This window comes from Molothrus aeneus, chromosome 6 (assembly GCF_037042795.1).
Source record: "Molothrus aeneus isolate 106 chromosome 6, BPBGC_Maene_1.0, whole genome shotgun sequence".
Taxonomy (NCBI): Eukaryota; Metazoa; Chordata; class Aves; order Passeriformes; family Icteridae; genus Molothrus; species Molothrus aeneus.
In genome coordinates this window covers 9,459,303-9,991,491 of record NC_089651.1, presented here as the reverse complement: position 1 = coordinate 9,991,491, position 532,189 = coordinate 9,459,303, and the positions used below count along the sequence as shown (strand labels likewise).

Sequence of the window (532,189 nt, the reverse complement as noted above, 5' to 3'; positions counted from 1 at the left end):
GACAGCAAGCAGTGTGTTTTGTTCTGTTTCACAGCAAGCAGGAGGGCTCTGCTTACCTCCACCTCGTCACAGTTGAAGAAGTGGATGTCAGGTTTGTGCTGCTCAGAATCCTGACACACAAGCAGGAGGATGGAGGAATAGCGCATCTGATTGAGCACTGTCTGGCAGTGCTGCACTGTTGGCAGGGGAAAGTCCTCCAGCTCCTCCTGAAAGAGAAGGGGAAAGGTGTCAGGCAATGGGGAACTACTGAACTGAGAGGCAATGGTGCTGTGCAGGAACTCCTGGGATCTCTGGGCTGATCTTCCTTAATTTGTCATTGCTAAAACCATCCTGTTCCCATGGTGCAGAGTGACTCTACTCCAGGAGAGGATTTTGGTAATGATTCACCCTTGTTTGTGTTCCTTAGAACTTGTCCTTTCCCAGGCAGAATGGAAAGGGCACTCACTGCACCCCACACTTCAGTCTGGGGTCAGTCCCACAGGGCTCCAGGTACCTGTGTCTCACAGTCCAGCAGCCGGATGGACTTGTCGTTCACTTGCAGCAGCATCTCCTGTGTCCAGATCTTCTCTTTGGAGTTGAGCAGGATGAGTTTCCGGATTGCATCATCCACTGTTGTGATGGACTCGCTCTTGTCCATTATGAAAGTGGCCAAGTGCTGAAGTTGGGGAGAGAAAGGAGATAAAAACAGGTGGAAAATGTTTTTTGGGGTGTAAAAATTGGTGATGAAAGCATCTCTAGAGGCTTCAATTACTGTTAGTAGTTTCTCAGAGCTCAGGCATGAAGTTGTTGCTGCACAAAACAGTTTTGGTTGTTGGTACCAGCCTGGTCGTGGCAGTGAAAGATTTGGGTTTCATAATGGGTTTTCATAACCAGTTTCACCACTTTTATATTACTCTCATCAATTCCAGCAGCCCTGATCACTGTCCAGCAGGGCAAATGCTTCACACACATGAGTTACTCCCCAGGCCCCTCTGAATCTAGCTTGGAAGTAGAACTATGGCAGACAAACCATTGATTTGCTTGCCAAGCTATAAAAGCACTTGTGTTTTGCTTGTCTTGTGTAGCAAACCTGCTTTGTGTGGGATTTGTGCCAGGCAGAGAGCTCACACAAACCATGGACAAGTGTTGGTCCTCCGTGCCAAGTGGGATCCATGCAATGTGTGGGGTCCCATGCTCTGGGAACAGCTACTCTGAAGAGCTTCTATGCTGCAAAGCCTTCAGGAGCTCCAAACCTGGCAGCTCACTCTACCCCAGGCCTTTAAGCCCCCCTCAGGGTTGGGGTTACCTTCTCCCCAAAAATACCCAAATCAGCCCTCATAGGAGTGAAAATGGGTGTTGCTGACTGTAGGAAAGGATTTTTTGCTGCCTGCCTCTGTCCTGCCCTGTGGTTTTGCTTGGTTATCCTGGTATTCCTACCTCCCTTCACCTATCCTGTAAACCCAGCTCATGGTCTTTTCCCATCAGCCAGGCTTCCGTGCTGTCCTCCCTTCCTTCCCCACCCTGTGTGAGCACTTGGGCCAGGAGCAGCTCAGCTACAGCACAGCCATCCAAGCTGTTTTCCCATCCCTGCTCCAACTGCACTCTGAAGTGCGTGGTGATCCAAGCCTTGCACTTGGAACCTGTATGTGCAGAGTTTGTGTAACGGGGCAGCACTTGCAGCTTTGGTGGGCCCCAGGGACTCCATGGGAAGGGAATGGTGGGCAGGGAGGCAGCTGTGGAAAGGAGAGGTGTTACACATCCAAATGTTGTGACCCCACCAGCAGAGGGTGAAGGCAACTCCGCAAGTCCAGGTGAGCAAGTGCTGCTCCCTGCAGATGGAAGAACTGGTTGTGTGTGCCAGCAGAGGGCACTGCAAGGCAGGAAAAGCTGGGACTCCGAGCAGCCAAGATGTTTGCCCAGCTGTTGTCCCTGGGGCAGAGATAGCACAGCCAGGCCACATGTTCAGGTGATAACAGGGAAGGAAAAAAACCTCAGGAAGGAAAAAAAACCTCAGGAAGGAAGAAGGTTCTGTTTCACCTTGTTCTTTTGTTGCCTAGCTATGTTCTTGGTAAGAAGGGAAGGGGAACGTGCCTGACTGTCAAAAAGCAGCTGAAGCTTTTCCCTGTCTTTACCAACTTTCTCCAGCAGAGGAAAGCAGGTTTTTGCATGGGTAAGTTACAGGCCTGACTAAGCATCTATGCAGTCCAAGGGCCTGCAGCCCTTGGAGGCTTATAGGGCCAGATCCCAGCTTTTTCTCTTGTCCCTGCAGTATTAAAGGCCCATCCACCAGCATGACCCTCTCATCCTGGTTTCCTTGCTCAGTAGGGTACAGAGCAGGCACTTCAGCAGCAGTGGCTAAGCTGGAGAGCCAGGAGCAGATTAACCCCTGGAGCAGGAGAATCACAAGGTGCTGCAGGTAGAACTGCCCTAGGGGGCCAGGGACAGCAGTGTGGCTACCCAAAAATGGTCCTGCTGGGCATTCAGAGTTTGTGGGGAGGGCAGCAGTGAAATGCCTGCTTCTCTTTGATGCACACATCCTGGTTTCAAAGCAAGAGCTGGAAAAACAGGGGGTGTTTTAAAGCAAGTCCTAAAGTGATGGAAAATTTGTAGTAACTGGATGTGTTTTGCCTGTACCTGATCCTGTACCTTCCTGCTTTCTCCCAGTGATCAGAAATAACCTAGAATTAGGGATCAAGTAGCTTCTTTCTGTTGCTGATGCACTCCTGAGCTGATTCAGTAACCCAGTGGGTTGTGTCCACAGTTGACATGTGCATCAATGGGCCATGGAGGAGGATGATGAAATTGTTGGGAAAGAATTCCTTTCTCCTTGTAAAAGCCCAAGTAAATGCAAAGTGGGAAGCAGATTAAGAGGCAGCAAAAGCTGATGCTGCTAGAGCATGTCCTGCTGTGGGACTTGGAGAAGCTGTGGATGTTGGGGTCTGGCACAGACCAGATGAACCTGAGATGGATGTGTGCACTTGGAGCACAGAGCCTTGGATGGTTGTGAGGAAGCACAGGCAAGAACTGTTGCTGCAGTTGGCTCCACACAAGGTGGATGCAGGGAAAGGCTTGGATTTAAAGCACTTGTAGACCTTGCAGAAAATCTTTAAACATGCTCTTGGGCATTAGGGCTGTATAGGGTTTGTGGTGACCCATTTGCTGTTAGACGTTTTCCAAAGACTGGAGGAAGGAGCAGAGCAGAGGACAATGCAAGGCCCACTCCTGTGTTCATCAAGCAAAGGTATGGGGTGAGGCACTGTCTACATAGAACTCCTGGCAGGTGTGTGAGCTGAAAGCTGAGATTAGCAATGCAATCACGAATGAAAAACATGCTGGGTGTATGTTACAGTAATTGTAAAATAGTGCATGGGAAGGTATTTGCCAAGTCAATTTTATCTGTGCAGAGGTGACAAGCCCTTTTCTTTCAGAGCAGTGAGGGTATGGGTTTACTCAAGATGACAGGCCTTTTTATCTCTTTTATTATTTTATCCACCACCTTTACAAGCTTCATAAATTCTTTTGCTGTTTACTGTTCAGTCAGTTTTCATGGAGGGGAAGTTACTTTTCTGACTAAATCATTAGAATATTTTTCTGCTTTCCATTTTCTGTCGATATGGGTGGATTGAGAGGGAGAAGCTTGTTGCTGTCTTTGTTTTATCCCTTAAAACCCCTTTTCATCCAGATAGACATTCAAATACAGCAACTTTTATTAGAACGGGCAATGACTCCACCCACCATTAAACTTTGATCTGATTACTTCAAAGGGTATAAAATGCCTCCTGTGAGGAAACCTCATTCTATCTCACTGCCTGCCACTGCAATCCTGTTTGCCTTGGTCAAAGTTCAGGGGAGAAACTCACAAACGGGTGGCTTATGGCATAATTAATAAAGAATTAATTTACATGTCACTGTTTAAAGTCCCTTCTCTGCATCCTCATATGAGTGACTTCTGAGCCACTGAGTTGGTTTCTCCAATGGAAACCAGGACCTCTTTCCAAACAGGCACTTTTCAAGTCTAAATGTAGGCTTTCAAAGGGCCCCATCTCCTAAATATGAACCTGAGGAAGTGTTTTCCTGTCTTGCCTTGCTCAGTTTTCAGTGATGAATGGCCCCACCTCCTCCATGGAGTCCTGCTCCACCAAGCTGCATTACAGGAATTGCCAAGCTCAGGATGTCCAGGCTGGCTTCTCTTTTTGGGATGGGTGTCTGTGGCAGTGGGAGATGGATTTGGCATATTGCCTGTCTTGTGTGAAGGGGTTTGTGTTACCTGAGAGGACACAGTAGCTGAGGAGAGCTGAAAGCTGATAGTCCATGTGGTCTCTGTTGCTTGGAAAGCTAAATTCCAGTAACCACCATGGGAACTCTGCTTTTAACCTGTCTGTGCTGATCAGAAGGGCTTAAAGCACAGGGTGACAGGACAGACAGCGTTTCATGCTCTCCTTCAAACACAGAGGAGGGAGAAGACAACAGCTTCTCCATTTCCTCTTTCCTTGTACAGAATTCCCCTTGTTTATTGAAATCTTCTTTCCCCCCCATTCTCCTTTACTCAGTGACTTGAGACTTTAATGGTAAGGAGGTTCCCAACTCGCCCTTGGCCTCCTAAAGGTCCAGAACACAGGGAACACACTGCACTACAGGCACCTATCACTGACCTCAGCCTCTCAGCCCCCTAGCACTCTGTTGTGTGTGCTCACCTGGACGTGGTACTGGGAAGTCTCGTGCATAATGACGTTGGAGTTGGAGTATTTTTTCCTTTGTTCTGTAAGAAACAAGAAAAGAAGCATTGGTTGTTTTTCTTTGGATCTGAGAATTACAACTCTTTCTCACAGTCCCCGAGCTTCCAGCTTGGGCTCCGCGGGCGCTGCCAGCAGGTGTCTCTCCAGAACAAGCATTGCCTTTCCTTGAGCTTTGCCTTGGGGATTTCACCCAAGAGCTCTTGGCCAGCCAAGAGCTTATAAATCGAGCTCCTCTTGGTGCACGGGGCTGAGCACAATCCTGCCCACGCCTTGGGGAGCGTACTGAGCACCCGGAGATATCCCAGTGATAAGGATCATGAAAAGATGCCACTGGTCTTCTTTGGAGCCTGGCAAGGGTGGGTAGAAGTTAATTCAAGCCAATTTCTAAAGCTTTTTAACACTTGCCCTACCACACTTTAGGCTGTGCCATCAGATTGGCAGGACATACGAGTACTTCACACTTGTAGCTCTATGTCTGTGGCTGAAAACACAGCAGTGTTTTGCCTCTGTGCCTGACTGCTGACAGCCCTGGAGTGATGGATGTTCCCCAGTAGAAGTGATTTCTTGATTTGTTGGTGGGAATATTGGCAGAGGCATTAATGGAGACTGCAGGGCTCTGAGCCTGTGTCTCATACACCACCAGCACCAGCTCAGAGGTGGAGTGAGGATGGTTCAGGGGAAAGACCTCAGACACCCAGCCCAGCTCCCTGCTCAGCCATTCCAGAGTGACCTTGAATAAACAAATTAATATTGCAGCGCAGCCCCTTCCCACCTCAGGCTGGCAGGAAAGGCTCAGTGGCACTTTCTGGTTGCTGGGGGCATTAATTGCAGTCTGTCCTACTTGCAATGTGGGGCAAGGTCTGGGATAGGGCACAGGCAGCGCATCCCACAGGGATTTGGGGCTGATGTGAGGCACTTTTTTCCTCTCAGTAACCTCAATTTCCTCCCTGAGCATTTCTCATGTAAATAGATGACACTGATGGAAATGAGAACACCGCATTCATGTGGGATGGAGACACATTTGGGTTTTAAGACATCCCATCCCCTCCTTTTCCAGAGGGAGTGGAAAAGGCTGAAGTGGGTGGTCTGGAAACAAAGGGAGTTTACATTCGGACAGGCAAATGTCTCCAGCCCTGAGAGGAAGGGTGAGGAGCTGTGTGGGGAATTGGTAGTCCCTGAGGGAGGGAAGGAATACCAGGGGGATGAGGTTTCCAGTGGGAGGTTAGCACAGGTCTGTGTTCCTGGGAGGAAAACAGCCCATGGGGCTGTAGCAGTGGTCAGGGCAGCAGCTGGTTGCCCTCAGACTCTCTGGGATCCCTTCAAATGCCTTTTCCCCTTCCTCCAAGCTCAAAGAAGCTGCACGTGTCGCAGTCAGGGGAGATCTCAGTATGCATTGCTGAGGAAATCTTCAGAGAAGCCCTTGGAAGTTTTGGGGGCCAAAACCTCAGAACTCTGCATAGCCCAACTTCCCATCACCTGCACTCAGTGAGTGCAAGAGAGCAAAGGCCTCTTTAGCCCTTTGCAGCCTTGTTCAGACAGCAGCAAGCCCTGGGACAGGGAGAAATGCAGATGTTTCCCCTCCCTCTGTTGATTTTTCCCTGGGGGAATTTCTGCATTACCTCCACAAGCCACAGAACTAGAACAAAGTGCCTCTATTTTGTCTCCCGATGTCATTCAAGTGATGTCCCAGAAGCTGCCCAGGGCAAGAAATGGGGTGTTTCTGCATGTTCTCCTGAAATCCCTTCTGTCTCCTTGGCTTCTACCTGGCCCCCACACCCATGGAAATTTTTAGTTTTGTGTTTCCTGCTGGCATCTGCAAATAAGACCACGAGGTCTGGAACCAGCCAGAGTTTCTGGGGACAGCAGGGTGCCAGAACACCGAAATCTCCTTCTTTTCTAGCACTTGGTTTTGAATTAAACACAGGAAGAATTGAAGAACCAGGTTGCCGATCATGAAATAGTCATATTTGGGCCACATCTATCCAAGGAGCGTGGGTGCTTTAAAGAAAATGAGTGTTTTTTTGGTTTATTTACTCAAAACAATGTGGTGAAATACTGCAGGGCTTTCCAACATGCATCATTATTTGTCTTTGATTAAATTTGGCTCTGGTTGGGCTGGGCTGATCCGAAAATGCTTTTAGGAAGAAGTTCTTCCCTGTGAGGGAGCTGAGGCCCTGGCACAAGTTGCCCTGAGAAGCTGTGGCTGCCTGATCCCTGGAAGTGTCCATAGCCAGATTGGGCTGGACTTGGAGTGACCTGGGACAGTGGCAGGTGTCCCTGTACATGGCAGGGGATGGAATGAGATAAGCTTTCAGGTCCCTTCCAACCCAAACCATTCTGGCATTCTGTGAATGATGCCTATAGCAAAATCTGTGGCTCTTTGACTTCTTGATCAAGGGGTATCCTTTGCCTTGCCCAGGTGAACTCCCTTGCCAGCCATACCTCAGAAGGCAGGTCAGCTGTCCTGTGTGGCTCCACCCTGCCCTTCTGCACAGCTTTGTCCCTGACCTGCTGAATTTTGTATGAGTGCACGCTGGCCTGTTAGCAGCAGCAGGAGCAGGAGGAGCTCATTTCCTCCTGCTTCATCTGACACCTCACACCGGGACACTTGGCGTTTCTACAGTGTCCTGCAACAGGACCTGGGCACCTTCAGGTGTTATCCGACCCCTAACCTGGCCCCAGGATGTGGAGAATTTGCATAATCCCTATGTGATAGATGAGCATTGCAGAAATATAGTGATGATTTCCCCAAATTAGCTCAAACACCCATCTGCACCTCTGTTTATCTCCTGCTATGACCTTCAGAGTCTGTGGCAGTGAAGGACTCTATAACACAGGCAAAGGGCAGGGAGAGCTCCAGGGCTGTGGCACCGGTACAGCAAACATCCAGAGGTGATAAAGCTGGCATGAACCCACAGTGACCACTGTCCTTTTCCCCTTTTGTCTGCCAAGAGAGCCAAAGAGATTGGAAAACAATAGAGCTTTGCTCTGTCCTTTTTGTGTCTGGCAAGGAAAAAACCCAACTCGTAGCATGGGTATCCTGGCAGGTGCTGGGGGGATCCCCTGTGGCCTGAAGAGCAGTTGTGCTGATCCCAGACACTTGCTGTATGTATGGGATGGGGAATCCAGAAAGCCCTGAGTGCCTTGAGCATGGATGACATGTGGGATAACATGCACAACCTCTGGCAAATTGTCTCATCTCTTGCCTCTCAGGGTCTGGGTCAGTGATCCCTAAGACAATCCTTTGAGGGGAAAAAACCCTATAAATGGTTCTTTAACAGAATTCACTTCAATTCTCTACTAACCAGGTAGCTTTAATCTTGCCTCACACCCAGAGAAGTGGGCAAAATGGCAACAAATGTTATCTACCACTGGTATCTTACAGATAAACAGTGCTGTGGGAATGGTGTTTCCCACTGGCACCAGTGAGGAAATGGGAAGAGCTGAGACCACTGCAGAGGTACAAGGTGGTACCTGAGGGCTCAAAACAGTGCTGGGCTGAAATCCCAGTAATGATACTAAAATCTTGGCAGGCAGGGAAAGAGTCCTGTTTGGCTTTATGTTAAGGAGTGGAAAGGATAAAAGAGAGTAATAAATCAGGAAAAAAAGCAGGATCGATGCACATCCTGGAGGGCTGGGGTTATCACCTTGGTCCAGGAAGCCAAAGCACATCTTTAGTGCCAAGTTCCCTCCCCATTTCCATGCAAAACCTTATTTAGCAGGGAGCTGGGATGTGGCTGTGAACGTTCAGTGAGCACAGGAGATCAACTAGCGGGATAAACTGCCCATGGGCCCAGCTTACAGCTGGGATAATTGGTTAAGGTCTCTGGGAATGCTGAGCAGTGCCAAGGAGGGCAGGAGCAGGCTTGTCTTTCTCCATGCACAGCCTCTGTCAAGCCAGAGGGGCACAGCACCCCCAGTACAACCTGCCAGTGGCCTCTTCCTCCCCTCCAGGCACATCCTTCTCTGATTAATTAGTTTTACCACACAGGATCCTACCTGATCCTCCCTGTCCCTCCCCACATTTGTTTACAGCTGTTTCTGGGCAGAAGGCACAGCAGAAGACAGGGGGATGCATGGACAAGTACAGAGCAGTCTCTGAGGAATGAGAGGCATTGGATTTGTTCTCCCTGCCAGTGCCATACCAAGGACCTCTCCTCCATTCTCTGAATCACACTGCTGACCTCCCCAGCCTCCACATCCATTACAGCAGCCTAAGGGAAGTCCTGGTGGTTACTTCTGGAGCTTGCCAGTTCCTTATATAATCTCTACGTTATCTATACATTATCTAGCAGTGCACACACTGTTTATAGGAACCTGCCAGCGTAGTGTGAGCTGCTCTGTGCCAAATGGCAGGTCAGGACCAGCCTGCTGAGCAGAAATGGGGCAGCAAATGCTCTGTGTGCTCATGGCAGCCGCAGAAACCTGCCAGGCTGGCTTACAGAGCAGCAGTATGGAATAACCTCCATTCCAGGATCCCAGCCTGGGGCCAGATATGGCACTTGAACACAGCATCTGCCAGGTTCCTGCTTCCTGCTCCAGGTTACCCAGGGTTAGTCAAGGATCTGCTTTTGGGCCTTGCACTGACCTGCTGTGCCTGAGATACCTGACGGGGGAGAATCTGCAGGTCCTGCCTTGCTTCTTCCCTGCTCTCTCTGGCCAGCACAGAGAGAGCTCCATTTTGGGATATCTTTGCAGTCTAGGGAGCATCAAGCTCCCTGGGTTTGCTGTTAGATCTGTGGTACTTGCTGAACTGCTGGAGCTGGTCTGTACTGGCGCCTGTGGCACTGGGAATGTCTGCCTGGTCAGCTCTCCCTCATGGCTGTGTGTGCAGATGGATCTGGAAGCTCTTGGAGTGAATGAACAGCTCTCATTGAGGTGTGAATGGGCTGTGGCAGCAGGGAGCAGTGGCTCCGGGTTCCACACGGCTGAATTCCTGCTCGGCACGCTTCATATTTGCCACAGCTCAGCCCCAAGTGCTCACATTCCTGCTTTATTAGCTGAAGACACAACCCACTCTAGGAAAGCAAATAAAAACCTGGCACAGCTCCTGGGTTGTGCAAGGACTGAGTACATGGAGGAACAGTGTGTGTTTGTGTTCAGTGTGTCCAGCAGGCTGCTTGGAGCAGGATAATCAGGGCATTGAGAGCTATAGTTCACCAGTAGAGATATTCCCTTTTGCCTTTACAACCAGACCTGGAAGAAACCTGCTAAATTATTTTTCACCAAAAAGCCCAAAGTGGTGTTTTCTCAGCTTTCTGTAGCTGGTAATGACATTTTTTGAATGAACATAATAAGATTGGGGGAATCCTGATTTAATTAATTCGCTTTCTTTGAATCTTGAAAAAAATTCATAATGAAAAATTCCTCCTTTTTTTTGGTTGTTATTTTTATGAACTATCACAACTTTAGTTCCCAGGCTACTTGGGCATATCCAAAACCCCATTTCCATTTAGAAAAAGGTTCCTCTGTGTGAGCTCTATGCAGTTACTCCATGAAAGGTGAAAACTTGTCCTTAGCAGTTTCAAGGTGGCAGAGAAAAAGGGTCACTGGAGATGCTGAACAGCATCAGAGGTGGGAGATCCCTTTCCACAGCATCCCTGTCACTAACTGCCATCCCAAACTCCTGGCCAGCAGCACCTGGAGCAGTGTCTGCTCTTCCCAGTAGCTCCAGTCATGGCTGAACTGAGCCAATGTGTTCCCTGTCTCACCCACCACTGGGGCTTGATCTGCAGGAACCAAGAGGATTGTTGGCTTCCAGTTTTTCTTCCAGCCCTGTTTCCAGTTGGTGTATTAAGTAAGTGTCCGAGGCATTGAATGGAAGGGTCACCCACACACACAGTGTCAAAGGGGAGCAGGGTAATCTGAAGCTGGAATCTCAGGTGGGAAAGGGGATGTGAAGAAGGGAGCTGGAATGGCATCAAGGGAGCAGGGGAAGGACAAGGGAGGTATTCAGGGCTGGCAGGAGGGGACAGGAGGAATTAAAGACCTGGGCAAGAAGGCTGGATCTCTGCTGAACCTCAGGCTTTTTCTCCAGTATGATGAAATCTTTAAAGACATGACAGTGAGTGGCACTGTTCTGAATCCCTGTGGATTTAGGTATGGACCTGGTCATCTTGATGCAGCAGTGTGGCTGAGCAGGCTTGGCAGGCCACTGCTCCTGCCAGAGCTGTCTCTTGCAGGCAATACCAGTGTGTGTTAAATCCTGCACAAATCCTCTCCTAAAGGTTGTGGGGAAGGAACGATCCCTCCGTGCTCCTGTCAATAATGATGTGACAGCCATGTGGCCTCCAGCTGGGATTGTGAACAAGCTCATGCTTTGGGCAGGGTGTGGGAGAGCCAGCAGCAGGGAATTACAGTCTGGGCACTGTGGGTCTCATCTCAGAGACCTCTCCATGTGGCTGGGGCTGGAGGCCCTGTTGGGATACAAGCCGATCTGTGAGATCCCCAGGAGTTGGTTCATCACCATTAAAGGTAAGTTGCTTCCTCTCCACTGGTGTGTTCTGCCTGGCCAGTGCCAAGCAGCTGCCTGTGGCTCAGGGGTGATGCTGGCACCAGTGGAGCCTCTCTGCCCGTGGCTCCCCAGGGAGATGATCCCTGTGCAGGGCCACACTGGGCAGGAAGTGGCTCCTCTCTTTGTGACAGTGCCTCGTGTCCTGTTACAGCGCGGCAGCCTGGCTTGGGTTACGGGTGTGCAGTGTCAAGTGATTGGCATCAGCACTGTGCTTCTCCAGCCTAACTCATTGCTCCAAAACCCCTTTTCCAGCCCTCTGCCCTATCAAGTCTGGTTCTTTCCCAGAAATGAGTGCATGGAGGGTGGCTGGACAGGCTGGAAGCAGCTGGCAGGGTCTCACAGACCCTGGAAGGAGGCTGAGCACTGCAGGGACAGACAGCAACCAAACAGAAATGAGCTGCTCCTCCCCACAGCCCTATGAGAAATCCCTGCAATCATCAAACTGCCCTGAACTTCTCCTGCTATGCTGCCTAATCCATCAGGAGAGCCAGCCAGCGCTGTTTGACAGCTCTGGAAGCAGCTGAGGGGAACACCCGCAGAAGCCCACTGGGAGTCACCTCAGAAAGGGGTGGCAGCAGCTTTCCTGCTGTGGGAAATGCTGTGCAGAAAGAAATACTTCCTGCCAGTCCTTCCATGGGTCCTACTGGAGCCTGGTTTCCCCCCCTCAGGCTTTCATCTGGGCTCAGAACAGACGCCCGTAAGCAGAGAAGCAGCCTAATTTATTTATGGTGTGCATTAACGTTTATTCAGCTGGTGGCTGTGTGGGGAGAGGTGGCAACCTGAGAGGGGCCAGCCATTCCCTGCTGCCAGCTGATGTGGGACTGCTCCCTGCAGCCACAGACTCCTCCAGAATGTGGAGCTGAACGAATGTGGTGCTGTTTTACTAAGGGGGGAGGAAAAGATGAGTGTCCTGCTCCCACAAGAGCCAGGAAACTCCACTGAGGATGGCAGAGCAGCTGGAAAGCGTATCAAACTCTGCTAGGAACAGAGCTAGGGGAGGGTATCTTGGGGTTTTAAGTCAGTTTCATTGTAGAATTCCCTTTGGTCATCTCTCCTCATCCCTCTGTGCTCACCACAGTGAAGAATACACAGTGGTAGGCAACATATTTGGTGATCAAAGCAATTTCAGCAGGCCAAATGTGACACCAGAGCCTTCCCCACCCATCAACAGCCATGTGATGAGGCTGTGTCCTGTGAGGGCCTTCACACTATGCCCTGGAGGTCCCCCAGAGTGAACCTCCACCTTCGCCATCCAGGTGCTTTCCTGTGCACAGCCTGAAGCTGCTGCTGTGTTCCAGCCTCAGCCCAACAATTTTAAATATCCCTCTTCAGGGTCTCCCCTGAGGTGGGTTTAATATTCCCAATAAGTCCCTGTTGATACTGGGGACACCTTGGCCCTCAGGTAGCACTTTTGTACCCACAGTTGGCACCCCTGTCATGTTAAGCCAGTATTACTGTAGAAAAAGCATCTTTAGAAAGGGAAACCAAAGGCCTTGTTCATTTAGAAATAATATTTAGACACCTGTGTGCATTGGAGCCATCATAACCCAGAGAGCTTTAAATGAGTGGATGCCTGTGTGCTGGGAATTTGGGAGTCACTGCTCTCACTTCTTGGAGGTCTGGCAGCGTACACAGGCTGAGGGTTCAGCCTGATTGCATGGGAGGAAAATAGAAATATGAAAAGTCTTGTCAGTTCCAAACATCCCTCAGCAGTGTTGTAATCACATAATCAAGGCCAGCTCGGCTTGGTGTGATTTGTTTCATTATGAAACATAATTCTCCCTGGAATTTTAGTTCTTGCTTGCCCTCTATCCCCAAATGTGCCAGCTCACAGCAGAAATTAATGCTGGAGGGGGGAGGATCTGAGTGGGAAAGGGACCAAGACATTTAAATATTGGTTTACACGTGCTGAGTGTCTTTTGCTGAATTAGCGGGTGGGTTTCAAGTGCTGCCAAGCAAAATCCCTCTGGATGTGCTCATGCCAGGGGCTGGGCTGGCCAAGAGGCACTGATTTGTGCAGGGAATCAGAGCTCAATCTGTGTTTCAGTAGTGGCAGGAAAATAGCAGGCAGCTGCTTTACTCCTCCTGAGGATTTGGCCCAGGGACATAGAGTCCTCATTTCAGGTTTGCTGGAATTTGGTCAGAGAGGTCCCAACCCTGGTGAATTTGTTTTTGAGGTGTGTTCATACAAAAAAATGTGGAATATGAAATTCTGTGTTGAAAAGTGCTTATTTGAGAGCTGTGTTTGTTTCCAAGGCAGTCTGTCAGCCTTTCCCTGCACTGGCTTTTGTGGCACAGGATTGAGGGGCGCTCCCTGTGCCATGGCACCATTAGATCCCCCTCTGGAATTCTGGTGGCTGGAGCCCTGGGTTTCCTGCACCCATGGGTGCCAGCCTGCAAATCTGCTTGGCTTTAATCCCGTTGTGAGCCCCCAGGTTCATTTTTACACATCTCTGTAGGGCTGTTTACCTGGAACCTGCAGCCCTCCTGCTCCTGACAGGATGTGCCAGTGTCAGTGCACAGCCAAAGGAATGCGCACTGCCTTGGAGGCAGGAGGAGTTTGTCTGTACTAACATCCCTGTGTGCACCCAAAATTCCCACACCTCATCCTTTTGCTTCTTTATCATGTGTCCTTCCATCTCCAGAAGTGACTGCCACAGTTCAAACCCCTGCTTGGCACCACCCACCCTGCAGCATGCAGGCCACAAACAGCCAAATTTCTGCTCTGCCATTATCCTCATGTTTCATTTCTTGGGAGTGAATTGACATAAACAGTGGTTTTGTTTAGCACTAAATACAGTCCCTGCCATCCCACTTCTCCCCAGGTGAGGCTGGCCTCTCTGAACACTGCTCCAGGCCACTCCACATAGATAAACCTCCAGCCTTGGGCAAAGGGAGTCACTTCTCAGGGACAAATAAACCACAGTGGCAGTTCATAGCCACCAAAGACAATCTCTGATCAAGTAGAAGATCCCTAAGGAAAAGCACACACAGCCTGTTCCTTCCCAATTAAACCATCAACCAGGTAAATCCATAGCTCTCAGGTGGGAGAGCTGGCAGGCTCGGACACCCCAAAAACTGCTTGTGTTAGCCCAGACAACCTCCAACTTCTTACTCAGGAAATAACTGGGGGAGGTGATTTCTCACATGATTTATGCTTGCTCTGCCCACCCTAGAGGCCACATTTTCACCTGGGACACTTGGATCTGCTGAGATCAGGAATAACTGTCATTGATACCTAAAGGTGCTGCCTCTCAGACTGTGCACAAACACCCATCCTGCCCATTCCCTGCACTTCCAAAGAGCCAAAGGGCATGGAATTTTCATGGTTCACTAAGTAGTTAGAAGAGGATAATCATTAACCTGCTGAGGACAGTCTTTCTTTTGTGAGGCCCTTTATCAGGTGATCTTGTTAACAGACCTGGGGAGGATCTGGGTAAGGGAAGCAATGTTCTGTTCCCACAAAATCCCAGCTGTCCCCAGTGTGGGAGGTGTCAGCACAGATGTGAGGTGTCTTTTTGCTGCCAGGTCAGGCCAGCCTGTTGCGTATGGAACTCTGGATTCACGTGGCTTTGACTGAGTTCCAGCCTAAAGCTCCCCAACATCGACATCCAGCTCTCCAGAGGTGCCTTTGCCTTGGGAAACTTTGGATATGTTTGCAGGCACGACTCACCATACAAGTCCTTTGCACTCAGCTTGGAGGCTCCCTCGGCTTTGCCCATGCTGCCACTGAAAAAGGAAGAAGGTATAAATCAACCATCAGCTCCCAAATATTTTTAACATCAGTTTTCACACAGCAGCTCTGCAGTGCCCAGAGGGACCAGCCCTTCCCTTCTCTGCAAAGCATTTCCTTGTGGGCCGTGCCGGCGGCTCCGGTGCAACCCTACCCGTTATCCACACCACAGGCACATGTCACTGAACCCAGCGCTGGAAACAGGACACGGAGCAGCCCAGCCAGGCCTGTCCCCACTAGAGTTACCTTCACAGTGTCCCCTGGAAGAACAGCACTCCGGAGGGGCTGGGTTAAGGACAGCAGCTCCCAGTGTGCCATAAGTGGGAGTTACAGGGAGACCCCCTCCATGTTATCCCTGAGTCCACCTGAACCTGAGGCAGTACAGGAGCCAAGGTGATGATCCCTTCTCAATGGACATGTTGGACATGTACCCCTTGAAGGCAGGCACTTGGATATAGAACATATCCCATGTAAGGGAAGGTGGAATTGTGTGGAAACAGTTGAGTTTTGGGGTGTCAAGTCTCTAAGCAGCACATGTAGGGCCACCCCCTGTACATGGGTCACAGGTAGGAATGAGCACCCAGGAGATAACAAAGTTTTCTCTGGCAGAGGAGGAGCCAAGTGGGATCTGAGGTGCTGTGGTTGGGCTGTCCTGCACAGAGGAGTGAGCCCACGGGTGCCCAGGGGCTGCTTTGTGCTCTGTCACCATGTCCCCCTGAGGGCAGGCCGTGGTTCAGGTGCTCATACCCAGAGCAGGAAGGAGGGAGAGAGCTGGTGGCTCTGGCTCCACTTGGAGGTTGCCATGGGCTGCTGGTGGAGAGGCTCCTGATGTCCCTCTGCTCTCTCCACCTAAAGTGCCATTATCAAACCCCAGTGCACAGGGCAGGTGATGTGTGAGGCAGTTTCCAGCTTGTGAGGAGCCCAGGAGGGGTGAAACAAACACCAGGGACTTTGGGGATGAGTAGGACTGCTTGGAGTATCCTGAACGGTAGGAAGGTGCAGGGAGATCCTTACTTTGACGAGCCAGGGTTGCAGTTGAGGGATCCCTTGTGACTCATGTTGCTTCACAGGCCAGGCAACTGCAGCAGAAGCACAAGAGACAGGGTCAGTGGATATAGAACAGGCTCTCAGGTGATTTATCTGTGTGCATCCTGCCCTCTCTACCTCCAAGCTGGGGTCTCCAAGCAGATGAAGCAGTCAGGTGAGTACAAGGATGTTTCCTCCTTGTTCTCAGTCACCTCTCACTGCTCTGACCTAGGCTGAAGGTGACACATCCCAGGATGCTTTTTCAAAACCTATTTCCACCTCTCCCTCTTGCTCTTCCATTCCAGGTACACCCCAACTTTGTGACATTCTAACACATCTTTTTCCAGCAGCACTGTCCTGCCTAAGGTTAAACAGGGACTGAGGTGCCCTTTGCCTCCATGGTCTGTTCCAGATGCCTGTGCCCATGTGCTTATGGCTGTGTGTCCCAGGTCATTTTTCATGAGTGCCATTAGCTTTTGTTATGTGGTAATTTTAAGCTCTACGCCAGCTGTTAAATTATCTTTACGAGGGGACTGACCACATAAAGAAAAATGGGATAACTGAATGCTGCTCTACTGGCAGCTCAGGGATGAAGGAAAATGTACTGCGGTGAGTGGTTAGTGAAAGGCAGACTGGATCAGCACAGATCATTTTCCTTTTCTTTCCAGTGAAATTAGAATGTGGGAGAAGATGTGAGTGAGATCCAGGCACTGTTCTGACAGCAGAACTGCAAGGGAAGAGAGACAAATCCTGAAAACAAGATATAATAAGATCTCAGGGAATTATTTGTTTTGGTATCCAAGCTCTTCACCTCTGCTGCATGTGTGAGCTGAAGGGAAGCCAAGGCAATGTCCTAAAATTTTAGTAAGTCTCTTTTGGAAAGTTATGGGGCACTTCTGTGCCTGGGTCAGACCCTGCTTACCTCATGATAAGGTTGTCAGAATTCAAAGGTTTGGCTTTGAAATACTTGTTGCTGGCCTAAAGGAAAAAATTCCTCAGTGTCCTCAGTGGGGTTTCCTGCAAAGGAACTGCTGAGTGTGCTTGGCATGTGCCAAGGGCTGCCATGACAGCCGTGGGCAGGCAGTGGAGCTTCCTCCAAGGGTTTGTCTTCACTGAATCTAGGCTAAAGTGTATGTAATCCCCAGGGAATACTTTGGAGTCATCCCTGACACCTGGGATTTCCCCTCTGAAGGCTGACTATCTGCTGTAGGGCTTGTTGTATCATCAGCAGAGCTGCCCTAGATTCCTTACGTATCCGCATTTATTCCTCATGTTGGAACACTTGTGGTATTTTGCTCTGTGTGTTTCACCCTGAGGTGAGGGCAGAGAGAGTGTTCTCACTGATCTTATCAGAACTGTCAGTGGGATGTCAGAGAGATGCATTTATGAGGATGCTGGTGAAGTACTTGGGTGTACACAGACTGCATGGAGAACCCCAGCATGTTTTGGGCTCAGCCTTACAACTTTCAGCCTGTTTCCTGTCACAGTAACACACTCAGCACAAACACTGCTAGAAAGGACTCTCAAGTGCATTTTAGTAGCTAGTATGTTAAATTCCCCCTTTTTTGTCTCTCTTGTGGTTGATACTGAAATCTCTATGCACACCTATAAGAGATATAAATCCATAATCACATTAGAATAGAAACTTGGTGGTCTGCCAAGCCCTCTGAGTGTAATAAAACCCATCTCTGTGCCTAAGCTTGGATACCTGTGAATTTTTCCTCTGTTAATAGCTGTCTGCTGGTTTCCTTTTACATTCCTCAAACTGTTCCTATCTCCTGGATCTCTTTGTGCATTAGCATAAGATACCTGGAAAAGAGAACTTGGGCTCTTAAAACCCCCGCTCTGTTCTGTTTACTCTGCACCACCCAATCACTTGAGTCCCACATGTGATGATAGCTGGGAGTGTTTCTGCATATTAGTGTCATATTTCTGGCTCCCTTTTTCTTACTGCCCCAGGGCCATGTCCTAATGTACTGAAATCCAGGTTACTCCAGCAGGAATGTGTCACCAGGTTTGGCCCATGGAGCTCAGAACTGTCCCAGCCCCAGCTGTGAAGCACCTGGAGGAACCAGCTAAGGTCACCCTGTTTTTTTATTTCTCCTTCCTATGTTGTGTCCAAAAAATAAACCTCTGGGATCTGCTCTTTGAGGAGCCCATCTGGGGCAACCCAGGGTGGCTGCCAGAGGTGCAGACTCCATGGCAGTGGCAGAGGAGTTTGGCTTCGTGGGTGAAGCAGGAACCAGCCCTGAATTCTTCAGCTCATGGTTATTCATGATTAATAAAGTCCTGATGGGATCAGCTGGCATCCCCAAATGATAAGCTAACCTGGAAGGCTTCATCTCTTCCAGGGTGCCTGTGTCCCAAAGAGGCCATGAAACTGGAAATGGTGCACACACCTGCCAAGTCAGCAGGTCCTTATCATGCTGGGCTCCCTTTTCTTTATTTATTCCTGCTATTTTCCTATTTGCCCTTTGCTCAGCTCTCCCCGCTGCATTCAGGCCGTGGCCGTGCTCAGCCTTGTGCTGGTCACAGCAAAGGTGTGGTGTGGTGCTGGCCAAGTGAAACCAGGATGGAGCCTCATGCCAAAGCTTTTAATTCAGCCTTAATTGCCGGATATTAATTGAATCTGAACTGGAAGACTGCAAGGGGGAAGGGCACATTCCTAAGGGGTTGGAGACTTTCTAATGAATCTGCTAAATCAAGAGGCAGCTGGGCCTGTGAAAGGTGAAGGAGGGCTAAGAGCACTTCACCTGAAATGTGGACAGAACCAAGATGTGAGAGATGAAGCTGTGGGCTGGCCTTCCCTAGGTTCTCTCTCCCCTTGGGAGAATCCTTAAGAGCTCCCACAGTCTGCAGCCTCAGCCAGATGTTGTCTTCTCCCTGCCCTGATTAGAGGGTTCTGATCTCCCCCTTATCTCCCAGCAGGTGTGGCTGCTGCCTCCTCCTTCTCCAGCGGGAGCAGCGTAGGAAGGAAGGCGAGACCCAAGTGTCACCATGCAGTGTGTGGCTGTGCAGGTATTAACTTTGAGTCAGCCTAATCAAAGCCAATTTCAAGACCATCTCCCACCCTTTTGCTGGTGCAGGGCAGAGTCTCTGCTGGGGTCACCAAGCAAGGCAGCTGAGCCTTGCACATGAGCATGGTATGGAATGAGACATGGACTCCAGGAGCTAAGCCAGGCTCAAATTCAGTCTTCTGCCACTGGAGAAACTAGAGGGAAGCTAAACTGCATGGCTAAAGCCTAGCACCTTGATCTGGCGCAGGCCAGGAAGTCCCAGAGGGACTTGGGGAGGCCAGCACAAATCAGTGCTGAAGGCCATCAAGGTGGGTGAAGCCATGTTGTACTCTAAAGCACAGGAAGCCCCACTCCCTGACTTTCCGGCCAGTCTTATCCTTGGAGGTCAAATATCCTCCCAAAGACACATGGAGCCGTGACAGGAGCCTGGCATTGTCTGCACCACATTTCTGTACTTTTATAGCAAATGGAAGCTGGCCATGCATTGTTTTGGCTTTCTCTGAGTCTCTTTGAAGAGGGAGCTGTGACATTGATCCCTCTTCTCCAAGGGTGGAGAAGCACTTTGTGAAGGGAAAAAGTAATATCTCTTTCTCCTCTCTGGGCTGATCTCTGTTATTGTTTTACTTTATTTTTATTAGGTATAGTTCTCCCTTATCTGCTGTGGTCAGACTTCTTATAGGGCATGGAAAGGACATGAAAAATTCTGGATTCTGGGTAAAGATTGGACAATGTGCAAATGTGAAATACTAGTGGGGTTTTTAGGGCAATTATTATTATTATCATCACTGTTAATAACAGCAGCATCTGGTGTTTGTGGGTTTTTCTCTTCATGGGTCTAAGACCTTTAAGACTGAGACTGGGTTTGTTGGCATCAGAGAATATTAGGATGTGATTGTAGCAGCAAGGATTTATGGTGGTCAGAACAGAACAGTTTTTGCTGGAACAGTAGAAAAACATGGCAAAACCCCCAAAAACCCTAAACTAAGTGTTCTAGGAGTAACAGCAAGTTTTTCCAAGCATATTCTAACCCTTGCCCGTGTTTCCATCAGTCATCCCACCGAAATCTGCCTGGGGCAACAGGACTTCCGAATTCCCCATCAGCCATGCTGAAGGGAATCTCTGCACAAAGAGGTGATGGGGCTTGGGCACCGGGGAGATCCCTGGGATGGAAATGCCCCCTGGGATCCTGCCTAGGGTGAGGGGTTCAATGTAGCCCTGCTGTCTGTGTGTGTATCCCGTGCCAGGGGGATGGGCCAGGCAGAAATGCTGGACTGGCAGCAGCCTTGGCCGTAACATAAAGCGTCAGGAAGAAACATGAGCTGGCCACCACACGATGTTATCTCTCAGACTTCTCAGGCCCACAAAAGCTGTCTGTTAGGGCTGCTGAGTGTTTTCCTACAGCAATGTCACACTGGAGAAAGCTGTTTGATGGGCTGTGCTGTAACGCTTGGGCTGCTTGGATTCACAGGAGAGCAAAGGGAGCACAGGCACTGTGGTGTGTGTGTCCTACACTGCTCCTGCTCCAGACAGCTCCCCCACCCTCTGAGAGTATCCCCCCAGTTCCCACAATCTACCCTACCGTCTCTGATGGTATAGAAGGAGCTGGCAGGTAGGGAAGGCCACAATCCCACATCAATCCACTAACAAAACACCTTTTGGGCATACGTGTGGCACTGGGACATGTGTGCTCAGGGCTCCTCATGAGACACCAAGACTCCTAAATTCACAGAAACTGGTTTAGATCTCTCAAAGTGGTTGTGAGAGGGACCCCAGAAGCTGTGCTTGACTTGAGAATTTCACATGGGTCTCTGGTCTGCTGGTCCAGCCTCCTGGAACCACCCTTCTCCTGCTTTTAGTTGCTTTTCTGAACCTGCCCGTAAGGATGGCTTCAGGGCTCACCAGGAGAAACTCAGGGTCTCTGCCAGGAACATGCACTCTTTAAAAAAATAATCTTTGGGTTAGTCAGAAAGAATCAGGAAATGCAAATCCAGAGCAGAGAGGCTGACACCCAAACAGAGGAAAAGGTTGTTGTTTCTCCTTGGAGAAGCAAGCCAAGATCTTGTCCCATCCAAAATTTCCAAACCCTGTTTTTTCAAAATCAGGCCTTGGTTGTTCAGCAGGACCAAGTCAGAACACCACTACTTGGAAAGTGGCAAGTCCTCTGTTTTTTCTTTCTTCCACCCTTTCAAGTTACCTTTACAGTGATGGAGCCACTCAGGATCATGGGTCCCTTTGGAAAGACAGAAGCCTATGGAAGGAGGGGAGTGGAGCTCCAGGGTGTGTGTGGCACGTGCCACATTCCAGCAGAGGCAGTCCCCAGGTACAACCTGCCCGGTGTCTGAAGGATACACTCCCTGCACTGCACATCAAATTGTTCACATTGTGGAGATTCTCCAGAAGACAAACACCTGGATAAATATAACCCAGCCCAACAGGTCTGGGCAGAGAGGAACCAAGTGTTCTTTAGCCTCCACGGCAGAAGTGGCAGCCAGTCATTTGGACTGAGGCATCTCAGACCTACAGCCACCCCCATACCAGCTTTGGTGGACCCTGACCCCCCTTTGAATCCCATCTGGATTTCCTGTTGGTCTCCACAGGGATGAAATGGAGCCTTGGGAGCTCAGGAACACAAACTGGCACTACAGAGCAAAAGTGCCAATATTTACATATTCCTGATTGGAGATTCATGAACTGCCTATAGAGAGAATGTGTCCATGGTGATCCACAAGCAGACCTTAATTTAGGTCCCAGTCCAGAGTCCAGTGGCACTGGAGGCCCTTGGTGCCCACAGGCTGGAGTGGGAAAGGAAAGGTCTGAACCAACCAAATATTCCTGCCAGAAAGTAAAACCTTCCTGCCAGGGCTACAACCAAAAGCAGGTCTGGACAGCGCCCTGCTCTATAAATACCCAGGGAAAATGCACAAATGGCCACAGTTTTCAAGATCTTGGGAAAAAACTGGAAGCTGGCTCCACCACCCCTCAGAAAGACTTGTTTGCAGAGTCCTGGTGCCGAGTCACAGCTCCTGGATTTACACCTTGCCTCTCTATTGGAGGAATTCTGCAGGAGCTGGGTGGAAGGAAAACAGGGAGCAGGTTTGGGCTTGCTGTGTGTCTTGCCAGGGGTTCCAAGGTGAGCATTATCCATGCTTGGGCTGCAGTTTAGAAAGCTAGAGAGCCAGGCCCAGAAACAGCACATTAAATATTAATGGATGCCTTTGGAAAGACGGAGGAAGATGAATGAGCATTCCTTACATAAAACCTCATTAAATAGTTTAAATTAAAAGACCCCAGTTCAAAACTACCCAACTGGGAGAAAGTGTCATGTGAGTCACTTGTACTGCCCAGGAAGAAAAACCAGCATGACGTGTTCCCTTGGCTTCCTGGGAAGAGAGGAGTTTTGTGAGGAAATTTGTAGCTTTTTCCCCTCTGTCCTGTTTTTGTTTTGTGCCCACACCTTCTGTGAGCTAATCCTGTCCCTAGCACCACCCATCTCCTGGGAGGTGGGAGCCAAGGAGCTGTGGGAGACTGGAGCTGGCCATGGGACTGTCTGGGCAGGATGCAAGGGAAAGGCTGGATGGCTCCAGAGCCGCCAGGACCTGTGGGTGTAGCATGCCTGGTATCCAAAAAGTTTGCTGAAGAAAGCACTGGTTGTTGTCATGCTGAAGGTTTCTCTGCTCTGCATCCTTATTCAACTCACAACCCCCCAAAATTATCCCCTTTTCCCAGCCTGGTGCTGTACTCTGTGCACTGGTTCACCAGCAGCAAGGGGTTTAAAGGTGTGATTTTTAGACATGGGAAAGATTTCATACTTTTGATGAAAGGGAAGCTTTTTCTTTGCTCTGTCTAAAAATCAGGACTCAGAGATCAGGCCAGTAAAAATAGGGAGCGACTTTGCCTGTGCGTGTCATATTCCAGAGCAGGATGGATAACAGCCGAGCCCAGCCTGGAGAAGGGCATTAATCTGTGTTCAGGCAAAACACCAAAATCCTGAAACTGGCTGTATGCTCATGTTCCTGGCTGCAGGCACCAGCTCTCAGAGCTGTTCCTCCTGTGCACCTCCTGCAGAGCTGGAATATTTCTCTGATGGCTTTTCCAAGCTCGAAGGCATCTGTGGAACAGATGGGAGACTCGGTGAAAGGCTGGCACCGGTGGGGGTTGCAGACTGCCCAGCCCTGGAAGTGTCCAAGGCCAGGTCGGATGGGGCTTGGAGCACCCTGGTCTAAGAGAAGGTGTCCCTGCCCATGGCAAGGAGTGAAGCTGGGTGGGCTTTAAGGTCCCTTCCAACCCAAACCATCCCAGAATCTATGAGGATGTGCTAAAGCTTGGATGGAGTTGTGAGGGTTCCTGTTGTGTCCCTACTGCTTCCCACAGTAATGTCACAGCTCTGATGGACAGAAGCACAGTGGAGTGGTGTTTGTCATGGTGGGATTTCCAGGAACAAAGCTCAGGACTGTGACATCCGTGCTGGAAGGTGGTGTTCTGTTTATTCAAAGCACCCACAACAAGACTGCTTCCAGAAGCTTCAAAGCTGCCTGGTCCAACAGGGACCATGCTGATACCCTTGGGTGGTTCTGGTTTGTCTGGTGGGGATCAATAATTTCTCACTAGGTGCGGGTGTACAGGTAGGGGACAGGTTGACCTTGCTGTTTGAGCTAATCACTCAAGTGTCTTAATTTTCCATTAGATGATTGCTGTAATGTGTAAGAACACAGTGCCCTCTTCACATCAATCCTGTGCAATCCCTACGAGCCAGCCTCAGCATTCCTGCCTCCTTACCCCTAACAGGACAGCTGTAAAGCCTAACAGATGCATTTGGCAGGGAGATTCATTTTCCACAGTAATTCCCAACCTTTAGCCCCAGGCAGAGCATGATACAGCTGACCATCCTTGCCTAGCTGCTGCCAACCCAAACTGGGCTGAAAAGCACCAAGCAAAGCTGGGGGGTGTGGCTGGTTCCTCATCCCCTCAGGAGGGGCGAGAGGGAGTCATGTTTGTCAGTGCACTCCCCATGCTGACTGGTTCATGAGCAAGACAGAGCAGCTGAGATCCAAGGGACCTTTCCACTACCTCCTCCTAAGGAAGGGCATTTTTGGTCACTCCCTGAAATGCTGATTCACTTCCCTGGCAGAAATTCAGGCATTTAGCAGGGCAGTTGGTGTGCCAAGAGCTTTTTCTCTATTAGAGAAAACCTGTTATTAGGCTCAGAGCCACTTTGGGGCCAGGTTTAGCTTCAGTTTGTCTCTAGCAATGTCAGCTCAAACTCTCTGGGGTTTGATGAAGATTGGTAAATCTGCAGAAGTAATTGGCCAATCTGAACTAAAAATCCTTTTCTGCCTAGGTAGAAAGGTTACAACATCCCATCTTTCCCCAAAGAAAGGGAGAGGGTTGCAGCCCATCTCCCTCTGCCCATACCAGGGAGGAGCTATTCCACTCTGCTCCTGTTTCAAATCTTTGTCTATAGCAATAGGGGTTTGGGGCTTGGGAAGTATCAGTAATTTTCATTTCCTGCTCAAAAACTCATCCTGGGCTTTTTGTTGGGAGGGTGGGGCAGAAGAATTAAGGGAGGAGATTAATCTCTTAAAAATCTCATTTGATATTTAAGGCTTTTCCACCCTTTTTAAGCTAATGATGACAACATTCAACAATAATGATGACAACTGCTATCTCTTCCCATCCTATGTTGTGCTTCCTACTCATATCCTGCCTGGGTATTTTTGGCTATTTGTAACAATTCATTTGAGCTAAACTTGGCACATGGAAAATTGGCTCTGAGTGTCACTGCAGGAAAACAGCCAGTTTAACCAGCTCAGTAGTGGATCCTGGAGATGTGGTGGGGCTCAGGTCAGCTTTTGGTCTGAAAACATCACTTGAGCTTTTTTAGTCGCAGTCTAATGTAGTTTTTCCCTTCTGTAGTTGGTATTTTCATATATATTATCATGGTAGATAAATTTTTAAATGGAAAAATGGTGATTTATCTCTTCCCATTCACCTCTGAAAGGCAGAAATGGGAGTTCATGCAAAGGGACTTTTGCTGTCCATCACTGATTTGTTTTACATGCAAAATGCTGAGATTTTTGGATTTTCACAGAGTCCCTATAGGAACCATAATATTCATTGATGATACAAAACATGTTCCGCTTCAAAATACTCACACCCAGCTGAAGGATGCCCTGCTCTGTTTCTAGGGTCAGAAGACAAGATGTACAGTCACAGGAAATCACTGGGTTGATTTCCAATGTTTGGGCTTTCAGCAAAGCTGTGGATGAGACCACAGAAGGGTTTTTCAGCCTGAACATCCAGTTACCCAGTAACCAAAACAGTCCCAGGAGAGCTCATTCCAAAACCAAAATAAACCCCATTCCCTTTGCCCTTTGTTCTGTATAGAATAGAAGGATGTGTGAGGCTGGGTTTATCAAAATAATTCAAATGGCAGTTTCTAATCTTGCGGTGCAGAATTGTTTTAACAATCTTGCCACAAAAAAAAAAAATTAATCTCTTGCAAGGGCGAGGAGGAAAAAGCACAATTGGTCCATGCAGAGGCTGGGATGGGAGTCTGAGCTGGGCTAGGAGGAACCAGACTGATTCCAGGGCTGGGAAGGGGAGAGAAGAGTTTCCTGCAGTGCCTTAGAGAGGAAAGGCTTCCCTGGGCACTACTGTGTGCACACAGGGTCTTTGGCATGGAGATTTCCAGTTCCAAAGGCTAAAGCTTTGCAGGGCACATGAAGGACAGGGTTTCTGCTCTGGGAACCCCAGCACTATGGAGCAGGTTTGCCCAGGGAGGTTGTGCCATCTCATTCTTGGAGATTTTCAAGAACAGCAGGAGTAACTGTGCAGCCTGCTCTGATTTCAGAGCTGACCCTGCTTGAGGTTGGACTGGAGATCTCCTGAGATGCCTTCTGCCCTGCATAACCCTGTAATCCTCAGAGGAGGGGGTGAAAGGAGCAAGAAATCCCTTTTATGCTAGGTGGGCAAGGTGTGTGTGTGGAAGGATCAGGGCAGCTGGCACGCAGTGGGGCCAACACAGGCCACATGGATGCTCCTGCAGCCAAAGGGGAGCCAGGTGGTGCTTACCATGACCTGGGGTTTAAAACCACTGAACTCTCCTTGCTGGCCTGACTGTCACTGGGGTCTGATCCTTAAATGAGCCACAGGTTTATGCAACCCCTCTGGAGCAGAGAAAGGTTGGCAGAAGCAGAGTTGTGCCTAAACATGCACACTGGAGAACCTGGTATATTCTGGGAAGGTTGTTCTGAAGGGAGGGGCAGGTGGCCCTGAGAGCACAGGAATACCTGTGGTTTGGGAAGGACAAAGAGCTGTTCCTGGTGCTCCTCAGCCAGGTGTTCCTGAATCCTGCCCTGGGGGCCTACAGCTGAGCTCATGGATGCTCAGGGATGGCATGAGCTACCCAAGTGCTCCTTTAGCTTGAGTTGTCAGGAGGATTCCAAGAGAAGAAGCTGTGTGTCCATCACCCACACGGCACCAGAGCAGAGCACTCTGAGCAGCATCCTGACAGCCACAGGCACCTGGAAGGGCAGATCATGTTGGAAGCAGCTCTGGGAAAATACCAGGGACTGCTGAGGATGGTGGCAGCCCAGATCTCCCCCATAACCTTCTCCTGCTCCACATCATCCTTCTCACCTCTGACTGTCTGCTCACCAGCTGTTGGCAGGCAGGGAGAAGGGAGCAGGGAGCAGGAGTGTTTCCAGGCTCGTGCCAGGTGTGGAGCAGATGTTCTGGGACCTGTCTGGTCTAGTTTGCATGTGGCTGTGGCAGGGCTTTGGCTGCTTGGCTGGTCTCAGGCCTCCCTTCCTGGGCTCTGACTAAACCTGTACAACATTTCCTTACACCGAGCAGTCACTGAGGCCAGAGCTCCTCTCCTCCCTTCCATCCTCCCCTTGGCTCAGAGGAGCCAGGAGCAGCTGCCTGAATGTGGGGTGGTCTATCACCTCTCCCATCACCTGCCCTCAGTTCTGCTTGGTGGCAGGCTGGGGGCACACACGGCTGCAGCACTCATGCATACCTGGAGGAGAAGCCAGGAACAGGATGGAAGCACAGGAAGCCTCTCTGCATTTCCCAGCCTCCAGCAGTGCGAGTGAAGAGCTCCTGGTGCCCTTTTCCATCCCTGAATTTCTCCAACTGCATTTGTCTAAGCTCTGTAAACTCTGGGCATCCTGAATGGCCTGTGGCAGGATGCTCCATACTTGGCTCTGCATGATGTTCTCAGCCACCTCCTTTTTTTCCTGCTGCACTCACCAGCTGCTGGTTTCATGGGATGCCCCCCAGCTCTGTCAGCAGGAAGCAGCTGGTCCCTCATTCCCTGTCTCCATGCCACAGGCTGTATCACAGATCTCAAGGAGAGCAGCATCTCAGTGTCCCTCTCCCAAGCTGAAGAGCACTGCAAGTTTCAGGGCTGAAGTCACAGATACAGGGGCTGCTCCTGGTTTGTTTTTAAGCTCAGAGAGAACACAGCAGCAGCAAAAGGTGCTTCCTTGTCAAGAGATTGCTCGGGCAGCCGATAGCCCGACCACACCTTGGGTGTTACCTGCTCGTTCTGGCAGAGACCAGCAATGAGCACAGCTCTGGTACATTTGCTCTCAATTTATCCTGTTGAACCTGCTCCTGCCTCACTCCATGCAGCAGCTTCTCTGACAGAGGCACAGCTTTTCTGGCTTTTTTTAAGCTTCTGAAATTTTATCAACCTATTTTCCAAGCAGTAGCAACTCACAGCAAACCTGACAGCTCTTGAAGTTATCCCTGAGAGTCTTTCATGCTACTTTTACAATCCTGCCCTGCACCTTCTGTTGCAAAACAAACAAGGGGGGAAAATCCAGCCCAATATTTTCCTTGTGTTTTGACTCTGGCTTGAATGCCAGGTTGGAGTGAGCATGTACCTGGATGCTGGACTAGAGCCTTCCTTCACCAGTTGGGTTCCCTGCTATGGAAACTCTGCAAGGCAGCTGGAGATTCCTAAGTTACTCTCTTTGGGAATCATGGAAACATAGATAGAATCATAGAATCAGCCCTTTGACTTCAGTGGGTCAAAGTGTCATTTCCATGGCTCAGATGTACCACTCCCCTCCCACAGTTTGGCAGGGTTTCTGTTCTCCTGCACTGAAAAAGAAGTGAATCAGGAATGTGCCTGCCTGCATGACCAGGTCTCAAACCCATCAGGAGATCAGGCAGAGATGCTGGTGTGCAGGTACCTGATGGTGCAAGACTCCTTCCCCCACCAGCCTGAGGGCGTGGACTCTCCTCTCATGGGGAAGTGGATCATGCCTGTTAAAGTCCACATAACTCCAATCAGAGGATTTGTTTGGATGCAGTCTGGGGTACTCTCTCCATCTCAGAAATCCTGCTTGTGTCACATATCAGGGGATAGTGTGCAAAACCCTTTTGTGGTCTGTACCTGGACTGAGGAGCCACCCCTACTACCTAACCTTACCTCCACTCCTGCACAGGCTTCCTGGGTACATGTTATTGCTCTTCCTTTTTCAAGGACTTTTGAAAGTCCCATATCTCAGCCAAGAAGCCATGCTGAGAGCAGCAGGTACCAAAAACAGGACAAACTGCCTGGCTGTGTGAAAGTCAGAGTTACAGGTTAACCCGCGGGAATGGCCACAGACAAGGCCATTTGCTTCTGCCCCAGAGGAAGACATTAATATCTTCCCAGAGAAAAGAGGTTTTAATTAGTGCTCCCTTCTGCAAAGCGCCCAGCTCTCCTCCTCTGTCTCCTCAGCTGAACACAGCTATAATTAAGAGGCAGCAGTGTCAGGAATGAGAGTAGGCTTCAGCCTATGATTTATTAAGGGATATCGTGGGTGCAAATTACCTTTCTCTCTTCTCCTCTCCCTGGTGTTTTTATGAAATGAATTTGCTGATAAAAGGATTGTCTCAGGCTCAGGCAAATGGACACCTCTGTGTTTATCTCATCACAGACAGTGAAGTCACTGCTTTGCCTCCATAGAGTCTCCACTGAAAGCCTCAAACCTGATTTATCATGTCATAAATCGAATGGTTCAGGTTGAAAAAAAGTTCCGTTTCCCTTTATGGGAAATGGACCATGCCCTGTCCCTCCCTTCCACTAGGTCAGGTTGCTCCAAGCCCTGTCCAGCCTGGCCTTGAGCACTTCCAAGGATGGGGCAACCACAGCTTCTCTGGGCAACCTGTGCCAGGGCCTAAGCACCTTCACAGGGAAAAAATTCTTCCCAAAATTTAATGTAAAGCCACCCTCCTTCAGCTTAAGGCCATTCTACCTTGTCCTGTCACTCCATGCCCTTGTGAAAAGGACACAGAGGAGTTTGGAGTACTTGGAAGAGTTTGTATCCATAAGTCACAATTCTGGCTGGCAGCACTGGTGGGACAAGGATTGACCCAAGAGAGTCCTGATGGTGGCAGTGAGGAATGAGTGACAGACTAGGACAAGCTGCTGGCATGTCCACAGCAGGGAGGTGGGTCAGGTTTGGGATTCACCTTGTATTTGCTGGTGAGGGAATCTGGAGCCACCCTCAGCTCTAGTTCCAGCAGCCAACATTTGTAAGAGATTCTCAGCTGCCAGATGATTCCCACTTCTGTCCATCCTGAGCAACAGGGAAGTTAGGTGTAAACAGTCTGGGGGAGGGTGGTGTTGACTCAGCCTGATCCCAATCGCCATCCCACCAGCAGCACTACTTCACTTTCTGAATCAGCTGTGGTGCCTGAACTTTGGTTTATTGCCATTTGATGGGCTGCACTTTACCTTTGTAGGATATAGATCTGGACAAGTTGAGACTGATAAGACAGAGGAAGGGAAAAAAGAAAAAAGGAAGCAAGAAGGACTAAACTTAAATTCAAATCATGAAAGCTTTTGGGGGTCAGTGCCCCAACCAGAAACCAAAAATAAATAACCAAAAATAATAACCAGAAAATTCTTTCTGTCCCACTCCAAGGCAGTGCTGAAAGACCTCAGACCACAAATGTGGAGTGTTCCTGTTCCACCAGCCATGGAAAGTTCTGCCTTCACCTGGGGCAAGGCTAGGTTGGAGGCCCATGAGGGCTCATTTGTGCCACACCTGCCCATCACAGAATCACAGAATCACAGAATCACAGAAATTCTAGGTTGGAAGAGACCTTTAAGATCATCGAGTCCAACCCATGTTCTAATACCTCAACTAGATCATGGCACCAAGTGCCACATCCAGTCTTTTTTTAAACTCTTCGAGGGATGGTGACTCCACGACCTCCCTGGGTAGATGATTCCAGTATTTGACTACTCTTTCTGTAAAATACTTCCTCCTTATTTCTAGCTTGCATCTCCCTTGGCGCAGCTTGAGACTGTGTCCTCTTGTTCTGTCTGTTGTTGCCCGGAGAAAGAGACCGACCCCCAGCTCACCACAGCTACCCTTCAGGAAGTTGAAGAGGGTGATAAGGTCACCCCTGAGTCTCCTTTTCTCCAGGCTGAACAACCCCAGCTCCCTCAGTCGCTCTTCATATGGCTTGTGTTCCAAGCCCCTCACCAGCCTCGTTGCTCTCCTTTGGACACGCTCAAGCATCTCAACGTCCCTCCTAAAGTGAGGGGCCCAGAATTGGACGCAATATTCAAGGTGTGGCCTCACCAGTGCTGAGTACAGGGGAAGAATGACCTCCCTGCTCCTGCTGGCCACACTGTTCATGATACTGGCCAGGATGCCATTGGCCTTCTTGGCCACCTGGGCACACTGCTGGCTCATGTTCAGCCGATTGTCAACCAGCACCCCCAGGTCCCTTTCCTCCTGAGCACTGTCCAGCCACACTGTCCCCAGCTTATATCGTTGCACGACAGCCAAGGCTGTTGCAAAATCCCATCCTGTCACCCTGAGGGTGTTCAGCTCCTCCATTACAGCTGAAATTGCTGCTAGAAGCTATGGCACTGTCCAGGGAGTGGGAAAGAAGAGGTGAATAGGTGGGCTAATACCTCGACAGGTGAAACCCCAAGTGTGGACTGGATGGGGGAATGTACCCCTGGCACTGGAGATGAGGATTTCTCACATGTGAGATGTGTTTGCGCGTCTCAGCAGGACAAGGAGAACCTTTGTGGGAGATGCTGGTGAGAGGGGTTGATTTGGATCCTCCTCTGAATGCAGGGATGGATGTAAGAGCACAGAGCATCCCAGGAAGGGTTGAGCTCTGTGCCAGACAGGCTAGAGCAGCCCAGCCTCTGCCACCAGCCTCTTCCCTTGTGAGGGTCCCTGCATCCCACTGTGCCTGCAGGAAGAGGCACCTCCAGGCCTCACCTGGTGCTTCCAACCAAATCAGGGCCCCAGCAGCTTGTCTGGGCACTTCAGTCCCTGTCCCAGGGCAGCTGAGCAGGCAGAGCCTGTGACTCCCCACTTCTTCCCGAGGGTTGGAAGCTTTTGTTCTGTTCCTCGGCAGATCCTCAGTGGCAGTGAGCACGTTGCAGAAACACCCTTGGGAGCATCTGGATAATGGGAACAAGGGCTGGGCTCTCCTGGGGAATTGCAGTTCAGGTGAATGGGAAATATCTCCAAACCGGTCCAGCTCAGCTACACACCCTTCCCTCCCTTCTTAATTGCAATTCTTCCTAATTTATCTGGATTACCAGGAAGTAAAATGCCAGGACTTTTTTGGTTACCCCCGTGGCATCATGCATTTCAATTTTGAAGGCGGTACTGTCATCAGCCCAGGAGAAAGGAAAACTCTCTCTGCCTTGGGAAAAGACAAACCCTCACCTATGTGCAGAGGCGGCCATGTCCATGTGGGAGCAGCTCTCCCTGGATCCCTTTCCTTTCTCTCTTAACACCTAAATGACAGCATATTTTTCCCTGACCCTGACATATTAAACCCACTGCAAGCAGACAGATATGCTGTTCACTCATAGCCTCCCCACTCCATGAAAATCCTTCTGCTCTGCTGCATTCCTAACTATGGTCTTGTGGGCAGGTGGAGATCCAGAGCCAAACTGTGCTCTCAGGCCTCCTGGGCCTCCTTGGATCTCACCTCCTGCATCTCTCAGGTGTGGTACAGTGCCTGGCACCATTTCTGATGGTGCAAGGACTCCCCTGCAATGCAGTCGGATGAGCAGGGAGGGTTTCCTTCCTTTCCACCCTTCCCCTCCCTTGCAGTGGGAAACATAAACACCTCCTGGGCAGGTAGATGGGTGTTTCTGGGCACCTGCATTGCCTTGGCCAAACAGGTGGTTCAGGAGTCCATGCTGGCAGAGCCAAGTGCTGTTGGATCTGCTGGCACTCCATGGGAGCTGTGATGCCAGGCAGACACTGAGCTGCTGGTAAAGCTCTAGCAGAGTGCAGGAGGTCATCCCTGTCGCTCCAACAAGTTGTAGCAGTGGACTTTACTTGGCACTTCTGCTTGGGGGTCACTAGGCTAGGCTCAAGAATTTTCCAAGGGTGATTGTTTTATTGCCAATGACACCAAACTCGCAGGCTAAAGGCCGTGCATTCCTGTCCACCCTGGAGGGAAGGGCAGCGCTGCTGACTGCACTTGTGGAAAGGAGTCATGAGCCCTGATCAGCCCCGTTCAAGGACTAAAACACTGAGTCTTCTTCAAAACCACAAACCTGCCCTGGCCCAGCACTTCAGAGAGACCATGGCATGGAAGGGAGAAAGCCAAGAGTATGACAGAAAGTGCTCCAAAGCAGCAGTCCCAGATCCAGCCCTCTGGGAATAATGCTCCAAGAGTCCCCCACGCACTCAGGACTTATTTCATATGGATGTTTCTCAAGCCCACACAAGCCAATGCATTTGTTCTCCCTGTTTCACTCCCTTCTTTTTTGCCACAAGGATTGAAACCTCCCAAGTCCTACAGTGCATTAGTGTCTCTTCTGAATCTTTCTTTTCCAGAATCATCCTGTGACCCTATGAAAAGCATTTTGTTTTCCAACACATTCCAAGCCATCTCATCCAGGGGCAGATGCCAACAAACCTCTGGCAGGTTTGGCCCTGAGACCATGCCCCAGCAGGGTCTCCTCTCAGTACCCACAGCCTGGCTGAGTGACCAGAGCAGAGCAAGCAGGCCAGGGTTCTTCCTGTACAACCCTTCCCTGTCTCTTCACGCCCTTGGATGAATCCAGGCAGGCAGCCATGACAATTTGTCACAGCCTGACAAAATGGTGGCTGCTGTGACTTCACCAAAGACAGCATCTGCTCTGCAGTGTCCTTCACAGAATCATCATGGTTGGAAGAGACCTTTGAGATCATCTAGTCCTACTCTTGACCCATCACACCACCCATGGGAGTTGGGCAGATGGAGACCCAGGAGCAACAACCTGCAGGGCTATTTCAGGCTCAAGGCTGGGCTTTGTCACTCTGACTGATAGTGAGTGGTTTGCAGTCAGCAAAGGTGGGCACTGAAGGCACATTCTGTCTGCCCCTGCAATACCTATCCTGCGGCTCAGAAGACATTTCCTCCTGGTGCTTAGCAGGATCCCTGCTGCCCTCCTCTCTCGTGGTGTGTGTGCCCACCCTGACATGGGGGGGTGAGGGCAGAGGGGCAGAAAGCCAAGGACTGAAAGCTTGCCTTGGCAAACTGCTCCATGGCCCCACAGGAGCAGCGTGCGCACGTCACAGCCACTCTCCAGCGTCACTCACAGCTGCTCCCTTCCCGGGACTTCACCAACAGCCAGTTCAACAATGCTGGTGCCAAACTTTTCCTCAGGTGCCCAAAAACATCCCCTGTTCCTCTAAGCTCTATGATTACATGACAAAGCCACCCTGCCCTGATGAGTACAGCAGAGTGGGTCCTGCTCTAGACCACCTGGAGAGCTGAAACACAGTTGGAAGAACACAGGCTCTTTCCCAAGGCTTCAGCTGTGGAAACCAGCAGCAGGAACAATGCAGGCCTGACCACAGTGGATCTGAGCTGCAGTGTTGTCCCAAACACCAGCTCAAGCCTTGGTTTTAAACATGGCCAACCAACGACCTTGCCTCTCACAGACACCTTCCCACAGTGGATCACAATCCCTCTTCCCAGCCCTCTTTTAAAGGGCTCCTTGGTTCAGCATTGCTGCCTGCCCTTTCTGTCTGTGAAGGACTAATTTTCCTTCTTAATCAACCGAAAACTCACAGAGCAAAACGGAGCCAGGAATGCGCTGTTGCCTGTGGCATCCGTGAGCAAAACCGTGCGTGGGTCCTTGCTGTATCAGCTGGGGGCTGAGCCTCTGTCACTTCTTTACTCAGAAAAAGTCCTTTTTTGGGGTACATGCCAGCCAAGTTCTGGCACTCCTGGATGAGCAACTACCAATGGATCTGATCCCTGCTTTTGGAGCAGCCCAGCAACACAAGCGTTAACTCCCTGTTGTCCTAATTACAGCAGGGCAATCACCAGATTTTACTACTGTGCTGTGTCACAGTTATTTCCAGTATTTGAAAATAATGTCAGTCACATCATTTGTCCCTGAGCCTTGTCCTCAGTGGAGTTTGCACCAGCATTTTCCAGGAAAATAAGAGAAAGGGGATGGGAATGCTGCGACTCGTTAACGTAGATGAAATCTCATCAGGAGGCAGAGCTGTCACGTGAAGGAACACGGCAGCTCTGAGCTTCCCTCAGTGCTGAAATCGGGTGGCAAATCCTACCAGGATGAGGGGCAAGGAGAGCTGGCCCACCAAAACCAGCAGCTCTTTGAGGGGCCCGGCGGGGAACGGCCTGAAATTCTACACATTTCCCCAAAAGAGGAAGCCCCGAGGTTTGCAAACAAACAGCTGCTCAAAACTACGTCTCCAGACTTCATTAGGAACAGAAAAAATGCCTCGCTCTGTGCCAAATGGACATTTTGCTGCCAAGAAAGTGCCACCTACTGGATCTCATCCGGTGGGGAATCACCAGGATGGGGGGAAAAAACTCAGAAAACACAATGCTGGGAAAAGTACGTTTTTTCATATTTTTTAATTAAAACAACAGAAAACTACACTGATAGTTCTCCCAGCCACAACCCCTCTCCAGCCATTCTCCCTCCACAGCAGAATCGGACAGACTTTTGAAGTGGATAAAAGCTGGGGAGGGGGATGAAGTTTTAGGATTTGCAAAGAGGGACTCACCGGTGCTGAGAAGCCGCTCTCGTTTCCCGCAGTTCGCTCAGCTCCCGTGAGTTCTCTCCCAGTTTCCCGTGCCTTCCTAGTTAAATCCTGCTGCCATTCTCCAGCAGTCAAGCTCCGTGTCCTGCCTGCACAGGCTGTGAGCCCGATGCCCCGAAGGCTGAAGGAGAGTGGGAGGCAGAGCCCACCCGGCACCCTGGCCTGGGGGTCCCCGTACCGTGGCTCCCCGCTGCCCTTTCCTCCCGGTGCCGCTCGCCGCGGGTGTCTGAGAGCAGGTGACAGAGGTTCCTTGGCAGAGGAGAGAGGAGGGGAGGGATGTGGAGGCAGCGAGAGGTGGAGCTGGGACCCGGAGCAACAGGTTACTGTATAACCAGGAGCCGGTGGCCCCGGCAGCGCCGGAGGCTGCTGCAGCCTTCGCCCACTCCCCAGGCAAGGCGACCAAGAGCCCAGGAGGGACGTGTTAAACTTGGGGTTTCTTGCTCCCGAGAACATTTTGTACCCAATGGGAAGGGTGAAGGTGGCGAGGGGAGGTGAAGGAGTGCTTGGAGCTCAGTTTTCCATCGCCGGTGAGGGAGGGGACGTGCTGCCCGACCGCCTCATGGGGGGAACAAGGCACCTTTTGTGCAGCCCAGGGCTCTCCTCAGCGCTGGCTCGCGGCTTGTTTTCCTCCAGCATCGCCCCTGCCTGCTCTCTGTCCCGACGTCTGCGGCAAGGGAAGGTGCTGGGAGACGGAGGGAAAAGGCAAAGCGTCCTTTCTCTCACATTCCCCAAAGCAATCAGGGGTGCGGAGCAGAGTCCCCTTTGGGGTACCCCCTCTGTGGCACTGCGCTCCTTGGGCTTATGTGGCCATAAACCCCCTCGTTTTGCCCCAGCTCTTCCATGAAAGAGTAGATTTAGATGGGATATTGGGAACATATTCTTCCCTGTGGGGATGCTGAGGCTCTGGCACAGAGAAGCTGTGGCTGCCCCATCTCTGGAATTGTTCAAAGCCAGGTTAGACAGGGCTTGGAACAACCTGGGATAGTGGAAGGTGTGCTTGGCAGGGAAGATATCGGCTGAATCATAGCGATGTGTCCATGGCAGGGTGGGCTCATTCTGGTTAGCCATTCCTCTCCCAAAACTGAGGCTTTTGAGAGTGTTTTTGTGGAAGTTCACGTGTCTGCAGGCTTCCCCACCAAGCCCAGGCTGTGTGTTGAACCACTGCCATGCCCATGTGAAGTGAGAACCCGTGTTGCTGGCCCTGGGAGGAAACAGCTGAACTGCGACACTAGGGAAAGAAACAAGGAAAAGCTTCCCCCTCAGGACAGCAGTCTGGGAGAAGCCCAAACTCTTTAGCTTTACATTTGCTGAGTTTCCCGCTGCTGTGGGTTTCTTTGAGGGGCTTCTGCCCAGCGCAGGGCTTGGCCCGGGTCCAGGCTCCGCACGCACGGAGGAGCCGCCCTGGTGAGTTCCTGTGGGAGGAATGCGGCCGGGTGAGCCGGGCGGGCAGGGGGAGAGCAGCTCCCTGCTGACAGCCGGCATTTCTGCAGCTCGGCTTTGACAGGAGAGACAGCTCGGCTTTGCTGCGGGAGAACACGAACCGATACTTGGTGTGACACTCCCACCCAGTGCCCCATCATCCTCATCAGGATCCCCGGGGACAGATTGTGAAAACACAGCCAGCCCTAGGAAAGGCAGGATTTAGGGAATGCCTGCTGTACCAGGCAGAGGAATATCAGTCCAACACAAGAGAAATGCAGTGGGAATGTCAGCCGTGCTGGAGCCTTGTGAGCCTCAGCAGCCAGAAGGTTTTGTGCAGGAGATCCCTACTCCCTGAAACACATCACTGAGGTATTTCAGCAGGACTGCTGGGCTTGGCTGACTTTCCTGGGATGCAAACAGGGAGTTGACAGGATGGTGTTTTAAGGCACTGCTTCCTATCCAGCTCTGCATTCACAATGAAGACAGGGCTACTGTGAGCTGCTGTGCCCCACAGCAAATCTCTTAACTGCTCTGCAGAGGCAGCAACTTTTCCTCTGGGCAGAGAAGAAAACCACAGCAGAGCTTATTACACCTTCCCAGCTGTCCCACCTGACAGCTGGTGCCGGTGAGGGTGGGCCAGAGGCAAATGGAGAATCATGGAATGGTTTGGCAGGAAGGAATCACCCTGTGGTATGGTGGTGGTTCCTGTCATGGCTCCCAGGTGTGGAATCAACTGAGTGCATGTCCTCAGCCTCCCTCCTTCACTGGAGCACCAGGCCACTCCAGAGGGACACCATAAAGTCATGGACCCATAACACCCTATCTTCCAGTATCTCCAATTTGGAAATCCCGGGAGGCTGACTTGCCTCTCAGGATCAGCCTTTTAAATCAGCTTGGCGGCAGACACCCCTGTGATGGCTCGAGAACAAAGACTTGTCGAGTAAACACCACCCAAACCCAGCTCCTCAAAATATGTGTTCCTCTAAATTTTTAATGCTGTTTGCATCCAACTTGCTTGTCCTGTTTCAGAAGGGCTGGGCCTCGTAATTAAAAGCTCCAGCGATTGTATGTCTGGCAAATGTCATCAATGGCTTCACTATGCCTGCCCTGCTTCTCCAAGCAGTGGGAACAGTTTGGAAAGGAGCTCCTGGTTAGGGAAACTCTCTGAAGCTGATTCACTTTGGGTCTTTGTACCACCTCAGCATTGAGAGATGCCACCATGAAATCAGGGACACCAACACATTGACAATTCCCATTGAAAGCCTGGAAATACTTGGGATGAAGGAGTTGTCTGAAGATTCCAGGCTTCATGCTTCATCTTAGAGTGCAGGGCTGTCAACAGCTGCAGTACCCCTCAAAAGAGTTCATGGACAATTTTATCTGGAATTGGAAAACTGAAACCAGAGCTGTCCTGCCCTTGTGAGAATGCAAGTCCAGGTTGGTGCCAGTTGAGCCCAGCAGGCACTGATAGCCAGCCAGGGCTCTGAACAGTTGCAGCCATCAGGCCCTGCCCTGAAACGAGCCAAAAAAATTAATGTTTGTTATCCTATGTGCATATTTACCCCATGCCTCACTATCACTAAGTACTGGCACTCTCTGCTGATCCTTGTTTTACACCCAGGTGATGGGAAGGGAGCAAAGGGTTCACCATGTTTTATAATTCATATTTGTGTTTATTTTGTTTGTGGTGATCACTCAAGAAGGTGAAGCACAGGAGCTGTGACTCAACATTAACCTGTGTGACCCTGTTTGCTGTTATCACCTGCATTCAGGTAAAAATTCCACTTTACAATATTCCTTTTAGAACCTGTCAGTTGTTCTGTGGGCAGACCTTCGTGTAAGGCAGGTGCAAACACGAGGAAAAGTTTGTGCTTTTTTTTGTGCCCATCCAGGAAGAGTTTTGCTTGTGTCCTTTGATCGTTAATGGGGCAGGGACAGCTCGGTATGTTGGTCACTCCTTGGAACAAGCATGTGATGGCACATTCCATCATGCCAAGCAAATCTGGGAGGACAAATAGGTGGGGGCTCCATTCAGGCAGATTAAGCACGGAAACATTTGATGGTTCCATTTCCTGGGTGCTCCTTAGCCCCTGTTCTGCTGTGATGTTTCTGTGGGAGCAGCAAAGGGCTGGCTGTGCCCTGGCTTAGCAGGACCTGTCCAAGGGGATTTGTGCCAGTGGGTACTCTGTGACTGCCAGGGGGTGTAATGTGGACAGAACTTGCTGTTACCTGGCCTGTGAGTAGAAAGGTTAGGGTTGGATGGGACTTTAAACCTCATCTCCTTCTATCCCCCCTGCCAAGGGCAGGGACACCTTCCACTAGACCACATTGCTGCAAGTCCCATTCAACCTGGCCTTGGACACTGCCAGGGATCCAGGGGCAGCCACAGCCACAGCTTCTCTGGGCAACCTGTGCCAGGGCCTCAGCACCCTCTGAGTCACAAATTTCTTGCTGGTATCTCATCGAAACCAATCCTGTTTTGGCTTGACACCACTCTCCCTTGTCCTGTCACTACATGCTCTTGTGAAAGCTCCCTCTCTTTCTTGTAAGCCCCCTCTAGGTACTAGAATCCTTAAGGTTGGAAAAGCACTCTGTGATGGTCAAGTCCAAGCATGGAATGACTGAGGGATGAAACTGGGCTCTTCCACAGAACTTCTGTGTCTTTCATGCCTTTCTACCCCCACCAGAAAGCAAAGAGCAGCGTGGCTGAGGTGCCACAGGCCTGCACCCCAAAGTTTTCAGCCCCTGGTGATTGCAAATTAACTCAGACCTTCCCAGGGCATGAGAAGGGGCTACACACAGCAGCAGGATCAGGATCAGAAGAGGCTTCCACACACATCCAGGCTTGCCAAGTCTTCCTTTGGATGACTTAGCTGGAGCCCAAGATCTGAACAAGATGCTCTGCATTTCAAACACTTCTTAGACCTAAACCATTATTTATTTGAATGAATAAATAAATACAAAAATAGGAAATTCTGAATATAAAAGAGGCTTCTTCAAAAACCCAGGAACTCCCAAAGCTTTCCATTAACACATATTTTTGAGACAGGAAAAAAACTCTGCAGTTGCACCAGTCAGAAGTTAAGAGAGACTTGAATATAGTAATTTTTGCAAAATAGTAGAAATAAGCACATTTAACACCAAATAGAAATAAAACTGCCAACATTCTGTTGGACTTTTAAACAGGACAGAAGGGAGAATGAATGGTGAATGGTTTTGTTCATTTTAAGTCCATTCTGTCTAACCAAACATCCCCTCACGTAGTAAGAACTGGCTGCCAAACCTTGTGGCTTGGCTCTCCAGGTATGCACAAAACCCAGTTCCACTCTCCCCCGCTGGGATACATCAGGTTCTGCCCTACTAAAGTCAGGGAAATTACCACTGAGGTCTGGAAACACAAATGAGAGCAGCAGAGCAGCTGTGCCCTCAAACACGGACGTGTGCGTGGCAAGGCACAAGTGAGCCCTGGCCTGATTAATTTCTGTGTCACTTGGGCTGCGTGTTGCTCCCGTGCCATGAAAACTGCCACCATGCCAGCAGCACTGCCTCCTGTCCTGTGCTGGGAATGGATATTTAGTACTGACCCCTGGTGAATGCCAGAGTGTTAAGTGTTTTGTGATTCACCCCTTGCCTTTGCTCATAAATAAGCCAATGGTGGACAGCATCACACAGCTCCTGGGCGGGACATCTATGTCCCCAAAACTTCTCATTTAACCAGAGAGAAGCTTTCCAGGGTCTTTCTACACAAAGGAATTCAGCAGTGGAAATGAAGCCCCACTCTTTCAGAGAAGGAATGTGTGGCAGGTGTGTGGGAAGGGCCGGGCTCAGCTGACAAAGGCAGCGATGGCCGTGACCTTGAGGCCCGACTCGAGCCCGTAGGCGGCGAGCAGCACAGCGTTGAGGAGCACATCTGCCCACAGCACGTAGCTCTGCCACAGCAGCAGGTACACACACAGCAGCACGCTGCCCACCGTGAGCCCCAGGCTCAGCCCCAGCGGCGCCTCTGCTTCTGTCAGGTTACCCTTGAAACCTGCGAGGAAACAGAAACCAAAAGTCCAATTTGTTCTGACAACAGCTCAAGCTGTAACTCGAGAATATTCCTGCTCAAAAAAGGCCCCGGTTCTGACTTTGCTCTTACTGAGTCCTAAAAAAGCTCAGAATACACTGAAATACCAGCCTGAATCAAAGCTCTGCCAGCAATCAAACAACAAGCCCAACACCAATGGACAATCCATTTCAAAACAGGAAAACTAACCAAAGTTAATCTAAATAAGTTCATCAGTTGATAATCACAGCCAGGGCACCTCTTCTTACCACAGAGAATCAGTTCTGAAGCTGCATCCTTCTGAGCACTCAGCTTCAACCATCAAACTCTTCCTGAGCCCTCCAGCCCTGCACTCAACATGGTGACCTCGGTGCACCCCTGGAGTCCAATCCTCATTTTCAAGTCTTATTCCCTTCTAATCTATACCTGTTTCAGATGACTGGCATTGTGGAGAAGCTGTCCTTCTCTCTTCTTTGCAGCTTACTTCCAAGCTCAGCTCAGTAGATTTTGGTGTTTAACTACATTAGAGTTGAAACCCACCTCTTTATTAATGGATCAGGCTCCATAAATACCCAGAGAGATTTAAAGCAGTGGAATAAATCCAACCCTAAAGCCACTCAGATTGATTCAAGGGCCCCACCCTGCATAAATGCCTTTGGAATATTAAGCAGATTTAAATTGTGATTTGGGTTTTTTAAAAATTGGACTTGAAGAAGTTTTAGCAGGCTTTGGACAAGGTCGGGAGGCCCTTCCTGCCCTTCTGTCTTAGTGAAAGGAAGGTGTTGGTGCTGGCAGGGGCATCCTCAGGAGAGAAAGGAAAGGTGTAGGGGTCTCCAAATATCTGCTCAACTGACAGACTCCATTTCCAAATGATTCATGTTTACAGATTACATTCCAGTCGCACTGATAACATCACCTACCCAAGTACAATCGAGGCACTTCCAGAATGGCCATAAGGAAAAGCACGGCAAGATCAGGAGCCAAAAAATCATCTGGATAACTGAAAACCTGACCTGGAGAATAAACCAGAGTAAATAAAGCAGGAAGACACAGCGGGACAAAACCCAGCTGTGCATCAGCACAGCCTGCTCTGGGGACAATACCTGCAACTTACTTTTGTAAATAATCATTGCAAGAGTTGCCAAGAAGTAGAAGATGTAATAAACCCCATTTACATAAAGCAGGATGTGTAAGGGAAGCGATGACAGCTGAGAACTGTTGTTAAGGATTTCTCATAGCAATGAGGTGGGATCTGTTCCATAAAAACACCATTTCCCAGTAACCCCAAAACACACTGCACTCCCTCTTTATACTGAATGGTCCAGCTATGCCTGGCTGTTGGGAGGGCTCAGGAAGGAACTTGAGGCTGTGAGCACCATGGCCTGGGATAAAAGCCTGCTGTTTCAGGCTTGGCTTTAGTTCCCTTTTTAAGGAATTTTATTTGGACTGCAGTGGGGCATCCGTTAGCCTGAGAAAGCAGGGGGGATGCATGTGTACATTACCCCAGACTACTTCTACACTTCTTAGTCAGCCTTAAGGAAGTTGACAGAGAGTTGGCAAACTCCATCAAACTTGTGTTTGGAGAAGAGGTGGCTCTGTGCAGCAGCCAGGCCTTGCTCCTACTCACAGCATGGAAATGCTTTGCTCCATACCTGTCTGAGCTCAGCTTTGAGATGCAAATTCCTAAGAAACAGCCTTAATTCACTCCCCTCTCTCCCCCAGCCTTTTTCAAATCCTACAAATATCTCCAAGCAGGGATTTCATCCCAGGCATCTTTTACAGGAACTGCCCATCCCGCTTCTAAACCCACCCACACGCCGTGGATGGATTCCAGTTCCCAGAGCAGCTCATTTTATTAACACAGAACCAGGTTTTGGGGTTTTTCCAGTTGAAGGAAGGTGGAGCAAAAAAAAAAAATTACTAGATAGGTTCTAAGCATGGAAATCTCAAGAGCCAAGGGTGTCTCCTCCTTGGAGGTTACTTGGATCTTGGCAGGAGTAAAGGTGGGGTAACTTACTGTAAGAGAGGAGGAAGTTACTACTGAGGGCTGCTTTTACTACCCCTTGTCAGCTGTGTCAGCTGTCTGTGAGCTGTGATGAAGGGGGTGTGTCCACCAGTCCATAAATGCAATTTTTAACCTCCTTTCCTAAGAAAATTGGTTAAATCATGACTGCAGGGGGGCTGAAGAGGTTTCTGCAGGAGCAGGAGCCCATCAGAAGCAAATCCCAGCTAAACCTGCACCAAACATCTTCCATTGGAAGCAACGTTGTCCCAGTTGTGCTTCCTGTGGATGACACTGACAGAAAATTCAGGAGCACAGACCCAGCAGTGTGCAGAGTTACTGGACAGAAGACAGGAATCCACTTGAGGCAGTCTTCTCCAGGAGTCTTGCAAGGAGGGAGCAGTGGTACAGAAAGGATACAATCTCTGATGTTCTTCCTTTCCATGGAGAAGAAGAAAACAAAGAGAAGAGAATATGTCTAAATCCAGAAACATTCTAACAATGGTATCTAAATTCTGGGAGGAATCTCTTTTTTCATCTCCCAGGAACATTTATTTCTTGGACTTCAGGTTCCAAAAATAACCTTTTCAAGTAGATGAAGTCTCAAATAATTTGGGGAAAATCCCTACTGGGAAAAGCCACTTTCATTGAGGAACTTTAGGCTCTTTCAAAGCCTGAAGGAAAGTGCACAGGCATTATCCAGAACTTGTTCATCCTGTCCTTTCCTAGCAGATGACACTTCATCCCCTCTAACTATGCAGGAAGGAGGTGAATATGGGATCCATTTGCTTGTAAATTGTGAGAAAGTTTGTGGAGAACACAGGGCTCCCAGGTTCCTCTAAATATCATCCCTCCAAATGTCATCTCTCCAAACCAGTTCCCTTCACAAAGTCATTCCACATCCAACCTCAGTGTGTTCTGACAGCCCACAGAAATCAAAGCAAGTATTCCCAATGATCCAACCAACACATTTCACTTTTATCCTTATTATTTTCTGCAAAAATCACATAAAATTCCCATGCAACAGGATGGCACCAACCTACTAAAGCACCTCTTGAGTTCCTCATTAATATTCTTGGCCTCTCTCAGACACATGAGGAATTGCACAGTTGGGATTTCTGTTCAATTGGGAGAGTAAAACCTGTGAAAGGCTATTTCATCTGTTTCTTCAGGGACAGCTCATCACTGTCACACCGCCATCCTCATCCCCGGATTCCTGATCTCACTGTCCTCTTCACCTAAGAGTTTTATGCATTTAGGTCCAAATTAATTCCCCCTAACTCCAGGCAGCTAATTAAGGTGTCCAGTTTGGGAACACAGTGGGAACGGACACATGATTTTAGGTGATTTATGTGTCCATGATCTGAAATGTCTCCTGGACCTGATCCTCTCCTCTCAGCTCTCTGTACAGGGACTGGGGGCTCCCAGCACTCATCCTGTCACTTGGGAGTGACAGGACAGGGAATTGCTTTGATACTGGGAAGAATTCCTTCCCTGTGAGGGTGCTGAGGGCCTGGGACAGGGTGCCCAGGGAAGCTGTGGCTGCCCCATCCCTGGCAGTGTCCAGGGCCAGGCTGGATGGGGGTTGGAGCAGCCTGGGATAGTGGAAGTTGTCCCTGCCCATGGCAGGGGATGGATGAGCTTCAAGGTCTCTTCCAACCCACACCATTCCAGGATTCCATGATTCCATGTTCACTCAATATCCAGAACTACAGCTACACCACTGGTGCTGAATTGTATGATAGTCAAAGCCATGGAATTCCCACAGGGAACTCCGAGTGAATTCCCTCAGGGCAGTTCCCCATCTTTATATGTGAACTCTTCTTTCCTTACTCCTTTCCCAGGAGAGGGCAGTGAGCCTCCTGCAGCTGTTCCAGGCCGGGATGGCAGCCACAGTTCCTGAGGATGTGCTGCCTCCCTCAGAGCGAGCGGGACATTTCACAGGGATAAACCCTGAAACCCCAGAGCACGCCAGAGCCAAGAGGGATTATTAAACTGCCTGAATATATCATTTCAGTGCTTTACCCAACAAAATCTTGGTTATCTATCCAGCCTGGTGCTGATTTTAGAGTGAGTGACACTGAGAATGGGGATTTGAGGTGGAACATGGCCCATTTTCTAACAGAAAGGTTTAATTTTTAACATAAAACTTTATTAAAGGCAGCAGATGTGGTTAGCATCGCCCAGAGCACCTCATTGCACAGTCTTGGGATTAGGACTTTTTTATTATTAATTCAGCACAAATTCTCTCAGCCGTCTTTATCATCTCCAGCCAAAAATTTACATTTTTGGGAGTAAACTCTGACCTCGGTGAAAGACTTGAAAATTAATGATTTTGACCACACTAAGGATGAAATTTCCCCCCTCTGAATCCCAGCAGTTCCTAAACTGAAGCAAAGATCTGGATTTTCACGAGGCGTCTCTCGGCCTCAGGAAAGCGTCTTTCCCGAGGTCAAGATGCTCCCCAGCCCGCACATGCGCCAAGCCCCGGCTCGCGGCGCCACCGGGATCTCCCTAGCGTGTCGGGATTGTCGCGATATGCCAACAGGACAGGACTCGACCTCGGCCCCGCCTCGCTCTAGTCGTGTCCCCCCGCGAGAGATCACCTCTAGCTCGGTGGGAGACGGCCCCCCCGGTGCCCCGGAAAGGGCTGTCGTGTCGCTGTCGTGTTGCTATCGCGACACCGCTCACCTCGGCTCGGCACCGCCATCTTGACGCCCCCGACCCGCCCGCCGGTCCTCCGCCGTCCCGGCAGCCCCCGCGCGGCCACTCGCCCCGCCCACCCGCCTTCGGGCGCGATCGGAGCGTTCGGCCCGGTTCGGTCTCTTTCGGGCGCTGCTCGTTCGGGCGTCTCCGTTCGGGCCGGCGAGCGGAGCTCGGGCACGATCGGAGAGGACTCGGCACACATCGGCGCTCCTCGCTACCGCCTTCGGCTGAGATCGGACACTGCTCGAGCGCGCTCGGAACTCTTCGCCTCGCCGGGCCGCACCGCTCGGGGACTCGGCCGCGTTCGGGCGGGCTCGGGTCTCACCCGATCCGTCAGGTACCGCTTCGGGCCGCGCCGCGCGGACTCGGCCGCGCCCCATTGGCCAGCTGGCAGGGAGCGCGCACGCCGGCCGCCTTCGCACGGGGCCCGAGCGGCTCGGGCCGCTTCGGGCCTCATCGGAACTCGGTCGAAAGGCCCCGAACACGCTCGTCAGCGGTCGGGCAGGCTCGGCTGCGCTCGGCTCGCCGGTCCCCCCTGCCCGCAGTACCCCCCTCAGGCGCGCCCGGGGGGGGAGGCGGAGCGGGCTCGGCCACCCCCGGTCCCGCGCATGGAGCAGCGCGACGGCGACTCGGCCGCCGGACAGCTCGATTTGCCCGCGGGACCGGGGCAGCAGCGGGAGCCACCGCAGGCAGCGGAGGGGGAGGCGGAGCCCGAGGAGCAGGAGGAGGCGGTAACGGTGATGGCGGCAGACGCCGAGCACATCGAGATGGGAGCACCGCCAATGCCAAGCGCCGACGAGGCCGCCGCCGCCGCTGCCTTCGCAGGTCAGGGCGGGCAGCGCTCCCTCAGCCCGCCCGGGGCTCCCCCAACCCGGGCTCCGGCCCCCACACAGCCCCCGGGGCTCGGGCTGGGACAGCGAGCTCCCTCAGGGAGCGCTCCCACCCCCTCGCCGAATCCCACACTCCGCCCCTTCACACACAGTAAAGAGCGGGAGGCGCCCGGTGCGCCTGGGCCACGGCCCCGTGTCCCCACAGCCCAGCGCCCCCAGTCGCAGAGCAGCGTCGTGCAGCCGAGCTGCGGTACCACAGAGGCCAGAGCCCTTCGCCCGCCCCAGCGGCTGTTGTTCTTTCACCCTCACCCACGTGGGAACCCAGAGATTTGAGCCAGGCCAAGCGCTGAACACCACAGAAACGCTGGGCTGTGCAGCTGTCAGCTCTTAACTGGGCGACCTGCACAGGTCATGGCACCATGGGAATTAATACATGACAGAGGCAGAATCTGTTCAATTTCTCCTGATGTCTGCCTGTCACCCCTATTTAAATAAAAGCACCACAGCTCGGAGTATCCCTAGTACAGATGCTATACTTATTTTTCCCTTAGTTCATCACACACTGATAGTGACTGCCCTGGTTTCATGAAGGTTAAAGCCTGTTGAACCCAAAGATTAATAGAAATAAGAATGATTGTGTTTATAACAACTTACAGGTACAATGAAAAATAAAATTAATTTAGAAAGGAAAGAAGAAGGAATTTTTCAGATGTTCATCAGGCTCTCTGCATGAAGCAGAAAATTAAATTAACCCTGTTTTACATTCCAGAAGTCACCACAGTGACAGTAGCCAACGTGGGGGCCTCTGCAGACAATGTTTTCACCACATCTGTGGCCAATGCAGCTTCAATTTCAGGACACGTGTTGGTAAGTCTGTCCTTTCATTTGAGGGCCTTGACAAAGTTTCTCAGTGTAAATGAAGAGCTGTACTAAGGCTTGTTTTCATTGTAATATCCAGGCATTAAACTACAAAGCCATTAGCTGGGGGACATACAGGGGTTTTATTCCTAACTTTTTTACCTTTCCACCCCCACATATTTGTCTGGTAACAAGCTGGTAACCTGGAACATGAAATCTTTGTATTTGCATCAGAGACTCAAAAATTAACCTAATAACTGCCATACTGATTGGAGTTTTGGGGTGCCTGTGAAATCTATTCATGTTGAAGTGTTTTAATCAATTTAAACTCTTTATTTCTTCTGCAGTCTGGGAGAACAGCCCTCCAAATTGGGGACAGCTTGAACCCTGAGAAAGCCACTCTGATAGTGGTGCACACAGATGGCAGCATCGTCGAAACCACCGGGATCAAGGGGCCTTCAGCACCTCTCACACCAGGTATTAGACAGTCTGCTTCTGGTGGGTTACTCTCCCAGAGGGATGGCTTCTACTCCACTCATCTTTCTAGAATCTAAAAATAGGTGCATAATTTTATAAGGGTGCTTTGCTCTCTTTTAAAAACTATAAAGTTGTTCAGATTGGAAAAGACTTTTAAGATATCAAGTCCTCACACAGTATTTTGTGTATTTCTTGGGAATGAAAGAATGCTTTTTTTGTTTTTGAATTTTTTTCCTGTAAGAAATGTGTTTAATTTCTTCATTCTTTGCCCTAACCCTGGCAAAGGAGCTGCTTGAAAAATCTTGCCCTGTTACCGGGCTTTCTACACCCATCCCACCCCCAAGGGCAAACAGATAATTTTAACATGGTTAATAAAAATCTGAGTCTCCCAGTTCAGCACGTGTTCTTTCCAAGGCTCCTGGCACACATTTTCATGTCCATTCAGGCTGATACTTTAGTGTCTCTGTCGCTGAGGTTTTGTTCAGGGCTGCCTGTCACTTTCCTTGCTGCCCACGAGATGGCACAGCAAACCTTCAGTGCTCCAAAGCTTCCCACTGGATGGGCTCTGGGAAGGGGAATCTCCAGCCAGCTCCTTACACCATAGCTCACACGTGGTGTAAGGATCAGGTCACAGTCTCAGTGTTTATTCGCTGTTAGAGCCTGTTTCCTCAGGTCCTCTTTGCTTAATTATCAGCCTTTCTCAGTTCGTTCAGGCTGAGCTTTTTGTGCTGCTTCATTGTGGGGGCGTTCCAGCTGCTCCAGTCAACCCCTTGGCATATCATCCAGCCGGGCATGGGATGGAACACCACTCTGCCTTTTGGTTCTTGACACCTTTCTTTGCTCTTTCCTCCAAGGACCACAGTCTCCTCCTACCCCTCTGACAGCCGTCCAGGGGAAAAGTGGAACCAAGTACAACTGGGACCCGTCTGTGTACGAGAACGAGCTCCCGGTGCGGTGCCGGAATATCAGCGGAATTCTGTACAAGAACAGGCTGGGCTCAGGTAACTGCCACCGGGCTGAGGGGTGGCACAGCTCCTTTTCTTCCTTCTCTACTCTTCTTTTAATCAGGTTTTTCTTAAGGGCTGATCGTGACAGGAAAAAAAACCAAGAGAGTTTCCAAGACAGCCCAGAGTCTTTTGATTTTACTGTTCCCTTTTGTTTTGCTTTTTCTTCAGAGGGTTTTTAACTTTTTCTTAAACCTGCAAATATCCAGGCTGCCATGCAGTGAGTCTCCTCAGTAATAGGCTGACTCCTTTAATGATTTTTTTGTCTCATAAGTAGACTTGTGTTTTTGCAAAACTCTGAAGAATCCCTGCTGGAATGCAAATAGTTTTTTCTCTTCACGGGGCTTCTGAGCTCTTCTCTTGTCTTTTATCCCTGTGGGGAAGCTGGGGAAGCTGCAGCAGAAATTGCCAGCCAGCCTGGCTGCCCAGTGCAGTGCTTGCTTTGTGGACAGAAAGTTTTCTTCTAAACCCACCACAAACTCAAAAAAGATCAGAAATTTAAGTGCACATTGAGGAAAGACTTAAATTTGTGGTGTTTGTCCAATACAGCCTTTTCTTTTTTGTGGAGGAGTAATTTTTACAGCCTTTTGAGACATAGAGTTAGAGCTCTTAACATGCCCATCATTGTCCCAGCCATGATAATAAATGGACGTAGTTACCCAAGAGCAGTGGTCATGTTTAGCGGTTCTTACAGATTAATTGCTCTTTTGTCCAGCAATTTTCATATTTTCTTCTTTAGAGAAGTGGCAGAATTATCCTTAACCTGGACTAACAGTGTATTTTGTTGCTTTACTTCAGGAGGCCGGGGCAGGTGCATTAAGCAAGGGGACAACTGGTACAGCCCCACGGAGTTCGAAGCCATGGCGGGGCGAGCCAGCAGCAAGGACTGGAAGAGGAGCATCCGCTACGCCGGGCGGCCCCTGCAGTGCCTTATCCACGTAAGGTTAAGTTTGCTCCCTCCTTTCTGCAGGAAGGGGCAGCTGGAGCCAGGTGCTGATGGCACCAGGAGCAGTGCTTGGTTTGGTTGAGGGGCGGTGAAGTAGGGGAATTGGTTTTGATATGTCTCAAATAGCACACTGGGAATCTCGTTTATACTGGGAAGAGTTTCTGCAGGGTGAAGCCCAGCCTTGAGCTATGCCACAGGAGTTGAGCTCTCACCTGTGATACTGTAATTCAGTAGCCTGATCTCCTTCAATGTCTGCCTGCCACGCCTTCTTCATTTTCACCATTCATTATTTGAGTCTCCTGGAGAGCTTGGCATTGCCACTAGGCTGGCAGTTGATTTCTGTTTGAGCAGAAATCAAGTCTCAAATTCATATATCCTGGCCTTTGGGTGTGGAAAAGGTTTGGTTTTCCTTTTCTCTCCTCTGACCCTCTCACCCCATTGCACTGGTGTGGGGAACTGGCCTCTCTGTTACTGTACAGCATCCAGGAGGGAATGGGTACCACTCTGGGAGCCATCCACATTTTTTAGCAGGATCAAGGTGTGCTCTGGGTGATTTTTGTGACTCTCATGCTGAACTGGTGATCTCTGATTCCAGGATGGGATTTTAAATCCCCATGCTGCCTCGTGTACTTGTGCGGCTTGCTGTGACGACATGACCCTGGTGAGTGGGAGGCTTTACATCCATTACTTTAGGAACTAATTATTTCTGTTGGACAAATTAACCAGTCAAGCTGCCACAGCTCTTGGGTGAGCAGGTCATGAGTGTCCTGGGAATTGAGTGCCCTGACACATGAGTGTTCAGGGACAAGTGCTTTGTCCCTGCCGTGTGGAGAAAGGAGATGAGGAACTGCTGGCATTATTGCAGACCCTCAGTAAAAGCAGATCCTACTTAGTTACTTAGTGCTTTTCTTCTTTTTTTTTTTTTTTTCATTTTCTAATTAATATATCTATGCAAAATGCCTTTTGGTAATGTCAGTGCTATTCATGATTTTTGACTCAAATTTCACAATGTTTTGAGTTGGAAAAATATTTTTGTGAAGAAGTAACATTATAATCTTATGATAGGTCAGTATTTTCATTTTAAAACTACTTGGGTTTTTTGTTAGTTGATTAGGGGTTTGATTTTTTTGCTAGTTTGTTTCAAAAATGAGATTTAAATCCTGAAGCAGAAGCAGAAGACTTTAGCTTGACCTGGTGCTTTGCCTTTCTTTTCTGCTATGAACTGACTGATGTGCTTGTTTTCTAGCCTGGAACTCCTCCCTCTTTTTCTCTTTTCTTCCACCACCTTGGCCAGCAGCTGATTATCTGCCCAGTTCTACTCCTTAAATAATAGTGGGAAGATGTTGAATTTGTGACTCTTCAGCTGGAGGGAGCTGCGTTTAACTTTTCTTTTTTATTCAAAGTTCTTTTTGTTTGGAAAACTTTTAAGTGCTTTGGTCTATTGTTGCAAACCAGACATCATCCATGGGGATCTGTGCTGCTGTTCCTGGAAAGATGAGAGTAAAACCAAAGTCTCCAAAGAGGTGCCTTAGCTAATGCCTTTTCCTTTTTTCTTTTCATTGTCTTTCTGGTGTTTTTCTACCCAGAGTGGCCCTATACGACTCTTTGTGCCATATAAAAGGCGGAAAAAAGAAAATGAAATACCGGCAACTCCAGTGAAGAAGAATTGTTCCAAAAACATCACTCTGCTTCCAGCCACTGCTGCAACTACGTGTAGGTTCTTTTCTCCTGGTAAAAATTGCTTCCTTCCTTTGGAGAGTTGCCCTGCCAGGTGTTTTATGTCTGTTAGTGGCCCCTTGGAACTGTCCAGCTGAGAAAAATCTCCTTTTTTTGGTCACATTCTTTTTGTTGGATGATTTTATTGTCTCAGTGTCACTTCCTATTTTATAGGAAGTAGCACAGTGTTGCCACATCTGAACACAAGTTGAATAGGAAAAAGTGCAGCTCTAGACCTCCAGGAGACTCAGGTTTAAGCATTGTGGCATCCTTGTGCCATGAACAGTAGGTTTCATATTTTGTGCTGAGAGAGGTTTGGGCTATGTCCTGTGCCTGGAATTGTTCAAGGCCAGGTTGGATGGGACTTGGAGTAGAAGGTGCCCCTGCCCATGGTAGGGTGGTGGAAGGAGATGACCTTAAGGTCCCTTCCAAGCCCAAGCATTTCAGGATTCTGTGGTTATAGTTTATGATTATATTGCCCCCTGTACCTGCTCTCAGTGGGGTGACAATTATGGGATCCTGGCCTGGATCCTTAGTGAATTTCAGGTTGATTTTTCACAAATAACAACTGAGAAATTTCCTGTTGGAATTAGTTTTGGGAGAGGCTGGCCCTTCTCTGCTCTGCCAGAAATCCCTATTCCATCCTCTGAGCTTCTTTGTGTCCCTTAGAAGCTGGAGTAAGATTTGTGCTATTCCTTGCAAAATAGCCTGGAAGCAGCTGGAATGAAATCCCCAGCCTGAAAGTCGTTAATGAAGGAGGCAGAAGGTGATGCTTTGATCTGCACATCCCTCTCCAACATTCAGCTTTGTCAGTTACTGGTTTGATTGGCAAATTATCTGTGTGAGAACAGGAATTAATTTGCAAGCTGATCCAGCTCACACATCCCCAGTCACATCCATATGTCCTCCTGCTCTCGGCACGCTGGCATCATCTGCAGGTAACAGTACAAAGTGAGTCAAGGAGGAAGCAACAGAAATCTAAAAAAAACCTAAAAAAGTAAGATTAGATCATCAGCAACAGTAGGAGGAGAAACACACAAGGATTCTGCAGAGGTTTTTTTTATGGCTTCGGTCTTTTTAGTCCCCAGATAGGTTGAATCTGTATTGGTTTGTTATGTGAGGTGCTGTGAGGCTGCTCGTTCTCTCATGCTGGCACTGGAAGAGAGAACCTCTTGTTTTGGTGGCCAAATACTTCAGCCAGGAATTTGTAGCTACGGTATTTTAAAATTTAATTATTGTGTACCACAGAATCAGACCATCACCAATTAACAGTACCAGTTAAATAATCCTCTTTAAAATGGGTTTTAAACATTCAGAAGCCACTCAGGTATAATTATACAGAAGGATTTTGTGCCTTGTTCCTTTCATTGGCTGAGCACATTCTATCACTTTGTGTAGATAAACAGCTAAAATTGCCCAGCTGTCATGGAATTAGCTGTAATCCACAAGTTGTTGTGTTGATTTAAGTAACAACAAACACTCTTGCTAAAATTGTCATAAAGCAGCCAGAAATTGATGGGGTGTGTGGCCTCACTGAATCTTTATGGGAAGTGTTAAGTTATGGTTCATAAAATAACTGAAAATGTGGTGATTTGGGAGATACTAGGTTGTAAATTAACGTTTTGGCCTCGTGCCCCCAGAGCCTTGGAAGGACAGCAGAGCCTTCACAAACCCCTTGGGGTTTTTATTCCCCTTTCCAACTGCACTGGTCACAGGTGTGATCCAAACTGGGTTGTCCCAGGCTGGTGATCTGTGAGTATCCTGAGCTTGGATGGTGCAGCACAGGGATAACAACAAACAGCTGGACAGGCATGTCCTCTGCACTGAGTGTTAATTATGAAAGTGCTTTAATGTTTCCAGTCACCGTGACTCCCTCTGGACAGATCACAACCTCCGGGGCGCTGACCTTCGACCGCGCCTCCACCGTGGAGGCCACAGCCATCATCTCAGAGAGCCCAGCACAGGGGGATGTTTTCACTGGAGCCACTGGTAAGAGCTCAGCTGTCTCCTAGACAGCCGTGGGGAGGAGGAATAGAGGTTTGGATGCCCACTGCTGTAGGAAGGAACATTTTGAATGCAACACAAAGGATTTATTTCTCAAAGGAGACACTGCCTAAGGCACTGTCTTTCCTGTGAGATCATTTCAGCAGTTTGAAATCTTAGCGGTTGCACCAAAGGAGAAGCTTTGCCCAGGTGTGGCAGCTGCTAATGTTCACCTCTGCTGAGTTCCTAGGATTTATGTTCATCTCTGTAATTTTTATTTTTTTTTACTCCTCATTTAACCTAAAATACTACCAAAAAAACCCAAACTAGGTGAGGGTTGAAATGGAGTGAAAAATGCCAGGATAAGTCAAACAAAATATAAATGCATTATATACATTTTAGTTCTCTCAGTTTGAGTCATGCTTTGGGTTGTGAGCTCTCCTGAGGGAATGATCTTGCTCCAAGAATGAGAGTTTGGAGCCCTGTGATGATCGTGGATATTTCAATATGTGGGATGGAACTAAGGAACCTGTGGCTCTAAAGGTGAAAGTAGAACATGGTCGAGCCAGGACCAGGATTCCTTGCTTGCTGACTGTGTGAGACCCTGCTGCTGTTTCACATTTTCAACCCTTGGGAATTACCACAGAGTGTAGGAACTTGTCTAAAACATAAAAACATAGGGGTGAATGCAGTGTAAGGAACACGTGCCAGGTGTGTTAGTGATTCCAAGGCCCTTGTTCTCCTGCAGTTCAGGACACCAACGTCCAGCAGCCTTGCCGGGTGTCTCATCCAGAGCCTCACTATCCCAGTTACCAGGACAACTGCCAGATCTCACCTTTCCCTGAGGCTGCACTGCCAACGTCTCATCCCAAAATCGGTACGTTTGCTCTCCCTGTGCTTCAATTTCCTCCCATCTTTCTCAACAAAGGTAAAGATTGGGACAGAAAATTAAACTTTGCTCTATTTTGCTTGTGAGTTTTACAGATACTAAGATTTGGACAAACAGGTGTCCCCTTCATGGGAGATTTTTCACTCTTTATTGAGAGTGATTTGATTTATTGATTGTGCCAGAGGTGGCTGCTGTGATTCTGCATCATGAGTTGTCTTGCATTCCCTGCCGTTCCTAAAGTTTTTACTTCCAGACTTTTGTCTCTTTGGGCACTGTGGCTGAACGTTTATTTAGTGTTCGATCTGAGGAGAGCAAACCCAATTCAAATCATGCCACAGAAGCTTTTCTAGACATCCCTTTACTCCAGTGATGCGTGATGGGGGTACTTTTGACCAGGTTTAGTGTCAGTTTTCAATCCCCTCTGTATGACCCTTATTTATTTCTTTAGAGTGGCACAGGATGTTCCTGGTCTCCAGAGTCAGATCTTCTTGTGTTTAAGACTTAGTCAGATCTTGATGTTACTAATTAAACATTGATTGTTTTTTCACCAGTGAATACTTTCTCTTGCCTGATGTACTTGTGCCAAAATGAGGAATTGGAAGTAATTCCTGTTTGATACGTTATCAAATGCCAGGCAGGGATAAATACTGTGCTGGAAATGGAGAGTGGGAAAGGCTCTTGTGCAAACAGAGATTGATAAAAAAGACTGGTTTATCTCGTACTCATATCTATGTGCAAATAGTTCCATGCCACTCATGTGCAAGTTCATTAAAATCACTGTTTTAATTAAGGGTGTTTTGAGGTCAGAAGTCTGCACAACCCTGAGGCTGGTGGTACCTTCTTTGTACCAGTAAAGAATTCAGTGAGGAATGTCGAGGTCAGTGTTGGTAGATGTGAATGTCTTGGACTGAATTTTATGGCAGATGGTGAGTATTTATTGCTAGAATTACATTTTGGCAAAGGAAAGCCAGATAACATTTCTTCCTGGAATGTTACCTAAGCTGAGCTTATACTGTGTGTGATGGAGTTCCTGGGTCTGGATTTAATTTTATTAAATTAAATACCCTGATCTCCCAGTGTACACACAAACCTAATGTGAAAGTAACTGGTTCAGTGACACACTAACTGCTGGGTTATTAAAGAACTTCCCAGCCCATGGTTTTGGGAAGTCCATGTTTGGAATACACTCACTTGGAGGTAATGGTGATTGTCTGGGGTTAAGTTCAGTGTCTGGCCAGGGTTATGTAAAGGTCAGATTTCAGGAAGCACAGAGAGTGTGATGTGGATCAGTACTTGAGTTTTGTGGTTTGCACCCTGAGAATTGACATCTGGGTAGGATCATCAGGGTGTTTCTGTAAAGTATTGGGTCACTGAGTGACTTACTCTGACCTTACCTAGCCATGGCTGGGGGAAATGTTGGCAGTGGTGGAGGAGTTCCTGGGAATGCTGCTTTCACTGCATCATGGTGCTTCTCCACAGCAGTGCTGCGAGGTGTTAAACTCTTCCTAGGGTCATCCACGTCAAGAGGAGGCATTCTTGTCCCGTGGGCTTGTTCTGCACAGATGTGCACTTGATGTTGCAGAAGGAGCAATCTGTTTAACAAACATTTTCCTGGCTGGAAATTCTGCAAACCACATTTTAAAAAATAAACCACCACAGAAAAACCACAAAAACCAACACCCTGCCACCACCACCGCTTCATGGAAATGAAACACCCTAACTGTCTGTATATTCTCTTCTGTTCCTCATGTGCAGTGTTGACGTCTCTGCCTGCCCTGGCAGTGCCCCCCCCGACGCCCACCAAAGCCATGTCGCCGTCGGTGGTGAACGGGCTGGAGGTGACGGAGCAGCGCAGCTGGCTCTACCTGGAGGAGATGGTCAATTCCCTGCTCAGCACAGCACAGCAGCTGAAGACTCTGATTGAGCAGGCCAAGCAGGCCAGCTCCTCCTTCCGTGAGGCTGCTGTCACACAGGCCAAGATCCAGGCTGATGTGGAGAGGAAAGAGGTAACTGTGCCACAGCGGCTCAGCCACGGGCACCTTTGGGGCTGAGTGGTGAGCAGAGTAGTTTCTGGCTGGAACAGTGATACTGGAAATTGTTTCTCCAAGCCTTGAAAGCAATGCTAGCGAGAGAAATCTTCGGAAGTTATTTGTATCCTGGGGAAAGGAATAAAGTTCTCTGGGATTCCAGGAGCTGTGGGCAGCAGGCTGGTTGTACAGACTGTTTGGTGTCACGATCCTGAGCTCTCCCATCAGCTGTGCATAAAGTTATGGGATGTGGGCACTAAGTCCCGATCTGAGGAATCTGGTGAGTGTTCAGCAGTGCAGTGGCTGCTGTCAGGTGAGCTGGGTTTTCAATAGGATATGTGGAACAGCTTAACACAGAGTTTATGGGGAAGTGTTCTGTCCCAAGGTAAAAGAGGGAGTTGGGGAGGATTCTTTTTGACAGATTTCTCAGATGAAAATAAAGCACAAATGCGGCAATATTATATCTGAATATAAAGAAGGCGTCCTACTGAAGGGGCATAGAAAAGAGAGCAGAGAGGAGAAAAGAGAGACAGAGAAAGAAACAGAAGACAGGGACAGCGTTACCGCAAGCACGCCGGTGCTCGGTCGGCGCCAGCTCAGCAGGCGGAGCGTGCGTGTTGCAAGGCGCGGCGAGACCCCGCGGCTTTGTCGGTGCCCGGGCGCAATCTTCTCACAGCAGCAGCAGCAGCAGCAGCAGCGCGTCCCCGGCGGCGGCAGCGAGCCGCCCTGCGCCGCTTCTGTGAGCGGCGGCGGATGCGGGCTCTTGGTGGCCGCATGCGGCAGCTGCGGGCTTGTCGGGGCGCAGGCGGTGACGCCAGGCTGGTGGCTGCGGGCTGAGCGCTGTGGCGGGGTGGCGGGGCGGGCAGCGCACAAACACCGCGGCGGCGGTCGCGGCTGAGTGCAGGCGGCTGCAGCTGCGCCTGGGAAGCGCGGTGGAGGCAGCCGGCTGCGGCGGCACCCGCTCCCGCTCCGTCGGGGAAGCAGCGGAGCACAAGGTCGTGGCGGCAATGAGCTGGTTGGCAGGAGCAGGGCAAAGCAGGTAGCGGCAGGGAAGCAGGACAACAGGGAGGAAAAGGTGAGGTGTGGGGGGGAAGAAGGACCAGGGTGACTCTCCCAGCGAGCCTCTGATGCCTCCAAGAAACCCAAAGCAAAAGGTCTCGCCGTTTTGTCACAGTTAGCCACTTTTGTGTGCTAAGGCTCCTTCCACAGCCCGATTGTATGGACATTCTTCATGGGAATCCGAGCCTTTGCCCTACCGGCAAGTGGGGCGGGTCGCTGACAGCCTGATCATGGAAGTTTTTTCGGCCCTGATTGGCTGCCTGGCAAAGCCCTTGCAGGAGCAGGGTTACCAATACATGTACAGACGTGTATACCTTACAGGAATTCTTCACCTCATGTGTAACATACGTCAAACCATAAATAAAAATCAGATTGATCCCTCTCGGGGAAGATAAGCAGTAAAGTTTAGAGGTGTTTTGCTGAGAACTGTGCAAGCAAAGCTGACTCGCGAGTCCTGGTGGTAGGACTGGCAGGCTGCCTGGCCTCTCGGAGCCCTGACTGGTTCCCATCTTCTCTCTCTTGTGGACAGGGATTATCCACAAGAACTGCTCTCTTCTCCCTCCTCTTCTTCTTTGTAACTGATGCATGGTAGGGATCTCGGATCCTTCTGACCACCAGTTCATGCATGCACCCAAGTATAGCTTCATCCTGAAGGTGCTGTCCCTCTCCCACAGATCCACAGCTGGTGTGAACCGGGGAGAGAGAGGTGGGGGGCAGTGTTGAAACTGGTGTCACCAACAGCAGCTGCTGAATTCCCAAACACCACTTTCCTGCTGGTGCCATCAGCATTGTGCTAACATCAGCTTTCTACTGAATCCATAGGCATGAGTGTGCAGCAACAGGCCTGGAAGAGAGGTGTGGGAAGACTTTGCTGGAAGCTGAGGACCCCTAGGACAGTCCTTGCAGCCTCTTTGATATTCTTTGCCATGTTGGCTCTGCTAACCTCTCCCATATGATGCATCTTTGATGTGCAGGTGTGTGATATACTGGGAGTCGAATCCTTCCCTGCCTCCCTCCTGTAGAACAGGTGCTGGTGCTGCTGCCCAGCTGGGCTGGCTGCTGCTGGAAAACTGCACAGAGTGTGGGACACTGAAATATTGGAAGCTTTGGCACAGTTGAGTGATAAACATCTGCTTTTGTTTAGCTTCACTCTGCTTTTTCTTTCCAGTCTATGTGCATCTTCCCTTCTGTTTATCCTCACAGTGGTTTCTGGAATGGTTATTCAGTCCCTTCTCCACACCCTCTGATCCAAAACCAGCTCTCTTTAATGTTCTTCTACTTCTTGTCCTGGGAATGGGAGTTAGAATCCCTCCTTTGTACGGAGTAAAGCTGACTTGACATGGGAAGGATGAGCACATGATTTCCAGAGAAAACCCCTTTCCCAGGAACTGCTGCATGCTCAGTTACACCACTTGTGTCTCACCATTCTCACTGTGTAATGGGGACCACCACACTTGTGCACTGTGGTGAAACCACAATACTCATGCTGATATTTTTTATCATCCAGACAATTCTAAGCTGTGCTGGCTGCTGGAACCATCCAGACAGTACCACAAGTACCTGTCTCTGAATTAATTCCTGCTTGTGAATTCCATATATGGACAAAACTCTGTGTTCCTGGATACAGGGAAGCAATTACACTAAAGGTCAAAAAATTGGCTCTGCTTTTGTGTTGGTCAAAGGGTCTTTCCCAATTTCCTAGTGGTTTGTGACTCAGTTTCCCACTCAGTATGTGTGTGGTCCCGTGGCTTTTTTGGGCACTTAAGGTATATGAAAAGCAGAGAGGCTTTCATGGCCTTCAGGTAGGGGATTTTTTACAAAGGAAATTGGTGCTTAATTAGCACTTAGTTTGTTCTTCCACTGATAGAACTTCCAAGGGTGAGCAAACAGGGGGAGCCTTTCCTGGTGGTGTCCCTGTGTCAGAGCTGCAGAGTGAGGCTGGGCTACAGATGAGATGATAACAGAGCTGCAGACTCAGCTCTTCCTGGAAAAGTGACTTAGTACAGAGCAGTATTGTAGAGATCTGATAGAAACAAGCTGGTTCCCAACTGGATACACAAACTCAGGTGCCTCGTTGTATGCTACAAACTCACTATAGTGTGTTTCAGTATTGTATTTATTATTTGATGAGCTTTCTAGTCATTAAATAGCACAAATGAGCTGTCCTGCTCCCATAGAGCAGCAGTTAGGTTGCCTTAGCTTTAAATAGCAGGAGCTGTGCTCTGTGCTGGGCAGTGTCAGTGGCTGTGGGACTCACACAGCTCTGAAGTGTGTCTGATGTCAGGGGTTTGCACTCTGCCTCCCTCCTTGTGCCATCTCAGCCCTGTGTTAGGGGCTGGGAACATCCTTATCCCTTTTGAAGGAACTGTTCCAAATGCTGGAGATAAAGGCTTCACCAGCAGGGAAGTTTTTTAGCACATAATTTAGTATTTTGGCAGTTCTGACACACACTCAGTTGCTTTCTTTGTACTTCTTAATTTCTGTAAATTTGTTCAAGGGTCATGGTTTGTTGAGCAAATTTCAAGCCTGAGGATCTCCTTCAAATTTTGTTTCCATCTTTCCCACAAGTCATTTTGATGTCTCTGGGTAAGTCCTTGGCCTCACTGTGCCTCAGATGAAAATAACACTTCCTTCCCAGAGAGCTCATGTGCAAGTTTGCAAAGTGTTAGGAGTCGCTGAGTAAGGTTACATTTGTGTTACTTAGAAGTCCTGGGGAATGATATCCCAAAAGAAAAGTAAACCAGGAGCCCTCCAGCCCCATGTTTATATGAACTTCCAAAATGCGTCATGATATTGCAAAAAAATGGAAATATGGAGAGATTTATAAGGTTTTTCTGAATTGCAGCATTTTGTGTGGGATTAGTTAAATACAACTGCTCTGGTTGGATTTCATGTGGCTGTTAAGAAACAGTTCTGGAGTATCATTAGTAATTAGGTTGTGGTTGAGTATCTGATCCCCTGGTTAATATCTCCATGTAGGCTTTACTGCATTTTTTGGTAGAGGAAGGACATCTGGGAATTTAGGGTGAGTGGAGTAACAAAGGCTCAGTGTCTCTTGCAATAGATATTTGACATTTGCAGATCAGGCCCAAAATGAAGAGATTAAAGGCAGGACTGACATGTTGGTGTTCTTGGGCAATGTAATTTTTCTGAGTGTGCATTAATCCAATGTTTATATCAGATAAACTTTAGGATGGGGATATTACACATACTCACTAAATTCTGTACCAGAATTGCTAGGGAATAATAAAGAGATTCAGAAAATGCATTAATTGTATTTTCTGTACAAGTTGAAGAAAATGAGTGTTGAAATCCCACAAATGTTTTAATTGGAATAGCCCTCTGTAAAGCAGAGATGCTTCTGGAGCCCTGCCTGTTTGAAAGCAAGTGGAAAATTAAATCAGCAAACAGCTGGGGCATCTGAATGCTTTTTAAGAAAGATTAAACCAATTCAGGGCTGGAGAGCATGAAATTAATCTAAAAAGGGTTGGACAGTTGAGAAATATGGCTCTGGTCAGCAGACAGTGGCTTGTGTACTCCAAACTAGCAGTGATACTCTTGGGAATTGGAGATTCTGGATTTTGTGGAGCTGTTTCTGTGAGAGATCTGAATGTGTCTGGCTTGTTCCTCTTTCTTATCACACCTTTTCCTTCTCCATGGTTTTTGCATGGCTGGAATTGCCTTGTCAAATAGGACAAAACCAAATCACACCCCTGGCAGGCCACAGCAAGAGGCTTCTCTGCCTCCACCTCCATCTGCCTGGAGTTTTTAAATTTAATTTCTGTCACGGTAATATCAAGGTTTTGAAGGTTGTGGTTTCACAGGAGAATAAATACTGTGCTCTCAGGTCATACACTTGTAAATTAAGCCTTTAATCTCCTTATGTGTTGAGTCAACTCCTGGATGAACCTGCTTGGCCTGGAGGAAGGGATTCGGCTTTTTTGAACTTTTTAACTGTTCCAAATATATTTAAGCCAGAGTTAGCACATAATTAATTTGGGATTGAGTTTGGATGCCATTAGTTTGGGACTTCTGTCCCTCACTGCTGAGTGTGTTGCAGCTGCAACAGGTACAGCAGCACCTGGTTGGGATTGAGTTGGTGTGAAGTGATTCTGGCAGGTGGTCAAAGTGGGCTGAGAACATCACCTCCAGAGGATTGATGGAGTCACAACTTGTTCTACAGCCCTCCCACTCTTCTGTTTCAAGGAGGAGTAATGATTATGGTTAGTGCTGCTCCTAAAGTCTAAGGTGTGTTAATTTTGTTTGGCTTTTCTTTTCCTCCTAATCCTTTTTGGTGGTCTGTACCTTCCTTCCAGACTCCTTTGCCTCTTTGTGAATTAGGATCACTGGACTTGACCCAAAATTTGGCCCCAGAATGTGCCACTTGGCCCTGTTACCTTGGTGTTTTCCTCATGTTTCTTGTGCTTGTTTCCCAGTTGCCACGTGTGGGGGAGTTGCAGTTAAACCCCCCAGTTTAAGGACAAGTGCGTGGCTGGATGGAGTGGGGAGCTGGGCTTGGAGGCAATGCTGTACTGAACTGGCAGTTTGTCACCTCAGGCCATTTTCTCACAGGCTCCTTGCCCTGTCTCTGCATCAGGTGACAGTGTCCCTCTCCTAGAAGTGAGCAGTGAGGGGCCACCCTGTCCTGTTGCAACTGCAGCGTGGGGCTGGGCAGACACAGCTCAGCACAGGGACCCTTCATCCCAGCACCCTTTCCAACCGCTCACGTCATGCTCTGGCTGGGAAATGACATGTCTGGTGTGTTCTCCTTGCAGCAATACCAGAGCCAGTTATTCCAACAAACAGAGGATGTGGATGGGAAGACAGAAATCATCATCAAGGTAGGCTGGGGATGTCTCATGTTGTGAAGAGCCTTTTGGTCTTTGCCTTATTCCATTTAAAGCCTCAGAGGTTTTGTCATTGCTGTGGAATCCTGTGGTCTGTGTCTGGCCTTCTGACAAAGGATCTGAGCCCTTCCCTCCCTTGGCCAGTGCTCCAAGCAGTGTCTCCCCTTTCCCAAGCATTCCAGTTTTCTGTGCTCCTTCACCTGGCCAGGTTCATCAGTCTCCCTCTCCTCTGAGTGGTGCTGCTGCAGCTCTGGTGGGTGGCTGTCACAGAGCTGTGACAGGAAGAGAATTTGCTTCCTTTCTGTTCTGTGAGCTGGTTTTCATAACTCCACAATTTCCTCTGGTACTTGGAATGGGAGTTAGTTCTGGACCCATGACTGAAGCCCTTAGAGCTGTGTTGCTCAGTTCTCTTTCAAATCTGCAGGTACAACCATGCCCTGTGTATTTTCCACATTTTCCAGTTACAAACAGCCCCAGTCAAGTGTCCCGTCAGGGCAGGCTTTGCAAGTCCCAAATCACAGCTTTAGGCCATTTTTGGTGTCCCAAATCCACAGCTGCACATCAGGAGCACAAACACAGTTCAGTGTCACCAGCTGTTCACTGCAGGTACATGGAAAGGTGTGAAAGAGGCTATTAATCAGAGCACTGATTTCTGGGGTGGTTTTGCTCAAAGAGAGAAGAAACCTAGAGGAACTGATGAGCCCACAAAACTTTCACAGCCCAGCAACACCTCTTGTCACTGCTGCTGACGTGCTAATGATTTGTCAGGCGTTTAATGAACTGGAAGTGGAATGCTCTGTGAAGTGCTTATTTAGGTGGCAGTTCAGTGATGTTTCCACCTAAATATACAGGTTAATTGATGTCATCAAAATAAGATTAAAGCGATAGACACAAAAACATCACTTAAAAAGCAGGTGTGATTTTTCACCTGTGTATCCTATCTCACCTTGCTTCTGGATTTAAATCCTGGGCTTCTGTTAGAACCTTCTTAATTTGACTCCTGTTTCCCTCTTGGTACACTCCTTATGTAGTCATGACTGGGAAGGGACCAAGGAACATATCCCATAGAAGCAGATGCCTTTTTCCTCCCTAAAACTGGGGGGAAATATCTGAAGGGTCCCATCTGTATTCTTAGTCTGTTGTCCTTCCTCAGACCTTCTCTTAGATATACACAGGACTATAAACCCAACAAAACCACCAATGAAATCTGCCTTTAAACCTTTAAATTTGGGATAACCTCAGAGCTTGTGTGTCCATAGCCTGTGCACAGCCTGACATGTCTGGGTGGGAGACACCCGACTCCTGTAGTTACCTGACTGCTGGATACTGGACCTATCTGGAGGGAGATTTCCCTGGGGGTGGTGGGGATGGGTTTTCATGACCACTCAGTGTCCACACAGTTTTGGGGGGCTTCCTGCCCAACAGAAAGAAAACCAGATGCATTTCATTTTCCAAATGAAATTTCATTTCCTGCTGAAAGAGCAAGGAGAGTGGGTCTCTGAGGGTGTATCCAGAGGCGACTGGGCCTCTTTGTTGTGGGTTGTGTGCTGAGGCTATTTTGGGAAATGGGAGCTTTCCCACTGCTCCGGCATTCCAGCCATCACAGCACTGCTGTTGCACCTTGGTGATGCCCCTGGTTTGTCTCTGTGTGACTTGTCCCTCTCCATCCCTTCCCTCAGCAATCCTGCGTCAACTGCGGACGGGAGGCCACCAATGAGTGCACAGGATGCCACAAAGTCAACTACTGCTCCACGTTCTGCCAGCGGAAGGTATCAGCCTGCTTGTGACTTGGGATTCAGTTCCCCAGAGGGGGCTGTGTGACCCTGGGGACAGCCAGGCTGCTTGGGCTGTCACCTGATGGCTGTCAGTACGGAGGGAGGAACGGACAGCAGAGCCAGGCAGTCAGAACAGAGCCTTGCATGGGTTAAGCACTCCAAACCCACCCTGCCAGTGGGATCACCAACAAGGCTGTAGTGATGGGGCAGGCCTGCAAGTCAGGACAGGGTTAAAAGGGTAGAGAAGGTCCCCAGGTTTGCACACACCTTCCAAAAGGTGACCCAAAAAATCCAAGTGACACTAGAAATGAAGCATGGACACCTCACTGGGAACTGTGGGGAGCACTTTTACAGCCCCTTCATGCTGCTTCCTTCCTTCCCTGCTGCTCCTGCCATGGCACTGAGGACATAGTTCTCCTTTCCATTACTTGTGATGCTGGAGGTGGTACAGTGGGACAGATTCTACAATTGTGAACTTGGGAGGTGGGAACAGTGTGAAGTACAGTGGAGGAAGTTGTTGTGTGTCATGTTTCACACCAGTTCCTTACAGTGACCCTTGGCCCTTGCTTGGAGAGAAGGATGCTTCAGTTTAGCCATTACAGCTCTGTTGGGTGGCCAGGTTCAGGCTGAGTCAAGCTGTCCTGAATTCCAGAAGGAATTCCTGAATTCCAGAGTTAGTTCCAGAAGGAATCTGTTCCTGTCCTAGCTGAGCTAAGATCCCAGCACAGTGCTGTCCCTCGGGAGCACTCAGTGTTGAGAGCTGCCTTTCAGGAGAGGCTTTAAGTCGAGGTTCTGACTCAGTTTTAGTAAATTTTCCATCTGACTGACACTGATATCCTGGATTGTGGTTGTATGGAGATGGCAGCATTCTGCTTAGTCCGATTCCACCTCTTACATTGATCCAGTGCATGGCTCCTTTGTCCTCCATCATTGGTCTGGTTTGTGGAGAGAGAGTGTTCTCACACAGGGATGGCCCTTCTCCAAGGGCCTGTTCTGCTCACAGCCTTTCTCTCTGCTCTCCCCTGGCAGGACTGGAAGGACCACCAGCACATCTGTGGCCAGTCAGCCACGGTGACGGTGCAAGGGGACGAGGTGCACGTCCCGGACAATGTCATGGAGAAGGTCACCGTGTGAGGGCGCTACCTCCGCAGCCGTTCATGGACACGCGGGGCCGGCTGGATCGGCGACCGGCGGGAACGGTCTGTCCTGTGCCAACAGCACTCTTCTCACTAGCAGACTCATTTTTCATTGATTTTTTTGATACTGTGACAGCACTTGTCTATTCCCAATCCCCTCCCAAAGCTTTGGATAATACAGAGACTGTGAAAACCTCATCTGGAACCCTCTCCCTTCCGTCCCAGCCCCAACTGGCTTTGGGAGGCTTTGCCTTTGCCTGACTGGATCCTCCACCATGTGGATTACAGCAGTCTCCTCATCTCTCTTGAGATGGATCTGAAGCAGGTGCTGCAAGGAGATCTGCCAATGCTTTCTCCTACTGGGGCCTCCCTACCTCTCATTAGAGAAGAAAAACAAATCTTTGGCTGGTTTATTTAATTGCCTTGACAAAGTCGGTACAAGTTCTTAGTTTGGCATGGAAAGGATTTTGGGGTTTCCCGTGTTCCCTCTGTGCTGGGCAAATCTGGAACACATTGGACTTCTCTACTTAAATATAGTTGAAAAATAACATGTTGTTAAATAAAATGTGCTGAAAGCACAAGTGTGCCCAGTGGTTCCCCTTCATTCCCCGGGCAGCACTTTGTGGTACAGGTAACTGCTCAGGTGAGTGCACCAACAGCTGCATGTGTGTCTGTACTCCCTGTCTACCTGGGAGGTATTTTCTCCACAGGGAAGCACAGCTTCATTCCACAGCATGCCTGGAATGTCACTCATAGCATCCAGCTGGCCAGAATCAGATGGGATCAAGCCCAAGGTGAGCACAGGTGGATATGGGGCTGTCCTGTCTCTGCCCTGTAAGAGCTGCTAATTAGAGATGTGCTGACCATTAGGAAATTACTGGCTTTGTTCACTTCAACAAATTAATTTTAATTAATAATCTACTATTTTAATTGTTAAATCAATCCTTTATTTGTTAATTAAGTTAAACCTTTGTTTGTGGTTGGAGATTTCAGAGGAGTTTTGACAAGTGCACAAGCCTCTGGTTGGTTGGTTGGTTGGGTTTGTTCTTAGCTCCAGGCATAGCCCCCATTAGGGGTCACAACCCCCATGAAGGGTCACAATTGTTTGCTCTGGTTGAGGGGTCACAGTCCCCGTGAGAGGTCACTTGTCCTGGCTCTTGTTTGCTCCAGTTTGGTGATGGTGGATGAGGATGGCTGTTCATTTCCTGCTCTAGGCAGGGTCACCTGAACCACAGAGTGACCCAACCTAACATCACACACGCTGTCAAACTGAAAATTCTATCCTGATTCACAGGAAACTTAAAAAGAGAGAAAAATGCCATGGAAAAGACTCAAAGGTGAACTCCAGGGAAAAGACTAGATGTTTCTGACAAATCTATTCCCTCTACTTTGCATCTTAAAGGTCTGCCAGGTTGCATTCTATGTGTTCCAAGGCAGTAGGAGCTGGTTTTCTGTCTCTCAGTGGTGTCTCTCAGAAGTGCCCTTGGTGGGTTTGCCAGCAGCACCAGCTCCTGAGGGGCATTGGTCCTCATTCTCCCGTGGAGGGAGGTGACAGGGCTCCCACAGTCGGTGGCAGGTGGTGAGTGTTACTTCCTGGCTGTTTCCTGGGAAAGTTATTCCTCTTAACACAGGGCTGAGCAGGCCAAGGGGGCAGCAGTGCAGTGCCATAGAGGATGAGGAGCTGGTAGCCACAGTGTGCAGCTCTTCCAGAAGGAACCATGCTTACAACGAAATCCAAGCAGGAACTGAGGCAGGATGGGAACAGAAATTATCTGTGATACTCCTGGGAAAGAAAGAACAGGCAACTCCTTCCATTCCCATAGCAAAATGCTCACTCCTGCTTTCCAAAGTAATACTTGAGTGTTGGGAATGGTTTCTGCTCACAGTTAAATGCTGATTGCCCATTGTCTAGAACTTGGAGACAATTAGTTAATTGAGAAGACAGTCTTGATTGAGCCCACAATAACACAGCTCATTTACAGGGTTTCTTGCCTCCTGCATTCAGATGCAGCAAAAGCAGCTCTGAAGCAGCACCTCTGAAAAGCCCATGGTGCCCTGGTACCTGGGGCAGCTGTGCTCCAACCCATCATGTGACAGCTCAGAAATGCACAATACAGTCGTGGGAATTGAGTCTGTTTGCTAGTGAGAAATTGAGCACTTGCTATTTTTAGTCAAAGGAATGCTCTAGACATCCCTTTTCCGTTCTGCTTCCAAGCAAATTCCCTCCTGGAAAGCAACAATTCTGTACAAAATCATTACCTGGAAGACTGTAATTTTCTGCAGTATTCTTTTTCTCCCCTCCGAGCCTCAGTGACGATCATCACCTGTCCCACTGGCCACTGTGGCTGTCGCTGCATGCAGGTTCACCTAAAGGTATGAAGGACATTTTCCTGAGGCTGGAAATGGTTCCTGGCAGGAATTGTGTGGCTTCACAGGAAATTCTGGAGCACTAGCAATAACATTATGGTGCCTTTGTAAGACCTCTGTTAAACATGAGTGAAATCAGGTTTTGGGTTTAAAATTATCAAGGATAAGGGGAAAGGAGATTGCATAGGTAGATTCACCCTCACCTGGCATATGGACATCTGGAAATGAGCCTGGTACCCTTGTCTGATATGTGGACATCTGGGAAATTAGCTTAACAGCCTTTTTTCCCCCCAGGCCCATGTCCATGTTACCTTACAGCCCTGTAATACCACCCCGGAAGCCAGAAGATTAGAAATTACACTTATTATCCCTGCTTACATCAAACAGCAAGTGTTTAAGAAGAAGCTACACTTGGCAGTTCCACTGGGAAGAGGATTCAAGCTGCATCCAATGGCCCTCACCTATAACACCTTACTACAAGGACTTGGGGAGCCCCTTCCTTCAGCTGCCAGCTCTCCTCATCCTCCCCTCATCCCCAACAAAGACAGCAGACCAGAGGCAGAAATAGATCTTTAATGAACTATACAAAAAATGACCCAGTGGTTCCTCCTGCGCAGAGGGCTCAGCAGAAGAGGTGCAAGACTTTGCGGAAGAAGTTCCTGAACTCGGCATTGAACACGGTGTAAATGATGGGGTTGAGAGCACTGTTGACGTAGCCCAGCCAAGTGACAGTGCTGGTGACTTGAGGGGGGATGGAGCAGGACTTGCAGAGTGCCCTGGTAATGTGCACCACAAAAAAAGGTGTCCAGCAGAAGAGGAAAGCACCTGCCAGAAGGACAATAAAGAGAGAAGGTGATATGAATGTTCAAAAGGGTTTAATCTAACAAAGTCTTAGACAAAAAAGACAGACACAGCTTGGGCACTCAGGGAAAAGGCAGTAGTTGTGCTGACATGTGGAGCTGGGCTTATGCCTAGACAAAAATTGGGATGTTATTCCTGTCCTAAACATTGATAAAAAGTCTTAAGTTAGTCTCGCTTTGGCTTTGAATGTAAGATATTGGGAGTCACGGGTTTGCCTTGGAGGGAGGTTGCGTTATAGACAATGCATGTGTTCTTTCCCAAGGGTGGTGGGTTTTGGCACTGCTCTGGATTCACCCAGGTCCTGCCAGTCTGAGTGCTGTGATGTGACAAGGTGGCACATTTCCCACTCTCCCCAGCCATCCCTGACATCCACTCACCGACAACGACGGGCAGCACCCGCATGGCCTTGCGCTCCCGGCCGTTGATCTTGGCCCGCTTGCGCCCGTGCCCTGGATGCGGGTACCTGAGGTGTGGGTAGGACACAGTCTGGATCCCACTGTTCATCCCACACTCCCCAGGGAGGCCAGCACGGGCATAGGGGCTGCACTCCAGCAGCCCCAGCCGGGTCTGCTCTCTCTCCATCAAGGTTGGGGGGTGATACAGCTTCCTGTTGGCTCCGTAGATGCAACCTCTCAGCTTGGCCTTCCGGGCTTCTTCCCAGCGCTTGAGTCCTTGGAACATGCCACAGTACAGAACCAGCATGACAGGGCATGGGATGAAGAAGGAGCAGATGGAGGAATACACGATGTAGTTGTCATCCTCCAGTTGGCACAAGCTGGGGTCCCGGTCTGGGACATTGTTGAGGCCAAATATGACTGGGGATGCCACAGCAAAGGCGAATATCCAGGTGGTGGATATAAGGATCAGCTGCCGCAGGTCAATCTGCCGCCGGTTGTAGTTGAGTGGGATTTGAACAGCGATGAACCTGCCAACACAGCCCTGGGTGAGTCAGTCCTGGTGTGGTGGCATTGTGATAATGTAACCAAGGGACCCCAAACTCCTTGCCACTGTCCTTTCCCCCCCATTAATTTACTTTACTAACAGCCGAGGCCTGGGCTACAGCCACAACAGCCAAGGGACAGCTCTGGATCATCACACAACGAGTTTATCTTGGCCACCACCAATGGGACACAAACCTGATGGTGGAGGATGTTAGGGCAGAACAGCCTCCTTAGGGGAGGGCAGAATCCTCCCTGCCTGGGACACTGGCAAGGGGCTATGGAAGCAGTGTGCTGCCCAGACACAGCCAGAGCAGGAAGCCACTCACCGATCCACGCTGATAGCACACAGGTTGAAGATGGAGGCCGTGCACAGCATCACGTCCATGGTCATCAGGGCATCGCACAGCACCGTGCTGAGGGACCACACTCCTCCCTGGAACTGAAAAGATCCCTGGGGTCAGCAGATGCTGTGTCCTTTAAAATGACAGGAACACGGCCATGCCTGGGTGCCTCAGCCACTCATGTTTGCTCCAAACAAGCAGCCCAAAGCTGAGTGCTCCTCCCATAGCACGATGCTCCCAGTGCAGCAGCAGCACATGGGAATCAGCCCCACACAGAGCCCACAGCCTGCTCAGGGCTTGTGATTCTGGCCTGTCTGGAGAACTGAGCCCTCAGACCATCAGTACAGCCAAGTGAGTCATGCTGGGCAGAGAAGTGGACACAGGATTTGCACTGCCTTGGATGAGGTCATGTACCCCCAAACTCCTCAAACCCCCAATTCAAGACCCCAAGATCTTCCCAACAAAGCAATATTGGCTGCACAGCATCCTGAGCTCAGTCCCCAAGCAAGCAGGAGACAGAGCACAAAGCTCCTCTTCCACTTCTGTGTCTCAGCCGCTCCAAACCCCTGTGTGCAGATGATGTGAACAGTTTCTCTGTGTTACACAACTGTTCCATCCTGGCAGGCCAAGCACAAGTCCAGCCTCTGGAGACCAGGTCCAGGCAGTGAGTAACAACCCCTGATTCTCTCCCCACGGTCTTAGGCACCAGGGCAGAGCAGCAGGGACCGGTGTTGGTGCTCTGAACCACCTGGAAGTGTTGACTCTGCCATTCTTGGTGATTTTCAGCTTGGTCATGTCTCAGCCAGACAGCACAAGCTCTGCACAGCCCATAGCACAGGACAGGCAGCAGGACAGACAGAAGGTCAGCAATGGCTGATGCTCATACAATCAAAAACTACTTACAACGCTTTGTTCCAATCAAGTGCTTGTCTCAACCAGGTACAAACCCAGCTTGTTCTTTTAACATTAAAGCACTTTTTAGGCTGATAAAGAAATAGGTCACCTCGATCCCATTCCTGTGCCATTATTCCCATGAGCTCCTTGAGCAGAGGCAGAGACCTATCAGTTTGCTTGCACCTGCACAGGTAAGCCAGGTAGCTCAATAGGCTGTCACCACAAGGTAGCAGGGAATTTTTCCTCAGAGTTTGAGACTGTGAGGAGAATTCCTTTGGGTCCCTCTGCAGACATAGGTTAAAAACCCAATAAAATGTACAAACAAGTATGATTTTAGCTGGAAAAAAAAAGTGTTCAGTAGCAATGGTCCCTTGTCATGTCTGATTCAAACACTTAATTTTGATGTTGCAAAATACCAAACACTATCTGTACTTTCTATATGTTTTTATTAAAATATATATTATAGATATTACTATGGTATACATATTGCTGCAAGTAATATATTTAATTTTCTATGTATGTTTATCTACAGATAATGTGCATCACCTACTATATATAATTTATTATATATTTTTATCTATAGAATTGTGCTGCATAAAAATTATATATATATATATATATATATATATATATATATAAACCAGGGACCTTTTTCTCTATAGCAATAGTCAGCCAGTGCTCATAGAGTCTAACGTTGCTGCCCTTTAATGTTGCAGGTTTCAGGAAGCAGGTATGGATTTGTTCCTGTACTGGTGCTAAACAACAGGTTCTGGTTTCATTCATCCCAGCACACAGTAGAGCCACGTGGGGAACACACTCCACAGAATGCTTGGAAGGTGCTGAACCCCAGGCCCTGCCAGCCACAGGGCAGGCAGCTCTGCAGGGATTAATATCAGCCAGTAATGATGTCAAGCACAGGATTATGATTAGAGAAGCTGTAAAGCCAAAGGAGTCTCTGAAGTAACTGTTTTGCTATTTTTGTACAGCATCTCCTTGAGATACCTCCGGGGGAGCTCTGGAGTCAGACCTGTGTGCTTCAGTCAGCCTATTTTCTAGCACAATGCAGACACTCCAAACTGAATTTGGGACCTGAATCATTAAAAGCCAAATTTCTGCCAAGCTCACTGGGATCTTGACAGGTTCAGTTGAGCTTATGAGAGAGAAAAATTTGATTTTGGCCTGCAGTTTTCCAAATCTATTTGTGATTTGAGGGAGCAAATTGATTCTGAAAAGGACAAAGGCTCTTGGTCTGCAGCACCATTGGATCATGTGAGATTAAAGTTGGGCACTTGGAAAATGCTATAAACCCTTTCCTTTACCCATCAACCCCCAAGACTGGGCTTTGGAGGAGGTGCTAGGAGAGAACTTCCCATTCTGTGGTGTTTGTCACCTGCCCACCTTGGCAAAACGTGCCAAGGACCCCTCTGATGGGAGAGTAACTTTGGATAAGAGGCTTTGCTGGGCCATGTGATTAAGGAGTACCTAATTCCAGGAGGCTGCAGCAGATTAGCCCATCAAGGTACACAGTGTAAAGATTTAGAGATCACAAACAGCTCAAGCTTCCTTTAAGTGCTTCAGAGCAACTGAACCTACAGCAGCTCTTTGGGTTCTCCACTTTTCCAGAATACAATGCAGAAGTTTTTATAGGATGCTGGATGGCAGGAGACAGACTTGGCTTCTCAAACACCCTTGCAGCTGCCTTCCTAGTCAGCCCATTCTGGTATCCTTATTGCTCAGCACAGCTGATTTGTAAGGAAAACTGCCTTCTAAACCAGCCTGATGCCAGAAAAGCTCCTGAGGGCAGGAGCCAGGACAAAGCCAAAGGTTTTAGTTCTATTTTCTCTGATACCAGCCCTTGTCTCACTCCTGCCACATGCAGGGAACAGCAGGAGCCTGAAAGGGAATTAGGAGATGCCCATCTGGACTTTGAACAAGTATCTGCCTCAGTGCAGCCATGGCTCTAAGACATGGCATGGAGTGAGAAGGCTGTGACACGAGTTGGAAGAGAAACAGTCCTTGCCAGTGGGAAAAGTCCAGCATCAGAGCCAAAGAATTGTTTCCGTGTCCACCAGAAACTGACTTGGGGCTTTTTGTCATGAGTTGTGACAACTGTCACAGTCCCCAGAATACACAATGCAGCCTGCAAGGGGAGAGGAAGAAGAGGGAGTGGGACATAAGACAGAGATGCCTCATGTCTGCTTTGATGTTGTTTCTTAAATCATTGAGGTCACGGTTTTTCAGAGATTGTGAAACAGTCTCATCATCCGTCTGAGACATTATGAGGGCCAAGAATTCCAAGGCACCTCTCCCAATTACTGGTATCTGAAAAAAAAAACCCTAGGCACTGCTTTGTAACTGCTGGCCTGTCTCACCTCCCTGGTACTTTGTGTGGCTCAGACATCAGCCAGGCCCAGAATAACATCTATTTCCACTAAAACTGTAACATTCTAGGAAAGACTAATCCAAATCCTGCTGCAAACAAGCTGACATGCATTCACAGAGAGCCAGGGGAAATTTGGAGAGGGTAGAGGTCTGGCCTCTTATTAGAAGAGCTGCATCACAGGCACACAGAAAAAACTGCAAGAAAATATATGTTTTGATACCAAGCCAGTGACACCCTGAACGTTTTGGGCAGAACCCATCACCCTCAGCAAGATAAGAAGATAGCTCATGAGGTTTTTACTGGCTGCTCCATCATCATGACTGCTGGGAGCACTCATCTTCCCTGACCTGGAGAAGGAGCCAGGTAAGCATGCAAATCTGCTCAAACTGTTTCCTCTTTTCCGTAATCACTTACTCAGGTCTTAGTGGCAAAGATGTTTACATAACCAACACCCTCAGCTCCTGCCAGCAGCTTCCTGGCTCAGGCCTGCTCCACAGTTCTGCTGCTCGGCAGGGATTAGCAGAGAGCTGATCACAGGAGCAGCAGGTACAGGTACAGGTGTGCTCCACAGCACAGTCCACGTGTGGAGCTTGTCCTGGTGCCTGCCATAATTGCTGGGATGCCTCCACTTGATGAGGACTGTATAAACTCCTGCAAGTATCCCAGAGTCCTTGGGACTCCTGCCATTTTCACAGTCTCTGGGAAGAGGAAGCTTGCCTCACAAGGCAGGCCTGTGGAGCCATGCAGCTCCCTCCCAAAGCCACCCAGAGCCAAGTGATATCCTGCAGTAACTCCATAGCTCTGCTTCCTCAGGTAACCCCTGTTTCGCTGCTACCAATGCTCCAGGGACTCTCTGGGATCTTCTCATGGCCTCTCTTCACATGAAAGCAGAACTCTGCTCCTCAGGAATAACAATTAATGCCTAAGAGTGCTCCAGGTCATCTCCTTCCCCCTTGTTTCCCATCATCCCCGCCTTTCTGGCACTGGATTGATTGCTGACACTGGAAAGCACCTGACACACTCATCAGAAAGCCAAGGCTGGCAGAAGAGCAGTGCAACTTCCCCATGGAAGTTACCATTACCTCTCCCCATCATACTGCTAAGACCTCAGATTCCCAAGCAGGCAGGAAGGTAAGTGCCTTCTGCCCACCAGGGCAGGCAGCTGTGTGGTAATTACAACTGGAAACATTGGAACATGTCTTTGTTCCATATTTGGATGAGTCCAGTGGAAGGAGAGTATGTGTCCATAATTGCTGCCAGTGTCTGAAATGAGCTTTCTTAACAACCAGAACTAAAAGCCAAGATCAAGGACTCTCCCACTGTGCTCCAGCTTCAGTGAACAGCAGCAGAGGATCACCCACATCCCACAGGGAGGAATCCCATCCCCACTGGGGCTTGGAGGAGATCTGTTCTTTGTGAGAATGTCAGATGTCACCTCAAAAGTTAAGTCCCTCCTGCTGTCTTCTACAGCTCTGACTTGGAGGAATGTTTCCAAAACTGGAACACAAGATGCCACCTCACAGGAAAACAGCACAAGGTGAGCAAATTTCTGCTGAATGAAAAAATGCTCAGTTTATTGTTCTGTTCCTGCTAAAAAGCAAAAATCCACTGCCTCAGCTAGTTTTTGAGTTTTCCAATAGGCCCTCAGAGTCTACCTTTACTGTATCAGGAGTTGTACTAAAGTTTAAAACGACAAAACTAAAACCCCACACCAAGAATGAAGATTGAGGTGAACATTCAGGACTGTCCAGTCCATATTTTCAGTGCCCACCATGTTTGGTACAGAGTGCAAGCTGAAACCGAACTAATTTTAAAGAGCAATCACTACACCCTGCATCTTGCATCCCAACATCTAATTCTGAGTTTTGCCTCCAAGAAAAAAAAACAAAACAAAACCAAACAAACAAAAAAACAAAGAAAAGAAACAGTAAAAATTCTGTCCTCTGGCATGGATTCAGTGGTTACACTCCCTTTTGCTTATTTCAGAACAAAATGAGCTGGAAATCCTGCACCGGTGTACAGGAGACAATTAAAATGAAAATGGGCATCTGGAGTCTCTGAGCCCACAGAGAAGCTTCCAGGCATGGAATGGGAACTGCTGCAACACTAGAGCTGGAGTTGCTCTACACATCAAAGCCTCACTGCCTGCTCAAGGCTCTCCCTCTCTCTCCCTCTCTCTCTGTACCTGTTCAGCACTTCCCTCACCTGCTCCATGCATTCCCTCTGAGCGGCAGGAGTGCAAATCCTGGTGCCTGTGCTGTTTTGTGCCTCTGAATGCCTGCCTGGCTGCAGGAGCTGCAGAGGATCGGAGGGAAAGACTTCTGTCATATAGCACCTTCATTCCCCATGTTTAATATCCTGGGAGCAGAGACATGGAAGAATTCCCTCACAGAATTGATGTTTATGAACAGCCATGGAAGTGAACGTACCAAGTGTCACCACAAGCTGGACAGTACCAGTTTTTAAAGCTCATACAGATATGAACACCTGTTACCTGAGAATCCAGAACTTGTGGAATGTCTGTGGTATTCAAGAAATACTCCTGCCCCACTGGAAGCATTTTCAGAGGTACCCCAGAATATGTTAACCTGTATTTTATATATTCCAGCAAAACTCCCACCTGCAGGCAAAAGGAAACCACTCTGGTGTTGGTGACTGCCCATAGAGAGACCTGGGGACTGAAGGAGAGTTGTCGAGAGACAACGGAAAGAGGAAGGAAGAAAAGGGATCCCAATTAGCAAAAAGTAGCTGAGAAGAATGATGAAGAATGTGCCTTTCTAACCACAGCAAAAAAGAAGTAATGAGGGAAAAGCAAATCCACAAAAGCCAAGAGCACAGTGGAAAAAGAGGGGACCTAATGCTCCAGTTCTTCCTTGGTTCTTCTCACGGGTCCCCAGATGAACCTGCTGCTCCACAATACCTGTCTCCAGAGAGGTCACAGTGTCCTGCAAAATCCTAGGATGAGGTAGAGACCATTCTAAGCTCTAATCTGCAGCCTGCCTTGCTTAGGGGAGTACACGCCTGCACAGTCAGGGCCTGCTGAGCCATGGGGTGCTCTTCATGGCTTGTGAAAGAGGACAAGAGGGGAGATGCTATTCCACAGCTGGGAAGAAGATTTACACTACCAGCTACCACCAGGATGGGTAGAAAAACCTGCAATTTGGCCCAGTGGATGCTTTCATCCTCTTGAGCAAGGAAGAGCCACCAGCTGGTACTAACAGGTTCTAAAACATCCCTCTGCAAGCACAATGGTTTATTTGTCCCTGGCAGTAAATGTTACAGAGAGAACAACTCAGCCTCAGGAGTGCCTGTTCTTTCCTTCAGCTGTCACAGTCTTGGGGGTGAACAGGTTTTGGGAGTGAACAGCAACTCTGCCCCATGTCCCTGAGCTGGCTCTCCACAACCGCCATTGCTTGCTGGGTCAGGCCTGTGTCAAGCAACAACCTACCAACCAAAGCCACCTTGGTGCAGGGTGACCAAATCCCATCCAGCCCCCAGAAAAGACAGCTTCTCCTTCTCAGCCAACATGGAAAGTTATTTCCTGGCTAAAGATGCTAAAGATCTCCCTTTATCACCAAGGCTCACTTTATGCCAAACAGAACACAGCACCTGTCTCTTCCTATCATTTGCTGACGGCAGCCTGGACAGCGTGCAAGCCGAGGGACAGCGTGCAAGCCGAGGGACAGCACCCCGGTGCGCCTCCGCTCGGGGCATCTCCACTCGGCGCGGTTCGGACGGGGATCCCAGGAGCTCGCACGGAGCCGGCCCCGCTCCCCGCCGCCCGCGGTCCCGCAGCGCTGTGCGATGCCGTGACGCTCGCAGGTAAGAGCCGGGGGGTCTGACCGCCACATCCCGGGGGGCAGGGCAGTCCCGGGGGGGGAAGCACTCCCGGGCCGGCGGGGTGGCGGTGGGGAGCAAGCCCAGAGAGCGGCTTGGACCCTCACTACTTGATCTCTTGCCTCCCCGCTGCCTCGTAACCTGCAGGCTCGGCGGGCACGCAAGCCCCAGCCCGCCGTTCCCCGGTGTCCCCGGGCTGTCTCACCTCGGAGTAGACGTAGAGGGGCAGGACGAGGAGGGCGAGCAGCAGATCGGCCACGGCGAGGCTGACGATGAAGTAGTTGGTGGTGGTCTTGAGCGCCCGCTCCGTGCAGACGCTCAGACAGACGAGCCCGTTGCCGCCGACGATGAGGAGGATGAGGAGGATGCCGAGCACCAGGGCGGCGATGCTGTGGCCGGGTACGGCGGGCGGGGGTCCGGCGGTGCCGTTGCCCATGGCCCCGCGGCGCTGCCCCCGCAGCCCCGCGCACGGAGCCGGGCCGGCAGCCGGGAGCTGCCCGCCGAGCCGCGGGAGGAGCCTCCGCCGCCGCCCCGCCCGGCCCCGGTCTCGGCCCCGCGGGGACAACTGGGTCACCAAGCGGCTTAAGGGGTGGCGGGGGGGGCAGGCTCCCGGGGTCCCGGCTCCCGGTGTCCCGGTGTCCCGAGCGCTGCAGAGGTCTCGCTGCGTTCTCACGTGGTCTTGCTGCGTTCTCACACGGGGCTGTTCTCTTAAGCAATGTTAAAGAATTGGAATTAGTACAGGTCGGGTGAATAACTGGGAAGTTTTATTCCGATGTGTGTGTAGAATCTGGTAATGTTTAGGAGTTTGTAATTAAACTGAGTAAAGATCCATAGAGAGATCCATAGAGACACAGTCCATAATCAAATTTAAAGATACTGCCAAGACAGGATGCTGAGGGTGTCTTAGAGCACGGAGGAGGGATTAAAAGTGCTCTTGATAAGTTGGCAAATGCAAAATGCTCTTCAAAAGGAATTTTGCACCTTACCCATGCTTGGGCATGAATAGCCAACTGCAGAAATGTAGGATACAGGATACAGGATACAGGAAGGAACCAGATGGGCAGCAAGTGTGGGACCAAAGATGGGGTGGCAGGTCATGAGCTGAACATGGGGGCTGGGGTGTTTTACTGCAGAAAATGAGAGAAAAATGCTGTTTGAGGGGTACCTATGCACCTGCAGGATCAGGAGGTATGAGAGGTGTGACCTTCCATTTCCAGCCCAGATGACTTGGGAGATGTGGGAGCTGATACAGACTCTGTGAGCATCTCTGCAGCTGTGCCACCAAACCTCAGCCCAGATGTTAATGCCAGGTAAGCATTCAGGTCAGCCTGCTGCTTGTGGAAGATGGTGGGAAGAGAAGGCATAGCAGTAAAGGGACATTTATACTGCATGGAAGGGAAAAATATATAATTGGAAGATTTTTATGCTTCTAAGATCTGTTTATAGGCTGCAGCTATCAGAGTTTCACCCAAACTATTGAGACTTGTGGTAGAAATCCTCTCTCCAAACCCTACCCCTGCTGCCCAAAATTCCCTTACTCTTTTTTGGAAAGGATCACAGTTATCCCCCAGCATGTGCAGCATGGAAAGGCCGCAGCCCTGGTGTCAGCCTTGGGACACAGATCCAAGCACTGTCCTTCCCTTGGACTGGACTAACAGCAATTGATCCACACAGTCTGTTTTGCCCAGCTGCTGTGGCTCTGCAATTTCATACATGAGTAAGAGAAAATTCCCTTGGTTTAAGCACTTGGACAACAGTCTGGTTGGCTAAATTCTGCCTCCAGACATGGGGCTTCCAGGTCTTTTCTAAAGCCAGCAAGAATGCCATGTCTTTAGTAACTGCAGAGTTGTACCACCCTTCTTTCCCACCCTAGTGAAGGCTGCCCATCCTCATGTTCATCCCAATATCCATGGATTTGTTTCTCCAGTCATCTCCCTCTTCTAGTGTGCAAAGACAGGAGAGACAATTCCATCTGGCCTGAGTAGGACCACATCTAGATCTGTCTGTCACCAGCACTGGAGTGGGTACTCACATACCTATATCTCTACATTCCTTTTGGGAATGGCTTCTGTTGGACTCAGGTGGACACAAGCATGGCTGCACATCTGCCAGGTTTGAAGCTTGGTGATACCTCATCTGCTGGCAAGCTCAGACAAGGAAGATGGTTTCCATCATCTGGTCACAGCTTTTCCTATCTGGCTTTGTTCCCTAAAGCCTGACTCCTGACACAGCCCTCACTGAGTGAGGGGCTGGGACAGCAGAACCACATTCACTAGAGTCCTTTTTATTCTGAGAAATTAACTCAAAGTAGTAAAAGGAGGCCCTGAAGTTCATTAATGAAACTGTGTGGACAAAGTACTCTTAATTTATTTATGTTTAAACCACCTGAGCAGCCAAGAGAGCAGGATGGAAATGTGACTGCTGTCCTCCTGCCTTCCCACAGGGATTAGTGGCATTCCTCTAATCCCCTTTAACAGTTAATTTACATTCACTATCTCAATTTTCCCTGTGGGTTAGTGCTGAATGACTCTTAATTCTCAGTGTGGAAGCTCATATTCCAGACTAACAGGTCCTTAATCCTAAACTAGTTTAATCTTGGAGTGGGTTAAACTAATGTGAAATAATGCTTTTGACTTCCAGAAGTGAGTAGCCATGCAAAGCACTAATTAGGACAGTGCTTCCGTGGCAAACAGGCTACAGACATTAAACGCAATTCCTTTCTTGGATAAGAGGGGCTGCTCTCCTAGCAGAGGAGAAGGAAAGTCTGTCTTACATCAGCATATCCAAAGTCATGTTGTGTCACTGCACAAAAACAGATGACAAAGGATAGAGTAATGGGTCACCCTCATGGAAAGCAGGAGGAGTTATGCTGGAGTGATGGACTGGGAATGCTTAGAGCACCTTTGGAGAGGGTCTGATGTGGTTGGTGTTTTGGAACAACCCTTTTTTGTTTGGATGCACAGCCTGCAGTGTCCTCATTCCCCATCTCACTCTGACAGAAGTTGTAGAAACACCACAGCTGCTCCTGGTGTCGGGAAGAGGGCAGCACCAGAAAAACACCCAAACCAACAAACCAGCGGGAGATCTGCCTTTTTGGAGTGTTTTGGAGTGTTTGGAAAAGAAACTCTGGGAGATAAGCAGTGTGGTTTATGGCTGTGGTGAAGCTGGTCCTCTGCCAAGGAGCCAGGAGGAGTCCTGCAGAGACTCCCCCAGGATAAATTAATGGAGGATTCGATTCACAGCCAGTTCAAAGGATCAGGAAGTTTACGAAGTGAGACATCTGTCAGAGTCTCCACAAAGAGATGGAACTTTTATCAATGTAATTTTTCACATCTGAGGCACTACAAATTTAAATAGAAAAGGGGAACAATGTGGCTGCCAAAGTTTCAGGACAGATGTGCCAAAGTCAGCTGATGAATAGTGCCCTGATAGCATCAGCTCTCCTGGCTGCCTTCAGGTTCAGGACAAAGGGAGGAAAACAAAAAGCTTTCAAGGCCAATCGTGTTCCTATTATTTGCTATATTCAGCCTGGCAATTTTCTGTGAGACATTCATAGGCAACAAAGCCATCCTGCTTTCCAATCTCCTGTAATGCATTTCTCAAAAAGGAGGCAGAGGCAGCATTCCCCCCCTCTCAGGTGAGCTTTTGCAACAGAGAGAAGAAGATGGCTCAGCTCTCTGGGCTTTCCAGACTCTCCCAGTCCCCCAGGAAGCTGCAGGGATTTATTTACATGCTGAATGGATCTCTTGACATTTACCATTCTGGTAAATTATGATAAGTCCATGTAAGATGTAAAAACTAATGCTAGTGGTTATCTGTCAGGGGTGAAACTATGGAGAAAATGGCTGCATTTTCCATCTCTGTTTGCTTGGAGTCAAAACTAGATGTTTTTGTGGATGCCTGGTTTCAGCTTAACCACATAATTGATCTCACACAAGGGTGACCCGATGAGATACAAGGGCTTGTGCCACAGGACAGATCAAAATAATATAACTCAAGAGCTCCTGCTGGGTGTAAAACATCACTGAGCTTATTAGACCCACTTGTTGGGAAAAACCTCCCGGGCAGGGGGAGAAGTGGAAGCCAACACAAGCAGGAAAGGCAGGGAAAGGCGTGACTGGGAGCAGCAAGCACCTGTAAGTGCACCTCCCTCCATGCTCATCTTCCTGTTTACTGAAAAGGGTGTCCCTTCAGGTGCCTGACAAAGTCAGGGAGGGATGAGCTGAAATGCAGCCCAGGCAGCTGTATCAGGAGCTGCTGGGATGGCACACCTGGGGCAGCTGGCCACAGTGCACATTCTAATTCTTCTAAACTAATTCCCCGAAGCGCTTTCTCCTCTTCCCAGACACACAAACAGCTGGAGGCTGAGATTACAGCGCTGATGCCAATTAGAGCCGTGATAAGGCAGGACACAAGGGAAGTGTGAGCGTGCTCAGTGCTCCTGTAGTGCAGGTACAGGGAGCTTCCAGCTGGGCAGGAGGCAGTGCTGGGCCAGCAGGGTGAGGGTGGCCAGAGCAGCCTGGGGAGGAAGCCACCCAGTCCTCTGTGGTCAGGTCCCTGTGTGTAATCAAAGCATGACTTTCTCTGCACAACACAGGCAATGTGTGGATGAAATTATTTCTGCTGCACATCCTGACCAGAAGGAAGTAATGCCTTGATTCTCTAAAACTAAAAATGTTGCTGGGGAGTTTTTTTGGTTTTCCTGCCATTTTGGTGATGCCTGCACTGGGATGTGTTGTTCCACCCTGGGAACATAACCAGGGGGCAGTTTTTGGGGTTTTTTTCCCACTTGGGTGGGAAAACCAACCCAGGGAAAACCAGGGAAGGTTTGGAAGGAGTTCCATGGGGTGTAATATTCCAGCAGGTGATTGATGGGAGTGACAGCTTATCTTTATAAACTACTTTGGGCTTCCTTGGTGACAGGGAGACAGGCATGATGCACTCATAGGATTGGAAAACAGAGTTCCCTTCTTCCTGTAAAAAGAGCTGTGCCCTGAGCTTGGCTTTTCCTTTTCTGGATCACAGTGCCAGCCACAGTAAAACCAACCCTTCTTTCCCCTTAGAGCACCCATTCCCAAAGCAGGCAGGAAGAATTTCTTCTCGGGAAGAATTTCCTCATGGAAAAGGTGGTCAGGCAATGGAAGGGGCTGCCCAGGGAGGTGGTGGAGACCCCATCCCTGGAGGTGGACAAGGAACAACTGGATGTGGCACTCAGTGCTCTGGGCTGGGTGACGAGGTGGGGGCACAGGTTGGACTTGATGGTCTTGGACGTCCTTTCCAACCTCAATGATTCCATGATTCCTTTATTTGCTTGCAGAAGGGAAGTGCCTCATGGCAGCCCTTCCAGATTCATGGCTTGTCACAGGTGTTTCTGCTGCAGGATGGGCCTGGCTCATCAGCATCCCTAGGGAGGCATCCCAGGAGACCCTCTGGCTTAGCACCTATCCCTGCTTCAGAGGGATCTTCTCACTTCCAAAGCACCTCTTATCTCTTATCCTGTACTCAAGAGAGCCAAGGCACCCTGCCAGCACTCAAGGTACCACTCCTGCACCAACAGGATAATTTTCCCCTTGTTCTTCCCAGTTCTTAGCAAAATGTTTCAAGCATTTGAGGACTTTTTCTTCTTTTTTTTCAGTATGCGCCAAACACCTAATATTTACTTTTTTTTCCTTCAAAAGAGCTGGGGTTTACTGCAGATTTCACCCAAGGGTTTGGCAGGAAGCTGATACAACTTTGACCAAAATGACTGAGATCTGCTCCAGCACAACCCAGAGCTCCTGACAAATGTTTTGCTGTCCTTTTCCCCTGGATAATGCTGCCAGCCATGGATGTCACCAGCATGTCCAGCACCTTCCCTCCTGGACTTCAGACTAAGCAGGCACAACTCCAGGTATGTGACATTTTGTGCTTTTGTCCCTCACATCTAATTTTTGTTTTAAACTGGTGCAAATCCAGAAAGGTGCCACATATTTCAGTCAAACAAAGCAGGGGAGAGAGACAGGCAATCCAAGCCTGTGTAACTCAGGAGCAAGTAGGTACAAAGAGAGACACACATATCCTGGATCTACCCACCTTCTTAGCTTAATTTGCCCCTTTGAGATTGGGGTATGTGTTTTTCTGAGGTTCCATGACCATATGGGCCTGTGATCTTCCTTCTTCTTCCAAGCCCACCTGGGCTGCCCTACTTGCCTCTTCCTTCCATCCCACTCTTCACTCTTACAGCCAAAATCATTAAATCAGGTGGTAAAGATTAAAACCACTCCTGAAAGCATCCTGTGCAAGAAAGGAGCATTTAGAAGGCTAAATCCTCCAATCCCTTTATTCCAATTAGGGTCCTTTCTCTTACAGACCAGGGAGTGATGCAAGGAATCTCCTCCAATCTGCTCTCAGCTGGAGCAGTATCACTGTCATCACAGTGGCGTGGGCAAGGCTTACCTGCAAACACACAGAGCCAATCCCCACTGCCCACATGGCCTGACACAGACACAGGAACGGGAAAAAAGGAATGGGGGAGGTAGAAGTTCTTGAACACCCTGTAAGCTGATTAAAGGGTATTTTACGTAGGAAGGATTTAGCCATGCAGTTCCTAGTACCATCTGACCTCAATAAACTCCCCTGCCATGGGCTGGTGCTGCCATTGCATGGGGCACAGCTTGTGCTGGGCTCCCCAAAGGTCAGCTACACCTGGACAGCTCCATCAGGACTTGGGACAGCATTGCTGAACATGTGTGGGGCATGACATGGTCCTCCCACAGCCTTCTTGGCCTGGCTTAACCCTTGTGCATTTTACCATCCCAAAGACATGGTGCAAAGCATGGCTGTAAGATTTTGGGCTGTGTTTTGGCCAGTCTTTTGGAAGAAGAGAAGCTCCAGCAGATTGTGGGGTCTGGGTTCTGGACAGGCTGGCAAGGATTGGGCAAACTTTGTAAGGACTGCCCCGAATAAACAGCAACCTCAAAGGCTGGATGGGCTTTCCTTGTCCAAGGCAGGAGCAACTATGTCCACTTGACAATAGCAGCATTTTTCCAGACTGTTCTTAATGCTCTCTGGAGGGGGCCTCTGAATGCATCCACACTGCTTCACCAGGGAAAAATATTTTCTGATCTCCTGCGTCAATTACTTTGAAGGGTGAATGGGAATTCCTCCCCTTCACAACTCAGAATGACCCACCCTCCACCCGCCCCAGAGCTCTGAGTGCTGATTTTGGAGAGTCTGCCTGCATCCTCCCTGTGTTGTGGGCTAGGATAGGTAGCTCTGTGATGAAATCCTCTCTTCTGAAATGCAGTTTCTTGTATTTACCTCCAACATCAAAAAAGGCCAGGCTCACGTGTTCTCTCAAATATTGCCAAATTTGGGGCTAAAGCATTTAACATGATGTCGCAGACATCTTTTCATTAAAAATCCTTTCTTAGGATTTTTCTTCCTGAGAAGCTGAGAGGCTTCAGGAACAAAATGTAAACAACGGTTATCTGCTGCTGTGGAATGCGACAGGTGCATCTGTGATTGGCCCATCTTGGATGTTTACAATTAATGGCCAATCACAGCCCAGTTAGCTTGGACTTTCTGTCCGAGACACAAACCTTTATTTTCATTCCTTTCTATTCTTAGCTTAGCTAGCCTTCTGAGATGAAACTTTTCCTTCTATTCTTTCTAATATAGTTTAAAAGTAATGTATATCATAAAATAATAAATCAAGCCTTCTGAACATGGAGTCAACATTCTCATCTCTTCCCTCACCTGAAAACCCCTGTGAACACCGTCACAACATGGCTCTAAGATGCTGCCTTTCACACTGCAGATTTCGTGAGCCCTCCCACTGTAAAGAGGAGCAAAAAGACCTTCCTCAGTTCCATTCTCAGCTCTGATGCCTTTGAGACAGAGCAGTAACCAGAGCCTGGGTGTTGAAGGGGGATGGTCCCTGTGTTTCATAATCTTTGCTCTCTGTTGGCACGAGGGTGTCCCAGGCATCAGCATGGTTACTGGGAATAGCCCTGGCACCCATTGCAACTGGATTTACTTAATGCATCCCATCACAGGTCTCTGCATGCTGGGCATGTCAGTCGGTGTCAAGCCTAAGCACAAGTGACTGCACAAAGATCCTGATGGCTTTATACCTGGCAGCGTCCCCAGGGCAGCTCAGGGATGGCCCCAAAGCTCATAGATCCCTTCTCCATCTTGTCCTGGGGCAATTCTCCCTGCTGTCTTCAAGGACTGTGTGTGCACAGCCTCAGCACTGCTCAGTGTCACCTGTTTGTGGCACTTTGTTAAAATTCCTGTGCCATGGACAGGTCAGTCAGGGCAGCCCGGGGCTGGGATCAGTCCAGCCCAGACTTCCCACACCTGCAGGCGTGGCAGTGGTACAGCAGCAGGGATCAGGTGAGGCCGCTCATTTCCTCTGTCATTCTTAGAGCCAGAAAATAGCTGAAAGCTTTTCTCTGCAGTGATGCTGCACATAGATAATGGGTTATAGATTTCATCTAAATGGATGATTTAATCCTGCTTTGTGCCTGCTGGATGCAGGCAAGGGGAATCTCCACTCTCCTGCTGGGACTTGGAGTGTTCACACAAATGGAGAATCAAGGTGCAAATTCACAAAGCTCCTTATAACTGATATTGTTAAGCAGGATTCTTTATTACTCCTATTTCCATAATGTCTCCTGATGAGAGTTTGATGTAAATTCTGGTTAAGGAGAATCAAATGTTGTTTCAGGACTGAGGAATTGGTTTGGGCTCTGGTTTATTCAGTTATAAATTTCAGCTTGAAAATGCTTTTGAGCTCTCTTCATGGCCCTGAATATCCTCATCAGGGGCTTTCAGAGCTGCACTGGAGCTCGAGCCCACATTTGTCACCTGCATTAAGTTGCAGCAGTGCTGGGCATAGCCACACCATTTCCTACCCCATCACCTTTTCACTCTGCCCCTGCTGCTGGAGGCAAACCCCATTTTTTGTTGCAAAATAGTTAATCAGGTTACTTATTTCATGTTCTTCCAGTCCCCAGAACCTTTTAGTGTCCTGTTATACACCCTCTGCTGCCATCGTGGGGCCACTTTGTCATTCCAACCTCTTCTCTTGTCCTCTCGTGGCAAACTGAGTTTCCCCAGAGCTTGGAGGCATTTCAGACCCACTGAGGTTGTTTGCCAAGGAAGGAAAATCACATTAGTAATTTTTACCTCCCTACATCTTGTCCAGCCTCTTTTATAAACCTGAAGCTGCCAGCACCACTGCAGGCAGAAGCAGAGGCAGAAGGCTGCCACTGGAGAAAGCAGGTTCAGAGAGGAGAGGAAAGTGTTTGGGAAATGCCTGGACCAGAGCAGGTCCCAGAGGAGGAAATGGGTTCCCCTGTCCTAGTGCTGACCATGGCAGGTCTCGATGCTCCAGGCCTGGAAAGGGACCTGGAGTGTCCCTGCTGTTTTCCCCTGTCCCTGGGGCAGGGCTCTCGCTGCAGCCTGCACTCACAAGCTGGAGGGCTGAGGTTCTGCTCATCAGGCCCTGGGGCATTCTTCAAAGAGAAAGATGATGGGGGAAATCTTGTCCCTCCCAGTCCTCTAGTCATGAGGATGCCCTTTGCTTTTCCAAGGAAAAAGATAAGTAGATAAGCTCCCATTTCTCCAGTTGGAAGATTAATTTTTTTTTACTATTATTATTCCTTATTCCTTCCAAGCTACTTTATACCATACAAAGAAGGAGAGAAAGGGTAATCTTATTTTCTTCCTCTATTTCTGAGTCACCTTTAGCTGCAGTATTTGAGACCAGCCAAACCTCAGCAATGGCAGCGAATATATTCAGGATGTTTTCCATACGTGTATAAGTATGCTGGCTTTTTAGATACTGTGACAATTTGTACTTGGCAGACCTTTCCCAGTTGAAACCACAGTTCAAAAGGTTGTTGCCCCCTCATGGAAAAGTGAGCCCTGATCCTACTGATCAGGCAATTCTTGCCCTAAAAAAGTGACACATTGATCAGCCAAATCACTGCTGCACACAGGGACTCCCTGACAGATCCTGGCAATTGCAAACAGCTCAAGCCAGGATGAAATTACAAGAACAGATTAAGCTTCTATCAAGAGGTAATTAAAGCCAGGAAATAATTATGACAATCATAGTGAATCAATTGGTACAAGGATGTTTGCCCAACAAATGTCATTATAGGCAGAAGCAGGAATTATTATCCATCAGCAGAAATATTCCATCAAATTGCTGTGAATGACCTGATCAGGTAATTAAAGGGACATTCCAACCCCACTGCATTATTTGCTGTTAATCATGATTGCTCATATCCATATCTTTACTCAAATAATTGCTTCTGATAAGGCTGCAGATTTATAGGGGTCCCCAAGAGGAGCAGGCAGTGGAGCATCAGCTGTGAGCCCAGAGCAACCCAGGTCGGTGAGTCCTGCTGGGGTGAGTGTGCTGCATGGGCTGCCTTCCCCTCTCTCTCACTTTGGGTGGATTTCAGACCTCTGTGATGCCTCACTGAGCCATTGCTATGAGGCCACCCATGTCCTGAGCAGCAGTGCTGGAATATGGGGGTTTCCCTCCTCAGGGCTCCCTGCCTGGCTCAGGGTGTAGTTCTTTCAGCTAAAGGTCCCAGCTGGCCAAAGAGTTTGCAGTCATTTAAAACCAGCATCAGTGGGGAGGAAATTAAAACCTTGGAAGTGTCCTGCTAAAGTTAAACAGCCCTTCAGTGATAACACCGGAGATCTACCTGCTTCTTGGGATGTGGGTAATTTTAAAAATCATTATTGATAGGAAGGAAAAGTTCCCCAATAGCTATCACTGCTCTTGGGAACTTCAGCAAGCAAATATGGTCTACCCAGGGGACACAAAATTACATCCAGGAAGAGAAAAGAGAAGTTGATCACCAGATTAGCAGCTAGAAAGGTTGTGAAGAGAGGGGAAACTCTGGAGCCAGGGATGGGGTTTTAAATGGTCTCTTAAATATGGTGCTGCCAGAGAAATGCCAGCCCATGAGAGGCCAAATGCTGAGGTGAGATCCTGGGGTCAAGGGATTGTGTGACAGCTGTTGGGCAGATAGAAGGACAGGCTCAGGATTCAGGTGCCCCTTGCCCAAGGATGCTGTGGTTTTGGGGGCTGTTTTCAGCTCCTCCTGCATCGCAGGACTGTGGAGGCTGCCTTGTTTGGATTCCAGTAAGATGCTGATCTTTGAAATGTCCTTCTTGCTTTACTGTTCCATCCCCTCAAAGCTGGATCAGGCAGGAAAACACAACACTAAAGCTCAAAGTGTGTGTGAGATGAAGCTTATGGTTCCTTCATCCTCTCACATGTTTGCTTTGCAGCCCTCATTAAATATTTGCCCTGTAGTTTACAGTGAATAAATTTCTGTATAAATTTCTCACTCTTGTCCTTTCTCCTTGTGCCTCTTCTCATCTTGCAGCACCTCCAGAGCAGCAAAGAGTCCCAGAAGGGGGGGCTAGAAAGTATTCTGAATTCTTGGACATTCTCCTTGCATGTTCTTTGTGCTGTTTAGCTTCAGAATAAAGTAAAAACCAAGGGAGGATTTGATTTGGGGTTAGCAAATGCCATCTTGAGAGACTGTAGGACAGTGATGAAGGTTTGTTTCTTTGCAGGAAGAAGATAAAAAATAGAGGAGTGTATTACAAATTACAGGTAGGGCTGCTGTGTGATCCTTGAGGAAGGGTGAGCACCTGGGAATAAAGGGGGAAACAATCTGGGAATAAAGGGGGAAAATATGCCATGGTTTGTGATGAACAAAATGTACTTTTCTTTTTATTTCAGTGAGAAAACAAAATAGGAGGGCCTGCTGTGACTTCAGATCTGTGTTATTTAATTTTTCCTTCTTGAAAGGTTAGAGGATAGGTGGATATGGGCACACACAAGCCCTTCCTCTATATGTGAACAAATTTTATTTATCATATGTAATTTTTTTTTGTCTGAAAGCCCCTTGCAGATGTCTCCAGGTGTTTATCTCTCTTTATTCCCTCTGCTGGCAGGAATTCCTGCTTTATTTAATTACAGTGGTGGTGTTTCCAGCCCTGTCTTTGTGGGGCATGTGAACTGCACCAGATACACACCAAGGCCTCTTGTCCTGCTGCTCACAAAACTTCATGCTTTATTTCAGGAGAGAACATGGTTTCCATGATGACAACTCTGTGGCAAGTAATTATTCCCATGATTGTCCTGTCCCACTTCTCAGCATCTCTGCCATCCTGGGAGAGGTAAGCCTTTCTCAGGACTCTGCTTTCTTTTTCTCCATGGTTTTTGTTCAAAGAGCCTGCTAGCTGAAAACCCAGCCTTTTAGCTGCCTTCTTGAACTTGCATCTGCTTGCTTGTGGATCTTCTTTTTCCCTAAACAGATTTGGTTAAATGAGTGCAAATACTGTAAATGTTTTTCTTGCTTAAGGATGAGAAAGTTAATTTTATTTAATTCAGAAGAAAATTTGTGACCCCAAAACAAAACACAGCTACAAGGACAGTTTCGAGTCTGTTTTTCTCCTGTGCACTTACACAGCCTGATAAAGGTGAGAGTTTGTGTTTCCAACAGCCTGGTCCCATGAAAACATAACCAGAAATAGCCAACCCTGTAAGTTCACCAAGTTCACCAAGGGGGTCGCCTGCAAGGGCTGGTCTTTGCTGCTCTTTCCTAAATGCTCTTCAGCTTTGTGTCTCTGGATATTTGTTTATTACTTCTCCAGCCTCTTGTCCTACTCTTTTGTGCTGAATCATCAATAACCCCACATTCCCACATCCTTGTGGCAAGGTGATTACATCAGTAAAAGCAAGGGCAGGTCATTTTCCTGTGCGATGTTTAACAAAGGTATTTTTTAAACTCCCTTTTTCCCCCTATTTTTGTGAAACTTTGCCAAAGTGGTACGAATTCTTGCCCATGTGTGTTTGGGACTCTCTTGCCTTGAGGCAGCAGTGTTTAATGCCTGTTCTCGTGTGCTTTTAAACCATTTTAAACCCTCTGACTCCCCCTTTTCCCTGTTCCAACCCACAGGATGGAGCGCCACGCAGACGGGCTCTTCCACAGCGAGCTCAGCAAGATGAACGGCAACGCCTACGTGCAGCAGTTGGTCAAGCACCTGGTGGGCCTCAAGGACAGGTGAGCACCAGCCACACCCACCCTCCTGGGGCAGGGAAGTCTCCAGGAGGATGTGGGATCCCTGCCCTGAGGGTCTGCCCATGGAGCTGAGCTGTCCAGCTGCAGAGCCAGCCCCTGGCTGCCCAGGATGAGGAGGGGAAGGGGAGGGATACAAGGCCCTGTAGTGGTGGAAGGAGAGGCATTGCTGTTTGCTGTGGCTCATGGGGAGTCCCACATGGCTGGGAGGTGCAGCTGCTGTCCCATGTTGTCCCCACACAGGTCCCTGAGGCACTCGGATGGTCTGTTCACCAGTGAGTACAGCAAGATGAGAGGCAACGCCCAGGTTCAGAAATTCATTCAAAACCTCATGGGCCGCAAGCGCAGGTGAGAGGGAACCTCTGGTGTCCCAGTCCCCACCCAGGCTCTCACTGCCACACTGGGCCAGCAGCCCCCACTGAGGCCATGTCTGTGAGCACAGCAGCAGATACAACACAACCTGCAAGTGCTGCTCTGCAGTGGTGGTGGTTTGGTTACATAATTGGTGGTTTGGGGTTTTTAATTATTATTAATTTTCTTTATCTAAACCAGCTCTCCTGGCCCAGTCAACACTGACATGCAGGGGAGAGAGGGAGTAAACAAACCTGAGGAACTTTGCTTTCTCTGGTTGTACCAGAGCTTTCTGAACACCAGGTAGGTGAGAGGGATTGGTCACCTCTGTGACTCTGAGCCCCACAATACTGAAGCCAAAAGAAGGCTTTTATGAACAGCCATAGAAAAGTCAGTTGTTAAAATAGTAAAACCCGGGGAAGCAAAAGAATATCTTTTCTTAATAATTTCCTAAGAGTTGTCATTCTGGATTGAAGCAATTATTCATCTCATTAGGAAATGTGATCTAATGGTTAAAATTGAAAGAAAGCCTTTGCTACCCTGTCTGAATTCAACTGCTGATTGGAACACACACCTCAGGATGGGTTGTCCCAGCACCTGGACATTGTCTTTTCCTAATGCCCAACTGCTTTCCCTTAGACATCTCACTCTTAAATCACTGTAATTAGGAGGAATAAACTGGCCCTTAGTACCTCTTGTGCCACAATGGAGGAGAAACACCACTGTGCATTTGTAGAGTGCCTGGCAGCAGGCAGCCATGATCCCTCTATGGGGATCATGACCTGCTCTTTGGAGTCATCCCAATGTCACAAGGTGGCCTTGTCACACTTTCTGAAGTTTATGCTCTCAGAAATAATTTTTTTTTTCTTTTCTTTTCTTTTTTTTTTCTTTTTTTTGTCCCTGATTTTTCCCTTCCCACAGCCGCTCGGACAGAGATGCCAGGGAGGCTGCTGCCATTACCAGCCAGTACATTTGTCCCTTCTCTAAGCAGCTGGTTGCAGACATGAAGGAAGATACAGATGGTTCTGAATGAAGGTTAAAAGAAAGAAACAGCCAAGGAGACAGCTTTGCACATGTATGGCCTTGAAAATAAACAGGGAAGCTCTTGCTTAGGAAAAATTCTTGAGATAGGCAAATAAATAAAAATAATCCTGTAAAGCAGTCAAAAACCAATGAAACCTTTGAGATTATCCCAAGTGAAATGCATGTGGGTGTGTACTGCTGTCAGTAGATGGAGCCTGGGTGAAGCACATCCCTTCCACTCTGTGTTGGCATCTGGCTGCCTGCTGCTGATCCCAAATAAAAATGGTTAGCTGTGCCTGTGCCTTGGCTGCTCTTTGGGAAACTGGAATAAGGATGGTTCCATTACAAGGTCTTGGATTATTAGGAATGCAGGGGAGGAGCATTTTGCCAGAATTCCCCACGTGAAGCATGGTGGGACACATAGCTGGGACTGGGGAGTGCCTACAGTGCAGCTGTGCAGAGATCAGAATCAGGGCTCCCTGTAGCAGGAACAAAGCCAGATGTTAGGTCTTATGGCAAAGAAATGTTCTGAGAGCTACACAACAGAGATAATCACTGTAAAAGTTATTTCCTCTCCATTCTGCCCCTGGAGTTGATGGCCCAGTTTTGTCACAGCCACTGAAGACAAAGCTCCACAAGGAATAATTTGTTCCCACCACTTAATGAGGTTCATGTACTATACCTCTGCCACACAGGCAGATTGCTTTCCTTTGATGGAACAGCCACACCAGCTTTCCTGTAAAACCAATGGATTTTGGAGAGCAGCTCTAAAATAAGGATCTTCAGCTGCAATCCTGTGCTGTGCTGTGCAGCCCTGCCCAGCCCATCCTGCTCCAGCAGTTTCAGCATCTGTGATGGACCTGACACCTGCAAAAGGAGCTGTTCTGACTCAAATGCATGCCTAAGCACCATTCCCTTACTGAGGAGCTGAACAAGCCTTGGCAGTTGTTCATTTTGGTCCATAGGAAGTCTCTGCTAGTAAAGATTCCTTTTGGAATACTTTTGGAAGGAGTGTTGACAGCCTGGATTTCAGTAAGCTGCTAGTAACCACCTGGCTGAGGCACAGCATCTGAGAACTTCCTGAAATCAGAATGAATTTTAAAAGATCAGTGAGAGCAGAGGTCCCCTGAAAAATTCAGGAAGCTGCTGAGGTTCAAATAGTTGAAGATCTCCTGGTGTGGAATGTCCTGGAAGGAGATTCTGGGAAGCATCTCTAGAAGGAGCAGCCACCAGTAAAAGGAGATCTGTTTTCCCTACAAAGTTGCTGGGCATTCCCTGGGCTGCAGGTGAGCCTTGTCACTGCTGGGATCCACTTGCTCACCTTGTGGGATACAGACCCCATCTCTGGCACATCAGAAACCAAATTTTCCCCCTTTCCTGTGGGAGAGACTGGAGTAAACAGGCAGTTTCCTAAGTACCAGCCCTTGTCCTGCGTGCTCAGCTGGGCAAGGGCTTGGCTCTGAGTTCTGAGCTGCTTCAAATATATCCTTGTTGCCACAGGGAGTTTAGGATAGGAAAGATCCAGAGAAAAAAGAAGCAGCAAGGATTTATGTGTCATCATGTTCCATGACTGGTAAATCCTTCAATAAGTCATCCAATGGGGCAAAGAGGCAAAGGTTGAACCACAGCAATCCACAGCCAGCTGGTGTTTCTTGGTGCCATAAAGTGGTGAATGCAAACAGGGCACAGGGCAGAACAGGGAGATCAGCTTAATTGGAAAAAGGGATTTTTCAGCAACTGGCAGCTCACCATGGCTATTCCTCACTGGCTTCTCATGTCTGCACTCTTCCTGCTGCCCCTCTTGGCACAGATTTCGGCACAGGTACCAGGTAAGCTCTTTCACAGGGTCCATGTCTTTGAGGAATGTCTCCCATGGGAGGGGGTGGCCCTGTTACAGGTGGGAGGTTGCTGCGCTCCAAGACCCCTTTGCTCTACAGCTTGTGACCACAGCTCTCGCCCAGCTCCTTCACAATGTGAATCCTTGGGCAATTTTGCATCTTATTTATATGTTTTTCCAGGATGTTCTGTCAGTAACAACAACCCAAGTGTCCCTGAAAATGAGTGTCCTCTTGTGGTGGCTACCATCCATGTGCAGCCAGGGTACACCCTAACAATTGATCCCAGTTACCCCGATGGCCAGTTCTTCACCATTGAGGGCTCCGAGCTGCAGCTGACAAAGTGTGTGGACTATGAGGTAAACCTTCAGCTGGCTGGCTGTAAGGATGGGGTGCAATGAGTTTCAATCTGGAGTCTTGGGTTTCCAGGGATTCTTGACCTGTTTCTAGAGGAAATAAGTAATTTCAGTTGTGTGAATTTGGGAGCTTACAAAAAAGATGGAGAGAGACCATTTTAAAGGGCCTGGAATGACAGGATAAAGGGGACTGACTTCAAACTGCCAGAGGGCAGGGTTAGATGGGATACTGGGAAGAAATTCTTCACTGTAAGGGTGTTGAGGACCTGGCACATGTTTCCCAGAGAAGCTGTGGCTGTTCCATCCCTGGAAGTGTCTGAGGCCAGGCTGGATGGGGCTTGGAGCAGCCTGGGCTAGTGAAAGGTGTCCCTGCCCATGGCAGGGGGTTGGAATGAGATGAGCTTTAAGGTCCTTTCCAACCCAAATCATTCTGGGATTCTGTCATCTTGTGTGAAGCAGTATAAAAGGTCATTGTGTTCACTTAGGTGGCTGCTACTTTATTTTAGCTCCCTGGAGTGCTCTGTATACAGCCACAGGCATCCTTAAGTTCCCTTTCAATATAAAAACCCACTTTTACTTGAGTGAAGAGCAACAACCTGAGTTAACACCCCACAGGTGTCACCGTACTTGCTGCATAGAATGTTTCTGATTTATTCAATTTTAAAAGAAATCTGTTTGAATTCACCTGAGGTGAGAGAGAATGGTAGATTAGCTCTGCTAACATCTTACAGGAATTGAAGGGAGAGTGCCTGGCAGATGGGGCTGCTCTGATATCGTCATAAACAAGATCCCAGCATTAAGGAAAGAAAGGAAAAGTTAGATAAGACCTGAAAATAAGATAAAACCCAGCAGCGTTTCTGATTCAGCAAAGCATGAATTTGACTAATTTAGCCAGAGGTTGTACTCTTGGGCTGTTTCTACAGTGAGGGGGTTTGTTTTTCATGCAGGAAGACCCCGTGCTGCTGCTGTCCCTGACCTGCAAGGACCCTGCTGGCCAGGTGAGTGCTCTCCTATGGCTGAGCCCTGGGACAAGGCACTGCAGGCAGCACCTGCTTCCCTCTGCTCTTCCTAATCCTCACACTGGGATGGGCAGATGTCCTTCTCTTGTGGACAGACACACTGTTCTCAGAGCCACAGAGAGTGCCAAGGCTCTGCCAGTGGGGAGGAGGTGGCAGCAAGCCCACAGTCCTGCCCAGGACGTGGGCTGGCTGCAAACCCCAGCCCCATCTGGCCCCATCCTTACACCATCCCCTCTGGTCACTGTGCAAAGCAGGATCAGCCCCAATAGTCTATTTTTGTCTTTGATTCTTTGATTTGCCCATTCTGCAGAGCGATTCCTTGCAAATCCTAGTCACCATTCTGAACAAGAACGATAACCCCCCCGTGTTTCCACAGCCAAACATCACCAGGCAAATCCCAGAGGTAAGGGGTTTTGGGAATGGAAGAGGGCACTGCTCACTGAGTGCTGTGGGACTGAGGAAGGGTCAGCAGGGAGAGGACTTCAATCCATTTCACACAGACAATAACTACAACAATGTGGTTTTTTCAGGATACAGAAGTGGACACAGTCATTGTAGCCCGTGAAGAAGTAACTGCTACTGATGCTGACCTGGACACCATCTACTATGAACTCACCACTACAGTGCAGGTGAGCAGCTCTGGGGACAAACAGTAGCTCTGAAGAAGAGCCCCAGCTTTGAGGAGAAGATCACTACATTTAACTCACTCAACCTTTACAAAACTCAAACATTGATTTTCTTAGCAGAACAGAGCCATCAATTTGGCAGGTATTGAATTCTCTTATGGCTCACACTTCTAATGCACTGTACAGATTAAACTTTCATCTATAATGTTCAGAGCTGTAATGATTGAGGGAAGTCTTGTTGGCATGATCTGTAAACATATCAGGAGACCTTTGTACCTCAGGGAGCTCAGAATTGCACTGAGTCTGATGGGGAAAGCAGTCCTTGCCCTAGCTGCTAACAGCAGCACAGGAAATGTGCACACAGTTAAACCAGTGCCAGCCTAGAGTGCAAGGGCTGGCTGTAAACTAAAATCAAAAGGAAATTCAAGAGAAAAACCAAATGTATGTTTGCATTTTTGAAAAGTGTTGTGGAGAGAGCAGACAGTGCCTCTGTTACCTCTATATCCCCAGGGAATTTAAGTTTCTGTGAACAGAAACCACCAGTTTTTCAGCTCTGGGATCAGACTTTGCAATTCACATTGGTGTAAATTCAGAGGGATTTAGAAATTCAGAGGCATAAGATTAAAGGAGAACCAAAGCAAGTGCAGAAGGTTATAGAGTAAAATGCAACGCATGATACTTCAACTCAGCTTTACAGTTTCTTTCAGTCCAGCTGTATTAGGCTAAGGCAGGTGATCCTGCCAGCTCTCAAAGGCTGAGCCATCTTTGACCTTTTTTGTGCATGGAAGTGAGATTGTTGGCCATTAGGGACCCAAAACCAAGGATTGTAGGCAACTTGCTAAATATAGGAAATAAATGAGGTGATAGATTTAATCCAGAAGCTACTGAGCAGGTGGGCAGTCAAAGCAGGTATTCTGTGAGAGGAAATTCACAAGAACAAAACTTTCTGACAAGCTAGGCAACTCCAGTGTGCAGTGCCAAAAATTAAGTAGATCAGACATTCCTACAGTGCCCCTCATCCAGGTCCCCAGGATTAAAGGTCCAGTTAGGATGACAAAGATAACAATGAGCAGGATTTGGAATGTGTCTGTAATTGAGTCTGCTATAGGATTTTTCCTTTTCCCTTGCCAGAACACAGACGGTTATTTTGCCATAAGAGGAGTTAATAACCCGGAAATTTATTTGCAAACAGCATTGGACTATGACAAATTTAATTCAACAACATTGCTCTTGTATGCAAGGGTAAGTGCTTTGGGAAGAACAGAATGCCTCGTTTGCATGGTCCCTCTTATCTGAAGGATGAGTCTGGATGGGACATCTCTGGGATAACAGGAGGGAGGGTGGAGACTGGAGGGGGGTGCATTTGGAGCAGCATTTCCCTCTCCATAATTCTAGTGACAGACCTGCAGTCAGCCCACTTTTGTCAGCAGAACAAGATAACTTACTGCTTTAGCTACTCTCACATGAATTTCTAATTAAACAGAATGGAGTGACAATGGCTAAAGGGCCCCAGTCCACTGCTTTTGGCAGATGGGCCCTTGTTTTGGCAGTGAAACTTGTGTCTCATGAGTGTGCTTTGCCTTGGGGGCAGGACAGACCTGTGACCAGCCCTGAGCCTGCCAACATGGCCACTGCAACAATAACCATCACCATCAAGCAGAGTGACACCCGGGCACCCTGGTTCCTGCCTTGCACCCAGCTCTACAATGACACCAGCGTCTGCATCAGCAGCCCCTACTCTGGCAGGGTCAACATCTCCGAGATGTCGGTGAGCAGGAGGGCTCAGACAGTGCCCCTGGGCTCTTCCCAGTGGGAAGCACTGAGCCATTTCCATGAACTTGTGCTGGTCTCCAGTATAATGCAGATGATTCAGCAGAACAGGGAGCCTTTGTCATCCCCCACCCCAAGCAGCACTGCTTGTCTCTGCTCCTACAGCACATCACAGGAGAGGCAAGAGCTGGAACACCAGCCCAAGGCTGTCTCACCTTCACCCTGTCACAGACACCTCCCAGCAATAAATCCCATTCTGTCCAGGCAGAGCCATGGGATCTGCCCTGGGCTGGGAGAGCTGCAGTTGCTGATCTGGTCCTTGTGGTGTGTGATTGTTTGCCTTGCTGTTGCAGACAGACCCGCTCCTCCTGGAGCCAGGACCCATCTATGCTGTCGACCCTGACTACACCATCAATGACAGGATCGTGTACAGGATTGTTGGGGGTGAGTAGACCTTGTCACCTTCCACAAGGAACATTGCTCATGTCTCCTGTGGTACCTGCCAAGAGAGAGGGCCTGGGATTTACCCCTCTGTTTCTGCCACAGAAATATAACTAGAGCCACAGAATGCTGTTGATTAAGTAGAAGAAACAGACCGTACAGAGAGGAAGAAAAAAAATAATTGCAGTCCCACAAAACAATCTCAGTGAAATCAGTTTCAAAAAGATTTTGGTTTTTTGTGAGATGAGACATGTTTTATGTTTAAACTTTTAGCTGTGATTTTGTCAATCTGGTCATGCTAATTTCATGCAGTCTTTGAACTGTACCTAAAATTCCCCCATTATCAGCCTAATCTCTATTCATTGCCCAGAATTATGTTTTTATTCCCCAACACATTGTAACTTTCTCATCTGCCCTGTTTTAGTCTTGATTCCAAAAGGATCAAGGCAAAGGTCATATTGGTCAAGTGAAGTTCCTCTCCCTTTATGCCTCATGCCAGCACAGTTGTGAACTTCCCCCTGATGCCAAATGTATTAAAAAACATTAAATTCCACTGGCACTTGGATGGAGTGTGGCCTCACTCCCCACAATCAGTGACTCAGATCCCTGTCAACAGAGAACCCACAGTGTCTCAGGTGAGGAACAGAACTAAAAATTCTGCTTATCTTACAACATGTATCCAGCACAGGTATTTTTATTATTCCCACACAGATGTAGGAATCTGATTTCTACCTCTACATAAATACAAGGTTTGTGTCTACATTCCCTTTGTAACCAGTAGAGAGAAATAAGCATTCCCAGAGCAGACTAGGAACTGGATGGAGATTTTCAGTCCTCAAATTCCACCAGAGGCTCCGGGCATTTATTATACTTTAGACTGACAGTCTGTGGGCCTAGCTTCTGGAAATGCAAAGCTTTGTTGTTTTGCCTCATTTAATTGGGTTCACACATATCTAATGTGTCCCTCTACGTGCCTGGCCATCACTCCCAGTCTTTGGAGCAGCCAGGCAGGTAAGGAAAGCAGCATTTTAACTTGGGTAAATGGTATTTACCCAAGGAAAATTCCTTGAGGGTATTTTCACTAAGATGTGGAAGAATGAGTCTGTGAGCTCCAGGTCACTTTATGAAGGAATCTGATGGTTGAATTGTCTTTGCATTTTCTCTAGGGAATACAAACAAAGTGTTCTCAGTGGATGCAGACACAGGGAATCTAACCATGAACAAAATAGTGACTTCCCCAGATTCCTTTCTGTTGCAAGTTATGGTAAGTGATGACATTACAGCCACCCACCCAGCACAGCTGGATTTCCAGGAAGCAGCAGCCTGGCTGTGACAGGAGTCAGTGACCTCAAAAATAAGTCAGTTACTCCCTTTCTTTTGAAGGGCCCAGTGTTTGACCTGTGGGTTGGTCCTGCACCAACCCACAAGCAAAGCTCCTGCAGCAGTTGAGAGTTTCCCCTCAGGTGTGAGTGGAGACAGCAAATGAAATTCACCCTGGGCACATTCTGCTGATTTGATGAAGGCTTCAGATTGAGCCTGTCCTTTCATGTCTCATCAGGGGCAGAAGTCTGGCATCTCTCTCTCTTCCTCTCCAGGCCACCCAGGTCAGCAATGTAAGGAAATACTCTGTAGCCACTGTAGAGATCAAGGTCATCACTAAAAGCAACTTTCCACCCTACTTTGAGAAGGGGGTCTACAACGGGATGGTGTTTGTTGGGCTGCCCCAGAGAAGCTTCGTCTACCAAGCTGGAGATCCTTCCACCCCCCTGGTGATAACAGCAATGGATCAGGATTTCCCTGATGTAAGAAACTGCTCTGTGTTCTGTCTCACTGCTTCAGGCTTAAAGCAGGATCAGGAAACACTAGGGGGGGAGGAGTGGAGAGGCAAACACATGTTGTCCTCTAGTGTTCCATGTTATATTCCCTTGGAAATTGCACAGATACCAGAATCACTTATGGTGTAATGTCATGGGGAGAAGCTGCTGGACTCTCCTCTTCCAAAGCCAGTCCCACACACATCATTTGCTTGGGCGAGTACTAAAATTGCCAACACAAACTAGATTAAGACTTGGGATTTTTACTTTTTTAAATATTTTTGTGATATGTTCTTGGCCTCTGAGCAACAGGGTGAATGCAGTCGAGTTCAGCCTTTCTCACCTGCTCAGCCCAGGTTTATTTGTTACTCTCCACATCTGCTTGTACCTCAGGTGTTTTGGACAGATCCTGCCAAGGGGTTGTTGGGAAGATGCATGTGAAGCACAGTGTGGTTTGATCACCCACTCTCTCTCTGGCCTTTCAGAAAGTCAACCCCAACATCGAGTACTATCTCAAAAACAGCACCGATTTCATCGCAACCAGAGATGGGCTCATCCTGACCAACAAGGTGCTGGAGTCCCCAGGAACTGTGACCATCCAGGTAGGGCACCTTTCTTGGGTATTTTGCCAGGGGTGTGTGGAAAGGAGGAATCCAAATCCTCCTTTTTGCTTGAGTTAAAGAAGCAGTCAATAACTTTAGACTTGTAAGAAGCTGGATGTTCCCTTTGTCCACATGCCTGCCTAAGGCTTGCCTGGCACTGTGCCATGTCCTGTGGGGCTGTCTGAACCAGCCTGGCCCCAGCATTGCCAGGTTTCACAGGCAGGCACACAGAGGTGCCAGCACCTGCTGCTTCTGCCCCACACTGCCTCAGAACCTGTGCTCTGCACCATGCTGGAGCTGAACACAGAGCAGGGACCTGGTTCAGCTCATCCACTCCCAGGGCAGGGAATCCTCAGAGCTCTTGTTCCCCTGTGACCAGGCTGTCCAGCCACAGTGAACAGCTGTGGTGACAACAGGGACAAGGTACAAGGGCCCCCCACAGACCTTGAGAGTGAGCTGGAGATCTGGAAGTCCCTAAGCCATCTCTTTCCCATGTTCCCATAGGCTGTTGGAAAAGATGTGTTGAGCCTGCAGGAGGCAAGCACCATAATTGTGGTGGAGGTCATCCTTGCCACAGGTAGGCTGGGGTGGGGGGGTGTCTGTTTTTCACTCTGGAGAGTCTTTTCTATTTCTGTGGCAAATTGGCCATGATGAGTCACCTGCTGAAGTCTGTGGGCCAGGGCTGAGGCCAACCCCAACCCTACAGGAGGTTCTGTGGTGGCTTTAAGAGAGAAAATACATTCAACGTTCTCACAGCAGTCACCAGATGCCTTGAAAAGCCTCCTGAGACTTTAGTGGTGCTGTGTATTGGAGTGTCTTTTCTTGCTGTTGTTTCAAAGCTAAAACTGAAATTGGTTCATGCTGGGAAATAACCCAGGATGTCTTTTCATGGCAAAGGAGACCTTGGTACATCATTGCTCCTTTTTAGCCACACACAGAGAAAACTGCAATGTTCTTGCCTGTCTGAGGCAGAGCAGAGGGCAGCTGGCACACCCCAAAGCCAGGCTTGCCCATGAGCCAAGGCTTTTCTACTCAGGTCAGGACAGGTCAGGGTCTTTTACACCAGAATTTTATGGTCTTACAGGAGAAACAGCCCATGAGTCATAAGGGAGACATGAGGCTTCATACATAACCCTCTGGCTACTGTTTAACCTTGTCAATGTGAAATCAGCTCACACTTCCATACTGCTGAGAAATGACTCTTAGATTGGTCTTATAAATAAATTAGGATTGAAGTTCATGAAACTTCTTATGCTCTGAGTTAAGCTGAACCAATAGCAATGAAATTTTATCTCAGGATAGGCAGACAATGCCCAGACTCCACTGGATTCTTCACAATGATGTGTGAGTGAAGTTCTATGACTTCACCCTCTGATCACCACCACTGTGGGGTGGGAAAAACAAGTGAGTTCCTGGGTGTAAATTTGGATTCCCTAAAGGCAGTGCTACTTCACAGCTAAAAACCACTGAACCCCCATTCCAGGGCACAGCCCAGCATAAAACTAGTCCACGTGTGAGCTCACAGAGTTAAAAATGCTCCAAGCATGCGCCAACACTTCTGAGCAACTCTGAAATTGTGCCTTTGTTGCTTAAGCCACACCAAGCAATGGTGCTGCTGAATATGCAGAATTACACAGCTCTGAGACTCTCTGTGGGCTGCAGCTCCCCAGGAGACAGGATTAAGCAGCAAAAATTCCCTGAAGTCCTAAACCCTTGCTGAGGTGTTAATGATAAACTAAGGGCGAAATCAAATGCAGAGGGAATACTCCAATTCCATTATAATAAACAGGTCAGCAGGAGAACAAACCCTTATTTCATTAATCATTAATGAGAGTCATTGACACACACAATGAAACTGGAAAATTTAAAGAATCCCACCACCAGCAAGCAAAGCTGAGAATGGTACTGTCTTTCCACTCTGGTGTCAATCTCTGTACAAACACCTGACACTGCTCCTGAGCAGACTGGGCAATATTGCTACAGCTACAAAAGAGCAAGAAAGGTTTTCTTGTCCTGGGGACCTTCTAATGCTTTTCCTATTTCCTATTCTGGTTTTTTGTTTCTTATTTTGATGTGCTCATCTGTATTGGAGAGGATGTTCCAGATGAAAGGAAGTTTTGCATTTTCACAAACAGACGTACAATCAAACCTCATTTTTGCATTCTGGTGTAAAAGGGTGAAGTGGGAAAGTCAAAGAACTAAATAGCTACTCCATGTAGCATCAGCTTGCCTGATGCAGTCAGGTATTTATTAACTTAGTTAAATCACAGGGTAAAAGTCACTGTCCTGTAAATGGCTGCTATTTCCACTTCATGGAATTTATTGGAAATGACAATATTGTGTGTAATTAAGAAAGAAGCCCTCTGCTGTTAGGACAGCAAAAAAAGATTTTCTGTGGTATCAGATATATGATTGTCACATTCTGAAGCACAGGATGCTTCCTTGCCTTTCAAAAATTGATTGGAGCTTCTCCCACAGTGAAGGGTTTTGTTGGAAAATGCTGCCTGCCAGTTTTTGGCTTTGTAACACTGCTTTGTTTTCCTCGCAGCTGTAACCCCCTCTGACAAGATGTACTCTGCTCAGGACATGGCTATCTTAGGGGGCACATTAGCAGCACTGCTGTTAATTGCCTTAGTCTTCCTTGGAGTGCTGGTATGGAAATCCAGTAGATGGCACAGAAAACCTTTCACATACCTGGTGAAGAAAAAGGTAAGTGCCTTGTTTGTACCTGAACTTCTAAGAGTTAGAAAGTGGGATCTGAGGAAGCTTTGAAGTATGGATGGGCTGTCCAAGTACCACACATTTGTGTGAAGGTGGTGAATCACTCCCAAGACAAAGTCTGCAGAGGTAGCACCACTTTGGTGGTGTTTTCTGCTGTTCCTTCTGCCCCTGAGGCAGGAGCTGTGTGGTGGATGATGAGCAGACATGGTAAGGAGAGCACCACAGCTCCATGAAGAACAAAATCTAGGATAAAAGTGGCACACATTAGGGGTGGTCTCTGAAAAACCCCTGTCTGAGGTATAAACTACAGTTCATCCTCCATAGTCAAAGGAGAGGAGAATTCCTTCATATCTGATCCCAAAGCCCGGGCTCAGACACTTGTCTGCCCCTGAGCTATTTAATTTTGGACCTCTCAGGTCCCTGGCAGGTTGGTCACTGCAAGTTTAGGGTGTAGTTTGTCTGACCAGCTGTTGGTCTGTGCCATAGGCTGGGCCTGCCAGGAGCCTAGACCTGAGAGCAGAGCACATAGCTCAGGTGAGTAACAAAAGTCCTTCATCCTGAGTGAGGGAAATGCCACTGCAGAATGGGCTGGGTACAAACCACCACGTGTGTGGTGCTGGTGCTCAGCCCTCCTGGAGAATGAGCCTGCTTATCTGAGAAATCTCCAGAAATGGAGCCAATCAAAAATGTCTCTTCCAGGGATCTGCATCTTTCCCTGGCTTCAAATAGGTCTAACTGCAAACCAAGCTGAACTTTCTTGAGCAGGAGCTCAGTCACTGCAGTCAGCCCTTCCCTCCTGCTCCCCATTTCTTTTCTTGTTCCTACAGTCACAATGTGTCTCTCCTCCTGTAGCTTTCCAAGGAAATCTCTGAGGGTCACCAGAACAAATATTACCAGGAAGATGAACAGCCAGATGTGAGCACCAAGCAGCATGAGACATCAGAAAGCAGCAGTGTCCAGGCAGAGACTCCTGTGCCAGAGCTGCTAGCACTTGCCTCACACTTCTCCAGTGCAGAGGAAACAGAGAGTGTCCCAAAGGGCTCCATAGCTTCCACTGTCATCTTTTACCAGGAAGAGGAAGAGGAAAAAAAGGAAGAAGAGGCTGGACAGGAGAAAGAAGTGAAGTCAATCCTCAAAACAGACAGGCACGTGGCAGATGATGGCTACAAAGCTGTGTGGTTTAAGACCGATGTGGACCCCGAGGCTGGAGAGAGGGTTGAAGTGATTGAGGACAATGCAGCAGATGATGATAATGATGATGATGACAGTGACCAAGATGTGCAGAAGAATGAGGAGGAGGAGAAAGAAAGTTCTGACACAGATGGTCACCGCGGAGGGCTGGGGGTGTCCTTTTCCTCAGAGAACTCGTCACTCCCAGCAGCAGAGGTGACAGCCAACATGTCTCACACAGGTGCAGGGACAGATGACACTGAGATGTAAAGGAAATTGGGTACACACCCCCAAAAATGGGACAATTTCAGCTCCTTCGCTGATGTGAAGCCCAGGGGGGAAACTGGAATGCAGAAGGGTGAGGTTATCTGTCCTGCTTGTCTGAATGCAGCAAATAAGGCCAGAAGAGATTACAGCTAATTTAACCCTTTAGTGAGAGCTTGGAATATCACTTAGGATTTTCAGGGGAAGCAATTCATCTTTCCGCCTTCCTGCCTGTTCCCCCTGGGTCCCTTGGCACAGCCTTTCCTAAATTGGCTGCAGGTTCAGCAGAGCTGCAGCTGACCTGGCTGGCAGCAGCCAGCCCAGCTCACAGGAGCAGTCCAGTGTTGTTTGGCTCTTCCCTTTAGGTGTGGTGCAGCAGGGGTCAGCAAGTCCCTCCAAGCCTGCAGGTGTTCTGACTTCAGGGCTTGGCTCTGATCTGTTCTTCCAGCACAAATATCTGGAATGTGCCACCAGGCCCTTGTCCTGCCAGCAGGAGGTTCCACGCTCAGGACCTGCTGTTTCCTTTGTCACTGGTAAACACGGACTGATCACATGAAGGACTTTGTCATCAATTTTCCGTGTCATAAACCCACTAATTGTGCAGTACTTTAGCTGTCTATCTGTTATCTGTCAGCCAAAGAGCTCCTGAGATATTGCCTTCAAGTGCCAAGTCAGCACTCTGTTTTTAGCTAGCAGAGGGAAGGAAATATTTGATACTCTTGTCTAGGTTTGCATCTCCCATCAAATAATCTCTTCCCCAGCTGGCAGCCAAAAGCTGGGCTGGTTTCCACCAGCTGAGAGCATGGCTGTGTGCATTTGCATCTTCTGATCATCAGCACAAGATTTATGCTGCTCCTGGAGAAAGAAACAAAAGAGTGACTGCTGGGATCTGCAGGAACATCAGAGCATGTGTGATTCCCAGGGAGGCTTTTATCCTCTTGGGCCATAGATGTCCCTGTCCCAGTGTTCCCATGCTCACTCCTGCTCTCCTGTCTCTGAGGAATGCTGCCCTGGCCTCCAGGACTTCAGGAGATGTGTTTGTGCTGCAGATCAAGCCCAGGACCTGGGAAGCTTTCCTACTTCCTGCAGCAAAGCTGTTTGCCCGGGAATTACAGTGTGGTAATGGAGGGTGGGGAGTGCAGCCAGTGTTTGCCATATGAAGAATCCTTCCAGCAGCTTTGGGCTGTCTCCAGGAAGCATTTTCCACAGGATTATGAGAACTATCTGGCAGCTGCTCACTGCTAACCCAATACCTCTGGCCACCAGCAAGGCTGAGGAGGAGCCTGCCCCCCATGCTGATGCTGCTCGTGGGAGGGTTGCTGATGTGGGGAGAAGCTGGAGTGCTTCTCCCCTGCTCCGTTTCCTTGGTGGCTGTGCTGTGTGTGGTCCATTCCTGTCAGTGCTCTGCTGTCTGTACTCCCTCTGCTGCTGTGTACTCTGGATTTCTGCTGGTACACTGATTTATGAGCTCCCTATGACTGCAATCTGTGTTCAGCTCTTGGTGTTTTCCTTCCCCTCACCAGTGTGCTTCCCATGCTCTTGGAATGGGACTGGTCCCATCAAAACAGTCTTTTTTTTCTCCTAGGGCTCATCAGTGCATACAGCCACGGGATTTGGTGTTTTTCAGGGTTATGGGTGTTTAATTTCAAAGGAGATGATGTTTAGTAAATATTGTGTCTGTGGAAGTGGTGGTTGTTGTGAGGAGAAGCACAACACAATAATAAAACTTGGCAGCAGGCAGAGCTCAGCTGCTTCCAGCCATTGCCTGTTAAAGCCTCCAGATCCTGTGTTCTTGACTCCTGTCTTTTTGGAAAGAAATTAAGAAAACTGTCTAAGGAACAAGAAGAAAATTGGACCTTTTAAGTTCAAGTGAGCTTGAACTCTGTCTGTCTGTATGAGTTGGTTTGTCTGCTGAGGCTGGGAAGGATGACAGAGTTTTTGCATCCTTGTACAGCAATCATGTTCATTTATAAATATCTGCATAAGAAAGAAAAATGTACTGATAGAAATGTTTTTAGAAAATTGGATCAGCTTAAGTGGTTTTTGATGGCAAATAAATATCTACATACCTTGAAGGTCTCATCCTAACACTCCAAAGATATTCAAGTGCTTTTGGAAGTTTAACTCTACAGGTAGATATAAGAAATCTCTTTCACCTCATCCCCTGCCAAGCTCTGTTTTTATTTCTGTACCAGCTTAGAATGATACTTTTTTAATACTTGTAATGCAAAGCTATAAAAAGCTGGTCAGCAAATCTGCATGGGGAGAAAGAGCAATTTCAGTGTGGCTGTGGTAAGTGTGGATTTGAGGTTTTACAGCTGGAGTGGCACAGATGCCAAGGGAGAGGATCCTCATGGCTTGCCAGCTTCGAGCACCCTCTCCTGATGTAACACAGACCTGGCATGTGCCTGTTTCACCTTCATTTTAGCCTCTAGAAGGAAAAGAAGCCTCTCAGCTGCCAGGGGAAACTCTAAAACTGAATTGAAATCAGCAGGTGCAAGCAGGGAATTGGAAAAATCAAGTAAATACAGACATTTTACCTGCAGGAAGTAACAGAAACAGACTGAAAAATTCCCAGGTGTCTGAAAATTAATTTCTGCTCAAATTCTGTCTCCATTTGGACCTGAATAACCTTACGGATTTCATCACGTGTCATTGGCATAACTGACAGCAAATGCATCCTTTTGCTTTTTTTGCCTCTGAGAGAAAAATGCTTCTGGCACATGGGTTGCCAGAGTAGGGAGGACACTTGGTTTAGTTTTGAAGGGATGGAAGAGAACTGAGACCCTTCTCTTTGTATGTAGGATAGCAGAATGATCTAGCATTTATAAACTTCCAAATGAAAAACAGTCAGAGATAAAAGACCTGTTTTAACTTGATTCCCCTTAAATATTAAGCAGCCTTAGCTCCAAAAGGGATTCCTTTTCCTTCAAAAAAGAAAGTAAATTAGATTTTATTCCAGTTTGTGTGATATATTTTTTCATGAGTTGGTTGCTGAGTCCTCATGGAAATAAAGCTGACATAAGCAGTAAATAGAATTTTAAAGAAGCAGGATCAACTCCATCAAACAGCTTTTAAGCAAATTATGGCCTTTCCTTTTTATAAATACATATTTTATCCAATCAACAATAACAGCAGTTCACCACCAAATTCCAAGGAACAAATTTTGAGCTATAACAACAACTGAGGCTGCAGAAATTATCCAGTAGCAGTACTGGGGCAGAAATTGTATCTGTGGAGAGCTAGGGATCTGCGTGCGGAAGATCTCGGGCTGTACGGGTAGATAAGAAGCCCCCCCTCACCCTGCAGTCTGACCTTTGCTCCGTACCCGGCCACACCCAGCCGGACGTGAGCAGAGGGAAGTGACACAGACTGCCCAAGCCATAAATACCCCTGAGACCCCTCAATAAATGCCATTTGCTGTCCACCACATTGGTGTATGTAGCATTGGACCGAGTGACCCTGGGCCTTGGGTCACCGGGCCGGACCTCCCAAACCAGGTCGCCAGGCCGTAACGGCAACATGCACAGAGAGGTTGCTGTAATGAAGGACAGAGATGGGAGTGTCAGGTTTCCCCTTGATTTGTGGAAGTTCAGATAAACACTTGTATGATAAGCCTTAATGGAATGGCTGAAACATGTAAGACACCATATTATACTTGTGTTCTGCTTGGATTTATACATCTTTATGAAGGTGTTATGGGTTTTATAGTACGATAAGTATCCTAACTGTTCAGGTGTAAAAATAACAGATTTCTTAGGGAGATACAAGGCCATGTATCCATCCCTGCTAGGTCCCACATGAGTTTCTTGCCCATGTGATGGAGAAACAACCACAACATCAACACCATGGTCCCGGGCGGTCCCGGGGCTCTGGGGCGGTCCCGGGCTCAGGGGCGGTCCCGGGGCTCTGGGGCGGTCCCGGGGCTCAGGGGCGGTGCCGGGGATCAGGGGCGGTCCCGGGCGGTCCCGGGCGGTCCCGGGGCTCAGGGGCGGTCCCGGGCGGGGCCGGGCCCGGTTCAGGTGCGCAGGGCGGGCCCGGCTCAGGTGCGCGGGGCTCCAGCGGCGCTGCGCGGGGCGGGGCCGAGGTGATTTAATCCCTGGAAATCGCCTCCAGCGCCATTTGCTCACCCGAAGGGCAGGGAGGCTGCTGCCGGGTTGGGCTCTCCCGGCGGGTACCCCTCTCCTTTTCCTTCCTCTTTCTCCTGCCCTTATCCTCCTCCTTCGTTTCCCCCTTATCGCTGCTTTCCTACCCTTCCAGTTCCTTTCTCCCTCCCACTCCGCCCTTCCTCTCCCCCTTCGCCAGCCCTCTGCACCCTCTCTCCCTGATCCTCGGCACATCCCCGACCCTCCCTACGCCACTCCCGCACCCGACTCCCCTCTCATGCCCCTCTACCTCTCTTCTGTCCATCCTCCCGCTCCCTCACCCACCTGCTCCCCCCATCCTCCGTCTCTCTCCCTCCTTCCCCGCAGCTGGGCTCAGGCACCGGCGAATAAAGCCCAGAGAGCCGGAGCCGGCGCCTCCCGCCCTCGCTGCAGCCCCACACGGGGCCGAACCCGCTCATACCATGGGCTCGTGGGGTGACTTGGAAGAGACGACGAAAACTCTCTGGACTCTGTTGTCCCATCTCACGGCAAAGAACACGTCCAAAACTGCCTCCTCAGGCTCGTGGAATGGCAGTGGCTGTGTGGAGCTCTGGCAGGAATGCCTGGAGACCAGGTAAGGACAGAAATGAGATTGTTTTGGCTGCTGCTGGATGTGGTTTTCTCTTTTCAAGATATTTTTCTGATTGATGTTTTCACAGTCATTTTCTAGGTGTCATGAGAGGGTAATTCCAAAACTTTGGAAGTAGTTGGGAAACAGTGGGGCAAAAATGTGAACCTGATCCATTTCTAGTAATTCCAAACTTCTCCCACAACACCATTCTGGGGGAAAGCTGGTTAAAGGATAAAGATACAGAGGAACGAGTGTTGTGAACCCCCCTCGCTCTCTGACAGAGCAAACCTTCCAGTAATCCCAGTACATCTCTCTGAGAGACTCTGGGATCATATGGTCTTCCAGGAAAGCAAAACAAGCACAGAGACGAGGGAATAAGCTGCTGGTTAATAATGATTTGATGGGTGTAGGAATGATTCTTGCATGTTTCACACTCCTCTTTTAACTCCTGGAATATTTTTAAAGTTATTCCTTTAACAAACTAAATTTGAGAGGAAATGGTGCAAATAAATGCATGGAGAGATCATGGAGTCCCCAAATGGTTTGAGTGGGAAGGGACCTTAAGGATCACCTCATTCCATCCCCTGCTATTCCATCCACAGCCCAGGGTGCTCCAAGCCCCATCCAGCCTGGCCTTGGACACTTCCAGGGATGGAGCAGCCCCGATTTCTCTGGGTTGATGGGCACAGGAGGGAATTTCCAGCAGGAGCTGAGGCGTTTCCTTTGCTCTGGCCAGCCCCAGCAGGGCTGTGGGAGGCAGAGGATGTGGGAGCAGGAGCTTTGCCCACTGCCCCGGGGGAGTCTCTGCTGTCCCAGCCCCAGCAGAGCAAACGTTTGTGCTTTCACATCCCGTTCCAAGGAGCTGCCCAGGCAGGAACGGGGATGGGCGCGGAGCAGGGACGGTGCCAGGCACAGGGGCACATCCAGAGGGTGCCACCAGCCCGTCCCTGCTGCCCAGGCTGGCATGAGCAGGCTGGGCACCGGCCCTGGCTTTGCTCTGCAGGCTGAGGAAGCCAACCCTGGCGAGGAGGAAGATGAGGAGGTGTGGGAGGATGGAGACAGCGGCCCCCAAAGGCTGGGGAAGGCCCAGCTCCAGGTAGGAGATGCTGCCTTCCAAGGAGAGGGACTTGTCTGTCCCACTGGAATTTGGGCTGGGAGGCCAATGGAACAAAGGGGTTGATTCTATTTTCTTACGTGGGCCAGGCTGTGTTTGAAACAGCCCAAGGTAGGAGAGAGCTGGAGTAATTTCCTAGCAGGGAATTTGATTTGGAAGCTGCATTCCAAACTCTTGTCCACATTTATTTTATCTCCCACATGGAGATGCCTAAGGAAGATGGGGTGTTTCTAACAAGAGAACATCCCAATTCATCTGTCGAAGAGGGCTTAAAATTAAAGTGTGAATGGAGCTGCCTTTAGGACACTTCAAATTCCTTAGTATACGAATGGAATTTAAATGAAATATCCAAATCCTGAGAAGCTTGTGTGAACTCCAGAGCCTCTGCAAGTGTTTTACAGCCAGGGAGGGAGACAAGAGTCTGGAGTCTCTCCCCAAAAACTGGCTGCTGTTTGTTTGACCAGGCATAGGAATGACTGTGTATTCCCTGGGGCTGTCCTTATGGAGGAAGGTTTATTTGTGTGCCCTGGCTTTATTCAGGGTCTCTTCACCATGATGGAAACTGATTTCATTGAAATGCCAGAGGTGCCCAATGCTTTCCCCAGCCAGAGCTCAGAACCAGCCCTGTGGGAAGGGGTTTAATGCCCATTTTCCCAATCCCTCCAGGCAACAGCACTGGAGCACTTGGGCCAAACATGGCCAAGGTGCCCAGTGCTGGCAGGAGGCAAATCCAGGGATTGGACAGTGGGAGTTTGCACTGCTCCTGGAATCCCAGACCTGGAGCTGTGCTTCAGAGAGCCCAGGAGATGCTGCCTCACTCAAACCTCATTTAAACCTCAGCATCCTCCCTGCTCCCTTGGAATTATTGCTGCTCCCTTAGCTGTTCTTCCTTAGTACTATTATTATTGTGTTATTGTTATTGATGTTATTGTCACCATTCTTGTAAACTCCCACTCCCTGTCTCTTCCATAGCCCTTTGCTTCCCAGAGGTGGTGCTTTAGGAAGCCCCTCCAGCCTGGGAAGGGCTTTTGGCTCCAGACACGTTCCCAGTGCCCAGGAGCAGCAGGACCTGTGCTGCTCCCAGCAGGTGAGGCAGAGGTGCCTTTCCTTCCTTCCCTGCTGCACTTGGGCTTTTTGAGGGGTCTCTGGGGGTCTGAGGGAGAAGTTCTTTGTCACTCCAGGGCAGAATTAGCCCTGGTCCCACTAAAAGCAGGAGAATTCATTTTATCCTTGGTTTTGGATACACATTTTGTGTTTTCTCTCTGTTGCTGACACCATGTGGTGAAGCAGCAGCTCCCAACCTTGTCAGTGCTGCTCCCTGGAATAGTTTTTATCTGTAGAACCATGAATTCCCTGCTGGAATCCAGTCACAGCCCCCAGACCAATGTGCAGTTGAAGGTCTTACACCCTGACCAGGACAATTTCCTGTCTCTAGACATGGAAAATGGGGGAAAACTCAGTCTGGAGTGGAGCCAGGATGCAGAATGGGGCAGTGAGGCAGCGTGCTCAGCCCAGGCTGGGGTTGGCACAGGGGCTGTTCCCTGTTGGATGACACCCACATGGAACAGATCCTTCTCTTCCTTTGTCCAAAGTCCAATGGCAAAGGATTGAATAACTCACAAGTGGGGCCTGGAATGAAAATGGATCTGTTAAAATTAGGCAAAGAACGTGATAAGAAAAAATGGGCATCCTTTTTATGTATTAAAATAGTAGGGAATAAAATGTTGACAAGGGGCACTTTTATTTGGTGTCACCTTTCATTTTTTATGGAGTGAGCAATCAGAACAGAAGTAGGAAAGCCAGGAGCCTTTGACTTCCAGAGTGGACCTAATTTCCATTTTCTCCTCTCTTTCAAGACAGGAAAAACCACTTAACTGATCCCACCTTTGCCCAGAGCTTTGGAGTTTGAGCAGCCAAACCCAACGGGCTCCAGCTGCACTGGAGGGTCCCTGCTCCTGCCCATGGTGTGGGGTGAGTCCCCAGCTGTGCCCAGAGTGTCACAAACCCAGAGGGATCTGCCCTGGTCCCAGGCTGTCCCTGCCCTGCTCCCTGCAGTCCCCAGGGCCTGAGAGCCAGAGAGAGCCCTGTCCCAAGGGGCCTTTGTCACCTTTGTCACCTTGTGGGGAATGTGGTGGCAGCCCCGGGAGCAGCTGGGAGCTGGGGCAGGGCCTGGCACTGATCCAGGGTAGGGCAGTGCTTCCTTGGGGGGGTTGGCCCCCACGCTGAGCTCAGGCAGGATCAGGCTCACAGATGCTGCATTTTGTGCCCCCTGAGAGTTTCTGTGCCCCCTGGGGATTTCCTGCCGGGATGGGGCAGCACAGGAGCAGAATTGAACCTGCAGCTCCCGTGGCCATTGCTGGCCTTTGTCTCTCTGCTGTGCCATCAGACCGTGGCAATTTGCTGCTGCCACTGCCACCCCCTGGGGCTGTGTCCTCCTGGCAGCCCTTCCCAGCCCCAACAGGAGCTCCAGTGGTGCCTCTGTGCCTGTTGGCAGTGTTTGCTGGCAATGTGCCTCACCCCTGGCAGGATCCTTTTGTTCCAGAGCAGGCAGACTCCAGAGCTTTTGGGCTTCTCAGCTGCAGGGCTGGATTGCAGAAGTCCCTGCAAAGAAGAAGAACCATGAGGTTTGTCCAAGTGGTGCTTTCAGAGCCCACCTGACAGTCTGTGCTTTGTGCTGGAGGCTGTTGTGCATTGGCACTGCAGGGAATGAATGTCCCCTTCCCAGCTCAGCCCAGCAGATCCCAAAGGCTCTTACAGGAATATTTATCCTTCACTTCCCTGTGTGATAACCTAATTTCCACCTGCCGTGGGCCATTCCTTGAGTTCTCCTGGAGAAAACCTCACAGCAGAGGAGTTTGCAAAGAGCCCAGAGCTGTGTTTGGAGCAGAGAGAGCTGAGAGCTGTGTCTGCCTGCGCTGCCCCAGCCTGGCAACATCCCCATGGAACAGCCTGGGCAGATGGGATTAGATGGAGCAAAATCCCTTCATGCAAGAGGTTTTCTCCTGTGCAGATCAGGCACGGGGCAGGCAGTGAACTTTGGAAATCAGCTGATTTCCCCAGAAAGCATCACTCCCATCAGCATGAATGACAGGACCTGTGGCCACTGCTCAGGAGTCACCCAGCCAGAATCAAGGGCAAAGCTTGGTTTGGGTCTGAGAACTTGAAATAACTTGGAAAGAGAAGAAATGACCTTTTTCTTCTTCCTTTCCTTCAGATGCTGGAATTGCCTCTGTGGATGTGCACTGAGCTCTCACTGCAGGGAACTGCCAGGCCTTAATGGTGGTGAGCTCATGTTCTTCTCACTGGGGAATTGGAAATAATTATTAATTAGTAATTGCAGAAACGTTTTCTGAAACCTTTCCCCTTTGCTGGTAGATCTTCTCTTTGTGGCTTTGAATTTACAGAATTCCCTGCTCTCCTTTGCCCTGCCTGAATTCCTTGCAGCTCCAAACAGGGAAAACCTGGGATAACTCAGAGGGGACAGAGGTAACATTTTTAGCTGAAAACCTGGGGCAGTTGGGAGGGGACACAAGAACTGTTTGTGCAGGAAAATGTGAGGGGATGTCAAGGGGAGCCAGGTGGCATTTTGAGGGAAAAGCTGAGGTGATGTTCAGGGGAGAGAATGCAAATTTCAGAGTAGAAAAGAGCTAATCAATATTGTACAGGAAGGAAAATTTGGGGGGTAAACCTCGATGTAATCTGTAGGGGACACAGTGAATATATTGGAGTAAAAATGAGGTACTCAGTAGCAGACTGAGTAAAAAATTTTGGAGGCAAAACTTGACAAAATCTCAAGAGAGAGAATGAACATACTGAGGGAAAAATGAAGTGATGAGTACTGAGTATACAGTTGGGAAAATTCGGGGCTAAATCTGAGATAATTTCTAGGGGAGAGCATGACATACTGAGGTAACGTGAGGGAATCAGTTGTGGGCAGATGGGCAAATTTTGAGGGGTAAAAATAATATTAAATAATCCGTAGGGCAGAGAGTGAACATTTTGAGGTAAAAATGAGATCATCACTAGTAGACAGATGGAGAATTTGGGGGGTAAATCTTGAGAGAAGCTGCATAATAGAAAATTACTATATTGAAGGAAAAATGAGGGAATCAGTAGTGGATGGGAATTTTAGGGGGGTAAAACTTGAAATAATCTTAAGGTTGAAAATTACTATTTTCAGGTAAAAATGAGGTAATAATTTATGGACAGGTAAGGAAAATTTTGGGAGTAAAACCTGAGTAAATCTCAAGGGAGAGAGTGAACACTGACATAAACTGAGGCAGTCACTGGGGGTAGGCAAGGAAATTTTGGGGGTAAAACTTGGGAAGATCTGTAGGGCAGAGAATGAACATCTTGAGGCAGAAATTATCAGAAGTCAACATTAGGTAGAATTTGGGGGGCAAACCCTGAGGTAATTACGTAGGAACAGTAAGTAGTTTTGGGAAAAAAATCTGACATAATTTGCAGGGCACAGAATGAACATTTTGGGGATAAGAGACATAACCTGTGTGGTTTTGGTTTTAAAATCTAGTTGGTAAATAGGGGACAAAATGAACGTTTTGTAATAAAATCTGAGTTAATCTGTAGAGGAAACAATGGATATTTTGAGGTGAAAAGGAGGTAATCAGTACTGGGCAGGTAGGGAAAATTGAGGGCTAAAATGTGAGATTATCTCTAGGAGAGAGCAGGAACATCCTGAGGTAAACTGAGGGAATTGCTGTGGACAGGTGGGTAAATCTGGGGATAAAACTTGAGGGAATCTCCATGGTAGAAAATTAATATTTTAAGGTAAAAATGAGGTACTCAGTGGTGGAGAGGTAGGGAAAATTTTGGGGTAAAATCTGAGGTGATCTGTAGCAGAGAGGATGCACTTGATGGGGTAAACTGAGGTAACCGGTTATGGACAGGTAGGGAAATTATTGGGAAGGAAAACTGAAAGCAGCTGTAGGGTGAAGAATGAAAATATTGAGGTGGAAATGAGGAAACAGGGAGTGGACAAGGTAGGGAAGATTTTTAGGGTAAGTCTTGTGGTAATCTCCAGACTAGAGAAAGAATGCTTTCTTGTAAAAATAAAAATTGGCTGCTGAAATTTCCTAACCCAGGGGCTTTGGCTGGCAGGGCAGCACAAGGATTGTTCCCTGTGTGGTGCCCAGATTTGGGGTACAGTATCAGCTTTGCTACTTTAGAGGAATTATACCTGTAGCCCCCCATTCCCTGCTGAATTCCTACTGGAATAACCTTACAGTGCCTCATGCAGTATGGATATTCCCACACAGATCTGCCTAATTAAGACCACTGTGCCAGGAACCAGCAGAGGCTCCAAGGAAGCTCAGTGGGATCAGGACAAAGACAGGTTGATATTCCATAGCATTTGCTATTTTTAACCCTCAGCCAAGTGTTTCCCCACAAAATTTTCTATCTATCTTCTACCTATAACCTCATTGTTACCTTAAAATGTTCATTCTAGCCATGTTCCCGGGGGCACTTGCAGAGTTCCCTGGAATTCCGTGGGCTCCACCCCTGGGCTCGGCTCCAGCTGATGCTCTCAGCGGCGAGGGCGGGGCCGGACGCGCTCCCGGCCCTGCTGAGGCAGCCCCTGTGCCCAGGGGAGGGCATCTCTCCCTGCAGGAGCTGAGCTCATTCCAGAGCCTCGGCAGCGGCCTCCGGGAGCTCTTTTCCCTGAGGAAAGGGATGCACATCCCTGCCTGCAGGGCACCTGCACTGTGACCCACCTGTGCCAGCTTCCCAGCACTTCTGCAGTCCCAGCTGGCTCCCGAAAAACTCCAAACTTCATCCAAACAAAACTCCATCTAACTCTAACCTTTTGTTTTAAGGCATCTCCGAGGGCCTTGCTTGGGATTGAATTTCTGCGAGGGGAATTCCCTTGGCCTTAAGGCTGATGCTGGAGGATGGCCCCAGGCTGGAAGGGAAGGGACTGGAGTGGCTGGGACACACCCGGTGGCTGTGTGGGAGCTCCAGGAGGTGGCACCGGGAATTGCTGTCTGAGCTCCTCTGCAAAGCCAGCGTGCAGCACTCCCAGGCAATGGCAGCTGTTCCTTGGGCTGGTTTTGGGATGTCAGGGGGCTCTGTCCGGGCTGCAGCATCTCCAGGAGCCCGTTCAGAGCAGCCCCTGGCCCAGGGGCCGCAGGCAGCCCTTGATCCGTGCCCATCCCAGCGCTGCCCGCGCATCCCAGCGCCCGCCCCGGGTGTGCCTGGCACGCTGCCTGCACGGGCAGGACACTGAGGCACAGCTCCTGCCCTGCAGGCACCGAGGGCAGGAGGGGCTGGTTCCCCCTGGGCTCGGCCTCCTCCTGCCCCGCGTTCCTGGCCAGCCGGGACACACGGAGGGAGCAGCGAGGAACATTCCTGGCAGGGAGCAGGAGTCCCCCAGGGCTCCGTGCAGCTCCGGGCCGGAGAAGCAGCGCCGGGCTCAGCCCCCGCCATGAGTTTGGGCTGTGAGCACTCACCTGCAGGAAAGGCCCCTCTGCAGGCGGGACCAGCCCTGACACTCTCCAGAAGAGCTTGGGCCTTGGAGCAAGGGAACCCTCAGGACTTGCTCGGTTCTCCCTGGAAAGGGACACGGCATCAACACCTTTACAGCTATTTAGGAAATGCTGGAAAAGGCAGGAAATCAGGATTATGGGAAGAGTTTCGTGCTGTCACGCAACTGTTCACCTGTGTTGTTCCATGGTCAGGTGCTGGCTATGGAGCTCTGCCCTACAGACGTTCCAGGGACTGGTGTGTAAAGCAGCATTGGCAAAGGAATTGCTCTGCTGGCATTTGGCATTCCTGTCCCAGGCAGGGCATTGCCATTACCTGAGATTGGCTTGGTTGGAGCAGGGTGCCGAAAATGCCCAGGTTGTGGGTTCAATCCCCAGCTGCGCCCTTCACATAAGGGTTCAGCCTGGTGCTCCTGGTGTGGCCCTTCCCACTCAGGATATCGGATGACCTAAAAATAAAGAGTAAACAGTTTTCACTGGCTTATTAAGCCCAGAGATTTTTTGCTTTGGAGAGTGTGAGCCACAAAGAAAGTGCAAGGGAGGAGGGAGAGCATCAAGTCTCACCTGGCAGGTATCAGGTGAGCAACCCGAGCAGAACCGAGCCCGGGCAGGGCCCCGTGCCCGCACCTGCCACAGTCGGAGCAGGAGCAGCAGCGCCGGGCTCGGCCCCAGCGTCCGGCCCGGAGCAGCTCCTCTGGCCCGCGGCGATGCAGCCCCGCTCGTTCCGCGGGGACGCGGCGGGCGAGAGCCCCGGGGGTGCGGGCACGGAGTCCGGGTCCCGCTCTGCGCGCGGCAGCCTTGGGGGTACCGGGGCTGAGGGGGCTCCGCATCCCCGCGGGGACCGGGCCGGGAGCGCGCCCCGGGGGCCGCCGTGCTCGCAGCTCCGCTCCGTGTCCGCCAGGGGGCGCCCTGCAGGGCGACGGCGCTGAGGCAGCGGCGGGGCCTGAGGGCTCCCGGAGCCGGCACGGGCGATCCCCGCGCCCCGGCCGCTTCCAGCCGCGATCCAGCGCCTGCTCCGGGAATGCGCCGCTCTCTTGCCGGGCCCGGCACCGGCGCCAGCACAGCCCCGGCTCCCCACGGCAGCAGCGGGACCTGCCCGGAGCCGCAGCGGGAGCAGCCCCGGAGCAGCCGTGGTCCAAGCGGGAGCGGCAGCGCCGGGCTCGGTCCGTGCTCGTCCCGGAGCGACTTTTCCCGCCCGCGGCGATCCCGATCCCAGCCCAAATCCCGCCTCGGTTCTGCGGCCCCGCGAGGGAGAAGTGGCTCAGCCCGGGACCCCCAGCAGACACCGGCAGGACCCGGACCCGAATCCCCAGGCTCGGGTCCTGTTCCCGGCCCCACCTCAGCGCCTCAAGCCCCGCGCAGCAGCGGGAGCAGCCCCCGGTCCGGGGCTCCGCACAGCGCTCCAGCGACGGCCCCGCTGCATCCCGGGATGAGCATCCATCGCACAAAGCGGAGCGGCCCTGGATCCGCCGGGATTTACGGGCGCGGGCGGGGCGGGGCGGGGCCGGCTCAGGTGTGAGGGGCGGGGCCGGCTCAGGTGTGAGGGGCGGGGCCGGCTCAGGTGCGCGGGGCCCCAGCGCGGCTGCGCGGGGCGGGGCCGAGAGGATTTAACCCCCGGGAATCGCCGCTGGCGCCATTTGCCCCCTCGGCGCTCGGAGGGGAAGGTTCTGTCCGCGCGGGCTCCATATCTTTTTATTTGTTTCTTTTCTTTTACGCTTTTTTTAACCTCTTTTTCTCAATATCTCCCCTCTCTCCCTCCCTTCCTCCCCTCCCCCACCCCCTACACCCTCCCCCCCCCCTGCCCCCCCCCTCCCTCTCCCCCCTAGCCCTCCCCTCCCTCCCTCCCTCCCAAACCGCTCCCTCCAGGGCCGGTCCCCCCTACCCTTCCTATGCCCCCACACACCCCAGCCCTACCCTTTCCTTCCTCCACGCTTCCTTCTCTCCTTAGCCCAGTTCCCACCTGCCCCCAATTCCTCCTTCCCCCCAATTCCTCCTTCTCCTCCTTCCTTCACCTTTCCTCCTTCTCCACCTCCCCCTGTTTTCCTTCCTAACCTTAACCCCCCTCACCTGTGCTCCGTCCTCGTTCTCCATCCTCTGCCCGTCCTGCCCCCGCCACCCCACGTGCCCCTGCCCCCCTCCCTGCTCCCCTGCACATCCTGACCCCCCCACCTGCCCTTCATCCTTGGCCCACCCCGACCACCCCCTCTGTTCCCCTGTTCCCATCCTCTGTCGCCCCCTCCCTCTTTCCCCCGCAGCCGCGGGGCTCGGGGCGCCGCAGAATAAAGCCCAGAGGGCCGGAGCGGCGCCCCCGCTGTCCCTGGAGCCCCCACACGGGGCCGGAGCCGCTGGGCGGGTCCCCCCATTGCAGTGCAAAGCACGGCCCGACACCGCCGGGGTTCCGGCTGTCCCTACATCACACTGGGGGTCCCCGGGGCGGGGGGGTTTGGGGGGGGGGTCAGGGAGGCCCCCCTCCTCAGGAGGGGGTCCCGGGGGGGAGGGGGGTTGGGGGGGGTGGGGGGGTAGGGCCCCCTCCGGAGGAGGGGGTCCCTGGGAGGGGGGCGGGGCGGGCCCCCTCCGGAGGAGGGGGTCCGGGGGAGGGGGCGGGGCCGGAGGGGCATTTCCCCCTCCAGGCCCTGCCCCCTCCTCCGGGCCGTCTCCTCCGGACGGGGCTCGGCCCGGCCCCCATCCAGGGACCCCCTCCTCCGGACGGGGGCCCCAGGGGGCGGGTGGGGTGGGTAGAAGGGGAGGGGCCGTTTGTCTGTCCGGGGATGTCTTTGTGTGTTCACGCTGCAGAGTGACGTGACCCCCTCTCCTTCCCCCCCACCCTCCGGGCCCCGGTCCGGAGGAGGGGGTCCCGGGGAGGGGGCCGGGCCGAGCCCCGTCCGGAGGAGACGGCCCGGAGGAGGGGGCAGGGCCTGGAGGGGGAAATGCCCCTCCGGCCCCGCCCCCTCCCCCGGACCCCCTCCTCCGGAGGGGGCCCGCCCCGCCCCCCTCCCAGGGACCCCCTCCTCCGGAGGGGGCCCTACCCCCCACCCCCCCCAACCCCCCTCCCCCCCGGGACCCCCTCCTGAGGAGGGGGGCCTCCCTGACCCCCCCCCCCAAACCCCCCCGCCCCGGGGACCCCCAGTGTGATGTAGGGACAGCCGGAACCCCGGCGGTGTCGGGCCGTGCTTTGCACTGCAATGGGGGGACCCGCCCAGCGGCTCCGGCCCCGTGTGGGGGCTCCAGGGACAGCGGGGGCGCCGCTCCGGCCCTCTGGGCTTTATTCTGCGGCGCCCCGAGCCCCGCGGCTGCGGGGGAAAGACGGAGGGGGCGACAGAGGACGGAAACAGGGGGACAGAGGATGGGAACAGGGGGACAGAGGACGGGAACAGGGGGACAGAGGACGGGAGTAGGGGGACAGAGGACGGGAGTAGGAGGACAGAGGATGGGAATAGGGGGACAGAGGAGGGGGACAGAGGACGGGAGTAGGGGGACAGAGGAGGGGAATAGGGAGGGATGAGGTGGGGAACGGAGAGGGGTTGGGGAGAAGGGGAGAGGAAGGGAAAGGCCGGATGGGGGGAGAGATGATGGACAGAGGAGGGGTACAGGGGGAAGAGAGGGGGGTCGGGCTGGGGAGAGGGGTGAAAGGAACGGGGGGTCGGGGATGTGCAGGGGAACAGCGAGAGAGTGCAGGGGAGGCTGGGGAGCGGGGAGAGGGCAGGGGAGGCTGGAAGGGAGAGGAGGGATGGGGGGGAGGGAGAAAGAAACTGGAGGGATAGAAAAGAGGAGGTAAGTGGGGGAAAGAAAGAGGAGGATAAGGGCAGGAGAAAGAGGGGGAAGAAAAAGGGAAATCGCCGCCGGGAGAGCCCAGTGCGGCAGCAGCCTCACCGCGCTCCGGGTGACCAAATGGTGCCGGCAGAGATTTCCGGGGATTAAATCACCTCGGCCCCGCCCCGCGCAGCCGCGCTGGGGCCTCGCACACCTGAGCCGGGCCCGCCCTGCACACCTGAGCCGGGCCCGGCCCCGCCCGGAACCGCCCGGCACCTCCCCAGAGCCCGGGACTGCCCGGCACCGCCCGGCACCGCCCCTGATCCTGGGACCGCCCCTGAGCCCCGGGGCCCCGCCCTGCCCGGGATGGCGGCGGGAGCGTCGCTGCCGGACCTGCCCCTCTCACCTGGGCCGGGCCGGGGCTGCGAGCGCACCGGGACCGGGGCCGCGGCTCCGGGTCCCGCCGGTGTCTCTGGGGGTCCGGGCGGTGCCGCCTCTCCCCCGCCGGGCGGGCTGCGGGTCCCGGCCCCGCAGCACTGAGGGGGCTTGGGGCCGGCTCCGGCTCCGGCAGGAGCCGCTCCGGGACGGGCGCTGGGGCCGGGCCCGGGCAGCCCCCGGGATGCCGCGCTCAGCCCGACGCGCCGGGCCGGGCTCCGCGCTGAGCCCCGAGCCCCTCCCGGCTGCTGCCCGCGCTGAGCCCCGAACGCGGCCCCGGGGCTCCGCCGCCAGCCCCGCCCGCGGCGCTCGGCCGCTGCTCCGGAGCTCTGCCGCGGCCGGGGGAGCCCGGCTTTGGGCCGTGCCCGAGGCACGGCTCGGAGCCCAGAGACACGGACTGGCCCTGGCCGAAAGAGCCGCCTGGAGCACCGAAACGCGGCGTTTGGCCTTTCACTCAAGCCCCCGAAAATGCAGCACTTGAATCTCTCTTGGTGAAGCCCAAACACTGACCTACCCCGGTTTCAAGACCTCGCAAACACAGGCCACGGTCTCTGCTTCACGCCTCTAAAATGCAGAACTTGGTCTCTCTGAGATCCCAAATGCTGTCTGAGGCACCTTGGTTTCAAGCCCCCCAAACCAGTCCTTAGTGTCTCTTTCTGTACTTGGCCAAACGAGCCCAGTTTTGAGCCCCCAAATCGCAGTGCTGGGTGTCTCTCTGTGAGCCCCAAAACTGCTCCAGTCCGCAGCGTTCGGAGCCCCCAGAAACGCCCCGGGCCATGGGCGGGACCCAGCTGGGCCCCAGCAGCAGCTCCCTGACCCCCAGTGGGATGGGGAAGAGACCAGAGACAAAAATCCAGCTCGGAACAGTTTAATAATGGAAACCAGTCAAATACAATAATTTAATATTAATGACAACACACAATAACAGTGAGAGCAACAAGAGCAGTGAGAACGATAATGAACAGGAGAGAGAGAAAAGCCCCTCCACACCCTCCTTTAACATTTTAAATCCAAAATGTAATCCAGAGCACCACAAACTCCCAGTGTGGGGGATTTCCATATTCCTGTTATTTTCTCTGTGTCCATCCTGGGGATTTGAGGCACTTGTTGCTCCTCTGGGCAAGGGAAAGGCTCCTGTGCTATTCCCAAAAACAGAACCCCTGGAATTAGTGCCCTGGGAGCCCAGTCTGCTCCTTCCAGTGGCTGGGGGTCACCCAGAGGGTCTTTACCAGCATAAAGTGAAAATGACATCCTGGTCCAGTGCATTTCCAGCAGGATTGGGCACTCCTGGCCATGGTGACCAGTCCATGGAAGTTGGACCGGTGACAATCCAGGGGGATTTGAAGTTGGATTCTTGCAGATTTCATTGTGCAGAAGCTCCAATTCTTTTTGGCACCTCTTGTTTAAATGTTTTCCTGCTGGAAGAGGTCAATTAGTCTTTTGAATGGCCAGATTGCCAAAGGCAGTTGGGAAAACCAAGCAGCATTCCCTGCACATCTCCATCACTTCCATGTCCACCTGCAGCGAGTGGCTGAAGGACAGGAGCCAGCCCAGGACAGGCTCAGAGATGAGGCTTCCAGCCCAAACCATTCCAGGATGATTCCACCATCTCTCCCTGCATTAATTTCGTGTTGTTTCCTCTCAAATTTAAATTCCCAAATTTAGGTGATTTATTAAATGAACCATTTCAAAATTATTCCGATATCTAAGAGGGAGCATCCAACACCCAAGAATCATTCTTTCATCCATCAAATCATTATTAAATTGGAAGCTTATTCCCTCATCTCTGTCCTTGTTTAGCTTTCCTGCAAATCCTTATGGTCCCACAGTTTCTCAGAGACATCAGCTGGGATTACTGGAAGGTTTGCTCTGCTGGAGAGCCAAGGGGAATTTACAGCATTTGTTCCTCTCCATCTTTGTCCCCTAATCAGGTTTCCCCCAGAATGGTGTTATGGGAGAAATTTGGAATTACTAGAAATGGATCAGCTTCACAGTTTTCCCCCTCTGTTTTTCAACTATTTCAAAATTCTTGGAATTACTCTCAAATATGCCCAGGAAAATTCCTGTGAAAGGATCAATCAGAGGAAAATCATAATATAGATTCTCTACCGTAAATACATAATTCTCTCTCTATATATAAAATATATAATATACAATATATATTATATCATATATTATCTAATTGTCATAAATATATATTTCTCTATCCTAAATAGAGAAAACTGCCTCCAGCAGCAGCTGGAATGATCCCATTGCTGCTCTTACCTGGTCTCCAGGTGCTCCTGCCAGAGCTCCCAACAGCCACTGCCATTCCTAAACAGGAGCCATGGAAGACGTTCCCGCTGTCCATGAGGGCGAGGAGGCACTTTGGGATGTTCTTGGCTGTGCAATCAGACAAGAGAGTGTCAATGATCTCGCGCTCCCTTCCAAGCCAAAGCAGCCCCTGATTCCATGGCATGATCAGCACCTCTCCCACTTCCATTCCAGAAACATCCTCCCACTCACCCAGTGCTTCCCCCCTCCTCTTTTTGCTCCACATTCAGGGATGTGTGGCTGAGTGCCACAGGCATGGGAATTTAAAGTGTCCTAAAGGCACCTCCACTCACACTTTAATTTTAAGCCCTCTACCACCAATAAATTGGGATGTCCTTTTGTTAGGAACACCCCACCTCTGCTTCTTTAGGCAACTTCATGTGGGAGATAAAATAAATGTGGACAAAAGTTTGGAATGCAGCTTCCAAGTCAAGTTCCCTGCTGGGAAATGACTCCAGCTCTCTGCTCTCTGTTCAAACACAGCCTGGCCCCTCAGGGCTGCAGACTCTGAGCCACACAACTTGTGAGCTGGCAAGTACCAGCAGCTGAGGTCTCATTCCAACAAAACAGGGATTGGGGGCTGCATTTGGATACATGCAGGCAGGTTTGGGTCACTTCAGAAAGCTTCAATCCCTGATTTTCAGAGATTCCATCAGGGATAATGACCTTTCCACAAATACCTCCTAAGGCACATGAGAACCTGAGTAAGAAAATGGAATCAAGCCCTTTGTTCCATTGGCCTCCCAGCCCAAATTCCAGTGGGACAGACAAGTCCCTCTCCTTGGAAGGCAGCATCTCCTACCTGGAGCTGGGCCTTCCCCAGCCTTTGGGGGCCGCTGTCTCCATCCTCCCACACCTCCTCATCTTCCTCCTCGCCAGGGTTGGCTTCCTCACCCTGCAGAGCAAAGCCAGGGACGGTGCCCAGCCTGCTCATGCCAGCCTGGGCAGCAGGGACGGGCTGGTGGCACCCTCTGGATGTGCCCCTGTGCCTGGCACCGTCCCTGCTCCGCGCCCATCCCCGTTCCTGCCTGGGCAGCTCCTTGGAACGGGATGTGAAAGCACAAACGTTTGCTCTGCTGGGGCTGGGACAGCAGAGACTCCCCCGGGGCAGTGGGCAAAGCTCCTGCTCCCACATCCTCTGCCTCCCACAGCCCTGCTGGGGCTGGCCAGAGCAAAGGAAACGCCTCAGCTCCTGCTGGAAATTCCCTCCTGTGCCCATCAACCCAGAGAAATCGGGGCTGCTCCATCCCTGGAAGTGTCCAAGGCCAGGCTGGATGGGGCTTGGAGCACCCTGGGCTGTGGATGGAATAGCAGGGGATGGAATGAGGTGATCCTTAAGGTCCCTTCCCACTCAAAGCATCTGGGGACTCCATGATCTCTCCATGCATTTATTTTGCACCATTTTCTCTCAAATTTAGTTTGTTAAAGTTTTAAATAACTTTAAAAATATTCCAGGAGTTAAAAGAGGAGTGTGAAACATGCAAGAATCATTCCTACACCCATCAAATCATTATTAACCAGCAGCCTATTCCCTCGTCTCTGTGCTTGTTTTGCTTTCCTGGAAGACCATATGATCCCAGAGTCTCTCAGAGAGATGTACTGGGATTACTGGAAGGTTTGCTCTGTCAGAGAGCGAGGGGGGTTCACAACACTCGTTCCTCTGTATCTTTATCCTTTAACCAGCTTTCCCTCCCCTGCCACACAGAGCCCACCCCAGCAACTCGGATCCATTCATCGGGACACCGACTCCCCCCCATTTCTCCCAGTCGCTCCAGCCCGTCCCCGTTCCCCGCTCGGGGCCGTCCCCGTTCCCCGCTCACCTCCGAGCCCTCCGCAGCGCTCCCGGTGCCCCGGCCCGGCCCCGCCGCTCCCCGGGCTCCGCCATCGCCGCTCGCGGCTCCGCGCCTGCGCTCCCGGCACAGCGGCCGCGGTTCCTGCCGGGAGCGGCCCCGGCCGAGGGCCCCGCGGCCTCGCACCGCCAGTCCCCGTCGTAGTCCCGGCCCAGCTCCATGTCCCGGTCCCGGTGCCGGTCCCGGTGCCGGCCGAGCCGCGGGAAGCGCCCGGAGCGCTCGGATCTGCAGTACCGGGTGTGTCCACAAGACGGCAGCACTGAGGGAGCCACGGCCACCGCGCATGCGCAGTGGTTTTAGGCGTGCCCCTAAATCCCAATTTCAGGAGCCACTAAATCCCAATTTCAGTGAATCCCAGATCTCGGATTTCGGGTGTTCCAGCGAGAGCAGGGAGAAAGAGCTCCGCGTACACAGAGCTGTTTCTAGGTCTTTCATTCAGATAATCTTCTCTAACTTTTTCAAGCCCTTTATTGTTTCATTTATAGACCTAAAACATTGTATTTTTATTTTCCAGCCCTACGGATCCATAGTCAGAATTCTTTACAGTCTTGAGAGGAATGGCGGATTTGTCTTTACAAACAAGCTGTGGGTCTGCTGGTAGATAAAACGAGCTCTGGAAGATAAAAGAAACAATGGGAAGGATTCCAGTGATTGATGAATGGGAAAAGATATTTGCTTTTACAAATAAGCCTTAGGTTTGCTGATAAACGAAATTAGACATTGAGAGATGAAAGAAACAATGGGGAAGAAAACCCCCTAGATTCTGTAAGAATTAAAAATTAAAAGGGAGGGTTGTACATTAGAGGGAAATCTTTGGTATCAGGTGTATTGGGGAGTCTGTACCTCTCAAGTAGCTCAGCCAATGGGGAAAGAGAGAAGGGAAATGCAGCCGGGAAATTGGGATAAAAAGGGAGGTTGTGCCCTCCAAAAATTTGAGAGATCCCAGGGGAATGCCCCATGGCCTCTCCCTTTATTCAAATAAAGTAAAAGGACTCCTTTGTCTCCTTTTTGGACATAAACCTCTGGTGTTTGTGGATTAATTTTCTTAACAGTCTGAAATCCAATCTATAACACAGCAGATTTATCTTGAAATAAATAGTGTTTTTTACTATATATAAAAAAGACTCCTTCCATTTTCTAGTGTTTTACACACAAATGATTTTTCAGGCATTTTGGGGCTATAACCTCCTTTTTTGGGGGGTATCCCACCTGTTTCTCCCTCGTGGCCCACTCACCAGCTCCCCCACCACAGACATTGGGGTGCCCCAAATGACACCATCACCCCGCAGACTCACACACTTCTCTTTTTCCTCACCCCCAGAGAAGGCACAAAAAGAGTCCAAGTGCCCTGGCCAGCGGCTCAGTGTTTCCATAAGAAGCACATGGACATACCCCAAAAAAAAGGGGGGGAAATCGAGGGCAGGGCAGCCCCCCAGAGTGTTGGAGTCCCCCCAGCTCCTGTGCCACAGGCTGGCAGCTGCCCCATGGCACAGGAAGTGTCCCCAAGGGTGATGCCTCATCTTCCCCCTCAGGCCCCACCGCATTCTCCCTCCACTCCAGGCAGAGGATTCCTCAATTCCAGGAGATGTCTGATCCCTTCCTTAGGCCTTCCCAGACATGACTGGGCCATGATGGAATCCATGCTCCCAGAGCCACCCGGCAGCTCCAGCCCTTGCACTGCTCCTGCACATCTGCCCCAGCTAGGGAAGCAGAAATAAAACCTAGAAATTTAAAAAGGAAACACAGCCCAAAACCTCATTCACTTGATGGTTAAAAGGTGTCTCTGTTTACACATACCCAGGAAAACCAGTCCCTCTGGAGAAGTCTTGGATTTCCTTTTGCATCAATTGAGTGGCACAGCTGCCAGCTGATGCCATTAAACTCTACATCCCCAAAACCCCTGATCACCCTCAGCTGTGGGGTTTTTGGTGTCCCACTGCTGGCAGGGACCTCTGGCCAGCTGCCCTGCCCAGGACAGAATCCATGGGACTGATGGGAATCTCACCACTGGAAGCCAGGCAGGAATTGGTTAATTCAGAGCACCACATCAGAGTGTTGGGGGAAAACCGTAACATCCCACTGCCTCCATGGCACGGTGGGCAGGTTTTAGGTGAGGTGCCCACACAGGCTGCACATCCTAGTGCAGATGAGAATCCCTGCACAAGGGTTTTCCAGCTACTGCAGGGGCTGGAGACAGCAAGAACATCCCTGTAGGAGCGTCAGGGGGTAGGACAGACGGTCGGGACGGACGGACACGAGAGATCTCTGAAGCCAGGGCGTGGAATTTGGGGTTTATTGCAAAGGGCCTGGGTGCAGGGCCCTGCTGGGAGCTGCCAGCCACAGCTCAGAGCAGGACTGAGAGAAGAGAGGGGTAGGGAGGATGAGAGGGTAAGAGAGAGAGAGAGTAAGAGAGCGAGGTTCCCGTTACAGTACAATAAATCTTCTTCTGTGTTGAATATTCTAATTCTCACTAACCAACCTAGTACAAGATACAAATTTTATAGCATTTATATCCAGCCTATAAGAATCATTACATTACCATACTGTGCTACATTTTAAACCCTAAAAACTCCTCTTTGGGCCCCTTCTGCCAAGCTAGTGGGGTCAGCTCTGACCCTTGGGCCTGCCTGCAAGCAGAGGGTATTGTCTCATCAATAGGGGATTACCTTCAGCTGGCCACACCATTGTTTTCCAGTGGTTCAGTAACTGAGGTATCTCAAAGCTTGCTTTCATTTCAATCTCACTTATAGTTTCTATAGTCTCTAAATCTTTTGCCAGGCAATCATATTAATAAGGCTTTCCTGTTTCATCTTCCCCAACACAATGGCGTTCCTGTTATCTCTTCACCCCCCACTCCTGGCATTATCCTGCCCAAAAAACAGAGGCACCTACAGTCCCTATGCCTCCATCACAGCTGTCACTTCAGCCTCCTCCCAGGCAGAAGTGTCCTGCAAAGAGGAACTTGGGAGCAAAACCAGGGGAAGTGAATCTGTCTGTATGGAAAGAGTCACTGTTTTCACAGCAGAAACTTCCTTTGCTGTTTATTCCCCAAAACTTGCAACACCTGCCCTGTGCTGCTGAATCCAAAGCCAGCCAGGCAGCAGCTGGGCAGAGCTGGATCAGAGCCCTCAGCACCTGTGGCTCAGCATTCCCGAGCAGGAGGTGCTGTCCCCGGCTGGTGACACTGCAGATCCTGGTGGAAGGACGGGAGTGGGGCAGAGGAGGCTGCAGAGAGTCCCTGGCGGGGCAGAGGGAGGGACAGACACCTTCCTGCTCCCACCCCCTCCCTGGTCTTGGTTTCCCCTCTGTCATTTCTCACATGCCTCAGTTCTCACTTCTCCTTTCCCTTTCGTCAATTCCCTCAGCCAGCTCGTTTTCCCAGCTCCGGTCCCTCCGCTCCGGCTGGTGAGTGCCCAGCACCGGTTCGGCCATGGGCTTTGGGCTCGGGGGGGCCTCGCTCACCTGGGCACTGCTGGCGTGGGTGACAGGGGCTGAGCAGCCCCAGGAACTCTCGTCCTCTTTGGGGTTTGGGGTGTGCAGAAAGACCTTGAATCTCTCAAGTCTGGAAGTTCTGCCAGGGGGCGGCTGGGATAACCTCAGGAATCTGGATATGGGCAGAGTCATCAACCTGGGCTACTCACAGTGCAAGACCACAGAAGATGGATCTTACCTCATCCCAGACGAGATCTTCACCATCCCCCGCAAGCAGAGCAACCTGGACATCAACTCTGAGATCATCGAGTCCTGGAAGGATTACCAGAGCATCACCTCTGCCTCCATCAACCTGGAGCTGTCCCTCTTCTCCTCCATCAACGGCAAATTCTCCAGTGACTTCCACCGCACCAAGACCCACCAGGTGAAAGACAAGGCTGTCACCACCCGGGTGCAAGTCAGGAACCTGGTTTACACGGCCAAGATCGACCCCGAGGCGGCCCTGGACAAGGCCTTCAAGAAGCAGCTGCTGACCATCGCGAGCCACCTGGAGAACAACCAGACCCAGATGGCCGATTTCCTGGCCGAGGTGCTGGTGCTCAACTACGGCACCCACACCATCACCTCTGTGGATGCAGGAGCCACCCTGGTGCAGGAGGACCAGATCAAAGCTACCTTCCTGAAGGACAGCTGGGCCACACGGAGCACTGTCACCGCCTCAGCCGGTGTGGCCTTCCACAGCATTGTCAATGTGGGAACCAAGGAATCCCTGGACGTCAGCTCGGGCTTCACCAAGCAGTACCTGGACAACCGCACCAACTCCAGGGTGGAGAGCATCGGTGGGGCCCCCTTTTACCCAGGCATCACCCTGAAGACGTGGCAGGAGAGGATTCAAAACCAGTTGGTGGCCCTGGACCGCTCAGGGCTGCCCCTGTACTACTTCATCAAGCCGAGCGCGCTGCCGGAGCTGCCGGTGCCCACGGTGCGGAGGCTGGCCTGGCGTGTGGAGCTCGCCATCCGCCGCTACTACACTTTCAACACCGCCCCGGGCTGCACCGACCCCTCCTCACCCAACTTCAACTTCCACGCCAACACTGACGACGGCTCCTGCGAGGGCACCATGGCCAACTTCACCTTCGGGGGAGTCTTCCAGGAGTGCGTGGGCCTGGGCGGTCCCGACACCGGCGCGCTGTGCCGGGCGCTGGAGCAGAGGAACCCCCTCACCGGGGCCTTCTCCTGCCCCGCCGCCTACACCCCGGTGCTGCTGGGCGTGCAGGAGCGGGAGGAGGGTCACAGCCACCTGGAGTGCCACAACAAGTGCACCCTGGGCATCTTCTGCCACCGCGAGTGCCAGGATGTCTTCTGGCTCTCCCGGGTGCAGTTCAGCGCCTACTGGTGCGCCGCGAGCGGGCCGGTGCCTCCGAACTCGGGGTACCTCTTTGGGGGGCTGTTCAGCACCCACAGCGCCAACCCCATCACCGGAGCCCCGTCCTGTCCCTCGGGCTTCTTCCCACTGAAGCTCTTTGGCGAGCTCAGAGTGTGCGTGAGCCAGGATTACGAGGCGGGGGCCGAGTACGCGGTGCCCTTCGGGGGCTTCTTCAGCTGCCAGGCCGGGAACCCCCTGGCCGGGCAGCACCGGGGCACGGCTGAGGACGCCCACGCCAAGGGCTGTCCCCCGGGCTTCAGCCAGCACCTGGCACTCATCAGCGACAGCTGCCAGGTGCAGTTCTGCGTCCAGGCCGGGCTCCTCACCGGGGGCTCGCTGCCGCCCGCCCGCCTGCCCCCCTTCACCCGGCGCCCCGCCAACCTGCCGGCCGTGGACACGCTGCTGGTGCGGGACGGGGACAGCACCTGGGTGAGGGACGGCCAGAGCCACGTGTGGCGGCTGGCACGGCCCGAGGAGGCGCAGCACGCGGCCGACATGGTCGGGGGCCGGGGGCTGTCAGGGGGAGAGGTGGCCGGAGTCACCGTGGCCGTGCTGGCCGGGCTGGCCACCGGGCTGGGGACAGCCTGGTATGGCCACCGGCGCTACAGGGCCAGGGGATACCGCGAGCTGGGCACAGGGGACAGCCCGGCCCCCGCCAGCCCCGAGCACAGCACGGTGCTGAGTGTGGGCGAGGGGTACCAGCAGGAGATGGAGGGGACGGTGCCCTGAGTGCCCCCTCCCCCGGTGGCCCAAATCCCCAAACCCACGGGAAAAGGAGGGAGCGGAGGGGCCCCGGGGAGGGCTATCTCCCAAATCCTGCATGCTGCAAGCTGCAACCCCTATCTCCATGTATATCTATCGGGATAGATATACACACGCATGCAGAGAGGCACGGAGCAGTTTTATTTCAGCCAGCAACTCATCGTGCAGTCAACAGAGCATTAAAAAAAAGGAAAAAAAGTCACGTTGTGGAAAGACTTACTCACAGTAAGAGCCATCGGGCTGGCACCGCGGAGGTGGGAGACCCTCCCCCCTCTCGCCCAGAGGGTTTTGCATAGCTCCAGACAGACTTTGTCTGCACTGGGGAAAACCCAGGGCGTGCAGTGGAGGAGAAATCATACGGCTGAGAGCCACCCAAACAGGGGCGTGTGCCTGGGAAAAGAGGGTTTCTCCCTTGAGGTAGAAGATAACAACCCACGCTGAGGGCAGCTGGGCACAGATGGGTGCAAAGGGAAATCAGGGGGACTCGGGGTGCCTGGCCCTGCCCACAGTGCCCCTGGCTCGCCCGGCCACACAGATGACTGACAGAAGACAACGGAGAGGCCAGGCCGTGCAGGGACCGCCAGAGTCCCCTGCCATCCGCTTTATTGACCCCCAGCCCCTCCACGGGGTGGCCGCGGGGGTGACGGACCCTCCAGGCCACGGAGAGGAAAAACAGCAACGACAACAGAACGATGCACAGCAGGATGGGCCCCCCTCCCACCAGCACAGAGGGCCGGGGAACCCCCAGCACCCGGCACAAGTGGCTCTGAGAGGCCCCATGAACCCCGGGTTTGGGATGGAAGGGACCCCACAGACTCTCATTCCTAACCCCTGCCCTGGGCAGGGACACCTTCTTCCACCTGGGCTTTCCAAGGCCCAGTCAGCCCAGGGGGCTGACAGGGACCCCCAGAGCCTTGGAACACACTTCCCCCACCCCCATCACCCACACTCTCCTACCCACACCACCCTCCTGGCCCAGCCCACGCCAACCCCTCACCAAGCACCTTCCCCTGCAGACCTCTCCAAGGCCTCTCCGGGGGCAGGAAGGGGGACACTTCTTACCCCACCTGCACCTGGCCCCATGGGGACCCACAAGTGACAGCCCTCCCGTGGGGCAGAGCCCTGTCGGGGTGGGGGGCCCCACAGCCCCTGTCCCAACCCCAAGCACCACTGTGCCCAGCCCCAGCTCAGCTGCAGCACTACGTTCTCCTAGGCTGCCTCCCCAGATGCCCCCTATATGTACAGATATACGACAAAACCCCAAAACACGAGGTATATAGAAATTCCAACGTGGGGACGCCCCCATACGAACAGTTCAAGGAACCCACTGCGGGGGGGTGGGATGTCACTGTCCCCCCACACACACTTCCTACCACCCACCAGCCCCTCCCTGGCATGCAGAGGGACATGGGGACCCTGCAGGGCACAGCTCAGACACAGCCAAGGGGAGCAGGGGGCAGGGCTGGGGGGAGCTGAGGCAGCCCAGGCCCCCCAACCTCCACAGACACAGGAGACCAGTGGGGAGGTACCGGACAGAACGAACGGACAAACAAACGTCAGAGGGACGAGGCAGAGCAAGGGGGACTCCTGTGGCCCCAGCTCCCACCCCAAGCCAGGTCCCAGCCCCAGGTGGGTGGCAGGGGTGTTGGGTCAGGCTGGGACTGGCACAGATGAGGAAAGAGAGGGGAGCCTGGCACTCCCCACGCCCTCAGCACAGTGACAGCGAGGACAGAACACCATCCAGAGGGGCGGCCAAGCCAGCCTGAAGCCCCACAGCTGTGTATGGGGATGTTCCCGCCCTGCAGGAGTGAAGGGGACGGCCAAAAGGACCTTCTCCCACATTCCCAGCCAGCCTGGGGCACTGCGTGGCTGCCACTGGGAGCAGGGGGCTCCAGGTGTGCCCTGGAAACCCCCAGGAAGGTATCTCCAGCAGCTTTATCCTGGTGGGTGCCAGCACAGGCAACCCTTTCCTTGCCTCCTCGCCACAGTCTCAGTCCTTCTCCTGGGCCAGGCTCTCCTCAGTGATGCCCTGGGCTGCCAGCTCAGCCAGGACATTGTCCAGGTAGTTGATGTCGGGGTAGCCATGGCCAGTGAGGTTGGAGCCGAACTCTGTCTTGTGGTGGATCTCGTTCCAGATCACTGTGTCCGACTCGCCCGTGGTGCTGGAGGTCCCGATGGCGAAGATCAGGCGCCGGTCCCAGGCCACCAGCAGCAACTTCAGTACCTGTGGAGGCCAGGAATGGGGCAGGCAGCAAAGCAGGCACGGCCACGTGGGCAGCCCACAGGCAAGGCCTCCTGGAGCATCCCAGCACAGCCTCCTGCCCCAGCCAGAACAGAGGGACAGGGCTGCCGAGCCTGCAGGGGAAGGTCACAGGGCTCCTGCAGAGCCTGCTGGATGGGCTGTGGGTTAAACCTCCACCCACATTCCCCTGCTTAAGCCATGTTTGCTTTTCCCACCCGGGCACGCCTCACCTTCCTGCCCTTCTCACTGTCTGGCAGGTAGCAGTGCCGGGGGAAGCCACGGGCCGTGAAGCTCTTCCCAGGGTTTGGATGCTCTGGTCCCTGCAATGTGGAGGGGAAAAGAAAACCCTTCTGGAGCTCAAAAGCAATCTCTGGGCACAGGGCAACTCCCCAAGCCTTGGTGGGCACTGATGGCCACCATCCCCCTGCCACCAAGCAGACAGGGACAGCACTTTCATGCAGATACACCCCAGACTTCCCACAACATCCTTATGGACAAGCAGCTTCTGAGCCAAGGCACGAGCTGCAGCGGGACCTGGGGGTGATAGAGCCGTGACAAGGGCCGCCAGACCCCCCCGGTGGCCCCCCCAGACCCACCTGCACCCCCGGGGGGATGTTGTAGATGATGCGGATGGTTTTGCAGTCGGCGTGGCCGGGCAGCGCGTGGGGGATGATGTGATATTCCATCTTCCCGGGAGGCTGCGTCCCTGTCTTCACCCCATAGATGGTTTTGCAGGTGGGACACTGCAGACTCCCATCCTGAGAGTGGGAAAAAGGGGGACATGGTGAAATCAGAATCTCCAGCACTGAGCCACGCCAAGTACTGAGTCCCTGAGCAGCACTGAATGTTGTTTTAATTGGGAAAAACATAATTTCAAAAACTCTCAGGAACCTGGGGTAGGACTGGGAGAATGCACTATCCAACTTCAACCAAACACCTGAGGTCTGCATTTCTCTTCCCCATCAGTTTTCCAGTCCTCATTGCTTTCCCTAGCTCTGAATTGGTGCTTTGTTTTGCTTTGTTTTTTCAAAGAGGAAAATATAAAAAATATTGAAAATCTCCAAACAATGCATTTTCCAGGGAATGTCAAGCACGAGGGGTATTTGCAAAAACTCTCCCGTGGCTGGAGAAGCACTGCCTGGCACCAAATTCCAGGTAGCTCTGCTCAAACATGCAGGGATCAAAGTCCACCCTGGTAAGGAAAACAAGCACAAAAATCTGGGCATAGTGGGGGAAACAGACCCACACAACCCTGAGTTCTGATTTAGCAGTCCCCAAGTGCTTGCAGCTGATAAAAATTAAACTCTGAGTCAGGGTGAGAGCTCAGGAGTCCTCCAGAGCAGCCAGGCTGGAGCTCTGTTCCATGGACAGCTCATGGAGCTCAGCAGAGGTGGCTGAGCTGGGGGTACCCGGGGCCGCAGGCTCTCACCTTGTTGCCGTTGTTGTACATGGCCACCAGGCAGTGGAGATGGAAGACATGGCTGCACTTGACCAGCTTCCCCACGAGGTCAGGCTTGATGGCCGGCTGGGGCCCCTTGTAGCCAGAGGGGGCAGAGAGGCGCTCCATGCAGATGGTGCAGTCCTGTGCCGGAGGGAGGACAGGGATCAGAGGGATGGGCGCTGATGGGCTGCCCTGCTCTCACCCAGGGACCCGCACCCAGCCCTGGGCAGGGCTGTCACCCTGCAGGGGCCGTGCATGCAGCACACAGCCCCTCTCTGGGGACAGGGCAGAGCCATACAGGGTGGCATTGCGTGTGTCCCCAGCCCCTCATCCCAGGAGAAAGCCCCTGGCACAGCCCTGCTGCTCGCACCTCATCTGGCGGATGCCGCACCTTCTGCAGGTATTTCTTCAGCACCTCCTCTGGGGTTTTACCTGCGGGAGAGCGAGGGTCAAAGGATGGGAGAAACCCACTGCCAGGGGCAGCAGAAGGGATGGGGGGCACAGGGGAACCAGGAAGGGCAGGAGGGACATCTCTCTTACCCTTCTTGGCCTGTTTCTTGGTGGTCTTGCGGCAGGAGTGGGAGATGCCGGGGATGGACTGGATCTCACTCTTGCTGACGGGCGGGGGGTGCAGCACCAGCTTGGGGGGCCGGGTCAGGCACACGGGCAGCCCGGCCGCGCTCATGAGGATCCCCGTGATCCCTGTGCAAGGAGGGAACAAATGGCACTGAGGAAAACACCCTGAAACCCAGAGGCTCCCCAAAACCTGCCCCACTGGGGCTGTTTGTCCTCCCACCCTGGGGGAAGCAGCACCCGCTGCGGCCCCATCCTCACCTGCCAGTGCTGGGTTGACGGGGCTGGAGCCAGTGAGGTTCTTCACAGGGACGGTGGGGACCCTGAGGGGAGCCAGCACAGACCACGTCAGGACAGGCAGGAGGCACCCACGTCCCCACAGGGCCCAGGGGCCACACAACAGTTGCCTGAGCAACTGCACAGGCCGTGGCTGGAAAAAGAGAATCCCCCCGACGGGGCAACATGCCCCTCCCTGCCCCACCACTGCCTTTTCTCTGGCGCTTTAGAAACCCTGACTGCATCTCCATTCATGGCCCCTTTTTGTCACAGCTCCCCGGGCCAGTCTGTTGTTTCTTTTCCTCTTTTCTTCTACAGCCACGTCACTGCCACAGCTCTTTCCCCCCTCCCCCTGGGGCTCTCTTCCATGGGAAAGTTTCCCAGCAGGTCAGGAGCAGAGGGAAGGGGGAGAATGGAGAGGGAGAGGAAAGGGGCCAGGCTGTGACAGAAGGCTGATGGCAGAGCCAGACAAAGGGGAGAAACAGGCCCATTAAATGTCCACCCCATCACAAAAAAATGTCTTTGGAGGGTGGGGGTCTGGAGGGACCCCTTCTCATGGGGCCTGAATGGCTTTTCTTTGGGCCTTTCGCAGTCCCCCACCCAAACCCTGACTCCAAGAGAAAGAGCAGCCTCAGCCTCTTCATTGAGATGCAGGAGCCACCCCATCCCTGCTCCGGTCCCCAGGCACCTGTGGGGAAGGCGAGGGGCCCAGTAGAACCCACTACCCTCCACGGGAGGCTGGGCACCACCGAGGGTCTCCCACCACACTCAGGGCTGACAGACGCCTGCAGTGAGGGCTGCAGCCTTCCCTGGGGAGGGGGAAAAGTCTGTGCCGTCCCTTTCTCCAGCCTGGCACACCGCGGGACTCACCCGGAGGCGATGAGCACTCGGGACTGGGCGATGGCCAGGCGCTGCAGGTGGCTGCGGTTCAGGGTGCCGAGGCTGGCCCGGGAGCCTTTGCCGCTGCCCACGCCGCCGGGGGGGCTGCCGGAGGCGCCGGCCGAGCTCAGGGCGGGCGTGCTGGCCGCCTGCCGCCGGCCCCCCTGCGCCGCCAGCGGCTTCAGCGAGCCGCGCACCGCGGCCACGCCGTCCGGCGCCTTCGGCCCCGCCGCGGGCACCGGGGGCTTGGGGGTGGCCGGCGGCTTTGCGGGGGCGGCTTTGCGGGGCTGCAGCGTGGAGGTGCCGGGGCCGGCAGCGGCGGCGGCGGCTTTGACGCTCATGACCAGCAGGCACTGGGGACACGTGCAGGCGGGCACCGGCGGGGCCGCCGCCGCCCCGGGGCTGGCCGGCCACGACTGCGACTTGGGCAGGGTGCCCGACACCAGCGGGTAGACCATGTCGAGGCGGCGGCGGACGCGGCGCTTGCGCTGGGTCTGCCGGTTGATCTGGCCCATGGTGGCGAAGTCGATGACGTAGCAGAAGCCGATGGCGCTCAGGTCCACCCAGGGGTGCTGCTTCTCGTAGGCGCGCTGGATGGTGATGCCCACGTCCATGTCGTAGGGAGTCCACGTGCCGCTGTCATTCTCCCACTCCCAGACCACTCCCTTGCCCGGCGCCGAGGACGGGTCGTAGTAGCTGCGCCGGACGGGCCGGATGGTGCCTGAGGGAGGGCGACAGATGCCGTCAGACCCTGGCGCCAGCACCCACCCGTGGGCAGGCAGCGAAACCACCCCGACCTGCCCTGCCGGTGCCATTCCACGCGGGGACAGCGCGGCTTTCCGGCTCTGCTGCTGTCCCTGCCCTGCCAGGGGACCGGTGTGCCTCAGTTTCCCCAGAGGGCAGGGAGCTCCTACACCCCACAGCCTGGGGTGCACTACCAGTGCAACTGGGCTGAAGGGAAGGGCAGATTTCACTCCCACTGGCCCACAGGCCAAGCATGGAGCCACTCAGCCCTGATGGGGAAACAACCACAAGCTTGGCTGCTCCAGCCTGCTCCCAGGGACCTCCCGCGGGAGCCTGATGAAACCAGGCATTAGGGCACCCAAGTCCTGCAGTGCCTGTCTCCCTCACAGCTCTGGGCTGGAACAGGTGAATAAAAGATTTGAGCTCAGAGCAGCTCTGAGCCCCAAGCAGTGACACACACAGATCCTCACACACGTAAGGGACCGGGGCTCATGCCAGCCCCACCATCTGCAGCTGCCAAACCGGCCCCGATGAAAACCCCAACTGTGGCAACTGACTTTCCTCACAGGGAAAATCCCTGTGAGGCCAAGCTAAGGAGTTTGAGCGGGGCCCTATGCCCAACTCCCGCTGCCCCATCAGCAAACATTAGGAGTGGGATGAGAGCACAAAGCACCAAGGCTTTGTGCCTTGCATCCTTATTTTGGCTAGTCGTGTCCTTTTCCACCACTCCCAATCAACTAGGATGCATTCGAAGCATGGACAAAAATTTTAGGAACTCCTACAATGAGGAGAAAGGCTTCCTCTTTGGGATGTCTCACAGCGGGGCAGGACTGGGTGTGCATGGTACTGGGGTCCCATCCTGAGCACGTCATTAATGCCCAGAAGTGTCTGGTAACAGGTGGGACAAGCACCACTGCCTCCAGGTCCCTCTGCGGATGCCCATGGCTCAGCCCAGCGTGAGGAACAAGAAAGCACTCAAAGAGAAGCAATAACAAGTCTGCTGCTTCGGCTTTTCACCACGTGTCCTGCAAAGCCTCCAAGAATTTCAGTCCTTTCTCACCCCCACCTCTCCGCAGAGAACAGCCGCCACCGCAGGTCCCGCAGGGACACGAGTGGGATAAGAAGGAAAAGGTGTTTATCAGCACCCTGCCAAAGGGGCACGGGGTGCAGCTACACCCCAGACAAGCCGAGCCACCCGCCCTGTCCTGCCAAGGGGCACTCGGGGCAGAAAAGCCGAGGGGAGCGGGGCAGTGATTTATCCTAATCTGGCGGCGGCATGCGGCATCTGGCGGTCCCCAGGCAGCAGTGTGGGAATGCTGTGTGTTCCCCCAGCCCCTCGCCGCCAGCCGGCCTCCCATTCAACAGGGGAAGAAAGGGAACAATAGCTATTCAGGGCCTGCCAGGGTCGCGACCCCCCCAAATCAGAGCTGTTTAATGACCCAAAATACCAACATCCCCAGCAACCCAGGGAGAGACAGAACAATCTCCCTTTCAGTCCTCCACCCTGGGCAACAATAGCCCTCAGAAGCTGGCCCCCAGCCACCCTGCTCGCAGAGGTCCCTTGTCCCCACACCCACGGGCAGGGGAGGGTCGCCGCCAGCCCCCAGGGCTGCTGGGGAAAGAGGGACAAAGGAGGGTGTCTGGCGCTCTGCTGCACCCCAGGGACAAAGCACACTGGCCATCACGGGGGTGTTGGGGATCACAACCCCCCATTCTAACGCCCTGCCATGGGTGCTTGTGCCCCACATCCCAGACAACCCCAGGAGGTGGGGGACAGACAGCCCCATCACGCTGGGACCCACCCACCTGCCCATGCCCTCCCCGAGCATCCCTGCACCTGCTTGTGTCCCTGCCCTGGGGCTGCCATCCCCCCGGGATGCAGGATCTGTCACCCAAGTGCCATTCAGCTCTAGGTCGATGGCGGCACAGAGAGCGGGGCACGGCCCTGGAAGGGTGTACAGAAGATGAGCTCTCCTGAAGGGAGAAGGATGGGGTGGGTGCAACAGGGCCCTGCAGCAGCGAGGAGGGCGGGCAGCACGACCCCGGGGGGGGACCAGGGATGCGCGGGCAGGATGGACAGCGAGGGCAGGGCGAGGACCTGGGGACCAGGTGGGAGGACACGGGCGAGCTGGCATCGCGGCGGGATCGGGCACGGCGGGGCCCGGCAGCGCCGCTCGGTGCAGCCCCGCACGGCCCCGGAGCGGGGGACACCGGGACGCCCCTCCCGCCCGCCCGCCCGGCCGTGCCGCCGCGCGGGGCCGCTGCGGGCGGGAGCGCCGAGCACGGCCGGGCCGCGGGGCCGACTCACCGGTGTCCTGGCGGAACTGGTGCATGGACTGCAGGTCGATGATGTAGGGCGCCAGGCGGCTGTCGGCCTGGCCCAGCACCACGCTGCCGCCCGCCCGCGGCCCGGCGCGGGCCACCGCCTCGATGTGGTGGCTGACGGCCGGGCTGTAGGGCCGCCAGCGCCCGTGCTCGTTCAGCCATTCCCACACCACCACGGCCGAGGCCAGCAGCATGGCTCCGGCGCCCCGGCCGCGGCCCCGGCTGGCTGCGCCGCTGCCGCCCGCCCCGGCGGCTCTCGCATGCTCGGCGCGGCGCAGGGCTCTGCCCGCCCCCGCCCGGGGCCGGAGCCGCGCACGGCCGGGCCGCCCCTCGCTCGCCCCTGCGCGCACCCGCGGCGCCGCTCCCGGCCCGCTCCGCCCGGCCCCGCCCGCACCGAGCGCCCCGGGCCGGGGGCGGCACCGCGCCACGTCAGCGCGCCCCGCCCCGGTGGCACCGAGCGACCGCGGGGGGCGAGGGACCCATCGCGCCCCTGTCCCGGTACCCCCATCCTGCACCCCGACACCTCCCACTGTCCCCGTATCCCTGTCCTGCATCCCGGGTCCGGACTGTCCCCGTATCCCTGTCCTGCATACCGGTCCCCACTGTCCCTGTAGCCCCTGTACGCCCACCCTGCAGCCCGAAGACACCTCTCCTGTACTCCTAACCAGGTGTGCAGCCCAGGGAGCCCCTGGTGTGCACACATCCTTGTGGGGACCCCCCAGTCGCTGCCTGCCAGCACTGACTCAGGGTGCTGGTGGGTCACAGGGAAACTGCTCCACGTGCTGTGTCATAGAAATGTGGTCCAAGAGCTTCTTCAGGAAGTGGCCCCCTGAGCTGCTCTTGCCCGTGACCCATGACACATAACAATTGTTTCAAAGCCCAAAATTGCCTCATGTCTGGGGTCATGTGGGCTGTAACCCCAGCTCCTGCACCCCAGCTCTCCCAGCTGCCTGGCTGCCCCTACTGTGACGTGCACAACCCTGTGCAACCCTCAGACTCAGGAGCAGCCAGTGCTGGCCCTTCCCAGCAGGCCAGAAAAACATTCCTGAGCTTGTTCTTCCACGGAGCCCCATAAGCAGCTTCCCAGGACAGCCCTGAATGGCAGGATATTGGTGACAGACTGGTCTCACCTCCTTTTGTGCTCCTGTGCTCAGACACACCTAACACTGACTTCCTTGTATATGAAACACCTGGACTTTCCTGATTCGGGAGAAATGTACAAATTGCCCCTGTGTCCCAGGTTTGGCGGCACAGGAAATCCCCCAGTCCATGGTCCACCTCAGCCTGCAGGCAGCTCATCCCCAGGCAGGTGGTGGAGCTCCTCTCCGGACAAACCTGTTTCCCAGGCACTGCCCATGCTGCTGAGTGCCTGCCAGAGGCGTTTGTGGTGAGAAACCATTAGACAAGATCCAAAAGAGAGGAAAAAACGAAGGGAAGGAAAAGGGGGAACAGGTGGGGACTGACTGCAGTGATGCCAGCTGGCGGGCGCTGTGGTGAGAGAGGATGAGGTGAACCACAAAGTTCTCCTTTTTCCAGCTCACACTTGGATATACACATGGGGCTACGCTCGAGGCACCTTTTCCTGCAGGGAGGGAGGTCTCCTGGCCCTTCCCAGGAAAGCAGCACAGCCACAGAGAGCCACTCCTCTGGGTTTTCACCTGTTCCTTTGAGGCAGACAAGTGCAGCCAAGGCTACGACGGGGGAAACCCGGGGAAATCCTTTCCACTGACTCAGACAGGAGGAAAAGGCTTTCCTGCTATTAAAAAAGGAAAGTGTTGGTGAATATCCACCCACCTCAGCTCCAGCTCAGGATCAAGAAGTCAGAAGCCGGCACTGCAACACTGGTGTGGGACCATGGGTGAAGCAGTGGGACCAGCACAGTGGAATCCCACCGGCCCCTGGGCAAGGAGCAAATCCATTTTCACCCAGCATCAAGGCCTGAGGTGCAGCCTCAGCCAGCTCAAAACCTTTCCAACCCCACAAAGTGTGCCCAGCCACACGTTAAGCCCTAAAAACATTTATTATTTTGAAATTAAACATGTCCATGGGTTGCTTTTGGTGGCTGCATCCCTGCTGCAATTTGGGAGTGCACCCCTCCCTCCCACCCACTCCCAGTTCCCTGTTCCCACCAGCACTACAAATCCCTTCTCTCTTCCCAAAGCACAAAGCTGGATGGTTTTGGTGGGTCCTCAGTTTGCAGGAGGCCATTGCAGGGGTCCTCAGCAGCCTTAACCACACGGGTACAACTGTCCTCCCCTCAAACTCCTAATTTCTGATTTCAAAATGAACAGCTTTGTTTGCCTTCAGCCACTCAGATCAACTTCACTTCAATCCATGGCAGAGCAAATCCAAGGGCCTCCTGGCACCACAGGAGCTCAGCTGTCGGGCGCCCTTGTCCTCGCCAAATCACTTCACTGGTGATTCCCTCAGGGCTGCAGCTGAAAAATAGCATTAAACCCCAGCCAGCTCAGACGTCACCGCCTCTGCACGGCATGGCGGGGGCTGGCTGGCAGGGAAAGGCCCAGAGCTGGAGCCTCTCGCTCAGCCAAAGCCTGGAGGTTTGGATTAATGGATTGCTTTTTCCCATTGTTTCTGGGTAGGGTGGCCATTCCTGAGCGCGGTGGCTGCTCCACAAATGCAGGTGCACCCAGCTGGCAAGGAAACAGGGAAGGAGTGAGGAAGATTGCAAAAGCCCAGGGAAATCCCTGGGGCAACATCACCGTCCACCTTGGGTCTCCATTGCTGCTTTCACCCTGGAGTGCAAATGCAGCCCCGAGCTGAGCTCTCTGCCAGCAGCTGAGGTGGGAGGATCGGGTTGCAGCCTTGGCCGGCTCCCTGGGATCTGAAGGTCACCTCGTACCCGGCCTGTGCTGCCGGAGAAAAGAGGTCTGTTCCCACCTGGTCGGGTGGTGAGGTTCAAGGACACACTGCAGATGTCCCTGGCCACCCCCGGGAAGGTGAGGAGGGTGTGAGCACCCGGCCACTGCTGAGCTGGAGGGTGCAAGGGGAGAAGAGCAAGGTGGCTTCAAGCACACAGCAGCAGGCAAGAAAAATACTTGTCAGAAAAGAGACTTGCTTTGACTAATCCTGAAAAAAATAATGGCCACAAATTGTTATTCCCCAGTGCAGGGAAGCATAAAGATTGAAATAATCCAGTCTGAGCTGCAGGAAGCTGAGGGCAGGCAGTAACTGGCAATGAAGAAGGTGCAGGTTCTTCCTCGCAGGCACCACTGATAAAAAATCAGCAAAAGACCCCATGAAACCACCCTTGCCCCAACCCTGCAGCCCTGTGGAGTCGGTGGGGTGGGCAGGATGGCACTGGGGGCTCAGCCTGGGGCTGCTCTTTGTCTCCCAGAGGCCCCGTGCCTGTGCAGGAGCTGCTGGGGCTGGGGCAGGCGCTGTGCCCGACGCTGTGCCAACCTGCCACCACAAAGCCGCTTTGTGCAGGGCCGGCCCCGCACGTCCCCAGCCTCTCCCTGCTCTGTGGCCCAGGTGGCTCCTCCTCATCTTCCCACCATCTCCTTCATCTCCAGCTCCTTCGTCTCCCCCATGACCTCCCAGTGGGTCACATCCCCCCAAACCTCTCACCCCACTGGGATGCACCCTTCCCTGGAGTGGGAACTGGGCAGCCCAGCCTCTCTGGTGAGCTGCCCCACCTCCCCCAAGAAGTACGTCACCCTGGTAGATCTCCCAGCCCTTTTATTCACACGGCAGCCATCACATCCAGTCGGCAGGAGAACCGTGGCCCAGGAAGCTGTGAAATATCCCAGCACTCCACAGGACAAACGACGTGGTTGGGGCTCTTAGATTCTCCCATGCCATTCCCAGTCCTAAAATAAGCCCTGCAGGCACTAACCCCCTTGCAGAGGGGCTTCTGAATCACAGCTAAAAGATCCCCTTTCAGTTAAAAGATCCTCTCCATTATCACGTCCAAGCAATTAAGAATTCCCCCTCCTGATTGCTCCCCCCCCTCCCCAAAAGCCCCCAAGCAGTTAGAGCAGAAATTCAATGAGCAGCCAACCAAGCTGGGCAGAAGGAGAGTCCACGTGCAGGAGGCCAAGCCTTGTGCCTTGCAGCTGGGGGGCAGGTCCCAAGATTCCTTTCACCCGGTGATGCTTTTCTGTCCCTTGGCTCCTGCCCTGCATCCACAAGAGCCCCAAGGCAGCATCTGCCTGCCATAGGCAGCATCCAAATTCCAAAGAGAAGGGCAGTGCCTCATGCCTCTAGGCCCTGGGGGGAGCAGCAAAGCTGCTTCCTGAGGGATAATTTTACTGCCCAGCAGGAAGAGCCCAAGGACCCCTGCAGATCCCTGCTCCCTCCAGGGTAGACTGCAGCCTGTGCCTCAGTTTCCCCACGGGGAGAAGCATTAAAAGCATGGGGATTATTGGCATGGTCCCTCCCCTCCACGTCCCCTCCTTTGCTCTCAGCTGCCCTCTGAGAGGGTGGGCAAGGAGCCCCAGGGGCACCCAAGCCCCCCCACCCTGTGCTCGCCTTCAGGAGCTCTCGGCCAGGCCGGGGGCTGCGCCGGTGGCCGGGCTGGGCTTGGCGAGCTGCCGCAGGTCCCGCACGGACCTCACGGCCCACTGGGCCAGCTCCCGCAGCACGCCCAGGCCCCGCAGCTTCTGCTCGAAGAGGCTGAGGCGCGGCGGGGGCGGCGGCCCATCCTCCTCCTCCTCCTCATCCCCCTCCTCGCCGGGGATCCCGCGGCTCTCCAGCCGCAGCAGCTCCTCGAGGTGGTAGGCAAAGGCCGAGACCTGGAGCAGGACAGCCGCCAGTGCCCGGCCCAGGCCCGCGTCGGCCTCGCCCAGCTGCTCCCGCTGCTCCTCCAGCATCTGGGCCAGCAGGGCGCGGAAGGCCCGGTAGGCCGCCAGGTTCTCCAGCAGCCGCTGCGTGCCCGTCTGCTCGTCCCAGCGCTCCACCGCCGCCAGCGGCACCCCCTCCACTGCCGCCACACTGGCCGAGGCGTCCAAGCCCTGCTGCTCCACCTGCAGGGTGAGGCCCGCCGGGGATCAGCGAGGCAGGACCGACGTGGGGGGATCCCCAGCCCCGAGCCCTGCGGGTGTCGGGGCAGTGCGAGCTGCCCAAGTCTTGCCCAGGTGTGAGCAGGCCTGGATCCACCAGGACTCTGTGCGCCATCCCTGCCGTGGGTCAGTCCTCGCACCCCAGCACAGCTCCCAGATCCCAGCAGTGCTCCCAGCCCCGAAGCAGCCAGAGGAAGCAGGGCAAACTCACGTAGGCGTCCAGGAGGTCGACGACATCCGCACGCATCTTGCTGGCCAGGCGGATGCCGCGGCTGCAGAGGTCGCGGCGCCGGAGGGCAGCGGAGGGGCTCTCTGCGGCCGCCATGGTCCGGGCAGCTGTCACGGCCACCAGGCTCCGGGCACAGCAGCAGCCGCCCGGCCTGGCGAGGACAATCCCTTGCTGAGCTGGTGCATTCCAGCCGGGAGCTCCACTCACACGTCCGCTGGCCTGGTTCTCCCCCTCTTCCGTGCCTGGGGCCTGGCACCACGCTGCAAATTCCCGCCTCTGGGATCAACAGCGACAGATTATTTCCCTAATTCCCCCACGCATCGCTACTCCAAGTGCCTTGCCCAGAACTGTCTGGCGCAGCAGCAACAGGCTCCCAGCCCCGGCTGACCCACTCCTCCCTCCCAGCCACACAGTGAGATTAGCAGCACGCTAAGCCCTCGGCTCATTCCAGAGCGCGGGAAACCACTGCCGGGAAGAGGTGAGCAAAGCCCGGACATTGCTCAACACCTCAGCCCGGCAGCCGGCTGGAGCCTGAGCAGGGCCAAGCAATGCTTGAGGGCAGCCCCCAGGCTGGAGATCCCGCAGCAGCCCCAAGCCAAACTGCAACCCAAACGCTGGCAGAAGGATCTGTGCCAGATGCTTTTAACCCCCCTTCCCCAGAGGGTTCTTGCCCTAAAGAGGGGCTGCAGATAAGGAAAGATATCCCAACCACCCCAGAACAACACCAGCCACCCCACAGGTGAGCTGTACATACCAAGACAAAAACAGCCCTTCGGGTTGGGTTGGTTTTTCCTCAGTATGTTTATTTTGGTTATGCATTACCCAGATCAAGAGTGAGAAAAACCCCAGGCGTTGAAAAGCAGCTTCCCATGAATACCACGGTGTGCCTGGCTGGGGATCCCAGGGCTGGGGGATCCCCATATGCCCAGCAGGCTCCTTGCCACCCCGTGGCTACTGCAGCAGCTGCTGAGCTTGGGGAGCCCCTGGCCACAGCAGCCCCCAGCCACAGAGCCCAGTGGCCCAGGGCCCCTCAAGTGCTGCCCATGCCAAAGGGCCTCCTGCCCCCTCCAATCCCTCCCCAGGAGGAGAAAAAAATAAATACAGGGGAAAAAAATACAAAAAAGTTTATTGCAAACTACTACAATAATTTATTGAAGCAAACTGCATGCGAGTGAAGGAGAGACATCGAGGGGAGGAGGAGCTGCAGGAGGGCTGTGTCAGTTTTAGGGCTTCAGAGGGGCATGGAAAGGGAGCTACACATCACTCCTGCATCAGGGGCGAGCAGGCTGTGGTTAGACAGACAGGCACCTGGCCACGGCCAGAAAAAGAAAAGGGAGAGCTACAAGAGGTGTCATGGAAGGACAAGGCAGGGAGCGGCAGGGATCAGAGGTGTCCAGGCCGGGAAGCAAAGGAAATGTTTGATTTTGCATCCCAGAAGTGCAGCCAGGGGCAAACCCTGCTCCACTGGGGCGGACATGGGACGAGGCAGCCTCCCCCAGCCTGGTGCCAAGTGCTGGGTCACCAGAGGTGAGCAAGCCCTTGGCCCAAAGGCCTTTTAGTGCCATCCCTCGACCAACAAACCCCCAAGCTCTCCTTTAGTGTTCTGTGCAAGGCTCTGCCCAGCCTGCACCTCCCACAGGCACAGGGGCCAGCAGAGACACAGCTCCAGCAGCACCATGTCAGAAGGACAAAGCCAACCTGCCCCGAGGGCCACCAAGTGTCCCCAGAGTGCTGCCCCTTCTCTAGCCTGCAAGGGGAGGGGACCAGCTGCCACCCAGAAAGTTTCCTGCTGGAAACCACAGTAAAGCAATCCAAGAAAGACACTGGATCATCTCAACTGAAGGAACTGATTTAGTTTAACACTATTCTACCACAGACCTGCCACCAGGTGTGCTGGGCCCTCCCGTGAGCCAGGCTGCTGCCACAGTGTGACCACGGGATGCCCACACCCAGGGCACGGGGCACCCAACTGCTCAGCCTCGATCCGCCCCTACACCAGGAAGTGCTTCGACTTGCTCTGACAAAGGTATCAGTGCAAGGGGGAGGAGGAAGGGAGGGGGAGAGGGGGCAAACCAGGACAAACAGCCTGAGAAAAGCCAGCATGTTTGGGCCACAGCTGGATTTCCAGGCGTCACAGCGGACAGAGTGGGTGTTCAGAGTCAGTTTCCTGTTAATCCAATTAAATTCCACATTTTATTGCGGTTTTCCAGACCCCCAGGTACCCGATTTCAACAAGCTGCTGTGTGCTACAGACCAACTCAGCTGATCTTGTGCTCAGACAAGATACTTCAGTTCTGCTCCCAACCCCAGAAACCCAACCAAAAAACAAGCAAATAAACAAAAAACAGGTTATTCTTCACCTCTTCCAAAACCGCTACGAATTCAAGGCCACTGAATCTCCACACAAAGTTTCAGAGAAGACCAAAAAAAAATCCAAGTCTCCATAGCAGACACATCTTATCCTATGTAAACTTTTCCAAGGGCTCAAAGCTGCCCTAACTACACCAGCAGGCAACACCTGACCCGCCACGTTTCAGGGAAAGCTGGGGTGTCTATGCAGAAAAGAGAAGCTTTCAGAACACGGCTACACAATCCCCCCTCAAAATGAGGGCAGGGAGAAAAGCTGACAGCCCCATAGTCCCACATCAATCTATTGCCTTGGATAAACAAGCCTGAGAAAACCAAATCCAGTCCCTGCTAACTGTGTCTTTGTCCAGACCTGGAAAGGAGAGGCAGAGTTGGATGAGGAGCACCACATCCCCCAGCAGCAAGTAGCTCACGGCTGTCCCAAGAGTCACAAGAACAAGTTCCTGGCTAACAACGTCCTTCCCCAAAAGGCTGGAGGCAAAACAGGCATTTAATACAAGGAGCTCACCCAGAGCTGGGAGGGAGGGAGAGACAGCCCATCACTCACCTCATCCTCCTGCTAACACGTTGCTGCAGAGACTCCCACTGCACACAGGCTCTTCTCCAGGGGCTCTCCCTCTACTCTGCAAAAGCTGCAAGACACATCTGACTCCAGAGCGCTGCCTTCACCTCAGCTCTCCCAGCTGCTGGCACAATGGCACTGGAGCTCCCTGCACTGGAGCCTACTGGGAAACAGCCTGAACCCCTTCCACCCCCGCCCCTAAGAACAGAACTAAAAAATACCGACCCTTTTTTAAACAATAAATAAGGAATCTTGTTACCACAACACAAAAACGAAGCATGTTCAAAGTGCAAATTACTGTCGTCAAACTGGGATGCTCCTCCTTGCCTCTCCCACGCAGGGCTCCTGTAGCCCCCGGGCCTCTCCAAGCAAACATGATCTACGAGCCAGGGCGTTCCCTCCCTCCACTTCCTGCCAGGGCTGGAGCAGGGGAGCGTGGTGGGAGCGGGATGTGCACTGCTGCTTCACAGCTCACCCTGCCGAGGGGCTAAAGTGCCAAACTCCCAGCCCCGGCCAGGAAGAAGGAGACTGCAAGGACCAGAGTGCAGTGGTGCATAGAAGTCGGGACCAGGGGCAGAGGGAGTCCTAAGGAACTTCTCCAGAGCACGTCCAACGCTTTTTAGTTTGCCAGTGGGGCCATGCCATGGAGCCAGAAAGGCAACAATTGCTTTGGGGTAGAGCGAGGGGTTTCAGCAGTGCCCCCCTCCCTTGGAGAAATCCGCCGCTCAATCCAACTTGCTCTGGCAATGGCAGCACGTGCCCCTTTCCACCAAGGGGCCGTGGGAGAGAGAGAAGTGGTTGGGAGAAAGAGGATGTGCTGTGATCCGCGCTGGAGGGGAGCAGACCCTTCAGTTATTTACTAGTATTGTAAGTTTTGTTTAACTTTCCTCTCTTTCAGTAAGTGCCTCCTCCTTTTTTTTTTTTTTTCCTTTTCCTTTTAAATACAGAGTCGCAACTGTCCCAGCACCCAGGTGCTCCCCTGCCACTAGGGTCCAGTGGAGTCTGAATCTTCAATGAGCACCTCCGTGCTGGCTCCCAGCATCTCTGTGTTCATGACCAGCCCCTCTGGGTTCGCGCTGCTGCCGCTGCCCACGAAGAGCTTGCCGTCAGCCACCAGGCTCACTCGCTCTGCCCCGCCACAGTAGGGCTTTGGCATTCCCTCTGGGCTCAGCAGCAAGCAATCTGCTGGGGGAGCACTGCCCAGGGGGTCGGGGAGCAGCGGGAGGCCCTGGCCATCTGTGGGTGGCACAATGGCCTCGGGATTAGTGCCCAGGATATCGGTGCTGGTGATCAGGGCACCCGCGTTGGCAGCCAGTGCTTCAGCAATGAGCACTTCGGGGTGACTCTTGGCTTTGTGGGCCACCACGCTGTCCTTCTTCTCGAATTTCTTGCCACAAATATTGCAGGAGAACTGGTAGAAGGAGTCTGCATCATGCTTCTTCATGTGCCAGTTGAGGGAAGCCTTCTGCCGGCAGGTGAATCCGCAGATCTCACACCTTGGAGGGGACAAGGAGGAGGTCACAACAAAGGGACATCCACACATGCTCATAAGGACAATAGTAGTGAGGTGGCAGCTCAGAAGAACAGCAGGAGCTCGCTAATGTCACTGCAGCTCCAGCTCTGATTTTATTTACTGAGGGCTTACTTTCCCCAGATCCACACCAAGACACGCCCGAGGAGCAGGTGACTCAAGTGTGTGTTCAAAGAGAGCTGCGACACCAGGAGCAGGCTCCAGCCTGACTTGAGAGCTGCTCTGAAATGGGTGTTTCAGGGGTCCCTCAGAGCAGGAGGGCAAGGCACAGGCAGAGGTACTCACTGCAAGGGCTTCTCGCCCGTGTGGATCATCCGGTGCACTGCCAAGTTGTGGGAGCTCTTGAAGGCCCGGGCGCAGTACTCGCAGATGTAATCCCTTTGATCTGAAAGACAACACCAATTGCAGCACTGCTCTCCCACAGACCTGCCCCTTTTCCCAACTCTCAGGCAGTGCAGGTAAAGCTGCCCAAGAAGGAGCAGAGCTACAAGTTCTGGGAGGAGGAGGTATCCCACAACACACCACAGCCGCAGATCTGGAGAGGAGAGGCACAATTAAGACTCTCCTAAGAGCTAATTATCCACTCCAACCAAAACTGAAAGACTGGCAAATTGGGATAAATCAGACTTTATCTGTTGAGGCTTATTCCCCTACAGAGCCCCTGAGTGATGCCTGCCAGAAGGAGAATTAAAACCTCTATAGTCTATTTCTTTCATTTGCTTAAAAGATGGTAATCCAGAAGACAGTAATACCCTGCTGCTGCTGCAAATCTATGCCACCTGACTTGGCTTCACTCTCTGCAGAAGTCCCAGAGGCTTTTCCATTTTCCCTCTATCTGTTCACTGACCTGAAGAGGAGTTTGCATCTATTTCCCACCCCTCTGTACCTGTGTGATGTTTGGCATGACGCAGGAGCTGCTTCTGGAGCCGGAACAGCCGACCACAGGAGGGATGAGGACACACATATTTTTTCTTCAGTAAGTGCTGATATTTTATGTGATGCTGGAAAGAAAGAGTGGAAGTTTGCAGACTGTTCATGGCTGACTGAACAGCTGAGGTTCACTCAAGTTAAGATCCCCACTGGAAAATAAAAACACATATGGACATCCAGCAACCTGACAGACACTCGCACACACAGCTACAACTGGCCACAATGAAGTCTTCCAAAATGACAGCATCAGGAAGGGGTGTGAGTGCCAGTGGAGGTTTAGCTGCCTGTTCAAGCACCCCTTCTCTGCCCTCCCACGTGCCACAGAGGAAGTGGACAGCCCCACCAACCTGCAGGTACCGCGGGTGAGCCAGGACCGTGCCGCAGCCTTCCATCTCACAGCGCACATACTGGATCGGGGGCTTCTTCCTGGGAAATCAGCAAGGAGAGGGGCAGAGTGCTTGGCTGCTTCTATGGCCAGGTGATTCTATAGATATTCTATTTAGAATCACAGTTCTCTGTGTCTGTGAGGGGCTGATGTGTCTCATGCCACAAATAACAAGTGCAAGCACAGCAAAGCACCACTGCTCCAAAATCCCTGCCTGGGCTGTGATACAGTTGCTGTCCAAGAGCCACCTCTTCTCCTGCCACTACTTGAGGGCTCTCCCTAGAGCTGGGAAAACCTCAGGAGACCCAGAATTGACAAAGCAATTCCTTATTGCTGGGCAATGCCATAGGAGGGATCAACTGAGAAGTGGGCAGGGGGCTGGTTCACTTGGAAGAAATTAAACCAGCACCTACAGGGGAAGGAGAAGAGGGAAGACAAGGCATGCTGCTGTTTTTGGTTTTTATTCCCTTTAAGGCAGAGAGATGGCTTTGGGACAATCCTTGTCTGCATGTAGGACACAAGGGAAGCAAGTCTGCAGAACACAACTGGGTTGAGAGGACCACTTACCTTCTCTTGGGCAGCCTTGGGCTCTTGTCATCCTTTCTCCTCCTTCCCCTCCTGTAACATGGATACAGAAACAGAACTGAGAGAAGCTTCTTTACATTAGCAGTGGGCAGAGACTTTGAAGTGTATGCTGTATCGCCTCATTAACTGCATGGTCTAGAAAAAAAACTGAGTGCAATTTGGAGACAGATTTAAAAGATGGAGAATTCCAGAGAAATAAATGCTTCACACGGTTTGCTCTCTCAATACTTCCCATTTCCTACTGCATTTTTCATAAACACGTATTTTGCCAACGCGGTCTAGAACCGACAGTGCACCCTGTTTCCTCTGCTCTGCTGGGGAACATTCCACACCATAGGAAAACATCCATCTGCCTGGTCAGGAAGAATGGGATTAATGATCCAGCAGCTATTTTAAAGGGCTCTGAATTAGCCACAGCAGCTTCTGTACCTGTCAAGACAAAAATCTAGGCTCTGTCTGAGCAGACCTGTGCTCACATGTAAACTGCAGCCTCCCAAGCCACAGCTCTGCCCAGCTCTGCCTGCCTGATCCCATTGCTGCAGAGACACTTGGAGCAGATTGATGGAAGTATTTTCTACACTCTACTGAGACATCTGTATTGATGGCAAGCCAGGAACACGCTGAACACACACTCAGCATTCAAGCCAAGCCCTCAGAAGAGCCACAGGTTTTATTACGCACAGAAAGTAGTGTCTGATTCAAACAACAAAACCTCAAGCCTCAGAAAGCAGTCTCCAACAGACAAAAATGTTCTCAAAATATCAGCCTCCTCACTCCTCTCCACTGTGAATCAGCAGCAGCTCAGGAACAGCAAGAGAAATTACACCACAAGTGTGCAGCAGGTCAGCAGAGGGAGCCCGGGCTGTTCCAACCACTCAGAGAGGAGCTGAGGTACAAAACCAGCTCCTTTTTCTTTTTTTCCCCTCACATTATCCCAAAGAATGGCTTTGACACAGTCACATAAACCCATCTCCCTCTGCTGCCAGGAGGAATGCTTCAGCCATGAGTTCCAGGGACAGCACACACCAGAAGGTGTCAGCAACTGGTGACTGACTGGGTGGCAAAAGTTTATTGTTTACTTCTTGAAAGCAAGGGAAAAACAGCTGATTTTCCTGACCTCTGGTGAAGTCCTAACTGTACAAAAAGGACACTTACCACACACACACAAGGTATTGCAGTGACAAGACATCCCAGTGTCTGCCCCCAGCACACAGCAGGAATGCTGCCCTTTCCCACTGGCTTTCGGGATCTACTTGAGGCATCACAAGGAACCCATTGTAAGGACACCCAGTGTGGGAACTCAGCACATCCCTCCGGATGTCCAGAGTTACCAAGAACCCTGTCGGGGGACTCGGAGGCCCTGGCATGCTGCCAGGAACACCTGATGGCTTGGTTTTGATCCTTCCAGCGAACTGCCAGCTTGGCATAGGGATGTGAAAGCCACACAGGTTTGAATGGTGTAATAACAAGGTGTTCACAGGGTGAAAATGTAGATTTTAGGACTTTTGGTATAGGGGTTATGGGGACAAGATGGAGGAATCAGGGCATGTTTAGTCCTTCTTTCTTCTTGTTCTCCATTTTCTGCTGTGATGTTGGCACTTAGAAATTGGTTTAGAGTAGAAGTGCACTGTCTAACATAGGTGATAGGTATTGGAAATTAAAAGTAAATATGATATACGTAGTTTTTAGTATAAAAAGACAACACCACCTCGGGGGCAGTGGGGAGTGCTTGTGGCTGCCATGCTGAGTGGACTTTGGCTAGGCAGCAAGAAAATTTTGTAGATAAGAAATAATAAAGAACCTGAAGACCAAAAAAGTGAAGAGTCCAGACTCATTCTTCCGAGTGCGGGCTGCCACAGAACCATCCCACGCATCTCGGGGCAGAGAACAGACAGCCGACCCGAGAACCCTGAAGTATTTCCCACTGTGTGGTCACACCCAGGGAGGCTGACTAACCACAGGATGATGAAAAACCCCTTCACTTCAGCTAAACTCTGATTTTTTTGTAGCTGAAGACAGGCAAGATGTGAGGGCACAGGATAAACAGCGCTGCCCCATCAGCTGTCAGGCCCAGAGGAGGAGGGGGATGGGGGGAACCAACAACAATTAAACACTGTTGTACACCAGCAAGAATGCAAAACACACAGCACACACTGGCATGCGCAACCGCAGAGTTTACTTACTTCCTTGGTGGTTCTTCATCCTCCTGAAACTCATTCTCTTCTTTCACTTCCACTTTAATCTCTTTCTGCCTTTCTTTTTCCTCCTTCCCTTTGCTAGCTTTTCTCCTTTGCTTTGGTGCTTCCCTACGAAGACACAAATACAACACCTTACTCCAATACTCTTCCCACTGCCTGCTTTTTACAAAGATTTCAACAAAAACTGGACCCAAGTTCAAGTCTGTTCTTCAATCCCACTTTCAAGCAGAAATAAGAACCAGCAAGGCTCTAAAGGCTTCAGTCCCTGAGACAACAGTTCTGGCCAATGCAGGCCATGTTTAGAACCATTCCACCAGATCAACTAGCACAGGTGCTTTGGGGCATATTAAGCTAATTCAGGTAACATGCCCATATTTTTTTGGTCTAAACCCCCAATAAGTACATAATCCAATATACTTCTCTAGGTGGGGCTTGTAGGTCTCATCTCTGGGATCATCTTTGAAGGGAACTTCTTCCTCACTGATGAGCATCTCCTCATCATCATCACTGTTGGGAGAAAAGGAGAAGAGAGGACTTTGGCAGCAACAGCTTGGCCACTACTGCAAGAATAATATCTGTGCACCATTCCCCAGCATGGGAAAGACACTATTACACTGCACTTCCTCATCCAGCATGACTGGGGAAAGGTACCAGCCTGCACTGACCAAGGAGCACAGTGACAACCAGAACAGGCCAGGCAGAGCTGTGTCCTCTCCTGAGCCCACCCAACCACAGCAACAAATCTACCAGGTGGAATGCCCAGATCAAATCTTACTATCCATTTCTCCACAGTATCTCCCAACATCTGTGCACACTGGAACTGCAACAGCAAGGGGCCAAAGGAGACAGAGCTACTGTCAGTCCCATGGATCATTTCACACTAACATTTATTTTCAAGTGACTCAGGCCCACTTTGAGACACTGAATAGGAAGAAACACCACAAAATAAGATGTCCTACCTGACTCCATCTGGAGACTGATGCTCGTCTGTGACCACTGAAAGGAAAAGTCACCATTAGGTTTCAAAGTGTGTTCGCTGCAGTGAGCTCATCTGTCTCACGGTACCTCCGACAACATTCAGAGCCGGGAGTGCTGGTGGCAGAAGGCACCCGTGACAAGCAGCACCACGCCAGCACAGCCACACGCCCCGAGTCACACCCGCAGCCCTGACTGTCCCCGGGCCTTCCGTGGCACGTACCGTACTCCAGCTGGTCGGCGTTGGGCTCTGACTTGCAGATGAGCTGCAGGGAGGCAGCCTTGGCTCTGGAGGCGCGGGAGTTCTCGGGGTCGCGCTGGCGGGCGGCCGCCGCTGTCCGGCTGCTGCGCCAGCTCCGGCTGGGCCGCGCCGTGCCCACGGGAGAGCCATGGCTGAGCGTGCCAGACACCTCCTCCTCCTCCTCCTTCTCTTCTTTGGGAGCTGGAACACACAGTGCAGGGTGTTTCATCAGAGTACAAAACACCTAAATCTCCTCATTAAATCACACCTTAAATCACAGCAGCCCCTGTTCACGCCTAGAAAGGCTGATCTGGAACAGAGACTAGACGGAGCTAAATGGATAAAATAGGTATTTATTGAAAGGCTCAAAAGGATACACCTTGGGCAGTGTATCCTGCCAGGAGGATACACTGGCAGGGCCTGGCCAGACCCAGAGCCTGGCCAGGGCTACGCCCAACATGAATCCAAGAATGGTTCCTGGTCACGAGTTTTTACGCTTTTCTAAGTTTTGGTTCATCTACATATTGGGTTCAATTGTCAAGTTACAGCTCCAGGTCATGAAGCCTCACCCCTCTGGCTTGCCCCCTTCTCTTCACTGTTGTTTCTGCTTTTTGGGTAATGGCTTTCCTTGATTCTCTAGCTGGGAAGGGATTGTTTTGTCAAAGTACCCCGTGAAGAGAACTTACTAACATCTAATACAAAGTTTTGGAGTTACATACCCAGTAGCAGAGAATATGAAAAATATAGAAGCTAAAACCCAAGGCATCACTGCCTGCTGTGGGAACCTGCTCAGCCCCCCCAGGCCCTCACCTCAGCAGACCTTCCCTTAAAACTCTCCTCACATTCCCTCTAAGGAAAGACACTAATATTTAAAAGCAGCTTGTATTTCCCTTGGATAAAGGCTTCTAAGACAATAATTTGCTGGCTCTAAGCACAACAAGAGACACTCATAAAGCTCAGCAAGTGCTTTATGAAAGGCCAGCTTCAAAGTTGGGCCATGTGAAAAGTTGTGTTTAGAGAATTCCCCAAACATATACTTCATTGGAATTGTACACCTGGCAATATCCCAGAGGGATCTGAGCTGGATGTTTCTGGTGCTGTGCTAGAGCAAAAAGCATCACAAATGCTGTTAGCCTGAGGCCTCCACACTTATTTACAGCTTGTACAGGTGGTTTCCTTTTGGCTCATGGCTGGTCTCCAAACATGCTTTGGCAAGATAAAGAGAACTGGCTGAAATGTCTTGTGAGCAAGTTAATCCCTTAAAAACTAAAATTCCCGAGTACAGTTCATTTGATCACATTTTTTGGCACTTGCTGTGACACTGGGCCGTCATGAACTCAACACCCTTTGAAATGTTACAGCTGGTCACAGAATGGTTTGGGTTGGAAGGGACCTTAAATCAGCTCATTCCAACCCCTGCCATGGGCAGCAACACCTTCCCCTAGCTCAGGTTGCTCCAAGCCCTGTCCAACCTGACCTTGGATACTTCCAGGGATGAGCAATCCACAACCTCTCTGATTCCTCCCAGTCTGCAATCTCCAGTTTTACATCAAGCCTTCTGAACCAAATGATCCTTTTTCTCCTAGCATGTAGTTTGCTTTGCATTACTCACTGTCTGATCCTTGATTAACAGGGTGGGAATAAGCAACATTTGGCTGAAAAAGCCTGACTGGAATCCCGGATGTGAGGCATCACACTGTGTTGTAAACCATCAAGCTGTGTCTTGCACATATAAATCTCACCATCAGAACATGAACTGCACCCTCCTGGATTTCTTTAGCAGATCTCAAGGTGACTGCTGCATGTTCTCAGTCCTTGTGGTCAACATCTCATTTTTGAATGCTAAACCAAACCCAAAGACACTTGAAACCATCCTCTATAAATTCCCCCCTCAACCCCTACTGTGTTGCCAGGGATAGCACTGCTGCTCTGGAAGAGCTGTATTCCTCCCTTGGAAGATCGGGCATTCAGCTGATAATACTTATCATGTTAAAAATCATGCTTGCAGAGGTGAAGCAGTCCTGCATCAGAGCACACCCCTCACCCAGCAGCTCTGTTTCCCTCCTCTCAAGTGAAGGTCTTGGATAAGCCTTTTCCCAGGATTTCTTCTTCTACTTCCTGTGCTTCAGGTGTCTAACAGATTCAGGGCATTTTCATATGCAGAGAATACCCAGGTACCTCCCAAACCCCATCCTTAGGAGAGAGATGTATCAATTATTTACCTTGCCACACAGCTGACAGTGATACAGAGCTAGGAGCTGAAAAACCTTCCAACTCCAGACCCTCCCAACATGGTCCCTGGTCCCTATCCAAGGGTCAGGGCTGCACCAGGGAACTTCTGTCTGTCAAGTGTCCAGCTGCACGAACAGCTGGAATCAGCCATCACCAAAGCCCTTGCTCAAAATATGGGAAGTCCTAGATTGGAATAAATTTTTGTCCCTTTTTCCTTCATCAAAAATAGATTAAAAATCACGAGCGAACGCCAGTCCCTGGGAGAAGGGACAAGGAAAGGAAACCTGGAAGGACACTCACAGTGAAGTTGTGGCTTTGTTTAGACAATCAAAAGACAAGACTCTGGGCACTGCTCTGCTTTTCAACAGAGCTGAACTTTGATTTATAAGGCATTTGGAAGCTTCTTACTGACCCTGTAGACAATTTCAGAAAATACATGTGTACAGTTAGGTGAAAAGAAAATAAACTATTAATTGCTAAGTTAAAAAGCTTCTATAAAAATAAATGCACCACAACAAATGCACACCTCTGGGATTTAAGGAAGCAACCACACAGTGGGTAAGGCACCAAACACCTGCTTTCATAATGGCATGGACAAAAATGAAACTCAGGAAAAATATCCAAGTGCAAAGCTCTATCCAAAGGGCTCTTCCCCACCAGAGCACTGTGGAACTGCACAGATGGGATACAGGAAAATCCTTGGAGGGTTTGGTGCTGAGCTATTTAAATTCAGTGCGTTTTTATACAGTTTGGTTTTAAAAAATGACATTGCTTTCTCCAAACACTGACAAAGCCTTAAGGGAAAGCAATGCTCCCAAAAAGAGCATGAAGCATTAAGAATAAAACTCTTTGGTATAATGTGAGTCCTCTCTGTACAAAACCAATTGCCACTTCCTGAGCCCTAAAGTTTTCCATCTTTTTTTTTTAAATTTGCCAAACCTAACTTGTTTTCTTAGCAAAACCCCTGGATTTGAGAATGGGCTTCCAGGGAGGTGACTCTCCTGACTAAAATGAAAATTATTCCCACAAGAATACAGAGCGCTGTGGGAAGGCAGACGTGAATTCTGCTACACAGCGACTGCAGCTACACAAATTCATTTGTAAGCTGAGATTAAATGTTCTACTTATGCATCCAATATTCCTTCAGGCACACGTTGGGAAATCCTGCAACTGCATGACTAAGCAGGCAACAGGGAATAGCCAGGGAGCACAGGCTGACACTGCAGCTGCCCCGTGGTGACAGCCACACTCGGGCTGTGACACAACACAACACACACACCTTGGGCTCTGATCTCCCTCCAAACTCCCCGTCAGACCCGCACAGCCAGAACTGCCCAGGGGATGCAGGAAAAGCCTGATCCCATGGCTTTGTACCATGGCTGTCCCAGGGAATATTCCCAACTGGATTTAGCAGTTGACAGTAAAGGCTAATACTGCAATGCAAATAAAAAAAAAAAAAAAAAAAAAAAAAAAAAAATCAATTCTGTATCAGGGAACACAAGCACAGAATTCCAAACCTTCACCAGAACCACTCAGCACCTTAACCCAGCTCCATGCAGGGTGAAAGGACAAATGAGATTTTGCCTTCCAGGCTCACAGGGGGCTCCTGGCTACCAAAAACCCTGTTGTGCAAGGAAAGCTGCTGCTTGCTTACACTAGTCTGGCTCCTTGAAAAATCTCTGCTAAAGCCCAACAGAAGGAGGAGGGAGAAGCTCCTCCTGCTCCTGCACAACCTGTCCAAGGAAGGAAGGAGGAGGAAGACACTCCTCAGCCTGTTTCCAGGTTCCCTCCAAGCAGCACAAGGTGCACAAGGGCTCCATCCAGCGTGCAGCCAAGACACAGGAGTGCAGCTTCCTCACTCCTGTGCTCCTGTAGACTAAAAAACAAACCAGAAACAAACAACCCCCACCCCCCACGGCACAGACTTCCTCTGGCCCAGAAGTCAGCACTTCCCAGTGCCAATTTCCACGCAACTATCCCTACCATTACTTTGGCTGCAAATGCAATTGGGAAAAAAAAGAGCCCCAGAAGTTTAACAAACACTTTTCCCACTCTCACCTTGAAGCACAGCTGAAACTCTCAGAGGCCAAGTTAAAGGCTAAAATGGCTCGAGTGCAGAGAGCCCCCAAACCCAGGAATTTCAGTCTGACAACTTTCACTTCCTGGGGTAAAAATGGGAATATTCTGCCCCTTTTCTACCACTGCCAATGAATATTTCTCCTTAAACTAAAAACCAAGAAAGTCTTAACTCTATAGACATACAAAGCTAAACTTTTTTAGACATTTCAGCAACTCTGCTTTGACATAAAAGCCTGAAGCTCTGACATTATGCTGCCCACCGTGTACACAGTGAGGGGTAAATACACACAAGCAAGATCTGGACTCAACACACAGTGGTTAATTCTGCTTCAGTCTATAAAAACACACCTTGGCAGCTGGAACTGCGATGAATTTCCACACCCAAATGGAATAAAGTCTTGTAGGAGGAAAGCTAAAGAGTTACCAAAACACGAGAATAACAGCAGCCTCCGAGACAGAGCTGCTGGCAAACAAACCCGGGCAGCTCCAGCAGAAAAGGGAATTCATCGGCACAGGTGTGTGACCTCCTTTCCTCAGGGCTTCATTCTGCCACAATTCTCTGGTGCCAGATCAAAAACAACACTACACAAAGCCCTCTACTTGGACCTGTTTCAGAAGTCATCACCAGGTAAGGAGCAAAGCCCACTGGATTTTTTTTTTTTTTTTTAAACAAGAAATTTTTAAATAGGTGCACAAAGTTCACAGTGTGCATTGGAAAACAAAAGCTCTGCTAAAGGTTGCAGATCCCCACAGCTGGGGCTTTTGTGTTCAGACCCTACTCATGCTCCCAGTTCTAAATAATTTTCTCTTTTACCCCTGAAGACATCAGCCTAAAAAATCCATAATCCACTAAAACTAGAAAACAACAACTGTGAATATCTGAATACTCTGATTTCCACACAACTATCCCAGGTCTCCTGAGGATCTACTCCTATATTCCTGAGCACAGAACAGAAGTGAACCCAGGATTTGCCGACTGCTTGGGACTGCTGTGCAACAAGAGCTGTCAAACCATGGAGCAGCTCAGCCTCACGCTCCAACAGCCATGGAAAACCGAGTGCTTTTTGGGACAGTGAGATTTTGCAGGTTGGGTACGTGCCAACAGCAGCAGCTTATCACAGTTCCACAGTCTTGAGAGACACTCAGAAAGAAACTGCACATCACCCAGCACTAAAATATTCTTTAAAAGGAAGATCCAAAAAGAGGATTGGGCTAAACCATGGGACAACCCAGACTTTCTAGATGGAACACGACACCAGGAGTGAACAATTCAACTCTTACCTTTACCAGCGACTTTATCTGTGGACCTGAAAAAAAGCACAAAAGCAAGTGTAAGAGCCAGACTCTATGGGGTGGGCAGCAACAAGGAACTGAATGACATGGAGATGAGCCCCAATTCCCCAAAGCCGTGGTGCCTCTCTATAGGATCATTGTTTTCAACCCCTCATGCCAAGGTGGATTGTTTCAGCCGCAGGAAGCTGAGGGGAACTACAGGAATATCCAGCAGCAGAGGCCCAGCCATGCCCAGGACAATTAGGAGTGATCCAGGGGGGTTGTGTGCTCAGAACAGGGGAGAGCAGCTGCACTTCCGAAGGCTCCGGTGTCCCGCTCAGGACCGAAAGCGCAGCGAACGCAGCCTCTCCTCCCGGGAAGGAGGATCCCACCGCCTCCCTCACCCGGACCTTTGGCAGAGGGAGCCAGACCGCGCTGGCGCCGCGGGGCACCGGGACAGCGGCCGCTGCCCGAGGGCGCTGCGCAGCCGGCGATTCCCGGGACACGGCCCTTCCTGGGAAGGGACCGGCGGGGCCGGCCCAGCCCGGCCGGAACAAAGGGGCAGCGGCGCGGGGCACCCCACAGCCGGAGGCAGCCCTGGGCCCGTTCGCGCGGGTCGGACAGAGACCGCATCCCCCCCCTTGCGGCCGCGACCCCCGGAAGGCGCGGGCGGAGCCGGCGCTGCAGGGACTCACCCGGCCCGGGGGGCCTTCCTGGCCGCGGGCGGCGTCTCGGCGGCGGGCTGCTCGGCGGCGGGCCGCGCCCCAGGGCTGCTCCGCCGGCGTCGGGGATACTCGGCCTTACGGCGGCGGGACGCGGCGGCGGCGGCTGCAGCTCCCCCCGCGGCCGAAGCGGCGCGGCCGCGCTCCCGGCCGCCCCTCAGCACCCGGCTGCCGCCGGACTCCTCCCCCTGATCGGCGGCGGGCGGCGGCGGCGGACGGCGGCGGCCCGAAGCCGGCGGTCGGTCGGCGGCGGGCGGCGGTCCCGGGGCGGGCGGCGGCTCGGCGGCGGCGCCCCCCGGCTGCTCGGTGCCCGCCGGCATCGGGGCGGCGGCGGCGGCGGCGGGGCCGGGACGGCCGCGCTCCACCCTCGGCCGGGCACGCCCGCCCCCGCCGCCCACGGCCAATCAGCGCCCGCCGCCCGCCTTCACGCGCGGCCCCTGCGCCCCGCCTCGTGCCCGCGTCCACCAATCCGCAGGCGGGACTCAGGGGACGGCCCTGCCCCCCAGGACCGAGTGCCCCCGCCCGCCGCGCTCACGCCTTTCCCCGCCGCTCTCGCGCCGCCTGGCCAATGGGCGGCCCGGCCGGGGCGGGGCCCGCCCCCCCACCGCCGATCGGCCAATCAGGGCGCTGCTCCCGCGCGCGCCCCGGACTCGCACCGCCTCTCGCGCAAGCGCTGCCACGGCCGATGCGCTCGCGCTCCCGCTCCCCCCCCGGCTGGCCCCGCTCGGCGCCCACTAGAGCGCGGCCCCCGCCGCCGCCGCCCCGCAGGCCCCTCCGCCCGGACCGCCCGTCCGCCGCGCGGCCGCCGCCCAGGCCCTGGCTCCGCAGGGCTCCCTACCGCCGCCGCTGCCTGCGCCCCTCCGCCTGCCCCCGGGCCCCTTTGCCCCTCGGGCGAGGCCTGGCAGGGGAAGCCGCTCGCCGCCTCGCCCCACGCGGCTGCTCCGTGCTGTGGGACTGCGGCGCCGCCCGTAGTACCGGCGGGGCCTGGCGGCCGAGCCGCTTTTTGCTACCGCTTCTCCTTTAAGAAAAAAAAAAAAACGCCCCGTCGGGCGGCGGGTGAAAGTCGGTGACAAAATGGTGGCCGGCGCAAGGGGGGCGGGGCACATAGCCCTGGCCCCGCCTGCTTCCGTCCCCCGGCCGCGCATGCGCGGAGCCTGCCGGGAGCTGTAGTTCCACCGGAGCTAAGGCAGCGCCAGTTCCGCGTTCCCGGCGGTGTCCCCGCCGATAACGGCGCCTGAGCAGGAGCCCCGGGAGCGGCTGTGCCGGGGCACCCTCCCCCCCGTGGTCTCCAAGGCCCGAGTCCCTCCCCAGAACAATCCTAGCAGCACCTGACTGTCCCACAGGAACTGCACTAACACATTGAATCCACACCAAAACACCAAAACTTCGCCCCCGCAGACGCTGAAGGCACCTCCCAGGAGCGGGTTTTGTCACGGTCACCATTCTGTCACTTTTCCTGCTGTCCCAGCCGCCCTCGGTGGCTTTTGGACCGAGCAAGATGTTACACCAGGCCAGGACCTTGGGGAGCAGGAGTGGGGTGTGCTCTGGAGAGGAGGGTTTGGCCAATCTTACCCAGTGCTTTATGACAGGAGAACAAAGGGTGACACTTTCCCAGAACAAGGTGCTCTTCATCATCCCTCGGGAGACAAAAAGCAAAAATCACTGGGGTTCAAAGAGCCTGCAGCATTGAGCTGGAAAATCCTGTTTGCTGAACTGGTTCCCAGCAGTGAGAGGGCTCCGAGCGCCTGCTGCTCCCTTCTGCTTCTGCATTTCAAATCCTTTCTGCTTCTGCATTTCAAAGCCTGAGCTCTGCCATGTTCCTAGAAAACAAAAGTGTGTCCAACAGTTCCTGAGAGAGTGCTAATAAACCCCCTCACTGTGGAGAGCCACATTCCCCTGAGCCAGACACTGGGAAGGATGAGAATGTCCTTGCATTAAAGAAAACCTTGGGATCCTTGCACAGGGATTCCTCCTGTCCCTGCTTTTTGTCAGCCCTGTGCCAACCTGTCCCTGCCGTTGTCATGACTGATTTCCCCTCTGCAGGCAAGGCTTGGGTTACTTAATTCTTGTTGGAACAGGGGAGCAGAGCTCAGGGCAGGGCACAGCTCAACCTCCGGCCTCTGGGTTCTGTAAGGACAAGTTTTAAGGTATTCCAGCTCCAGATGCTCGCATGCACTCGGGCTCACACATCGCTAAATCACTGAGAAAGCTAAAAATAGCCCAAAACCTTCCGCAGGCAGGAAGGTTCTGTGGAGTGCAGAAAGGGAAGGCCTGACACCAGGATGCCATGGCCAGGCAGCCCCAGCAGTGACAGCAGCAGTGCCTCCTCTGGGCTTTGCGGGGCTCTCAGCATTCCTGGCCTGAAACAGCCTGGATACAGCGGGTTGGTGGCCCCGGGGCCTTTTCCTGAGGCGGGGTTGGGCTGGATATCCCTGCTGTGAGCAGATGACAAAATGGAGTCAGGAATGAAGTGACCCTGAGGTGGCAGCTGAGGGGCTCAGCTCCAGCCTGTCCCACCCGTGGGGGCTCAGCAGTGCCCAGGAGCAGGGCCAAGGCAGGGCCAGCCTGACCCCTGTGGGTGCTGGATGGAGTCTGTGGCTCTCAGCCTTTGCTCTCAAGATTCTTCTGGCTGGGCTAAAGAGGACCCAAGCCAGGACCTGGTGACGCTTTGTCAGGGCTGGTGGCCAAGGTGACAGAGATGTTGTTGGTCACCTACCAGGTGCTGCCTCCTCCAAACACCAAACAAAAGCCCAAAGCACACACCAAGCCATGTGCACCCACCTCTGGCACTGACATCCCCCCAGTCCCTTGGAGCTGTTTCCACATCCACTGCCTGCTCCCAGCAATGCCAGGAGATTTCTCTGCCAAAAAGGGATTTTCTGTTACCTGGGAATCGATGACGAGGCTCCAGAAGCATCCCCCAAAGGCAAGGCTCTGCTGGAAGGTGACAGCACTGCTCCATCATGCTGCCTCAAAGTTATTTCCACCCAGCACAGGGACGCCATCCCTTGTCACACATGGCCGGTGGCTTCTGGACAGGGCTTGGGTCAGCAGGACATCACATCCTGGCTCCTGGAGCTCCTCGGGCAGCCCCTTGGCCAGTTTCTCCCCTCTGCAGCCCCTGCCTGGGCTGTTTGTAGCTCCCTGTGCCCCAGCTGTACCCGTCACACGTGGTGTGTGCAGCCCACAGAGGAAACCCTGGGTGACAAACCCTCGCGCGGGGGGCGGAGGCGAGACCGGAACAGAGCCGGCGCAGCCTCTGCTGCCATCTCAGCACCTCGGGGGGCTGCCCCTGCCCTGCGACCCCACACCAAGGCAGGATGGAGGATTTGGGTAAGTTGGGCCTCTCCAGAGCTGATCCTGCAGCCAGGCCTGGCTTGGGGTCACATTTTTGGCAACTCCGGGGAGCCTCTTCCTTCCTGTACCTCAGGGCCGGGAGGGGATGACACTGAGGGGCAGCCTTGGAGCCCTGCTCCCTCCTGTGCCTCTCCCATCCCACAGCAACGACGGGGACGGTGGTCGAGTGAGCACTTGGCCAAAAATGGAACCAGCCTGAGAGCAGGAAATGGGCTGAGGCAGCGCCACAACCCTGGCTGCATCCAGCGGGAGCTGGGAGCCATCCCTGGCCTGGGGTGGGGAACTGGGCTCAGCGGAGCAGCCACACTGCTGGGAGCATTCCCTGTTCCCAGTGTCAGGGACAGCCAAGGCAGAGGGGTGAAAGAGGAAAGGGAAAGTGCTCAGCCCACCTTGGGGGAAGTGGTGCTCTGGACACACAGGATGGGCCCAGGGTGAGCTTTTCCCTGCCAGGGCTTATGCTGGGTCAAGCTGAGGACTGGCAGAGGTTTCTTTGCTGGTCAGGGATGGTGTGGGGAAGCAGGACTCTGCCCCACTCACACTCTTTGGGAAGGTGGGCACATCCTGCACTGGGATGGGGGCCTCAGGGAGGGTGCTCAGGGCCCTTTGGGGCTGGCAGCTGGCCAGCAGGACCTGCTGCAACCCTCCTTTTGCTCCTTAGATTTTGGGAGCAGTACAAGACCGCAGGGTGGGCAGCTAGTGGCTGTGGGGCCTGACCTGGGTGTCTCTGTGCAGATGCTTTGCTGGAAGAACTGGAGCAGAGCTCCTGCCTGGCCTCCAAGGACCATGCACTGCAGGGACCAAGCTCCTGCCAAGATGCCCAGCATGGTACCCCAAAGGTAATGCCTGGGCACAGAGACCCCTCAGCTCATGATGGGGTGGTGGAGCTGGGCAGTGGAAGCTGCCAGGGGAGCACCCTGAGGGCTCTGCCACAAGGGTTTGTCCTTTCAGGTGCCACTGCCACCTCGAGCTCAGCCTCCAGGAGAAGGTTTGGATTCAGTGTACAGGTAAAAACAGCCATGGGAAGGCAAAGCCATCTGGGGATGTCTGTTCCTTGCTGGGATTTGCCATCCAGGGTCACCTGGGACAGATTGTATCCTGCATACCTACAGTGTTCCCTGTGGTGGCCTGTGGGAAAGGGCTGGGTTGGCAGAGGTGGAGGGGATCTTGGTCCTGACCTTGGGGTGGATACCACAGCATCTCCCCTCTCTGCCATGCCCAGCACCCCTGTGCCAGTCCCAAAGCCGCTGCTCCCCTCGCCCCCACACACGGAGGCTGCCCGGCAGCTGGATGAGCTCCTGGCTGACCTGGGCCACACGCAGAGCAAGGTGAGCCTTGGCCCTGGGGCACCAGGCTGGGGGGTTTGGCCCTCACCCAGACCTCACCATGCTCCTTCCTGGCAGCTGGCAGCTGCAGGGCAGGGAGCTGGGGTGTCCACGGAATCCTCACTGGACAACATGCTGGACAGCCTCACACGGGACCTGCAGGAGCTGGGAATCGTGGCCGCACCTGCCGGTGTCTGCGCCTCCTGCTGCAAGCCCATCGCTGGCAAGGTGAGCCCTCACTGCCAGCCTGGCACCCCTGGGCATCCCCCGGAGCCGCCCTCACAGCCCCCGTGCCTCCTCCTCACAGGTGCTCACAGCCCTGGGCAAAACCTGGCACCCCGAGCACTTCACCTGTGCCCGCTGCGGGCAGGAGCTGGACAAGCAGCCCTTCTTCGAGCAGGGCGGGCGGGCGTTCTGCGAGGAGGATTATCACCAGGCCTTCTCCCCGCGCTGTGCCTACTGCGCCGGCCCCATCCGCGAGGTGAGTGAGTGACCCAGCCCCGGCCTCCCCTGCCTCCCCCCAGCCCCCTCACCTCAGCTTTTCCTGCAGAAAGTCCTCGCGGCCCTGGAGCAGACCTGGCACCCCGAGCATTTCTTCTGCGCCCACTGCGGGAAGGTGTTTGGAGATGAGGGTATGTGCCAAGGAATAGGTGTGGGGGTCCTGCCCACACCCCAGGTATCCCCTGCTCTTGCACTTATTGCCCCATCTGATAGCTCCCCATAGTCTCTCCTTTGCCTCCTATCCTGGGTACCACCGTGTCCATATCCCAGTGTGAGCCATCCCCAGGTGGGTGCCCATCCCAAATCCCCTCCCTGCAGGGTTCCTGGAGCACAATGGGAAGCCGTACTGCCACCAGGACTTCCTGGCCATGTTCGCCCCCAAATGCCAGGGCTGTGAGCGCCCTGTCATTGACAAGTACCTGTCAGCCCTGCAGGGTGTCTGGCACACCGAGTGCTTCGTGTGCACGGTGAGTGGGACGGCGGGGATGGATGCACGTACTGGGGGTGTTTCCAGGGCCACGCCAGCCTTCCCCTCTCCTTTCCCCAGGAGTGCCTGACTGGCTTCAGCGGCGGGTCCTTCTTCGAGCTGGAGGGGAGGCCCTACTGTGAGCTGCACTTCCACCAGCGGCAGGGCAGCATCTGCCACGGCTGTGGCCGCCCCGTCACCGGGCGCTGCATCACGGCCGCGGGGCGCAAGTACCACCCCGAGCACTTCGCCTGCTCCTACTGCCTGGGCCGGCTGCACAAGGGCACCTTCTGCGAGCGCGGTGACAAGATGTACTGCCAGCCCTGCTATGACAAGCTCTTTCTGTGAGCCCCAGGTGCCCAGCAGGCAGCCTCCCTGCCTGGATGGCCCCCGCATCAAGATCACTGTCCCTGCTGACCCAAACACACCTCACATCCCACCCATTACACATGCCTGGTGCTGGTCCCACTCAGCCAACTGTCCCCAGCTTTGCTGCTGCCAAGCCAGGCATCATTCCTTGCCCCCCTCCCTGCAAGACATCCCTGGCATTGCTCCTTGGACCTGAAGCAATAAAATACCTGGTACTGCCTTCTCTCTGCTTACTGGTGGGCTTTGGGGACAAGGGTGCAAGGCAAGGTGGGAGGGCTGGGAAATACCACATGGTTTGTCACAAATTTTTCCACCACTCTTGGAAAAAGGAGCTGGGTTCAGCAGCAAAGAAAGACCAAAGGGGGCAGGCACACATCACACTTTAAAAACTTTATTTATATAAAAAAATCATTTTGTTTTAAAAGCGTTACAAGAGTGTGCACAGGAATCAGACAAGGAACGGCTTGGCGCTTCCCCCTCCCCACCTCCTTGGCCCCCCTCCCCACCAGGGCCAAGGAGGAGAGAAGGGGGATGCTGTTTTTTTGGTTCATTTAGAATTAAAAATTAAAAAAGGAATTAGTGTTTTACATATTTAAAGGAAAAGAGAAGAGTTAGATCCCAGAACAAAACCCAACTGAGCTGAGGTGGGGCTGGAAGCAGGGCAGGCCCAGCCAGAGCTGGGGGGGAAGTGTGGCAGGAGCAAGGCACCAGCTCTGCCCCTGCCACCTCCCCATGCCCCGAGAGCCCACCCTGGGGGAAGCCCAGGGCTGGGAGAGCTCCTGCTCCAGTTTGCAGCCTCCTACAGAGGCTTCCAGTTGCACAGGGAGCCCCAGGGCCCCCCAAAAGATCACAGCACATGGATGTGCCCCAGCACCACAGCCAGAGGAGGAGGAGGAGGAGCACATCCCAAACTCCCGTGGCAGCCCAGGCCAGGATGCAGATGAGCACCCCGCACCCTCTCAGTGAGGGCAGGGGGGTTGGGCTCCCCCCACAAGAGGCTCCCAGCCCCACTGCAGACAGGTAAGGCTCCCAGCAGGCAAGGGAAGAGCTCAGCCCTGCCGGAAGGCCAGGAAACTCCCCTTTCCCAGGGAAGCAGCTGGACAGTACGATTCAAAGAGCTATTTCACAGTGGCAAAAGAAAGGCACGTGTCAAGATAAAGTCAGCGGGGCAGCGTCGCGGGATCCCAGCTCCAGGGGCCCGGCGCAGTGCGCCCCGAGCCGCCTGCTCTCCCCAAAACCCTGCCGCATCTCCTCCCTCCGTGGGGACCCTGGCCCATGCCCCAGCACTGACCTCCTTCCTCACAGAAGGATCCTCTTCACACAGGCACTGGGTGGAAGCCAGGGCCCCATCCAGCCCCCTCTGCAGGATCCAGAGCTGGATCTCCCTCCCCATGCCCCCAAAGCCTCATCTAGAGCAAAGCAAGAGACGTTATTGCTGGTTTTCCTTCCCCTGGCCCCTGTGCCTCCAGCCCCTGGACCCTGGTCCTGCAGCCCTCAGGGAGGAGGGATGCTCCTGCTGTCCCCATGGCGCTGGTTGAAGAGTGATCCCACACGAAAAAATATATCCTATAGGCAACAAAACCAAACCAAAAACAAGGCGGCGGCAAGTGAGGTCCCAGTCCCTGTCCGACACCTTGGAGCAGGGGGAAGGCGTGGGAGAGAAGGCAGCTCCTGGTCAAGGCAGAGATCCGAGTCCTTGTGCAGCATCCACGCCGGCTGATCCGGCAGAGTCAGGCAGGAAGGTTTTACTCTCAGGAGGAAGGAGGTGGTGGAGGACGGGAGGAGGAGTTCTCAGTGGTGGTGTCCCAGAACAGGGAGGTGCAGCGGCCCGGAGGAGACCGAGTGGCCCGGGCTGCCCTGGGGACCCGGCCCAGGCGTTTGGCTGGATGGTTGGCACAGAGAGTCCAGCAAAATTCCAACAATAAGACAAGGTAAAAGTCGGTCCATTCCACCATGAAGAGTTATGTATTTATATATATAATATATTATCAACCCAAATGGAACAGAGGCAGGGAGGCCAGCTAGATCTTCTGCTGCGGAGAGAGAGAGAGAGGGACAAGTGTTAAGGCTGGAGAGGGAGTGAGGGCGGAGGCAGGATCACAGCACCAGTGATTGCAGCAGCAGTGATTGGAGCAGGATTTGGCTGGCCAAGCACCCCTAAGAGCACAGCAGGATCTGTCATCACTGTCAGATTGGGCAGGACACCGTGGGACATACCGACATGGGGGAGGGCACAGCAGCATCTTCCTCCTCCTCCTCCTCTACCTCAGGCTGCGACTCCTGCCCCTCCTCCTGCTGCAGACACATGCGGTTAGTAGGGGCCATGGCATGGGGGGTGTTAGTTGTGGGAGCCCAGCTCTCCTCTCCTCTGGCAGACAGGACAGTGACGTGGCATTTCCTGCACCCATCCATCCCACTGTTCCCAAGTTAAAGAGAGCTGCTCACCATCAACGGTGCCGCCTTCACCGGATCCATCTCGCCGAGGTCACCGGATCGGTCCAGCGTCCTGCTGTGGTCCCTCTCGTTGAGTGTGGAATAGTTGTCTGGAGTAGGAGAGGGGACAGTCAGTCGTGTCACCTCCATGGGGGGCTGCACCACCCCTGCAGGAGATGTGACACTGCCCTGCTCCCCCTCATACCGAGAGGGAGTCCCTCTCCTACCTGGTCCCATGTTGCTCATCTGGATCTCCTCCCGGGAGGATTTCTTGTCTACAAGCACAGGAGAGCACATCAGGAAAAGTTCCTGCAGTCAGGAGCTGCAGAAGAACTCCTCCCTGCCCCAGCTGGGGGAGCCCAGGCCCAGCTGCAGCTGTAGCTCTGTGACCCAAGGACAACACAGGACCTACAGTGCCAGCCCCAAGAAGCCATCTAAGGCCCAAACTGATGGCCAGAAAAGCCACCCAAGGCCCATACTAATGGCCCTGTGTGAGCAGCTGAGCTGCCAGGGAAGCCAAAGCTGAAGAGCAAGGGAGAGGACAAACACCAGCTGCCCCCCCAAAAGGCAGAGGGATGATGGCAGGCACCGGTGCTGAAGGCAAGCACATACCTGTTTTTTGGTTCCTGTCGATGAGAGGCAAGGTGCTGTCATCAAAGGAGTTGCCTCCCTGGGTCCGAGAGGCATTGTTCAGGTTCACCTACAGCAACAGACAGTGACCACTCAGATCCTGGGCCCAGAGGTTCCTTCCTAATCAGCACATTCCAGCCGTCCAGCACCAGCACAAACCCAGGAATCCTCCCACAGCCCTTGAGTGGGAGCCCAAAGTAAGCAGAAGGTGCCAAAGCCCCCACTGCATCCCCATCAGAGTGGGGGGCCTGCCTGGACTGAGGCAGTGCCTGGCCCTCCAGCAGCAAGGCCAATCCCTGTTTTTGGGAAGGAAACTGAGCCTGGGAGAGTCCTGTTCTTCAACACTGCCACAGCAGCACTTAGAGTGACAAAAATCCTCCCTCATGTGAGACGCAGGACATGACACTTTACAGAGTGTTCCTAGCAGAGACTTCCTGCTGGCCATTGGCTGAAAAACAGCACAGGGACACCTCCCTGGGTGCCCAGTGCCACCAGCAAGGTGAAGAGCCACAGGCCAGTACTGCTAAGATCCAGGAACACCCTTTGCCCTACTGCAGGATCCCACCTACCACCCGGGCCACCACAGGGCATCCCCACACCTGGAAATCTGACTTCTTCCAGCCTTCCTTCTCAAGGGGCTTCCGCAGCTCCTTATAGCCCCAGACTGTCTGCAAGACAAGGGCAGCTGCCCGGACTTCTCTCTCTGAGCGGTTCCTAGAAAGAGGTGAAGGAAGAGATGTTTGAAAACCTGGAGAAAGTGAAGCCCCTCTCCACCCCTGGCATCATCCTTTGAGCAGAGCCTACCCAGATTTGTTGATCAGCACAAGCTTTTCGATCCCCTGTGTTTCCCGGAGCTTTTTGGCCGCCTCGAGGTTGTCCACGATCACTTCATTGATGGTGTTGAGGATTGACACCACTGTGTCCTCAGAGAGGTTTTTGGCAGGGGTCTGCTGGCCTCCAGGCAAGTTCTTCACTAGGTTGGGGATGGCATGTTTGCCTGGGAAGGATAAACAGCTGTGTGTGAGCAAGCAGGGAACAGGTCTGAAGGGAAAACCACTGACAGGTGACCTGTTTTGCTGTTCCCTCTCTGCAGAGCTCAGCACTCTCTGCTCTGGGTGAGGGCAGCAGACAGAGGCTGGGCTGATGCTGTGCCCACACACTTCCCCAGGAGCCAAGAGGAGAAGGAGGAAGCTCCTGCCCAGCCTGCATGGATATAGGGAGCGTGCCATCCTCACCGATGAGCTCCTTGTTGCGCAGGTCCACGGCCAGGTTGCGCAGTGCCCCGGACGCCGCTTTCACCACGCGCTCGCTGTCGTGGCTCAGGAGGTCGGCGATGGAGGAGAGCCCCTTCTCCTGGCGCAGGGCTGAGCGGATGTACCGGCCATACTGCGGGGAGGCACAGGGCCACCGTGTCACCCGGGGCTGGGGACACCGCTGCCAGCCAGCCCCACGGGTGGTGTTCCCAGCTCCCCTTCCCTGTCCCAGCTCCGCGGGCACTCACCGTCCAGCTGCCAGCGCACAGGTTCTGGATGGCTCCTGCTGAAGCCTCCAGGATGGCTGGAGTCTTGCTTTCCTTCAGGAGGGAGATGTATATCCGCACCACTTCTGGCTGGAAGAGGAGCTCATAGCCTGCCAGGAGGACAAGGGTAGGAAGGCTTTATCCAAGGGTTCTACTAGTGTCTGCCTAATCCAAAGGGGCACTGCTGGGCAGACGAAGCTGGAAGCTTCTACCCAGGCTCCCAGGGAGTGGGATCCTTGGCACAGAGAGGGCCAGGCTGCCCCAGGGTTTTAGAAACCTCAGCCACTGATTGGTATGGGGCTGTGATTCACACTTGTCCCCAGAGGCTTCTGGGAATGACCCTTCCTCATCCTCATGGCTGAGGAACAATTTAAGACTGAGATTTTAGCTTTAACTCATGCGTGTTCTTCATGCCCAGGAGTGAAGAGCAGACAAGAGGGAAACTGTGCTGGCAAGTCTGAGACCACCACAGAGGGCTGTGTCACTGTGCTGTCGCTCAGCCCCTGGGGCAGTATTTCCCTTTGAAACCTGTCCTGAGGCAGTGCAGACCTCATCCATGCACAAGATGCTCACAAGTACTGGCAGAGCTCATGTTTTAATGCCCAGGAATGCCTTGGGCATTCCTGCTCCAAACCCAACTCCTGCCCATTGGAGAGGCTCACTTCAATGGAAACAGCTCCTCTCACTTGCTTGTCTCCCAGGCTGCTGTAGCAAAAGCTGCCCTGACACCCAGGTCCTGCAAAATCACTCAAGGAGCATACCTTTGGCTGGAGTTGTTCTTTTGGGAAAATCCACTGTGTCGGCACCAGGGTCTTCTGGGAGCTTTTTACCTTTGAAGGGCAAGTGGAGAGGTGTGAGACTCCTCCCCACCCGCCTCGGCCCAACAGCTCTTTGCCACTTGCAGGAACAAGCCCAGAGGCGAGCTGAAGCCAAGCGACCAGCGTGTGGCAAGAGGGGACATTGGGGACATTAGCCACACTGCAGGCAGAATGTGCCCAGCTGGGGAGGGGGGCAAAGAGAGCTGGAGAAAGCACCCAATTAAACCATGGAAAAAGTAAAACCAAGAGTGCACTCACCTCTGGAGAACCACTCGTCTATTGGTGAGGCGGAGAGAAGGACAGGAGAGAGGGGAGGCAGGAGGAGAGAAGTGCCGACAGCATCATGGGGCAGATCATTTGGCAAGAAAGCAAAGGGAAGGGGAAGGGGCAACACAGGAGAAAAGGGAAGGCGTGGAATTAGTGGACATGTACCCGTCACCATCCCGCCACCACAGCTTGTGTCAAACGCTTTGGGCAAGCCAAGCAACAGCTCCCAGAGCCAGGGAAGCAGGGATCACTGCGCCTCCAGAGAAAGCTGCCCTTCAGGCTTCACACGAGGATGCCCGAGTAGGAGCACAAAGACCCCAGACCACCCTCAACACCTGTCTCTGTTCCCCTCCCTCCTTCCCTTCCCTGCTGCTGGCACACGAACCTTTGCCCTTCTTGGCCCCGAAGCAGCTGGCATTGTGGGGCCCAGCGTTGTTGGCAGGGACAAGGGGCGTCTCCTGGTAGCGCTCGGCGTGGGGGATCTCACGGTGGACTTGGTAGGACAGGTTCCTCAGCAGGCACACACAGTTCTCCACCAGCTGGGGAGAAAACCAGAGTGTCTGACCCAGAGACAGGGAGCAGTACTCCAGGTCTGCGAGCTAGGGCCTGGCCCAGCCTTCAGCTTAAAGATCAAGGAAAACTCAAGCCAAGATTTTATCCAGGCTGATCAGGAAGCCCTGAGTCAGGTGACAGTGGTGTGGGGATGAGTGACACAATCAGGCCCCTGTTGGAGGGCCAACATTCCAACCCAAACTGCAGGCTGAGTACCAGACACCTCCTGGTCCGAGAGTGCCAGGTGCACCCCACGCAGGCTCTCCCTTTCCCAACACCAATCCTGCTGTGGTACCTTGCTGTCAGAGTCCTTCTGGCCGATCTCAGACTGCACGATGTAGATCAGGGCATCCACCAACCCGTCACATTCCCGCAGCTTCCGACGGGCCTCGCTCCGCTCTGAGCTCACATTCCTGGCAGGCAGAAGAGAACCCTCATGGGAGAGACAGCTGAGGGGAGGCGAGGGGCAGCCCACACCCCACACAGCTCGAGAGAGAAAACAGCTCCTGTAGCTCCCCTCACCGTGGGTACACGCCTCCAAACTCAAGGCCTGCACCACCAGCAGCTGTCTTATGAGAGCAGCTGCTCCACAGTCCTCTGCAAGTGCCAGGAACAGCCCAGAAGGAGTGTTGCAGCCCAAACCCAGGCCAGTGCTCTGTCAGATCCATACCTAAGGCAGCCAGCGGTGTTGGTGAGCACTGACTCCCACTCTATATGGCGGGGTTTGGAATCCTCGTTGGGCTCCCGCTCCCAGCCGGAGCGGGGAATGACCACCTCATCAGTCAGGGCATGTAGTGCGTGATCCACGATGGCCATCTTGATGGAGTCGTGCGAGGACAGGTTCCATAGCGTCCCTGCAAGGCCACAAGTGGAAGGTGAGCGCTTGCCCCCTGACCACAGACCCCACCCCCGGTGCCAGCCTGTCCTGCCCTCCCTGCAGCCACTACCTGTGATGACCTCAGTGAGGTCCATGTCATGGGCCTTGCGCAGCAGGCGCACCAGCGCGGGCACCCCGTCGCAGTTCTTGATGGCAATCTTGTTATCCTGGTCCTTGCCGAAGGAGATGTTCTTGAGAGCTCCACAAGCACCATAGTGCACCTCCTTCTTGGGGTGATCCAGCAGCCCCACGAGCACGGGGATGCCCTTCAGCCGCCGCACCTCCGTCTTCACCTTGTCGTTGCGGTAGCACAAGTGCTGCAGGTAGGCGGCCGCGTTGGACTTGACGGCGTCCAGCCGGAAGCTCAGCATGGCGATGACCTCCGGCAGCTCCGGCTGGCGCCAGTTCCCTGGGGCCGGGCCCCCTTTCCGCAGGCTGTCCAGGCTGGCCAGGCTGCCCCGCTCGTGCTGCGCCAGCGGGGCCCAGTAGTACCGGTCGGGGGCCACTTCATCCACCAGCATGTCTTCATAGCTCCTAGGAGAAAGGGCAGAGGGCGTCTGAGCACAGTCCTGGACCGGGGGAGGCAGTGCCCCTTCCAGCCCACCAGAAGCGATGAAGCTGGATCTTGGTCTCTGACTCCTGCACAGGCAAGAGCCAGCCCCACAGGCAAGGTGTGCTGCTGTCCTGGGGACAGGCTGAGTTGGGCACCAAGAGCCACACAGGCTCCAGGGATCAACCTCGTGGCTCCCAGGACAGGCTCAGGGAAGAGCCATGGTCCCAGACCCTGCCCTGGCCAGGAACAGCTCACACACGGACTGGCAGCACTGGAAATGAGCCCAAACAAGCACATAAAAGTTCAAGTGTGACTACTGGCCCGCATGCCAAAGAAACATTTCCCACCCCCAGAACATACACCTCTCAAATCCCAGATTCTCCCATTTTTGCAGTCACTGGGACTATAATCCTTCCCCAGGCAGAGGAATCCAGTAGATTTCCAGCAGAAAGGGATGGGAAGGGACAGCTCAGTCATCCCTGCTGTGAGGGCACAGAGCACATTCAAGTAAGACCCAAGGAGAGGCTTGTACCTCCACTCCAGCTCACACCTGCCCCAGGGGCTGCTCATGCACCTCCAGAGCTCCTGGATCAGGCACAGGCAGCTCCTGCCCCTGAGTATCCCTACAAGGATGGTGGCAAGGTCCTGCTGCTGCCATCACTTCCCTTCCTACAGCCTCTGGTACAGGAATTGCCCAAGCCACCAGCTTTATAGTCACTTCCACAGTCGGACAATCCTGGGCACAGTGGCACAGCCCGCCAGCAGGTGTGGCAGCAGGCCGCCAGGCTGGCTTCAAGCAGGTCCCAGTGGGGACATGACCCATGCCTGGCTGCTCAGAGGTGCCGAGGAGCAGCAGCACGAGGCTGGAGCGAGACACAGCCACCAACACCTTCCAACACAACTGGCAGCTGATCCCACTCCTGTGCCAAGACTCGCGCTCCCCAAAAGGGAGCTCCCGGCCCACTGTGGTGCTGGATCCCACGCTGCAATTGTGCAGGATCTCCTCCAGGCAAGATGGGGCAGGCAGGGAATGGGAAGGACCCTCTTCCCTGCAGAGAGGGAGCTCTGACAGAACCCCAGAGCAGGGGCTGGAGCTCTCTGCAGCCGGTGGCAGCCAGCACGCACAGCGTCCCGCGGCTTGAGGCGCTCCTCGGGCTCCGCGTGCCTGGCGAGCTGCCTCCCCAAAGGAAGTCGTTAACAGCCAGGCTCCTGCTCAAGACAAACATCTCTGAGGCAGGGGGGACGCTGCTCTCCCTGTTCCCATTCCTGTGAGCTGGGCAGCCAGTGTGGACAGTAACTGAGAAGGTGGGGGACAAGCCAAGTTCAACAGCACATGGATTCCACAGATTGCTATGATCTTTATCACTCTGCCCGGGGAGAGGGAGAGCTGGCTCAGGGGCCCATCAACCCATCTTTCATACCCTGAGCCATTCCTGCAACTCCAACAGAGCTGACCTTCTCCCTCTACGTGACCCACATACCCCAGTCTCCCACCTGGCTGCAGTTCCTGCACTTGACTCCTGTAACCCCCTTCCTGCAGGACATGGAGGAGCAGGAGCACAGACACCTTCCTGCGCAGCAGAAGGGACCCATGGTCTCAAAGGCCACCCAGGACACAGCCCAGGGAAAGTACACAAGCCAGAGTCTCTGTCTGGACAAGCAGCCAGGGGTTACTTGTGTAACACCTTCTGCCCAACATGCTCCCTGATGGCCACGTCCTCAAAACTGCCAACACTGGCTTGTCCTGGGCTGCCCAAGGAGGAAGAAGCCTGGAGCAGCCCTGCCTGCCCTCCTCCAGCCGGCACAAGTTGCACAAAGCGAGGAGGCCGAGCAAATCCATCCGGGTGAGCAACTGCCCTGACTGGTTCACCATAGCCCAGAAGCACTTGTGCTGGCACCAGCCACCAGGACAGACAAAGCTGCTCCTTCAGTCCCTCTGGCAGCCAAGAGCTACCACAGATTTATAGCATGCACCTGGATCTGGGAGATCTCCACAGGGACTGGGGCAAGAGCCTCCTTTCCCCCAGGTCCCTCCTGTTGCCTCTGTTTTATGTCCCAGGATCTTAGGCAGCCTGTGCTAAGACTTACCTGCCTGCCTGGGCCCACTCTGGGGCACTCAGGAGGTGCTGGCATAGTCCTTTCTCCATCTCCAGGACTCTGTCTCAGCCCCTTGCTCCATGCTACCTCACCACCCCTAGAACCTGCCCAAAGCCCTGCTGACAGCCCAGCCAGAAGCAAAGCAGGAAGCAACGCTTGTGCAGGGACAGCTGGCACAAGAGACCAATGGGCAGGAGTCATAGCCTCAGGAAGGTCACATCCTGAGTGCTTGGCAGGGCAAGAAGGACCACCAGGACCCTGCTCTGGCCTCCGAGGGCAGCATAGCCCAGCAAGCTGGAGGAGCAGCCATCACCACAGACACACAAGGGGGAGAAGCTGCTGCTGCCAAACAGGTTGAGCAGCTTCTCCCACCCTGCCCTGCAGCAGGGTCGGGCTGTGCAGGAACTGAGCCCTGCTCACCCCAGCCTGGGCTAAGCTCCCCTTCCCGGGGCTGCTCTTGGCTCAAGGAGAGCACAATCATGGGACTGCAGCTGCTCCCGACACACAACCCACACAGGCACCGCTCCCAGAGGAATGTGCCACACTGGGGCACACACAGCCCTGGTGGCACAGAGGGAAGGGCCTGGAGCTACATCCAGCTGCCCACTGGAACTCCTGGCTGCAGGACGACCAGCTCAATTAGCACCCAGGTCTAACCACCAATTAAGCAGACAATTAGAAGCGGATGCAAGTTTTCTCCTGTGCGAGCCGCATCTGACTCAGCTCACAGTGTTGTGTCCATGGTCCTCCTTCCTCCAAGGATGGTAAAGTTCAAGGGACACCCCAGAGACTCCCGCCACGTACCTGAGCCTCCGCCGAGCATCAGACGGGGTGCCCGCCCTCCTGGCCGTGCCATAGTCAGACATGAGCCCGTAGTCCACATCTTCGAAGCCCACGCTGCGCTGGTCATCCTCCAGGCCGTAGGGCTCGGGGTGGAAATGGTTGAGGTCCATGTTGCTGCCCCCAACACGCACCTGGGGCTGGGGGCCGTAGATGTCCTGGCGGCTGGGGGCCCGGTAGGCGTCTATGGAGGGGCGGTAGCGCTCGTCGATGCGGGTGACACGGGACAGGCTGCCATAGCTGTGGTCGCTGCCCGGGTACCCGTCCTCGTAGGGGCGGCCGTAGCCGTCGGGGTAGTGGTAGTTGCGAGGGAGGGTGGCCGTGCCTGCCTGGCCCAGATAGCTGCCGGGGCCCCCATTGCCATTCTTGCGGAAGTTCCTGTCCATGGTCTGGACGTAGTTGCTGGTGACGGGGGACGTCTCCAAAGGCAGCCCGTCGGGCCCCACCGGCACCTGCTGCACCGTCCGGGTGGTCACAGTCTTCACCACTTTCTTCACCTGGAAGGGGTGACACACGTGCAGGACATGCTCACATCAGGAAGCCTATCATGTCCCTGTGTTCCCAGATTCCCCTTCCAGCCCAGCATTTTACTTCAGGTACATTTCCCACCCTGTTTCAGCTCATGGCAGAGCACCCAGCCACCAGGGTCCCTCACCATGCCCTGTCCCTCCATGGTGTCCCCAGGCCCGTACCGTGGTCTCTGTACGCCGAGTTGTCCCATCATCTGATGTCTCCACAGACACGACTGACATAGCCCCTTCCGGGTCCTCCTCCATGGTGTACGTCTCCTCCACGATCTGGCCCGGGTCCTGCATCCTGGGGATTGTGCTGTACAAGAGGTGGCTGTGGTCCTGAGGGGAAAAAGTGATAGGCAGTCAGGCCCTGTCACCAATCTGGGCCTTCCCGGTGCCAGCTGGATGGGAGATCTTTCTTCACAGGGAGCCCTGATGCCTTTCGGAAAAAGGTACCTTTAAGACAGGGGGGCCGCACGAGGAGCCCAAATCACCCTGTCCCAGTTGGAATAGGGACACTGGGGCACTGTCCGGCACCCCAGCACCTTCCCACAGTAAGCAGGCTGCCCACAGCCAGAGGGCTGAGCTCCCCCTACCTGTGGCCCGTTGAGCTTCAGATCTGAATATTTCTGCCTTTCCAGGTCAGCATCGCCCAGGAAACGTCCGTTCTGAAACACAGCAGGGCAGCAGGCCCATTACTACACTGATCTCCTACACCCATCCTCACTTCCTGCAGGGCCTGAGCAGCCCATCTCATGCATCTGACAGAGACACCCACCATGCACCCCACGGGACCCCCAGCAGAGGAGCACCCTCCTCAGGGGTCTGTGCCACATGCAGCAAATCTCCTCTAGGTCAGCCTGGGCAAGAGTAGTCAGAAGAGACACCCTGACAAACCAGCTCTCCTGCACACTCCTGATGGAATGGCCACAATCCTTCCCTGCTCCCTGGCAGGGCCCTGGACACCTTCCACATCTCCTGACACAGGAGTCACCAGTGACCGCAGAGGCCTCCATGGGCCTGAGAGAACCACGTGGTGAGCAATCACAGGGTGCTGCTGTTTGACACTTGAACTCTTCCTCTGTCCACCCTGCCCTGCCCCACAGATCCCTCCTGGCACCACCACCTTCCACAGCCAGAAAGGCACCTGGCTCCTGCACACCACCATGCACCAGCCCTCCAAACACCCCTCTCCAAGACTGAGCCTGAAAAAGTGCGGAGACGCCTCAAGCCAAGATAGATGAAACCACATTTCCAGCCCTGTAGAGAAGATCTCTCCCAGCCCTGGTTTGGCCATGTGGAGACAGAGAGAGTCCAGGGATTTGTCCTTTGTCACACACAGAGGGAGACGCACACCTCAGCCTCAGCATTTCAGCTGCCCTCCAAGCAGCCGAGAGGGATGGGGAGCAGAGATGCCCTCGAACTGAGCACAGCCAACCTCTGACCTTCCCAAAACCAGAGCAGAGCCGACCTGGCAGCAAGACCCTCCAGACTGGCACCTCCTCTCCTGAAGCCTCTGTCTGCCAAGGGTGGTCTGCACACCCCCAGACTGACTCCGGTACACCAGTGCCACAAGAACAGCCACGCCCTCCTCCACCTCCCGTATCCAAGGAGGGCTCCATGAGGGGAGGCAGCTCCGGGGGCTCCAGGAGCCTGTGCACGCCCCTGTGCCAAGGGGGTGTTTTACCTGGTGCCGCCGGGTGAGCGTGCCGTTGGCCAAGCCCAGGCCGGCGTCCTGTGGGGAGACCCGGACTCGCTCCAGCTGGGCTGAGACATGGCGCCGTTCCTCCTCCAGGGCCCGGGTCAGCTTCTCGAACTGTGCCTCCTGCTCCTTGACAGAGGCAAGGATGCTGGCGGTCGACTCCACTTCCGAGTCGTCCATGGGTGACGGGTGCCCAGGGTGGGCAGGGCGGGGGGCACGGGGAGGCACAAGCAGAGGCGGCTTGGTGTCAAGGTGAGGGTGGGAAAAATGAGCCAGAAGGGCAGGAGCCCCTCTCTTCACTGCACATGATTTTGGGGGAGGAAAGGAGGAGAGAAGAGCGGTCAGAAGAGACTGATTTCATTAAGACAGATTTTCAGAACAGGAAAAAAAAAAAAAAATCTTATGGCATTAACACCCGCTCCCACCCATCACCAGAGAGCTGGCAAGAGGGTCCTGGAGCAGGACTCAGCTGCAAACTGCCCCAGCGTTAAAGCTTGAAAAGTGGCACTGTGGGAATGGAAGGTCCCCCCAGCACAGCAAACAGTTGAGGCTGAGCCAAGTTCAGAACAGCTGCTGTGGGCTGAGGGAACACTTCATGGGCAAGGAAAAGCTGCGGGCAGACAGTGCAGAAGGGGAGGGCATGTCCCCGGGGTGGGGCAGGGGACACTCCTGAAGAATGAGAAGTGACCCACATCCTACTGCTTCCTCCAGGGAAGGGTGGAGGGAGAGGGCCATGCTACTTATCCGCTCCCTCCTCCCTAGTATGGTAAGAGATGGGGAGACAGCCCTGGCTCCACAGCTCCTTCGTAGCCAGGAAAGAGGATGGAATGAATCCTTTAGGGGGATCACATGAGCCCCTCTGACTGCTGCCAAAACTCACCACCCTCCAGGTATCCACCAGGCTCTCCCTCCAAGAATCCTCAGCCCACAGACCTGGGGATGGGCTTTGGCCTGGACCCCTCCAATACCCCCGCCCAAAGGAGAACAGCAAGTGAGGCATAATCAACATTTTGGTACAGAAAAGCAATATTCTTCCATACAGACCTGTCAGAGGAGGAAGCTCAGGTTTGATTGGCAAAGGCACTGGACAACCAGGTCTAGACGCAGAGAGTCATGGGAGAAACAGCCCAGCCACCACAGTGAGGAAGCAGGAGGGAAGAGAGCTGCAGGGACAGCGGGAGCAGGTCAAAATCACACACAAGAAGCCCTAAACAGGAGGTAGGGCAGGCACGGAACTGGGAAACAGGCGCCTCTCTCCCACCCCCTCCCCTCTGAGGGATGGGTCTGGTCAGGCTGGTGGGGTGGCAAATGCGGCGCTGCCCCCACAACAGCCCCCCAAGCTCCACGGAGACTCCAGCAGCCCTCACTGTTCCCACCGACGGAAAAACGGCAGAGGCGGAGAGGAGTGGCCAGGGCTCAGCCTCCACCCCTCCCGCGCAGCCCGGCCGAGTCCCTGCAAGCCCGAGAGGTTTTCCCAAAGCTGTGCAGTCATGGCAGGCATGTGGGGACTCGCTCGAGCCAGGCAGGCAGCACAGAGGCTGCTTTCCCACGGTCTCCAACAGCGGCTCTGCCCACTCCCCTCCCCGGTGCCACCGCCCCGGAGGGCCGATAAGGACAACCCGGCGCTGAGAGCTCGCACAGGCAGCATCCCTGTTCCTGCCACCTCCTGCAGCCCCTCCAGACCCATCCCGCAGCACATGCTGGTGCACAGCAGCTCAGTAAAGTCTTCTGATCTGTCAAAGCCCTCCCCACTGCTCCTGTGGCTCTGCTCCCCAAAGCCTCCCTCGTGTGTCAGCCACGGTGGCACTGCCACAACGGAGCCCAGCCATGCAGGGTGGATGTTTTCCAAGTGCTTTGGAGGGCGTCCACAGCACGTTCCACCATCTGGTCACTGCCACTCTATCATCTTCCTTCATCAATAAAAAAATCCAGTTGCTCTACTTGTGCCCACATGGTGCCCAGCAGGAGAAGGAGCCGTGGCACACCCACCCCAGGGAGAACACAGCCCACCACCCTCCGGAGCCTAAGAAGCTTTTGGAGGCTCCCAAACATTACTCCTGGCTCATGCATGCAGCTTTCCACCCCTCCCACCTTGCAACAGGTACTCCCTGAGGTTTTTCCATCAGATCAGCTCCCCGAGCCTTGTATGGAAATGCAGGGATGGCTCTGACCCTTCCTTGCTGCTCCCCTGCCCTGTGGATTTGCAGGATTCTCCAAAGGAGAGGGATGGTGCCTCCCAGAACAGTGCTGATACATCCCAGCTCTCATCCATGAGTAACATTCCCTATCTCTGGTGGGCTACCACCCACTGTAAGCAGAGGCACAGATCCTCAGCCTTTCCAGGACCCCCTGATGGAAGGGGAGTGCATCCTTGCCACATCCCAGTGCTGTCCAGCACTGGACACAGAGCAGTCCTACCACCCCAGACACCCTATGCAACTGCAGCATCCAAAATCCCAGCCAGCAGTCCCCCTGGCTTAATGGGATTTGTTTCCAGAGTGGTATTTCAGCAAACCCTTTAAAAGAGGAGAACTGTGGAGAAGCAATCCTCTACAACATGGCCTTGTCAAAGCAGCTGTGCTCCCTGGCCAGCCCTCAACTGTCCCAATGCAGAAGAGGCAGATTTTTAGGGCACAGGAGGGCAGAGACTCCCTGAGTGCATGGAGAGACTTGGCTGGTCTGGTCTCTTGAAGAGGATCATGCCTGCAGCAAGTGTAGACCAGCAGGGTCTGGATCTGTGGGAAGCGTGGACAGGAGATACAGGAGCCCCCTTGTTCCCACATGGCTGCCATGAAGGGCCCACAGAGCCCACAGGAGCACCCCAGCCCCAAATCCCCACCTCTGCACATTCCCTGGGAATGGGGCTGGGAAACATGGACACTAACAATGAAACTTGTAGGGCTGTAAGGGCCCCAGATAAGGGGCCAGAGCAGCTGTGAGGCTGTTTCCTTCCCGTCCCTTCCACAGGGAGTAAACACAACAGCAAGGGAAGGAACAGGACAGGTCGCGCACCCTCCGGCTCCAGTGGATGCTCAAGGAGGGGCCACCTGAGGGCCTCCCAGCAGGATCAGGCCACGTTAAACAGAGAGACTCAGTGCCAAGGAGGGGCTGCACTGCCTACACAGCTGTCATTCCTGCCCTGAGCACCGGACACAGCTCCATGATGGCCAAGAAGCGCCAGCAGAACGGGGTGTCTCCCAGTTTTCCTCCACCAGGACAGACCAGCTCCCTCTACTCTCGTTCCAGCCATTGTCTTCATCGATCTGGGATTAAAGACATAATTACAGAGAGGCAGTGCCAGGTCCAGAGAGGTCAGCAAGAGCTGTCTCCTCAGACAAAGCCAGCACCATCCCGGCTGGAGTACGGCCATTCCTGGGTTTGGCACACAAACCCCAAACTTGGCCATACACCTCTCAGCAGTGAGGAACCTGCCCCACATTCAGGGATAGGACCCCTTTTGACACGTCCCGATGCTGTCCCAGGCACTCAGTGGCCATCTCTGGAATGAGACAGGGAGGGCAGGAAGGGGAGAGCCTCAGCTATGCATCCTGCTCCCTCCAGCCAGTGAGCTACTGGTGACAGTGCAAAGCCAAGTACACAGGAACCCGCAAGGGTGAAATTCCAGGGATCGCTTTGCGCCCATTCCCCTCCTCCTCCCCCCCAGCCTCTGAAGATCCAACTACAGAGCATTCTTCAGAGCCAGACCCTGACCGGCTCTGAGGATGGCTCATGACAGCCTTTTCATCATGAGAGAGGCACTTGCTGACACACCCGTTACTTAAAAACCCCAGCAAGCCAAAAATATTTCAGCTGGCTCAGTTCAGGGCAAACCAAAAAACCTAAGGACAGAGCACACCCTGAGCAGCTTTGCCCCAGGGGCAGAATCATCTCTGTCCCCCCAGCAACTAGTACGAGGGGACCCAGGGAAGAATGCAGCGACTCAGGAAGTTTCACACCTAAATCCCCCTGGCTTTATCTCCCAACTTCCCGGCACCAACCCCACCCTGTGCTGTACCCACAGGTCCCAAAGCCAGAGCAGGTTCACTGGAGAGATGTCACAGAGCCTGGGGAGCAGAGCCCCCTTGCTGGCCAGGAAGCAGCTGCCAGCCCACCTGTGTGCATGGAACTTCCCCACCACATTTCTCCCGTCTGGATAAAGGCTTGGATACAGTCAGACAGGCACCCCAAACCCTGAGCCCTCCACAGCTCTTCTGCTGCAGCCAGCTGTGCCACAGCAGGTTCTTCCAAAACCTCTCACCCCAGCTTCTCCAGCAGAAATGCCTTCCCACAGAATAAATCCTTTGCCTGGAAAAATAAATTTCCAGGGCCAAACCACAGACATACCCACCTAGAGTTCACCTGCACCCTCCTCTGCCAGAGGATGGAGTCCAGGCTTTGAAGGCTCCCGACCAGAAGTGTTTTCCTGGAGTCTGCCACGGAAAGATTAACCCCGGGGCCCAGACCAAACCAGCAGATGGGGAATTGTAGTCCACAGGCAGTGAAAATGGACAAGATCTGGCAGATAAGACTCAGACTAGAAGCTTGACAGGCAGCACCGCTGCAGCACAGGGGATCCCCGGCAGAGTCCTCTACATGGATTCTTCCAACAACCTGCTCCAGCCCTGCCCCATGCCCTGAGTCCCTGGAGAGCTATCACCCAAAGGTCTTGGGATCCCTGGGGCTAAGGCTGCTGCCTCAGCACAGAACACTTTGGGCAAAGTCCAACCCAAGCACCTACAAAGTCAGAATCTCCTCTGCCACATCATCCCCGCCCCAGCACCCTGCTATGGGACACACTGCCATCATCCTGCTGCCACCAGGGAGGGGGAACAGAGCTGCATCAGCTCTGTCTGCCACATCCCAGCCCTTCACACAGCTTCACTGCTTGTTTGTGACCCCCAGACACCTGTCCAGCGCATGGCAAGGTTTGTCACCATGGCCAGACACCCTTGGCAGCCCCCCACACCATAAAACATGAGGACAGCCCTTCTCCAGCTCCAGAGTCAGGATGGACACAGCCCCTCATTCAGGCTGGCTGAGCCCCTGTGGGGCTCCTGGGCCAGACCCACCTGCCAGGCTGACAAAGAGGGATGCTCTTCCTGAGGAATTTTGCAACACAGTCCCCAACTGCACTCCAGTAACTGGCCTTTCTCTCTCAGCCTGAGGGCCTGAGGAGAGCCAGCTGGCTGCCCACTCTCTGAAAGCTCTCAGCACCAGATCCCATCCAAGAGAGAGAGAGAGGAAGTAACAAATTCTCCTGGTTCCAGCTGCCTATCATGATGCACTTAGGAAAAACAGAAACTCCATCAATAATTCAAGCCTGCAATTGTCCGAGCGCTTGCAGTGCACTTGCCCTGCACAGGCTCACAGCCCTGCTAATTCACTACAGGCTTCTGGTCAGTCTCAATTACCTAAAAAGTAAATGAGCCAGCATCCTGGGCATCTTTCCCCATGCCAAGCACAGGGTCCAGGCTCACACATCAACCCTCAGACCTCAGCCTGGCTGAAGCAGCATGGGAGGGGAGACCACAGGCCCAAGCTCATCTGCTCCTATGTCCAGCTCAGAGCACCCATGGCCCTCAGGCCATGGGGGGAAGCAGGACAGTTGATGGTGAGCAGTAGATCCCATATCCCTGCACAGGTGAAGGAGAGTTTTGGCTGTTTCTCTCCCAACCCCAGAGGCAGGAAGGTGCCCACAGCCATCACCTCAGAGCAACCCACCCTTGAGGGACTCCTGCCCAGGCTGACACATCTTTGCTACCAGGCTGAGTGAGGCCCCTTGCTCCCATTCCCCAGCCTACTCCGGCCCTGCTGGAGCCTACATCAGGGGAGAGGTTTCCCCACCTCCTGCCCTGGCCCCCAGGAGGGCTCTTCCTCCTGGCAGGTCACAGAGCACAGCGGACTTTGGGCAGGCTGGCAGGTGGCCAGGAAAGGGCAGCTCTGCAGCAGTTGGACACCGCCTTGGGCGCCTGCCTGCTCCTGCTCCGGCCCAGCCACACCTTCCCCGGGGGAACCGTGCCCCAGGTGCTGGTCACGGCAGGAGCCCGGCAGGTGAACACCCAGGAGTGGCGCCGCGGGCAGGGACAGGCACGGAGCCGTTCCTCCTCCGCCCTTGACACCCAACTGGTTGGACTGGCAGCGGGATTGCCACCTGGCCTACCTCACCTGCCGCCCCCAGTGCCAGGGATGATGGCCACGTAGCCGGGATGGGTTGGGAAAGCCTCCCTTAGGAGAGGGGAGTCACCTGGAGATGCAAGCTGGGCGCAGATCGCACCTTATAAGGGAGCGGGCCAGCAGCCAGGGAGCAGGATGAGGAGGGAGCGATAAGGACAGGGTGGGGCTGGAGGGGAGGAAGCAGGAGCGTGGGTCGTTCCCTGAGCCAGGGCAGGGGGCTGAGAACGGAGATACCCGTCGGGTCAGCAGGACGGGTCTGGACACAGCCGATGATGGTTGTGAAACACGGGCAATCCCCTGGGGAAGGGATGTGTCCCTGGCCACGCTGAGGTCACCGGACTGGTGCCACCCCAGCAGGGCGCAGAGTGAGGCAGCCGAGCACGGAGCAGTGCAGGGTCGGCTGTGGAGAGCTGGGATTGTTCTGCTGGAATGCCAGCAATCCTGCGGCGGGGCAGCTGTCCCTCCCAGGCACGCCGGGGGCCACTCACCCCCCTCTGAGCACAGCCCAAGACACAGCATGCCAGGAGCTCCTTCCCTCCAAGGAGAGCCGGGAAGCTGCCGACCCTCTGCACCGGCTGGATGGAGCACCGTGGCGAGAGCAAGGGAGATGAGCTTCCCTGGGCATTTGCAGGGAGGAGAGGGGTGCAGGAGGGCAGCCAAGCCGCTGGGCTCCAGGCAGAGACTCTGTCCACCCGCAGCCCCCAAGCGGGATGGCCACAGGGCCAGAGCCTTCCTGCCAGCAACATCCTGCTGCATCCCACCGCCCAGGGACACCTCAGCAGCCCTGCTGCCACGGGGCACTGCTGTGAGGGTCCTCACCCTGGGGACAGTAGCAAGCAGGGTCCCTGTCACCTCTCAGCACCAGCCCCTCGGCTCACACCCCCAGGCCCAGGAGATTCACATGTCGGGAGCCCTGCAGCAGCACAAAGGCGGCTCTCTCCTCGCTGTGGGAATTCGCAGCTGAGCGCTCGGCAGGGACAAAGGGATTTCACAGGCACATCCCCAGCCGGCGGCCGGCCTCCCTCCCCCCGGCGTCCCCGCTTCCTGTCACAGTAGCACCAGACCTCGGGGGCGCAGCAGCAAACAAACACCCAGCGCCGGATTCTGGGAATGGGGCCAGAGCATTCCCGGGGCAGGCCACACTCTGGCAAGCCAGCGGGCTCCTGCTTCACCCAGCGGCTCCCGGGCAGGGGGAGGCAGCAGCCCCCGGCTCTGCCAGCGCGGCCCGAGGCGAGCAGGTGAGCTGGGGGGACTGCAGGGCTGCCCCTGCTCCACCCAAGGAACAGCGGCCACCTCGACGGGGGACATGAGCTGTCCCCATGGCCACAATGCTCAGTGGACGCTGGCGCTGAGCTGAAGGTCAACGCGGCCCCCCAGGCTCCAGCCATGCCAATGTCCCTGCCCTTCACCCGTCCCCCCACCCTCTGCCGGGCTCAACTTTCCCATTCAGCTGCCTCTCTCCCGTAGAGAAAACAAACACACCAGAGATAAGGGCCATATTGGCAGAGGCCAGGGAGCAAAGTCCCCTCAGTGAGACACGAGGCTGCCTGGCCAAGCCGAGGGCACGGCAGATGGGGGAAACCGCTCTCTCTAGCTCCCCATCCCAGGGGCACATGAGCTACTCCAGAGCTCACAAGTGCTGCTGGCTGTGCGCAAGCAGAGAGGCCGCAGTCTGGTGGCCAGCATTCCCAGCAGGATTAGGGGCAGCCTCCCTTCGTCAGGCCACGGGGACAAGCACCTACAGCTACCTGTGCCAGCCCAGCACCCAGACACATGGATCTGGGACCCTTCCCAGGCATAGAGCACTTCCCACAGCCCTCTTCCCAAGGAAGTCACTTGAGATCATTTCCTGTCCCGCACCTGCAGCCCCAGGAACCGGTCCTGGCTTCCAGGCCCTGCTCCAACCAGTGGACAAAGGAGCAGGGCCTGGGAGGACAGGGGAATCTCACTGGCACCAGCACAGGACCTGCACCGCTGGGGGCAGTCAGCACTATCTGCCTTTCCAGCAAGTCACCAAAGAACCATGACCAGGAGTGGGGACAAGGGTAGGAGACACAGCCCCCCAGCCTTCCCAGCAACCCCACCTGGGGTCACCCCATCCAAAGGGTACCCGGGCACCCCTGAGGCAGACAGGGCACCCTTCCCTCTTAAAAAGGAGACACCCTCCCCTGCCCACACTGAGCAAACAGGTGAAGTAGCATTTGGTGAGGGAGTGGCCAGGAGGGAATTGCCGAGATTAAGACGAGCCGGCCTGAGGGAGTGGCCCAGGAGTGGGACCCCCTGCCCCCCCTCGCCCCAGCCAGCCCGGACTCCCCGAGCAGGTAGGGCAGCCACGGGCTGAGTCAGAGCACAAACCACGCGGGGCTGGGCTGAACGCGCCGGCTCGGCATGACCTCATCAGGTACCCAGCTCCTGCTGGAGATGGCTCCGAGGGCTCTGCCAAGGGCTGTAATGAATGGGTGAAGGAAAGCCACTGGAGAAGCATCAGGAAGGAGCCAGGGAGTGAATCACGGCTGGAGGTGGGGACAGGGGGGGACCTTGCTGCAGCAGGGTGTCAGCAAGTCCCCCAGAGCACTCCAAGGCCCCACAAGGTGCACACACAGGCTAGCAGGAGCCAGCACTCACAGAGAACAGCAAGGGACAAACAGGACAGCAGGCCAGCAGGACTCCATCCTACCCAGCCCCCTGCCCCAACTGTTTGCACCCCCAGCTCTCGCTGAGAAGCACCTTCCCAGGCTCCTGTGCGAGCCAAAGGGAAGGAAACCTGCGCTTCCTGGTCAGACGGGAGATGACATCGTGGCTTCCCTTTCCTGCAAGTTTCTAAACACGACGTCCTGCCAAGGGCCACTCCCCACTGCCCCTGGCCTGCATGCAGACGATCTGGAACCAGGCTGGGAATGCCAGGCATGGGCACCACCACCAGCCCAGCCCTAGCCAGCTGGGCCAGCCAGGAGGCCAGCATGGCTCAACCAGGAGAACAGATGCCTGGCCTTCCAGCTTGCTGGAAGCAGTCTGCCTCCAGGGAACACATCCGAGGGTTCCTCACCCACAGTGCTATCACATTCCTGTCCAGGGCTGGGAACATTCTAAGATGAGAGAGTGGAAGATGTTTTCCAACCCCTCGAGGCTCTGGCTGTGCCCGCCATGCCCCAGAGATGGGCTGGTTACCTGCAGAGCTATGGCAGCACCAACACCACAACCCCAGCACAACACGTGGCCCCTAAGCCAGCTCTCCAGCCTCCCTCACACACCTCATCATCTCCTTGTCTGCACAACTCCCTCAGAGCTCCCTGACACTGAGGGGCTGCCAAGGCTCCTGAAGGCAGGACAGGGCACCCCGGGAAGCCAAGCATGAGTCCCCTCAGAGCTCTCATTTCTACCAGAGCTTTGCTCTGCAGGCCCATCCACCTGCCCTTCACAGGGCGGCTCCTCTTGCTGCCAAAAGGAGAATGGAGAAGGGAAGTGAGTGGTTCTCCACTGCAGCCAGCTGCTGGGGACAGACCCTGGGCAGAGATCAGGGGAGAGCAGTGGCTCTGCCACACCAGTGTGCTCTAGAGGTAAAAACAGGCAAAAAAGAGAAGAGAGAGTAAGGATGGCACAAAGCCAACCTGGAGAAGCAGGCCCCCCACATCAGAGAGGATTTCTCCCAGAAACACCCTGGGCTCTTCACCTCCTCCCCCTCAGACCCGAGTGAGCAGGAGGGGGACAACATCTCTCCCCCTGGAGCAAGCCGACCTGCCCACAGCCAAGTCAAGCATGGCAAGCAGCAGCCCTGCATGCAGCAACACGCTCGCAGGAATGTGTTACTCCACTGGGCAAGGGGCCTGCCAGCAGCATGCAAACACCCCCGGTGACCCACCCTTCCAGGTCAGAAAAACTCGTCTTTGCAGTTCCACACACTCCCTCCCACCCACAGCAGATACCCACACACAGCCCAGCAGCACCACCTCCCCTTCCCGCCCGGGCCGGGACCGGGAGCACCGGGAAGCAGCTGAGAGAGCCAGGGGCTCTTCTCGGAACGGACCAGCCCCAGCACCACACGAGATGGGGCTGAGAGGAAAAGGGATTGTCTGGGGACAGCCAGACGCCTTCCTCCTTCTGCATGGGCGGGAACCAGTTCCCCACATTCATCCAGTCCAAGGCCTTCCAACTCACACATGGGGCCACCTTGCTCCCTCCCCCAGGTAACCTCTCTCCTATGCAGGAGGTGCTTTCACAGCTGCAAAAGCTGTGTGAGACGAGGGGAGAAGAGAGAGTTGCCCACTCTGGCTGCTTTCTCCCCACGCCTGGTGCCTACAGCCCAGCCCTCGGGCACCCAGCAGTGGCAGGTACAGCTCAGGTGTGCCCAGGAGGGCCAGTGAACTTTGAGCAGCATTTGCTGTGACCAGGGCCAACGCCCAGGGGAACAGGAGCAGTCAGGGCCAGGATGGAGGTACAGGAACAGCTCATGCCCTCACACATAGGAGCCCAGCACACTGCTGCCACCAACCCCAGCCCATCCAGGGGCATCTCATACAAGCCCTGGAGCTGCAGATGTTTCCAGAGCACCACCACCCTGGCCAGGCTGTAAGAGAGCTCTTCCCAGGGCTTGGCCCTCACCCCAATTTGCCTGAACCCTTCCCTGTTTGTGCTGGAAAGCTTGGCACACCTGGACAAGCACCCAACCAAGACTGGTACCACAGCAGAAATTCCCCGTCCCATCAGCACAAACATCTGGGCACAGACCTGCTAAAAATCAAAACACAGGGTAAGCCTGGCTCAGGCCCTCAGGCCAGCAATGGCACAAGCATTCTTGCAGTAGGTAAGAGCTCTGCAGTGCAAAGTCACCACGGACCTGCAGCGTGAGGGTAGGGACACTGGCACAAGTTCCTGGGCACCCACCACTCCTATGAGCACCCCCTGGCAGGGAAGCACATCTCCCTCAAGGCAGCAGGAGCCAGCATGGAGGGTTGGGCAGCAGGGACCAGTTGTTCCCACCCCAGTCCAAGGTCCATACTTGGACCCATGGCAGACGTCCCACTGCCAACCTCCGACCAGCAGCTGCTCTGGGCTGGGAAGAGCAGAGGAAAGCAAAGGTGACTGGCACCCAGGTTAAGGGTTGGCCCATCCTGGCACCACGCCTGGCAGCTTGCGCTCCTTAGTCACTGGTTTGCCCCCACACCCAGCAGAGCCAACTCATCTCACCCCTCCTTCCACAGGCCACCACAAGGAAGCAGCATTTCTCACAGGGAGAAGTTGCTTCCTCCACAGCCAAAGGGAAACAGGAGGATCACACTGCACCCACTGCCACCCCAAAGCCCCCCAACAGGCTGAAGGCACACGGGAGCACAACAGAGCACATTAATCCAGAGGTCAGGCCCCGCAGACAGCAGTCACTGGACAGGGCAGAGGGACAGGCATTCCTGTGCCAAACCAACACCAGCAGCCTTCCTGGAGGGAAGGAAGGCAGATTAGCAACAAGCACAAGACAGGCAGGAGCTGGACAGACTCATCAGCCTGCTGCTGGGGGTTTCCAGCACAAGAACTGGCTCTAAGAAACCATTTCCTCCCCCGAACAGCCTCCTCAGATGATATACAGCAAAGAAAAGGTTGTAGCCACCTCAGAGAACTCGAGGACTTTGGTCAAGAGCCCGTAAATCCAACTCCTTTCTGACAGCCTAGCGCTAAGGCACATTCCTGAACTCTGTGCCAGAGGACAACCTCCTCTGCTGGCCAAGCCCTGTGTCACACACAGAGGAGTGCCTGAATTACCCAGGTTCGGCTTTTGTCATCACATCCCGGCAACACCTGTTGTCTTCTATTGACCCAAACCAGCTCCGGGTTCCGCTTCTCCCTGTCAGCGAGGCAGGGACAGGACACAGCCACGGTGCTGCAGAGACACGAGGGTTCAGAGCCAGGAGGGCTCTGTACTTCCCTGGAGACAGCATCACCACAGTCTTGGGAAAGGGCTCTGTCCCTGCCAGCAGTAAATGAGAGACAGTTTTGAGGGGTTGTTGTGAAGGGAAACCAAGAGCTTTACCCAGCACTTTCTCCCTAAGGCCACAGACACTGGTAAGCTATTTTGAGAAGCCAACAGCCTTCCAGGCATGATCCAAGCCACACTATTATTTTCTGGGTGTCCTAAAGCCACCTCCACTGCAGATACAATGGGCCAAGGTCTTATCTCTGTGCCAGAGGCTGGAGGAGGGAAGAAATGAGAGGCAATCCAGGGACAGACGCCGGCTCCGCGGTCTGGGCTGGACCATTCATCTGACTCCCAGCCCATCTTTAGGGAAGGGATGGCCTCAAGGGCTCCTCAACCACAACGATCAGGCCTTGACCTCTGTGTCGGAAGGGAGGAGGCTCACCCCTCTGCAGCAGCCCAGGCAAGCCCAGCATGCTCCACTGAGCGAGCACTTTCATCCTCCCACCGCTTCCAGGAAGGTTCCACACGAGATTCCAGCAATGCTGCACACGGCAAAGGACAGTCATCTGCACACTCAAGAGTCCAGCCAAACCCAGCCAAGTGGAAGAGCAGATCCTTAAAAACTGCCTTTATGCTGTTGACAGAGCATGAGCAAACACCAGCACGTAAACAACCTGCCTCAAGAAAGCCCTGGGAGCAGGATGGAGCAGACAAGGTAACTCTGGAGAAGACGACTAATAATTTTCCTGCCGAGGCTCTTGCCACTGACCTGGCGGACACAGCCCCGCTCCATTGGCAGGAGCTCCAGCAGAGGCTGGAGCCTGGGAGTCACCAGCCAGCCACTGACCCCACCTTCCCACAGCCAGGAGAGAGGGCATGGAAGTTGAAACTTCAAACAGAAGCTGTGAGCGTGGCTTACAGGAACCCAGCACGCCTGCAAAGCTGAGGACAAGCTCAATTCTCCACACCAAAGACCTGGACAGTCAAGTCCAAAAGCATCTGTGCAGCACAGGGAGGGCATCAGTGAAACCACAGGTAGCTGCAGTTCAATACCATCACAAGGCTCCATGCACCCAGATGCTTCTCTCTGGCTCACCAGGAGCTGGGCAGAACCCTGGGTGCCACAACCCTGGGAGAGGAGCCTCCAGCTCCTGCTGGTCACAAGACAGCCCAGGCCCCCCAGACAACGCCCTGTGAGCCCCATCGTCACTGGCTCCCTGGAAGGGCAAGGGCACCGAGCCCTTGGAGGGAGAGGGAGGCACTCCAGGAGGTCCACCCCTCTCTCCAACAATCAGAGGAAGCTTTGATGTCCAGGCTCCCTTGCCCAAAGCCCAGGGCCATAACGGAGGTGCCCCACCTCTCTTCTGCCAGCCCGCGGGTGGCTCGCAGATGCCAGCAGCCCTCATGACTGAGAGGCACCCAAACTTTCTCAGCCCAAGCTAAGTTTCCTCTCAGCAACGCTCCGAGGAGGCATAGGAATGCCCACCGTGCAGGTCAAAGCGATGCCGGGGACGGTCACAGGAGAAGGCACGACCAGCGCTGGGGGAGGCAGCCGGGCTGTCGCTAAATGACAGTGTGGCCAAGGGAGAGTCAGAACGAACCGGCGGCTGAGCAGACCCCCGAGGCCGGCTCCAGCACCGTCCTGCCTCCTCGGGAAGCGTGTTGGTGTCGCTTGTGAGCTCGGGCGGACGGGCCTGTCGGGCTGTTTTGAAGCTCAGAGCGATTCCATTAGGAGGAGCCGCAGCCCCACCCGCACACTTGACCCCCCCGGGCACACCGTCCCCTTCCCCGGCAGAACAAAGGCGCAGGCGAACGACACACCGGCCGAGGAGCCGCTGCGCACACCGGCAGAGCCGAACCGGGCGGCCGGACGCACAGACGGAGAACCGGACCCCGCTCCGGCCGAGACCCCGCGGAGGGACCCAACCCCGATCCCCGCCCGAGGGCGGGGGGGCCCGCCGGTGCCGGCCGCGGGAAGCTGGCACACGGGCCGCCTTTGTTCCGGGCAGGGCGAGCGGCGGCGGCCCCGGGCGGGGAGCGGGGCGGCCGCCCGGCCCAGCCGCCTTTGTGTCGCTCCCCGCGGGCTCCCGGGCGCCGCCAGCGCCCCCGCCAGGGCCGGGCCCCGCCGCCCCACCGGTCCCGCGGGGCACGGCCGCGCCTGGCACGGGTTCCCGGGCAGGACGGGACTCCCGGGGCCCGGTACCGACCGGCCCCGGCAGGAGAGCGCGGCCGAGCCCCGATCCGGCCTCGCCGGGCGAGGACCGGCCCGTCCCGCCCCGCCGCCGCCGCGGGGGCGTGCGGCGCCCGGCAGGCGCCGGCCCGCACCGGCTCTGCTACCTCCCCTCTACCCCCTGAGCGGCGGCACGGAAGCCGCGATCGAGACTCACCGTGGCCGGGCTCCTCGGCGGACGAGCGAGGGGGGGCGGTCCCGCCCCGCGGCGGCGGCACGGCCGCCCGGCCCGCTCCGCGGGTCCCGCCGCGGCGGCGAGGCGAGAGGCGAGGCGGGCACCCGGTGCGGCGGCGGCGCAGGTCAGGCCGGGTCCCGCCGGACGGCGCGGGGCGGTGTGTGGGGAGCGCGGGGTCGGTCGAGTCCCGCCGTGCGCCCGCGCCGCTCCCGCACCTAAAATGGAAGTTGGTCCGGCGGGCGGGGCGGGGCGGGAGCGGGGCCGCCCCCGGCGTCAGCAGCGCGACAAGGACGGGCGGGAGCGGGGCGGGTCCGGGGCGGATGTCCCGGTGGGGTCTGTCCCGAGGACGGTGTGTTCTCCGCGTGCTCCAGGCCAATGGAATGTGCCCCAGCGGTGCATGTGCTTCAAACTGGGGTCTACCCTCAGATGGGCTCCACCTTGGGGCCATGGCGCCCGGGAGCGCACCAGCTCCTCCTCAAGGTCCGGTCTGCCCCGGCATGGTGCGGCAAGGGGCTCTATGGGACACCCTCGGAGTAGAGCCTCCTCCGGCCGGTCCCTCTGGAGCGGCGGGAAAACAGGTTACCCTGTCCAGGGTGGATCTTGCCCAGGAGCAAGATTCTGTGGCAGGATGGGCTGCAATACGTCCCCGGAAGGTTACCCGGTCCCCTCTGACTCTAGGGAGCAAGGTGCTGGTGGACCCCAGCCACAGCTCACCCTCAGTGGTGGAAGGGTTCCCCTTCCCTGGGAAGCAAGGAAGTAACGCCGGGCCAGCGTGTTCCCGGCTGCTCACCTGGGAGAGAAGTCCAGGTCCCCTGAAGGTTTTCTGCCTTGTCCCTGGTCAGGAACCGGGGAGAACCCTGCCCGCTCCTTACTGCTAAACTCTTAGTGAGATAATGATAGAGGAAAAGAGCTGGGGACAGTTTTGGGTGGGACAGGTGATTCCTGGGGTAAATATGCACTGGGAGGCAGGGAGGATGTGCTAACAGCCTGAGGATGGAGGTGTGAAGGAGGTGATCCCGAGCTCAGTGGGGATTGGTAAAGGTGGTGCAGAAAAGTGTAATGAGGCGAAATGGGATTTGATGCATACAAAGGGCACATCGAGGGAGATGATCTGGGCGTGGGTCCCCCAAACCCTCCCTGCTGTTTGGTTTGTAAAATAGACCATCCAACCAGCTGGCAGCAGAGGGAGAGCTGCTCCACAGCTCCCAGGGAGGAGAGGGTCTCTCCATTCCATAGCAGGCGAGTGAGACCTTGCCTCTGCATCCCTTCATCCTCGTTGTCACCCAAAACGAGCAAGCTGAGCCCCCTCTCAGTCTTGTGTCTCAAGTGAGAACACCTCCCAGATTAGAAATAATCCCCATCTGCCCTCCCTCCCTCTTGGCCCACACAAAGAGGAACATGGGTCCATCCCCTGAGTCACAGGGACAAAGAGGGAGAAGAGGTGCTCTCAAAATTCCTTCTGGAAGGAAGAGTCCTCGCACACCTGACACCTCCCAAGGGACAGCTCTCCCTAAGGGAAAAAGCATCAGAAACACCTTGCTCCTCCATCCCAGCACCAATGACACATCCTTCAAGGCCTCTGCCTGGGCAGTTGGGGCAGCAGGGTCTCAGAGGTTCATGCATGGTCCCAGCACAGTGACACCCTCCCTCTGCCCTCTTCAAAGACTAAAGGTGCTCCAACAAACACAGCTCTGACACTGGGGGAGTGCCTCCTGTCCCCAGGATGGAGCTGCACAGGGTTTATCCAGGCACTGGCCCTGCCCCAGCCCTGCCCTGACAGCTGGAACACCCGGCAGCGCATGCTTACTTTGGAAGGCAGGCTGGACCCTGATCCTGCAGCTTCAGCTCACTCTGCAGCAGATCACATTCTTGTTTCACTATAACTCCTGGGGCAGAGCAGCCTGTCCCACTGCGTTCTGGGAAGAAGAGAGATGTGTTCCTAGCATGGGAAAGTTTCCCCTCTTTTACAGTAATTGCTTGTAATAACATCTTGCACATCCCCCTTCATCCTACAGCTGATGCCTTTCCCAGATGAGACGCCCAGAAGTGCAGCTGCCACCGGAACAGAGCAAGACAATTTGTTTACAAGGCAGGCCCGTGCTCCCGGCGGCCGAGGGCAGCATGAAGGGGAGGCTGCCGTCTCCAGGTCCACACAGGCAGCTCAGGGGGATGGCCTGCATTGTTCCAGGTCAGGATAACAAGGCCCTTCCGCCGCCCCTTTCCTGTGGGAATCCCAACAGATTGTTGTCCCTCCCCGCAGGAGGGGAAGTGCGGCACCAGGGGGGTGAAGCGACTCACGAAGGGGGAGAAGGAGGGAAGCGGGGTCTGAAGCTTTCCAGCTCCAACTGGAAGATGCCAGGCCACAAAGCAAGCCCAGAGCCCAACCTGACACCTTCCCAGTGCAGCTCCATGTGCTTGGTGTTGTCCCTGCTTCCCACCAGCCTCCCACTGTCTTGGGCTCTTCCATGCCCACAGACCATCCTGCTTTCAGCCTGGCTGCATCCTGTTGTGCCGTTGGATTGTCAAATTCCTGGTACATCTTTTGCCCAAATGTACACGTGACTGAAGTGTGCACAGAAATCTCCCTCCCTCCCAGCCCCAGAAGGATCTATTGCCACTTACCGTCTCTCCTTCCTCTCTCCCAGCCTCAGATCTTGCCTTCATCCATCCCTTTGCCGGTGTGCAGGGTCCAAGGTCCCTCTGGAGAGCAGGTACTCAGAGGCAGGTCCTGTCCTGCAACACAGGCAAAGTCAACATAGCTGAAAATGATCCTGGATATGAGACTTGAGATGGGAATTTCCCTTCTCTTACAGAAACTGGCTCAGAAACTGCTGATTTGAGGGCTTAGGAGACACTGGAAAGACGAGATTTGTCCTGTGAGGAGGCCACTCCTCCTATCAATAGCAGAGGGAGCTTGAACAGCCAGCACAGTTTAGGCCTTGCCTTCCCCTCTGCAGTGAATCCCACCAGGAGATAAGCCTTGCTGAACATTCCCAACCCTCTGAGTCACCCAGAGTTGTGCCCCGCCATGAGCCAATGGCCAAGGACAGCAGCTGTGCTGCAGGTCTGCAGCCTCTGAGCACCTGAAGGTGGACAGGATTCAGGGTCTGACACGTTTTGCAGTGAAAACTGCAACCCCATACTTTTTTCCAGGAAAATCTGGTAGCAGAAATGGAGTTTAGAGAGAGGGACCAACGGCTGCTGGTGATTTTTCCACTCTACGTTATTTGGCTTTGGATACTAGTAAAAATTACACTCATAAAAGGCCTCTTTTGTGTACCTACAATGGGAGTGGTTGCTTGGTTGCCAGTTCGAGTATCAGTGAATTTTAAGGGCAGACAAGGCCACTGCTGGGGGGGGGAGCAGTACTGCAGCCGTTGGGGTACAGTTGAGTGGGGGCTTTGCCTGACAGGGTTTAGTGCTGAAACATTAAAACCCCAGGACCCCAGCCCTGTTCGCTGGAATGTGGCTGCCCCCTGTCCCACTGTGGTCCCACTCACTGTCACAGGGCACTGCATGGCATCTGGATCCAGGCACTCCCAGTGAGGTCAGGCTTTCCAGGCGACAGCTCCCATCATTGTAATTCCAAAGGATTGCAAGAAGTGGGGGAGGAAACATCTCTATTTTCCTTCTATTTTTATGAGCATATGATAGCACTTTGATATGAAATTACTTGTTTTGCTGCATCCCTTGGTATTCTGGGCTGGGCTCCAAGCCACCCGGGGGCAGTGACAGACTGCCAGCGACCTCAAAGGCCGCTGGCCCAGGCCTGGCACCAGCCACTTTCTTCCTTGGTTTGTGTCCATTTTGCAAAAACAGAGAAGAAAAACCACCCTCACATGTCCAACCAGATGAAAATCCCTCTGCAAGACCACATTTGAAGACCTTGTAGATTTAAACTCTATGGCGACATTTAGGCTCCTGTCCTTCTGCAGCTCCTGAAAACTTCCACCCACTTGGGTTGTTTGTAGGAACAGCCACTGTCTCCAGGCGATGGGGATGGATTATAATCTTTGTTCGTGTATGTGGAGTGACTGACGCAGATGTTTGTACAATGGGTGCTTTATAAAGTGACAAAATACTTTCAAACTAAGTGGGCAGCATTGCCTGCTTGAAGGATGCCTTCCAAAGTACCATCAATCCTCCCCTTCAGGAGCCTGGGGCACAAAAACACCGTTCCTCACACGAGAGGGCATAGGGGAGCCTGAAAATCCAAACCAAGGTGCATCGCGGGGCTCTGAGCCCTTGAACCCAGAGCTGCTCCAGACAGCAGGTGCTACACAGCACCTTCCCCATTATCGACCTCGTGTTCTTCGATGCCACCACTGCAGTGACCACAAGCAGCCCTGGCCTGGCTGTCGTGTCCGTGGCCCGATGAGGATGAGGGAGGGATGAGGGGCACCCAGGCTGCCCTCAGCGCAGCCGCCATGACACGGCAAAACCCGAGCGGTGCCTCCAGCGCCTGGGCGGAGCAGGGGTAGCGCGGCGGCGGAAGGGCTGCGGGAAGGGGTCGGTCACAGCAGGCGGGTGTGTGCCGAGCAGCGCTCCCAGTGCCCTCCGGTGCCGCCACCGCCGCCACGCCGTTCCCGCCGCGCCGCCATTGGCTGCCGGGCTGCGGCTGCCTGCGGGCGGGACAATGGGTGGGCCGAGGCCGCCGCGCCACGTGAGGCCGCGGGCGCGAAGCGAGGGCGCGCAGGGCCCCGATCCCGATCAGCGCCCCCCGCGTCCGCGCCACGAGCTCGGGACTCACTCTCGGGGCGATTCGGCGGCGGCCCGCGCCCCCCTCGGCAGGTACGCGGCGGGCCCGGGCCGGGCGGCGGGGCCGGGCTGGGGGCGCCTCAGGCTGCGGCGGCCTCACGGCGCCCGCTGTGGCGCCCCCTGGCGGACGCGTGGAGGTCGGGGCGGCGGGGCCGGGGCGGACACCGGGACAGTGCGGGGACAGCGCGGGGACAGCGCCGGCTGTCCCGCGGGGCTGCCGGGCCGGTCATGAACACACGGGGCTCTGCAGACATCGGCACCGCCACATCCCAGCCCCATACCGTTGTGACAGCCCGAAGAGGGCAGGCAGGCGTTGGTCCCCGCGTCCCCAGCACGACGCTGTGTGTCCCTGCAGGACGGCCATGGGTTCTCCCACAGCCACGCCGCAGCTGCTTTACCGCAGCACCCGCCTGCTGCGCACCGCCTTCCAGCACCTCCACCAGCAGCAGCAGCGAGCCGACGTCTTCTGCGATGTGGTCCTGCGGGCTGAAGGTGAGCAGGCAGCATCGCCGAGGGAGCTGCGGGCAAGGTCTCTGCAGCCCCCCTAGGAAACACTGGCGTGAGCAGGAAAGGCTGCAGGGCAGTAACAGCCACTGTTGCTTTGCAGGCGAGGCAGTGGTGGCCCACTGCAGTGTTCTCTCCGTCTGCAGCCCCTTCTTTATGGAGCAACTGGGCCGGGAGCTGCCCCCCCAGGGTTGCAGGGTGGTGCTGGAGCTGGCGGGGCTGAAGATCGGGGTGCTGCGCAAGCTGGTGCGCTTCTTCTACACTGCCGAGCTGGAGGTCACGCAGGAGGAGGTGCACGAGGTGCTGGCAGCTGCCCGCCGCCTCCGTGTCACTGAGCTCGAGTCACTGCAGCTTTGGGGAGGACGCCTGGTGAGGCTGGGACCCCAGCGGCAGCTCGACCGCTCCTGCCTGCACTCAACTCAGGAAGTCTCCCCCGTGGTGGCACCTGACACAGCTGAGCCTGGCAGTGCCAGCTCTGGGGTGTCCCCCCAGAGGCAGCCACAGTCTGTGGGGCACTCACAGCCCAGCCCCATCGGGCGGATGAGGCTGCGGAAGGTGGAGCGCTGGGGGTGCTGGGAGGTGGTTCAAGAGGTGCAGCCCCCTCCTGTGCCTCCACCAGGGCTGGTGGGAGATGTGGGGGGGACAGAAGCACAGCCCCCCCAGGATGAGGATGCACGGGAGCAGGTGAGCGAGTGCTCCCCACCCCAGCAGCCCCCCAGTGCAAACGGGATGCAGCAGTGTGGGGACCCCCCTGTGTCCCCGCAGGGCTGCCAGCTGGCAGCACCCCCAGGGACCCCGGGAAGTGACAGCAAGGAGGAGGAGGAGGAGGTGGATGTGGGGACAGGGGAGCTGTTCCTGCCCCCTGGCACAGTCTGCCTCTGGCCCAGTCCTTCATCTGAGTCGGAAGAGGAAGTAGATGTCCTCACCTAGGGGGGGGCTGGCTCTGTCTCCCCCACCACCCACCAGTGCCTGCACCCCTTGGGCTGCATGTCCTTGGAATAAACGGTTGGAGCTGTGCTGTGGAGTACTGAACTTTATTGGAGATTGGGGGGACAACGGGGTGTGGGAGGGAGCCAGGGGTCTGGCAGTGGCAGAGCTGCAGCATCAGGGACGGGACTGGGGCTGGCAGGTGCCCCCCACTTGGTCTCGCCTCTTCATGGATGCTCATGCCGCCTGCATCCTGGCTTGGCTGTGGAGAGAGGGAAGTCGGTCCCTGTTGGTCCCATCCCATCCCAATCCCATCCCAATCCCATGCCATTCCCACCCCCGCTCACCTGGCCAATGTCTCTATGTAAAGTTGCTCTTCAGGGCTTCCACCACGGTCTCCGGCTGGGGAAACTTCAGCTTGCGGGGGGGCCCCTTCCCGATACCGCTCCACAGCTCCACGGCTGCAGAGATAAGGAGGATTATAGGATCAGGGGTGCCGGGGAGCCCCCGCCGCCCCCAGCCCAGCACTTACTGCTGCCGTCCTCCTTCACCAGGGACACCTCGAAGCTGTTCCTGCGCGGCGGCCGGGGGTTGATGTCCACGGGCAGCTGGGCCATGGCCCCGCGCAGGGCCGCGCTCACCGCCGCCGCGTTGCGCCCGAACACGCGTCAGCTCTTGCTGTGGGGACACGGCGGTCAGCGACCCGGGGGGCACCCCAGGGCCCCGCACCACCCTCGGCACCTCGGGTGCTCACCAGTGTTCGATGACCACACGGGGACCGGTGTCCCCGGTGCTGCCCTCGTCTTGGGCCTGGGCCCGCCCCCGCTTCTGCGGGGCTCCCGCCGTCTCCGGTGCCTCGGCCGCCGCCGGCTGCTGGGCTCCGCGCTTCCTCCCGCGGGGAGCCATCCTGAGAGAGCCGAGGCGGTGGAGCCTACGCCGGAGCAGGAAGGGGGCTCCAGGAACGCCGCTCTGGGGTGGGAAGAGATCTCAGGTACCCCGCTGTCAGGGGAGTGGAAAGCTGGGTCCCTGTGGGGACACTGCTGTGGGAGAGAGCCAGGAAGGGCCAGTCACCAATGGGGGAAATGGGGGACCCGCCGGGATCCTCCTGTGGAGGGCGGGAAGCGGTTCCGCAGGGATGGCGGCGCGGTATGCGGCTGGGGAGAGTGGGGAAGTGGGGCCCCGGGGAAGGGGGGAACGGACAGACGCGGGGCTCCGGGAAAGCGGGGTGGGGGGGGGGGGACAGACGCGGGTCTGGAGCGGCCGCGCCGCCTCCTACCTGCCGCTGGCCACGTGCCGGGAGCGCGCGCCGCCGGGGGAGGCGGGACCGGAAGGGGCGGGGCCGAGAAGGGTCCCCAAGCCCCCCGCCCCCCACCCCGTGGGCTCCGGTTCCGCCCTCGCCGCCCCAGCCAATCAGAGCGCGTGGGCCTCACACCCGGCCCGGGACCGGGGACACGGACACGGACACAGACACAGGACACAGGCACGGCACGGACCGTTTATTGTCAGCGATGGATGAGAGCGAGCGTTAACCGAGGCGGGGCCCCTCCTACCGCCCTGCCCGCACGGGGCCGGGGGGCACCGCTGCTTTCCCGGGGCTCAGCCGGGACAAGTCCCCACGGAGAGTGGCTCCGGGCAGGGCTGGGCAGGCCCGCGGGGCCGCTGCCACCAGGCTGATGGTGACATAGTGATGGGCGACAGTACAGGGCAGCTTCTACTTGTCCTTCTTGGTCTCCTGAGGCGCAGCCGCCGGCACGGCTTGGGGCTCCTCAGGCCCCTCCTCCCGCGGCTTCTGCTGCTTCTTGGCCTTCTGGTAGAGCTCGTTGAGGTTGAACTCCCGGATCACATTCTCCTGTGGCCAAGAGGTAGCATCAGCACCCCTGGGATCTCCCCCTTCTTCCCAGGCACAGGCTGGGCAGGGGAGCAGAGGGCTGGAGGGTCCCACACACCTCAGAGAAGGTCCAGGACACAGCCCGGCCCTTCTTGTCAATCTGCGGCCGCCGCATGATCTCTGTCCCACCCTGGAAGAGGATGAGGGTGGGCAGCTGCTTGGTGAGAGGTGAGGTGCTGACCTTGTACCTGTGTGAGGACAAGCCCACAGTGACCCTCGGGCAGCCTGGGGGGGCTGGAAGGTCACAGGGACCGCCCCAGAGTGAGCCCTGTTTGCCCACACTGCATTCCCCACACCTGGTGCTGACATCCGTGTACCGGCCAACATCCACCTTCCCAAACTGGAGTCCTGAACAGTTGTACCTGGGCAGGATGGGGACACATGGCTGTGAGGGACACAGGGGACCACAGGCCCCGTTACCCACCAAGATTCCAGTGGGTGCCACTCACTTGAGAGAGAGGTCAGCGAAGATGGGGGCAAAGGACTGGCACTCACTGGACCAGTTGGCAAAGAACTCAACAATCCACGTCACCCGCTTGTCCCTCTCCAGCTCCTCCTGCCACAGGGGCGTGGGCTTAGGGCGGGGTGGGCAGAGCCCCCCAAAAGCCCCAGGGCTGGGGAAATACTCACATCAATGGTCTTGTCACTGAAGTACTTGATGTATTCAGGGCCCATGTAAAGGGGTGGCTTGCAGGTCATCAGGAACACTGGAATGACAGCAGTCATTCCTGTGCCCCAGGAGGGCCAGGCTGGGCCTGGGACAGAGCTCCTCCAGCCCAGAGCAGCGAGGGGGAGTCATGACAAGGCAGGAAGACATGCAGGCTCACCTATGCAGAGCGTGAGGTAGAGCAGCCCCATGCGGATGTCGAGGCGGAAGAACAGGATGGCATTGGCCACTTTGCTGAACATGAAGATATTCCCAATGTGCTGCTCCACGGTGACTGTGATGTGGAAACAGGAATAAGGGATGGGGCCAGATGCCCCCAGAAGGCTGGGGGTAACTTTAGGGAGGGCTGAATCTGGTCCTCCAGACACCACCCCACTCTGCTCCTTGGAGGGGACCACATAAGCACCCCCAGCCCCCCAAGTCCCCCTGACTCACTGGAGCGCCGGTTCTTCATCATGACAATGGCGCTGAGGAACATGAGGATCTCCACCTCCCTCTGGCACAGAGAAGGGATAGCATGAGCTGGAAGTGCCCAGGACACCTTGGAGCCATGCCTGGCCTGACCTGGCCCAGGGAACTGTGGCCATGCCAGGCCCTACTGGCCCCAAGGCCCTGCCAGAGCCCAGAGCCCCCATCCCTCCCGGAGGAGAACAGCGAGCAGAGGGGCTGCTCTGCGGCAATGGGCTCGACCAGTGCCTGGCGGCTCTCAGCTGTAGGGGAACACCGCAGAGCAAGGCCAGGGGCTACCGGGCATCTCCTCCCTCAGCCAGGCCGGGGTGCTGTGAGACCAGGAGGGGAGCCAAGCCAGGGGCGGGGGTGCAGGGACAGGCCCGGGGACAGCCCAGGGATGCGGGGACAGGCCCGGGGACAGGCCGCGCCGCCTCACCCAGTCAAAGTCACACGGGTTACCATCCTCCCGCTGCGAGGGCAGCCCACGGCAGAGCGGCGGGACCTTGCGCACGAGCAGGAAGGCGGCGGCGAGCAGCGCGGAGAGCGGGTAGTAGGGCTGGGCGAGCCATCGGCAGAGCCCGGGCAGCCCCCACAGCAGCGCCAGCAGCGGCGCCACCACCGCCATCTTCCCTGTGCCCCTGTGCCGGGGGGCGAGGCCTCCCCGCGCCGGCCAATGGCGAGCGGCGAGACGGCCGCTCCCGTGCGGCGCAGGCCAATGAGAAGAGAGAGAGAAGCGACCAATCAGAAGGCTGGGACGAGTCTCCCATAGCAACGGGAGGCAGGCCGGTGTAGGGGCGGTGCTCGGCCAATGGCGGGGCGGGGCGGCCCCGCGCGGGGCACGCCGGGAATATGGAGAACTTCTCGGCGCTGTTCGGCGCGGCGGAGCCGCCACCCGCCGCCGCCGCCGCGCTCGGATTCGGGCCCGCCAAGGCTCCCGGCGCCGGGGCCGCAGCGCCGCCCGCTGCCTCAGCCGCCGCGCCGCCGCCGGGCGAGGACGCGGCCCGCAAGGCCGCCGCCGGCCCCTTCTACCTGCTACGGGAGCTGCCAGGTGCGGGCGGGCCGCGGGGCGGGGCGGGTGCCGCAATTGACCAATCAGCGCGGCGGAACGCGGCCGCGGGGGGAACTGACGGCGCCACGAGCCAATGAGGCTCCGGGGGCGGGGTTACGCAACGCGCGGTCCGGTGGGGAAGTGGGCGGTGGGGGGGTCCCCGGGGCTGGGATCGCGGTGCTCGGGGGTCGCAGGAGGTCCCGGAGCCCAAGCTCGGCCGGGGAGAGGGGCCTGGGGTGTCGTCGGGGCGTTTCCCCCTCCCCAACTTTTCCCGCGGCCGCACAGGCACTACGGAGCTGACGGGCAGCACCAACCTGATCACACACTATAACCTGGAGCACGCCTACAACAAGTTCTGCGGGAAGAAGGTGAAGGAGAAACTCAGCAACTTCCTCCCCGACCTGCCCGGCATGATCGACCTGCCTGGCTCCCACGACAGCAGCAGCCTGCGCTCGCTCATCGAGAAGCCGCCCATCTGTGGCAGCTCCTTCACCCCGCTCACGGGGGCCATGCTGACCGGCTTCCGCCTGCACGCCGGCCCGGTGAGCCCCGGGGCCTGGAGACGGGGGAGTGGGAGGCACCCGGCGGGGTGGGAGGCACCCGGCGTAGCCTGACCAGCCCCTTTTCTCCACAGCTGCCTGAGCAGTGCCGGCTGATGCACATCCAGCCGCCTAAGAAGAAGAACAAGCACAAGCACAAACAGAGCCGCACGCAGGACCCCGTCCCCCCAGGTAAGGCTGCCACAGCCGCCCCTGTGCTCCCCTTCAGCACTGGCAGAGCATCGGCTCATCCGGGGCTTCTGCTTCTCCAGAAACCCCCTCCGATTCCGACCACAAGAAGAAAAAGAAGAAAAAAGAGGAGGATCCAGAACGGAAGAGGAAGAAGAAAGAGAAGAAGAAAAAGAAGGTGAGTGGCAAGGCTGGGGTGTGGTGCCCAGCCCCTGGACCTCTGAGGGGCTCTGTGAGTGGCCATCCCCAAGGGGCTGCTGGCCAGCAGCTCTCACAGGCTCTGTCTGTCCTTCCTCTGCAGAACCGGCACAGCCCGGAGCACCCGGGGGTGGGCAGCTCCCAGGCCAGCAGCAGCTTACGGTGAGGCCACGCCGGTGATGCTCTGGGGATCCCCCGGCCCAGGGGAACGGCCCTGGCTGACCCCAGGGACACTGGGGCTGGCCTGTCCCCCCTGGCTAAGAGGACACCCCTGCAGGCCCCCAGGACCAGGGGCATGGACTCTGTGGGTGCTGACCTCAGGCTTTTGTACCTGAAGAACCTGGAGCATCAAAGCCTCTTTTTTAGTCACCTTTTAAAGTCTGTTCTGAGGAGGGGCTGGTGGCCATGGCTGCTGTGACCCTCGGCTGTCACGGTGGAGCCTGAACCAAAGTGTCCCTGGAGCGTGCAGGGTGCCCTCCTTTGGATCCCAAACCTCACCAGCACCCACAACACCTCCCCTGGAGCCTCTTTTCCCATGCCTGGAAAATTCTTACCTTCTGTGGGAGCAGAGTTTGCCTCAAGTCAGAGTTTCCCCAAAAGTGAGCCAGGCTCAGCTCTTACCAGACCCCTTTCTCTCTCTCCCTCGGGATGGGGGGGAAGGCCGAGACCCTGAGGATCAGGAGCCCTGGAGGGGCTGCTCCATCCCTGGACACCAAACAAAGCACACGCACGGCCCCGGGGTGGCTCATTAAATATCCTTTTATTCCTTGTTTTTAAAATGGCTGATAATAATAAAAAACCCTGGCGTGGCTGTGCGGGGCCACGGGAGCTATTGCCGTAGAGAAAGAGTCCGGTAGTGCCGGCAGGGCTTTGGGGACAGGGAGCACGGGGCTCCTTGGCTGTGTTTTTTTGGCATGTGATGAGAAAATATTGCTTTCCGGGGATGCACCTGCCTCTTCCCCGAGCGAGCGGAAATAAAAACACCCCTGCGACAGCAAGAAACCTCCTCGGAATCATTAACAGAAATAAAAAAAGGCAACAAAACCAACAACCCCCCCGACCACAGCCCCTGGGGAAAGAGAACAAAGAGCAAAAACTGCGGGTGGGGGACGCTGGGGCCTTTGTGCCAGCTCGGACTGGGGGTGTGGGAGTGCTGCCCCCACCCTGCCTCCACCCTGGGCCTTCTAAGGGGGCTGGAGGCTGCAGACACCACAGATCAGGGAGGAGAGTGTCCGAGGGTGGGTGCCTGGCACCCCCTGGCCCCCTTCAGGGAGGGAACAGTGGCACCCAGCACCTACCACAGCTCCTTCCATGGGTGCAGGAGGCAGCCCCACGTCCCTCCTTTGGGGACAGGGACAAGGTGGGGGGGGCCCAGGCCCTCAGCAGGGTAGTTTCTTCCTCTCTCTGGGTAAGATATATAATTTCTGCTTCTTTTTTTTTTTAATATTTATATTTATATATATAGATATTTATATATACACACACCTGGTAACTCGGAAAGAGAAAAAAAATAGAATCCGTAACAATAATAATAAAAAAAAGTATTCTGGTTTAAAAACAATCCGTTCCTACCACGCCAGGCGAGCGGGTGATTGCACAAGGCCCACAAGTGGCTGGCGCAGCCGAGGCGGTGCCGGGGCTGCGGCCCCCCCTTCCCCAAGCCCTCCCCGAGCCCCCCGCGGGTGTGTGCCGGCCCCCGTGGCCCAGGGGGCAGAGGGAGGAGCAGGGGGGACCCGCCCGGCTCTCCCGGGAGTCCACAAGCGCATCTGGGCACGGCGGGTCCCTGGGGCCGCCGGGGAGGAGGGGAGGGGGCGGCGGCTCTGCCCCTCATACCGAGATCTCGTAGGTGGTGCCCCCCACACCCGAGACCTTCTTGACACCTCCGCGGGTGGGGCTGCTGAGGGGCACCGGCCCCGAGCCCGATGGGGCTGAGCCCAGGCTCTTGGGCTGCCCGTTGGACTTGCTGTAGGCTGTTCTCATCTGCACCTCGTCCCTGCAGGAAGGAAGCACGGACATGGGGTCAGGAGAGGGAACAGGCTGCTGGCACCCAGCGTTGCCACAGCCCTGCCCACCCCAGGGACCACCAGCACCCATTCCAGATTCCGAGGGGCCCATGGAGTGACCGAGGAAGCGTGGGGGGGCACCAGCTCTGTTCTGGGAAGAGCCAGAAGATTTCTCTTGCTCTTCCCAGATCTCTCCCCAGGGAGGGGTATTCTGCTGCCCCAGAGGCTTGGAGGGACACAGGGCAAGCATCCCCCCACAGGCCAGAGACGCCCCTGTGCCATCACAGTACTCACTTTGGTGCCAGTAAGGGCTGCAAGGCCACCTCCTCGGTCTCGGGGCCGCCGGCCTGAGAGGCTGATTTTTGGCTGCTGTAAGACACGGATTTGCCCAGGTGGGGGGTGGCGGGTTGGTCGGGGGAGCCCAGTGAGCGCACCCGCAGCGCAGGGGGGGGCTCGGGCTTGCCGAAGCGGGGCAGGGCCGGGCGGGTGAGCGGGTTCTTGCCCAGGGGCGAGCGCTTCGAATCGTCCGAGGAGGAGCTGGTGCGGGGGGCGTTGCTGGAGCCCGGCGTCGACTGGATGCCCGAGTCCGCCAGCCCCGCATCCTCCTCCCGGCCCGGGGCCGGCGGCTGCTGCAGCAGCTTCTCCCGCTCCTGGATGGAGGCCACAATGTGGCGGGAGAGATTGTCATAGCGCACGGGCGAGGGCTCACGGGGCACCGCGTGCTTGGGGGAGGCGGCACTGGCAAAGCGGCCGTGCAGGTCGGTCTCTCGCTGCTGGGCAATGCGGGCTGACAGGAAGGGCGAGGTGTAGCCCACGGGCGGCTCGGGCTCCGGGCCCGCCTGCACCGACTCGAAGTCGGGGCTGTCGGAGGGCGTGAGCAGGCTGTCGTAGGAGAGGCTGCCGTTGCGCGTCTGGTTCACCAGGCTCTTGTAGGAGGTGGAGGTGGTGCCCTCCGAGCGGATGGACTGCAGGTGGCCTGTCTCAAAGCCTGTACCCTGGGCCGATTTGAGGCTGGAGGAGCGGGAGCCACTGGAGAGAGGGTCAAAGTGGAAGCTCTTGCCAAAGGTGGGCGAGCGGAAGCTCTCAGGTTCCAGGCTCGGCTCCGAGCGGTAGCTGGGCTTGTGGCCGCTGTCACAGATGGAGTTGGGCTCCTTCAGGCTGTTCACTCGGCTCAGCTGAGGGGCAGAGGGGCAGCAGTTACCCACAGAATGACCTTGGGGCCCCTGTGGAGCTCCAAATGCATGCCCTAAACCCTTCCCACACCAGGAATGGGGTGGCATCCCCGTGGGGCTGGTCCCCCGCGCTGGGCTCAGCCTTACCTTGGCGCTGGTGGAGTGGGGCAGGGCGGCCGAGCTGCTGCTGCTGCTGTAGCCAGGCCGGTACTTGTACATGGTGGGAGTCGGGGGGCTGTCCTTGCCTAGCAAGCTGCTGTCTGCACCGGGAGAGAGGGGCACGCTCAGGGCGGCTGCGGGCAGGGAACGCACTGAGCCCTGCCCTCCCTGCCTCAGAACCGACTCCGAGCCTGGGGCAGACAGACCAGGGACAGGGATGGGCTGCAGGGGAGGTGCACCGGGGTGGGAGAGACAGACCGGGAGGAAGGGATGTCCCCACAGCCACGGGTGTGGGGCTGGCACTTCATGCCCCTGTGGCAGCCCCGGCTGGGTGACACCCTGGGGGTGCACGGCACGGGGGTGTCAGGGAGCTCCATGGGAAGCACACACACCATAGCCCTCAGCGGGCAGCAGACCCCAGGCAGGGCCGGGAGAGCTGTGGGGTCTCCAGCTGCTGCAGAAAGCAGCTGCCACAGGCTCTGCCCATCACATCCCACCTCTGGCCAGGCCCACACGGAGCCGGCCACAGACGCTCTGTGCCGCTGAGCCAGGCCCGCCACCACTTCGCCTCCTCCATCGTGGCAGCACGGCAGCTGCAAGGCACAGCTCCTGGTGGCTCCAGACAGCGCCATGCTGGCTCGGCCTCCGGCAGGGCAGAGCTGACTGTGAGCATCCCCCGCAGGCTTCTCCAAGTGCAAGGAGCCACATACACCAGCCCAGGAATGGCGGTGTGCTCCAGGTCTGCCCTACGGCCCTGGCTCCTGGCCTGCCTGGTGCAGCCCTGGGCTCCCCTCCCAGCGGCTGCCAGGGCCCTGGTGCCCTCCTTACCCTCAGTGGTGGCCAGGGTTAAGTGTGTCCTCAGGCCCGTGTAGCGGCTGAGGTCGGGCTTAGGTGGGGGTGGCGGCTCGGCGTCAGCAGACTGGCTCTCCGTCACCTCCAGGCTCCCCTTGGACTGCAGAGACAAAGCGCAGGCAGGGTCAGGAGGGGCCAAGGCCTCAGCCCCCCTGGGCTGGCAGGGCATGGACAGCGGCACTGGGGGCTCCCGCTGCCTCCCGGGCATCCGACAGAACAGAGGGCAGTGCATGCCCCAGGTGGGTGCTGGAAGTGCCAAGGAGGGAGAACTTCCAGAGGGTGGGGAAGGATGGGAGCAGTGAGGGCAATGGAGGGGGCAAAGCCTCATGTGGTCACTGCCACATGGGAGGGGGACAGTTTCCATCCGACGGGGACATAGAACAAGACGACACGGATTGGGATAGGGAACTTGACCAGGCTCTCTCGGTTCTCTACTCACGGATGCAGGCTTGCACCCCTGGGATCCGTGGAGGGCCCCAGCGCAGGCAGCGCTGGTCCCCACCCCCCTCACCTTCGTCCTTTTCAGCTCTGTCTGGATACCATTGTCCATGATCTTGACAGTGATCTGACCGTCCGACACCTCGGGCCGCAGGAACGGGGGTCTCACCAGCACTGTCTGCTCGGCCTTCGGGCGCCCGAGGTACCTGGGGAGGGGGGGAGGAAGGTCATGGCCTGGAGCCTGAGATGGGGCAGTTTTCCCAGGGATGCAGAGGCCAGGCTCACCTGGGCGCCGGGGAGCTGCAGAGGACCCGGCTGACGTTCTTACAGCAACCGTTGGTGAAGGGATTGACGCCCCCGCGGAACTTGCCCGTCACCTGTGGGACAAAGGAGCATCACAGCCAGCCATGCCAGCTCCCTCAGGACACCCCCTCAGAACCAGGACAGAGATACTTTGAGATCCAGCTCCTTTTCCTAGTGCCTGTTTCAGTGCTCAGACCCCCCTTGAGAGGGTTGAGTCTCCTCAATTTCACCTCCTGGGTCCCAGAAGTGCCCGCCGGGCTCCATCCTCTGACTGCACTCCCACGAATGCAACTGCCTCTCAGTCACGCTGTGCTCTACCTCCCCAGCTCAGGGGCCTCCCCCAGCTTTAATCCAACCCATCCACATCCATCCTCTCCCAGGAAATCCCAAAATGTATCCGTAGGTGGCCTGGCCAGGCAGGCAGTCCCCCCATAGTCCCTCGGACGTACCTGTTCATTGGTAGTGCGGCCCCTGGCCACGAGCACCACGTGGAAGCCTGTCAGGCCAGCGACGGGAATGAAGAAGAGCCCAGCCACGCACATCACCACCATCCTGCCACAGCCAGCTAAGGAGCAGCCACTGCCTCGCTCGGCACCGCGCCGCCCTCAGATCCCAGCACGCCCTGCCCACCCGCACTGCCCAGGAGGATACGTGACGGCCATGCGGACACCGGAGAGCTCCTCCACCTGGTACAGGACGTAGAGCAGCCCGAAGCCGAAGACGCCCATGATGTGCGTGGTGAGCGACAGCAGGAAGAGGAAGAAGTAGCGGTAGTTGCGCCGCCCGATGCAGTTGTTGACCCAGGGGCAGTGGTGGTCGAACTCCTGCCAGGGATGGGGCTCGGTGAGGGGGTGCTGGGGGGGCTCCCTGCCCTGCAGGGGGCTGGCAGAGGCCCCAGCAGTTCCTCACCTCCACGCAGTTGTCGCAGACGCTGCAGTGGGAGCAGCGCGGCGGGCGGTAGAAGCGGCAGGTCGCGCACCACTTCATGCGCACCTGGATGCCCTTGATCTCCACCGTCTTGTACAGCGGGGCCCGGAAATCGTCCTCTTTGTCCTCGTCCTCCTCAGCTGATGGGGACACCCCGGCATGGTGTCAGGGCCCAGCCATGATGGGCTTCTGCCTGCCTGAGCCGAAGGCTCCTGGCATCACGTTCCTGTCACCTGACACAGGGACAGCCAGGGACCCCAAACACAGGCTGGGGGGGCTCTGCCAGGCCCTGTCCCAGAATCCTGAAACTGCCTGAGTCCCAAGGACCCAACATGGGATGCTGAACCCAGCCCTGTAGCGCTTGTCACTGCCTGATCCCACCGGGCAGGGCGAGGAAGGCTCCTGGCCAGCTTTTTGGGACCCAGAAATCCCCTTTACCTTGGAGGAAGGGTGCAAGGAGGCAGCTCCTCCCGGCCAGAGCCAGACTCACCTCGTGGGAATATGCCTGGGTCCATGAAGGTGGCCATGCTGAAGTTGGCCAGCACGAAGAGGAAGACGACGGCATTGTAGGCAGGGATGATTGGGGACACGTAGATACTGAGCCCTGGGCACCTGTGGGCACAGCAGCTGTGAGACCCTCGGACCCTCACTTGTGTTGCTCCTGCCACCTCCCAGCAGTGCATCCCACACCCACACTGCAACCACTTCTACAGCACAGCCTGGGGAGCACCTGGGGGTCACAGTGGGACGTGCTCCTGGCATCTTTCAGGGAGCAAAATTCCCCTTTGGGACCCCACTGGAGGGTGCCACAGAGCAGTAGTGCTGGCACAGGAAAAAATAGGCCAATGGCATGGGGGGCACCCAGGTGACTTGCCAGAAAGCAGGATGTCATCCTCCCTGTGCCCCACCAGCTGCTCAGGGGCACAGGGGATCCTGTGAGGGAGGGGACACAAAACCAGCAGCAGCTCTGGTGCCTCCAGAGGCACTCATGCTCCTCATATCCCAGGGACAGCTCCAGCAGGACACAGGGACCCCAGCCAGCACCCAGCTCCTCCAAAAAGGCCGTGGGAGCGCTGTGAGGGAATCACCCTGCTCCATCCTGCCCCAGCAGGAGGGCTCAGGACAGCGGGCTTCCCCCTTGCAGGCGCCAGCGTAATTCCCTAATCTGCTTTGCTGCTGGGATTAAATCCCACAGATCTAGGGCAGCATCTGTCCCTCTCTTCCCCCCACTGGGCTAAGTGCCGATGGATTTAGGTGGCCGGAGCAGCGTGGGGCTGGGCGGGCAGGGCGACATATGGTGCCAGCGCTGTAATCCCCCACAGGCTGGGGTGAAGGGGCAGGCGCTGGCCCTGTCCCCTCCTCCACCACCACCCACAAAGACGGGTCCCATCGCCGGGCGAGGCAGCCCCGTCCTTGTCACAGCAGCTCCGAGAGCCCTGCCAAGGCTCCAGCTGGTGCAGGGCTCTGTCCCAGTTCAGGGCCCTGAGGAGGGCAGGGGGCACCCCCAGGTGAGGAGCAGCAGCTGTGCCAGGGGCAGGGCGGGAGAAGTGGGCACACCCTTCCAGCACACACCTGGCAGCACAGAGGGTGAGGCGGGCAGGGCGCTCCCAGCACCGGGCACTGCTCCGTGCCCCAGGAAGGCTGGGAAGCATCAGTGGCACCTGCTCTCACAGGCCAAGGCTGAGGCTGTCCCCATCCAGGCACAGGGGTGAGAGAGAAGGAGGGCAGACTTTTGGTTGGAAGACATCCCAAGGAGGACAGCATGGCCAAGCCACCAGGCACACTCCTCTTCTTCCTCCTCCTCCTCTCTGGCCCCACATCACACCAAGCTACTCCTGCAGACCACCTTCCCCAAAGCCTCTTCCCCCTCATTCCTGAGGAGCCGCCCTGCTGGGCACCCTGGATGCTGCCTCCCTGCTCCGTATCAGGCTGGCATCTCCGGGATGGCATTTCCCGAATGGCATCTCCTGGCCCAGCCCCCCGAGCTGTGCCCCGGGCTGGGGAGCGGCTCCTGGAGTGGCACCGGCCATGCCGGCCCTGCCGCCTGCACTGGAAGCCGGCCAGGCGGATTCTCCCAGATGGGACGGGCTGGAGAGGAGGAGTCCTCTCCAATCTGTGCCCCAAAACCCTCGGAGAGCAGAGCTGGAGGCACAGGACCTAAGTGACAGTGCCAGGCCACAACCCAAGCAAGGGACAAATCACGGAGTCATGGAATTACAGAATTGTTCAGGTTGGAAAAACCCTCCAACCGATTCCAACTGCTTCCCCAGCACTGTCGGGGCCACAACTGAACCATGTCCCCAAGTGCCACAGCCACACGTTTTTTGGTGACTCCACCACTGTCCTGGGCTGAACAACCCTTTCCATGAGGAAATTCTCCCCAACATCCAAACTAAACCTCTCCTGGCACCACCTGAGGTCGCTTCCTCTTGTCCCATCACTTGTTCCTTGGGAGAAGAGCCCAACCTCACCTGGCCACACCCTCCTGTCAGGGGGTTGTAGAGAGTGAGGACACAACAGAACCAAGGATCCCATGTCCCTGAGCTGAACTCCTACTCCACTTGAGAAGCCTCCCTGGCTCTGCTCTCTGCTAGACAGAGAAGGCCGGGGGCTCAGAGCAGCCCTAAAAGTAGGAAATGCCCTTCCAGAAACCCTGTGGAAGGAGCTCCTCTTTCCAGGAAGGGAAATCCCAGCCCAAACCTTTGCTTGAAAGAGATGGAGGGGAGCCAGGAAGACCCATGCCCGGGCAGTCATCCCACACAGGGAACAGCCAACAGCCAGGCTGAGCCAAGCACACAGCCTGGATCCTGAGAGACAGAGCCCAGGGAGGCAGGGAAGGATCCAGCCGCCTCAGAAAGCTCTGGGGCACACAGAGAGGGAAGGACCAGGGGAAGGGAACACCTCTGTGCTGTCCCAGCAGCCAGCCCTTCCTAGAGGGACACACAGCTCCCAGGGCAGCACAGTGCCCAGCAGGTCCCTGGGCTCAGACACACTGACAAGACCCCTTGGATGAGATTAACGGGCCAGGGCAAGCATAACACCCTCCATAGGGAACACCAGGACCTGCTGCCTTCCTGACTCCCTCACATGCAGGACCCTGTGCCATGGGAATCCCCACAGAGCCGGTGGCACCATGCTGGTGACCCCAAAAACAGGGAGTCACCTCCCGGGACCATCCCCGCCTGCTGGAGGGATCAGGGTTCTCCGCAGGGAGCAAAGGCGCTGCCCATCCCTAGGGAACCTCCTTATCAGGGGAGTGATGTGTTCCTGCCTTTTGCTCTCCTGAACAGAGAGTGCAGGGCTGCAGGCCCTGCCTCGAGCCCGGGGCACACGGGGCAGGAGCAGCAGGAGCAGGAGGGAGGCTCCTCCCCATCACCAGCCACGCAGGTCCCGCAGCACCCATCGGGCTTCCCCTCAGGATCAGGATGCAACACGCTCATGGCCAGAGGAGCTGTTGGGACTTGTCCCTGGCAGCACATGAGAGGACTTGGGGAACCTCGGGCACCATGAGTCACAGTGGGATGAGACTGGCTTTTTGCTACCAGTCACGCCCGGAGAAGCCTGTCCCTCCGTGCTGGCATCCCTTCCCCAGCCCCTCAGCCCCTGCACTCTCCTGGGCACAGCCTTCCCTCCCTGCCTGTTCCCTGGGCTCTGACCCATGGGCTCTCCAGCTCTCCAAAGGCCTTGGCACAAACACAATCCCTGCTCGCCCTGACCCTCACACAAGTTTGGATCTGACTGGAAGTGGGCATGGCACTGTGTGCCAGTGGCACTGCCAGCCCCAGGGAGGGGACAGGGAACCTGAGAGCCAACTGCACCAGGAGCTGGGACCAGCCAGTGGGGAGGTGCAGGAAAGGACAAATGGACCCCAAGGCGCAATTTCCATCCTAAATCGGCACCTGAGAGCTTAGCAAGCCTGGGACCCCCACTCATCCCAGGGGGAGGTGGGAACATTCCCTCTCCTGCTGCCCCTCCCTCCAGGGCAACCGGCCTCATTTCCACCGCCACATGCTCAGCAGCAGCAGCTCCTAATTAAATTAATCAATTAAAGAGAGTTCTTGGCCCAGAGACACAAATCCTGGATGGACCAAAAGGCATCCAGTGGATAGGCTGGAAGCAACACAACTGGACTCTGAAGAGCTGTGCCGACCCCTGGCTGCTCCCTGTTTTGGGGAGGTCTCCCAGAGCCCGCCCCCACAGCTTCCATTGCACTTCCCAAAGGACCAGCCTTAGGTCGGATGCTGACAGGGGGAAGGAGGTCAGGCAGGGAAGGGGCACAGTGGCCCCCAGGACCACGCAGGAGGCAAACCTGGAGCCCCACGTCCCTGCCAACCTGCTCCAGCACCAGGCAGACCCTGTCCCAAAGGATCCATCCCGCAGGGAGCGTGTGAACGCCGTGCCCGGGCTTTAATGGGATGTTCTGCACTCGGATAAACAACATCGCTGACCTGCAATTACAGCGACCTGCCCAGGTGCTCCTGCCCTGGCCAAACCTGCTCCACGGCGCCGGCGCTGCCTCTCACCGCCCGCTGATAAGCGGCTGCTCCCAGCACTGCTGGCACCCGAGGCTGGGATGGGCTCGGGGTCCAGCTGTCCGGCAGCCACCATGCCAAAACAGGGCCAGCCTGTCCCCTAAGGTCACACACGGGGTGGCACATGCAGCTCGGAGGGCACCGCCCGTTCCCTCTGCTCCTCCTTCATCCCCTTGGCACAGCAGCAAGAGTCAGCGACTTCCACAGGCATCTGGCAGCCTGGAGCAGCCAAACCCCGAGCCTGGGAGCCTGGTGACCGCTCGGTGTCCCAGCAGGGGACAGCCACATGCTGCTGAGTGACACTGCCAGCTGCACCAAGCACTGGACGGGGCGAACCAACCCCCCTCCCCTCTTGGGTTGTCAAGTTCTCCCGTCCCTGCCCAGTTGTCAAGTTCCCCTGTCACCAAAGCCACAGTGACCTTCCCACCACCAATGGCTCCTTCCCAGGGAGTGGCAGCAGCCATGGCACCTGTCCCTTTGGCCTCCCACAGCTCCAGCTGATTCCTGTGGCCCCAGCAGGAAAAGCCCAGGGAGTGGGAGAGGCTCCCTGCAGCAGAGGGTGCAGCTCCTTCCCGCACCCTGCCAGGACCCCAAACACATCTGCGCTGAGACCCCGGGGATGCCCTGCAGGATCTGGCAGCCATTCCAGCTGCCATGCTCTGGCTTTCCTGCCTGGCACACTGTGCCATGCTGCCAGCCCATATGAGCCACCCTCTGCCAGGCTCCCTCAGCACCTCGAGGTTCTGCTCCCCCACCTGTCACCCCCCTGAGCACGTCACCGAGGCATGTGTCACCAGGCAGGGAAGAGCAGCAGCCCAGGGATGTCACCACGCCTCTCCAGCACCCAGCACCATCTCCCAGCCTGGTGGGCCCCCCCAGGCCCCAGTGACCTCCTGGCCACTTCCCTGGGGCGCTCTCCAGGGACATGGAACCCTCGTTGCCCCAGGGCAGGGGACAGAACACAGCGAGTGATCGACACAGGGGTCAGAGTTCTCCTCCCCGAACTTTCCTTTGTGGCTCACAAATCGATTACGAAACTAAAAATAACACGTGTCCTGCCCCAGCCCACCAATCCACCTCGCCTGGCTCCAAAGGAGAAAGTGATCCATGCCTTTTCCACCCACAGGTCACAAACCAGCTCCCAACCCAGCTGACCTGGAGCTGAGTGATGTCTCACCAGGATCGCCAGCACACAGGGAATACTCATGGTGTGAAATGGCTCCTACTGTGGCTGCAGCACCCAGAGCACAATATCCCCCTTCCCTCTGGGAGGAAATCCCAGCTCCTGTCCCCTGTCCTTGCCGGCCCTCCCCGCTCTGGCCCAGCAGCCGGGACTCACGTGAAGGCGAAGAAGAGGGTGGTGGCTCCCACTAGGAAGATGGCAGCAGCGGAGACCGGGACGTACTTGCTGGGTTTGAATCTCTTTCCAGAGGCTGCTGGCATGTTGGAGCTGTGGTGGGGGGTCCGCCCCGCAGCATAGCCCAGGCCCCAGGGGACTCAGAGCAGGATGAGAAGGGGAGGGGGACAGGGGCTGACCCCTACCCTGCCCCCACGCCTGCTGCTGGGGCGAGCTCCAACCGGGGCAGACAGTCCGGAGAAGGGTCTGGAGCAGGAGGCCCAGGAGAGGAGCCCACTCTAAGCTCTGCCCCGTGAGAGCTCCCGGGTGCAGGGAAGGAGGGTTAAAAACATTAAAAATTCACAACAGAGAAGGGGATTTGGGTTTAGAACAACCGTTGGAGTGGGAATGCTGAGAGCCCTTCCAAGCCTCAGTCCAGGCAGCAGCCCACAGGGAGCAGGACTCCCACAGGCAGGCTCTGCAGGGAGGGAATTCCCCAGGCTCGGGCAGGGTGCTTCCCACCCAGCCAGCACCCCGAGAAGAGCACAGGATCAGCAAACTGCTTGCAAAAAAGCCACTCCAGGAGCCTCAGGGCAGCCACTTCTCCTTTTTAATCCGCCTCTGCTGTGCCGCAGCCCCCGGTGCTGCACGGGAGGAGGGGGTGGTCTCCAAGCAATCCCAGCTTCCTCACGGAGCTGCCGTGCCTCCTCCTCCTCCCCTCGCTGGAGGGGTCACGGAAACACTCTCCCTGATTTCACCAGGATCTGGGGCTGGCTGGCGGTGGCTGTTTAATTTTATTTATTTCTCTCTTGTCTGTTAAAGCCGAGGAACAGCTGGTGCAAGGTTGAGCTGTAAATCCTTTTTTTCGAGGGGGGGCGGAGGGGAAGGTCTGGCGGATTGTGGGTTTTCCTACTTGCTCCTTTCTCCTGACCCCCCAGGCCCTTCCATGGGCTCAGTATCCACTTGGCGGTAGGGGAGCGACAGGAATTTCATTAAATCTTCTCTGCAGCAACCATTTCCCAGCAGGTGAACGGGAAGGGGGTGTTCAGGGAGCGCCTTTACAACCCCAGCAGACACCAAAGGGTGGAAGGGGTGCTGAGCAGCTCTGTCTCACCCATGGCCCGGGCAGTGCAGGGAGAAACTTCAGTTTGTTCCAAACAGCTCCATTTTTCCCTTCCCCTTCCTTCGTTAAAATCCCTCTTCATTCATCCATCCATCCGTCTTTTAAAAAAAAACTACATAAAACCATTAAAACTCGAGGTCTGGTGTGCCACAGCTCACCTGGAAAAAACAGCAACAGAAATTAGCATGGCAGAGAAGGGATGGAGCCAACTGTCATTAGCCACAGCAGCCTGGCCACGGCGTCTCCCATCCCAGCCCAGGGGCATTGGCTGCTGCAGGAACTCCAAGCCACCCCCTCTACCCCGGAGAAACCCACCCTGAGTCCTGGAAGGGCTGGAGGGACACATGAATGCCTTCCTGCAGCTCCAGCCCAAATCCCAGCACCAGCGAGTGCTGGCTCCCTGAGGGGCAGGGGCTGAGCAAAGACTCCAGGATTTAACATAAGGGTGGAGACCACAGGAGGAAAAAACATCCAGGAATCTCACTCCCTTCCCTGGAGGGCAGGAGACAGGAGAGGCCCCTGGAAAACACCAATCCCATGATCAGAAGTGGCCTTTGCAGCTCTGGATTCATCAGGAACTGAAGTGCCAGGACAAGGAAGAGTGGATTTGAAATGACAGAGCTCAGGGTTGGATGGGATATTGGGAATAAATTCTTCCCTGTGAGAGTGGTGAGGCCCTGGCACAGGTTGCCCAGACAAGCTGTGGATGCCATATTCCTGGAAGTGTCCAAGGCCAGGCTGGATGGGGCTTGGAGCAAGCTGGGATAGTGGAAGGTGTCCCTGCCCATGGCCCTGACCTGCCCCAAGCAGCCACCAGCCCATCATCCATCATATCCCACCAGTTCCTGCTGCCACAGGCACCACTCCTCACCTTGTCACCGTCTGTCACCCACTCTCCCCTTGCTGCCTCCATGTGCAGGTCCAAGCACAGCCTACAGCTCACTCCTTTCTCCCTTCCAGCTTTCTCTGCCTCCCCAGTTTCTCCTTCAGGGTGGGCAGGGAACTCTCTAGCGCTGACTAACCGCGAGTGAAGGTTGGGAGAGCTGCGGCACCCAATTAAAGGCAGCTTTAATGACAAGGATGTGTTACCACCAAGTGGGCTCAGCCCCAGCTCACAGCCACTCTGCCTGACTCACCCAGGAACAGCTCCTGCCACTCGGCCTCTGCAGGACCAAAGCTCAACTTCCCATCCCAAGGTTTCCCTGCCCTTGGGAGTGAGAGGAAATGTGGGGCTGAGGCTCTGCCCAGCAGGGAAGGTGCTGCTGGTTTCACCTGACAGCAGCTCCTGAGCGGAGCAAACTGAACAGTAACACCAGGGAAAGCTGTTTTCCACAGCAGGGACAGAGTTCCCTGGAGAGCAGCAGTTTCCCAGCCCCGCTCTGCCTGTTCGGGGAAGAGCCCAACACCCCACAGAGCTGAGCCCAACAGCAATTCCAGGGACGGGCTATCGGAAGTGCAGGCCTGACATCACGGCTGATTGCTTTAGCAGGAGCAATCTGCTCCCTGAGCACCCGGCCCTTTGAACGCTCCGCCATGGAGGCACGGCCACACCTCGGGCTCAAACAGACGCTGCCAGGCAGAAGGAGCTGTTCCCTGATAATTCCTCCTCCGGAGATCCCCACCCTGCCCCGGCAGGGCACCGTGGGCATGCGCCTCGTGGCCCTGCTCTGCCCCAGCCCGAGATGCAGGAGCCCTTCCACAGGGTGCCAGAGCCAGCTCCCCATGGAATCAGGTACCCATGGGACAGGCCCATGAGCAGGGGAGAGCCCCCTGTGCTGTCATTAGTGACACCCCAGTGAGAAGCGATGCAAATGCATCCCGGCTCCAGCTGCCTGTGCCCAGAATAACTCCACAACTCATCAAACAGGAGCTCATCCCGGCTTGCAGAGCCACCACACTACTCCCCAGATTGCCTTCCTGATCCCCTGGTGTGCTGAGACCCCACAGGACTCCCCAGTCCCAGCCCTGCTGCAGAGGCCCAGAGAAAAAGCTGTCAAAATGTGGGATCTCTGCTCTGCAATCCTTAAGGGGTACAGAAGAAACACAAGGAAAATCCACCCCAGATTCCCACAGATTACACTAATTCAGGCCCCAATTCTTCCAAACACACATACTCCTTCCCAGCCCTACAACCTGCCCACCTCTGGTCAACCAACCCTTCCTTTTCCTCCACCTTTGCCCCAAATCCTGTCTCACTGGCCACTTTGTCCCTACCCACCAAGGCCACTCACAGACTTCCCTGCTCCAAAGAGCCCCCAACTCATCTTGCTTACCTGTGGCCTACATGGGCTCTGCTCTTGTCTCCAATTCCTTTCTGCTCTTGCCTCCCATTCCTTTCCCTCTGCCAATTCCAGCCCAGCAACTCCTCCTCTCCCGCTGCTCCTCCAGACCTGCCCTGCTCCTTCCTCCCCCAGCGCCTGTGTCACTGCTCACTCCCCCTTCCCTCTCCCTCAGAAATTCCACCTGGTTTTCCCATCCCAGCACCTCCTTTTTGGAGCACTTTCCCAGTTCTGGCTCTGCTCAGCCACCTCTGGAGCAGTCATCTCCACTCTCCAGGGTTTCCCTCCACTCATACAGGGGAGCTGCTCCTGTTTCCTTCACCTCCATTTCTGGGGATTTCTTTTAATTCCAAATTCCCTCCCTCGGGATATGTGCAAGCACGACTGCTGCCACTTTCCATTTCTCTGAGCCTGCATCTCCTCTTCTTGGTTCAAGGCCCTGTAAAGCCTCACTGATTTCCTCCCTTTACTCCCCTCCCAGCCCTGTGCTCCTCCTTCCCTGCTTCCCACCCCACTCTGCTCATCTGCTCCAGCCGCTCTCCAGCCTTCCCACACACAGCCAGGTGCTCGATGCCTTGTCCCTTCTGGAGCAGGAGGTGCTCCTCACCTCTGCTGGGATGGGGACACACGTGTCCCCAGCTCCCAAAATTCCCTCCTCCCTCACTCCAGCTCCTCATTCTGCTCCTGCCCGGGAAGGAGGAAATGCACCTTGACATCAACCACATGGCACCTGCCACCCCTGGGATCCACAGCACAGGCAGGACAGACAGAGTTCCCTCTTGGTCACCGGCTCCCAAACCCACAGCTCCCAGTGGACCTGCCCTGATCCAGCAGAGTTCCCATGGCGCAGGGCAAACACACAAACAATTCCTTCCACGTGAGGCAACTCCCAGACAGGGCAGATCCCGGCTGCAGGAGACAGACGGGATGTGCTTCACCTGTTCCCACTTTGTTTGGATCAGCTGCAGCCCAGAGTCCCACAGAGCCCTTCCAGAGCTCATTGCCTGGCACCGTGAGTGAGGGGTGTCCATGGAACAAGGAACTCCCTCCTCCCTCTGCAGCTCCCTCTGCTCACTCTGTCCTGGCACAGCCAGCTAACAATTCACACTCCAAAATCCATCAGAGAAAGTGTAAAATTTCCCAAACCTGGCACTGTGGCTGGAGCAATGCCAGCGTGAGATGCCCACTGGTCACTGCCCTGTGTCCAAACCGGAGCACCTGCCCCAACAGGGCAGTCTGGGGATACCTCCCTGCTCCTAATTTTCCAAAGGAGGATGCACAGCAATGTGTGTTTGGGCCCCCCTCGGCTCCAGGTACACCCTGCACACCTGCCTTTCTCCCAGGTGTAAGTACAGAAGGATCAACACAGAACATGGAGAAATACTCCACTACAGACAGCCAGAAGGCTGGAATCACTCCCTGCTTATCTCCTGCCAAGGGCTTACACTGCTCCCATCCTCCTTCCGCAGCCCATGCCGCTGCTTTACACGGGATTAGCCCCATTTTATGGCCAAAGCAGGAGGAACAATGGCTCATCCATTGAGGCCGCGTCCCAACGGGCCCCACAGCGAGCAAGGACAGCGCCAGCCTCTTGTCACTGTGTTAGGAGACACAGGGGCAGCGACAGGTGGGAATGTCCCCAGACAGGCCCCTCACAGGGGAGTTCAAGGTCTCCCCTTGGACCCACCCAATCACCACCCTCTCCGTTCCCAGATGGGGCTCCTGGCCTGGGAACCAGCAGGAATAAACGCCTGCTAAAGCAGCACCCGGGCCCGGTGGCAACTGGATTAAGCTCAGAAAGAGGCTCCAAGATAACTCTGGCTTTGATCGGAACAAGGCTCCGGTTGTACTTTACACACCCCAAAAATCCCGAGCAGCCCCTAGTGCAGGGGATCCCTGAAACCCAAATCCAGCTCTGTGCCGGGGCGGGAGCCGGCAGATCCGGGGGAACCACTTCCCAGAGCCACGGGGAGCACAGGGGCAGCCGATCCCCTCCCCAATCGGCGCGGTGAGGGGGCACAGCTCAGGTGCTCGGGAATCCGGGAATTCTCTCTGAGGGGAGGCCAGGCTGGAGCCGTCCCAGTGCCCCCGCACCGGGAGCAGGGACGGTGCCGTGAGGAGACGCCGTGCTGTAAACACGGGTCCCCCTTGGGCCGCGGCACAGAGGCCACGCTCCGGTGCCCCACAACAGCGCGGTGGCGGCGTTCCCGGGAGCACCGGGGACAGGCCGGGTGCGGGACAGTCCCCCGGGCGCTCCCTGCGGCCGCTCCCGGGCCCCGGGCGGTTTCCAGGCGGGGAACGAGCCCCCCTCTGGAGCGTTCACTCCGCACCGTGCGCAGGGGCGGCCCCAGCCCGCGGGGCACCGCTCCCCGCCGGCCCCGCATCGCCGCTCCCGCAGCCCCCGGCCCGGCTCCCCGCGGCACAGGAGAAGGTCCCGGTGGCGGCGGGGCCGCGGGTACGGCAGCCGGGGCAGGAGGAAGCGGCGCTCCCGTGCCGAGGCACCGCGACCATCGGGCAGGCGGCCGTGCGGAACGGCGGAGCGGGGCCGCGGCCAGAGAGGCGGGCCGGGCAGGGGTCGGTGCCCGCTGGGGCGCCGGGCAGGAGGGTCTGCGGCGCGGTGAGGGGGCACCGGGGCACAGCCCGAGCCGCGCGCGGGGGGAGCCGCGGGGGCAGCGGCTGGGCGGGGGCGGTCGCGGCCGGGTCCCGGCGAAGGGCGCGAGGGAGCGGCGGGCCGGGAGGCGGCGGTGGTGCCGGAGCGGCGGGGACCCGGCGGGGTCGCGCGGCCCACGTGACTCACCGGCAGGAGGCCGCGCGCGGCGGCGGCTCCGGGCACGGACGGCGGCGGCTGCGGCGGGCGGGACGTCACGCGCGCGCGTGCGCACCGCGCCCCCCCGCGCGCCTCCATTGGCCGCCTCCCGCCGGCCCGCCCCGGCAGCCGCGGCGCGCATGCGCGGGGCCGCCGAGCGGGCGTGCGCGCTCGCGCCGCGGTGGGCGGGGCCACGGCCGGAGGCTCAGCGCGTGCGCGGACCGTACCACACCGGGGGCCAGAGGGGGCGGAGGGGACCGGGCGCTGCGCACTCCGGGCGCGGGGGGAGCCCGGGGCCGGCAAACTCCGCTCCCCTCGGGGACCCACCACCCTCAGCAAACGCTCACCACCGGCAAAGGCTTCCAGATTTAATAGCAAATCGTACAAAAAGTATAAAACCCAAGGGCGGGTGCTGCACCAGGGTCACACCGCGCTGGGGGGGATAAGGAGGGGGCACAGGGAGGAGGAGGAGCAGGAGGAGGAAGGCACATCCCGCTCTTCCTCTACTTGAGGTCCATGAAGCGAATGTCCATGATGAGCAGGAAGTTCTTGGGGAGGGGGCGCGGGGCTGGGGACAGCACGGTGAAGACCTGGCGCTCCAGGTCCACGCCAGTGACCACGATGAAGCCGGCCACGCTGGTCTCGGAGATGTTGTCATCGGGGCTGTCGGCGGTGCTGACACTCAGCAGGTGGTGCACCATGTCCCGCCCCGGCGTCACCGGCACCAGCTTCAGCTGGTTGTCCTCCTGCGACATTCCCAGCGGCAGGCACGAGTCCGGGATGGTGGGAGCGCCCACCTTGTAGATCTTGACGTCGGAGAACTTGACGTCGAAGGCGTGGGGGTAGAAGCAGCCGCGGAAGCCGTAGAAGTACTCGCGGATGCGCTCGTCCCGGCACTCCCGGCGGAAGTCCTTGGAGCGCTCCACCACGCCGCCGGACTTGGGCAGCAGCACGGTGCGCACAAAGTGGGGCAGGTCCCGCTTGAGCTCATTGTAGAGGCGCTCCTGGTCCAGCACCACCACCACGTCCACCTCAAAGGCGGAGGCGGCGTGCACCAGCGCCTGGTAGCCCGAGCTCTTGACCCAGCCACAGGTGTTGATGACGCAGCCGCTCACCGACGCCCGGCGGTTCACCTCGCAGCGCTGGTTGAAGACGTCGGCCAGGCACGACGTGATCTGCGGGAGGAGGGGGGTCACACCCAGGCACCCGTGTCCCCACGCTGTCCCCAGCTCCTTCAGAACCCTCAAGGCGTCCATTCTGGGCAGCCACCCAAAATTTTGGAATGGTCTGGCTTTGAATAAATGTTAAAGCCCATCCAGATCCCTATGGCAGGGACACCTTCCACCAGCCCAGGTTCCTCCAAGCCCCATCCAGCCTGGCCTGGGGCAGTTCCAGGGATGGGGCATCCACAGCCTCTCTAGACAACCCTGAAGGGCTTCATTGTCCTCACACTAAAAGAATTTCTCCCCAATATCCAGCCTAAACTTCTCCTTTCACCATGAACCCATTCCACCCCACCCTATCGTTCCCGATCCTGACAAGAATCCCTCTCCAGATTCCCCGTAGGCCCACAGGATGGAAAAGGCTGCTCTGAGGACAGGGCACAAACTTTCCTCCTCCAGGCTGAACTGCCCCACCTCTCCCAGCCCGTCTCCATAGCGGAGGTGCTCCAGCTCCCTTCATCAACTTCATGTCCCCCTATCTCATCCCATAGCTGGGAAGGGGTGACTGGCCGTGCACGAGGCTGTTTTTAAAACACGTTCTGCTGTCCCCAAACAGCACCCGGGGATTCAGTCACCCCGCAGAGAAAGCCCCGGGAACTCCGGGGCCAGACCCAAGTGGGGCCGAGCCCGCCGTGCTCACCTTGTTGTAGAGCTTGATGTTGGTGCCGGGCGTGGTGGAGCCGAAGTGGTAGACGAGGGGGGCCTGCAGGGAGAAGCCCTCCTCCACATCGGCCGGGCGCTCGATGTACAGCGCGCCCATGGTGCCGGGGATGGACACCGAGCCCTGCCCCACGTCCAGCTCCACGAAGGTGGGCCGGCGGCCCAGGCGCACGGCGTAGTTGAGCAGCAGGCGGCACACGGTGGTCTTGCCCACGTCGGTGGGCCCCACCACCATGACGCGGGGCCCGCGCTCGTCCTCCCGCTCGGCCTGGCGCCGCATCTGCTCCAGCGCCGTGTGCGTGTTCAGGTACAGCAGCATCGGCGTGTCCCGCGACACGTAGGCCACCTCGGTGCGGCCGCTGAGCTGCACGGTGCAGCCGTGCCACGTGAACACGGCCACCTTGGCGCCCGCGTCGAACGTGAACTTCTTGTTGCGGGTGAGCTCGGTGCCGAACACCTCGGCCATGCCGGTCAGCAGCTCCAGCTGCACCGTCTGCCCCGCCTCCACCTCGAACCGCAGCTCCGTCTCCCGCTCCAGCTCGAACTTGGCCACCTGCTTTTTCTCCTCGCCGCCCTCGTCCGCCATGACGGCGACACGGGGGTCCCGGGCCCGGTGTCCCCCGGCCGCCGCGGCCGCGACGGAAGTGACGTCAGAGATGCGCGCCGGGAGCGCGGATGGCCCGGGTCACGTGGGAGGCCTGCGTCACGTGGGGAGGGGAGTGTCCTGTCAGGTTCTTGCTGCTCGTTTGCATCTCATTTGCATATCACCAGCGGCTCCTCCTAGGGGTTGCATCTCATCACAGTGGGGCTCCCCCTCTTCCCCCTCCCCCGATCCCGCGGGATGAGTGCCGGGATCGTTTGCATGACGTTCGCACGACATTTACACGCAGTCCCGCCCGCCCCGCCTGATTTACATCTGACAGGGGGGACATGAGGGGACAGGGGCACACGGAGGGACACTGGGGACAAGGCGGAACACGGGGACACGAGGGGACAGGGACACACGGAGGGACACTGGGAACAAGGCGGAACACGGGGACACGGGGGGACACAAGGGACACGGGGTCTGGAGGGACGGGGTATCCATGGGAATGTGGGGGGCCATGAGGGAGCGGGAGGTGCCCCGGGGGTCGCAGAGCATCCCCGGCGGCTGGGCTGACGTCGGAGGGCCGTGCGGTGACGTCACGGCGGCGGTGGCGGGCGGTGATGTCACGGCCGCGGGATGAGTCACGGTGCCGTGATGCGGCTCCCGGGCACGCAGGGCCCCCCCGCGCCCGCCCCGGGGACAGCGGCGACAGCGGCAGCGGCGGCGGGGACAGCGGCGGGCGGTGAGCGGCCCCGGCCCCCGGGAAGCCACGGAACCCGGTACCCCCCCATCGTGTCCCCCCGAGACCCCCACAGCCCCACCGAGCCCCCGTCGTGTCCCGCAGCGCTCCTGACATTGCCCCCCCACACACGGCGACATCCCTGTCCTCCTTCACCGCCACCGCAAACATCCCCCCCGGCACCCTCCCGCCTCCCGAGGACCCCCGGCACCCCTCCTGGGACCCCCAACCGGCCCTTTGGGACCCCCCTCATCGCATCACCCCCGTGAGGACCCCCACCAACTCCCGTCGGGACTCCCTCCATCCTTCCCTCGGTTCCCCATTCCCCCCGCTCGGTACCCGCAGTTCTCCCCCTCAGGACCCCCATCACCTCCCCGGAGACTCCCCCACGCTTCGAGAAGAGACCTCAGACCCATCCTGGGACTCCCCCCCGCCCCCAGTTCCGGTGCCCCCCCGGCTGTCCCGGTGTCCCCGCTGTCCCGGTGTCACTCCGCCCGCTCTCAGCCGGCTCCGTTCGCGGAGCGCCCACGCCTGGGAGGCTGAGGACGGGTCCCCCCTCACCGCCCCACTTCCCCCTCCGCAGGCCGCCCCCCTTTTCCGCCTCCTTCTGCCGGGGGGCCCCGGCGGAGCCCCCCGAGCCCGGCCGGGCGGGACGGCGGCTCTGGGCGCGCTGCTGCGCTGCTTCCCGTGCGAGCGGCTGTGCGGGGGCTGCGCGGTGCCCCCCGGGGCGCTGCCCCCGGCCATGCCGCCCCCGGGCCCGGCCCGCCGCCGCCTGCCGCCTGCCGCCCGCCTGCCGCCGCGCACCTTCCGCAGTTACCTGCCGCGCTCGCACCGCACCTACAGCTGCGTGCACTGCCGGGCGCACCTGGCCCGCCACGAGGAGCTCATCTCCAAGGTGCCACCGCCACCCCCGGGCCGGGTGGGCGCCGTCCCTCGTCTGCTGCGACAGCGGGAGTCCCCCTCGCCGCGTCCCCGGGGTGTCCTAGGACAGCGGGTGTCCCCTCGCCGTGTCTCCAGAGTGCTGAGTTTGAAGCATCCTTCCCCCCCGCCCTGCCACGGCGCGGTGTGCTGGCGGTGGCAGGTGACCCGTATGGCTCCCACGGAGGTGGCCGTGTCCCCCTCGGTGTCTCCGGGCTGGCAGGTGTCCCCCGCGGTGTCCCCAGGCCGGGGTGGCAGTGCAGCTGGATGGGAGCAGGACATGGAGGGAGGGGTGCCGGGGGATGTGGGGGCCCCACCGGTGACACCGGCCGTGTCCCCACAGTCCTTCCAGGGCAGCCACGGCCGTGCCTACTTGTTCAACTCCGTGTGAGTACTGGGGGCACCGGGGCTGGCAGTGGGAGGGGGAGCCCGGGGGTGCCCGGGCCGGGCGTGCCGAGCCGGTGGGAGCCCCGCTCTCGGTGTAGGGTCAACGTGGGCTGCGGGCCGGCCGAGCAGCGCCTGCTGCTGACGGGGCTGCACTCGGTGGCCGACATCTTCTGCCAGAGCTGCAACACCACCCTGGGCTGGAAATACGTGAGTGCTCCCCAGCTGGGACCCCCACCTGCTGCAGGCACCGCCCGGGGTCCACAACCCCTACCCTGGGCACCCCAACCCTTTCCATGGTTATCCCTGGGCACCCCAAACCCTGCTCTGGGCACCCCAACCCTTTCCATGGTTATCCCTGGGCACCCCAAACCCTGCTCTGGGCACCCCAAACCCTGCCCTGGCATCCCAACCCTTTCCATGGTTATCCCTGGGCACCCCAATCCCTGCTCTGGGCACCCCAAACCCTGCCCTGGCATCCCAACCCTTTCCATGGGCATCCCTGGGCACCCCAAATCCTGCCGTGGCACCCCAACCCTTTCCATGGGCATCCCTGGGCACCCCAAATCCTGCTCTGGGCACCCCAATCCCTGTCCTGGCCTCCCAACCCTTTCCATGGGTATCCCCGGGCACCCCAATCCCTGCTCTGGGCACTCCAATCCCTACCCCGGGCACCCCCGGGCACCCCAACCCTTTGCTGAGGACACCCCCAAGGCAGTGCCCGTGGGGACACGGGGGGGTGACACTGTGTCGTCGTCCCCCCTCCCCAGGAGCAGGCGTTCGAGAGCAGCCAGAAGTACAAGGAGGGGAAGTTCATCATCGAGATGTCGCACATGGTGAAGGAGAACGGCTGGGACTGAGGCGGGGCCGCGGCTGGGACTGGGGGGCACCGGGGGGGGCGCTGGGTCACCCCCTCCTTGGCACCTTCGCTGTGCCCCCCGGCGGCCCCCGGGTGGCACCAGCCGCGGGGGTCGCAGGGCTTTTCTAGGGCAATAAAGGCGCTTTTTTTTAGGAAAGTTCTCGTTGTCACCTGCCCCCCCCCCCCCCGCGCTGCCACCACCCAGCACACAGCCTGGCACACAGCCTGGCACAGAGCGGGGTCCCTGGTGGCCCCAGCCTGTCCCTTCCCCTCCTCACACGCAGGAGGCAGGAGGTGGTTAGTGCATTTATTGGGACCCCGAGCTGGCGGGGAAACTGAGGCACGGGAGGGCCAGGACACCCCCCCCCCCCCCCCCCCGGTGCCCTGGGAAGTGTGAAGGGAGAGGAGAGGAGAGGAGAGGAGAGGAGAGGAGAGGAGAGGAGAGGAGAGGAGAGGAGAGGAGAGGAGAGGAGAGGAGAGGAGAGGAGAGGAGAGGAGAGGAGAGGAGAGGAGAGGAGAGGAGAGGAGAGGAGAGGAGAGGAGCAAGGGACAAGGGATGCAGAGAGAAGAAGGACGGAGGGAGGAAGGGATGAAGGGAGGGAGGGAGGAGGGGCAAGTGAAGGAAGGATGGGAAGAGAGAGGAAAGGGGTAAAGGAGAGAGGGAAGGAGGGAAGCAGGGAGAGGAGGAGGCAGGGATGGAGGGAGGAGGGAGAGGAGGAGGCGGGAGGGGAAGGATGGAGGGATGGGAGGAGGGAGGACAGGGACAGGAGGAGCAGAGTCAGGGCTGGGGGTCGCTGAGACGGCCCATGAAGACGGGGAAGTTGCCGGTGTCGTGCCAGAGGACGAAGAGGAAGGGGCGCAGGGCCTCCAGCACCAGGGCCGAGCGCGCCACCGAGGTGGCCATGGCCGCCGCCGCCTCCACACCGGCCTCGTCCAGCGCCAGCACCGCCCGGTGCCGCGCCGTGTCCACCGCGGCCGGGCCCCGCGCCAGCCCGCACAGCTCCGCGTCCAGGAACAGCCCGAAATCTGCGGCACCGGCCTCAGCGCCACTCCCGCGGAACACGGGGGCAGCGGGGGCCGAGGGGACACCGAGGGGACCCGGCGGCGCGGGGGGTCAGGAGAAAACCGGAGGGACGGGGACATGGAGACGCAGGGACACGAAGGACAGTGGGGACAGAGGAGACACGGCGGGGACACAGCGGGGACACTGGGGGGCGCCAGGGGACACTCAGGGATTGGGGAACACCGGGGAGATGGGGAATGTTCGGGCCGCTGGGGATAATTTGGGGATGCTGGGATGTAAGGGGACATTTAGGGGCGCTGGGGGGAGCGGGGCACATCCGGGGCACTGGGGACATGGGGGACGCCAGGGACACGGGAGTGTGGGGGGGCCTCAGGGAATACTGGGGACATTGTGGCCTTTGGGGACCCTTGGGAAAGTGACCCCCGGGGGAGGGGAGGGGCCCGTGAGATCCCGCAGTGAGGAAGGTCACCGCACCGGGAGCGATGTGACCCCGCGGCCCAGCCAGCCCCTGTGGTGACACCAGAGGTGTCCTTACCCATGTCGTGGACCAGAGGCACCACGTCCAGGGCGAGGTCGAGGCGCAGGCGGGGCAGGGACAGCGCGGTGGCCCGGGGCGGGGTGCGGGCCGCCCGCCGCAGCAGCGCCAGGAAGGTGGCGGGGTCCAGCGCCCGCTCCAGGCTCTCCAGAGGCTCCAGGGGCTCCCGCGGCATCAGCACCACGAGGCTCAGCCCCCCGTGCAGCTCCAGCCGCCCCACCTGTGGGGCAGACCCCCACTGACGGCCACTGCGAGAGCCCAGCGACCGTCACCCCCACGGTGCCACCAGAGAGGTGCCAGCCTGGCGTCCCTCAAAGTCCCAGGGGAGCGAGGTCACAGCCTGTGCCCCTTTCAGTGCCAGGGCAGTGACATCAGCCTGGCATCCTCCCCGAGTGCCGCAGGAGTTATATCACAGCCTGGCGCTCCTCCTTAGTGCCACTGGAGTGACATCATGCCATTATCCCCCCAGCAGTGACCCCCCAGACCCCCAGCACCTGCTGGGGCTACCTGGACCCGCAGGCGGGAGTCGGTGAAGGAGGCCACCGGGTACTTGGCGCTGGTCATGGTGGGCACCATGCGGGGGCGCTGCCCGGGCCGCAGGAAGGGCAACAGCACCGTCTTCTTGCGGTCCAGAGGCGTGCGCCAGGCAGCTGCGGGGACACGGCACCGCGGCTGGGGCACCGGGGAGCACCGGGGGGGCCACACGGAGCGGCCTCAGCCCCGCGCCCCATGGATGCCGGGGGGATGCCCGGGGGATGCTCAGGGGGGATACCAGGGGGATGCCCGGGAGGATGCCAGGGAGGATGTCCCGGGGGATGCCTGGGGGATGGCGGGTGGTGGGACCGTACCGCGCAGGTGGACGGCGCTGAGCAGCAGCAGGCTGGGCTCGGGGGGCAGCGCGGAAAGCAGTGAGGGCAGCAGCCCCTTGCTGGCCTCCCGCACCCAGGCGTTGATGCGCTGCAGGTCCAGGCTCTCGTTGCCGCTCAGGGCGTACGGGCGGGCGCCGTAGAAGCGCAGGGAGTCGTTGAGGAAGCGGGGCCGGATCTGCAGCTCTGTGCGGCGGCACAGTCCAGGGTCAGCCCGGGTGCCCGGCGGGCAGCGGCGCCCCACCAGCACCCGGTGCCCGCCTCACCTGGGTGGTGGAAGATCTGGGCGGCCGAGAAGAGGCCTGGCGTGCTGGCCAGCTGCTGCAGGGCGCCGTGCACGCAGTGCAGCCCCTGCGGGTACGCCAGGAGGGCGGCCAGACGCTCCTGGGTTTCTCCGCGGGCGCCTGCGGGCAGAGGGGAAGCTCGGCTCGGTGCCCCGGCTGGGACAGCCGTGACACGGCGGCGCCGGTGCCCGAGGGCAGCCCCTCACCCAGCAGCAGGTGGGAGAGCCCCGTGGCGACGTTGATGGGGGAAAAGAGCAGGTTGGCGTCGGGCTCGGCCTGCTCTGCCATGCGCTGGTAGAAGTGGAGGGCAAAGGTGCCCAGAGCCTCGGCCACGGCAGCCCGCTGCTCCCCCGTGGGCTTCCCGCAGGTGTCGGTCGGCTCCTCATCCCCAGGGCACGGCGGGGCGCTGGTGCCGGGCGTGGGCACTGCCGTGGTGCCATGGGCTGCGGTGTCCAGCTCCTCCAGTGCCCACTCCGGCGCTGCGGGGCTGGGGCTGGGGACATCTGTGACACCCCAGCCATTGGCTGCGGTGTCCAGCTCCTCCAGTGCCCCCTCCGGCGCTGCGGGGCTGGGGCTGGGGACATCTGTGACACCCCAGCCATTGGCTGCGGTGTCCAGCTCCTCCAGTGCCCCCTCCGGCGCTGTCACATCTGTGACACCCCAGCCCGGCAGCCCCTCGGGGTGAGCGCTGGGGGTGGGCAGCACGTCCTGCGAGGGAGCCGGGGTACGAGCAGGGGGCACAGGGGGCACAGGAGGTGTCGGGGTCTCTCTGAGCAGTGGCATCCAACTGGGAGAGGCCTCCAGAGCGAGCACCTGCGCACAGGGATTTGTGTGAGGGGGGCATGGGGCACCCGGGTGGGGGACTCAGATGAGGAGGGGTGTCGGGCACAGGGAGCCCATGTCCCTGAGCCACACTTACCGGGGTGGCAGTGACCGCGGCTGTGGCCACTAGCCATGCCAGAGGCAGCCAGGGTGTCTTGATGGCCATGCTGGTGGGAGGGCACAGGTCAAGGACAGACACCCAGCATCCCCCACCTCGGCACCCCGCACCCCACTCCCCGCACCCCCCGTACCCCCACCCTGCGCAGCCCCACCCGGGGTGCCCCCACTCTGTCCCCCCCTTTGGCTGTGGGGGGCGGGAGGTGGCAGCGCCCCGGGCCCACCTGGGTACCCGGCGGGTCGGTCCCTGCGTGTCCAGCGGCGCCGGGAGATCTGGCCGGCTCCGACCCTGCCTGGTTAAAAATTAAGGAGGTTCCCGTAAATCAGCCGGGACACGGCCGGTAATGCGGGGGCGGGCACGGGGGTGCGGAGGCAGCCAGGATGCAGCCCCGTGTCCCGTTTTGCTCCCGTCAGCCGCTCGTCTGCGCGGGTTGCTGGCTCTCTGTCACCCCTGGGAGCCCCCGCGGTGACGGGGGTCGCCATCTGCCCCCGGCCCATCCGTCCCCACCCACCCGTGCCAGGGGCGCGGCCGCAGAACCTCGTCCCGCCCGCCCGGAGGCGTGACCCCACGGAGCCCATCCCCGTGGCACCGGGCACCGATGACCATGGCCGGGCGGATCGCCAAGGTGGGCACCGGGGGCACCGGGACGGGACCAGGACTCCGGTGCCACTGCGGAACCGGCGCGGGGGTCCTGGTGTCCGTACCGGAGCGGGGACCGGGGGCAGCCGAGCTCGCGGTGCGCGGGTCCCGGTACTGGGGTGCGAGAGGGGGTTCTGGGGAGTGTTAGTGCCAGTGCGGGGATACCGGTGCCGGGGTGCGGGAGAGGCGGTGCTGGGGGTGTCAGCGCCCGGTGAGGGGGTCCCGGTACCGGGCAGAGGCAGTGCGGGGGGTGTCAGTGCCGGGGCGGGCGTCCCGGTACCGGGGAGAGGCAGTGCTGGGGGTGTCAGTGCCGGTAAAGGGGTCCCGGTGCCGGGGTGCGAGAGAAGCCGTGCTGAGGGGTGTCAGCGCCCGGTGAGGGGGTCCCGGTACCGGGGAGAGGCAGTGCTGGGGGTGTCCGTGCCGGGGGTCCCGGTGGCGGGGTGCGAGGGAAGCAGTACCGGGGTGCAGGGTCTCCGGTGCGGGGGTGACAAATACCCCGGCACGTTTCAGTTTCGTTTCCCCGGCGGGGCGGCCCCGCCCAGGGGTGTGTCCAGAATTCCGGCCTCGTCCATAAAAGTGTGCCCGGTAAATAAACCCTGCCTATTAAGGCGGGGTCTGCAGGCGGCCCCGCCCAGAGAGGGGGTCCCGGGAGGAGGATTACCCTATGGAGGGGTCTGTGGGGACACACCTCCGCCCACACCTGCCCCACCCCTTCCCGCAGGAGCTGGAGGAGGCGCGGCGCTGGGAGGGGGTCCGCGACGTGCGGCCGCTGGACGGGAACGTGCGGCGCTGGGGGGGCCTCCTGCTGCCCGTGCGTGGGGAGAGGGCACGGGGGGACGGGGGGCACGGGGGGCTGCGGGGGGTCCTGGGGAGCAGGGGCCGTGGGGGACATGCGGGCTTGAGGAATGATGTGCCCTGGGGACATGGGAGGGAGCGGGGGTGACCCTTGGGACGGGGCTGTCTCACTGAGTGAGGGTCCCCCGCAGGACAGAACTGGGGAGGGCCCCTCTGAGGACGCTGCGGGTCCTGGGCTGGGGACACTGGGTGGAGATTCCCCTCCTGAGGGGCTCGGGCTGGCACAGGAGAGTCTCTACGGGGGTCACTGGGTATCAGGGCTGGACAGGTCCTCCCCCCCGCGATGGACGCTGCGGCAGAGGGGGCTGAGGTGCCCCCATATCCCGGCAGAACAACCCCCCATACAACACGGGCGCCTTCCGCTTCGAACTGACCTTCTCCCCAAACCACCCGCTGGAGCCGCCCTGCGCCACCCTCCGCACGCCCATCTACCACCCCAGCGTGGACCTCGAGGGCCGCGTCTGCCAGCCCCTCACCACCCACGGGCACTGGGAGCCCGCCACCCGCGCCATCCAAGGTGGGCACGGCGGGGACAGGGGCACGGCGCAGGGGGTGGGCGCCCCTCTGAGCCCCGTGCCCTTGCAGTGCTCCAGGACCTGCTGCTGCAGCTGGACAGCCCAGACCCGCGGCGGCTGCTGCGGCCGGACGTGGCCCGGGAGCTGCAGGAGCGCCCCGAGGAGTTCCGGCGCCGGGCAGAGGAGCACACCCGGCTCCACGCCGAGCCGCGCCCCGACCCCCGCACATGAGGCAATAAATTCTCTCCATCACCTGCTCCGGCTCCGTGGTGCCTCACTGGGAGGGTGGGGGGCTCCGGGAGTCGCTGCCCCCCACGTGCCAGCCCTGGGGAATGTCACCCTCCTGGTGGCAGAGCCAGGGCTGTGTCCCAGCCTGGTGACAGTGCCCAGACACTTGCTTGGTGCCAGCATTCCTCCCTCCAGTGACGAGGCCACCACCGGCTGGAACCACGGCCTTTACTGCTGGGGGACAGAGCAGGGGACGAGGAGGGGGATGGCACAGCTGGGGGGCTGTGGGGGTCACTCAGCGCTTCTTGGTCTTGACGAGCCCCTTGGCCACCAGGCAGCGGTACAGCTCCTGCACGTACGTGTACACGCACTTGGCGTCGGGCACCGGCAGCCGCACCATGTCCTCCACCTCCAGCAGCGGGGCACAGCCCGCCCGCTCCCTGCGGGAAGGGACACAGCGGTCACCGGCACCGGCCGGGGGTGGCCGGCGGGACCGAGGGGCCGGCGCTGCGCTCACGCACTCGGCGGTGGCGAAGGCCAGGGCGAAGTTGTCCCGGCGGGCGTTGGGCTCCAGGGCGGCGAAGTCGAAGGCGTCGGGGAAGAAGCTGTGCAGGAGGGCGCAGAAGGCCAGGCCGCTGCCCCAGCTCCCCGAGAAGTTCTGCACGTCCACGTTCTGCGCAGACAGCGGGGTCAGGCCACCCCCGGGCCGTCCCCGGACCCTCCCGCCGCCCCCACCGGCACTCACCGGGTACCCGCGGGTGCGGGCGCGGCACCACTCCAGCAGCATCGTCTTGACCGTGGCGGCCCCCCCCGAGCGCCGCAGGTGTGGGGCTGGGCCCTTGGCAGCCCTGGGGGGACCTGGGATGTGGGATCCCCCACCCCCACCATCCCTCATGGGGACCCCAGCCCCGCTGTGACCCCATTGCCCAGTGGCTCTGGGCCCCCACTGCCCCATGGTCACACAGCCCCGCCTGTCCCACCCCACCTCACTGCTCTACGGACCCCCCATTCCTCCCTGTACCCCTCATTGCCCCATGCCCCCCAGTACCCCCTGTGTCCCATACCCTCCCTACTTGCCCCATGTCCCCCCTGTACCACCATTGCCCCACAGAGCCCCGGTTCCCCAATGACCCCATTGCCCTGTGCCCACCAACACCCCCACTGACCCATGCCGCCGCCATGACCCCCAATTTCCCCTGTACCTCCCATTGCCTCACGGCCTTCCAACACCCCCACTGCTCCATGGCCCATCCATCCCACTGTCCCTGGCTGTCCTACAGCCCCCCCAAAACCCGGGGTCCCCCATTCCCTCAATGCCCCTCCTGCCCCCCACGGGGCCAGGCCCCCTCACCCTCCAAACTTTTCCAGGATGGCGCTGCGCCCCTGTGCCCGGGTCCCCACTCGTGGCCGTCCCCCGGCCCCCTCCAGCCTCAGCCTCTGTCCCGCCGAGCCGGGGGCTGCCTTGTCCCGTGTCCCCCCCGCTGGAGCAGCCCTGCAGGCACACACGGGTGGGACAGCCATGAGCAGGGCGCTGTGAGGTGCCATCCCTGCCGTGGGGTACTGGGGTGCCACCCGTGGGGACACACCTCGTGCTGCCCCCCGTGTCCTTGGCGGTGCCAGCTGCAAGGAGAGAGGAGGGGTCGGAGGGCTGGAAGAGGGCACCCACGGCCCCCCTGGGCAGCCCTGGCACTCAAGGTCCTTTCCCTTGGGGAGGATGGACACTGTGGGGCAGCAGTGACCCCAGGACACTCGAGTGCCATTGCCCAAATGGCTCTTACCTGTGGGGGACACTGGGGATGCTGGGGACATAGGGGACGTAGGAGACGTGGGAGATGTAGGGGACATGGGGGACGTAGGGGACGTGGGGGACATGGGGGACGTGGGGCTGGTGGCCCCCTCTGGGGACGAGCAGGGAGGGAACTCAGGCCACAGCTCGTCGTCCTCGTCCTGAAGCCAAGTGGGTTCCTGTAAGGAACAGGCAGGGTGGCATTGCCAGCACGGTCAGTGTCACTCACACAATGTCCCTGGCACTGTCATCCTGGCCCTGGCACTCTCACCCTGTCCCCATCCATGCCGCAGCTGCCCTCCCCACCGCCTCCTGCCCTGGCTGTGCTGCCACCTCCCTCCCAACCCCTCCTCACCTGTCGGCGCTGGGAGTTGCCCGCTGCTGCCGGCGCCGCTTTTCCCTCGGTACCCTCCTCGGTACCCCCTCCGGTGCCCCCGGCTGTCCCTGCCCCGGCATCGCCAGCACCATCCCCGGCCTCCCCGGCATCGCCCCCGGCACCCTGGGGCGCTTCTGCCCCGCCATCCCCGGCCGCCTCTCCCCCTGCGCACCCCCCTGAGATCCCCGTACCCTCCCCTGAGCCCCCCGTGTCCCCCCCATCGCCCCCCGTGTCCCCCCCATCGCCCCCCGCTTCCCGAGCCTCCTCCCCACCCCCGGGAGCCGCCGCCTCCCCGCTGCCCTCCCCCGGCCCCGCAGCGGGGTCAGAGGGGGTGTCCCGGGTGGGGGTGTCCGGGGTGGGGCTACCGCGAGTGGGGGTGCCGGGGGTCGGGGTACTCGGGGTGGGGGGGCCGGGGGTGGGGGTGTCCGAGGTGGGGGTGTCTGAGGTGGGGGTGCCGGGGGTCGCCGTGGCGTTGTCCGAGGTGGGGGTGCTCGCGGCGGGATTTGTCGAAATGGGGGTTTCCGAAGCGGGGGTGTCCGAGGTGGGGGTTTCAGTGTCTCCCAGAGCCTCCATGTTGCTGCGGTCACTGCTGCAGGGGCACAGGGCTGTCACTGGGGTGCCCCCGATGACGCCGTGAGCTTGCCCGTGCCCCCCAGAGCCCCGGCTAACCCCCCTCCTGTCCCTGTCCTTGTCCCCATGCCCTCCCCCAGCCTTGCCACTCCTACGTTGGGCACCCCAGTTGCCCCACTCCGGCCCCCCCATGCCCCATCCCGGCACCCCAACAGCACAGCCCGGCCCCTTCACGTCTTCCTGCAGCCCCCCAAGCCCCAAACCAACCCTCCCACTGCCCTCATGCCCCATCTCAGTCCCCCTGTGCCCCCTCCTGCCCTCACGTCCCCTCCCGAGCACCCAGATCCCATCCCGGCCCCGCCATGTCCCCCTCCCGGCCCCACATGTCTTCTCCCTGCCCTCCCGTTCCCACTGCCGGTCCCCTATAACCCCTTCCCGGTCTCCCTTGCTGCCCTCCGACGCTCCTCCCCGGTACCCCCCAGCCCGCTCCCTCCCGGCCGCTCCCGTAGCCCCGGTGCTCCCGGAGCCCCCCGAGCCCCTCGGCCCGTACCCTCCGGCTGCTCCCGCTCCGCCGCCCCTGCTGCGCCCCGGCCCCCCCGCCCGGCGCTATTTTTACCCGGCGGGGGCAGGTGCCGCCTTCACTCACCGCCCACCCGCGGGGCACGCGTGGGGCCGGGCCGGACACCCGGGCACGGCTGGGGAGGGGGAACGCGCCGACACCCCTCCCGGACAGTGGCGAGACCCCAAAGCAGCCCGCGGGGAGGGGACCGAACCGTACCGTGCGACCCGAGGGGCACAGGGGACACGGACACCCTGGGCAGGGACAGGGAGACTTGGGGGTCACAGGAACACGGGCGAGGTGGGGAACACAGACACGCGGGCGTGTTCGGGGGACACAACGGGGACACGGGCACACAACGGGGGACACGGGGAGCGCGGGGGGAGCAGACTCCCGAGGGCAATGGGAGGCACAGACACGCGGGGACACAGGTCACACGGGGACAGCCCGGGCAGGACGGCGGGACACAGGAGGACCCGGGGACACGAGGAACAGGGGACACACAGGGAGGGACTCGAAGCCCCCCGGTCACGTCCGGGTGAGGTCCCGGCGGTGGCCACGCCCTCTCCGGCCTGGACACGCCCCCTTCCCGTGACCCCGCCCTCTGCGGGGCAAAGGCCGGGCCCAGCGCGCGCTCCGCCGCTCCCCTCCCGCCGCTCGGCCGCCGCCGCCGCCACGCCCCTTCCGCGAGGCCAATCAGCGACCGAGGCGCAGCCCTGGTCCCTCCTCCTCCTGCACGCCATTGGCCGGCGCCGGCTTTGGGGCGGGGCCGCTGCGCGGGTGGGCGGAAGCGCGGCGCCCACGTGGTTCCTGCAGGGAGCCGCCGCCGGGTCCCGAACCGAGCGGGACCGTGCGGGTCCAACGGGGCGGATCCGAGCGGGGTCGGGCCCAGAGGGATCGTGATCGGGACCGGGACCGAGCGGGACCGGTGGTGGCCGCCATGGATCCGCTGCGGGCTCAGCAGCTGGCGGCCGAGCTGGAGGTTGAGATGATGGCCGACATGTACAACCGGTGAGGCCCGCCGGGAGAGAGCACTGGGGGCGCTGGGATACCGGGGGGCGTCCGTGTCTTGGGGGACACTAGCGGGTGTCAGAGGCAATGGGCGACCCTGGGGCTGTAGGGGAGTGCGGGATGTCCTAGGAGACACCCGGGAAATGGGGAGGGGAGCCGGAGATGCCTGAGGATGGGGGACGGTGGGGGATCCTAGGGGTGCCCGGGTGGCGATGACGGGGGATACTGGGTTTGTTGGGGTGCAGAGGCCGGCGTCCCGCTCGGTGATGCTGCGGGTGCAGGAGGCGTTGGGGTGCAAGGGCTGGGGGTGCCGGGGGTGGCGATAACGGGGGGTGCTGAGGTGCGGGGCTGGGTCCCGGGGGTGGCGATGGCGGGGTACAGGGTGTGCTGGGCTGCGGGGCCGGGTCCCGGCCCGCGCGGGGCTCAGGCACGGTGCGGTCTGTGCAGGATGACCCAGGCGTGCCACCGCAAGTGCGTCCCGCCGTTCTACAAGGAGTCGGAGCTGTCCAAAGGGGAATGCGTGTGCCTGGACCGCTGCGTGGCCAAGTACCTGGAGGTGCACGAGCGGATGGGCAAGAAGCTGACGGAGCTGTCGCTGCAGGATGAGGAGCTGCTCAAGCGGATGCAGCAGGGCAGCGGCAGCGCCTGAGCCCCTACCCATCACCCCAATAAACCTGGGCGTCTGCTGTGCTCCCCTCGCCCCCCAAACCCACCCTGTGGCCGTCTGTTGGGGTGCCCGTGGTTGCTGCTGGGAGCCCCCCTTGTTGTCCCCAGCTGACACGTGCTGTGTCCTTGTGGGGGGCACCCCTGGGTGCCCCCCCGGCTGGGCCCAGCCCGTGTAATCCCCCGGATTAGGCAGAGCTGGGCTGAGCCCCTTGTAATCCCCAGTGGGGTGGGACAGGCTCAGCCCCTCCCTGTCTGTCTGTGCTGGGGGTCACCAGAGGGGACAGCCGGGACAGCCCTGCACAGGGACACAGCTCCCGAGGGGCAGGGCACAGGGACACCCTCGCAGGGACACTCCCAGCACATCCAGCTCTGTTTGAGGATACACAGATGGGACCACGTGGGGACAACCCAGGGAACACCTCTGCCTGGGCAAGGACCACGTGGGGACAGCCAGAGACCACAGGGGAGGGGGAATAGGGACACCCACATGGGGACAGTCTGCACACACACAGACAGACACCCCACACACCCCTGGGGACACCTGGAGGGGACAAGGGCCCCGGGAGACACGGACACCCAGCGAGTTACACCCGCTGAGGGACACCCAGTGAGGGGCAGCCCTGGGCTGTGTGTAACACACACCCAGAGGGACCGAGCGCAGGGGGAGGGCGCTGTCCCTGTGCCCGCAGCCCGGCAGTGTGTGCTCCATCCGTGTGCCTGCGGGAAGTGGGTCAGGCAGTGCAGGGCGCGGGGGTGGCTCCGCGCCCCGCGGCTCCCGTGACACCCGCCAGCACTCTGCCCGGGGTGCGGGGTGTCGGCGTCACGGCAGCCTGCGTGTCACCGGCCCCGCGGTGGCGCCGGGCGTGCGGCCCGTGTCGGGGGGTGTGTGTCCCGCAGGGGGTGTCCGTCCGTCCGTCCGTCCGTCCTTCCCCCTGCAGCGCCCTGCACGCCTCGCTGCCTTGCCACCCGCCGCTCCCATCAATATTTCAGGAGCGGCAGGCGGTGACCTGGATCGACAGTGGCCCACCCACAGCAGCCAGGCCCCGCTCTCCCAAAATAAGACCATTTTTAATAAATAATTTCCCACCTTTTGGTTCCTGTTGGGGGTTTTTCCCGCTCAGGATGGGAGGGGACGCCCTTCTGCATCCTGCGGCCCCCCCCCCCGCCGGCTTTTCCCCACAGTTCTTGAGGCCTCCCCTGGGGAGAAGGGGGGCGCGGGCGCCCCGAGGTGCCGGGACCCCCGTGGGCGCCGAGGGGGGCTCAGAGTCGGGGCAGGATCAGAGCCAGGAGGAGCAGGAGGGCGGGGGGCCGGCGGGGCGCGGCGGCGGCCATGGGGGCGCAGGGGTCGTGGGGGCAGCTGGCGTCCTCGGGGGGCCCGCGGGAGTCACGGGACGGGGGGGGCGGCCGGGGCTGGGGTCCCCGCAGGTCGTGGGGGGGCAGCCCGTCGCGGTAGAAGGCGGAGGGCGGTGCGGCCGGGAGGGTGCCGGGGCGACCCAGCGCCCGCCCCGGGGTGCCCATCACCGCCACCCCGTTGCCATCTTCCATCTCCTCGCCGTCGTCGTCGTCGTCGTCATCCTCGGGGCAGGCGTCGAAGTCTCGGGGGCGCAGGTGGCGCAGGTCGGTGCCGCGGCGGTGCGGGGGGCTGGCGCACGGCACCGGGGAGCTGGAGACGCGCGTGCGGCGGAACCAGGCCCAGAGTGGGCGCGCACGGCAGTCGCAGGCCCAGGGGTTGGCGTTGAGGCGCAGGAACTGCAGCGAGGGCAGCGCGGCCAGCGGGTCCCCGGGCAGGGCCACCAGGCTGTTGTTGAACAGGTAGAGGATGGTGAGGCGCGCCAGCCCGCCGAAGGCGCGGCGGTGGATGGCTGCCAGCCGGTTGGCGTGCAGCAGCAGGCGGTCCAGGCTCGAGAGCCCCCGGAAGACACCCTCCGACAGCGCCCGCAGCCGGTTGCCGTGCAGGAAGAGGTGGCTCAGGTTGGCCAGGTCGGCAAAGAGATCGTCCTGCGGGGAATGGGAGAGGGGTGGGTGTGGGGTGGGGGCCCAGTGCCAGTGTGCTGCTCTGTGGCCCTGCCTGGCGGGCATCAGCTGGAGAGACACTGGTGTGGGCCCCACAGAGCCCTGCCATGGGGCCTGGTCCTGCCAGCATCGCCCATCACCCTCTCCTGTGTCCCTGCTCTGTGAGCATCGTGCAAGACCTTGTCCCGTGTCCCTGCCATGCTGGGGTCACCCATGGTCCTGCCCCACGGCCATCACCCCGCTCCCTCAGCATCTCCTGTCCCTGCCCTGCATTCTGGCCGTGTCAGCACCACCTTGTCCCACATCCTGTCTCCATGGCATGTCACCATCACCCATCCCACCCCTGTGCCCTGGAGGCATCGCCCAGGCCCCCTGCTCACCCACCTGGAGGTAGAGCAGCCCGTTCTCCTGCAGGTAGAGGTACTGGAGGCTGCGGAGGCCACGGAAGATGCCGCTGGGCAGGTTGGCCAGCCGGCACCGGTACAGGTGCAGGGCCTGGAGGCGGTGGAGGCCGTGGAAGGTGTCGGGGGCCAGGACGCGGAGGTGCGGGTTGTCACCCAGGTCGAGCTCCTCCAGGGCGGGCAGGTGGCGGAAGGTGCCCGGCTGGATGGAGGAGATGTTGTTGGAGTAGAGCCAGAGGGTGACGGTGCTGGGCCCGAAGGTGCCCGCCCGCAGCGCCCCGATGACGTTGTTCTGCAGGAAGAGGCGGCGGGCGCCGGGCGGGAGCCCCGCGGGCACCGAGGAGAAGTTGTTGGCCTGGCAGCTGACGGTGGGCGGCGAGACGTAGCAGGTGCAGAGCGCGGGGCAGGCGGGAGCCCCGCCGGGCACCCACACCAGCGCCGCCAGCAGCAGCAGGGCCGCCGGGCGCCCGCCTGAGGGCACAGCGGGGCGTCAGCGCGGGGCACCCGCGTCCCCGACCCCCGCGCCGCCCGCCCCCCACAGCCCCCCGGCCGCCGCAGCCCACAGAGCCTCCCGGGGCCGTGCCCTCCAGGAACATCCCTGGGAACGGCTCTGGGAGCCCCCTGGGGCCGTGCCCACCCCATCAAGCCGTGGCTCCTTAGGAGAGTCCCAAGGTCCTGATCATTCCATAGGGTTGGGCACCCCAAGGAGGCCCCCTGGACTGTACCCACCCTTAGGGCCGCGTTTGCCCAGGAGAACCCCAAGGTCACGACAACCCCATAGGGCTGGGCACTCCTAGAAGCCCTCCAAAGCCATGCCAGCTCCATAGGGCCACGGTTCCCCAGGAGAATGCCAAGGTCATCACCACCCTGTAGGGCTGGACGCCCCGAGGAAGGGGACTGTGCCCACCCACAGGCCATGGCACCCAGGAGGCCCCTGAGGGCCATGTCTCCTCTCCAGGGACGCCCCAAGGCCATGCCCACCCACACAGCCATGGTCCCCTAGGAGATCCCTAGGACCACAGAGCCCTTGGAGAATCCCAAGGTCATGACACCCCATAGCACTGAGCGCCCCTTGCAGCCCCCAGACCCACATCAGCCCATAGGACCGTGGTCCCCAGAGACGCCCCCAGGGCTGTGCTGCTGCACAGCACCAAGGCCGGGCACCCCAAAAAGTGGCTGTCCACCTGTGACCTTCTGGGGCTGCTCCTGCTACTGGGGCCATGCTCCCCAGGGACCCCCAAAGCTCCCTGACCCCCCTGCCGTGCCCACACTTGTGCGGGACCGTGCCTGCCCCACGGTCCACCAGAACCCCTCACGGGGTCACAGACCCCTGGGACCCCCCTCACCCCACTCTGGGGGGGGTCCGTGCCCCCTCCCCAAACGGGGCGGTGCCACGTGCGCGCGTGCCGCGGCCACGTGTGGGGCGGGGCACGCGTGGGCGCGGGCTGACGACACGCGCCGCCGCTCCGGGTGTTCAGCATCCCCCCCTTCTCCCCCCCCCCCCACCCGTGTCCATCCCCCCCCTCAGGCTGCAACCCGAGAGCTTCATCCATAATTCAGCCCGGCGGCCTGGATCCACGCCCGGGGATGCGTGGATGCGCCCAGTCGCCGCTGCCGGGGGAGGGGAGAGGAAGGAGGGGGGCGGTGGGACCCTCCGGTGCACCGGAGGTCACACCGGAGATGCACCGAGGGGTCCCACCGCCCCCTTCCCTCCCTTCCCCTCTGCCGGTGCTCCGCGAGTTGGGGGGGTGCCCACCCCCCAGCCACCCACGGAGGCGTCCGGCGCATCTGCTCAGCGCCGCCCCCCTCCCCCGGCGCCCCGTGCCGGCGTGCGCCCCCCACCCGCGTCCCATCTGTCACTCCCCCACGCCGCGGGCTGACTCAGTTGGGAGCTGAAGTCACCGGTTCTCAGCTTCCCCCCCCCGGGTGCCAAACCCCCCCACCCCGGTAGTTGCGGGTACCCCACAGACCCGCGGCACCCACCCGCGGCGTGACCCGGGCGCTCCCGGCTCCCCGCGGTGCCACTCGGGGAACCGTGGGGCGTCTCCACGCCGCGCTGGGGGTCCAGGGGTGGCACCGCGTACCCCCTGAGTCGCGGGGCACACCCCGCTGGGCAGCGTGGGGTACCCACACTCCGGGCTGGGGCTCTCGGGGTGGCATCGGGTACCCCGTGGATCGTGGAGCGCCAGAAGCCGGGCTGTGCACGCCGTGCTGCACAGGGCGTGCCGGGGTTCGTGGGGCTGCCCTGGGGGGCCCGGGATGGCAGCGAGTACCCACGTGTCATGGGGCACTGCCACGCCGGGCTGGGGGTCCCGGGATGGCACCGGCCACCCCGTGGGTCGTGAGACGGCGACACCTCGGGCTGGGCTGGCGGCAGGCGCCTCGTGGGTCGGGGGGCACCCTCGCGCCGGGGGTCGCGGGGGGACTCAACCTGGGGTGCCCCGGGACTGCGCCCCGGCGCCGGGCCGCGCGTTCCGGGGCGGCCGCGGGGTCCCCGCGCACCGGGGGCTCCCCACTCACCCCGGGGCGCCCGCACCCCGAGCGCCGCGGGGCGCCCCGAGCCGGGACCGAGGTTTCCGGGGGGCACCCCAGGGTCCGCCCGACACCCGCGGGACCCCGCCCGACCCCGCGCCTACCTGGGGGCAGGTCCCGAGCCGTGGGGGGCCGCATGGCGGGGCGGCCGCTCAGGCGCTGCCCACCCGCGGGGTCATGGCCGGTGCCGGGGGGGGCTGCTCGCCCCCTTCGCCCCCGCCGCGCCGCCGGGAGCAGCAGCCGCCGCCGCCCCGGGGCATGGCACGGGTGGGCTCGGGCTCGGGCACGGGTGGGCTCGGCGCGGCGCTGCCCGCGGCTCCGTGGGGCTGAGCCCTCCCCGCGCCGCGCCTTATCCCGGGGCGGCCGCTCCGCCCCCCGCGCCGGCCCCGCCGTTTAACCCTTCCCGGGCTGGCCCGCCCCAGGCGGGACAGGGGTGGGCGCAGGGACTCCCGGCGGGGACAGCGGGGACCGCGGGGACAGGAGGGACAGGGGGATACGCGCTGCGGGCGCCCGCGGGGGCCACGCCCTGCGGGACTCAAGACGGGGACCCCCAACGGGGACACGGGGTGTGATGCGCTCCCCCCACGGGGAAAGGGCGCGGGGCTCGCGTGGGGAGCTGTGACCGCGGGACACGGAGGGTGGTCTCCGTCCGTCCGTCCGTCCGTCCGTCCGTCCGTCCGTCTGTCCGTCTGTCCGTCCCTCCCTCTGTCCCACGATCCCCGGACCGGCGCCGGGCTTTGGTGCCCCCATGGCCGGCGGGACCCCGCGGGGGCTGTGCCCGGGGTGGGGGCGGCGGGGCCGGGAGCCCCGCACCCAGCGAGCCGCCGGGAGGGCGCGGTGGGCGGCGGTCCGCACCCACGCGGGACCGCGGCGCTGTTCGCGGTGCCGGACCGGCGCTGTCCGTGGTGCCGCCGCGGCGCCGCCCGGCCCGGGGCACAGCGGGTGGCGGCGGTGCGGGATACGCGGGCCCCGCGCCGGTGCCGCGCGTGGGGGGACACGCGTGGCCGCGCGGGCTGCGGCGGCACCGGCACCGGCTGGCACCGGCGCGTGTTTGCGGCGCCGTCTCCGGCGAGCGAAATGCCACAAGCTGGTGCGGCGGCAGCCGTGGGAGGGGGCGTGGGCGGCGCGGGGCTGACTCAGGGGCCGCCATCCGCTCCCCCCGCCCGTGGCCCCAGCCCCGTGCCGAGCCCCCGGCCGGACAGCGCCGGTCTGGAACGGGGAGGGGGAGCCCGCTCGGGGGGGCTGCTCTGGGTGCTGGTGCCCACCCGCCTGGGGATCTGGGACAGGCTGGGTAGGGAGGGGACGGACAGACGGATGGACGGTGGAGGATGGATAGAAGGAGGGGACAGATGGGTGGACAGAGAGGTGGAGGATGAATTGATGGACAGGTGGACACAAGGAGAGGAGGACAGATGGACAGATATGGACGGAGAACATGTGGAGATGGGGTGGACAAATGGAGAGATGGGTGAAGGATGGGGAGGACAGACAGATGGACAGGTGGAGGGAAGGGCAGGTAATGGGCAGCTGGATGGTTGTGGGACAGATGGATGGGATGGATAGAGTTGTGATTGGAGGGGGACAGATGGACAGGTGACAGACAGACCGATGATGGACAGATGGATGGGTGACAGACAGATGGATGGGTGATGGACAGATGGACGGGTGATGAACAGACAGAAGGGCAGCTGGCAGAGCAGATGAGAGGCTGCAGCAGTGGGGACAGGTGGGGACAGACCGGGTGGCTGCAAGCACTGGTGGATGGACAGAGGGACAGAAGAGAGGATGTGGAGGGGAGGGTGACAGGAGGGACAGCAGTGTCCTGGGCGGGGCGAAGGCAGGGGGTGGCGGACCAGGGACAGGCAGGGGACACAGCACAACACAGCGGGGTGGCATGGGAATGGCTCTGGGATGGCGCAGCAGGAGGGGCCCAGGGATAGCCCAAGGGTAGTCCTGGGGTGTCCGGGAATGGCCTAAGGGGTGACCCAAGCATCACTGAGAACTGGCCCGAGAGTGACCAGAAGGGCGATCCAAGGGTGGCGCCACCGGGAGCGCCCCTTGGGAGCGGCAGGTGAGCTGGCACACCTGGACGTGCCGAGGGCGCACCCGCGGGGGGCGTACGGGCGGCGCCGGGGAAAGGCTCCGTGCCGGGACGGCCCCTCCTGGGCGGACCCACGGGTGACCGGGGCCCTCCACCGAGGCCGCCTCCCGCGCCCCCCCGAACCGCGGGGCCCGGGGGCGGGGCCCGGCCAGGCCCAGCAGCTCCGCTCCGCCCGCGGTGAGGGGGGGGCGGGAGGGGCCGCGGCATTTGGGGGCACCGAGAGCACCGGGAGCACCGGGAGCGCCGGGGCGGGGAGAGCCCGGTCCCCTCCCCGCCGGGCCGGGCGGGAGGCGGGTGAGCGGCGCGGGGATGCGGCGGGAGGAGCCGCGGGGCGCGGAGGGGCCCGGATGGACACGGAGCGGCGGCGGGAGGGGGTTGTGACCGGGACGGGAGGATGCGGAAGGACCGAGGGCCCTGGCCCCGTGGCCTGCGGGGCTGGGCTCGGCGTGGGCGCGGTGCGGGTGTCCGGGGTGCCCGGGGTGCCCGGGGTATCCGGGGTGCCCGGGTGCCCGGGGCGGTGCCGGGGTACGCGTGGCGGAGCCGCGTCGGCCCCGGGGCCGTGGGGGAGGCTCGGGGGGCGGGCACGGCGGAGCCCCACGTTTGCCCACCCCCAGGACCACGCGTGTGTCCCCGCCACACGTGTGCGGGCCAAGTCCCCGCGGCCGGGGCTGCCCCTGCTCGGGGGGGTGCGGGCAGTGCCCGGCCCAGGACACCGCGTCCCGCGGGGGCAGCGGGGTGGGGAGGGGGCGCCCAGCCCTAGGGCAGCCCCCAGGGGTCCTGTGACACCCCCCTGCCCCTTCACGGCCTGGGGGGAACTCGGGGTCACGGCAGGGACAGAGGGGACAGAGTCACTGATGCTGCGAACCTCCGAGCCGAGCCGGAGCCCCCTGCTCCCTTGTGGAGGGCTCACCAGTATGGGGGGGCTCTCACCAGTATGGGGGGGTCACTGCTGTGGGACACACCCTGTGGCTGGCAGGGACAGTGTGTCCAGGACACCCCAGTCAGGCCTAGTGGCTGACACCCATAGTGAATGGCTCGGGGTGCCCCAGGCAGTGACCCCCACATGTCAGGGAGCCCCGGTGCCCTCCAGCTGCTGTCACAGCCCCTGCCTGTGCTATTTTTAGCCACCTGAGTGGCTAAGCACAGTACAGGTCTCCCCAGGCCGGCCCCCCTCCCCCGGCTCTGTGCAGGTTAATCTTTAGCTGCTGGTCACTGTAATGTGGCTCATTACCCTCATTACCCTCATTACCGCGGGACAGCGACAGGCCCTGGGCAGTGACACGGTGACACGGCTCTGTGCAGCAGAGCCAGGCTGTGTGTGGCTGAGGGAGGTGGGGGGACACGGAGGACAGTGAGCTGGGGGTGACGTGGCTCTGGTGCCCTTGGCACCCGGCTGTGGGTCACGGGGAGTCCCAGCTGCAATGGGGGGTGACCTGCTGCCAGCCCCAGCACGGTGACAGCCCCAGTGCAGTGCAGTGCTTGGGGCAGCAGCGTCCCCAGGAGACATGTCACGGTCCCCAGCAGTGGGAGGGGATTCCTGGGGACAGGACAGGATCCCCCGGGGGTGGCAGGGTCCCAGAGGTGTGACAGTGTCCCTGAGGGCTGTGCCAGGGTCCCCAAGGGAGGGCCCCAGGGGCTGTGCTGGGTCCTTGGGGGGGTGTGTCATTGTCCCCTGCAGCGTGCCTGTGTCCCTGTGCCAGCATCTCCAGGGATTGTCCCAGATTCCCAAGCACTGTGCCAGGCCCTGGGGGGGATGGTGTTTTGGTGTCCCTGTGGGAGTGCCAATGTCCCCAGGGGCTGTGCCAGCGGCACCAGGAAGAGTGCCAGTTTCCCAAGGGCCGTGCGAGGTCCCCAGCAGGTGCTGGTGTCCTTGGGGTGAGGTGTGTTGTTGTGGTGTCCCCAGTGCTCACACCAGGGTGCCCAGCAGTGTGCCAGTGTCCCTGTGGCTGTGCCAGGTCCTGGGCCAGGCTGGCTTGAGGCAATAGGGACAGCACAGGGGGCTCCTGACACAGTGAGGGGACCGAGCCCCCATCGGGGGGCCCGAGGTGCTATCAGGGGGCCCAAGGCAGTATTGGGGACCGGCAGCCTGGGGAACCCGAGTGTGCTCCCAGGAGATTAGGGGGGAGTCACTGGGGCTGTGGAGATGTGTCCCAGCCACACTGCCGGGGGCCAGACTGCAGGGCAGCAGTGAAGGTGACAGTGACAACAGGAGGGACTGGCCTCGTGCAGGTGGGTGAGGGGTGCAGGACAGGAATCAGCAGGCACGGTGCAGGTGTGCACGCCTGCAAACCTGTGTGTGTGCCTGTGAACAGCTGTGTGCACCTGGAAGTGTCTGTGCACCTGCAAACCTGTGTGTGTGCCTGTGAACAGCTGTGTGCGTGTCCATAAATCTGTGTGTGCCCCTGCAAACTTGTGTGTGTGCCTGTGAACAGCTGTGTGTGTGCTTACAAATGTGTGTGTGTGCCCACAAATCTGTGTGTGCCTGTGAACAGCTGTGTGTGTGCCCATAAATCTGTGTGTGCCCCTGCAAACCTGTGTGTGTCTGTCAATGGCCGTGTGCCACATGTCACTAGCTGTCCCCAAATGTGCGAGCCCTGGCTGCTGCAGGACCCTGCCCTGCGCCCTGGCACGTGGGAGGACACAGGTGCCAGCCACTGTGGCCAGGGACAAGGGGCAGAGCCAGGGTGACAGTGGCCTTTGCCCAGGTGGCCACGTGCTGCCAGGTGTCCCTGTGCCCCCGGTGGGTGCCCACACGGTGTGACGCCTTCCCTTTGTCACCCACAGGCTTGGTGAAGACGCCCCAGGCTGGTGCCAGGCCAGTGGCTGCCTGGGCAGGGGCCATGGCGGGGGGCGCGGGGCTGGCCAAGCGCCTGGGGACGCTCCTGTCGGGGCTGCTGGAGTGCGGCGCCTTCTGCGGCATCATCTTCGGCTGGGCCTCCCTCGTCTTCGTCCTCAAGGACCTGGGCTACTTCGAGGGGCTGTGCCAGCCCTCCACCACCCCCGGCCCCAACCTCACCCTGGGGTCTGGTATGGACCCCCCCCCCCCGTGTCCCCATGGTCCCCTGACTTGTGACCCTGCTGTCCCAATGGCCCGAGCTGTCCCATGTCCCCACTGTGCCTGTGTCTTTGCTGTCTGCGGTGTCCTGATGCCCTGCAGTGCTCTGTGTCCCCACTGTCTCCAAGCCCACGTGCCTGCTGTCCCCCAGTCCATGTCTCCAGTACCGTCGTGTCCGTGGTGTCCCCACATGCCTGGTGTCCCCCGCATCTCCGCTGACCCGTGTCCCTGGGTGCCTGTGTCCCCACGCCCGTGGTATTCCCGGTGTCCCCATGCCCCTGTCTCCGTGTCCCCATGCCCCACTTGTGGCCGTTCCCAGACTGCAGTGGGCAGGATGAGCAGTTCTCCCTGGTCTTCACCATCGGCTCCTTCATGAACAACTTCATGACCTTCCCCATGGGCGTCGTCTTCGACCGCTTCGGCACCGCGGCTGCACGCCTCATCGCCATGTGAGCCCTGCGCCAGGGGACACGGGGGACACAGCTGGGGCTGCCGGGAATGGGGGTCATTCCGGTGGCCTGGCTCCCAAAGGGCGAGGGGAGGGGAATCACCTGTGATTCCTGTCCCCACGTCTCACCACTGTCCCCTTTAGCTCCCTCTACACTGGCGGGACCCTGCTCGTCGCCTTCTCCACCCCAGGTGAGACCCTGTGGCCAGCGGGTCCCCAGCCATGGTGGGACCTCTTTGGTAACCCCTGTCCCCACTGACCCCTGTGTCCCCACTGACCCCTGTGTCCCCAGAGCTGGCAGTGCTGCTCTTCCCAGCCATGTCCATGCTGTCGGTGGGAGGCATCCTCCTCATCCTCACCAACATGCAGGTGGGTTCCCCCTGCACCCTGATACCCACGTGGTGGCAGGACACCCTGTGTGGCACGGGAGGGCTCTGATGGAATGCAGGGGTCTCTCGGTGCCAGGTGGGGAACCTGTTCGGAAACTACCGCTCCATCATCATCACTCTCTACAACGGGGCCTTCGACTCGTCCTCTGCCATCTTCCTCATCGTCAAGGTGGGTGCGAGAGACGTGGCAGTGGCGGCAGGGGAGGACAGAGCTGGGAACAGCTGGGTCACGTCTACGGGCGTATTGGGGACACAGTCTGGGACACACTGAGTCACATATGGGGACACACCTGAGGCCTGAGCAGGTGGCCACTGGCAGCCTGTCTCTGTCCCTGACTCTGTCCTTGTCCCCAGCTGCTGTACGAGCAGGGGCTGTCCCTGCAGGCCATGTTCCTCTTCCTGGCAGCCTGCAGTGCCTGGCACCTCCTGCGCACCCTCTTCCTGATGCCGCGCAGCCGCATCCCCTACCCTCTGCCCCCCGACTACAACTACGGGTATGGGGGTGCCTGCGCCCTGCCTCTGGGGGCTCTGGGGAGAGGGGTTCTGGGTGCCACCCGGGGCTGGGTCCCACCCTGCGGGCAGCGGGTCCTGTCCCCTGGGCAGGTCCAGCCCCGGCAGGTGGATGCAGGGTGACACAGGCGCTGCCACAGACTGCAGTGCCGGAGCCGTTCCCGCTCCTACCGAGCCCACAAGGACAAGCAAACCCCGGGAGAGGCCGGACCGGAGGAGACACCCCTGGAACCCCCCATAGCTCGAGGTGCCGGAGTGAGAATCTGCTCGGTGGGGTGGGGCTTATATTTGGGGAGGGGCTTGGCCGGGTGGGCGTGGCCAAATCTGGCTGTGGGCTGTGCTATGTAAAGGAGGGGTGTGGCATGGGGATGTGGATGTGCATGGCCTGGTTGAGGGCACCATGCATATGCAAATAGGTGTGTGTGGCCTTCTGGTGGTGGGCGTGGCTGTTGATAGGCGTGGCTGGAGGACGGCAAGGATATGCAAATTAAGCAGTGCTGGGTGTGGCAGCGTGTGAGCGTGGTCAGAGGGTGGGCACGGTGACATATCTGAATGAGCAGGCTCATACCGGGGATTGTGAGGCCCCAGTGGGTGGCAGGGACAAGGTGTGGGTGTGGCCTGGGGGTGTGTCTGTATGTGCCCTGCCCTGACACCTGCACAGGTGGGGACACCCCTGGGACACCGTTCCGGGCCTGTGCCTGCTCGTGGCTCTTCGCCTGGCACGTGGCCTGGCTCTCAGTGATGCAGCTGCGCCATTACCTGTTCATCGGCACCCTCAACCCTCAGCTGGAGCACCTGGCGCATGGGGACCACGCCCTGGGTACGGCATCACGGTGGGGGGACACGGCAGGGACCCCTGGGGCCGGCCCTGCCCGCCTGACGCTGTCCCCCCACAGTGAGCACCTACACCAACGCCTTTGCCTTCACCCAGCTCTGCGGGGTGCTCTGTGCCCCCTGGAACGGCCTCATCCTCGACCGGCACAAGCGGGGAAAGGGCCCCCGCCCCGAGGGTAACTGAGCCCCCAGCCCATACCCCGCGGGTAATTGACCCCCACGGCCCTTCACCCCAAGAGGAACCACTCCTTGACCCACACTATGGGGGTAACACCCCTCCCAGTCCTGTGCTCCCTGTGTCCTCATTGCTGCCACCACCACCGTGCCCGAGCCTGCGGCCCCTGGGGACCGTGTCCCCATGCCGTGACCGCCATGCCCACAGGGACCCTGGCCGCGCTGGCAGACCTGCGCTCGGCGGTGCTGTCGCTGGTGGTGACGGTGGCGCTGTGCCTGCTGTTCTCCGTGCTCGCCGCCGTGCCTGTCCTGCCCGCCCAGTTCGGCACCTTCGTGCTGCAGGTCATCAGCCGCTCCTTCCTGTACGGCGGCAACGCCGCCTTCCTGGCCATCGCGTGAGTGACTGGGGACAGCCCCGGGGGACGCAGGGCTCAGCGTGGCAGGGCATGGAGGCACGGTCGTTGTGGGTGTAGCAGGGGACAGGCAGGGTGCCATGGTCAGCATGGGGTGGCAGGGGATGGCGGTGGCACTGGAGGGTGGCAGGGGATGGCGGTGGCGTTGGAGGGTGGCAGGTGACACAGTGGAGGTGTCAGGGCTCAGGAGGGTGCCAGGGTGGGGGTGCCAGGAGGTGCCCGTTGGTGATGTGGGTGCCTGGCAGGTTTCCCCCTCAGCACTTCGGGAAGCTCTATGGGCTGGCCATGGCACTGTCGGCGCTGGTGGCCCTGCTGCAGTACCCCTGTGTCGCCCTGGTGCAGGGGCCGCTCCAGGGGGACCCCTTCTATGTGAGTGTGCCCCCCGAGGGAGGGCTGGGGGGCTGCTCCACGGGGAAATGGAGGTCCTGCCCTGGGAGGGAAGGGGGCTTGCCACATGGGGAAATGGGGGTCTCATCCCATGGGAAAATGGGGATCCTGGTCATGCCCATGGGAAAATGGGGGTCCTGCCACATGGGGAAATGGGGATGCTGCCCTGGGAGGGATGGAGTCCTTTCCCCAGGAATGGTGGGGTGTTATGCCATAAGAAATGGGGGTCCTACTCCTGGGGAAATGGAGGTGCTGCCCCAAGTGTCCTGGCCTAACACAGGGGATGGGGGATGGCACCCCAGACCCCTGCCCTGACACTCTTCCCCTCCGCAGATGAACTTGGGGCTCATCACCGTGGTGCTGGTGGCCTTTGTCAGCCCCGTGGTGGTGGCCCGTGAGTGCCAGAGGCGAGCCAAGGAGCTGGGCATGGCTGGCACCCCCCTGGCAGCCCCTCCCAGCACTGAGATCCATGACGAGACCCCACACTGAGCCCCAGAACACCATTTTTGTACCGGCCTGGGGGTGCTGTGCCTGTGGAGTGGGGATAATAAACATTGCTGCCCCCTCTGCTTGCTGTGCTGCCCCCACGAGCCCCCAGCCCCATCCCCAGGCCCCTGGTGCACACAGACACGGCTCAGGGCTCCTCTGCTTTACTGGGAAAGGAACTGGGCTGCCATGGCAGCGCCGGGGGCTCAGTACTGGCAGATGAAGGGGCGCAGCTGGAAGCAGAAGCGGCTTCGCCAGAGCCCATCTGGGGACAAGGACAGTGTCAGGGCCATGGGTGGTTCCCAGGGCCCCTCAGTACCTTGCAACCACTTGCAGTGCCCCCTCTACCCCCCTTGCCTCCACCAGTGACCTGCAACCCCTCCCAGTGCCCCTCCCAGCGCCCTCGGTGCTCCCCTCAGCTCACCCAGTGCCCTGTGCTCCCCTCCCCACAGTGCCCTCCCGATGTTCCTCCAGTGCCCCAGCAGCCTGTGCTCCCCTCCCCACAGTGCCCTCCCGATGTTCCTCCAGTGCCCCAGCAGCCTGTGCTCCCCTCCCCAGCACCCGCAAGCCTGGACACGGTGGCTGGCTGACCTTACCTCGGACGCTGAGGGTGGTGCAGGTGGTGACAATGTGGAAGGGGTGGGTGGGCGCCCAGTTCGCGTAGTTCCAGGGGCTGGAGTCCTCCCAGTAGGACTCCCACTGCCCTGCCTGCTGTGCCAACACCTCAGTCCCCAGGGAGAGCCCCCACCACCCCTCCCCAGCCCCTCGACCTCAAAAACCACCCCCAGCAACCAATAGCCAGCCCCTCATGCCTCAAAACCCAGCCTCCAGCCCCAGGCTTGTCCCCCACAAAGCAGCCCCGGACCCTCACCCCCCAAAGCAGCTCCCAGCACCCTTTGGCAGCCCCTTGTCCCCGGAGTACCCTCACCCTGCGGCTGGTGACAGCTCCAATCCAGGGTGAGATGATGATGTGGTAGGTTCGTGCCAGTTTCTGCAGCTCCTGGTTGCGGGCAGCGCTGTGCACGGAGGCCAGCCGGCCCCGGTACACGTCCTGGCAGTAGCGCTGTGGGACGGGCACGGGCTGGCACCAGGCACTCACCTGCGCACACGGGCACCTCCCGCCCGTGCTGCCGTGGCACGGGCACGGCCTGGCATCCTGGTACAGCCCCTGTGGCCCTGTCCCCTCACCTGGGCGCCCGAGTAGGTGCGCAGCTTCTTCACCACGGCGTAGTGCAGCTGGGTGGTGTCACCAGTGGGGACCCCCGGGGGTTGGCGGGGGGCTGCAGGGCACAGCAGGGGGAGGGTTGGTACCGGGGGTCCCTCCACCACCCACCGCCAGCCCCAGGCGTGTGGCACCGGCGGTGTGGGCATGGCACTGGGGTCGCAGGGACTGAGGGTGTCCCCAGGTGTCCCTGGGAGTGGGCAGGGGTGTGGGGGACACTCACCAGGGTGGCTGGCAGGGACAGTGCCCAACAGGGCGAGAGCAAGCAGCAGGCACGGCCACATGGCAGCGGGACACGCAGGGACACTGGGGACACCACCAGCACCCTCTGGAAATGCCACAGCCCTGTCACCCTGTCACCCCTCACTACGGTCCAGAGCCCCTCTGCCACCCTCGGTAACAATCTGTTCTCTCTGTGGCCCTTCTGCCATCCCCCATGTCCCCACTGTCCTACTGCCACCCCCAGTTCCACCTTGTGTCCCTCACCCCATCCTGCCCCTCTGTGCCCCATACCCCCACTGTCCCTCTACCATCCCCTGTGCCACTCCCATGTACTCCTGGCATCCCAGAGACCCCCGTGTCCCCCAACACCCTTGTCCCAGCCTCACAAATGCCCACCCCAGCAGCCAGGGGCTGAGCCCACTCCCATGTCCTCCTCCATGCCCCATCCCCGTTCCTCACCTGGAGTCTGGGGGGCTCTGCCCGTTGTCCCCGTTATAGGGGGGACAAAGCCACGTGTCACCACCACAGCCTTGCGCCACCCAGCCTGGCCCTGGGGACACCATGGGGACATTGGGGACACTGGGGGGAGGGAGTCCTTGGCCCCCAGGGAGGGGGGGCATAGGGGCGGGGGTGCACAGGGGTGCCCAAGGCAGGTTGGAGTGTGTAGGGGTGGGGGCTGCTCCAGTTTGAAGGGTGCAAGGCAGGTGTTGGGGTGCAGCACGGGCTGGGGTGGGGGTGCTGGGGGTGCAGAGGGGATGTTGGGTGCTGATACCATCTCCCACCAGCCACGCTTGCCCAAGGGCCATTTCCTTTCCAACGGCTGTGGCCCCCTGGGTCCGGCCTGGCCGTTTGCCCACAGAGCCCCTTGAGCCCCCCCATAATCTCCCATGCCCCTGACCAGCCCCCTGGCCTGCAGCTGAGCACCCACAGCCCCCCCGAGGACTCTGCACCCCAATCCTTACCTCCATGCCCTGTGCACCCCTGCACCCCAACCCCTCCAGCCCCTGCACCCCAACCTCTCTGAGCCCCTGTACTGTCAACCTGCACCCCAAACTCCCACAGCCCCCTCCCCACACCCTGCACCCCAACCCCTCCAGCCCCTGTACCCCAACCTCCCTGAGCCCCTGTACTGTCAACCTGCACCCCAACCTCCCACAGCCCCTTCCCCACACCCTGCACCCCAACCCCTCCACAGCCCCTGCACCCCAACCTCCCTGAGCCCCTGTACTGTCAACCTGCACCCCAAACTCCCACAGCCCCCTCCCCACACCCTGCACCCCCAAACCCCACAGCCCCTCCCCTGGACCAAGCCCACCCCAGGCTGTGGCACTGGCTGGGCAGGGCACTGGCAGAGCCCTCCTGGGCTGTCCCCCACTATGTCCCCAGCAGTTGGTGGTTGGGGATGTCACAAGGCTGTGGTTGGGGGCGTGTGTCCCTGTCACCAATATAAGGGTGGCAGTGGGCATAGCCGCCCAAGACCCAGGTGAGGAGCGGAGATAGGGACACAGGGGTAGGCTCAGCCCTCAGCTGCCAGGGTTGGGGGTTCCTGAGTCTGGCACTGGGGGGCCCAGGGTGGAGGGGGCATGGTGGGGGACAGAATGGCACAGGATGGCCAGGGGAAGGAGTGACCCAAGGGTGGGAAGTGAGGAACTGGGCAGATGGTGGGCACAGGAAGGCTGGGGTCTCTGGGGGTGGCACTGGGGGTGGCAGAGGGACAGTGGGGATAAGGGGGGTTTCTGAGGGGACATGGGGAGGACAGGGTGATGCTGGGGTTGGCATGGGGATGTCCCCAGGGTGGCTGAGAGTGATGGCGCTCTGGGATCTCCCATGTGCTAGTGGTGTCCTCAGTGTCCCTGTGCCATGCGGTCCTGCCTGCTGATTGCCCTAGCCCTGCTGGGCACAGTTCCCGTCAGCCGCTCCGGTGAGTGTCCCCCACACCCCCACCCGCCCACAGGGACATCCTGGGGACACTCCTGATCCCAGGGTGACCCAGACAGTGTCCCCAGCTCTTGCCAGCCCTGCAGTGGAGGATGAGGAGGACGTGACGGAGCTGGAGATGCCCGAGAAGTTCAGCGGATGCCGGGGGGGCAGCGACAAGCAGGCACCCGGTGTCCCCAGCATGCCGGGCACCGCCACCTGCCGCTACGTCATCATCCGCCGCTGCCGGAGCTTCCGCCATGCCCAGGTGGGATGGGGTGCGGTGGGTTGGGAAGGGGCTCGGGGTGGGGGCACTGGTGCCCTCCATGACAGCCGTGTCCCTGCAGCGCATCTGTGCCCGGCGCTTCTGCGGGCGCTTGGCCTCGATCCACGATTCCCGCACCAACACCTTCCTGCTGCTCCTGGCGCGCCGGCACACCAATTCCGGCCTGGTCTGGATCGGTGCTGTCAGCCAGCCCGCTGTAAGGACCCCGCCTCGCGCCCCCCACCCTGGCCAAGGGGCACCCTGTCTCCTCCCAGTGTCCCCAGTGCCCACCCCGGGTGTCCCAGCCCCGTGCCATCATTCCCAGTGCACAACCTGGGTTCCCCAATCCCATTCCCAGTGCTCTCAGTGCCCATCAAGAGAGCCACAACTCCACCCCAGCGCCCACCTGGGTGCTCCAGCCTTGTCCCAGCATCCCTAATGCCCACCCCGGATGTCCCATTCCCATCCCACTGTCCCCCAGTGCTGGGGGTCCCCACACCCTTTCTCCCCTGGCAGGTCCCATCCCCAAACTGCCACTGGACTGACCGGAGCCCCTGGAACTACAGCCGCTGGGTGCCGGGACACCCCCTTCCCGGCCGCCGCTTCTGCACCGCCCTCTGCACCAACAGTCAGTGGGGGCTCAAGGGGGGGTCCAGGGGGGCGCTGGGGTAGCCCCTGCCCATGATGGGGGGAGGGTGCTGAGGGGCTCAGGATGGGGAGGTGACACTGGGGGGCTGGTATAAGGTATCTGAGGGGCTATCCCTGGGGCTGGAGGGGTCCCTGGGATGGGGGTGCTGGTGGGCCATGGGCTGATCCCCTCTCTTCTCTCCCCAGACGGGCTCTGGAGGAGTGTGCGCTGCAGGAGGCAGCTGCCCTTCATCTGCGAGATATGAGGGGCTCAGCCCCCCTGGGTGCTCCCCTACTGCTGTTCCCCTACAGGGGGCTGCACCCCCTCCCTTGGAGTATAATAAAGTCTTGCTGTCAGCACCCACTTGGTGTTTGGGCAGGGCCAGGCTGGGCGCAGCCAGGGTGGGCACAAAGGGGTTTTGGAGGTGTCCCTTCTTTCCTGCACAGCTCCTGTGTGGGAAATGGCAGTGGCAGGGTCCCCTCATCAAGGATCTCAGTGATCCCTGTCCACGGCCCAGGAGAAGAGTCAGGACTCTCTGAACTGACCAGCGAGGTTTTATTGTCTGTGGCAGTGGCACCACGAGCTGGACCCGTTGCCCTGTGTCTGGGGCCATACACGAGCAGGGTGGAGGGGAAGGGGGGCCTTGTGCCCACCCCCAGGCCCTTGGGGACCAAGGGGATGGGGTACAGTGGCGGGTTAGGGAGGAGGTGCTGGGAAGACAGGGACCCTGCAAGCTCGTACAAAGTGCATAGGTGTGTGTGTGTGTGTGTGTGTGTGTGTGTGTGTCCCCACGGGAGGGGACAGCCCTGGTCCAGGGACAGCGGGCTTCAGCGTCGGAGTGAGCCTGGAAGTGACACAGAGGGAAGGAGTGAGGACCCTGCAGGGCCCCCCGGGGATGAACCAGCCTGGAGGGACCCAGCCAGAGCAGAGAGGAAGAAGGGGGCTACCCCCAGCAGTGCAGACATGGGGAAGCCTGAGCTGGGGGGGTGTCGCCAGCACTGCCTGAAATCCCACACTCACCCTGCTCAAGGCTTCTTCCTTTTCAGCTTCAGGGCCTGCAGCCAGTGGGGGGGAGAGGCCTCGGATCTGGGGTATTGGCAGAGTTTCAGCATGAGCCCCCCAAAACCAGTCCTGGGACCCAGACTGACCCCTCAGCCCCCCCTTTTGCCTCCATGAGGAGGATCCTGGCCCCACACTCACCCTGAGGATTTCTCTGGCTTGGGGGGCAGGGCTGGGGGTTTCCCACTCACACCGGGGATCTTGCAGGACTTGGAGCGCTGCACATGGGTGTCTTTAGGAGGGGTCCCCTTGCTGTCCCCTGATGATGTCCCCTCCTCGGCCGAGCGGTTGCGACCCCTCAGCTTGGCCTGGGGGCAGAGAGAGAGGTCAGGGAGAAACACAGTGCTCTGTCCCCCAAATCCCCCCACTGCCTTCTCCCTGTCTTTAGCCAGGCCCCAGCTCCACCCTGCCTTTGTCTCCCTGGGTTCCACCCTCCCCTCCACGCTGCAGCCAGGAGTCCAAGGGACTCACCTTGATGGCAGAGGCACTGAGGCCAGGAAAGAGCGGCACCTTGACCCCCCTGCCTGAGGATGAGCCACGCATCCGCCGGCTCCGGGGCTCCTCTGCTGCTTCCTCGTCAGAGGATGCTGCCGGGGCTGGCCGGGGCTCTGTGGGGACACAGGGACAGTGTCACCACAATACTGTGCCAGGACAGACACCCTGCTCCCACCCTCATCCCGTTGGGCTCACCTGTGGAGTCCCGGAAGATCCAGCTCTCTCCCTCGGTGGTGGTGGGGCGCAGGGATGGTGCCCGGTGCTGGCGCTTGCGGCCCAGGCTGGCCTTGCAGCGGAACACACTGCTGTCCAGGAGCTCCGTGTCCTGCCGAGCCCAGGGGACAGGTCACAGCTGGCACAGGGAGCCCAGGGACCCCCCACCCCAGCCAGCACACCCACAGCCCCCACAGCGGTGCTGGGGGCCCTCAATCCATGGCTGTCCCTGGGGGCAGCAGGGTCTGAGAGCCCCATCCATAGACACATGCTGTGTCCCAGGCCATACAGGGTAACTGGAATGTCCCCACTTCCACTCACCTCCAGAAGAGGAAATTCCTGTCCCTGCTCCATGGACCCCTCGGGCTGGGGGGTAGTCAGTGAGAGCCGCTGCTTCCCCCAGCTCAAGGAGCTCTCCCCGTCTGGGTGGTCCGAGGGCTGTTCCTCACTTCCTGCGTTCATTGGGATCCCACTGGCAGCCTCTGGCAGCACAGGGGGGACCATGGGGCTCTGTGGGGCAGTGGCTGGTTCAGAGGGATGCCTCTCCTCCTCACAGTGGCTGGGTGACTCACTCCGGGGGGGCTCCACAACTGGGCAATCAGCTGGAATGTCACCCATCGAAGGGCTGGGGGCCGACCTGCTTGGGGGACAAAATCTCAGAGTTGTTCTAGCCCCAGGTGACACAAGCCCTGACCCAAACCCCTCCGTCTGCCGCAGGGGAAGCTGCTCCCTCCCTGCCACTGCCGGTGCCCTCCTTACTTGTGCTCTGCGCCGGTGTCCCCTCCCACGCTCCGCTCCTCCGCACCAAGGTCCCGGCTGCGGGCAGCGCAGCGGGCGCTGAAGGCACTCGCCCACTCCTGGCGCCTGGCCTCGGCATCCTGTGGCTCCACACTCCAGCTGTCCAGGTCCTGGCTCCAGCGGGCATTGCCCATGTCCAGAGAGAGATCCCTGTGCAAGCCTGCCTGGGGCTGTGGCAGGACCCCGGACATGGAGCCATCCGAGGCTCTGGCACTGCAGGGATCTGCCACCCGCTCTGTCCCAATGACACCAAACTGGCTCTGGCACTCAGCTGCTCCAAGCTCCTCAGCCCCGTCCCTGCTGCCAGAGCTGTGATGCTCCTGCTGGCGGGCACTGCCCCAGGTGGGCTCCTGGGCTGGGGGCTCAGGGCAGTGGGAGCTGGGCATGTCCTGCTCACCAACCCTGACCAGCCCGCTCTGTCCGATGCCACCCTCACCGGGCCAGCTCAGCCGGGCTGGGACCTGCTCCTGCTCTTCCTCCATGGGGGTCACAGAGCTGTGCTGCCCGTCCCAGGCTGCTCCACTGGGGCTCAACTCTCTGTCCTGTGCCTCCACATCCCTGGTGCTGGATCTGTCATCCCAGACACTTCTGCTGGGGCTGAACTCCCCATTCCGGGTCTCCGTGTCCCCAATGCTGTTCCTGCCATCCCCGGCTGCTCTGCTGGATGCGAATTCACTGTCCTGGGTCTCCATGTCCCTGCTGCTGGATCTGCCACCCCAGGCAGCTCCGCTGGGACTGAACTCATCCTGGCTTTCCAAGTCCCTGGTACTGCATTCACTGGCTTCAGCCAGGCTGCTGGGGCTGAACTCCTGGTCCTGGCTCTCCATCTCCTTGGTGCTGGATCTGTCACCCCAGGCTGGCCTGCTGGGGCTGAACTCCTGGTCCTGGCTCTCCATGTCCCTGCTGCTGGATCTGTCATCCCAGGCTGGCCTGCTGGGGCTGAACTCCTGGTCCTGGCTCTCCATCTCCTTGGTGCTGGATCTGTCACCCCACGCTGGCCTGCTGAGGCTGAACTCCTGGTCCTGGCTCTCCATGTCCCTGCTGCTGGATCTGTCATCCCAGGCTGGCCTGCTGGGGCTGAACTCCTGGTCCTGGCTCTCCATCTCCTTGGTGCTGGATCTGTCACCCCAGGCTGGCCTGCTGAGGCTGAACTCCTGGTCCTGGCTCTCCATGTCCCTGCTGCTGGATCTGTCATCCCAGGCTGGCCTGCTGGGGCTGAACTCCTGGTCCTGGCTCTCCATCTCCTTGGTGCTGGATCTGTCGCCCCAGGCTGGCCTGCTGGGGCTGAACTCCCTGTCCTGGCTTTCCATGTCCCTGATTTCACCAGTCCAGGCTGGCCTGCTGGGGCTGAACTCCCTGTCCTGACTTTCTGTGTCCCTGTACTCCCGAGTCCAGGCCGGCCGGCTGGGGCTGAACTCCCTGTCCTGGCTCTCCATGTCTCTGGGGTTATACCTCCTATCCCAGGCTGGCCGGCTGGGGCTGAGCTCCTTATCTGGGCTGTCCCCAGTGCTGGATCTGCCAGCCCAGCCCAGCGTTAAATTCTCATCCTTGCTCCCAGCATCCTGGCTGCTGTATTTACTGGCCCAGTCTGGGGTGAGTTCCCTGTCCTTCATCTCCGTGTCCCTGTCGCTGTACCTGTCTGCCCAGGTGGGCTGCCCGGAGTGTGGCTCCTTGTCCAGCTGCCGGACGTGTCCCTTGCCAAGGCCACTGCCCCAGTTGGCCTGTCTGGAGCCAAGCTCCTCTGTGCTGCCATAGCCCTGGCCCCACTCAGCTGTGCTGGCACTGAAGTCTGGATCCTGTGGGCAGCTCTTCCCAGTGCCAAGGGACTGGGACCAGTCGCTGCAGCCCAGTTTCGTGTCCCCCATCAGCTCCACTGCTCTGTAGTCACCACTCCAGCTCTCACGGGCAGTGCTGTCCTTGTTGCTGTGGTTGCTGTCCCAGCTGGATTTGGTCCCAAATTCCTGGTCCTGCTTGGTCTCAACAGGCCAGTCTCTCTCCCTGGATGCACCTGGGTGGCTCCAGTCAAAGGTGCTGTCCTGGCGAGGGTGGCCAATGCCGAACTCACTGCACAGGTCCTTCCGTGACCAGCCCAGCAGGTTCTGGTGGAATAAAGGGAAGAGGAGTTAGAGGGGGAAAAGAGGTTCAAAAGGAGAGAGGAGTTTGAGGGGAGTGCAACCCTGGCTCCCACAGCAGCGGAGCTGGGGAGGAGGGGAACACCTTGGGGACACAGCGCAGTGGGACTCATCCCAGGAAGGGGGCAGACCCCACCACTTGCCCCTCAGCACACAGTCCTGCTCAGCCTCCACTGACCCCCTGCCCGTCCTGTCCCATCCCACTGCCCCTGTCCCATCCCCTGTGGAGGGCAGGGAGGAGCCCAGCCCACACCAACCCCACAGAGCCCCCCACACCCCTCACCTCTGGAGAGCTGTGGACCCCAGGTGACTCCAACAGTTCTGTCAGCCAGCCTGGGTCGGCATGGGGGTCAGGCTCCTGCGAGGGTTTCTCAGCCTGGCCTGGGCCCCCAGGACCCTGCAGGCTCTCGGGGCCATCACCTGCCCAGGCTGAATCAGCTGGAGCAGCTGGATCTGGTGGGGCTGGATCCAGGGGGCCAGCTGTGGTAAGGCTGGGCTGGGTGGGGGACTCAGGCTCAGCTGGCTGCTGGCCAGGCTCTGTCACACGAAGTGGGGAGTGGGACATGGGAGCATCTTGCTCTGCCTCCCTTTCCTCCTCCTCCTCTGCTGAGTGCTCAGCCTCTTGCTGTGCCACAGGACCCCCTGGGCATGGAGCCCCCTCTGCCTGCTGGCTGCCAAGTCCTTCAGCCCTGCTGTCCTTTGGAGGGCCGGGGGCTGCAGCATCCCCATCTGACTCCCCCTCTTCGGAGAGCCCTGAGTCGGGTGTCTCCCGGATGGGGGAGCGGGGAGGGAAGGCTGGCAAGCGCGCCCCCCGCGACGGGAATGTCCACTCAAAGGACTGGGAAAGGCTCCAGCCGGACTCACTGCCCAGGGAGGGCTCTGACAGGAGGTCTCCAGCCCGGGGCAGGGCACTCAGTGAGCCCCCCAGGCCCTGCCCCGTGGGCGGGGGCCGCAGCACTCCCTCTGAGGAGCGCCGGAGCCCCACATCCCGGGGAGGGGGGTTGAAATCAGGACCCTCATGGAACCGTGGGGACACTGCTGAGTCATCAGGTCCCTCTGGGGAGCCTGGGGGACGAGAGGCTTTGGCAAGGGGTGGGCTGGGGGGGCCCAGGTACTCGGCAGCAGCCTCGGGAGAGCCAGGGGGGCAGGTGACTCGTGGGGGCAGTTCAGGAGTGCCAGGGGGGCTGGCAGTGCCAGGGGATCCCTCCCCTGGAGTGTGTGGGGAGCCAGGGGAATGAGAGACTCTGAGCTGGGGATTGGTGGCCGAGGGAGCGCCCGGGGCCTGGATGGAGGTGACAGGGACCTCGACTGGAGGCCGAGTGGGGGATTCAGGGGAGCCGGGGGGCAGTGTGGGGGAGTCAGGGGCCAGGAGCTCGGGGGGGGCATCAGGGGAGCCAGGGGCTGGGGCAGAGGGCTCAGCAGGCTGGAAAGGAGCTCCTGGGGCTGGGGCTGGGCAGGTGGGAGGCCTTGGGGAGCCTGGAGGTCCGAGGGCACCCAGCTGTAGAGTGGAAAGCTGTGGAAAAAAGCCAGCAGGGGGTCATGTCACTCAAAAGGCACCTCCAAACATCATCCATCCAAAAGCCAGACCCCAAACCTCTGGAGGGTCCCTCCTTCCAGCCCTGCTCCCCTCCCTGCACCCGGGGCAGGAAGTGCCCATGCTGCGTGCCAGAACCAGGCTGCTCCCGTGTGACTCAGCCAGGGCGGCTCCCGGCGCCCCAGCCCTGCTCCCTGCCCGGCCCCCTGCAGCCCCCAGAGCGCCTGGACAGATGGAGACAAGAAATGAAGCAGGAAGAAGTCAGAACCCCCAGCACAGCCCCCTGCCCTGCCTGTGGCTGGCATCCTCCTGCCCAGCACTGCTGGGATTTGCCCCCTTGCTGGGGTGACCTGGTGCCGCTGCCCAGGCTGCCACCCGCAGTGTCACCATGGCCCGGTGTCCCGGTCACCGCCCTGAGTGAGCACGGCACAGGGAAAGGGCCTGGCGGGGTGCCCGTGGGGCCTGCCCTGCCACATACCTGCCAGGTCACCGAACCCCAGCTGGTGACTCACGGCTGCTCCCTGCCCACGCCTGGCACTGCTGTTGGCACACGCCACCCCCACAGCCCCGGGCCCCACACCGGGCTTTCGGCACAGGGGGCCCTGATTCCCCCCAGGAAGGGACAGCCAGCACCCCAAGGAGAAAGGAGAGACACGCACCCCGCAGAGAGGGAGCCCCGGAGGAGACAGGAGAGCCCCGAAGGAGAGAGCCCAGGAGCGGAGCCGCCATGGCGCCGGAGGGCGAGGCCAGCACTCACGTCAGGAGGGGATGGCGGCCTCCGGCGTCCACAGGGGTCCCCGGCACAGCTCGGCCCGGCTGGGGGGGAGCTGCTGCGGAGAGAGAAGGGGAAGGGGGGTAAATCCCACTGTGTGCTTCGGTGCTATTCTCCCACCACCCTTCACGGACGCAGGGTTCAAGGGGTCGGGCCCTGCCACAGCTGCACCGTCTCTGGCTTGGGCTGCGAGGGGAAGGAGGCAAAGTGGCCCCAACTCCCCTTCCGGAAAGTTTTCGGTCCTTTGGGAACGAGTTTCTCACACTGTGGCTCAGAGCAGCCCCCGCCCAGCTCTCCCTGAGGTGCCTGGCTCTCGGGATCGTGGCCAAGCCCAGGCCCTAGCCCAGGACATCCTGCAGTTGGGAGTCCTGCCGATCTGACTGCTCCCTGTGCCCTGGCATGGCCCAGCAGGGAAAAAATAGCAAGGCTGGAAAATCAGGAGCATTTCCTGGGGGAGCGACCCCCTGTCTGTAACTCCCATCCCAGGGGCTGGCTCGGAGCCCGCCCACAGGCAGCTCCTGGCCCGGGACAGCCCATTCTGCGGTTGGCACCAGCCACCCCGGCCTTCCCACGGAGGCAGCTTGAGGCACTGCGGCTTGGGAGCGGGAGGAACCCGGGCCCCGTGCCGGCAACCAGACCTCAGCTCCGTTACATTCCCAAGCCTGGGATGGCTCGGAGTGATATCCCCTGTTCCCACTGCCACTTCTCCCGGTGTTGGTCCCTGTGCCCTCACCTCATCTCAGCCACAGGGTGTCCATCATCCCCCATTCCCAGCTCGCCTGCCACAGGTCGGGGCATCTGGGGGGCTTCAACGGCAGGGTCTCCATCTGCCTCCCCGCTGGGACGCTTCCGGAACGCAACAAAGGTCTTGGAGCTGAAGCGGGAGGAGGGGTCGGTGCACAAGGGCGAGAGCCATGCTCGGTCTGGGCTGCCCGGGCCCTCCCTGCTGTCCATCTTGGCCAGGATCTCCTCCACGGTGGTGCCCGGGAACCGCTCCGGCCTGGCGGCCACCGGCACCGGTGTCACCTTGAAGGGCGCCGGGCCCTTGCGCGAGGGGGTTGGCGGGGCCGGCGGCACCTCCTCCTCAGTGCCTGTGACCGAGGGCGACGAGGGCCCCTTCCCGTTGGGGGTCTCGGGTGATCTGACAGTGAAGGAGGGGCGCCGGAGGGGCCCCCCTGTGCCTGCCCCGCTGTAGGGCTGGGGCCCGGCCAAGCGGTTCATCTTCTCGGCCGAGGGCAGCTCGGGCCGGGGGTGCCGCGGGCCCGGCATGGGGGGCGGCACCAGGGGCTTGGCGGGCACGGCCGGCTTGGGCAGCACGCGGGGCTTGGGCCGCACCGGTGGCTTGGGGTGTGCGCTGCCTGCAGAGAGCAAGGGACGGGGACAGGGTCAGCGGAGTGGTGTGGCCCCCCAAACCGGGAATAGCCCTCGGGGGGCTGCCCCAGCAACCCCCCCGCCCCGGTGGCCCCCAGCCCGGGGTACTGACCTTTATCGGGGCTGCCGGCCAGCCCGGCCCCCGCAGTGCCGGCAGGGGAGGCGCAGGGCACGGCGGGGGGCAGGGGCTGCGGCTGGGAGGCCATGGTGACGCAGGCAAGTGGGGGGCTCAGCACGGGGTCAGCCCCTGGGGAGAGAGGGAGAATGGTTTTGGGGAGCGCCCCGAGCCTGGGGGAACCCAACCACCCTGTGGGGCCCCGTGCCAAGCCCTGTCCAGCTGTGCCAAACGGTGATCACACCGTGGTGCCAGCCCGAGTACATTGGCCCCGGCTCACCTGAGCCAGCCTGGCCCCAGCAGCAGAGCCAGACACGGTCCTAATTCCCCGCCCCCCGTAACCACAGGGACCCCACACGACACCCCCTAACGCCGCGGCGCCGCTCCTTCACCTGCGTGACCCTGCGCTAACCTGTCCCAGCACACACGTGTCACTCTCACCGGCCTTCGCCAAACTCCCAGAGCCGAGCTGGCCCCCAGTTTGCCCCAATCACCACCTCAGCTCCCTGCCCAGGTCACTCCCGGCCCCCCCGAGCCCCCGGCAGCCCAGGAGGCACCGCCCGGTCCCCCGAGACCCTCGGCCAGCCCCTCTCAAGGGCCGCGGGTGCCCCACTCACCTTCCCCACAGCAGCCTCATGTCGGGGGCGGGCCGGGGACGCACGTGGGGGGCGCAGAGCGGGCGGGGAGGAGGGGTTACTGTCCCCACGGGTCTCACGCTGCCGCCGCCGCCTCTCCCGTGACTCACCGGGGCTGCGGGGACAGGAAAAACCCGCTCGGTGCCTCCTCCCAGCCCTGCCCTCTCTCCCCTGCCCTCCCCCCGCCGCCCTCCTCTCCCCGCCTCGCTCCCTCCTGCCCCGCCGGGGTCCACCCTCCCCAGGACCCCCCTCCTCTCGCCTTCCACGGGGGAACCGCCGCCACAGCCCACATCTGGCGACCATCCGGCCCGTTTCCCGGCCCGGGATGGCGGCGGGGCCCCGGGATGCGGGTCCGGCCCCCCGGGGTCCTCCGCCAGCGCGGCCTAGCCTCGTTGCCACGGCAACGAAGCCTCCGATCGAGTGGCTGAGTAGGCCGCGACCGCGGCCTAGCGCCGTCCCCATGACAACGAAGCCCCCCCACTCAATTCGTGGGTCTCGGACCCATGTTGCCCGCCGGGGCCGAAGCCGTGTGGTCCCCCGGGCGGGCGCCACGGGCCCGGGGGGAATGCCGGTTACCCGTAGCCCCATGCCGGCGGAGAGACCCCCACTCACCCTCCACGGCCGCTGCTCATGCATATTCATGAGCGGCCCGGCCACGCCCCCGGCGGCGGAGTAGGGCGGGGCAGAGCGGCGCCGCGTGGCGGGCGGACCATAGAGAGGGGCGGCCGGAGAGTCCTCCGAAATGGGGGTGGGGGACTCGCTGAGGACCTCCAGCACTGTCCCAGTCAGCCTAGGGGGCCCAAACAGCCGAGCAGGATCCCCCCGATTGCAAATTATCCTATTCCCGGGGTCCTTCAGCCGCGGGGCTGCTGCCAGAGGGGTGGTAACGCGTAGTTAGGCGGAGGTTGCTGTGACAATAGAGCCCCCCCCCCCCCGCCATTCGGGCATCCAGGGTCCCTTGTGCCCACCGGGGACACGCGGCTGGCGCCTGTCCCGGGAGACTCCTGCTTCCCCGTAGCCCCATCCCAGCGGTGCCGGTAAAGGCAGTGGAAGGAGGGGGGAACAGGCAGCCATGGGGTCCCCCCGGGGCTGGTGCCAGACCGGGAATCGGCTGCAATCAACACCGGAGGGGAAACAGGCCTTAATCGGATCAACCCCCTCACGAGGGAGGTAGAAAAACCCCCAAATGGCATCAGGATCGAGCGAGGGGCTGTAATTAGGAGTCCTGATGGCTGAGCAGGGGCTGGGGGCCGCTAATGGAGGGTGGGGAGAGAGTGAAGTCAGCCCTGGAAGCGGTTCAAGGAGGGGAATGAGCTCCCGGATGGCTGCAGGAAGGAAGGAGGGAAGGGGGAGCCAGCCCCACACCCACACAAACACCATCAGTGGGGTTTTTTTTTTATTCAACCCGAGTTGCCATGTGAACAGACCCAAAATACAAAAAAACAACACCAAAAAAAAACCAACGAGGGAAGGAAAGGAGAGAAAGCCAAGAGTTTAGAAAAAATAAATTGATGGAATATAACGGTGAGGGACTGAGGAGGCACCTCCTGCCACCACGGGGTGCTGGGGGGACAGGGGAACCTGGCCCTGCTCCCGGGTGGGAGCCATCCAGAGCCCGGGACCCTGGTCCCTGCGGTGGGGCTGGCCCGCCCAGTCCTCTCCTCTGGGATCCAGCCTGGAGCCAGCTGGGATGGTGCTAATCCGAGCCTGAGGCAGAGTCCTCTGAGCTGGGGGGCGGGCTGGCAGCTCCCTCCTCCTCCGAGTCCTGCAGGCGGGGGACAGAGAGGTCAGCAGGGGACAATGAAGGCAGGGTAGCATCCCCCACTACAGCGGGGACAGGGTGATGGTGGTGACTTGTGGACACACCAAGGGACGTCCCCAAGGACATCAAGTACCAGAAGGACCCAGCCTCTCCAGGAGAAACCAGCAGGATGTTCCCCAAGCAAGAGGCACTGGGGTCCTCCCAGAGAGTTGTTCCCTAGGGAAGAGGGACCAGGACCTCCCCCAGTTGTGACCCCACCTCCTTCTTGCTCTCTGCAGAGGAGCTCTCATCGCTGGACACGAACTCCTTGCTCTTGAAGCTGTCACTCATGCCCTTAGCCGGGGACTTGGAGGATGAGGACTTGGAGGTGGCGCCTTTCTTGTCCCCTTTCCCCTTCACCTGCTTCTCCTGCTTCTTCTTCTTCTTCTTCAACCTCTCCCTGCACAGGGTTGGGTGAGCAGAGGAGAGAGGAGCCACATTACCCATCTGGCCCTGGGAACAGCCCGATTTTGGGGGGCCAAGCCCTGCCAGCCCCTTGGCAGCACACTCACCCCCTGTGGCTGTCGGCCTTGCTGCCCACACTGTATTCCTTCATGGCCTTCTCGTAGTCCCGCCTGGCATCTTCCGCCTTCCGATCCCACTCCTGCAGCCAGAGCACAGGGTCAGCGAGGCCACCCCTCCTCCTCCACCATCCTCCAGCACCCACCTCCACCCCACCCTGCTCCCACTCCTGATCACCCAGCGCACCAGCCTGAGGATGTCCCCACCCCTTCCCAACTCCCCATCTGTGCAACTCCCAGCTCCCAGGAGCAAGGAAGGGCCTTCCATAGCCAGCCTCCCCTCCTGTACCAGGCCCAGCTCTACCCCGGGCCTCCCATCCCTCACCTCCTTCTTCTCCTTGGACATGGCCTTCCAGAGCTCCCCAGCCTTCTTGGACAGATCGGTGATGCTGATGCCAGGGTGGTCCGACTTGATCTTCTCCCGGCTGGCATTCAGCCAGAGCATGTAGGCCGACATTGGGCGCTTGGGAGCGTTGGGGTCCTTCCCCTTCTTGCTCTGGGAGGTGGAGAACACCCATGGAAGCCCAATGCACCCCTCACCCAACACCTCGGGACTGGGCTCTGCTCGCCTCTGCACCCCCAGCAATCCAGCTGGGGAGTGGGGCTGAAGGGCCACAGCCGGGGGTCAGGCTGCTAGAGAACAGCCCAACAACAACCAGGATAGGCTGGGCATGGCAACAACGTGCCCTTGGGAGAGACTCAGCCTGGACCCAGCTGGATGCAGCAATACCAGGTCAGACACCAGCTCTGGCCAGGGCACTGGTGAGTGCTGCAGAGGCTGAGGTCAGGCAGCTGAGGCTGTGACCTGCCTCACCCCGCTCCAGGAGCTGGTCCTGCTCCCACAGGAGCCCCTCACCTCGGGCTGTTTCTTGCGGGGCTTGCGGTCCTTGACGATCTTGGCCTTCTTGGCCGGTTTCTTGTCGTCCCGGTCGCTGTCGCCATCACCGCTGGACGAACTGGCCGAGGCGTTGCTGTCGAACCTGTGCGGAGGCACCAAGCTCAGAGCTGCCCCCAGACACCAGAGCCCTGAGGCTTCCCGGGCTGGAGCTGCCCTGCTCCCGTTAACAGCCCTCGGGGGAGTGGCCTTCCACGAACACGGCTCATTGTGTTCTGCTTCCTGGACATTCGGAGCTCTTGAGGCGCTAGGGCTCAGCTTCACAACTCTCACCCATCCTCCTCACCCTAGCCTGGGGCTTTAACCCTCCTCCCAACTGTTCTCTTTCCCAAAAAATGCAGCCAAGGCCCCCCCTGGAGCCCTTCCAGAACTTTCTCATACTGCCTGATGCCATTCCAATGAAGTGAGCCCAGACCAGCGCCAGCTGCCCAACACCCCCAAACCCAGGGCTGTACATTCCCAAATCCAGGTGATCCCAGTCATGCTGTGAGCATCTCTCAGTGCTCACACAGCCCTAGAACAGCACCTTCCCATGGGGTTTTTGGATAAAGCCCTGCCTGGCCTCTACTCACTCTTCAGCCACATCATCATCCTCTTCTCCAGGGTTGAAGGATGAGTCTAGAGGAGAAAGTGAGGGCTCAGTGTTACAGATCATCATGGGGAGCAGGAGCTGGAGCACCATGGCAATCCTTCACAGCCCCAGCCCTTACCTGTCTCCTCCCCAGACCCATCACTGCTGTCATTGGCATTCTCCTCCCGGATCTTGCCCTCCTCTTTCATCCTCTCCAAGTAGGCATCGTGCTGGTCCTCATCAGAGTCAGCATATTCATCATAGCTCTGCTTCATTCCCTGCAGAAGGCAGGATGAGAGCTGCTCCCTGTGCTCCCCTCTGGAACGCAGTCCTGGGTGAGCACAGCCCTGGGCATGCACAGGCCAGGGCACAGACACAGCCATGTCCCCTCCTTCCCCCTTCAGGGCCCCGGAGAGAGAGGGGCAGAGCAGTTATGGGGGTTAGGGGGGCCCCTGCACACCACACTGGGGTTACTGGGTTAGTCAGAGACCACCACAGCCATGCACAGGAAACCTGCACCAGGAGGAGGAGGAGGAGAAAGAGGAAGGGATATCGCACGGACCTTTTTCCTCTACAAGGGCAAGGAGAGAAAAGAGAGGTGAATAAAGGAAGGAAAAGCAGCTGAATTCTGGGAGAGGGCAGCACCAGTGGGCACAAGCCCAGCCCTGTGTGCTGATACCTCCTTCAGGCCCCGGTTCTTGATGTTCAGCTTCTTGGCATTGACAAAGTCGAAGAGCTTCCCGTACTCCTCCCTGTGGGAGAGGGCACAGTCGGGCCGGGGGTGCCAGGCAGCTCTGGTGGGCACAGCCAGGCTGGCCCCACAGCCCACACCCACCTCTCGATGCTGCTGAAGGTGTACTGGGTGCCCTGCTTGGTCTCGATCTCGAAGTCGAAGGAGCGGGTGGTGGTGGTGCCACGGGCGAAGTTGACGAAGGAGATCTCGTCGAAGCGGATGTGCACGGGGGGCTTGTGCACGTAGATGAAGCCCCTCTCCAGGGGGTACAGCAGCCCTGAGCTGGCCTTGTAGGAGCAGGTGATGCACTGGGCTCCAGAGTGTCTGCAGGACAAACAGTGCTATCCGTGGGGACAAACATCCTCCCCATGCCCAGCCCTGGCAGACAGGCCTTGCTCCCCAGCATGAATCACACACAGAGCCCCTTCCCCCAGCCATGGGAACGAGGTGGAAAGAGAGGGACTGGCCAAGCAGCTGCTCACCCCTGGAAGTTTCCAGGCACGGTGATCTTGCGGTTCACCAGTGCCTTCATCACCCGGCTGACCATCTCGTAGAGGGACCCTGACATGTTCTTGGTGAGCCGCCCCTCAAAGCGCTTCTCCACCTCCTCCCTGTGTGGAGGGAAGGAGGGCAGAGGTGAGAACAGGGTCTGGGGTGTAAGGAGCTCCCTCAGGATCCAGGGAGGGCAGCGTGGCATCGGGGAGCTCACTCATTCATATTGAGGGTCAGGGAGATGTCCTCATCCTTAGAGAAGAGCAGGATCAGGAAGTGGTATCGGGTCTGGCCTTGCTTTATCGGGGGGTCCAGGCTGATCTGGAAAGAGAAGAGGAGGTGAAGACACGAAACCCCCCCCCAGAGGACCCCCAGTGCCCTTCCAGGGGAGGGCTGAGCCATTCCCACTCACCACGAAGAACATCTGGCGCTGGTCCTTGTGCGGGAGCAGGAAGAGGCGCAGCACGGTGGTGTAGGGGATCTTGTAGTCGAAGGTCTTGCCGTGCAGGTGCAGGAAGGTGGGGTAGATGCGGATGTCGTAGCGCCCGCGCGGCGTCAGGCACTGCAGCTCCCGGAAGATGCAGATGGCATCTCCAGTGGCCTGGATCACATCCGCCTTGGACAGCACGTTCTGGGCGAAGGCCTGCCAGGGGAGCGGTCACAAAGGGTCCCTCGCCGCCAGCCCCCGCCCTCCTGCCGGCCCCACGCACCTCCACGGGGTCCACGCCGTCCTCCTGGGTGGGGGGCACGTAGAACCGGACCTCCATGAGGGAGACCTCGGCGTCGTCATTCTGGTGGAACTCCAGCGTCACCTCGTTCTTGCCCGTGGTGCACTGGGACACGTTGCTGAGCGGGATCTCGAACACCGGCTGCTCCCCGATGTCAAAGGACAGCAGCTGTCCTGTGGGGACACCACAGCCAGCTCAGAGCTGTGCCCCACAAATCCCATCTCCAGCTACAGTCTCGCTCCTCCCCCAAAATCCAGCAGTGCCTCTCCTCTCATCACTGTATTCCCACCCTCCAAAATCCCCAGGCTTTCTCCCTTCTGGCTGCATCACTGGAAATTGACGCTGATCAGAAACAGACCAAAAGGAACTATCTGAGCCCATGTATCCTGGTCCCTGAGCTGGAGGCATATCCACCAGCTCCCCTGGCTCTCTGAAAATGGCACACATGTGCAGATTCCACATCAAGCACAGCCCCCTGGGATTCAGGGCCCTCCGGCTCTCCTGAGATGGCAAATGTCCCCACTGTCCCTGAGGACTAGAAAGCAGCTGCTCCTAAGGGAATGGCTGTGGCAGCAGAACAGCCACACTGGTGGGAACATCCCACCCCACAGCCTCAGGCTACCACTGGAACTCACCTCCAAACCTCACTGTGCCCCAGTTCCAGCCCTTCACACACAGATCCTTCTCCGCAAGCTCCAGGCAATAGTGGGCCTTGAAGAAATCTGAGAGCTTGTCAAACTCCTGGGTGGGGGAAGAGGGAGGCAACACCATCAGGAACCAGCAGTGCCCAGAGCCCCGGGTGACACACAGCCCCTGGGCATGGAGATGCAGGGGGCAGAGCTGCTCTGGGGCTGGCAGGGAGCACAGCCGGATCTGGGACAGGGCCAAGGCAGCGGGAGCAGGGACTCACCGACTCCCGGAACCCGTCATACTTGTAGACGTGGCCGTTCTTGGTGAGCAGCTTGAGGCCGTGCCCCAGAGCCACGCGCCGCCACACGCCCTCGGCCAGCTCTGAGGCCTGGATGTTGTCCACCTTCCCTGTCTTGCTGTTCTTGAAGATGACGCCCTGCCGGCTCAGCCGCAGCCGCCCATCATTCTGTGGGGCAGCTGGGCATGAGGGGACTCGGCCCCATGGAGGAACCACGGCCCCGTTGAGTGCTCCAGGCACCCACACCACCAACCCCCCTCCAACCAGCCACAGCTTCATCCTCCTCACCGCACAGCATTCCCTCACCCCATGCACACCCCAACGCTGGAAGTGCCCCTGGGGCCATCCCCATGTCCCCTCGCTTACCATGGACCCCTTCACCTCCTGGTAGATCTCGTTGAACTCCAGCGTGTCGGCCATGGCGGCTGCGGGGTGTGGGAGGGGACGGGGACGATCTCAGGGGGGTTCAGCAGCCTCCCCAGCCCGGCATGCCCGGGGAAGCGGCACAGGAGTCACTCACGGCAGCTGTGGGAGGACAGCGGGTGAGCCGGGCTGGCGACAGGCTCCTGGCGCTCCCCAGCGCCCCCAAAACCAAACCTCGCCCCTCAGGCTGCCCCCGCCCCCCGGACGCTGCCTCTGACTCACTGACGGGGACGACCCCCGGCCACCTCGCCCCTTCCCCAGCTGTGCCGTGGCCCCAGGGCCGCCCCTTCCTGCAGCCCTCGGCCCCCGCTGTGTCATCGCACCTCTCGACTCCCCCCACCCCTGCCCTTCCCCTCCCTCATGCGGCCTCTCCGCACCCCAAACCACCCACCGCACCCCCAAATTCCTTCCGAGCCCGAGCTCCCAAGCGCCCCCCGGGCCTGCCCACCCGCCCCGAGCCCACTTCCATCTCAGGCCCGTTCCCCCATCCCAGCCCGGCCTGCCCTGACTGCAGGCTCCCCCCGGGAGACCCAGACACTCCCGCCTCCCCCCCTTCCCCGGTAAGCCCACCGACCCCCCCGCACCGCTGCCGCCGCTGCCGCTTTTCCCGCCTGCGCAGCGCGAACCGCGCGGAGCCGCCGCCGCCGGAAGTCGCTCGGATTTCCGCCATGGCGCCGGTCCGCGCTGGCGCCCCCTGGTGGTTGGGCGGGCCCCGTGCAGCGCTCTCCGCCGCACCGGGGGCGGGCCCGCAGCGCGCTGGAGGCCCCGCCCACCGAGTGGCCGGGGCGGGGTCAGAGAGGTCGGGACTCCGCCCCCCACCCGCCGCTCTGCCCCGCCCAGAACCATAGAGAGAAGCGGGAGAGACCCCATTGGCCAGCACGGGGCGAGCCCCGTGACGTCACCTCGTGTGGGGACACCCCCCCTCCCCCCCCACCCCACCAAAGCCGGGGCGCTCCAAAGTGTTGGAACCGGACAATGGGACGGCCCAGAGCGGGGCACCCCCGAAACCGCACGCACGGGGCTCCCCCACCGTGCTCCCCGGCAGAGGTGTCCCCCCAAACCAGGCATCCCCAGTCTGGGGCGCACCCCCTACGTGCATCTCAATGTGGGACTCCCCGGTGCTCGAACGGGTCCCCCCTTTGGGACTCGCCCCCATAGGGACCCCGGGGAAGGACCCCGCCTGCACCCCTCCATTCCCCCAGGAATGGGGGGCGATCCCTCCGTCCCCCCGGGCCATGCCCCCGCCCCGGCCCCCGCCCTGCCCCCGCCTCCGCCCGCCCGCCCGCACCGCCCCCGCTGCCCGCACCCCTGCGGGTGCTGCCCACACCCACCGGTACCCGCACGCTGCCCGTGCCCCTGCCGGTACCACTGCCTGCACCCGCTCCCGCCCTGCCCTGCCCTGCCCTGCCCGCATCCCCGCTCACTGTCCGCACCCCTGCCCTGCCCTGCACTGCCCGCATCCCCCTCGGTTCCCGCAGCCCTGCCCGCAGCCCCGCCTTGCCCTGCCCGCAGCCCCGTCTCTGGCCGTCCCCGCGCTGCCCATGTCCCTCCCGCGCTCCCGCACCCGCTGGGTGAGCGACTTCTTCTCCTACGAGACCACCAAGTCGGTGGTGGTGAAGAGCTGGGTGGTGGGCGTCGTCAACCGCGGCGTCCAGCTCCTCATCCTCGCCTACTTCGTCGGGTGAGCCTCCCCGGCAGCCGCCGGGACAATCCCCGGGCACCTCCGGGACAGCCCGCGCCGGGACATCCCCTGGGGCACAGCCCCGAACCCTTCCCGGCACCGCGACAGCGCGGTGACAGCCACTTCCTGCTGGAGGTGACACCCGGGGGTGACGGCGTGTGGCATGGGGTCACAGCGAGGGGACAACAGGCGGTGGTGCGGGGTCGGGGGGTGGCCAGGCCGGGAGCAGAGGAGGGACGGGAGAGCGGGTGACAATGTGCCAGTGGCGGGAGTTCAGGTGTGCCGGCGCAGGTGACACGATGGGGACAGCCAGGAGAGTGTGCCGGTTGACAAGGCGGGACAGAGGATGTCGGTACGGCTGACACAAGGGGGACAGCCAGAGAGCGTGCCGGTGCGGGTGACAGGAGGGTGGCAGCGCAGGTGACATGATGAGGACAGCAAGATGTCGTTTCGGGTGACACAAAGGGGACAGCCAGGAGAGCATCTCGGGTGGATGACGGGAAGGGACAGCGTGGGTGACAGCGAGGGGCAGAGAAGCCGCTCGGCCCCAGGGGACGACAGAAGGGGATGAGCCGCGCTCGGGTCCCTGTCCCCGAGTGCTCCCGGGGGTGACAGCAGCCACCGGCGGGGGGATGACAAGCGGCAGTCGGGGATCGGCAGCCGCTGGCGCTGGCAGTTCCGGGGTCCGGGCTTCACGGGCAGGTCCGGGGGAGGGTGCCGGGGGGGTCCGGGGGTGTCCGGGGGTGGCTGTCCCCAGCGTCACCCGCGGTGCTGTCCCAGCTGGGTGTTCCTCCATGAGAAAGCGTACCAGGTGCGGGACACCGCCATCGAGTCCTCCGTGGTCACCAAGGTGAAGGGCGTGGGGCGCTACGCGGGGCAGGTGATGGACACGGCCGACTACGTCACGCCCCCCCAGGTGAGCACCGGGGACCGGAGGGGTCGCTGAGGGGCGCGGGGCCACCCCCGCCTCAGTTCCGGACGGGTCGTGTGACAGCGACGTCCCGCAGGGCACCTCAGTGTTCGTGGTGGTCACCAAGCAGATCCGGACCGAGGACCAGGCGCAGGGCGTGTGCCCGGAGGTGCGGGGGGGCAGGGGGCGCTCGGGGGGACCCCTCGATGAGCCCCCCGTCCGCTGACCCCCGCCCCGCAGAGCGAAGCCGCGTTCCACTGCTCGGCGGACCGGGACTGCCGGGAGCTGAGCCCGGGCACGAGCAACGGTGAGGGACCCGCTGGGAACGGGGGCTCAGGGGACCGAGGGACGGCGGGGAGCCACCACGGGAGGGAGGGAGGGACCCTCGGTGGGCTCGGGGGAGTGGGGGGCCCGGGGCTCTGGTGCGGGAGCTGGAGGTCTGGGGGAGCCGGGGGGTCAGGGTCCCAGGGGTGCCAAAGGGGCCCCGGGGATCCCCGGGGGTCTGACGGGGGTCTGGGGTCTCAGGGGTGCTCCCGAGGGTGCTGATAGGGGTACGGGGATCCCAGGGGTGCTGACGGGGGCCTGGGGTCTCAGGGGTACTCTCAGGGGTACTGGCAGTGGTCTGGGGGTCCCAGGGGTGCTGGCAGAGTTCAGGGGCCGAGGTGCCAGGTCTGCTGACAGGGTTGGGGATCCCAGGGCTGCTGACAGGGCGCTGCGTCCCCTACAACACGACCCTGCGCACCTGCGAGATCCAGGGCTGGTGCCCCCCCGAGGTGGACACTGTTGACGTGTAAGTGGGGCCGGGGGGACATAGGGAGGAGCAGGGGACATGTCCCCTGCCATGTCCTCAGTGTCACCCCCCTTCCTCCAGCCCCGTCATGCTGGAAGCTGAGAACTTCACCCTCCTCATCAAGAACAGCATCCGCTTCCCGCTCTTTGGCTTTGAGAAGTGAGCGGCACAAGCCACGGGGGGGACACGAGGGGACATGAGGACAGGGCATGGGGTAACACAGGGACATGGGGACAGGGGACATAGGCACAGGATGGTGGGAGGATACTGTGATGGGGGTCCATGAACCCAGACTGCTGCCTGATGGCACATCCCTCTGTGTCCCCCGTGTCCCCCTGTGTCCCCAGGACCAACCTGCCACCCCCTGGCAGTGGGGTGGAGCTGGGCCGGTGTCGCTTCCACCCACAGCTGCAGCCCCTGTGCCCCATCCTGCGCCTGGGGGACGTGGCACGTCTGGCTGGGCAGGACTTCCCTGCGCTGGCTGCCACCGTGAGCGGGGACACAGGGGACACGGGAGGCATGGGGGGACAATGGCGTGGGTGTGGGGACACAGGGGTACAAGCGCGTGGGATGGAAGAACATAGGGACATGGGACTTGGGGACACAGAAATATGGGATGTGGGACATGGGGACATGGGACATGGGATGGGGGGGATATGGGGTGTGGTACATGGACATGGAAGATGGGGACATGGGCTTGCATAACATGGGGACACGGGATGCAGGGATGAAGGATGTTGGGATCAGGACATGGGGATACAGGAACACGAGACAGAGTGATGATGTGGGGCTTGACACAGGGGCATGGATGGGGTTTGGGATGTGTGACATGGGGACCATGGGGTGTACAGACATGGAGATTCGAGACATGGGGGGCAGAGGGATGTGGAGCTTGGGGAGATGTGAATGTGGGATGTGGGTTCATAGGACGTGGAGCACAGGGCCATGGGATGCAGGACTGTGAAACTGTGGGGACTTGGCGCCATGGGGCCAGGGTCCGTGGTGCTGATGCAGGGCTGGGGCAGGGGGGGGTGCTGGGGATCAAGATCGGGTGGGTGTGTGACCTGGACCGGGCCTGGGAGCGCTGCCTGCCCCGCTACTCCTTCACCCGCCTGGACAGCCTGGCCCGGACCCCTGCCCCTGGATACAACTTCAGGTATGGCCAGGACACGCACGGCACAGGGGTGTGCACTGCCTGGCATGGTTCCTGTCCCCATGTCCCCGTGTCACTGTGTCACCACAGGCACGCCAGGTACTACCGCTGGCCCGACGGCTCCGAGCGCCGCACCCTCATCAAGGCCTTTGGGATCCGCTTCGATGTCCTGGTGTATGGCAGCGTACGTGTGGGGCCGGGGACTCGTGGGGTCACAGGGGGGTCGGGGACTCCGGCCAACAAGGGCTGTGCTCCCCCAGGCCGGGAAGTTCGGCATCGTCCCCACCCTCATCAACACGGTGGCTGCTTTCACCTCCATCGGTGTGGTGAGTTGGGGATGTTCTCAGCCCCGGAGTGGTGACACCTCCCAGGGCACAAGGGGGAAATGCCATGGCCACGGGGCATGGGGACACAGCACAGATGCAGGGTGACAGCGGCCTGGCTCTGTGGGGAGGGGTACGGGGGTGCTCCACAGTGCGGGGCCCCCCACCCCAATGCTACCACCCCCAGGGCACGGTGCTGTGCGACATCATCCTGCTCAACTTCCTCAAGGGCGCTGAGCACTACAAGGCCCGCAAGTTCGAGGAGGTCAGATATGGGGCCGGGGTATCCTGGGGATGGGGACACCTCTGGGGGGCTCGATCGGCCCCCCCCCGGCTGCAGTGACTCACCCAGTGCCTCTGTCCCCTGTCCCACAGGTGTCAGAGGCCGGCGTGCCCGCCACCCCCTCAGCGTGTCCCCCCGGGGCGCTGGGGACCTGCTCCCGGGACAAGCAATCCACCGACTCGGGCACCTTCTCCCTCGGCCTCTAGCCCCGGGGGCCATGGGGCAGCCCCGCCTGCCCACCACGCTGTGGTGGCCTGGGGAGGGGCTCGCTGAGACCCCCGTCGGGCTCCTATTGCCCACCCAGTCCCCAGTGCTCCCCCTGTGAGCCCCATCAGCATCTGACTGTCCCCAGTGCCCACCCCGGGTATATCCCAGTGTCCCCAGTGTCCATACGAGGTGCCCCAGCCCTGTCCCTTGTCCCCAGGGTGCCCCTCCTGCAGCACCTCCCTGTCCTTGCCACCCCATGCCCCCCAATAAACCCGTGGCTCGCAGCACCCACCCGTGTCCAGTCTTTGGGGGGCGCGGGATGGTTTTTGGGGGACCGACGGGCAGGGTTGGGGTGTGGGAGCAGAGGGAAGAGGTGTGAGGGTGCTGTCCCTGGGACGGGGCACACCGCGGGGGCAGCTGCCAACAGGAGGAGCGCCGTGCCCGCAGCGCAGCCCGTGGAAGGGAAGGGGGCTCAGAGGGACAGGAGCTGTGCCCTAGCGCTGTCACTTCCTCGGTCGGATGTGAGTAACTCTGTGGATTCGGAAGAAGCTCCAGGATGGTTCCTCGTGCAGGGCCAAGCGCTGCCCTTCCTGCTCGGGATGGGGTGAGGGGGGTGAGCTCTGGCTCCTCATCCCGCCCCGTGGGGGCTCCCACCCCAATCCCCCTGCAGAGCCAGTGGGGAGGGACGCCGTGAGCCTGGCTTGCTCCCCGTGGAGCCGCTGGTGCCAAGTCCTGGGGTTCATTCCTGGGAATGCCAAACGAGCGTCCCGAACCCCCCGCTGGTGCCCAGGGCGGCCCCCGCCCCGCAGGGAGAGTGGCTCCTGCCCTCCCCCCGCTGCAGATAGCGGGGCTCCTTATCAGCCCCATGGATTCCTTATCAGCCCAGCCCTGGCCACCCACCCACCACCCGTGGCCACCACAAACCCAGCCTGGGGGGCTCCGTCCCCGGCGCCGAGACCAAGGGACCCCCTGGGTGGCACCGAGGGCGAGGCACCCCAGCTTCCAGGACAGCGAGGGGGTGACCGGGACACTTAACCCGCAGCTTTTGGAAAGGAAAGAGAGTGGAAACGGATTGGTGTGCGGCGGCTGGAAATGGATACTTGTGCCGTGCTCCAATTAGGACACAGATAGCTGGGAGTGTTATTAATAGTAATTAATAGAACTGCTCATTAGCGGTCCTGCTCATTAACGGGGCTCCGGCCAGGGCGGTAGCGGCCCGGGGAGCCTCGCTGCGATCCCGGGGGGTTCATTAGCAGTGCCGGTGCTTCCCTGTTGATGTTGCTAATTAGCGGAAAGGCTCGAGCCGTGTCTGCGCTGGGAACTGCGGGGTTCCGGCCCTTCATTCCAGTTTGGGATTTGAACCGGAACTGGGCACCCTCGCGGTTCTGCCACCACTTTCAGCAGTTTCTGCCTTTCATACTTCTCTCCCCGCATGCCGGCTGTCCCGGCACTGAGATACGGGATCGCTCCTTATCTCCAGCCTGGTTTTCTCTCCCGGCTGATCCTGCAGCTCTGGGTGTCTGGTTTGGTGCCCCCACCCCCCGGGTCCCTTAACTTGCACCCCCATTTACTGACCCCTTTCCCCCCTACACCACTCTGCCTCATTTTAGAGGTTCCTGAGAGCTCTCCCCCCCTATTTCAGCCACTGAATTCCCCCCACAACCCCTCCTTCACACCTCTTTGCTGGTAGAAGGGCCCCACTGAGCTGGTGGGGGGTCCCGGGGGCTCTGTGCCCCCCCACCAACCTCCATCCCTGCACTGGGGTGTTAAACCTGCCCCTTCCCACAGCTCTTCTCGTGCTTAATCCCCCCTTATAGCCCCATCCCAGGCCTCGGCTCAGCCCCCCCTCCCCGTGTGTCCCGGGGGATTTGGGGCTCTTCAGGCATCACTCAGCAAAGTCCCGCTCGTCTTCTTCGGTTCTTTTCCCCAGAGCTGGAACTATGAGAGTTCAGTCCCAGTGGGACAATCCCAGACCACCTCGGGGGGCTTCCCTCCTCCGTCCAATGTTTATTTGTGGGGAGGAGGGGAGTTTGCTCCCTCTTGGCTCAGCGTTGCCGCTCCACGAGCAAGCGGAGCTGGGGACACACCGAGAGCTCCAGTGGCAGCCGGTCCTGCGGCAGCTGCTGCCCTAAAATGGTCATTTTACAGCGTGGAGTGTCCCAGAACCCCCTCCCCGCCCAGGATTTTTGGTAAATGCATAAATCTCCTCGGCACGTTGTGCTCAAAGTGGAGCCCCGGCTGTGGGGGACCCCCTGGAACCACCGCTGTGCGCACAGCGAGGCAAATCTGGCAGCAAAACGGGGAATCCCAAGTGCCAAATGCAAAATGCCAAATGCAAAATGCCAAATGCACACCCTCCCCCCCCCGCAGTGCCACTCCCTCCAATGTGACACCAACCCCCAGAGCGACCCCCCCGCCGCCAAGTGCCCGATGTGACACCGCCCGTGCGAAATGCAGCCCCGATGTGTGACACCCCCGGCGCTGAATGCGGCACCCCGAGGTGAAACCTCAAATGCTGGCCGGAGCCCCCCGTTCCTGAGCTCCCCAGAGCCGGACCCCAGCCCCGAACGTCGCCGTGGTGGGCGACCAAACCCCGCGGGCGTGGCGAGGCCGAGGTTATCTCGGGGGTCGGCGCGTTGACACGCGGGTGAGAGCTCGGTAAAACCCCCCGGGCAGGAGCCAGATGGAGGTGGGGGGAGCTGTGAAGTTTCCCACGGGGGCTCCCCCCGGCCCTGCCTCCTGCCCTGTCCTGCCCGTCCCCTCCAGGAGGAGGGCGGGGAGGAGGAGGAAGGGGAGGTAACGCGGTGGGATTCGCTCCGGGGCCGCAGGAGCGGGTGAGCCCGGGATGAGCTGAGCGGAGCGGAGCCCAGCGCCGGGATGGAGGAGACGACGGACGCCTACAACTACGGCTTCGACAACGATACGGACTGCGAGTACGCGGAGTGGGGCCCTTCGCTGGCCCTGCTGCCCACCATCTACCTGCTGGTCTTCCTGCTGGGCACCACCGGCAACGGGCTCGTCCTCTGGACCGTCTTCAAGGGCGGCCGCGACCGCCGGCGCTCGGCCGACACCTTCATCGCCAACCTGGCCGTGGCCGACCTCACCTTCGTGGTCACCCTGCCCCTGTGGGCCGCCTACGCCTGGCTGGGCTACCACTGGCCCTTCGGCACGGCCGCCTGCAAGGTCAGCAGCTACCTGGTGTTCGTCAACATGTACGCCAGCGTCTTCTGCCTCACCGGCCTCAGCTTCGACCGCTACCTGGCCATCGTGCGGCCGCTGGCCACGGCCAAGCTGCGCTCGCGGGTCAGCGGGCTGGTGGCCACGGTGGCGCTGTGGCTGCTGGCCGCCCTGCTGGCCCTGCCCGCCCTGGTGCTGCGGCGGGCGGCCGCCCTCGGCGGGGACACCAAGATCACCTGCTACATGGACTACGGGGACCTGGCGGCGCAGGGGACGGAGGGCGCCTGGGAGGTGGGGCTGGGGCTCTCCTCCACCGCCCTGGGCTTCGTGGCCCCGTTCGCCGTGATGCTGACCTGCTACTTCTTCATCGCCCGCACCGTGGCCACTCACTTCCGCCGGGAGCGGGCCGAGGGGCCCCGCAAGCGCAAGCGGCTGCTCACCATCATCACGGTGCTGGTGGCCGCCTTCGGGGGCTGCTGGCTGCCCTTCCACCTGGTCAAGACCCTCTACGTGCTGATGGACCTGGAGGTGCTGCCCTGGTCCTGCGCCCTCCACACCTTCCTCAACAACCTCCATCCCTACTGCACGGGCATCGCCTACATCAACAGCTGCCTCAACCCCTTCCTCTACGCCTTCTTCGACCCCCGCTTCCGCCACGCCTGCGCCGCCCTCCTCTGCTGCCGGACCCCCGGCCCCGGCCCCGAGCGCTCCGCCAGCTACTCCTCGGGGCACAGCCACCCCCCCGGCGGCAAGGGGGGCCCCGGCCCGGGGGGCAAGCTGGACCCCGCCACCCAGGAGACGCTCTTCCGCTCCTGAGCCCCTCCCCGACCGCCCCCGGCGCCCCCCGAGCTGGTCTACTCGGGGGGAAGACCCCCCTCCGCCTCGCCCCAAAGCCTGGCTTGCTTTGGGGATGCCCCGCTGGAAAGCCCTGCTCGCGGGAAGGGGAAACTGAGGCACAGCCGGGGAGGAGCCCCTGGGGGGCTCAGGAGGGGGCGGCTCCCCCGGCACCCCCAAGGCTTTGTGTTTTGTGACAAATAAATGAATTTTGGTTAAAAAAGGAGCAGGGTGTGCGCAGTTCCCTCGGGGGGCTGGGGGGGATGTGGTGGAAGGGAGGATGGAGAGGTGGGGGTGTGGAGGAAGGAGGGTGTCCATGAGCAAGGGCTCAGTGTGTGTGGGGGTTTGTGTGCACTAAGGGCCGTCTCTGCCTGGGACGGATTCTCCCGGTCTCTTCCTCAGCAACACTTTGGGAAATGCAGGAAAACCTCCATCCCAACCAACCCTTCAGGGCATTGCAGCACCGGGGTGGGGGTGTTTGACCCCGTGGGGTGGGCACCTGCCTGCCCCAGCCCCCCAGCCGTGATTGTATCAGGCGGCAGCACTGAAATCCCAAATCCTATTTTGGGGCTTTTTTTCCTTATCTGAGGACGAGCCCCGGGTGACTCAACTGGGTGTGCAAACGGGACCTGGTGCTGTGAAACACCCAAACCTGAGGGATGGGGACATGGGACCCCCCGGGTGCAGATGGGGACGCTCAGGGTATGAGGAGGGACACAGGACCCTCTGGGCATTGATGGGAGGTTTGGGCACCGGGCAGGACCCCGGCTCACCCCAAGCAGGATTTGGATGAGCCAGCAAATGGCTCCTGTCCCATTTCCCCCCTCCCAGCCCCCGCCGTTTCCTGAGGCTCTGCTCGAAATAAATCTTCCCCCTATTTGCTATTTACATCCTTCATTTATCGGTGATGAACTATGCTATCTCCTCAGCCTTTGTTCTCTCTTGGAAAGGATGCTGGGTTCCTTGGGATGCTTCCCGTCAGGGGAGCTGCCTCCGCCTTCCTGCCGGCCCCCACCGTGTTTGGGAGCCACCGCCCAGGGTCTCCCCGTGTGGGGACAGTCCTTTGTCCAGAGAGGGGGAACAGAGGGGGTGGCCACGGGGATGGGGACTGCACAACCCCCAGCTGGAGGGGTGGGAGCCTCCTTGAGGGTTTTAGGGAGTTTCCAGATGGATCTGGTTTGGTCTAAGGGCTGAGGGAGCTTGAGGAGTGGGAATGTTGCATCCAGGGACACGTCCAAAAGTGTGTTTACATTCCAGTGCCATCCAGGCTCCCTCAGCCTGGAGAGACCCCTGGATATCTCTCATCCATCTGTCAATCCAGCTGTACATCCATCAGTCCAACAGTCCCCTCCTCCCTCCATCCATCCATCCATCCATCCATCCATCCATCCATCCATCCATCCATCCATCCATCCATCTATCCATCACTCCATCCATCCGTGGGTTAATGGTTTTGGGGTTACAGGAGCATTGCTGGGTTGATGGCTGGACTTGATCATAAAGGTCTTCCAACCTTTGTGATTCTACGATTTTTCCCTTTTCTCCCTCCCTTTGCCCATCCCTCCATCCCACCCTCCTCCTTTCCCTCCATGCCTCCATCACCCCCAAACACCCCTGTCCTGTGGGGGTGTCAGCTTTGCTGCCTCCCCCCGTCCGGCTCAGCCGCCGGGCGCGGAAATGGCCGCAGGCGCCCGGCCAGCAGAGACGGAGCTGCCGACTTTCTATCCGCGTCTTGGAGATTTCCCTTTCCCTTCCAGGAGGGAAATGTTTGGTTGAGGAGTCTCTGGGGAGAAATGCAGGGACACTCCAGAAAATAACAAGGCCGGAGCTGGGGGTGAGGGGCAGCAAGGCCGGACCACCCGTCGGAAGAAGATAAGGAAGGTGTTGCCTTCCTGAGAGTGCCTGGGGAAGATGAGGAGGGAAGATAGAGGGGGACAGCAGGCACGGGGGGATGGGGAGCATCCTTGGAAAGGATGGCTGGGGAGTGGGGGGTGGCCGTGATCCTCAGGGAGCCCTCAAACCTCACAATGCCATGCCTCGGGGACGCTGCAGGGCCGGGGGGCATGGCCAGGTTTCCCCAAACCGTGGTTGTGGGAATGTGACACTGGGAAAACAGAATACTCTGCACACGGAGTAAAAGTGGCTCCGGGGAGGATGGATGCACCAGGGATAGGAAGTGGGGTAAGGATGGGGACAGGTCCCCTCCCAACACCACAGCTCTCCCCCCACTGCGCTTTTCCAAGCTGCCAAACGGGATGTTCATCCCCCCGACCTCCCCCCACCGCGCATCCCGCCCGGGGGTGCCGAAATAATCTGGTGGTGCTAAGGATGTCCCCGGGCGTCCCCTTTGAAGTGACCTCCGTGTTTACAGCCCGGCTCGGGCTCCTTCACACCTCCCGCCCCAAAGCAAACGGAGGGGGGGGGGACCGCGTGGGTGGGGGGGCTGCAGCTCCCGTTTGTGCCGGGAAAACTCGGATTTGCCAAAGCTGCGGGAAAGCTTTGGCACCATACCCAGGGCTCAGAAACTTTTGTCACTGTGGGGTGGGAGCGGTGGCTGCCGGGGGTGGCATTTCGGGAGGGTCCCTGCCTCGATGTGTCCCCACCAGTCCAACCCCCCCCCCCCCCCCCCCCGCAATATGAGGAGACCCCCGAAGGTCTGGTGGGCCCCGTGTGACCCTGCAGGATTGAGGAGGGGACAGAGAGGGAGGACAGAGAGAGGAAAAGGAGTGGAAAAGTTGGGGGGCCGGTTTTGGTGGGTGGGGGAGGTTTGGGGTGGGAGGTGGGATTGTATTATGTGGATGGATGGATGGATGGATGGATGGATGGATGGATGGATGGATGGATGGATGGATGGATGGATGGAGGAAGGGAACGATGGGTGCATGGAAAGAGGGATGGCAGGGCAATGCCAGGGTTCGGGGGCGCCCCGGGCTGGGCGCTGGCAGCCACTGACGGCCGCTGCCCCCACCGCTCCCGCGGGGCCGGACGCGGCACAGCTGCTGCCCGACCTCTGGGCTCCGGCCAGGCGGGACGGGGGCCGCGTCCCCCCGCCCGCCCGCCCGCCCGCCCCGAGGGGGTCCCGGGGAGGGGGGGACGCGGAGGTGACCCGGCGGCCACAGCTGGGCCCCGCCGGGGCCGGGAGATGCTGCCGGAGGAATAACAGGAAGCGCTGGAGGGAAGAGCGCGGCTGATGCCTTCTGCAGGCTGCGGGACGCTGCCTGTGCCCGCTGCACGCAGCCGGGTGTCTGCCACACACATGTCCCTGTCACACACACACAGTGTCCCCTCACACGCACGTCCCTGTCACATATGCGTGTCCCCCCCCCACACGCGTGTCCCGGCCCCGGCTGCGCTGACACTCTTTATTGTCGAGGTTTGGCGCTGAAAAAGTGCCCCGTGGTACAAAACCCGCGGTTACAAAACGTACAAAGAGCGGGGCTGGGGGAGAAGAGAGAAAAAGGAAAGGAAAATAAAGGAAAAAGGGAAAGAAAAGGGAAAAGAAAAAAGAAAAGAAAAGAAAAGAAAAGAAAAGAAAAGAAAAGAAAAGAAAAGAAAAGAAAAGAAAAGAAAAGAAAAGAAAAGAAAAGAAAAGAAAAGAAAAGAAAAGAAAAGAAAAGAAAAGAAAAGAAAAGTCTAAGATAGAAGACAAGAGGAGGAAAGGAAAGGAAAGGAAAGGAAAGGAAAGGAAAGGAAAGGAAAGGAAAGGAAAGGAAAGGAAAGGAAAGGAAAGGAAAGGAAAGGAAAGGAAAGGAAAGGAAAGGAAAGGGATAGAGAAACAAGAAAATCAAAAGACAAGGAGAAACAAAAGAGAAGGAAAATAAAACATAAATATAAATACAAAAAGAAAAGGATGAGGTGAGGCAGAGGAAGGAGCTGGTGGGATGCAGGTGGATGCTCCATGCCCATGTGGCTGGTCCAGGGGTGCAGGAGTTGTGGGGGGTGCAGGGGGTGTGGAGCAGGGGGGTTCTTGGACTCACTGAAAGGAAAATAATAAAATCCCAGACAAAATAGAGAAGGCAGAGGCCAAGTTCCCTTTCCTGGGGGCAGTGCTGAGGCTGGGGTGCAGCAGGAGCCCTTTTGGGGTGGGCTGGGGTTAAACCAAACCCCCCTTCCCATGCACTCAGCCTCCATGGGGGACAGAGGAAGGGACAAAGCAGCCCTCAGGTGACCCCGGCCCCTCTCCTCACTGATGTGCTCCCACAGTGACAGGGTGACACAGACACCAGGGACAGGTGACACAGGCACTGGGGACATGGCTGTCCCGGCTGGACAGAGGGTCGTTGGCTTTCTGCTTTTTGCTTTTTTTTTCTTGTTTTGCCCTTTTTTAGAGCTCCTTCCACCTCCCAAACCTCCCCCAGGGTGGGCAATGCTGGTGCCCGGGTCGGCCCCGAAGAGGAGGCAGATGTCATCTCTGGGAGATGCAGTCCCTGGAAGGTGCCATCCTTGGGAGATCCCATCCCCTGGAGATGTCAGAACCCATCCCACTGCCAGGCTTGGTGGTCCCGGTGCTGTTACAGCATATCCTGATGTCACCAGCAAGGTGCAGGCATGCCCTGGAACGGTGGTGACGACCTGGGTGTCAGCAATGCTTCCTGGCCCCCTGGATTTTTGGGGAGGCTGGAGAGTATGTGCAGGATTTGGGGGGGCTCCAGCAGTGCTGCTTTGGGGCTGAAAGCAGGGATTTCCTCGATGCCCCCAGGAGAGTGGCTGTGGTTCCCGAGACACACACACTTTGTCCTCTGTCTCTCCCAGGCAGAGGTGGGGGGTTCCCAGGGGATTCCCAAATCACTGCCTCAACCAGTCCTGGGCAGTGGGAACAGCACAGGAGGGGGTCCAAGCTCACGGTGATGGGGGGTGCAAAAACTCCCCACTTTGGGGCAAAAGGAAGCAGGGCTGTCCCCTGGTGTCCCCGGCGTCTCGAGGGCCACCCCGGCACGGGGGGCGGCAGGAGGGGACGCGGACAAGGCACAGTCTGGTGTCCCCGCGGGGGCGGCCGGGCCGGGGGGTGGCCGGGGCGGGGTCAATCGGCGGTGGTGGCAGCGGCGGTCCCTAAACGTCCTCGTCCTCGCTGGCCTTGCTCCAGCGGTGGCAGCAGTTGGCCGTGATGCCCAGCAGGAAGTTGGTGGCCACCGAGGCGATGGAGACGACGAAGCCGACGAAGGCGATGAAGAGATAGTCGTCGAGGGTCAGCGTCAGGTGGCAGGCCTGGAAGCTCTCCTCCGTCAGCGACAGCAGCGGGGCCCCCGCCACCTCGGGGGGAGCCCAGCACTCCGCCTGCTGTGAATCTGCAGGACGGAAGGATGGAGATGGCGTCAGCCCGGCCGCCGGCCCCCGTGCGGGACGGGGCGCGGGGGTCCCGGTGGCACCTACCCGAGGAGCAGCGCTGGATGCGGCCCCGCAGCCACTTGAGGAGTGGCTCCATGGCGCAGCCGCAGAGCCAGGGGTTGCCCCCCAGGCGCAGCCCCACGAGGCCGGGCAGCCCCTCCAGGGCGTCGAGGCTGAGGGCGGCCAGGCCGCCGTAGCTGAGGTCCAGCTCCCGCAGCTGGGCCAGGCCGCGGAAGGCCTGCGGGTGGACGCGGCGCAGCCCTGGGTTGTGGCTGAGGTCGAGGCGCAGCAGCGCGCTGGCCTCGCGGAACATGTCCGCGGGCACCAGGCTGAAGTTGTTGTAGCTCAGGTCCAGGTGCGCCAGGCGCCGGGCGCCGCGGAACAGCCCGGCCGGCAGCGCCGCCAGCGAGTTGTTGCGCAGGTCGAGGGCGCGCAGCTGCCCGTAGCAGCCCAGGTAGCCCGGCGGGATGCTGGCGATGCGGTTGTGGGCCAGGCTCAGGTTGCCGGTGTCCAGCGGCAGCTCGGGGGGCACGGAGAAGAGCCGCTGCCCGCTGCAGTCCACCGCCTGCCCGCGGCAGCTGCACAGCACCGGGCAGCCCGCGCCCGCCGCCGCCACCGCCGCCGCCGCCGCCAGCAGCCAGGGGCCCAGCAGCATGGCCTCGTGGCCGCGGCCCTCACGGGGCGCCGGGGGCCATCCCGCCCGCCCGCTCACGCCGAGGGCTGCCGGCGGCCGGCCGCGGGGCCGGGCTGGCGGCGGTCACGGCGACGTTCCCGGCATCCCGGCGGCATCCGGGGGGCAACGCCAACCCCTCCGGGGGCACCGGCGGGGCCGGCGTCGGGCCGTCACCAGCCGCCTGCGAGGAAGAGCAGAGGGGGGAAGCCGTGCCGGCCGCACGCCCCGCCGGGGGGGCCGCCGCTGCTGCAGCCCGGCGTGGCCTCTGGGGCACCCACAGCCTCCCCGTGCCCCCCGGGCCAGGGTCACTCCTCCAAGCATCCCCCCGGGATTCCAGGCACAAAAGGCCCCTCCAGACCTGCTGACCTTGGCCAACCCATCTTGGCTGGTGGTGGGCAGAGCAGAGGTGCTGCTCCACGGCCCCCCGCCACCCCCCGCCAGTCCCCCGCCACCACGAGCTGAGCTCGGTGCCCGGGACATCCTCCCCGCCTCTCTCCCGGGGGAAGATCCCCATTCCCAGCACCCACCGGGGTCCCCCCAGGCCTGCCCTCGCCCCCCACCACCTGACTGTGTCTGCCCCATCCTCCCTCGCCCGCACCCCCAGCTCCATCCTCTCCCACCGGCCCACCTTACCCCGGTCATTCCCATCCCCACAGCGCCCCGACCCCTCCGGTGGGGCCGGGCTGCCCCGGGGTACTCACTGGCCAGGGAGGGAGCAGGGCCTGGCTCCCTGCGGTGATGTGGGGGTCCGGAGGGGCGATGTGGAGGGCTCCAGATGGGGATGGTGGGGTCTCCGGTGGCCGGCCACACCCCGGAGGCCGCCAAGTCGGGAGCTGGGCTTCGGCAGCGGCGGCCAAGGCTGCTGCGAGCCCGGCGATGGGAGCAGGTCTTTCCCCACCTCCTTCCTCCCCTCCTCCTCCTCGTCCTCCCTTGTCTCTCTCTTTCTCTGTCTCTTTTTTTTTTTCCTCTTTTTTTCCTTAGGGCCAGATACTGACGTGTCGGTGTCTCTTAGCAACTGCCTCCACATCTCTGAGCAACAGGAGAGCGGGATGCGGAGCCGCCGAGCCGGGGAGACAGCGGCGGGCGGAGGTGCCCCCGCCTCAGGGACCCCCTGCCCAGGCCGGGGGACCCGCACCCGCACGGCCCAGGCACCCGGCAGGGATGGAGCAGGAAGAGGGCTCCATCCTGCTCCCCTGCCCCGATCCCCAGCCCTCCCACTCCCAGCCCCGGGAAGCATCCTCGTGGGATGGGGTGAATCAGGGGTTCCCAGGCACTGAAAACAGAAACAGATGACGTGGTGGCAGAGGGGAGAAACAAGGCAGCCGGGATCTAAGGGGAGCTCTAGGATCCAAAGGGACTGCTGGAATTCAAGGGGCACTGTCACCCTTCTGTGCTCCTGCTGTGCTCACAGCCCTGGAAAATGCCTCAGGTTGACATGGATTATTTTGCTTCATGCAAGCTGAAACGTTCCCTTCTCCGTTTGGAGGGACACAGTGGGATCAGCCACCTGCCCCCTCCCACCTGAGAACGGCCCTTTGGGATCACAGGGATGCCCACAGTTTGCTCCTGGAATGGTGCAACACCATGGCTCCAGCATTTCTAGGAAGGAGGCACTTCCACATCCAGCCCGCCCACATCTAGGGGATCCCTGCTTGATTCTCTCTTGCTGATTTCATGGAGCTGCTCCTTTTTCCAGCTGGCACTGGAACCCGATGCCGGTGCTGGAGGGCCTTTTGCTCCCCACATCCCATGGGATGGATCCTCCCTGGTGCGGAGCTGGCAGACAGACGGCACAGCCGCCTCTCCTGGGGTGGCATTAACCAGCACTGCTCCCAGCTCCCTGCAAGCTCCTGGGAGCTCCCGGAGCGCAAGGCCCGGGCTCCCAGCGGGCTCCAGGAGCCGAGCAGAGCCAGCGGCAGCACAGACACCTCATTAGCGCTCAGCCCGGAGCCTGGCAGCGCATCCCTGCCAGCAGCTGTTGGCACCGAGGGTTTTTTCCACTCCCCCACTGTTCCGGGCTCCACTGGCACCAAAGAAACTGGGAAACGGTCCTGACTGGGGCTGGGCTGCAGCAGAGCTCGTGTCCTCCTCACCCAAGCCCCTGTGGAGGTGGCCATGGGGACATGGGGCTTGTGGGGCATTGTCCCTGAGGAAGCTGGGGGACAAATGCTGCCCTCTGGGATAGGAAGGAGCCTGGCCTGTCCTCCCCACCTTACCCATGGACTCGTGCCTGATCCCATCCAAAAAGCATTCCTGGGACCAAAGGCCCCTTAGGTGAGCACTGGCCCTGGGACTGAGCACTCCAAGCACTTCCAGCCTCTTTCTGTGGAAGGAGTGGCAGGATAGCACCAGGGATTCTGGCTCCATAAATCTACCTTACAGCCAGAGCCTTTTCTGTTTCAATCCATCCCTGCTCCTGTCACTCCATGTGCACTCAGGCTTGGGAAAGGAAGAAAGAAGGAGTGGGATGGCTGCAGCTCTGCTGCTGAGGGTGGGGGGGGTCAAAGCTGCCACACTGACAAATCCCTGGGGAACCATCCCCTTCCTCACAGTTCCCAAACCCACCCAGCTCCTGCTCAAGACAGGCTGTCCCATTGAGCCTGCCACAAACAGGATCCAGAGCAGAGCCTGGGCTTCCTTTTCACATTAGAAAAAAAAAAGGGTGAGGAGGCATTAGCCACTGCTTAAATTGTCCAGGGAGATTTTTCCAGCAGCAGGAAGAAGATTCTGGCTCAGACTAAGATGAGTGCACAGGAATTGTTGAAGAAAAAGGAATTGCAGATAATTAAGACAGTATAGATAAATACATAAACACAGTAAATATATAAAAAAGGGTTACAAAAACATTATCCCCTCAATGATTTAAAAACTTGATCTTCCTTAAAGCAATTTCCAAGCTTCCTTGTGCAAGGGAATATTCTAAGTGAATAGGAAATGAGGCAGACTAGGAAATGGCTCTGGTTGCAGAGCAGCAACTGTGATTTCTGCAAGGCACAAGCAACAGTCACCAAGGTACGGGGAAGGAGACACACCCAGTGAGCGCTGGACTTGAATAAACAACTTTATTTCTGTACAAAAGAATAATAGAAAGTTAAAATTGTCAATACAGGGCAAGTACAACACAGAGCCTAGAAACCACCTTGGTTCAGCTCTGGAAGGAGCAGGAGGGGCCGCAGGAGGGGCCGGGCGGGGAGTGCCACACGGCCGAGCTGGTGCGCTTGAAGTAGCGGGGTTTGCTCTTGTAGAAGATGTCCTCCAGCTTGGGGCTGGGGATGGCCCCGAACAGCGCGTCCAGGTCCACCGGGTGGTAGTACTGGTGCACGATGGCCTGCTGGAGCTGCGCCCCTGTGGGAACAAGGGGAACAGCACACGGCTGCAGGCCCGCGGGACCAGCACTCCCCTTCCCCTCTGAGAGCCACCGGCCGGGCAGGAGCGGTGGGACAGCTCCCACTGCCACCACACCCCGCTTCTCCTCAGGAGCTGGGGCTGTGCCCCCTTTTCAGAGGGCTCTGGTTTCACCTGAGCCCATGAGAGCTCACAGGAAGCAGCGCTGATCCCCTCAGCACACAGAGCTGGGAGCTGCCAGAGGTGCACACACTCCTGGACTGTGCTCTGGGATGGCTCCAAGCAAGACTGGAAAGCTCCAGGGCAGGAGGGAAAGGAAGCCAGCCCAGAGCTAGCACCTACCATCAGCCCAGGCAGGGATGGGCTTCCGAGGGTTGCTCTCATCATCTGTGGAGTCGTCGCTGTTCAGATCCAGCCCGTAGCTGTTCTCATTGGCCGGGGGCGATGCTGGTTCCTGAGCACCCTCCAGGGACCCGAGGCAGGATGTGGAGAGGGATTTCTGAAACCACACAGAGAGCAGTGATGAGCAAGGGGAGCAGCACTTCCATGGCTGCAATGGCCACCAGAGCCCCAAAGTGCTCAAATTCTTAACCAACACAAAGCTGTCACTGGGCTCTGTGCCTTGACACCTGCTCTTAACACTCCCTCCCCTCCTGTTTTCTATGGAAAAACCTGGGAAAGGCACGCTGTGCATGTCCCAGCACTCAACTCTACACGTAAACCCTTCGGTTTTCCCTCACTGGAGCTCTGACACAGCCAGGACGGAGCCCACAGCAGATTCCCGACAGAGACAGCGTTGCATCCCAGCTCCGAGCAGCCTCTCCTGCCGCTCTGCCCATGGAAAAAGGCTCCGCATCTGCAGCTGGCACAAGCCTGGCTGCCCAGGGCCGCTCCCACCGGGACGTCGCCTCAGGCCCTGCTGCCCTCCCGTGGCCGCTTCCAGCATCTTTTCCACCTCCAGCCACTTGTTTTTCCAGCTGCTCCTCCGTGCCATGGCTGTGCCGCGGGGGCCAAGTAGCCACAGCAGGCCAGGGCCACCCGAGGGTTGTGCCGGGGCCAGGGCTCACCTTGACAGCTTTGTTCGGCCACGTCCCAGGGGCTGCTGGTGGAATGGGTTTTTTCTCCTCTCTCGGCTGCTGCTGAACATCAGCCTCCTGTAAGACACGGGAATGAAGTCATTCCTCACTCACACAGAACAAGCTCTGACACAGAGCTGTGTTCTCGGCAGCAGCTCTGGCAACATCCAGCTCTCAGTGCCTCTGTGGCTTCTTCTGCAGAAATAATCCCAAATCCAAGACTGCCAGATAAAGCCAAACCTGTCTCTGCTCAGGTCCAGCCTGGCTCTTTGGAGCCCACACTCACCCTCTCTGCTTGGAGCCAGACGTTAAGAGCTGGGAAAAATGATTCTGGTGGCTCATATCTTTTCTCCAGCCCAGGCCCGAGAGGCAGCTTTTTGGAACTTTCTTTCCCCTAATAAAGAGGAAAAAATTAACTGCTGCAGTTTCTTTTCGACCTAAACCATTTCTCCGAGAGTTTCCCCTTGTGTGCTGCTCAGCCATTTTCTCCTGCCTGGAAAAGCTTTGCCAGACTCATTCTGGACCTGCTGCTGGCAGCACAGGAAGGATTCAGACCTTAAATTAAATTTATACAGCACAAAAGAGTCCAAGTGCCAGGGACTGAGGGAAGGAGTGCAGCAGGAGCCCACACAGGAGGAAGAATTGATCCTGAAGAGGAAGAACCATTTGGGGCATTGATTTTTCACTAATGAAGCAATGAATTTAAGAGTAGAGAGTGAAAGCAAATGTTAATGTGATATTTCAAGACCAACAACCCTGAATTAAAGCCCCGGTGTTCTTTGTGTGAGTGCAAATGAAGTGACACAGAGCCATGTGGCACCCGAGGTTTGGGGGTCACATCCTTTGGGCACAGTGAGGAAATGTGGCAGTAAAACATTAATAAATCTCTAATTTCCACTAGAGATTTCCTAAAACCTCTAATGGTGAGCCTTCTCACCATTGGTTTCAGGATCAGTGAATGCTCTTTGAGGTGTTCTTCCAAGTGCCATTTCATGAAACTGTCCCCATACCATGACAGGGCTGAGGGCTCACCTGCGAGCCAGGGAAGCCCCAGCCCTTGGCTTGCTCCTGCACAGCACCTCTGTACAATAAACATCATTAGTTTCATTGTATTTGGTCCTCTAAACAACATCCCAGCAATGCAGCACTTGGAAAACACCTGATGCTGAGCCCAGCCTGTGTGCTGTGTGTAGAGAAGCTGCCCCCAGAACACTCCAACCTCACCTTGGTGGCCTTGCCAGCCAATGCTGCTGGCTCCTGTTGTACTTGGGGGGGCTTCTCCTTCCCTCGCTGCTTGGGATACCTGGGGGAAAAGAAAGGATTTAGAGAGGGAAGCATGCCTAGCTGTCCCTCGCCCTCTCACAGCCTCCTGCTCCTGCTCCCCAACCTCCAGGCAGCACCAGAGTCCAGGTGCAACATCACATTTACACCCACTGCTTCCCCACAGCCATGGCCAATTCCCTTCTCCAGGACAGGCACCAGCTCACACCTCTCCTTCGCTTGTCCCAGCTGTTTCTGCTCCAGAAGGTTCTTCAGTTCCAAAACTGTTTTCCCTCTTTCCTTCACTTCATCCTCTCTTCTTTTCTCCAGTGGTTCTTGCTGCTCATTTTCCTCCTGAAGAAACAAGAGGAAAACCCTGCAAGGCTCCAGCAGTTGGAATGTTTCTCCCTTGTGTCCCAACCCAACATCAGGTGCCTGGACAGAAATCTGGCAGCCCAGACGCCAAAATCCCTGCAGAAGCAGGCAATGACATGTCCCTATCCCATCAGCCACACCAATACAGCAGGTCCCTGCTGTCCCTGTCCTTTTCCATGTGCAGGAGGGGCCTGAGTTGCTCTTACCCCTCTCAGGGCTTTCTGCTTCCGTGTTTCTGCTTCCCCGTGTTTCTTGGACCCTTTCCTCTTGCTCCGCTCCTCTGCCACCTTCTCTTCCCTCACCTGTGAGGTATGCAACTGGGAAAGCCAAACCTGTCAGCTCCAGTGCTCCAAGGACACACTTCACAGCCTTAGAGGGAGGTCTGCAGCTTAGGATATCCCAGATCCTAAGGAGACTGAGGACCCAGCAGTGGGTCCACTCAGGGTTTGGGAAGGGATGAAAGGAACATGACTCCTTGTTTTCCAAAGCTGACCTTTCCAAAGGTCCCTTCAGTCCAGCCCAAAATGAGCAGCCAGGCTTCACCTAGAGGCTGCTCAGGCTCTGGGCCCTCAGGCACAGCTCCCTCAGCCCTTCACAGCCATTACACAGCACTGGCACTGGCACGTGGCTGCCAGGCCAGCCTTCACCTAGAGGCTGCTCAGGCTCTGGGCCCTCAGGCACAGCTCCCTCAGCCCTTCACAGCCATTACACAGCACTGGCACTGGCACGTGGCTGCCAGGCCAGCCTGCTCCCCCAAAAGGGCCAGGTTAGGCTCTGAAACCCAAACCTGACCCAAATGCACCCCCTACTGAGTCACACACTCCAGTCCAAGCACGTGGCCAGGTGAGGCTGTCACCTGCAGGGCTGTGCCGCATTCCCTGAATGCAGAGCAGCATGAACAGGGCCTGTCCCGACAGGAATGTGCAGAGGGATGGAGAACAAAAGCCGCCCCTTGTCAGAAGGAATCCTGGCATGCATGGAGCTTGTCACGGCCCTGCTCACACCTTGTGGTCTCACAGCTCTCAGAGAGGCCCAAAGCCCACTCAGCCTTCTCACCTTCTCATCACTCTGCAGGATCTTCTGCTCCATCCGCTTTTTCTTCTTTTCCTCCATCTGTTCTGCACGCTCTCGTGCCTGCAGGGCCTTCCTTAGGCGCTCTTCCCTCTTCCTGGGCAGTGTGGGCAAGAGGGGCCCGTCAGCCCTGCCTGCTCCCAAAGTGCTCATTCCAAGTGGGAAGGACAAGACAAGTCTGTGCTGACCAAGGAAAGAGCAGGGGGAAAGGAGGCCAACTCACTGCTTCATTTCTGCCTGACGCTGTCTCTTCTCCTCCTCCACTTTCTTCTTCCTCTGTTCCTCAGCCTCCTGCTTCTTCCGGAGGTTCTCCAGTCTCTGCCTCTCCTTCTCCTGAAGGGAGAAGAGCTCAGACTGTACCAGGTGCTGGGGGCTGTGTCTCCCCTCAGGCAGCCTGGTACATGCAGTCACTGTTGGAGTCATTCACCTGGACACTAGGATAGGGAGACAACACATATTTGGCAACAGGGATTATCCAATGCAAGCAGAGGTACAGAAGGAACAACTTCAGTCCTTCAGCTGTGGAGAATATCTTTAGAAAAGAACAGCACACCCCTGCTGTAGGTGACCATATGTCCCAGGAGCCAGGAAAATGGTGGAGAGGCAGCACAGTGCAGCCTGGCTCAGAGGCCAGAAGCTCCCAGCTGTCCCCAGTCCCAGCAGAACACACCTGCACAGAGATCCTGTCACCTCACCACTGGTGTGGCCAGAGGGCTGCTGGACATCGACGTGAGGGGAGAGTGTGGTCAGCGTGTCAGCCCCATGGATAAGGTGCCATACTTACAACAAAGTCTCCCTGCAGAGAAAGGGCATAAAAACACAATTAAAAGTCTGGAATTAACACCAGAACTCCCCTTCCCAGCACATGCAGCCCATTCTCCTCCCACCCCTCAGACATGACGCACCTTCAGGTGGGACCGGGTGGGAGTCTTGCGCTTGATGAAGTCCTTGATGCCACCCCCTTGTCCCTGCAGGAAGTTCTTCAGTGGCCTGACAGCCTGAGGAGAGAGAGGGAGGGAGCTCAAGGCCTGCCTGGCACAGGAGGCACTGGGCTACGGCACCACTCACCTTGCTGGCTGGAGAGGGGGATGCTGGAGCCTGGTTTGCCAAGGTCTTGTGCTTCTCATCCAAAGGGGAAAGGACCCGGCCCCCTGTCTGCTGCCCGTGCCACAGGACACCCAGGGCTTGCTTGCAGCCTTTCATCCTGGTGGCATCAGCAGGAGGAACATGAAGTGGCTGGCACCCTCCCCAGAGGGATTTACTGGCTATTACATCTTTCTCCCAAAACCTCCCCAGCAACACATAGTGAGGAGACACATCAGGTATTCCAGGAGTCAGGTCAGGTATTCCAGACACCCACACAGACAAAAATAACCAGGTCAGTCACTTGCACCTCAGGAGCCCTTGAAGTCACCTCCCAGCTCTGAGCTAACTGTGCTAGGGCACCTCTGCTGGTTTGTGCAGGACCTTGGGTGCTCCTCCCTATGCCAGACCCAAACAAGGCTCCAAAAGCCACAAAAGACTTTCAAGACACAGGATCTGGCCAAAGGAGATTTCAGAGCTACTGGGATTTGGGAGAGGAAGGCAGGGAAAGAAGCCCCCCACCCTTTTTAGCACAAATGACTTAAAGTGCTAAACCTGAGTCCTTCCAGACCCCTGGCTCATCCCTGCTCCTTGCAGTGTCTCCTACCACATGCGGGAGGAACTCTCCAGGGGCTTGGTACAGTGGGGCCGTTCCTGGCTCTTCTGGGGTTCACTCCTGGGATTTACATGGCTTCCTGTGGAGAAACCTGCAGTCAGTGCTACGTGTGAGGCATCCAACTCCCTCCAGGGACTGTTTCCACCATTCCAGCTCCAGCTACTTATCACATCCTGTAGTTCACAGGGAACAAAACACCCCACCCCAACTCCTCCTTCTTGCTCATAGGCACAGAAAATAATCAGGACCTCTAAATCTTCACATAATGCAACCACAGAGGGAAAGGACATGACACTGTGGAAGACTCCAGCTCCAGGAGCTCCTTCCCAAATGTCCCCACTCGTTGCACAGACTGAAGCTGGACAGGGCAGCGTTTGTCTCACAGCTTGGACACATTTACATGTCCTTGTCCACCTGATCCCTCACCTCTTCAGGAGGTCCAAACTTTACCTGAAAAACTTCCTTGACTGGTCAGAAGTGGCTCAGTTTCAACATAAGCCCTTTATTTCCCAGGAATACTCCCACTGACCCCAAGGTGTGTGTATTCTCAGGGTTTCATGCAAGGAAAGCAAGACCACCCAGAAGTTACCTGCAGCATTCCCTGCCTGCTGCTCCAGAGGGGACAGGTGCTGTGCAGGAGGGCTGGCAGCTCGGGGACTTGTGTTTGGAACAAGGACATCTCCAGGAGCCTGCAGGGAAAGAGGACAAGCATTCCCTTAGCACAGCTGCTCCAAAGAACAAGGCTAGCAGGGACCTGCTGCCCTGGAAAAGCCAGCTGCTAGCTCAGGTGGGGTCTGCTTCCCTCCCAGTGAGGGCTGTGCTGGCTCATTTTGGGACATCGGCCACGTCCCCACATCCAGTGACAACCTCAGCAAAGGTGCTGACTCAGCAAGAAGGCATCCACACAGTCTGAGGTTGTTCCTTGGAACTCACCTTCTCCCTCGGGGAATTTGGCTCCAGATCAGGCCTGTGAAGGAAAAGCTATTTTAATAATTTAAATTCTCTCTGAAGGCGAGTTATAGGTGATGGAAGCAGTGTATGGGACTCCGAGGAAGGGGCAGGTTCCTAAGCACATCCAACCAAGGATGTTGGAGGCTGTTCCAACCAAGCACATCAAGGCTGGTCTGTAAAATCCTCTGAGGGACTGTCCCACTGTGCTGCTGAACACCCCCTAACCACCTTGGGCCCCAGGAGCAGGAAAGAGGGGACTCTTGACAGCCTTGGGCTGTCCCTTTCCCAGAGCAGACCTGACTGGCCACCAGCATTGCAGGGCTAGTGGCAGCCAGGAATTCCAGGAACCCCAGGACACACCACCAGCCACCCCAGTGAAGGACCTAATCTCACTGTGCCTGAACAGCATAACCTGAAATCTCACCCAGCCCCAGGTGACAACAACATCTGAGCAGTCCCTGACAAAGTCTGTGACAGAAAAGCCACCCAGAGTGTCCTCACAGGGAATGCTAGCATCCCTTCCCACCTGCCTTACATGGCAGCCTCACCTTGTGCCACTGGTCACATCTTCTTCCACAAAAGCCTCCAAGGAGCTCTGACCTGCAGAGGAAAGCACAAGTAGAGCTGGGATTTCACTCCCAGGCTCCCAACAGCCACAGGGTGCACATGGAAGAGCTCAGGCTTCCTCCCAGGAACATGGATTGCTCTGCTTTCCCCACCAGCACCACACCTCCCTCGAGTGCCACTGAATCTGGAGTGGGCTGGGGAGGCAGAGCACTGAGGCAGCAGCTCTGCTGCCTGCAGGCTGCTCCAGCTGCCTGTGTCACAGCCAGCATTCCCAGGCCATTGGCTGCAGCTCCTGCCTCCCTGCACGCTCTGGTGCAGGGATCCAGGGGGTTTGGGCTGATTCCAGGCTCATTCCACCCCCCCATCACACCCCTTCGCTCCAAGTGTTATAACAAATGCCTGGATACAGCGTGACTCAAGGCTGACAAAGCTGAATTCCAGAGGCCTCCATGCTCCACCACAGCCTGTTTGCCTGCAGCAGCAATGGTTTTGGAAAGCCCAAAGAGCCAAACCGTGTCAGGAGCAGCAGGAATAGCTGATACAAGGGATTTGGAGCTACTGGGAATAGCCTAGGCTCCACGACCCCCGTTTCTCTGGTGACACAACTAGTTTGAGTCTCTTCTATGCTTGCCCAAAAAGCATTTGAGCTCCTCTGCCCACTGCAGCCTAACTTCAGGGCTGCACTTTCAGCCTTATTGATTTTTTGGAGAGCTGGCAGATGCCATAAATTAAAGTTCTTCCCCAGGGAATGCAGCACTCTCTCCCAATCCAAAGGCACACATGGCTGGAACCAGCCTGGCCACGCGCTCCCTTCCACAATTGTGCTTTTTGCCCATTCCCAAGCTATGTACCCCAACTCCCCCTGCCCCCCAGCCTTCCCCTGCTGCATCAACACCCTGGCTTGAAGCTGCACCCCAGGATCCCACCAAGACAGGAGACTTGGGGGGAGCTGGAGGCAGGGATGAGCTGCTCCACACCACTCCAATCCCTCATAGAAGCAGTGCAGGGACTCACAGCTCACTCTGCTGGAGGCTGAGGAGGATTCTCGAGCCGCTGCTTTCCTGGCCCTGCTGATGGATCTCCGGATCATGTTCTCCCTCCTGCTGGCCAGGGAGCACTTTTCTGCCAGGGAAGCCCTATGGCTCTTGCGGGGGGCACCCAGCCCGCTCCGACGGCACGTCCTGGATTTCTGTGCCACACTTTTACTGGGGGAGTCCTGGAAGAGCAGTGCCTCGAGGCCCTGAGAAGATCCATCTCCTTGGAGTGCAGCAAGACCACCATTCTGAGCAGCCTTGGGAGTGGAGGTACTGGCTCTCCTGGGGTCCTGCTCCCCATCCCTTCCTGGCTGTTCAGCTGGGATCCCAGGGATGTCCTGGAGCTCAGCTGCTGCATCCACCTCAGGTAGCTGCTCCCCCAAAATTGCTGGAGGGGCTGCATCACCCCCAGCAGCAGCCTGGGGACAATCCAGATCTGCCATGGGAACACGTGATTCCTCACGCTGCTTCCCGGGCAGAGCTGGGAGCTGGGGTGTGATGCCAGCCTGAGATCCTGGAGCAGAGCCGGGCATGGACACATCCTGCCCCTCACATCCAGGGCTCTGGGGCTGCTCCTGGCTCTGGCACTGCTGGGAGTTCAGGCTGGAAGACTGCAGCTTGACACCACTCCTCCTTCTGGATAACCTTAAGGGAAAAGAATTTTGAAGGAAACTATGAAGGAGTTGTCTACTGCCAAGCAAGTTTTGGAGAGAAAAGCAGATGGGGTAAAAGTGAAGCTGCAGCTGCTTCTGCACTCCACCGCTTCCCCTCACAGCCCATCCTATCCCTGGGGAGAGGCACACGGACACAGCCCAGATGGGAGCTCACACACAAGGGCTGTGCCACACGGACAGTCAGGTGTGGAGAAGTAGCAGTGGGAAAGGTGCATCCAGCCCTACATCAAGAGCTGGCTTTAAACCCTGCCCTGGGAGCAGCACATGGCAGAGGACAGCCCCTACAGAGGGACACACAGCATGTCACCTTCCTGGTGACATCAGCAGCTCTTCCCAAACCAAGTCTAAAGGAGGGAAAACACCAACAGGAGTTAGCTGGGCTGCCCCCCTAGAAGAGGCATGACCTGAGCACCCAGAGCAGGGCCTGGAGCTCTCCCTGCTCTGATCCGCAGTGCTGCTTTTCCTGCTCTCCCTGCACACACACAAACCTCCCACGCTCCCACTATTCCTGCTGCTCTCCCCGCCCTCCATGTCTGCTTCCTAACAGTCTCCCACCTCTAACTTTTCCTCCTGTGGGCCTCTCACCATAGTCAGCACGATTTTAGTGCCCTAAAACACCAATGGATCAGGTTTGGGCAGCTTTAAAAGTGGCATGGGCTCTAAGCAAATCACTTGGAACTTCCACTTCAGTCCCTCCATAAACCCTTGGAGCCTCCCTGCCTGCCAACTCAGACATGGTGCTGGCAACACATCCCTTTCCCAAGTTTTCCAGGCACTGATGCAGAGGCTTAGGGAGAGAACACCAGGAACAGCAATCTGAGCCCAAAAGAAGAACTCAGTGAGACAAAACACAAATGTAAACAGACAAGAAAATAGAATGTTTATTATTCTTCAACTATGACCAGAAAAAAAATAGTGAAGGAAAGTGGCAAACTTTATCCCAAACTCTCACCAGAATCAAACAGTGAGCAATCCCAATGTGCCCCTTTGATAACTCAGGGAACACAGGCACTGTTTTGTTTCATCCAAACACCATGAGGCTGAGCCAGAGCAAGCTGACCCACCTACCTCCTCCTGCTCAGCTCCTTGTTTTCCTCCCTCATCCAGGAGGACTGCCTCTTCCTGAGCTTCCTCCTCTGCGACGGCGTTTTGGGCAAGAGCATGGGCTCATCCCTGAAGCTGCTGTGGGGCAGAAGAGGCAGAGCACAGATTGCTTCCCCCACTGCCCACATCAAACCCCTCACACCCAGCTGGTGTGGCACAGTGGGGTCCCCTCAGGGCAGCCCTTACCTCTTGAGCATCCTCATGCCCTGCTCCTCCACCTCCCGCAGCCAGGCCAGGTGCTTGTGCTGTGCGTCGGAGAGGAAGCGGGACAGCCTCTGCCCGCACACTTCCAGCAGCTGCTGGGGACCCTCCGCCATCGCCTCGCCTGGGACATAGAGAAAGAGGACAGGGGTAATGGGGGGGGGGGGGGGGGGGGGGGGGGGGGGAAAGGGGGCAGCCACGACACCTCTCAACGTGGGAAAGAGAGACGCAGGCACCGGGGGGAGTAGGAACACAGACCAGGGTTTAGGTGTTGGGGGACCCCTCCCAAGCTCCCCAGATCCTCAAGAGCACTCGCTCGGCACCGGACCAGAGCTGCTGCTGCCGCCACCTCGTCCGCTCGCCACACCCTCACAACATGACCCAGCCCTTCGCACCCCGAGGTTATACCCGGCCTCCGCCAATCACAGCGCACACCTCTCAATCGCCGGAGTTTTATTGGTTGATTTGCCCGTCCGTCACCCTCAGCTATTAAAAGAAGCCGCCTGTGGATCCGCCTCCCCAAGCCCCGCCTCCGGAGCCGAGTCCTCCAGGAGCATAGAGATGGGCTAGCAGAGCGGCACCGAGTGCGAGCCCTTTCCTTGGCAGCCAATGGGAAGGACGGGCCGTGCGGGCGGCGGGCGATGATTGGCTGTGGTGGGAGGGCGGGGCCGTGTTTGAACGGCGTGCCGCGCGCGCGCGGCCGTTGGCGCTGTAGCGATGGCGGCGAAGGGGGCCGCGGCGGCAATGGGGTATGCGGAGCTCGCGGCGCGGACGATGGAGCTGCCCTCAGAGGGCGACCGGCGTCTGGCCCAGTTCCTGCGGCAGGTGGACGAGACCGATATGGTGTGGCTGGATGAGATCTACGAGGAGGCGGTGAAGATGTTTGTCAGGTACTTGCATACCCCGCTAGGTCCCGGCCCCTACCGGCCACCCTTCGCGCTGGTCCCGCCTTGATCTCCCCTTCCTCTCTAGCAACTACAGCGAGGAGCTCGAGCTGATGCCCAAGACGCCGTCGCAGAAGAAACGGCAGCGGAGGAAGCGGTTGTCGGCCTTGCAGGAAGAGCAGGAGCCCGGCAGGAAGCGGTGAGGGGCTGCGGGAGCGGGGATGGGGGAGCTCCTGTGGAAAGGGGGAGCGCAGAGGGTGTCCTCGGGGCCTGGGGAAGGGAGGGAGCCCGTGTGAGACTGAACAGACCTGTTGCCAAGGGTTCTGGGAAACAATGCCCTCCACGGAGCATGTCCTGGTGATGCTCTGCTTTGTCCAGGGGGAGCTTCCCTTCCTTCATCCCGCTCTGGTCAGACCCTGTGTTTGGGGCACTGTCGGCTGAAAACATTGGATTTCGATTCTCACGAGAAGTGCTTTTATTGTTGCCTGGTTCTATGTCCCCGTGTCTCTGTCTATTATCTTTCTGCTTAAAGCCATTGCATCCTTTGATTGCCGTCTGTGTTAGCTGCTTTGTGCAGCTCTGTGTCTCCTGGGCCCATCCCAGGTGTTTGGCTCTATGCATGTGTGTGCATGGAACGACTCAGGGCTGTTCCCGACTCCTGTTCCCATCTCACCCACTGTTCCTGTGATCAGCCTCTCCAGGAGGAGGAATGGCAGCAGCAGACCTTCTGTGCGATCTTCTCAGCGACTCAAGAACAAAGAAAACCTGGAACTCAGCAGGGCTGAGGCCAAGGAAGACTCTCCACCACAGCGTGTGACACGGTCCCGGGCTGCAGCCTCTGCCATAAGCTCCAAGGTGGTTCCTGAGACCCCTACTGCCCTGCAGACAGCAGGGAAGGATCGCTGGGTGGAAGCTGACCACGTTGGTACTGCAGTGCCTCTCCAGAGGAGCGGGGCAAAGCCGGCAGAGCTGCTCCCCACGAGCTCAGGGAACGGCTCTCCCGAGGAACATGGTGCTCCCAAATCACCACTGGCGCCCACAGCCCCTGAGCTGGTGGTGCCCTGTACTCCCGAGCCACAGCCAGCCAGGGCAGCCAATGTCACCGTCATCCTGAGCCCAGGGGCTGGACTGAAGGAGGGGGATGGCTCCCCACGGGAACACAGCCGGGCTCAGGAGCCCTCCCAGGCCCTGAGGAGCAGCCCGGGGACTCCAACTGGCTCCAGGCTCAGCCGCCGCTCTGTGCGCCGGAGCCTGATGGGAAAACCCTCCCTGAGCCGCAGAACCTCCCTGGCAGAGAAATACTCCCTGGCCAGCAAGAGGGAGAGCATGATCCGGGCATCCACCGCCAGGGCAGCGGGCAAGAAGAGGGCGACTCAGAAGAGATCCGTGTCCTCCAGCTGTGTGGATGGTGAGCTTGGGTGTCATAGGGGGCATTCTGCTTCCTGGGTCTTCTGTGTGGGGGTGGCAGCTGATCTTCCTGGGCTAGACAGGCTGCAGTTCCTCATGGAAGTCCTCCCTGGCTTTCTGGAACCCCACTATGAGCATAGAAACCCAGGTAACTGACTTCAGCCTTGTAAATCACCTGGGAGATCAGCCTCAGTGTCTCTATTTCAGTGTAGCTGTAATCATTACTGTGATTTGCTGTGACAAGTTGTTAATCTTGGAATCCCAGGATGGTTTGGATTGGAATGACCCAGGTCATTCTAAGCCCCATCTAACCTGGCCTTGGATGCTTCCAGGAGCCACAGCTCCTCTGGTCTGCTGGTCTTCCCATTTCTGTGGGGACAGCTGGTAAAGCTGAGAAGGATTTGGGGAGCCAAAAGGGGTGATGGATTCTCCTAAAGCCCTTCCTGTTTCCTGCAAGGTGAAATTCCCACCAGTTCCCTTCTCCTTAGCTGGATCTGGCTCCTGGTTCTAGAGTTTGCTTGAGAAGGGAATTTTGAGGCTGGACTTTGTAGATTAAAAGTCTCCCACTATTTTACAGTTGGTGGCAGAGGCAGATTTAGTCTCATCTAAACTGCTGGTATTATTAAACAAAGAAGCTGGAGAGAGACTCTTCATCAGGAACTGGAGTGATAGGACAAGGGGAAATGGGTTCAAACTGAAAAAAGGGAAATTTAGATGGGATATATGGAAAGAAATCCTCTGTTTGAGGGAGGAGAGGTACTGGCATATGTTGATGGAGAAGCTGTGGCTGCCCCACCCCTGGAAGTGTCAAAGGCCAGGTTGGACAGGGCTTGGAGCAACCTGGGCTAGTGCAAGGTGTCCCTGTTCAAGGCAGGGGGTGGGACTGGATGAGCTTTAAGGTTCCTTCCCACCCCAACCAGTCTCTGATTGTTTGATTCTATGGTTATTAGTGGCAGGTCCTGGCTGTGACAGAGCTCCTGAGCTCCGTGCAGCAGAGCCAGCTGGAATGCTGGCGTGGGAAGCAGCATTCCCACTGTAAATGAGACTGGCTCTAACTGCTGTTGATGTCCAGTCAGGTCCTGCAGATAAGCCCAAGGCCTATTAATGCTAACTCATGGAATATCACCCTGAACTCATCCATAATTGAAAACTGCTTTCCTGCATTGGAACTGCTGGCCATGTTCCTGCAGTGCCACCTGGGTGTGCTCCCGTGCCCCACCCTGCCCCAGGGCAGGACAAACCCTTCTGCAGTGTCTGGAGCTCCTTGGCCCTCCAGATCCTTGGCTGCAGCCCAGCCTTACAGCTCAGGTGTGTTTTTTCCTCTCCCACAGCCTCCAGCTCCATAAGCGTGCCAGAGGGTGAGGAAACCGTTGTCAAAACTGGGTGAGAATGCTTTCAGTTATTTATTTATTATTTATCCTCACTACCCTGCTTGCAGGACTTTTTCACTGCTATTCTTGGTGTAAAATCCAAGTGGCTTCCCAGTTTCCTCAGTTTTGCTAAGCACAGCCCCTGTTGTCTTTCTTTTTTTTTCCTAGGCCTCCTCCTGGACCCTCCACCCCCTCCAAACTGGTAAGACTTGGACAGGAATTAAAAGCATTTCTGCCTGTGTGGATTTGGGAGAAAAATACGTGGAATTACAGCTTATTGGGAAATCTGGGAGCTCTGACTGTAGGTTGTCAGACTTTGTAACCTGTCCCCGTGGCAGTGAGTGAGGAAGGCACAGAGCATCTGGCTTAGAGGTGCACAAGCCCATCTGAGCCTTCGTGGTTCTGGTACTCAGACTAGGGAAAGTCTTAACCACAACATTTTAGAACCAGCAAAACTAAAACCAGCAAAGTTTTCTTTGGGAAATGAGCACATGTGACCCATGGCTTTGGGTGCAGGTGCTCTGTCAGAAGGGTGTTAGAGGCTTGGATGCTTGCCTAGACTTTACTCTGTCGTTTTCCTAAATCTCTTGAACTTGTTGCACATCATCCTGAGCCTGACCTCAGGGCTGAGTCCTGCTTGGCTCTTCCTTCTTAACCTCTTGCTAGAGATCATTGTGTGAAGATTCAGTCCCCAGTCTTTACAGATAAAAAACTTATAATTCAGGGAAGTTTGGTTCAGCTGGTGTCATGGTTTGCATGCTGTATTTTTAAAGCTTCTTTTCACCTTTTGGTCAGTCCTGCAGGTAGTTCAACACTTTTTAGTTTGGACACACATGGAAATTTGTGAATATTATTGAGGTCAACACCTTTCCCTCCACAACCCTCACCGAGGAAGTAACCCTGGCGTTATGTCAGTGTTTAGTCCAGAATAAATTTCAGTGAGCAGAGCCTGAATTAATGGAGCAGAGCAGTGACCTGAAAACAAGGAGAACTGTTATGAGTGTGCAGAAACTCAAAAAAAGTCAGTTTTTCTAGGCCCTGCAGAAGCAACTGGGGAGGATGGATTCTCCATCAATCCCTTTTCTTCTCTTCCCAGTGCAGCACTATGAAGTGCTGACCAGGAGGTAATGCTGGTGCTGCTAGGAGAGAGCAATTCAAGAACCACAGCCCATTATCCCAGCAGAGCCTAAGTGCAAAGGCAGAGCAGTGATGGGTATCCCATAACAAACAGATAAATCATGGAAATGAGCCATTTGCTGTCTCCAGGCTCCCCACTCGTCACTGCTCAGGGATATGGGCATGCTGGCTCTGGCCAGAGCTCCAGCAGCACAGATTTACAGCTTGGAAGGCTCCTGGCCTTAATAGTTGATGAGCTGGTTGAGTTTAAGCAGCTCAGATGCTCGTGTTAATGTCCCTGCCTCTCCTGGTGATGCAGCATCCAGGGCTTTGCCAAGAGCTGGTTTGGCATTCCCTGGTAGCGCTGCTGTCCGTACCCGTGTCAGAGCCACCCCACAATCTGAACCAGGAACAGTTTCCATGTGTGATACTCCTGAAACCCTTTTGCTTTTCCCACAGGAATCCCAAAACCCTCGGATGTCCCTTCGCTCCCACACAGTCAGCAAACACGGGCAGCCCCACGAGCAGAACAGCAGTGGTAATTCCAGAGGGTTTGGGGGCAGCACTTTGGGAAGTTATCATTTTGGGAGGCTGGCTGGGAAGCTGGAAAGATTGACTGGTTAATTTGAGAGCTCACTTTGAAAGATTAATTAATGTTTGATGAGCAGGGATTTGTTTCAGACAATTAGCAGTGAGAAAACTCTGTGCTGGAGTTATTTCCATCCTGGCAAGCACATGGAGATGGTTGTAATGAGGCTGGAGGGTTGTGGGAGGCCCAGTTGAGCTCTGTTGCTGAAGCTCTGCAGAACTCAGACAGCTTTAGGCAGCTCTGCTTTGCCTGGAGTTTCCAGGTGGGAACGGTGTCATGTGAGCCAGGTCCTGCTGTGCCCACTCCTGCAGGTGGTTTTGCTGTTCAGAGAGCTGCTACACCCCTTCTCTGCTGTCAAACCTGTGCTGGGGGGATTTTTCCTGCTAGAACTCACTGTGTAACTGTTCTCTTTCAGAAAACAACTTAAATAAGAATGGGGGGACCCTGGAGCCACCCCAGAGTGCCAGGTATGTCCTAGTTGGAAGTGTCTCAGGCAGGCTGTGGCCCTGTTCCAAACAGGTTCAGTGCTGGGATGTTGTTCACTGGCCTTTAGTATTTGTGAAACTTCTGCAAATAAGTTTTTCCTGCCTCCATGATTGTATGATTTAATTTTTATTTTCTATTGCATTAGGATTTTATTTATTGGCTAACTGTGCATGCAGAATCTTAGAATTACAGACTGATTTGGATTTGAAGGGACATTAAAGCCCATCCAGTGCCACCCTCTGCCCTAGGCAGGGACACCTTCAACTATCCCGGGTTGCTCCATGCCCCAACCAATCTGGCCTCGGACACTGCCAGGCGTGGGGCAGCCACAGCTTCCCTGGGTAACCTGTGCCAGGGCCTGCCCACACTGGAATCTCTCTCAAGCCCCATGGCCCTTTCCAGCCCTGACTTGGAGGCATGAGGAGGATTTGCCTGGTGTGTCTCACAGCCTGTGCTGTCTCACAGGAGGAAGCCGAGCTACAAGAGAGCTGTGGATGAGCGCTACGACCACCAGCAGGCAGAGGAGGGAGGGCTGTCTCCTTTCAGGAAGAAGACCCCATCCCCAGTCCTCCCAGCCAGCAAGGTGAGATCCCTGTAACCCTGGAATGCCTCACCAAGACCCTTTTTTTACCCAGCCCCACTCACGCTTTGCTGTTCCTCCCACAGGTGGTGCGCCCGTTCAAAACGTTCCTGCACACTGTGCAGAAGAACCAGCTCCTCATGACACCAAGCTCTGTGGGGAGGAATGGAGTCATAAAATCCTTCATCAGGTACAACACCCCTCTCCAGGCTGATCCCAAGGTAAGAGGAGGCTCTGCTCTAAGGCAGTACACAGTGGTTTCATTAAGTGCCTAACTTAAAGCACAGCTATGAGAGGAGCTTTGCAACCCTTTTGAAACTGAGTGATTTGAAGGGCTTTGTTTACACGTAAATAAATAAAATTGTGGTTAGTCAGCTTACTGAAGAATTCCAGTTTGAACTCCAAGCTTTATTCCTGCATCATCCCCCTGAGCTATTGGCAAGTAACCGTCAGAGATGAAAACTGTGAAACAGAAATTGAGTGGATTGTGAATGTTGATATTGATATTGATAACTGAAGCCAGGTCTCATTTTCTAAGGTCTGGCCTGATCCCAGGTCTCCTTTCTAGGACTTCTCTCATGAGTGAGATTGAGCAAATACCTCTTAAATTCAAACCTTGGAGGTTTTCCAAACCCTTGAGGCAGGAGAAAACATGAGGCTGTCCTGGTTGTGGGGCCACTCAGACGACTGCTGGTGTCCAGATCGAGCGGGCATCAGTATCACTGATGGATCCTGTTGGGACCAGCAGCACACCTTGGCTGGCTGCAGGCAGGTGCTCCTCCTGCACTACCCCAGGGAGCTTTCCAAGGCCCTGGTTTTCCAAGGCAGGAGCAGTTTAGGAGGGAGGGATTTGAGAGCTGATTCTAGACAAGGGTGTAGCTTCCTGGATTCACTCAGAGCTGCTCTGGAAGTCGTGTGCCAAGCAGGAATTGCTCATACTCATGATACCCAACAACACACCTGCAAAGTAGGCAGCTCTGGGGCTGGTTTCCCCTTGCAGGAGAGCTGAGAGGAAGAAAGAGGGGGGCAGGATGCAGGAATTGGTGTTCCTGCATCTAGCAGCCTAATGGCAGAGCTTCCTAGAGCTCTGCTCAGAGGCTGGCTGGCTGTGCTCCAGCAGGTCAGGGAAGGCCACTGGGAAGCAGTGAAAGACTCCAGCTTCAATCTCACTGGGCCCCTGCTGATGTTAGTGTCAATACTACAAAGGAGTTAATAGGATGAGAAAAGAGTCTTGTGGCTAGAGAGTGCTTCCTCTGCTGCTGTCAGTTTGTGGAATGATTTAGGTTTCATTCCAGTGCAGGCAGCTCCCCCTCGGGAGATTTTCCATGTGGGAGCTAAACATAACTGAATAGCAGCAGAGCAATAAGATATAATTGTTAGTTTTATATTAACCAGTTTGGATGCACCAAACAGCATGGAGCCCAGTGTAAGAATTCCCATGGATAATGCCCGTGCAGATCTGTGGGTTTGTGCTGAGACCAGGCCTGCTTTGGCATGGAGTGGGTTGATGTCAGTCCATTTGCTGTGGTTGTAGTGGTGGCTGGATCTCACTCCCCTGGCTGACAGTGTGCCTGGGCTGGGTCAGGAGAATGAGGAGAAAGCCCCTGGTTCTGGCTGCATGCCAGAGCAGGCTGGGAGCTCTGGGAGTGCTGGTGGTTCACCCCCAGAGCGAGCCTGGTGGGAGGTGCAGGCGCCAGCGGGAGCTCAAGGTGTTTCCTGGAGCACCATCTGTCCCTGCGCTCGCCGCAGGGAGCGGGAGCCGTGCCAGCCATTAGCGCTGCTTGGTGGCTCCTTTGCACCAAAAGAAAGCACGGGGCTGGCTGCCTGCAGTCCCTGAGGATGCTGCCTGGGCTTCCAGAGCTGTGTGTGCTCCTGTTTCAACACTCCAGCTTCTCCTCTTGCTCCCTGAGATTCACACCAGTGTTTTCCTTGCATATGTCCATTCATGACCAGGTCACAGGCTGCCTGAGCTCTGCTCCAGGGCTGTCACCATCCCCTATTCCTGCCTGCAGCTCCTCACTGTCATCTCTGGGCCCCTGCCCAAAGCAGCTGAGGTGGGATAGAGCTCTGGCCAGTGGGTACAATGACATTCAATTCCCCTCAGGAGAAAGAGAGGCAGAAGCTGGAGACTCTGCGGAAGAAGCAAGAAGCTGAGCAGCTGAGAAGGCAAAAGGTGGAGGAGGAGAGGAAACGGCGACTCGGAGAGGCGAAGCTGTGAGTAGATGTGGTCACACTGCTCTTGGCCACCTGTAGGTTCCTGTGTTCACGTGTTCTATCTTGCAGGAGCTGTGTAAGCAGCAGAAACTCCTGGGGACACAGGCAGTGTTTGTCCTTGGGGTATCCCTGGAATGCTGATATAAAGCATTGACTGTCCTTGCTGCCCACCGGTGCAGCTTTTTTGTTTTGAGTCCCCACTTTCTGACAGAGCTTAAACATGGCTGGTGCTTAAATGAATGTGGAATTTGGGCTGTTGAATTTCCTGCTGTGTCTCTTTGGCCTTGTGCTGAGCTGGGGGGAGCTCACCTGGCTGGAACACACTGGTGAGCCGGGCTGTGTCCTCAGGAAGCGCGAGGAACGCCTGCGCAAGGTGCTGCAAGCCCGGGAGCGGGCGGAGGAGATCGAGAAGGAGAGGAAGAAGAGGATCGAGCAGAAGATTGCGCTGTTTGATGAGAAGACCGAGAAGGTACAGCCCCTGCAGAGCTTATTTGGGACAGTCAGTAGCCACTGGGGCAGTTGGCATCACAGAAATGTGCTCTCTGGAAAGAGGGGTACGGAGGCTGCTTGGATTCCAGAGGCTGAACGAAAGAGTAGTTGAATAAAGAACTTTCCAGAGCCCTGATGATCCTAGGGACAGCCTTTCTCTGGCTATAGCAAGTGACAGCTGAACTCCTGTTTTTCCATAATCAGGAATCTAAATGGGCTTTATTAATGCTCTGGTAGATGGGAGAAGGACTTGCAGTAGATAAAGGTGGCCTAATTTGCTATTTGCTGCTTTTCCCATCTGACTAATAGCTAGCTGGACAGGGTAAAGCAAACATCCTTCCTCCAGAGCCTTCCTCAGATCCCAGACTTCCAGGCAATTTGTGCAGGGGCCTAGTAGTCATTTGTCTGCCTTAATTATCCCCAGCTGCCTGTCTGGTTGCATGGCTCTGAGGTTATATTCCAATGGTCAGCTCTTCCTGGGAAGATGCAAAACAAGGTCATTGCCCTAAATATGACCTTTTTAAAACAGAGCACAGGCCCCCTTGGTTGCTGAGGGAAAAGGAGGGAGGGTTTGCCCTGTGAGGGGTCCTGCTGTGCCATCCTACCTGAGACTGGGTCTGTGTGTGCTCCAGGTGAGGGAAGAAAGGCTGGCAGAGGAGAAGATCAAGAAGAGAGTGGCTGCCAGGAAAATGGAGGAAGCTGAGGCCCGGCGCAGACAAGAGGAGGAGGCCAGGAGACAAAGAGCTCTGCAGCAGGTTTGTGTGTGTGTGTGTGTCTGTTTCTGTCCCACAGGCAGAGCTGGACAGGGCATCCACCTGCCTTGGGCACTGGGAATTTACCCCCAGGATGTTTCCCTGCCATGTAGCGATGGGAATTTGGGTCAAGTGAGAGGTTCCTGGTGCTTCCCCTGGAGCCTGCTCCTGTCAGGTGAGTGACTCCTGCCTGTGCTTCCAGGAGGAGGAGGAACGGCGGCGCAGGGACCTGATGCAGAGGAAGAGGGAAGAGGAGCAGGAGCGTGCCCGGAGGATCGCTGAGCAGAGGCAGGCGGAGCAGGAGCGGGAGAGACAGCTGGCTGCAGAGAGAGAACTGGAGAGGAAGAGGGAGCAGGAGCGGATCCAGGCAGAAAAGTAAGGCAAAATCCCCATTTATATACCAAATTCTGGGATGGAGTTGATGGAGTTGAAACGCAGCCACAGCAGAGGGCAGGAGTGGAAGGCTGGAGCTGCAGTGACCTGGCAGCACAGCTCTCGGCCGCTGCTGGTGCTGAGCTGCCAAGGAGGAGCTCTGGGATGTCAGGGGTGTGGTGGGGAGTGCCTGAAGAGCTGTGAGCGCGGGAGGGCCCTGGTGTGGCTCTGGGAGTGAGGGCCTGTGCTGTGGTTCCCAGGCTCCGGGAGCAGCAGGAGAGGGCTGCCCGCCTGCAGAAGGAAGAAGCGGCTGCTAAGGAGCGGCTCCGGATGGAGATGGAGAAGAAGGAGGTGAGTGATTGATTTCTGAGATGGGATAGAGCCACACAGTCTGGCCTCAGCAGCTGTTGCTGTTGGAGCAGCTCTGCTGGGATGCTGTGGGGAGCCCTGAAGACCTACTGGGACACTTGTGAGCAGGAAGTCAGACCTGTGTGGCATGGTTATGGTACCTTGGGGAGACTTGGCCTCTAAAAATAGTAGTCTAGAAGGAGGCCAAGATCAGTAGCACAGACTTCTGCAGGTGGTCAGCTGGTTTCTGGCTTTTATAGCCCCAAGAAAAAGTCAGTAGCAAGTTTTGCAAGGTGGGAGGCCCTGGCTTTATCAGGGAAAGGCAGCTGATGCTCTGGCATGGGGTTCAGCGTGTTTGTGCCCTTCTGAGGAAGCTGCACCATGTCCCAAGTGCTCCTCAGCAGCACGAGGAGCAGCTGTAATGAGATGCTTGAATATTTTGCCTGCTACAAAGATGGTGGCTGGATTGGCAGTGTAGTCCCTAAGGGTAATCCTGTGGGTGTCACCTGGCAGAGGGAGCAGAAGATGCTGGCTGAGAAGAAGAGGCAGGAAGAAGAGCAGAAGAAACTGTCAGAGGAGCAAAAGGCCAAAGACAATGCCCGGGCACCACTCCAGGAGAACAAGGAGGTAACTGGGGATGGGTCCTTAGGGGTGACAGCAGAGTCCAGTCCCAGCACTGACCCACTCTTGCCTCGGGCAGTTCCACCCTCTGCTTTTATCTGCTTTTTCAATAACACAGGAATTCTTTAAATTCTAGTTATCTGGGGTTGACTGTGCATATTTCAATGACAGAGGGAAGGGAAGCAGGAGGGATTGGACAGGATTCCTGGCTGTGGGTAAGACAGCAAGTGTTGGAGCTGTCTTAAATGCCTCTTAAATACCGGAAGGACCTCAGGGGCAGAAAGCGCTGAAAGTTTTATTTCAGGTCAAATTTGGGAAGAGCCACAAGGTGGCAGCAGAGCCATATGGAATGGTGGTGGTTTGGCTCCGGAGAATCCTGCGGGTGTGCGTTCATGTCCTGAACATTGACAACAAACAGGAGGCTCTTGTCTCCTTGCAATGCTCAGAGTCTTAATCCTAAAGTGCAGGACCAGTGGGTGGGAGTTTATGTCACTGGACACAAAGCCATGAAGGAGGTCTCTGGTGGGGAAGGACAACCGTGTCCAACTCTCCAGAGACTCATTTACTGAATGAAAATAGAATTTCTGCTGAAAAATTCCAGTTGAAAAAACCTGAAATTTGCAGTTGAAGGTTTTCTCCTGCCCTTACACTTTCTGCCTGTGCAGCTCCCATTAGTGTGAGCTCAGTTTGGCTGAGCTGATGGGCAGGTTCTCTGTACAGCAATCAGCAGTTTTACATCATTAATCAAGCTCAGAAGTTGAGTTGCAGAGTGTTTAGGGCATGTGACTCTGCTCCAGCGACATAAAACCTCCAGCTAACCTTGGCTTGGCTGGAGTGGAGTTCTGTTCTATTAGACCCATTAGATTCATCTACTGCTGTGTGCTCATGCCACAGATGGCAAATTAATCAGCCAAATTAAACAGGAGAAGGCCATGCACAGCCATCATTGGGTCACAACTCTGGAACTTGGGTCAAGCTCTCGGGTCCAAACTTGAGAACTGCCAGACTCAGGGTTTGCTCTGAGGTGACAGAGCAGGAGGTGGGGGAAACAAGCTGGTCCTGCTGTAGCTTGGAGCCTGATGATGCTGCTGCATCCAACACCTGTGGAATTCCTTTCTAGAACTCCCCTGCCTGCAACTCGTACGAGATGACTCCTCAGAGCAGGAAGGAACTCAAGGTGCCTTTGACAAGCTCCAATGACTATGGGATGGACCTGAACAGCGACGACTCGACAGATGACGAGAGCCAGCCACGCAAGCCTGTCCCTGCCTGGGCCACTGGTATGTGTGTGGGGGGGATGTGGGGGGTCCTGTATGTCCAGGACCCCCAGCAGACTGTGGGAGCTGCTGTGGGGTTTTGCCCAGCTCCTCCTGCCTGGAGGAGTTTAAAGTACTCCAGCATGAAATGAGTCCTGCTGTGTCCAAGACTGGACAGGGTCTTGGAGCAACCTGGTCTAGCGGAACGTGTCCCTGCCCATGGCCGGGTGTTGGAACTTAGATGAGTTTTAAAATCCCTTCCAACCCAAACCATTCCATGATTCTATGTGGAATGTGGAATCAGGGGCTCCTCCGCTACTTGGGGATCTTGTCACAACATGATGGGGGACAAATACCCAGCTAAGCTGCCTTGGGGTGGTGAGAGATGAGCAGAGCGGGGACACGCCGCATACAACAGCCTACACAGCGATCCCAATGAACAAAATTAACACAGCCCTCCTCTGTTCCTGCAGGGAATCTGCTCAGCCAGGCTGTGATCCGGCAGTACTACAACCCCCCTGACGTGGACGCGCTGTTTGGGGCCATCCCCAGCCCCAAGCTGGAGGACATCTTCTACAAGAACAAGCCCCGCTACTTCAAGCGCACCAGCTCAGCTGTGTGGCATTCCCCGCCCTCCGTGGCGGCCAAGCCAGCCCTGGGGTTGCCCTGCGGCCTCAAGAAGCCCTGAGGTGAGCACAGGTGTGCAGCAGGTGTGCCTTCCTGTCTCCAGGTGAGGAAGGAGTCACTCTTCACTTTAATATTTAGGTTCTAGCATTGAATAAATGGCAGCTTTTCCTGGGTTCCTGCGCCTCGGTTGGCGGGGCCAGTTTCTGTCAGGGCAAGCCACGAGGTGCTGCCCCAGGAAGTGTCTCTCTCGTACCCTTAGCTTGGAGCTGGCATGGACTCAGACCTTCAGCGGGTGAGAGGTGTCACCTGAAGCTGCGGGATCCCCCCCTCTCTGTCACACAGGCCTGGCAGGCCCTGCCATTCCTCAGTTGTACGTCTGTGCTGCCCTCGAGGTCAGTGACAGCCAGGGACCACTGCACCAGGGCACAGTCTGGCCTGCTCCACTGCTCTTCTCAGGAAGGTGTTCCCAGGTGTGCTCTTCATCTCTTCCAATCCCAAAGGGATTTGTCGCTCTGTCCCCACCTGTGTGGTGGTGTCCATCAGCTGGGCACGGCTGACGTTGGCACAGCTGTGGCAGGAACACCGTGAGGGTCTCAGTGACGTTCTGCCAGCTGTGGAGAGAGGTGACCAAGGTGTGACCATGTCCCCGAGGACCCGCAAGTGTGTGAGCCAGCTCTAGGCCTTGATAGGAGAAACTCTGCAAGGGTTTTGGCAGATTTTTTTTGTTTCTCAGTGAAATTCAATCTGTGAGGCCAGATGGGATTTGAGAGGATGTTTTTAACCTTAATCCCTCTTATTCACCCTTGGCTGTGGCTCAGCATCAGCTCGTTGTCTCGGCCTGTTTAGCACTTCCTGTTCAGTGAGCCACTGCTAACCAGACTCTGGCCAACCCAATTTCATTGAACCAAAAATTCCAGCTCAGCCTTCCCATTCCAGGAGTCTGTGGTGGTTTAGTCATTCCTTCTGCACCCAGCCCAGCCCTGCAATCCCCCTGTAGATACTGTGCTTTGTGTGAGGGGACATGATCCTGTCTGTGTGTCTGTAGCCAACGCACTGTTTGCCAGCAGATGTTCTTCAAAAGAAAAGAAATATTAAATTTTGGTTTTAAATTAAATAAAAAAAAAAGTTTTGTATTTCAATACACTAGTGTCTGTATGGTGGGGCTGCTCTGTATGTGCAGATCTGTATCTGTGGAGTGTCTGTGCTGCTAGGGTTGCTCTGTAGATCCAGGTCTGGCTATTGCTGTCTGTACCCATGGAGTGCCTGTGTTTCCATTGGCTGTCCTGTGCATCCAGGTCTGCATCCGTGTGACTGCGATTTCTTGTACAAAAGCTTCTGAGTTGGCCAAACACTGTTGGATAAAGTGAGTTTAATCATCTCTGGGCTCCTCTCGGCTTTTTGTTACAGAAATCGAGGGTTTGGAGTCTCTTTTGTGCTGATTCCTTGAGGCAAGAATGTCCTATCTGGGGAGAACTTCTGATCTCCTATGGAAGATCTTAGTCCCTGTGGGTTCCCCAGCACTTTGTAGCATCCATGGAGACTTTTGATTTAAAAATCAATTTTGAATTTTGGAGGCTGATTTTTAAAGTTTGGGACCCTCATGGCTGTGGGTCCATTGGGGACATTGCCCAGTGCCCAGCCCCTGTCCCTGTGCTGTCAGCCCAGCTGCAGGTGTGACCCCACTGTGTGCAGGGCCAGCTCCCACCCCCCAGGCACAGACAGGGACACAACACCCAATTCAACTCACACATAATTTATTAGTGACAAAGGGGCTGTCTCCAGGCACAAGGGGATGTCACCAGGGTGAGGGGATGACACTGTGTCACTGGGCTGGGGAAGCAGTGGGGAAGGGGGGTTTGAACAACATGGTGTGACAAGGACATCCTTGTGAGGACACTCATGTTTGGAAGGACACACAGAGTGCCCTCACGTATGTGCAGGGACTCAGAGGGCCCAGGTCTGTCCCCAGAAGTGTAACAGGCCCCGGGTGCGGCACGTCCCTGTCCCTGATCCTACCCACGCTCGCAGATGAGCTCAACCACGCTGTGCTCCATGGGGACGGGGTCGAGGCAGCGGTGGGCGGCGCTGGCGGCCACCTCGTCCAGCAGCCCCTGCACCACGCGCTCGTCAGAGGCGAAGCGCCACAGGTAGAGCTGCAGGTAGTGCCCGTCCACCTGCACCTGCTGCAGCCCGAAGCGCCCCAGTGTGCGCAGCCGCACGCACTCCAGCAGCGTCTTCAGGCTGATCTTGATGATCCCCGTCAGCACTGACACCTGTGGCAGGGGACAGCGGGGACATGGGACACGCAGGCGCAGGAATAGTGTCCACATGGGATGTTGGGCCCTTGTCCTGGCTGCCTCTCCCCAGGGAAGTCCTGAGCACGGGGACATGTGGCACATGGACACCCTTGGCCTGGTCGCTACACTGATCCCACAGTGATCCCACTCCTCCCCACAGAGTCCCAGGGCAGGGGACACTGGGGCCACCCTTGTCCTGGACATCAGCTCCCAGCAACTCCTGAGCCCTGACACTAGGGGCACGTGCCAGTGGGAATGTGGGCACTTTGGGACCTCTGGGGATGTTTAGGGACATGGTGGTGTCCCCATGACCTCACCTTGTTGAACTCAACAGGGCTGAAGATGTCAATGCGCTCAGAGAAAAGCTTCTGGATGTTGCTGAGCAGGTGGGTGTCCATGGGGGCACTGAGGACATGGACACAGGGACAGTCAGGGACTTGACAGAGCCAGGGATGTGGGGACAGGGACACAGGGACTGTTAGGGGCCATGGAGAGGGTCAGAGGATGCAGGGATGCTTTTGGGGACAGAAAGGCAGGGGAATGTGAGGATGGTTCCAGGACATGGGGGGACAAGACAAGTGAAGGACACAAGGATGATGGGGATCACCAGGGGATTCTGGGACAGTTGTAAGAACACAGGGATTGTTGGGACAAACAGGGATTGTGATTAGGACAGTCTGGCGATATGGGGACAGCTAAGGGCTGTCAAGACAGCCTGGGACAGTCTGGGATCGTGAAGAGGGTGACAGGGGACATGCACTGGATACTCAAGGAGTGACAGGGAGCCCAAGGGTGCCTGGGTGGCCCAGGCAGTGACACAGGGAGCCCAGGGTGACCCAGGGGTGGCGGGGCTGACCTGGGGGTGTAGCTGGGGGCATAGCGGCCGGGTGCCCGGGAGCTGCTGTAGACGGAGAAGGCCCGCCGGCTGGAATCGCTGCTCTGCGCCCGCCTCACCCCCTCCTCGAAGAGCTGCCCCACCTGTGGGTGGCACCACACCCTCAGCACCCACAACCCCCTCCTGGGGCCCCCCAAACCACCCAGCATCCTTCCAAGTCTCTGCGAGCCTCCCACACCCTTCCAGAATCCCCAGAGGGCCACACACAAGGACCTTGGGCAACCCCTCAGCCGGGGTGTCGGCCGACCTGCACGTCGATGGCGGTGATGTCCTCCACCACGCGCTTCATGACGGCGCGCACGTTGCGCGGCTCCACGGTGCCCAGCCAGTCGCGCGTCTCGACGCTCTTGCGCAGCATCTGCGCCACGGCCGCGCCCTGCACCTGCACGTAGTGATCCAGCAGCCGCTGCGCCGCTGCCCGCGCCTCCGCACACAGCGCCGGCCCCGGCGTCACCGCTGGCCCCGAGTCCTGGGGACACAGAGGCAGCATCAGCCCCGCACCTCCTCTGCTGCACTGCCACCGCTGGCAACAGGAGGGGCGTGGGGACACGTGGAGATGCCTGCCCTCCCTGTGAGTCTACATCTGATATGCTGGGGGCACAGGGACATTGGGGACAGGTGGGACATTCTGCCTGAAGCAGCATCACTGCTGCTCTTACAGGTCCTTAGGGCTTCAGGGGCTCTTGAGGCCATACAGAACCCCCCTGAAAATCCCTTGGGGACATGCAGGATCCCCTTAGGGCCATTTAGAGGCTCACCTGGGGCGGGAACTGCTCATCAGTGAGGGTGAGGATGTAGCTGATGGTGGAGTTCTCGTAGTCCAAGCAGAGACGGGCGAGGAGCAGCAGCAGGGCCGGGGGGGCAGCGGGAGCTCCCCGCTCAGCCGGGCCATCAGCGAAGCCACGGGCGGTGCGGCACAGCCAGCGCACGAAGGCCACCACCAGTCCCTCACGCACTGCTGTCACACAGAACTCCCCCTGTGCCACAAATGGGGGGGCGGATCACACCCCAAAACTGGCCTGTATGGGCTCCAAACCACCCTGTATGACCCCCAACCTACCCTGTGCCACAGATTGCTCCAGTGACCCCTAAAATTCCCCATGGCCTCTCATCCTGTCCCTCCAAAGCACCCCACCCTGTGTTACCTCACCTTGAAGTAGGGCAGGCTGGCGAAGGCGACATCCCTGGCGGTGAAGAGCTGCACGTAGGCCAGCACGGCCTTGAGCTGGCCCAGCACGGAGGCGGCCAGCGTGGCCAGCAGGTCGGGCAGGCCAGGTCCCTCCTTGCCGGGGGGCCGAGGGGCAGCCAGCGCCTGGCGCACGTCACCCAGGCAGCCCAGGAAGAAGGTCTGCAGGGCGCGCAGGTAGCGGTCGACGCGCTCGCGGGCGGCCCGGGCCACCAGCGCGGCGGCGGCGTCAGCGCCCGCGGGCAGCAGCTCCAGCAGCGCGCGCAGCCGGCGGTGGAAGCGGTCGAGCGCCCGCACCAGCAGGGACGTGTCGCCCAGGCCACGCTCCAGCGCCAGCCGCCGCTCCAGCAGCGCGAAGTAGCGGGTGGCCAGCGCGGCGGCGAAGGGCTCCAGGCGCCCCGTGTCCCCGCCGAAGAGCGCGCGGTACGAGCCGGCCAGCTGGCACAGCGTGCCCACGAAGGCTGAGCTGCCGCGGTCCACGAAGTCCAGGATGTCGGAGGCGGGTGGCGGCGGCGTGGTGGCCGTGCCCGAGGGGTCGGCCGCGGGCAGCTCGGCCTCCAGCGCCGCCAGCTCGGCCTCGAGGCGCGCGCCTGCCTGGCTCAGGAACTCCTCGCTCAGCTCCTCGGCAGGCTCCTCCAGCTGCAGCAGCATCTCCACGCACTCGGTGAGTTCCTTGGGGTCCAGCGTCTCCTCCCTGGTGGCCAGGAGAGTTAACAGCAGCACGGCAGAAAACGGAATAAGCAATAGGAGTCATCACCAGGCTCTGGAGTGAGCACCCCCAAACCCGCATTTCCCAGTGCTGCCCACAGCAGGCTCTGGGTGAACGCACCGGAGGCGTGTGCGGAGGCGCTGGGCCAGCTCAGCCATGATGGCGTGGCTCTCGTCCTCGATGGCGCGGAAGGAGGGCAGGTGCCGGTAGTGGCGCAGCACGGCCCTGGCACGGGCGTGGCAGCGCAGGGCCCGCGCCGGCTCCGTGCCCGCCCAGCGCCGCAGCCGCCCCGGCACCTCCACCAGCGCCTGCAGCTTCCGCAGCAGTGCCTGCACCCCTGCAGGGACACGGCGTCAGCGGGGGGGGACATAGCGGGAGCAGCATGAGGCACAGCTGTGGGACCATGTGCCGGATCTCTACCCCACAGATCTGCCCCTCTGCCCCACACAATTCACCCCAATAAATGTGCCCCCGGATGGCCCCGCTCCATACCGGCCAGCTGGGCGCCGCGGCGGTGCCGGTCCTGCAGCGCGGCGCTGACACGGGCGCTCGAGGCGCTGATGGCCGCCATGTTGGCCGCCAGGTCGTCCATCTCTGCCTCCATGTGCCGGAAATCCACCTTCATCTTCCGGATGGTGTCTGGGGAACAAGAGCCAAGTGCCAGGTCCCTCGGCTGCCTGGGACCCCCCCAGCCCGCCCAGGATTAACACACCACAGCCATAACCCCCCAGAGAAGGCTGGTTACTGCCATGGCTGTCAGTGGTCCCCAGAGTGAACCACCACACACCCCAGGACAGCTTACCAGTGCTGCCAGAGGGAACACCCCCAAACTCCCATTTCCCAGTGCTGCCATCAGTAGGCTCCAGAGTGGACCCTCCCAAATCCCCGTTTCCGATTGGTGCCATCAGCAGGCTCCAGAGGGAATAGCTCACCAGTGGCAGAGATGAACTTGTTGTAGTTCTCATAGAGCAGGGTCTGCATGTCGCTGTCCAGGGCACGGATCTCCCGGCTCAGTGCGGCCTCACGGGCCAGGAGCTGCCCCAGGGGACACTCGCTGCGCACCTGAGGGGACAACGGATACACACCTGCCTCCACTGCCCCCTCCGGAGCCCCCCAGCTGAGATCAACTGTCCTCCATAGTACATCTGAGACCCTCCCCTGCCCTGCAGGATCCCTGACTGTCCCCCTTGGATTCCTCCCGGGATATGGAAGTGTTCCCCAGGAGCCTCTCCTGCCCCGCAGGATTCCTGACTGTCCCCCCTGGATTCCTCCCGGGATATGGAAGTGTTCCCCAGGAGCCTCTCCTGCCCTGCAGGGCTGCCCCCCACGCAGTGCTAACTGTCCCGATGCAGCTGCTGCCAAGCCCCTCAGCACCATTCCCGCACGGAATCAGTGTCCCCAGGGAAGCATATCCATAAAGTGCTCGAACAGGCCCTTTCTGAGATCCCCTCAGGATCCTCGGGCCCCGAAGGTTCTGGGGACGCTGCGGTCCTGCCCCGCCAGAGTCGGGGCCACCCATCGAGATCTCTCGTGACGTGGTCCCGCGGGGACCTCCCGGGGCCCCTCGGAGCCGTCGCCAAGGTGGCGGTGCCCGCGGGAGGGGTCTTCGTGCCCACCTTGGTCATGAACACCTCCGGGTCGAAGTGGGGCCCGTTGATGTCAGTGGGGTCCGGGGGCGCCTCGGCCGCCTCGGCAGTGGACGGGCCATAGTAGCGCTGGAGCGGCCCGTGGGGACGCCGCCACCCGCCGCCCCCGGTGCTGCCGCCGGTGGCCTCGGGGCTGCCTGCGGCCCCGCTCCCGGCCCCGCTCCCCGCTGTCGCCGCCGCCATCGCGCCGCCGCTTCCGCCCCAGCAGCCACTTCCGGCTTGTCCCTTACGCAACTTCCGATGCGACACCCCGTTGCCATGGCGACGGGACAGTGAGGCCGAACGTGGCGGGGCCCAGTCACCGGGCCCTGGGGCGGCTGCCATGGGGACGGAGCCGGCGCGGCCCGTGTCCTGCCGCGCCATGGGGACAAGGACTGCCGTGAGGACTCAGACATGGGTGGAGACACAGACCCTCGAAGGGTGAGAGGCCGCTGGCTCCCCAGCCTGGGGCCCGTGTCTCTCACCGTCCATTTTCACCGCTGTCCATCTGTCCACAGGCCTCCCCAGTGTCCCTATGAGTCCCCGGGAGTCCCCCACCCCACCTGAGGGTCCCGCTCCAGCCCCGGGGTGGCTCTGGGTGACGCTGGAGTTGGGCTGTGAGGCCGCAGGTACAACCAGGAAATCGACCTTGCACAAGGAACAAACACCTGGGCTAAAAGGTCTAAAATCAGCTTTATTTACAGCAGAAAAGGCAAAAGAAACCCCGCCAGGGTGAGGGCCGGGCTGCTTCAGGGGCCTTTAGTCGGGAGTCACCTGCTCCAGGAATCGCAGGCCATCGATTCTTCCCAAAGGAAAGAGCCCAGAGCTGCCACGTTGCACCAGGAAAGAAGGAAGAGCCAGAGGAAGTTCCTGCTGCCTCCTTGCTCCTTGCCTTTCCTGCATGTTTTTTTCCCAAACATAGAAAAGAGCACACCTAATCCAGCCAGGGTGTGTTTTGTGAGTAGTTTGGTACATGGGACGACATTCCCTTCATAGCTGTGGACCCAAGTCAGCCCAAGGGCAAAGGAATTCCCAGTGGGAACAGGGAGAAAGCAAAGGAACACTCAGCCATCCATCCATGAAGAGGGTTTGCTGGAGAGTCTAAATCAGAGGAGGAGGAATGGCTGAGCCCTGGCTGTTATAGGAAGAGAGAAGGAAATAAGCAAGGCAGGGATTCCTTTTGTACCTTGTAAATGCATAAACAAATCAGCAAATCCTTCCTTGCTTCCCCCGACTCCTGACAGCACTGAGAGGGGAATTCCACCTCACCTCAGCCTCTGCTTTATTGGCACTACATCTCCACAAAGTGCTCTAAAACCAGGGTGGCACAGTAACCACAATTAACCGGACCTTCTGCCACTGGATTTCTTTACCCTGATCTAGTAACTAAATTTGCACATGTGTGGAAAGGTTCTGGAAGGTTCCACACAAGTGCAAATCCATGCCGTTATGGACTGTGGCCCTCCCTTCCCACAGGGTCCAGCCCAGTTTGCCCACAAGGATGATAAAGAAAACCAAGCCCGGATTTAATCGAAGTCCTGCTCCCCTGCATCTCTTCCCTGCCACAATCTGAGAGCATCCAGGCCCAGATCCATTGCCAATTCTACCCAAAACCAGCACAGCACAGGTTTCCTTTCAGCCCAGGGAAATGGAGAGTGGCCACATGGAATGTCAGTCACACACTGGTACTCCCAAATCCCGTAAGTCAGCATTCTAAATCCTACAACTTGCAGAGCTCAGCTGGGTTATGTATGGAGTATCCACAAGTCCCTGGATTTGTTAGTTCCTGGTTTTTGTTGAAGGAAGTGATGTGGAAGTGGCCCTTAAAAACAGCCCACGGGATGTGGACAAGGCAGGAGGTCACAGCCAGAGCCATGACCCCAAAATCCCGTTAGACACGAAGATCCCTTTGGAGCCAAACTTGTTTTGGAAGAGCTGTCTGGGCCCAGCCAGAGCGACGAGGGAGGAAAATCACTGGGAAGGTAGAGGTGTGGCTGGAGGCTCCTCTGGAAAACGTGTGGGCAGATGGGATCTGGCCTGTGACACGTCCCAGGCTGGGCTCAGGTCCCTGCCCGGGACACCAGGTAGTAGAGGATGAAGAAGATGAGGACGAGGGCCACGGACACGGCCAGGAGCAGCCGGCGGTTGTCGCGGCCGGAGCGCGCCATGCCCGAGAAGCGCTTCACACTGCCCGTCAGCAGCCCTGTCACACTCAGGAAATCCGAGTCCTGGCGGGAAAGGACACCTTGGAGGCCTTGCAGAATTATGAAACTTCCCAAGTTTCCCAAGGGAACATTCCGAGTCCTGAGGGACTCACAGGGATGAGCCAATCCAGCTCTAAGCCCTGCACGGGACAGCGCAACAATCCCGGTGCTGATTTAGGGCTTCTCCCTTAAGGGCTTTTGCTGTCCCACCTCTCATCCCAGTTCCCTGATTTGCACAGAAGAACTCACAGGGATGAGCCAGCTCTAAGCCCTGCACAGGACACCCCAACAATCCCAGTGCTGATTTAGGGCTTCTCCCTTAAGGGCTTTTGCTGTCCCCCCTCTCATCCCAGTTCCCTGATTTGAACAGAAAGCCCCGTGTCCTGTCTCCCAGGTCCTTACCATGCCATCCAGGTAGCGGTTCTGTTCCTCAGCATCCTTGTCAATATCCAGAGCCAGCTGCAGGGCAAGGCAGGAAATGGGCATTAATGAGCTTTTAATGTCCAGAGAACGTCTAAAATCCGAAATGCAAATTATTTAAACAAGCTGCTGCTTTCCCAGCTCCAACAGACACACAGGCGCTTGTCTGGTGCAGGAACAGGGAAAATGGAATTTCCCTGTCAGGCAGGTGAAGTTTTCCAGCTCTGAAAATAAAGTCTGGCTGTCTAAATCTGTCAGCTAGAGAGGGGAGTTTAAACCCTGGGACACAATGGCAGGAATTCAACCTGCCCTTTTACACAGTGAGTCATCACCTTCTTTCATGGTTTGTACTAAACTTTTACTAATAATTTAGAGCTTACAGCTCTAAATCAAATTGTTTGATGTTAATAGGAGCAAACTGTAGGGGGATAGAATATAAGAAAATAAAGATAGTGTAGAAAGTAATCTTAGCCCTAAGGAGTTGCAGCTGGGCCAATTATCAAAGATTAGGAACAGGCCTGACTTTAACAGGCCATAGCTGTAAGCAATGAGAAGAAGAGTGCTATAAAAGAGTGGGGTGGCTGAGTGAGATGGGAAATGGGTGTTAGTGGGTTACTTTGAGAACAAGCATGAGTCAGTGCTCTGAGGAGATGCCCATGAGAAACACCAAGAAAGTGTGAAACTTTTGTGATAAGGAGATAACATATGGAACCCCTGCAATAAGGTGGCAACAGTGAGTCGTTACCTTCTTTCAAGGTTTGTACTAAACTTCTAATAATAATAATTTAGAGCTTAAATCAAAGTGTTTGATGTTAATAGGAGTGAACCAGCTTTAAGAACAGCTACACAGAGACACAGGTATTTTCCAAAATTCATCTACCTGCCTTTTTGTCATGAATATTTCCCTGAGGAGGTGAGCGTTGCAGCACCCCTGTGTTCAGGTTGGACAGGGCTTAGAGCAACCTGGTCTAGTGCAAGGTGCCCCTGCCTGTGGGAAGGGGTGGGACTATGAGCCTTAAGGTCCTTTCCAGCCCAAACCTTTCCATGGTTCTGTGATCCCCTGCAGGACTCCCAGGTAATCAGAGCCTGTCCTTCAGCTCAACACCTGCTGTGACCTCGGCACTCACCGACTTCAGCCTGGTGACCTTGCTGGCCAGGCTGTCGGCCATCCGCTTGTTCTCCACATCCAGCAGGTCCTCCATGGCGCTCGGACTCTGCCCTGGGAAGAAGAACAAGGAACACACATCATCCCTGCCCCAGCATGGCTCTGTTCCTGATACAGCCCCTCCTCGCATGGTTTGCGCTGTGGACCCTCCAAAAATGTGACCAAAACACCACAGACTTCTCCCAAACGTGCCAGGGTGAGAACCCAGACTTGCACCCTCAATTGCCACCATGGCCCAGCAGCAGCTGTGGGGGTTCCATGGCTAGTGACATCCAGGGGTGAGATTTGGGTGAAACCCGGCGAATCCGGGGCCCTTTGCCCCTGGGCCGTGTTGGGGTCTCTCGGCATTGCCCCGCATTGTGGGGCAGGTGAGGTCCAGGGGTGGGATCGGGGGTGCTGGGGCAATTAGGGGCTATGGGGGAAGCTGGGGACTCAAAAGGGCACTTAGGGGTTCAAGGGGAAAATTAAGGGTTTTGGGGAGGCAGCCCAGGACCCAAAAGGGGCCCAGGTAGGCAATTAGGGTTTATGGGGGGGGGGGGGGGGGGCTATTCCCGGGCTGTAGAGGAGAAATCGGGGCACTGCAAGAGGCGCCATGGGGTTCAGTGGGATCAGGAGTTCCTCCTCCCTCTGACCCGCTCCAGTCCCTTCTGCCCCCCAAACCTGTCCCTGTCCCTTGTCCCCTCACCTCGGCCCCGCTCCGCCATGGCTGCCCCGGCCCGTCCCGCCCCGCCGGGCGGAGCCGCCACGAAATGTCCGCCCGCTCTTCCTCCTTCTCCTCCTCCTCCTTCCCCCCGGCACCGGGACCCTCGGGCCGCTCGCCCGGGCCGGGGCGGAAGGGCTGGAACTGCCCCCCGAGGGATCCCGGGCCGCAGGTACGGCCAGCGCCCTGCCGGGCACGGGGGAGGGACAGGGGGCTGAGGGGGAGAACAGCGGCTTGGTGACAAAAAACGGGGAGATTTGGGATAAAAATGGTGCTCTGGGGATAAGAATAGGGGGCTAGGGACGAAAAGAAGCTTTGGGGAAATAATTAGGGGTGGAAAGTAGAGGTTTGGGGGGAAAATAGAGGCTTGGGATAAAAAGGTTTGGGGGAAAAATAGGGGCTTGAGACGAAAATAGATGTTTGGGGGGGAAAGTAGGGGTTTAGGGACATAAACAGGGTTATGGGGACAAAAAAGGGGGTTTGGAATCTACCCAGATGGTGGAGGAAGGAGGTGGCAGTGTGAGGAAGCAGTAGGAGTATGGAAATGGGGATATGCCCAATGGTCCATTGGTTCATGTCATCCCCCCAGAAGCAGAGGTGGATCCCCTGCATCCCAGCCCCTGCGCACGGGGATGCTGTGTCCCTGCCCCGGGCAAGCCCAGCCTCTGTCTCTGCGGCTTTCTGCCTTCCAAAATGCAGGATCTGCCTCTTTTGGTCCCCTCGAAAAGCCCCTCTGGGGCTGCGTGGGCAGGAGGGGACAGCCCCTGTGATTCCCAAACCCCGGGGGCCCTGGGCTTGGGATCGCGATTTGTTGAGCTTGGTGTGACCAGCTCAGCCCCATCCTCATGGCAACACGGAAGCCGAACACATGTCCGAGCCCAAATCTGCTGGATTTCCCCCACACTGCGAGCCACGTCCCAGCACCGTGAGCCGCTAAACCGGTGCCATGTCCAAAATAATCCCGCGGAGCTGCGCATCTGCTGGCTGGCAGTGTCGGCAGGGACATCCTCTCCCGGGGGCTCCGGACGCGCCTTTTGGCCGCGCCTGCAGGGACCGGCCATCATCCAAGCCGCCACCAAACCCTCCCAGGTCTGCTTCCCAGCACCTGCCAAGGTAGCTCCGCCTGCAGCCGGAGGATGCTCTCCCGCCCGGCTGCCTCGCCGCTCCATCCCTTGTCACTCCACGGGAATGTTTCTGGCTTTATTTGTTATTTTCCCCCCTGTGCGGCAGCAGAAATCAGGGCAGGCGGGGAGGAGGAGGAGGAGGCAGGGAGCTATTTCAGGGAGCTGCTGTTATCTGCTCCACGTTAATCCCCAGCTGGTGGGGGGAAGGTTTTCCCTGAGTGCTTTCCTGGGAGGGCATATATTAAACATTGAAAAGCAAAGCGAGGAAGAAGAGGATTAGCAAGAGAGAGGAAGCTGGCTACTGGCTTTGCTTGGGTTATCCATCTGCTCCACTTTTATGGATGCAGCAGTGTGAGCAATATCACTTGGGATTTTTTTTGTGTGTTTTTTTCCCTCCTTGCTCTCTCCACCCCTTTCTCTGTCCCTCTCAGAGGTCTGTGTGTCGAGCTGCTTTTCCATCACCCTGGAAATCCCCTCATTCCCCTTCCTCTGGGCTGTGCTGTAGCTGAGCTGTTGGGATAATGGAGCTCCAGGCTGTGGTATCCACGCTGGAAAGCGGGGAGCAGGACACCGTTCTCAAGGTGCTCCAGGTCTACAACCAAGAGGTGAGTGAGCATCAATGCTTCCCTCAGCTCAGGGACTCCTAAAAAATTGTTATCCAGATCCCAAGAAAGCCTGGCTGGGAAACAAGAGTCAGGGTGAGGACTGAGTAGGAGGAGCTTTTTTGTTAAGACAGTTTTGGAGGTGCTGAGAGAACCCAGGGAGGAGCTGCAGGTGAAAGGATGTTGGGATTTGCAAGTCAAAAGATGGTTGGAGGTGACTGCTGGGATCTCCTATGGGCATGGCTCTGAAGGCAGTAAATAATGAATGTAGAATATCAAACCCCAATGATCTGGAAGCAGAGATGGGAGCATTTCTAGCCTTAAAGTAGGAAAGGATTATCCATGGTGGTAAATCTCTGCTTGGAGAAAGGAGACTGAAGGGAGATCTCAGCCTTTTACAGCTTCCTCCTGAGGGGCAGCTCCAATCTCTGCTCTCTGACCAGTGACAGGACCCAAGGGAACAGCTGGAGAGGTGTAGGTTGGATATCAGGAAAAGGATCTTTCCCCCAGAGGGTGGTTGGGCACTGACCAGGCTCCCCAGGGAGTGGGCACAGCCCCAAGGCTGCCAGAGCTCCAGGAGTGTTTGGACAGTACTCTCAGGCATAGGGTGGGATTGTAGTGGTGTCTGCACAGAGCCAGGAGCTGGACTGCATGGAACTGTGTGGGTTCCTTCCAGCTCAGGATATTCTATGGCTCTCTGAAATCCTGTTTGAAACAGACTCTGGTTGTCAGGGAAATTTCCTTTGGAGGTTTCCCCTGAGAGGGGCTGGCCCTGTGGATTACTCTGACTCACTCTGCACCAGGCTGGAGTAGGTGGAAGCCAGGAGGGAAAACCTGAGGAATATTTTGCAAGAGTGTGTGCGAGAGAGAGAGAGTGTGGAACTATTCCTGACAGTCAGATTTGGAATGGGGAGATATTGGCCAAGAAGGAGCAGGTGTCTGTTAAGGACAGCACTGAGGATTAACAGCACTAGCAGCAGGTGCAGCACCAGCATCCTCGGGGTGCAAACAGTATCTGTGTGCCCCCAAAACAAGATATTTCCTGTTGGATTCCCCCAGGGTCCTTCCTGGGTATCAAGCCTAGGGAACTGCAAGCGCAGGGTTTGCTGGCCCGTCTGGAGGAAATGGAGCAGTCAAAGAGGATTATGAAACTGCAGATAAACCTGGCATGGCCTGGCATTGCTTGTGCTGCAAGGCTGATGGTTCTGTATGCTTTTCCTGTGGATTTGTTTTAATTCGCTGTTTTGCACGCAGTTTTTGCTTGCGGGGAATATATTACAGCTAAAGCAAAACCCCAGGTGTGGCCAAAGTATCCCCAAATGGGATTACAGCCTGACAAGAGGATGTGCTGAGGGAAGATCAAGCAGCCTGCTTGTGGAACACAGCGGTGCCAGGACTGAACCATCAGCTCCCACACAGCCTGGCTGGAGTACACCTGTCCTGCCCCCACACCTGGGGCTGCTCCAGGTGCTGTGTCCATCTCTGCTTCCAGGCTGGACACAACCCTGGGCTCTTGGTAACTGCACACACATAATCAGTGTTTCATGGATTTTAAATGTTTTTGTTCTCCAAGCTGGCATCAAATGCTCTCTTGGTATGAACAAGGATTGCCTCAATGACTGGGAGGTGCTGCTTCTCCCCAGGCATCTGTGATCTCCAGTTCCATGGGAGCAGGGTTGGTCAGGAAGGAGACTGGCAGTGAAGAACAAACAAAATAGCAAGAGAAATGCAATGAATGGAGATCAGGAGTGTTTGTTAGCATAGGGACAGGATGGAGCGTGGACATCAAGTCCCTTGTGTTTAAAGAACAGCCTGGGTAACCAGAAGGATCCATTCCCATGTACCAAGGAGACAGGACTTCTTTGGGGCAGGAAAAGGAATAATAAATATCAAGGGGAGGACGTGCAGGCACAGCTCTGTGGTATCACTGAGCAGGGGAATTACCGGCTCTTATAGGATATTGGGATTGGGATGAATACCCACTGTGCTGCTGCAGTATTTAAACTAAATCCATCTGTCAGCTGGCCTGTGGCATTGCACTGGTGCTGTGGATCCAGGGGTGATGCCCATGATGTGGGGGGGACTGTCAGGAGATGGTGTGTTTGCTGTTGCAGCATGTTTTGGACCTGCTGCTTTCCAGCTGAATGGCTCTTCTCTGGCCCCATGGAGTTTTAACCTATTCCTCTTTCTGATTGATTTTGTTGTTCCCACAGAAATCTCAGTGCTTCATCTTTGAGGATGAGGAGCGGGAAGAGAGGAAGGTAGGCACATGCTGCTTGCTTTCCTCCTCTGGTCAGTGTGTGAATCTGCTGCTCTGTGCTCATGTCCAACTGGGCTTGGCAAGCAGCTCCCACAGGAGGAGAACTGAGAGTTTTCCATTAACTTGGTTAGGGAGTTGTGTGCTTGGAGTGTCTGGCTCTGTTTTTTTCCATCAGTAGTTGGTTGTTTTGGATAAAGGTCAGCATCCTTCTGACACTAGCAATGGTTCCATGATCCATTTAGTCCCAGCCATGGATGTGATCTCTGGTGCCTCTGGACAGGGATCACAGCAGTGCTGGCTCTGGGGGAGGGTGAGGGGCTCCCCTGGGAGCCAGCAGTGGGATTTGCCAGGAGCTGTGTATTAGCAAATCCTTTGAGCTGGTGTAATCTGGCACTTGGAGGGAAGGACACTCTGCCTGCTCATTCCTGCTCCTGCAGCACTTTGTGACAGGGCAGGCCTCAGCCTGGCTGTTCTGCCATCAAAATGACTGTTTTCCCTGGGTTGTTTTCCAGCTGGCTCAGTTCTGTGGTCAGCTCACTGGTGGATGGTGCCAATGCCTGTGTTAGCATAGCAAGTGCAGGCCAGGTGACCTGGGTGGAGAGCAGGACCTCCTTTGGCTGTGCCAGGGCCAGCTGCTGCCACATGGAGTGTTCCAGGCACAGCCTGAAATGTGTGACTGCATCTGATGAGATCTGTGCTCTTTGCCTTGCACTGACCTGCTGTGTGAGCTGGGACAGTCACACAGGATGTGGCTTCAGGCACAGTGTCCCACTTTTGGGGTGTCTGCCATGAAATATGAGATGAACATCACTACTACTTCCTGGTGCTTGGCTGTTCAGGTGGTTCAGCTTCAGGCACACACTCTCTGAGATCCCTTTCCCCTGAGCCAGCCTGAGGCTTTGGTTGCTGGGACTGTATCTGAAACCTTGTCTCCCTGTGAGGAAGAAGAACAGCTGTACTTCATAACTTCCCCAGGATGTGAGTGTGGGGCACACAATGAGCCTCACGTTAAGGACTGAAGTTCAGTTTTTCTTCATTCCTTCCCTCAGCAGTTTCATTTCACCAGGGGAGAGTCAGGTGGGATATCAGGAGGAATTTCTTCATGGAAAAGGTGGTCAGGCTTTGGAAGAGGCTGCCCAGGGAGGTGATGTAGCCATCATCCATCTCTGGAGGTATTCAGGGAATGACTGTTCCATGCTCTGGTCTGGTTGTGAAGGTGCTGATTGGTCACAGGTTGGGCTTGATGGTCTTGGAGGTCTTTTCCAACCTGGATGATTATGATTAATGATTCCAACCTTAATGATTCTCTGATTATTTTGAAGTGTAACCAATGGGGCTGTTAAGCCAGTTAATAACCTCATTTCTTGGGTTCTTTCACTCTTGTAACACCACAGAAAGAGCCATGCTCTGAGCTGTGTTGTGTTTGAGGTCTGGTGGGCTCCCCCAGCAGTGTGTGTGGGTTACTGGTGTGATGTGAAGTGCTGCCACATGTGGTTCAGCCTGAGCTGCCTGCGTCTGTGAGGCCTTACCTGTGTTCTTGTGCTGCTCCGTGACTCATTGTTCCCCATGAGCTTTGCAGCTCCCGTGAATTGTGTTAGTGGGGCTCTGCCAGTCTGTACCCATGGAAGATCTGGGCCAGTAGGTCTCCAAACAGCACTGAAATTAAGGAGATGATGCTTATTTTAATCTCCTGAGGTCTCTTCACCTCTTTTCCCAAGGCATCAGGTGCTCTCCTCACATCCCTTGGGTCCCGTGTCCCTCCCTTGTGCAGTGGGCAGGTCGGCCCTGTCAGCCTGAGCCACCCTCACCAGGGCAGAGCTACAACAGTGCCCTGTTTGTGTTCTCCCTTTGCACTCAACAGCCTCTGCAAAACATTTTTTCCTGGTTGTTCTTGCCCAGACTGGTCAGGATCAATGCCAGAGCTAGGCACTTCCTGAGTGCACACCTGAGCAGGCCCAGGTGACACTGCTGTTGTCCAGGGCAGAGCATGCCAGGGCTGTAGGGAGCACTGGGAAGTGTCAGTATCCAAGGCATTGCTTGTTTCCAACTGCACAGAAAATGGCCCAGCTGCTGATCAAGTTCTTGGAGAGGGAACTGCAGCCATCCTGCCAGGTCACCTGCCTGGAGAGCATCCGCATCCTGTCCCGGGACAAGCACTGCCTTGACCCCTTCGCCACCAAGGAGGGTCTGAAGACCCTCTCCAGGCACGCTGGCATCGATTACTCCGAGGAGCTCATCCGGGAGGTGCCAGACTTGGATGTAATCCTGGAATCCCTGAAATGCCTGTGCAACATCGTGTTCAGCAGCGCCATGGCGCAGGAGCTGACGGCACAGGGGCGGCTGGTGGTGGGGCTGGCACGGCGCATCAAGCTCTACAACGAGCGGAGTCTTCCTCACGACATCAAGTTCTTCGACCTGCGCCTGCTGTTCCTGCTGACGGCCCTCAGGGTGGACATCCGGCAGCAGCTCGCCCAGGAGCTCCGGGGAATCAGCCTCATGACAGACACCCTGGAACTGACCCTTGGGGTCAAGTGGTTGGACCCCTACGAAGTTGCCACCGAGGAGGGACTGCTCCCACCTTTGCCTCGGCAGGAGACGGAGCGAGCCATGGAGATCCTCAAAGTGCTCTTCAACATCACCTTTGATTCCAGCAAGAGGGAGGTGGACGAGGTGAGCTCCTTGGGCCTGTGGCATTCATGTGTCTCTGGGCTCTGGCTTGCAGGTTTTCTCCTCCCTTGTATTTTCTCGTGTCCCAGACTGGTCCTTGTGCACCCTCAGGGTGGTGAGGGACTCACATGTCCTTAGGGCACTGCCTCTGTCCAGGCTTACTTTGCCTGTGCTTTTAGCATTCCCAAATGGAGAATTGAGAGTCTGCTTTCCCTGGAGTGCCCTGCAGTCCACAATCAGGCTGCTGGAGGGGGGAGTGGGCTGCAGGCTCTGGGGTGTGTGGGATGCCCTTTGCTGACTGAGGTGTTCCTTTCTCCATGCTGGGGCCAGGAAGATGCTGCTTTGTACAGGCACTTGGGTGCCCTCCTGCGCCACTGCCTCATGATCTCCGCCGATGGCGAGGACCGCACCGAGGAGTTCCACAGGTCTGTGTTGGGAAGAGCTTCACCTGGAGCTTCACCAGCTCCCCCAGGCACATCCTGCCTCTCCCTGGGTGATTGGGAAGGGACCCTGCTGACCAGCAGCTTTTGGGTTTAGCCTGGGGATCCCTCGTGCTGCTGGAAGTCAGAAACAGCCTTTCCTGCCCTGGGAATGTCATGTGGGAGTGCCGTGGCCTCCTAACCCCTGAGATCTTGTTCCGTGTTCTGTGTCAGGCTGTCCCAATGGTGACATCCACCTCAGTGGGCAACTGGCCAGAGAAGAAGCTGCTTTAAAACGTCCATGAAGTGGCCTTAATTACTCTTAAGCCATGCTGAGAAATTGGCTGTGTCATGTTCCCAAGCATTATTGGTGCAGGGGTTTCAGCTTGGAGCAAGTGACACTACCCTGTCCCCAAGAATACATAGCTGGGGGGATCCCAAGCAGTGCTGGTGTGGAACATCAGGATTAGGAGTGACACATGGAACATGCCAGAGACAGACCTTGGACTACCCAGATTGGTCCTGCTTGGCACTATGTCAAGATCTGTGTGTTCTCAGATGTCACTGATGTATCTTTGGACTCTCAGCATATAGTTAGCTACCCAAAAAGCATCTTAAGTTATCCCCTTTCAGTGGTGTGAGGAGCTTGAGATACTCCAGGAAAACTTGGATCGCAGGGTCCTCACATTTCTGCAAGTTAATGACAGGCCTTCATTTCTGTAGAGCTGAAGGACTTCTGTGAGCAAAGCTCCATCACTGTGTGTTCACTTCTCTTCTCTTTCACATGTGCAGCCACACAGTCAACCTGCTGGGCAACCTGCCCCTGAAGTGTCTGGATGTGCTCCTGACTCCCAAAGTGCGGCCGGGCTCACTGGAGTACATGGGTGTCAATATGGATGCGGTCAGCATCCTCCTGGACTTCCTGGAGCGGCGCCTGGACAGGGTGAGCAGTGGGGCTCCTTCTGCCCACAGGTCCAGGGCACCTTTCCCTCAGCCTGGAAGAGCCTGGTGGGAGCAGCACACTTGGTTTGAAGTTAGCCCTTTGTAGGAGGGACAGCTTTTGGCAGAGCTATGGTTGGTGGGACTAAACCAACATCCCTGAATTGGGAAGGTGACTGTCATTGCTTTGAGGGCTGCAGGCAGTGAGATTGGTGGAACAGTGGATGATTAGCCAATAATTAACTGGGTGACTGACAAATCAGCCCTGTTTCACTCAGCAATGATGCAGTGGGCAGTTCTGGAAACCTGAGTTCACGTTATTTTTAAGCTGACTACAGTTTTCAGCCTCTGGAGTTGTTCCAAAGGGCCTCCAGATTTTACCACTGCACTTCTCTGCCCTGGATGCCCTGCCCAAATATTTCTGGCACTGCCTGTGCCACAACAAGTGGTGTGGGGAGGAAGAGGGGGCACTGAATGCCTGTGGCAGAGGTTGGGAAGCTCCGTGTCCATCCATCTCCCTGATGGTCTGTGCTCGTGTTCTCCAGCATGAGCCAGACAGGCTGAGCTCAGCATGACTGATATGCTGCTCCTTCTGGGGATGTTCCTGCAGGGCCACAAGCTGAAGGAGAGCTTGACCCCTGTGCTGAATCTGCTGACGGAGAGTGCCAGAGTCCACCGGCAGACCAGGAAGTTCCTGAAGGCCAGGGTATGCTCAGCGCCATGTTCAGGGGAGCTGCTCTGAGGGGAGGCGAGCAGAGCCCTGCTTGTGGCCACCCCCCAGACACCTCTGCTGTGGGTGGCTTTGGTAGCCACAGGGACCTGTCACCCTCGCTGTGGCCCCGCAGGTGCTGCCGCCGCTGCGGGACGTGCGGAACCGGCCGGAGGTGGGGAATTCCCTGCGGAACAAGCTGGTGAGGCTCATGACACACATTGACACCGATGTCAAGCACTGTGCCGCAGAGTTCCTCTTCGTGCTCTGCAAGGAGAGCGGTGAGTCCTGGGGACTTCCATAGCGAGATGCTGAGATGGGGACCCTCTGCAGGGCTGCTGCCTTCCCTTGGCACAGCCCTGCTGAGTGGGGAAAAGGGGAGAGCTCCAGCAGCTCTGTGGGAAGGAGGTGGTGTCCCTCAGGCCAGTGGTGAGGGACAGACTGTGCTGGAGGACACCCCTGCACACAACCTGGCCCACATTCAACTCCCACTCACAGGCCTTGCTCCCTGTCAGCGCCTCCATGGCCTGGAGACATGGCAAAACCGTGCTGCTGGGGCTGGTGGGAACACAGGAGTGGAATACAGGGTGGTCTCTGTCCCTTCTCCCGGCAGTGTCCCGGTTTGTGAAGTACACGGGCTATGGGAACGCCGCGGGGCTGCTGGCAGCACGGGGCCTCATGGCTGGCGGCCGGGAAGAGGGAGAGTACTCGGAGGATGAAGACACGGACACGGAGGAGTACAAAGAGGCAAAGCCCAAGTAAAGAGATCCACTCTTCCTCTAGAGATTTCCTTCTTCCTCTCCTGCTTTATCTCTTCATGCACCTGCTGCCATCTCCCTGTTCTGCTCATCCATGTGAAGCATGGGTGAAGTGCCTGTTTTTCCTACCCCTCTCCAGAGCTCAGTGTTGCTACACCGAGCTGGTTCTTGGTCCCGCTCTTTCTCTTTCCCTCCCCGCTCTTTCTTTCTCTTTCCCTCCCCGCTCTTTCTTTCTCTTTCCCTCCCCGCTCTTTCTTTCTCTTTCCCTCCCCGCTCTTTCTTTCTCTTTCCCTCCCCGCTCTTTCTTTCTCTTTCCCTCCCCGCTCTTTCTTTCTCTTTCCCTCCCCGCTCTTTCTTTCTCTTTCCCTCCCCGCTCTTTCTTTCTCTTTCCCTCCCCGCTCTTTCTTTCTCTTTCCCTCCCCGCTCTTTCTTTCTCTTTCCCTCCCCGCTCTTTCTTTCTCTTTCCCTCCCCGCTCTTTCTTTCTCTTTCCCTCCCCGCTCTTTCTTTCTCTTTCCCCTGCAGTGGGTGGTATCTTGAGGGTGGGGGGTCCAGGCCTGTGCCCACTCATGCATCACCCACACCTGTTCAGTGTCCCTGCAGGTTGGGTTTGTTGGGATTTTCTCCATTAGCTTTTGTCTCCTGTCTCGAGGAGATGGAGGAAATGTCACCTGGCCTCCTGTACCTCATTTCCATGTGGCATTGGCAGGAGGGGATGTTAGAGGAAAGGGAGGTGTTTGTAAGGATGTAGGTCAGAATCCCAAGTAGCACTGTGATGGCACTTGGGGCTCAGGGCACGAGCAGTGGTGACAGCCAGTCCTGCTGTGCCATTCCTCTGCTCCATGAGGCTCAGAAGGATTGCAAACAGCCCTTTGTCACCTGCTGTCCCCTCCTGAATCCTGGCCTCACTGCTCTCTGTGCAGCATCAACCCTGTGACGGGACGTGTGGAGGAGAAGCTGCCCAACCCCATGGAAGGGATGACGGAGGAGCAGAAGGAGCACGAAGCCATGAAATTGGTCAACATGTTTGACAAGTTGTCCAGGTACTGGGACGTGTGTGTGTCGGGGGTACATCTGTCACAAACCTTCCTTTGGCTGTGTTCCCAAGGCCTGGAGGGATCTAGCAGCAGGAGTGGCAGGGGATATGTGGGGAGACTCTTCCCTCAGCATGGCTCCAAGACATGCAAGGGAAGCACTGCCAGCTCCTCCAGCTTTGGCATGATGGGACACTGTGGGATTCCTCGCTGTGCCTGCACTGTTCCCAAGCACCTGCTGCGCTCGAGGTTTGTCCAGGTGCTTGGGAAGGACCGCAGCCTCTGTCATGGCAATGCAGCTCAGGGGAAGCAGCATTTTGGGGACAGACAGTAAGGATAGTTGGCAGCCAGTGCCACCAGCCTCCTTCCCTGTTGGAGTGTTTTCTCCAGTTATCTCCGACCCACAGGAGCCCAGCTAAGTTCAGGCTTTCAGGAGTAGGAGGGAAGTCCATCCTATGTTGGAGGGAAAGGAACATGGACACCAGTGTTAGTTCTCCTTTGGGAATCCTGAACCACACAAAACGGAACTCTAGAAAGGAGCCTATTCCAGAGAATAGGATTATGCTTCCAGGCTGTTGTGTTGCCATGCTGGAAGTTTTAGGGCTGGCACTGTCCCCATTTCTCAGAAGTGATCTTTAGTGGTGCCAGTGGTGTTCCAGGCCATTTCCACAAGCCCCACCTTGCTGCCATATTCCTGGTTTGTTCCCATGCTGTGCTGCAGCTCTGCCTTACCTCTCCCCTCTGCTCCTGGCTGCAGGGAGAAGGTGATCCAGCCCATGGGCATCACTCCGAGCGGCAACCTGGCGCCCATGGAGAACGCCATCCGCAACATGGCCGACGAGCGCTCGTCCTCCGACTCAGACCTGGGGCTGGACTGAGGCAGCTCCAGCCGCTCTCCCTCGGAACTGGTGCTGCACTCGGGGGCTGGCACTGCACCAGGACTCTCCCTATGGGATCTGGGTCCAGCCTGGACCCCTCCGAGCCCACCTCATGGAACACCTGCCTCCTTCCCAGCTCCATAGCCACCTCTCCTTCCAGAGGTCTCCGTGACCTGGCTCCACCTCGGTCTCTGTCAGCAGCCTTGAGGTTTCACACTCCAAATTGCTTCCAGGACTCTCCAGTAGGATTTTTGGTTTTTAAATATGTGCTGTTTGGGAGGAAGTGGCAGGGGGAGGCTCTTCCTGCCACTTCATCAGAGTTCAGTGATCCACAGAGCCTCCTGTGGCTGTGTGTGTGCCCAGCCCCAGAGTGGGGGCTGCTCCCCAGGAATGCCATGGGAAGGGGGGCTGCCAGAGAGGGGTGTGGGCCTCCAGTCAGAGTGGGATCTGCAGGGCATGGTGCAGGTGGCTGTATCTGTGTCTGTGCACACCCAGAATGTGTGGCTGAGCAGAGCAGAGCTGGTGAGGCCGTGGAAGATTCCAGCATTGCATTGGCCGCAGGAGAGCGTGTGGGCAGCTGCTGGGAACACTCCAATGTCCCTTCCCTGGCACTGGGCACTGTCCCTGTCACCACCCAGCTGGGTTTGGGCATTTGCCTCTCCCCACCTCCTGCTTTCCAGACAAAAGGCCAATACCTGTGCTCTGTCCTTGGCTCATCCTTGCTGTGCCCAGGTTGCTGTGTCCCCCAGGGGCTGCTGTCGGGCCTGGTGTAGATTTCTCTTTATTTTTATTCCTGTTTTCTTTGGAAAGAAAATCTTCTCATTTGTCTCATGTATCCAAGTTCCCAAACCTCCCGTCACGAGTAGGAATGCACAAGTGATGATAGAATAAAGCCAACCTGACATGTAGGAGTGTGGCACTGATTCCTCCCAGCAAGGAAATCCCTGTGGCAGAGCATCCCAGGTTTTCTGCCCATGTGTTCTTAGGAGCTGGGGATGGTCCAGGAGGTGAAGAGCTGGAGGGGTGCTTTGTTTGGTTTTCCAGTTTCCATTGCTGAGGAAACTGGAGTTTGTTGAGGAAACCCTCGAGTGCTGTGTCCAGCTCTAGGCCTCTCATGGCAAGGAGGCTACTGAGGGGCTGAAGTACGTCTAAGGTAGGGAAGGGTCTGGAGCACAAGGAGCTGAGGGGGCTCAGCCTGTAGGAAAGGAGGCTCTGGGGGACCTTCTGCCTCTCCACAACTCCCTGACAGGACAGTGTAGCTCCCAGGGAGCAAGAGATGGGACAAGAGGAAACAGCCTCAAGTTCTGTGAGGGGTGGTTCAGGTTGATTGAACATCAGTAAGAATTTCCTCATGGAAAGGGCTGTCAGGTATTGGAAAGGGCTTCCCAGTGGGGTGGTGGAGTCCCTATCCCTAGAGGTGTCCAGGGAAAGCCTGGATGTGGCACTCAGTGCTCTGGGCTGGTGACAAGGTAGGGATCAGTCACAGGTTGCACTCAGTAATTTTGGAGATCTTTCCCAACCTGGATAATTGTGTTTCTGTTTAGTTCCTGACTGACCCCCAAGTGCCATTCCAGGCTGCTGGGCTGGGGACAGCCCTGCTTTGTCACAGTGAGCTTTTAGGCCAATTGTATGTTTCTGTTCTTTTGTTTTTTTTTTAAACTAGTAAACCCCCCCCCACTCCTTCCTCCCCAGCCCTTCTGTGTGCAGGCACAGACCCTGATCCCTTTCCCAAGCTTTACGTGCAAGAGGAAAAGGGGGGTTTGGTGTTTTTAACGCAGCTGCTTCTGATATTGTTTCAATTTTCTAGAGTGCTTAAATCCCTAAGAACAGCTGTCAAGCCTGGCCTGGCATGCCCTGGAGCAGAGGCTGAGCTTGGCACTGGGTGTTTTGGGAAGAGGTGTTCATAGAATCATGGAACTCTGTGTTGGAGGCAGCAGGGGATGGTTAAAAACTAAGTCCCCACCATTTCCAGTATGGATGTGCCACAAGGCTCTGCGTTGTATTGTGGCAGGTGTGGGACAGAGCAGGACATGGCTGCAGCCCTGTGACACTGCCACCCCCCCAGGATGGCATCTACAGCAGGGAAAGGCACTTGTGTGAGAGGAAAAAAGGTACCAAAAAGCAGGTGAAAGAAACAGTGGTGGGGACAGATGTGACTTTACAGAAAACCCCTCAGGTGACATCCAGAAATGAATTATCTCTTTATTATTAAATAATTAACACTCCAGTGATTCAAAAATTCCCCAGCAGCTTGATCTGGAATGGGAATGGGGGGCAGCCCCCGCCCCTGGCTTGTCCCTTGATTAGCAGAGATTTTATGGAAGACTAAACACAGCCTGCAGCAGCTGAGGATCACAGCCAAGGGAACAGTGGCTGGGGAGGAGCTGTGACAGGAACTGGATGCTCAGCCCAGTGGGAGCTGGAAAACACTCTCCAGGCTGTCCTGGCCTGACCTTCATGGCATTCCAGCTCCTGCTCCATGAAACCAGGGCCTCTGAGGGGCTCTGGCATGGATGGCTTGGAAGGAGGGAGATCCAAACAGCCAACTGCAGCCACAGAGCTCGTTGGGTGTGCTGGCATGAGCCCCCAGGCCCTTGGACACTTGCTGGTGACGCTCATGGCTGGAGATCCTCAAGTGATGTGCTGAGGGGTGACAGGAGCACCCTCCTACTTGTCCTTGGCATCCAGCTGGAAACAGAGACCACAGTGCTTGCCAGGGAGCATCCAACATTCCAGTCTTAGCACCATCCCCACAGAATCCTGGAATCCCAGGATGGTTTGGCCTGCAAGGGACCTTAAAGCTCATCCAGTCCCACTCCTGGCCATGGACGGGGACACTTTGTACTAGTCCATGTTGCTCCAAGCAACTGGTTTTCCTCCATCACTGTTGCATCAGCATTATCCCTCAGGGATTCAGAGCAGTGCAAGCATCAAGCCAAGGGTTGGCTGGTCCCCAGAATGTTGGTACTGAAAAATGAAAAACCTGGCAAAAAGGCTAAGAATTCCTGCTCATTCCTGCTGCATAATCTGAGGGAAGTAAGAACAACCTGGATGTTACAATTGGAATCTCGAAGCCAGATTTTATGAAGTCACGTTTGGACAATGTATGCCTAAAAAACACCATCTGTGTTTGATGTCAAATGTGGAAAAAACCTCCCAGTGGTCTAAAGGAATGTTGTAATTAACATCAGCACCAAGCTCCAAGTAATTACGAACTTGTTCCCCTGCAATTTCTCACTCCTGAAGATCCCAGAAGGTTACAGATGTGAGAATGGTGGGGAAAAAAAGTCGATTTAAGGATTCATCACTGCCAAGTGGAACAGGAGCCAGAACCCCACTCCCTGTCCAGCCACAGCAGTATTCTTTGGGTCTCAGCACAATGGAGCTTCCTTTCCCTTTCTCCCACACTTATTGCTCCAGAGGAACCTCTGGAACTGGAAGCACAGCCATGCAGGGATTGTAGAAGTGAGAGTTTCCAGCCCCTCAGAGCTGAGGGAAGTGCTCCCTGTGGAACATGCCAGTTGTGTGTTGAGGCTCTGCTGCCTCACAGCCCAGCACTGCTGGCCAAGGGCATTTCCTGTCTGGTTACTCCCACCCCTGGAATCTGCACCTCCAGCTACAGCTACAGGGTTTGTCTGAGAACAAATCACACACCAGGTGATGTAACTGGAAGCTTCTCAGTCCCTGAGAGGGTCACTGCTTTCAGCCCAAATCCTGTCCTTTTCCATGTTCCTAACTCATCTGGGACTGGCAGATCCCTGTCTTCCCACAGACACATTCAGCCCACAGGGCTCTGCCCTGGCACACTGGTTGTGAAACAGCACTCAGGTTTGGGTTGGAATGGAGCTTCTTTTGCACTTTTCTGTGCAATGTGACCCCAGCAAGCACAAACCCACTCCTGTGCAAAATTCCAGCACAGGGAACACAGGGGCTGAGGGGGGGAGCTGGGGGTCTGAGCCTCTTCCCACCTTCTCTTTCTCCTTCTGCATCAGCGTTTGCATCTCCTCGTTCCAGCCCAGCAGCTCCACCAGCCTCTCGACGCCGCTGACCACGTCCCCGAGCTGGGCCACGTCGTTGTGGCGCTGCTGCCACGCAAAGGGCCCCACCAGCTCCCGGTTGATGAGCACCCGCGGCACGGAGCTGCGCACGGCCCTGGCCAGGCTGGCAAAGGGCTCCACCTGCGCGGGGACACAGGGACAGTCAGCCTGCCAGGGGCACCTGTTCCCTGCACTCTCAGCTTGGAACCGCTCAGCCACCCCGGCTCTGAACAGGTCACAGTGTCACCAGTTAACTGGTGGCCTTTCCTCAGTTCTCCAGGTGTCACTTGGTTTTCAGAGGGTCTCTCAGAGCACCTTCACCCTATTTCTTACCTCCACTTCAAATTTCACCTCCCAAACCCATTTTCTCACCTTCTCTAAGCCCTCTCTCCCCTCTGGAGTCCCTTCAGGCCCTGTTTTCCATGTGAGTTTTTCCCATGGGTTTCCCTTATTGCCAGACCTCCAGGGATGTCCCGATGACGAAGAGCAGGTCTGCCATGGGGAAGTCTGCAAGGTGCAGGAGGAAGCGCTGTGGGAGCTGCTCGCCGAAGAACACGATGTCAGGCTTGACAACTCCAGTGCAGACAGGGCAGCGAGGGATCCTGTCCCCCATGACATCTCCCTGAAAGGAGAGACCCCAAACCTGCCTGTCACAGGGCTTCAGAGCCACCACCTGTCCTCAGAGCGACACCCAACCCCAAACCTGGTCCCCTCCACAAACCTCTTGTCCCCGAGGGCAAAAGAACGGGTTTGGACCTGCCATTGCTGTAATAATTAATGCCTCCTTGTGTTAATTGTGTTGATGCCCGGCTGGGCCCACTCACCCTGAAGTCCTCTCCGGGGAAGTTCCTCTGACACACTGTACAGGTGGCAGTGGCAAAGGTGCCATGGGCTTCCACCAGCCTGTCAGGAGGGATCCCAGCCACTGGAATACAGTGTGTGGGAAAGGACTGAGCCAGAGCATCCCTCTGTGAATATCCCCAGTCCTGCTTCTCCCCTCAGCTCCTGGTGCTGCTGCTGGAGCTGGGAAGAGGGAGCTCACCTCTCTCCAGCCCGTCAATGTTCTGGGTGTAGAGGCGCAGGAGCAGCCCCTTGTCATGCAGCAGCCGGAGGAAATAGTGGGCGGAATTGGGGCGGTAGTTTCCAGGATAGAGCTCCTTGGCCAGGATGAAGAAAGGCTTGGGGTTGACAAAGAAATACCCCAGCTCAAAGATGGCCTCGGGGTAGGGGATGTCATACTGCTCCAGGTTGCTGTACAGGCCGCTCCCAGGGGACCTGCAGGGACAGGGGGCAGCTGAGAGGGGCTGTAGTGGGACCTGGGCTGGAGACAGAATCCCAGGATCAATGAGGTTGGAAGAGACCTCCAAGAGCATCAACCTGTCCAGCCTGTGGTGCATCATCACATTGTCAACAAGAGCATGCGTGCCATATCCACATGAGTGTCACATCCCATTGTTCTTCACACACCTCCAGGTGACTCCAGCACCTCCCTGGGCAGCCCCATCCAATGTTTAATCACCCTTTCCATGGACAAGACCTCAGCTCTCCAAGGACACAGAGGCCTCACCTGAAGTCTGGGATGCCGCTGGGCGTGCTGATCCCGGCGCCGGCCATCACCACCACACGCTGACATTCCTTCTTCCGGAGCAGCTCGGCCACGTCCTTCAAGGTGAGCTTCTCCTTCCCCTTGTCACCTCCCCACCTGCCCAAAATGGCTCTGGCAGCTGCACTCACACAGACGGGCCTAGAGCCGAGGATCCTGCTTGGCACAGGGGGAAGCATAGCACTGAGAGAACTGACAGTGACTTTGGCTCGGGGGGAGAAAATCACCCCAAAATTCCACAGAAAGCTCTTCTCTGGGCAGGATTGTGCTTGGGCTTCACTAGGAGAAAGATCCAAACCCTGGAGCAGATATATCCCTCAGCAACTCCTTATGTGGATCTAAAATACCAAATCATCAATATTCCTGCGAGGGGTTTTTTTGGACAGGGATGAACACAAGGCTGGACCCACAGGGAATCACCAGTCTCAGTGTTGATTTACAGTCCTCTGGGATCCAGGAGACCCTGCTGTGTCCTGAGATCAACAAGTTTCTCTCAGGGTGTGATGTGTCACCCTGCCCAGGTGAGCACAGACAGTGTCCTGTCCCCATTCCCCCCTTGGGCTCTGTGTGTCCTTGTCCAAAGGAATCACAGCCCTGTGCCCAGCTGGGCTGGGAACAGTCATTATCATCTGGGAACAGTCATTAGCAGCAAGGAACAGCTTCTCCCAGAAAATTAGTGCTGCTGGAGCAGGGCATTGTGCACAGTCCAGAGCAGGCATGGGGAGAGCCAGGAAAGCTTGGCAAGCCCGAGGAGCAAGGACAGAGCTGGAAGTGTTTCCAGGCCCCAGGGTGGTCAGCTCTGCCTGCCTTGGGATGTGACTGTTCCTTTCCAGGGACATGACATTGCTTTCCCAGGGATGTGACACTGCACTGCCTTAGCCTGCTGTCACAGGGACGTGGCTCTGCCTTCCAAGGGATGTAACACTGCCTTCCCTGGATGTGTGACACTGACTTCCTAAAGGAGATGCCATGCACTGCCTTTCCCTGCTGTCACAGGGATGTGGCTCTGCCTTACCCTGCTTTCACAGCGCCTTGCTAGGGATGTGACACCGCACTGCTTTTCTCTGCTGTCACAATACGGCTCTGCCCTGTCAGACCGGGTTCCTGGGGAGCTGAACTCACATTCTTGGAAAACCACTGAGCTTTCCCTGGCAGATCCCTGGGATCTCCGGGCTCCCAGGCCAGCCCTGGCTCCCAGTGATGTCCCTGCTTAGACGGGGACGGGACACCCTCCATCACGGGAGCGCATCCCATCTTAGCACCGATTCCCGTGCTCCCGTTCCCGCAAGGATGCTCCAGCCCCCAGCCGGGCATTGCCCACCTACCTCCCGGCTCCGCCGCCGGCCGGCCCCTTCCCGTGCCCGCCGCACGGGGCGGCCCGTGCCGCGCTGCCGCCATGGCAGGGCCCGCGCTCCCACAGGCTCCTCCATGCTGCAAGAGAGCAGAGCGGTGCTGGGGGCGGCCCGGGGCTCCCGGGGTTCCCCCCGGCCCCGGCGCTCACCGGCCGCCAGCAGCGCCCGCGCCCCGCGCTCCATCGCCGCTACCGCACTGCCGCGAGCGCGCGCGCCCGCGCTCCCGCCGCCCGCCGCCGCTCACCCCGCCCGGGGTGTTTCCGGCGGGGCGGGCGCGGGGAGAGGCGGCGGGGGAAGGCCCGGGGGTCGGCGGCGGGGCGGCGTTGCCGTGGCGACCACGGGGCGCGGCGGGAGCGGCGCGGAGCGAGTGCGCGGCGGCGGCGGGCGCGGGGCGTTACGGTACCCGGCGGGCCCCGCGCGGCCGGAAGTGAGTGCGCACCGCGGGGACGGCGCGGCCTCCTCGCTCCGCTCCCGTCCGGCCCCGACCCGGCCCCGGTCCCGGCTCCGGTCCCGGCTCCGTCCGGGCCCCGCCGCTGCCGCCGCCATGAAGGACGTGCCGGGCTTCCTGCAGCAGAGCCAGAGCGCGGGGCCGGGCCAGGCCGCCGTGTGGCACCGCCTCGAGGAGCTCTACAACAAGAAGTGAGCGGGGACGGGGTGCGGGGGGATCGCCCGTCCCGGGTCCCGCTGCCCTCCTCCCTTCGGCTGAGGGGCCCGGCTGGGCCCGCGTCCCTTTAGCCGCCCGGGAGGTGACTCCGGCGGGGTTTGCCCCTGCCAGGGGGTCCCAGCCCCCGGTTCGCCCCCGGTCCGCGCCCTCATCAGTCCCGGCTCGGCACGGCCCGGGTTGTGGCTCGGTTCGGCGGCCTTGGGCTCACGGGGCTGTTCTGTGTCCTCAGGCTGTGGCACCAGCTCACTCTGCAGGTGCTGGACTTCGTGCAGGACCCCTGCTTCGCCCAGGGAGATGGGCTCATCAAGGTGAGCGGACTCTTCCCGGCTTTCCTGGCTTTTTGTACCAGGAAAAACTCAGCCCGCGGCTTCTCTCTTTCCTAATTCTCTTGGAGAGTTACTGACTTAGGTGGGTTCGGCTCTTGGGGTGTTTGCACTGGTGACTGTGTGGAAATTCTGCTGAAGTTAAACATCTCGGGTTCAGAAGCTTCAAAGTGATTCTTTACCTCACTCACCTAAAATTTTTATTTTTGGGAGCTGTAGGGAGATTTTTTTTTCGTTACGTATTTTAGCAAGAGGTTTGTAAGTGCAGGATGAGTGGTCACTGAAAGAAGCTTGTGGGGATAGAATTAGATAAAATGAGCAGTTCTGGGTTCTGAGCAGTGCTGGAATTTCTGTATGGGATGCCCGATTTTCTGGAAAAATCATAGGATTGAGGGATTTGAATGGTGTGGGTTGGAAGAGACCTTGAGGATCATCATGTTCCACCCTCCTTGGAAGGGACACCTTCCACTAGCCCAGTTGGCTCGCAGCCCTGTCCAGCACTTCCAGGAATGTTCAAATGAGCTGGAATAGAGAGGAAATAATGGTGAGGAGCTCTGAACTGGGGTGTCCTTTGCCGTGAGTGTCCTTGTCTTTTTCCCTGCAGCTCTACGAGAACTTCATCAGCGAGTTTGAGCACAGGTGAGTCACTGGGAGTCACCTGGGGGGGCTTGGGGGTCACCTGGGGGGGCTTGGGGGTCACCTGGGGAGGTGCTGACTCTGAGCTGCTCTCTGCAGGGTGAACCCTCTGTCCCTGGTGGAGATTATCCTGCACGTGGTCCGGCAGATGACAGGTGCGTGTCCTCTCCTCTTCCCTGTCCTGTTGTGACCTCTGGAAGGTGGCCAGGGATGGGTCAGCCTTGGATGGGAAGTTGTTGTGCTTCTGCTGTGTTGGGAAGGGAAAGTGCTGGCTTAGAAAGCTTAAGTTGTTGTTGATTCCTGGAGTAGGAAGTCCACAGCTGCCCTGGAGAGGTGGTTGGTGAGGAAAAGCCCAGCTTACCTGGCAGCAACTGCTGCAGGCTGAGGGTACACCATGGAAAACCCATATCCCAGCCATCAGGAATCCTGTCAAAGGTGGCTTGGTAGGTGAGGTTTAGCTCCATGAGAGCTGCTCATTTAAATCTGTTTTTCTCTCTACTCCAGATCCCAATGTGGCCCTGACTTTTCTGGAGAAGACCCGGGAAAAGGTATGTTGGAAGTTGCTCTTGCTGAGTTTTGCCTCCGAGCAGGCCAAGAGTCACTGACATGTGTGTCACCTATGCTGGAGAGCAGCACCTTTCCACGGGGATTTGAATGCAGGAATATGGTCACAAGTGACATTTACCCAGCCCCTGGAGCACACCTGGCTGCAGGTGACACTGAACAGGTCCCTGTGTCCCTGCAGGTGAAGAGCAGCGACGAGGCCGTGATCCTGTGCAAAACAGCCATCGGGGCCCTCAAGCTCAACATCGGGGACCTGCAGGTCACCAAGGTGAGGGGCAGCCTGGGATAGGGAGTTTTGGGGTGCTATGATGTTCCTTGGTTATCCCAGCTCCCGGCCCTGAGGGGCTTTTGAGCTCACCAGGACGTGGGAGCTGCTCATGGTGACCTGTGGTGTTGTTGCCTGAGCGAAGCACATGGGGTTTGTCATCCTTGGCTGGTTTTAAAACCATCTTTTAAACCCAAAATGGTGTTTTTCAGGCAGGGCTGTGGTTGTGTTTGTAGGGGTCCTAGGACAAGGGAAGAGATAAGAATCTTGACTCCATGTTTCAGAAGGCTGATTTATTATTTTATTATATATATTATGTTAAAAGAAAATGATATATTAGAACTATATTAAAAGCATAGAAGAAAGGATTTCATCAGAAGGCTTGAAAGGAATAGAAAAGAATGAATAACAAAAGCTCGTGACTTTCAGAGAGTCTGAGCCAGCTGACTGTGATTGGCCATTAATTAGAAACAACCAACATGGCCCAATCAAAGATGCACCTGTTGTATTCCACAGCAGCAGATAATTATTGTTTTTCTTTTCCTCTGAGGCTTTTCAGCTTCTCAGGAGAAAAATCCTGGCAAAGGGATTTTTCAGAAAATATCATAGTAACACGAGGCAGCTTTGGTTCTCTTAGAGCAAGTGCTGAGGGATGGGTTTGGGTTGGAAAGGACCTTGAAAATCACCCAGTCATTGGCAGGGACACCTTCCACTATCCCAGGTTGCTCCACCCTGGCATTGGACACTTCCAGGGGTGGATCAGCTGCAGCCTTCTGGGCACCCTGTGCCAGGGCCTCAGCACCCCCACAGGGAAGGGTGTGGGAGCCATGGTGGCTTTGCCTGGGATGTCACCAGGGATCCCTCAGGAAGGCTGCCATCCTCAGAGCTGGGAGCTGTAAGAGGCAGGTCTTGTCCTTCCCAGGAGACCATTGAGGAGGTGGAGGAGATGCTGAACACTCTCCCTGGGGTGACATCAGTGCACAGCCGCTTCTACGACCTCTCCAGCAAGTACTACCAGACCGTGGGCAACCACGCTGCCTACTACAAGGATGCACTGCGCTTCCTGGGCTGCATCGAGGTCAAGGACCTGCCAGGTAACTCCTCCCCAGGGGAAATCCCACCTTCCACGCTCTGCCTCATCCCCCCAGCCCAGATAAGTGCCCTGGCTGAGGTTTTCCCTCCGTGTCGTTTTGGCTGTGCTGTGCTGGATCCGAGGTGTGGCTGGACTGAGGAGTGACCCCCAAGGAGCTGCTCCTGGGTTGCACTGGGGGAAAAGGGAGAATGCTCCTGCCAGAAGGACAAGTTTGTTCCAATTCCCAAAAATCTTCACTCTAGATTCAAAAAGGAGCCCTTTTGTGCTGTGGTTGCTGCAGGCTTCTGAATTTCAGATGGTGTGGAGGAAGATGAGGGCTGGGAATAGTTTAATGTAGGTGAGGGAGGGCTCAATGGGGCTTTAAGTGGTGCTTTATCCAAATTATTTTTAGCTTTGTTTTTTTCCCATCCCAATTCTTTTTTATTAGGGTATTTTTTTATCTCTACTGGTTTTGGTCTGGGTATTTTTTTTCATCCAAATTATTTTTGGTTTGTTTTTTTTTTTTTCCCAGTATCAGAGCAGCAGGAGAGAGCCTTCACCCTGGGGCTGGCTGGGCTGCTGGGAGAAGGCGTCTACAACTTTGGGGAGCTGGTGAGTGGTGCCACATCCCTTCATCCCTGGAGCCCCAGGAGCTGGTGTTCCCCTGCTGACAGCCCCCTGCCTGTCCCTGCAGCTGATGCACCCCGTGCTGGAGTCCCTGCGCAGCACAGACCGGCAGTGGCTCATTGACACCCTCTTCGCCTTCAACAGCGGCAACGTGGAGACCTTCCAGGCCCTCAAGTCGGCCTGGGGGCAGCAGGTGAGGGCTCTGGGACTGCTCAAGGCCCAGGCTTGGGAGTTCCACCTGACACTTGGAGTCTGTGGGCTTTTTCTTAATCAGCTTTGCCTCATTCCTGGCTCTGGAGCACTGGTACAGTTCTGGTCGGAGCCTAGGAGTGGTTATTCCATCTCGATACGCATAATTAGTTTTCTTTTGGCTTCCCTCTGGAGTGCTTCCAGTGGAAAACAGTGGTTTTCACTCCTGTTCTGGGAACTGTGGGGGGAAACGGTGATGTTGAATGTTACTTGCACTGGCTACAGCAGGAATCACTGGCTTAGCAGTGGATTTGTGAGGTCACTGGCACTTGGATTGTTTTCTGGAACCATTCCTGGCTGGTGGGTGGGCTGTGGTGGCCTCCTTCCTCTTAAATGGATCCTCTCAGGGATTTATTCCTGTATGTAATGCTGTTCTGCGCCACGATGAGGAGAAAATGTAATCCTGACCTGATTTGGTGCCTTTTCTCCCCTCACAGCCTGACCTGGCTGCCAATGAAGCGCTCCTGCTGCAGAAGATCCAGCTGTTGTGTCTCATGGAGGTGAGCTGGGATGTGCTCAGTGTGTCTGGTCACCCACCCGCAGGAACTCCTGGATACAGGAAGTTCAGTGTGGATTTGACCTGTAGATGGAGCCACAAGCAGGTGCCATGAGGGAAAACACCTCGTGCTGGGCTGCTTGTCCCTAACGCCAGCGGGGCTCTTGTGTGGAGTGCCAGGACAAGGGGGAATAGCTGCTCTGACAGAAGGTTAGGTGGGATATTGGGAAGAAATTCTTCCCTGTGGGGGTGCTGAGGCCCTGGCACAGGTGCCCAGAGAAGCTGTGCCTGCCCCATCCCTGGAAGTGTCCAAGGCCAGGTTTGACAGGGCTTGAAGCAGCCTGGCATAGTGGAAGATGTTCATTCTGTGGTATGGAGGAGGGGGAGAGCAATCCTTCAGGGATGGTGTCTGCAGTATGTTCCAGGATAAAAAAAGACTTTTAGAACAGAGTTCAACATTTTTGTTTCCCAAGGTCTGAGGGTCCTTTCCCTGATGGATAGCCTGAAACAGTCCCTTCCTGTCACTGGAAGGCTCTGTTGTCACCATGCTAATGTAAAACATTCTTGCTTGACTTATTTTGATTAAACATGAGAAATGTAGTTGCCAGTGCCAAGTGAGACTTGGCAGGGCAGTTTGGGGGAGGCTCTGTGAGCTGTGGGAATCCCTAAAGCCCTCTGGGGGTTGGTTTTTTTTTTGTTTTTTTCCCTGGATCCAGATGACTTTCACCCGCCCGGCCAACCACCGCCAGCTCACCTTCGAGGAGATTGCCAAGAGTGCCAAAGTCACCGTCAACGAGGTGAGCTTGGGGTTAGACACCCTTGGTAATGTCCAGGTTCTGGAGCTCTGAGAGTGCCTGGATAGACCTGAACCACACAGAATCCCAGAATCATTTAGGCTGGAAAAAAGCTCTCAGATCATCAAGCCCAACCTGCGGCTGGAGCGCTGAGTGCCACATCCAGTCATTCCTTGGACACCTCCAGGAATGGGGACTTCAACACCTCCCTGGGCAGCCCTTTCCAATGCCTGACAGCCCTTCCCATGGAGAAATTCTTCCTGATGTTCAACCTGAACCTCCCCTGGTGCAATTTCCTTTTGTCCTGTCATTTGCTCCCTTGGAGAAGAGACCAACTCCCACCTGCTGCTGGGGACAATTGGGGCTTTTTGGCTTTTTCCAAATGCCTTGCTCTTCCTTGGATTTCAGAGAAAAGAAAATAACTCTAGTTTTTTAGGGGAAAAAGAACTAAAACCGCCTAAAATCCAGTTTTAGGGAAAGGTTTTAGGGAGAATTCCTTTTTGCTGAGGTTCTGTCACCTGAAAGGGGACAGCTGTGAGAGCTGCTGCCCTGGATTCTGAGGGGATCTCATGTGAAGATGCCAAGTTTTATTCAACTCGGGGAAAATGGGGTGATCTGGGTCATTTCCCAGGATTATCTGTGTTTCCAGGTGGAGCTGCTGGTGATGAAGGCGCTCTCAGTGGGGCTGGTGAAGGGCAGCATTGATGAAGTGGACAAGAGGGTGCACATGACATGGGTGCAGCCACGGGTGCTGGACCTGCAGCAGGTAATGGCCACCAGCTAAGCTGGGCTGGGTGAGGTGACCTGGGATGAGTCATGGCTTGGGAATGAGCCTCCTTGGGGGCTTGGCTTTGCCCCTGGGGTGTTTCACCCAGAAACCTTCCAGGAGGTGGGACAGGACAGGGCTGGCACCTCCCTTGTGAAAGCCACGCAAACATCATGGAACACAGAATCCATGGCTGTGTTTTCCAGAAGGATCCAGGCCTCATTCCTAAATGCATGAAACAACCTCTGGGAGTTTTGGGGATGTAGGAGGCACATTCCTCTTGGGAAGAAAGAAATCCAGGATATAATGGAGCTGTTGAGCTTCTCAGGTTCATCCTTGTAACACTTAAGGAGACTGTGCAAGGTGTCTACCTTCAAACCCAAAATGAGTGCCTGGAATTCCAGCTGCAGACTGAAATGCTTTGGTGCATTTCAGTTTAACCCTTCCTTACTGATGTGCTGGTAGAAGCTGTTAATTCCAGAATCCCAGGATGGTTTGCGTTGGGAGGGACCTTAAAGCCCATCCATGGGCAGGGACACCTTCTGCTAGACCAGGTTGTTCCAAGCCCCATTCAGCCTGGCCTGGAACACTTCCAGGGATGGGGCATCTCCCTTTCTCAGTGAATGGGGCTCTGAGGGATGGTTTGAGCTCTCAGGTGTGAGAAGGAGCCTGTGGGCATTCCCAGGAGCTGAGGCACTCTGTCCCTGTGGCCTTGCCTTGCAGATCAAGGGGATGAAGGATCGCCTGGAGTTCTGGTGCACGGACGTGCGGAGCATGGAGATGCTGGTGGAGCACCAAGCCCACGACATCCTGACATAGAGGAGAGAGAGATTCCTGCTGCTCCTGAGGCCAGCAGCACTCAGAGCACTGACTGTACTGAATCCTTGGAGGGGTGGGTGGGCAGAGCAGGAGCAGCCTGGGATGTGGCGAGCAGGAGGATGTGGCCTTTTGCTGTGTGACCCTTTGGTGCTCGAGCCAAGCTTTCCCTCTGCTGGCAGGAGTGGCTCTGGGGGGATGGATCACTCCTGATCCGTCCTGCCTCCAGCTGCTGCAGGAGGGTGGGATCCTAGTGCAGGATCCAAGGGGTCTTGGCCTTAGGGAACACAGCCTGTCCTGCTGCCCTCTCCCCCTGCCCCTGCAGCAGCCTGAGGCAGCATTCCCCAAATCTTCTTCCCCAAATCCTCTTCCTCCCCTGGCCCTGCTACCCTCCGCCCCTCCTCATCTGCAGCAGAGGGAGTGTTTGCTCCATCCAAGGGTTTTCCCGGGATTCCTGGTTAGTGGGTGTGTCCATACACGTGAGGGGTGGGTGTCTTTCACCAACGCTTTGTGCTCAGGTGAGGTGCAGCGGCATTGCCGGAATAAACGTCTCTGCCTTCCCTTTTTGGGAATTCTGTGTCATCTCCATCCCTGGCAGCTGAGCTGCTGATGATTCCTTTAAAAACAGGTTTCCATGGTCAGGCCTTGCCACTCCTGGGATTCAGGAGCTTTCCTCACCAGTTTGGTTCTCTGGTGTTATCAACAAATGGCATTGCTGGAATTTTTGTGCTATTCCTACCTTGACTGAGGGTATTAATCCAGCAAGAGAAAGAAGGGAGCATGGTGCAGAGATGCCTCACACAAGGGAGACAAACTTTGGAAAACAGGACAAAATGGAATTGCTGGAGTCTGTCCCTGCTCACCTTCCTCCTGCTGCTCTCCAGGCCCTTCTGGCTGAAATTCCCTCCTGGATGGGTTGTTCAGTGCCCGCTGCCTGCCTCTTCCCTACCCACCCACTTGGTTCAACTTGCCCAATTCCTGCTGCATCCTGTCGTCCAAGGCTTACTCCTGGTGCCACTTTTACTGACTTCAGGAGAGGGTGTGGAAGAAGTAGGTGTTCCAATCAAGAAAATATTTCCTTTATTTCATAGCTGAGAACAGGAGAAGGCTTAAAGGAGCGCAGTCTCCTTCCCAGTGCTGTCAGATCTCACCCTCATTCCCAGGGCTGTCACTACACTTCAGGGAATAAAGGAAACTCCACTGGAGTCATTGAATTGCGGGTCTGCTGTTGCTTGATATCAGCATCCAAAACCCAGAATGTCGCTGTGGGAAGAAGTACCAGCTTCTCCCAGGAGCATTCCAACATCTCCCATGCTGTGGGAGCACTCTCCTGGCTGTGAAGCTCTGAGCAGCTCCTGGGAATGAGGGTCAGATCTGTGGAACCATGACGGCTCCAGAGGCTTTTCCAAGACACCTGGAAGTACCCCTCGCTGCCCAAACCTTCCACGTGCTGGCTGCTTCCCTGGCACAGGCAATTTGGGATGTGGTGGGTGGAGAGGCCCTTCCTGCAGGGCAGGGAGTGGGCAGGCATGCAGCCCCCAGCCCGTGGCACCCTTTTAATGTCATTTCCAGCCTTTGGGTGTTTTCCTGCCGGGAATTTACCTTGGAATGGCTTCCTTGCGTGTGCTGGGAGAGGTGACTGGGTGCACACAGTGCTTCAGGTGTTAGAAGCTCCAGAGGGAATGTGCCTTCCCATTGGGACCTGCTGGCAGCCCTTGAGGGAGTGCTGCCATCAGGGCAGCGGGCACAGCTCTGGTTCCTTGCCTACAGGATGGAGCAAACCCAGTGAGCCCTTGTTGGATGCAAAGGTGGATTTTAATGAGCAGGTTCAGGGGGTTCCATCCCGGCGAGGCTCTGTCCCGAGGCCTCTTCCCTGGGGATGCTCTCAGCAGGGATCAGGCTGCTCCTGCCACTCCTCACTCAGGCCTGCTCCTGTAGTTGTAGATGTTGCTCAGGACCCAGGCTGTGGGCAGCATGAAGGACGAGAACATCAGGCTGAAGGCCACAGCTTGTTCCTGAGGGGGACAAAGAGCAGGAATCAGTGGCATGGATGCACCACGGCCATAGCACACAGGGCTCCCAAAATGGCTGCGCTGCTGCCATCCAACACCAGACCCAGCTGGCTTCCCTGTGCTCTTCCCAGGCCTTGGCACCTGCCCTGGGGCTGTGGAGGGAGCTGTGGGGAGCAGAGCTGTTCCCACTGGCGGTGGATGGAGCTGGTGCTCTCCAGGTTTGTTCCTCTGAGACACTGGAGCAGTGCATGACCTTGAGGCTGTGGCCGGGGCCTGCAGTGTTCCTGACTTTCAGGTGACTTTGGGATGGGAATTGCAGCCAGCAGCAGCCCCTCATTTCCCCAGTGCAGCCAGGACAGCATTAACCTCCCACACTGGCACCTTCCTTTGATTTATTTGCTTGGAAAAAGCCTCTCCAGGCTCCTGCAGCTCCTTTCTTGAAGACCTTGGAAAGGCAGCAGAGGGAAAACCCCAAATAAAGGGGCGAAGGGGGAATCAGGCAGGATTTTGGGGGAAAGCTCATTTTCCCAGCTTGTTTCACCCAGCCTGGGAGGGTCTGGTTTGGGGGGGACTGTCCCCACTGTTGTGGGGGGCTGTCAGAGGGACCTTGGGCTCTGCGGTGACAGCAGCTCCTGTCCCGTGGGGTCTGTCCCAGGATAGGGGGCCAGGGTCTGGGTCTGGGCCCGAGGGACCACCAGTGTCACTGCTGCCCCTTGCCCTGGGCTGCAGGGGATCCCCAAACCTCAAAGGTTAAAAAAGGGGCTGAAAGGACAAAACCAAACAAAAGCAGGAGGTGGGGGGCTGGGGGAGCAGGGCATGGACACTGTGGGGATGTGGGCTGGAGTTGAGGGCTCATTCCTTCTTTTCCTCCCCTTCCCCCTTTGCTTCCACCCCCCTTCCAAAACAATTTGGCCCTGACACAGAGGGTTTGGGCCCCTCCATGCGGGCTGTTCCCACTTTTTCAGCCCCCCAGAATACTCACACCAGGAGAGAGCGGGTGCTTGGGGGGGTGGGAGCGGAGCTGTGCCCGGGGGACCCGGCTGATCCGGAGTGCTGCTGCCAGGAGCTGGGAGCCCCTCTGGAAACCCCTCATGGCGCTCTCAGGGCGATCCCACTGCTCCTCCTCGCTCTGCAGCTGCCCGGCTTGTCACTGTCACTGCTGCCACCACTCCCCTGTCACTCCTTGGCACAGCTCCAGGGGCACAGGGAGGAACAGCCTGACACAGACAGGTTTGCCCAAGTCGCTCTCTGCTTAGTTTTTCTACCCTTAATTGTTTTGGGATTTTTTCCCCTTAGCACTGCCCAGGACTCTGAGACCAAAGACTGTCCCCAGCCAGCACGGGGGGACACTGAGATGCTCTGCTGGGGAGCAGAGACCTCCTCTTGGAGGGGCCTTTTCCCTTAGAGCAAAACTCTTCCTTTGGAGCAGAACTCCTCTCTCCTTGGACCTCCTTTTCTGTGGGCTTTTATAACCTTTATAAGACTCAAAAGACTATTCAGTGAGAAAGGACTTTATGGAAGGAGCTATTTCCAAATTCCTCTGATAAAGGGAAGGAAGTGGGGTGTGTGCCACTGGGATCAGCTGGGGAAGGAACACCTTGTCCCTGTGTGCTGGTGGCTGCTGGAGGGGGACTCCAGTGCCCCAGAACCCCTATGGATGCCCAGGGGATGGATATTCCTGCCCTTGCCACTGACTCAGCCTGTGCTGGAATCAGCAGCTGGTTGTGAGGAACCAACCAAAGGGGAAATGAATCCTGCTGGGGCCCAGCTGGGATTAGACCCTGGAATAGCAAAGGAGTAGAGCTGGGAGCAAGTGTTACTGCTCAGGCTTGGGATGCCATAAGACATCCCTGGAGCATTGGCAGCTGCAGGACTGACCCAGCCAGGCTCCAGGGGGCTTTTCCATGGATTTACAGCACAGGACAGATGTGTTGAGCCAGTCCTGTAAGTGCTGGATCCTGGTGAGCACCGGAGGCTGCTCAGAGCAGCCGATGGCGTCTGGCTGCAGCTCCAGCCGTGGATCCCTGACCCACCAGGATGGCACCAGCTGGAAGGGGCTGGGAAAAGCATGCCAAAGCCAAAGTCCAGATGGAATTTTTGTTCTCCCTGGAAACAGGCAAGGGAAAGGGTCAGAGCGTGGCTGGGGGCACGGGAGGTCAGTGGGGTGTGCTGCTAACCCGGCTCTCTGCCAGCGGCTTTGGGATCACAACTCATCTGACTCGGTTTTCCTCTTTCAGTTCCTCCTCCCCAGGCACAGGGCAGCCCCAGGAGTGCCGCGCTCCCTCCGCGGGCACTCAGCTCAGCTGGACAAACACCTGTGTGTCCAGGATCATTTTTCCAACTATTTCTTTTTAAGGAGACGGGGGAAAAAAAGCGATTTCCTTCCTTCTTTCTCGGTTGGGCAACTTCCGTCCTTGCCTGGAGCAGCGTCTCTCCGCCTGCACAGGCTCAGCCCGGCCTCGGGACACAAGGCAAGACCCACCTCCTCCCTCCCGCACCCTGGGGCTTGGGCTGGGTCGGGATTTTTTACTTTCCCGAAGGCAGGATTTTCCTCCCAGCTCAGTCTCGGTGAGGAAACCGAGCTGAGCTTGGGCGTTCCTGCATCCGGCTGCTGTCAGGGAGGGATTTGGGGGCTGGGCGCCCTCCTTGCCCCGGTGTCACCCCGGCTGGATTGCCAGCTCTGCTCAGAGTCTCTCCGAGCCTCATTTCGTCATTCCTGTGTTTTTCCTGTGCCCGGCATTGCCAGGAGCCAGCTGCAGCTGCCTTTTGTCAGGGGCTGCTTGTGCACGTCTGTATCTGTACATATCTTTAGTCTGTAATTGTATCTATGTTTGTACATGATACATAAATATAGTTTTATGTATAAATCAGTGGGATTGAAAGGTCCTGCCCTAGGAGGCTGAGCTGGAGATGCAGGAGTGAGGGGGAGCAGAGGGGTGCAGTGAGATACAGAGGGGGAAGTATCAGGAACCTTTCAAAGTGTCACGGAACAGCACTGGGAGGAAGAGGAGGCCAGATGGGGAAGGTGGCTCTGTGTCTTGGGAGAAACTGGTGCAACCCCATCCCAGCAGCAGAAGAGGAAGAGGGAGGAGGCTGAGAAGTGATGAAGCCTGTGAGCTTCATCCCTTCATCCATCAGGATTTGGGACAGCTGGAGATGGGATGAGGGAGCGGAGGGGATGCACCCCGGGGCTGGGAGGAAGCTTGGATGGGGGATAAACCGCTGGAGGTGACCGGAGGGGACACTAAAAGGAGCAGAGACCGCTGGTGGCAGGCGCGGGGGGGTGACAGGGAGCTGACTTTGTCCCCTCAGCCCTCGTCCCATCCCTGCGGCTCTGCAGGTGGGCGATGGCCGATGGCGAGGGCGACCCCGGCGTGTTCACGGCCACGGCCCTGCCCGGGGACCCGCGGCTGTTGCCCACGGTGACCAACGCCTTCCTGGGCACCCGCGTGTTCCGGGACATCCTGCACGCCGCCGGCGTGTACAGCGGCGCCGCGGGGGACACGCACCGCGCCGATGTCCCCAGCCCGCTGGGGCTGCGCATGGCAGCGCCCGGAGCCCGCAGCCCCGCCCAGAGCTTCGCCCTCAACACCTGGACAGGTGAGCAGGGAGCCGGCACCTCCCCCGGGGCTCTGCAGAGCTCCATTCTCTCTGCTTCTGCTGCCTCTTGTGCTCAGTCACATCTTCCTTCTCCCCGTTCTCCATTCGCCTCGGGGCGCTGCTCCTCTGAAACAAGCGGAAAATCCCCCTTTTGTGTGGGAATAAATGATTTTCAGGCTCTAACTCTATCCCTGCTGGGGCCAGGCTCGGCACACGCTCTTTAATCATGTTTGATGGCACAGACCATCCCTCAGCAGCTTGGCCAGGCTCGCTGTCAGCAGTGTTGTCCGGTCTGCAACTGGATCTGATCCCAGGGAAAAGCAATTCCTTGGCCAGTAGGAACCAGTAGATAGGGCACGATCCAAGTGTTTCCAAAGGCTGGTGGCTCTGGCTGTGCTTGCAGGGACCTTCAGCCACACGATTCAGTCCCCTGGCTACACAGCCACCCAGCAGCTGTATGCCCACCACTCCCTGGTGCACCTGATGGCCTCCAGTGTCACCATCCGGCGCTTGGATGGCTCCACACATCCTGTCACCGTCCAGCTCCAGAGCCTGTTCGTGCCACAGAGCCAGGACCTGCACCTGAGCTCAGGCCCAGACTTCCAGGGAGCGCAGTGAGTGTGGGGGATTGGGGTCCCTGCCCTGAGCCCACCTCCTGTGGGCTGTGGTGCAGTGCCCTGCTCTCCCCTGGGAATAAACTGCAGGTGTGGGGCTGGAATGGTGAGGGGATGTGGGGCTGGAATGGTGAGGCTGGAATGGTGAGGGGTGGGGGGCTGGAATGGTGGAGGGATATGGAGTTGGAATGGTGTGGGGCTGGAATGGTGAGGGATGTGGAGGCTTCTCACACCTGCTTCATCCTGGCAGGTATATTAAAAAAAAAAACAACCCTGAAATGAAGCATAGAAACATTTGTATTACTTGCAACTCCAGAGTTATCCCTCACTCTGATGTGTGAGGGCAGTGAAGGTGATGGAGGCTAGATGTGATTCCAAAGAAGGAAAACAGGAGATTTGTAGGATGTGACCTCTACAACAGGATTCTGGGACCAGACACCGTTTGTGATGGCTTCCCACTGCCAGAGGGTAGGGTTAGATGGGACATTGGGGAGAAACACCTTCCCCAACTGCTTCCTGTCTCCCACAGCTACATCTACGGGCAGACGCTGGTTCCGGAGGTGGAGGGGGGGCCCCGTCCCACTGTGCACATGCTGTGGACCCCCATCCCGCAGTCGCTGACGCTGGGCGAGGAGGAGCGGGAGCGGTGCTGGCAGTTCCTGACGGCGGTGGCCGGCAGCGAGGAGGAGGCGAAGCGCAGCTACAGCGCGGGGCTGTCCCTGGCGGCCGCGGGTTCCCTGCACCGCTCCCACGTCCGCGCCTGGGCCGCGCTGCGCCGGGGCTGCTCCGTGGAGCTGGACGGGCCCCTGGCCCTGCGCCAGGCGCTCCACGGCTGCCTCTACTACCTGCTGAGCGCTATCCCGCCCCGGGACAGCCCTGGAGTCCCCTTCCACGGCATCAGCCCCGGCGGCTTGTCCAACGGCACCCGCGGCGAGGACTACTGGGGACACGTCTTCTGGGACCAGGTGAGGGGGGCCGTGCTGACCTGGGGGCTTGGCACGGCGAGTGGGACGGAGGAGACTCCATCCTTCGATCGGGATGAGGATGTACTTGAAGGGTGGAGCTGGCGGGAGCATTCGGACGCTTCCCCCCGGCCAATCCCGCCGCGCGGCCCCGCAGGACACCTGGATGTTCCCGAATATCCTGCTGCTGCATCCCGGGGCTGCCCGCGCCATCCTGCAGTACCGCATCCGCACGCTGGAGGGCGCCAGGCGCAACGCGCGGGAGCAGGGCTACGAGGTGCGACAGGGACACGGGGAGGGGGTGGCACCTGCCCCTGTCCCCAGGGGACACCGGGCGGGGGTGGCACCAGCTCCTGTCCCCAGGGGACACCGGCCTTGGGTGGCATCAGCTCCTGTCCCCAGGGGACACCGGGCTGGGGTGGCACCTGCCCCTGTCCCCAGGGGACACCGGGCTGGGGTGGCACCTGCCCCTGTCCCCAGGACAATCTCGGGCTGGGGTGGCACCAGCTCCTGTCCCCAGGGCAGTCCCGGGCTGTTTCAGCGGGCGCAGCACAGAGCGATGTGCTCATGGATGCCTTCTGTCGGCAGGGCGCGAAGTTCCCGTGGGAGAGCGCAGCCACTGGCCGGGAGGTGTGTCCCGAGGAGATCTACGGAGCTCAGGAAATCCACATCACCGGGGATGTCCTGATGGCCTTCGAGCAGTATTACTGCACCACGCAGGTAAAGGGACGGTGCTCCATCTGATGTCCCGGCGGCAGGACACCTGGACACTGTCACTGTCCTTTTCCTGAGGAATTCTGCTCTCTCTGCTCCGCAGGCTCCCTCCTGCAGCCCCGCCTGCTCTGTCCTTGCTCCTGTGGGCGTCTCAGCATCCTGTTGGCTCAAACCAGGCCAGTCTTTCCTCCTGCTCCCTCCATCTCCTCAGAGCTTCTCTCCATCCTCCTGCTGGTTTTGGGTCTGGTGGGGTCTCCCTCATGCCCCTGTCTCTCCCCCAGGACCTGAAGCTGTTCCAGGAGGACGGGGGCTGGGAGCTGGTGGAAGCCGTGGCTCAGTACTGGTCCAGCAGGATGGTGTGGAGTGAGGAGGAGCAGCTCTACCACATCAGAGGTACCTCTGCCATGGGAAGGGGGTGGAAAGCAGAGGTTTGGAGCCACCTGCTCCAAGGGACGGCACTAAAATCAGTTTAAAGGACTAAAGACAATTTATTGTTTAAATAAGCATCATTCTCAGAGGCTGTGAGATTTTGAGACAGCAAGCAGTCAGCCATAGATCCAGACAGTCAAAAGTTCTTGTTACAAGACAATATATAACTTTACAAGACAATATATAACTTTACGAGATGATATATAACTTTCTTATCCAATGGACTGTTGCTACAGAGTTTGTTTTGCTTCTCTAGCCTGTCACCTTTACTTACTGTTACTGCAGTGTGGATACTTTTAACCAACAGGCTGTTATTACACGTACACACACCCCCCCTGTATTGTAACATCTAAACTGTTAGCTATTCTATATGGTTACACTCTTACCTTAAAACCCTTCACCATCTTATCAATAGTTTCTTACTTACATAAGGCTTATTCTTACTTATAACCATAGAAGCATAAGTTTATGATTTTTCTACTTAATGTCTGCATACTTTATTTTTACATCAATCCAAGCTCCTTCCAAGGCTGCAAATTAAACCTTCCTGAGTCTGTGGAAGTTTCTATCTTTCCATTTCCCATAGAGCACCGTGCGTGTTCTCCACTGAGCATCCCCTTGGGACTGTGTGGGATCCTGCCAGCAGGATCCAGACGGGCAGCAGGATCCCCTTCCCCACCTGTGTCCCCAAGGAGGGGCCCAGAGCAGCCCTGGGTGTGCTGGGGTGCCAAGTGTCCCCTCCTGTCCCTGCAGGTGTCATGCCCCCAGACGAGTACCACAGCCAGGTGGATAACTCTGCTTACACCAACGCTGTGGCCCGGTGCAGGTAATGTTTGGAATCTCACCTGGGAGCCTGGCCTGGCTCTCTGCTTCTCCACCTGGCACTCTGTAGGGATGGGAGCAGTGGGGCTCCTGAGGGGATCCTTCCTCTCCTCACACCCCTCTGCAGTCACAGGAAGAGTGGGAGCTCCCCCGGCTCCTCTGACCTGCTCTGTGCCCACGTGGGGCTGAGAGGGATCTCCATTCACAGCAGGGCTTCTCCCTGGGCATTCCATGGGGTGTCTGTGCTGTTGGCCAGCTGGAGACACCCACAGCCAGGGAAAGGAGCTCCTGGCTCCGTGATGGAAGCTGTTACTCAAGGCTCAATCTCTGCCCCTTGTTCTTCCACAGCAGCTTTTACTTGCAGCTCCTTCTGTCCTCTCTCTCCTCTCACCATCACCCATCCCTGACATAAAAACTTGCTCCTCCTTCTTTCCAGCTTAAATTTTGCCGCTGTCTTGGCTCGGGACCTGCTGCTCCCGGCGCCAGAGGAGTGGGAGGACCGTGCCAGGAAAATCAAAGTGCCCTTTGATGAGGAGAGGAAATATCACCCTGAGTACGATGGCTACAGCCCAGGTGAGCGGGCAGGCAGTGGCATCAGCCCATGGAGGTGGCTCAGCCCATGGATCACACTTTTAATTCTGGAAGGATCAGAATTCCATTGGGAACGGCAGAAGAGGAGTCCCTGCTGTTGCCGCAGTGCAACAAGCTGGGTTTGGGGTGATTTTCCTGCCTCACTGGATTGTTTTTTTATCAGTGGGCTCAAAAACTTAGGAAATTTGGGAAGTGTCTGAGCAGCCCTGTCCCCAGGTGAGCCGGTGAAGCAGGCAGATGTGGTCCTGCTGGGGTTCCCACTGATGCATCCCATGAGTGCCGAGGTGCGGAGGAACGACCTGGAGATGTACGAGCCCGTCACCGACCCGGCGGGGCCAGCCATGACCTGGGTGAGGAGAGGGCAGAGCCCAGCCTGGGACTCACCCCTGTGCTCCATCCAGGGCACAGTGCAGAGCTGGGATGTGCCCTGGAGCTGCTCACTCTGGATGGAGGGGTGGGGAGGTGGTGCTGCTCCACCGCGCTGTCACCGTTCCCTCTCCGGCAGAGCATGTTTGCCCTGGGCTGGCTGGAGCTGAAGGAGCTGCAGAGAGCCTGGAGCCAGCTGGAAAAGTGCTTCAGCAACATCACAGAGCCTTTCAAGGTGAGTGGAGGGGCTGCAGATCCCTCCTGCTCCCAGGCAGGTGGCAATGGGATTGAAACCCACAGAACTGCCTGGAGCATCCCAAATCCACTCCTGCATCATCTCTTTCTCCTGCTGGTCAGGTCTGGGTGGAGAACTCGGATGGGTCGGGAGCTGTGAACTTCCTCACAGGGATGGGTGGGTTCCTGCAGGTCATCCTCTTCGGCTTCACGGGGTTCAGGTGAGACCTGTTGTGTCACTTTTAATTCCCAAGCAAACACTTGTCCCTTAAAATGTCCCTGTTTGGCTGGAATGAAGCTGGGAACAGGTAAGAGGCTCGTGACGGGTCACATTTGGGAAGCAAAATTCCATTCCCTAAGCCTGTTCTCTTGTCTTGGTTTGGAAAGGCAGGTGCCTGCCAAGGAAGGCAGGAGCCTCCCCTGAAATGGAAAATGTAAACCCCCCCTCCAAATTGCTATAAATTTTAAATTAAGGGGCTCTCAGGCAAAAAATGTAGGAGCAGGAAATAACAGTTCTTTAATATGGAAGAAAATAAAAATATAAAGCCAACAATGCAGTAAACTAAAGCAACACTGACAGAGTCAGAACTCAACCTGACACCCTGTGGGTCAGGGTGTTGGCAGCAGTCCCCTTGGAATTGTGGCTCAGCCCTCCTGGAGTGTCAGGGGTGGTTCTGCTGGAGCAGGCATCCTGTAGAAGGGGTGTAGTCTTCCTCTGAAGATCCAGTGGAAGAAGAGGCAGCTGTTCCTCTGGGAAAATCCAATGGAGAAGCCTCGCTGGTGTTCCAGAATCTCCAGATTATATCAGGGTAGAAATGCTTGGCTCTCCCCTCTGGGCTCACATCTCACAATGGGATGCTGTAGTTCTTGTCAGCCATTCTTGTCAGCAGTGACATTCAATAGCTGTTATCAGCAGATGTCTCCTCGAACAGTTACGGAAGAGATAAGGAAAACTGCCCACTTAACAGAAGACTGCTGCCATACAGATGGTAAATGAAATACAATTTGCTTGACAATCCAGGACATCTCTGCTTCTGCAGCAGCATCCTCCTTTCCCCTTTGGATGTGGTGAGGAAACACCTCCTGCCGCCTCCCTGGAGTGAAGTGCTGAGCAGGCATCGCCTCAGCTTTAAAATATCCTGGGAAAATATGGAGCTGGAGCTGTTCATGTAATTTCAGAGCCGTGGTGGTTTCCACCCTGGAGCCGCCGTCTCTTCAGCCTATTCCTGGTTTAATTGAGGCTGGATCAAGCCTTTTGATTCCCAGTGAAGACTTCCAGCCCTAACTACGTGTTTTCACTCCATGTGTGTGGCCAGAGCTGCTGGGAAACCCGCCCCATGCCTTGGCAGAGCCGGGTGTGAGCTGCCCTATTCCCAGCTGGAAAAGCCACCCGTTCCCCATTCCCTGGTGGAGCTGGGTGTGAGCTGCCCTATTCCCAGCTGGAAATCTGGGCTTTGGCCAAGCTGGGAGGTCTCCAGGTGCCCAGTGTGTGCTGGGTCAGGCCCCTTGTGGCACAGGATCAAGCCACAGCTTTGTGGCTCTGGCCAAATTCCAGAGGTGGCGGTGACATTGTGCAACCACAGTCCTGCCTTTCCCTCCATAGGACATGGATCCTGCGCAGTGCTGGGGCTCCCCAGGCCCCCAAACCTCCCCTGAGCCCCCTCCAGCCCCTGAAGCCCTCTCAGCCTTCTGGAGCTGCTGGTGGAGAGCTCTGGTGTGCCAGGATTTGGGCCGGGGACAAGAGGGGCCGTTGTTTTTCCTCCCACACAGGCAGCTTGGCCTTGGCTCAGGGCTGGAGAGAGAGTTGGGATGTTTGTTCCATTGTTTCTGGGGAAGGAGCACTGCTGGGGATACAGAGCAGACAGGGTCAACTGATGAGGCAATTAAAAGATGGTTTATTTATTGCAAAATCAGTCTCATGGAAGGCTGAGACCTATATTCAGTGCCAGCATATCAGAAGCCGTTTTAACTTCAGTTACAATGTCTTTTGTATATTTCTTATCATATATTTCTTATCATATCTTATATATTCCTTAATCAGCTACTTCTACAAAGCTCACTAGGATGTTCATAACCCAATCATTAATTTGCTATCATCACTACAAATGACAGCAAATGATAGCAAACTGCTGGAAATCATTGCTACATTTCACAGGATTCTGATGCAATGTGCTTCTTTTTGTCCAGTCCAACTCTACAGACACTTACTGCTGGATCTTCTGCTTTTTGCCACCTCTATAACAAGTTATATGATAGACTTTAAAGTTTTCTACTCTCTTGCCTAACATATTTATTCACTTCCATGAGGCATATTTCTGCTTACTTAAAACATGTTTCTGCTGGAACTACAAATCTTAATTCTTACTTCGTGTCTGTTTCATTTTCTTTTCTAAAGCTTCAAGCCTGTTCTCCAAGGCCTTAGGTCAAGCACTGCATCCATCTCTGTCTCTGAGCCTTGGGAGCTCTCTGTGCCTGCATTTCCTGCTGAGGTCCCAGCCCTCCATCCCGTGGGAATGGGAGCTGAGGTGGTGTCTGAGGGTTCCTGCCTCTGGGAGCAGGAGCAGGGCATTCCCCAAGCTCTGCCAGCACAGCTGCTGCTGGAGCCAAGCTCTGAGATGGAACTGGGCTGAGTTTTTAAAATATGAAATCTGGAAAGCCCAGGCCCCGGCTGTGAAACTGGGATGGGACAGGGATGTCCTGGGAATCACAGCCCCAGCAGCTCCTCCCCAGGTGCTCCCTCAGTGTGTCTGGGGTTTGCCCAGAGATCCCTGGATGCACTGAGGACCCTTCCAGACCCCTCTGGTGTGCTTGAGGTGGTGATGCCTGGAGAGGTGGCTGCTCCCTGACCCCGAGCTGGGCTCCTCTGTGACTCCTTCTGTTCCCCCCCTGACGTGCTCCTGCCTTTCCAGGATCACGAGGTCCAGCCTCCTCTTTGATCCTGCCTTTCCCGATGGTATCACCAAGCTGAAACTCTCCAGCATCTCCTACTTGGGCAACAGACTGGAGGTGACCATCACCAGGGAGGAGATCAGGATGGAAGTGACTGAGGCCTCCTGGGACCCTCCAGCCTCTCCCCTGGAAGCTGTGCTGGAGTCAGGACAGCGCTTTCCCCTGGAGGAAGGTATGGCAGCACTGCCTGCATCTGCTCCCTGAAATAATTCGGGGAGAAACCATTCCCATACCTCACACAAAGCTTTTCTGTTGCAGGGCAGAGTGTCTCCTTCCCCACAGCGCCTGGATGGATCCAGAGGTCACCCAGCAGGACCCCCTAAACCCTGCCTGATCTGGGTGCTGCCCTCTGGAGCAGCAGATCTGGGATGTTGGTGCAGGGGGAAGGTAACAGTGGGTGGAAAGGGGGTGCCAGGCTGGGCCAGGAGCCCTTTGCCCCCCACCCAGGACTGTGTGTGCCACCTGTCCTTGTGGCCCCAGGGGGACAGGGGCTGGAGCTGTCCCCATGGCTGGAGCTGTCACCACGTCTGAGCCCCCTACTCCCCTCCACACATCTCTTACTCTGCTCAGGAGAGGAAACCAAGCCTGAAAATGTCCCTTTCAAACGTGTTTGCTGAACACCCACGAGTTGTTTATGCTCTCAACATGTTTGTGTTTGTAAGGAAGCCCATTCCTGACTCCAGGATCCTGACTCCAGCTCCTCCAGCATGTCCTGCCCTGCTCCTTGCCTTCCCCATGTGTTGCTCCGTGAGCTCAAAGGGCTGTGGAGGCTCAGCCAGTGCTGTCTCACCAGATGAACGATGTTTTGGCACTAAGTATTACTCCAAAATATGCAGCAGAAAGCCTTTTAACCCCGTGTGGGCAGCACACAGCTCCACTCCTGTTATTTGGTGTGTAACATCCCTCACATGCTTTTAAGCCCTTATCTACATTATTCCATCTCTTTTCAAGCACTTCTGGAGTTAAATCCTTTCTCCCTTGGCGTCTGAAGGGCTGCAGGAAGCCTGGACACCAGAGATCTGTAGCATTATCCTGTCCGATGGTGGCAAGGGCAGCCTGAGCTGCTCGGGGTGAGCAGAGAGCTGCTGTGGGTTTGCCCTGGGACACGGTTTTTGGTGTCCCAGGAACCCCAAGGAATTCCCGTGCCTGCACAGGGTGGGCTCGGTGCTCCCAGCCCCTGGCTCTGGGCTGCGCAGCCTCCTCCCCTCCCCGCCCTCCCTGTCCCCGTCCTGGGTGGGATTCGGGGAATGCCGGGGGCGTTCCCTGCCCCGAGGGTCTGTCCTGGCCAAGCCAACCCCAGGAATCTCGGCCCGGTTTATAAAAAGCCCCGCGGCTGCTCCGTGCCTCGAGGCATCTGGGAATGCTTAGGGCTGGAGCAGGGACTTTGCCGCTGCCCTGTAATTACTCGGGTCCTGCTCCAGCCTCATCAGAGCCGCCAGCCCCTAATTAGCGGCAGCTCTTGGCACGACAAAGGAACCGTGCTGTCCCCAGCCCTGTGCATTGCACCCGGATTGGGATTTGGATGGGGCTGGGATACAGCCCCGCTCTGAGCCAGGGCTAGCTGGCACTAAAGGGGGTTCAGCCTCAAAAAGGAGTCCTTTATCCCAAAATGAGCTGTCTCCAGCCCAGGCACGGAGAGCAGGGAGCACTGGAGGTGCTTCCCAACTCCCCCCTGTCCTGGCTGGGAGTGGCTGGGGGTGTCAGTGTTGCTGTAATGAGTTTGCAGAGGTCTCAGCTCCATTTGGGGTGGGGAGGGGACACCCTGTTTGCTTCATCCTGCCCCCACGAGGCCCAGGAGCATCTCTGCTTCCTCCCCTCCTCAGTCCTGGGGACAAAGGTGGCCCTGAAGGCTGTGGGAACAATTGTGTCTCCTGGCTGCCAGGAGCCCCATCAGAGCCAAAAATTCCAATTTATGTTTTCCCTTTGGCACCCCCCCTGCCCCTTCCCACACGCATAAACTCACGCTGTGTGAAGCATTTAATGATTTAAATAGCAACCACGGAGACTGGGGCTCCACACGGGATAACAGGAGGTAAAAAATCCCACAGGATAAACAAAAACAACGGGGCTTGGGGGGGTGGGGTGGCAGACAGGGGTGGTGGCCTTTTGGGGGGGCCACCAGCGATGCAGAGGAGGTGCCACCAGCCCTCCCCCCGGGTCACTGGTCCTCGTCGTCGCTGCCGCTGAACTGGTAGGTGAAGAAGCCCACGGACTCCTGGGCCAGCTTGGAGAGGTGGATGACCCCGGTGACAATGAGGGCCCCGAGCAGCAGGGGCAGCAGCACGCTGCCCGCCGTGGCCAGGGCGTTGTAGCACCGCGCCTTGGAGCTGAAGTGCTGAGCAGCTTCCACATCCCCGGACACTTTCCTGTCCCGAGCCTGCAGCAGCCGAGGAGAGAGCCTTCCCTCAGCCCTTTCCAAAGCCCCCTTCCCACAGACCTTCCCAAAGCCCCTTCCCTCAGCCCTTCCCTCAGCCCTTTCCAAAGCCCCTTCCCTAAGCCCCTTCCCAAAGCCCCTTCCCACAGCTCCCTCTTGCAGTTCTTTCCCACAGCTCTTCCTACAGCCCCTTCCTGCTCTAGGGCTTTGTTCCCCTTGCAACCCACCATCCATCCATCCATCCATCCATCCATCCATCCATCCATCCATCCATCCATCCATCCATCCATCCATCCATCCATCCCAGGCTCCCCTCCAGCCCTGCATCCTTTCCCACTTGTGTTTTCCTCCCTGCTTCATCCAGAGCCTCTCTGGCTCCAGCCTCTGCCTGTCCCCATTTTTCTGTCCAAGTCTAGTCCAGCTGGAGCTGGGATTTTCCCTCCTATTTTCCCTCCTACTTCCTCTGGAGCCTCTCTGACCCCGGTCCCTGCTTGTTCCCATTTTTCCACAGCTGGAGCTGCTCTTGTCGGGGGGGTGGTGGTGAAATCACGGCCCCATGGCGCTTTTTAGAATCAAGCAGCTGCTCCTCGGGTGCTGGGCAGGGGGCTGTGGTTATTCCCGCCTCCGGAGCCAGTGGCAGGAAAAGCAGGGAGGATTCACCAGCGGCAGGTGCCACCGCCTGTGGGGAGCGTTGGGATCCGCCCCAGCCCCTCCGGGAGTTTTCCCAAGCGCTCGCTGCCTCCTTGGGCATCCCTCCCATCCCTCCCCGAGCGCTCCGGTGCCGCCGGGGCCGTACCTTGACGGCGAAGGCGAGCGCCACGAAGCCCAGGCAGCAGAAGTTCATGTAGAGGGTGTTGAAGATGGCCCAGACCAGGTGGTCGCGGGGCGCTTGGGGGGCGGCGGGGGGCGGCCCCCGCTTGGGGGGCGGCCGCTCCTGCCGCGGGTCCGAGGTGTCCATGGGCACGGAGAGGGACCCCGCGGCTCCGGCGGCCCGCGTCCCTTTTATATCCCTGCTCCGCTAAATATAAACCTGGGAAATTACAGCCCTGAGGGATGTGGTTGTCCCGCAGGCCGGGCTGGGATGGCGAACCCACGGGCTTTTAATAGCCAGCCTTCCTCCCGGGATGAGGAGCGCGGGTGGCTCCGGCACCGCAGGAGGGGCGCTCCGAGGCGGAGCCCGGGAGCTGCGCGGCGCTGGCTGGCACAGGTACCTCCAAACCCCCCTGCCAGGTGAGCTGGGCAAGGCTGACCCCCCTGGGCAGCACTTTCGGGCTGTGGGATGGGTGAAATGGGAAGTTCGTATGGAAAGGTGGAAGAGCCGCACCCACGGGGCTCCCCGGCAGCGGGGGGGACACAGGGCCGCAGGGTGCAGCCAGGACACGCAGAGGGGCTTTAATTTCCTTTTCCTGCCATCTCCAATGTGGAAAACACTTTTACTCTCTTGTGAAAATTTAAAAAGTTTAATAAAGGATAGTAGGAGATAAGGAACAAAGAGTAAAGATTAGGGCTGGGTGTGTCTTGGTCCTCAGTTAAGAGCACACCGTTATCTCCGGAGACACTTCTTAAACACGTTTTTTCTAATATCAGCCTGTTGTATATTTATAGACTCTGATGTAAACTTTTTTCTTAAGCTAGTTTGCATATTTTAAGAATTGCTTAGTATGACTCTTTTTTGGTTTTACTTTTTCAGAGTGTGTGTATTTTTTGGTTGTGGTTTTAGCGGTTTTTTTTTTTAATTATTATTGTTAGTTTTGGTTTGGCCCACACTGTCTCTAGATGGTGAGGGTTGATAGTTGGTATATCTGTAAGCAGGTGTCTTTTTTATTTGTTTATTGGATGTTATCTCATCTAAGCAGGCATTTTAACAGAAGCATGCTTATCTTAGCTGTTTTACTACTATGTCCAAGCTTAATTAACAGCAGAAATAAAAACTATATCTTTGTAACAGAGTTATACGCTGCACGTATGAAATGTGTAGTGTATAACTTCGTTATAACACTACACATATAACATCTATTTTAATATTTGCGAAAAGCCAGTATTATAATATGTATCTATAACATCCCAGATGTTGAGAAGAAACTTCCCTGGGGTTTGGGCTGGAAGCGCCCTGCTCCGCGGCAGGATGGAGGCAGGGAGAGGAGCAGCAGGAGGAGGAGGAGGACGCCGCAAAGATGCCCGAGGACTCTCTGCGATGTCCCGCGGTGAAGGAGGTGACAGAGAGGGGACGAGCTCCCTCGGTGGCAGCGGTGACCGACAGGTGTGTCACGGGTGCCAGGAAGCGTGTGAGCAGAGCCAAGGGGGGGAGTGGAGGGCTGTCCCCTGTCCCCCACGCCCCAGCCTGGCCGCCCTGTCCCCTCCCCTCCCGCGGCCGTGCGGGGGCAGCGAGGACACCGGGGTCACTCCCTGCGCCTCCGCGCCCCAAGCGGGCACATTTTGGAGGCCGGAGGAGGGAGGGAGCACCCCGCGGGTGGGGCCGGGCGCTGGTCAGGTGTGCCTGAATCTGGACACGAAGGTGGCGGCGATGATGATGAAGATGACCCAGACGACGGCGACCGCCACGGAGCAGACGATGTTCACCACCCTGGCGCGGTGGCTGTGGCGCCGGGCACCCTCCAGGTCCCCCGACACCTTACAGTCACGGGCCTGGGGGGCAAGCGGGGGCTCGGGGCGTGTGCGACACCGACTGGGGGGCCAAGCCCCCCGGGGTGGCCGCGAGGTTGTGCGGGGACCCCAGGGACGCGTGTGTCACCCGGGGCACGGGGCGAGGCCAGCGGGCGCTGCCCCGCGGTGCCGGCACTCGGGGGGGACTTTGGGGGTCCCGGGGTGGGCATAGTGTGGCTTTGGGGGTCCCATGGGGGGCTGGCATCGGGGATGGGAGACCGGGCTGGGGGTCCGTGATGGGAGAGGGGTTTGGAGGGAGGTGGGCAGGGGGAGAGGAGCGGGGGGTGTCAGGGAGGGCTGGGGGATCCCCGGGTGAGGGGAAGGTCCGGGTCGGGCTGGGTCGGGGGGTCCGGAGGTGGGGAGGGAGCCGGGACACGCCGGGGGTCCCTTGTCGGGCTCGATCGGGCTCGGGAAGCCCCGGGAGGGGCTGGCTGGGGGTCAGTCTGGGTGGGGGTCCCGGGGCCGATCAGGGCTTGATCCGGGGCCTCTGGCGGGGGTCCCCGGCCCCTCCCTCACCTTGACGGAGTAGACGAGCGCGGGGAAGCCGCAGCAGCCCAGCCCGCCCAGCGCGGACCACAGCAGCACATTGAACACCGACCAGAGCACGTAGTCCCGGGGCTGCGGCTCGGAGCGGGGGCCGGGGGCGGCCGCCCCCCACCCAGAGGACTGCAGTGGGATGGACACGTCCGCCTGCCTGGGCTCCATGACCGGGAATGAACGCCTGGAACGGGAACCGAGCTCGCTCAGGGCGGGGGACCGGCCCCGCACCGCCCCGCAGAGGGAGGGGTGGCACGGCCCTGTGGGACCCTCATCCCACGCAGTCTGGGGGTGCAGGGCAGCTCTCAACCCGTGGGGGGCTTCAGGGGACTTGGGAGAGCCCTGAGGACTCCGAGGGGACTTGAGGGGAGGGTTGGGGATGTTTGAAATTATGCAAATTTTAATTTTTTAATGTGACATTAATCAGGAGTTTGTTCGCCTGTGCCAAGGGGGAGGGGAAATCAAGTTTTTCTTCGAAAGATTCTGTTCATCGGGAGAGGGCCGATGATCTGAACATGCACAGATTGGGAGTTGCCAAAAGAGCATTAGAGAACATTAGCGAATATTAGCGACCATTAGCGACCATTAACCAACATCGCCTCCCTTGTCTGGGAAATGAATCGTTGGGAGAACCGAAAAATGAGGTTCAAAGGTGAAGGGATCAAGAACCGAGAGGAGATCTAATACTAAGAATTGTAATTCTTAAGTGTAACTCTGAAGTGCAATTTAAGATCGCTGAAGGGGAATTTCTTTGGCTTTTTGTCCGTATGGACATGGGAAACACCATGTAAGGAACTATGTGTGGATGGGAATGGTTTCCGTGGCATGTCCGCGCCAGGACAAAGTAAAGCCTCATTCTCTGTCACTACAAACATCGTGCTGGAGGGTTTTTATTCTCCTCCCGAGTTTCGGTGGCAGGTGGGCTGCGGGGAGCTGTCCGTGGCAGCCTGGGGTGCACACAGACGGGAGAGAGGCTTTGCCTGTGGCTGTTTTGGGATGTGAAAGGGTCGATTTTTTCCATGTCGGCTTGTGTGGGGCTGCCCTTTAGATTTGTGCCGGAAACTGTTGATAAAAACCGGGAGAAGGAGGAAATGGGGATCTTGCAGCCATGGCCTTTGTTGGCCTGAGTTCCCATTGGCTGTGCTGATTTTGGGCAGGCCAAGCCTGGGGCCGGGCAGGCAGCAGATTCCTTTTGCAGCAAGGAGCCCGTGTTTTCCGGGAAAAAAGCAGAGCAGAAAATGATTCACCGGAGGCTCAGTGCCAGGGATCCTGCAACAAATATCCGCTGTGTTTGTGAGTGGGATTTCTGACATCTTACGAGTGGTGTCTTGGCAGGAGCCCCATGTTCGTGGGGAGAGGGAAAATCGCGCTTTTGTTCCCCTCCTTGTGGGGCCCCAGCGCCCAGGACCGGGCCCTGCCGAGGGCGAGGAGTGCAGAGGGGAAGGGGGAGCCAGGCCAGCTGCAGAGCCGAGGCTCTGCCACATGGGCTGGGGCCAGGGCTTCCCACGTCCCCTCCGGGGTCACTCCGGGCTCGCTGGGGTCGGGCGGGCAGTGACAGGGGCCGGGCAGGCAGTGACACGTGTGGCAGCTCCGAGGATCCCGCCCTGCCAGCCTGTGACAGGGACCCCAGGTGTTGGTGTGGCTCCCTCTGGCCGCAGTTCCCTCCCCTGCGGGATGAGGAGGGAATCCGGAGCACAAAGGCGAGGGAGCTGCCGGGCTGGGATGAGCTCGACAGTGAAAGTGGAGGATGCGCATGCCAGCCGGGTGAGACACGGAATTCATCCCCTGCTTCCTGCTGCGGGCAGATGGGCAGCTGTGCCCAGGCAAACCGGGCCCCAGGCACGTGGGATGGGGGCTGTGAGCATCCCACAGAGGATCCCAGCTCCCCTGGCTGCAGGGGGAGATGGGCAATCCAGCCCCGGTGGGGTGACTGGGGATGGAGGCACAGAACACACTGGCCCCTTCCCTCTGGGAGCCTCTCCAGCCCTGCTGACCCTGCTCAGTCCCATTCCAGCTCATCCTGCTCAAGCCCTTTGCACATCCTGCCCCCCCAAAGCCACCTTGTCCTCAGCTCTGCTTGCTGCCAGCCCGTCCTGAGGGCTGGAGAGGACGGGGGTGCTCCTGGTGACACCCAGCAGGGATCAGGTTCCACCCTCACCCTCGGTGTGACCCTTCCAAGAGCTTCACTGCCCGTGCGGATGCAGGATCCGGGTTCAGGGTGCCTGGGGTGTCCCCTGAGCAGAGTCTCCGTGATGGGGGACGGTTTCCACCTCCCTCGGGTGTCACTGACACATTTTATGAAAATCCTTTTGCTAGGATTTTTCTCCTGAGAAGCCTCAGAAAAGAAATGTAAACAATAATTATCTGCTGCTGTGGAATGTGGCAGGTGCATCTTTGATTGGTCTCACGTTTGATTGTTTTTACTTGATGACCAGTCACAGGTCTAGCTGTGTTGTGTCTCTGGTCAGTCACAAGATTTTGTTATCATTCCTTTCCTTGCTGGCCTTCTGATGTCTCCTTTCTCTTTTTGTATAGTTTTAGTATATAATTTTCTTTTAATATAATATTTATAATAAAATAATTAACCCAGCCTTCTGAAATATGGAGTCAAGATTCTCATCTCTCCCCTGGTCCTGGGGACCCTCAAACACCACCTCCCCCAGGCACATCCCACGGGCTGACCCTGTTTCTCATCCTGCCAAGCTGCTGTAGAACAAGCCCCAAACCACATCCTCAATGATACAAAACCAAGACACGGCAAAAGTGAAAGAAACTTTTATTTCAGGGGAGCAGGGTTTCTCTGAACTGGGCACTTCTCCTCAGAACTGTTTTTGGAGGCAGCTGGGGCTCCAAGCAGGCTGTGGCAGGGTTGGGGTGCTCAGCTGCTCTCTTGGGGAGCCGTGTCCATCCCCAGACGGCTCCAGCCAGGGCAGCCACCACAAAAGCTCCGAGTGGGGAGGGACGAGGGACAGGAGAGCAGCAGGCTCCGGGTGAGGCACGTGGATTGGTGGATTGTCGTGGATTGTCATGGATTGTCATGGATTGTGGCTCCAGCCCCGGGCTGGCGCCGGGGAGGGAAGCACAACCCGCGGGCAAGGAGGGCACTTAAGTGGGGCTGTAGCTCTACCCGTAGGATTGGCGGTGGCTGAAGACCCCGGCGATGGCCAGGGAGACGAAGACAATGACAATGATGACAATGAAGATGTTGATCACCAGGGCTGTGATGTTCAGGTACTTGGCCGTGGAGCCGTAGCTCAGGGCCCCGCTGTAGTCACCCAGCACTTTGCGGTCCCTGGACTGGGGGCAGGCAGAGGCAGAGTCAGGGGCGGTGGTGTTGGGGGTGTCCCGAGGCGCTCAGAGCTGTGAGAGAGGTCCTGGAAGCGCCAGACCGGGCTGCACCCTCCCCAAAACACCGGGGGTACCCTGAGGTGCCCACTGCCCTCCCTGCCCCAAAGCCCGGCCGTCTGCAGAGCTCCCAGCCGGGACTCCCTGGGGTCAGTGCTCCATGAAGAGGGGACTCTGTGGGGTCCCTGGGGCACCCTCTGGTCTGGGGTTTGTGGGGCCCACGGGTCACCCTGGGACCGGGAGCTCAGTGGGGTCCATGGGGCGTCCCGGGCTGGGGGCTCGGTGGGTGTCCCTGAGCTCCGGGACTCGGTGGGTGTCCCCGCGGCCGCCCCCACTCGCGGTGTCCCCCCGGGCTCCCCACCTTGACGGAGAAGACGAACGCCAGGAGGCCGAGGCAGCAGAAGTTCCCGTACAGGGTGGTGAACAGGGACCACACCAGGTGGTCCCGGGGCGGCGGCGGCTGCTGCGTCTCCTCCACCATCACCGTGGTGCTCCGGGGCATCTCCTCCATGCTCACCTCGGTCGGCAGCACCTCGTAGGGCGGAAGTGGCGACTGCATGGCTCGGGCCCGGGGACAGCTGTGGCGGCACCTGGTGAACGCGTGGTGCTCCGGGAGGTGGAGGCGCCGCGGGGCGGGCGCAGCGCCGGCGGTTTCGTTTCCTCGAGATTTCGGACGGAGCGGGAATAGACCGCCCCTCCGGACGCCCCTGTAAGGGCACAGGAGACTCCTCCTCGGCGCCGGGGAAACCCCGGGCCACCTTTCCTCGTTCCTTGCTTAATCCTTCTCTTTACTCATTTTCCTGCTTCTTTTGTTGCCCCTTTATTGCCGGCTTCCTTTCTTATCTCCGCCTTTACCTGTTCTTTGCCCACTTTTTGCTTCACCGTTTGCTTTCCCTTTTCTTTCTTTACCCCCTTGTCTCAGTGTCCCTTTCCTTGTCACCTTTTTTGCCCCCATCCTACCTTCATCCTTTATTCCATTCTTTCCCTTCTTTTTTTTTGCCACCTGTGTTGTCCCTTTCTTCCCTTTTCCCCTGTTTTGTCCCTTCTTTGCCTGCTTCTTTCCTCACCCTGTTCATTCCTTCACCTTTCTTTTTTTCCTCACTTTCCCCCCTTTCTTTGCCCCCTTCATTTCCCCTTTTTTCCCTTGGCCCCTTCATTATCCCCTTTTTATTTTCCCTTCTTTCCCACTCTTTCTCCGTCCCTAATCCCTGGGAAATCCCCAAATCCTGCTGGAGCCCCAAGCCCACCTCCATCTCCCACAAACACAGGCTTGAAGCCAGGGGGTGCCACTTTTTGGGGATGCCATTTGGGATCCCTGGAAAGCTCGGGCTGCACGCCCTTAAAGGAATCCCGCTCTCAGGCTTCGCGGTGTGCTTGGGCTGTGTTAATGCGCCGGAATCCGCAGGATACGTTGTCCTGGAAACTTTTCCTGGCAACTCCGGGAGTGTTTCCGATTAAATAAACCGAACGAGCATGGCCCCGCCCTGGAAATTGGGATTTGGTTTCTTGGAATCGCAGCCCAGGGCATTGGTGCCCTCTAGTTTCCCCAGTCGTGAGTGTGTTTCTTCCTTTAATGACCGATTTCTACCGTGCTTTCACCCCTAGCCTGAGCCGCAGCAGGGCGGGGACGCTGCCTCAACCTGTGGGAGTGCAGAGAAGGGAAAAAGTCCCGTTATTTTCCAGCCCTGAGCTGCAGGGGGGAGAACCAGCCCGCAGATCGGGGCACCGAGCTGCGGCCGGGCTGAGCAGAGGGCACAGAGCCGTGACCCCGGGGTCTCTGCATCCAGCCGGGGGGATCCTGGCGATCCCGGCGCCCAGCAGGGAGGATCTGGGGATCCAGCCCCCGTGGGACTCGCAGCGAGTGGGAGTCGGGGGGGTCGCTGCCCCCCATGGGATCCCCACACCCAGCGGGGGGATGCTCCCGGGGATGCCCGCACTCATCTTCCCGGGATGATCCCGGGATCCCGCCCCTGATCCCGGGGATGCCCGCACTCATCTTCCCGGGATGATCCCGGTGGGGTCCGTGCCTGCGGGTAGCGCCCCCCTGCGGACCGGCCCGGGCGCTGCAGCCCCCGCCACTGACGGGCGGGAACGTACCATCCACGCCCCGGGGGGGAGTCGGGGGGCGACCCCGCCGAGGCCTGCGTCACTAATCGCGCCGACCCCTTCGACCCCTCGACGCGGATACCCCGTTCGGTTTCGCCTCGCTGCCGCCCCGCTCTCCCGCCGCGCAGGGTCGGGGGCAGCCCCGGTGGCTCTGTTCTCCCCCGCACCCCTTATGGTCGCGCCCGCGGCGCCCCGTGGGGCTGCCGGACCGTTGGCGTGGAGACGCGCGGCGCCTCCGCAGACCCCGCCCTCGCGGCGCGCCCATTGGTAGAGAGCCCGCGGCGGGCGCGCTGCGATTGGCCAGCAGGGCCGTCGCTCCTGGTCGGGGGCGTGGCCGCGCGCAGCGCCCGCTCATTCATTCCCCCCGCGGGCGCGGCGCGGGGGGGCGATGCACCGGCGGGCCCGGGGCCGCCGAGCCCCGCACCGAGCCCCGGCCCCACGAGCCGCAGCCGCCCCGCGGCCGGCCCGGAGCGCGCGGGCTGGACGGGCGGGGGGCCCCATGGGCCGGGGTTAGCCCGGCGGTGGTGGCGGCGGCGTTGGCGGCGGCGGGGGCGATGCGGGCGGCAGGATGCCGCGGCTCCCGGTGAAGAAGCTCCGGAAGCAGCTGAAGCTGCTGCTGCTGCTGGCGCTGCTCACCTCGGCCGCCTGGTTCACCTACCTGCACATCAGCCTGGTGCGCCAGGGCCGCGCCCTGCGCCTCCCCTTCACCTACGGCAAAGGTAACGGGGGCGAGGGGGTCCCCGGCAGCCCTCAGAGCGGGGCCTCGGGGGGCTTTGGGGATCCCCAAGGGATGGTGGGTCTCCCCCGCCACTCCGGGGTACCGGAGCATCTGGGGTTTGGGGGTCCCCAGGGAGCGCCGGGGCTCCCCCCGCACTGTGCTCTCTGAGCACCTGGGGTTCGGGGGTCCCCGAGGGGTTTGAGGGTCCCCCTGCCGCGCTGGGGACCCGGAGCACCCCTCCTTTGCAGCGCTGCGCTTCTGTCCCGCATCACTCGCGTGGGTTTGGGGCGAGCGGGATCCCTCCGTGGGCTCCGCGCCCCGGCGTTGGACCTTCGGGAGGAGGGGACACCCAGGAGGGCCCCCAAACCGACCGGGACATTCATTGTCCCCCCTCGAGCCGCTCCGTCCTCATTTTTCCACCCGCTGCCTTGGCTGAGATGACAAAGAGGCCATTTATAGGCGCTCGCCCTGCTGGAAGGGACAATCTCTTCTCTCCCATCCCTTCCCAACGTTCCCAACCCTCCCCATCCCATCCCATCACTTTCTCAGCCTGTATTTCTCTACTGCAAAAAAAACCCCAAAAAACCAAAATTCCATTTTTCTGCCTCCCTCCCTCGGGTAGCGCCCGGGATGGATTCCGGGATGGATTCCGGGATGCTCCGGAGGGACAGGTGCCCCGAGGCTCGGTTCGTGTCCAGCCGCTCCCGGTTTTTCCGGGCCAGATGTGCCTGGGCAGCCCGGGGAGGCACAAAGCCGCTCGCGATATTTGCCGGGTGAAACTTGAGCCGTGGCGTTCTCGCTGGGGCCGACCTCGCCTAAAAAATTTGTCCTAAAAATCGCCAAGGGGCCGGGATGTGGCGCCTGTGAAAGGAGGGAAAGCCTTTCCCGAGGGGGTCCCAGCGGTCCCGGGGGTTGGCAAAGCCTCCCGGCTGGAAAACCCAAAGTTTCCGAGCGGAGCAGCAGCATGAGCCTGCAAAATTTTGGGCCTTACGGTGAAATCGGGATAATGGGAATGAGCGAGGCAGGAAATGAGGCTGGGAGGGAGGGAGGGGGGGCAGCGGGGGCTGCCGGCTCCCTGCGGGATCCTCCGTGCCGGGAGAGCCGCAGGGTCTGCCCGGGGCTCCCGGGGCGGTTTTCCCGGTGTTCCCGGGGAGGGGTTTCCCTGTATTCCCACCACCATCCCGAGGTGCTTCCCCCTGGCCCCGCTGCTGTTCGGGACGGCCGTGTCTGGGTGGCCTCTGGCCGGACCCTGGCTTGGGATCGCTGTCCCCATCCTGGGAACACCATGGATCGGGGTCCCCGCGGGTGTGAGGGGCGAGCCGCGGTTTTGCTGGCGGCAGGATGCACAGGGATGCTCCCAGGTGCCCATCCCTGCTGTCCCTGCGTGCCCTGCATCCCGGCCGGCTCTCAGGATGCTCTAGAGGTTTTGCTGTGGGAGGGAGGGGGTGCAATGGCTGCAAAGTGGGAATGAGGGGAGAACGGGGTCTCTGGGAGGTGGGGAGAGAGATGGGAAAGTACATTGGGAGGGGAAAATGTTGCCCCTTGTTGTGGGGAACACAGGCACCTTCCCTGGCTGAGGTGGGGGATTCTCCAGGGAAAGCTGGACACAGCTGGGATGCTCCTTGCACTGGGATTTTCCAGTGGGGTCCTAAAACCCGGGTGAAGGTGTGGGAAAGGCAGAGTTTAGGTCCCATTCACCCTTTTTGGACATGAGGTGGTGGAAAGGGGTTGCATGGAGGTTGGGGAAGGGTTTGGCCATGCACAGATGGACCCTCATCCTGCTGCTGCCGGAGTGGGAGAGGCAGGGAGTGTTCTAGGTGGAAAAACATGGAACGGAGTGAAAAAAAAAACAAAACAAAAAATCCCAAATAGGTCATAGAAAATAAACCATATTGAGGAAAAAACCTTGTTGCAAGGGTTTAGGGGAAGAGCATCACCCCAAGGGTCTGTGCACCAAAAGGAGCTTGGAGATGACTTTTGGATTTGGCCACCATGAGCCAGGACCTGTCTGTCTGTGCCAGGGGTGCTGCCCAGTTAATTAACAAGGAAAAAGGTTAATTACTCATTAAACAGGATGTCAGTGAGTAGCTGGATGCTCTGAAGGCTGCAGGTGCAGGGCATGAGGATTTTAGGCGGTTTTTGGGGGGGGGTAAAGTGGAGGAGACCCAGCCAGGTGGGGTTGGGAGCATTATCCCAGTGGGATTATCCCAGGGCTCCCCATCTCCCAGCCATTGGTGACACCTGGAGCATCCAGGGGCTGGGCTGGGAGCTGGGCTGGTCCCTGATAAAACACCCCCCCCCCCCCCTTTTCCTCATCTTCTCCAAGTAGATAATTACCCTTCTCTGGCTAATTGAGCACAGGATTCCTCAGTGGAAATAATGAGGCCATTTCCAGCTCTCCCGGCTGGAAACCCGCTGAGGCAATGGGGTGGAAACGGGGATGTGCCAGGTGGGGAAAGGATGGAAAAGGAAAAAAGAACTGGGAGAAAAAGGTAATAGCGCCCTGAAGTGGCTGGCAGAGGGGATTTGGGGCTTGGGGTTTGCTGGGGTTTAGCCTGGAGTGAGGTTTTGGGGGATTGGGGCAGCACGGGATGGGTGCTCAAGGGGGCTAAAGCCAGGTCAGGGATGGAGTGGGCTCTCTCTGCCTGCTGGACATGGCATGGCCTGGGTCACCCCTCTGCCATGGTCCAGAGGGCTCCCAAACCCCCTGATCCTGAGGCAGCAGCGGGATGGATGCTCCGTGGTCCTGTCCTTGGCTCTTCTGCCTCCCGTCTTTGGGGAGAGCAGGAGGGAGAAGGTTTGGGGTAATGTGTCCCTCTGGGATCCATCTCTGCAGATCCTTTGATTTTAATTGGGAGCCTGGAATGCTGCAGCTGCTGTGGGGCTCATCCTTTCTGTCAGGGATGCCAGGAGCAGGTAGGGAAGGGGATGAGAGAGCCCTTTGAAGATGAAGGGCAGTGGGATTTGGGACTGGGCTGGGAGCTGCTCTTTCTTCTGCTGGCATCACCCCATTCTCCTATCCCTGCTGGGAAAGGCTGGTTTGGGTGTCACTGGGGTCTTTTTTCCACATGGGAATCCCTTCCTGGACAGCCCCAGGCTTCATTCTCTGCTCCTCTGGGATGCCCAATGGGAAAACTTTGGCACCTGCCTGTTTTGGGCTTTTCAGAATCAAAAATGTGGCTCTTCAGAGGCACAAGTGGCACCCCAGGGTGGCACCTGTCCCCAGCCTGGCTGTGACCCGGCCCCCTTGGCACTGGGAGGGTCCCCAAAACTATCCCTTGGAACCAGGGGAGGTGAGGGATGGCTTTTCCCAAGCACCAGGAGCTCTTTGTGTTGGTGTTTGGAATCTGCCCTGGATCTCCCCTCCATCCCTTCCCTGTGCCTGCAGCTGGGGCCCTCCAGAGCTGCTCCTTTGGAAGGGCTGAGCAGCCTCCTGGGGTGTCAGTGGCCTTGGCACTGGCAGGACACAGGGATTCTGGCTGGGTGAGGAGCCAGCTGGGAGCCAGCTGCTGGAAGAGGCTGGGAGGCTGGAACTGGGATGGTGACCCCACAGGCAATGTGGAGCTCAGAGGCTGGAAAGTTTCTGGGGTGAAATGCACCCTAAAATTCCCAGCATTTCACCGTGACCTTCTCCAGAGGCTGCATCCCAGAAAGCCAAATCTTTGTGCTGGGGGCTGTGAGTTGAGCATCATCCCTGTTGGGATGGAGCAGGCTCTCGTGGGAGCTGCTCCAGCTCTCCCTGGGGCTGGAGCAGGTGGGGCTGAGGGGCACTGGGTGCACAGTCAGGGAGTCTGGGAGCTGTCCAATCCTGGGAAGGATTTGAGATGCTGATTATGAGCGTGGAAGTGTTGGGGCTGCCTCTCCTGGTGGGTGTTTGTCAGCTGGAGTGCTCTCATGGCAGCTCCATCAGCAGCCAGAGCGATTCCGCATCGATTTCCATGGCTCCAGCTGAGAGCGCAGCCACGGAGTGGGAAAACAGCAGCACGGGAATGGGGGAGGCAGCAGAAATCCCCCCTGGCTGCTCCAGTTCCCTCTGCAAGGCAGTGACAGCAGTGCCTGGGGGAGGCAGGGCAGGGGTGTCCAGGGTGGTCACAAACCCCATTTCCCTCATCCCCATTGGTGTCACCGGCTGTCACCCAGCCCGTGCCACCACCCTCTGTCAGGGGGTTCTGTCCTGTGTTTCTGTGGCACTGACAGGGGGATTTCTGGTATTGATTCCTTTCTGGCTAACTGTAATTACTCAACATCTCGTTAGGAGGCTCCTGCAGGGATGCTCCTGCCCCGAGGGGGAGATTTTGGGAATGGAACCTTTGGGTTTAAGGAAGGCACCGCCACCACCTCTGCTGCCACCACCTCTGCTGCAGCTGTGTCGGGGTTTAAATGTCACTTCCCCCCCTCCACATCGCAGGGCTTGGAAAAGGTCCAGGAGAAACCCCGGCCTGGAAGAAAGGAGCTGTGTTTGGAGCTGGGGAGGAGGAGGAGGGAGGTGGGATGTGAAAGGCTCTCTGTGCTTCCCAACGGAGTTACAGGGCCGGGATAACGGGATACGCTTCTCCCGTGGGAGGCATCGCTCCGTGCCCTGCCTGGGTCCCTGGTATCCGTGGCCTCCTCCCCAGGATGAGGATCCTGGCTCCCTGTCTGGAGGCTGCTGTGACTCAGAGCTGCTTTGTGCCATGGTTTGTGCTTCCTGCCCCCTCCTCGCTGCTCCCAAAGCATCAGTGTCGCTCCAGGGAAGAGCTTTGACTGCTTCCCTCCCTTCCCTGAGCATCCCCAGCCCACTGGCAGTGGTCCCTGCTTGTCCTCAGAGCTTCCCCTGTCCCTGTCCTGCCCTCTCTGGTCCTTGAGGGAGGCTGGCCGAGGGAATGGACACAGCAGTGCTGCTCTGCATCCTGCTGGGATGCTGGGAGGAGCTGGAATCCTTCTTCCTCTTCTTCTCCTGCCTCTGAGCTGCTCCTCCCGCAGGGCTGTGGTTGGGACCGAGGAAGTCGGGATTTTTGGGAGCAAGGATGCTCGTTGGCACCAGGCACTGCCCATCCCCACCTCTTATCCCTGTGGCACCAGTTCCCAGGTCCCCCCAGCCTGACCAGAAGCCACTTTCCAATATTTAAATTGCCAGGGAAGCCCAGAAGCCTTTTCTGGAGCGTTGCTGGTGCTTTTGCTCCTCCCTGGATGTGGGAGCCCCTTGGAAGGGATGGGGAGCAAGCAGGGGGCTCGTGGCTCTGGGACCTGAGAGCTCCAAGGATGAGCCTGCCCAGCTTGGATTTATTCCTGGTTTTTACCTAAAGAATCTCCCACCAGTTCACAGTCCTGACATGGAGGAGAGTGAAGCAGGATGGCCACATCCAGCCATCCCAGGGATGCTGCTGGCTCAGGTTGCCATCCAGGGAATTCTGTCCATGGCAAATCCCACAGGATCCCACTGGAGTCAGGTTTATCTCCTCCAAGGCTGGGAGAGACTCCCTGAGTGGGTACCACAGAGCCACTCCCAGCCCTGGGCAGGTCCCCTGGGGGCGCTGAGCTCCTCCTGGCCGTGATGGATGCTCAGATCAGAGCACTGGGAATGTGGGAATGCCACTGTCTGTGTGTGCCGCTGCTCCCATCACCCTCCTGCCCCGGGAAGAGGGAAGGATGGCTGCAGGAAGGAGGCTGGGCGAGGGGAGGGAGCAGCCTGGGGAGCTGCCAGGAGCCAGCTGGGGCTGCCAGGGGCTGAAGAATGGCTGGGAGCAGAAGAAGGGGCTTTAGAGCTTAATTTCCTGTCCCTGCCGTGGGGATGGGATTTGTGCTGCCATCTCCAAGGAGACGCCGGCTGCGCGGCCGCTGGAATACCAATGGTGTGGGAGGCGGGGGGCTCTGGGCACCCCCAGCCCCTCCCTGGCCCTGGCAGTCACTGAGGCTGTTCCATTCTGGGGAGTGGGAGCCCCCAGGACTTGCTGGGGGTGGGAAGGAGGGTGTGGAGGCACAGGGACATCTTTCCATACCCTTGGGAATGGGTCCTTGAGCCCTTTCCTGCAATTCCCATGGTGGGGGGGTCACTGCTCAGCACACCTGGGGCTCCCCCTCATTGCTGGTTTTTGGGGAGCCTCAGGTGTTTGTGGAGGTGGTTCTTGGACACCCACCTCTCCAAGCATTGCCTCGAGCTTCCCTGGACTCTGGATTGAGCTGTGGATCCCCCTGGGTTTTGGGGCTGGCAGAAAAAGAGGATGTCCCCCCCAGAGTAACATTTTCCAGGTCTGCAGTGTTGTTTTGGGGGAAGTGGGTGTAGTTTAAAATTGCCTGCCCAAGGAAAAGGAGCTGCAGAGGGGAGTCAGAAGTTGGGGATAATTAACTCAGCACATTAACGAAGCTGATGGGTCTGGGAACAAGATTTTGATGTGAGTGTGATTTTGAAGAGGAACATGGTTTGAGGGGATGGTGTCTGGGGAGTTTGGGGCTGGTGTGCTCTTGGCAGAGCTGTTGAATGGTTCGGGAGAGCTGGGATTTGGAGGGGCAGGAAGCAGGGATGCATCCCTGAGGATGGAAGGGGAGCAAGACCCCAGAAGCTCATCCCAGTATCTCTTATGTAAAGGGCTGGGAGCTGTGGGGGGTGTAATTAAACCTGCTGCTGATGAGCTGCTGCAAAGCTGCTTAGTGCAAATGGAATGAGGAGAATTGCAGCCAGGGCCCCCTTTCCATGTCCCTGTCCCCCAGTGCCAGCACCTCCCTTTCCCGGTGCTGGGGACAGGGGTGCCCCCAGGAGAGGTGCAGGGTGGGGGGCTGTGCTGTGACCCCACTCTGCTCCCTGGCAGATGGAGAGAGGCCGGGGGAGGTGACGGATCCCGGGAGGCGGCCGGCGGCCCCGGCACGGCGCAGGAAAGCCGAGGATTCCAGCGAGAGCCGCGAGGAAGATCCCATGGTAACGGGGCAGGAGGGGCCTGGGGAGGTCACTGAGGGCAGAGTGCTCCGGGTCTCGTCCAGCTGAGGGGATCCAAGGGTTTAGGGGTGCATCAGAGCCTCAGGTTCTGCCCAGCAGCTCTCCCCATGGATAAACCCTCTAAAATCCCATTGAAACGGGGTGGGATATCCCCCCCCCCCCATATCCCACACTGTGCTCCATGTGCCCTGCCACAGCTTCCCTGGGCATGGCCCAGCTTCATCCGCTCTGCAATTCCTGCTGTTCTGGGCAAAGCCACCTGCTCTTGTGTGTTCTGCTCTGTCCTGGACTGGAGAGCCACTAAACCCCAGGTGGAGCCTCCAAGCAGGAGGCACTTGGAATTGTAGCCACGGGACACCCTGCTGTGCCCTGTCCAGCAGGTCACCAAGCCCCTGTTGAAGGCCCTGCTGTCCCTGTCCAGCCTGTTGTCACCAAGAGGCCTCCTAGCAGGGCAGCCAGGTGGGATGGAGGAAGGGGGAAGCCACAGGGAATTCCCTGCCCTATCCCAACTCCTCAGAAATAAGGGACAGATGGACAAAGGAGGCACAGGCTGGTGCTGGGTAAGGACAGAGGGCACAGCAGGAATTGCATCCTGGCTTTTCCTGAGAGGAGGGAGAATCCTTCCAGTGAGCCTGGCACAAAACCCTCCCTCCTCGTGAGGTCTTCCAAGGGCACTGCTCCCTCCTCTGGGGCTCTAATGAGTTTGTTTAGGCAGTTTGCTAATTATTTCCCTGGCACTGTGCATCCAAATGGGCTGTGCTGTGGTGACAGTGCCGTGTGCCTGCCCTGGGGTGTGGAGGAAGAGTGGGATGATGCTCTGGGGAAGCTGAGGAAGAGGGGAATGCTCTGGAGGGGCCCCAGAAATACCTGGCTCTTCCTTGTCACCCATCAGCGAGCTGGAGGCAGGTAAATGCTCACTTAATCTCTAAATTATGAGATACAAGCAATGGGATTAACCTAATCCCCTTTAAAGGAAGAGGGGGAGTGGAGAGGCATCCTGCTACCTCTGTGCTTTTAGAAAAAGAGCCCAAAATTCCAGCAGCCCCCAAGACTGGCCAAACGTTTTGGATGAACAGAAAACTCACTGTTTTGGAGCAGTTTTGGCAGAGGAAGGGAAACAAGTTTAGCTGGAACATTTTGAAACTGCTGCCTGGGACACCTTGCCAATATTTTTGTGCCTCCTCCTGCTTTCCTTTGCCCTGAGCCGTGAAATCTTTTGCCTTGGTTAGGCAAGGCTCAGAATGAGGTGTTTAGATCGTGGAATCCTGGAATGGTTTGGGGTTGGAAGGGATCTTAAAGCCCATCCAGTTCCAGCCCCTGCCATGGGCAAGGACACCTTTGGCTAGCCCAGGTTGCTCCGAGCCCTGTCCAACCTGGCCTTGAGCTTTTCCAGGGATGGGACAGCCACAGCTTCTCTGGGCAGCCTGTGCCATGGGTGCACAGAGACATCCCACAAGCACAGGACGTGCTGGCCCTGATCACCCATCCCTTCTGTCCCTCTGTGCCTCCACAGAGCGACGGGCAGGACGTGGATGCCTGGTTTTCCAGAGGCCAGCAGCGCTCCAGCCGAGCCAGCGCCCATCCCAAACTCAACCTGACCAAGCAGGCCTTGCCCTGGAACGAGCAGGTGGGTGTGGGCAGTGCCCTGGGAGGGCATGGGGGAGGAGGAGGAGCCCCACTCAGCCCCCTCTCCTCTCCCACAGTACAAAGGGAAGGCAAACCTGCACGTCTTCGAGGACTGGTGTGGCGGGGCCGTGAGGCACCTGAGGAAGAATCTCCACTTCCCGCTCTTCCCCCATGTGAGTCCCGGGACAGGAGCTCGGGGGTTGGTGGGAGGGTCCACACGTCCCTCCCTGGGTGCCCACTGCTCCTCCTCAGGAGCTTGGCTTGCAGGGCTTGGCTTGAGGAGGTGATTCCCAGCTGGAGGAGAGGTGGGTGGTGATGGGGCCCCCCCTGTGGGTGTGGGAGGCTGGGGTACCATGGAGGAGGTGATCCATGGAGGAGGTGATCCATGCCCGTCTCCTCGGCAGACCCGCACCACGGTGAAGAAGCTGGCTGTGTCTCCCAAGTGGAAGAACTACGGGCTGAGGATTTTTGGCTACATCCATCCCTTCAAGGATGGTGAGTGATGGAGCGTGGCCTTTTCCCCCACGCAGCAATGTGGAGACGCTGTGTCCTTCCCCTTCCTGGCCACAGGAGCACAGAAAGGCTCTTGGAGATGGTCCCCAAATCCTGGCTCCTGGGTAGGAGGGTCCTTCTGGAGCAAAGCCCCTTTTTCCTGTGGCTTTGAAGGGAGGCAAAGCCCTGATCCCATCCAGGACAGAGCCATGATATGAGGTCTGGGGTGGCCCCATCCCTGTTCCCCATCTCACCACGAGGCAGTAGGATCAATCCCACACCACAAGAGTCCCCGTGTCCCTCATGGTGACCCTCTCCATGGCTCTCTGCAGGGGATTTCCAGTTTTCTGTGGCATCAGATGACAACTCAGAGTTCTGGCTCAGCTCTGACGACAGTCCCTCCAATTCCCGACTGGCTGCATTTGTGGGCAAGGTATGGCATCACCTCTGCCTTGCCCTGCTCCAGGGGCAGGGATCCACGTGTGCCTGTGCTGGGGGCAGCTCTCCTGCCTCTCTGCTCCTTTGGGAATGCCAGGCTGTTTCAGCCTGCTCCCCTCCCTGGCCAGGCCTGGCTTGGCTTCCAAAGGAGCCCCTTGGTCCCTTCTTGGTTGGAGCTGGCAAAGACCAGGAGATTTAATATTTATCCCTGGATTTCCCTGGGTTTAATTCCTGTAACGGGGAGCTGGTGGGCTTTGGTGTGGTGTCCTGCTGCTCTCACGCTCCTCCTTCCTTCCCAGCTGGGCACCGAGTGGACGGCGCCGGGGGAGTTCACCAAGTTCAGCTCGCAGGTGTCCAAGCCCCTGCGGTGAGTGTGTCCGTGGGGATCATCCCGTGGGGATGAAGTCTGGGACGTGCAGGTGCTGCCTCTGACCTCCCTGGGCCGTGGTCCTTTCCCAAAAGGGACGTGGGGCTGGGCTGGACCCCAGATCCATGGTTAGAAGGGGCGGGTGATGAGATGAGGACAGAGACGTCACAATGTCCCCCCAATCCCACAAATGCCCTCAGCAGTGGGATGGGGAGCAGACACCCTCCCCAGCTCCCTGTTTCCTTGCCTCAGGAAGGTTTTACCCACCCGTGGGCAGGAAGGGAGGCATTCCCAGGCTGGCCCTGGGCTCTGACAGCTGTGTCCCCTCCCCTGCAGCCTCATGTCCTCCCGACGTTACTACTTTGAGCTGCTGCACAAGCAGGATGACCGGGGCTCGGACCACGTGGAGGTTGGGGTGAGTAAATGCCCACCCCCCCATGCCAGGCTCCTTCCAGGACCAGAGAGCCAGTGCCAGGGCTTTTCCCATGTGTGTCCCCAAGGGTTTTATCCTGGAGCAAAGCCAGGTTTCCCTGTCCCACAGCTGCCAGTGGGGACAAGTCAGTGTCACTGTTTCCCTGGTCATTCCAGCACTGGGATGCATGGAGTGCTGTTCTCCTTTCCTGCTGGTGGTCCTGCCATGGAATCCCATGGGCAGGAAGAGCCCAGACAGGCAGGTCCCACCTTGCAGGCTGCATCCCAGCAGTGAGAGAGAGGTGGCCCTGACGATGGAGCCATTCCCTGTTTTCTTCTTTTTCCCCCTTGGAATTACCATGGGTTTCGAATCTGAACTTGCCTGCCTTGGCAGCACAGCCCTGGCAAAGCCTGGAGCGTGTGTCAGAGGCTCAGGCTGGCTGAGGGCAAGTTGTTGGCTCGTTAGCAAAGGTTTCCTTTCTCCCAAGAACTCATTAATCACTGGAATAAAACTGGTGCCAGGAAAGCATCAGGGAGGCTAGCTACACCCCTTCCTCGCTGGCTGCCTCCCTCCCTCCCTCTCTCCTCCCCATCCCCTCTATCCCGATAAGATCTTCGTTTCTTTGGGCAAAAACAAATAGTGGGGAAAGCAAAATAGATGGGGGAGATGTTTCTGAGATGGGATGTTTTTGCTGGAGGGAGGGAGTGAAGCCTTTCAGCCTTGCAGAAAAACCTCTCAGCTGTGAAGAGAGAGACAACAACAGCATCCACAACAAAAGCAGGACCCTGATGTGTCTCGCCCCGGGGGCATTGAAGGGCTTGTCCCGACAAGGGCTCTAGACTGGCTTTTAAAATGCTGGAGTTAAATCAGGGCAGGCAGCTCTGGGGACCCTCTTAAATCAAGGCAAACTCTTCTTTATAAAGCACTGGAGTGAGGAAAGGAGCCCTTTGGTCACAGGACTTGTGACAGTCCCAGAGGGAACCAGCATGAGCCTGTTTCCTACCCACAGGAGCCTTTCCCTCTCCAACCCTGCAGAGATCCCTCTTAATCACAAACCCTGTGGGAAATGGGGCAGGATCAGCCCTCTCTCTTGCTCCTCTTCTGCAGGGAAGTTTCTGGGACCTGTGCACAGGGAGGACCCATCCTGGGGTGCTGGGGTTGGGCAGCTGCATCCTGACCCCTGCTACCCCCCTGCTCATTCCCCATCTGCTTTTATTTTTTTCCCAGTGGCGAGTTTTCCTCCCCAGCCTGAAGTTTGAGGTGATTGACTCCTCCTACATCTCGCTGTACACAGGTAAGGGCCAGGTGCCACAGCCAGCAGGCTCTCCAGGGGCTGCACGTGCTGGGAGAGATGGGAAGGAAAGCAGAACCCCTCAGGAAATTGGGTCCTGGGGGGACATCTCAGCCTCTGAATCCCCCCACTGGATTTCTGCCTGGTGTAAGGAGGGCTGCAGGGGCTGCAGCAGGTACGATTGATGCTGGGAGCAAGATGAGATGCTGCTAAAAATGGGATGTGGAATCAGCACAGCGTGGAAGCCCAGCTCTGCTGGTGCTCCAGCCTCGTCCTGCCTGCCAAGACCCCTCTGGCTCCGGGGCCTTGCCCTGAGTTACGAGGAGCTGTCGTGGAAGCGGGGATGGATGGCAGAGGGTTTAATTAAATCTATAGATCTTCTGCTTCCTGCCCCTGCCCTGGCAGCAGGGAAGGCTGTGATGGATGGGCCCTGCCCCGGCGCTCCGCACGGAGCGGGAGCGGCCATCACTCCTGCTCTGGGAGGTGTCGATAAGCAGGAGGGGGCAGGCAGCAGGCAGCATCCCTGGGGACAAGAGGGATGAGGGGTGCCAGTGGTGCTGATGCAGGTGCCCATGAGATGGATGATGTGCAGATAAATCCCTGTCCCTCAGCACCGGCTCTTCCTGCTTCTCCTTCCTGCTTCCCGGCTCCCTCTGACCCAGCAGCACCCAGGGCAAAGCCATGTCAGCCCTGGGGAGCCCCTCCCTGCTGGGGGCTGCCAGCAGCAGGCAGAGCTCCCCTTTCCTTCCCCCTTCCTTTCCCCCTTCCTTTCCCCCTTCCTTTCCCCCTTCCTTTCCTCCTTCCTTTCCTCCTTCCTTTCCTCCTTCCTTTCCTCCTTCCTTTCCTCCTTCCTTTCCTCCTTCCTTTCCTCCTTCCTTTCCTCCTTCCTTTCCTCCTTCCTTTCCTCCTTCCTTTCCTCCTTCCTTTCCTCCTTCCTTTCCTCCTTCCTTTCCTCCTTCCTTTCCTCCTTCCCTCCTTCCTTTCCTCCTTCCTCCCTCCTTCTGGACTTTTCCAGGGGCTTCAGCCCAACCCCAGCCAGCTGCAGGGACACATTTGGGAAGCCTTTCCCTGCCACAAGAAGAAGAATCTGGGGCTTGGGAAGGGGGATCCTGCTTCCCTGTGGCTCTGCAGCAGGGAAGGGAGCACCCATGGGAGCATGGCTGAGGTGACAGGAGCAGGGTGACCTCCTGGGGGCTGATTGGTGGCCAAGGGTGACATGCCACCCTCATGCCTGGTAGGAGGCAAACCACCTCGTGTTGCAGGTACCTGCAGGAAGGACATCCAAGGTTTAACCCCTGCGTGTCCTTGGGAGTTACAGCCCTGAGCATCCCCTCCTTTTTGAGGCTGTGGTAATTGGAGCAGGAGGCCTGGCTAAGATCAGCTGTGCCTTTGTCCTGTCCTCATTAGTGGATGCAATAATCATTAGGCTGATTAGTCACAGGGTCTCTGAGATGGCTGGGAGGGCAACATTGCTTTCCCTGGGAGCAGGAGGGGTTGGGAAAGGCCCCCTTGGAGGCTGTTCCTGGGGGCTCAGCCCGGCCCTGTCCTGCAGATGAGTCGTCCCTGAAGATGAACCATGTGGAGCACATCCCACAGACCTTGGCCAGCCACAGTGGGAGCCACCTCTGGGAGGCCCAGCAGGACGAGCACGGGGCTGACATGCTCAAGGCTGACCCCAGGGACACCTTCTTCCTCAGTGAGTGCCCGAGGATGCATCCATGCTGATCCCTGGTGGGGTTTGGGGGAGGAAAAGGGCTGCTGTGGGCACCTGGGTCATCCCTGCCAGCCTCTGCCCATCTCTTGAGCAGAGGCCTCTTTGCTGGGGTGTGTGGGAACACGTTGGGATGCTCTGGGCTTCTCCACAGCCCCTGCCATCGAGGCGTCCCGCGTGGAGAACGTGCTGGTGCCCTGTGCCTACAGCCCCACCTACGTGGTGAAGGATTTCCCCATCGCCCGCTACCAGGGCCTGCAGTTCGTAAGTGTCTCCCTGGGGACAGGGCCACGCTCCCATGGGCACGTGGCAGAGCCCAGGGCAGGGATGTTCCTACCTGGGTAAAATCCAGCAGGAAGCATCCCTTGCTGGAGGGTCGGGCTGAGCTTGCACAGCTCAGCCTGGGAGAGTTGGGGTTAAATCCCTGTGTTTGAAGTCCTGGGGGTCACTTTGGTGTTGGTGGTGGCCTCGGGTCCCCAACGCCTCGGGGTGGCACGGCACCATTTACCCCTCAGGTCTACCTCTCGTTCGTGTATCCCAACGACTTCACACGCCTCACTCACATGGAGACGGAGAACAAGTGCTTCTACAGGGAGTCCCCCCTCTACCTGGAAAAGTAGGTACTAGGGGCTGGGATTTTGGGGTGCTGTGCAGAGGGGGCTGATGTCAGCAGTGCTGAGATGATGCATCCTCAGCTACGTGTCCCTGTCTCCCATGGGAGGGCCACCCCAGGCTGGCTCTTTCCCCATCTCCCGGGCATGCAGCAGCTTGAGTGCTGGCAGCGTTCCTGGATTTGGGAACCTCCTCACTCCTCCCTTCTCCCAGGCCCTCACCCTCCCTCTCCATCCCCAGGTTTGGGTTCTACAAGTACATGAAGATGGATGAGGAGGAGGAGGATCCGCGGCAGCGAGCGTTTCTCTTCCTTGGCCCTGACAGTGAGTCACAGTGAGGCATGGCTGGGCACGGGGCCGAGCTCCCGGCATCCCCGCTGCTGGCAGCTCATCCCCTCGGAGCTGTGGCTCATTGGAGTCACTCCAGCCGTGCCAGAGGCTGCAGGAGGGCTGGGCTGTGCAGAGCAGCATCCCTCAGAGCATCCTGCTCGGCATGACAACAGAGTGATGTGGGGTGTGGGAAGCAGGACACTGGATTGGGATTTGCTCTCCCTCCAACATCTCTTGGGTTGGCCTTGGCAGTGGGCAGCAGGAACCAGACCCAGTGTGGAGTCTAGGGGTGTCCATGGAGCCTGGGGGTGCTCCTGGGGAGCCAGAGGCTGTTCAGAACCTGCCTTGATCAATTTGCAGCCTGGTAAAGCTCTGGCAGGTCGGGTTTGCTCCTGGATGAAGGGGGATTGGTGCTGAGATTTGAGGTGGGGATAAATGGCAGCAACTGGAGCTGCCAGCCCTGGTGGGCATCCCCTGGTGCCCCAGCTCTGCTCCCTCACCTCAGCCACTCTCAGGTTCCTCTCCTGCTGGGATCAGGCTCTGCCTCAGAGCATTGATCTCTGCCTTCGCTCCCTAGATTTCCTGGAGGACGAGGAGGAGGAAGAGGAAGGAGTGGACAGCCCTGAGCCCACAGACGCCCCTCATGAGGCCAAGGAGCGGAGCTTTGGGCCGGCACCCAGAGCCAAAGGGAAGGATCTCGCGCCTGTCACCGGGGCTTACGGAGATGACCTGGACTATTACAGCTTCCGCCGGCAGCGGGGCCGGGCACAGGCCGGGCCGGGCACCCCTGGGCAGCTGGGGGGCACGTGGGGCACCCCTGGGCAGCTAGGGGGCACGTGGGGCACCCCCAGCCCTCCGGCCGCCCTCCAGGGGGATCCCACGCCGGAGCGGGGCCCGCGCCGGGCGCTCCGTTGGCTGCCCCAGGACGAGGGTGAGGAGGATGAGCTGGGGCTGCCGGCAGCGTCTCCAAAGCACCTGGGCCTCCAGCCCCACCTCTCCGTGCCCATCTTTGGTGGCAAAGCCAAAACGCCGGGTCCCAGCAGGCCAGCAGCTCCCAGCGAGGACAAGAAGCCCCGGAAAAGCCAGGAGAAGGTCTACGTGACCCGGCTGCAGCCCGGGAAGCGCAAAGCCCCGGCCCAGGAGCCGGCCTTCCCCGGCATTTTCCTGTATCCAAAGCTTGTGAGGAGAGTCCACCTCCGCTCCAGGACCCCACAGAAGCATCCCATCGCCCCCAGCAAGCTCCGGGCCCTCCCCGGCCGCCGGAGCCCCTGGCTCCTGGGCAACATCTCCAGGGAGAGGGACCCTGCCAGGCGGAAGAGCGGCAGGAGGTGGGAGCGGCCGCCCAAGCAGCGGGTGCTGCCCGGCCTCCTGGCCCTGGGGACCGAGGGGCTCTTCAGCCACGAGGACACGACTCCTGCTCCGGGCAGGACAGCAGCCACTGCCGGCTACAACTCATCTGAGGCCACCCGCTCCGAGGGGACGAGGGTGACATCCTTTCTGAAGGTGTCAGAAACCACGGCATCGCAGCAGCAGGAGGGAAAGGGCCAGGAGGAGGAGGAGGATGAGGAGGAAGAGGTGTCGGACTATTCCTATGAGGCGGGGGAGCTGCAGCAGGGCTGGCTGGAGGACTCCATCAACTGGCAGCGGACGTTCAGCGTCAGCTCCGTGGACTTCGAGCTGCTGCGCTCTGACTGGAACGACCTGCGCTGCAACGTGTCGGGAAACCTGCAGCTGGCCGAGAGCGAGGTGGTGGACGTGGTGGCCCAGTACATGGAGAGGCTCAACGAGAAGAATGGGGGGTACGGAGGGAGCGGGAACACCGGCGGGAATTTGAGGGGGTGGGTCCCGGATCGCGGGGAGCAGAGCTCAGGATGGCGGCGATTTCAAGGCTTCTCTTTTTCTGGCAGGATCTACACCCTCCTGAGGATCATCAACGTGGAGAAGCGGCGGGACACGGCACGGGGGAACCGGTACCTGCTGGAGCTGGAGCTGGCAGAGCGGGGCCAGCGCACGGTGCGGCTCTCCGAGTACGTCTACGTCCTCCTGCACCAGGGCAAGCAGGACGACAGCGCCGAGGCCAACCCCGACGGGCTGGCCCTGGGGGCCACCGAGCCCCAGCCCAGTGCCTGGAGCATCCTCTACGGAAAATCTGTGCTGTGCCGGCCGCTGCGGCTCAGCTGGAGGCAGGACGTCATGGTGCACTTCGTGGTGCCGGGTAGGTGACAGCAGGACGCGGCTCTCCGGGGTCTGTGCTGCTCCCTCAGCAGCCTCCAGCAGGATGGGGGTGGTGTCACCTCTCCTCAGAAGGGGTTGGTTGGGCTGGGGGGAGGTGCTGAGGGTCCCCCCTGTGAGCCTGAGGGATGTGTCTCCGGCAGTGAAGAACCAGGCCCGCTGGGTGCAGCAGTTCATATCGGACATGGCCGGCCTCTACGGGGCCACGGGGGACGCCAACTTCAACGTCATCCTGGTGGACTTTGACAGCGAGGACATGGATGTGGAGAAGGCCCTGCGGGACGCCCGGCTGCCCCGGTAACTCCCACCTGCAGCCTCGGGGTCTGGGGGGCTCCCTGCCTGGGACAGGTGCTCACACAGCCTGCTGCTCCTTCCCCACCTGCACAGCCCCTGCCTCGCTGCCCCTCCCTCCTCCTCATTTTTGAGGGTTTAAACTACTTTTCCATGTGGATTTGGGGGTGCAGAAACTTGACTCTATGGGGGGACCCTCAGCTTGAGCTGTAGCACCTGGGCTTTCCTGGGAAGGCATCTTTCCCCATGCCGGTGGTTCCTGTCCCCTCCTGGCTGTCCCTGTCTGTCCCCAGTGCTACCTGCCCTGTCTCTGTCCCCAGGTTCCAGTACCTGCGGCGCACAGGGAATTTCGAGCGCTCTGCCGGGCTCCAGGCTGGTGTGGACATGGTGGAGGTGAGTGAGGACAGGGACCAGCTCTGCCTGTGGCTCCTCTCCCGGGGCTCTTCCTTTCTGATTCCCCTGACCCATGTGTTTGTGTGTCCCCTCCCAGGACGAGCACAGCATCGTGTTCCTGTGTGACCTGCACATCCATTTCCCTGCCAACATCCTGGACAGCATCCGGAAGCACTGCGTGGAGGGAAAGCTGGCCTACGCCCCCATTGTCATGAGGCTGAGCTGTGGCAGCTCCCCCCGTGAGCCCAACGGTGAGCAGGGACCCCTTTCCAGCTGGGAGCACCCCAAAACCAGGCCATCACCTGCTGCACCTCTGCAGGAGCTGGCACAGATGGGGATGGCTGGGAAGAGGGGTTGGGATGGGGAATCCCCGTGGCTCCCAGGTGGTGGGGAGAACACAAAGGGGATGAGATGGGCATTTGGGGGTGCCCCCACCCCTCACCTCATCGCTCCTCCCCCCCTCCAGGCTACTGGGAGGTGAACGGCTTCGGCCTCTTCGGCATCTACAAGTCGGACTTTGACCGTGTGGGAGGGATGAACACGGAAGAATTCCGGGACCGCTGGGGCGGGGAGGACTGGGAGCTCCTGGACAGGTGAGCCTGGGGTCCTGCAGCCCCTAAACCCCCAGGATCAGGGTTGGCCACATGGATTTGGGCACATCCATCAAGCTGGCTGGAGGCTCAATGATGGGGTGGTGGAGGGGAAAACTTCCCTTTGGGAAGGCCACGTCCATCTGTCCATCCATCCGGAGCTTTGTCCCTCTGTCCATCCATTTCTTGAGCCCCATCCCTTCCCTCCTCCATCCCCTGAGCCCTGTCCCTTTATCCCTCTGTCCCTTGAGCTGCATCCCTCTGTCCTCCATCTGCAGGGAGCCCTCTCCCTCCATCCCTGATCCTTGTCTGTCCATCCATCCCTGAGCCCTTTCCATCCATCCATCCATCCATCCATCCATCCATCCATCCATCCATCCATCCATCCATCCCCTGAGCCCTATCCCTCTATTCATCCATCCCTGACCCCTGTCCATCCATCCCTGAACCCTCTCCCTGTATCCATCCATCCCTGAGCCCTATTCCTCTATCCATCCATCCCTGAGCCCTGTCCCTCCATCCCTGAGCTCCATCCCTCCATCTGCAGGGTGCTCCAGAGCGGGCTGGAGGTGGAGCGCTTGCGCCTCAGGAACTTTTACCACTACTACCACTCCAAGCGCGGCATGTGGAACACCCGCAGCAAGAAGCCCTCCAAGGATTAGTGCCGAGCCCAGCCTGCAGCCCCTGACCCCCGGCACCTGCCTGTCCCCTCCCACCACGGCCACCATGCCACCAGGGGGGCACCCACGCCCGCTGTGGCTTTCCTGGGGAGGGGGAGCCCTGGGGAGGGCCAGGGTGGTGGCAGTGGTTTTGTCCTTAAGGGTCTAATTTAGTCAGCAATGAATTCATTAACTCCTTAGTGCTGGTGGGTCCCGGGGGCTTTGCTGGGTCCTGGAGGGCTGTGCCAGGGCGGGGACACTGGAGGTGGAATTGTGACATCCAGGATCGCTTTGCAGCTCCTTTCCTGCGCTGCCCCTCCCTGAAATACCCAGTACCTCGTCCCCATGTCAGGCTGGGGAGCTGAGCTTTGGAGAGGGCTAAGAACCCACGGGGGCTGCCCAAACCCTCCTGTTCCCCTTCCAGGACCCACAGAGGGAGGGGGGTCTGGCACTGGGGACATTCTGTGGGTGGGGGGCAGAGCCCTGAGGCTGGCACTGCCCGTGCCGGGGGGGGCTGGGCTGGGGTGGGACAGGCAGAGCCTGGAGCAGGTACGGGCAGATGACATTTCCAAGCTAATTTCTGTGAAATTATGAGGTAGGAAGCTGTTTTCAGGAAGTTTTTGTCTGTTTGGTTTGGTCTTTTTTTTATTCTTAAAAAATTAAAATCAATGTCTTGGCTGAGATTTCCATCTGCTCCATCACCCCCACACCTGGACAGGGATGCAGAGCATGGGAGCCAGGCTGGCCTTTGTCCCTTGGTCCCCTCTCTGGGGTGGGAGTGGGCAGCAGCATTCCGTGCTGTTTCCATGCAAGGAGGAGGAGGAGGCTGCGCCCTGTTTGATGCCCGGCCACACGCCCGGGCTTGCTGAGCCTCCACCCCACACCTGGGCTCCACCCAGCTCCAGGGAGGGCTGCCCTGGTTCCCTGTGCTCCTGCATGTCCTGGCACACTTGTCCCTGCCCACCCCTGTCCCAGCCCTGTGCTGGTGCTTCCCGTGGCGGGTGTCTCGAGGGTTCTGTCGTGTCCCACCTGCCATGGGCTCCTGCTCCTCAGCCAGGTTCCCTGTCTCTCAAATCCCCTGGACTCCTCCCTCAAATAGTCTTGGAGTTTCCCCCCAGGTGTTTCATGCTCACTCCGAGCATCCCGAGTTTGAGGTGAGGGTGGAAAAGGGGGGCTCAGCCACCCGTGTGCCATCAGCAAACAGCCACAGCTGGGGGTTTTTTGTCCCAAATTTGGTAGCTGTGGCCCCAGGCTCTGTTGGGAAGGGATGGTCCTGGCAGGCAGGAGTTGTTTCTCCCCTCTCCTTGCCCTGCTCCCTGTTTTTTTGCAGCACTTTGGGAAGGCTTTGTTGTGGGTGAGGGCTGTGCCCGCTGCGCTGGGAGCTGCTCTGTGGCTGGGCAGAGCGGGTGGCCCCGCGGCCCCCGGGCCACCAGTCCCATCCCAAAACCTGCCTGGCCTTAGGCACAGCTTTTCCAGCAGCTTCCCAGCCTGGAGAGCTGCAAAAGCCACCACCATCAGAGCAGGCTTCGGGCCCAGCTAATCCAGAGCTGCTGCTGGTGCTGGGAGGGGCTGGTGCCAGCAGTGCCATCCCCACTGGTGCTGGGGACAGTTTGGGGCCAGCTGATGGCGTCTGCTTGGGACAGGGCCAGCAGCACAGCGCCGGAGGGTTTGTTTCTCCAGTGATGGCTGAGCTGTGGCCACGGGTTGACACAGGGATCATGGGGATGGCAGGAGCCACAGGGAGCCTCTCCCGCGCCAGGTGTTGGAGCCCCAGGTGACAGCGGGGTGCGGGCAGGTCCCCACTCTGGAGGATCAGCCCTGGCCCTCCTTGCCCTGCGGGGACACTGCGAAGGTGTCGGGGCTTGTTGGAGGCGGTGGAGGCGAACTCCAGCCTGGAGTTCCCTCGCTGAGGGGCTGCTCCAGCCATGGGCCTGAGAGGGGAGATTGTGGAGGCTCCCCCTGACACCCCCGGGCCGACAACAGGCCACATGTGACAGCATGTGGAGGGTCCTGGCACCTCCTGCCCTGCACCGGGCTTTGCCGGGGGGCTCCCTCCTGGCATTCCCTGGTGGGTGTGGGGTGTGGTGGGGGGCCTGAGTTAGTGGTGGTAGGAGCTAAGTGGTGACCCCCCCAAACTGGTTTGGCTCGTTTCAAACGCTCTCTCTCAGCTTATCTGGCTTCAAAGGGCTCCTGCTCCATCCCACGCACACAAACATGCTCCCTGCAAACCAGGGGGAGCCCCCTGCATCCCAAACAATGTCTGTGCCCCCCAAACTCTGCCTCTCCTCCATCTTCTCCTTCTGACACCCCCAAACCCTCCCTGTTACACCCATGGGTGCCCTGAGCTGGGTGTTCAGGGGGATTTGGTGGGAAGGACACATTGGATCACAGCCATGGTGGCAGTGGGGATCCCTGGGGACTCTTTGCAGCATCACAAAAGTGTCTGAGACGTAGCTCTGCCGTGGGGGCTGCCCCCCACCCCCGGACCCCTGGCCGTGCTGAGGATTTTGAGGAGCCCCGGTGAGCCCCGAGATGGCAGCCTCGGCGGGGAGGCGAGCGGCTTCCATGCAAAACCCCGGCGAGGAGACTGGTTGGGCGAGGTGCGGGGCGGGCCCGCACGCCCCACGCCCGCCGCAGACGCCGGCGCCCACCCGCGCCCCGCAGCACCCAGGGGTGCACCTGCCCGCCCGAGGATGCTGCAGGACAGCTGCCCTCCGGGGCCACCCAGCCAGGTACGTGCCCGCCACTCCCGCGGACATCGTCGCCACCGTCCCCACCATCCCCACGGCGGGTCCCTGCGGAGAGCCGGTGTCACTCGCCCTGCCGCGCACCCTGTCCCCTTCCACTGGCCGGGGTGGTGCCGGGGGTCTGGGGCTCCAACGTGTGGGTCTGGTGGCTTCCCCACAGCGGCCAGCTCTGGCCAGGAGGCTTTTCCCTCGCTCCCTCCCTGTGCCTCGGTGTCCCCAGCGTGGCTCCTGGCACGTGTGCGCGGTGTCCGGGCTGCGCGCTGCCACCGCGGCCGCTCCCCGCCCCGACACCGACGGCCCCGCGGGCACGGCCAGCCCGGGGCACCCCGGCGTGGGGACACGGGCACTCGGTGCTGCTCGGGGGGCGGGAGAGGACGCGGCGCTCCCCGGGAATGCGGCTTGTCACCCCGCGGGGGAGTGACAGAGGTGGCTCCAGGCTGGGGGTGGTCAGCGGCCGCTTTAGGGACCCCGGATTGGGTTAATTTCACTCTGTGTCACTCCAGCTGCGGTCGGATCCCCTCGGGAATCCCTCAATTTTGCTTCAAACGTTTTCTTCGTGCTGATTTGCTGTTTCTAAGCCCCCTGGTGTATCCCCCTCCTATCCGACCTTCCCTAATTAACGAGCTGCTTGATGAGGCAAGCGCTGCCCATTCCAGCTCCAAGCGTTCCTTGAATCCCCCCGGACCCCCAAATTTCCATTTGTCAGCTGCAGGGCAGTGTTATGCTGGGGGGAATGCGGGTTTGGGAGGGAGGCAGAACTGGGGGAAGGTGGGGGTGCCAGTGGGCTCAGGGTTGTCTCCGGACCCCCTCTGTCCCCCGGAGCTGGGGGGCTGCTGGGATGGCCCCGATCTCCCGGGATCCTGGCACGGGGACGGCGGGCAAGTGTCGGCTTGCAGAGGGAGCGATCCACCCCCTCCGCCCGCTGCGGGGGGAACCCGTGATTCATCCGGGCTCCGAGGGCTGGGAGCGCCCGCCGAGCCCTGCCAAACTCGGTGCGCCCGTGGGGTGGTGCCGCGGTGGGACAAGAGGGGGGGCTCGGGGGCTTTCCTGGGTGCTGTACACCAAAAGGCCCAGGCGTGGCCCCTGGGCAACAGGGGGCTCCCACAAACCCCAGCGTTGGGGAGGTGGGTTGCCCCCGCGTTGGTCCTTGCCACATCGGGATGGTGCCACCAAGGGGGATTTGGGGGGGACGCTGGGGGACTGTCACCCCAAACTGCTGGCCCGCAGCTCCCGCCACCCCGCCCCTGCCGCGGCTCCTGCTGACGGCGGCACATTCCTCGGGGACAGCCGCCCTTTTCACCCCCGACCGAAGCGCACACGGTGTCACCGCCGGGTGTTGTAAACCCGGCCCAGCCCGCAGCGCCGCTGTCGCTGCCGGAGCGGTGACGCCAAGCGCTGAGCCAGGGCTGGCCGCAGAGCCAGGCCACGCTCAGCCCGAAACACCCGGCCGGTGACACAGAGCCACCGTGACCCCGAGCAGGGGCTGGGAACGGCCAGAGCTCGGGATGAGCCGCTCGGGCAGCCAGCCGGGGCTGCGGGCGGCCGGGGGGATTTGGGGAGCTGACCCCGAGCACGGCGGGCCCGGGGGATGTGGTGTCCCCGGTGTGGCCGCCATGGGGCGGCTCGGCAGGTGGGGCGAGGCTAATTAGTACCTGTGGTGGTGGCAGCGGGGCCTGAGTCACCGCGTTCGTCACCGCGGGCCCGCGGCGCTCTGCCGCCCCTTTTTTATTATTGTTGTTCTTTCATTCCCCGGCTGATTTGAAAAGCAAAGCAGGGAGGGCCCAGCCAGGAATTACTGCAGGGAGCCCCCACTCCAGGCTGGACCCCTGTGACAGATGGGGGTCCAGAGCACTCCTGGAAAGTGGCTTGAGTGGTCTGGGGGTCTCCCTGTTGAGCTGGCCTGGGGCTTTGTGGTCAGGGGTGGTTGAGGGGTCTCCCTGGTGGTCAGGGACACTCCTGGGACCCCATGTGGGGGTCTGGGGCTCACTGGAGTGGCAATCTGGGGATCCAGAGCTGGACAGAGAGGTCATATGGGTGTCCAGAGCACTCTCCTCAGAGGTTTCCTGGGGGTCTTGAGTTCATTGGAGGGACATTGTAGGGGTCTAGGGCTCAGTGGCAGGGCCCTGTGAGTCTCTGGAGGTCAGCAGGAAGGTTCTCCAAGGGTCTGGGGCTCTCCTAGGAGAGCACATGAGTCTCCAGGGCTCAATGGAGAAACAATGTGGGTGTCCAGGGTTCAACGGCAGAGATCAATGGGGAGGCTTTGTGGGGGCCCAGGGCTCTTCTAGGGGGTTTCCTGGGGGTCTTGGGCTCTTCGATGGGACACTGTGGAGGTCTGGGGCTCACTGGTGTGGCTGCCCAGGAGTTAGGGGCTGACTGTCTGAGGGGATCCTGGCTTTTCCCAAGGTAGGACCCCCAGACCCCTGGACCCCCCCCATCCCCGAGGCCGCCCCTGGGCACCTCCACCTGTGGCGGTGACGATGGTGATGCTGTCAATGGTGACAGTGGCCCCGGTGGGGCCCCCTCCTTTTTCCCGGCGAGGCGTGGCGGCGGGGCGGGACGGACGGGCCGGGACGGAGCCTCCCTACGGCTGGGGAACGCCGGAACGCCGCCACTGCTGCCGCTCACCTGCGCAGGGCGGCCGGGCTGGCCGCGGCCCCTCGGCGCCATGCAGGAGACTAACGCAGCCTTCCTGCTGTCGGCCCTGCAGCCCGAGGCCGGCGTCTGCTCGCTGGCCTTGCCCTCGGACCGGCAGCTGGACGAGCGTGGCCGGGAGGCGGCCGAGGCCCAGCGGCTGCGCAGCGCCCGTGTCCAGGAGCAGGTCCGCATCCGCATGATGCTGCGGGGACAAGCGCCCGCCCGCCCCGAGGACCTCGCCGACGGCACCAGAGGTGGGACACCCCCCGGGAGCCCCTGGGAACACGCGGTGGGAAGGGGGGTGGGAACCCCTCGGTCGGAACTGGGCTCTGGGGTAACCCTGGCTGCGGGTTGGGGGGTGCCCCCCACCCTGACCGAGTCCCCCCAGTGCCCCCGAGCATCCCCAGCGCTGGGACCGGGGGTAGCTCAGCCCCAGCGTGGGCTCGTTTTACCCCACTCGGGGTCCTGCCTCAGTTCCCCCACCTGTCCTTGGAGGGCTTTGCGCTGGTGGGGTCCCAGGCCCCGCTTTGGGCTGGCAGGGGGGAGGATTTTCCCGCCCTGGCAGAGCCCCCCCAGCCTTGAGCGGCGGCGCTGGCCGGGCTCCAGCTCCTCCATTTAACGTCTGCGCCGGCGGCCTCCGCCCTGCCGCCCCGCCCGGCACCGCCGGGATCCCCCGAGCCCCGCGCTGGGGACCCCTGTGCTGGGGACAGACCCCTCTGACACCCCGAGGGCTGCCCCAGGCGTGAGTCACGCTCCTGGCACCACCAGCATTGGCGGCGTCCCTGTCCCGTCCGGTCCCTGTCGTGTCCCGCCGGCGGCCCTGGGGCGGTGGCAGGGCAGATGGGCAGTGTGAGGTGCCATGGGGGGCTCTGGGGTTCCAGGTGCCTTTCCCGGGGGGGGAGCCGGGACTGGCTCTGGGGGATGCCTGGGCTGCTGATCCAGCCGCGGCGGGGGGACCGGGCTGCGCCGCAGCGTCCCGGCCAAGGTGGCAATTAGTGCCCTCGCCGTCGGGGCACAGGCAGGGCGGGGAGGCCGCTTCTGCTCCCCGTGGCCAGCAGGCAGGCGAAGGCGGCCTCCTCCCACCCCTGTGTCCCCCCAGCTCTGCTTGCAGTGCCACAGTTCCCGCAGCAGGTCCCCCTGGGATGAGCTGGGGCGATCTTTGATCTGCAGATCCCTTCCTGCCCTGCCCATGCTTACTCTGCCTCCTCTGTGGCTTTCCTGCAGGCGGTCAGTACAGCTCGACCCTGCGCTCCTCCTTCAGCTCCCGCTCCCAGAGCAATGGGGTGGACCCCCAGGCCTCGGTACGTACTCACCGGGGTTCTGTCCCCTGTCCTTGGCTGCGCTGAGGAGAGCTCTGCGCTCCCCTGGTGGAGGCATGGACTCCTAACCTTCCATTTTCCCCCTGCAGCTGTACCAGCCGCTGGCCAAGAAGGATTTTGGCACGCTGCGGGGCAGCGGCTGGTCCTCACGCTCGGCCGTGGACCTGACCCCGCACAAGCGCATGGCCACCATCAGCAACGGGGGCCTGCCCAAGGGCCGCGCGTACGTGCCCGGCTACGCGGCCTCGCAGGCGGCCGCCGCCTCGCCGCGGCCCAGTTCCTTCCACGAGCGCAACTTCCGCTGCCGGCAGAACCTGGACACGCTGTCGCTGCGCTCCCTGCGCCTGGCCGACGGGCCCGTCCCGCTTGCCGACGACCGCTACAGCGTCCTGTCAGAGCAGCTGGACGCGCCGGGGCACCGGCAGCTCTACAAGAGCCAGGCCGGCGGCGGCTTCGGCCGCTCCTTCGCCTTCGAGCGGCAGCTGAGCGGCGGCACGGCCGCCAAGGCCGCCTGCGACTGGCTGGACGGCGCCGAGGGCCCGCCGAGCCGCACCATCCGCGCGCCCGCCATGCGCACGCTGCAGCGCTTCCAGAGCAACAACCGCTCCCGGCTGAGCGCCGGCTCCTTCGGCACCGTGCCCGCGGGAGGCGGCGGCGCCTTCCTGGGGCTGGGGGAGCACAGCTCCCGCGCCCCCTCCGTGCGCAGCCTGGCCGAGTCCGGCCACCACCTTGGGGAGCCGCGCGCCATGGAGATGTACAACGGGCACAGCACGCTGCTCGGGCACCACACCGGAGGGTGAGGGCCGGGGGCTGCTCCGCGGTGTCCTGGTCCTTGTCCCCACTGTGGGAGGAGTGTGTTCCACCCTGCTGGAGGAGGGCGAACCCCTCCAGCTCCCACTGGGCACAAGGGATGTTTAGGAAGAGGGGTGGGATGGTGGGTGCAGCTTGGACTTACTGCTAAGGCTGACCTCCAAGTGTGTCCTATCCCTCATCCTGGCTCCTCCATAGACAGATCCTGAAACATGGCAGGAGGATGATGCTCATCCCACTGGGAATGGAGTCCTGTGCTCAGAGCGCAGTGGGAAGGAGATGGGTTGGTGGGACTCCTTGGAGATGGGGGACACGGGGTGCAGAGGTGGAGGGTCCTGTGGGATGCTCTGCTGGGACTCACCTGGCTGTGGTTCCAGGTTTGACGACATCGACCTGCCCTCGGCAGTGAAGTACCTGATCGCCAGTGACCCCAACCTGCAGGTGCTGGGCGCTGCCTACCTGCAGCACAAGTGCTACAGCGACAGCAGTGCCAAGAAGCAGGTGAGCCCCCGGAAGGGTGGGAGCAGGGGTTTTCCTAGCAGGAGCAGGGGGTTTCCCAGCCCCTCTGACACCACAGGAAGGTGCAGGGGCCGGAGGGAGCCCTGGGAACGCAGCATGTCTGATCCCCCGGGCTGTCCCCCAGGCCCGCAGCCTGCAGGCCATGCCCAAGCTGGTGAAGCTGTTCAACAGCCCGAACCAGGAGGTGCAGCGCCACGCCACTGGCGCCATGCGCAACCTCATCTACGACAACGCGGAGAACAAGCTGGCTCTGGTGGAGGAGAACGGCATCTACGAGCTGATGCGCACCCTGCGGGAGCCCGACGACGAGCTCCGCAAGAACGTCACAGGTTGGGGACAATGGTGGGGTGGGCGGGGGTGCTCCTCCCTGGGGGTGGCCTCTACTCCCCTCGTGTGAGTGGAGCTCCACGGGGATGATCCATTTGCTTGGTTGTCACCACCTCCCTGGGGAGGGGAGTTGGGGTGGATGTGCTCTCCAGCTGTTCCAGTACTGAGGGCCCCCTCTCTGCAGGGATCCTGTGGAATTTGTCCTCCAGTGACAACCTGAAGGATCGCCTGGCCCGGGATACGCTGGAGCAGCTCACAGACCTGGTCCTGGTCCCTCTCTCTGGGCTGGGGGCCTCGGGTGTCATCCAACAGAACCCCTCGGAGGCAGAGATCTTTTATAACTCCACAGGCTTCCTCAGGTATCTCCTCCAGCTCCTCCCACTGGGAGTGAAGTTTTGGAGGGAGGGAGAAACAGAAGCACTGTCTGCAGGGCTCTTTTTTGGGCTCAGGAAGGGGTGGCTGTGGGGGATCCCCTTCTCTCCATGACAAAACCCTGTTCCCATGCAGGAACCTGAGCTCTGCCAGCCAGCAGACCCGGCAGAAGATGCGCGAGTGCCACGGGCTAGTGGACTCCATGATCCACTATGTGAACAGCTCCCTGGAGGTGGGGAAGTCGGAGGACAAGGTGAGCCCCCGAGATGGTCCTAGAGGAGCTGAGGTGCTGCTCCCCCACCCCGTTGTGCAAAGGCACATCTTGGCGTGATGCTGGGAGAACCAGCCCAGCTCCATGGAGTCCACCAGCTGGGCTCACTGGGCACACCCAGCATCATGACTCTGCTGTAGAGCCCCTGTGCCAGCTGGACACACCCTGCAGGTGGAGCAGGGATGACACCCTCGTGTCCCCTGTGCCCCCCAGAGCGTGGAGAACGCTGTCTGTGTCCTGCGCAACCTCTCCTACCGCTTGTACGACGAGATGCCCCCGTCCTCGCTCCAGCGCCTCGAGGGCCACCGCAGGAACGCCGGCGGCACGGTGACAGGGGAGCTGGTGGGCTGCTTCAGCCCCCAGAGCAAGAAAGCCCGGGAGGTCAGTGGGGGCACATCCTGGCCGTGTCACCGGGGTGGGGCTGGCACTGGGAAGCCCTGGCAGCGGAGGTGATGCCAGGGCGGAGGTGGACGCCGGCCTTAGCTGGTGGGTGGGACACATGCGTGAGCTCAGCGGAGGGTGAATCAGGTGTTTGGGGTGAATCAGGTGCTGAACCCCTGCTTTTCCATGCCATGGGGCATGATGTAGCCAGGGTGACCTGCCAGCTCCCTGCCCAGCAGTTCAGGCCAGGCAGGTTTGGAAAAGACAGCACTGGCAGTGAGGGACACTGAGGAGAGTCTAACGATGCCTCTGTCCCTCAGCACTACCTGAACGCAGACATCGTCACCTTCACGGAGGTCTCCAAGGACCCCAAGGGCATGGAGTGGCTCTGGAACCCGCAGATCGTGGGCATCTACAACCGGCTGCTGCAGCGCTGCGAGCTCAACAAGCACACAACAGAGGCAGCCTCGGGTGCCCTGCAGAACATCACGGCCGGGGACCGCAGGGTGAGGCCCGGGGACACTGGGGTCCCACAGCCTGCCCACCACGGCCCTGTGGGAGGGGGGCACCTGGGCAGGGTTCACCCCAACCTGCTCCCAGTGAGTGGGAGGAGGAGGAGCAGGGGGCTGGCGGGGTCTCCAAGGGGGTGTTTGCCTTGCAGTGGGCGGGTGTGCTGAGCCGGCTGGCGCTGGAGCAGGAGCGCATCCTGAATCCTGTGCTGGACCGTGTCCGCACTGCTGACCACCACCAGCTGCGCTCCCTCACCGGCCTCATCCGCAACCTGTCCCGCCACGCCCGCAACAAGGACGAGATGTGTGAGTGCTGGGCATCACCCAGGGCTGGGAGGTGCTTCCCAACCTTTTCCTTTGCCTCCTGTTATCTCCAGCCACATCCCAACCCCACCCTGCCTGCTGCATCCCCGCATGCAGCTGAGCTGGTCGGCTGCTCCATCCCCTGCTTCCAGACATGGCTCTGTCCCTCCAGCTCTGGCCACCAGCCCTGATGTGCCCTTTGCCCACAGCCACCAAGGTGGTCAGCCACCTGATCGAGAAGCTGCCAGGGAGTGTCGGGGACAAGGCCCCGCCCGCTGATGTCATCGTGAACATCATCGCCGTGCTCAACAACCTGGTGGTGGAGAGCCCCATGGCTGCCCGCGACATCGTCTACTTCGACGGCCTCAGGAAGCTCTTCTTCATCAAGAAGCGACGGGACAGGTGGGAGCTGCGTGTCCCAGCTCACACCCAGCCTCCTGTCCTGCTCTCCTCTCCCTTCCGGCTCCCGCACAGTGGAAGAGGGTCACAAGTTCCCTTTCCCAAACCTTGGTGTTGGGAGTCCCCGGACTAGCCCAGAGTGGCCTCGTGGCCACCTGCCAGCCTTTTGTCACCCCCTAAGGACACCCCACCGTCATCATAGCTGCCTTTTCCCATCAGGGAACCTCTCCCTGCTCCTGCCTGTTATTGTGGGATCCAGCCATTCACCTCCTGCCTCTCCCCACCATCACCAAGCCCCCCAGTCCCTCCAGGCCCCTCTGGGGTGGTCTCCTTGGGCTGATGGGCAGTGTCCCATGCTCAGTGGTCCCGAAAACCTCACGGCATCCTGTCCTTTTCCCAGCTCGGACAACGAGAAGTCTTCCCGAGCTGCCGCCAGCCTCCTGGGAAACATGTGGCAGTACACCAAGCTCCACCGGGACTTCAAGATGGTACGTACACATTCCAGAGCCTCCACAGCCAGTGGGGGGATCCCTAGGGAATCAAGGCCAGGGGATTCATCCTGGAGAGCCACACCACCCAAATACTTCCCAGGATATGGTGGGGCCCCACTCCACGCCTGCTTTTCCCCAGGCATGGGGCCATCCCACGGCGTTGTCCCTGTGTGAGTGGGGTGGGGACGGTGTGGCCCATTGGTGCCGGAGCAGAGGGGCTCCCTGTGCCTGATGGAGCTGTCTCCTTGCAGAAGGGCTACCGGAAGGAGGACTTCCTCAGCCTGTGAGGACACCCTGGGAGCTGGAATGCCTCGCTGGGATGCACCGTGCTGCCAGCCATGCCGTGGGGAGGCTGCTCGCCTCCAGACCCCCGCTCTGTAGCCTAGTCCCTACATCCCACGCGCCTCCCCCCTCTGCTGGGTCCCCTTCCCTGGCTGAGCGACACTTGTCCTCCCTCCTGCCCTGCCGTAAACCCAGCAGCTGCTTTTGGCTCTGCTGTGGGGCCCCAGTTAGGAGGGGCTGCCCCATGGCACCCCTTGGGGACTCTCCCCACGCTCAGGCAGCTGTCTGCAAAACTTGGCTTGTCCTGGCTTGACAGGGGGGCAGGAGCTGTAAGGAGCTGGGAAGGCCCCTGTAGAGCAATTCTGGGGCAAGGGGGCTTCTGGGGGTGCTTCATCCCAGCTCCCTGAGCTGCGGGGCCGGGGGTGTCCGTGCCCTGTGCCAGTGTGGGGATGTACTGCAGGTTACACTTTTGTTCTGCCCTGGCTGGGTGGGGATGGAGCTTTGCATGGCTTGGGGGCTTGGAGGGCTCTGAGGTGGCTTCCCACAGTTTATGGGGTGGCACAGCGGCTGCAGGGAGCTGGGAAGTGACGCTGTGACAGCGCTGCATTCCCCCTTTGCTGTGGAGGGTGGGCAGGGGGTCTGTGTCTGTGTCTGGCGGGGCTCTGTGCCCTCACTGCAGGAAGCCTGGGAGAGCTTCAGGGCCCCATCTGTCACCCTGTGGGGACTGTCCCAGTGTGGCAGAGTGGCTCCTCACCAGCTGCTGCCAGGGTTGGGCCCTGCTTGCACAGCAGGATCCAGGCAGGGCCGTCCGGGTCATGTTTGCTGAGCAGTGTCACCCTGTGGGTGGGGAGATGTCCTCAGTGTCCCCGTGCTGGGTGCAGATGGGTCCAGAGCTCTCTGTGCTACAGTGGTGGCCAGGAGGGGACACACGGCTGGGTTGGGGGTGGCTTTGGGCTGCCGGTGGATTTGGGGCTGGGGGAGCCCCCACGCTTGGGGGGCACAGGGCACCCCAGGGGGATAATGTAGAATAGGTAGAGGGGTGGGAGGATGGGGGGAGCGCGCGGAGGGGCTGGAGCAGCCCCCATGGTGGGCGGCACTGGAACGGTCCAGGCTCGGGGCACGGAGTGTTTGGCTCTGCAGCTCTCTGTGTACAACCCCCCTGCCCTGTGTACCCCTGAAATAAAGGCCTTGAGTGATGCCCACCTGCACCTGCGTTTCGATGGCACCTGGGAGAGGGGGGACAGTGTCCTGGTGACAGCAGTGCCATGGGGACACCAGCACAGGATGAGGCTCTGTGCCTGGCATGGCTCCAGTTTAGTGTGACAGGGACACTGGTGTGGGAAGGACAGATCAAAGCACTGCCTGTGGTGAGGAACCACCCCCGCTCCATGTCACCTGTGTCCCCATCATGGACAGATGCAGTGGGTGCAGCAGCCTTTTATTGTCATGGGGGTTTCCATATGGGACAAAGGTGCTGCCACCACTCCTGTCAGGCACTCCCTGGGGCTGGGACACATTGTTCCTCGGAGAGCATCACCCATCCCAGCACTGTCCATCATGCAGGAAGAACATACCTGCCACCCACGGCAAGAGACACAGCCCAGCCACCTGGGTGGCGCCCAGGGGTGGCACTGAGGTATTATGGGCAGGGTGCTCCTGGTGATGGTTTTCCAGTTCTCCCCTCTGGAGCCAGCTCCTGCTTTCCCAGCACGACCGTGGCTCTGATCCCATCATAACTCCCGGGCTCCTCAGCCCTGACCTGGTCCATGTGTCCCCACAGTGCTGGGGGACACCTGTGGTCCTGCTCAGATGTCATCCTCTGTCACCAGGCAGTAGAAGTCCGTGCGGGCGCCGTAGTTGCGCGACCCCAGGTCTGAGACGTCGAGCTCGGAGCGCTGCCCATCCCTCAGCTGTGCCTCCTCCATCCTGCCGGAGGCCGGAGCCCCGGGAACGCCGGGCCCACCGAGGCGGGGGGGCGGGGGGCTGCCAAAGATGTGCCCTCGGAGGCCTGGCAGGAGCAGGGAGATGGGTTTAGCTGGAGGGGGAAGGGGCTGGACCCACCCTGCCGCCACAGGGGTGACGTCCAGCGCACATCTGTCCCCTCGGGAGAAGCAGCGGGGACACGGACCTGTGCCGAGGTCCCCGTCGGGGTCCAGGTCTCCTGCACTGTCCAGGTAGCTGCTGGGCAGGATCAGCATGGGGTCCTTGTCCTCCTGCAGCTGGGTCTGCGGGTCCCCCATGCTCCTTCCCGCCGGGAAGGACACCTTGCGCGGCAGGGCCAGGCATAGCTCCTTCCAGAAGTCTGACGATGGGGTCTGCAGGGGCCCGGAGGGGATGAGCTGGGCCGGGACCACCGGAGCACGGCCCTGCAGGGTTCCACGGGCTCGGCTCGCTCTCCCCGGCGCTGGGAGCTCGGCCAAGGTGAGGGCTGAGGGCTGTGCTCCGGTGTGGCACCGTGCCCACGCACCGGCGGAGAAACCGGCCCGACCTGCCGGAATGCTCCCAGGGCTCCGGCTGCCAGCCTGGCCCCGAAATGGCCGGAGTGGCCCTGGGCCAAAGCTCCGCTCAGGGAGCTGAGGCTGGGGAGGCCCTGGAGTGTCACAGGGTCCTGACCATGCAGGTTTGGGGGGTGAGCTCCCAGATCCGGGGCTCTTCTGGTTGGGTTTTTACATGTCCTCCAAAAGGTGAGTGGCCCAACCTGCTCTTTAGCTCTGGAGCTCAGGGCACAGCCCCAGAGGGCAGCAGGGAGGCTGACCCGAAATGGGGAGCTGGGACTGGAAGGTGGTGCTGGTGGGAAGGGTCCTGCTCTCACCGTGGGACAGCCCCACAGGGCAGCAGGGAGGCTGGCACTGTGGGGTGCTGGGGACGGAAAGGCGGCTCTGGGGAGGGTCAGGATTCCGCTTGGCACTCACCATGGAGCCGGCTCTCCACACCAGCAGGGTCACTGCACTTCGGTGCTGCTTCAGCAGGGTGATGGCGGGGTGAGTGATCTCCCGGTACTGGCTCTCGAAGACGATGAAGATGGGTTTCCTGGAAAGCTCCAGCAGCCTCCAGAGCCCTTCCCTGTGAGACAAGTGGGTGACAGGAGGGTGAGGGACCCGGCAGCCCCTCTCCCCTCCTGTGGGAGCTGCTGTGCTCCTACCTGAAGCTGCTGTTGCACCACTCCTGCTCCAGGTACGCCACGGAGAGCACCACAATGAGGCGCCGGCACCGGCTGACATTCATGATGAGGTCAGCTGATGGCTCTGTGGGCAAAAAGGGTGTCAAGCCCCCAGGTGCCCGTGTCACCCCCTGCCCAGCCCTGCCTGGTGCCTACCTGAGTTGGGCAGGATGTTCTGTTCATCCAGGAAGAGCTTGTAGCCGTGGCGGTTTTCCAGCTGCGGCTTCACGATGAAGTGGATGAACTTCCGGTCATCGGGGGCATTGGCATGGGAGACGTAGGCATCGTACAGCTTCCCATCTGGGGAGATCCATGGGGCAGGGATAACGTGGGAAGGGCTGTATGAGCCTTCCCAGACTGCAGGAGGCTGTTCCCAGTGGGAACACCTCTGGCTCACCGTTGATCTCCAGCTCTCCGTAGCGGTCCCGGTACCAGAGGAGCGCGTTCAGGCGGCACTGGACATACAGCACAGCCAGGAGCACCAGGAGCAGCAGGACCAGGAGGGCTGCCAGCACCGCTGGCACGTGCCCCACCGCCTCTGCCAGGACAGGGAAAGGCACGGTGAGCAGCACACCTGGGTTTGGTGCAGGTTTGCACCCTGATGTGGGAGAAGCAGCAGGTCCCCTATCACTCTCCTCAATCCCCCCCTGCACCTGGGCTCTCCGTGGGATGCCCCCTCCCTGTCACCGGCAGGTCCCTACCTGCTCGCCGCAGGGTGAAGGTGGCTGTGGCATTGCTGATCCAGCAGGCAAACACCCCAAAATCGGCATCCTGGGTGAGGTTGAGCTGCAGGACGCTGGCCAGGAGCTGCTCCGAGGAGTTTTGGCCAGACCTGACAGGACATGGGGGATGCTGTGGGTCGGGCCGTGTGGTGAGAGCCCCCAAAAGCAGATGGAGGGATGTCCCCAGGGCAGGCTCCTTACCAGACAGTGTCCTGGCTGCTGCCACTGCCCAGCCACTGCCCATCCTTGCTCCAGGTGGGAATGGGCTGGCAGTGCTCGGTGCCTGCCCAGCGCACAGTGCAGTTCAGCTCGACCTGGCTTCCCAGCACCAGCTCCAGCGTCTCATTGGCAGCTGGCACCAGGATTTCAGGGGGCACGCTGCAAAGGTCTGGGGGCACAGAGGGGAGGGGGTTTGGATGGGAAAGCTGATCCAGCTCCCCCCAGGGCAGATGACTGCTGTAGCCATCCTGGAAGAACAAGCTCTGCCTTGGGGGTCTGGCAGCGAGTGGCGTTCCTGGCTGTTTAGCAGCATGCTGAGCCAGTTTGGGGGGCTGGGAAGGACCCTCGGCACCCCAAGAGGTGACACCAGAGCAGGACCCCCAGGTGAGCTTGCACAGGGATCCTTCCCAGCTGAGAGAGAACAGGGCAGAAGTTGGATTTCACCTACCTGCCATGGCGCGCTCAGATGACAGGCGCGGGCGCTGCCAGCATCTCACGCGGCGTCTCCCCGGGGGGACAAAGTCCACCTGCCTCTGCCACAGGGCAGGCTAGGCCTGGGACACACCGGGAGCAGCTCCTGAGTGCTGGCACAGGGAGGGCTTGGCCACCCCCATCGGGTGGGGGTGATTCCACCGGGGGTGGTGGGTGCTGCTCTGCGGTGAAGCCAAAGCCGTGTCCCACCCACGGCCTGGTGGCCACTGTGTCACCTGCCCTCCCCTCACTGACTCCCAGCCCGGCTTTCCCAACCGTGGATTTATGCGTGGGAGGTGATTAATGACCAGCTAGGGGTTGCAGGGTTTAAAAAAATGTGGCTTCAGCCCAAATCCAAAACTAAGGTGGGGAAATGAGCTCAGCCATGGGAAACCCCAGCTTTGGGGGTCTCAGCAGTACCTCCTTCACCTGCCAAGCCCCTGCCTGGGCTGCAGAGCTGCCTCCAGCCTGACATGCCCTTGAACCTGCTAATTACCAGCGGTCTGGTTTGTTTATGGAAACGCAGCTCCTGACTGGAGAGCTCCCCGGTGTGTTGGGAGCCTCGGCGCGTTGCTACCCTATGGCTGTGCCCAGGGATTGGCACAGCTGCACAGTATTCCAGGCAAGCAGGGAGCACAGGGATGGCACACAGGGACCCCCCCCAGCTGGCATCACTGCGATGGCCCCGTGGGAAGAGGCGGATACTGGGAGCAGAGCCTGGTAAGGCTGGGGCTCTGTCCCCACACACCTGATGCGGGTGATGCGGGTGATGCTGGGGCTGGGGTGGGAGTCTCAGGGATGCCACGGTGCCCGTGTTCCCATGGTAAACATCCAGCCTAACTCTTGGAATCAGGAGGAATGAAAGCCTCTCCCAGGGCTCCTCTTTGCTGTGGAGCTTCAGCACTCCTGGCTGCACCCTGATTTTGGGTGGGAGCAGGGCTGGTCCCGCCGTGTTTGTTGGTGTGGAATGGGAAGGGGAGGTGTGTGGTGCTGCCTGGCTTGGAGCAGGGATGCAGGCACGGTGCTTCCCTCTGGAGCAGCCTAGTGCCAGGCGTGGGGTGAAACCAGGGATCAAGGTACGCCAGAGACGCCCAGTACGTGTTCAGCTTGACCAGCTGGAAGTGATTTATACCTAAAAGATTAACTGAGTTTCTCCATGGCCAGGGAAGGAAGAGGATGGGATGGAGACGAGCCAGCCCACCTGGATTTCACATGGGGAAAGGGTGGGAGACGCTCATGAGGGTGGCATGGGGCTGTCTCTGCCTGGTGTGGTGCTCCAGCTCTGCTCCTGGATGGGTCACTCCTAAGCCATTTCCTCTGATGGTCAGAATAAGGAAGCTCCAACAAACTGCAGCCTGGCCAGGGGGTGTGGGGAGGCCCCAAAACCCCAGAGCCCTTTGCTCCAGTGTTGGATGGCAGGGAGTGGGTGCTGGGGCTGCAGAGGGCTGGGGAGGGAGGAGCACCGGCTAACGGGCAGCAGTGGCTCCCATTTCCCACATCCTGGCGTGGGGACACCCCAGATTGGAGGCAGAGGAGCGTGTGGATGTTGTGGGGTGGTGAATGGTGGCTGGGCACGGCATTCCCTGCAGCACGGCCGTGGGGAAAGCGAGCAGGGCAGGGGGGCACCCTGGCCAGGGAGCTGTGGGGTGGGTGTGCCGAGGCAGAGAGCGGGATGGAGAGCGAAGGAGAGCCAGAACGGGAATGCACAGGGAATGGGGTGAAGGTGAAAGCCTGCTGACCTCATCTGGGGTGGCTTCAGCATGGAAAGAAAAGCAGAACAGAGCTGCATTTACCTTTGGAGCTTCCCCAGCCGCAGGCTTCCTGCTCGTCGCCTGCCGCTTGAGCCGACCCAACCGGCCAGATCAGTGCTTGGAATTTCTCTCGTGTTTTTTTTTCCCCTTTCTGTTTTAATAGTTTATCTATTTCTCCTCCCAGTTCAGCCCCTGGCCTCGGCCGGCGCTCCCGCTGCCCCAATCCCCGGGCGCCAGGCCCGTGGGAAGGGCTGGCTGTCCCTCCCTCTCGCTGCTCCACCTCCACCTGAACCTGCGGGAGAGGATTCAACAACTCCGGCTTCAGGGGAGGGGAGAAGAGAAGACAAAAGAGGAGGGGGACAGCAACACACCCAGCAGGTGTCACAAGGCATGGGGGCCAAGGAGGAGCCCCTGGTTTTCCAGGCTGGAAGAGCCCACAGAGGTGTCAGGGCAAGGAGAAACCTGCCATGAGCTGTGGGGGCTCCTGTTTGTTTCCTTCTCCTCCCTTTCCTTCTCCCCGTGCCTTTAGAGCCTTTTTGCCAGGTGAAGCTAGTGCTGGAGGTGGTTGCTCCAGCTGGCACTGGCTGTGGGGAGCCGGATCCGGCCGTGGCCACTGTGGACAGCAGATATTCCCTGTGCTAATTACCATGGAGCACAGGGTTAGAGCCTCGGCACGCCCCAGGCATGGATCATGGATGTGGTCACAGCAGCACCAGCAGCCCCTGGACAAACACCAGCCTGAGCCAGAAAAACATCAACCAGCACGTGATTTGAGGCCAAGAAGAGAAGAGGGCCACGGGTGCAGTGTATGTATTTCCATATATATATATGTATATAATGTAGTATTATATTTAATAATACATAAATATATGTAGATTTATATTGAATAACTATGTATATATAAATAAACAGGTACAGGTCACAGGTTGGACTCTGGGCCTGTTCCCATGGAGAAACACCCAGACTCTGACTCCTCATTGTTTAGGATATAAGCTACCAGTGCTGTTGGCTTGGTGTGAGAGGGAAAGGGACAGATCCCTGCTGGCATCTCTGGGGAGAATCCCCTGCTCCTGCCACTGGCTGTGTGTGTTTGGAGCAGCAGGTATTGGAGCAGCCTTTTTTGAGGGCTGCCCACTTCTCATGGACAACGTGACGCATCAGCTGGAAAATCCAGTGTAAATCTGTTGGATTTGTGGGATGGTGAAGGATTGCATGGAAGATGCCCAGGTCGTGGGGATGGCAGGGGTGTGGGGAGGCTTGGGAGCAAACCAGGAGCTGATAAGATCTTTCTTGTCCATCAGGGTTATCCCTGTGGTAGGTAAGTTACATGGAGGAGCAGATCCAGTTTTGGTCACAATGGTGCAAAACCAGGACAAGCCTGAGGGCTCAGCAAGCTCCTTTCTGTTCCCTGTGGGGTTGTTTGTGGCTTTCCATGCTCTTGGGAGCGAGGTTTTGGGGCCGAGTTAACCCTGGTGCCTTTCCCTGCAGTCCTGCCTGGGGTGTGTCACCTCCAGGGCACAGCCCCCAGGACTGACACCTTGGGAAGTGTCTGTGGCAGGACCCCCGTGGGACAGGGGCAGTGCCAGGGTGGTGTCCAGCCAGGCTGGGGTCACTACTGGGGGAAAGGAGGGGGCTGCCCCCCACTTCTGCTTCTGGGGTCCCCTGTCAGAGCCCCTGAGCTGTGGCACCTGTCCAGTCCTGGGGTGTCACCCTGTTCCTGCTGCAGACAAACTCGTTCTGTCTGGAGTAGGGGGGCCAGCCAGTAGTGATGTCTCTAGAGGAAAAGGTGGGATAACCCTATCATTTGGGATTTCCTGTGCTTTTCCCATTTCCCCAGGTATTTCCATTATCCTGGCACATTTACCAGGCTGCATTCCCACTGTGCATGGCCAAGCCCTGGTGTCCCACCAGCCAGCTCCCACACATCCCTCAGAGTGGCACTGCAGCCGACACCCACTGTGATTTTGTCCCCGTGAAGACAAGGAAAGGTTTTGGGGGATGATTTGGGGTGGCAGAGGAGTAAGGCAGGAGCAATACCAGGCGGTTGTCCACGTGGGTGCTCCATTTATTTACCGATGGCTGGTGGCAGCTGAGCCAGGAACAGCTCTCAGGACCCGGCTGAGTCCGGAGCTAGAGGCGAGATAACAGCGGCGTTTTCCCGGTGACTGTGGAGCCGCGTCCATGGAGACAGCCGGGGGAGCTGCAGCCGTGTGGGAGTCCTGACACACGGGGAGGAGTTCGGGGAAAGAGGGATTCAAGTGCCCCGGTGGTGCGAGAGTGAGGAGGTCACGGAAGGCAGTGGAAAAAGAGGCCAAAGTGCAGCAAAAGGGCTGGAGACGGAGCCTGGAACGAGGTCAGCAGTGTTTCCTGTGCTTAAGGAAGTGAGTGACAAGGACCCAGGTGATGTCCTGCGGCACAGCATCCTGGTGCTGCCCCTGGGCTTGTCCCCAGCGCCACGGCTCTGTCCCAGCCACTCCCCGTGCCGGGGAGGCACATCCCGGCTCTGCCACAGCATCCTTCCTTCCCGAGTCAGAGAGCAGCCTGTTCCTGTGAAGCCACTGTCTTGTCATCACTTCCCAGCTCAGTCCCAGGTGGGACACGTGGCACCGTGTCCTGGGGTTCATCCGGCACCCCTGGCACTGCCAGGCTGGGAAAGGGGCTCGAGTCCGTGTTCTTCTTGGTGGGCGGTGGCTACACCTCGGTGGAGTATTCTGCCGTGCTGGGGAGAGAGGAGAGAGGCGTTGGGAAGGGAACTGTCTGAGCTGGGAGGTGTGGGAAAACACTCCCAGTAGGAACAGGGCCTCTTCCCCAAAATAGATGGAGAAAGAATGACAGGCTGTTGGTGGGGAACCCCTGTTTGTGGGAAATCCCACAGTCAGTAGGAAGGCAGAGATGGAAAGCTGTGACAGTGTGGTGTTGGGCTGGTTTTGCACAGCCTGGGTTTTGGTAGTGTGGGGGCACAGAGGTGACTTCTGTGAGAAGCTGCTGGAAGCTTCCACCCTGTCTGGCACAGCCAATCCCTGATGGCTCTGGGGATGGACATGCCACTGGCCAAGGCTGGGCCAATTAGAGATGGAGATGTTGATAACGTATTTAAGAGGAAAATAAAAACAAAAAGGGGCACAGGTTTTTTGCAAGCCAGAGAAGAGGAGGAGGTGAGAACATGTGAGGGAAACATGCAGACACCAAGGTCAGTGCAGAAGGAGGGGGAAGAGCCACTCCAGGCGCTGGAGCTGAGATCCCTGTGGTGAGACCATGGTGAAGCAGCTGTGTCCCTGCAGCCCATGGGGATCCACAGGGGATGCAGAAGTCCACCCGCAACCCGTGGAGGAGATGCCCAGGCTGGAGCAGGTGGGTGCCTGGAGGAGGCTGTGATCCAGGGGAAACCTGGTGGAGGGAGGGGCCCCTGCTTCCAAGCTGGAGCAGCCTGTCCTTGAAGGACTGAGCCTGTGGAAGAGTGACCCACACCGCAGCAGCTTTGGGAGGACTGCGTGCCCATGGGAGGGACTCACATTGAAGCAGTTTTGGGAGGATTCCTGCTCGTGAGATTGGAGCCGTGGTGGAGAGGGTTGCAGAGAACTCTCTCCTGTGGGAAGGGACCCCATGGTGTAGCAGGGGAAGAACTCGTCTTCCTGAGCAGTGGAAGAAAACCTCGGGTGATGAACTGACCAAAACCCCCATTCCCTGTCCTCTGCACTGTCGGTGGGAAGGAGGGAAGGGTTGGGGGAAGCAAAGGTGTTTTAAGGGCTTATTTTACTTCTCAGTGTCGTCCTCTGATTTTGTTAGTTATAAATTCACTTGGTACTTCTAAGTTGAGCCTGTTTGGCCCCTGGAGTGTTTTCTCCTGGTCCTTATCTCAACTCATGAACCTTTTGCTATTTTTTTCTCTCTGTCCAGCTGTGGCAGAGGAGGGTGAGTGGCCTTTGTGAGTGCCTGGAGTTTGGCCAACGTCAAACCATGACAGGTTGTCTTAGTTTGAAAGATGTCAGTGGGGTATTCTATTTGCCATCTCTTAGAGGTGGGGCAGTTATCTTCTGTTAATTGGGCAGTTTTTCTTTATCTCTTCCACAACCAATCCTCCCTCCAGGAAATATCTTTGTTAATGGGCCATTGAATCTCATTGCATGATTGCTAAAATTACATCATCCCATTGGGAGATGCTCTGCCCAGGGGGAGGAGCCAAGCATTCCCACCTGGATATAATCAGAGATTTAGAACACAACAGCCCCCCTTTTCCCACTGGATTCCCAGAGGAGGAGCTTTCTTCTCCACTGCATTCCCAGAGGAAGACCAGGCCTATCTACACCACTGCTGGACCTTCAGAGGAAAACTCCACCATTCTACATGATCCCTGCTCCAACAGAACCACAGCTGGCACTTCAGGAAGGCTGCAGCCACCCTTTAATGGGCCTGCTACCAGCACCCTGACCCACGGGGGTCAGGTCATATTCTGACTCTGTCAGTGGTTTGTTTTCGTTTTGTACTATGACATTTGTATTTTTAGTTTTCCCGTTAAAGAACTGTTATTCCTATTCCCATATCTTTGCCTGAGAGCCCTTTAATTTCAAAATTATAATAATTTGGAGGGAGGGGGTTGACATTTGCCATTTCAAGGAAGGCTCCTGCCTTCCTTAGCACACACCTGTTTTTCCAAACCAAGGTGCAGGTGTTTCCTGAACCCCACCATCTGCTCCCATCAGGATTATGGGTGGGAGTTGGGGCAGGGTGGCCATGGAGAGGGGTCAGGCTGAGCCCTTCCCAGAGCAGGGCTTAGTCTGTATGGGACAGCAGCACTGGGGCACCTACAATGGTTCTGTTTCCTGCAGAAATACTTAATCCTTTCTCTTTAAACAAAGTTTAGATGGAAAAATTAAACCAAGTCCTTCCCTGGTCAAAATTGCTTCTTGTTTTAACTTGGGGCTTCTCTTTTTCTGAAGGAAGAGGGGCTCCAGAGCAGAGAGATCCTGAAACCTGGCAACACCTGGCACCTTCCAGGGAATCACCCACCTCAGTTCATTACGGAGATTTTCGTGTTTTCCCGTCAGAATTTTATTCTTGACCCTCTGGGGCACATCGGGGATGTACCAGGCTGCGATCAACTTCACACACAGAGCCACGTGCTGTGGGAAGCAAAGGCAGTCAGGGGCTCCCAGCCCGGGCACGAGGCACTGATCCAACCCCTTTCCCAGCCCTCTCCTGCCTCCCTGGGTGCTCACCTCGAAGAGGATGAGGAAGGCGAGTCGGGCTGCAAAGATGTGCCAGAACTGGACGGTGTAGGTGTAGTCGTCAGCATTGCGGTAATCCCGGTACCTGCAGCACAGCTCCGTCAGTGCCAGCCCAGGCCCTTCCATTCTGGCCTGGATGTCACAGTGAGGGACAGGGGGTGGCAGGGGGCTGCTCTTACCTGCACTCCTTGATCCTTTCCCCTTTAAATTCTGGCAGCACCTTAGTGTGGGGCTCGAAGTCCTGGATTTGGAATACGGAGAGGCTGTTGTTGATGTACCCAGTGGAGCAGCTGTGGGGAAGGAGCAGGTTGAGCACGGGTTGTTCCTCCGGTTCTGGGGAAGCAGAACCCACCTGGGGCTCTCACTGCCCACTTACACGAAGCCTGGTGGAAGTGGAGGGCTCAGAGGTTTCTGCCCAGTTTGAATTGGGTCAGTCTGACAAGGCTTAGAGAAACAGAGGGAGGGCAGGAGAGAGCACGTGCTTGCATCCTGGGAATCCTGTAGCTCTCCAGTGTTACACACTGCTCTTTCCAGTCAGTTTACCCATTACAGGGATGATGTGATGATGCCATGTGGGAATGTCCCCCTTTCCCCCCCACCTTGCTTTGGGGGACAGCTGAGCTGTCTTGTGCTCCTGCAGTGGTGGCACTGAGGCAGGAGGGGACATGGCTGTGGGTACAGGGCCGTGGGGATGCTGTGGGCAGGGACTGTCTCAGAGCTGAACTCACTCCATGCTGGTGTGGTTCTCCCTCGTGCAGGGGCTGTACATGTACTTGTAGACCTGCACAGGGATGAAGTCGGAGGTGATGGCGATCACCAGCCCATTCCCAATGACAGCCAGGATGCCAATGGCCTCTAGGACCTGCAGCCAGATCCCTGTGGGAGAGGAGCAGCAGGTGAGGTCTCACTGCCACCATTCCAGCTCAGGGACAGCTTTAGCATGGCCAGGTCAAGCAAGGAGCCTCCAAGCTGCACTTCAGCCTCTGGCAGAGTCTAAGCAGCTTGTCCTTCTGTGACCCATGGCTCCCCCTGTGCTGTCCCAGGGCTGTGGGGGGCTTGGGCTGGTGCTGGCAGGACCCCTCTCACCGATGTCCTTGGCCTTCCTGGGCACCATGCGCCGGCGCAGCCGCATCATCTTGATGGCGTCCATGTGGATCTCGATGACATTGTTGATGAGGGCCAGCAGCGGGGCCAGGGGAAAGGCTGCCACGAAGATGGTGGTGAAGCTGTACTGGATCACTGCGGAGGGCAAAGGCAAACACAGGTGCTGGAGTGAAGCCACCACAGAGGGGATGTCCCCCTCTGCTTGGGTTTGTCCTGCTTTGTGGCTTGGGTCAGAGGGGTGGAAGAGGAGATAGCCACATCCTGGGGATGCCCAGCTCTCACAGGGCTGTCAGAGAGTGGGATCTGTGGGGATAGTGGAGCCAGCCAGGCACAGGCACACCCTGGGGTTACAGCCGTGGCCCTGGAAGGGGAGGAGGTCTGAGGCAGGCCCAAAGGCTAGCACAGTTGCTTGCTCTCTCATTTGGGAATGATCTTGGTGTCCCAGGGCTCTCAGAGCGGGGCTGGGTGTGGAGCTGTGTCTCCTTGCCTGTGTATGGTCTTCCTAGCATCCATCACTCCCCAGCCAAGGATCTGCCCCACGTACCTATCTCCAGGTACTCGTTGAACAAGCTGAAGACATTGACCTCGTTGAGTTCATAGTTATTCAGCCACTGCCTTTTGCAGGGGTCCTCTGCCTCCTCCTCCTCTCCTAACATCAGACTTCTCCTCTGGGGGTGCTTTTTCTTCTTCCGTAGCTGGTGGGATATCCAGCTGCAGTGGGAGAGAGGGATTTGTGTGGCTGCCTGCAGAGGACAGCAGGGCTGGGCTGCTGCCAGCACATCCCTGGAGGAAGGGGAAAAGGCAGAAGGCCAGGGTTCCTCTCTGTGGAAAGTGCCCGTGTGGGGAGCTTACGGGATGAGATACTCCATGATGTTGCTGATGGTCTGCTTGAGCACCATGATGACAGCCATCTGGATGAAGAGGTCGGTGATGCAGCCGCTAGGGTGGCACTGGAGGGGACAACAAGGCAGGGGTAGCGCAGGGTGGCTGGGCCCAAGGGACCCTTGGCAGGTGCTATGGGAGGAAGCTGAGCTTCCCAGAGGCTGCCTGGGCAGTAGGGAAGGAAGAGGAGGAGTTGTTTGTGGGGTCAGAGAGCGGGTGCCTCACCTCCTCCAGCCTCCAGTGGCCAGCGATGCGCACGTAGTGCCCTGGGTGGCCATTGACCCTGAGCAAGGAAGCAACAGTGACACCCATGGGGTCATGGCCCTCCTGAGTCCCAGATGGGGTCCCTGTGCCTGGTGGGGAGGGCAGAGGGGCTGGGCTGTCCGTACACCCTGGGGAGAGTCAGGAACAGCCATCCCCAACCCTGGCTGCCCGGTGTTCTCCACTCACCGTCCCAGGAAGAAGGCGATGTAGATGAGCGAGGAGAAGTGTGTGAAGAACTGAAAGAGGAAGATCTTCACAGTGAAGCTGTTCTCACGCTGGGAGAAGGTCCGTGGTTTCTCTAGGAAAGGGAACAATGCCCAGTGGCTTGCTCATAGAGCAGTGGGACCTTGCCCTGCTCCCCCATGGGCGCCACCACAGCTCTGAAGGTCCAAAGGGCATCTGCCACTCATGAAGTCTTCCCTGCCCTCCACGCAAGCCCTCTGAGGGAGGTAAGTCCAGCCAAGCAGGGAGGTCCCTCAGAGCCATGAGCTGAGGGAGAAAGGGCCTTAGAGCTGAGAGGAATTTCATGTTGTGACCTCTCCTGGAGCTGGGATGGCTTCCTGCTCAGGCCAGGTCTCAGCCCTGCAGAGCTGGCTGTGGGACAGCATGTGGGCACAGGTGAGTGTGTCCTTGGGGGCTGCTGGCCCCCTTGTCTGGAGCTGGCTGGGAATCGCCTTGTGCTGGTGGAGGCAGGGAAGGGGATGGGAGGCTGGCTGGGCGCTGCAGGTGGGACACACCCCATTTATTTCCCTTACCCAGGTCGCAGAGGAAGAGGGCCACGCTCCAGTTGACCTGCAGGACAGAGGGATACGATGAGCAGGGGGGGAGTTGGCCATGGGGAAACGCTGCCAGGCAGGCTGTGTGTCTCCCCACCTTGGTCATGATGATGATGGTGAGGTAGTGCAGCACGGCCCCCGTCATCACGGCGACAATGTCGGCGTGCTTGCTCAGCAGGCTCGTGTCGCTCTGCGTGAACACCGCCATGGCCACCGCCCGGTAGATGACGAGTGCGTGGGCAATGCCAATCAGCACCATGATCTGTGGGGAGGGACAGGAGGGCTCAGGAGCCACCCAGGGCAGTGCTCCATCGCCCCTGATGGTGCCCTTAAAGGCAAACCAGGGCCCTTTGGTGGAGGCCGACAAGTTTGTGAGGTGGGTGTAGTGATGGGACAAGGAGTAACGGGTACAAACTGAAGGAGGGGAAATTTAGGCTGGATGTTAGGAAGAAATTCTTCCCTGTGAGGGTGGGGAGATACTGGAACAGGCTCCCCAGGGATGTTGTGAATGCCCCAACGCTGGCAGTGTTCAAGGCCTTGAACAACCTGGAGTAGTGGGGATGTCCCTGCCCATGGCATGGGGCTTGGGACTAAATAAGGTCCCTTCCAAGCCTTAACGTTCTGTGATTCCAGGATTCTATGTCTGCACCTGAGCCAGTCTCCATTGACCCACAGCAGGGACAAGTGCATTGGAATTTGTATCTTCCTGCTCTCCATGTCACTGCTTTGATCCTCACTGCAAGAGCAGAGCCTTCAGCCCAGGTCCCCGAAGGGTGGGTGGCCCCTGCTGTCAGCACAGTGAGGTGTGAGCATGAGGAAGCCCCAGGATCCTTGTGATGGGCATGGAAGCGTCCCAAAAACCTGATCTGCATCTTTGCTCCTTTGTCCATGTGCCCTTAAACCAAATGTTCCTGTTGTCAGCTGGCACGTACCATCAGCAGGGCCAAGATGAGGACGATGGTGCTGCGCAGGTAGGAGTGCTGGTACAGCCGGGGTTCGTGCTGGGGGTTGTTGATCAGCTGCAGAGCCAGCTCCTCCTTCAAAAAATTATATATTCAAGTCAAAAATGGGAAAGAAAGGACCCAGCAGTGCTTTGTGCCACTTGTGTCAGTGGACATATGGGATGAGCAGTGCTGGAGAAGGACAGGGGTGAGCACCCAACCCACAATCAGGCCAAGCCTGATTGAGTTCAGTCTGGGCAAGGGACCCCTCTGATGTGTCTTTTAGAGATCCAGGTGACTCCTGCCCTGAAAGGGGAAGCACTGTGCAGGAAAGATGATGTCCTCACCTCTTCTTCATCCCACCCATACAGGTTCCAGCTGGTGACCACATTGGCTCTCTCTCTCTTCCACAGCTCCAGGAATACAGTGGCTGGATTGGGAAGGAGAAAGTGCAGTGACACTTAGGAATGGCTCTGAATGCCACCCCTCTGTCTCCCAGAGAGTCACATCACATCCAACCTGCTGGCAAACCAGCCTGGACTGCCCTTGGCCCATGGACAGGCAGTCCCCTCTGTGCCTTGGTGACCTGGAAGGGCCCTGGACAGTGAGGGAACAGGGATGGTGCAGGTGAGCTTTCACTGGCCTGGTCTAGTGTGTCCAGAGGGAATTTGGGATAAGTCACTTTTCAGGTGGAATGGGGGTCCTGCACTGCTCCCTGGCAAGGCTACACCTCTCCAACTCCAATTCCAACCACCCCTTATGTTAATTGGATGGATGCTTCTGATTGTGTCCCTGTGTGAGCCAGCCCACACTCAGGACTGTGCCATGGCTTTGCAGGTGGGACACCCAGCCCACTCCCGAGATGGCTGGTCAGGGAATAGGCTGTGGAAAAGCCAGATGGGTGTGTAACTAAGGCAGTGATGGGATCCCATCATCCCACAGGGCCCTGCAGTGATTTGGGAATGTGGAGGAGGAGTCTGGAGGCCCCTCCATCCTGTGGTTGTGGCCATTTATAGGCAGCTGCTGGAAAATTGCTGGGTGCCTTTGAGGAGGCTATGCTGAGCAGAAGCTTCAGGTAGGACAAGCTTCAGGTAAAAGGAATATTTGGGGAGTTGGAGGATATCACCAGGGTGTTTTTGTCTCTTACTGTGTCTGGAAGGGGAGCCGAAGGCTCTGGAAGTGGAGGAGATATAAACCTCTCCCAAAGGGTGAAGCTGTGTTGGTGTTTCTTTTTCCACCTTCTGCTCCCTCTCCCAACCACACATGCTGGGCACCCAGGCATGGACACCTACCCCAGATGGCCATGAACATGGCAAACACCACCGTGGCCTCATTATCAATCATGTGAGTGACCTGGAAGAGATGAGGGAGGAGTGTGATGAGGCACTGAGGTGCAGGGCCTGTGGTACCTCAGGGTCTTGGCATGCTCATCTCCCCCGAGACAGGTAAAGGTGCTACAGGAGGGCAAAATGATCTGGGGTGGGGCTTCTTTTTGGTGATGTGGGAGCAGCATGAGCTGGGAGTGTTTCCCCATCCTTTACCCTGCCCTGGAAAGGGGGTTCCCTACCTTGGCATAGGTGCAGGTGTCAGAGAGGAGCCAGAACGAGCAGTTCTGGTCACAGAGCGGGCACATGATGGTGTTGTTGGCATCACAGATCTCCTTGCTGGAAGAAAGGAGAAGAGAAGCCAAGGGGGACAAGGGTGCCTCAGAGCCACCTGCAGAGCTGGATGGGATGTGCATTTGGCATTCCCAAGTGCCTTACCTCACCTGGCTGGAACTGAAAACAGTAGCCCCAGCTGCCACCGTTGCCAGCCCAGCCACGGCAGCAAAAATCAGCAGGTAGGTGTACCAGCCCAGCCAGGCAAAGTACAAGGCCACCTTCTCTCCAAAATAGCACCTAGGAGGAAAGGTGAGGTGGGAGATCAGATTTTGGGAGTCACTAGGAAATGCCCATGGTGGCAGTATCTCAGTTTTTATGGTGTGGGGAGCAGGTTGGAGTTGTGGATAAGAAATGATCTACTGACTGAGGGACTGGGAGCCTTGCATCCCATGCCAGTTGTCAGAGGTGCACCTCTATTGTAAGATCTCCCCTCTCTACCTGAGCCCCCAGCAGGTTTATAAAGTAACACGTTCTTTTTGCCCTCCCTCCCTTGCCCACAGAGTTAGTTTTCAGAAACAAGAGCCGTGCTCTTTCCTGGGATTTCATGTGGTTGTAGGAGCCCCATGTTGCCTTTACTGCCCCGAGTTCAGCCTCAGGCTGGCTGTGCAGCACTGATGCTCCATTCCCACCTCTTCTGCCTTCTGAATGTGGCTGGAAACTAAAACAGGTTCATTACAGTCCTCAGAGACGAGGGGGGTGTTTGATGCTGCAGGATTAGCAGATGGAGCTTGGAGCCACAGGGATAAACCCTCAGGCTAAGAGCTTTGGAAGCTGCAGAGGCAGCCCAGTGCTTCTGAGAAGAGCCAGATTCAAACTAATGATTTTTAAGACAATGCAGGAACCTGGCAAAGGGCATTGAGCTCTCTGGGTTTCAGTTGGGACCTCCTGGTTAGAAAGATCTGTGTCTTGTGCCTGTGTTACCTGATCTGCTCAATTGGCTGTTCCTTGAATAGAACTCTCCAGCGAGCCCACTTCTTCTTTAGTATTTCCCTTATCTCTTCTTTCTGGAGAGCAGAGAAGTTGGTTGGATGCAGGAACATCAGGGCAGCCTTAATGCCCTGCCCAGCTGCAGGGCAGCTGCCAGAACTTTGCTGTGCCCTTCACCCAGCGAGCTCTTTGTGCAGCTCCAGTCACCCACAGGTCCCCCCCACCCCATCCTGCTCCTCTTCCACATCTCCTGGATTTTCCACCCAGGCACTGTGTGCTCACCCTCACCTTGTGCAGGGGAAAGGCTGCCTCAAACACCTTCTTCTTCATCAGATCATGCAGCTTCTCTGGGAGCAGAGCAGAAGGGAAAGGGTTAGGCTTAGGGTTTTGGGGAGACAGAGCAGAGGAGCTGCTGGTTCCTGCAGTCCAGATCTCCCAGCCTCTGGATGCAGCAGCAAATTGACTTGTCTGAGCTCCCCCCCCTTTTCTATTCTCCCCAGGATGGCAAGGCAGCTGGGATGCCAGTGCCCAGGATTCCTGGGCAGGATTCTTCCTGCAGATCCAGGTTGAGCATCACCCCTGTGATCCCCATTCCCTTACCTAAGTCAGATGTCACAGTGTTCTGGAGGATGAAGTGCACAACCCGTATCCTGAACAAGGAGAAACTCTGCTTAAAGGCTGCTCTCGGATACAGACTTGTGTGGTGTGGCTCAGGAAAACAGGGCAGAGAAGGGACAAGGTGTGCACTAAAATCCAGGGAAGCAAGGGAGGGAGGAATGTGAGGAGTGAGAAGCCATCAGCTTTGCATGTGGGAGGTGAAGGAAGGTTCTGTGGTAAGTGAAAAGGCTGAGACAGCTGTGAACCAAGCTGGAAAATGGATGCTGGGGTGGAGAACAGTGAATGCAGGAGGCTGGAAATCAGCTCAGCACCCACCTGGTGGTCACTGGGACGTCCTGGTAGGTGCTGGAGTTTTGCTGCCTGCTGTTGGGGTTCGTCAGGAGACACTGGTATTTCCAGAAGATGTGCGGCGGGGCACGGACTCCATAAAAGAGCTTTGTGTCCTCGATTTTCTGGTGAGGGGAAGAGAAGGGCTGTTAAAACAGAGCCAGAGAGGCAGGGAAGAGCAAGAGCTGGAAGGGCTGGGGGCTGTGTGAGTCCTGGGGCTGGGGCCTTTCTCCATTGATTGAGCAAGTGGGTCATTTTCCAGCTCTGATGCAGTGAACAGCTCAATGTTTCAAGCCTCTCCTGTTTCCTGGGATGCAGGAGCCCAAGCCAAGCCAAGTATCTGCTGCCTTTTCCCCCAGAGCCTCTCACCTTGATGGTGAAGCCCTTCTTGCTCAGCTCATCCAGGAACTTTTTCCTCTTGATCTCCTTCTCACTGCCCATTTCGTGGATGTCACTCACCAGGACAAAATCCCACTTCTCTTCATTCTGCCAACAAAACCAGCAGGGAATTATTAGGGATGGAAAGCTGAGAGCTCTCCTTCCCAGCTCCAGCCTTTAGAGGCTTGGACCCTCATTGTGGCTGTGTAGAGGGGAGCTGGGAATGAGCAGGGGAAATGGGGATTTGTCCCCTCTCTGAGCTGGGCTGCAGATGCAGAAGGAGCTGAGCTTACCGGGGAGGCAAAGGAGTCCGTGTCCTCAGCAGGGGATTCCCTGCAGGGAGTCAGCAGAATTTCATCCTGGTGAAAAGAAAACCAGTGAAGGGAAGGCTTCAGCAGGCTCCCTGGCAGATCTCGTGTTTTCCTCTTCCAGCAGCCTCCAAGAGATGCCCAGGGAGGAAGGTGAGAGCAGCTGGTGTGAAACATTCTCCCACATGCTCCTGATCACCAGCTTGGGGTCTGGCCAAGCCAGCCAGGGATTTGTGTTTAGGAATGCTGCAGGGACTGCTGCCCTGGGAGGGTGTGCAGCCTCCCCTAGAACTCCTCGTGCCCAGCTGTGCCCTGGGGCTGTGAGGGATCTGGACCAGGGGAAAAAGCCTCTCTCAGCTCTTTCACCTGATGCCCTGATATTTGTACTGGGAAATGTTTACCTTTCACCCTCTCTCTTCATGCTACGGTGGATTTTACAGGCTTTAATCAGCCTTTTCCATTTGTCAGTTGTTCCTGTCACAGGTTTTTGGTTTTTTTTGGGGACAGTGGGGAAGGTAGTTTTAAATTCCAGTAAAGGGAGAGTGGAGCACGGACACTTGGAGGCTGACACAACTCTGCAGGAAAACAGGTGAAAAAATTCCTTGGAAAATATGTTGGATGCCTCAGGCTGCAGCCAAGGGACAGAGGGGAGGATGAGATACTGATCATAAAATCACAGAATATCCCAAGTTGCAAAGGACTCACAAGGATAATTGAATTCAGCTCCTGGCCCTGCACAGGACCACCCCAAGCATCCATGTGCCTAGGAGTGTTGTCCAAGCACTGCTTGAACTCTGCTTTTGCCTGTTCCCCTCCTGTGTGTCAGTGGCTCTGGAGAGAGCAACTGTGAAGTTCCCACCTTCCTGCTTACAGGTAATTACACTCAGACACCCGAGGGTGCAGATGTGGGGGAGCACAAAGCAAACATCATGGCATGGTTTGTGTTGGAAAGGACCTTCACACCCATCCAGTCCCCCCAGGGACACCTTCGATAGACCAGGTTGCTCCAATCTGGTCTTGGACACTTCCAGGGATGGGGCAGCCACAGCTTCCCTGTGCCCCCTGTGCCAGGGCCTCAGCACCCCCACAGGGAAGAATTCCTTCCCAGTATCCCGGCTAACCCTGCTCTCCTTCAGCTGAAGCCATCAGCTGTCCCTGTGGGGTTTTTTTCCACCCTTTGGTGTGATTTGTGCTGTGTCCCCACAGTTATGCTGCTATTCCCAAGGGAAGGTGACACAGCACCGCGGCGGGAAGGAGAATGGGAATTCCAAGGATGAGGATACTGTCACTTGGTGTCACCAGAGACACTGTGACCTAAAAGAGCAGCCAGCCAGACGAGTTCCTCCAGCTGTAATCTTGGCAGCAGAGCCACGGTGGTGCAACTGTGCCCTGATGTAAGATCTGCATCCTGAGCTTTCACTGGAGAATGAGGCCATGGGAGCAGAGAGGCCGGGATAAGGGCTGAGATATTCTGCCAGATGCTCGCTCACATGGATCAGCCAGAGCACAGGAGCCTTGAGGAGACTGACTGACAAGAATGACAAGTGGGAAGGCTTGAGAAGAGGGGTGCTCTCCCCCAGAGGTGCTGTTGTAACCAGAGCCAGAACTTCTCTTAGATAAAAGGTACCCCAGTTTATAGCAAGAGGCAGGGGGAGGGTTCTGGTGCTGTCATCTGCTCTAGCCAGGTGTGGGGGGCAGGATTGGGTGCAGCAGTTCCTTGTATCCCAGTCTGAGCCCCTCTCTGGGCACAGGGAAGTGAGGGGGTGGGAGCCTCTCAGGGATCTGCCCACTGCCAGTGCTCTGATGCTGGCATGGATCTGGCCTGGCACACTCTCCACTGTTGTGTTGGCTCATTCCTGCCTGGCTGGTTTCTCTCAGCCCCTATGTGCACCAGCCTCATCCTGCAGCAATTCCCTGCCAATGGGATGGATGCGGAGGGGAAGCCATCCTTTGGGTACAGGAATGTTTTGGGGTGTTCCTAATGCCACCTTGGCACACTTCTGCTGCTGCTGTCCCCAGTAAAGCTTAAGATCAAGTGAAGGGACCTGCTGGCATCACACCTTCTGTTCCCAGGTGGCTCCCAACTCCAATACCTGTAGGCACAGTCCTGCTTGGGCATCTGAGCATCCCAGCCAGCACATCCAGTTCCTTGGGAAGAGGCTGGGAGGTTAGCAAGGTGGGCTCACAAACGGGATGTTGGATTCATCCCAGTGGCTGCTGGGGCTCAGGCTGCCATGCAGGTGCCCAGCTTGCTTTTGGGGCCATATGGGGTGTGTATAGAATCCCAGAATTCCAGAGTGGCTTGGGTGGAAGGGACCTTAAAGCCTGTCCAGTTTCACCTTCTGCCATGAGCATGGATACCTTCCACTGGCCCAGGTTGCTCCAAGCCATTCCAGCCTGGCCTTGGACAATTCTGGGGATGGGACAGCCACAGCATCTCTGGAAAATCCATTCCAGGGCCCCACCACCCTCCTAGGGAAGGATTTATTCCCAATATCCCATCTAACCCTGCCCTCTGGCAGTTTGAAGCCCCCTTGTCCTGCTGCTGCAGTTCCTGATGGGAAGGCAGGGATAGCCTCAGAGGGCAGGGACTTTGGATCACTGCTACTCTCACAAGTAATTGTTTCTTCCTGGGAATTAGGGATGCTGTCTGGCAGTGGCTGCTGTGCTCTGGCCTCACAGGGTGGTAGGATCAGGTGCAGGTAAGGCCACTTGGGCTCTATCCCTTGCTCTCAGGAAGGACAGTTTCTGTTTCACTCCTTCCTGCCCCGTGGAACAGGATGTGGACATGCTGCTGTGCAAAGGTGTAAAAGTGACTGGCACAATGGGAAGCAGGAATTTCCATCTTGAAAAGGGTTTCTGTGCCTCCAAGGTGTACCACTGGTCCTTGTCCCTGGTCAGGTAACCCAGTGCCCTGAAAGTTCCTTCTGGGAATGGCCACAGGCACCCTTGTGCTGTGTCCACAGTCACAAGTGTGAGTAACTCAGGACAAGGACCTGGATAGGATCTGGCATCCTTGTTTTCCTTTCCAGTCATGAATTGGTGTGGGGTTGGGTGGTTCCCTCACCCACACTGAGATGATCAAATTGGTTTTATCTCCAGGATGTTTCTTACTCAGCTTCCCTTGGAGCACTTCCACCTTAGCCCATGGCTTGCTGAGAAGTGGGACAGCCGCCTTTGCTTGCACAGAGCTGTACCTTTACTACTGAATTTGGAGAGTTTGCTTGGCTTTCCCCAGGGAAAAAAACCCACATCTTTTCTTCCAAATTAGAGAAGAAAAAGATTCCCCTCTGCCCTTGCTGTATTCCAGGTGCTGCTGGAACCCCTGGGGCTGTCACCTCTGCAATGCTCATGCCTAGGTTTACATAAGCTCCATCCATCCCATCCTCCCCTGATCCGTGCTCTGGGACCAGCATGTGGGGCCAGTGTGATCCTACTGCACCTTGGGATGGTGCATGGGACCGGCAGCACACCCTGCTTTCCCTGTCACACACCTGTGGTAGGAATTTTGTACCTTAAAGGCTGAAAGCAGGTGAGTGGTAGAGATTGGAGATTACTGTATCCTGTGTTTCCAAGCCCCAGGTGCTCAGAGGTGCTGAAAAGCAGCATCCTGGGAATCTCGGGGCAGTTTCTGTTCCTACCTGCATGGTGCAGATCCTTCCTTGGTGCCCCTCTGTCCCCTCGGGGCAGATCCCTAAGGAGAGGGCTGGCGTGCAGGATGGGCTGGAGGCTCCTGGGCTCTCTCAGGCTGTGGTTTCCTTCCCCAGCTCCTTGGCCCGAGGTCTCAGAGGTCTCATGTGAACCGAGTGGTGCTGTGACTTCCGTGTGGCACTCGTGCCTGCCTTGGGAGGGAGCTGCCTGTGCCTAGCAGTGGGCAGATATCGGGAGGAGGTGAGGGAGCTGCCCTTCACCCTCGCCCAGAGGAGTGGCAAGCCCAGAACCGCCCCGCACAGGTAACAGTGCCGAGCTCCTCCTGCCAGCTCCAGGGCGCTGCTGCTTTCCCCTCCGCCCCTCGTGATGCCAGTGCTGTGTGTGGCACCCCGTGACATGCCCAGGAGGTGCCATAAACTGGCCAAAAGGAGATATTAACAGAAGCTCTGGAAAGCTCTAGAAATCTCCTCTTGACGCCTCGCTGGTTGGTAAAACAGCTGTGGGAGTTGGGTGCTGTTTTCTTCCCATGTGTAATGGTGCTGTCAGCCTGACCTTGAACACTTCCATGGCTTCTCTGGGCAGCCTGTGTCAGGGCCTCAGCACCCTCACAGGGAAGGATTTCTTTCCCAATGTCCCATCTAACCCTGCCCTCTGGCAGTGGGAAGCCATTCCCCTTCTCCTGTCACTCCAAGCCCTTGTCCAAAGCCCCTCTCCAGCTTCCTTGCAGGCTCCCTTCAGGTACTGGAAGGGGCAATCAGGTTACCCCAAAGCCTTCTCTTCTCCAGGCTGAGCAATCCCAATCCTCTCAGCCTTTCCTCATGGCAGAGCTGCTCCATCCCTCTGATCAACTTGGTGTCTCTCCCCTGGACTCTCCCCAACAGGTTGATGCCCTTCCTGTTCTGGGGATCCTGGAGATGGATGCAGGAATTCAGGTAGGGTCTTACCTGAGCAGAGCAGGGGGAAAGAATCAACGCCCATCTGGACCTATGGCTTGGAACAGGGAATAACTCTTATTATAAAAAGTGAGTGAAAATGTTACATGTAAGCCAGATCTTGCGTTACACCTGTTTTCTTGGGGAGGGGGGGTTTGTTACTTTCATTTACAAATAAGAAGAACATTTCCTGGGAATAACAGGAGGGTCAGTAACTGCTCTGGATTCCCTTGTGCCCTCCAACAGCATCCCTGTGGGCTGCTATAAAATAAACCAAGTCCTGTGGGTGGTAATCCAGCAGTGTTCTGCTAGGAAAGACAGCCAGCATTTCCAGAGTGGCGCTCCCAGTTAAGCCACCATCACCCTGTGGCTTTGCCAAGTGCCTTGAACAGGTGTCAAAGCAGACCTGGGGATTATTGGGGGGGATAAGTTATCTTCCCAATATCCTGCTGTGTGTGAAACCAAGGTGTGGGCAGACCTTTAGCCTCCCAGGGGTTATCCATGAGCTGGGAGTGGAGAACAGGCTGTATCTCTGGGAGAATGTGTGTGTTTACCCAGAGAGAGTGAAGCCCTGTCAGGTGGTGCTTTCCAGCAGGGCAAAGGCCTTTGCAATGGGAGCGCTGCCGTGCTCCAGGGAAATGGGGTTATCTGTGGGAGGAACAGCTGTGGCACTCCTCCCATGCTCCTGCTCCTCCTTCCTGAGTAGGGCTCAGCTCTCTGGACAGCCCAGGAGGTCATGCACCCAGCAGCAGTTCCCAAAGCCCATGGATGTCACAGCCAGTGGGGAAGGTGAGTCTGTACCTGCAGGTTGGCTCTGGCTGAGGTGTATCCAGCCCCTGCAGGATCTTTCATGGCGCTCAGAGGAGACCATGCTGCTGCTGCTCCTGTTTAGGAGGAATTTGGTTTTGCCTGGGCAGGATTTGGCTGCATTTGCAGCAAGGCAGGTGAGCAAGTTGATGCTGTCCCTCTTCCAGTGCTTGCCTCCCCTCCTGCATTTGCTGCTCTCGGGTGACTGGGGCTGAGTACAGCAGCAGGAAAAGCTGAAAGTGGGGATGGAGCCACACGCACCCTGTGGGAGCAGAGGAAATTATTTAGGATGTGATCAGCTCTGTGGCTGCTGGGTTGGTCACACACCTGAACCCACTGGAGTCCAGCCGCTTTGGGCAGCGCCTTGACCTGCGCTGAGCACTGGCAGGGAAGCTCCAGGAGCACTCCCTGAGCTGTTAGTCCTGGCTGGATGTGGAGATGGTCATTCCCACCTGAGGAGACTGCTGAAGGCTTTTGTGTGTGAAACCACTGTGGCTGGATAGAGGCTGCCTGTCCATCCCCTGCCTGGCAGCAATGCTTTTGGACAGGGAGGCACTGATTGAGGATGGTGCTAAAAGGGCAGCAGATGTCTGTGTTCTCTCATAAAGCTGGTCACCCAAATCCTGGTCTGTTTGGATCCATGGGTATCCTTGGAGCTACAGTCAATGTTAGAGCAGAGGATGTGGTCTGGGGTGAAACCCTGCTTGTAATTACAGTACTGGGTGCTCATTCCAAGCAGGGAAGGCTTTGACTGGATATTAGGAGAAGATTCTTCCCCCAGAAGGTGGTCAGGCACTGAGCAGGCTTCCAAGGGAATGGTCACGGCTGCCAGAGCTCCAGGAGAGTTTGGCAATGCTCTCAGGCACACAATGGGATTGTTGTGGTGTCCAGGCAGGGCAGGAGCTGGGCTGGCTGATCCTTATGGATCCCTTCCAAGTCGGGATATTCTGCGGTCTCTTGGAACGAGGTGAGTGCCTCCAGCTCTCGTAAGGCATCGTGGGGTGTGCGGGATGTGTTTTAGGCTGGAGGGGGGATTGTGCTGCAGACAGAGATGTCCTCGATCTGTCCCAGCACTGTGTTCAGCTGGCGTTTGGCCGCTTCTCGCCCAGGCCGCTCCTGCCCTCCAGTGGCCACTCCGTAATTCCACAGAATCCCAGGATCCTGGAGTGCTTGGGACTGGAAGGGACATCCAAGCCTGTCCAGTGCCACCCCCTGCCATGGGCCCTTACACTTTCACTATCCCAGGCTGCTCCAAGCCTTTTCCAGCCTGGCCTTGGACGCTTCCAGGGATGGGGCAGCCACAGCTTTCCTGGGAAACCTGTGCCAGGGCCTCAGCCCTGCACATGGAAGGAATTCTTCCCAATGTCCCGTCTAACACTGCTCCCTGTTCTATGTGAGAAGAATGGCGGATTTGTCTTTACAAACAAGCTGTGGGTCTGCTGGTAGATACAACTAGCACTGGGAGATAAACAATGGGAAGGATTCCACCGATTGATGAATGGAAAAAGATATTTGCTTTTACAAATAAACTCTAGGTTTGCTGATAAACAAAATTAGACATTGAGAGATGAAACAACGGGGAAGAAAAACCCCTAAATTCTGTAAGAATTAAAAATTGAAAGGGTGGGTTATACATTAGAGGGAAATCTTTGGTATCAGGTGTATTGGGAAGTCTGTACCTCTCAAGTACCTCAGCCAATGGGGAAAGAGAGAAGGGAAATTGCGATAAAAAGGAAGGCTGCATCCTGCAAAAATTTGAGAGATCCCAGGGGAATGCCCCATGGCCTCTTCCTTTATTTGAATAAAGCCAGAAAGGACTCCTCTGTCTGCTTTTTGGACATAAACCTCTGGTGTTTGTGGATTAATTTCCTTAATATTTGTAATTCACAGAACCATGGAATAGCTTGGGGTGGGAAGGGACCTTTAAAGCTTGTCTTGATTATTTGCCATCCTGTGAATGTTTCCTCTAATCTCCTTCCCTGTTTGATTTCTCTGCTCCCACAGGACTCTGCCTTCCCTCCACACAGTATTCCCGGAGCTTGCTGCCATGCCAAGATCTTTCCAGAAAGCTGGAGCTCCGTGCCTGCCGTCTGGGATCAGCGTGGCCGTTCCGGATGAGGAGCCTGACCAAGGTAATTTGGGAAGGGCTGAGGGATTTTGGAATTCTTCAGATCCAAGGACACAGTGGCACCCTGCAAGCACTCCCAGCCCTGGCCAGACCCTCTGGGTGGGAACAAAACTTTCGCCAAACAAAACACATTTTATTTCGCCAGCAAATCGCACGTATTTAACAGATATTTAACATTTCATCGCACAAAGACACTGGAATCGGGACAACCACAGCATAAGGCATGGGGTACCCAACGTGGGGTACTCGAGGGCCGCAGGGCAGCCTGGCAAAGGACACTTTTATTCCGGGGTTCTGTTGAGGGTTCTGCGCGGAACGCAGACATTTTGTTTAAGCATTTTGTTTAATTACCGCTCTCCGGCTCCCTGAGGGGCCCGGGCTCCCGCCCTGAGGGGCGGTGGCTCCGCCTGAGGGCGCCTCCTGGCGGTCGCGCGGGGGGGGGGGGGTCGGGAGGCCGCGCGGTTGCCACGGCAACGGCGGGGGCGGAACGACGCCCGGCCCGGCCCCGCCCTCCCCGGGCCCTGCGCACGCGCCGGCGCGGGGTCGCGCGCACGCCGCGTCACGCCTCCCGCCGCGCGGCCCCGCCCGCCCCGCCCCTCCCGCCCCGGCCCCGGCCCCGGCCCGCGTCCCCCGGGGCGTCCCCCCGCCACCGCCGGTGCCCCGTGCCCGTGCCCCCCGCCGCCATGAGGCGCGGCGAGCGGCGGGCGCACGGCGGGAACGTGGGCAAGGCCGCGCTGGAGGAGCAGCCGCCGCCGCCCCCCGCGCAGCCCAACGGCGGCACCCCCGGGGCCGAGCGGGACGGCGCCGGGCTCCGCCGCAGCACCGAGTCCGAGGTGTACGACGACGGCACCAACACGTTCTTCTGGTGAGAGGCGCCGGGCATGGCCCGGGGGGCTCCGCGTGGGCCGGGGTGGCCCTGAGGAATGGGATATGGAGGGGCTGGGAATGGGATGTGAGGGTCCCTAAGGAATGGGATATGGAGGGGCTGGGAATGGGATGTGGGGGTCCCTAAGGAATGGGATATGGAGGGGCTGGGGAATGGGATGTGGGGGTCCCTGAGGAATGGGATATGGAGGGGCTGGGAATGGGATGTGGGGGTCCCTAAGGAATGGGATATGGAGGGGCTGGGGAATGGGATGTGGGGGTCCCTGAGGAATGGGATATGGAGGGGCTGGGGAATGGGATGTGGGAGTCCCTAAGGAATGGGATGTGGAGGGGCTGGGGAGTGGGATATGGGAGTCCGTAAGGAATGTGATATGGAGGGGCTGGGGAATGGGATATGGGGGTCCCTAAGGAGTGGGATATGGAGGGGGCCCCAAGGAATGGGATACTCGAGTTATCTGCTCCCCGTTATCTGCTGTTTATGTGCCTCTTCTGTCGCCGATACCGGTGCTGCAATCGGCCGCAAGTGTTTCCCTGGTGTGGCCCTACCGCTAATTGTTTCCTGGCAATTTAACGGGAATTCAGGGCTGGCTTTTGGCAGTGGCACCTCTTTTCCCAGTCCTGGTCCTCACTTTTTCAGGAGCAGGACCTTTAGGGCTGAGCCTGATGGCTTGTTCTGCCTGGTGGGAGCTTTGGAGGTGTTTTCCAGTACCTTGAGAGCCCTCTGTGTTCGGGCAAGCGTTCCTGCCTGATTCCAGTTATCAGCATGGTTTATGTGGACTCCACCTCCTTCTCTCCTCTCCCTTAATCTTGGAAGAGGCTTTTTTCCTCTTTTCCTCCCAGTGATCCTGGCAGAAAGCTGAAGTCGTCCTGCCCCACTCCTACTGGGCAGGCGTTGTGCATTTTTGTGTGTCTCAGTCCATGAAACGGGTGCAGAAACCCACAGCTGCTGGTTTCGGGCCAGCGAAGAAAATCAGCTTTTTGTTAAATTCAGTTCTTGCAGGAAGAGGTGTGTTCATACCTGGAAAAGTGCTTCTAAATCCCAGCCTTGCTGGAGTTGTTCCATAAATCCCCTCAGCAGCACGCTGTGTGTGTGTAGGCAGAGGTGTTTTTCTGTGTGTTAAACACGTGTCCCTTTCCATGGAGAAAACCCAGCCGGCACTGAAGGTTTGGAATCCGAGCCGAGGGCGATGGGATTTGGCTGGAGCCTGGCATGGAGGAGTGGGAGGGGAGGGCACTTGGCTCTCACCCTGCCAATCTGGGCAGCAGCGGAGCCGAGGGTGTTGATCCCGATGAAGGAGGTGACATTCCTGCCAGTGCAAGCTGCGGAGGAACACTGGGATGCTGCTGGATCCCTGCAGGGACACTGTGGTCTCGGGGACAAAAGAGCCTTTCCCGGTGGGCACACCACGTGTAGGCTGAGCAAATCGCGGGATCCCGGTGCCGACCTTTAAATGGAAAATGGGTAAAGCCGTCCTTTCCTTACTCCCTCCTTCAGGTGGCTCCTGCCAGCTGTTTTGTGAAGCCTTAAAATACCTGGTTTTGCTGTAGAATCTCGCCTTGTTGCAGCTTTGAGTGGTGGTGACTGGGCTGTCACCCCAGGATAAACGCTGTAGTGCAGTTAGTGTGGCCGCGTGGATTGTTCCTTTGGAAATCTGCATGTGTGCCTTGTTCTCTCAGGAGCTTCCCTGTGTCAGGTGGTCCCTTCCAGGAGGGCAGCATGGACAAGTGTGTTTCTCAACTTCCCTATTTATCCAATTTTCTTTTCCCTAGTAGCTTGTGCTGGCAACGCGGAGTTTAGCCATCTGGAAAAGTCCCAAGGTTTTTCCTTGTGTTACTTTTGCCCTGTATGTGTTAGAGTATCCTTTGGCAATGACTCAGTTCCTACTGTGTCCAAGAATAAAGATGATCCAGGGGAATGATTTTCTTCCTGTGACCCTTGGGACTCCTGTCATGCTGTGGAGGTGGCCACAGGAAAGGGAGATTTTTAAGAGTGGCTGCCCTCTGACTTTGGGAAAACATGGAATGCACTTTTTCTTTGGGGTTCAGGAATTAGGGATAAGGTTACTCTCGTGGCTCGCTCCTTTTGGGAAAATGAGAGGATTTGGGATCTGTGGACACAGAAATCGTTCCAGGAGTAGTTTAATTTGCAGAGGTGATTTTCCTGCTGTAAATGTGGTCCTTGGGAAAGGTGGAGCTTCGTAGCTGGCTTCCTGCTCTTTAAAATCTGTTTGGAACTTTGGGAAACCACTTGTGTGCTGATATCTCTGGTCTTATTCCGTATAAATGACTTGGAACTGGAAAATACTCCCTTTGGGAACCTGCTCAGTCAGCCTAACCTGGCAGCTCCCTTTGCCATTAGGAAATGCCAAGGGAAGGGAACAGGAGGAAGCTTTCTGAGGCAGATCCCTGGTTTCTGTATCATTTATCCCTGAACTGATTTCCTAGCAGGGAGCTGGGAATGCCAAGCTTTCCTGGCAAGCCATTGGAACATGTTCCCTGTTGTTTCCAGCACCTTGGATTGTTCTTGTTTGTGTGCCTTCAGCAGCTGCTTTCACACAAAGCCCTGCTTGTTCTGGAGTCATTTAGTTGGATATTGTGTGTGGTGTTCTCCTAAAATTTCTGCAGGTATTTCATAGCTTGTCTTTAGCCCAAGAAGGTTTTCCAGGAAAATGTCCATTCAGTCTTGATTTGAGGGTGTTGGGAGGTGCCAGATGCACTTTTGCCACCACATTGTGATTCAGTGGGTTAATTGCTTTTTCAAAGCCTTAACTTTAATTTGGATTTCATTAGCTTTAATGTCACCTTGTGATTATTAACGTGTTTTATCTCTCACACTAATAATCTCACGTTGCCAGCACGTGGATGTGATATTAATTCCTGAGGTCATGGTGTGGCAGCAGAGATCTGTGGAGCTCAGTATGTTAAAATTAATAAGAAAAGAACTAAAAAAATGGGAATGGCAGTGACTCTATAGGTTAATGGCCTAGTGTTTGTAGGAATTATTTCCACCTTCTTGTGCAAAAAGTGTGGAATTTGCAGCTAAGGAAGAGGCAGTCCCTGCTGGCATGTTCCTCTTGGTGTGCTCAGTGTTGTGACTCTTCCCAGATGGCCTGGGAAGTGAGGATATGTGTGGGCAAACCAGCTGGTGATGGAAAGAAGGGATTGCTACTCAACCCAAAACATTCCTTACCCATTCCTTGTGGAGATGGCTCTTACTTCTGAAATACCCGGGATTTGCTAAGGGCGGTCTGCAGGAAAAGGTGGGAATTTATCCAGAAGAGAGATTAGGGAGATGGAATATCAACAGGTTGGCAGGAGCTGCTCTCTGTGCCCTCTCATGAGGGGTGGCTGTGGCACTTCCAAGGCAGCATTCCTGGAGTTTGCTGGGAGCTGAACTTGGGAACTTTTTTCCCTGCTTTGATGATGCCACTCTGAGCCACGCTGCCCGCTCAGGATTCACTGCACTGGAGAAAAGCAGCATTGCTCCAGAGCCCTGGGTCACCCTGCCATGCTCTTCCAGCCTGTGGGAATGCCCTGGGCAGGGAGTGGGGACATCCAGGCTTGTGCAATCCCACTAAGCCACATTTGCCAGCTGGTCATGGATGAGAGGGCCTGTGCCTTGGGAATTGTGCTCTGGGAATGGCATTGCCCTTTCCTCAAAGGAAGGGCTGCATAGTTCTGCCAAGTAAGCTGGAAATGCAGAAGGAATATCTTTGTGGAGAGGGCCTGTCAGAGTTCAGTGTCCCATCTAGATATCAGGTCTCTGTGTTCCTTTATTTTTTTAATAAACACATTCCCAAAGTTTTAAGGATAGCAGGGAAAAATGTGCTCAAAGAATGTTGCCTGTAATTCCCTGTCACTTGTCTCAGTAGAACTGCCCTAAACGATCTTCAAGATGCACATTTCCATAGGTTTAAGTAAAAAAATGTTTAATAATCAAAATAGTGCATCTGTGGAACTTGCAAGCTCTGTAGAACTGATGGAAACTTTGGGAACTCTGGGAACTTGGTCTTCCTTCCTCAGTGGAAGGAAAACCCCAGATTTGCTGAAGCTTTGCTGTTGACCTGTGGTTCTGGGTCTCTGGAGGTCTGTGCTCCTGGGCTTCTTTGTGGAGATGGCAAGGAAAAGGCAGGTTGCTATTTTGGAGTGTCACAAGTATGTTCGGAAATTTAATCGGCCTCGGGTGACTTCAGGGATGTGCCGAAGATCTGCGACTGCTCTAAGAATAGGGACTGTTTTATGGACTCTTGAGGGTTTAAACTGATTTTAAAACATAACACAGAGTGTAAAACCAGCAAGGATATTTGTATGGTTGGGTTTGACTTGAAGTTGTCCAAACCGTCTGTCTATCCCCAACAGTTTGCCTGTTAGTTACAATTTTTGTTTCAAATAAAAATTAAATTAGTTTTAAATTAGTATTAATTTTTGTTGTATTTTCTTGTGTCTTCTTCTTGACACAACCCTCTGCTGCTTTTGGAGGAAAGGGTTTTTTGTACTGTTTGCCATATTTTCTTAGAAATTCCAGGTGAATTGTTGGTTTATGGAGGGTACAGAGCTTTGACATCCATTTAAAAATCTCTTCCAAGAATGGTTTAATGAATTTGCCATTATTTGGAATAAAGAATTAAGTAATGAAAAAGTCACTGACAGATTTTTGGGTCTGCTGACAGATCCTTTCACCAGCAGCTGCAATTAATGCAACTTTTTTAACCCAAGGGGCAAACTGGACTGGCTCTCCTTTGGAATTTTGTTCCACTTAAGAGGACTGACCAAAATATTAATAAATAAATTCTTTGCATTGTGTTCCAGTGATTGTTATTGTGTTTAATGGAGTTGTTGCATCACTGGTGACAAACAAGCCATGGATAACAAGGGTGTGGTCCCTGCTTAAGCTGATTTTAATTTGTGGGAGATTGAATGAGGCCATGGGCCGCCTGCTCCTGGGTGGTACTCTCTCCTTTTCACCCAAGGATCTGCCAGAATCTCCCAAAAATGACATGTTTAAACAATTCCCTTATATCATTTCTGTCATAGACTTCAGCTGGAAAATAAAAGAGCTTGTAGTCATTTTCTTGACAGACCTGCAGCGTCTCAGTGTGACAGGAGAATGACCTAGCATGAAAAAGAGAAGTTGGGATCAAACTTAATCCTATTAACTAGGAAAAAACCCACTTTTTTGTGATCTGCAGTGCGGGAGAGCTTCACTTGCTCTCACTTGGTGTTTGAATTAGCAGGGCAAGGGCTTGTGTGAAAACAAACACGATTTATTTCATCTCAATCTCCCAGGGCTTGAGTGGGGAAAGAGCCAAATGTGTGGTGCAGAAAGGCAGAAAAGTAAGCCACTTAATATTCCACCTTTTTAACAGTTTGGGATTTGTTGTGAGTTCTCTCCCTGGCCTTAGATTTTTGTTCTCAGGTACATCAGGCCCTGCTTTGCAGTTTTTGATGTGAAACCTCCCAGATCTGGCTGCAGCTTGTGCCCCCTTTGCTTCGGGCGTGTTGCCCAAGCTCCTGTGTGTAATTCTAAGGGGAAGATTCCCAGCTTAGCTCTTTTCAGCCTCCCAGGCTCCAGGCCAGGAGAACATAAGCCTTTCCATGTAATTCCTGCCTTGCTTACCTTGCTGGGTTGTTCTTAGCTCGCCTTCCCCTGGTGTGTTATTTTAAAGTGTGTGTGGAGATGAGAAGAATCCCCTTGTGCCGTTAAATTCATCCTGATCTCTCAGACAAGCCCTTCCTTCAGGAGAGCTGCTCCTTTTTCTGGAATTTTATTTTGTTTTTAAACTCCCAAGCTCTGAGAAGACATGGTGTACATCCATATTTCCTGGCTCGTTTTCCTCTCTGAAGTGGGTTTGTGTGATGCTATGCTCCCTCTCATTGCTGTGTCACTGCTCTCAGCTCTCTGCCAGGGCTGACAACTTGTTCTTCCCAGAAGTCGAGCCCATCTCCAGAGTCTTTCATCCCAGCTCCTGGAATTCACGCTGTGCTGGAAGCACCTTTGCCTTGGAAACCTGCTAGGAGGGAATCTGGCAGCATCTGGAGATGAATGCTGAGCTTCAAGGGAAGTGATAAGAGAACAGCCTCTTGTTTCTCCTGAAACAGGGCAGCTGGTTGGGCTTCAGGCTGGTGGCTGTGGCACCAAAAATAAATGGGAAGTAGGATGTATGGGGCTCTCCAGCACCAACCCTTCACTGTCCTACAAGATCCTCCCAGGGAGGAACACAATTGAGTCACCCTTGTGCTGGGAGAGGGGTTCTCAAGGTGTTTGTCCAAGGGAGGAGCTGTAATAACTGATTTTTTGGCAATTTATGGGATCTGAATGCATTGAAAAAGCAGCTGACTTGGTGTGGGTGCTCAGGTGCCGAAACAGCAAGGCAGGATTCCAGATTTGTTTTCATAGCCTCTTCAAAAATAAACCACAATGTAACTATTATATATATAATACATAATATCTATAACTCTGCAACAATAAGTATAACTGTGTAACAATATTACAACACAACGATAAGTTTCAGAACCAGACAGCAAAACAAGGCCCGAGATACCAAAATAGCCCGGAGTTCCTGTAACCTGTGTGGTGTTGGCTGCAGAATCCATTCATTCCATCCACAGGCAATGGGTGTGCAGGAGCAGGGTGTGATTGGAGCGTGGGCTCCGCGCTGCTGTCCTGCCTCCCGGGAGAGGCAGTCCTGGGAGAGGCTGGGTTTAGTGCTCCAGCTCCTGCAGGATCCAGGGCAGGCCCCACGTGAGCTCTGATGGCTGAATCACCTGTCCTGGCACCTGGGACGATGCAGCTGCCGAGCAGGAGCTTGCAGCTCCCAAGCTTTTCCCTGGGTTTTGGCACACTGATTCCTTGCTAATCCTGGAAGTACTCGTGGGTCCTGGTGGTTTTCTGCTGGAGGTGGTGGTCTGTGTCCTCAGGACCACGAGGAAGGAGAGCCTTCAACGCCAAACTCTGTTCTGGGAGGGACACAAGAGGATTGTGTCTGCTTATGAGGTATTGCCTGTGTGGGATTGCAGGGATGCTGTGGAGAAGGTGGGGTTTGCAGTAGGATGGAATTTTGGTTCACTGGCAGCCTTTCTTGGACTTTCAGAGCAGTTTTAGGGGGGTTACTGTGGGATAGTTTCAAGGGAAGTCAGTGGGTGGTTTGGAAATTCCAAGGTTTATTGTACACCATGCAACCTGAATATACAAACCTTGGAATGACTTGGAGATGGGATGTGAGCTGCTGTTACAAAAGAATGTAAAAAGAAAATGGAAATAGAGCCCAATATGTCACATACAGACACTTTCTTTTACAAGTTTTCTCCTCCTTTCAGCTTCCTCTTTATAGGTGGGGTTTTTTATTAGTTTGTGTTAAGGGATGTTATCCTCTAAACCAAAACTCATGGCATGTCCTTTGGCCTTACTTGGACAGAGTTCCCATGCTTCCCAGTTGGGGCCAGAGGAGTTTTCCAATGAAAACAGTAAGTGGCTTCTCATTAGGAAGGGAATTTTCAACTTGAAGTAAGAAAAGATGCAGACATTGTAAGAATATTCCCTGTGTGGTGATCAGGGGGTGCAGGGTGTGGGTGTCACCTGGCTGGGTGTGCTCTGCTTGCTCTCCTTCCATAGAATCACAGAATCCTGGAATGGTTTGGGCTGGAAGGGACCTTAAAGCTCATCCAGTCCCAAGGGCAGGGACACCTTCTGCTATCCCAGGTTGCTCCAAGCCCAGTCCAACCTGGCCTTGGGCACTTCCAGGGATAGGACAGCCACAGCTTCTCTGGGAAACCTGTGCCAGAAGAATTTCTCCCTGAGTGCTTCACCAAAATCCACATAAACCTCTGGGCTCCCATGGATGAGGGTGTTTTACTGCTGTGGAACAGCCACCCAGCTTTGCTGTCATGGCTGTTCCCACAGAAACCTCTTGTGCTAAGTGCACTGAAACTGTAGCAATATCCCTGGAAATCTGACATCTTGAGGTGGCATCAACAGCAACTGTTCTCCTTTAGAGTTTTTTGTGTTTTTTTTTTTTTTTTTTAATTTTTAATGACTAGTTTTTCTTGAGTAATTCCCATGTCTGGAGTGAATTCCCTTTGGTTGCTCTCACGGGCCTGTTCCCTCAGCTGTAATTTTGATTAGTAGGCTGTGAAATAGAGCAGCACTGTCAGGTGTGGACCTGCCAAACCTGGGGAGACACCTGGAGCTGTTTAAATTTGGGTGTTTGCAGTGGGTGCTGGTTTTTTCCAAGCTGCTGCTGATCACATGCAGTGCTGCTGTAAGTTCTGCTCTCTGTGCTCTGCAATACAAAAAACCTCAATATTCCTGACTGCTGGCTGTGGTTTTGACCTCCTGATGCTGCACTGGCAGGGTGAGACGTGAGTTTTCCTGCTGTTTAATGTCATTTTTCTCTGTTCTCAATTTCAGGAGAGCTCATACCCTGACAGTCCTGTTCATCCTCACGTGTGCACTGGGCTACGTTACCCTGCTGGAAGAGACTCCCCAGGACACAGCCTACAACACAAAGAGGTGAATATCTCAGGAATATCTGAGTATTCCCAGGTGTGTTCTGGAAAAGGGACCTCCAGTGACCCCTGTGCTCCCCTGTGGAAATGCCTGTTCCCTCAGGAAGTTACAAAACCAGTCATAAGTCTGTAAGCTTCTCTGATGCTGATCATTGAATTCAATTTCTAATCAGTTTAGTGTCACTGTCAGGCCTGTGGCTGCTCTGTGATGTGATTTAAAGCAAAATACAAAAAGCTTGCTAAAGCCTCCTGGCTGGGTTTCTTTGGCAAGGGTTGTGTTGCTGTTTCTTAAAATAGCCTTTTCTTAAAAATAACCTTTCCTTAAAATAACCATCATTTCAAAATGCTGGGAGCTGTGACTAAATTTTTCTGGCTCAAATGCTTTTTGTAAAATTCTGTTCAAGATTTCAATACAGATCTTTGTTTGTTGTTGAAAATTGCTGTGAGAATGTGCAGCCCAGAGGGAAGCTCTGGGGAAATAAGAATGAATCTTACATGTGTGGTCAATTCCTACTGTAATTTAAACTGATCCAATGTGGTTGAATTTCTCCCCTTTTAAAATACAACAGGGAAGAAACAGGAGGTAAGAAAGTGGTGCTTTAAAAAGCTAAATATGTTTTAAAGATATGCTGCAAAGCATCATTGCTAGAAGCAAGAAAATAATTGTTTTCTACCAGTCTGGTTTCTTAAATATAATGAAATTTTTCCCCTTGCTGTTGAAGGGTTTTTTTCCCTCTTTTTGTACATTTCTGAAGTGACTCAGGATACAGCATCCATTGTCCTGGAGATGCAGGAATTGTGGTATTTCCTGAGATAATCTTGGCTGTTGTTCTGGCATTGTTACACAATGCCTGGGGGTAATGGAACTCCCACTGTGCCCCACTGAGAGCTGGGATTTCACACGTGGGGGTGACATGGGACAAGCTGGAAGGTGTCTGGAGCTGGGAAAGGTTCTGGAACGTTGGTGTGTGAACAAATGCCATTTTGTTCCCAGGCATAATGAGGGAGGCCAGGCTGGAGGGGTGGTGTGGCCTGGAATGGCCACTCAGAATTGGGAAGGGGAAGAGCTGAAAGAGAAGTGATGATGCATCCTTAGGGAGTAAGACAGAGCTAAGGTGACTCAGTGGAATATCTTATTATTGAGCTTAGAGCCTCGGCTGCCTTAATCAAAACCAACCCAGGGAAGATTAGTCAGCAGGTGGATCTTTCTCTCAGGAAACACGAGTTGTTGTGTGCTCATCCAGTGCCCAGTTGTTAAAATCAATTTACAGCATCGTGCCAAGAAAGGGGCAGCGAGTGGGCTTTGCTCACTGCTGCAGCTCTACAAGGTCTTAGCACAAAAATCCCTGACAAGGAGCATCCTGAGGCTTGGACATGAACTTCCAAATATTCCATGTTTCATATCTCTCTGGACAAAAGTGGGTATTTCAGAGCAGGGTGAGATGGGCACAGTGTGCATCAGTGTATCCATAGCCCAAATCATCACAGATTTTTTATATTTGCATCCATAATTAAAAATCCCTCAGCCTGCCCTGAGACCTTTGTCAGTCCTGGTGTGGAGCCGTGTTGTGCTGCAGTTCCAAGCCCCACCCAGCACGAGGCTGTCCCTGTGTGCCGGTGTTCCTTGGGAACACTTGGTGCCTAATGACCAGGGGGGGTTTGTCACCGGGGAGCAGAGTCTGGAGCTGTCACGGGCTTTTATTTCCACCTCCTGCACACTGACAGTGCAGCAGTGTCTGAAATACACACTTCCAAAGGCTCCAGCCTCCTTTGTTTCCATGCCCTGCCTGAGGTGTCCTTGTGAGCTGCTGTGAGATGCTCAGAGCAGTAAACTGGGATGAACTTGCCAAATTTGCTGGCTCTGTGTTTCCCAGACTGGAGTCGTGGGATGGTCCCACCTTCTCCCCTATAAAATCAGGATTTTGTCACCCTATAAAATGCTCCATGCAGTCACTGGCAGGAGCAGGGTGAGAGGTGGATTTGTGGAATCACTCACAGGAGAAGTGATGGACAAGACCCGAGTGAGAGCAGGAACCTCTGAGCTCACGGGGTGTGGTGTTTGTGGCTGATATTGGTGTTTGCATCTGTCACAGGACTTCTTCTGTCCTGAAACAATTAAAGGAGGATTGTTTGGGTTGGCTTTTTTTTTTTTGGTTTTTTGGTTTTTTTTTTTTAAACATAAGGTTGCAGGAGCTTTTTATATGTAAATGTAGTAAGAGTTCATTGGGATCACACAGGTGGTCAGACTGCCCCCGGTGTAAGAACTGTGGAACATTTCCTTTGTTAGGCAAGGAGAGGTTGTGCTGTGAACCTGTCTGGTCCTTGAGAGCTTTATTCCCACTGTTCTTCCAGCCATGGGATAGCTCATCCTGACTGACAGCTGTGACATTCTCCTCTGTTCAGCCTGGACTCAGCTCCAGCTCTGAGTGTAGCCAGATAAACCCTGAGCACCTCCTCTGCATACCATGGCAGAAATCCACAGCTCCCAAATATTTGAAATGCTGAGCAGGGTGTCTTGGGGGAAAAAAAAAAAATCTTTTTTTTTTTCCATAAAAACACATTCAGGTTTAAAACCACCAGTGTGCTTCAGGGCTGTACATTGAATTTCCAGCTGGGAAATGTCTCTCCTGAGATGATTTTTTACACAGCTCTTGGCAATCCCTGCTTTCCATGGGGACAGATCCAGGGATGTGTGGGTTTGCATGCTGATCTCCTGCTGCTGTGGCTGAGCACCCACAGGGAAATGGAGGCCACAGGAGGCCAGAGCTCTGTTCCAGGGCTTGTGGTGCCCCGAGGGGTTGTACCAGCTGTGCCAGCATGGATCCAGCCCGGGATGGGACAGGGAGTGGGAGCTGCCTCCTTGAATCCCAGGACAAAGGGCCATACACAGCTCCTCATTGTCCTGTGTGTCTGAATTGACTCTCAGCACAAACAAGAATTTGTTTGTGCTGATGGAGCTGCTGCCAGCCTCTCCTTTTTTTTTTAAATTTTATTTTTTTGATTTGGCTCAGTGCTAAAATGATTTTTGTGGGCACACTTTGCTATTTTGTGCCTTCCTGATTTGCTGCTCAGGAGAATCCATTGGCTGTGTCCAGCCAGGTGAGGAGAGGAGGAGAGGAGAGCCCCTCTCAGGTGCTGGAGCATTCCTGCCTCAGGCCAGGCTGCTGCTGAGGCATTGGAAGGTAAATTAATGAGGATAAGAGGGAAAGTTTTGTTACCACTGAGAAAAAAAAAAAAAATTGAGCTGGTGTGGTTATTTATGCAAATTTGTGATTTGCTTCCAAACTTCCTGTGGTGAACTTGAAGTGAATGTATCTGGATCCCCAGCCTATTTCAGCACAGCAGCTCTTGGGCCAAGAGTGGGGTTTAGAGGAAGGAGCACAGCTGAGCTCCTGTGGTGATTTGGATCCAGGATTTGAATTCCAGCTTTGGAATTGAAAATTGGAATTCCAGCTTTGGAATTGGAACCCTCCCAAGGCCAGAGCAGTGGTCTGGACCCCTCAGTTCATGGCTGAGCTTGTCACACCACACAGAACTGGAGCTTGCAGATGCAGCCAGGGCCTCAAAATGCAGAATATTCTCATTATTGGAGGTCAGCTGAAAGGGTTTTTGCCCTCCAGATCTTTGGAAATCCCCATGGAACTGTCTATTCACAGATTCATTCATTCACCTAATTCTGGTGTGCTTCCCAGTGTTTAAAGCAAGCAAAATTACTGAGTTACATCTGTTAACTAAACCCCATTTTTATTTTTAGGAAGCACAAACATTTATACTCAGAGGTGAATGTTACAAAATAGTTTCTGTAAATCCTTTAGTCTTCTATTTTGAAAGGTTTTTTGACGTGTTTAAAGCACAAACAGTCTCCTGTTGCTTCTGGTTTGTAACAAATTCTCTCTGGCAGCAAAATTACTGGGTATTTTGTGTGATTCCTGCAGACTGAGCCATTTTATTTGCAGTCAGGGGTTGCATCATTTTCTGCAAGCATGGAATGAGCTCTTTCCCAGTTGTCCATCCTTTCAGCCAGCTCTTAAGCAGGTGAAATGAGACAGCAAGCAGGATCCAGTGGGAGTTGAAGTGCAGCAAAAAGAGCACTTTTGGATTGCTTTCTGACATTTAATCCATTAAAACTAAAGGAACATGCCCAGGGTTGTGGGTCTTTGGGCTTCTGGTCTGATAATTTATTTTTATTTAAAATCTCTGTTATGTTCCTTAGGCTCTGTGTTATGGTTCCAGCTCTTGAAATAGCAGCAGTGCTGGTGTGGTCTGGAAAGCCCCTGCTTGTCTTTAATTGGTTAAGAAGCTGTTTTGGAGTGGTGACAAGTCTGACAGCTCCTTTTTAAATTCCATGGAAATGTGGTGGAGCAGTGAGAGCTGTCTCACTGCTAAATCCTGTGTGTCTTTGTGAGCCAGTGGGAATAAAAGCTGCTCCCAGACACAGGGAATTGTTTGACTTGCTGTGATCCTCAGCCTTTTTTTGGCTGTTTTTTTCTGGATGGTGCCTGGATCCATTTAAGAGGGACACATTCAGCAGTTAAAGAACAAGGGCCAGACATTTCTTTCATCAGAGAACATAATTTGCAGTCTCAGGAGGAGGATGAGGCAATAACCCAGAGTGTTCTGCTTTTCCTTGCAGAGGAATTGTCGCCAGTATTTTGGTTTTCTTGTGCTTTGGGGTGACACAAGCTAAAGATGGACCATTCTCAAGACCTCACCCAGGTAATTCACCTTGCTGGGTTCACTCAAACCCTCCTGAGCAGCTGCCTGCTCTGGGAGGGAGAGGTAAATGTTTGTGTTGCCTGGAGAGCAGGTAAGTTGTAATTTCAGTAATCACAGGTTCCTCAGCACTGCACACTGATCATGGAGGCTCCTCCATAACCACCCTGCTGGCCTTCCATGGAGCCTGCAGATCTGTGTGGATCTCCCTGCTTTGGCTTCCTGTTGTAGCTAAAAAGCTCTGTGAGAACTGCCAGGTTCTTAAGCCTGAACTTCCCCTGTTTATCCTCATTTTTTTTTTCTCCTCTCTGTGCTGGGACTGCACTTGTGACCTTTTATCTGGTGCAGGAGCACTTCCTGAGCTCCATGTCCATTTTCCATGGGAGATTAGAGGCCCTTGATTATGATTTTAAAGGTTTCTTGTAAGACTGGAAGTCTTGAAAGCACAACACAAACCTCTTCCAGGTAATGGAATAGCTGGTGAAACATGAAAATATTTCAATGGCTTTGATCTCTTGCCTGTTTTTAGGTGTGAATCATTGAAAGAGGAAGAATTAAGGGAATTCATATAGGCTTAAATTAGATTCCTGAAAGCACTGGGCTCTCCTACAGCCAAACAAAGCTGGGGTTTATGCCAGAAATTTAACCCAGCAGCCACCCCACAGCCCTCAGCCAAAGCAGGTGTGGTTCCAGAGCAGTGCCCTCTGCACACCTCTGCAGACCTGGGGCTTTATGTAATTTGCCTTTCTTATTAAATAGCAGGTTTTAGTCTTTCCTTCTGTTCCAGTTAATTGTGATTCCTTCTGTAAAATCAGTGCTCCTTTTGAGGACGCCAGTGACACTTGGGTGCACCCAGGTTTTGAGGGTTTGTCTGGGCTGGTTTTATTCCCTAGAACAAAGCAGGGAAGTTTGGCTTTTAGTTTTGCCCCCAGTGTAACATTTCCCCATAACATTCTGGCTTTGTTTTGAGCTTTCTGCTTTCAAATGTCCTCTCCAGAGCTGCAGGGTTATTTTGGGGATTTTTGTGATAATGTGATGCTTCCAAATTCCTGATTCCAGAGCGTGGAGCTGTGTTAGGAGCTCTTCTGTCACTCCAGTCCCTTGGGATCATCTTCTCTGCTGTCCCTGCCTTCCCTGCTGCTCCTGCTGAGTGTCATTAACCTACTTTTCATTAAGGCCATTAAGGAAACTGATGCCAGCCACTACCTTAGTGGCACCTGTCCAGACTGGTGGCTTTATTTCTTTTTTTGGTTGCCTTCTCAGCATTCCCAGCTTTAGCCAGGGGCTCATCCAGCTTTGCCATTTCCCTACTGATTCCACACAGGCCCCTGTTTTCTGCAGTTCAATAATTTGCTGCATGGTCAGACACCAGTTGCCTCCCTGTAATTCAGAAATGTAGGATTGTCATGGAAATAAGTAGAAATGATTGTTCAGACAAGATTTTACCAACTTGCCCTGCTTTTATCCCATTTTCCACTGGCTGTGGTTCTATCCAAACCTTCACTGCTTTAGCCCTAGGGAACAGCACAGTGCAAGGGACAGATCTTAAACTCTGCTTGAGGATCCATTTATTCATTGGTGGGTGAACAGCCAAATTTGGGGAGCATTTCCTGGTAGAACCAATCCTGGATAGAGCCAGCATCAGTAGCTTGTCTCCTTAGGATTTGCAGATAAGAGATATTCTTCCTTCTCCCTGCCAGCTCCTCTTCTGGAGCTGCTGCTGTAGGAGCCCAGGGATGCTTTATTGCCTGTCAAGATAACACATCCATGCTGTCATTCCAAAGAAATTTTCCATGACAGTTATTAATGCCCTGAGAAGCAGCTTTTAATATTCCCAGCCTCTTCCAGGAGTTATTTTGACTTAATAGAGGCTGTGTGACAGGATGAGCTGGTCAGGGAGTAAATAGTGAGGGTCTGGAGTAACCTGTGGGACTGAGGACTGGGACAGTGGGAATGTGGAGGCCGGGGCCAGGCAAGGGCAGCACTGGTGACACTGGAAGGAGCAGCTCCAGGGCAAGTGTTTTCCTTGGGCAAACAACCCAGATTTTTGTGTTTTTTACTCATTTAGCCCCTCAGGCAGAGTGGGCCAGGCTCTGAGCAGAAGCAGGGAAAGGCTGGTTGGACTCAGCTTGCTGGGATCCCTGCAAGGCAGCAGTTTAATGTTTGATCCCAGAAATCACTGGGTTATCAGGTGTGTCAATGATTAGTGGGGACCTCCTCACTCAGGAGGAAAGCCTTGGTTGGAGGGAGGCAAAATGGGAAGTGAATTAAAGGAAAGCAAGCATTCGAGACATGCCAAAAGTAACCTTACAGCTAAAGCTGAGCCTGACCCAGCAGGAGAGAGAACAGTGTTTGTACAGCCTTGAAAACATTTGGGGTGCAGGTACTGGGTGTGTTCAGAACCTCTGGGGGAACCTCTGTGAGCTGGGGAGAAACCACAGCCCTAAATCAGAGCCAGATCTCCATTTTTAATTTTCTTTTTTTGCTGAGCCTGCTCAGCAGCTGCCACAGCTCTGTGTACAGAGGGGAATGAAAGCTCAGACAAGGATTTAGATTTCTCTGCTTTCTGTGTCTACATCACTTGCAGGACCAATCTGTCACTTTGCTGACTGTGAGCAGTGTAAAATCTCTGGTGCAAGGTTTATGGGTTAGAAAAAAAGGCATTTTTTTCGTATCTGGCAGTGACATTTAAAGGTGGGAGAAGTGTGGTGGTGAAAAGTTAATTTTCCCTGCTGGCTTGAATGTTGTGACAGTTTGGGAAAAGGCTCCTCTCTTCCAAATAATCCTGTGACAATGGAGGATATTTTTTTGTTTTGCTGTTGGGTTTTTCCTAAGATGCATTTTGGAAAGACAAGTGTGTGAAAGCTGTCACAGAGCTCTGAACTGCTGTTCTGCAAGGCCACACCTGCCTTTTTTATTTTCATTTTTTCCTTTTTTTTTTCCCAGTAGTGTAAAATAGGTGATTCTGATGAAATTAATTTAGCAGGAATGGTGCAAAAAGGTTTTACATTGTGATCTCTTTTAATGATGGTGTCAGAGGCTGCTTTTAAAAATGTGTGGAGTTTGTTGGTATTTTTTATTTTGGTTTTTTTTTTTTTTTTTTGTTTCTTTGTTGTTTTGGGGTTTTAGGTTGTTTTTTTTTTTTTAATAATTTATTTCCTACTTGAGACTGAGCTGGATAAAGACATGTTTTGGGAGAAAACATCTCCTGAGGAGCTCCGTGGGGAGTTGATTTGGGGTTCTGAGCTGATAACTCTGTAAGCCTCTGTTTGTTTCATTCTTGTGTAATTTATGCCTGGCCCTGCTTTGAACATCAAAGTGCCTACATTGCCTTGGAATTAACAGAGAGAAATTCCCAAGGCAGGCCTGAGGGTCTTGGTTTCCTGGCAAACCCTGTTGGGATTCCTATGCATCTCCCCCATGGACCTGAGGAAGGAGAACTCCATTCCAGGAAACACATGAAGGCAGGTCTTCTCATCCTGAGAGTGCTGTGTGATGTTTCTGGAATTTCAGTGTCCACCTAGAATGCTGTGAGTTTTCCTGAATTCCCTTGTGTGGAATTTTTGGATCTGGGTAGGGAGAGCTGCTGGAGCTGTGTGTGCACCCACCCTGGCTCTGCATCAGCCTCTCAGGGCAGGAGTCAGAAATATTGAGGGAGTTCAGAGCCCAGAGGTGTCTGGATGGATCAGGAGCATGGATGAGCCTGTGGGGCACAAGCCCCCATCCAGGATGGGCTGTGACCCCAGGGCTGAGCCTGGCAGGGGAGCTGGGAGTGTGCAGACACTGGAATTTGGGCACCCTTTGGCTCCAGGTGTCGCTGGGTGTGTGCACATCTGTAATCACACATCTGAGGAGGGCTCCCAGCAGCAGATGAGCTTTGCATGGCATTTCTTATGGACAGGCCTTGCTGAACCTTTGGTCTGCTTGTTTTTAATGTCATTGCAAGTAAAAGTGGAGTTATCTTTGGGGTTTTGAAATGCTTCCTGCCCCTGGCGACACGACCTTGTCCCCAGGCCAAAGCTGGGCTGCTGAACACGACTCCAGCCTGCCCTGGGTGTGTCTGGTGCAGCCCAGGTCACCTGAGACCAGGGGGAAAGCTCAGGAAGGATCAGGTTCTCCTCTAGGGACTGCTGGAAAGCACTGCAGGTGGCACATTCCTTTCCTTCCCCTTCCTAACTGCTGAGCTTGTTGGGTTGGAGTGTTCTGGACCTGGATCCCTTCTCCCACATCCAGGTCAGTGCCTGAGCAGTTCCAGCAAACTTTCACAGCAGCCTGTGTGGGAGCTGGAGATCCTTTCTGGTTGTATCCCTGAGGGAGGGTGGGGAGCACTGTGCTTGGCAGCTGGGAATTGCAATTCCATGGCGGGAGCCTCTCTTGAAATGGAATTGGTTTCCTGAGAAGCTGTGGCTGCCCCATCCCTGGATGTGTTCCAGGCCAGGTTGGGTGTGGAGCAGCCTGGGCCAGTGGAAGGTGTCCCTGCCCATGGCAGGGGTGGAATGAGATGGGCTTTCAGTCCCTCCCAACACAAAGCACTCCAGGATTCTGTGATATTGAAATAAATGAATAATAATTACCTTATGGCTTGCTCCAGAGCTGCTGCTGACATCCCCTGTGTCTCTCTGCAGCTTACTGGAGGTTTTGGCTGTGTGTCAGCGTGGTCTATGAGCTCTTCCTCATCTTCATCCTCTTCCAGGTAAGTGGCTGACACCTCCAGCTCCTAAATGCCACTTCCATGTGGGGATCAACTCCTTTGTAGTGTTTTTTTTTCCTGCTGACTACAGGAGATGCTTGGTTTTGTGAGATGGAATCTTTAGGCTGTTTAATGAGACTGTGAGGCTGAGAGAAATGATAATATAAAAATATTTCACCTGCTCTGACCTCCAGTCACCCTCAGCCTGGGGTAGACACCGTGTTGAAGTGGTTTTGGATGAGCTGGTGAGGGAGTTCATGTTCAGCAGCTGGTGTTTCACAGTCCAGTCTCTGCCCTGCTGGGCCATGTGTCACTCAGGGGGAATTCACCTGGTTTCACCTTTGGAAATATCTTTTACCTGGAGTGACAGGTTCTTTGTAGGTGTGGGGGTTTTGCAATAAACCAAAACTTCACACCCAGCTTTGTGTGGTGGCAGGAGCTGAGGAGGAGGCTTTTCATAGAAAGATGTGCCCTTGGTGTTTCCAAATTAAACATTTTACCATATCTTGTCCTTTAGTAAACTGAGACCTTCCCCCTGACTTGTACAATTCTGAGCAGTTAAAATTAAATATTTTGAGACAATATACTCATCAGGCAGCTCTAAAAATCATTTTGTGTGAAAGAAGGGTGGGGAATGCTTTTTTATTAAAAGTTTTGCTTTTAGAGGCCACGTGAGCTTAAGAAAATGGGACTGGTCACCCTGTTTTTTTTCCAGCCATCCTTGAGCATGGTATTTCTGAGGAGCTGCAGTCAGATTGAGTGATTTTTATTGGTGTAGTTCTGAATTCCAACAGAAAAGCCTGGAATGGCTTTTCTTCCCTGTGGCAGCGTGTGGTGTCAGCAGAGATTTAGTGGTTAAGGAACTCCCTGCTGTTGCTCAGCTCTCTACTAAAAATACATCATTGCCATGCCCAGGTTTAAATAAGGTTAAATTCTGCTGAGTCTGCAGGTGGCTGAACTTCCTGACAGCAAATCCAAGCTTGCTCATGGCTGAAACTTGTCCCAGAGTTCAGCAGTTTATTCTGTAATTTTATTATTACTCAATTAACTAATTTTGGCTTTGTCCAGCTTTGCTGCCTGTCACAGATGTTGCAGGGTTGAGTCTTGACCACAACACTGAGTGATTCCATTGGGAAATAAATGCTCAGCAAATGTGGGGCTGATTTAGTGACAGATGAATTCACATTTTGGTCATTTTGATAATTTCTCTTTGCTGTTTGCATGGGACCTTACTGGAAATGGGTATTGGGAAGGATGAGCTGTGTGAAGCTTCTGGGAGAGATGGGGAGCACAGAGGTGTGGCTTGGGCTAAAGCATTAAAGATCACTGATTTTTTCATCTTTAAGGTCATTCTGTAGCCTTTTATTTCCTTAATATTTAGGATTAAAGGGCTCCAAGTCAAGTATGTGCCTGACTTGATTTCAACAATTGTTCCTCCAGGAATTTGAAAAAGGGTTAATTCTTAATTCTTACTTGTGTGTGAGTCCTTCAGGGGTCCTGGTTTGTGTTCCCCTGCAGACGGTGCAGGATGGGAGGCAGTTCATGAAGTACATCGACCCCCACTTGGGGGTTCCTCTGCCTGAGAGAGACTACGGGGGCAACTGCCTCATTTATGACCCTGGCAATGGAACTGATCCCTTCCACAACATCTGGGTAAGGAGCAAACTCACTCAGGGGGATGCTTTTGGGTAAAAAGCTGCTTAACTGAACTCTTCAGAGTGCAGTTGTGGGTCTGGCTGAGTGCTGAATCAGAGCACAGCCTGTGAGTGCCTCTCCAGCCTCTTCATTTCTCTTCTCTGGACCTTTCCTGTCCATCACATGGGCGTGTGTCTCTCTGGATCCCAATTACCTCATTGCCCAGGGTTCAACAGCTCTTCTTCCTCAGCTCCTTGGTGTCAAATTTTCCCCTCAGAGTTTGGATTTCTTGGTGTGCTTGATGAGTCTTCTCCTCAGTCACCCTGGGGCACAGAGCCCTAAAGCTGCACCACAGAACCCCAGAATGGTTTGGGTTGGAAAGATGATGTAACCCCCTCCCCTGCCATGGGCAAGGACACCTTCCACTAGTGCAGGACTTTTCTGAGTCCTAAAAGCCATCAGGTTTCTCACTGGCAGAAATTCCAGGGCCAAGGAATGATGGTGATTTACAGCTCCCTGATTGCATGGAGTGAGGAGCACCCAAATCCTTTGGGTCTACCCTGTAAATCTTCAGTGCATCAAAAACTGGAGTAACTGGGATCTGATAAAAGTAGAGGGAAAGGCACTGTGTCCAGGGCCTGGCAGGGCTGGTAAGATTTAAGAAGCTCTGCTAAATTCCTTCCTGATGAAGGAGTGCAAGTATTCATGTGTGGGAAAAACAGACGTTTATTGCTGCATTTTTCTGGGAAGAAAAAAATTAAATAAAAAGGCTGTGACCTTCACTCTCTTTTCGGTTTTCAGGACAAGCTGGATGGATTTGTTCCTGCTCACTTTTTTGGGTGGTACCTGAAGGTAAGAATGACTCATTTCAACTTAGGAACTCTGCTCCTCTGTTCCCAAAGCCTCACTGCTGCTGCTTTTGTAGTGCCAGGCCTTGGTCGCTTAAACCAGGCTGTTTGTAATAGATGAAAATATATATCAATATGTCAAAAGCCTTTTTTCCCCTTTTTTTTTCCTGTTTCCTGCCCATGTTAGGCCACCTCATTTCTTTCCAGAGCCTTGGTTCATCAACAGGCTCCTTCCTTCTCCACAGGGATTCATCCTGGGGTCAGATCAATAAAAAACTTAATTCCTGTAGCCACAGAAATGCTGGAATGACCTTTGGGAGTGGAGTGTGGGGCTGGCAGTGACAGTGATATTCCCAAAGGCAGATGTTGTTGCTGCCGCTTTCCCCAGTGGCATCAGATCAGGATTTTAAACCATTAAATGGGCACTGGTTTAATTCTTGTTACTTTTTAGTTGGTATCAGCAACTGCAGAAGGAATTCCAGCTGTGCCTGTCTCTTGCAGAACATTCAACAATGTTTTGCTGATTACTTTGGTCTAAATATTACCTTTTTTAACCCAAGCAGACTGACTGACTCAGGAGGTTTTGCCCCCTGCAGACCTTGTTTGGGTTTGCTGTTCAAATAACAAACTGACAGAGCTTGGCTGTTCTAAAGCAAGCTGGAACTGTTGGTTTGTGTTTTCATTTAGCAGTGCAGATGTGTTCTGTGAGTGGTTCACCTCAAAACCAGAGGTGAATTTGCTGGGCATGGGGAGATCTGGACTTCAGCTTGTTCTGTTAATGAACTGGATTCTCAATTTGGAAAACTTGGATCCTTTATTTTCCAAGAGAATTGCATTAGAAGCTGGGCTGCCTAGCTGGAAGGAGACTGGCTGCTGGATTTCTTCAGGGCCATAGCATATTTTTCTCTTAAATATATTAAATATTAACCTATTTCTCTATTAAAAGCTGGAGGTTGAGTGTGTTGTCTCAATAAACAGAGATGGGCTTGTGTTTGGATTTTTTCCCCCAAATCTCAAAGCACCAGGGTGGCAATATTGAGAATGAATGGGCCTCATTCATCAGAAATTATTGTGGCTTTGGAGTCGTTTAGAGCCCATAAAAGGCTCTGAAAAACCTTTTCTGAGCACTGTAAGAACGATGCTGCCTGTGGTGCTTGAGCACCCAGTAATTCCATGCATTTAACTCATTTCCCTCCTGCTGAATCCCATTTTACCAGAATTTATCGTAATCTGTATTCCTGTGCTGGTTTTGGCTGGGGTGGAGGTGATTTTCTTCAGTGTCATTCCTGTCTCTTGTGCAGGTAATGGTGATAAGTTGAGAGGCCTGTGAGCATTTGGACCATCATATCACAAAAATAACATTGTCCTGAGTTTCCTGATTCTTTTCTGGATACTGGAGACAAGATCTACAACTGTAGATGTTTTTTAGCAGCTATTTAAAAGGCTTTTTTTTTCCCTTCAGACTCTGATGATTCGGGACTGGTGGATGTGCATGATCATCAGTGTCATGTTTGAGTTCCTGGAGTACAGCCTGGAGCACCAGCTCCCAAACTTCAGTGAATGCTGGTGGGATCACGTACGTACTGCATGGATCAGGGTTTGTTTGGGAATACAGATTTTTCCTACAGGGCTAGGAAGTGAGGAGAGCTGGGTTGTGTCCCGTGTGAGACTGCTCCCTGTTGAGTTTGTGACGTGCTTGTCGCTGTTTCTGTCATTTTGTGTCTTACAAACACTTGGACATGGTTAAATATTTGTTTGGGTTTGTTTCACACCACAGGGAGGATCTAAAGCTGTACCTGAACATTTTCAAATATTTGCTGATAAAGCAAATAATAAAGCAATAAAGTCTGAAATTCAGAGAAAGGCAAAACTTGGTGTGAGCTTAAAGGGACACCCCTTTTAAGTTGTGTTTTATTTTCCTGTGAGGTCTAAGTTGGTGCCAGAGTGACCAGAATTCCCTACAGTCAGGGCACACAGCTCTGGGTCTGGGTTTGGATGGATTTTGGGAAAGACCCAAGCTTGGAGTCATTTGCTCCATGGCTGTATTTTCAAAAGTCAGTGCATTATTAGAAACATTAAGCCAAGCTATTTAACCTTCAGAAAACCTGTGGAATTAACACTGTCCCACTCCTTGGAATGCAGGGCTGTGCCTGTAGTGATTCCCTTTGCCAAGCTCTAGTGTTCCTTCCCCAGCATCATTCCTGTGTTTCTCCTTCCAGTGGATAATGGATGTGATCTTATGTAACGGGTTAGGAATTTACTGTGGGATGAAGACCCTGTCCTGGCTTTCCTTGAAAACCTACAAGTGGCAAGGGCTCTGGAACATTCCAACCTACAAGTAAGTTGGGGAGGAGGGAACTCCACAGGCACAGCACAAAGGCTGGGCCCCTGTTCACGAGCTTGGTTGTTCTGTTTGGGTTAATATGGATTAAAGAATTCCCAGGTGGCTCCAGAATCCAGTGACTTATTGCTGCAGGGAGGTTTGATGGAGAGTTTTATTCACCTTGTGAATGGCATTGTTGGAAATCCACCTGTGTGTCCCAAACATTGCCTGATGGCTGGGAGCGAGGGCATCCTGTGGGAATGAGCTTATTTGATGAAATGGTTTAAAGAAGAGCAGGAATCCAAGTTGGCATCATACTCCCATTCACAGCAAGGATCTGTTTGGTCTTTTTGCATTCCCTAGTAGCCAGAACTTCACAGGAACTGGGACACTGGGAATTAAAATTTAATAAATCCCTTGTAGTTGTGTACCAGTAATGACCCATCGTGCTCTGTAGTGTCTTTGCTGAGCAGAGCAGAACTGCTCACAGCAGTGGGTGTAGTATATTAAAGCTTAAATTGATAATTAAAACAACAAGCTCAGAGCTAGTCTCATTAAGTTGTGATTTTAATGGAGTAAACGGAGGCATTTTGCATATCTGAACTGGTGTCTCAAATGGAAACTCTGGCAGATGCCTCTTGCCTGCTTTCCCTTCAGGCTGCAGTGGTTATTTTGCTTTTTTCCAGAGGCAAGATGAAGAGGATTGTGTTCCAGTTCACCCCCTACAGCTGGGTGAAGTTCGAGTGGAAGCCGGCCTCCAGCCTGCGCAGGTGGCTCGCCGTCTGTGGCATCATCTTCGTGGTGAGGACGCCTCTCTGGCCCTCCTGTCCCCTGCTTCCAGGTTCTGCCACTCAGGCTGCAGCTCTGGGGATGTTCCTGAAGCTGAGGCCAGCAGGGATCCCTTCCCAGTCCCACAGAACAGGGGGCTGTGTCCGTGTCTCTGGGACAGGTGACAGATTCACTGCAGAAAGGGTTCTCCTTGCTTGCTGCCCACTGTTCTGGCAGTGGGAGCAATATGAACTGGGGCCTTTGGGTTCTCAGCAAGTTGCTGTTCCCCAAAGCAATGGCTGTGGGTGAAAGTAGCTCACATCCCTCAGTTTTATGCAGCTACAGGTCACATTACAGCTGGAAGGGGCTGTATCCAAGGCCTCTGGCTCCTCTGAGCTCACTCCTGAAGCACAGATCTGCCTAAATCATTCAATTCTCCTAGAATTTTATTTATTTTTTTTTTACATTTCACTGCACACACAGCACCTGAGTGGGTGGAATTATTTTATGCTGGAAATGCAGCATCTGAAATTCATACCAGTGCCTGTGAAGCTGAACTTGTCACCCACATGACTGATAGGCATTTGAACTGCCCAGTTTACCCTTCCTTTTTCCCATTTCTGCCCCTTTGCCAGCCAGGGGACTTTGGCCTTTGTGCCATCCATGGGATGTCACTTGGCTCTGCTCTGAGCAACTCAAACTTTTCTCAGCCCAGCAGCTGTGAAATTTAACTAACTCCATCCCCCTGACACTGGTGGTGATCCCGGGGCACTGGGCATGAACCAGGTTCAGTGGCACAGGACAGAACTCTGTGTTTTTGCCAGAACAAACTCCCAGCACCTGATTCCTGCTGCAGGGCACATTGGCCAAGCTCACGTGGCACACCAGGCCTGCTCTGTGGGAGGACTAAAAGAGTATAATATAAATAACATAGATGTTTCCCCAAAAGGTTGCTGGTTGCACCCTGAAGAAATGGGGGTTTAGGTGCTGCTGCAACAGAGATCCCAGTGAATTTATACTGAACTGTGGGATTATGTTTCTTTTAGCACATCCCAGGTTCAGCTGACAGGTTCTAAGCAGCTTCAGGTTCTGGCTCACTCCTTGGGTTTCAGCAAGGCTTAATGCCCTTTGTTATCACTTCTTTTGAAGTGACAATCTGGTGTCTCACTGCTCCTTTAAGCACATTGCCAGGGCAGCTGCTGGAGAGAACATTTTGCTCTTAATTTATAATCAACTTTCCCAAGTTGGCTTTGAGGGTGAGTTTATATAACTGAGAAAAAACAACCCAGCCCAGCCCCCCAGGATGTGCAGCTCGTGTTTCTTGTTATGGTGGGGCTCCCTCAGCTGGATTTTGAAGGACAGGGAAGGGAAAAGCTGTGCTTTTGGGATTTACCCTCAGTGTTTGTGCAGGTACTTTGGCCTCTTTGTTTGAAGTTCTAAACCTTGCTTGAAATTTGAGGGTACTGCTTGTCCAGCTCTTTGTTGCGATTTTTAGTGCCTCTTCCAAAGTAGAGGAAATGTTTAAAAGCCCAGTCAGTTTTGGGTTGGTGCTGATGGTTCACTCAGAGATGCTGAGAAATGCACAGAGGGAGCCATTCAGGGAGAGAGGGGCATTCTGGGCTCCATCCCGTGGTATTTTCCAAATGTAATTCCAGTGTTCCCCCCTCCCAGTTTTTATTGGCAGAGCTGAACACGTTTTACCTGAAGTTTGTGCTGTGGATGCCCCCTGAACACTACCTGGTGCTGCTTCGCCTGGTGTTTTTTGTCAACGTGGGAGGAGTGGCCATGAGGGAGATCTATGACTTCATGGACGACCCGTAAGCCCCACCTCTCTGTACTTCCCATGTCGAGCTCCACGTGCTTTGTTTTGAACTTGCTCCAGCTTGCTGGCATCCATCTCGGGCACCAGTTCAGTTCAGCTTGTCAGGGACAAAAAGGCCTAATCCCAAAGCATCCGCTTCGTGTTCCTTTGTTTTGGAGGTACCACTCTCACTCCCCCTGGTCAGAGAGCAGCTGTTGTTAAGGGCATTGTGTGTGCACTGTGTTAACCTCAGTGTCTGGTACATGATCTCTCTGTGGAGAAGGGAATGTGGAAATGAGCTGGAGTGCCCCTGGCTCGTGGGCAGAGCGCTGCGCTCCGATTCCAGACCGACAGCCAGGAACTGCAGTCCTTGGATGTGCCCTCTGGGGACATCAGGGCCTAGACTAAAAAAATGTGGTTCTTAAAGGCACTTCTTTCCTTGAGCTTTCTTCCCCCTGGCCCTCTGGAGCTCTCCTGGCATCCTCTTGCAGGTCAGAGGCCCTGGGTAGCAGGATGTGCTGCAGGTGAGGCACCACACACAGCAGTGCATGTACTCGAGACTGTTCCCACCTCAGCATCATATTTGTCCTCGCTGCTTTTGTTTCTGCAGACCATGTGAGAGCTGAGAAAGCTTTGTTCTCAAAATCACCTTTTCTTTTAATGTCACAACCTGCCTGAGCCCACATCCTCAGCCTAAGGCACCGCCTGGCTTCCAGGGGTGTTCATTGTCTGTCGCTGACCAACGCAACAAAGTGTCTGTGTTCAGAATTTAGGGTTCCAACATGGTCTGAAGATCAGTTTCCCTTGCAAGGCTTTGACTCCTAGAACTGGGAAGAAGGGCCAGCCCACATTGCTTAGTCGGAATTCAGGACATTCCGCAGGGGCAGGATGCCCTGCCCTTGGTGTTGGACCTACTGGTTTGGGACGTGCCTCCAACTCACAGGTAAGAAGAGTCTCTGCCTCGCTGCTGAGCTCCTCTCCTTAGCACCATTCATCTTCTTGTGTTGGGGTTGGAAAAGCTCCTTTGCCCTCTCTCCAGCCACGTGGCATAACACTGGAATTTGGGAGAGCCATCCCTGGCCAGTGCCTTATCCCTGGCTCTGATTGTTGTTCTTTCCACGAGCCAGAGCAGCTCATCCCAAGCTGTGCATCCCTGTCACTGCCACCACCTCCTGCTGGGGGAGGTGACTGCCCCCACATCCTGGGCTTCCTGGCTCTGCTTGATGCCCCCCAGAGCTGACATTAGGCTGCTCCTGGAGAAGGGCAGAGCTGAGCTGAGCTCTTACCTGGCACCTTCTCTGCGGAGGGTTTTGTAATCCCTTCCTGCATTCCAGGCCATCCAGGCAGAGAGGATCTGCCACCATTTGCCAGCTTTGCTTGCACATCATTTCAAGCCAAGGATCCTTCAGGATTCTTCCCATGGTGTTGTAGGGGAAGAGCAGGGGAAGAATGATTTGTTTCATGGTTGTATTTACAAAAATCAGTGCATTATTCCTTCTGGGAAGAGCAGGCTGTACCAGAGGCTCCTGGCTTACATCACATGGGAAACCTTGCTGACCTTTTCCTTTTGGAAACTCTTAATGCTCAAAGATTGGAATATTCCATTGCCTTCCTTGACAAAAACATGGCTCACTGCCTTGTCTGGTGCTGCTGGGATTGTCTGGGATGACCCAAGGAGGTCTCTTCAGCCAGCCCTGCAATGCTAGGTTTAGAAAGCACTGAAATTCCAATGTGAAGAATTCTTTTTCCCATTCAGCATTCTGAGTATCTGCAGGCAGCTGTGGGGCTTTGCTTGCAGGACCTTGGGCTGAGCATGGTGACAGTGTAGTGCCTGGAATTGTGATAGTCCCAGAAGAGGGGTGAAGCTTTCTCCAGCCCTCACACCACTTGCTGCCTTCGAGTTCCTGAGGACTGGATGTGTGAAATGTTCCTGACCAGGACTGTCTTGATGCATTTGTAGCATTTGACCTAGTCACACATTCCTGATGGAGTCTTCCTCTCACCTGCAAGGAGTCTGCATCAAGGCCATGAGTTTTTATCTCCTTCATCACAAGAAAAATCTTTCACATCTTTCCTGAATATTAGGGCAGGAAACCAACTCTCTTCCTCGGCAGCCTTAGGGGCTGCCCAGCTCTTGTGTTGGGATTATCTTTGATTCTGTTGTCCGGGAAAGGATGGCACAGGAGGAAGCAGCCCAGCAGAGCAGAAAGCTGCCCTCATCATCCCAGCAACTGGAGTTCCCTTTGAGAGATCTGCTGCTTCTCTTTTCATCTCTCTGCCTGTGGGTTAGGGCTGGTCTCTGCCCATTTAACCTGTCACCACCTGGAGCAGTTTCTGCAGCCCTTTCATCTGAGCTGATCCAGGCAGGATACCTTTTAAGAAGGAATGCACTCATCCCCTCTGCATCAGCACTCACCTACATTTGATTTATTCTGTACTTTTTCCCAGTGTATTTGGATGGTTTGGTGTAGCTTGAACTACACTTTGGTGTCAAATATGGCTCTGGGCCTCCTGTGTGAGAAGCTCCTGTTTGGAACCATACCCTGAACATCAGCTGGTCTCAGGCTGGTCAGAGAATTGTTTCATGTGGATTTACCTGGGAATGGGGACACTTCCCTGCATTGTTTGGTGACAAAGTTTAACTTTTCTCGCTTTTAGAGCCTCTGAGAGGAAACTGAAGTAACACCAACATGAAGGTGTCATCCTGCAGAGCCTTAGTGCATGTGTGATCTGAACTAGACTTGTAGGACTGTGCCAAGCTGAATGAAATCACTGCCCCAGCTGTCTTTCTGTGCGGATTTCTCCACATCCCCAGTTGTACAGCAATGAGATGTTCTTGTCTGTGTTTCTCCTGCAGGAAGTTCCACAAGAAGCTGGGCCAGCAGGCCTGGCTGGTTGCTGCTATTACTGCCACGGAGTTCCTGATCGTGGTCAAGTACGACCCCTACACGCTCACCCTCTCCCTGCCCTTCTACATCACCCAGTGCTGGATCCTGGGGATTATCCTGGTGCTCACCTGGACAGCCTGGCGCTTCTTCATCCGGTGAGCGGGGCTGCATTTGGGGCTGGCCAGGGGTTTGGGAGGATTTGTTCAACCCCCGTCCTCAAATGTGCCCCCCTGGGACTGCCTGGGGAGAGAGCAGAGCTCTCCTGGGTGGGTGCGGGTTCTGAAATAAACAGGGAGCTCCCTGGGCCTGATCCTGGCAGCTTCCTGTCTGGATCATGGAAAGGAGCTGCACAGGGCCTAAGGAATTAGCAGCCTTCCAGTGTTGGAAGTTGGAGAGGAACTGTCCATAGCAGGGGCTGGAGGGACAGGACAAGGGGGAATGGCTCTGCACTGACAGAGAGCAGGGTTAGGTGTGGTGTGGGGAAAAATGAGCGTGGTGAGGCCCTGGCACAGGCTGCCCAGAGAGGCTGTGGCTGCCCCTGGATCCCTGGAAGTGTCCAAGGCCGGGTTGGATGGAGCAGCCTGGGATAGTGGAAGGTTGCCCATGGCACGGGGTGGAATGGGACGGGCTTTAGGATCCCTTTCAACCCAAATCATTCCACAGTTGTTTGAAGTGCAATGCTGTGTGGAGGGGGCAGCAGTGGCTGCTCCTGCAAGATTGGCTGTTGTGCTCTGGAAGAGGTGGGAAGAGCCAGGACACCAGCCAGAAACACAAAGTGCCAGTGAATCAGTGCCACCAGCAATGGTAGAAATGCCCAGCCAGAGGCTCCAGTGAGTTGTTACCCCCAGCAGCTCGGTGCAGAGAGGCTCCCTTGGTGTGCTCCTGCAGGCTGGAGCTGTGTGCTGTGTGTGTTGCAGGGACATCACCCTGCGGTACAAGGAGATCCGGCGGCAGAAGCAGGAGCACAGGCAGGAGCACAGGCCCGAGAAGGACAAATGCCTGAGCAACGGGGATGGACACTCAGCCCTGCTGGAGGAGCCCAGCGGGGGCAAGCTGCGGGAGAGGAAGCTCTGAGCACGGACACGGGGCTGACAGGAACTCGTGGTGCCCTGGTGCACAGTCCCAACCTTATCCTACCTAACTCCTCGTTGTCCTTGTTAGCGTTCCAGCGTGTGGGAATCCTCACGGGGAGGATGGCACTGGCACAGCCCCCCTCTCTCCTGTGTCACCAGGGCAGGGCCAGAGGAGGTGTGTGTGGGGGAGGTCAGTGCTGACCCTGCACTCGGGGCAGGCCCTTCACCCGCTGCTGTGTGCCTGCCTCGGATCCAGGCGTGGACATGGGGCTCGGAGCACGGCACACAGGGATCTGCTGCTCCGTTCCCAGGGAACCCAGAGCTCCATGGGGCCTTTGGGCATTAGGAACACTTGTTTTGGAGTGTACAGAGACCAGGCACAGGAAATGAATTCTGTTCTTCCTGCTGGAACTCCCTGGAGCTGCAGAGGAGGATTGGGTGACCGCGGGTACACGGGGACGTGTGGCCAAGCTGCGTTCCTTGCACAGGATGTACCACACTGCACTGCTGTTCCAGCCCCTCCACGGGGCATCCCTCTGACTTCCAGCGGCCTGCAGCACATGGGTGGTGTGTCCCAGCTCTGGGGAGACTGACAACTTCTCCTTAGCTCTTATTTTTAATTTCTCTTTTAGTCTCGGTCATCTCTTAAATGTAAGGGAAGGTGAAGTGAGAAAGGTCCACCTGCCTTTGCTCTGCGGAGTAAAATGTGTCACAAGCAGAAACCGGGAGTGTCCCATCAGTCTGGAGTTCTTTGCTTTATCCTCAGCTGGGTTTGTGTCTTTGCTGCAGGGGGTTTGCTCTGGGGTCTGACAGGAGCACATCAGGCTCTGCCACCCTTTGTCACTGCCCTGTTCCTTCCAGGACAGCTCCAGACCAAGGGGTTTCTGGGAAAGCTGATCCCTGCAGTGTCACACCCCCATCCCTGTCCCCCTGCCACCAGCAGGCCCAGGCCAAGCACGTCCCTGGCACAGCACGGCCAGGGAGCATCCTGAGCCAGGCAGAGTTTCTGCTGGTGACTCAGCATCCTGGGAGGGGAATTGGAAGCCTGGGCTGCTTTGTTTCCCCCGGTCGTTATTCCAAAATGTGAGAGCTCCACTGATCCACATGGATTCTGTCCCCTCTGCTCCGAGCCCTCGCGTCACTGTCCCAGGCATTGACGTCACCCTGACACTGCTTAATCCAATCTGGCTGCTTTTCAGGGAAGTGTTTATCCAGAAGAAAATGACACAAACACCACGGTGCAATTCCAAGAGTGCAACCCCAAACTTCTTGCAGAGCTGCTGCCCAGCACACGTCTAGGTTTTTAATCTGGTTTTGTCTTGTACGGGAATGACAGCCAACATCTGCATTTCTCCCAGCTTTAGTGTCTCAAATGCTTTCCACCTATAAAAAGTGGGAAGTTGGGAATCCCCAGCTGGGGAGGTGGCCAGGTGACACAGGGGGACTTGTCACTGCACCCCCCTCCCACCAAAGGGCCACTTACTGGCACTGGCAACACCTGATGTCCAGAAAGATCCGGGAGCTTTGACCTCATACACGATCCACTGACTCATCTGTCTGCATCCAGGGGATCCCAGGGACAGTCTGGATCCTGTCCATGCAGTTCTGAGTGCTAGTTTGTCCTTTGGGACAGTGTGTTTTGTGTGTCCTCTCTTGTCACCTCACACAGAGCCAGGGGACTGAGGGAGGGCTTGGGCTGTGTCCCCTCCAGCACACAGGATGGCTGGATGGATGCTGGGCCTTCAGGTAAGGAATGTGTCCAGGTTTTCAGGGAAAAAGGTGAGCTCTGCTCATTGCAAGCTCGCCTGGATTTAGCAATCCTTTTGTGAGTGTCTGGGAGCAGTGCTCAAAGCAGCCTCATAGGGAGGAGGTGGAAGGAAGCCAAGATTCCTCATGGGAATTACATTTGGTGTGGTCTAAAATGGGACCCTCCCTCTGGGAGGGCAGAGGTGCCAGCTCCTGCTTCCACACTCAGGAGTGTCCAGCTCACCTGGAGCACATCTCCCACCTGGGGTCACACTGATTTCGTGGAGAGCTTGGCCAAAGGTAAGTGTTGGCTTTAAAAAGGAGGGGTTTTAATAGGTGAGTTGGTGTCTGTATGAGGCTGGGTGAATCCAGGTGCCCAGCTTGGAAATTTCCAAACCTCAGCCTGTGGTTTGGAACCCAATCCCATCTGGAACGGTTCTAGGGGTCACTTTTGCCCAGAGTCTGGAGTGGTGAGCCCTGAGGTGCCGTGCAGGAGGGTGCTGGACCGGAGCTGTCCTGTAGAGGGACATCCTGCCACATCCCTGGGGATGCAGAGGAGCTTTGGGAAGTGGGGAAGGACCATGGCCTGCTCTTTTGCAGCTGTGCCCAGAGGAAGAGCCAGGAAGCCTGATGGAAAGGAGCCTTGGCTGCTCTCCCACCCAGGCAGTGTTTTTGGTACAGTCACAACTTGCTGCGTTTTCTCCCTGGACATGAACTTCTACCAGGAAATCACGGGAGCATCTCCCAGTGCTGCCCTCCCTGGATCTTTCCAGAGCAGGGAGCCTGCAGCCAGCACTGAGCTGGCCCCATGGCTGGATGTGGGTGTTCCTGGGAATTACAGGGCCTCTGGAATGTCACGCTGCTCCGTGGCCTCTGACCCCACCTTTTCTCAGGTCGTGTGGGTGTTTTTTCCCCACAAAATCGCAACTATTCAATTTTCTCCAATGAAAGGATTTCTCCTGCTGTCTGAAATTGCTCCTTGGTGCCCTGGAAGTCGCCTGGCATTAAGGTGAGGTGGCTGAAGCTATGGATATGAGGGAAAGGGAAGATCCCACAGGAGGGTGTGAAGGCACAGTCTTTCCAATGGTGGTGGTGTGGTGGGCACACTGAGGGGCTTTTGGGACCAGATCCCAGAAAGTTCCACTTTCTGCTGCAGAGGGAGAGGGATCTGATGGTTTTTCTTAGGAAGATCCAAAGCCAAGTCCTTGCTGGACAGCCCCAGGTGTCCCCATGGCAGGAGGGACACACAGCTGGAGCTGCTTGGGATGAGGGAGACCCCAAGGATTCGGCTTTGGGGTGGAGATCCAGAGACCCCAAGGGGCTCTGCAGCCCTTGAGACACATGGAGAGGGGACATGGGACCCCATGGAGAGAAACACTCGTCAGGGTCCATAGGGAGGAGCAGCTGGAGATGCAGAGAGGCAGTGGGATGGACCAGGGAGTCCCTGGGAAGGGGGATTTAGGGAAGCCTGGTATGGCCAAGCACACAGCAGAGGGTCTCTGGTGTGGGATGAGCAATCTGGCACTGTCCCTCCTCACTCCTGGCTGGGATTTAAGGTGCATTTGCAGGGGTTTGGGGTGAATTTTGTAGTTTTTTGGGTTTTGGGTTTTTTTTTTTGGGGGGGGGGGGGTTTGTTTGTTTGGGTTTTTTTTTGTTTTGTTGGGGGTTTTTTTGGTTTTTTTGGTGGTTTTTTTTTGGTGGTTTTTTTTTTTTTTTTTTTTTTTTTTTTTTTTTTTTTTTTTTTTACGGCAACTTCCTCAGGAAATCTGGGAGCCTGGCTGGCGAACCAGAGTGAGAGCCCCCCGGGGGTCCCCAGGCTCTGCCGGGCGGTTCGGGCTGAGCCAAGCCCCGGGGAGGGTCTGGGAGCGCAGAGACCGCCCAGCTCATGGCACCGATGAGCGGCGGCTCCGCCCCGGGCTGGGCTGGGCGAGGGAGCGGCGCCGCTCCCGGTCCCGCACCGCCGGGAGCATCCCGGATCCATCCCGATCCGCCCCGGATCCATCCCGATCCGCCCCGGATCCATCCCGATCCATCCCGCATCGCGGGGCTGGCCTCTGGACCCACGGGGGACCGGGGAGCATCCCGGGCTTGGGGAGACCCGTGGATCCCGGGGCTGAGCTGGGGACCCCCGGGCGGTGCGGGGGGCTCTGCCCGGTGCCCAGCGCCGGCCGGGCGGGCCCCGGGGGTCGCAGGGTCCCCCCCGGCCCGAGGGAGCGGACACCGCTCGGCGGATGCCGGGGCCGCCCCGCAGATCCCTGAGGACTTGTACCTGTCCAGGTAAAGCGCGGGGGCCCCGGTTGGGGTGGGATGCGTCCCCGGGGGGGGGGCGATGGATGAGAGCAGAGCCCAAATCCTTCTGTTTTGGCAAGTTTGGGATGCGTCTTCATTGGTGCCAGGAGCAAACTCCATCCGTGCCGCTTGTGTGCCCTGCGGCTGGAGGCCGGGCAGGGCTGGCAGAGCAGCGCTGCGGGACCGGCAGCACCGCGGAGCTGAGCTCAGCCCGGGCTCAGCGCACCGGCCTCGGCTGCCTGGGACAGGACAGGCAGCGAGGATGGGCGGGGACATCGCTGGAACCCGGACTGGGATGTCTGGGGACTGCAGCGTGCTCGGGGGGCCGTAGCCAGGCTGGTCCAGGTGCTTTGGGAACAGCAGTTGGGATTTCTGTGCCCGTGGCCTTGGCAGCAGCGAGGTGACAACCCCGTGAAGGCTGAGGGACCCCCTTTTCTGGGGGGACAGGTGGCTTTGGTGCTGTTTTTCTCTCCCTCGTGGAGCTGTTTTATTGTCCCTCCGAGCAGGAAAAGGGACCTGAGCTCTGCAGCAGTTCCCAAGGAAAATGAAACTGCCCTGGCATTGGGGTGTTGGGATGGATGGAGAGGGCTCTGCACCCCAAAGCTGGGTCTCTGCACCCCAAACTGGGGCTCTGCAGCTTGACCTTCAGGTCTGGGGGTGAAAAAACCATCAATCCCTGTGCTGCCAGCAGCAGGAGAGCAGTGCCTCTTCCCTTCCCAATGCCTCAGGCTTGATTTCCCAGGGATTTGAGCAGCAGGTCAGGAGGGTGTCAGAGCAGCTCGGTCTAACGCTCCAGGGAAGAGCTCAGTTAACAAAAAAAAAAGCCATAAATCTTTCCCTGAGCACCTCCACCCCCGTTTCCTCACTCAGGAGAGATTGATGCTGTTTTCCTAATAGGAAAATACCTCTGGGTTTCATCCCAGTGCTGAGCACTGCAGTCTCTTTCCAGGTGATGCCTTGGAAATCTGCTTAACTTGCTGCTTAGAGCTCATTAGAGAGGGAGGTTTTGGGGAGAGAAGCTCTGAAAGGAAAGAAAAATTAGAAATTCCTTCTAATTTCCAGAGGAAATTGGGAAGAGATGGAGGGGGTTTAAAGGGGATGTTTGTCCTCCTGCAGGGAAAGTCAGTCCTGAAAACTTTGCTGTTCTCATATTAAAAATAATTGGGAAGCAGGGAGAGGATCAGAGCACCTTGCTTGGGCACAGGATCTTTTCAGGGCATAAAAAGAGGCAGTTTAGGGTAAATCTCCATCACATTGCTTTGTTAAAATGTCAATTTTCAGCTCTAAACAGCAAAGTGGGCCTTGAGCTGAGCTCAGCCCATGACATGAGCTCAGCACGTTCCCAGCCAGGGCAGGACTGGTTTGTCCATTGCACAGGGAGGTTTGTGCCAGAGGGAAGAGGTGGGCAGGATCTCAGCATCTCCCAGCCCCATCCCAGCATTGCTGTCACTTCAGGTCACAGTCAGGGCTCCCCTTCCTCCTGTTATCCCAGGGATGAGCCCTGTGCCCTGCAGAGGGGCCAGGCCAGCACAGCTGATATCCATGCCATGAAATCCCCATTTTTGCCTGTTAAAATCCAAGCCTGGATGGTTTTGGGGGGAGTTGATCACCCCCACCCGGTGCCTGAGAGCACCCAAGGGGTGGAAGGTGGGGCCCAAACATTGCAGAATCTGAGGCCAGGCCAGCTCCCTGAGTGGGCTTTGGGAATTCTGGAGAAGGGCTGGGGGGGCTCTGAGGGAGGTGTGTGGGGGTTTAGGTGCAGTGCTGAGGTTGTGTCCCCATGGGGTCCTGGGGGATCCCACCAGCTCTCCATGGTCTGTGATTCCCTGGCACACATAACAGGGAACAGGGGGTGCTGGTCAGTTCCCATTGGATTTGCTTGTTGGGTGTTTTTGGGGATCCCAAACCCCCCTTTTCATAGCAGGAGCAGCTGGCTCGGGTGAATCCCCCTCAGCATCCCTGGTGCCTGTGCTGGGATCTGCCTGGGAGAGCAGCTTCCTTTCGACCTGACTGGGAAAAACCCTTTCTGGGGGGGAAGGCAACCGAGCTTTGCCACTGCAGGAGCTGATTCCTGGGGAACAACATCCCCTAGGCCCTGCAGTGACCCCAGAATGGGGGAATGGGGCTGTCCCCCTCAGCTGGGCCCAGGGCAAAGCCTCGGGAGAGGCTGGGAAACTGCAGGAGGCAGAGGAAGGTTTCAGCTGGAAAAGCAGCAAAGGACTTTGAGGGCTTCTGGAGGGGGGATGCTGCGCACAGAGAGCTTGGGAATGTCGCTTGTTTAAAGGCTCCCGTGGTAAATCCAGCGGCTCTGCCCCTTCCCGAGGGTTCCCGTCCCTCCTGCAGCTCCTGCCGCTGCCTGAGAGGCTCCAGGGCCGGGAGCGATGGAGGGGGAGAAGTGATGGAGCGTCCCTGCTGGAAAACCACAAGGCATTTGGGTTTTTGAGTTCTCCCCCTTCACCCTAACGCTGTGTGCTGTGTCTCGCGCATTCCAGGCTGTCCCCTCGCAGGGAGCGTTTGCCATGGACACCGGGCACGTGAGCAGGTCCCGCTTCAGTGGTGAGTCCTCCCCAGGGAGCCGGGAAGGGTTTGGGGCAGTGCTGCTGGCACTCACACCGAGGTTGTTTTGGGGCTGATCCTCACTGCTTTCCATGGGGAGAACCCTCTGCTCCACGTGCCCGCTGGGTTTTGTTTCCTAAGGCAGAGTAAAACCCTTAAAATCTCCAAGTTTTCCCACCTGAGCGCTCAGCCCTCAGAAACGGGCAGGGATGAGGGGGAAGCAGGTTCCAGTCAGTTCAGCTGGGATTTGCACACGGAGTTCCTCAGAGGTAGGAGCCAGCACAAGATTATTCTGCTATTTTTATTTTCATTCCCAGTTTTGCCCCGCCACCATAGCAGGAGCCTGGGAGCTCGGGCACGGGAAACCTCCAACTGCTTCCCACAGCATCCTTGGCCGGGATGCAGGGATAGAGCAGAGTCCTTTAGGGCTTTGGATGAAGCAGGAGCCGGGTCCCATCCCAATGTTTAACCTCGGAGCTCCCTGTGGGCTTCTCCCGGGATCCAATTCGCTTTGGCTGGGAATGCTCAGCTCCTTCTGCTGTTCCTGCTGGAGGAGGGCTGGGGGGAGCAGCAGGTTGTCCCTGCGCTCGGATGCGATGTGGGAGCTCAGCCCGGCTTCGGGCTTTTTCCGGCTCCGAAGGAGGGAGCGCTGCGGCGCGGTGCTGCCGGAGGGCTCCGCGGCAGCGCTCCGGGATGAGGAATCCTCCTCCCGTTTCCCCGTCTCTCTCCCGTTTCCCCGTCTCCCTCCCGTTTCCCCGTCTCTCTCCCGTTGCCGCCTGTCTCTCCCGTGTCGCACGGGGCGCTCGGTGCCGGTTCGGCGCGGCGGCGGCGATGGAGGCTGGTGCAATGCAGCAGGAACCGCTCGCAGCCCAGCCCGCCGCTCCCTCCCCGCGGGGCTCTGCCTGTTTCCAGCAGCTTTTCCCTTTGGTTTTTTCCTTCTCCCGGCTTTTCCTGGGCCGAGGGCGATGCAGATGTGCGCTGGGCACATCTGCCGGTGGGACAGAGCAAAGGGACCCCCGGCTCCTGGGGAGTGACACGGCCACTCGCTGGGAAGCGGGGACACAGGAGAACTTCATCTCCCGGGAAAGCCGAGCCAGGGCTGGCATTTCTGGCTGGCAGAGCCTCTGCCCGACCCGTCTGCAGCCACCCGGGTGGGAGCTGCGGTGTATCCGCTCCTGGGCCCGGAGCAAGGAGCCGAGATGCCGGCGCGGGAGCAGCCGAGGCTGAAGCTCCTTGCCGGGGCTGTGACCAGCCCCTGTCCCCCTGTCCCCCGCAGTGGCCTCCAGCCCGCCGCGCTGGGAGATCGGGCTCTACGCCGCCGGCGCCTTGGCGCTGCTGGGAATCGCGGCCATCAACCTGTGGAAGCTGTGGCGCTCCGGGAGCTACCCGGCCCCTTCCCCGTTCCCCAACTATGACTACCGGTACCTGGAGCAGAAGTACGGAGCGGCGTGCCCGGACATCAGGAACAAGGTAAGGGGGAAGCTGCCTCTGTCTCCTTCCCTTTGCGGGATGCTGGAGGGGTGGGAACATCTCCTGGATCCCCTCGCGGGGTGGAACGGCCACAGGCAGCAACCTGGTGCTGCTGGAGCTTTTGGGGGGATGGCTGGAGCCGGGAGCTGCGGGAAGCTCTGGGCTCGCTGCCGCGGCAGCTTGAGGCCAGGCAGGGGCCGGGATGCGTCCAAGGAGGCGCCGGAGAAGCCCAGCTGTCCGGCTCGGCACGGAGGGATGGGATTGGGATGGGATGGATGGGGATGGATGGCAGCGCCTGCTCTCCTTGCCCTGGCAGCGAGGGCTGGCCCCGGGTTCGCAGCGGGCTCCGGGCCGGAGCTCTTCATCCCGCAAGAGCAGCCTGAGGGCAGAGGACACCTTGGAGAGCATCCAGGAGCTGGGCAGCCTGGAGCTGATGGGCAGAGACCTGGGCCTGGCCCACTACGGCCCCCTGCGGAAATCCATCTCGGCCGACTCCCTCAACTCCATCTCGTCCATCGGGAACAACTTCGGGCAGGATTTCACCGTGGGGCAGGTGGAGGTGTGCATGGAGTACGACGCGAGGGCGGCCGCCCTGCACGTCACGCTGCTGCAGGGCAAGGACCTGCTGGAGAAGGAGGACGCGCGCTTCGAGTCGTGCTTCATGCGGATCAGCCTCCTGCCGGCCGAGCAGATCGTCGGCATCTCCCGGGTGAGCCCCTCCTTCCCCGCCAGAGCCCTCCCTGGGCACACCTGGGTGTGGGTGGCAGCGTCCCCGGGCCTCATTCCCCAAGGAAATGGTGGGGTTTGGGAGCAGGGAGCGCCAGGCACGCCAGGATCAGGAATGGTTTGGCACAGGATTTAGGGAATATCAGCTCCCCAAGGAAATGGTGGGGTCTGGGAGTAGGGAATTCCAGGCTGGATGTGGTTGACATGGGATTTTGGGGTGCGTCTCAGCTCCCAAAAGATTTGGATCGGATTTGGGAGCAGAGAGCTCTGGATTGGCACAGGATTTTGAGGGATGTCCCAGGTGGGTTTGCAGAGGCAGGATTGTCTCCCCTCTTGGCTGGGATTTGGGCTGACTTTGTCATCTCCAGGTGTGGCTGGTGGCAGGTTTTCCTGCTTGTCTGTCCCTGCTGGGGAAAGGACGCTGTGGCACGTGGAGGAAGGGGCCTGGGGTGGGATGTGGGGGGCAGTGGCAGTTTGGGCAGGTGCTGCCGGTGTCTTGCCATGGCCCCACAGTCCCCTGAGTCCCCACAGTCCCTCTCCTTCCCACGGCACCCCCAGTGCTTTTCCCTCCCCACAAAGGACGTGGCAGTAGAAAATCCATGTGGCAGCACTGACAGCCACAACCAGGGTTGCCTCTGGTGGAAAACCTCCCTTTTTAAGTGCCTCAAAAGCTGCTTTTGGAAAGCAGGAGCCTCAGTTTTCTTCTTGCAGCTCCTCTATTGCAGAGTCAGTTTGATTTAATCAGGATATTCCAGCAAGAAGTGGGAATTTGTTCCCCATTAAGGCACCTCTCCACTGGGGTGGAGGTGCCAGTCCATCCCCATAAACCGTCTGCTGCCTCCAAAATATTTCCACAGTGCTCTTTTAGACCATTTTACCATCCAAATCTCTGGCTCTTTATTTATGCTCTGGAGATATTTATTATTTAGTGTCATTATTTATAATTCACCAGCACAATTTACCTCCTCAGCTGCCCCAAGGCCATGGATAAAGGCCCAGCCACTTTTTTTTCCCAGTGCTTCTGGAGGGTTTTTAAATAGCAGCTCCTGTTTTGTTGTACTTGATCCAGAGCTCCCAAAATACAGCGTGGGTTGCAGACAGACAGTCTGTAAAATCTGTAGGGCTTTAAAATCTGCTCTTCACTCAGAGGAACTTCATTCCCCAGGAGCTCTGGAGGTTGGTGGTATCCAGTGGGAGAGCATGGACCAAGAAGGCAGGGATGGCAGGTGCTGCTTTTGTGTCCTTTATGCCAGGGATGGAGCAGGGTTAGGAGCAGACTGAGAGAGTCCTTGGAGGAGATGAGCCCTCTGCTGCAGGGTTTTTGGGGTCACACAGCCCCACAGAGAGGTCCCTACTTCAACCAGATTTGGGTGGCTTTGAGGAGCAGGTGGTTCCACTTTGCTCCATGCTATCCAAGGCTGCAGCTTTCCATCCCATGGGACAAGCCCCTGGTTTGCCTGTGACATCTTGGGTGCTGAAACAGGGCTGGAGTAGGGGAAAAAAAAAATCCCCAAATCCATGACTTCAGAGCATTTCCCCCTCAGTCAGTTCTTTGGGATCAGCACCAGCAGGATGAGCCATGGGAGCTGCTGCTGCCTCTGCTCCCAGGGAATGACCTGACCCAGGGACACAGCTCCATTCCCACTGGGCACATTCAGGAGTTGGTTCTGCTTGGAGAAGGGCTGGGGGTTACACCTTGTAGCTATAAATCCTGTCACCTGATATGGCCAAGCTGGATGTGCATCCGCACTCCCAGGGGGCTGGGATCTATCTGAGAACACTGGGCCAACGCTGATTCTCTAATTAAAATAATTAACAGTCACTAGGGCAGGTCACAGCCCTGTTTTCACCCCAGTGGCCGAGCAGTTGCTGCAGTACGGTCGGGAATAAATCCTCCCGATCGGATGGGGCGTGCCCTGGGGACGCCCTCCCTGCAATCCCCACGAGCTGGGGCAGAGCAGGGCTGCAGCCCCCAGCCCCAGGCGTGCCAGGGCTACCCCCGCTTCCCACGGCAGATCCAGAGGAGCTCCTACTCCGTGGCCTTCGACGAGCGCTTCTCGGTGCCGCTGGACCCGGCGGCGCTGGAGGAGAACAGCCTGCGCTTCTCCGTCTTTGGTGTGGACGAGGACGAGCGCAGCGTCAGCACCGGCATGGCCGAGCTCAAGCTCTCCGACCTGGAGCTGCCCACGCGCCCCTTCAACGCCTGGCTCTACCTGCAGGACACCAACAAGGTGAGCCAGCAGTGTCCCGTCCCCCAGCTGGGGTTTGGGACGTGGTTGTGTCCTGACTGTGGTGTCCCTCAGGCGGTGGACACGGTGGGGGAGATCCTGCTCTCCCTGAGCTACCTGCCCACGGCCGAGCGGCTCACGGTGGTGGTGGTCAAAGCCAAGAACCTGGTGTGGAGCAATGGGAAGGTGACCGCAGGTGAGGGGGGCTCCAAGGTGGGGTTTGTCCTGATTTATCCCATTTGCTGCACGGGAGGGGCTCCCTGTGAGGACAGACCCACTGGGAAGGGCCACCACATGGCTGGGGACACGTGGGACTGATCCCTCTCCTGCCATCCGAGCAGATCCCTTCGTCAAGGTGTACCTGCTGCAGGACGGGAGGAAGATCAGCAAGAAGAAGACAGCAGTGAAGAGGGGAGACACCAACCCCGTGTTCAACGAGGCCATGATCTTCTCTGTGCCCGCCATCGTGCTCCAGGTCTGGTCCAGCATGAGGGAGCTGGGGAGGGGGGCACATCCCAGTGCTCCTCAGGCTCCCCAAACCCATCCCTTGGGAGCTACTGGGGGTGTGGGGTTCTGGGGTGTGATTTTGGGCATTGTGGGTGTGTGTGGGTCTGGTTTGGGGTGGATCTGTGGGGGCTGTTGTGGGGTATAGGGATGTGTGGGGGCTGTTGTGGGGTATAGGGATGTGTGGGGGCTGCTTGGAGAGGTGTGGATGTGTGGAAATGGCTGCTGGAGGGGGGATGAGTGTGGGGAACTCTTGGGGAGGATACAGATGTGTGGGTTTGGATATAGCAGGGTACACCCTGTTTGCTATGTGGACAGGGGCAAAGATGGGTTTAGGGGATGTGGGGTAAAAAGAGGGGGATGTGTAAGTGTGGGGGGTATATGAGGGGGGGTATTTAGGGATTTGGGGGGCCTTCAAGGACAGGGCTGGGCACAGAGGGCCATGTGTACGTGGGCTGTGGCAGGCTGGGGGTGGCACACGGATGTGCTGGCCTGGTGGGTGCATGTCCCCATGCCGAGGGCACAGGGACACGTGTCTGGCCAGGTGTGTGTGTGTGTGTGTGTGGTGACAGCCCCGTGCCCGCCAGGAGCTGTCCCTGCGCGTGACGGTGGCCGAGAGCGGCGAGGACGGGCGCGGTGACAACACGGGCCACGTGCTGATCGGGCCGGCGGCCAGCGGCATGGGCACCACGCACTGGAACCAGATGCTGGCCACGCTCCGCAAGCCCGTCTCCATGTGGCACCCGCTCCGCAGGAATTAGGATCCCCAAATCCCGGGGACAGCGGGCCCGGAGCAGGGACTTGGTGGCGCCCGCAAGGCCGAGCTGCTGAGGGGCCCCAAACAGCTGGAGCACGGAGAGAGCGGCTCCGTGGGCACATTCCGGGTCACCCCCGCATGCGCCGGGCCAGGGCTGCCAGGCAGGAGCCAAATGGACCAAAACCAGCAGGAACCTCCCCAAACCGCGGCTCCCGAGCGTTCCGTGTGCTCCCAACGGCCTCGAAATCCACGGAATCCTCAAATGGGGACTCTGAGCGAGGGAGAGGGGGGGATTCCTTTGGAGGTGGCTCTTGGGCAGGATTCCTTTGGAAAGTGGTTCTCGGGTGGGAATCGTAAGGGGGGTGACAAAAGCCAGCCTGGCGTGGGTGGTGATCCTGAGGGGATCTTTTGTAGTGACTTTGGTGCGCTGTGCCAGGGTTGGAATGTTTCCGGTAAGAATGGAAAAAGGGAGCAATAACAGCAGAAAATCAATTGTTACATACGGCTTCTCCTCCCATCTGTTCCCCCACACAGTAAATCCCTGCCCATCTCCACTGGCTGCACAGGCAGGGATTGGTTTCCAACCACTTGGTTTCCAGCCTCTTGGGGTTGAGGTCAGATCCACACTGGGAATCATCCCCTAAAGGTCCAGTAGGATCGGGGCAGCTTTTCTCACCCCAGCCACTCTTCCAACCCAAACTCGCCCTCAGAGTGCTCAGGACAGCACTCCAAATTCCTGCTCCTTAACACAACTCTCACAACTGGGATTGTTTTTTCCAGCCTCTAATCCTGGACTTGGGCTGTGACTTAACCGATAACTCATTTTATCCAAGATTTGGGCAGAGAGAGGAACATCTTTGCCTTGTGATCCAAGGCAGGTGGGAAAGGTCCCTAATTTTATAATTTTTAAGCCCAACTCCTGTTTCAGAAAGAAGCCTATGTGGATCATATCTGCTGGTGGGCTCTGGCCTGAGCCAGGTTTGGGATTTTTGGGGAGCTAATTCCCACTCTGGTTTGTGGAGGATGATGGGGCCCCTCATGGCACAGGCTGGAGAGCAGAGGATGCGCTGGGGCCACATCCCTCCTTGCCTGGAGCCTTGGCTTTTCCCTGCCTGCAGGATGCTGGTGGGAAGCCAGGCTGGGAAATCTGGGGGTGTCTGGGACCCTGTGGCGTGGAATTTGCACCACTGGATGAGCAGGGGCTGGGATGTGGCTGCTTGGATGATTTCAGCAGGGAAAAAGCTGTGAATGAGCCATTTATCTGTTTTTCCCTGATTAAAAAGTAACTCCAAGGTGAATTATCCCCTGAGCTGGTGGCACTTTTCCCTTCCCATCTGTGCTGCCTGACCTTCCCTTTGGGACATGGCTGTGATGTCCCTGTTGCACCATCCCCCTCTGCTCTGGCTCCTCCCCCTGCCCGTCTCCACTCACTGGTGTCCAGATTCCCTTCTCCCACACTTCCTCCTCCCCACCTCTCCCTGTCCCACCCGCTGCCAGGGGAGCCAGTGCCACCCCTCCACGGGTGATGCACAGCACCGAGGCACGAGCCAAGGATGCAGGGGTTTGAAGGATAAGGTTTTCTGAAGGAAGTTTTTGTGGGAAGATGTTCACAGCCAGTACTCACAGCCCACGAGGTTTGGGGGAAATTTTGCTTATTAGCTATCCCAGCCAAGTATTTGGGAAGAGATGGACACAGAAATCCTTGGCTGTCTGGCAGCTCCTACCAACTGCTGAGCTTTACTTGGGATGAGGTGAGTGACTTCCACAGGTGCTGGAATCTGTGATGTTTAGCCCCAAAAGGATGGGGAATGTGTGGGTTTAGGCATTTTTATAGTGCTCCTCTCCAGATACTCCTATTTGGAGGCAGCTCTGCACTTTCTCCTTCACCCTGGGGACAAAAAATGCTGCTGGAGCTATTTTGGGGGTGGGATGGATGGACCCTGTGTGAAGGATTAGGAAAAGGTCCAGGATGGACACAAGTCTCCCTCCCATTTGCAAGGCTCACCTGCTGTACTATGCTGTCACTATGGGCTTTCCCAGTGGGAATCAGCCTCCAAGGAGCTCTGTGGGAAGGGCAGGAAGGTCTGGGAAGGGACAGGCAGCAGTGAGGAGGGAGAGACCTCCCAGTGGCACAGGAAGGCTCTCCCAGGGAAACGCTTGCATGTGCTGGAGCAGCTCCTCGTGGTGCCAGCATGGTTTGGGTTCGAGGCCCAAACCCATCCCTATTCCCATCCCTGGAGCAGGGCTGAGCTCACTCCTGAGCCCCTGGCCCAGGTGGGGAGGGAATGGCTGCAGTGCGGACAGGCTGGCTCCCTCCAGCTCTGAGCAGAGCCAGAGGATTGCTGGGCTGGGACACATCCATTTCCTCAGCCATCCTCCCTGGAGCACAGGGTTACCCAGGGTTTTCCATGCCTCCCATGTTCCTGTTCCCAGGCATCCATCATGTGCTGCCGCAGGGACCGATGTGACAGTGACAGCTTTGGGTGTTTAATGCCCTTTTTACCAGCGTGCTTTGGCCCCTGAGTGCATCCATCACCGTGTCCATAACCAGGACAATGCAGCAGCTCTCCCTCCCCTGCCTCAGCCCTGCACCTTGAGAAAGCTCCCCGTTCCAGGTTTTCCCCCAAAATGGAGCCCCCTATTCCACCCAGGCCCAGCACAGCAGCTTTGCCCTGGGGGGGCTGAGCTGTGGCTTTGAGGTTAAAAAAGCAGGATTCAGGTCCCTCATTTCTCCTTGTCTTTCTTTTTGCCCTTCCTCTGGCTCATCAGCTCACTGAGCTTCTGGTCCAGGCGGCGCTGGAGGTGGGCTCGCCTGGCGGGATCCAGGGATTTGTCCTTGGAGCCGCTGCCGGGGTACAGGATCCCCTCCCGGCTGATCCGCTGCCGGGCCTGCGCCTTGGCCTTGTCCCCACAGCCGTGCACCTGCGGAGAGAACGGGCACGGATCACCCTCCTGGGAGCCAGGGGCTGCCACTCCTCCTCCAGCCTGGAATTCCTTGTGGGCCTGCTTTGCATCCCCCTGAAATCATCTCCCACCATTTACAGCCATTATTATCATTACGTTATATATTATTATGTTATTGTGCTGTTATATTGCTTTATGTACTTACATATTTTTATAATTTCAGTTCATTATTTTATTATCATTGTTTACTATTGTTTTTATTTATTTTATATATTTATATTGTTTTACTTATTTTTCTTTAATTATCATTGTACTACTATTGTTTATTATTATCATAGCTTACTGTTTATTATCATTGTTTACTATTTATTTTATTTCTATGTATTTTAATTTTACTTGGTTTCATTTTATATTTACTCTATATTTTTATAGATTTATTCTTTATTTTATAGATTTATTTTATAGATTTATTCTTATACTTATTGTTTATAATTAATAATTAATGTTTATTATTCTGTGTTTTATAAAATCATCTTTTATAGCTCCTCTCACACAGAATGAAATATAAAGATCCAGGCCTTGGGCTCTGAACAGCAGGTAAATCATCCTTTGGGATGGTTCAAGTGGCTCCTTCCACCTCCTTTCCAGTGAACTGGGAAAGGACTTTTGGGGAATGGGAGACCTTTTTTAGCCATGAATCTGCTGCTTTAATGAGCCAAGTCCAACACTGGAATTATCTCTTGCAGGTGAGATCCTAAATTCTGATCCCTTTTCTTGGCCCATCCCAAAGTCATTTATGTTTCCATGGAGTGAGGTCCCAGCCTGTTCCCTCAGAGCTGTGACAGCCCTTCCCAGGGCTGACATGGATTTGAATCCCTGCAATTGTTGGAGCCTTGTCACAATTCAGCAGGGAGAGGCCATTCTGCAGGGAATAAATCTCCGTCCCCCTGGATGTGAGTGACCATAAATACAACTATTCCTTGCCATGGAAACAGATAGCTCTTGACAGAAGGAAAAGCTTGCCAAGGATTTATAGGGCTGCTGAGCTCCTGGGGGCTCCACAGGGTAAGGAACAAGGACACAGAGAATTCTGAATCGCTGGCCAGGCAGCACTGCACCGTGCCTGTCCTGTCCCCAGGATGCAGAGACAATCTGCAAAGGGCTGGGATCACCCTCAGAATGCAGAGGGAATGTGCAAGGAGCTGGGAATTGAGTCCAGGCTCATTTCAGCCTGAAATTTGTGCTTCTCCATTTCTGCTCTCTGCCTCACTTTATCCACACAGAGTAGAAGTGCCAGAAAATGGTAAAGAAGGGCACAAAATGAGAGGAAAACAGAAAATCCCTCAGGAAGAGGTGAGCAGAGCCCAGGTGTCAGCACCTGCCAGCCCTGTGTACCTGAGTTCAGCACAGGCTCTCACAGGGAGGGCTCTGCTCAAACACCCTGCAAGGAAACCCTTCCTGCCCAGGGAGCCCCCCACAGGGAAAATTCCCAGGCTGAGCCTGTCCTGCCCCCTCCTTACCTCAGGGATGTGGTGGCTGAGGCAGAAGAGCCGCTGGCAGTGGTGGCAGAGCTGGCCCAGGGTGGTGACAGAGGCCTTGCAGCGGGGGAAGCCACAGGTCCTGTCAGCTTCCATGGCAGCGGAGATCAGAGCGTCGAAATCCTCCCCGGCCGCGCTCCCGATCGCCGGCTTTCCTGGGAAAGGTGAGCACACACCTGCATTGGGGCCTGGGAACAAACCCTCCCTCCTGCAGCCACAGGGCAGCCTCTGCCTTTACATCCTTCAGTGTGGGCAGGTACTCCCACACTCAGCTCCTCTCCCCACTCTTGGGAGCCTGTGACTCCTGAGACTCTCCTGGGAAAGGGTCTCCAGTGTTTTTCCTCTCACTTACAGAATGTGTTTCCAGGTATCCAAACCTGGAGGCTGCAGTCAGCTCCCACCTCCCTGCAGCATTCCAAGAGCCACATGCTCCATGCCCAAATCTCAGACTCTGGAGCAAACCCACCGGGATTAAGATCCATTCAAAGAGCATTAATTGTGCTGGTTACAAAAAGCTTCACCCACCTTTGGCTTCACTCTTGTCCTTTTTCCTTCTGCCATTCCTGGGCTCCTGCACTTTCCTGGCCGCCTCCTCCCGCCTGGCTTTCTCCCTTTGGACTCTCTCCAGGTGCAGGGATTTCAGATCCACTTTCCCTGAGCTCTTGCTGCTTTCCCCTGGCTCTGCACGGTCAGGGGTGTTCCCGTGGGGATGCTGGGGCTTGGGAAGGGGCTCAGGGGGTAGTGGGGGCTCAGGAAGGGCCTCAGAGGGCAGCGGGGGCTCAGGAAGGGGCTCAGAGGGCAGTGGGGGCTCGGGAAAGGGCTCAGAGGGCAGCGGGGGCTGCTTGGGGAGTCTCTTGCGGACACTGATGTACCTGTCCCGGCCCTCCCCGGAGCTCAGGTGCTGCAGCCCGTACTCCTCTGCCAGCACGTGGACCAGCATCCGCTCGTGGGAATTCAGGGATGTTGGGAAATCCAGCTGTGCCTCGCTGCTCGCCAGGAAGGCCACCAGCATGGCCCTGAACCTGTCCCCACCCTCCTTTGACCCTGAGCTGTCCCTCCCAGCTGTGGCAGGGCTCGGGGAGCTCCGTGCTCCCTGTTTCTGGCTCCCTGTTCCGCCTGCTGCCGCCTTGATCTTCCCAGCTGGAGCCGGAGCCGGCCGCGCTTTGGGGCCCGGTGCCTTGGGGCCCTGCTGGCGCTGGGCCTGGCCCTCCCCGGGGTAGTTTTGGGGCACGAGGTCATCCAGGTACTCGAAGGCGGAGCGCACGAGGCCGTGCTGGGCCAGGTGGTCCAGCAGGCGCCGCAGGAAGGGGCGGCTGCCCACGGTGTGGCTGTCACACACCACGGCCACCTGGCGCCGCGCCCGCGTCACCGCCACGTTGATCCGGCGCTCCTCGGCCAGGAAGCCCACCTCACCTGGGAAAACAGGAGGGAAGGGATGCCAGAGGGGACAGGGACCCTGTCAGGTAGGGGGGGACAGGTAGAGGGGGACCCTATGCCCTCCAAGCAGGGGTTTGGTCCAAGGGATCCAAGGATTTATTGGCTGGAGGGTGAGATTTGGCATTTATGGAGCTCTGCTCACAGCTGTTCCTCTTGCTACCTGTGTTGCACAGGCTCCCTGCAGGTTCCCTGCTTCCTGGGGCAGGGAAGAGGATGGAAGGCACATGGAAAGGGGGAACATCTCCCTGCCTGGCCCATGACACAAGCTCAGCTCGGAGCTGGGAGCAAACACAAGATGGAGCAGCGTGGAAAAGGCTCACCTTGCGACAGAGGAGAGACTGCAGGTAAAGAGCTCCCCCCTGTCCTACAGAGCTCCCCCCTGCTCCCAAATTCCCTGGGGTCTGTAGGAACAGCCACTTGGGAGGTTTTGCTCTGCTCACAGACAGCACGAGAGCCGGCAGTGCCGGGATGACTCAGGCAGGATCAGGCAGCGAGAGCGGAGCGTGGGTGGCTGCGAGCTCCCAGCTCCAGGGAACAGCGAGCAGGCCAGGCAGGAAGAGATTAATGCCTCTGCCAGAGCAGTGCCCAGCCTGGCTCTGCCTCAGCAGCCTCCTCTGTGCTGCCTTTCAGGGACAGGCTGAGGGGGAGCCCCTCTGCCTGCTCTGCAGCTCAGGGAACAATTCCCAGTTTCTCTGATGAGGTTTAACCCAGCTGCAGGGGCCAATCTAACTCCTTTCAATCCTGGAATGGCTTGGGTTGGGAAGGACCTTAAGGCCCATCCAGGGAGACTCCACCCCCTGCCAGGGATACCTTCCATTATCCCAGACTTCCAAGCCCTGTCCAACCTGGCCTTGGACATTTCCAGGGATGGGGCAGCCACAGCTTCTCAGGGCAACTTGTGCCAGGGCCTCAGCTCCCTCACAGGGAAAAGTTTCCTCTTAAATGAAGGTTTCCTGCTGGATCAGGAATGGCTGCAGAGGGACAGGTCAAGAAGAAGCCTCCCTGTGCCCCCAGGAAAGCAATTCCTGCCCCACACCTGAGCTTTGGCCTCTTCCTGTGCAGGAGAAGGGGCTGTGGGACACTCACCCTCCCAGGGCCACCAGCTCCCACCAGCACAGGGGTGAGTCACTCCTGGATCAGGACTATTCTTAGTGCTGTCCCCACCTCCATTCTCCCCACAAGGCTGCTTTTCCTCCTCTAGTCTTGGAAAAAGAGGCACCTCCTCCTTCCATGCATATTTCCCCCCTTTTTTTCCCCTTCCAGCCCTCAGCATTTGACCTCCAGCAGCATAGGACTGTGGGTTTGGAAAGGGAATTGATCCCAGCATGGAACAGAGGTGATCACAGAACAATCCTACTGAGCTCCATCAAACCTTTCAGCTCCCTGAACAGGAGCCTTGTGCCCCCAGGGCAGCAGCTTTTTTCCAGCTATTAACTTCCACTGCAGCTGCTGATAGCAAAGAACTTGATTTTCTGCTCTAGATTTTGCTCCCAAAAGCAGCATTTTCCATGCACAGCTTGGGATGCCAGCTCCTGCTCACTTTCTGCAGGGAACTCACCCAAAATGGAATTCAACACTCAAGAAATTCCCCCCCAGCTCCCCTAAATGTAGGGCTAATGGGATGTGACATTCTTAGGGCCCTGGTTTAAATCATTTCTGAGGCCTCAGGGGGTCAGGGAACCTTCAAACTGAGCAGTCCTGGGCCTGCTGTAGCACAGGAGCCTCCTCTGCAGCCCTGACAGCACATATATTCATTAATTAAACAAAAAAGCCTGAAAAGGGAGGGTTTGCCACTAAATCCATCCAGAGCCAAGTGTTAGAGCACTTGGCAATTAAACCACAGCACTTGGCTACATGACTTCCTTCCCATTCCCAGGGGAGCAATGCTCCAGCAGGCAGGTCTTAGTCTTACCTTTCTTGTTGGATCTGACAAAGGACAGGATCACTGCCTCCTTCTCCCTGCCCTGGAAACCATCCACTGATTTAATTTCCAGCTCGGGGTGGCTGTGGCAAAGGTGCTGTCTGAGCATGTCCACCTGAGAAACAGGCCAAGGGCAGCTTTTAAAGGAAACACATGGGTGAAAAGGATTCAAATGGCAGGGTTTTGGGGGAATCCCTCCCTCCCAAACCTCCTGAGGGCTGGGAGTGGAACACCTCACTAACAGCTCTTCCCTCCATGGCCCCAAGCTGCTCAAAGGTGCAGGAGCTGGTCCCAAATGCTGGTTACATTTGGCTCTGCAGCTCTCTGGGGTCTTGTGGTGCTCTGTGTGCAGGGACAGGGGGGATGCCAGGACAGGGACAGCTCACCTGGAGGTTGTAGGGGGCCACCACAGCGATGTCCTTGGCCTTCACACCAGCATCCACCAAGGCCTGGACGTGCATCCCCACCAGCTGGACCTCCCCTGGGACAGGGACAGAGTGTGACAGGGGACAGAGGCCAGAGCAATGTGCCCACCTCCCCCAAAACAGCAGGAAAGGCTGCCATGAAATGGTTATCCAAAATGGTGCCTGGTTCAGAGGGATCTAAGGGGAAAAATTAAATCCTGTATGAATTATTTCATGGTTCATTGGCTGGGCTTCTGCTTTGCAGCAAAACACAGCAATAAACATCAAGACTCTGCAGTGAGCTGTGCCAAAAGGCTGCCTCCCAAATTTGGGGAGATGTGCCTCTAATCCTCTGCTCCAAATCCCTGAGTTCTCTCAGACCAGGCTTTTTGGCTCTCCATGAGGGAACAAGAGCCTGTTGTGTTCAGCAGGGCTCTGGGAATGGTGCATGGAAAAATGAGGCACTCAAATGATGGTGGGGGTCAAAGAGAAGGTAAAAGATATTTAAACTGGTAAAAACTGCCCTTGTGTTTTCCAGCCTGACTTTGCACTCAAGCTCTGTAATGAAATCCACTTTTTCAGCTGAAAAGCAACAGAACTCGGGTGTCCTAGGAAAATCCATGCAGAAGAACCAGACAGGATTTCATGGAATGAGCAGAAGACTGGGAGGTAATTCTGAGCTTTATCCATGGCCTTCCCAAAACAGGTCTGTGCTCTGCCTGCTGCTATTTGCCCTTCCTTGGTGTAAAGCACCTCCACAGGGGTTCCCCACCCTGTCCCAGCCCTCAGCACAGAGAAATGTCCTTGCAAGGGGACACGGCAGCCAGAGAGGCCACCCACAAGCTGGACACTGTCCCTAGAGCTCCAACACAGCTCAGAGTCCCTGGAGGTTGAGGATTTATGGAGGGAAGATCTCTCAGCTAAGCAAGGCTCTCTGGGACCCCATGGAGACATCTCTGGGATGTGGCCAAGCCTGTGGTGGGCTGAGCACCTCAGTCCATCCATTCTGGTACCTGGATTCCCCTTGGACTGTTCATCCTCCACTTCCAGCTCAAACAGGCCACAGCCAGCGGTGTCTATGAGCAACAGGGGAATGCTGGTCTCTTCTGTGTCACAGACACCTGGCAGGTCCCTGCACGAGGTATGTGTGAAAGGGCCAGTTACCAATGCTGCTCTTACAGCAATATCCACACAAGCTGCGGCTGCCCCATCCCTGGAGGAGCCAGGCTGGATGGGACATGGAGCAGTCTGGTCTAGTGGAAGGTGTCCCTGCCTCTGGCATGGGACTGAGTGGGCTTCCAACCTTCCAACCCAAACCATTCTGGGATTCCAGGATTATCATAGCAAAGGAGGACACAGAAGACAAGTCTGCATCACTTCTGGTTACAGAGCAAAAAGGACAAACCCCCCCGGTAGTGTCTCCTCGATGAAACAATGTCTGAAACAAAAACACTGCCCCAACCTCAGGAGGAGCAGAAAACTCCGCAGGGAAGGAACAAACGGGGATGAAAAGGACATTTCAGCTCCTGCAGCAGCGGAGAACAGGAACCCACCTGAGCAGGTGCTGTGCCACGGAGGGGTGTGCGCTGAGCCGGCCGCCGTAGAGCTCCGAGGACGCCCATTCCATGATGAGCCGGTGCATGCGGTACTGCACGGTCAGCATCCGCACCGCCCGCTCCCCGTAGTGCCCCGCCAGCCGCTCCATCAGGCTCAGGGACAGCCCCTCGGCCGCGGCCCTGCACGGAGAAGCACCTCAGAGTGGGAGTGTCCATCCCCCAGGGACGGCCCAGGGCGGGACGGGGGTCAGCCAGCCGCTCCCGACACACGCGGTGCAGAGGGTGTCAGTGGGAATGCTGTGGGAGCAGCCGCGCTCCAGCCCTGCTCAGCACCTTCGTGTGGCTCCCCTGGGGTGACACTGTCAACCCTGTTCCACCAGGTCTGTCTGACCCTCAGGGACAGACTCAGAGATCAGAGAAGCTTGGACACGGATCCTGCCCCTGGCCTCTGGAGTCACCACCACCCCGGGAGGTGTTCAAGGAACAACTGGATGTGGAATTCAGTGCTCTGGTCTGGTTGACAAGGTGAGGATCGATCACAGGGTGGGCTTGGTGGTCCTGGAGGTCATTCTCAACCTCAGTGATTCCATGATTCCGTGATCCATCAGTGTCACCAGTGTAAGGCTACACTGGTGTTACTGCAAGCTCAGCCAAAGCATCAGCATCACCCACTGCAATAGGATCAGAGCTCCACCCCAAATTTTGGAATGCCTGGTGCTCACACAGCCAAGCCCTGCTGCTTTCATCAAGATCCCTGCTGCTCCAGCATTTGCATCCTTCCCTGGCCACTCACCCTGGACTAAGGCACAGATGCACTGCACTCCTTGCTTCTTCACTCACTAAATCCCCATCACATCCAGCAGCGCCCCTTGCTCATGTATGTAGCACAAATGAATCAAATTCCTACAGAATTCAGCCTTTCTGGAGCCTGTTTGCTTCCTCCTGGCCTCACAGAGGTTTTGTTGGGAGGCACCATCTGAGGAAGAAGGATGGAAGTCGTTGCCGTTGGATTCTGTGAGCGTACAGAGATTTTTCATACTGAGGCTGACACTGAGCGTGCTGGTGGCTGCCAGACACAAGGAAGCAGCATGAAGATGATGGAATGACGGCAGGGAACAGCTCAGGAAAACGCTTTCCATCAGGCTCTGGGGCACAGCACGCATCCAATCCCTGCCGGGGGAATCCCAGCGCTACACGGCCCCACAGCGAGCGCACTGCTGTGGCACCAGCCAGCCCTGCCACGCTCACCACAGGCACTTGGGAAACGTGACAGGAGACCGCCAAGCCATTAAACCTGCAGAAGGGACAATTGAGGACAAATCTTTCCAAGAAGCTGGGCCTCATTAGCTCTCCTCCTCGCTGAATCAGAGGATGCAGCACGCAGGCAAAAAAAGGGGAATAACCTCTGGATGGACAGGGCAGCAGGAGGTGGGAGGCAGCAGTTTGCCAGAGGGGGGATGGGGTAGGTGGGATGAGGGGACACAGCAAGATGTAGGGTTGGGGGATGCATTCCAGACATCAGGAATTAACTTGATTCTCCCAGCTCTGTTCTGCCCATGGAGCCTGGATCCTCCTGGACAGGAAGGAAATTAAGCAGGGAGAGCTGTTGGCACTCAGGTGCAAACCATGCCTGAAACAACCACTAAACCTCAGAGCAAACCTCAGGAATAATGCTGTTCCCTACCCTTCCAGCAGCATTCCCACCACAGGGATCCACAGGAGGTTATATGTTGAATTAATAATGAGGAATTAATCTGCTCAGGAATGTTTCACCTGTTAATAATTTTCTGTTATTTCACCACTCAATTAATTCCTACGGTGGTTGATTTCTCTGCCAAGGAAATCCTGAGTGCCCTGAGCAGATGTTTTTTGCCTGTTGATTGCTTTAGAGAAATAAAATTGGGATAAGTTGGACAGACAGAACCACGCATGGGATGCTTGGGAATATCTACTTTAAAGTACCTAAAGTACAGCTGGGAAAGGCAGAATTCCCAAACCCAGCCCACAGCAAGCAGGATTTGTTGCTAACATGGTTTCATCTTGTTTTGCCTGCAGGAAATGCTGTGCTTGGCCAGCCTGCTCTGTACGTGTCCAGAATGATCAGTACTAGGAGAAAACCAGGAATTGTTTCCTGTGGAAGGCTGGAGCTGTGTCTTCAGCCATGACTTATTTTTTCTTATTCATCCCTGAGACAGGAGATGCTGGTGTGACTGATCCCTGCAGTACACATTGGATTTGGCTGGAAAAGTCTGGAGAAGGAGGTCACTGTGTTTTTCTACCTCAGGAACTCCAGAGAGAAGTTATACACCAGTTTTACTGGGAGAAGGAAATCTCCCCCTTTCTTTCAGGCAAGTAAAAATTCATGTATGTGTCCCAGGACAATCCAGCTGTGGAAGCTACCAGAGAAACCCAATGCCTGGCACTTCAGTGATGAAGTGAAAGGAAGCCCATTCAGACCTGCCATGGGAATCAGCACATGGATTTGGGATGGTGCAGGCATCCAGACTGACCATGGACAAACAAGATGGCAAAATATCCCTGTGTTTGTACAGAACAAGAGGTTTGATAAGCACCTGCCAGTATCTGAGGGGAGTAAAACCAAATTAATACATCAGAGCCCTGATGTGGAGACAAATTCATTGGGAAAAGGATGGAATGAGGGCTCCAACAAGGCAAACAAATGTTCCTGACAGACTGCAGGGAGTGCCCAGGCATGGAGATGCCCACAGGGACAAGGACAAATTGCAGGAGGAGGATCTCCAAGATGGAAGCTGCTGCCTATGAGCCTGGGCTGGAGCTGCCGAGAGGGAATTGGAGGGGGCTGGAATTTGCCAGCATGGACTGGAAGGTGTGTGTGGGGATGGCCTCTGGATCCTGGGACACCTCCAGGTGTGTCAGAAAGCAGGGAAGAGGAGCCTTCAGACCCTCTGTCAAACATTCCCCAGGCCTCAGGGGGTCACTGCTGGCAGGAACAGGTAAATGCTGATTCCATGGAGGAAAAAGCAGGTAACAGGAAGGTGGAGAGAGTCCCACAGCATTCCTGCTGGACAGAGGCTTCCTGCCTGAGCAGGGCTGGCTTCCCCTGCTGTAGTAACAGCTGAGCCTCCTGCCAGCCTGGATTCATCCCAGATAACTTCAGACCCTTCCCTGTGGCCCCAAAAATAGGAGCCCACCCACTCCAGGCCCACTGTCATCAATGGAGAAGGGGAAGGTGGGCGGAAGGGTTGGAGTCCTCTGCATGAATCATCCCTGGAAATAGCTCCTTGCTTCCCCTGAACCACAGAGGAGCTGGCAGGTGATTTGGGGCCTTTGTGGGAGCTCTGGAAATACCCACGGAAGGAGGTGGAAGGGATCTGCCTCTGTGATGCTTCCTGGGCCTGCAGGGAACGTGGAAAGCCCAGAACGGGGCTCTCCAGCATCCCGTTTATTTCCATCACAGTTGTTCAGGCTGGAAAAGGTCTTTAAGATCATGGAGTCTGATGTTCCCCCTGCACTGCCAAGGCCACCAAGTCAAAGCTGATGGAGAGAAAGGCACAACTGCTCAAGCAGCAGCAGGAGGAGATCCAGGAGGAGCTTTTAGCCTGCAGCTCCAGCCAAGGCTCCTGGCAGCAGCCACCGTGACAGAGCAGAAACAAAGCAGCTGCTACAATGTTTCTGGAGTGAAGAAAAACTGCTTTTGTCTCAAAAGAGGGAGCCAAAAGTGACACCAGCTGAGTGTCAGCCCCGTTCCAGATAACAGAGCTGGGATTTTTACTGTGTTTTGCCCTTAATCTGACAGTCTGGGGAGAAGCCAGGCTGAGGCTGCTGAGGTGGATCCAGCTGGATGGGTACTATGGAGTATTATGGAGCTATCATGAAGTTTTTCTGGGGGAAAAGAGGAACTTTATGCACCACTCACAGAAAATAATAACAACTCTGAAATTAGAAGGACCAAATGGCCAATTTCTTCTTGCTGCCAACAAGATACTACTCCAAAAAGTGCCTTGCTTGGAAAATCCAGGCATGGAGAGCCAGCCTGCAAATTCCCAGGGAATAAACAGCAGGACACAAGAGTGGAGGGCTCTGGAGAGGCTTTTGGAGCTCACCAGCCTGGACACTTCCGGGCAGTTGAGCATGTGTTTATCACCTGCCAAGATCTGCAGAACAGCAAGCATTCAGGCATCTGAGATAGGTAAAATGAGAGGATGCTGCAGCCCCTGAACGTTGTTCTCACTATCTCTTGGCCATGTGCTGGGAGCTGCTGCCTGCCTTGGATTTTTCATTTCCTGTGTTCAAAATCCAAGTGAGGTGGCGGATATGTGTCTTGTTCATTACTTTCTGCAAGCAGGACAGGCTGTTTATGAAGTCAGGCCTATTTCTCTGCTTCAGTGGTTCAGTAATTCCAGATCTGGAGCTGCCTAAACCAGATAAACATGAGCACATTTATGTTTTAAATAACTCAAAGATTCCTCAGTACTCTTTGCAGCATCCCCCTGGAAGCACAGGCAATTTGCACTATCCACAGATCTTTTCCACAAACTAACTGCTCTTATTATCCACATTGTAGGGACTGGAAGGTTTTATAATCCCTGAGGTGTGTGATAATGCAGCATCTCACTGGGCCAATTCACATATTAATACATTAAATAAATAAATGTGGAAACCACAGAAGCAGAATTAAAGGAAATACTAGGATTAGCCTGAGGATGAGCCCAAATGCATTCCACAGAGCCTGCAGGCAGCACAGCTCTCCACTGTGAAATGTCTCCAATCACCAGGATTCAGAGGCTGCACAAAGAACGGGAGGATCCAGGATTTTTACCTGTGGGAGATGATGGTGGGGGGCAGCTGCTTGTGATCCCCAGCCAGGATGCACTTGGGAGCCTTCAGCAGAGGGATCCAGCAGCTGGCTTCCAGAGCCTGGGCACACTCATCAATCACCACCAGGTCAAAGTGGGTTTCAGGCAGCAGCTTCAGGGGGCCGTCTGAGGAAGCACCTGGTGGAAGGAGAAGGTTCCCAAGTGAGCAGGGGAGCAAGGAAGAGTGAGAAACCTGCTCTGGAAACAAACCTCACAAGCTGTAATAGTGACTGAGGCAAGTGAAATAATGTTTCTTTGCAGAGATGTAGGAATTCAGCCCTGCCAAACACGTATCCACTGATATGTGTAAGTCAGGATTGGTTTTGCCAGCTCCTCTTTGTCCTTTTTTCCCCTGGCATCTGGGCCCAGACGCTTCCAAGTATCTTTGGGAACAGCAGTGAAGCCCAGATGCCAAAGACAACAATATGCTCCAGTGCTTCATCTGGAGCAGAGCAAGGAACACCCACCTTCCTGCTGCCCCCCAGTGCCAACAAAACTCCTCATGCCCAGCACTCAGGGGGTGAGGGACTAGGGGTTCACCAGTCTGGTAACTGAGGGACACCCTGAGAGGAGGAGATGGGCTGACTCTGCTCCTCCTCGTGGCACTGGGAAGAGGGAAAGGAGACTGGAACCACACAGCCACATCAAGGGCTAATTTTTAACATCAAAAGTCCATTTGTAACATTTGTCTCCTTACAGACATCCTGCTCTAACCATGACCTACTGATACTGATCCATACATTGATCAGAAATCTGAATTCCAGGGGCATTCAAATCTGCCTGCAGTTCACAAAGAAGAAGGATGCAAAAGGAGGAGGGCAGGGTGAGGAAGCCAGTCTCCCAGATTTTTATTTACAGAAATGTTTTTTCCAAAGCTCCTGTGCTATTGCAGCTCTGAGAGTGGGGATTTGGCTTTGCCACTGTAAATCCTGCTGCCTCTGCAGCTCTGCATCACTTCAGGCATTCCAGTTTGCCACCACAGACACTGTTCTCCTTCCAAAACTGGTTTCCAGCCTGTATGAATCTGCTCTGGTGAGTTGTACAGTCATAACTCGATTTTTGCCACTTCTCCAGCTGGCTGGGAAGCTCCAGTTCCAGGGAGAATCACAGCTGATCAACAAAACGACCAGTTTTACTGGGAGAAGGAAATCTCCCCCTCTCTTTCAGGGAAGTATAAAGAAATGAGAGGCCAACTCCCAGGGACTAAGACATGGAAAGATTTATCTGTCCACTAACCTTCACTCCAGTAACTTGCTGTTTTATGACCTAAAACTATTGATGTTTCCTTTCAACAAATGACCCTTGAGCAACCAGATCTGAAGATTTTAAGTGAGTATGAAAAATCTGAGCCAGTAAAGCCCTTCCACACGTGCCAAACCTTCCCAGCTGCAGCTGCCTGATGGACACCTGGACCTGCTCCCTAAAATCCTGTGTGACAGCATTTGGGTGAGTGCAGAAGCAGCCACAGGCAGCCTGGGAGCAGGCTCTGGAAACACGTGTTGGGTTTCATCAGCCCTGGCAAGGGTCCAAGCAGGGAAGCAATCCCATGTGATTTATGCCATGGGGAGCAGATTGCACACCTCCAGCAGCACTTGTTTACTCACTGCACTCCCTGCTCCTACTCAGAGCTAACAGGGGCCCTTCCAGATCCATCTTCTGTGCTCAACAACCTCCTGCGCCACAGTGGGAGCTGGGAGAATCCCACTGGGACTGGGGGGCTTTGCTGAGCTCACAGGAGCTGGGAGTAAGTGTGCCAGCCATCCCAGGACAGCTGCCTTGCAGAGCACCTGGTTTAGCTGGCAAAGGGAGGGAAAACACCAGCAGGAGGATGTCACACCTGTGTTGGTGGCAAGGACAATGCTGGCCTGGCTGAGGGCTGCAGTCATGGCAGCCTCTTCTCTCTCCTTCAGCTCCTTCCTCAGGGTCTTGATCTCACCCAGAAAATGGCTTCGCTCTCCTTTGTCTTGGGCCTTTTTGGTTTTTGCCTAGAAAACAGAAAAATTTGGATAGAGCCAACTGCTGCCACTCAGTTCTGGCCGTGTCTCTGATCTGCCAAAGCATCTGGGAGGGAGGAATGTTTAGGAAGAGGGGTCTTGGGGACTGGGATTTCCTAGCTTATTCTGAGGAAGCAGAGCCCTTCTGGAAGCAGGAGGGCTCCCCAAGCCCCAGCAGCAGCTCTGCCACCTCAAACTGGCCTCTCTGAGCTGCTGGAAAGAATCCAGACAGGCCCAGGGCTTTTTTTAGCAGGTATTAAATGTATCTACCACCCTAACCCACCAGCACTGGACACCAGCACTGCCAGAGCAGCAGCCATGGGAGCACAGCTCAGCTATGGCTCACTGAGCAATCCCAGATGGAAACTGGGATCATTTCCCTGGAGGTAAGGCTGGAAAGGATGCAAAGGCTGCAGGCAGAAGCTCTTATAGGTAGCAAAAAGAGCAAGACAGGCTGGTTCCTATAGTCATGCCATGGATGGATGGATGGATGGATGGATGGATGGATGGATGGATGGATGGATGGATGGATGGATGGATGGATTGATTTTCTAACATGGATCACCTCAGCCCCCTGCTTTGGCTGAATCCATGGGTATTTAAAACTGTGAAACCTCCATGTATCTGACAGGTGTCATCAAAATGGGCTCAGGAATTCCAGGTGTGGGATCACAGGCCCTGAGGATGAGGTCAGTGTGGATGTCACCCATTCCTAGTTAGGGATTAGGAATATCAAGTCTAATCATCCCCACCTGCCTCATGTGAGCTCTCTCATGTCCTCATTGGTCTGGGAGTCTATGTAAGGCCAGCTCATGGAGTGAGCCTGCTTTCTTCCCTGGGTTCCCTGCCTCATCCTCCTGGACTGCTCCCTGATCCTGCTCAGCATCCCTGGAGCTGGACTGGCCCTGGATCTGTGCTGCATTTCATTCTCAGGTACTGTGGGGCTGAAACCCTGCTGGAGTAAGGAGTATCCAGAAGCTGAGGTCCTGGGAATCTCAAAGCCAGGTGAGGGAAGGAAGCACAGAGGCGTAGGAAATGCCTCAGGAGGGCACAGGTTTTTATTTCTCTTACTGCTGCTTCTGTGGGCTGGGGAGAAGGGAAGGAGAGAGAAGAGTCAAAACATGGAGCTGCAAAGGGAGAAATTGTTCCAGGGAAAAGTAGGGAATGTGGCAGTGGAGAAACAGAGGCAGGAGGAAGAAAAGATGGGTCAGGACCTTGGAGATGAGCTCTCTGCAGCCAAGGGCAGCTTCTGTGACATACTCCTCCCAAGGAGATGAAAGTGAAAATTAATCACCAGTCAGAAAGATGGAAAATAAATTAAGAAGAAAAAAAAAAAAAAAAAAAAAGCTTTTGGACAGTGCTGCCACTAGAAAAGGGAAGGAAAATAACCTAGTTAGCATCAAATCCTCACCCCAAGTACCAGAGCTATGTTGTAAGGGAATGTTAGGAAAATTAGGGTGAGAAAGAAGAAATTAAGGATGCATTTTAAAATGTGCTCTGCTTTCTACTTGAGGTGGCTGAGAGTGGGAGGGAGTATCAGGACAGGCAGACAGCTTGTTAGGAAGTGAATTAATGATGGGAATGTTTCCCTGGTAAAGAAGAGGGCATGGATCAGGGCAGTTGGGTGATGTGAGGGGCAGCAGCAGGGACTGGAATTTTCACACTTCCATGAAGGATTTGGGCAGGAGGAGTTCTGTCCTCCAGCACATGAAGATCAGAGAAGCCCAAAATGGTTTAGAAAAGTACCCCCAAAAAATATCCCAAAATGGGTTAGAAGAGACCTTATGGATCATCTCATAAGGGCAGGAACACCTTTCTTCCACTAGCCCAGGCTGCTCCAAGCCTTGGACACTTCCAGGGATCCAGGGGCAGCCACAGCTTCTCTGAACCATCCACTCCAGAGCCCCCCCACCCTCCCAGGGAAGAACTTCCCCCTGGCATCTGCCCTTCTCACGGGATCACTCCGGGCTGCACACACACTCCCCCCGCAGGGGCACGCACCCAGGCGTGGTCGATGTCCCTCCTGATGTCAGCCACGATGTGGGCGTTGTCCCCTCGGGCCAGCACGGCGTCCAGGGAGTGCTGCTGGATGGGCTGGAGCAGGCGGGCGGGGTGGCCCAGCCGCAGCAGCCGCGCCCTGCAGCCCGCCAGCCGCTCCACCAGGTTATCCACGGCCACGTTGGACGGGGCACAGCACAGCACCTGCGGGGACAAGCACGGCCTTGGCACCTCTGAGGGCACCCACGGGCTGGAGCAGGGGGTGGCCGAGCAGAGAGAGGGAGACCAGCGAGCTTCTGTTGGGAACACAGCACTGGCATCACCACAGGTAATTCCCTCCTTGCTTTGCAGCACTTCTGTAGGGGCCCCAATGAACCCCAAACCTGAGCTCATCAGCACCTCCTTGGAGCTCGTGGGGAAGTCCCTGGTCCCTGCAAGCCAAGCCAGGCTCTGGATTAGCACAGATCCAACAGGGGCTGCTCCAGCTGCCACAAAGCCCAGCAGTGTGCAAAATAATCACAGAAACCTGGAATGGTTTGGGTGGGACCTTAAAGCCCATCCAGTAGCCCCCTGGCCATGGGCAGGGACACCTGCCACTATCCCAGGTTGCTCCAAGCCCCATCAGCCTGGCCTTGGACACTTCCAGGGATCCAGGGGCAGCCACAGCTTCTCTGGGCAACCTGTACCAGGGCCCCACCACCCTCACAGGGAAGGATTTCTTCCCAATATCCAACCTAAATTTCCCCTCTTCCCATTTGAAGCCATTTCCCCTTGTGATACCACCCCAGTTCCTGACGAAGAATCCCTGTAAATCTTCCCTTGACAAGAAGGCTGCTCTGAGGCCTTCACACAACCAGAGATGGTCACTGGTGGCCACCTGAGGTGGTCCCTGTCAGCAGAGCCCTGGCAGTGAGCCTCACCTTCAGGCCCTGCTGCACAGCCTGCAGGATGATCTCCACCAGGGTCGTGGTTTTCCCTGTGCCTGGAGGCCCGTGGATGATGGCCAGCTCCCTCTGAGCCAGGGAGAAGGACACAGCTTCCCTCTGAGACTCATCCAGGGAGCCATTGAAGAACTCCAGAGGCTCTGGGGAGACAGCAGGAGAGTCACTGGGACCTCAGCCCCAGCTGGAAGAGGCTGAGAAGCACAAATCTAGAAATACATGGTATTCTCTGCAGCAGGCCCAAATCCACTTGGTAATGAGGAGAACCTTGGGAGGAAAGCACTGAGGAGGCTGGAAGACCCCAGAAGGTAAAAATAAGCTTTTTAAACAGGCTCCCTCCCCATCCTGCATCCATGCTTCCCCATCCCCTCCCCAGCCCTGACACTTGGCCTTCAACCAGTCAGTGCTGGAATTCCCAGAATTTAAGAGGCATTAAGCTGCTCCAGCATCAAACAGGTAGGTTTTCCTGGCTCTGGAGGGAGCTCTGGGTTTGTTTTGCAGGAGAACCAACACCTTTAGTGAAATCTTCAATGAAAATTGGGGAGGAAGTAGCAGATTTGGCAAACAAATCCCTGCCAGTGAACAAACCTAATCCAGCACCAGTGAAAAAGCAGAAAAACCTACAGAGTCTGTGAGCACAACAGAGCAGCCCTGTGGTGGCCAGCCAAGACTGGGAATGAAGGCAGGAAAAGGTACAAAGAGCAATTTAAATGATAAAATTAAAACTCATTTCTGCTTTAATAAGGGAGGAAAAAAGAGAAAAGAATATGCAAATCGCATTAGAAGAGAATTGGTTTCACTGCAGAGACTGAATTCTCAAAAGCTGCTTTTTAACCTCCCAGATTGATCTCATTTAAGCCCAAATTTATTCTCATCCGCCCCCCCCCCCCCCCCCAATCCTAATGCTAATCTCCCTGTTCATTATGGGAGTTAATTACAGCAGGGATGATGACTCATTACACCGAGGTTTCCCGAAAATAACGTTCCCACAAAAGCTTATATAAGACACATCTCTGGGCATCCTTCCCTGCTGGGCATCATGTGCTTCATCCCTCCCTTTGCATTAAGGGCTGGATTAAAAACATGGCAGTTTCTTCTGGTTTTAGGCAGGTGAACCTGTGGCTCTTCAAGCAGCACCACCAAATGAGGTAAAACAAAAGATACTCATTGAGAAGGTGATGATGAGGAGAGAAATGGGGCTGAAGGTGCTTTTTGCCGTCACCCTGCCTCTTGGTTCATACGTAAATTTTGGGTGAGTGTGTTAATGACTAAGACAGGACCAGGAAGCATCCCATGGGCTGGGGGAAAAGCAGGAATAGCTTCAAACCTGAGAGGCTTTTCCCACAGTGAGGAACAGCTGGGATGTGGGAGTCATTGATGCTTCCTTTCTCAAGGATGAGCCAAGGAGCTTCTCCAGGCCTGTGCCCACCCTCATCCCTCCCAACCACGGGCTGCCAAGAGCTGCTGTGTGGGAAGGCTGGCAGGGTGCCTCTCCTGGGCTGGCCACATTGGTGGGCAGGAGGGAAGAGCCTCTTAGGGGATGCTGTGGCTCCTCCAAACTCTTCTCCCTGCAGCAGCTGGGCTCCAGGTATCCTCACCTGAAGAAATCCCTGGAATGTATCTTGCTGGTGGCCAGGTAATTGTGCCCTGATGCACAACTTCATTTATTAGTGCTGAAAACCAAATTTCCTTGGCCATCCAGGCTGGTGCCCCAACATTCCCAGGGACTGAGATGCTTTTCTGCACAGTTCCAGCAGCTCTGCTGAGGCAGTGGGTTGGGGGGTGATATCCAGGCTCAGGAAAGGGGTCTTTGCACCAAAAATGGATGGAAACAGCCCTTCCTGGGAGGAAGAGCCCAGGTTTTCCAGAGCTGGAAGCCCTTTCCAGGGTGTATTTCTGACCAAGAGCAATTCAGACCCCCATCCCCAGCAGCTCCTCCTCACTGCAGCCAACACTGCTGGACAAAATCCAGCTGGGTACTTCAGCCTGGATCAGAACTTCCCCTGTTCTCCAGAGGAAATATCTGGCAGCTGAGTTGTCTGGACTGTTTGTCTTCCCCAAAAATCTCAGAGGCCTCTCCATGGCCCCTGTGATGACAAGAGGTGTCACAGGGCAGAGGGATGAGGAGCATTTCAGGTTCTTTTTTGCAAGTGACTTGTGTCAAAAAGCCATGAAATTCTTGCTGGAAATCCCTGGTGCTTCCCCAGTGTTCTGCTGCCAGGTTGGCTTTTTCTGGGGGCATTCCTGCCTTTTCACCAGGATTGCTTCTTTCCCTTTTCAAATGTTTTGACAGCCATGGGCAGAGTTGGACACAAGCCAGGCCTTCTGGAGCCAGGAACAAAAATGAGCATTCCTTTCTCCAGCACAGGAGAGAGCTGGCAGCTATCACCAACCTGCACAGGTACAGCAGAACCTGCTTTCCAAAGGGAAAAGGGACATGTCCCTCTTGGATGGCCAGGAGGAGCGCAGCAAGCAGAGCAATGCTGGCCTCTGCTGGCAAGAAAAGCCTCTCCACTCCCCCCCATTACCTAAATGTAGGGGTGCAGGGATCCCACATGGATGCTGGGAGCAGGGGAGGATTGTTTGGAGGTGATTTCAGGTGTGGAAGCTCCAGCAGGGCCACGGCTGCAGATCAAAGTGGAAGGGAGACAAGGAGGCCGTTTTTGATGGGTGAGCACCTGGATTCTGCTTCCCAGGGAGTCTGATAAGGGCAAAATTCCTGCTCAGTTCAGAGTCTGCCCTTTCTGGAAAAATGGGTCTCCCCCTTGGAGCCTTCCTGGAGGCAGCAAGGTGAGGTGTGGAAGTGCTTTGTGCCAGTCCCAATCTTTGGTGCAGGTCCCAGCTACCCACTGGAAATCCCTTCCTTTCCTTTTGGCTATTCCTTAGGTTATTCTTCCCACAGCCTGTCCCATGTTTTTGTCTTATGCCAAGGGTATTTATTGCTGCATATTTAAGTGTTTTGAAAGGCCTTGGGCTTTGATGTGCTGTGTTAGGCTGCTGCTGATAATTAATTACTGAAATGCACAGCGGTGTCAGAACCCACCTACAAGATTTCCTGATTGAAAAATTAGGATTCTCATCTTGTCCCCCAGAAAAAAAAAAATCGGATTCAGGCTTCTGCTGCTGCACATTGCACCTGCTGGAGTGGGTTTTGCCCTGTCTCCCAGCTGTGGCTCCCTGGTTTCTGAGGGAAGTGAGCTCATCTGGCATCCCTGAGCAGTGTTGACACAGATGTGTGTCTAGACAGCCAATTTCAGGAGCTGTCCAGGGCTTATTGACTCAGCCTGCTGCTGATGGGCTTGTCTGAAACCAGGTAATGGATGGGATGAGACACATCCCCAAAGAAACCAGGCTAATGGGTGCTTGGTCATGGAAGAAGAGGCTGTGACATGGAAAAGCTGCCTGAGTGCTGTGAAGTTTGCCTGGCAGAGCCCTTCAGCTCAGGGCAGGCTTATTCCAAGTTATTATCCCTTAATTCCTGGCTGGTACAACATCTCTCCAGGTGGGGAGAAAGCAGCTCTGAAGGGAGGAGGTAACTGCAAGGCCTTGGAGTTCACATTGCACCTCCTCTGTCTGTCTAACGTGCCTCCATCTACCCATCAATATTCCCAGTGCTGAGCAGATGGAAAATTCATCTCTACCCAGCCTGGCACAGCTGAGTGATGTGGTGAAAAGGAGCTTTCCTTCATTAGAGGCACTTCTGCTCCCTCAGGGGTAAAAGCACTGTTGAGGAAAGTTGATTGATAAAAATTTAATTCTTTTATTTAATATTAAAACTTTGAGTGCATCAAGGTCCCCGGGCAGCCAAAGGGCTAAAAGGTTTGACTCAGACTGGGATCAATGCTTAGAGAAATGGGGATAGGACTCATTAGCACCCATTTTTTGTCCCTGGCACATCCTATCAGAAGTCAAACCTGGCTGGAGGAGATGGGAGAGAGGCAAACCATAGTGGGCAGCCAAATCCAGGACTCCAAGGAAGACAAACAGTGCAGGGAGCTGTGGAGGGGAGGAAAAGGGGCAGAACCCTGGCAGGGATGGATGGCATGAGGGGGGAGAGCAGCCCTGAGCTCCGTACATGGCGTAGACACAGCCCACCCTCAGCCCTCACTCCCGGATTTTGGCACTCTTCCCTTCTGCCAAGGGATAATATCCATTAGCAGGTGGTGATATCTGACTCAGCTGCTGATCAGAGGCTTTGCTCTCCCCAAAAGGTGGAGCTGTGTAATTTAATCTTTGTTTCTTCCTAAGAAGCGCAACAGAGTGGATACTACTTATATCCAAGTTTTTATCAAGGTCCTTTCCATGAGGAAAGTGTGCCCAGTACAGACCAGTATGAACACAGTGCTACCAGTGGCAGCCCCACTGATGACTCACATTGAACATTGGGGTCTTTTCTGGAGCATGTGTGGATAAAAACAGGGATCAGAGCTATTTGTGCTCTCGTGGGCAATTCCCAAGGATGCCCACCAAGCCTGATAAAAAAAGGATCCTTACTTGTTTCAGGGAACGCCCTGGGAGCAGAGGCAAAGAAGAGGACGTCGATCAGGTCAGAGGCTGGGCCGCCACGGTACTGCTTGAGTGCAGTTAGAGCTCTGCCAAAGAAGGGGAAATCCAGGTTACAGACACAGCAGGAATTCTTTGGAGACTCCCAAGTGCCCAGAGACAAGCTGTGAGTAAGGACCACTCTATTCCACAGCTGAACAATGCTACCCCACAAGACTAATCCTACACAATTCCTGCATCTCTCAACCCTTGCACACACATCCCTGTGCTGGTCAGGCTTCCACTTCCCATTGTCCCTGTTTGGTACAGCCAAATGTGCTTTTTTGGGATGTTCATCCAGCAAGGAGCTGTTCACTCCTCCTGCCAGGATGGAAAAGGCCCTACACAGAACCCAGAGCGTTCCAGAGGTGATGCAATAGGACCAAAACACAGCCTGGAGAGGGAAAGGGAAGAGCAGGACCAGCCAGCAGGTGGGTAAACTGAGGCTGTTGTGAGGCTCTAGAATGACAAATCCAAGCTGGGAAGGGACTGGGAAGGCTTTTCCAAACTGAACTTGGCACTCCCCCATCCTGCTGGGCAGAGTGAGCCGGGGTGAGCCCTCACCTTTTGAGCCTGTTGTAGGTGACATCGTTGGCCAGCTTGAGCAGGCGGAAAGAGCGCTCATGGTCCAGGGCCAGCTCCCCATCCCGGGCCTCCTCCAGGGCCACTGTCACTGCCTTGGGGGTGACACGTGTCAGCACGCCCGTGCACAGCGGGTCCCCCTGCCCAGCCGACTCATAGAGCCCCACGATGTCCCCTGCAGAGGTTGGAAGGGAGAGTGAGGTGGGGCAAATGTGTCACTGTCCGGGAAGCTGCAGCTGCCCCATCCCTGGAAGTGTCCAAGGCCAGGCTGGACGGGGCTTGGAGCAGCCTGGGCTAGGGGAAGGCGTCCCTGCCCATGGCAGAGGGTGGGACGGGAAGGGGTTTAAGGTCCTTTCCAACCCAAACCCTTCTAGGCTGTATGATCTCTTTCTTTGGAAAGACAGGAGTGTCACTGACCAGGCCCAAAGCTGTTGGAGGGCAGCTCGGTGTCCGAGTCCTGCTTCCTGGGCTGGAATGTCACCAGGAGACGCCCGTAGAGGCCGGTTCTCTGGCTGCTGACCTGGAGCTTGAGCAAGCAGACACCTCTCCGCTGCAATTCCTTCAGGGAGACGCTCTCCTGCCATGCCCTGGGAACCACACACAGGTGGAAACACCACGGGGTGAGGATGAGGGTCACAGCTCCAGGGGACAGAGCAGAATGACCTTAGCCTGGCACCTCCGTCCTCCTGGCTGGGTAAGTGTCTGTAACCCCAGCAAGGCCATCTAAGAGGGTGACTTGGTCCTGTGGGGGCGAGCCCAGCAGGATTCCCCATGGATCAGAGCCCTGTGGGCTGGCGTTCCTATAGGGCTGGGCTGGTTAGAGCGGTGGGACTCCAGCAGCATTCCCACCGGTGACAGGAGGGTTTCCTAGAGGTGACAGGGGGTCCCAGGGGAGGATCTCTTGGGGTTTCCATAGGTGACAGGCAGGTCCCAGCTGAGGGTCCCTCCGTGTTCCCCAGGGGTGACAGCAGGTCCCGGCTGAGGGTCCCTCAGGGTTCCCCAGGGGTAACAAGGGGTCCCTCAGTGTTCCCCAGGGGTAACAAGGGGTCCCTCAGTGTTCCCCAGGGGTGATAGTGGGTCCCAGCTGAAGGTCCCTCAGTGTTCCCCAGGGGTGACAGCGCTCCCGTGCCCCCGCAGCCGCACGTGTCCCCGGCTGCGACCGCCCCGTAATCCCCCGGCGGTCTGTGCCGTGTCCCCGGCGGCCGGTGCCGGTGCCGTGTGTGCCGCACCTGCTCTGGGCCAGCTCTGCCTCCCGCTCGTCCCGCAGCAGCCCCAGGTGCCGCTCCGCCGCCTCCGCCGCCATGGCCCACTCGGCCCGCGCAGGCCCCGCCCCCTCGACCGGCCGGGCCCCGCCCCCTGCGCGCGCCAGGCCCCGCCCCCGCGGTTCCGCGTCCGGCGCGAGGTCACCGCGATGGCGGCGGCGCGAGCGCGGCGGGCGGGAGGTGAGCGGGGAGCGGGAACGGGGGACAGGGACCGGGAGGGACAATCTCTGCCCCTGCCGCTGGGAGGGAAGGCAAGGAGGAAGGAAGGAGTTCTGCCTGCCTGCCTGCCTGCCTGCCTGCTGCTGGGAAGGGGGGAAGAAGGAAAAGGAAGGTGCTCTGATTGCTGCTGGAAAGGAGGAATGGATGGACGGACGGACTGGGCTATTGCTGCGGCTGGGGGGAAAGGAAGGGAGGAAGGAAGGAAAGGAAAATGCTCTTTCTGCTGCTGGGATGGAGGCAAGGAAGGAGAGGAAGGAGCTCTGCCTGCTGCTGCTGGAAAGGAAGGAAGGAAGGGAAGAAGGAATGGAGGAAGATGCTCTGCCAGGCGGTGGGAGGAAAGGAAGGATGGGAGGGTGTGCTCTGCCTGCTGCTGGGATGGAAGGAGGCTGGCAGTCGTCAGGGTCCCCACTGCTGCCTCCTGGCCCCTCTGTGTCCCTGCCCTGCACCTGCAGGATGAGCCCTGGAGCTCTTCCCAGAGGTGGAAGGGATCCGGGTCTTTCCCAGCATCAGCCTCGGAGTCCAAAAGTCAGGGAGTGTTAACAAAAAGGAGAATCAGCTTTACACAGTTCTTTGCACCTTGGCATAAACCCTTCAGCAGAATCCAATGGATGTGAGGGAGTAAGGACTTTATCAATCTCCTTCCCAGGCTGGGGAGGTACTGGAGTTCCCATCCCTGGAGGTGTCCCAGGAATGCCTGGACGTGGCACTCCATGCTCTGGGCTGGGTGACAATGTGGTTGGCCAGTCACAGGTTGGACTCAGTGGTCTGGGAGGACTTTTCCAGCCTGAATGATTCTGGAATTTTGCAAAAGCCCAGCAGCTGCTGCCTGTGTTTAATTTTCTTTTTCTCCCTTTCAGCCTCGCTGCTTTCGGCTGCGGTCCGGCACCGGAGTTCCCAGAGCTCATCCCCACAGGCAGGGTAATGTCACACATCCATCACTCTGCCTCTTCCTCCTGGAATGCTGCCCTGCTTCCAGCCTGGGAGGGCAGCTGGCTTTCCTCTGGGAAGGAGACTTGGCTGCCCCTTGGTCACTCCCCAGTGTTTTGGGCTCTGCCTACCTTCAGTCACCTTTCCCAGAAGGATGCTTCCTTTCATTTTTTGGGTTTGTTTTTTTATTTGTTTGTTTGTTTGTTTGTTTGTTTGTTTTGTTCCATCCGTGGAAATATTCAAGGGCCTGGTTGAACAGGGCTTGGAGAAACCTGGTCTGGTGGAAATTGTCCCTGCCTTGGGTTGTGACTGGATGAGCTTTAACATCCCTTCCAAGGCAAACCATTCAGGAATCCTGTGACACCTCTTCCAATGACACCTTCAGGCTTTGCTTTTTCCAGCCCTTTGGGACCTTTTGTTGTGCCTTTATTCCGTTCCCTGTGCTGGGATCTCCTGCAGGACTGAGGAGCTGCTGCTGGCTGTGACCAGGAGGGGACACTGCAGGAGCAGAGAGTTCCTGCCAGGGAGGATGGCAGGATGTACTGTTCCCTCTTCCTGCTCATCCTCTAGGATCAGAGATCTTGGATCCCTGCCTGGGTGATGCAGCACCCAAACTCTCATTAAACCCTGTGAGGCCTCGGTGCCTGTGGTTGTGTACTCACAGGTGCTTTCAGTTCCTGTTGAATTAAAGCCCTTTGGGATGTTTGGCTCGGGGTTACAGAGTAAATCAATCACTGCAAAGGATTTTGAGTCCATTTTGCTTTTTGTTCACTAAGTCTCATGTTTATTCCTGAATATTTTATGCATTTGGTGCATCCTGTGTTGCTTAGGCCAAGTGTGGATTTCTGCATGCAGGAAAACCTGAACTGCCCACTGCTGAGGGGGATGGTATTTGCTTTTTGTTTTGGGATGGTGTATACAAAATCTGCTAAATTTCCAGATTTCAGAAACCACGACCATTCATGTTCATCTCATGGAGTTTTCTGAGGCAAAGCTCCCTCCTCTTTATATCCAAGATTGCTTTTGTGCTATTGTAGATTCTTGCCTAATTGTTAACTGTAATCTGTAATCTGATGCCTTGTGAGTTGTGGTGTTTGTGAGTAATACCCAGTTCTACTCCATCTCCTTTTTCCTTCTTTCCTCTCCCTGTTTTCCATCTCTTGGCAGTTTCTGCTTGCTGCAGTGAATTTTGCCTTGTCCTTCACAGACTCGTTGCCAAAACTTCCCTGACTTCACCCCCATGGCCTGAAGTGAAACTTCCAGATCCAGTGGAAGAAGCCAAGTATCATGCAGGTAAAAGTCTCAAATCTGGTCTTCCAGCACTGCCTCGAGGCCTGATTGAGCATAAATGTTTTCATTTGGAAGTTTGAGTCCTGCACTTCTTTTTTTTTTTTTTTTTTTAATTTCATTTCTCATGTGTTTTAGTGTCGCTGGAATTGTGCTCCAGCTGCTCTCCAGGTTTGGGAGATTTGGGTACAATGTGATTTCTCCTTAGTTTAGGGCAGCTTTTCCCAGAGGAACCTTACCTGATGTGATGTGTGGCATGGAACACTATATTAAAAAAAATTAAAGGATGAGAGAAGCATTTTGGGCAGGAGAAACGAGTTGTTTTCCATTCACTGGCTAAATCAAAGCCAGCAGGAGCAGTTGGATGGTGGGCACACGGAGAGCTGGTGTGTTTTGGTGCATGAAACAGAACATGCAGCCAGCAGGAGCAGTTGGATGGTGGGCACAGGGACAGACCTGCAGAGGTGGGACACAGCGTGACAGAACACTGGGGTCGTGTCCCTGTCCCCTCAGCTTGTCAGGATTGCTGGGTGAGAGGAAACAGCCTCAAGCTGTGCCAGGGAAGAGGCAAGTTGGACATCAGGAGGAATTTCTTCCTGGAAAGGGGTGTCAGGCACTGGGAGGGGCTGCCCAGGGAGGTTTGGATTCCCCACCCCTGAGGGTGTCCAGGGAATGACTGGATGTGGCACTCAGGCTCTGAGCTGGGTGACAAGGTTGACAAGAGCTGAGCCCACCTTCCTGCAGATGTCCCCCATCACTGGCTGGAGTGTGTCCCTGACTGAGGGATGTGCTTTGGAGAGAGCCTCCTGCTCCACATCTCCTGCTGGCCTGTTCTGATCCTGCTTTTTCTCTGCTCTGTGACGAGAACTCAAGTATCAGTAATCACTCAGGTGACAGATGGGTGCCTGTCCCTGTGTGAGAAATAACCCAGCAGTGAACCACAAACTGCTCCCTGCCAGCCCTGTGGGGAGCAGGGTCCCATCCTCAGGGATTGCTGCCATCCTGCTCCCGTGCCATTGCCTCCTGCTGCTGCTGAGCATTGCATCCTTATCTCCTGGCTGTGCTCATCCAAAGGGAACAGCAGCAGGAGCTTTCCAGTTCTGCCTCCTGCTGCCCATGGAAACAGCCCAGGATATTTTAGGATGGGTCTCTCCACATGGTGCTGAGATCCAAGCCAGCAATCACTTGATGTTTCCTGGCACTGGAGGTGTGGGAGAGTTATCAACAACTCTTTATCCTGGTGGGAATTGCAGCAGCTCCTGCCCTGCAAATAATTTGTGTTCCTGCCTGTACCTTTAAGTTTGAATCCTAGGGCTTGAAGCTTGGACCTTTTCTGAGCATTCCTGTAAGGATTGGGTTGGGTTTGCCTGGCTGCTGGATTCCTGTCTGTCCCAAAGGGATGTTCTGTTTGCATTCCAAGAAAAAAAAACCAAAAATGATTCAGCCACTTTTTAATGTGTTTTTCTGAGCAGCTCAGGAGGGTGGGAAGCTGCTGTTTGGCAGTGGGATGGTGTCAGGTGGCAACACCTTTTGGTGTTCCCATAAAAACTGGGGTTGGATTCACTGCCCAGGAAGCTGATCACAGAGAATGGAGTTTGTCCACGTGCAGGAGCTGGTCTCTGGGCTCTGTCCTGCTCCTGGCACCACTCTGCACACACGTGGGAAGAGGTTTTTCTGGCAAAGAGCAAGGGACCGGTCTCTTGTCCTTGCTGCAGGTACAACTTTTGGGGCCAGGCTTTCCCTGGTACTCTGCCAAGCTCTTCCCAATGTTCCTCTGTGCCTTAGGCACTGCTCAAAGCCCTGGGCTGTCTGCATATCACTTGGAAATGGAGGGAATTTCCTCCAAACACAGGGTGCATGGACAAGAGCTCTTTTCTGGAATGCTTTATAACCAACTACAGTGTATTTTGGGATGCCTGAGGAATGGGCTGAGAGTCAGCAGTGTAGAGAAGCTGCACAGTGTATACAAGATGTTTACTTATGTGTGGCTTTGCCAGCACCTAAAATACAAATAAATCATTAATTTTAAGAAAGGGAGGCTCACACATCTGGGAAGCAGCGCTGCTGTTGATCCTTGCCTAAAGATTCCCAGAAGATAAGAGTGCTGGGGGGAGAGCAGGGTGGCTGGGTGAGTTTTCCCAGCCCTTCCCAGCTCCCTGGGTGTGCTGCCCTGATCCTGGCCCTGTTTGCCAGCAGAGGTGGTGCAGAAGGTGAACGGGCTGATCGCGGCGGGGCACTATGGGCGCCTCTTCGCCGTCGTGCACTTTGCCAGCAAGCAGTGGAAAATCACCAGTGAGGACCTCATCATGATGGACAACGTCCTGGAGGCCGAGTGTGGAGACCGGATCCGCATGGAAAAGGTGAAGAAAACCCAGAGCAGGTTCCCTGCAAACGTTCCTGGAGGCAAAACCCATTGCTGGTTTTAACGCCACGTCCCACAGTGCTCCTGGGGGTCTCCCACCTTCGTTCCAGCCCTTTGTTTTGTTCCAATTCCCTTGGTTTCGTTCCAGTTTCAGTTATGATTGTGATTTCTGTTCAACAGGGCTGGAGTGAGTCTTGCCAGACTCTGTGGGGAGACAGATTTTTGTTGTCCTAACTCCTTCCAAAAAAAGAAAATGACAGTTGTTGTTTCCAGAGCCGGCAGCAAAAGCCAGTGTTTGCCTTGAGAGTCCAGCACCCTGGATCACAGAGTCATTTAGGCTGGAAAAGACCTCTAAGATCATCGAGTCCAACCTCTTAAATCCTTGCAGGTCTCCCAGAGGGATTGTAAACTCCTCAGGGCTCTGCAAGATCCTTATCGTGCTGGGCCGAGTGGAGGCAGAGGGATGGGGCACAGAGGGGAGAATTGCCAAGATCCAATTAATATCTTTATCCTCAGCCTTGGACAGCCAGCAGGGACTTGCAGAGGCTCATTAATCCAGGCTGAAGGGAAATATTATGGATTCTGTTGGCTTCACCTTCCTGTTGTTTGTTAGAGCTAAGCAAGTAATTAAGGAGAGCTGTGGAGTTTTTGTGCTTGTCCATTGCTTTGAAGCCCAGTTTTGAAGCAGCTTTTTAGGGATGTCCTGAGCTGTGTCCCACATCCCTGCGTGCAGCAGAGAGGAGGGATTTCTGTGCTGTAGCCAGCTCAGAATGCAAAGATCTAGATGGGAGTGAAGGAGAAAATTTGCCTGAACACCAGAGCCCTTTAATTTGTTGGGTCTTTTTTTTTTCTGTCTAAAACAAAAGCCAGGACTTCTCATGACCATTCCTGTGTGGTTTTTAAATGCTGACAGAGGATTTGTGAGGCAGCCCTGGGAGAAGTGGCTCTGGATGTGGCACTTGGGGGACATGGCTTAGGGAAGATTGGGGTAGTGCTGGGTTTGATGGTTGGACTCCATGACCTTGAAGGTTCCTTCCGAACTCGATGATTTCAGTGAAATGCAGCCTCTTCCTACTGCATCCTCTCTTATCCTGCCTGTTCCTTCAGATGTGGCTGAAATGAACCCCCAGATGTTCATTTCTTTATTCCCCATCTGCAGGCCTTACAGAGGAGAATGAGGGAATTGTTTCTCCACTGGGATTTGTAGCAAGTGCTGTAAAAATGCAACGGTTTGGGAGCTGCCATCTGTCCAGATCCCACACGAGGCAGGTTATTCTTCTTCTCTGATTGCTTTTCATAATTTTTTATGGCTGATGGTAAGCCAGGACAGAGAGGTTCAGTGTGTTCTGATCATGGAGAAAGATACTTGTGCAGCCTGTTTGAGTGGGATGAGCTCTCTGGAAGAGTAATGGCTCTGTCTGCAGCCTGTTAGCAGCTTTCCTCACTACCCCTCCAGTTAGTGTCAGGTTTGAAATGTGGGAAGGCCTGGTTTGAAGCACTTTGACTCCTTTATGGCTGTAGAATTTGAAAGGTCTTGTTTGCATTTCTGCCAGGACAATGAGCAGTGATTTGTGCCTGATTTATTTCCCCCAGGTTTTGCTGGTTGGTGCTGATGACTTCACGCTCATTGGAAGGCCGCTGCTGGGGTAAGATGCTTCATAAAGGAATTATATGACATTTTTGTACTTAATTGTGCCTTCAAGGCTCTGCAGTCCCTGAAACTGGGATTTATCAGCACTAACTTTGATCCCAGCCTCGTGGCTTTTGAAAGGATCACCAGTAAAACAGCTCATCAGCCTCTGGTGAGTGTCCCCCACCCCAGTGCTAGGAGGGCAGCAGGTCTCAGTTCTGAGGTAGCTCCTGGGTATTCACCTCAGTGGGATCTTTTCCTCCTTGCACAAACTAGCAGGACATGTTGCTCTTCGGCATCTCTACCCTGATTTTGGTGGTGGTCATCTTGAAATAAGCCAGAAATCCTTTTCCTTAATCCCTTGAGTTGGGTTTTTAACCCTTTTCCCTTTGGCACTGACTTACTCCAGCAAGCCTTAACCCTAATTTCAGTGTTCCTAATTTTTCCCTTCCTATTAATCACATAATCCAGCAGTCACAGAACTTGGGAGAAGTCGATCCCTTGGCACTGCCTCCATCCCACTGCTGTAGGACTTGCTGTACAGGACTTTTCCTTCCCAAAAGAAAGGGGGCTGTGGGCCAGGTGTTACTGCTGGTGGTATTTAGGAGTTATTTGTGCAGTGATAACATGGCTCAAGTGGCACTGGTGGCACCTGCCTCAGGCCCCTGTGTTGGACAGGATTTTGGGAGCTGCCAGTCCTTGTAGCAGCACTGGAAGTGGATCTGGAATAGCAGATCATCAGGATTCTCTGAGTTACTGCCAGATACTGTCTGTGGGGAAGGCTTTAGGAAGGAGAATCTCATTTTTAGGATTAGAAAGGGGCTTTTAGTTTTGGGATGTGCCCTGTCAGGCAGGTGAGGAGCAGCTTCCTTCCCCAGCTAATCCAGGGGCCCTGGGCTGGTTGTTGGCAGCTCTTTGTGCTGCATTTCTCAGGGCATAGCCAGGAGGTCCAGGACAGGAAGAAAACCAGCTGTTGGCTCCTGCAGGTGCTGTGAGGGTGTGGGAAGTGTTGGCAGCTGCTTGAGGCAGACCAGGCTGCACATCTGGCCTGGCACATCTGGCCTGGCCTCCAGGGTCTGTGGCTGAAGGGAGTCAGTGGGAGGAGGAGGAGGCTGGCCAGGAAGAGTGAAGGCTGAGGGGGAGATGCCATCACCCTCTGAGCTGAGGGAACCACCCAAATCCCAGCTGTCCCATAGGGATGAGGAAGAGGAGAAGGGGGAACGGAAAAGGGTGTCACCAGCAGTGTACACTGCAGTTCTCCCATACAATCCCCTAGCCCACAGACATTCTGGGGAGGAGAGGAGAGGCTGGATGAGAAGAGAGCAGTTCTGTGTTCTGTTGTTGTATAAATAAACACCCAGTGAGCGCTCACAGCCTGAGACTTCACCGGAGCCGCTTCCTGTGGGCTCCCAAAGTGTCCTGTTTGGGACAGCTGCACAGGCTTTGTTCCTCTGATACCCCACAGGATGACACTTCTTTAAATCCTAGCACACCCCATCTGCATGCTGGAGGCTATTCTGGGAGCTTCTGGCTGGCTCCTGCTCTGGAATCTCTTGGGCTCCGTGTTTGTCCAAGTCGCTGCCAGCCCCGGCTGGCACAAGGGCTGGAGCCTGTGCTAGGCACGAGTGCAGGGAAAGTTTGGCTTATTTCTAGACAAAACAGAGCTGATGAGAACTTTCCCTCTAGGAAAGCTCGCTCTTTCTCCTGCTACCTGCCCCTTTGTGCAGTGGAAGTGCCAAAGGCTTTGGAGCTGTGTTTGTCCCAGCCAGCTGGGCTGGGATTCAGCCCTGCAGGGAGCGAGCCTGGCAGCTGCAGCTGTGACCCAAGAGTTAGCATCCTCTGGGCTTGGAGCTTGCATGGATCCTTTTTTTTTCTGCCTCTTGACAGCACCCTTCAGCCCAGCTGATGAGGTTCCAGCCTGAGTTTTTCTCACCTCCTGCAGAAATCCAATCTGTGGAACATTTTGCTGCTGAAGGCAGCAGGCCCAGCTGTGTCAGGCTCTGGGAAATGTGTGACCCCCTTCTTATTTTTATGGACATTCCAGTCATACCTAAAACGTTTGATAGAGATTTTTATTTTTTTTTTCCTTGGGCTCTGTTTTGCTGAGAACTTGTCCTGCCCACGAGCTCTTCTCCAGCAAAGTTGGTTTCTGTTGTGCTTCAGCCTCCTGCCAGCAGTTCCTAGAGCTGAGTCCCACAGAGAGCCCTTCAGGGCTTTGAATCCAGGAAGTTTAGTCCCAGATTAGTGGTAAACCAGGGCTGGAGTGCAGTTTACTTTCTGGTTTCTCCTCCCTCAGGGTTGCAGGATTTGTGTGTGATTCAGTGGTGCTGGATCTGGAGCCTATCCTGGAGCTGGGATGTTGGGGTCACACAGTGGTTTCTTAAAATCTGTATAATTTTATATCTCTTTTCTCCTGGGCTGGTCACTAACTGCAGATAAATCAGTTTCCTCCGGGATCCAATCTCTGATTTAATCACACCCCCAGGGTGAATTTTAAGAGATGGTGGCTGTCTGAAGCCTTTGGCCTCCCAGTGACCTTGCTGGAACAATTTCAGCTGGATGGGCTTCCCCCTCTGCCCCCCTCAAGTGCAGACAGAGCCGTTTGTCAGCAAAATGGTCTTTAAATGTCTTCCTGTGGCAAACTTAACGAGCTTTTAATGGAATTCTGGAGTGCTGTGCATGGAAGAGCAGCTCCTCCTCCTTCCCTGTGGCTGCTGACTAAAAACCGCCTTTGCAAAGCTCCTGTCTGGATCCTGCCTGGGGGTTCTCACCTTCTGAGACCCTTGAAGCATATCAAGGTTGATTACAGTTGTTTTAGCAAAACTTTAGTAATTTAATGTAATTTTCCCCAAAACTGTGTTGCAGCAGCAGCAGCAGCTTTATGTCAAGCCTTGCTAAACGCTGGCTACAGTGGAAAATTGCTTATGGTTCATTAAAACAATTAATTTAAAAATTACTGGGAAAGTTATAGCATTTCCAACAAGGTGAGATTTTCTTCCAGCTGTCTGTGATGCTTTTAGGGGGGGAGGAAGGATTTCTTGTTGACCAGGAGCAGGGATGGGCTCATCCTGTGCCAAAACCAAAGCAGGGCACATGAGATCACCTGGAGGTGCCAGGGGAATTTATCTTGCCTCAATCTTACAAGTTCCTGCAGGTCCCTGTGTCTGCTGCCTGCTCTGATGGAAGATCTCATCCCTCACATGACAGGAAAGTTGTGACCTGTCACACCTGGGCCAGGTACAGCACCTGGAGGCTTTTGGCTGTGCCTGGGCAGGTGGCCGTCCTCCCAGGGAGGATCTGGAATTCCCAGGATTGTTATCCCTTTGTCTCTTCTCCCAGAAACCTGCTGCCCAAGAGTAGGACGTTGTGAGAATCAGAAAAACAGAAACTTCCACAGACACTAAAAATTTTGATCTACAACCTTAAAGGAATCTTAGATTGATGTGAAAATACAGTACACAGATATTAAACTAAAAAATCATAAACTTGTATTTCTATAGTTGTAGGTGAGGTTTCTCACCTTAAGTGAGAAACTGCACTGATAAGATAGTGAAGAGTTTGTAATATAAGGGTGTAGTTGTAAAAAGTTAAAATAAAAACTTGTGGTTTTCCCCTAACAAAAAAACCCATGTGTGCCTGTGAGTTAGAAACCCATCGGATAAAAGTATCTGCAGTGCAGCAGAAGTAAATAAAGGTGATAAGTTAGAAAAGTAAAATAAACCCTGTGGCAACTGTCTGTTGAGTTAGGAAGTTAATATATTACCTTGTAGCAATGAAATTTGTGACTGCTCTTGAGCTGTGGCTGAATATATCTCCAAAATGTCACAGCCTCTGAGATTGGCCTTGATCTGAGCAATAAATCATTGCTAGCCTGAAAAGAGTCCCTTCCTTTCTAGCAGTGACAATGATAGGATGTAAATAACTAAAACCTGGTGCTTCTACCACTCCTTTTTAAGGAAGGACCTGGTCCGTGTGGAGGCCACGGTGATTGAGAAGACGGAGTCGTGGCCCAAGGTCAACATGCGCTTCTGGAGGAGACACAACTTCCAGAGGAAGAAAAGTAAGGGGGAAAGGACACCTCTCCTTCCCTGCTGGATGTGGGAGGGGAGGAATCCCAGCACCAGGACCTGAGGAAGGGGCTTGTTCTCTGTGTCCCCAGAGCCCCTCAGGGCCAGCCCCTCTCCCAGGTGCACCCACAGAGGATTTAATATTCCCGCAGTGTTCCCTGAACTTCCTGGGCAGGAGAGCAATCCCAGTCTCTCCCCAAAGCCTTGGACAGTGTATGTGTCATCACAGCTCCCAGCAAGCCCAAACAGGGTCCTGCCCAGGTTTTGGTCACCAAATGTCTCTTCCTTCTCTGAGAGAGGGAGGAATTATGGCTATTTTTATATGGGATGGATGGTAAAGCCCTGGCCAGGCTGCCCTCTGGGACCTGCTGTCCTTGGCATCCCCATGGAATGCTGCTGTCTGCCAGCAGGAGCCCTGGCACGAGGTAGGCGCCAGGTTTATGCTGTTACCTGATCCTTTTTTTCCCCCCTTTTCCTTCTTTTTCAGTCATTTCAAACCCCCAGACTGTCCTCAGGATCAACACCATTGAGATCTACCCCTGCTTGTCCTGACTGGGGAGGTGTTCTGGGAATCACTGCTGCTCCAGGCAATTGTGGAAATAAAACTGCCTCAGCACTGGGAAGTTCTGGACTTCTTGTTGTGGTGGGAAATGGAAATCTCTGTGTGGTGGGAAATGGAAATCTCTATGTGCTTTCTTTTTAAAATAATGAAATTTTTTTTAAACTGTTGCTTCAGCCTTGCTGGTGTTTATTTGCCAGGAGTTTTAAACTACCCAGGATCCACTGCTGGCTGTCCAGCCTTTTCATGCCTAATGGATTTTTTTGCCTCCACACCTCCTGCATTTTAGGAATTCTGGTCATGTAATTGCTGGCATTGTGTGGCTCCAGGGAATATCCTGGGGCACAGCCCATGGGACTGAAGAGGGCAGTGAAACCAGGTGACTGCAGGGTCTCAAATCTACTCCCAGATCGTGCCAAGGGGTGCAAATCCTTCTTAACCATTAGCACTGGGAAGTGGAGCTGAAAAATTCCCCTCTTGAAGGTGAGCAGCAATAAATTGTGTGTGTGTGTGTGTGTGTGTGTGTGTGTGTGTGTGTGTGTAACACCATCAAAATGAGACACTGGTGGCTCAGGAGGGATTTTGTGCCTGTTTCAGAGCTGAGTTTTGACCTGTTGAGTGTATTCCATGTCTAGATCCTGGTCTTTTCCCTCTTCTGTGGCTGCACATTGAGCACTGTCCTTTCCTGAGCAGCACATACAAGGCCAGGTGGATCCAGTTGAGGTCTGCTGGTGTTTCTGGGCTGGATATCCACCAAGAGGAGAGTTTCCTGAAGTTTCCTGGAGTTTCTTGGACTATGGGGTTCCTAATAGCCGCTATGGGAAGGGACAATGGGCCCTGCTCACCCTGTCACTTCCCTAGGGAGTACCTTGCTTCACATGGGGAATAAAACCACATTTGGGTGTCCTTTGCACTCCCACCATGGCTCCAAACGTTGCCAGAGCCCTGTGCTGAGGGAAATGGGAGTTTTGTTCCATCTGGTGCTGGTCTGGCTGTCCAGTCTCACAATTCCTTTGGGAGATCACTTCAGGCTGTGGTGGCTGCTGGAAAAGGATCCAGGTGTGCGAGGGCTGAGCTGGTTCTTCAGCCACTGGAGACAGCTGGATCTGCAGGGGTGGCCTCAGGCCTCCCCATTCTAGATCCTCTGGCACAAATAGCCCTTGGGAATGCTGCTCTTTCCCTGCTGCTCAGGTTAAACACACACAGTTTTTAGCAGCTGATGGGACGTGGAGGCAGAAACAGCCTGGATCGTCGCATCCTCATTCCCCAACTTTTCCAAACTGAAAGGGTGGGGAGGCCCCTCCAAAAACCATCTCCCACCTGTTCCCCTTCTCCCACAGGTGATTGCAGTTCCATGCTGGGACCAGCAGATCCCAGCAGCAGGCAGAGTGTGCCGTGGGCTGGCACAGGGACCGCAGCCTCCGGATGCAGGCTGTTCCCAGTCCACAGCAGAAGTGGCGTTGCCAGCCCAAGGAATTGGACTGGAAACCCTCAGTCCCTCTGTTTGAGTGCTGGGGCTAAGAAACAGCATGTCTTGGCTTTCAGGGGATGTAGCAGGAATGTTCTGTCCTTCCCAAATAGGAAGAAACACTTGGAAATAACACGGGATTCTGGGCTCAACAATACAGAGGGCAGAGGCTGCTGTGGAGTCAAAGGAAAAGCAAAGGGCTTAAGTTCTGCGAGTCTGATCCCCCAAAGAGCCCTTGGGAATGTAGTTCTGATCGAAGTGAGATACTACACAAAATTAGGGTGGTTTCACAGCATTTTGGGGGGACAAAAAATCAGGAAGGGAAAATCCAACCAGTATCAGGAAGTTTTTGGTTTAAAAAAAGTTTATAATGCAAAGTAGGCAGGTTTTGTCGGAATTATTTATTCAGACTGAGGTAAAAAGGGATTATTTTAATGCATTCTTCAGGAGAATTTCAATCAAAAGCTTTTTGTCATTCCAAGTGGAAGCAGGAATGCCCAGCTCTCAGGGATGAAGTCACAGGGGCTTCACGTGTCAGGGGGGATGATCCTTGTCACCCTTCCTGGTGCTAAATAGCACTGAAATAGTTTAAAAGCAGGAACTTCTCAACAAAATAAGTTGAGAAAACTCAAGGATTTTTTAATTTTTTCCTTAAGCACTGATTCACGGTGGAAATTTCTCTGCCAGGACCAAACAGATCCGGGTGGAATTTGAGATGCTTTGCCCAGAGCTGAAGATCCACGTGGGTCAGACAAGAAGCAGGCCCGGGCTCCGGCCACCCCTGTGGCGTCTGTCCCCCCCGGCAGGCAGGGAGGGAGGCTGGAGAGCCGAGCAGAGGGCATGTGCTGGGAACTGGGAGTGAATTCCAGCGCTGATCCCTGCCCGCTGGCCACAAAGCCGCTGCCTGTGCTGCTCCCGCTGTGCTTTCCAAGAATGCCGGCAGGGCTCGGCGGCAGCAGGACAGCCGGCTCCGCAGCCCTGACATTTCCCATCATAAGGAAGCCTTGTTTTCTCGCCAGCTGCGAGGTTTGCTCGGGAATGGCTGGCGGGAAGGAGTCCGGAGGTGCTCTTGCTGCTCCCCACGGCGTCCCTTGTTTGGGGGAGGAATGCCAAGTGCATCCCTGGCCCTGCTCCTCCCTGGATCCCAGGTGTGAGTCCCCTGAGACCCCTCCTTGCCCTCCCCTCCCCTGGAGAGGCTGAATCCCTGATTTCTGTGTGCCATGCACTAAGCCCAGCCCTCCTCCTCTGCCCTTTCAAGAGTTGCCTATGGCACCGGAATTCCTTTGTGGCTCCAGGTTTTTCCCTGCCCTTTAGCTCCAGCTGCTTTTAGGAGCTCTTTGGAGTGAGGTTCCCATCTTTTCAAAGGCTGGTGCTGTTCCAAACCCCTCCAGTGCTCTGGATGTTGCAGCTTCGAGGGGCTCGGACTTGTGCTTCACATAAAATCCTTCTTGTGGTTGAAGGTAAGACAGCCCCATCCTGGCCATCCCACAGGATCACTTTTTGCAGCGTTTCTGGAGGTTTAAGTTACTTCCACGATGGGATTTGTCTTCCTTCCCTCAGCACAGTGTGCTGTGTTCTAAAATCAGCTTCCCCAGCAAAGCCATTCCCGCAGAGGGAAGCTTCCCGCCGTGGGGAGCTGTTTGTGGAGTGTGATGGAGCCTGACAGACGGGGTCTGTGGCTGTGTCCTCCTTCCCAACAGCCGGCTCCTGCGGGAAAACAAAGTGCAGGACACTCTCTTTGGAAGCCACGGGGCAGCACAGGGATTTAGCAGCTCCGTCAGGACATTTGGATCGCACGCTCTGCCAGCCACGGGCTGCCGGTGTTTATCCAGTGGCAAAGCTCTGGGGACATGTTGTTCAGGCCCTGGGACAGGAGGGAAGTGCTGTTAATTTGCCCCTTCCCTGAGTTTTTTATCCCTCACAGCTTTGGGAAGGAGTCCTTGAGCTCTGACGTGGAGCCAGATTTGTTTTCTCAGCGTGATCCAGCCGCGTGTCGGAATCCGCTCCAGCGGCAGACAGGAACGGGACATCAGGACACTCTCTTGGTTGGATTTCTCTTGCACTGGAGGTTTTATTATCTCCTGTGACCTAAAACCCAGCCTTTTGTTAAAAAAAGAAAGGGAATGTGTTCCCAGTGGGTCCGTGTTGATGCAAATCCCACACGGAGGAGTCCAGCAGTGGCCGGCATGCCTGGACATGGGGCCTTCCATCTGTTTTCCCTCTCCCTATTTATAGCAAATGGAGAAGCAGCTGGGATCTGTGTCCTTGTGCCTTGGATGTGAATGCACAGGTTTCACAGCAGGATTGGGGTCAGAAGGAACAGAGTGAATCAAGGAAGGTGAGGAGCTGAAGGCTGGGAGGACTCTTGGGTGTGCTGGGTTTGCTGCAGCAACCCAAAATGTGTTTATGGGCAGGGCAGTGTGACTTTGGTTACATCCTTGGAGGGCATTCCCTGATGGAGCTACACACGGGAATTTCTGTGCAGTAATTAACAAGTGTCAATGTGGTGGGTGAGCTAGAAAAGGGTTTGAGCCCTTCAAATGGAGGCTTGGGAGAGGAGCTAAGCCTTGGGGAACCAAAGTTTGCAATACCTCAGTCATTTTTGAACTGGAGTTGGCTCCTGCATGGATCTGTTGGCATTCCATGCCTTTGGATCATCTCATGGAGAGAAAAGGGACTGGTGTTACTTTATCTTCCTTTCCTAAGTAAGAAGACACCATTGCCCAGTTTCAAAAGCCTCAAAGCCCAGTTTCTGGGCAGCTCTCAAAACAGCTGATGATCCAGTAGGGAAGTGGTTTGGACCATGGAGCGGGATCCCCCCAGCCCGACACTACGGCCTGAGGGGATTTGGCTCTTTGCTCTAGGCCAGCTTTTCACTTCAGCTGATTTTCTGTTTGCAGGGCTGTGATTCATGGGAGCCTCTGGCTTGGTTCCCAGAGCAGACTCCTTGTGTCTTGAAGGACCGGCAAGTATGGAGGAGCCTGACCACAAATATTTCACCAGGACTTAATATCTCCTGCACCTCTTCCACCCAGCTGAGCTGCGGAGTGCTGGAGGTGGATCACGCAGCGATCACCGGTGATAAAATCCTGTTCCCACTGCCAAATATTCCCTGGCAAACGTGGGACGTGGTGCTGAGTGCTCCTGTGGGAACACGCATGTGGTTTCCACCACGCTGTGCCTGAGGAGCAGAAGTTTCTCCCAGCTGTGCTGTCAGGGACACAAATTCCCCAGCCCTGGCACTCTCACTGACCCTTTTCCTAAAGAATCCAGGGATAGATTTTTCTGGATTAGCTGGTCTTGGATGGGAAGGTCATAGTGGTCATGGAGGTGGTTGGGAAGGGAGCTGATTTTCCCAAGGTGACATTGGAAGTCTGTGGCATGAGTGCAGCTGTGCTCCCATTTTAACTCCACCCTTTGTTCCCTCATCCCCGGGAGTCCATGTGCTGTTAACACCCTTGGAATGAAGGTAAGTGTGACTGCCCAGCTGCCAGGCCTGTGCTGCCAAGGTGCTGCACCTGAGGCGAGCACGCCAGCAACCTGGAGCAGCAGGAATTGTTACTCTGCATTCTCCCGGCCAGCTCCTGCCTTCCAAAGTGCAAGGGTCGATTTTCCATGAAATTTGCCCATTTGTTGTCACACGACTCACAGGAAAAGGGGTTTTCTCTCTGACTTCTCCCCCGTTTGCCTGGAATCAGGCAATGCATTAAAACTGGTCTTAGAGAGGATCAGGCAAGAAGAGGACTTGATTGCAGACATCTCATTTCCGTAGGAAATGGGGCTAAAAATAGGGAAGGAATGTAAAGGAGATTTCTTTTTCTTGATGCCCCCCCCCCCCCCCCCCCCATTCCCCAGCTGGGAATCAGCTTTTGTCCCAAAATCTGTTTATTGCCTCGCTGTTGTTTTCTGGGCCCCAGATGTAGCCATGAGCCTGATTTTTGCCTTTGGAGAAGCCGGAGCAGGGCTGTTTCCAGGGGCTGATGCGCAAGGAAGACACACGTGATGGCAAGATGGCTTTCTGGGAGAGGTCTGCTGGCTCTCCAGGCTCTCCATGACAGTCTCTGTGCTATCCAGGGGCCTCCCTCCAGCCCTGATCCCGCTGGCAGCAGCTGTGATCCCGATAACCCTGTGGCTGTTTGAGTGCTGATGTCCCTGTAGGCACCAGGACGTTCCCTTTGGACACCTGATAGGGGCTATAAATACCAGGTGGGTTCATGTTCCCTCAAGCACCGAGTGGGCTGTGCCAAGTCACCCCAGATGGTCAGGCTGAGACATCCCTGTGCCAGAGAAATGGCTGCAGCCTTTGGAGAAGGGGCTGAGTCCCTGATGTGGGTGCTTGAAGCCTCCACACCCTTGGCCAGGTCCCTTCTCCCAGCTTCTTTTTTTGCAGCACTGGTGTCATCTGGGATCTGCGTCCCACGGGTCAGAAGCGTTCTGGGGTCTGATGGAAAGAGTCAAGATGCTGCTCAAGGTGTGCCAAGCTTGTTCCTTCTTCCCAGAATGCCCAAGGCACGTCCATGCCAGCTCCAGGTACTGCTCTGAGCTGTTACACGTTCCCTGCACACCTGGGTACCCCCTCACGCTGCTGCTTAACAGCCTGGTGGTGCTGCTGCCCCGAACACACAAAGTTTGGTTCCAGGCCTGGTGTGGAGTCCTTGCTCTTGGATATCCATGGGGATTTAGTGGCTGGTTTGTGCTGAGCCAGGATTCACTCCTCACCCTGCTTGTGGGACAGGGGGGAAGGCCGGGGCTAGGTCAGCTCCTCTTGTCTTTACTATCTTGTCTGGTGCACAAACATGGGGACAATTATGATTTCAGGCAGTGATTTGGGGCAGGCAGCGCTCTGGCTGGGGAGGTGTTGCACCCCTTCCCTCTTACAGACCCAGGGAAAGCCAGGAAGGTTTGGGATGGAAGGGACCTCACAGCCCATCCAGTGCCACCCCCTGCCAAGCACAGGGACAGCTTCCACAGCGCGGGTGGCTCCGAGCCCCGTCCAACCGTGCCTTTGCCCCTTGGGGGGGAGCACCTTTCCCTCTCCGGGAAGCGCTGTCCAGCGCTGCTGCCTGCGGGGAAACTGAGGCACAACTCCCGAAACCGCCTCCGGGACGGGATGACGACCGCCTCTGCCGGCCAGGGAGGAGGAGGAGGAGGAGGAGGGCATCAGCCGGGCCCGCCCGGGGCTGAGCCCAGCCCGGCCCCCGGGGCGGAGCTGCCGGAGCAGCGCCCGGCGGAGCGGGGAGCGGCGGATCCCGGGGCAGCCCCGGCCCGGCTCCGGGATGAGCTTCCCGCGGCCCCTGCGCCGCTCCGTGAGCCTCAGCCCGGCCCGCACCCTGCGCCTCGTCGTGCTGGGACAGAGCGCCGTGGGCAAGACAGGTAGGACGGGGCTCCCCGGAATCCCCCCGGTGTCCTCCGCATCCCCCTGGCATCCCCCAGCACCTCTGTGGCATCTTCCTGCATCCCTCTGCTATGCCCTGGCACCCCTCTGGCATCCCCCCGGTATTGTCCCTCCCGGCCAGAGGGACCAACCTTCCCATGTCCCTTTGGAAGCCGGGACGAGGGGCATTCTCCCGGTGCCCCCCCCAGCCCGTGGGGTTTAAGGGCACTGAGTTTCCTTCCCCTCGAGTTTCCCACATGGACACTTTGCACCGGGACTCGTTTCCCTTGCCCGAGGGGTCCCCGGTCTGCGTGGGGACCCGGGGTGGACATCACTGACCGGGAGAACTTTCCTAAAAGCCGGGATTGGGTTTTCCCAGGTGTGAGGAGCTTGCTGCTCGTTCCCAGCGCCCACAGCAGCTGTGCGGAGCCTCCTCCGCAGCACCGGGCTGTTTTCCCTCGGGAAAACTCCCTTTCCCTGTGCCTCGTTCAGCGCCCTCCGTCTGTGCCTGCTGAGGTGGGGCTTTGGGATATTGTACTGGGAGCTCCCTTCTTCACCCCCTTCCTTCCTGGGGACCATCCTTCCCTGCTTCCCACTCCTCCATCCCGAGCTGTGAGCACTCAAAGGGAGCAAAGGTGTCCCCGGCAGCACTTGGAGTGCCAGGACTGGGATCAGAGGCAGGGAAGGATGTGGATTGCAGTGATTGCAGTGATCTACATTGCAGTGATCCATGATCCATGCAAAGCCTGGTAGGACACAGCTATGCTGCCGTGCCCTTGGGGACAGGGAATGTCCTGTTCCTCTGGAAAAGGGAAGGCACCGCAGCTGTGGCACCTGTGCTGGGCTGTTGGAGCTGCAGGAATTGTGTTTCCATGGACAGCAACCGGCATTAACGAAAAATCCTCATTCCCTGATTAAACTGAAGGCAGCAGCTCCCAGCTCTCCCTGAGCAAGGCTGGAGCACGGGATGGGGCTCAGCTCCTGGGTACCCAGAGCCCTGGGGGGGTCCCTGGAGGTGTTTGGCCCCAATGGAGCAGGTGGTTTTATGGGGTGTACAAAGCCCTTGGCTCACCCCCACCCCAAACACGTGTGTCTCCCCGCTGCTGGCCATCCCACCCGGCACACAGCAGCTTCCTGGCAGCTTTGGGCCCCTCCTGTGGGCAGGTGTGGGGGTTTTGTGCCTCCTGCTTAGGGTGGGATCATGCTGAGGGTCTTTAAAAGTTCCTCCAGTTAGGTTTGGCTGTCAGCGCATGTGCCTTGCAGCAGCGGGGTCTGTGACAGTGGGACAGTGACACAGGCCATGCAGTCAGGCCACAGGGGGGTAATCCATCCGTGGCTCGTGCAGAGGAGAGCTGGAGCGTGCCAGGAACAGGGAGCAGCCCCCGGGAACAGCAGGCACGCAACCCCCCTGAGTGTGTCCCTACCCATCTGTGTCCCCTGGGCGCTGTTCCACATGTCCTCCCCTGCCAGGGGACATCATGTCACCTTCCCCGGGGGCTGTGGCCCAGCTGCTGGGTCCTGCTGCCTGCCAGCCCCTGTGCTAGGGACGACACCTGTCCTGCTGTCCCTGCCCAGCTGGCAGGTGACATCCGAGGTGATGGATCGAGTGTGGGAGAGGTGAGGAAGGAGCCAAGAGCAGCAGCATCATTGCTTCAGTTCCTGTGGGGAGGACAGGGGAGGCAGCTGTGTCCCCAAGGTGCTGGTGACATCTCTCCTGGCCAGGGTGTGAAGCAGGGGAGGCTGAAGGTCGATTTCATCCCCAAGCTGCCAAGCTCCCATCCTGGCAGAGCCCCACTCCAGAGCATTCCCAGGATGAGCTGCTACAACCATGGGATACAGAGCCAGGTTGGGAGAGTTGAGGGGTGAGAACACCCAAAGGGCAAATCCCATGTGGGCAGCTGCAAAAGGGAAAGATAACCCTTGATTCTCAGCAAGAGTTTGGGTTTTTTTGGAGCAGTTTGGAAACCTTCAGGATCTGGTGAGCCGAGGTCCCAGACCCTCCGAGCAAGGGTGGGTTTGGGTGCAGCCGTGTGGTTTAAGGACCAGGGCTGTGTGAATCAGCAGCAGGGGCTGGAAATCCAGGCCAGCTGGGGCTTGTGCTCTCCTCTGCTGCTGCTGCCCAGCGTAAACTCTGCCATAATCCAGAGCAGAGCTCTCCCTGCAGCACGTGGAGTGAAGATGGATCGGTGCTGGGGCCGTTCCGCAGTGGCACAAACAGGGCAGCGCGTGGGCACGTGCCTGGTGCTATCCCGAGGTGCCAGCCTGACTCCGTGGCAGGTGAATCACCCCTTGAGCCCCCACCCCACATTTAAAGCACAATTAACCCTTTCAGCTCCAAGGAAAGCCCTTCCCGAGGTGGCTGATGTTCGGGATGGGGAGAAAAAGTTCCTTATAAGGCTGGGTGGCCACGGCTGCTCCGCCTGCGGCCGCTTCCCCCACTGGCAGCTCCCCTCGTGTTCCTGCGCTCCAGCCAATTTTTAATCAATCTAATTGGCTCGTCTTCCCACACCATGTGCTCCAGCTTTGGGTGGCTGCCTGACATATGACACACAATCAGGTGCTTTCTAGAGACCGAGCCTGCCTCGTCCCACTCCCCACGATAACTCCGTGTCCTCTTTGAAGGTGCCTGTATGTGCCTCCTGCAGGATGCCTGGTTATCTCCTCAGAGCAGTTTGGCTAAATTGCCCGCTTTTTTCTTCAAATCCCTTCCCTGCTGTGCAGGTTTCAAACCCAGAGACAGACTGGGGGGGTGAGAGGATGGTGATGTCCCCAAAGAGGAGGCAAGCAGGTGTGAGAGGCAGAAGTTCCTGCATCCCTTTCCCTTTCTGTGGTTATTTAAGTCTGGCCCATGTGGGGTGCCACATTCTTGGGATAAACACACAGATCCTTGTGGGCTTGGTGTGGGTCTGTGAGGGCAGGCAGGACACCAGCAACATCTGCTGGTGAGCAGGTGGGACAAACTGACCCTGGGTTGCAGAGGAAAGGGAGCTCCGAGTGTTGCTCCAGTGTTGCTCCAGCTTGGTGTTGGCTTTTCATTCCCCCTTTTGTTTCTGGAGGGGTTTTCACCACATCCTGGTTCTGGTGAGGTTTATGCTTCTGTCACAGTCCTGGTCTGTTTTCCCTTCCTCCTCTCCCTCCTGGCTCTGTGCTCCTGCCTAGCTCTTTCGGGGTTTTCCCCCGCCCTGTTTTTTTCCCCTGTTCCACTAATTTCACTTTCCACTTCTGTTGCCTTTCCAAGCCAGCTCTCAGCCTCTCCACCACCTTTCCCATCTCCATTATCATCATTAACACCTCAAAGGGCTCAAGTACCACTTCTCTCTCCAATCCTACACTTTCTTCACCCTCCTAACCATGGCTTTGTCCAGAAATTCCCTCCCCAGGCATCAACACTGCATTTCCAAAGCAGCTTCCTTGGAAAGGAAAAAATGTTAGGGCCAAAGGCACCAGGGAGGATTTTGCCAGCAATTTGGGCTTTGCCTTGCTGGGCTCTGGTGCAGGGAGATGTGTAATCAGATGAGGGGGTTTAATTGCTTGAGCTGTGGCTGCTCCTGCTGCTCCTTTGCCCTTGCAAGGAGGGAAGATGAGTCCAGAGGACTGACAACTCCAACAGGGTTCGTTGTGTTTTTTTCCAGCGCTGACCGTACGATTCATCACCAGGAGATTCATTGGAGACTATGACCCAACCCTAGGTAGGAAAACTCCTTTTCCTTGGGGCTGTCACCATGGCAGAGCCAACTCTGCCCCCAAATTCACCATATTCCCTCTTCTTCCTCCTCAACCAGACAGGCAGCTCATGGACATCCTGATACCTCCCTGGGTCCTGCATGCCTTTTCCCCTTTCTGGTCTGATTTAGGCAAAATCTATTTGGACGAGCCTTCGGATTGCACAGAGAAGTGCTGCAGGCTCAGCCATGGGGTTGTGGAATCATGTAGCATCATAGGATCACAGAATCATTTAGGTTGGCAAAGACCTCTGGGACTCCAACCATCAAACCAGCAGTTCCTCCTCAGCTCCTTGAATTCCTTCCCAATCTGCTGGAAGGTGGCTTTTAAGGGACACGAGGCATCTAAGCTCCTGGAGCCTGTGCTCTCCTGAATTCTAGGATTTTTTTTTTTTTAAATTTTTTTTCCCTTGCATTTGGGTTGTTTTTTGAACACTGAAGCCATGTCTCTGCTGGAATGTCCCAGAAATATCCCCTCCTCCCTCTCTCCTGTGGAGCCCCTCTCCCTCCCTTGTTGCTCCCACGCTTCGGTCACTGCTGCCCTCTCGGCCACCCACCCAGGTGACCGAAGCCACCTGGGCTGTGGCTGCTCCCTGGGGCCTCTCTCACACACCTTCCCTGTGTGTCCTGCCCAGAAATGATCTACAGGCACGTGGCTGTCATCGATGGGGAGATGGTGCACTTCGAGATCCTCGACACAGCCGGACAGGTGAGCTCAGCTGGGAAAACAACACGGAGCAGAGCAGCCTGCCAGGGAAGGCAGCCCGTCCTCTTCCACTGGGCTAATTCCTGATGTCAGGAACATCATGGTGGTCACCTCAGGAAAAGGGTGTTTTGCTGAATTTATGTCTTACCTCAGTTATAGTGTAATATATTCCTCCATTCCCATTCACTTCAGGTAAATATTCCCCCATTTCCATGCGGGGCATAGCTGTGCTTCCTGTGCCAGTGGAGCATCCTGGCAGCTCAAGGGAGCACTGATTCTCCCAATATCCATGTCAGGACAGGGCTGATGGCTGTCCCCACCTGCCACATTGCCTAAGCCACCCCATCCTTGCCCTGGGCTGCCGGTGCTGCTGTCCCTTTTCCCTCCTACAGCTCCAGAGGTGTTTCCTGGTGCTGCTTTTGTCTATTCAAGGGGTTTCCCTTCGAGGGAATTATATTCCATTTCTCTTCATACACCCACATTCTCCTGTGGTGAGGGGGAATGAGCCCCATCAAAGATCTGGGCCGGGAAAGCAATTTGGGGCTGCTCCTTTCTCAGCCTCCATGGGGACGGCGCCCTCGGGAGGTTCGCCGGGGTTGCATCCAGCAGCGCCGGCATTCCAGCGGTGCTGACGGGAGCCTGTGTGTGCCCCGGCAGGAGGAGGACTCCCTGCAGATCGAGGAGAAGATCAAGTGGGGCGATGGCTTTGCCGTGGTCTACTCGGTGACCGACCGCTGCAGCTTCGACGAGGTGATGCGGCTCTGCTTCCTCATCAACCACCTGCACGCCAGCCCCAAGCGCAGCGGCGGCAGCGCCGAGCAGCCCCCCGTGGTCATCGTGGGCAACAAGAAGGACCTGCAGTTCGACAGGATGGTGTCCACCGAGGACGGGGAGAACCTCTCCAAAGCCCTCAAGATTCCCTTCTACGAGATCTCCACGCGGGACAGCTACGAGGAGCCGGTGGCGGTGTTCAGCAGCCTCTACCAGGAGCTGCTCAGGCAGGGCCACTTCTCCCCGGGCTCCTTCAAGAGGAGGACAGTGTCCAAGCTCATGGAGAAGATTCCCAAAATGCAGGCCAGCTCCAGCCTGAACTCCGCGGGCAGGAGCCTCAGCTTTAACTCCTTCAGGGACTACATTCCCGAGTGAGCGCCCGGCTCACGCCCGGGATGGGGGCGGCTGCTGGGGCTGTGCCGGCTCTCTGGAGGGGAAGGGCAGGAGTGCAGAGGGTGGCACCGGGCTACAAAAGCCTCTGGGTTCTTCCTACAGGGGGCTTTGTGCCAGCAGGGAAGGTTTTCCTCATCCATCTGATCCCTTTGTTCCCTCCTCCCCCTCTGGCATAACTGAGGTGACTCAGTGGTGTTGGGACAGCCCTTGGAGGGAGGCTCAGCCGTGTTTTGGTGGGGCTCAGACCCAGCACAGGCACGTCTGGAGGGGCTTTTCCCCTCCCCTGAGCTGGCTGGGTATATCTGCACCCACCCAAATCCAGCACCCACCATGCTGGGTGACCCCGAGGGCTGTGCTGGCTCCCGGGCTGGCAGCAGCCATTCCCTGGGGATGGAGCCTGCTTCCTCAGCATGGCTGGCAAGTAAAACCCCTGGATCCTCCAACCCTTCCAGCCCATCCAGGCTGTGCTGATCCATCCATCCATCAGCATGGAGCTGATTCCAGAAACTACTTGCAGGTCCCCCTCTGTCTGCTCATCAGCTGCCCTGTTCCCAGAGGGAAAACCACTGTGGCCTGAGGAATGGTTTTGCACAGGGATAGGGCAGGAAAGGTGTGGGAAGGAGCCAGGCTCGTGGCTCGTGTTCCTTCCCTCCCTCTGGGTGTTGGGGCTGTGTGGCTGCTTGGGGTGGCTGTGCTGGGACCCTGTGGTGTGACTCCCCTGTCCCCTCTGTTGTGACCGACCCCATTGTCTGCTGCCGTGTCCTGTGACAATAAAAGCCAAGTTCCCAACCGCCTGTGGCACTCCCAGGATAGGTTATTTCAGGGAGCTTAAGGAAAGGAGTGCATGGTGTGGGATCACCCTTAAATTAGGGCTGGGCATCCCTCTGGTCCTTCCCCTGAGCCCTGGCACCATGTGCCCTCCTGGCTCCCTCCACCCCTAAAAGGATTCCCTGGAGGATCACAGCCTGGGAGGCCACTTATCCCACCTCCCCAGGCTGCTCCAGAACCCAGCCAGGCACCCTTTGCCCTCCTACAGCTCCCAGAGGTGTTTCCTGGTGCTGCTTGTGTCTATCCAAGGGGTTTCAAGGATTCATTCTATTCCATTTCTCTTCACACACCCACATTCTCCTGTTGGGGGGAAAATGAGCCCCATCAAAGAGCTGGGCTGGGAAAGCAATTTGGGGCTGCTCCGTCTCAGCACCTTGATTAAAATGCCAATTTTATTGAATTAAATTGAATTTAGTGAATTAAAAATCGCTCAGGGCTCTCTGTATGGGCAGAGACCAAATGGGGCTAAAATGCCTCAGGGGGCTGGCCAAGGTCGGGGGGGAGGTGTTGTTTGTTTATTTTTAGGGGGTTTATGGCATTCCCAAGGGAGTTGAACACTGGGAGCTGGGTTTGGGCTTTGTTTTCCAGCAGCTGGGGTGGGTGTTGCTGCCCTGGCTGGAGAAGAGCCACTTTGGGAAGTGCTGGGATGGGCAGAGAAGAGCTCAGGAGGGATTAAATCCCACTGGGACACTGAACACTCACTTGAGCCTGACAAATGAAGGATTTGGGTGCTCTCATTCCACATTGCTCAGTTCCCAAATATCCCCAAGGCTGGTCCAAGGGGGATGGATTTAGCTGCTGGCTGCAGCCGGGCACGGCGGAATCCCGCAATATTCAGCAGGAATTATTGCAAGTGATGGATGAGACAGGAGCAGCTGATGAGCAGGAAGCCAGGCCAGCCCTGGAACAGCATCCCCAGAGCTCCTGGCAGTGGAGGGGATCGCTGTCCTGGAGTAACCCCGGCCCTTTTTTACATCCCAAGGAATCCAGAAGGCTCCGTGTGGTCGCTGCCACGGCCCCTCACCAGGGCTCCTGGCTCTGCCTGCTATAATTAGCACCAAACCTCATTAGGAGAGGCAGGGGCAGCTCTTCAGGACTGGTAATTGCTAATTACTGGAAGCCTCTAATGGCTCTCCAGGGGCAGTTTCCTCTACCTTATAAAGGAAGGTCTTGAGGATGCAGCATTCATTGGGGTGGGGAGAGGTTTTTGTGGGGGGGATTCTGGGGGGCATAAATCCTAAATTCCTGTGGTGAGAGGTCTGCAGGGGCTGGGCAGGGGAGAAGGAGGAGGTGGAAGAAAAAGAAGAGGAAGAAGATGAGGAAGAAGAGGAAGGTCTAAGCCTTACTTGGAGCAGAGCCTGGAGTTTCAGAGCCCTGGGCAGGTGAGTCCAAGCCAGATCCCTGGAAAGGAGGTACCCAGAGCCTCCTTGGAGCCCCTTGGAGGCACCTGTGCTTCCATGGGGATGTGGGACCTGTAGCCTCCTCCCTGCCCAGCAGGGCAGTGCCCCTAAAACAACACTTCAGGGGGGTTTGGGAATGGAAGCTGGGAATGAGGACTGGGCTTTGGTTTGCCTTGGAGCCCTCCCAAAAAACCACAACTGTCCTTGGGGAACACCAGGCCTGGGGGCTGCTGCTGAGAGCTCCCCCAGGGAACAGGGATGGATGGATCCGGGCTATCCCCTGCTGATCCCCTGGCTGGATGTTCCTGTGTGTGGCTGGAAGTGCCACCTCTCTGGGGACAGGTGAGTGTCCTGAGGGCTGTCCTGCACCTTCCCAGCCTGCGGCGGCTGAGCTCCACAGAGAGAAGCTGAAGAATTTTGGTCTCATCATTATCCAAACAGCATCTCCAGGGCCGGGATTGAATTTGGCAGCAGGCAGGCTGCAAATCTGCTCACCAGATTTCTGGGAAGCTTGGGAGAGGCAGATGAAGCAGAAAGGTCCTTTCCAAGAGCTCCCTCGCTGTGCTCACCCCCAGCAGCTCCCTGGCACGCCAAGCCCCCCCTTTGTCCCTCCTGCCAAGGGGTTTCCTGGAAAACCAAAATCCTGGGCTGAGGTTGTGGGGTGCAGCTGCTCTCTCTTCACAGCCTCAGCTTTTATCATCAGTTATGCCTTGTTTTAATTTAAAAAATAGAGGTTTGGGGCTTTTTGAAGGCTTCTCTCGGAGGAGCAGCGCACGGGTCTGGCCTCACCGCAGCCCTGCTCTTGGGAGTGGTGGGGACAGTGAATTGCCAACAGCCCTTTCCAAGCAGGTGCTGCCTTCAGAGATCCCAAACCAGCAGCCTCGCCCCCCTCTGAGGGATTTGAGCTTGGAGCAGGAGCACTGAGGCTGTCTGGGTGCTTCAATTCCCTGGATTTAAGGTACCTGGGCTGGGTTTGGAGGTGCAGGGGGGTGAGTGCTCCGTGAAGGGGGGGTTTCCTCAGCACAGGGAGCTCCTCTCTGCCCAGATTAAAAATTTTACAGAATATTGTGCATTAGGAACTTGGGTTTGGTGTCCCCAAAATATCAGGCTTTGCCTGAAGAGACAAGGGGGGCAAAGGGCACACAAGGGCTGTTTCCATCCCAAAACTGGCAGCTGGAGCTGGTGATTTTCCAGCTGCAAAATTATCCATCCATGGATTATCTCAGGTGCTCCAGGCTGTTCCTCCGCCCAAAATCTGCTGCTTCACATGAAACCCTCCTGAAAACCCAAATGGGCTGTGGATGGACTCAAGGAGCTCCCAAATCCAGGCATTGCTGGTTTGGGCACACAGTTGGGATGGGAAGGGACAATGGTTCCAAGGGCTGATGCTGTTTATATGGCCACGTTGTCAGTGCAAGTCCTGCTGCTCCTTTTTTCCTTTATAAACAGCTGTGGAGTTCATGGAAATCTGGAATTGTTTTCCAGGAGGAAATCTGTGCTGAGATTTTGGGAATTTAGGAACCAAATCACTCTTTTTGCTTTCTTTTTTTCCTTTTAAAGTGAGCTCAGCTCCTATAAGGAGCCCAAAGCTCTCTAAGGCACAGAGGATTCCAGCACAGCCAAAGGCTTTTGCTGGCCCTGAAAGGCAAGGCTGGGAACTGCAAGGGGAAGGAAAACCCCAGGAGAACACCCACCATGGCACATCAGCTGGTTTATTCCCAGGATGGATTCTGAGGGTATCTTTTCCCTTTGGATTATCTCTGGGAGGGCAGGAAGGTGGGAAATCCATATCCATCCATGCTGCCAGCTTCAGGGAATCCACTCTGCTTCATCACTTTTTTCTCTCAGCTTAGAGATATCACGGATAAATTGATAAAAAATGACAGTTTGGTGCAGACTTTTGAGGGATTGTGGGATCCACCCCACAGGGAGAGTTTTGGGGTGAGGCTGCTCCCCACTGGGAGAAATGGAGGAGAAATGCCAGAATGGAGGAGGCACTTTGCTGCTCCCACCAGTTTTCATTTGCTCTTGGCCAACCCACACACCTTTCCTGTATTTTTTAAAAAATAATAATATTTAAGAAATCCCAAACCAGAAAACTCAGGAGGGTCTGGCTGGGAAGCTGTGGCTGTAATTGCTGGTGCTTAAAGGCTGTAGGAAAATATTGATGGAAAGGGCTGTGCCTTCCCAAGTGCAACCCCAGAAAAGGGGAAAATCCCTGTGGCTCTCTGTGCTCTCCCTTTTTCCAGCCAGCCCAAAAGGTGATGACAGAACTCTGGAAAGGAGTGTGATCCACAGGGTATGCAGTGATGGAAGCCTCTCTTAGGGGACAGTGATCCTAAATCCCAGTGGGAATAGCCCTTAGCCCCTGTTTTCTGGGTGCTTCACCAAAAAGCTCAGGTTCTCAAACTCTGGTTATGGATGCTGGTGAGTTAAATGTGTTCCCAGCCTTCCACTGCATCCCTCCCTGGGAACTGTCCACCCATTGTCCACATCCCACACAGCCCAGCAAACCTGGAGCCTTTGGCAAACCCCTCAATCCTGGAATGGTTTGGGTTGGAAGGGGCTTAAAGCCCATCCAGTTCCAACTCCCTGCCTTGGGAAGGGACACCTGCCACCACATCAAGGTCCCTCAGCAACCCTGGAGCCTGGAAAGCCCCATTGGATAGAAAAAAGTGACCTCAAGGTCTTTTCAACCCTGAAAAATCATGAAGAGGGAAAAGATGCTCCATTCTGCATAGGAGGAGATTTAAAAATGTTTTTAAAAAACCCCTCTGGAAGCAGAGGGGCAGGACACCCTTGTGGAATCCAGGGAGCCACCCCGAAATATTTTTTTTTCCCTGTGGCCAGTCAAGGCTAAGTGGTTTTTGTTGGCAGTGGGAGGAAGATGAAGGGAGGTTTCACTCTGCTCGTGGGAGCCAGTTCATGCTGAGATTTGTGATGGGCAGGAAAACTCAGAGATCCATTCCTCCTCCCAAAACCCAGGAGTTCTGAGAGGGTGGGAGCGGGCTCGGCCCAAACCCCCAGGCCACATGCAGAGTGGGGGGGCCCAAACTTGGCCAAATACTGAGTTGTTGCAAGCTCCAGCAGGATTTTTCTCTGGGATTTGAGCTGCTTTTTAAGAAAAGGTTTTACAAATCACCCCCATTTCCTGCTGTCCCTCCTAGGCATGGCCCCCTGTCCCTGCTTATCCCACTGCACCCGCGCCATCCCGGGTTTCCCTAATCCCACCTTGGGGGCCCCTCTGCCATTCCATGGATGTGATTTAATCTTGTGCCACGTGACAGAGCTTTGCCTTCAGCTGCTGCAGCCAAACAACCTCATCAGCTGCCCCCCTCCCAGCCCATTTCATGGTAGGAAAGAGGGAATTGCCAATCCTCGGGCAGCTTTTGGGTGCTCCTGCCACGTCCCTTTCTCTCCCTTGGGCAGAGCATTGAACCTTCCCAGTTTGCCAGGATCCCAAACCATCCCAAAGATCCCTTTTTTCCCCTCCTCTGCCCTGTTTCTGCAGGTTTTGCAGCCAAACTGAGCTCTCCCTGAGGCACATGGATGGATCTATAAAGCCTCACAAGTAATTCCATGGGCTCCGGTGATGCTGTGGGTGAGCAGCTCTGAGCGATCACAGGGTTTATTCACTTCTCCTCGTTCCCCCTTTCCGGGTCATGGGGAGTGTTGGGCCCCTCAAGTGCCTCTAACACCCCTGGTGGAAGGAACACTCCTCATTCCTTATTTCTGTTTCAGTTTTTCCCTTTATTTTATGTAGCTCTGGGGTCCCATGAGTCCATCACCTACAGCTTTGCCATAACCTCTCCTGACTCCATTCCCAGGGGATGCCCAGCCCATTTGAGATGAACCTCATGGTCTCCTGGCTCATATCTGAGCTTTTTTCATCCTTTCTCCTTATCCTGGATCCACCTCCTCACCTGCTCTGGAGCTCCTTCTTGTCCTGATGCAATCCACCATTTTCCCCTCCATCCAACACTGGATATTGCCCCACCTGCAATGAAAAATTAATCCTGGAGAGGAAAGACCCCATCCAGGGACTTATTTGGGCCACAGATTATAAATTTCCTGGTGGATTTGGCTGTCCTGGGACTCTCCTGAAGTCTGGGGTGAGCAGAACTTTGGCCTTGGGATTGCTGGGGTTTTGCCTGGATGCAGGATGAGGAAACACTTTTAAATCCCAAGTTTTTTATATCTTGGCAACCAACAGGTTGTAATATCACTTGGAAAATCCAGGTATTCCCTGATCACCTGTAGATATGGTGAGATGACTGTGAATGGGGACTGGAGCATGGAAAAGTCAATGGAAATCTCAGATTTCCAGAGTTTTTGCACCGGTGGGGATTTCAAATGTCCTGGGAAGTGGCTTCCCTGTGGTTCTGGGGGCAGGTACCACCCTCAGCTGCAGCCCTGGAGTTAATCTAAGGGAGGGTCCAGTGGCTCATGTGAAGTAGGAACAGGGATAGAATCCCCCAAAACTGGGTAATAAAAGCAACAAAAGCCAAAGCAGGAGAACAAGGAGGCTCGGCACTCCCAGGACTTCACGTGTGGATTCACAGGTGTGGAGTAAAGACTCAACCAGAGCCACTTTAGCAAGCTGGCAAAAAAAAAAAAAAAAAAAAAAAAACAACCACAACAAACCCCTTTAAAATTATTCCCCTATAGATAAAAGTCTTGAAAAGGGAACATTTTAGTGTCCTGCCCCTGCTGGGGATGCCGCCACCTGTGGCTACGTGCGGGCTGCAGGGGAGCGGGCTGCAGGGACAGAGGGAGGGAGGGAGGGAGCTTGGCTTAAGTAACGCTCCCGGGTTAGTCTGGATCAAGTTCCTTCGGCTCCACGGGTCTGAGACGCGGCCAGGAGGGAAAACTGCTCTGGGAAAGAGGAGGAAAACCTGCCTGTGGTGGGAAAACCGCTGGGAAAAACATCGAGGACACTTCGGGGGCTGTGACAGCATCTCCGAACCTGCCTTTAGGTGAGGGGGTGATGGGGGTGGCTGTGCTGTGCCAGGGGAGGTGGCACCATT

At 56.5% G+C, this 532,189-nt stretch overlaps 50 protein-coding genes and 1 long non-coding RNA gene across 68 annotated transcripts in view; 24 read left to right on the top strand and 27 right to left on the bottom strand.

Moving 5' to 3' along the window:
• The window catches only part of LOC136557600 (epidermal growth factor receptor kinase substrate 8-like protein 2), a 49,527-nt gene extending 14,351 nt beyond the window's left edge, over window positions 1–35,176 (bottom strand). The window contains exons 1-6 of the mRNA XM_066551659.1: window positions 35,031–35,176; window positions 15,977–16,041; window positions 14,903–14,958; window positions 4,674–4,738; window positions 494–655; window positions 57–206 (exon numbers count right to left, since the gene is read on the bottom strand). Coding sequence (XP_066407756.1) covers window positions 57–206; window positions 494–655; window positions 4,674–4,738; window positions 14,903–14,958; window positions 15,977–16,020 — 477 coding nt within the window. The 5' untranslated portion in view covers window positions 16,021–16,041; window positions 35,031–35,176. The remainder of the gene's footprint in view (window positions 1–56; window positions 207–493; window positions 656–4,673; window positions 4,739–14,902; window positions 14,959–15,976; window positions 16,042–35,030) is intronic.
• A 4,228-nt stretch (window positions 35,177–39,404) lies between these two features.
• TMEM80 (transmembrane protein 80) lies at window positions 39,405–45,690 on the bottom strand. The gene is given in 7 exon segments (XM_066552009.1): window positions 39,405–40,518; window positions 41,454–41,546; window positions 41,648–41,741; window positions 42,956–42,972; window positions 45,227–45,260; window positions 45,263–45,372; window positions 45,375–45,690. Coding segments are annotated over 7 exon segments (801 nt in total). The 5' UTR covers window positions 45,622–45,690; the 3' UTR covers window positions 39,405–40,312.
• DEAF1 (DEAF1 transcription factor) lies at window positions 45,496–65,374 on the top strand. Of its 3 annotated transcripts, none has more exons than XM_066552007.1 (13): window positions 45,496–45,578; window positions 46,841–46,938; window positions 47,277–47,406; window positions 48,261–48,407; window positions 49,209–49,348; window positions 49,952–50,017; window positions 50,943–51,069; window positions 52,933–53,061; window positions 53,804–53,932; window positions 55,700–55,950; window positions 61,806–61,871; window positions 63,557–63,646; window positions 64,682–65,374. In XM_066552007.1, exons 5-13 carry the CDS (start codon window positions 49,271–49,273, stop codon window positions 64,784–64,786), a joined length of 1,041 nt encoding a protein of 346 aa, XP_066408104.1. In that variant the 5' UTR covers window positions 45,496–45,578; window positions 46,841–46,938; window positions 47,277–47,406; window positions 48,261–48,407; window positions 49,209–49,270; the 3' UTR covers window positions 64,787–65,374. The 3 variants fall into 3 exon arrangements, with proteins under 3 accessions (XP_066408104.1, XP_066408102.1, XP_066408103.1); XM_066552005.1 differs by lacking the exon at window positions 45,496–45,578 and adding an exon at window positions 45,747–46,066; XM_066552006.1 differs by lacking the exon at window positions 45,496–45,578 and adding an exon at window positions 45,747–46,066 and having other exon boundaries at window positions 64,656–65,374.
• A 2,339-nt stretch (window positions 65,375–67,713) lies between these two features.
• Window positions 67,714–76,848, bottom strand: DRD4 (dopamine receptor D4). The gene is made up of 4 exons (XM_066552312.1): window positions 76,618–76,848; window positions 69,284–69,396; window positions 68,394–68,941; window positions 67,714–67,980 (listed from the first exon to the last, which is right to left on the bottom strand). The coding sequence occupies exons 1-4, from the start codon at window positions 76,846–76,848 to the stop codon at window positions 67,778–67,780; spliced, it is 1,095 nt and encodes a 364-aa protein (XP_066408409.1). The 3' UTR covers window positions 67,714–67,777.
• Window positions 76,849–77,648: 800 nt separating this feature from the next.
• Window positions 77,649–91,181, top strand: LOC136558364 (VIP peptides-like). The gene is made up of 7 exons (XM_066552752.1): window positions 77,649–77,722; window positions 82,091–82,302; window positions 88,514–88,610; window positions 89,393–89,497; window positions 89,756–89,860; window positions 90,065–90,166; window positions 90,785–91,181. Exons 3-7 carry the CDS (start codon window positions 88,522–88,524, stop codon window positions 90,894–90,896), a joined length of 513 nt encoding a protein of 170 aa, XP_066408849.1. The 5' UTR covers window positions 77,649–77,722; window positions 82,091–82,302; window positions 88,514–88,521; the 3' UTR covers window positions 90,897–91,181.
• A 1,455-nt stretch (window positions 91,182–92,636) lies between these two features.
• Window positions 92,637–103,699, top strand: CDHR5 (cadherin related family member 5). Its single transcript, XM_066552695.1, has 14 exons — window positions 92,637–92,715; window positions 92,905–93,080; window positions 94,025–94,075; window positions 94,407–94,499; window positions 94,627–94,725; window positions 95,854–95,964; window positions 96,314–96,490; window positions 96,846–96,936; window positions 98,100–98,197; window positions 98,529–98,735; window positions 99,233–99,349; window positions 99,854–99,926; window positions 101,898–102,058; window positions 102,923–103,699. The coding sequence occupies exons 1-14, from the start codon at window positions 92,637–92,639 to the stop codon at window positions 103,508–103,510; spliced, it is 2,121 nt and encodes a 706-aa protein (XP_066408792.1). The 3' UTR covers window positions 103,511–103,699.
• Window positions 103,700–107,578: 3,879 nt separating this feature from the next.
• On the top strand, window positions 107,579–116,322 carry LOC136557920 (uncharacterized). Its single transcript, XR_010783806.1, has 4 exons — window positions 107,579–108,223; window positions 111,191–111,305; window positions 112,549–112,616; window positions 115,169–116,322. It is a non-coding gene; the product is annotated as an uncharacterized lncRNA (long non-coding RNA).
• Window positions 116,323–127,547: 11,225 nt separating this feature from the next.
• MPEG1 (macrophage expressed 1) lies at window positions 127,548–130,004 on the top strand. The gene has a single exon (XM_066552355.1). It carries the CDS (start codon window positions 127,613–127,615, stop codon window positions 129,767–129,769), a length of 2,157 nt encoding a protein of 718 aa, XP_066408452.1. The 5' UTR covers window positions 127,548–127,612; the 3' UTR covers window positions 129,770–130,004.
• DTX4 (deltex E3 ubiquitin ligase 4) lies at window positions 129,921–138,538 on the bottom strand. Its single transcript, XM_066552356.1, has 9 exons — window positions 138,266–138,538; window positions 135,205–135,934; window positions 134,320–134,381; window positions 134,026–134,187; window positions 133,856–133,917; window positions 133,474–133,626; window positions 132,641–132,802; window positions 132,275–132,364; window positions 129,921–132,026 (listed from the first exon to the last, which is right to left on the bottom strand). The coding sequence occupies exons 1-9, from the start codon at window positions 138,474–138,476 to the stop codon at window positions 131,793–131,795; spliced, it is 1,866 nt and encodes a 621-aa protein (XP_066408453.1). The 5' UTR covers window positions 138,477–138,538; the 3' UTR covers window positions 129,921–131,792.
• A 4,237-nt stretch (window positions 138,539–142,775) lies between these two features.
• Window positions 142,776–143,797, bottom strand: CNTF (ciliary neurotrophic factor). Its single transcript, XM_066551684.1, has 2 exons — window positions 143,515–143,797; window positions 142,776–143,267 (listed from the first exon to the last, which is right to left on the bottom strand). Exons 1-2 carry the CDS (start codon window positions 143,626–143,628, stop codon window positions 142,776–142,778), a joined length of 606 nt encoding a protein of 201 aa, XP_066407781.1. The 5' UTR covers window positions 143,629–143,797.
• Window positions 143,798–144,641: 844 nt separating this feature from the next.
• Window positions 144,642–159,931, bottom strand: ZFP91 (ZFP91 zinc finger protein, atypical E3 ubiquitin ligase). The gene is made up of 11 exons (XM_066552185.1): window positions 159,585–159,931; window positions 158,899–158,924; window positions 153,289–153,507; window positions 153,050–153,086; window positions 152,508–152,597; window positions 152,076–152,198; window positions 149,875–149,925; window positions 149,270–149,348; window positions 148,879–148,993; window positions 148,278–148,377; window positions 144,642–147,957 (listed from the first exon to the last, which is right to left on the bottom strand). Exons 1-11 carry the CDS (start codon window positions 159,929–159,931, stop codon window positions 147,447–147,449), a joined length of 1,698 nt encoding a protein of 565 aa, XP_066408282.1. The 3' UTR covers window positions 144,642–147,446.
• Window positions 159,932–162,931: 3,000 nt separating this feature from the next.
• LPXN (leupaxin) lies at window positions 162,932–165,734 on the top strand. The gene is made up of 9 exons (XM_066552471.1): window positions 162,932–162,944; window positions 163,701–163,804; window positions 163,917–163,972; window positions 164,188–164,293; window positions 164,369–164,518; window positions 164,598–164,771; window positions 164,841–164,922; window positions 165,110–165,258; window positions 165,339–165,734. Exons 1-9 carry the CDS (start codon window positions 162,932–162,934, stop codon window positions 165,603–165,605), a joined length of 1,101 nt encoding a protein of 366 aa, XP_066408568.1. The 3' UTR covers window positions 165,606–165,734.
• Window positions 165,735–166,001: 267 nt separating this feature from the next.
• CTNND1 (catenin delta 1) lies at window positions 166,002–192,928 on the bottom strand. Of its 4 annotated transcripts, none has more exons than XM_066551797.1 (20): window positions 192,893–192,928; window positions 179,471–179,589; window positions 178,412–178,725; window positions 177,321–177,392; window positions 176,905–177,063; window positions 176,177–176,709; window positions 172,793–173,256; window positions 172,516–172,699; window positions 172,141–172,258; window positions 171,679–171,832; window positions 171,285–171,302; window positions 170,970–171,038; window positions 170,191–170,318; window positions 169,925–170,075; window positions 169,494–169,686; window positions 169,289–169,403; window positions 168,672–168,759; window positions 168,287–168,334; window positions 168,072–168,169; window positions 166,002–167,921 (listed from the first exon to the last, which is right to left on the bottom strand). In XM_066551797.1, the coding sequence occupies exons 3-20, from the start codon at window positions 178,604–178,606 to the stop codon at window positions 167,814–167,816; spliced, it is 2,895 nt and encodes a 964-aa protein (XP_066407894.1). In that variant the 5' UTR covers window positions 178,607–178,725; window positions 179,471–179,589; window positions 192,893–192,928; the 3' UTR covers window positions 166,002–167,813. The 4 variants fall into 4 exon arrangements, with proteins under 4 accessions (XP_066407894.1, XP_066407891.1, XP_066407890.1 ...); XM_066551794.1 differs by having other exon boundaries at window positions 166,002–167,656; window positions 192,893–192,927; XM_066551793.1 differs by having other exon boundaries at window positions 166,002–167,659; window positions 192,893–192,926.
• A 6,262-nt stretch (window positions 192,929–199,190) lies between these two features.
• SELENOH (selenoprotein H) lies at window positions 199,191–200,428 on the bottom strand. Of its 2 annotated transcripts, none has more exons than XM_066552293.1 (5): window positions 200,376–200,428; window positions 199,854–200,139; window positions 199,632–199,777; window positions 199,447–199,560; window positions 199,191–199,361 (listed from the first exon to the last, which is right to left on the bottom strand). In XM_066552293.1, the coding sequence occupies exons 2-4, from the start codon at window positions 200,003–200,005 to the stop codon at window positions 199,460–199,462; spliced, it is 399 nt and encodes a 132-aa protein (XP_066408390.1). In that variant the 5' UTR covers window positions 200,006–200,139; window positions 200,376–200,428; the 3' UTR covers window positions 199,191–199,361; window positions 199,447–199,459. The 2 variants fall into 2 exon arrangements, with proteins under 2 accessions (XP_066408390.1, XP_066408391.1); XM_066552294.1 differs by having other exon boundaries at window positions 199,854–200,068; window positions 200,376–200,420.
• Window positions 200,429–200,574: 146 nt separating this feature from the next.
• On the bottom strand, window positions 200,575–202,769 carry TMX2 (thioredoxin related transmembrane protein 2). Of its 2 annotated transcripts, XM_066551359.1 has the most exons (8): window positions 202,541–202,766; window positions 202,090–202,150; window positions 201,815–201,928; window positions 201,618–201,694; window positions 201,437–201,543; window positions 201,284–201,349; window positions 201,046–201,175; window positions 200,575–200,948 (listed from the first exon to the last, which is right to left on the bottom strand). In XM_066551359.1, exons 1-8 carry the CDS (start codon window positions 202,727–202,729, stop codon window positions 200,811–200,813), a joined length of 882 nt encoding a protein of 293 aa, XP_066407456.1. In that variant the 5' UTR covers window positions 202,730–202,766; the 3' UTR covers window positions 200,575–200,810. The 2 variants fall into 2 exon arrangements, with proteins under 2 accessions (XP_066407456.1, XP_066407455.1); XM_066551358.1 differs by having other exon boundaries at window positions 201,046–201,349; window positions 202,541–202,769.
• A 174-nt stretch (window positions 202,770–202,943) lies between these two features.
• MED19 (mediator complex subunit 19) lies at window positions 202,944–204,911 on the top strand. The gene is made up of 5 exons (XM_066551360.1): window positions 202,944–203,152; window positions 203,438–203,694; window positions 203,787–203,883; window positions 203,964–204,058; window positions 204,182–204,911. Exons 1-5 carry the CDS (start codon window positions 202,954–202,956, stop codon window positions 204,242–204,244), a joined length of 711 nt encoding a protein of 236 aa, XP_066407457.1. The 5' UTR covers window positions 202,944–202,953; the 3' UTR covers window positions 204,245–204,911.
• On the bottom strand, window positions 204,820–222,064 carry ZDHHC5 (zinc finger DHHC-type palmitoyltransferase 5). Its single transcript, XM_066551357.1, has 12 exons — window positions 222,000–222,064; window positions 215,804–217,081; window positions 210,423–210,544; window positions 209,915–210,072; window positions 209,657–209,829; window positions 209,455–209,557; window positions 208,988–209,079; window positions 208,776–208,908; window positions 208,241–208,364; window positions 207,401–207,513; window positions 206,376–207,256; window positions 204,820–206,071 (listed from the first exon to the last, which is right to left on the bottom strand). The coding sequence occupies exons 2-12, from the start codon at window positions 215,905–215,907 to the stop codon at window positions 205,906–205,908; spliced, it is 2,169 nt and encodes a 722-aa protein (XP_066407454.1). The 5' UTR covers window positions 215,908–217,081; window positions 222,000–222,064; the 3' UTR covers window positions 204,820–205,905.
• Window positions 222,065–222,361: 297 nt separating this feature from the next.
• Window positions 222,362–224,722, bottom strand: CLP1 (cleavage factor polyribonucleotide kinase subunit 1). The gene is made up of 2 exons (XM_066552228.1): window positions 223,872–224,722; window positions 222,362–223,183 (listed from the first exon to the last, which is right to left on the bottom strand). The coding sequence occupies exons 1-2, from the start codon at window positions 224,475–224,477 to the stop codon at window positions 222,512–222,514; spliced, it is 1,278 nt and encodes a 425-aa protein (XP_066408325.1). The 5' UTR covers window positions 224,478–224,722; the 3' UTR covers window positions 222,362–222,511.
• Window positions 224,723–224,994: 272 nt separating this feature from the next.
• On the top strand, window positions 224,995–227,534 carry YPEL4 (yippee like 4). Its single transcript, XM_066551676.1, has 6 exons — window positions 224,995–225,094; window positions 225,153–225,219; window positions 225,283–226,111; window positions 226,478–226,521; window positions 226,620–226,728; window positions 227,289–227,534. The coding sequence occupies exons 1-6, from the start codon at window positions 224,995–224,997 to the stop codon at window positions 227,376–227,378; spliced, it is 1,239 nt and encodes a 412-aa protein (XP_066407773.1). The 3' UTR covers window positions 227,379–227,534.
• Window positions 227,535–227,857: 323 nt separating this feature from the next.
• SERPING1 (serpin family G member 1) lies at window positions 227,858–233,376 on the bottom strand. Of its 4 annotated transcripts, none has more exons than XM_066551935.1 (9): window positions 233,289–233,376; window positions 231,250–231,318; window positions 231,006–231,075; window positions 230,293–230,899; window positions 230,069–230,206; window positions 229,785–229,988; window positions 229,444–229,586; window positions 228,937–229,156; window positions 227,858–228,403 (listed from the first exon to the last, which is right to left on the bottom strand). In XM_066551935.1, exons 3-9 carry the CDS (start codon window positions 231,072–231,074, stop codon window positions 228,156–228,158), a joined length of 1,629 nt encoding a protein of 542 aa, XP_066408032.1. In that variant the 5' UTR covers window position 231,075; window positions 231,250–231,318; window positions 233,289–233,376; the 3' UTR covers window positions 227,858–228,155. The 4 variants fall into 4 exon arrangements, with proteins under 4 accessions (XP_066408032.1, XP_066408030.1, XP_066408033.1 ...); XM_066551933.1 differs by lacking the exon at window positions 233,289–233,376 and adding an exon at window positions 232,124–232,204; XM_066551936.1 differs by lacking the exon at window positions 233,289–233,376 and adding an exon at window positions 232,161–232,177.
• On the top strand, window positions 231,585–233,291 carry UBE2L6 (ubiquitin conjugating enzyme E2 L6). The gene is made up of 4 exons (XM_066551937.1): window positions 231,585–231,651; window positions 232,387–232,476; window positions 232,851–233,037; window positions 233,106–233,291. Exons 1-4 carry the CDS (start codon window positions 231,625–231,627, stop codon window positions 233,264–233,266), a joined length of 465 nt encoding a protein of 154 aa, XP_066408034.1. The 5' UTR covers window positions 231,585–231,624; the 3' UTR covers window positions 233,267–233,291.
• Window positions 233,377–237,335: 3,959 nt separating the features above from the next.
• TIMM10 (translocase of inner mitochondrial membrane 10) lies at window positions 237,336–239,322 on the top strand. The gene is made up of 2 exons (XM_066551705.1): window positions 237,336–237,565; window positions 238,013–239,322. The coding sequence occupies exons 1-2, from the start codon at window positions 237,495–237,497 to the stop codon at window positions 238,212–238,214; spliced, it is 273 nt and encodes a 90-aa protein (XP_066407802.1). The 5' UTR covers window positions 237,336–237,494; the 3' UTR covers window positions 238,215–239,322.
• Window positions 239,279–243,427, bottom strand: RTN4RL2 (reticulon 4 receptor like 2). Its single transcript, XM_066551704.1, has 3 exons — window positions 243,282–243,427; window positions 240,629–241,116; window positions 239,279–240,229 (listed from the first exon to the last, which is right to left on the bottom strand). The coding sequence occupies exons 1-3, from the start codon at window positions 243,313–243,315 to the stop codon at window positions 239,492–239,494; spliced, it is 1,260 nt and encodes a 419-aa protein (XP_066407801.1). The 5' UTR covers window positions 243,316–243,427; the 3' UTR covers window positions 239,279–239,491.
• Window positions 243,428–245,494: 2,067 nt separating this feature from the next.
• SLC43A3 (solute carrier family 43 member 3) lies at window positions 245,495–252,057 on the top strand. Of its 2 annotated transcripts, none has more exons than XM_066551886.1 (13): window positions 245,495–245,572; window positions 248,063–248,305; window positions 248,653–248,782; window positions 248,926–248,972; window positions 249,074–249,150; window positions 249,247–249,339; window positions 249,525–249,664; window positions 249,821–249,927; window positions 250,342–250,500; window positions 250,612–250,690; window positions 250,897–251,083; window positions 251,347–251,470; window positions 251,822–252,057. In XM_066551886.1, exons 2-13 carry the CDS (start codon window positions 248,119–248,121, stop codon window positions 251,884–251,886), a joined length of 1,395 nt encoding a protein of 464 aa, XP_066407983.1. In that variant the 5' UTR covers window positions 245,495–245,572; window positions 248,063–248,118; the 3' UTR covers window positions 251,887–252,057. The 2 variants fall into 2 exon arrangements, with proteins under 2 accessions (XP_066407983.1, XP_066407981.1); XM_066551884.1 differs by having other exon boundaries at window positions 250,577–250,690.
• A 65-nt stretch (window positions 252,058–252,122) lies between these two features.
• On the bottom strand, window positions 252,123–253,739 carry LOC136558128 (proteoglycan 3-like). The gene is made up of 4 exons (XM_066552431.1): window positions 253,163–253,739; window positions 252,903–253,037; window positions 252,571–252,682; window positions 252,123–252,239 (listed from the first exon to the last, which is right to left on the bottom strand). The coding sequence occupies exons 1-4, from the start codon at window positions 253,478–253,480 to the stop codon at window positions 252,181–252,183; spliced, it is 624 nt and encodes a 207-aa protein (XP_066408528.1). The 5' UTR covers window positions 253,481–253,739; the 3' UTR covers window positions 252,123–252,180.
• A 1,434-nt stretch (window positions 253,740–255,173) lies between these two features.
• Window positions 255,174–256,587, top strand: LOC136558122 (proteoglycan 3-like). The gene is made up of 5 exons (XM_066552427.1): window positions 255,174–255,339; window positions 255,425–255,603; window positions 255,683–255,817; window positions 256,117–256,228; window positions 256,435–256,587. The coding sequence occupies exons 1-5, from the start codon at window positions 255,279–255,281 to the stop codon at window positions 256,491–256,493; spliced, it is 546 nt and encodes a 181-aa protein (XP_066408524.1). The 5' UTR covers window positions 255,174–255,278; the 3' UTR covers window positions 256,494–256,587.
• A 177-nt stretch (window positions 256,588–256,764) lies between these two features.
• Window positions 256,765–265,393, bottom strand: TNKS1BP1 (tankyrase 1 binding protein 1). Of its 2 annotated transcripts, none has more exons than XM_066552424.1 (12): window positions 265,335–265,393; window positions 264,715–264,849; window positions 263,965–264,589; window positions 263,217–263,289; window positions 261,209–262,438; window positions 258,755–260,892; window positions 258,317–258,635; window positions 257,978–258,107; window positions 257,759–257,895; window positions 257,429–257,595; window positions 257,249–257,314; window positions 256,765–257,072 (listed from the first exon to the last, which is right to left on the bottom strand). In XM_066552424.1, the coding sequence occupies exons 2-11, from the start codon at window positions 264,806–264,808 to the stop codon at window positions 257,254–257,256; spliced, it is 4,974 nt and encodes a 1,657-aa protein (XP_066408521.1). In that variant the 5' UTR covers window positions 264,809–264,849; window positions 265,335–265,393; the 3' UTR covers window positions 256,765–257,072; window positions 257,249–257,253. The 2 variants fall into 2 exon arrangements, with proteins under 2 accessions (XP_066408521.1, XP_066408522.1); XM_066552425.1 differs by having other exon boundaries at window positions 258,317–258,632.
• A 1,337-nt stretch (window positions 265,394–266,730) lies between these two features.
• Window positions 266,731–273,110, bottom strand: SSRP1 (structure specific recognition protein 1). The gene is made up of 17 exons (XM_066551683.1): window positions 273,029–273,110; window positions 272,388–272,546; window positions 272,004–272,189; window positions 271,729–271,834; window positions 271,076–271,266; window positions 270,778–271,008; window positions 270,583–270,686; window positions 270,356–270,484; window positions 269,976–270,197; window positions 269,820–269,892; window positions 269,280–269,418; window positions 269,142–269,187; window positions 268,531–268,654; window positions 268,000–268,170; window positions 267,666–267,757; window positions 267,373–267,553; window positions 266,731–267,117 (listed from the first exon to the last, which is right to left on the bottom strand). The coding sequence occupies exons 2-17, from the start codon at window positions 272,439–272,441 to the stop codon at window positions 267,049–267,051; spliced, it is 2,118 nt and encodes a 705-aa protein (XP_066407780.1). The 5' UTR covers window positions 272,442–272,546; window positions 273,029–273,110; the 3' UTR covers window positions 266,731–267,048.
• A 787-nt stretch (window positions 273,111–273,897) lies between these two features.
• On the top strand, window positions 273,898–278,041 carry P2RX3 (purinergic receptor P2X 3). The gene is made up of 12 exons (XM_066552251.1): window positions 273,898–274,125; window positions 274,906–275,041; window positions 275,133–275,204; window positions 275,276–275,342; window positions 275,732–275,825; window positions 275,907–275,984; window positions 276,173–276,314; window positions 276,851–276,981; window positions 277,069–277,162; window positions 277,239–277,304; window positions 277,489–277,566; window positions 277,677–278,041. Exons 1-12 carry the CDS (start codon window positions 273,986–273,988, stop codon window positions 277,788–277,790), a joined length of 1,212 nt encoding a protein of 403 aa, XP_066408348.1. The 5' UTR covers window positions 273,898–273,985; the 3' UTR covers window positions 277,791–278,041.
• A 2,627-nt stretch (window positions 278,042–280,668) lies between these two features.
• APLNR (apelin receptor) lies at window positions 280,669–281,784 on the top strand. The gene has a single exon (XM_066552648.1). It carries the CDS (start codon window positions 280,669–280,671, stop codon window positions 281,782–281,784), a length of 1,116 nt encoding a protein of 371 aa, XP_066408745.1.
• Window positions 281,785–285,150: 3,366 nt separating this feature from the next.
• On the bottom strand, window positions 285,151–287,782 carry LRRC55 (leucine rich repeat containing 55). The gene is made up of 2 exons (XM_066551851.1): window positions 287,173–287,782; window positions 285,151–287,087 (listed from the first exon to the last, which is right to left on the bottom strand). Exons 1-2 carry the CDS (start codon window positions 287,780–287,782, stop codon window positions 286,852–286,854), a joined length of 846 nt encoding a protein of 281 aa, XP_066407948.1. The 3' UTR covers window positions 285,151–286,851.
• A 3,061-nt stretch (window positions 287,783–290,843) lies between these two features.
• On the bottom strand, window positions 290,844–301,514 carry LOC136558103 (inner centromere protein-like). Its single transcript, XM_066552398.1, has 20 exons — window positions 301,416–301,514; window positions 301,143–301,281; window positions 300,921–301,034; window positions 299,159–299,823; window positions 298,126–298,177; window positions 297,560–297,593; window positions 297,216–297,315; window positions 296,618–296,705; window positions 295,996–296,131; window positions 295,833–295,925; window positions 295,712–295,723; window positions 295,151–295,260; window positions 294,913–295,024; window positions 294,063–294,158; window positions 293,711–293,832; window positions 293,446–293,524; window positions 292,508–292,615; window positions 292,213–292,299; window positions 291,488–291,644; window positions 290,844–291,145 (listed from the first exon to the last, which is right to left on the bottom strand). Exons 2-20 carry the CDS (start codon window positions 301,271–301,273, stop codon window positions 290,946–290,948), a joined length of 2,496 nt encoding a protein of 831 aa, XP_066408495.1. The 5' UTR covers window positions 301,274–301,281; window positions 301,416–301,514; the 3' UTR covers window positions 290,844–290,945.
• A 360-nt stretch (window positions 301,515–301,874) lies between these two features.
• On the top strand, window positions 301,875–315,646 carry INCENP (inner centromere protein). Its single transcript, XM_066552074.1, has 18 exons — window positions 301,875–302,047; window positions 302,130–302,240; window positions 302,734–303,449; window positions 304,780–304,831; window positions 304,987–305,020; window positions 306,394–306,472; window positions 306,939–306,990; window positions 307,475–307,592; window positions 307,676–307,810; window positions 309,694–309,803; window positions 310,152–310,272; window positions 310,925–311,053; window positions 311,250–311,419; window positions 311,677–311,767; window positions 312,278–312,391; window positions 313,506–313,665; window positions 314,115–314,330; window positions 314,528–315,646. Exons 1-17 carry the CDS (start codon window positions 301,875–301,877, stop codon window positions 314,327–314,329), a joined length of 2,580 nt encoding a protein of 859 aa, XP_066408171.1. The 3' UTR covers window position 314,330; window positions 314,528–315,646.
• Window positions 315,647–316,005: 359 nt separating this feature from the next.
• On the bottom strand, window positions 316,006–321,186 carry VPS51 (VPS51 subunit of GARP complex). Its single transcript, XM_066551840.1, has 10 exons — window positions 320,972–321,186; window positions 320,288–320,417; window positions 319,848–319,994; window positions 319,476–319,692; window positions 318,611–319,340; window positions 318,219–318,437; window positions 317,708–317,929; window positions 317,422–317,543; window positions 316,883–316,970; window positions 316,006–316,541 (listed from the first exon to the last, which is right to left on the bottom strand). Exons 1-10 carry the CDS (start codon window positions 321,182–321,184, stop codon window positions 316,281–316,283), a joined length of 2,349 nt encoding a protein of 782 aa, XP_066407937.1. The 5' UTR covers window positions 321,185–321,186; the 3' UTR covers window positions 316,006–316,280.
• A 1,746-nt stretch (window positions 321,187–322,932) lies between these two features.
• On the bottom strand, window positions 322,933–326,654 carry BET1L (Bet1 golgi vesicular membrane trafficking protein like). Of its 2 annotated transcripts, none has more exons than XM_066551785.1 (4): window positions 326,575–326,654; window positions 324,732–324,823; window positions 323,587–323,643; window positions 322,933–323,208 (listed from the first exon to the last, which is right to left on the bottom strand). In XM_066551785.1, exons 1-4 carry the CDS (start codon window positions 326,636–326,638, stop codon window positions 323,041–323,043), a joined length of 381 nt encoding a protein of 126 aa, XP_066407882.1. In that variant the 5' UTR covers window positions 326,639–326,654; the 3' UTR covers window positions 322,933–323,040. The 2 variants fall into 2 exon arrangements, with proteins under 2 accessions (XP_066407882.1, XP_066407883.1); XM_066551786.1 differs by lacking the exon at window positions 326,575–326,654 and adding an exon at window positions 325,455–325,515.
• On the top strand, window positions 325,534–337,765 carry RIC8A (RIC8 guanine nucleotide exchange factor A). Its single transcript, XM_066551784.1, has 11 exons — window positions 325,534–325,641; window positions 327,025–327,198; window positions 329,409–329,456; window positions 331,511–332,125; window positions 332,453–332,547; window positions 333,334–333,484; window positions 334,091–334,186; window positions 334,326–334,470; window positions 334,803–334,947; window positions 335,869–335,988; window positions 336,737–337,765. Exons 2-11 carry the CDS (start codon window positions 327,115–327,117, stop codon window positions 336,855–336,857), a joined length of 1,620 nt encoding a protein of 539 aa, XP_066407881.1. The 5' UTR covers window positions 325,534–325,641; window positions 327,025–327,114; the 3' UTR covers window positions 336,858–337,765.
• Window positions 337,766–339,039: 1,274 nt separating this feature from the next.
• On the bottom strand, window positions 339,040–344,032 carry SIRT3 (sirtuin 3). 2 transcript variants are annotated; one of them, XM_066552768.1, is made up of 8 exons: window positions 343,999–344,032; window positions 343,823–343,928; window positions 342,462–342,653; window positions 341,937–342,169; window positions 341,719–341,819; window positions 341,355–341,516; window positions 340,826–341,035; window positions 339,040–339,545 (listed from the first exon to the last, which is right to left on the bottom strand). In XM_066552768.1, the coding sequence occupies exons 1-8, from the start codon at window positions 344,030–344,032 to the stop codon at window positions 339,525–339,527; spliced, it is 1,059 nt and encodes a 352-aa protein (XP_066408865.1). In that variant the 3' UTR covers window positions 339,040–339,524. The 2 variants fall into 2 exon arrangements, with proteins under 2 accessions (XP_066408865.1, XP_066408866.1); XM_066552769.1 differs by lacking the exons at window positions 341,719–341,819; window positions 341,937–342,169; window positions 343,823–343,928; window positions 343,999–344,032 and having other exon boundaries at window positions 342,462–342,635.
• A 264-nt stretch (window positions 344,033–344,296) lies between these two features.
• PSMD13 (proteasome 26S subunit, non-ATPase 13) lies at window positions 344,297–351,693 on the top strand. The gene is made up of 13 exons (XM_066551715.1): window positions 344,297–344,488; window positions 344,743–344,821; window positions 345,441–345,475; window positions 345,572–345,627; window positions 345,977–346,020; window positions 346,218–346,304; window positions 347,224–347,395; window positions 347,906–347,985; window positions 348,068–348,193; window positions 348,687–348,749; window positions 349,462–349,542; window positions 350,189–350,305; window positions 351,029–351,693. The coding sequence occupies exons 1-13, from the start codon at window positions 344,394–344,396 to the stop codon at window positions 351,122–351,124; spliced, it is 1,131 nt and encodes a 376-aa protein (XP_066407812.1). The 5' UTR covers window positions 344,297–344,393; the 3' UTR covers window positions 351,125–351,693.
• A 4,787-nt stretch (window positions 351,694–356,480) lies between these two features.
• On the top strand, window positions 356,481–365,364 carry PGGHG (protein-glucosylgalactosylhydroxylysine glucosidase). The gene is made up of 13 exons (XM_066552445.1): window positions 356,481–356,733; window positions 357,137–357,347; window positions 357,877–358,312; window positions 358,467–358,586; window positions 358,898–359,029; window positions 359,305–359,416; window positions 360,206–360,278; window positions 360,711–360,847; window positions 361,082–361,215; window positions 361,371–361,466; window positions 361,589–361,686; window positions 364,375–364,586; window positions 364,673–365,364. The coding sequence occupies exons 1-13, from the start codon at window positions 356,481–356,483 to the stop codon at window positions 364,735–364,737; spliced, it is 2,079 nt and encodes a 692-aa protein (XP_066408542.1). The 3' UTR covers window positions 364,738–365,364.
• A 1,208-nt stretch (window positions 365,365–366,572) lies between these two features.
• LOC136557996 (interferon-induced transmembrane protein 5-like) lies at window positions 366,573–367,746 on the bottom strand. Its single transcript, XM_066552232.1, has 2 exons — window positions 367,585–367,746; window positions 366,573–366,791 (listed from the first exon to the last, which is right to left on the bottom strand). Exons 1-2 carry the CDS (start codon window positions 367,744–367,746, stop codon window positions 366,573–366,575), a joined length of 381 nt encoding a protein of 126 aa, XP_066408329.1.
• Window positions 367,747–369,224: 1,478 nt separating this feature from the next.
• Window positions 369,225–370,157, bottom strand: LOC136558286 (dispanin subfamily A member 2b-like). Its single transcript, XM_066552625.1, has 2 exons — window positions 369,969–370,157; window positions 369,225–369,434 (listed from the first exon to the last, which is right to left on the bottom strand). The coding sequence occupies exons 1-2, from the start codon at window positions 370,155–370,157 to the stop codon at window positions 369,276–369,278; spliced, it is 348 nt and encodes a 115-aa protein (XP_066408722.1). The 3' UTR covers window positions 369,225–369,275.
• Window positions 370,158–372,748: 2,591 nt separating this feature from the next.
• Window positions 372,749–374,655, bottom strand: LOC136557941 (interferon-induced transmembrane protein 1-like). Of its 2 annotated transcripts, XM_066552165.1 has the most exons (3): window positions 374,582–374,655; window positions 373,696–374,041; window positions 372,749–373,286 (listed from the first exon to the last, which is right to left on the bottom strand). In XM_066552165.1, exons 1-3 carry the CDS (start codon window positions 374,638–374,640, stop codon window positions 373,113–373,115), a joined length of 579 nt encoding a protein of 192 aa, XP_066408262.1. In that variant the 5' UTR covers window positions 374,641–374,655; the 3' UTR covers window positions 372,749–373,112. The 2 variants fall into 2 exon arrangements, with proteins under 2 accessions (XP_066408262.1, XP_066408263.1); XM_066552166.1 differs by lacking the exon at window positions 374,582–374,655 and having other exon boundaries at window positions 373,696–373,985.
• Window positions 374,656–375,974: 1,319 nt separating this feature from the next.
• On the top strand, window positions 375,975–395,192 carry B4GALNT4 (beta-1,4-N-acetyl-galactosaminyltransferase 4). The gene is made up of 20 exons (XM_066552231.1): window positions 375,975–376,159; window positions 382,944–383,050; window positions 384,582–384,695; window positions 384,772–384,867; window positions 385,099–385,189; window positions 385,519–385,619; window positions 385,924–385,991; window positions 386,328–386,406; window positions 387,631–387,697; window positions 389,247–389,390; window positions 389,560–389,669; window positions 389,921–390,021; window positions 390,258–390,340; window positions 390,924–392,145; window positions 392,254–392,561; window positions 392,722–392,875; window positions 393,190–393,262; window positions 393,360–393,513; window positions 393,729–393,855; window positions 394,400–395,192. Exons 1-20 carry the CDS (start codon window positions 376,009–376,011, stop codon window positions 394,512–394,514), a joined length of 3,465 nt encoding a protein of 1,154 aa, XP_066408328.1. The 5' UTR covers window positions 375,975–376,008; the 3' UTR covers window positions 394,515–395,192.
• A 4,731-nt stretch (window positions 395,193–399,923) lies between these two features.
• Window positions 399,924–407,083, top strand: PKP3 (plakophilin 3). The gene is made up of 13 exons (XM_066552117.1): window positions 399,924–400,146; window positions 401,117–401,193; window positions 401,301–402,007; window positions 402,399–402,522; window positions 402,665–402,869; window positions 403,052–403,226; window positions 403,375–403,492; window positions 403,724–403,891; window positions 404,212–404,397; window positions 404,553–404,706; window positions 404,913–405,105; window positions 405,503–405,590; window positions 405,845–407,083. Exons 1-13 carry the CDS (start codon window positions 399,924–399,926, stop codon window positions 405,878–405,880), a joined length of 2,454 nt encoding a protein of 817 aa, XP_066408214.1. The 3' UTR covers window positions 405,881–407,083.
• Window positions 407,084–407,680: 597 nt separating this feature from the next.
• Window positions 407,681–410,431, bottom strand: SIGIRR (single Ig and TIR domain containing). The gene is made up of 9 exons (XM_066551667.1): window positions 410,425–410,431; window positions 409,959–410,271; window positions 409,737–409,867; window positions 409,433–409,573; window positions 409,192–409,335; window positions 409,018–409,120; window positions 408,788–408,938; window positions 408,004–408,190; window positions 407,681–407,883 (listed from the first exon to the last, which is right to left on the bottom strand). The coding sequence occupies exons 1-9, from the start codon at window positions 410,429–410,431 to the stop codon at window positions 407,681–407,683; spliced, it is 1,380 nt and encodes a 459-aa protein (XP_066407764.1).
• Window positions 410,432–414,889: 4,458 nt separating this feature from the next.
• Window positions 414,890–431,044, bottom strand: ANO9 (anoctamin 9). The gene is made up of 24 exons (XM_066551664.1): window positions 430,994–431,044; window positions 425,595–425,660; window positions 425,293–425,409; window positions 424,912–425,048; window positions 424,579–424,628; window positions 424,267–424,325; window positions 423,973–424,055; window positions 423,154–423,288; window positions 422,958–423,054; window positions 422,683–422,743; window positions 421,738–421,820; window positions 421,382–421,486; window positions 420,547–420,711; window positions 420,429–420,465; window positions 419,860–419,971; window positions 419,635–419,692; window positions 419,380–419,477; window positions 419,072–419,238; window positions 418,510–418,662; window positions 418,152–418,299; window positions 417,603–417,713; window positions 417,415–417,508; window positions 417,206–417,318; window positions 414,890–414,917 (listed from the first exon to the last, which is right to left on the bottom strand). Exons 1-24 carry the CDS (start codon window positions 431,042–431,044, stop codon window positions 414,890–414,892), a joined length of 2,328 nt encoding a protein of 775 aa, XP_066407761.1.
• A 2,751-nt stretch (window positions 431,045–433,795) lies between these two features.
• Window positions 433,796–463,379, top strand: PTDSS2 (phosphatidylserine synthase 2). The gene is made up of 12 exons (XM_066551665.1): window positions 433,796–433,992; window positions 442,420–442,521; window positions 447,151–447,233; window positions 451,856–451,923; window positions 453,439–453,573; window positions 454,357–454,407; window positions 455,866–455,979; window positions 456,623–456,741; window positions 457,413–457,527; window positions 459,166–459,311; window positions 462,153–462,338; window positions 463,101–463,379. Exons 1-12 carry the CDS (start codon window positions 433,811–433,813, stop codon window positions 463,255–463,257), a joined length of 1,458 nt encoding a protein of 485 aa, XP_066407762.1. The 5' UTR covers window positions 433,796–433,810; the 3' UTR covers window positions 463,258–463,379.
• A 3,554-nt stretch (window positions 463,380–466,933) lies between these two features.
• On the top strand, window positions 466,934–476,030 carry SYT12 (synaptotagmin 12). The gene is made up of 8 exons (XM_066551672.1): window positions 466,934–467,279; window positions 469,784–469,847; window positions 471,124–471,317; window positions 471,634–472,026; window positions 474,059–474,274; window positions 474,347–474,467; window positions 474,613–474,746; window positions 475,363–476,030. The coding sequence occupies exons 2-8, from the start codon at window positions 469,811–469,813 to the stop codon at window positions 475,534–475,536; spliced, it is 1,269 nt and encodes a 422-aa protein (XP_066407769.1). The 5' UTR covers window positions 466,934–467,279; window positions 469,784–469,810; the 3' UTR covers window positions 475,537–476,030.
• Window positions 476,031–477,997: 1,967 nt separating this feature from the next.
• IGHMBP2 (immunoglobulin mu DNA binding protein 2) lies at window positions 477,998–501,490 on the bottom strand. 2 transcript variants are annotated; one of them, XM_066551670.1, is made up of 15 exons: window positions 501,417–501,490; window positions 500,605–500,774; window positions 500,170–500,362; window positions 499,558–499,655; window positions 495,043–495,206; window positions 494,126–494,326; window positions 491,968–492,115; window positions 490,094–490,268; window positions 485,290–485,472; window positions 484,750–484,868; window positions 483,719–483,813; window positions 483,324–483,447; window positions 480,500–481,387; window positions 479,957–480,129; window positions 477,998–478,454 (listed from the first exon to the last, which is right to left on the bottom strand). In XM_066551670.1, exons 1-15 carry the CDS (start codon window positions 501,488–501,490, stop codon window positions 478,257–478,259), a joined length of 3,003 nt encoding a protein of 1,000 aa, XP_066407767.1. In that variant the 3' UTR covers window positions 477,998–478,256. The 2 variants fall into 2 exon arrangements, with proteins under 2 accessions (XP_066407767.1, XP_066407768.1); XM_066551671.1 differs by lacking the exon at window positions 477,998–478,454 and having other exon boundaries at window positions 479,961–480,124.
• A 93-nt stretch (window positions 501,491–501,583) lies between these two features.
• Window positions 501,584–512,670, top strand: MRPL21 (mitochondrial ribosomal protein L21). The gene is made up of 7 exons (XM_066552819.1): window positions 501,584–501,629; window positions 502,526–502,586; window positions 503,803–503,888; window positions 506,079–506,242; window positions 507,838–507,890; window positions 511,831–511,934; window positions 512,429–512,670. Exons 1-7 carry the CDS (start codon window positions 501,599–501,601, stop codon window positions 512,491–512,493), a joined length of 564 nt encoding a protein of 187 aa, XP_066408916.1. The 5' UTR covers window positions 501,584–501,598; the 3' UTR covers window positions 512,494–512,670.
• Window positions 512,671–517,097: 4,427 nt separating this feature from the next.
• Window positions 517,098–525,728, top strand: LOC136557732 (ras-related and estrogen-regulated growth inhibitor-like). Of its 2 annotated transcripts, XM_066551857.1 has the most exons (5): window positions 517,098–517,437; window positions 518,359–518,498; window positions 522,975–523,031; window positions 523,700–523,773; window positions 524,428–525,728. In XM_066551857.1, exons 2-5 carry the CDS (start codon window positions 518,486–518,488, stop codon window positions 524,914–524,916), a joined length of 633 nt encoding a protein of 210 aa, XP_066407954.1. In that variant the 5' UTR covers window positions 517,098–517,437; window positions 518,359–518,485; the 3' UTR covers window positions 524,917–525,728. The 2 variants fall into 2 exon arrangements, with proteins under 2 accessions (XP_066407954.1, XP_066407953.1); XM_066551856.1 differs by lacking the exons at window positions 517,098–517,437; window positions 518,359–518,498 and adding an exon at window positions 519,187–519,341.
• Window positions 525,729–532,189: the final 6,461 nt, after the last annotated feature.

What these genes read in the sequence shown, in the direction of transcription:
- DEAF1 (XM_066552005.1), top strand. Translation starts at nt 45,850, where the DNA reads ATGGAGCAGCGCGACGGCGACTCGGCCGCCGGACAGCTCGATTTGCCC. An exon ending in CGCCGCCGCTGCCTTCGCAG is followed by an intron (nt 46,067 to 46,840) that starts GTCAGGGCGGGC and finishes TTTACATTCCAG; the next exon opens with AAGTCACCACAGTGACAGTA. An exon ending in AGCCACTGCTGCAACTACGT is followed by an intron (nt 51,070 to 52,932) that starts GTAGGTTCTTTT and finishes TAATGTTTCCAG; the next exon opens with TCACCGTGACTCCCTCTGGA.
- DRD4 (XM_066552312.1), bottom strand. Translation starts at nt 76,848, where the DNA reads ATGGGCAACGGCACCGCCGGACCCCCGCCCGCCGTACCCGGCCACAGC. An exon ending in TGTGCTATCAGCGTGGATCG is followed by an intron (nt 68,942 to 69,283) that starts GTGAGTGGCTTC and finishes CTGTGTTGGCAG; the next exon opens with GTTCATCGCTGTTCAAATCC. An exon ending in GGTGCTGCCCGTCGTTGTCG is followed by an intron (nt 67,981 to 68,393) that starts GTGAGTGGATGT and finishes TCCTTCTGGCAG; the next exon opens with GTGCTTTCCTCTTCTGCTGG.
- LOC136558364 (XM_066552752.1), top strand. Translation starts at nt 88,522, where the DNA reads ATGGTTTCCATGATGACAACTCTGTGGCAAGTAATTATTCCCATGATT. An exon ending in CTCATGGGCCGCAAGCGCAG is followed by an intron (nt 89,861 to 90,064) that starts GTGAGAGGGAAC and finishes TATCTAAACCAG; the next exon opens with CTCTCCTGGCCCAGTCAACA. An exon ending in CAGAGCTTTCTGAACACCAG is followed by an intron (nt 90,167 to 90,784) that starts GTAGGTGAGAGG and finishes CCCTTCCCACAG; the next exon opens with CCGCTCGGACAGAGATGCCA.
- CDHR5 (XM_066552695.1), top strand. Translation starts at nt 92,637, where the DNA reads ATGGCTATTCCTCACTGGCTTCTCATGTCTGCACTCTTCCTGCTGCCC. An exon ending in TCAACATCTCCGAGATGTCG is followed by an intron (nt 96,491 to 96,845) that starts GTGAGCAGGAGG and finishes TTGCTGTTGCAG; the next exon opens with ACAGACCCGCTCCTCCTGGA. An exon ending in CATACCTGGTGAAGAAAAAG is followed by an intron (nt 102,059 to 102,922) that starts GTAAGTGCCTTG and finishes CTCCTCCTGTAG; the next exon opens with CTTTCCAAGGAAATCTCTGA.
- MPEG1 (XM_066552355.1), top strand. Translation starts at nt 127,613, where the DNA reads ATGGGCTTTGGGCTCGGGGGGGCCTCGCTCACCTGGGCACTGCTGGCG.
- DTX4 (XM_066552356.1), bottom strand. Translation starts at nt 138,476, where the DNA reads ATGCTGCTGGCCTCGGCCGTGGTGGTGTGGGAATGGCTGAACGAGCAC. An exon ending in CAAGAAACAGGCCAAGAAGG is followed by an intron (nt 133,918 to 134,025) that starts GTAAGAGAGATG and finishes GCTCTCCCGCAG; the next exon opens with GTAAAACCCCAGAGGAGGTG. An exon ending in TGTACAACAACGGCAACAAG is followed by an intron (nt 132,803 to 133,473) that starts GTGAGAGCCTGC and finishes TCCCACTCTCAG; the next exon opens with GATGGGAGTCTGCAGTGTCC.
- CNTF (XM_066551684.1), bottom strand. Translation starts at nt 143,628, where the DNA reads ATGGCGGCCGCAGAGAGCCCCTCCGCTGCCCTCCGGCGCCGCGACCTC. An exon ending in TCGACCTCCTGGACGCCTAC is followed by an intron (nt 143,268 to 143,514) that starts GTGAGTTTGCCC and finishes CTCACCCTGCAG; the next exon opens with GTGGAGCAGCAGGGCTTGGA.
- ZFP91 (XM_066552185.1), bottom strand. Translation starts at nt 159,931, where the DNA reads ATGCCGGCGGGCACCGAGCAGCCGGGGGGCGCCGCCGCCGAGCCGCCG. An exon ending in AGGAAGGCCCCCCGGGCCGG is followed by an intron (nt 158,925 to 159,584) that starts GTGAGTCCCTGC and finishes GCTTTTTTTCAG; the next exon opens with GTCCACAGATAAAGTCGCTG. An exon ending in AGATAAAGTCGCTGGTAAAG is followed by an intron (nt 153,508 to 158,898) that starts GTAAGAGTTGAA and finishes TGTGTGTTCCAG; the next exon opens with CTCCCAAAGAAGAGAAGGAG.
- LPXN (XM_066552471.1), top strand. An exon ending in TGGGCCACACGCAGAGCAAG is followed by an intron (nt 164,294 to 164,368) that starts GTGAGCCTTGGC and finishes CCTTCCTGGCAG; the next exon opens with CTGGCAGCTGCAGGGCAGGG. An exon ending in GAAGGTGTTTGGAGATGAGG is followed by an intron (nt 164,923 to 165,109) that starts GTATGTGCCAAG and finishes CCCTCCCTGCAG; the next exon opens with GGTTCCTGGAGCACAATGGG.
- CTNND1 (XM_066551797.1), bottom strand. Translation starts at nt 178,606, where the DNA reads ATGGACGACTCGGAAGTGGAGTCGACCGCCAGCATCCTTGCCTCTGTC. An exon ending in CCTCACTGAGGTCATCACAG is followed by an intron (nt 172,700 to 172,792) that starts GTAGTGGCTGCA and finishes GTGGCCTTGCAG; the next exon opens with GGACGCTATGGAACCTGTCC. An exon ending in GGAAGAAGTCAGATTTCCAG is followed by an intron (nt 168,760 to 169,288) that starts GTGTGGGGATGC and finishes CTGTTGCTGTAG; the next exon opens with GTGAACCTGAACAATGCCTC.
- TMX2 (XM_066551358.1), bottom strand. Translation starts at nt 202,729, where the DNA reads ATGGCGGTGGTGGCGCCGCTGCTGGCGCTGCTGTGGGGGCTGCCCGGG. An exon ending in ACCCGTGTGACTTTGACTGG is followed by an intron (nt 202,151 to 202,540) that starts GTGAGGCGGCGC and finishes TCTCTGTGCCAG; the next exon opens with AGGGAGGTGGAGATCCTCAT. An exon ending in TCAGTGACAAGACCATTGAT is followed by an intron (nt 201,544 to 201,617) that starts GTGAGTATTTCC and finishes CCCCTGTGGCAG; the next exon opens with GAGGAGCTGGAGAGGGACAA.
- MED19 (XM_066551360.1), top strand. Translation starts at nt 202,954, where the DNA reads ATGGAGAACTTCTCGGCGCTGTTCGGCGCGGCGGAGCCGCCACCCGCC. An exon ending in CCTGCTACGGGAGCTGCCAG is followed by an intron (nt 203,153 to 203,437) that starts GTGCGGGCGGGC and finishes GCGGCCGCACAG; the next exon opens with GCACTACGGAGCTGACGGGC. An exon ending in GCAGGACCCCGTCCCCCCAG is followed by an intron (nt 203,884 to 203,963) that starts GTAAGGCTGCCA and finishes CTGCTTCTCCAG; the next exon opens with AAACCCCCTCCGATTCCGAC.
- ZDHHC5 (XM_066551357.1), bottom strand. Translation starts at nt 215,907, where the DNA reads ATGCCAGCAGCCTCTGGAAAGAGATTCAAACCCAGCAAGTACGTCCCG. An exon ending in TGCAGCTCCCCGGCGCCCAG is followed by an intron (nt 208,909 to 208,987) that starts GTGAGCCTGGCC and finishes CCCCCTCCCCAG; the next exon opens with GTACCTCGGGCGCCCGAAGG. An exon ending in AACCCTGGCCACCACTGAGG is followed by an intron (nt 207,514 to 208,240) that starts GTAAGGAGGGCA and finishes CTCCCGGTGCAG; the next exon opens with ACAGCAGCTTGCTAGGCAAG.
- CLP1 (XM_066552228.1), bottom strand. Translation starts at nt 224,477, where the DNA reads ATGGCGGACGAGGGCGGCGAGGAGAAAAAGCAGGTGGCCAAGTTCGAG. An exon ending in ACATCAAGCTCTACAACAAG is followed by an intron (nt 223,184 to 223,871) that starts GTGAGCACGGCG and finishes CTCCTCCCGCAG; the next exon opens with ATCACGTCGTGCCTGGCCGA.
- YPEL4 (XM_066551676.1), top strand. Translation starts at nt 224,995, where the DNA reads ATGAGGGAGCGGGAGGTGCCCCGGGGGTCGCAGAGCATCCCCGGCGGC. An exon ending in GGCGGGGACAGCGGCGGGCG is followed by an intron (nt 225,220 to 225,282) that starts GTGAGCGGCCCC and finishes TGTCCCCCCGAG; the next exon opens with ACCCCCACAGCCCCACCGAG. An exon ending in CCACCCTGGGCTGGAAATAC is followed by an intron (nt 226,729 to 227,288) that starts GTGAGTGCTCCC and finishes CCCCCTCCCCAG; the next exon opens with GAGCAGGCGTTCGAGAGCAG.
- SERPING1 (XM_066551935.1), bottom strand. Translation starts at nt 231,074, where the DNA reads ATGGCCATCAAGACACCCTGGCTGCCTCTGGCATGGCTAGTGGCCACA. An exon ending in CCAGATCTTCCACCACCCAG is followed by an intron (nt 229,989 to 230,068) that starts GTGAGGCGGGCA and finishes GCCGCCGCACAG; the next exon opens with AGCTGCAGATCCGGCCCCGC. An exon ending in ACTCCCGCCTGCGGGTCCAG is followed by an intron (nt 229,157 to 229,443) that starts GTAGCCCCAGCA and finishes TCTGCCCCACAG; the next exon opens with GTGGGGCGGCTGGAGCTGCA.
- UBE2L6 (XM_066551937.1), top strand. Translation starts at nt 231,625, where the DNA reads ATGACCATGGCCGGGCGGATCGCCAAG. An exon ending in TGGCCGGGCGGATCGCCAAG is followed by an intron (nt 231,652 to 232,386) that starts GTGGGCACCGGG and finishes CCCTTCCCGCAG; the next exon opens with GAGCTGGAGGAGGCGCGGCG. An exon ending in GGGGGGGCCTCCTGCTGCCC is followed by an intron (nt 232,477 to 232,850) that starts GTGCGTGGGGAG and finishes ATATCCCGGCAG; the next exon opens with AACAACCCCCCATACAACAC.
- TIMM10 (XM_066551705.1), top strand. Translation starts at nt 237,495, where the DNA reads ATGGATCCGCTGCGGGCTCAGCAGCTGGCGGCCGAGCTGGAGGTTGAG. An exon ending in ATGGCCGACATGTACAACCG is followed by an intron (nt 237,566 to 238,012) that starts GTGAGGCCCGCC and finishes CGGTCTGTGCAG; the next exon opens with GATGACCCAGGCGTGCCACC.
- RTN4RL2 (XM_066551704.1), bottom strand. Translation starts at nt 243,315, where the DNA reads ATGCGGCCCCCCACGGCTCGGGACCTGCCCCCAG. An exon ending in GGCTCGGGACCTGCCCCCAG is followed by an intron (nt 241,117 to 243,281) that starts GTAGGCGCGGGG and finishes CTGTGCCCTCAG; the next exon opens with GCGGGCGCCCGGCGGCCCTG. An exon ending in ACGGGCTGCTCTACCTCCAG is followed by an intron (nt 240,230 to 240,628) that starts GTGGGTGAGCAG and finishes CATTCCCCGCAG; the next exon opens with GACGATCTCTTTGCCGACCT.
- SLC43A3 (XM_066551884.1), top strand. Translation starts at nt 248,119, where the DNA reads ATGGCGGGGGGCGCGGGGCTGGCCAAGCGCCTGGGGACGCTCCTGTCG. An exon ending in GGAACCCCCCATAGCTCGAG is followed by an intron (nt 249,928 to 250,341) that starts GTGCCGGAGTGA and finishes ACACCTGCACAG; the next exon opens with GTGGGGACACCCCTGGGACA. An exon ending in TCCAGGGGGACCCCTTCTAT is followed by an intron (nt 251,471 to 251,821) that starts GTGAGTGTGCCC and finishes TCCCCTCCGCAG; the next exon opens with ATGAACTTGGGGCTCATCAC.
- LOC136558128 (XM_066552431.1), bottom strand. Translation starts at nt 253,480, where the DNA reads ATGTGGCCGTGCCTGCTGCTTGCTCTCGCCCTGTTGGGCACTGTCCCT. An exon ending in GCACCTACTCGGGCGCCCAG is followed by an intron (nt 253,038 to 253,162) that starts GTGAGGGGACAG and finishes CCCGTCCCACAG; the next exon opens with CGCTACTGCCAGGACGTGTA. An exon ending in GAGCTGTCACCAGCCGCAGG is followed by an intron (nt 252,683 to 252,902) that starts GTGAGGGTACTC and finishes TTGGCACAGCAG; the next exon opens with GCAGGGCAGTGGGAGTCCTA.
- LOC136558122 (XM_066552427.1), top strand. Translation starts at nt 255,279, where the DNA reads ATGCGGTCCTGCCTGCTGATTGCCCTAGCCCTGCTGGGCACAGTTCCC. An exon ending in AGTTCCCGTCAGCCGCTCCG is followed by an intron (nt 255,340 to 255,424) that starts GTGAGTGTCCCC and finishes CAGTGTCCCCAG; the next exon opens with CTCTTGCCAGCCCTGCAGTG. An exon ending in GTGCTGTCAGCCAGCCCGCT is followed by an intron (nt 255,818 to 256,116) that starts GTAAGGACCCCG and finishes CTCCCCTGGCAG; the next exon opens with GTCCCATCCCCAAACTGCCA.
- TNKS1BP1 (XM_066552424.1), bottom strand. Translation starts at nt 264,808, where the DNA reads ATGGCCTCCCAGCCGCAGCCCCTGCCCCCCGCCGTGCCCTGCGCCTCC. An exon ending in GGCCGCCATCCCCTCCTGAC is followed by an intron (nt 262,439 to 263,216) that starts GTGAGTGCTGGC and finishes TTTTTTCCACAG; the next exon opens with CTTTCCACTCTACAGCTGGG. An exon ending in GACACCGGCGCAGAGCACAA is followed by an intron (nt 258,636 to 258,754) that starts GTAAGGAGGGCA and finishes TTGTCCCCCAAG; the next exon opens with CAGGTCGGCCCCCAGCCCTT.
- SSRP1 (XM_066551683.1), bottom strand. Translation starts at nt 272,441, where the DNA reads ATGGCCGACACGCTGGAGTTCAACGAGATCTACCAGGAGGTGAAGGGG. An exon ending in AGGAGGTGAAGGGGTCCATG is followed by an intron (nt 272,190 to 272,387) that starts GTAAGCGAGGGG and finishes GCTGCCCCACAG; the next exon opens with AATGATGGGCGGCTGCGGCT. An exon ending in AAGGCCGACAGCCACAGGGG is followed by an intron (nt 267,554 to 267,665) that starts GTGAGTGTGCTG and finishes AACCCTGTGCAG; the next exon opens with GGAGAGGTTGAAGAAGAAGA.
- P2RX3 (XM_066552251.1), top strand. Translation starts at nt 273,986, where the DNA reads ATGTCCCTCCCGCGCTCCCGCACCCGCTGGGTGAGCGACTTCTTCTCC. An exon ending in CCGCTCTTTGGCTTTGAGAA is followed by an intron (nt 275,985 to 276,172) that starts GTGAGCGGCACA and finishes CTGTGTCCCCAG; the next exon opens with GACCAACCTGCCACCCCCTG. An exon ending in CTTTCACCTCCATCGGTGTG is followed by an intron (nt 277,305 to 277,488) that starts GTGAGTTGGGGA and finishes TACCACCCCCAG; the next exon opens with GGCACGGTGCTGTGCGACAT.
- APLNR (XM_066552648.1), top strand. Translation starts at nt 280,669, where the DNA reads ATGGAGGAGACGACGGACGCCTACAACTACGGCTTCGACAACGATACG.
- LRRC55 (XM_066551851.1), bottom strand. Translation starts at nt 287,782, where the DNA reads ATGCTGCTGGGCCCCTGGCTGCTGGCGGCGGCGGCGGCGGTGGCGGCG. An exon ending in CATCCAGCGCTGCTCCTCGG is followed by an intron (nt 287,088 to 287,172) that starts GTAGGTGCCACC and finishes TCCGTCCTGCAG; the next exon opens with ATTCACAGCAGGCGGAGTGC.
- LOC136558103 (XM_066552398.1), bottom strand. Translation starts at nt 301,273, where the DNA reads ATGGCGGAGGGTCCCCAGCAGCTGCTGGAAGTGTGCGGGCAGAGGCTG. An exon ending in AAGGAGCTGAGCAGGAGGAG is followed by an intron (nt 299,824 to 300,920) that starts GTAGGTGGGTCA and finishes TTTTCCCTTAAG; the next exon opens with GTTATCCAGAAGGAGGAGTG. An exon ending in CCCCCTCTCCAGCCAGCAAG is followed by an intron (nt 295,926 to 295,995) that starts GTGAGTGGTGCC and finishes CTCTCTCCTCAG; the next exon opens with GCTGTCAGGCCACTGAAGAA.
- INCENP (XM_066552074.1), top strand. Translation starts at nt 301,875, where the DNA reads ATGGCGGCGAAGGGGGCCGCGGCGGCAATGGGGTATGCGGAGCTCGCG. An exon ending in CAGTCCTCCCAGCCAGCAAG is followed by an intron (nt 307,593 to 307,675) that starts GTGAGATCCCTG and finishes TTCCTCCCACAG; the next exon opens with GTGGTGCGCCCGTTCAAAAC. An exon ending in CACTCCAGGAGAACAAGGAG is followed by an intron (nt 312,392 to 313,505) that starts GTAACTGGGGAT and finishes ATTCCTTTCTAG; the next exon opens with AACTCCCCTGCCTGCAACTC.
- VPS51 (XM_066551840.1), bottom strand. Translation starts at nt 321,184, where the DNA reads ATGGCGGCGGCGACAGCGGGGAGCGGGGCCGGGAGCGGGGCCGCAGGC. An exon ending in CGGAGGTGTTCATGACCAAG is followed by an intron (nt 320,418 to 320,971) that starts GTGGGCACGAAG and finishes TTGTCCCCTCAG; the next exon opens with GTGCGCAGCGAGTGTCCCCT. An exon ending in TCACCGCCATCGACGTGCAG is followed by an intron (nt 317,544 to 317,707) that starts GTCGGCCGACAC and finishes TGCCACCCACAG; the next exon opens with GTGGGGCAGCTCTTCGAGGA.
- BET1L (XM_066551785.1), bottom strand. Translation starts at nt 326,638, where the DNA reads ATGGAGCGGCGAGGCAGCCGGGCGGGAGAGCATCCTCCGGCTGCAGGC. An exon ending in AGGTCACCAGGCTGAAGTCG is followed by an intron (nt 323,644 to 324,731) that starts GTGAGTGCCGAG and finishes CTTGCCCTGCAG; the next exon opens with CTGGCTCTGGATATTGACAA. An exon ending in ACCGCTACCTGGATGGCATG is followed by an intron (nt 323,209 to 323,586) that starts GTAAGGACCTGG and finishes CTTTCCCGCCAG; the next exon opens with GACTCGGATTTCCTGAGTGT.
- RIC8A (XM_066551784.1), top strand. Translation starts at nt 327,115, where the DNA reads ATGGAGCTCCAGGCTGTGGTATCCACGCTGGAAAGCGGGGAGCAGGAC. An exon ending in GGAAGTTCCTGAAGGCCAGG is followed by an intron (nt 334,187 to 334,325) that starts GTATGCTCAGCG and finishes GTGGCCCCGCAG; the next exon opens with GTGCTGCCGCCGCTGCGGGA. An exon ending in ATGTTTGACAAGTTGTCCAG is followed by an intron (nt 335,989 to 336,736) that starts GTACTGGGACGT and finishes TCCTGGCTGCAG; the next exon opens with GGAGAAGGTGATCCAGCCCA.
- SIRT3 (XM_066552768.1), bottom strand. Translation starts at nt 344,032, where the DNA reads ATGGAGCGCGGGGCGCGGGCGCTGCTGGCGGCCG. An exon ending in CATTGACGGGCTGGAGAGAG is followed by an intron (nt 341,820 to 341,936) that starts GTGAGCTCCCTC and finishes ACTGTATTCCAG; the next exon opens with TGGCTGGGATCCCTCCTGAC. An exon ending in TCCCCGGAGAGGACTTCAGG is followed by an intron (nt 341,517 to 341,718) that starts GTGAGTGGGCCC and finishes CTCTCCTTTCAG; the next exon opens with GGAGATGTCATGGGGGACAG.
- PSMD13 (XM_066551715.1), top strand. Translation starts at nt 344,394, where the DNA reads ATGAAGGACGTGCCGGGCTTCCTGCAGCAGAGCCAGAGCGCGGGGCCG. An exon ending in AGGGAGATGGGCTCATCAAG is followed by an intron (nt 344,822 to 345,440) that starts GTGAGCGGACTC and finishes TTTTCCCTGCAG; the next exon opens with CTCTACGAGAACTTCATCAG. An exon ending in GGGTGCTGGACCTGCAGCAG is followed by an intron (nt 350,306 to 351,028) that starts GTAATGGCCACC and finishes CTTGCCTTGCAG; the next exon opens with ATCAAGGGGATGAAGGATCG.
- PGGHG (XM_066552445.1), top strand. Translation starts at nt 356,481, where the DNA reads ATGGCCGATGGCGAGGGCGACCCCGGCGTGTTCACGGCCACGGCCCTG. An exon ending in GCAGCTCTACCACATCAGAG is followed by an intron (nt 359,417 to 360,205) that starts GTACCTCTGCCA and finishes CTGTCCCTGCAG; the next exon opens with GTGTCATGCCCCCAGACGAG. An exon ending in CGGGGCCAGCCATGACCTGG is followed by an intron (nt 361,216 to 361,370) that starts GTGAGGAGAGGG and finishes CCTCTCCGGCAG; the next exon opens with AGCATGTTTGCCCTGGGCTG.
- LOC136557996 (XM_066552232.1), bottom strand. Translation starts at nt 367,746, where the DNA reads ATGGACACCTCGGACCCGCGGCAGGAGCGGCCGCCCCCCAAGCGGGGG. An exon ending in CGCTCGCCTTCGCCGTCAAG is followed by an intron (nt 366,792 to 367,584) that starts GTACGGCCCCGG and finishes CGGCTGCTGCAG; the next exon opens with GCTCGGGACAGGAAAGTGTC.
- LOC136558286 (XM_066552625.1), bottom strand. Translation starts at nt 370,157, where the DNA reads ATGGAGCCCAGGCAGGCGGACGTGTCCATCCCACTGCAGTCCTCTGGG. An exon ending in CGCTCGTCTACTCCGTCAAG is followed by an intron (nt 369,435 to 369,968) that starts GTGAGGGAGGGG and finishes CTTGCCCCCCAG; the next exon opens with GCCCGTGACTGTAAGGTGTC.
- LOC136557941 (XM_066552165.1), bottom strand. Translation starts at nt 374,640, where the DNA reads ATGGCATCCCCAAAAAGTGGCACCCCCTGGCTTCAAGCCTGTGTTTGT. An exon ending in TGTGTTTGTGGGAGATGGAG is followed by an intron (nt 374,042 to 374,581) that starts GTGGGCTTGGGG and finishes GTGCCCTTACAG; the next exon opens with GGGCGTCCGGAGGGGCGGTC. An exon ending in CGTTCGTCTTCTCCGTCAAG is followed by an intron (nt 373,287 to 373,695) that starts GTGGGGAGCCCG and finishes GCCTGCCCCCAG; the next exon opens with TCCAGGGACCGCAAAGTGCT.
- B4GALNT4 (XM_066552231.1), top strand. Translation starts at nt 376,009, where the DNA reads ATGCCGCGGCTCCCGGTGAAGAAGCTCCGGAAGCAGCTGAAGCTGCTG. An exon ending in TGGCTGCATTTGTGGGCAAG is followed by an intron (nt 385,620 to 385,923) that starts GTATGGCATCAC and finishes CTTCCTTCCCAG; the next exon opens with CTGGGCACCGAGTGGACGGC. An exon ending in TCCCCCCTCTACCTGGAAAA is followed by an intron (nt 390,022 to 390,257) that starts GTAGGTACTAGG and finishes CTCCATCCCCAG; the next exon opens with GTTTGGGTTCTACAAGTACA.
- PKP3 (XM_066552117.1), top strand. Translation starts at nt 399,924, where the DNA reads ATGCAGGAGACTAACGCAGCCTTCCTGCTGTCGGCCCTGCAGCCCGAG. An exon ending in TGGGGAAGTCGGAGGACAAG is followed by an intron (nt 403,493 to 403,723) that starts GTGAGCCCCCGA and finishes TGTGCCCCCCAG; the next exon opens with AGCGTGGAGAACGCTGTCTG. An exon ending in AGAGCAAGAAAGCCCGGGAG is followed by an intron (nt 403,892 to 404,211) that starts GTCAGTGGGGGC and finishes TCTGTCCCTCAG; the next exon opens with CACTACCTGAACGCAGACAT.
- SIGIRR (XM_066551667.1), bottom strand. An exon ending in CGGAGAGCTGGAGATCAACG is followed by an intron (nt 409,336 to 409,432) that starts GTGAGCCAGAGG and finishes GGATCTCCCCAG; the next exon opens with ATGGGAAGCTGTACGATGCC. An exon ending in TGGTGCAACAGCAGCTTCAG is followed by an intron (nt 408,939 to 409,017) that starts GTAGGAGCACAG and finishes CTTGTCTCACAG; the next exon opens with GGAAGGGCTCTGGAGGCTGC.
- ANO9 (XM_066551664.1), bottom strand. Translation starts at nt 431,044, where the DNA reads ATGAAAGATCCTGCAGGGGCTGGATACACCTCAGCCAGAGCCAACCTG. An exon ending in CCATCATCATCATGACCAAG is followed by an intron (nt 420,466 to 420,546) that starts GTGGGGAGACAC and finishes TCTGTCCTGCAG; the next exon opens with GTCAACTGGAGCGTGGCCCT. An exon ending in CAACGAGTACCTGGAGATAG is followed by an intron (nt 418,663 to 419,071) that starts GTACGTGGGGCA and finishes TGCCCTCCGCAG; the next exon opens with TGATCCAGTACAGCTTCACC.
- PTDSS2 (XM_066551665.1), top strand. Translation starts at nt 433,811, where the DNA reads ATGAGGCGCGGCGAGCGGCGGGCGCACGGCGGGAACGTGGGCAAGGCC. An exon ending in ATTCTCAAGACCTCACCCAG is followed by an intron (nt 447,234 to 451,855) that starts GTAATTCACCTT and finishes GTCTCTCTGCAG; the next exon opens with CTTACTGGAGGTTTTGGCTG. An exon ending in GTGAATGCTGGTGGGATCAC is followed by an intron (nt 455,980 to 456,622) that starts GTACGTACTGCA and finishes TTCTCCTTCCAG; the next exon opens with TGGATAATGGATGTGATCTT.
- SYT12 (XM_066551672.1), top strand. Translation starts at nt 469,811, where the DNA reads ATGGACACCGGGCACGTGAGCAGGTCCCGCTTCAGTG. An exon ending in AGATCGTCGGCATCTCCCGG is followed by an intron (nt 472,027 to 474,058) that starts GTGAGCCCCTCC and finishes TTCCCACGGCAG; the next exon opens with ATCCAGAGGAGCTCCTACTC. An exon ending in CAATGGGAAGGTGACCGCAG is followed by an intron (nt 474,468 to 474,612) that starts GTGAGGGGGGCT and finishes CCATCCGAGCAG; the next exon opens with ATCCCTTCGTCAAGGTGTAC.
- IGHMBP2 (XM_066551670.1), bottom strand. Translation starts at nt 501,490, where the DNA reads ATGGCGGCGGAGGCGGCGGAGCGGCACCTGGGGCTGCTGCGGGACGAG. An exon ending in CAGGGCGTTCCCTGAAACAA is followed by an intron (nt 495,207 to 499,557) that starts GTAAGGATCCTT and finishes CTGTCTCCCCAG; the next exon opens with AGCCTCTGGAGTTCTTCAAT. An exon ending in TGTCAGATCCAACAAGAAAG is followed by an intron (nt 481,388 to 483,323) that starts GTAAGACTAAGA and finishes CTGTTTTCCCAG; the next exon opens with GTGAGGTGGGCTTCCTGGCC.
- MRPL21 (XM_066552819.1), top strand. Translation starts at nt 501,599, where the DNA reads ATGGCGGCGGCGCGAGCGCGGCGGGCGGGAG. An exon ending in AGAAGCCAAGTATCATGCAG is followed by an intron (nt 503,889 to 506,078) that starts GTAAAAGTCTCA and finishes GTTTGCCAGCAG; the next exon opens with AGGTGGTGCAGAAGGTGAAC. An exon ending in ATTGGAAGGCCGCTGCTGGG is followed by an intron (nt 507,891 to 511,830) that starts GTAAGATGCTTC and finishes CTCCTTTTTAAG; the next exon opens with GAAGGACCTGGTCCGTGTGG.
- LOC136557732 (XM_066551856.1), top strand. Translation starts at nt 519,245, where the DNA reads ATGAGCTTCCCGCGGCCCCTGCGCCGCTCCGTGAGCCTCAGCCCGGCC. An exon ending in GAGCGCCGTGGGCAAGACAG is followed by an intron (nt 519,342 to 522,974) that starts GTAGGACGGGGC and finishes GTTTTTTTCCAG; the next exon opens with CGCTGACCGTACGATTCATC. An exon ending in AGACTATGACCCAACCCTAG is followed by an intron (nt 523,032 to 523,699) that starts GTAGGAAAACTC and finishes TGTCCTGCCCAG; the next exon opens with AAATGATCTACAGGCACGTG.